Below are 576716 nucleotides of genomic sequence, written 5' to 3'. Positions count from 1 at the left end.
ATGTTGCTCCTCACATACAAATTCCAATGTGTGCAGAACTAATGCTGAAATGTGGGCAAGGCCAGAATGTCAATAGATGAAGCTCTTCCCCATAAATGTATTCATGTTTGAAAAGGCTTGAAGATGCTTAATGTGCAGAATCTCTGCCTGCCACACACAGCTATTAAAAGACACAATTGCTCGAATAGCAACATATGTTAACCCTAACCCATGCAAAGAAATCGTGTTTCTTGAGTTGTAAACCACTTATGTGATGGTAGGTACTTCATCAGTTGACCTTAGGCTGACGTATCTATATTCAGAGCAAGACCAGACATTTTTGTTTCATATGGCTGGAACAGTCAAAAGAGTTTGAAGATTTGTAGCAACCAAAGTTCAGGTACCCCTGCTTTGATAAAGTCAGGATTAAATTGTTAAAAAGCAAGCAGAATATTCTAAGAGCATTCGTTGTGGTTATTTATTATTTACACTTCATAATAACTGCAGCAACCTTTATCAGGACAGGCCAAGCAAGAAGGATTTGCACCACATCAAAGTCTTCTGTTTTCCTCTGAAGCTGGGAAAGTAACGGATTTCAACCAGTCACAGAGGGCATGGTGAGGCTTCAGTGCTCACTTAACATCCATCCAATTGAGTTGCTGCTGTATACCAGGATCAAGAAGGTAATGAGTGAGATAGTAGCATGGTCAGTGGGGTACAAAAACACTGGCAGGAGTGCTAGATTGCCTCCACCAGTGCTTTTACATCATGCTGACCTTGCGCCTCCCAGTCTGCAGCAGCAACCCAGCCAGAGGTGGGTCAAGCAAGCAGTGCAGCCCAACTGCACCATCTACCAATGTAGTCAACTTAGCCTGCCCTGCCCAAACTGCATTTTCCAAAAAATGGAAAGGAAAGGAAAGATGAACTTAACAAAGCAAGAGGAGTGGATAACAATGCTGGAATGCGCTTCACAATTTTAATATTTTCCATACTATCCAGTCACAGAGATACTAACATGCTGAATTTCTCAATTATTTTCTCTAGGTAACAGTCACCCCTCTACATATTAGGGAAGGTGAAGAAGGGGAGGGAACTTCAAAATGACTCGATATCTATCTATCTTGAAGATGAACCAGGCAGGACAAGGGATTTCCTGAGTAATTTGGAAGCCGGGGGGGGGGGGGATGTGCAACTCTAAACTTATCTGAAGGACTTATCAATCACAGTTGTGACTTCATTCAGTTGTGCAGAGCACTGAAAGGTGGAAGTAGGCTCATACCTCACAAAATACTTGCTTTGAATTTTGCTTGCATGTTTTGCTCAACCATGTTCTTTCTAAAGAGGTCTAGGAACGGTTCTTTTTTTAAAAGTGAAAGCTCAGAATCTAGGTCCACTGGTGAACCATAGAGATACCGGTATATAAAAACAATAAGTTACTCTGTACAGAATGCTTTAAAAAAAAAACGAGCAACAAAGAAGAGTAGGAAACTGACATCATACTTTACCTTGGGGGGGGGGGACGTAAGATTGCAGCTTCAGGGTTTTTAAATCAAGTAATGTGGTGAATGTTGTAGCTGCAATAACAGCTGGGCAATAAAAATAAGGAATCTATTCAATATGTTTTGACGTTTGAAAAAGGATGAATAAGAACCAGAAAAATATTGTTTGTGCTAAACAAAACGCACACTTTATTTCAGACTTCTGTTTTCAAATCTAGGAATTTACAAAATGGCTTAAATAACTCCCTCTTCACAATCTGCTTTGTAAAAAACAAAACAAAACAGTATACTTCAATTTATTCCAAATGAAATAGCTTCTGTTTTGATGCAACATTGTTCATTTGAGGAATGGCATTTCAAGTTCCTCTTCCCTTGTCTGCAGCTGAGAAATTATGTAGACTATGCCTTCCTACTAACATCCATCAGGATATAATTGACTGGGCTATTTTTCTTTTTCTTTTTTAAGCCACACATTACTGGACATGTATGTTTGCTCCACAGATGCAGGGAGGACTAGTCTTTATCCCTAATTCTGCATTTACAGGTGCTACTTTAGCTGTTATTCCCTGAAATAAATTCATCCTGTACTTGCTAAGACGTAGCAGATAATATTTCCTTTTACTTTGCAGCCTCCTTCAAATCTCCATCCCTAAGCCTACCCTACTGTTGGAATGAGGGTGGGTGGGGACGTAGTCGAAACAAACAAACAAAAGAATTCCTTTCAGTAGCACCTTAGAGAGCACCTTAGTTGGTCTCTAAGGTGCTACTGGAAGGATTTTTTTTATTTTGTTTCGAGTTAGAATGCTGTCTTCTAGACAGTCTCCTTTGCCTGCAAGCTGTGCAGTACTAGACAGGAATTCAGCAGGAGCTTGGAGCTTTTTGTTTTCTTGCCCTATGGTAAACTTTGCTATAGAAATGGACAGTGCTTCTCCCCTCACTCTGTCCCCACTGAAGATGAACATATTCCAGTTAGTGACTGACAAAGATATGCACCACTTCCCTGAGTAATTTTTGTTTACAAATATTTTAACTTTTCTTAGATATTAAGCCTGAAGACTACCTCCAGTTTTGCTTGTATTACACTTTAGATAACGCTCTGTGGTCAACTGCCCGTAAGTCATGGAGTGGAACACAAGTCTTCCACATGCACCCCTGCTTACTGCGACCACAGAGCATCTCAAATTGTTAAGAGCGAGGGACATACTGCACAAAATGTGTCCATTCGGGAAACTCTCATGTTAAGAGACACATTGAATCATCTCTCAGGGCCCCTATTCTATACACCATGGGTAGGCAAACTAAGGCCCAGGGGCCAGATCCGGCCCAATCGCCTTCTAAATCTGGCCCGTGGACGGTCTGGGAATCAGCATGTTTTTACATGAGTAGAATGTGTGCTTTTATTTAAAATGCATCTCTGGGTTATTTTGGGGGGCATAGGAATTTGTTCTCTCCCCTCCCCCCCCCAGAAAGAAAAACGCAGTCCGGTCCCCCACAAGGTCTGAGGGACAGTGGACCGGCTCCCTCATGGAAAAGTTTGCTCATCCCTGCTATACACAAGCAATTTCTACCATAAACAAACAAACAAAAAACAGCACATACATTCAGATTGATTTGAGATGACAGTTCTGAAACCACACACAGTGGATTCATTGTGCTGAAAGCTACAATCCTATTCATGCATACTGAATCCCTGTTGAACTTGGAGGAATCAACTTTTGACTAAGCAGGTGTGCTGACAGTCTTGCTGCACCCTAAAGAGTTAACTTTGTGTGTGGCTTGAGATTTCCTAGACCAATAAAAGGGAGGGCACTCTGTTCCATGAAAATCTATGCTACAATAATATGGTAGTATTTATGGTGTTGCCAGAAGACACCATGATAGGTGCGTGTCAGTCAAACCCTTCAACATATTGACCCAAGAAACTGGGATGCTTGTCTTCCCGACCCTGCTGCTGTGTGAGTCATGTGACTCGTGCGAGATCACGGAGCCCCCAAACGTGCATTTTGGGGGTCTGTTTTTCAGAGCATGGCATGCAAAACCAGGATGTCCCAATTTAATCAGGGGCAGTTGTGGGGTATGGTGCGTAGGAACTGCAAGTGTGTGGGGGGGTGGCTGCAACCTCATCTATGCCTCTCTTGTCATAGGGGGAGCAATAGGATTGTCTTAGATGTGACCTAGATAGGAGCACAAAAATGGGTATCAAAAGTGTTTAGTGGCTGATTTTTCTTGGACCACAATCAACCATTTATTTTCCTTTTCTCCTACATGGTCATCACACAAGAGTCAGCTAGCTACCATTATCTGCATTAAAGCACAGGCTCTGATTGTTACAAACAATTCACTAATAACGGCTGACAAAGCATGGTTTGAGACTGATTGGTTATCTAGCACTGGTTAATTCAACCAGCAAAATAACCCACTGAGAAACATATCCTATCTAATATTTTATTATTGCCTTTGCATGGTATGACATCAGTGGAAAAGTACAAGCAAGAAGGAGTAGATAGATTGTACCTTACAAATTTCGCTCCATGGGCCTGGACCATACTCGTTGACAGCCCGGACTTTGAAGAGATATTCTGTATTAGGTGTCAGATTATGTATTTCCAGATTCTGTTGGGCAATCCCAGTTAGCACTCCTACAAGTTGGGGCTGAATTAAATTCTCAGCTGCCTCTTCATCAACTACTTCATAATAAGCAACCTCAAAGCTATCTACTTCTTCTGTAGGACATGTCCAGTAAATCTACACACAAAAAGATAACACTGAATGTATTTTCATGTTGCATTTAATGAGCTAATACCATTCGTTTCACAGAGTTTACATTTTTTAGCAAAATAAAATAAAATAGATTTTCCATTAAAATATGTCAGTGATTTATGTAGTGAACTTCTCCTACCATACCGGTACCAGTATTTTGGATCATGTAGCAACATCTCAATGCTTGCTATTTGTAATCCTTTAAATCTAATAACCTTACAAGGAGGGCACAGGGACACTCCACATTACCTATGGCCTTTCAAATCCGCCCCCCATTTCCAACATTCCAATTTTGCCACCTTCAGATGGGGTGGCAAAATGGAAGGTGGACTCCACGAATACACTCATCGGCTCACCACCATCAAGTACATATGTTTCTCTCATGAGATTTCCAAAAATAGCTTTTGCCTCCTTCTCTGCCTGTAAAATGTGCACATAATTCATCAATGAAGAGGGCAATGTGCACATTTTCCAGTCAATATGCATAATCCCCAATAGGCCAGTCTTTATATTGACTGGATTTTTTGTATTTCTCTGGCTATTATGCACAATTCCTAACAGGCTTTGGGGGATGTGCCTGTCTTGACAGAACTTTGTACATTGTCCAGTTGATGAGCAGGGTGGAGAGGTTAAAGAGAGAGAAATTGTTGGTTTGATGTGAATGATTTTTTTTGACTAGGTGGAGGTTGGGGTTTTGTTTATTTTTGTTTATTTGTTAATTAATGTGTCTGATTATTGCTTTTATTATTATGCATAATCTCCAATGGACCTTGGGGAATGTGCATATCTGAACTGCATTTTGTACATTCTCCAGGCAAATAAGCACATTCTCTGGTTAGCATGCATAGTCTCCAAATAAATAAATAAATAAATAAATAAATAAATAAATAAATAAATTTATTATCTATACCCTGCCCATCTGACTGTGTTTCCCCAGCCACTCTGGGCAGCTCCCAACCGAATATTAAAAACACAATACAGCATTAAACATTAAAAACTTCCCTAAACAGGGTTGCCTTCAGGTGTCCAAGAAACATGATCCCTCTACCTCTAGTTCAGAAGTCTGTAATCTGCAGCCACCAGGCTGCTTCTGGTCCCCAACCTAATCTTACGGGGCTCACAACATACCCTCCCAGCAGAGCAACAGGATGAACAGATGGAGCTCCAGGGGGGGGGGCTTCCTTTTCACCACCCTCTGCTGTTCCCCGTTCAGCTGAGAAGCACAAGGGAGGAAATCACAGGGAGAGGAAAGCAGGCCTGACAAAGCAAACCCCCCAATTAAACAAGTACTTTCTCAACACAGGAAAAGTTGGGGACCAAGTGAATTGGGCAACATGCACTGGCTTGTAAACATGCCCCTGCCTCCTGTTCTTAGATGCAGCAATAACGTTTTCAGGCAAATACCTGAACAAAACATCTGTACATCTTTTCCATGCCGAGGACTTCCCAGTGTCCTCAGCAAGGGGTGTCAGGGCACAGGTGATTTGTAGGAACAGGTATTTTGGGTTCCCCTCCACCCTTCCTGCCATTTTGCCTGAAAAACCCACTGTTTTCCAGAACAAATGTCAGTCCTCAGTGATGTTTGTTCTGATTCAGCAGTAATCAGCAGGTTTCCCCAGGGAAATTGGTAGGATGGCAGCAACAAACCACTCGTGTTTTAGGCCCGTGCCTAAAAATCATGGCACAAATGGAAGTGGGGATGAGCCCTCGGCCTACAAATGCTCTCAGTGCATGTACAATGTGTAAGAAACATTATGTAAAAACAAACAAACACCTTACCTTAGCAAGAGTTGGAAATACAAGTGTTTGGTAGACAATAACAATGCCAGGAACAGTGGTAGTTTGGGCTTCTCCGTGTAATTCTGGATTGTAGTAGATACCTTGGTTTTGAAATCTTCTGTCGCCTCTTGAAGTATCTGATGCGGCATCCCAAACTGCATACATCCCATTATCTCTCAAGTTAGGAGGTAAGGATTTGGGTCTTAGATACATGTCGTTCATCATGTCTTGATCTAATGAAGCAAATGAAGCTAAAGACTGACTACGATCCATTCCTAATGGATTTGGGACGTGTGCACTGGAGACATCCCTTGGAATCATTATGTCAGAACTGCAAGGATAAGGACTTTTGATTGTTTTATCATACACTTTCTTTGAAATTGCTGGGAAAATGGCTTGTAACTTTTGTGCAAGTTCCTCAAAGTTGACTTTAAGGTGCTTAATAGGGTCTTCCCTGAGAAGCGGGCTAGGTTGATAAATATTAGCAATTGCATCTTCTATTTCAACTACTAGCCCATATGCAGACTGCAGGAATGCAAGCTGGCTTTGTTCCTTTAAAGCTTCCTTAGAATACTGCATAAGGCTGTCCATCTGATCAATTCTCTTGCTTGTGTATTCGGCAAACTCGTGAAGTGCCTTCTGTTTTTGAATCTCAAGGTTTTCTACTGCCTCCATCAGCTCTTTCTCCCGTTGTTGAAGGATGCTCTGTAACCTCATGAAACCGTTCCTGATCTCCCTCCTTTTGGTTTCTTTATAGGACTTAAAATTGTTTTTTAATACAAGGACTTCCATTAGATCATTATCAATTATAAATCGTACTGAAACACACAAAAACAATCATTATATCACAAAAAACAATCATTATATCACTGTCCATCTACTCATGCACAAAATATAGCAAAGGTTAAAAGTGAGATGGGGTTTAATATACCGTAGGTTGACTACATTTGGCACGATCTGTATTGGAAACAGCAGCTTCACTATGGTTCAGTTCGAGACGATAAGTTGGAGTCACATTAACCCAATGTAAACTGGATTTGAATGTACAGCATTGTGGGAACAATTCCTCAAAGTAAATAAAAAAATTGGAAAACAATGATCAGGTTTCCCACAGTGTTTTTAAATCTGAAGAGAGCCACCAGGAGGTGGGGGTGGGGGTGGAGCAGAGCTGTGGGTGCTGTTAATGCTCTCCTTTTCAGTTTCCCCCATATATAAACTCCACTGAAACAGCATTAGTCCTGTGAGTCAACACATACATTGGTCATATTCACATCATATATTTAAAGAATCCTGTAAACTGTAGTTTGTTAAGGGTGCTGGGAATTGTAGCTCTGTGAGGAGTGAATTACAGTCCCCAGGATCCTTTGTGGGAAAGTTAAATGATGACTGTTAAATTGGCATAAATGTGCTGTAAATGCACGGGGTGGATGTGACCATGCTTGTGTGCTTACCCTCAAAGAATAAATAGCAGCTCAGGAGCGATTACATAATGCAGAAATCACGGGGAGGGCTAACACACTTGCAGCATTGCCCCAATCTGACCCCTGCAGCTACATTGACAATTTCAGAAAGGCCTTGATGACCCGTCTACATGCGATACCATTAAAGTACATTCAAAGTGCATTCCCCTCCCCTCAAAGAATTATGGTCACTGTGGTTTGCTAAGGTGTTGCTGGGGCATGTAAATCAGTGTGAGGTAACCTACAGTACCCAGAAACCTTTGAAGGAGGCATATGTCTTTTAAAGGTATAGTGTGCATGCAGCCATACATTATGTCTATTTCATTTCTCTCTCAGTGGTTTTCAGATAAAATGTACATACAAACCTAAGATTTACACATTGTGGGTGCCATTGCACCGGTGTGTTTATAATTGCACTTTGAGACTCATCAAAGCCTATATTACAATAACAAATCAAGCAGAAGGAAAGTAGTTAAATACAAACAGGAACCTTTTTTAAACTTTGCAATAGAACCGAATAATGCAGCAGACAGTTTTGAACATGCTATTGGCAAAGCAACTGTGTCATGATCCGTGTGGTGGGCATCAGCACAGTATTCACAAAGCAGTTCATTGTCATCAAGACAGTATTTTGAGATCATTGAATCACCATGGATCAAACAGTTTCTTTCTTCCCAAACTTCGTCACTGATTTTGGCATAGACATGATTTTGGTACGAGATATCCTGGTGAAAGTTCCTCAAGCAAAGATTACAGTAATTCAATTGACATGTCACACATCTCTTGGTGGCCTTCCGGCGCTCATCACAAAGTTGGCAATAAATTGGTAGCCGGCTTCTGTCAAACCTCCACCGCAGGAAACCGTATCGACGCATATATTTCCTGGCCAATCTGGCTCTTAGGTAATTCATCCTCAGCTGGATTTTCTTAGCAAATGGAAGGCAGTGGGCTTTGTTGCAAATGGGGCATGTGATGATGAAGAAATTCTCTGTGATCTCAGCCTGAAGTTGGCTCTTCATTATGCACTTATCGCAAATGCAGTGATTACATGGCAGCATAAAAGGTCGGAGAAACAGCTCTTGGCACAAAGGGCAAATAAGCTGGTCAAGGAAAGCATGTCCCGATGAGTCCTTATCCAGCGAAATGACAGATGAGTTGCTTATCAACTTGCGTCTGAGCATAAAAACAAGCAAACAAAGAAGAAAACTTTCAGTTGTAGAGAGTGAAGCCACCAACATTAATAATTGCATGTTAAGATCCCAAGAAAATAAAGACACAATTGACATGGAATTTAGTTTAAGGTTATTGGCATAATTTTGGCCACAACTTTATTGATTACAGATCATGAGTGGTTTGCTTAGGCATTGGTTCCCGACTAGCTGCACCTGACCTCAGCAGGGCAGCCCTGACACCTGGACTCTGGCAGACGTCAGTCAGGGAAAACTTCCTGGGGGAGCATTGGACCGGGATCAGACTTAAGCTCACTCCAAATGCTCCCAGGGGGTCTGGTGTGGCCCTAACCCCTGGAAGGGGATCGGACAAAAGCAAGGCGAGCCCCCGGATTCCTTTAACGGAATGCCCTTTGCACGTGGGACGGGCAGGTGTGACAACCTCCCTTCCCCCCCACCTTGAACCAATGCCTTACAAAGTTGTGACGATTTGCTACGCGGCAGTCGAAACCCAAGTGGCACCAGCCAATCAGCCAAATGGGAAAGAACAGACGACCCATGATGGCATAGCAAGGTCATAATGGACCCTAAATATAGAGAGGGTGGGCAGGTGATCCAGTGCACGAGGCGAAGAAGAGAAAGCTCAACGCAATGTGCAGCGGTATATATATGGGTCCCTCGGTTCATGCATTAAATGATCCTATTGGCCAGATTTACCCCAGCAACCGAGGGACCACCAATCGGGTTGTTGTGACTATCCAATCACTCCCACCCACAACAGCAGTGAGGTCAGTCTTGATTATCTCACCGCAACGCATGCTCTCTGGGAGGAGGACACGATTTACCCAACTTATAATGTGACCTTATGTTATGAGTAATGCTTGGCTGCATGATTAAGTGGCATCTATCCCTAAAATGCCTCTGTGGTTTAGATTTAATCCATTCCAGAATTCCTGTGTTCCTCTTTCCTCCCTGTCTCCTGTCAAATGTTTTCCCGGTACTTTGTGGTTTGGGGTGGCAGATGCAGAAAGGCGATCTTGTTAGCAATCTCAGTATCACCAGAAATTCTGCAATGGGAATCATGGAGGTGCTAGGATTTCCTGAGATGTTGCTTAATGTCCTAGTTGGTAGGGATGAAGGCCTTACATGGAGGCCTTGCAGTAAGGTTTTCCCACTGGTCTTGATGCTACTAGGTTTGCAAGTGAAAAGACAAAAAGGCTTGCGTAGGATGAGACTCAAAGAAAGTTTGGAGATATGTGGCTTGAATCTTTCCTGTGCCACAAAACCCTTAAAGTAAGGCACTCTTTCTCTTTCTCAGCTCTTTTGCTCATTCTGTACTATGAGGAAATATTAACCCGCTGCACAATATTTTTGCTTCAGGTAACAAAACTAATCAAAACCTTGCTTGAGAGATGTACAGGAGAAGTAAGGAATGCTTCACCTGTGACTATCCTGCACTGAACAGAAGATTGCACTAGATAACATTCAAGGACCCTATCTCATTCTATATGGGTAGTATTTGTCATCAGTTGGTACTTATAGTATGAAATGGCAGCTTTATTATTATTTATACCACACCCATGTGGCTGGGTTTCCCCAGCCACTCTGGGCAGCTCCCAACAGAACATTAAAAACAGAATAAAACTTCAAACATTAAAAAAAAATTCCTAAACAGGGCTGCCTTCAGATGTCTTCTAAAAGTCAGATAGTTGTTTATTTCATTGACATCTGGTGGGAGTTCCACAGGGCTGGTGTCACTACTGAGAAGGCCCTCTGCCTTCTGACACTCTTGCCACTGACAGCACCCAACTAACCACAGGATAGGATGCCATATCTGTGTTGCGTAAAACCCCATTGATTAAGGGCATGTAGAAAGTTCCTTGGTCAGTCCCCAGTGTTAAGTATAATTGATTTAATTGACACATAAATTGAAAATGTATGTGTATTAACGAAGGTTTAAAATGGAAAGTGGCTAAATGTGTATTGCTAACATTGGGGGTTTTTCCACAGTAGTTTTTCGAAGGACTCTAAGCTCCTAAATGGGTCAATGCTTACTGGCTTCTAAAACAAACCATAGTTCTGTCAAACTCTTACCTTCTAAGCCTGTACCGATGCTTGTAAGGCATATAGTTGAGGTAGTTGCAGCACGTGCTTTCGTAGCACTGGCAGTCATCATTCTCATCTGTGCAGCACAAGTACTTGCAGTGTGGATTATTAGCACAGGAGCAGCAGCACCAGCGGCAATTTGGGTTCTGTGAGCATGTGCAGTGGAAGCACTGGCAGGTTTCATCATCACTGTGTGGACAGTAGAAGCAGTCACAGTTCCGTTCATCGCTGAATAGAAAACGCCAACACAAGCAGCATGCGAATAGGGATCTGCTGAACAAGAAACGCCGGAACCTAATGCATTCATAGCAGCACGGACAACCTGGGCAACATGGGCATGTCAAGCAACAGTGACATGTTGCGCGAGGCATGGCTTTTCAGGAAGTTATACTGGTTTCCCCTGGCCCTTTTGGTACTAGAAAGCTGTGCTTGCTTAATGATGACATCACAATGGCTTCTACCAATGAGGATGGGTGTTTATTTACATATGAAAGTGGCTTGTCAGTTGCATCATAAAATATGTCACAATGGCTAGGACAACTAATGCTTCAAATTCCTGCACTCATATGAAGCATATGTTGTGATTTCCATTCCACCTTAAGGGTTTGCAGTCATGTTACTGTTGCATGTCACATGTCTACTACGCGCCAGCACAGATTGCTGGGAAACTGCTGTATAGCTTTTGCTTTTGCTTCTGCTGTTCTCTCTCTCCGAGAGAAGACATGTTTTTCCTTTGTCTGAATAAACTGCTGTAAATATGCTTGCACACGCAATCTCAGTGCCTCTTTCGTTGTGTCGAACACTCTGCTAAATGTGTTCCAGCTTCAGAGAAGCAGAGGCAATATCAGCGTTGCTTCGGAGGACCAGCCAGCGTGTCAGCTGGAGGGCCCGGGCCAGCTGGAAGCAAGCCAGCAGGCCATGTGATGCCCTCTGGATATCAACAGTTACCATACTGTGGAGCCAGTGTGGTGTAGTGGTTAAGAGTGGTACACTCGTAATCTGGGGAACCGAGTTCGCGTCTCCGCTCCTCCACATGCAGCTGCTGGGTGACCTTGGGCTAGTTACACTTCTCTGAAGTCTCTCAGCCCCACTCACCTCACAGAGTGTTTGTTGTGGGGGAGGAGGGGAAAGGAGATTGTTAGCCGCTTTGAGACTCCTTTGGGTAGTGATAAAGCGGGATATCAAATTCAAACTCTTCTTCTTCAAACTCTTCTTCATACAGGAAAATCTGCAATGCAACACAGAGCATTGTGAAGCCCTGACAATGTATTTCCATGGGACAAATTCACTCATTCTAGGTAGTTCCTTTTGGAGTTGTTCACAGTCCCTTTGGTATCATCAACAAACTGGGCTACCTCGTTGCTCACTCCTAATTAAATCATTTATGAATCACCATGGCATGGGGAATTGTTTTGTGGGGATGAATGGCTTATTATTACTTATATATCTCAATGCCCAGATGGTTTATAAGCGGTTTACGGAAATATAATCCAACTGCACAACATTGTTGGAACACAGAATAACTAAAAATACAGAACGATGCAACCCCATTAAAATATAACAACCATGATGTAAATGTGCAACATTATATCCCACTCTTCCTCCCCAAGGAACCCAGCATGGCAAAATGGGAATGAGGCAAAGGATGCAGCAATGCCAGTGTTGCCGCCTTCCAGAAATGTATTTGGGGGAAATGTTTGCCTGACCATCCTGGGGGTGTCATCACCACTAGTGGGGACAAAAAGTCCTCCTTCAATAAGAACAGCAAAGAGCTGAGACAAGACTCTGCAGCTTGTACCCTGAAGCACAAGTATCCCTGCCCACCCCACAACATTGCACCAAGTTTCTCTATTTGTTCTTCCCCTAAATGTCACTTGGAAAGCATCGGCTGGACTTTTTGGCACAGTAGCAAGTTTCATATACAGTACATTAGCGTTTTGTGCTATTTACCACCCAGAAGACTACAGGGAAAAGTGAACTATTTCAGTCTGAAGGCTGTATTCCTTCTGGGAGTCACTTGGCTGTGGTGGTTGAGACCAGAGGCAAAATGGATGTGACTGAGTGAAGCAACGGATGTGATTCTTACCTCTGTGCAGTAGACTACATTCCTGCTATGTAGATATCCATCTTCAATCCAGCAAAACAAGAGACATAATACCCTTCCAGTGCTACATTCTAGCCACATAAAATCACTTGAAGAGCACAGGGAACAGCGTCACTGAAGGTTGTGGCCAGAGGAGAGGGCTGTGATCCAGGGGGAGCCCTGAGAGATGAACAGGCCAGCTTGGAGGGCATCATTCAGTGCCAAAGCTGCAGCCCCCCACCTCTGAACTAGTGAGTCTGTTTTGCTCTTATTGTTGCTGCCTATGTCTTGTTGCTGCACTTCATCATTGTTGCTGTTCTAGAATCTTGTGGGGAACCCAGTGGGAGATGCTCTTAACTGTTCTGGCAAGCACTCAGGAATCTTTATTTGAATCTTCTGGTTCTGAACTGTCAGTGATCTATGGCATCGTGAGGAGACCATCACTTGATATTGATATTTGGAAGAGGGCTGTTGCGCTCACAGCCGGCAGTACTTTAATCAATACCTTTTATAATGCAAATATACTCCTCTTCTTTCTCCCAAAGTTACGGACATTGAGAACAATACATGATGGGATTACAGCAGAGAAAAATAAGCTTGCAGAAATGAAGATGGCGACATGACCTTGAAGGGAGGGCATGTTCCTTCTACACTCTGTTAGAAGTGTAGCCTACCTAGACTAAAACAGATGGATTGGTAATGCAGCAGTGAGTCAGCAAGCTAATAATGCTACGGACCTACAAAATCTCTCCTGCCTTGCCTCATGGCAAAGACTTCAGTGCCACCTCACTTCTACGCAGGTACTTCTACAATCTCCTCTGGCCCACTATGATTGGTTTGGATGGAACCTGACTCAGGTGACTGCGGATCAGCATTTCTGTTTCTCTTTAACTGATACGGACAGATGAAATCATCCTGGCTGCCAGAGATAATGTAGGAGCATCAGCTGCAGGCAGAACGGCAGCTTTTCAAAGGGTTTCCAAGGCTGCTGGATAATCCTGCTGGGTTTTACACTCACAGCCAGGACTTCTTTCTTGTGGACTTCTTATGCTTGTTGCCTAGCCCAGCAGTAGCCAACATGGTGCCCTCCAGATGTTGTTGCCCATTGCCCCTGACCGTCGACCAGGCTAGCTGCTGCTCATGGGAGGCGGAGTCCAGCAACGTCCAGAGGCCACCACATTAACTACCCCTGGTCTTAGTCTTTTATTGTAGGGGGCTGACGAGCACATTCTGTGAATAGGTTTCAGTTTCTATATCTCATGGACTATTGCTGAACAATATGTGAGACCCAGATAAAGCAAAGAATACCAGAGAATATAAGACCACGTAGCCACAGCCTCACAGGTAAACTGGCTAGAGCGTCAGAGCTTATCCATGCTTATCCTTTGCCCTGCTCTTTCCAGGCAGAGGTCTGTGCTTTAATGACAAAAGCAAACTAAAACACTTTAAAACCAACGTAAAAATAGATACAGTGCAGAAGCCTGATCCTCCTTGACCCTGAAGCCGCAGACTCATTAGTAGCTGAGTGGGCCGTTTCATTCAGATATATCTGATGAATCATCCTGTTGACCTTTAAGAAATAATGGTTATATTTGTCTGTATGTCTCTCCTCCACCCCATCCTGTGGTTCACATTTTTAAAAAGCAGGAAGATTTCTGATACATAGATAAGAAAAGAAAAAGAAAAAACAAAATTCAGCTGGCTTGATACATAACTAACATGCATTTGCCAGTAAATAAACTTGAATAAGTGAGGTATACCTTTTTCTAGTACTTTATGGGCTGCAAATCAAAAACATTCTAAAACAGTTGCAATTTTTATAAAGCGGTTACAGTTAAAAAATATTCTCCCATTCGAAGATAGGAATGTGTAAGTTTATGCATGGTATGCAGGCAGGCGATAGTGAGAATATTTGTTTCTTCTGTCATGACTTTAGAACTTGAGGTCATCCAGCGAAGCTGAATGTTAGAAGATTCAGCAGAGATCAAAGAAAGTACTTTGTCACACTTAGTTAAACTACAGAATTTGCACACACACAGTGTAGTGATGGCCACCAAATTGGATTACTTTAAAAGTGGATTAGAGAAATTCATGGAGGATAAGACTGTCAGTGGCTACTAGGCACAATGGCTTTGCTTGCCTCCACTGCTGGAATATTAGTTGCTAGGAATCCCAACTGAGGAAAGTGCTGTTGCACCCAGTCCTGCTTGTGGGCTTCTCGTGGGCCTCTGGTTGCCCATTGTGGGACAAGGATGCTAGACAAGATAGGCCTTTGGTGTGATACAGCAGGGTTTTCCTTATGTTCTTATGACCCTACCGGCACATTGATAGCCTAGCTTCAATGATCCATTCCCTGATAATCTGCCATTTTTTGAGTACTGCAACGCATTGCACACTGCCTTTTGAAAAAATACTTCATTTTGGCCCAGAACAAGGATGAAAGACTGCATAATGAGACTTCATGAAGTAGTGCTCCAATCCTTGGATAAATTTAGTTCCCTACCCAAAGAGGCTGGCAGGCGATCCTCTTTTATATCCGTTTTGTGCCTGGCAAAGGCCCTTCTTATTTTTCCAGGCCTTTTAAATCATGCTGTGGTTCTTAATATTGTTTTAGCTGTATTGTTGTTGTTCCATTCCTCCGTTCCCTGCTTTTAATTTATCTGCTTTGATCTTAATTGGTGTGTTTTGTTTGCTGTGTTTTATTGTAACATGGTTTTCTAATCTTACTGTTTTACTCTGTAAACCACCCACATAACTTTTTGTTGTGGGACGACCTATAAATAGGATGCTTGCATAAATAAATAGTGGCAATATTTCATTAGCATTTTTAATTAATGCAGGAACAGTATTTCAGTTTTTGCATTCCTGTTTAGTGAACTTCATACTCCAGATCAAAATACTTGAAAATGAGTGGAGTTGAAACTTTATCCCCCTTTTCTTTGAAATCTCCATTGTGGCCGTAGTTTAGGGGTAGAGAATGTATTCTTTGTGCAGAAGGTACCAATTTCAATGTCTGGCATCGCTAGTTATAAAAGCTTTAGGTTGCATTTGCTGTGAAAAATCTCTTCCTTAGACCCTGGACAGCCACTGCCATTTGGAATAGACAGTACCCACCCTGGCTGAAACAGCCACCTAAACAGTGGAAGTTTTCAGTGGCAGTGGTAGAACATTGGTGAAATTTAAGCGGGGAGGCACTGCTTGCCTTGCCTCTTTCTTAAGTTGTCTAGCTCATCTGTTTCCTGGTTGCTCCTACTCTCACTTGTTCTCCTGTGAGGAAAAGTGACTATAGCTGTCTCTAATCCAGTGTTTCACCACCCCAGAAGGCAATGGTAGTGGCACTATGTCAAAGAGTAGCACCATTGCCATTGCTTTTGGGCTTACCTTCCAAGTCCCGGACTGCAGAATCCGGGACCGGCAGCCGTGTGACACCGGAAGTTGTGTCGACGTAACTTCCGGTGTTGCTTTGCCCTTCTATGGGCACCAAAAATGGCCGCCGCCGGCTTCGAAAGTCGCTTGTACGCATGTCAGGAAGTGCGTCAACGCAACTTCCGGTGTCGCTCCACCCATCTATGGGCACCAAAAATGGCCGCCGCAGACACCAGAAGTCGCATCTATGCACTTCCGGAAATTTTGAAATTGTGTAAAAATGTGACTCTCCTCCATTGCTTATGTGCAAAATTTCTGATTGTTGACCTGCTAAAAGGCAACTTGAGTCACTACATAGAAGAAATACTTAGCCCATCCATTTCACAATACTACTTTTACCACTACAGTGCACACCTTTTGGGGAAGACTAAACTGGAATCAAACAGTTCCGTTGGCTTCTGCATAAGTCACTTCTACCTTGGTTTTCTTCTCTTGAAAATGCCTCATTACTACAAATTATCATTGTTTATGACTAAATGGCTTGCCTGCTGTTATGGAAAATATGTTGTTCAGAATGAAAATATACATAATGCAAGGAGGGATCATTGGAAACTGCTCTCCAAATGAACAAGCATATGTCACAGATCATGTATTCATATTTTGGGAAGGAGCTGTCAACATAATTAGACCTGGCTTATGTATTCAGTAGCAATCAATTGCCAATCAACAAAGCAAGATGGTCTAGAAATGCAAAAATGTTGAATTAGATGAGGAAATTAGAGGATCTGGGTATGAGCCTATTCTGTCATTTTGAGCCAGGTTTTTTTTTTTTTAGCTCTGCAAGCCACTGCATTTATAAAATGGGACCATTGTCCTTTAAGCTGCAAGAACCTGATGCCGACTCCATTGACTAAGTTGCTGAAATGCATCTGATGCAACGTGGGCATGGATGTAGACTGATGAACAGACAAGTTCCGTGAATCATAGAATCATGGATTTATAGAGACAAGAAGGATTGTCTAGTCCAACCTCCAGCAATGCAGGAATCTTTTGCCCAACATGAGGCTCAAACCCACAACTGTGAGATTGATATGGATACATTTTCACAGTCTCAGAGAGTTGGACTTGACTTAGAAAGATTCTATGGCTGAAATAATTGCATCATTTTAAAGGTATGGTGAACAGTGTTATTGGAATTGTGCACCTTTAATGTGGTTGGCTTTACAATAAGATTAGACAAATTCATGGAGGGTAAAGCTTTCAGTGGCTACTGGCCACAATGTCTATGTTCAATCAAGACAATCAAGTCACCATGAAGTCTACACATTAATTACAAACCTGGTTCTGTGTATGTTTGTTTGCTGAGTGAGGGAACTATAATAGTGTGATGCAATTGTATCAACATGCTTTATTGAACATATAACTTCCCTTGCTTACATATTTAGTTATTCTTGAAAACCCAATCAAAAATTCTTTCAAGTAAGACAAACTCAATTCTTTGTTTCTAATTACACATCTGTCTACTACTAGAAATTCCACTCTACCCATCCCAGGTGGCCTTTTGTAGGTACAAGAAGATATCAGCTCATCCTGCAGTGAATGGGTACTTCTAAGAGATAATTTCTCTCTTCCTCAGTGAAATGTCCTCTATCCCAAGGGCCCTCATTCTCCAGGAGAGACCAGGGTTTGTCATCCAGGGATTGGGACAATGTTATCATGCCTCCATAGTCTGAATCCTCTCTGCCTTCCTCAGCTCAGCTCAAGGGAACAAATATTCAATGAGAGCCAAAAATCCTTTGCACTGAACCCAAGACAGGCAGATCGTTGGTCATGTGACACGGATGGTTTTCTACCTTCATAACTGTTCTTTGTTTACTGGGCTTGTTCATGAGGAAAAATGACTTTTAATCTTTTATGGTGTTTTAAAAAACTGTTTTATGCTACTTGAGTTTCACTGCCTTATTAATTGTTGTTTTATAGGGTCTTTTGAAATCTAAATTGTACTTTTGACTGAATTTTATTGTAAATTGCCCTGAGAATTACATCAAAGGGTGGCATAGAAATAAAACAATAATAAATAAATAAGCACCAACAAAGAAAGATCTGGGCTAAATGAAAATGAGAGGTACTCCTGAATGTCACATACACTAATGGCAAAATAATTACCCATGTACCAGACTTTTAAGTAGCCAAAAAACACCATCCATTCAGAAGAAAGAAGTATCAGAATGATTGCTTGCAGAAGCACACAAGCCCTTAATGTGGGTGGGATGCAGAACCCATTACTGTATGGAAGGGAGGGACCAACATTGCTTAGGTAAGACTGAGCATGCTCCATGGCCACAGAGTGCTGACATTCTGTTGCCAGGGTTGGAGACTGAAATGGGGAGAAGGTTTAAATGGAGTAGCCCAGAAAAGGAACATTCCAGATTGAAAAATCTTGTTGCAGAACTTCCGGTCTGCCGCCATTGTCGATCGGCGGGGATTGTCTTGGTCTCCGAGACCCCCACCGCCTCCGAGGAGGGGGTGAGCTGCGTGAGTGCCGTGACCACCTGGAGAACCCCAGATAGAGTGTTCTGGGGGCTTGGATTTCCCAGCTGTGCCCCATAAAGTCACGTTCGCTGCCCGGAAAGCTCCTTTTTGGAGCCCCGAGAGCAGAGGGAGTGTGACGGAGCCTTGGGTCCATTGCTACCTTGATGGCGGAAATCTCCGATCCGAAGACAACAGAGCAGCAGATACCTCCAAAAATTGAAATTGACTGTGAGTAAAAGGAAATAAGATTGACTTGAGAGATTATTTAAATTGGGCCATGGGGGGGGGGAGTTAAAAAAAAGGAATGGAGGTCGCTCCCCCCACCTATATACCACTCTGCAGCTAATTAGCCTGCAGCCGTGCTGTATGAAAGGACATGAACTCTCCTAAGAACGTTAACTTGAATTCTTCCCTGAGGTGGCAGAGCCAAGGGGAGAGGGTATTTTAATTTTGGATCTCTGCAAAGCACGTTTTGGTGTTCAAATGACCCCTCCCCCATACCCTGGGAGCAGGACTCTCGAAGCCACTACCAGTTTAAACAGTGAGGCTACGAGGGGAAAGATTGTATCAACAATGCTGAACTCTGGATTTATAGTTGCAATATAATTGGTACATTGATTTGACCTCGAAGAGACTCTGGAATCTAAGAAGTCTCAGACCCTGGAAATAAAAGAAAGGACTTATTTTGGATAAAATAAACAAAAGGAAATAGCACCACCCCTGGCACCATATTACATGCCTTCTGTTGTAATATGAGAAGACAAAGGATGCAGCCAGACAAAACATCTGACATACAGCTAGATGAGAACAGTGTACAACAGATCTTGGATCTAATCCAAGAAATGACTTAAGAATTGTGCAATTGCAATAGAAATCCACAGCCCCTAATGGAAAATCTACAATCACAAGAGCAGGAGGAAGAAGGTGACAATAAGGAAAATCCACAAGAAGAAGAAAAGAAGGAGCAGCTGGTTGAAGAGCAACCTGTGAGAGAGGCTGCGAAAGACTTTCATTTGATGCAAGAATCTCCAGATCAAGATGAAACTCGGGGCCCTGATCTGCCAGTGGGAGAGGGAGACCAGGCCCCAGTCAGAGTTAATCAAGTTGTGGCAGAAGAAGATGATTGGGACTGGTTTTGTGCCTCTCTATAGTGAGAGAAGGGGGACACAATCCAGACAGAAGCTTTGTAATAATAGGGGACAAGGAAAATGAAGATGCTGGATGGAGACTGGCCGAACATTTGAAACAACAAAAGGGGAGAAGGGGGGAATGGTACGGGATGGAGTGGTTAAGGGAGGGTGTGGGGTGAAATTTTTAATGAAATATTAATTAATGGATGGCTTATGAGGTTTGAGAAATGGAAAGGATTAAGGATTAAGGATCAAGGATCTGGTGGTGGAATTGAGGGAATTGTTACCCAGGGGAGGGAGGGAAAGATTTAAGAGGATTTGTAAATATATATGAAGATGGAGGATTTGGGGAAAATGATATTTTTTAGGAAGAAATTAAAGGCTAAAGGATATAATTAGATGAATTAAAAGTGAGTAAGACATACGATTGAGTGAAGAATAAGAATTGTAATTGTTGAGTTATTTTGTAAGCATTGTGAAAGCTGCATAATGGGATATAAAATAGATTCGGGAAGGGAGGGACGGGGAAGTCGAGGATAAGACATTAATAAGATTCTGATATTTGGCTTTGCTGTTTCCCCCCCTCTTTTTATTTCTTTTGGTTTTTGATTTTTTTGTATTTTTTATAATCTTTATATTGTAAAATCTTTAATGAATATATTATAAAAAAGAAAAAGAAAAATCTTGTTGCAGGTCCTACTTGTCATTTCTATATTTCTGTCAACAAACATATCTCTGTATAGTATTGCCCGGTAGCCTCCTGTACAAGTTGAACAGATATGAAACCCTGTGGGAAGCAGAAATGTCCAGGAATATGATATATCACCATAGGGCCCTCGGGGATCTTTTTGCTAAGAATAAACTAGACCACTTCAGAAGAGTCCTATAAAAACTCACTCTTGCAGCGGACTGACCGACACATCTTTGCACGTCTTTATTACTTATTTATTAGACTGGTATTCCTCCTTTCATCCAAGAAGCTCAATGTAGCAGACAGGACATGTTCCTGCCTCCCAGTTTTTGTTTCCTCAGCAACCCTGTGAGGTAGGTTGGATTAAAAGAGAATGGGCCAAAGCGAGCTCCAGACTCAACTAAGAATTTGAACTTGTTTCCCATCCCCTGAACCTTGCGTGATTCTCTCATCACTATACCATATTGGCATGAAAGACTGCAGAAAAGTACTGTATACCAAGGTCAGTGGGATATCATTTTCCCTATCTCTCTCTAAGAATACTTTCTAGGAATTCATTCTTCCTGTGAAGTCAACTACTGGGTTTTATTAGCAAAAGCCAATGAAATGACTCCCACTGGCACAACAGGGATTTCTCCACTCTTCTCCCCAATGTGCCTCAAATATCCTTGGAAAGGTTGGGGGGCAGAACATCATGAGTGGGGCAGGGGGGAGGAGAGATGCATGCAGGCAAGCACAAATGCATGCAGTGATGGAACTATCTCCTTAGCACTGTGTTGAATTCCACCCACTGGGTTCTAGTTCAAGGGATCAGTCAAACCACATTCAGCAGGCTTTCCCCTTTCAGAAGTTCACCCAACATGTGAACAGCATAAGGGAGGAGCCTGGCAGGGACATGGAAGTGGAACAACTGCAACTGGACCTGCTGTCCCTCCGTGTGATGCCAATTGTCTGGATAAGAGTACTTTCCATAATGAAATGGAACCTACTATTCATGGTTGCCTTTAGTTCTCCCCAAAGTGAACATTTCTGACAACTGCAATGAGGATGTTAGAAGGTTTAAGGTCAACGAGTGGAGATATACAGCAACTGAATGTGCTCAGATGCCTATATTGGCACTTTCAGAGCAAGTTTAGTCTTGAATGAAAAGAGATTTGAGCACCTGGGACCTGAATTCAAATTCCCCCACGGACTCACAGTGTGGCCTAAGACTTTCAGCCTCACTTTGCAGTCTTTAAAGTAGAAATAATTGATCTCTCTCTGAAGGATGCTTTAGCGTTCGGTGAGATAAGTGCTGCCAATGATTTTACACATATGCTGTAAGAAACTATAACAAATATTTTAATAATAAAACCAGATGAATTGGAACATAAGGGATTTCTATTGAAATCCATTTACTTTTGTACCAATACATTAACATTAATTGACTTTATCTAGACACTTTAGAAGATAAGCACCCTTAAGGTGCATTTAAAATCCATATCTGCCGTTGTCATTTTCAAGTACAGTACCTTCTTTTTAAAAAATCTTCCCTAAGTAATAACTTTTATTACAAGAAAGCAGAAGGGAACTAACAAGCCTAAATTGCTATAGGAAAAACTTGTGCTATTTAATGAAGCAGAAATGATATCTTTATTTAAGCAGTATGTAAATGTCTCTATGAATCCACTTGCCATACAAAGTATGTTCAGGTAAATTGGAGTTGCAAAATTTTGCTGATTACAAACCTGAATGTGGCCCAATCCACCATTATGAAGGGGCAGCGGAAAGGAGCAAAAAAAATGGAATCACTTTCCTCCATTGCCCCCCCCCATATTTCTTTATCCTTCCCCCAAACAACTATGATTGGAGAACCACAGTAAACATTCCCCTCTGATTGAAAGCAGGACATCCGTTCATCCCCTGCTCAGTACACATTTCCTTTATGCATTGTAGATTTGCTGTCTGGAAAGCCCAACCTTTCTCTCACCCCAGCCTGACCTTTCCCTCATGGTTAGAGAGCAAGACATAGCAGGATATTTGTTGTTGTTGTTTAGTTGTGTCTGACTCTTCGTGACCCCATGGACCAAAGCAAGCCAGGCACTCCTGTCTTCCACTGCCTCCCACAGTTTGGTCAAACTGATGTTAGTAGTTTCTTTTTTTTTTTTAAATACATTTTATTCCGATTTTCCAAATTCAACAAATTAACAAAACCAATCTTTTATACAAAATCTTATATTCACATCTTTTACCTTGCTCCGCCGAGCTATGACTTCCCCCCCTCCCTTCATGCGGGTTTCTTGTTAATTCCCTTTTTTGCAGTTCCTTTTTTAACATATTGGTCAATTCGTAAGGTTTATTTTAATCCTGCGAGAGTTTTTAATGATCTACAGTTTTTCTCCATATAGTCCACATATTTACTCCAGTCCTTTTGAAACCTTGTCTCCCCCTGGTCACGAATCTTGCATGTCAATCTAGCAAGTTCAACATAGTCCATCATTTTTATCTGCCACTCCACAATTGTAGGTAATTCCTGTAGTTTCCATTTTTGGGCTAACAAAGTCCTAGCCGCGGTTGTTGCATACATAAACAGTGTTTGATCTTCTTTTCTAATCTCTCCTCCTATTATTCCTAACAAAAATGCTTCTGGTTTTTTTGGGAAGGTATATCTAAACATCTTTTTCAATTCATTATATAAACTTTCCCAAAATCTTTTAACTTTTTCGCATGTCCACCACATATGATAAAATTCACCATCTTTCTCTTTACATTTCCAGCAACTTTTATCACTCATTCTATACATTTTAGCTAACTTAACTGGAGTTAAATACCATCTGTACATCATCTTATATACATTTTCTTTCAAGGCAGTACATGCTGTAAATCTTAAAGTTTGATTCCATAGTTTCAACCACGCATCATATTCAATATTATGCCCCAAATCTTTTGCCCATTTAATCATCACTTCTTTTGTCAACTCATCTTTTGTATACCACTCCAACAACAGATCATACATCTTTGTCAAAAGCTTTGTTTTGCCTTCTAGCACTTCTATTTGAAATTTGGATCTTTTATCCTCAAAACCTATTTTTCTATCTTCTTTAAGCACATCATTTATTTGATGGTATTCTATCCATCCTGTTAACACTCCTTTAATGTTCTCAAAAGGTTTTAAACTCCATCCTTTTTCAGTTTTCGTCAAGATTTCCTCATACGTGGCCCGCCTCTTTTCCATATTTACTTTCTTAACTGTTAATACCTCTGCTGGTGAGACCCACCAGGGTGTTTTAGTCTCTAACAGCCTTTTATTTCTTTCCCACACCTCGTACAGAGATCTTCTTATCACATGATTCGTAAACCCGGTATGTGATTTCTTTTTGTCATAACATAAATATGCATGCCATCCAAATCTATTGTTAAAACCTTCCAAATCTAACAAGTCCGTATTCTCTAGAGTTATCCATTCTTTTATCCAACAGATACAGGACGCTTTGTAATAAAGTCTCAAGTCTGGCAGGGCGAATCCACCTCTTTCTTTCTTATCTACCAAAATCTTATGTTTTATTCTAGGTTTTCTCCCCTGCCAGACAAATCTTGATAAAATCTTTTGCCACTCTTGGAATTGCCTCGTACCTTTAACCACAGGTATAGTTTGAAATAGGAATAACATCTTAGGTAATACATTCATTTTTATTGTTACAATTCTTCCTAAGAATGACATTTTCATATTAGTCCATCTTTCCAGGTCTTTCTTTATTTCCTTCCATACTTGTTCGTAATTATCACTGTAAAGATTAATATTCTTTGCTGTCATCCATATTCCCAAATATTTTACCTTTTTAGCCACGTCGAGTCCATGTTTTAACTGTAATTCCTGTTTTTCTTCTTTCGACATATTCATTGCCATAACCTTGGTTTTTTGTCTATTTAATTTGAATCCTGCCAATTGACCAAATTTCTCCATTACTTCTATAGCTTCTGCAACACTTTCCTTTGGATTTTCCAATGTTAAAACTAAATCATCTGCGAAGGCTTTCACTTTAAATTGCTTTGCACCTACCTTAATACCTCTAATTGTAGATAGGTCTCTTAATCTGATCAATAATATTTCCAGGACCATGATGAACAATAACGGTGATAAAGGGCAACCCTGTCTAGTTCCTTTTGTGATTTCAAAATATTCTGTTAGGGTGTTATTAATTATCAATCTTGCCTTTTGCTCTGAATAGATCGCCTCGATCCCATTCACGAATGTATTCTTCCCAACCATTGATTCCAAATTCCTCTTCATGAATTGCCAAGATATATTGTCAAAAGCTTTCTCAGCATCTACAAACATCAAGACAGCTGGTTTATCTATCTTGGTCTCCAGATATTCTATTACATCTATTATGTGTCTTACATTATCCTTTAGCTGTCTACCAGGAAGAAAACCAGCCTGATCCTTATGTATTATTTGATTTAAAACTTCTTTCAATCTCTTGGACATTATATCTGCAAAGAGTTTGTAATCATTATTCAATAATGAGATTGGTCTATAATTTTTGACTTCTAAGCCATCCGTATCCGGCTTTGGGATCAATGTTATGTATGCCTCTTTCCATGTATTTGGGATCTTTCCCCCCAACAGAATATCATTCATCATTTCCTCTAAAACTGGAACCAACAGTTCATTCAGTACTTTATAATATTTCGCCGTTAAACCATCTGGTCCTGGTGCTTTACCTTGTTTCATTCTCCCTATTGCTTGTTGTAATTCTTGTGTCGTTATCCTGTTATTTAGCTTTTTCCTCTCTTCTTCTGGAATTGGTTTCAATCCATATTTTCCTAGATACTCACTGATCTTCTTCTCATCTTCTTTCTTTTTGCAATACAAATCCTTATAGAATTTTTGAAAGGTTTTCTTAATCTCCTTTGAATCTTCCGTCGTTCCTCCCTCTGTTTTAATCTTAGTTATTATGTTCTGATTTTGACGTTTCCTTAACTGCCAAGCCAACAGTTTTCCTGTTTTATTCGCCGATTCGAAATTTCTTTGTCTCATTTGTTTTATTTTCCACTCAATCTCCTGATTGATCAACATGGAGAATTGTGTCTGTAACATCTTTATATTATTCTTTATTTGCTGATTCTCGGGTTTATCAATCAGGTTCTTCTCATTTTCCATGAGACATTTCAAAATTTCTTCTTTCTTCCTTTCTTTCTTTCGTTTCAGAAAACTGTTTTGCTGTATTAGAAAGCCTCTCATCACTGCTTTACTTGCATCCCATACCATATCCAGTCCGGTATCCTTGTATAAATTCCAATGAAAATAGTCTTTCAGGGTCTTCTTAGCTTTCGAGACCACCTCTTTATCATCAAATAAATCTTCGTTCATTCTCCACCTGAAGGACTTTTGGTCTTTGTTTTTCAATTCCATGAATATAGAGTTATGGTCTGACAGTGTACGTGGTATTATCTCTGTTTTACTCACCCTGGGCACTAGTTCCTTGGAGATCCACATGTTATCTATCCTTCCCGAACTCTGATTTGGTTCTGAGAAGAATGTAAATTGTTTAGTTGTAGGGTGCCTCAGTCTCCAAATATCCACTAGACCCAGGTTTTCTACTAGTTCAAAGAAGGATTTTGGTAATTTACCTTCATTCTTCCTTTTCTTGGTCCTATCCAATTCTGGCACTGTCACTCCATTGAAATCGCCCATAAGCATTATCTTTTGATCCATATATTCAGTCAGCCTTTCCTCCAGATTCTTGTAGAATTCAGCCTTATTTTCATTCGGTGCATAGATTCCCACCACTAACATTTTTTCTCCCTCAATCGATATTTGAGCCGCGATTATTCTTCCTTCTTCATCTTTAAAAATCAATTTCGGATCTAATTTCTCCTTTATATACAAGACCACTCCTCTCTTTTTCTTTTCCATCGAACTTATAAACTCTTTACCCAACCTTTTATTTTTAAGAATATAACTATGTTTTTTTGCCACATGTGTTTCCTGAAGACAAATTATATCCAAATTCTTCTTCTTCAAAACATGATCAATTTTATTCCTTTTAGTCTTATTATTCAAGCCATTCACGTTCCAGGAATGTAACTTCAATGCCATTTTACTTCCTACTATCAGGAAGAGCAGAAAATTATTTTACTAAACTTGGTCGGGTTCTTTATTTAAATCCTTATCTTCTTCTTCTTCTTCCTCTCTCTCTGACTCTTGATCTTGGTCTTCTTCCTCTGCCTTTTCTTCTTCTTCCTCTCTTCTCTTTCTCCTCCTTCTTTGTGGTCTTGGGTCTTCTTCCTCTTCCGCTGTTACTTCTGCCAGAACAGCTAGTTCTGGGTCCAACTCTCCCAAAAAATTTTCGTACTTCCTCAAGAATTTTCCGATATCCTGTATACTTGTCAGCACATGTCTCTTCTCCTTATAATGAAACATCATTCCTTCGGGGTATTCCCATCTATGTTGAATTCCATTTCTCTTAAGCAAGGCCACCATTGCTTTATAATTGTCGCGTTTTTTCAAAAATCTTCCTGGTATCTCTTTAAACACAATTATAGGCTTACCACTGATGATTAGCTTGTTGGTGAAACTCAGTCTTAAAATCTCATTTTTCATCTCCATTGTATTGAATATCACCACACAATCACCAGGTGCTTTCCTTGCTTTGGCCTTTGCAGATTTCACCTTAATTCTAAATACATTTACAATTGTCTGACTCACTTCTTCATCTGTTTTTCCCATCCATTTTGCCAATTCAGCAATTATTCTCGATTTGATATCTTCTCCCGTTTCTTCAGGAATACCCCTCAATTTCAGATTCAACTGTCTTTGTTTCATTTCTATCAATGCCAAATTGTCAAGCATTTGTTCATGTGCCTTATCCAGTTTTTTCACTTTGTCTTTCACTTTATCCGTTTCCTTTTTAACCTCTTTTACTTCTTTTTGTGTCTTCTTAATTGAATCTTCCATTGTTTTGGATCTCACTGACAGATCTTTTATCTGAGTCGAAAGCTCTCCCACCGCTCCTTCAATCTTCTTGTCAATCTCTCCCAATTTCTTATCCATTCGCTGTTCACTATGTTTAAATTCATCTTTGATTTTTTGCCATAAAGCTTCTAGATCTTTAACTTCTTCTTGTTTAGAGCCTCTTCTGTCTTTCGGTGTGCTTGCCGGCTTCTTTTCCTCTTTACCTGCCATTTTTATTCAGGAGGGAAACAAAAACAAACAAACAAAAAAAAAAGCAAAGAAAATCCCCCTTCTCACCACTAGAGGGTACTGCTCAAAATCCCAAGTTCCTGCAATACCCAATTTACCCCCAGATGGCGCTATACTTTGTCCCAACTCCTGAGTATGTATATTCCCTTCTCCACCACTGGGTGGTATACTATCAATTCTCAGTCCTCTTTCAGTACTTTTCCACTCTCAGTACATAGAAAGATTGCAGATTGCAATTCCCCTTAACTCAGTCCCTCCTTAATAAGCTCCTTTCCGCTTCTTACTCAATTGAGTTCACCTTTAATTTCAAAGACCTAAAACAAAGAAGCCAAGTCCCGCAACTCTTCAGCCACTTGCAGGCTTAATCCACATATAGAATCCAATGAGACCCAAAACAAGTTAAAAGCTTCAGCCACTTGCAGGCTTAATCCAATTAGGGATAGTAAAGACCCCAGATCTGCATTTCTAAAGCTGTAAATCCCCCTCTTCAGCCTCTTGATGGCTCAATCCAAGATCGGCCCCCCCTTCAGAGCTCAAAGTTAGTGTAGGAATGCTCTACTTATAATTGTTTTAGAGGTCAGCCTTCTCCTCCCCCTTCTTCAATGCTGCAGCAATATTTAAACAGCTTTCAAACAACTCAAAGCCGATCGTATTTTCTGGGCTAGAGCACAGATAATACACAGTATCTAATTAGGGAGAGTAGAGACCCCAGGTCAACACTTCTAAAGTTGTAAATCCCCCTCTTCAGCCTCTTGATGGCTCAATCCAAGATTGGCCCCCCCTTCAGAGCTCAAAGTTAGTGTGAAGATACTCTAGTCGTAATTGTTTTAGAAGTCAGCCTTCTCCTCCCCCTCCTTCAATGCTACAGCGGTGTTAAAACAGCCGATCGTATTTTCTGGGCTAAAGCACAGATGATACACAGTATCTAATTAGGAAGAGTAAAGACCCAAGATCTGCATTTCTAAAGCTGTAAATCCCTCTCTTCAGCCTCTTGATGGCTCAATCCAAAATCGGCCCCCCTTCAAAGCTCGAAGTTAGTGTGGAAATACTCTACTCGTAATTGTTTTAAAAGTCAGCCTTCTCTTCCCCCTGCTTCAGTGCTGTAGCAATATTAAAACAGCTTTCAGGCAGATCAAAGCCGATCGTATTTTCTGGGCTAGAGCGCAGATAATACAAAGTATCTAGATCACTTGCAGATCCACCACCAAGATAGAGACAAAGTATCAATATAGAGTCTTTAGGTAATTCTTTTCACCCCTCAAAACTTGCCTTGTTACAAAATAAACAAGGACTTATGCAAAACTCACTCCGCAGGCAGACAGTTTCACTTTCCATAGCTCAGCTCCTCCGATTTTCTTACTGCGCCATTTTCTCCCGCTGCTGGGACGGGCCCCGTTTTTGCGCCCCACAGCTTCACAAATCCGATCTCTAATCAGTAACCAATTATCTCCTCCGTCTTTTGACACGGATTGTTTATAATTTAAGAGAACTTGCTGCTTACCATCGGAAGCCAGAGACTGCGCTTAACGGAGCCAGTGGTCTCTCCCCTTTCGCGCCCGCAGCTCAATCCCACGCCCGGTTCCCAGGCTATAAAAACCTAGAAAAACCAGGCGTAGGAGGGCACGCTGGGCACAGCTGGGTGCCACGACCCTCAGGGTAACCCCCCCTGAGGTTTTAGAAGTCCGCAGAGCCTTTGCGTGACTTCAAAGCGCTCCGTTAAGCTCGAGATTCCCCGAGAGGCTATCTCGCACTTCCTTTGATGTCCGCAGCTCGCCGGAAGCCACCCTGATGTTAGTAGTTTCGAGAACACTGTCCAACCATCTCGTCCTCTGTCGTCCCCTTCTCCTTGTGCCCTCAATCTTTCCCAACATCAGGGTCTTTTCCAGGGAGTCTTCTCTTCTCATGAGGTGGCCAAAGTATTGGAGCCTCAGCTTCAAGATCTGTCCTTCCAGTGAGCACTCAGGGCTGATTTCCTTAAGAATGGATAGGTGTGATCTTCTTGCAGTCCATGAGACCCTCAAGAGTCTCCTCCAGCACCATAATTCAAAAGCATCCATTCTTCGGCAATCAGCCTTACTGCTGGTATTTGACTGTAATAAACTGATTGATTGATTGATATATGCACCTTATGAAGGCATATATATATATATATATATATATATATATATATATATATGTAAGTTGAATTATGAAGTGCAACAAGGCAGTGTATGTGCTGTCCTGTCACACCTCTTAGGAGCTCCTGTTTGCTTTGCTGAGATCCACCATAGTCCTCTCCTGCTTCTGCTCATGAGTCATGGTTCATACAGAGCATGGTTCATACACCTCTAGTATTATCTGGCTGGCTCCAGCCAGGGGTAAAATACAAAGTTTTTCTTCCACACAGGAAACAAGTTACATACCCATCAGTGTTTAAATCATGGCAACATCCTAACAATAACATTGTACCTCAGGAAAACAGGGTTTCTCCATCTTATAGGGTTTTATGATTATGTTGTATGCTGAGTAGATGAGCTAGATATAAATAAATCATTGTTGTTTCATGCATGAATAAAACTGTCAGTGCAGCAGCTCTCAAAATGAACAGGCTATATAGATTAATGAGGGGGGGGGATATGAAAGTTTTTTTTGTGATTTCCCACTTTTAACAATAACCATTGCAAGCTGAGCACTCATCTGCATAGCTCAGGGATGGGCAACCTTTTGAGCTTGGTGTGTCAAAATGTGCCAAAAAACCGAGCATAACTCGGGTGGTGTGTCACTTGGAGGGAAAAGAACCATAATTTCACGATATTTATAGTTCAAATAACAAAAATGTATAATTGTAATATATAACTGTATTTAATAAACCAAAAACTAATTTTTTAACTTTTTTTAAAAAATAATATTTTTTAAACAAATATTTAAAGGGGGGAAAAATAAGGCAAAACCCAGAGATCTTTCCCAGTGGGACTCTGGGCTCAGGCCTTCCTCCAACGGGTCTGCCGCTGGGGAGGTGGGCTCGGGTTAGGCCTCTGCCTCCTCGTGGCCCTCTTCAGCCCACTTGCACTTGCGCGGTGGCAGGGCAACAGGAAGTGAGGTTGATGATCCGTGTAGTAGCCGAGGATGAAACGCCCTTTTCAGCATGCGGCTGCGTGTCACTGAAAATGGCTATGCGTGTCAGTGCTGACACGCGTGTCATAGGTTCGCCATTACTGGCATAGCTCAAAGTTTACTAGCATTCCTCTGTGACAATGAGACAATAGGATAAAACCCCAAAACATATTGTTATAGTGGCCATGTTCACAACCAGGAGTTGCATGCCAGATTGCCAAGGGAGTCAGTTTAATGCCTATCTGCTATTGTACTCCCCAGCTCAATTGTCAAGGAAGAACTGTTTCTTCTGTTTGCTATCAACCGCCTATCAAATTTCTCTGTGTTTTCTGAGAGCTTATTTATGAATAGTTGTTTTCCATTCTATAACCTGCTTGCTAGCCCCTTTCTTGAATATTGATAGCAGCTTACTTTCCACCAGACTGGATTTTAAATATATGCTGTAGATAGACAAGGAATGGGGCTGGAAATCGCTCCAGAACACAACAGCCAACTCCTGGATAAAGAAATGGGGATATATGCAATTGTCTGAAATATTTATTGGGTGTTTTGACCAAGCCTGCTAATTCACTGTGCTTGAATGCTTTGGCAGGGTGTTATAAAATTCATAAGTCACTTTCAAGAATGAACCATCCTGAATAATAAAGCTAACTTCTGGCTTGTTAAGCAAGGGTCCAGGGATAGGTTAGCAGTTTCTTCTCATTATATTATTTTGCCCATGAGAAAACTTGCATTTCTAGCTGAAGGTGTGTAAGAGACTGATCTACAACAGGGGAAAATCTGCTGTTCAATCCTATGGCGAAACCTCTCAAAATTCAGATCAAGTAACATCTTCACTTGTCATTTGTGGTGAAGATGTCTTGCATTTGTGCACTCTGGAGGGATGGGACTGGTAAAACTGCATATGGAGATTAGAAATAATCTCCAATCAGCCTGTTAAGCAAAAAAGACATGTGCTACAGTGCTTGTGGGACTGAACCATTTCAGAAAGCAAACGACAGACTACATTTCTGAGTGTGTGTTTTTCTTCATAGGGGAATGGGAACAAATGCCAAAACCTTTCTGCCTGTAGAAAGCTACTGTATATTCCTGCGTATAAGGCTACTTTTTAACCCAGGAAAATCTTCTCAAAAGTCAGGGGTCGTCTTATATGCCAGGTCGTATTTCTTATACAGCGAGTATATCCCAAACTCTATATTTTAAACTGGAAAAGTTGGGAGTCGTCTTATACGCCCAGTCGTTTTATATGCCGGAATATACGGGTTTGTCAAGCAGATTGAAGGAGCATTTTCATTATTTCCTACATACGTTTTGAAATTGTGTGATCCCAGGAGTGCTGTACCAAAAGCTTCCAAAATGTGTACACCGCAGTGTTAAGACTTAGTTTGCATGCATGGTTCTGTCATTCTTCCTATAGAAGAGCAGCTTTGTAAAGGCCAGTGCTAGTCTGTCCAACAAGACTGCTATCTCCCACTGCAGGAATGATTTGCCATTTCACAGATATTTCTTTCCTCTGCATGTAGGTGTGCATTTAGGATAGTATACTACTCCTCCATCCCCCAGGTGGGAATGTGGAGTTGATGGCCATTTTGTGCCTATAATTAAACGTGTTTTACTAATATACGTGCCTTTCCCCCCTTGTTGAACTTCTCCAAGACAGCTGTTAAACTGAGGCTCAAAGATAACCCCACATGACTAGAAGTTCTGCCACATGACTCAATGGCATTTTGTTGTTGTTGTTGTTTAGTCGTTTAGTCGTGTCCGACTCTTCGTGACCCCATGGACCATAGCACGCCAGGCACTCCTGTCTTGCACTGCCTCCCGCAGTTTGGTCAAACTCATGTTCGTAGCTTCAAGAACACTGTCCAACCATCTTGTCCTCTGTCGTCCCCTTCTCCTAGTGCCCTCAATCTTTCCCAACATCAGGGTCTTTTCCAAGGATTCTTCTCTTCTCCTTGGCATATCAATGACTCAATGGCATATCATTCCCAAATGGATGCCCTTTACCTTGGGAGATAAATGGAGTCCATTAAGGCCTTGTGACACTGACCTTCCAGTGAGACACAGCTTAGAGGATTTTTCTTTTAGAGAGATGTTTCCATGCTTTGTGTATAAGATGTGCCAGGTTCCTTCAGGTGAGCACTTTCTTTCACCTTCAATAGGAAACACTTTTGTAGGCTGGACATAGCAGAGTCTTGGCTCAGCCAACATTTCATCTCTTTTGGCATATTTGGATGACTTCATTTGCCATGTGATCAATACAACTATGTGATATGCCATCTTTAGAACTTCAGCCATGCAAATCTTGTCTTGATACCTAAAATACCGAGTAATAGACACACCACATACTTTAGGAAATTGCCAGAATTTTTCCTGCACCAGGCCCCTCCCATGAGTATTGTGGATCTGAATGAGACAGGGGAACCACTATTCAGATGAATGACTTATGAGTGAATCTTTATATCCTGTAACTACAAATCTGAAGTCACTTTTTTTGTTTCTTTCACCCCTTAACACCATCAGGAATTCATTGATTTATCTTTATTTTTGTAAACACTATTAATTATATGCAAAAGTTCACTTCTTGTAAAATATTTTAATTAGTTTTACCTGGCAGGCTGGAACAGCTGCTACTCATTCACCAGAGGGTAGAGATTTCTTTTATTTATACAGATCACGTCCTCATAACTATCCAAAATCATCCTCAATATTCAACTAAGAGCCTGGGAAGGAAGACATTACTGCCAATAACACTTAACAACTCGTAGTGCTGCAACATGAAAGAAAGCGGCTGTCATTCTGAACACACACACACACACACACACACACTACCTTTTAGCTCGGGGGGGGGGGGTAAACAATTGATATATGCATTCATTTATTAGTGATAACGTTTGACCAAACTGCGGGAGGCAGTGCAAGACAGGAGTGCCTGGCGTGCTGTGGTCCATGGGGTCACGAAGAGTCGGACACGACTAAACGACTAAACAACAAAATTAGTGATAACAACTTAATGCATAAGACTGTTTATCTAGGATAAGGTTACAAGTGGGTCAATGGTGCAGTGGATAGTGTTTGGCCAGGACCCAGAAGACTAGGGTTCAAATCCCATGCATCCACGAAACTCACTGGGTGACCTTGGGCTCTCAGCCTAGGTTCTTGTGAGGATAAAATGGAGAGGAAATATGAGGTCCTTAGAGGAAATATGAGATATAAATGTAATAAATACTTTCTGGTCTTCAAGGGCCACCTGTGAACACTGAGCTTGTCACTCTACTTATTGGAACTTTTATCAAATTGTTTATCTTATTAATCTTATTATTTATTTTCTTAGATTTTGATTTCTAACATAATTCATGGAGCAACTTATTTAAACACATCTATGGGTGGCACTGTGGGTTAAACCACACAGAGCCTAGGGCTTGCTGATCAGAAGGTTGGTGGTTCAAATCCCTGTGATGGGGTGAGTTCCAGTTGCTCGGTCCCAGCTCCTGTCCACCTAGCAGTTCAAAAGCACGTCAAAGTGCAAGTAGATAAATAGGTACCGCTACAGCGGGAAGGTAAACAGCATTTCTGTGTGCCGCTCTGGTTTGCCAGAAGCGGCTTTATCATGCTAGCCACATGACCTGGAAGCTGTACGCCGGCTCCCTCGCCGCAACCCCAAAGTCGATCACGACTGGACCTAATGGTCAGGGGTGCCTTTACCTATGTGGCCTTAGAATTATACCTGTGTGACTGGCGTTGCACACACTTTGCAACAAATAGTTCAGAAAGGCAGATGAAGTTTGGCTTTCCTTTATGGAATCCATGCTGTCTATTTGCCAGCGTGGCATACCTCTAACTATTGTAGCGTTAATTATACTTTATACCAACTTATCTAAGGCAGATGTGTGAGAGATGTTGGCCTCCTTGTAGCAGCTGCTCTGTAAGAGCTGTAATGTGTAGAATTCTCCACTACATGTATATTTCCTTTCTGGACAGTCACCCCTGTTGATTTCAGAAAACTCATGCCTGGTGCATCTATCCAGCCAGTAACCATATGCTTGTACAGTACAGTGCTGAAATGGTCCCACCATTACTTTGCAGCTTTTGAAGTTAGGGTGGGAATTCCCTCTCTCTTCAGTTGCTTCACAGTCCCTGCAGTTTCTGTTTGTCAGCTATCTCAGTGCCACCACTGTTCACAGTTGGTTGGTGTGGAGTTGTTGGTCACCTGACTAGGCCTTAGTTAACTTCTTTGTGGAAGGAGTTGCTGCTTGGCTGGTTGCAGTGTGGAGGTGACAAAGTCCATGGAACTGAGCAATAAATCTGCAAGAACCCATAGCTGTAAGAGCAGGTATCACATGTAACTTACAATTTCTCATAACCTCAAATGTTGAATTTTCTTTTGCTTGCTACAAACATAATGTTTCCATTTTCCACTTTGCTTCATATGTGAACAATTAGTTCAGCATACAGTAATGTTTCCTTACAAACTGTTAGTCTTCACATCTGCATGGCTGCATTCAGCTGTGAATATGATCAAGCAAGTAAACAGATCAGTGTGGAGCATTAATCTTGCAAAGCCTTCCACACGGAAAAGCATGCAACGTCCTGAATATGAATCAGACGCCTCTCATATTGCTTGCATGCTTGCTTCTGAGATTATCATTGAAGACTTCATTAGCAGATGAATAAACTGCTCACAATTGAATAGGGACTTTGCATCCTTTATCTGTGCAGCCTTTTTTCATTTTAAAAGGCAAATTCATTTTTCTTGTTTCAAAAGAGTCCAAGCTACCACTGGTAGGTTTTCTAGACTAGAGGATTATGAAATTGTCATGGGCAGGAATAAAACTTGGAAATGATAGAAATACTTTCCTTCAGGAGAAAATGGTTCAGTTTATGTCCAAGCTTGCTACCTCTTTATTGAGCATTCATCCTGATTTGTTTGCACAAAGTTTTCTGGAAGGATACATAACATCCACTGAGCATTCATTCTGGTTTCTTTGAAGGAAAATTATTCAACATTGTATCAAGCAATCATTATCCCACATTTTCTAGTGGGATTTCCTTGCTGCAAAATGTTCTATTTTTAAAAGGGGTGGGAAGCAGGCTTGTTGAGCAAAAGCACCAAATCCACATTTAACCGAACAACCTGAATTTGCTGGTATGAGACAGCACCCTACCTGCAAAGCATCAACAGTCTCTGGAAGCACCCTAAGTCTACTGAAATGTGCTTCCAAGGAAGTAAAAAGTTAAGAAGGAATTATGGGAAATGTTCACATGGACATTCTAGCACACACACACACACACACACACACACACACACACACACAGCACATTTCACCAGAAATATTGCAGGGTTGGCGGGCTCTATTGCATCTTAACCTCGCTTTGAGTGGCTGCATGATAATTTTGAAGAAGAAAAAATCAATTGGGGAGGGGGACTCATCACCTTATTTAACCAAGCTCTTTCTCAAAGAATATTTCACAGAATTTATCCTGCCTGGTATCTTTTCACACCCCTAACCTGAAAAAAGCTGGGGCAAACATATCGTTACACACCATCCCAATCTCCCCGTATGGGTACAGGTGTGTTTGCCGGAGTCTGTGTTCCTTTTTGGGACAATGAGGCACAACAGAGACTGTGGTGTCCTCGTGATATATGGTTTTATTTAAACATATCTACACAACCTGCACCTAGATGGAGTGATTGTAGAGCATTCACATCCCATGAGGGTCTGGCTTCCTCCTAAAGGGCAGCATTGGATGCAATGGACAACAAAAAGCCATCTTCTTTTATTTTATTTCCATTAAAATAAGAATAAAGGATTGAGAGAATAATATTTAAGATAAGCAAAGTTATAATGAATACTGCCTAAATAATATTGTAATAGGGACCCTAGGTGGGGGTAGTCGGGGGAGTCTAAAGGGTAAAGATTTAAGTTAGAATTATAGTCTTTGATATTTTTGTATTTTGTATATTCTTTTTTTTCTTCTTTTTTTTGTTTTTTTCTTGTTTTTTCTGTTTTTTGGGGGTTTTGTATTTTTGTATGTGTGTGTGTGTCTAAAAATTTTCAATAAATATAATTTAAAAACAAAAACAAAAAGCCATCTTCTGGGTCTCTTAGTTCCAGCCTGGGGGAACCCAGCCAGATGGGCAGAGTATAAAATAAATTATTATTGTTATTATTATTGTTATTCCCACTTACACGGAGTTCTGTCCCTTCTCTTTCTCTTTCTCACTCCAAGGGCCTCCCACCAACCTGCGTCATTCAAAGTTCAAATCCTAAACCTGACCTCCGCCTCTGCCCTATAGCACCCAGCACCCTGCCTCTACCCACTAGCCCCACTCCCCCTTGCCTGGCAGTCTTGTTCCCCAATGGTTTCCTTGATGGAGAAACCATCACTGGCCTTTGTCCCCTTCTAATATTCCATCCAGTTAGTTCTGCGAAACTGGCTTGGCTCCTTAGCATAACTGAATCCAGGGCTTTCAGTGTTTGGCAAAGTTTAATCAAGCCGAAGAATTGATGCTTTTGAATTGTGGTGCTGGAGGAGACTCTTGAGAGTCCCATGAACTGCAAGAAGATCAAGCCTATCCATTCTTAAGGAAATCAGCCCTGAGTGCTCCCTGGAAGGACAGATCGTGAAGCTGAGGCTCCAATACTTTGGCCACCTCATGAGAAGAGAAGAATCCTTGGAAAAGACCCTGATGTTGGGAAAGATTGAGGGCACTAGGAGAAGGGGACGTCAGAGGACAAGATGGTTGGACAGTGTTCTCGAAGCTACGAACACGAGTTTGACCAAACTGCGGGAGTCAGTGCAAGACAGGAGTGCCTGGCGTGCTATGGTCCATGGGGTCACAAAGAGTCGGACACGACTAAACGACTAAACAATAACAAAATCAAACCTGGATTTATTCTAACTTTCACTAAATCCAGGTTTTATGAGGAGAATCTGGCATCCAGGAATTTAGAGAAATATGCCCCTCCCCCAACCCATAACAATATCAACCGAACCCTATTGGATTCAACAGCTGCCACAGCAATGCACCCCATACTCCCAGGCTTTGGGATTGCTCTGTTAGTTTAGTCAGGGAATAAATAAATAAATCATAAGCCACATTTGAACTCTTTGGAATTGACCTCCTAGAAAAATGAAAGTTGCATGCTTCCACCAACCTCTTTAGCCCCAGTTGCACAGTAATGTTGACACAGCCAATAACCTCTCTCTTTCTAATCTGTTATCTAATCAGCCGTACTCTTTCTAGGAAGCATCAGTACTGCATCCATACAGTAACCTAGACAAAGTTTACTGTCCTTGGTTGTTATGCATCCTTCATTTTAGTACCCCTGCATTTTGTTTTGTTTTTAAATATATTTTCTTAGCTATTTCTCAGATTCACTAACATTGCACATTTTGAAATGTTGACCTCTTAAGGGCTAAAAACAAATGGCTACAGAAAATGGGAGAGACTTGACTAAAAATACTTGACTTTTCTCTTCTCTCACTTCTACTTACGTTTTTAGCTCATGGAAAGGTTTTATTATGCAAAATATTTACAATGGGCTGTAATGTTATGCATATAAATATTTTCACTACCCACTAGCTCAATAAATGAAAAAAAATGTTTTTACTGCTCTGGAACTGTATTACATACCTTAATGTAATTACCTTAATAATATTACAAAATCGTTTTGCAAAGGGATAGAAAATTAAAGGGGGAAGTGATAGGAACAGAACATTATATTAGCCCTTAGCAAAACAGCAACAAATACTGTGGATATTATGGTTTGCATAGTCATGTGATTAGGCTCTCTTAGTACAAGAAAGTAAATTGTGCTTCTAATTATTTCTTTCGGCTTTATTAAGGTGAGCAGAGCAAAGTATTGCTCGTGGTTATTTAAACGGATTTACTGTGAATATGTTTATACCAATTAGCAATGTATTTGACACATACAATTTTAACATACTAACAGTGCAATCCTAGCCATGTGTTCTCAGAAACAAGCCCTAATGAGTTCAATTAGGCTTACTCTCATGTAAGTGGGGCTGGAATTGCTGCCTAAGAAAGTGTGGTATGAATATTAAATCTAATCTAATTTTATCTAAATAAATTAGATTCTGGAAACTACACTGCACTTTCATGACATTTGTAGTAGGGTTGGCATTACTGTCAATCACACAAAAGAGGCAATTGGTTTATCAGTAGCAGTACCCTCTAACATCAAACATTTTCTTCAGATTAGATACAACCATAAAATTAGAATTTTGAGTTGTATCTAAGTTTACTCAGAGTAGACCCACTGAAATGCATGAACATGGCTAAATTATGGAACTCTTTCCCTGCAAAGTGGCATCTGCCATCTTCATTATACAGCTTTTGATGAATGCTGAAGATGCATCTCTTAACCCTGGCTTTTGACACTTCAGATGTATATTTTTGGGACTCACCTTATTACTGTGATTTTAACTTGTTTTACATTGTTTTTAGTACTGTGTTTTAATTGTAGTAACTTGCCCTGGGACTTTAGGGTGAATAAAAACTGCTACTGCTACTACAAACTTAAGTCCATTAATTTCAATGAGTGTACCCCAAGTAGAACTTACATAGCCCTATGTGTTTTTACTGGAATGACACGGGAGATGGTAGTCATAACAAACTAAATTGAATGAGGCAATTGCAATGGGGAATTCTCAGCAGTTCTCAGTTCTCAGCAGAGCCAGTGTGGTGTAGTGGTTAAGAGCGGTATACTTGTAATCTGGGGAACCAGGTTCGCGTCTCCGCTCCTCCACATGCAGCTCCACATACAACTACCTTGGGCTAGTCACACTTCTCTGAAGTCTCTCATCCCCACTCACCTTACAGAGTGTTTGTTGTGGGGGAGGAAGGGAAAAGAGAATGTTAGCTGCTTTGAGACTCCTTCAGGTAGTGATAAAGCGGGATATCAAATCCAAACTCCTCCTCCTCCTCCTCCTCCTCCTCTTCTTCTTCTTCTTCTTCTTCTTCTTCTTCTTCTTCTTCTTCTTCTTCTTCTCCTCCTCCTCCTCCTCACTGGAGTCTGCCCAAGCATTGAGTGACATGGACTGCCCAGCCAAAGCTGAACCGCCTTTTCCATGCAGTAGCATCTGCCTATAACAGGAACCATCTTCCAAAAACCTGCTTGTCGCCTTTTTTGAACCAATACTAAACAGATAGACAAATATATTATGTGATATATGACATGAGTAGAATGTGTATTTTTATTTAAAATGCATCTCTGGGTTATTTGTGGGGCATATGAATTTGTTCATGCCCCCCCCCCAAAAAATATAGTCTGGCTCACCACATAGTCTGAGGGGGGGGGGGTTGGACTAGCCCATGGCTGAAAAAGGTTGCTGACCCCTGTTCGGGATCAAGGTGTCACCATGAATAGAGACACTACGGAATTCTGATTGGATAGTTTGAAAATAGTAAGCACAGTGTTGTTCTGACTTCTGATTGAATGCATGTGAAATAGTCATACAACACACACACATATATGCTGATCTGTACCTCCATTCAGACAAGGGATAAACAGTTTTGTGTAGCCAGCATAATTCAATGATTGTGTGAACGTACAACTTTATGCTGCATCTGGTGGTGGTATGAATGGGAAAGGGGGGGGGTTGCATTATTTTAGGATATAGAATGCCTTGCAAAAGAAAAGGGACACTTTGAAGACACCAAAGGTTTCCATGTGTAAGATGATCTGTCTGCTGGGAATATTCAAGCATGCAACTCTTTCTCTTTCCTTGGTGATCTGAAATACTGCAGTCCAGGAAAAGCTTCCACATTTGATTCTGCTGAGTGTATGAACTTGGGTGTATGCTGTGTCAGCCAGTCTTGTCTTCAAGCTCATCCAGTGATCTCAACCCCCAAAATCTGGTGCTTATGAAGCAAAAAAAAAAAAAGTATGGTAGATGCAGTGGTCTAACAGTCAAGCATAGCAGATGCAATTAATATTCATTCATGTCTCTTCAAGTACTTGGACAAAAAATGTGTTTATAAAATGCAACACAGAGACCCATGCTATAAGCAGACTGCCAATATTACTTCAGTTTGTAGCCATAATTGGTCAATACTTGTTTTAAATGAAAACAACTTTTTAATTAAAAATATCTGGCTGCCTGACAATATGTATTGGAAATATGTAAATCCAATACAAATTGTTAAGTGAAGGGATAAAGTATATGTGTGTGTTTGTACATATATAATTTTCTATGCTATTTTCAGTAAGGAACTGCAGTTTATAAGAAGAAAAATAAACATTGCACAAACCTGAGCATTCCACATACAAATTACTTTGAGTGCTTGCATCATCTCTGTTTGTGAACTATTTGTATTGCAAGCAAATCTAATAGCAATAAAATGAGACAGGTGTCCTTCTGTCTTCTTAAATGAATAAATAAAATAGGCAAGCAACAACAGTGGCATCATACTGTTAAGGCACAGATGTGTTTAGCAATTAATATCATAAACACCAATAGCTCTAAGTGATGTAGTGTTATGATTTAAAAATAGCAGACTTCATTTATATGACAGGCGAGCATGTCTCCATTAAAAATGCTTCTCTGATTTACAAATGATAATGTTGCTTAATGCATCTGATCACTCCGAGGATGATAGGAGCATTTTAGGACTTCTGATTACTCTTAGGATGATAACAGTAAATCCATGATTCTTGGCACATCATGAGCTTAGATCCCACAAAGCTATGTGGATTTGCTATGGAATCTTGCACATGAGGAGACATAACCTGTAGAGACTTTACTGGCAGGTTCCTAGGTTTGTGTCATATGACATCAGGCATGGAAGAGTTCAAGCCATGGGTATAAAGGAAGACTTCCATTTGTAGTTGTGGCTTGAATTTTTAATAATTTTAGTGCAAATATCTCCCAATACACTCCTTTTTATATCACATTTTTGCAAGCAATAAAGCATATGTTATATTCACTAATATATGGATTATTATGTACATTTTCCCCAACACACATCTTTTTGTTCACATTATTTGGTTGGAGAACTGTATCACACTTACGAAAGAACTGTATCACACTGACGAAAGTCAAAGGATAATTTGCACTTCAATTCACATACTGTTTCAGGAAGTGTGAATTACAAATGCGAACCAAACCCAATTTATCTCCCATCCCTATTGCTGTCCTTTCTTTTCTCTCTTTCCAAAAGTTAGCCTGCCCACTTTATCTTGGGGAGTGGGGAGGTAGAGGCAGATGTGACCCCCACACACACCTGCCATAATGCATTTTCATTCCAAGAACTGGCACAGGAACTACAAGCTGCAGGATCCTCAGTGGGAAACCAAGACCCACTGTTGTTTTGTTGTTGTTGTTGTTGTTGTTGTTGTTGTTGTTGTTGTTGTTGTTGCTGCTGCTGCTGTTTTAGAAGATGTCAGTGTTAATTTCCTGTTGCGTATTCTGGAGTTTGCAGTTCCACTCCTTGGTGAGAAAAGATGGTCCTGCATGTATACAGGGGCACTCATTGCTGCAGAGTGAGCTTCTTCTACATAATCCTTCTTTGAAATAAGGTTGGAGACGGCGGCAGTGATGGGAGGTGCTGCCAGGTTATTTCAAGTATTTGAATCAAACATTCAACAAGCCTCTTGAGGGAAGTTCTTTTAGTGTTCAATTGAAGCACTAAAAAACCTGTGAGCACGTTCCCTCATCCCGTCTTTCTCCCTCTCTTCCTTAAAGTCTAACAGACTCCCACTTACATCTCTTTTTCCTTCCGCACCTTAGGATGAAGCCTAAGCCCTCTTCAACTCATGGAAATTCCATTAGTCCTCAGGAAATTACTTTAGCTTGCTCAGAATTCAGATAGATGCTTCAAGTTACCAGGCTTTGGTGTTTTCGTCAACATTCAAAGTCACTTTGAATTGGCGATGGATTATTACTGTATATGTGTGAATCTATGTGTCAAAGATTCCATATAGGAGAAAGGGAAAACACTATTCAGGTAGAATAATAAGATGTGATAGAGCACTGTGAAGAGGATGATTGATTGAATGGAGAACGACACAGAGACAGAAAGATGTAGCACTCTGAGAAGGGGAGACAAATGCAAAAGAAAATGGAATATATTAAGGGGAAGAACAACATAATTTAGAACAATACTATGCTGATAAGGACTTAAATTTTCATATTGCTTTCCACTCCTGACCTCTTTGCAAACACCTCAAAGAGAACCCATCACTCACTCCTAGAATTCAGTCATCTCTAAGGTGAAGGCGAGGGGAAAACATAGGCTATGGAAATGTTGTAAAGTGAGGTAAGGTGAGCTGGGGGACTGAAAGGAAAGGATGATATGCAGAGGGGAAAGGACACAACTTAATACCTAATACAAGAGTAAATGTCCAAGCCCTTCATTTTAATAAGTAAATGGATAAGGTAGGTAAACATGTGACAGAGATAAAAGACAGCTAAAGCTTTAGGGAAGAATATATTTCACAAGTACTGCCAACCCTCCACCCAAACCAGGTTTATATCCTACACTCAGAATTTTGAAGCATAACACATTGATAGAACAATTGTGAAAACAAAACATTGTGAAGACTTTTGGGGGAGAGAGATGAAAAACTCTGGAGTAAGACCTATTGAATGGGATGCGGGTGGTGCTGTGGGTTAAACCACAGAGCCTAGGGCTTGCCGATCAGAAGGTTGGCAGTTCGAATCCACACGACGAGGTGAGCTCTCGTTGCTCGGTCCCAGCTCCTGCCAACCTAGCAGTTCGAAAGCACATCAAAGTGCAAGTAGATAAATAGGTACCGCTACAACGGAAAGGTAAACAGTGTTTCCGTGTGCTACTCTGGTTCGCCAGAAGCGGCTTAGTCATGCTGGCCACATGACCTGGAAGCTGTATGTCGGCTCCCTCGGCCAATAACGCGAGATGAGCGCTGCAACCCCAGAGTTGGTCATGACTGGACCTAATGGTCAGGGGTCCCTTTACCTTTAAGGCCTATTGAATACCTGGAGTAAGACCTATTGAATTTCATAGGATGTGCTTCTGAGCAGACATGATTGGGATTGCAGTATTAATTTCTGCTGCTGCTTTTGCTATTTGAATTTTATTTAGATTTGTCTGTTGATTTATTATACTTAACACTGTTTGTTGCATTATTTATTTTAAGATATTGTAATCTGCCATGAAAACGTCTACTTCTGCTTCATTGACTATGCAAAAGCCTTTGACTGTGTCGACCACAGCAAACTATGGCAAGTTCTTAAAGAAATGGGAGTGCCTGATCACCTCATCTGTCTCCTGAGAAATCTCTATGTGGGACAAGAAGCTACAGTTAGAACTGGATATGGAACAACTGATTGGTTCAAAATTGGGAAAGGAGTACGACAAGGTTGTATATTGTCTCCCTGCTTATTTAACTTATATGCAGAATTCATCATGCGAAAGGCTGGACTAGATGAATCCCAAGCCGGAATTAAGATTGCCGGAAGAAATATCAACAACCTCAGATATGCAGATGACACAACCTTGATGGCAGAAAGCGAGGAGGAATTAAAGAACCTTTTAATGAGGGTGAAAGAGGAGAGCGCAAAATATGGTCTGAAGCTCAACATCAAAAAAACCAAGATCATGGCCACTGGTCCCATCACCTCCTGGCAAATAGAAGGGGAAGAAATGGAGGCAGTGAGAGATTTTACTTTCTTGGGCTCCTTGATCACTGCAGATGGTGACAGCAGTCATGAAATTAAAAGACGCCTGCTTCTTGGGAGAAAAGCAATGACAAACCTAGACAGCATCTTAAAAAGCAGAGACATCACTTTGCCGACAAAGGTCCGTATAGTTAAAGCTATGGTTTTCCCAGTAGTGATGTATGGAAGTGAGAGCTGGACCATAAAGAAGGCTGATCGTCGAAGAATTGATGCTTTTGAATTATGGTGCTGGAGGAGACTCTTGAGAGTCCCATGGACTGCTAGAAGATCAAACCTATCCATTCTTAAGGAAATCAGCCCTGAGTGCTCCCTGGAAGGACAGATCGTGAAGCTGAGGCTCCAATACTTTGGCCACCTCATGAGAAGAGAAGAATCCTTGGAAAAGACCCTGATGTTGGGAAAGATTGAGGGCACTAGGAGAAGGGGACGACAGAGGACAAGATGGTTGGACAGTGTTCTCGAAGCTACGAACATGAGTTTGACCAAACTGCGGGAGGCAGTGCAAGACAGGAGTGCCTGGCGTGCTATGGTCCATGGGGTCACGAAGAGTCGGACACGACTAAACGACTAAACAACAACAACAACAATCTGCCATGAGTGAGAATTTTGCCTAGAAAGCAAATTTTAATATTAATAAATGTGCACATATTCAGTAGTGCCTTCTCATTAGTGACTGCAGACTAGTTCTCAAAATATCCAGTCACTCAAAGGCAACATTGAGGATCCCTCTCCACCTCCAAAAGTAAATAATTATAAATGCATGTTTGCACTAAGCGGTACAAGTAAATATTCAACACATGTAGGCACAAAACAGTGGAACTTCAGACTAATCTGCTTTGTGCCCAGTCCAGATCTCACTGCATATAAAATTGTGCTAAGACAATATGAATAGTTTTGATGGATGAGGCTGCTTGTGATCGCTATATATGCAACAGATGTAGATAATAGATGTTATTATGTTCAAGAACACAGTGCATGGAAGTATCCTATGAAATGTTGTTCACAGGCTCGTTTTGGCATTCTGTATTCCATCATCCACAATTATAGTTATTGATATTCCTACCCTCCATTAGTTAGCCTCGATATCCTATTGACCTTTTATGGACCAGCTCACAATTTATCACCCCTGAAATACAAGCTGTAGAAACTACCCCCCCTTTTTTTGCAACTCTAGAACATTATAAATGAGTCTATTTCCTGTATAAGTCTTATTTAATAGTAACAAAAGCTTAGACTCATCCATCTACTGTCAATGATACCGGAAGTATGGACATGAATTATGACCTCTTGTGGATGACCCTGAAATCTTCAGATATCGGCTAGCTGGAGATTTATAGCTGTTTTGTTCATGCATTTTATAATTTAGTAACACCAATAATTCTCTTTTATCTGAAATGAGGCTTATAGTACCTCCAGCCCACTTCATCCCTGCTTCTACTGCAAATGTTGCGGGGTGTAATAATTAAGTATATAACAGCCCTTTTGTATTTAGAGAATCTCTTGCATTAAGGAACCATCACTTATTTTATAGAATAACATATCCATAGACATGAAATGTGTCTTATTTCAGACCAAAATGTTACCAACCCCAAAGAGCAGACACCATGGTGTCCCTTATTTTAAACTAATTCCCCACAGAAGTAGGAAAAGTTTTTTTCTGTTTTCTGAGAATCATCATCATCATTCATTCATTCATTTTATTTCTATACCGCAGTGGAACTTGTGCATTGATGCATCTAATTCCCCCCCCATTTTAATGCATTTAAACCCCACCTTTCTTCAGTCATGGAGCCCAAGGTGTGGTACATGTGGTTTCAAGGCACTGACCATGCTGTTATTTTATGCCATTGGCCTGCTTTGTACAAGCTAAACTATGGCTTACTGACGCTGCGCAAATGTTAGGGGCTCCCTGAGAAGAACTCACAGCTGCATTGGTCCTCCTCAGATTTTTTTACTCCACACTGAGGCTAAGCAAATGTTTGCTTTAGTGTGTCATCCAAATTTGGGTTCATGGCTAAGCTCTCTCCTGGCTAACCATGAGCTGCAGCCAAGGTTTATTCTAGTGTTGTGGAAACCATGCAATTGTGATTTCAAATGGTTGTAGGTCACCCTGAGTAGTGCATAAGAAGAAGAATGGCAATGTCAGTATAACAATAATAGGCCTTTATGGTTAATAAGCATGCATATAAATAGAATAGAAAAAAACTAAATATACCTCTTTCAAACACTGCTAATGTGACGGGGAATTTAATATGTGGCAGCAGCAACTGTGCACTACTGGTAGCACCTGATACTAAGAAAGGTTTTACCATCAGATTCTTCTGAACATACTGCTTATAAGCCATCATAATGAATATGTTCTACTGTATTTTCAGTTAAATATATCTTTGTATCATACTGCAATGACATGTGGTTCCTTTAAAAGTAAAGTGAACATTCTTTCTGCTAGTTGGCTTTGTCATGTCTTAATTAAAAATATAACTCAAGAGTGCTAGGTTTCTTTTTTAGAGCAGTGTCACATTCTCCCGTATTTTAGAGACTCTTTTCAATTTTTATCTAAGCAATTTCTCACTGATAGCATGGGAGAGATTAAAAAACAAAGTATTGTAACAATAAGTAACTTCTCTGTTAAATTATACTAAGGTTCACCTAATAAATAAAGACCATTAAATTATGTTTACAATATACTTGTCACAGATTGTATATAAATAAAAAATGTAACATTGGTTGAATACAATTTTCAATCACTGAGCTTATGAACATCCAAGTCTTTTGATGCCTAGGAAATCTGGTTATTCTATTAGCTAAGATTACATTACAGTGTACATTTTCTTGTACAGATTTTTAACATCCATTCTCAAAATGTATTAACCGTTGATCTAATGAACTGGATCCATTGAACTGAATGAGTCTTGCATTCCCGAGGAAAGTTTGAATGTGTCTCTTTGTATGCCAAACACTGCTGTCCCAGGGAAAACCACCTCTGAAACTAAATATATGTTCGGACCCTGGCCCTTAAATATTATTGACCTTGTTCATCAGAATATATGACATAAAACTGATCTCTAGAAACAAACACTGGAATTGTCTGAGCCTTAATAAATATGGACTATGGAGATGATCAGTTCAGGCAAACAAGTGAAGAAATTTTGTCCTAAATGCTTATTGTGAATTCCATTGCCATGCAGCCCAAGAAAAACATAAGAAAACAGACTCCCCCTGATATGAGTGTGTAGATAAACACAATCACACATTGTCATTAGCCACATACATTTTGTTATCATCACTCTGCCTGTCCACCTTTCCCCAAGACAAATCACCTGGAAGGGCAGGATTTCAGGGAGAAAGCTAATGCATGCAACCATTTTGTATGCTACAAGCATTCATCCAATTTATCCAAGAGATTATGGAAGATAGAGACAGGGAAGAGAACAATGCAAGGGGAGAAAACACCAGGCAGCTTTATTGAAGCTACTTTTAAATGTGTGAACTTGTTGGATTTTACAGTTTTACAGAAATCTATGGTGTAAAAGAAACACACTCTTCCCACATTACCAAGGAGTGGGATGTGTCATATGCTTAGTCTCCCCCCAATATCATAAGGCTTGGCTAGCACTTCCCTTTGGCATCTGTGTATTGAGATAATAGTGGATCTCAAGGAGAGTTCCTACTCATGGGCAGCTGTTCTTAAACAGGAGCTTCTGCAATTGGGACCCCCATTTGTGCAATCACCCCAACTGCATAGCACCACCACATGTGAGCAACTTCTCACACTTGACGGTTCTTATTCAGATGCTAGCATTCAATGTGTGGTCATTGAGGTGAGGCTAGCTCAGTCATGCGGACATTAGGGAGGGGTCAGCGGTATAGACTCACTCCATATTCTGGATGTCCTCTATGTAAGTGTTGTGCAGGATTCAAAATTGGTAGCTTATTTCAGATAAATGAGAAAAAGAATTGTCAGTGGATATTTCCAAAAAATAAAATTGCAAGTTGAATGATGACATTCTGACACTGAGCTATGGGAAATGTTGCAGCTGAGTGACAGAACACATCCTGTGCATGCAGAAGGTTCCAGGTTCAGGTTCTTGACATTGCCATGTAACTCTGGGAAAGGCTTCTTGTCAGAAATCCTGGAGAGCAGCTGAAAAATCAGTGTAGACAATATTGAGACAGTTGGACCAGTGGCCTATATCCATCTGAGGCAGCTTCCTAAACTCAGGAATTTAATCCAAGAATTATCAATGGAAGTGCAAGGCAAACCAAAAAAGGTTTCCTCTCATTCAAAATTTCAGATTCATGCCCCTCTAACTCACCAAATGTGTGTTCAGATTTCAATTTGAACACTAGTTCCAGCTGCGTTTGAAATCTGGTAATGTCTTTGTTTTTCATATCTAAACTGAAGAAGATAGTTTCCTTCCATTTGCCTTTTGTTGTTGCTATGAATACTTTGTGGTAATGTTTTGGAAGGAAATCCTCTGGGAGGTTTATGTAGAAGGGTGACTCCCCAACCAGAGGCAGACTGCTGATGAGAGATGTGTGAGGCAGCAAGCACAGAAAGGGCTATGATAAAGTAAACACTAAAACTACCCTCTGATTGTAAAATAAGCAAAACTGCATTATATTGATGGAATCTGATATCTGTCTTTACTGGTGTACCTGACAGACCATTACACCTTTGTCAACTTATCCAGGTTGTAGATCTGGGCCAGCATGTGGCTCTTACCCAAATTTATGCAGCCTTTGCCCTAATTTCATGAAGGTGGCAAAGAGAGTGGAAAGGGGGCAACAGAATGCGATAGAAAGGAGTTGCTTCACTCACCCACCTTCGACTATGATGACCCCATCCATTTTTTACTTAAGCCACCATTGGTCCCCACTAATGCTGCTCGGTGGCCTCTAACAGATTACTCCTGGGGGAATGTGATTCTTGACAGAATAAATTTTGCCCAGAATTATATACCGGCCTACAATTTATTTGGGAGGCTGTAGATGCTATAAGAGAGATATAGACAAACACACACTTGACATGTGCACATTTTAACAATTTCCCAGACATAATTATCAAATCAGCACAGATGGAATACATTTCCCCCCCCTTTTTTTATCCTCGCTGCTATTGTTGCCTAGTTGCTAGGAAATACATTATTTAAGCTTAAAGATAACACAGCTAAATAGAGTTTTCATTTCTGTAAATAGGTGGTTTGGAATTTTTGCAAAGAAATCTCCTGCTTCTGTGACTGGCTCATTATTATTTTGGGTAAGTATATTGATTGTTTCACCCATCTTTTTATGATGTTTTCTTCAGCAGGAAAAACATGTAGGGCACAGAGCAAATTGGCTGGGAGGAGGGAATCTCAGAGCAAGACTATTTTGTTATGACTGCTGAAAGGTGAAAATCTGTTCAACAAATGAAAAATATATCTCATAAAGTGTAGCACTAGGTTATTTTTGCAAAACGTGTTTCTAGAAACAAGCAGGTTCATGGATGGAACGGGTAGCTTCCTCAGTTTGATTTGGTTGCTGTTCAAAATTAATTTAGGTGCCATTTCACTCCAAAGATAAAATTATAGTTAGGATTAGAGTAGACAAGCTAATAATTTCTCCAAATTTAAAATGCTTTCAGAACATTATTTTTGTTTTTGCTGCTTGGTAGTTTGCAAAAACTATACCTTCGGGATTATGCCATGCATTAATTGTTGTTGTTGTTTAGTCGTTTAGTCGTGTCCAACTCTTCATGACCCCATGGATCAGAGCACGCCAGGCACTCCTGTCTTGCACTGCCTCCCGCAGTTTGGTCAAACTCATGTTGGTAGCTTCGAGAACACTGTCCAACCATCTCATCCTCTGTCGTCCCCTTCTCCTTGTGCCCTCAGTCTTTCCCAACATCAGGGTCTTTTCCAGGGAGTCTTCTCTTCTCATGAGGTGGCCAAAGTATTGGAGCCTCAGCTTCACGATCTGTCCTTCCAGATTAATAATGCATTAATAATGCAATCCTATACATGTCTACTCAGAAATATCCAATTGAGTTTAATGAGGCTTAAAGTAGGTGCAGTAATGCTGCCCAGCTACACTCCTAACCTGCTTTCTTGGAAGAGACCCCATGGAATTTAATAGAACTTACTTCTGAACAGACATAGTTAGGAGTGTGCAGTATATTATTTTCAGTTTGCTTTGCTCCGGGGAGGAGAGGAGAGGAGTTGTAACTTTATAGTTTTGAGTGCTAGCTTTAGCTTTAAGGGGAAAAACCGAGCTTCAGTATTAGTCAAGGGGGATCACTAAATCAGCATATTCTTCTATTACTGAACAGCGGTGTACTCTCAGTTGGGTTATTTTCATTGCTGAAATATAAAGACCCCAGTGGACTTTTTCTATCTGGCAGACTTAACTGATGGGAAACCATTTTTATTTTTACTAAATTCAGCTCTCAAGGAGTATGCTGCAGACGTTGACTTGGTCCTAATGTTTCATTTAGGATTGTGATTAGGATTCTGACAAGACCAGCTTATTTATTATGTGGGCTGGTTTGTCAGCATCTAACAGAATCTAGAATACTAATATTTTGTCACATCAAAAACATGCATAGTCTATCAAAATTATAATCTTTAACATGGTAATGGCACCAACCCAGTTTCAAGTGCACATTCAGTCAACTGCCCAAGGATCAAGTAATGAGGATGGTTAAAAAAAATCATTTAATTTTAGTCATACTTAATCACACGCTTTCAGCTGTCTTCACTTCCATCCTTCACATACCTATGCAATGTGAACTGAACATTTTGACTTAAAATGAGATTCAGTCAGCCTTTGACTCTAACATTGGGCATTGAACACTGAATGTTCATATCTTGTCTACCAACTTTCCTCATGAGCAGTGTTGCCTGAATCTCCCATCATAGGACCACAACACTGCTTAGGGCTAACGACAAGCTAGCTTCCCCCAGGTCATCTCATAATTGCTTCAGACTTCTTTCTATTTTTGAGACAAATTCAGGAAACCTTGAAAAGGCAGGGCCTGGGGGGGGGGGACACACCTTCCTTGTTCCTTGAATTGCAGAGGTGGTTCCTTCCCAATACAGTTCTGAAGAAAACTGGCAACAGGGAGTGCTGGATAGTCACAGGGAAATGATTGTAGGTGTTAGAGCAGGCATCCCCAAACTGCGGCCCTCCAGATGTTTTGACCTACAACTCCCATGATCCCTAGCTAACAGGACCAGTGGTCAGGGATGGTGGGAATTGTAGTCCAAAACATCTGGAAGGCCGAAGTTTGGGGATGCCTGTGTTAGAGTGATTAGAATAAAGTAGATGGGAGGAGAGAGAAAAGAAACTGATAATACTTTACTGAAGAAAAATAGTACATAATATGAGGATAAATAGGGAGCTTTATCTTTCTTAGGTCAACCCTACACAGGAGTCTTCTTCAGGACTCGTTCTCCCTCCAACTGTCATATCTGAACTTCTTTTGCTCCTTGACAGCTAACACCCAATTGACTGGAATAACCAGAGCCTGCCGTGAGCCAAGCCAATGACAGAATTAACCCCTTAAGTCACACACTGAATGAACCCTGCTGTTCTTTTTCATACAGTAGGTTTACCTTTAAGATCTGGATATATTCCTTCCTGTGGAAAACATGTAACCTGTGGTTTCTAATGTGTCCTGGTTCAGTTCATTGACCATAAAATAAACCAATGCTGTTGCCACCCTGCCTTATGAATAACTCTACCCCACTCCCTTTAAGCTCAGTCTTGGCTGTTCCCACAGGGTGGATAACACTGCACCCAACCCTGAAGTACTGTATTGCTCACAACAAATTGTTCCCCGTAGATCCACAGTGCAGATTCCCATTACATATTGTATTGACGTGTGAAGAAGCAGTCATCGATTGTCGGATACCTTTCTGTTACATTGAAAAACTTCACAAATTCAAGGAAATTCCTAGTGTTTGGATGACTTCTTCCAAGGGCAATTGTAGCAAATAGTCATGGTAAATGCTTGCTTCTCCTAAAAGGGCTGAAACTCAGCCAGAACATACCCTGAATGAGAGCAAGGAGACTATGTGAGAGGTTAGGGATCTTCCCACATTATAAACCAGGCATAGGGAATTCTTTTCAGCATAGAGCGACATTCCTTCATGGGTAACCTTCCAGGAGTTGCATGCCAATGTGGATGGGAGAGAGAAAAATGTGGGTAGGGCCAGATGCAAATGTAGGTTGAGTGATGGATTTGTGCAGTACACCCATGTTCCATGTAGGCAAGAAGAGGCACTATGCAGTTCAAGGGCTCACAGTTTAGCTAGCTAGGAGTAGTTGAGGGCATGAAGTGGGGTTGGTGAGGGGTGTGATCTGGGGAGAGCACATGCCTGTGAGTGACAGGTAGAGGGTTACCCCAACCTTGTGTTATGTGATGCTTTGCTGTGCTTTATTTTTTCATAAAAGGTATAGCAGAATTGGGGAGAAATGCCATCTGAAATACAGTCTTCCAAAAGTTTAAATTTTGTTTGCTTCCCTTAAGTTTATGCAATCTGGATTTCTTTCCCTCATTTGTCTTCCCTGTGTTTCCGAATGTTGGTCACACTGTTCTTGATCACCCGGGAAAGTAACAATGGGGAGTCTCTAGAAAGGATCATTACCCACCGAGATCATTATCTGAACTGACTTGCCTTGTCAACTTCTTTAAAATAATTCTCTCTTGCTGATAGTTACAGTATCTAATGCTTCCCTCTCACTCCTAAAAGGATACACGTTTTCCATTCTTCAGAGAAATAACATATGACTTCAGAGTGTTACTTGCTAGCAGCACAGCTTTGCTAAACAAATTCTGATAAGGTTCTTGGTTAGCATTTGCTCAATTCTGGAGGAAGCAGCATTTAATGCCTTCTAGGGGTGCTTTGTTAAAGACCTCCTATGCCCTTCACAGGATTACAGTTTCCAGAGTTAGGACTGTGGGGATAGCATGCAGAGTCAATTAAATTAATTCATATTCCTCATTTAGGCATGCCCTGTACTAACATCACCTTTTTTCTTTTTTTACTCATTGTTATACCCAAACTGCAGGATATTACATTGATGTTGTTCTTGCTGCAATGTTTTTGTTTGTTTTTTGCATAATAAAACAACAAAATACACAAGATAGTACAATAGAATGCCATAAATAAATCAGCAAGCAGTCACAACACAGGAAGCCTGGAGAAAAATCTTCCCAGGCTAGAGCATTTAAGGTGCTCCCACTAATTCTACGTCCTACAAACTTAGGGGCTAGAAACCTGAACCAACTACAATATATTCTAAATAAAACAAATAAACAAAAATGCAGATTCATGCCACAGAAGCAAACAGGTATGGCTTTGAATTTAGTGCTTAATGCCCTGATATCTTTATCCAGCCCAGAATGAAATCTGGATCCAATTCAGAAGATTTATCCTTGCATTACTGAGTATTTCTGTTGTTTATATGCAGACTGGCTGAAAACATTTGTGTATACAGAATGTTTTCGCTAAGTAAAAGATTCCCTGGGTTCCTAAATAGTAAGGCAAACACAACAAATAGCAAGAAATGTCTGGATAGTCATTTATTGACTCACTGTGTTCACTGATTATGAATAATTATCCAGCTAATATGCCGGTGGTTAATAACTGCCTTCTGAATGAAACCCTTATGTCTGAAAACTAAAATGAATATCATCATGATTGCTGAAAATGCTTTAGCTAACTACTTTCCTTTTTCATCCCATGATGCTTAAAAGGGGATTTGGTGGTCAATGATTAATGATGATAAATGAAAAACAATTATCAGTCACATGTGCTTCAGATTTATATGGTAGTAATTTTTTTAAAATATGGTAAGTAACAAATAGTTGTGTGTTGTTTTCAAAAAAAATATACTGATTTTTAACTGCTGTTTAAGTACCTAGCACTCTGATCCCACAGAAAGTCTGAAAAGCTATAGCTGCATCTTGGTGCAAGAAACTATATATTTTTGTCTCCTCAGATGCATTTCCATTATTAAAGCACTATATGAGCACACCATTTGTTTAGAGTTGCAGGCTTTGTGGTTGTGTTCAGTATTACTGCTTCCTCTCCACAACTTTGCCATCTTTGAGCAAGAGACCCCAAAATACCAGTTTAAAGCAAAAGCAGTGTGATCAGTCATACACTGCTAAAACAGCACAAAGTGTTTTCTCTGCCTGTCCCCATGGAGGTATACGCAGGGCTCAGGCAGTTCATATTGAATTTTGTCCATCTTTTCCTGCCATTTCCACTGTAAGAACATGATCAGCACATTCCCAAATGATCAGAGTTTCATATGTTACCAAGGCAACATGAGCCCGAATGACAGAGAAGCATTCCTCCACCCCCGGGTAACTACTATGCTGACTTAGGAACATGTGAATTGGACTTCAGTCAACCACATAACTGTACCATTAATAAAATGACCTCTACAACTGTCATGCTCTCATTAGCCTCCAATGGCAGAATCCTGAGCGAGGTTATTATACTTTAGTTCAGGCATCCCCAAACTGCAGCCCTCCAGATGTTTTGGCCTACAACTCCCATGATTCCTAGCTAACAGGACCAGTGGTCGGGGAAGATGGGAATTGTAGTCCAAAACATCTGGAGGGCCGAAGTTTGGGGATAACTGCTTTAGTTGATAACATCACTAAAAAAGTAAAGATTGGGGAGATGGCATAAAGCTTGAAGCAATGTATTTCAGAGAGAGCTTCAAAAACAGATTAATGGGTCCTAGAATGCTAGATTCACCTCTAAGAACCTAAACATCGGATGAAGAGAATACTTTAAATATTATGCTTTCTCAATGAAAGCAATTAAGCACATACAACTTGGTCTTAATGGATTTTGTTCCTGCTGCCTTGCCCACTCTGAGCAGCGATGTTAATTGTAGTATGTGCTCTCCAAGAGAAGATCTTTCAAGAGTTTATCCTTAACCCAAAGGAAGGTGACATAGCTGACAATTTCAGAGTCAAATATGGAAAACGGCAATTGTCTGCTGAAAAAAAGTGAGGGCCTAAAAAGGACTGCCCATAATAGCCCCTTATATTCATCTGGGTTGTGGGGAAAATATGAGAGAAATTAGCAAAGCCTTGTGAAATGTGTTCAAAGCCAGCCGCATGGAGCATCACAGACAGACTGGGAATTTCTAAACAAAATAAACAAAACTGGGAATTTCTAAACAAGACTGGGAATTTCTAAACAAAATTTAAAAAAATCCTTCCAGTAGCACCTTAGAGACCAACTAAGTTTGTCATTAGTATGAGCTTTCATGTGTGTATCTGAAGAAGTGTGCATGCCCATGAAAGCTCATACCAATGACAAACTTAGTTGGTCTCCAAGTTGCTACTGGAAGGAATTTTTTAAATTTTGTTTTGACTATGGCAGACCAACCTACCTGTAACTATGGGAAATTCTAGAAAGGGATGTTGCTGGCAATCTTAATGGTGCTATTGTGCTCCTGGCCACAGCTTGAAAATCATATCTAAAGCTAGAAGACTGGCCAATTGTGAATGCAGCTCTCGGACAAAAATGGTTAGTCACCCCTCATTTAAACAGTTTCCCTCCAATGAGCATTTGCTTTTACAGTCACCAAGCCAGACACTAGATCATGTAGAGCTAATTTGTATAAATGCATGCAATGCAGAGTAAGTCTGCAGCCCAAATCACTGTATAATCTGAATTTTCACAGCTTGTCTAATATATAATAAACTGTGTAGACACTTTCAAAAGAACTAATTCCTCTTGATTTTCAATGCATGACAACTTCAAAAATCAAACATGTTGGTTTGGGGGAATTCAACTGGAGTATGTATGGATGATAGTCTATCTGGCATACATATTAATTAGAAAAGAAGCTTAATCACCAGATAAATTAATCAAAAATTGAGTTTATTTTGACAGACAATATCAAGATAATGCATGATATACATACATTCTAACCTGGAAGAAAATGAGCACACTGCGACTACTAAATGGATATTGCCTGTGACACAAGAGACATGTTCATTCATTTTGAGCTCTTAAATGTGGGGGAAGATTAGTGCCTTTCAGAGCCCTGGTCACAATGCTACAAGTATTCCACAGGTTCCTACAGTTTGGCATTCATCTCTCTGGAGAACCATTCTGTAACTATTCAGTAAGACAAATTATTGTGTCAATGTCTTTTGATAAAATTTAAATTAAACATTAATTCAAGATCCCTAGAAAGAAGAAAGAAATCTAAGCTGAAAATGTTTGTTACAGTGGAGTCAATCACTTAGATTTGATTTTAAAGAGGGGGGAACCACCTCATATTCCTACTAAACAAAGAATGGTCACACACCACACACACAATTTTTAGTATAAAAACTAAATTCTTAGATGGGTTGTTAGAATGTTAGCCATGCTATGACACCCAACAGGAATTTAATATAAAGGGTATTAACTGCAAAGCAATGTTACAAAAATGTGATGTAGTGTAAGAATTACATGAAATTCTGTCAGTGTTCAATAAAGATATGCCAGTGCAAATGATTACAGTTAGAATCCAGCTATAGGACCATTAATGATGTAGCAAGGTTTTCCTGATCTTCCCCTTCAGTTACTCTCTGATGTATTACAGGACTGCCAGTGTTTCCCATCACCCTAAAGCCTAGTGGAATCTTTCATTCTGGAAGATAACAGCTTTAGCCCATTGTAATCCATGCCATAAAAAAAAATAAGGACCAGTCCATGATCTTCCAGCAAGACAAGATAATCATGCACCAGAAAAGCAATGACAAACCTAGACAGCATCTTAAAAAGCAGAAACAGCACCTTGCCAACAAAGGTCTGTATAGTTAAAGCTATAGCTTTCCCAGTAGTGATATATGGAAGTGAGAACTGGACCATAAAGAAGGCTGATCACCGAAGAATTGATGTTTTTGAATTATGGTGCTGGAGGAGACTCTTGAGAGTCCCATGGACTGCAAGGAGATAAAACCTATCCATTCTGAAGGAAATCAGCCCTGAGTGCTCACTGGAAGGACAGATCGTGAAGCTGAGGCTCCAATACTTTGGCCACCTCATGAGAAGAGAAGACTGATGTTGGGAAAGATTGAGGGCACAGGGAGAATAATAATAATAATTTATTATTTATACCCCGCCCATCTGGCCGGGTTCCCCCAGCCACTCTGGGCGGCTTCCAACAAAACAGAAATTCTAAAATACAGAAATCCATCAAACATTAAAATACAGAAATCCATCAAACATTAAAAGCTTCCCTAAACAGAAGGGGATGATAGAGGACAAGATGGTTGGACAGTGTCTCGAAGCTACTAACATCAGTTTGACCAAACTGCGGGAGGCAGTGGAAGACAGGAGTGCCCAGCGTGCTCTGGTCCATGGGGTCCATGTAGCCAGTGTTGCTGAGGCAAACAAATTATTTCCTTTGCCATTACTCTAAAAGGGGACAGGAAGAGTAAATTCATTGTGCATCAGTGTCATGGAAAGAATCCTATTAAGATTCAGCTCTCGTTGTATGTAGACACACATTATTTGTGGATCATAATGTGTGTTTGTGTGTCTGTGTGTGCGCGTGCGTGCGTGCGTGCGTTTAGATGGACATCCCATTTTAATTTAGGAATTGACAAATCCATCAATGTTGGTTTCTCTTAATTTCTCATTTTTATGATCTTCAGTTTGCCACATTTCCACATAAATTTGCACTATTTTTTTTTTTGTAAAAATAAGCTATCACAAAACATTTCCAGCATTTAAATGCACCTTTCCCTAATACAGTGGTACCTCGAGTTACAAACACCTCAGGTTACAAAAGCTGCTAACCTCGAAGAGTTACCTCGAGTTGAGAACTTTCCCCCAGGATGAGAACAGAAATCATGTGCTGGTGGCACAGCGACAGCAAGAGGCCCCATTAGCAAAAGCACGCCTCTAGTTAAGAACAGTTTCAGGTTAAGAACGGACCTCTGGAACGAATTAAGTTTGTAACTAGAGGTACCACTGTATTCACATTTTTGCAAAGCAATTTGCCCCATATATTATACATTTTTGTCTGTTATTTTTGACAATATATGCATTTTTATGCAGCTTCCCCTAACATATATGGCACTCTCCTTTTTTACATGTCTTTTTTGTAAGAGAACTGCAGAATTTGTAAAATTTAGAGAACTGCAAATTTTAAAGAATAACTGTTTCAGTTCAAATATTGTTTTGAGAGGGATGAATTACATAAGGTCCTATTACAATGTGAACTGAATCAAATTACCATATTTTCCCTTGTATAAGACTAGGTTTTCCCCCCTAAAAATAATGTCAAAAATTAGAGGGCATCTTATACATGGATACATCTTCCCCCATTTTCTTAAATCTGAGTCTCCCAAAATAGGGGGTGTCTTATAGACAGAAAAATATGGTACTTCCCCATCCTGAATCACATCACTTCCCATCCCTATTTAAATTTAATGACAACTGGTTTTTGGATATGTAGAAAATGCATGTTGCCTGAGTTTATGTCTTTGAGAGATGAACCTAAGCTTTCAGACTGGGAGAGGAAATTCCCCAAAGAAGACTGTACTGTCTCAGAACCAGACATTAAGAGAATCATACAGTCAAAGAACTCTAGAGTAGGAAGGGACCCTAAGGGTCATCTAAAGGGTAAAGGGACCCCTGACCATTAGGTCCAGTCGTGACCGACTCTGGGGTTGCACGCTCATCTCACATTATTGGCCGAGGGAGCCGGCGTATAGCTTCCAGGTCATGTGGCCAGCATGACAAAGCCGCTTATGGCAAACCAGAGCAGCACATGGAAACGCCGTTTACCTTCCCGCTGTAGCGGTTCCTATTTATCTACTTGCATTTTGATGTGCTTTCGAACTGCTAGGTTGGCAGGAGCTGGGACCAAGCAACGGGAGCTCACCCCGTCACAGGGATTCGAACCGCTGATCTTCTGATCAGCAAGCCCTAGGCTCAGTGGTTTAACCACAGCGCCACCTGGGTCCCCAAGGGTCATCTAACCCCCCTGCAATTTCAGGAATCAGAACTAAAACATCTCTGACAGATGGCCAACCAAGAGGAACCCATTCTGCTTGTCCATCTCTGGTGTGAGGACTCCAACTCAGAATCCCTAATGGAATGAATCTCTCCAATTCTGCCAGAGCCAATAAATGCTAATGTAGGCTGGGCCCATTTAAATGAAGAGGCTTCTCTGACAGGTGGAGGAAATGGCCACTTATACAGGGTTTCAACTCCTATTTCAAGCTCAGCTTGAGATTATGAACAGTTCCATACCCCCAAAAAGAAAGGCAATTTCCATCAGGAGAAAATGTTTACCGTCTGTAATCCCAATGACAGGTCCACAGCAGGAATGGAAAAGACCTTGCAGAATAAATCTCTCCTGATGACTCAAGCAAATGAGTCAACCCCTAAACTCTAGAGAGAAGTAAACACACAATAAAGTAAAAATAAAGTAAACTGCCCTTGCAATCAGTTTGATCAGGGAAAAGAATACCTTGATGATATTAAATGCAATGATGAATTGGAACCTTTGTCTTTTGGACTATGGAGATAGACATAGTGATATCAATACATACCATTTGTGTGCTATTATTCAAGGGAGAACTATTCATTTATAATACTTAGAAACTCCTGGAACCTGCTTGATGACATCAGCATGACATATGATAAGAAGCATTCCCCAGAGGCAGTCGTGATTTTAAAATTTGCCTGCAAGCTGAGCTATTCTAGCCAGCCAATTACCAAGTATGTGTGTGTCAGTTCTGAATTCCTAAGGAATTGGGCTGCCATTTGTCAATCAGTTTGTGAAGAGGGGCTTAAAAGACATATCCTGAAATATGTGCTCCAGAAAAAGGTTTAGAATTAAAGCCTTGCCTGACAGTGGAAGAAAACTCTGGGTGAATCTCTTTTGTACACAGCCAGAAAGTGGCCTGGAAGCTTGTAATACCTGGCTGGGGGTGGGAAAACAGGAAGCGAAAAGCAGACTGTAATCGGCTGTAATGAGTCATCTCTTTGGAAAGGCAGGCCTCTAAATGAAGGAAGAGCCAGCAGTTTTGAAGTGGCATGCTGCATGTTATGATATAAGTGGACCTTTACTGGCATTATGATACTTCCATTAAATTTGCCTCATTCTAAAAATAATAATGTATTCATCATCATAGCACAATACTAAACCTAAGCATAATAATAATAATAATTTAATACTATGAGTCTTATGGTTATGTTATATGGTTTTCTGGATCAGTATGGTGTTAAGAAGCAATAAGAACAAACATATATTCCAACCAAAACTTAAAAACAAAGCCAAAAATAAAGATCAAACAGCAGCCAGGTGCCAGGTGCAGTCTTTCAACCAAATACACCTCACATGTTAAAGCTGGCAGCAATAAAGTGAGGTATTACGAATAAAAAGGCAAGTGAAATAAAAGTGTATTCAGTTTCAGAAGAAGAAGAAGAAGAAGAAGAAGAAGAAGAAGAAGAAGAAGAGTAGTTTGGATTTGCTATCCCGCTTTATCACTACCCGAAGAAGTCTCAAAGCGGCTAACATTCTCCTTTCCCTTCCTCCCCCACAACAAACACTCTGTGAGGTGAGTGGGGCTGAGAGACTTCAGAGAAGTGTGACTAGCCCAAGGTCACCCAGAAGCTGCATGTGGAGGAGTGGAGACGCGAACCGGGTTCACCAGATTACGAGTCTACCGCTCTTAACCACTACACCATACTGGCTCTTACACACAAAGAGGAAACATACAAAATTGTGAAAGGGAGAGCATTCTAGATTTGTGGCACTGCCAAAGAAAAAGCACTGCTTCTCCTGCCCACTTGTCAAATTTGAGGTGGCTCTTAGACAAACGAGCTAGTCAAAGATGCAGAGTGCTGGTGGCACTCAGGTAAGGTGCTGAACACTGGATCCTGGAGGCCCTGATTCAAGACTCCCTCAGAAGTAACCTTACACAGAAAGCTGCCCACAGAAAACAGTTGAGAAATCTAGGATTCAAGTGTATCTGTCGTGGGCCAACAAGATTTTATCCCACCCACTCGAAAATGCAAGCAGTTTCTGTCCTTGGTGTTGAGTGTGAATGACAATGGGATGAGTCAATCTAAATTTCCTCCTATCTCTAGGATCAACAATCATCAAGAGATTCTGTAAGATCTGGAAGTGCATATGACCCTGGTGTGTTTTTAATTTGTATATTTATATATCACTGCATGCATATCACATATGTAGAAAACCACAACCTGGTTTTTGGCCTGTTTCACTTGAATCTGAAATGCTCAAAACCACCAAAGTTCTCTAATGAAGGGACCAAATGGGATCTGCCGCAAAATGCAAGCTGATGTGTGTCCCTGTCTCCAGACAGCCTGGAAGCTTGGTGGTGTTCAATTCTCTCAAGTGGGAGTCTGTTCCATTGCTGAACAGCTCTTACTGTCATAGAGTTTTTTCTGAATGTTTAGTTGGAATCTCCTCTCTTGCAACTTGAAGCCATTGGTTCGAGTCCCACCCTCCAGAGCAGGAGAAAACAAGCTTGCTCCCTCCTCCATGTGACATCCCTTAAGATATTTGAAGATGGCTATCATATCTCTTCTCAGTCTCCTCTTTTCCAGGCTAAACATACCCAGCTCCTTCAACCTTTCCTCATAAGGATTAGTTTCCAGACCCTTGATCATCTTGGTTGCCCTCGTCTGCACACGTTCCAGTTTATCAACATCCTTCTTAAATTGTGGTGCCCAGAATTGGACACAATATTGCAAGTGTGGTATTACTAAGGCAGAATAGAGTGGTACTATTACTTCCCTTGATCCGGACACTAGACTTCTGTTGTTGCAGCTTTCTTTCCCTTGGCTTTCTACAGTATTCATTCTTTAAAATAATTCTAATATGCTTTTCATTAATAGATAATTTGGGTGCCTTTAGATACATTGGAACTTTTCATGACATCTGGCAAAAGGCAGGGGGTCACCTTTTTGTAGGAAGCAACATTTTTAAAGGCTTCAAGGTGAAGTTTCCATTGTGCAGCAGTGTGATTCTTTTTCTTTAATTTTTGTCACCATGATGAAGTTTCTCAGGAGGCTACTATATCACTAAATGAAAAGCATAGAAAAAAAGCAAAAGAAAGGGTGGGAGTCCACCCCAGACAACTTTCAGTTCGGCCTAAGATTCTGCAAGGTAAGCTATTCATTGAAAGAGTTGGTATCTTATGTCGAAACCCAGTTTTTCAGTCACTGCTCCAGAGTGAAGCTGAAATCTCCTCTAAGACAGTTGACATAACAAACGATGTCAGGAAATGAAACAAAGCAAATCCAATTTGCTCCAAACCCCTCAGCTAAATTACATGGGAATTAATGATCATCAATTGCAACAAGGTGGGAAAAGCGCAACAGAAAAAGAGATTGTTGAGACTCAGAAGGAGGAAGAAAGTACACGCAATGATTAGCACTAAAATGGAGTAATCTATGTTGTTGTTTTTCAGTGTTTGCAAACATACACGGGGTCTGTGAATGCATAGCCTGCAGATACGTTTCTCTTCTATTCCACTTTCTCTTGTAAATTTTGTGGGATATAAAGCTGTCAGTCAAGTCCAGCATTTCGAGAGGACTAACTGCCTCTATGTGGCAGGTAGTTTTGTTGGTTGGTTGGTCGGTTGCTGCAAGGAGTGTTAATTGGTAACTGCTCGGATGCAGTCTTCTCACTACTATCTAGTATATACAGGTGAAACTCGAAAAATTAGAATATCGTTGAAAAGTTCATTTATTTCAGTAATGCAACTTAAAAGGTGAAACCAATATAGGAGATAGACTCACGACATGCAAAGCGAGATATGTCAAGCCTTTATTTGTTGTAATTGTCATGATTATGGCGTACAGCTGAAGAAAACTCCAAATTCATAATCTCAGAAAATTAGAATATTAAATTAAATCAATAAAACAAGGATTCCAAATAGAACACATGCTTCTACTTTTCAGAGGTCCAATATTGTTCTATTTGCAATCCTGTAAGCCTGAATGAATCTGATAGTAAAGTAGTTTATGTTAATATGATTCAGATTCATGTGTGTTTTCTTTAAGAGGGACAGAAAGGGATTATCAACCAGGAAGGTATAATTATTGACAGGACTCAAACGAGAATCCGCTTGTCACTGCATAAACTCAAACAGGGGATCATTTAAACTCTGCTAAATTATATAAACATTTCTCTTTTATTCCACTTTCTCTTGTAAATTTCTGGATTGTCATACCATCCCTCTTTACTTCCAGCTCAAATATGATATCACATAGAGTACCCAATGTCCTTTCAAGCTTGCTGTGAGCATTTGGCTTTTGAGTTTAAAAATGTCAAAAAGAAAATATATGCTATACATTAGGAGCAGAAACACAACCCACTTTTCAATAAGGTTGAAGATTTTGATGGAACAAAGGATGAGAATGTCAGTAAAAATATCTTCAAAATGATTTCTATTATGGAAAGCGTTCAGATAATTCATTTGAGGTGATATCAGTTGGCTTTACAGAACTGAGGCAGCCTTTCTACGATTTTGTCAAGAATATCATTTTATAGGAAGACTTTCATCCTCCAGTTTAAATTGTTTTATGTAATATGTATTTTAGAGTATGAATGCCCATGAGTTTGATTTTTTTAAAAATCCATATTCTCTGTTAGAAATACCTTTAGTTTTTATTCTAAATTTTCTCTGTTACCAAAGCCTGTAGCATTGCCATGAAAAACATATCAATTCACTTTGGCTGCTTTAATGTCGATCGTTTCAGGTTCCCAGGCTGTGTCTTGTCCCAGGTTCCTTGCTCTTGTCTTGTCATTTGATATTTGCAAATTAATTAAGCCTAAGAAACACCCCAGAACCCTAAATATACACCCCCGGCTCATGGTTAAGGAAATGGAAGCTTTAAAATGGTCCCGGGTTTGGCTGACACACTCATCTGTGTCATCCTAAACTAAAAGGACTGGGGATGAGCAAAGCAGTCGCAAGTGCCTTCTCAGGATACTGCATGTTCACACTTAGCAGTGGCATCACTTAGCATTATGCACAAAAGCAGCAATTGTAGGCCTGCCATTACCAGGATTTCAAAGGTGGAATTGATGTTCAGTGGTAATTTCCAAAAGGTGACACTTTGTCCTGGATCTTAGCCAAGCCAATCGAAAAATTTGTTGTTTTTTGTAAAAATAAAAAAAGAAACCCCAACAACTTTTGGGTTTTCCTTTAAAAAAGCTCAATAATTTTGGGGTCTCAACAACTTTCGGGGTGTCCTGGTTTTTACTTTTGGAAATACTGTATGGTAACCGAGAAGCAACATATTCTAGACTTATACTATGAGCACAGACCTTTTGTGTGTGTATGGGGCAGGGGGTGTTCTTGTTGGTATACTAGTTTTACAACCCATTTTATGCTTGAAAGTGTTTATATCCTCCTTATACAATGAAGCCTTGATGCAGGGGTTAGCAAACTTTTTCAGCAGGGGGCCGGTCCACAGTCCCTCAGACCTTGTGGGGGGCCGGACTATATTTTTTTGGGGGGGGGGAAATATGAACAAATTCCTATGCCCCACAAATAACGCAGAGATGCATTTTAAATAAAAGGACACATTCTACTCATGTGAAACATGCTGATTCTCGCACCGTCTGTGGGCCGGATTTAGAAGGCGACTGGGCTGGATCCAGCCCCCGGGCCTTAGTTTGTCCACCCATGCCTTGATGTGTCTGGGGATTTCTAGGCAACATAATTTGAGTGATCAGCTGGCTGAATATTATTTACCTGTCTCTACACGAACCCATCTATACTTTGAGTTCTTATTACTTATTAGAAGCCAGTTCACCTAGCTGAGGTTGAAGGAGAGATGGGGTAGCAGACTCCATCAGTTTGCCTGAAACCACCTGACTTTTGGCTCCTCTTTTCCCCCAGCTATAGCTAATGGCATTCATTGCATCTGGCTAAAGCTGGCTAAAGCTTAGGGATAGATGGTAGCTTAGGGATAGATGGTGGGGCCTACTCTGTAAGCTTGGCTGAGAGACCACAGATGGCTTGGCTCCTTGTCTTCCTGCTCTGGAAGTGAGATTGAAGCTGATCATCAACAGAACAAGCATGTACCTTTAAGAACCGGTGGCTAGTATTCCTTGTTTTCTTGTGCCCACCTCATCATATTGTTTTGTTTTGTATTGTGTTTCTTAGCTTGGACACCTATTTATAAGGACTGTCTCTCTTTTTTAAACCTTTCTACAATGTCTAGGAACTTTAAGTGCATATCAGCATCAAAAATAGGATTATATCCAGCATTAGTGATACTCATATCAGCATCAAAAATAGGATTATATCCAGCATTAGTGATACCGCTGAAATTAATGGAGATGACTTACATCCATGAATTTCATTGAGTCTACTGAAAGTGTGACTAATGTTGAATACAACCTGTAGTAAGGTTAGTACTGAAGTGTGCAGTTCCATTTTGTATTCTTTGTTAAACAGTGTTCCTGATTTTCTTTTGCAGATGTTCCCTATCTGAATGAAGAGCTCCCCTTATCCATCTGCTGCAGCTGTGAACACATAGCCTGAATTAGGAAAATTGGCAACAGCAGTTTAGGAGCTGGGAGAGAGGGTTAGACATAGTTCTTTGTTCCTCCAAATAGCTGACTAGTACTCTCACTGAATATCTAAGACCCAGAAAGGTTTGTTGACACCTTTATCTTGGGGGTGGGTGGGGCAGTTTTAAATGCTATTCATTCAAAATTTAGTAAATGGAATGAGGTACGTGCCTGTCCATATATTGTGTGTTCTTTGAGAACTAGAAATTCAAGGTGTTGTAAAAAGTTACCACTCAGAAAGATACCGCTAAGAAACAGTATGTTTTTGAAGCTGGTGGAGTATGTTTGTCTGTCTGTCTGTCTGTCTGTCTGTCTGTCTGTCTGTCTGTCTGTCTGTCTGTATGTATTGCAACTCAGTGAATTTGGGGACTTGATGCCAATTTGCCTGTTTGTTATTTTTGGTGGCCCTGTTTCTTTTTACTCAATTCCCTTGAACCTGCTGGAGTGCTTAGCATTGTGGTCAATGTGTTTACAGTTGCTGCTTGCCTGCAATATTGTGTGGTGTGATTTGGATAATTTGTGTTTTTTCCTTCTGGTCTATTCCTATCCAGGGCTGCTATGAAAGAGTAAGAGTTTTCCTTTCCTTTCCTATCCTATCCTAACCTAACCTAACCTAACCTAACAATTACATTGTCCTGATTCTATCTTTCAGGACAGGACACTAATCAATCCACCCACATGTGCATGTGTGAGCATTCAAATAACTAGAGAATATAATTTCCTCGTAGTCGCTCTGATGAAGTTTTAAGATGTTGTTCTGATCTAATGAAAAGGCTAGTGTCCTTTTCAAACATGCTGCTGGAGTTCAGACTTATCATGGGTTTAGAAGGATATGAAATATCACAGATGCCAGATATGTCAAGCCTGTAATCTTTATAGTTGTTTGTAATGAAATGCTGACATATGGCATCGCTATTACATTCCCAGTCAGGTATTCTGACCATGTACAGTACCTGAACAGGTATTTAAAGGTATGTCATTAGCTCCAAAGTAGTGAACTGCCTAAGGTTGTTTCACGTGTTCATGGTAAGCAAGCAGGGAGGTTGGTGTGGGGCAGGCATAGGCAAACTCGGCCCTCCAGATGATTTGGGACTACAATTCTGTTAACTAGGGATCATGGGAGTTGTAGTCCCAAAACATCTGGAGGGCCAAGTTTGCCTATGCCTGGTGTGGGGTATCTCCCTTCCACCTCTCCCTCCTGCTAGGCCACAATTATTAGCTCTTCCCCTCCCAGTGAGCTGCTTCTGCTTGGGGCTGACAATAATTAATGATCTTTATGACATGCCTGCTCAGTTTCTTTACATTGATAATTTTTAAATGTCATGCCAACATTTCAAGGTGTTTGGTTCACCATTTGCTGGGGGGAGGGGAATAGTTTTGACTGAATACACTAGTGGCCAAAATTGTGGAAACCTTTTGGAAAATATGTGTTTCTGAGGTGGGATGGTGCATAACATCCATCTTGTTTAGAATAGTACAATAAATTATTACAAAGATAATTTAATGCTGAATATAATGCAGCGTACTATGTTGAATTCATCTTTATTTTATCAAGAGTTATAACCAAATAAAAGAAGTTACAATCACAAAACCATGATGAAGGGCATTTCAGAACTTTTCAATGTTGGTATTTAGTGTGGAAATCTTTTCCCACAATTATAGCCCTACAATGTCATCCCATGGAGTGAACCAAGGATATTAGTTCATCAGGTGTCATAATGTGAAACCAATATTGTATGATTGCTTTTTTCCATTGTGCTTTATTCCTTGGTTGCTTCTGACTATCAAGTTTCTGTAATCAGCTTCACAGATTTTCTATCGGATTAAAGTCCTGGTTGCTTTCTAGGTGACCACTCAATTCTTTCCACTCTTGTCATTGGTCTGTTTTAAGTAATGGAAATCCACTTCTTGTTGCATGAGGCAGTAACAAGTGCTTTCTTTTTCTGGTTATTTGGCTATAACATTTGATAGAATAAAGGCTATTCACAGTTTGTTGCATTATATTCTGCATTAATTTGTGGAACGCCCTCCCATCAGATGTCAAAGAGGAAAACGACTACCAGACTTTTAGAAGACATCTGAAGGCAGCCCTGTTCAGGGAGGCTTTTAATGTTTAATAGATTACTGTGTTTTATTTTTCTGTTGGAAGCCGCCCAGAGTGGCTGGAGAAACCCAGCCAGATGAGCGGGGTATAAATATTATTATTATTATTATTATTATTATTATTATTATTATTATTATTAATCTTTCTAATGATATATAATTTTTATGGTATTATTTTTTAAAAAAGACTGATGTTATGAGCCATCAAACCTGAAATACAACTTTTCCTAAAGGTTTCCACAATGTTGGCCACTAGTTTAGCTTCACTAAATAAAGAACCAATTTTGCATTGGATATTGGCAAGGTGTTTCTTGAAGCAGCTATCTGTTCTTCTGCTTAACTTTTCTGTTGTAAAGTTAATAAAGTGTGAAAATATGCTTCATCCATTTTTTTTCTTATTCCTTATCTTTAATATTCTTATTCTCTTCTGATCTCTTGGGTTGCCTGTAGGGGAGCCCAAAATAACTGCAGCAAGAAAACTGGAGTCGATCGTCAGCAGAAGAGCCAGGAAAATTTGGGTCACCAGCTGATCAGTGATAATGGCATGATTGTGAAAGAGAATGGAAAATACCACAATGAGCAGTGCTTGGATTGCAGAGAATTAGGTGAGGGTTCCACCAACTACCGGTATTTATTTTGCATTTCTTGCGTGAACCTCTGCTCTTTTCCAGAATATTAAATGAAACAAAGTTCACATAGTTACAGCTGTAGCCCTTATTAAAGAGTTATCTGGGAAAAGTTTACGGAAGTTCCCAGGTCACAATTTTGTTACAGTATTTGCTTATTTCAAGAGTTTGGGCATGCCACTAAGAGTTCTCTTGTGCTTAAAAGCAGGATTTTAAATACTTTAAATTAGGAATGGGGGACCATTCTCTCCCTGAACCCTGAATTCCTTTGGAGGGAAGTGTTTGGGGATGTCATACTGGCAGGCTAACTCACGTGGCTTCTCTGCAGTGCACTGAATAAGTGAGTTGGACATGGAGGAAGAGAATGTTTTCTTACTCCTTGGCAAGCTATATCAGGCTATTGAAGCAGAGTTCTCTGTGCCTGCTTCACCACCTCAATTATCTTCCATGGGGAAAGTCAAGGCAGTACCTTTGCAACCAGTGCAGAAGCCAATCCGTCTGGCAAAGCAGAGGACTTCATACTTTCTTTGCCAGCCTGATCAACTTCTGTCCTGGCAGAGGAAGTGTCTTTACTCTCTCTGCTGCCAATATGGAATCAGATCAGGCAAGTGAAGCAGGGAGAGTGTGCTCTCCTTTGCCAGCATGCTGTACCCAATTCCAACATCCCAGGCCCAGGACACTTGAGGAGAGGGTGGTGCAGAGTTCATGGGGAAAGCAGATTGGGAAGCTGCATTAAGAGGTTCAGCAGGTTTCATTCAGTTCATGGGTTTGAGGTTCTCCACCCCTACTTTAAATAATAAACAAACAAGACTGTACTGTTCTTCTATCACAACACACAATTCAGGGTATTTCAGTACTCTAAAATGAATATTCATGAGCCAGAATCTCACCTCACTTGAAAGGTAATATGACAGGGCATGCTGGTGCATAATGGACAGAATGAGAAATTCTGCCATGTTACCACATTCCGAAGGGGGAGGAGGAGAGGAAGTTTGACCAGGAGAAATAGGATGACATTTGTGTAACACTCTGGATGAGTCATGGGAATGAGTGAGCAGACACTATTATGAAAAATATAATAACTGAGAGACAGGCTTCATCTGAAGAGCAAGGATTTACTGTGCACGAGGAAAGGCTACATTATAATACAAGGTGGTATTAAACTCCAGGAAATGAGAGGCAGCATATTAATGGATAGGATAAAGGGTATTAATGCAATGAGATGAAGAGCTGTGGTACCTGAAAAGATGCACATCAGAAGATATTGGTATTTGGGCCATTAAGGATCAACAGTTCTTTTACAGGCACAATAAAATATGAGTGATTTGAGTTAAGTATTACACTAAAACAGACCATAAATCTCTCTCCCTGCTGACATGTGAAGGTGTTAGACATGGATGAAAGAAGTGTCAGAAGCTCCCCAGGTAAGTAGGCTTCGCTCCGTATTATGTGCTGTTGGCATTTAAACAATAAAGCAGCAAAGAGGAAAGAGAGAAGGTGATTTTTTAAAGTACTGAAGCAAAAAAAGGTTCTCTATGGAAACATGATTTTAATTCAGTACTATAAAACTGGATTACCTCTCATTGTTTTCATACTTTCATTGCAAGATGCAGCAACTTTCACACTAAGAACTTTTAAAAGCCACCTCTGGGAAAGTTTCTTTGAAGTGGGGGGGGGGATAAATAACTAACATAAATAAATTTAAAGGACCTGGTGAAATTAAGAAGTGTTTGGAAACTTCAAACTTGTAAGAGGAAAAATTCAGCTGCTAAAGTCTTGGCAGGAGCTGTTGATTTGAAGCACTTGACTGCTCTTTTAAAGCTACTCTACTGGCTGCTGACTCATTTTTAGTCTCAATTCAAAATGCTAGTTATTATATTTAAAGCTCTAAAAGATTTGGATTAGAATTAAGTAAAGGGCCATCTTCCTATACATTCTTGCTCATCCACTAAGGTCAACTGGAGAGACCATTTGAGATGCAGTTGGCATGAATGGCTTGAGACTAGCTTACCTGAAAGACTGCCTTCCTCTGTATAAACTTGGCATTTTGAACTTCCAGAGATGCAGTTCTTGCTGTCCTACAGGTAAGCCTACTCATAAGATGGCAAGATTTAAGTGTAGGGTGTCCATGTGGCTTATTTACAGAGGACATTCCTCTGTTTTGAAGGGCTGTAGGAGGACTGTTTGAAGTTGTGTTCTGTTTGAAGGCTCTCTGGTCCACATCTGGTTTAAAGATAAGGTACCATAAAAAGGTTGATCAGGAGCCTTGAAATTACCCATCAAGAGTTAGCAGTGCATGTTCAGCAGACAGCGCAGGCACACAAGACATGTGATTAGTTGTCCCCACTATGATGGGCTGTATTGTATTCCTATTCTAATTATAGCAATTATTTCTAAACCTCTATCTGTACAAATAAATTAACACATGCAGATATAATAGATTAGTTTCTGTTTTGCCTTCTTTTCTGGTGGTACAAGAAGGCATAACTGGCCCCCAAGCAACAATGCCTTTTCTGTGGTGGCTCCGCACATCTGAAACTGTCCACCAGGAGTTGATCTTATAGGTGCGAAATCATGCTCAGAAATTGATGATAAAATACTGATTGCATGAACAATGTCCAATGTCTACTGTATTATGCACCAGTCCTTACTTTCAATTGAATGTGGTTAGGAGTGCTGCACAGAGTGGTAATTCCAAAGTGATTAATCCAGATTGATTCATTGGGGCTAATCTGAGATACACAATCTGTGTACTTTACCCAAAGTATGCCTTCCTTAACCCCAATTTGCTTCAGGGTATATTGTATATACAGCACCACAAGCCCCCAAGACAACTTACCACCTTGATATATGGGCTTCTCTCTGGCAGAATTGATTAACGAACCTCCGACAAGTATACCCTTTGGGCTCAAAGTAGGGTTTTCAATCTTACCTTCCTGTTTTGATCTGATTTCAGAATTTGTGTGCTCTAACCTAATCATCAAGATTTGTTTTTAAGAACCACAATAAATCATTCCTACTTCCAATCCATCAATGCAATGAATGTGAACATGGGTTACTTTCTAATTCTTTTTAAACCCTGAAGGTTTCATATAAATCTTTTAGGGACCCTTCTTGTAAATTGGATGGAACGCCAGCAGATGTGCAAAGAAAACACTTTAAACTTGTAGATTACAGTCAAGTATTCAAAAACACATTAAAAACATAGATAGAACAACCTCATTCACACAAATGGCCTATGTGATATCCAGTATGCGTGAATAATTAGTTGTTTGAATATCTTTACGTGGTGTACACCTGGAGTTACACAAGGCCCATAATGAATTCAGGTAAAATGCCATTTGAATCATCAATGTTTAGGCCATGCAGATTCTACTTCTGTGTTCTTTGGGGGTTTAGTACATTTCTAAAGTTCTTGATCAGAGCAATCTAACAGAGGAATCCAAACCCCCTTTGTGCTGGGCTGGAGTTCTGTGTTGGGCAGAGGTCTTCCTCCACCCAGTCGTTATCAACTCTGATGGCCTCCTGCCCAGTGCCAGTGGAGGAAGGCCAGTGGCATGGAGCTCCTGCTTCCACCTGCCAAATGCTCTGTTGAGCAGAAGTGCTACTGGAAGGATCCTTGCCAGTGGCAGGCACTGGCAAGCCTAGAGGAGAACTTTTCAGGGGAAGGACTAGGCTGAGTTGGTCATACTGCTGTAATGTGGTGGCTTCAGGCTTGTTCCCCATGGCAGGGCTGTGGATGCAGTGCAGTCCCTGCCCCTCTGGGGTTGAGATTAGGACTTCTCCCTTAGTTGTTTGAACATCTCTCCCATTGAAATCATCAGATTAAAATTGACGGGAATGCAATTTAGTAGTAGAGTTGCCATATTTTGAAGAGCAAAAAAGATCGCTATGACTACTCTCATTTTACATACCCTTGGAAAGAAAGAAAGTGTCTTGGGAAAAGTGGACATATTAGAACACATGCCCCTGAAAAGGAGGACTGCTTCATGATATGGCAGGGATTTTATTTTTTACTATTTGGACAAAAGTTGCAGCAGGTAGCAATTCTGACTTTGATGTTTAAGCACCACTAAGCAGAATACTGATACCCATATGAAGCCAGAATCGTCATCACCATATATGTAGTGAATTCAAGTGCTGAAGTAAAACAGTTATATAACAAATGAAAAATGCTGAGCATCTTTTGGGGAGGAAAAAAAACAGAAAAATTGGCTGGTGGGGAGGAGGAATGGAATGGAGATCATGGGAACGCATAGCTGACTGGCAGGCTAAAATACTGAACGGAAGCATATATCACTACAGTATTTTGTTGCATGCCCCCACATGTGAATAGTGACTAGCTAAAACAGAATGTTTCTGATAAGACCCACAAGCAAAAATAAGACTTTGCCAAGTGTTGTATTAAATACCCCCAGAGCAATGTGCATATGAGAATCTATATATAGATATTATACTTCCAAAAATGGTTTCCCCGGGCCTGGAGGACGTAATTCATCCCAGCCTGTTCTACTAACACCTCTTGCAATAAAAATAGTTGTTCTTCCAGATGTCCTTCAGCATTTTATTGAACCAGGTCATCGGAGCATGGTTCACTTCAAATCCATGCTTAATGAAGCATAAGCTATATTAATAGCAGCTATTAAATCTGAAGGAGTTGATAGGAATTTGGATTCAACGTATCAAGTGAAACCAGTAGTTCTATGAACTATGAGTGACAAATCTCCAGTTTGTGATGCACTTGAGGGATTTCAGTATGGCCATTGCTCGTGCATCACAACCTGAATTGAACCAAGCATTTGTACAAGAAGTTCCCTTTAGAATACTGTAGAGAGAGGTCACTCCTAAATGTTGGTAAAAATGCTGTTGGTTAACAAGGTAAAAAAGAAGCAGCAGTGTGGACAGTGAATAAAATAAAATATTTCCTCTGACCCACTCGAGGACACTGCAGTCCTGCTGCTAGTACAAATGCAAAAGGAGACATGTGCAAAAGCTCAACCCCCTCCCCTGCCCTTGGTCTTGAGCACAGCAGGTAGAAAGGTTGTTATTAGAGTGGTCCGCTTACACCAGTGTTTCCCAACCTTGTGCCTCCAGATGTTTTGTGACTACAATTCCCATCATTCCTGACCACTGGTCTTGCTAGCTAGGGATGATGGGAGTTGTAGTCCAAAAACAGCTGGAGGCACAAGGTTGGGAAACACTGGCTTACACATTGCCAAAAAAGATGCACTGCATCACTCCAAAAGAGGACACAGATTTGCATAAAGCTTGCCAATGTTAATTCCTGTTTATAGAAGCAAAATTGAAATTACTGGAATTGAAATAGAAATACGTTGGACCATAAGGGGGCAAGACTGATCAAGCAACTTGCCGTGCTTGCTCAGTCTGCTTGTCAAGGTGCTCACAGTTGATGGGCAACTTTAAGGCCACTTTTCTCCCTTCTTACATTTTTTTTGTTTAAACCGGACTCCTTCAAATAGAGGACAGTTACAAGTCCGCCTATTTGTTATGTGGCTACAGTATTTATAACATATGTAGAGATCAACTTGGTCAAGGAAAGGTACCAACTCCTGAGACTTTCCCTAATAATAATAATAATAATAATAATAATAATAATAATAATAATTTTATTTATACCCCACCCTTCCCAGTCAAGACCGGGCTCAGGGCTGCTAACAACAAAAATATCAAAACAAGCATAAAAGAAACAATTCAATTAAAATACAGATTAAATACAATGTTAAAATTCAATTATAAAATGGGAATCTACAAGTGGAACCTCATTTAAATATCTGTAGGATAAAACCTTAGGGGAGGCTAACACTCAGACTGAGTCAGTCCAAAGGCCAAGCGGAACAGCTCTGTCTTGCAGGCCCTACGAAAAGATGACAACTCCCGCTGGGCCCTAGTCTCCTGAGAGAGAGCGTTCCACCAGGTTGGGGCTAGTACTGAGAAGTCCCTGGTCCTATTGTGAGTTAGTATTTTGCCCTCTGTTTTCACTAGAAATTACACACCAAAATGCCAGTTTTTTGATCTTGAAATAGTCTTCCGTTCCAAGAATTCCAGGCTGTGCTACTCACAAATTTTGTAGCATTGACTGGCACTGAAACTACTTTAATAGCATTCAGTATTGTTGTGCTGCTGCTAAGGTTTGCCTTTCTTGGCTCTTTTTCTAATATGAACTAATTATGTAATAGTGAAACCTGATACAATTTCCAGCCGAAGAGCCCAATGCAGCCCATTTAATTTGTTCTTTCAATTTTCTCAAGCCATCACCAAAATTTGCAGAATATAACCAGAATTAGGAGCAGATGATTATCTACTTAGTAAGGCAGCTTGGTAAGGTATTAAGACAATCTCTTGAAGCATTTACAGACTGTTAATTTCATAAATATTCTAAAACATGACAGTAATGCCCTTGTCACTGCAGGTATTAACTTTGCTTAATGACAGTTATGGGATTTATTGAATCTGTTGCAACAATTGGGAAGTTTTTACTAAGGAAAATTAAAACTTTTTTTCAATGCCATTCTGGATTAACAGGTAGAAGTCATTTTTCTATATATTTTCTTCTGTCTATGTGTAAACATGGCTTTTTAATAGACTCTTAGCTACAGCATGCTTTTTAATGAATGCAAATATCATATTAAAACAGATAATAGATCATTTGTTCCAGATGATACATGACTTACCTTCACAGTTATGTGAGATTTGGAGAAGGAAGTACATCATATGTTGGAAGGCCTGGTGTTGTTAAAATTGTACTACTGCAACTAACTTGGCTAGGATCATGGAAATACATGGGCTGGATCTAGACACACACGCACACCTAATCTGTTCTCTTTCTTCTTCTAGCCACATATGACCATGTTTTTAAATGAAGAGGACCATTTTCCTTTGGTCTGATTCAACTTACCGTATTTTTCTATGTATTAGACAAGGGTTTTTAAAAAATTAAAAAATAATTTTAAAAATTGGGGGTCGTCTTATACATGGGTAGTGCAGGGCGATTGTTGGCAGCCGTGAGTCGGAGATATACAGAAGCGATTGGGTGGGTGATTGGTGTACGCGGCAAGGGCTGGTTGGGACTGGCGATTTGTGGCTTCTGGGTGTGATTGGGCAGACAATTGGTGTCTTCTTTGAGACTTCTTTGAGACTCCTTCGGGTAGTGATAAAGCGGGATATCAAATCCAAACTACTACTCCTCCTCTTCTTCTGCGAGGCGTGCATTTGTCAGCTGCGGGCAGTCATCTGGGTGAGTGGTTGTCGGCATCCCCCCCCCCCCAAGAAAGCTCAACAACTCTGGGCATTCCTCCCCATAAAAGCTCAACAACCCTGGGCAACCCCCCCCCCCCTGATAAAAAAGCTTAACAACTCTGGGCAATCTCCCCCCATTTTCTTAATTTGGAGTCCCCCAAAAATAGGGGTCGTGTTATACACGGGGGCATGTTATACACTGGAAAATATGGTACTTATGAAAGGAAATGTATTTCCCTTCATGCAATGTGAATGGCAATCCCATACAAGGAAGACAAAGAAAACCGAACATAACCATTTATGTGAAATCCTAAAATCATATTTATTGGCCAATTCACAGAAAGTGCCAGAGTGATCACAAAAAAAATATGATTTTCTTTTTTTAAAATATACATATACAGGCCAAGTTTTTAAAACACAGGTTGGTTTTCCATAAGCGTTTGACAAATCATGTGGTAAAAACCAGAATCTTTTACAATCTGAAATTCAGAATTTATTGTTCAAAGTGACAAAGATTTACATCACAAAGTTGCGGGCAGGAATGGCAAGGGCATAAAGAAAGTTTATCTACATAACAAATTTAATTTTTCAATTGTAATTTATCATGTGATCATTTCTAACTGTACATTTTGTTAAAGAATTTTCTTAAAAAATAACAATAAGCTGCAGATCTATACTATAGTCATCTTCAAAAAAAAAGCATTCATATTCCCCATCTGAATTGCATATACTCATTGAACTCCTTTTCCTGCATATATTATATAGATCCACTCTTTTAAAATTTCATTTAGCACTTGCAACAAGATGCTTCCAGATGCTGTTTGATAGCCTCTCATGTACAACAATATATTTAAGTGTAATGAACAAATTAATGCAGAAGAGAATGATTTTCAGACACATAAATGGGCTCAAACCAATGACAGACGCAAGATTCCTTTGTATCACATTTGTTTTGTCTCTAATGGTGACCAGGGCTGTTCAGTAATTAAACTGGCAAAGAGTATCAAACCTTCAGAAACTGAAAAAAAGAATGCCAAAGGTTTGAATTATTGCTAATCAACATGAAGTAATGGGCCACTGTGGAAGCAAATCTTACAAATTAAAACTTTTATGGGAAAAACTATTACATGCTGCACTCTCCAACCTGGCAAACTAGCGCTTTTACTATCTAGTTAGTATGAAATACAGTGAAATGAAGCTGTTCTGACCACTTCCCACATAGGAATTCTTTGCATTTCAATGTGGAGACTTGTGGAAAATCTTGACTGCTGATTGGTCAATGCACTAAATCATAATGGGTCGGAATCAGAGGGGCCCTTCCACAAGGGGAAGGCTTTTTTCACATTAAGAAGGGCCTTTCCTGGCACAAACAAGATCCTTGTGTGAGAAAAGTGATATCCAGAGGTGTGCTTCCTTTTGTGGAAGGCACTGGAAAAGTTTCCTCCACTATATGTGCCAGAGTGTCTCGAAATGCTCGATTGCAGAAGAGCTGCACAAAATCACACTATGTCTTCTGCTTGCTCTGCATGACAATTCATGGAACAGGACCATTGCCAGAATTTATTCTGCTAGCCTTTCTCTAGAACAAACTCACACTTTTCTGTTCACAAAAAACAGCAAAGGAAATCGTGGTGGTTGGTTTGGTTATTTGGTTATCTCCCATGAAGCTCATGAAAGCATGCATGGGGGCAATCTCTCATCCAGGTATTGATCAGACTTACTTAGCTTTAATATGGTAGCTACATCATGGGCCTTCTAGACTTGGAGTGGGAAACCTCTGCCACATGGGCCAATCTTCGCCTATCCCCCCAAGTGTGTGTGTGTGTGGCATCTAAATCGGTATACAAGGCTGTTTTCCCCAAATGGGAAAATGTGGCATCCTGTGAAGGATGCGAAGGCAGGGTTAAACCCCTTTCCTCAGCAGGGAACCGGGGTAGCAGCCAAACTGAGCAGGGTTTTACAGCTGCTCACCAGTGGAAATTAAATCCTGCTCAGTCCAGCAGAATTCCATGCAACACCCTTCCCGGTTGCCTCAAATCACCTGCTAAAATAGAAGTTTCCCCTCTGTGTTTTAGCAGAGAGTTCCATGCAAACCTGCATGACAACTTCTGCTTAAATGATTAGCTACTCCTTCAAGGACCATGACCTAGCATCCCTTATCCTAGTCACTTAAATCTTTCTTCACTTGCCTTCTTCACTTGCTTTTTAGACAGCATTTTTGGACACCCTATTCTTATCAAGCATCCCATTTTTATACACTATTTATACACCCATATCTTTTGTTGAGGAAAAAAATGCCTGCTGAGATAAAGGAATCTTAAAACTGTGATAACGAAAGTATTCTGCTTATCCCAGTTGTGTATTGAGTTGTCAGCTGGAATCCACAGTCCAATTGTTTGCTACTATGGGCAGTTTTTAGGAGTTGGATACAGTGCTTTACAATAGAAATATACAAGTACTTGCCTTTTTTGTCCTATCCTCATACCTTTTCTTTCCTTCAGTTTTACACTTCCCCCTTCCCCCCTTTATGTTGTGTTCTTAGTAATAAATGGTGGCTTTCTTTACTTTTTAAACAGGAACCCCATCTATTTTGCATTGCTGTTGTACGCTCACAACAACAACACACTGCGACCTTGACTTCATTACCTTCAATCCAGTTTATGTGCAACCGCTGCTTAGGCAGTTTGCAGATCCCAACATTTTCTACTGCAAACAATGAACATTAATCAGCTAGGAATAAAACATGGAGGTCAAAATACAAAGTAATTCTGTAAGGAAATGGACTCAAGACCTCGCTAAAATGTCTCTGCTGCCTTGTCCCTAGTGTCATGGCAAAGCTAGGCACAGAAGGGTATCCAGCTACCTGGTGTCCAAACTAGCCATCTTATGCACATTAATTCTGTTTGGCAGAGGTGCTAGGACTATTAGGAACATTACAGAAGCATACTGTCTTGGGAGCGGGACTTCTTCTCTGCCAGAACACACCGTTCCTGCATCTCTCAGGTGGGCGCCATTGGGGGCCGCTTCCTAACATGGATAGTGCTGCTTGTTTACAACAACTGAGGCGTCTGAGTTCCAGCATTTCCCCCCCCTAGAACAAAAAGCACTGCTTGGGAGTAGTTGTACCACCTCCTGGTTTGACACTTAACACACACAGGCAATGCCCCAGAAGCTAGAAAAATCCTGGATAGATCGGGAGCAAAGAGGTCATCCCATGTTTTCCTATACTGGTTGCTGGACCCATTGTAAGCAGTGTGGGCCAGTCAATGTATAACCCAAGCATAGGGTATCCCTTCCCGTATTGGCTGTAAATGATAGGCTATTAGGGCTCAACTGCAAGTTGAATGTGTGTATGTTTGTATGTGCATGTCTTTGCGCTTTGTACTTTTTTAGCTTTCTGGAAAACGGTGCTTATGCTGTTATAGAGTTTAATCACTAGGTAGCACTGCTCTTGTTTGAGAGCTTCTTGTTCACTGTGTCTCCTAAGCCTTCTTCGACACTACATGACATCATCTCCAATACAAAACAATGCGCTGCCATACCTAAGAAGCGATGTACATGTTTGGTAAAGAAAATAATTTACTAGAGGCTGCAATAATGATTAGACAGGAATGCATGGATTGAAGACAATTTAGATATTTGCAGAAGCAATAGCAGCAAGAAGTATATATATTCATGTGAAAAGTTTTAACAATACGAGACTATGGTTACTCCCAGGTAACTGGGTATAGGATTGCAGCCTAAATGATAATCAAGAACTGTTACTATTTAACAACACACAGAGATGCACGTATTAGGACAACCAGTATGCAAGTAGTCTATTGAAAGTTAAACAGAATGTTAAAAGCATATTTATTATGTACTCTAGTAGTTTATCCTGTTGAATATTATTCCATCTGAGGCAGTGTAAGCTTAATCCTGAGAACAGTAGAAGCAAGTCTTACAAGTTATACTATGTTTATTACTAAAAAAGTGATGTAACAGATAGATGGAATGTACCTTTTGTGCATAAGGATGCATGTGGAAGATCTCAGCATTTGTGAATCTACCAGTACTGTTAAATGAATTACTCTTTTACCATTACTCTTACCACTTAGTAGCTGATTCTGAATACAAAACCAACTTGAGTTTGTGGTATTACTTTACTGTAGAAAGAACAAATATGGCCTACAGCCCACAATCCAATTACTCCTGTGTAGCTCTAACAAAATGAAGAACTGTTATGGATAGAGTAAATTGGGTGCGGATGCCATAGTTAGACATGACTCTGTCTGAATAGCTGTTATTTTATAAAACAGAACATATCAATATGTCTTCACAGCTAAACTTGCTGCATAGTTTTAGAACTATATTTTAGCTTTGGAATAGATTACTTCTGCTTTTTAAAAAATGTTATTCTGCTTGTGGTGGTTTTAGGTAGAAAATTGAACTGACTGACAGTCAATGTTTCTAACATTTTTAATCAATTGTTAAATATTGGTTTAGCAGGATATTATTTGAACTGGGTGCAAACAGCCCAAATGACTTTGTTGACTGAGTGGTCAACAAATGTTATAAATAAAAAAATAACCAATGAGAAGGAATGTTTTTGATTTAGATCAATACAATTTCAAAAACAAGATACAAAATTAAATGATCAGATAGAAACATGGCCTAATTCCTAGTCAAGTAGAATCAAAAGCATTTTGAGGCAGTCTGAAAAAAACATACTCCCACTTCTCAAGCTGATTCCGCTTTGAATTAATGAATGCTTGCAAACCTAGATTAATTGACCCTATTAAAGAGCCATGTGGTTGAGATGCTAAAACCTTTGGGAAGATTTCATAAAAGTCCTGTGAAATTTTATACCAAAGGAATGAAGTTGAAATATCCCTTTATTTGTTCTCATAATAAAATATCTAATAACTATGTCTATATTAACATCTATTGAACATTTGTCCATTTGAAGTAGTACATATAGACCATTTCAGAGAACAGACAAGAACCAACATGAAAATATCTTTCCTCTTCCCTCCCTGTCCCTTTTCCCTTGTGTGTTGAGTGTTTTTAGCTGGTACGCCTGTGGGTAGGGGCTTGTTTTAATGGAGTGAATGTAAGCTGCTCTGGGGGCCTTTTCAGATGATCAGCAGGGATACAAATGATGGTGATGATGATAATAAATTTTCTGGAATAATATTAGTCGATTCTAAACTGCATCGGCTTCATCAATTTAACACTTCTCATTGCAGTTTATTATCAAATCAATAACTTGCGCGTAACCAAAAATATTGAGCACAAATGGTTGCACTGGTATAGAATCATAGAACTGTGCCGTTGGAAGGGACCCTGAGGGCCATCTAATCTAACCCCCTGTAAAGCATTCATGGCTGAGAACTATCCAACTTCTGCTGAAAAGTTGACTCATGGGAGTCTGTTCTACTCTCGAACAGTTCTTACTTCCAAAAAGTTCTCCCTGAAGTTTAGTCGAAATCTCCTTTCTTGCTACTTGAAATCATTAGTCTGGGTCCTAGCCTCTAGAGCAGTAGAAAACAAACTTGTTCCATCTTCCATGGGACAGCCCTTTACATATTGGAAGGTGGCTATCATCTCCTCCCAGTCTCCTCTTTACCTGGCTAAATGTCTCTAGACCCCCTCAACTGTTCCTCTTAAGGCTTGATTTCCAGACTCTATCATCTTGGTCACCCTCCTCTGCACACATTCCAAACTTGACATTTGTTACTCTGATTGTTCAGACTCGCTTCTCTTCTACCTGCTTTCACACCACTCAACTTTCAATAAACTTGCTTTCTCTTTACACCATTGCCCAATTAATCTTGGGTCTTGCTGATTCTTCAAAAATCAAAAGGTTACTACCAAAATACCAGTGTTTACTGCAGATTAAAGTAATGCCTTTTAACATTGTTCAGAAATGTCACATTATGGCAGGCAGATCAGTTTAAAATTGTCACTCTGTTTCCATTATTAAAATATATTGCCTGGCTTCATGTATATTTCTGGGCACTATTCAGAGTACTGGCACCTTCTCACCTCTGATTTTTATGATCTTCAGGGGATCTACTTTGGGTGCTTCCATTTCAAAATATAAGGAGGTGAGACATATTGGGAAGACCTGCTCCGTAGTGGTGTTTATGGAACATACTTGCATGGTATAACATTGAAACTGTTTAATTTGTCTACAGTTTTAATAACTGAGCTGGAAGGAGACTAATGCTTCCATTATTGTTTTCAAGTGTCTGTTTCTCTTTAATGTCATTGTTGAAGAATACTATGAAGTTTTTCTTTTGATTATGATTGTAAGACACCTTGGAGTCTAGACAGCAGCCAATATTTCAAATAAAATAAAATACTAATAAAAGCTGTCACTTACCACTTGAAATAATTATAAGGGGAATTCTCTGCCAAGGTTACTTAAAATGTTTGTACAATGAGCCTAAGAATCTGATCATCACACATTATTGTGTTATGCTACAAGCAGGGTTACAAGAGCACTTTAAGACTATGGCTTAATTTGCTCCCACAATTGGCTGTGGCAGTTCAAAGCTTCTTATATTAATCTGGACATCTGTTCTGCTGTGGCTACTTTTCTATCACACTCATATTATTTCTTTGTGCATTGCTTTGACAGGATGCAGTTCTAAAGAGTGGCTTCAAAATACTTTAAATAAATAATCTAGGTTCTCTGATGCCCTTTTGTGGACCAAAGGGCATCATCCACATGAAGGTATGAGCAGGCTTGAGAGAACCCCAAGGCTGTCAGAAAAACAAAACCATTAGGGCAAAAAAATAAATTATTTATTTGGTGGGGAATACCTCAAAACAGCCCAGTGAGGATTGGGTAGGTGTACATGCCAATTTTGCTTTCTCATTTTCCCAGTCTTTCTTTCAGTTTTCCACACTGCCACAAAAGTTTGCATCTCTTTTTTTATCAATTTTCTCCTAATGTACCCATTTTTGTACTCAGTTTTGCCTAATAGCTAAATTTTTGCAAAGCATTTTTGCATGTTATTTAAAATATATAATGCATGTTTGTAATTTTCACCAACATGCTCCCCCCCCCACTCTTCACCCCAGTGTATGCATTCTTGTGCAAATTACTTGACTAGATAATTGTACAGCAAAATTCAGATAGGTGTCACTTTCAAAAGATGACAGTGTTTTCATTTGCATATTGTTTGGGGAAGAATGAATTAGGCAAGTTTGCCTTCAATTCATACTGTACTGAATTTCTCCCGCATCCCTAGAACTGTTTAGTGGGCATCAAATGCTGCCCTATATTTGAGAGGAAGAAAACGTAAAACAAGGAGGAGTTTTGAGTGAAGTAGCTGGGATCTTGAACAGGGAGCACTCTGCACTGTAACGTTATTTTGCAAGTCTCACTTGTCAGACACCAAATTTATGCCTTGGGGGAAAAAAATATTATACAGCTGGCATCTTTGTCCAAAACCCAGCTGACCTAGCATGCATTGATGAAACCTGATTGGATGGAGAAGGAATGAGTCTCAGTTTCTTAAATCTATTATCCAGGTTTCACAGCATCAGTCAAGACTTGAGGAGTGAGGAGAGGGTGGCAGCAATGATTTCTATGGGTTTAATGCTCTCACCCATCATGCTTAAGTACCCTATATAACAGACAGCCACGTTTTCTTGGTCTAAGAATGTAGTTTCTTGTTTTTATGCTCTTATTCCCAAAACATTACGGCATTTCTTCACAATACTTGGGATTAAGTTTACTTTACAGGTGTGAGGTTTCATTCCATTAAACATTTTCCCAGCGCTCTGCAGCTTCCACAGCTGCTTCCCAATTGAAGTCTGGAAAACCTGGAAGGGTGGCCACTCCTCCCATGCCTGGGATTGTGTGCTTGCCAATTTGGATTTGCCTTTCCTATTGCTTAAAAACAAACTAAGAAACAAACTGATTTATTTTAAAATGAAAAGTCTTCACTTGAAAAACAACAGCTGACTGCTGCACAATAAGCAGTCACTTTGTCGTCTTGTGCTTACAGAAAAGCCCAGCTGAGAATGTCGTGAGGAGTTCAGTAAAGGCAATCACCCAGGAAGGCTGTACACTGTAGACTACTAGAAAGATGATTGGTAGAATGAAAGAAACGACACTCGCAAACACTCCTTAGCCACCTTAAAAGTAAGGTAAGCACAAAACCTTTTACCTACGAGAATTTCAAAGAATTGTTTAATGTGCTTTTGAATGCAGCATCCCTTTTCATCAACTGGTGGCAAATGTTTTTTAAAATGGGTTGAAGTAACTTTTTGGCACAGCACTTGTAAAGAAGAAGCATTTTACCGCACCTAGTGTTGCCAAAGCATACAGTTGGAGACAAAAGAATATATAACCCTTGCTTTTAGAATATTTAGGAATAAGTGGCATTTCTTAAAAGAAAGGGTGCAGAACAATTTCAATCTGCAAAATGCATACTCATTAAGAACTGTGACTTTCCTGCATGAAGAGACAGGAAGAGCCAAGTATGTGCGTTTTCACTCTGCTCAAGGAAATTGTGACTAAAACTCTCTCACTTGGGTGGGCAGGCAGTACCAAACAGCACTTAACATTTAATAAGCGGGTTTCCCAGAACTCCTTAATACAAAATAGGGAAAACGATAAACATAAAAATGAAACGGCAACATCTGATGCTTTTCTTTGGGGCAAGATCAATAAGAGCATTCAGTATCTCCTGGTTCCTCTTTATTTTCTTTAGTAATTCTGAAATGCATTTCATCTTGTTAAATATCCTTTGCAGAAAATCCAATTAAAGTGGACAAAAGAACAGTATTGGGTTTAGATCTGATTATCCATATGTGTATATTCCTCTGACTTCAGAAGTATTTGGATGCAGTTTGCACAGAAAGGAAGTGCAGTGAATCTCTGATTCACAGCGAAATGGATAGATAATCTCCTATGCATTCATCTGCTTCCTGACATACTCCTTGACAAAAATTCTTTAACTACATACTGTAAAGCAACTCTGTGATTTGTGTTTAAGGAAAGCTGGTGCACAAATACGCTTGAAAATCTTCATTTCCTTAGGGATTCTTTTCAGAAGACAACGTATCTCAGATCTTCTGAAACACATTCACAAAAACACACTATTAATTTTCCTGTAGCTATCTTTAAATTGAACTTCTTTGGTTAGGTGAATATGAAGAAAGAACTAAGTCGTGGTTACTGTTTCCGACAGCAGTGTTTCAATCTGAGTTATATGAATGTGTGTAATATAATCACAGGAGCCAACTCCTAGGGGCCAAGGTCCCTCTCCTCTCCTCCCCTCCCCATTAAATATTTGAGGGGGCTGCCCCCCCTCAGAGTTGATGGGCATTGCCATTCCAATGGTGTGCGTACACTGCACCATGTGAATGATTATGTGGGGCAACCCTGAATATAAGGTGCATATTGTGTAAATAAGTCAATTATACTAATGGTCTGAATGCAGTATTATATGATGGGAAAGGCAGGTTTCCAAGGGCCACTGGATCTGTACCTAGACTTCAATGACACTAGCATTTCACCCAAAGTCTTGGGGTAAAAAGGTAAAGGGACCCCTGACCATTAGGTCCAGTCGTGTCCGACTCTGGGGTTGCGCGCTCATCTCGCATTATTGGCCAAGGGAGCCGGCGTATAGCTTCCAGGTCATGTGGCCAGCATGACAAAGCTGCTTCTGGCAAACCAGAGCAGCACATGGAAACGCCGTTTACCTTCCCGCTGTAGCGGTTCCTATTTATCTACTTGCATTTTGACGTGCTTTCGAACTGCTAGGTTGGCAGGAGCTGGGACCAAGCAACGGGAGCTCACCCCGTCACAGGGATTCGAACCACCGACCTTCTGATCAGCAAGCCCTAGGCTCAGTGGTTTAACCACAGCGCCACCTGGGTCCCTAGTGTCCAAATCATGCCCTCAAAATTATGAACATTATAAATACACACACAGAGAGAGAGGCAACTCATGTTTGCCATTGTTTTCCTCTAGCTCATTCTCTAATATCCTCTCTAGATCTTCTTGGAGGAAAGGCGTGATGCAAAAAAGTACTAAACAATATAACAACTGCATTCTTTAGGAACGTGGTAACCACACAACTTCAGTAACTTATTAACTTAGCCTTGGAGCACCATCAAGTTCTTTCTTCTCCTGCCCAACAACCACTGTAGGCAAAAGACACTGGAGCTTCTTTAATTCAACACTTGCATGTGGTCAGTCAGAGCCACCATTTAAGTAGACTGCAGCACAGGAAGACTGCAATAAGATACCAATTAATTAATTTTCGGCTGCCATCCTATACCCACTCACCTGGAATTAAGCCCCATTGAACTCATTGGGACATACTTCTGAGTAAACCTGCATATGATTAACATCAATTATTCTTCTCCTGAGTGCTATTTTTCTAGAAAAAGAGGTGCCCAAACTCACCATGAATGCCTCCTTTGTTCTCTTATAATGACAATGGCACCCACCTGAGAGGTGGTGGAACTGAGTTCTGGCTGAACAATCATCATCATCATAATCTGGCAAAGAAAAACCAAACAAGCCAAGAGGCATACTTTTAAAATATATGCCATAATTTGCCCAAATGGGATCATCCAATATTTGTATTAATATGTTACCAACATTGAAATTTCACTATTGTTGCTGTGATAACTTTAAAAAGACTGATTACTCTGAGGTTCTGGCTGCCAGTTTCCTCAGGCTCATAAAACAAGCAGGTTTTCTTCTGCTGTGTTACTGACAGGAAAAAAAAATACTAGTTACATTTCATGTGTCACATTTCAAATGGCTGTGACACCTTTATTCCTGTCCAAGGGATATTTGCCATCTGTTGCTGGTACAGAAGTACCTGAGCAAGGAAGCAGAAAAACAGCACACAGAACACTGGAGGGGAAGAGAAAGCAACTCACAATGGCAGAGCAAACATTAATCACAAAAATTGGGATGTTAATCATATGGCAGGCATCAAGATTTACTACACGCGGTTCTTTTCCTTCAAACAAGGCTGCTGAAAATTGGCTACATGAAAATTAAATTGCGCTATGAGCATTACATTGTTACTTTCAATAAACAGGCACAACTTTCACACATTTATAATTAATATAATCAGCCGCTACCTGGAGGGTGTGCATTGGGTGATCATATCTCAGTTTAATAAATCAAGATAGGAACAAGAGTTTTGTCCAACCACTCAGCCCCTTCATGGCATGAGCAGTCGAACCATATGATTAACCACAGTTCCCCGTATTATTCAAAATTGGGAACTTCAGTTACTAGCCATGAAGCAAGTCAGGATATTAAATCAACTTCAAACCATTGTTTTAATTACCTAGGCTTCTTCCAGAGCAGATAACCATAGTTTCCCAGTTTGAATGATTTGGGACTCTACGGTTAATAACAAATGTCATTGGTTGACAGCACATGCTGATTGAATGGGTGTAAATTCAGACAAAATTGAAGCTATAATTAGAATCTTCCTGGTTTGGTTGCTTATCCAGGAAGGGAAGAGCAAAGGACCTGCATATGCTATGCAGGCAGAAGGCTCATTCATTCCCCAGCTTTATAAATCAAGATAGGATTATCAGAACATGGCCTTCGTAAAATGTGCCCATTTTCTAATAGCTTGGTGATTACAGAACCTATGGTCTGGTTTGTGAAACTAGGCTTAATGAGCATGCAGAGGGGTGCCAGAGGGGGGACTTTCAGCTGCTTTGCTCCTATCTTGCCTTTCCTACTGTTGTGGTGCATGGAGCTAAGCCAACACTTGGCTTATGTGTTGTCCAACCGTGGACTCATGGTTATATGCTTTTCTCACAAATCACAAGTTGGAGCCCTGAGTCCTGGTCCTTTTTGCGTGGTCTCACTAAGCCTAGGTATGGCCCAGCCTCCCATCAGGTCAGCTTTGCTAAGTAGCAAATGTTGCACTTCAAACAGGCTGTCAGAAGAGGAATTAAATTCACTTGATGGTACAAGTGATTTTAGTTGCTGAATCATATGATACATATTGTGTATCTGTGCCTAAATTAGCTGTAATGATTCCCCCCCTTTTCTTTTCTTTTCTTTTCTTACCTTGCCCTTTTTGTACTTGTGACCTATTATCTGACCACTCAAATTCACAGATACACCTTGTAACACAGATCTTAGGATCCATGTTCATACCGAAGATATCTGAAGTGCCTTTAATTATTTAGGCACCACAAAATTCCCATTGTATCCTAACACAACTGGGGTTCCTTGGAAACTGCTGTCCCTGAAGGCCTGGGACCTTAGCTGGTGAGCATCTAGATATCAGCAAACATGAAGCTATGAGCCTGCATTTATTAATGCTGCTCCTTAATTGGAACAAATGTTGGCAAAAGCCATAGCCCCCAAAACCTGCACTTGGCTTAGTGGCTTCCCAGATAAACTTATTTTCCACACATATTTGCTCCAAACACCTTGCCTACACTTGCCATGAGCCCTCCTGCTACAAGCCCTCTTTTTCTTTCAGCCTTCTGATCACCCTCTTGTTCCTAAATGCTGCAAGTTTTGTACCTGAAAAGACAAACTTGAGTTTGTATTCTTCCTCCACATCATGTTGCTTGCATTTATTGGTTGGCCAGTCTTCTAACAGATATAAGATGGACAATGACACTCATTGGGTGTGTCCAGTACCTTCTACTACTTATCTGTGCATTTACAAATGGAACATTTCTGCTAATGCACCCAAGGATTATAAACCACCCCACACATAGCTATAAACATTATCAAGCCAAACATCACCCTCTCAAGCACAGGAAAAGAAAACCAGCTCTGTAGACACCGCAACCATATACCCAAACCCATCCCAAGACTTGGGACTTCAATGCAGCAAACTATATTGGTCTTATAGCACACTAAAGTGTAAATGTATATCTCTCTCTCTGAAAGACCACAGATACTCCTATGTAGCACAGGCAATCTCAGTACAGATTAAGATAGATATCGCAGAAAGAACTGAAGTAGCTCTGGTCAACTGAAGTGTTTTCATTAAATAGAAAGGCTGCATGTTTCTGAGAAGGTGCGGATGGCTGAAATCCTTTCTTTGTTTTTGATCCCTAAATAATTGATAGTTTTAAGCTAAGCATCAAGAGATCACCTTGTAAACAAGGAAACAGAAATGAACAAAAGGAAATATAAATCAATGACTGTCAGAAATACTGCTAAGAACCAGGGGAGGGGATGTTTAGCACAATTCTTCCTGTTTCCACCATTACTGTAGAATTCTAGATGAAAATAAGAGTTTCTCACTATATGAAGAAGAACTGGTAGAGCATTTAACTCAGGGGTAAGGAACTGAGATGTTGTTAGGCTCCAGCTTCCTCATCCAGCATAGTCAATGGTCAGGGGTTTGCAGTCCAGCAACATCTGGACGGCCAAACATTCGCCACCCTGATTTACATGGATGCACCATGCAAAGTATGTGGATGATGATACAGAATGCTTTTAAATGTAAGAACCTAGCAGGATCAGGCTGCTGGATCAGGCCAAAGGCCTATCTAGTCCTGCATTCTGTTCTCTCTGTTGTCCATAAGCAGAACATGAGCAAAATAGCACTCTCATGCAGAGTACAGAACAATTGTTTAAAGCTACTGTAGAGGGAGTATTGGCTTTGATGTTATAATCTGGAAATATTTACAATTTAAAAAATAAAGCAACTTTGCCTTCCATAATGAACCAGCATAATCTGAACAGATTTATTTTTAATAACTAATTACAGATTATTGGTATTTGTTTGAATGCCCAGTGCAAGTAGATTACAATCGACTTGTTTGTGCAGCTTTAATACAAGTCCTGAATGTTAGACCTTCATTAGGTACCTTAGCATTTTCGTTCAACATATTCATTAAAATATTCTCCCATGTGGTCCTCTTGAGAAATACATTGTTCTTTCTTTCCCTTCTAAATTTGTAAGAGGTGCAACCAATGCTAACAGATTTAACAATTCAACTTGACACTTGTTAGCCTACAGAGTCTACAGAAGATTGCAAACTTCTGAATGTAAAAAATAACAATGAATGGCCTATTCGTGAAGCTGAACTTTCCCTTCCTTTTCCAGTCAACTTCGGATTAAGAGAGCAATTCTATCGCAAGATCTACTGGGATGGATGGGTTAGGTAAGTGGATCTCCAGCTGAGCTAGTCAGGCTATGCCAGCTTAAACCTCCAACCTCAGCTCCACCAGATATATACTGGTGTATCTCCCCCATCCCAGCTAGCCTGGCAAACATTAAACCAGCATAAGAAAACAGGTGTTCTGGAGGTGGGACCAGAGTGGGAGGACTTAGGCCTACTACGTCCATTCAGCTCAGTCATGTCACCTGGAAAAGAACACTCATTTAAAGGATTGGTTCCCCTCTGCCAAGCTTAAGCCTCGTCATTCAGCAGTAGCTCCATTGCTGAACAAAGTTTGGACTGGGTGTAACTTTACACCATCTTGACTTACACAGGCTTGCTTTACACCAGCATCTTGTGTATATGATTGCTTCCTTCAGGTGCATCTGAATGGTTGAGCACTACTTAGTATCATCAGAATTTTGACACACAAGCATGTCATTGCCCTTTCTGGACCTCTATGAATCCACATGGGGATGATAAAATTTGCTGCAGTTCTCAAAGTTACTTGTATGGCAATTCTTATGCTGATCTGGTAATCAGAAGGAAACATTTTTTATTTTATTTTTTGAGTAGAGAAATTGATGTAACTTAAATTTAAAAATTCAATTTATATTTGGGAAGTGTTAATCTATTGTCAGAACATTTCATGTAGGCTGCTAAACAAAACAAATTTAAATATTGGTTCCCCCCACCAGCTTACTTTGACAAAGAAATATAGATACATTCTAATACTGTACAGAAATTATTTAATGGAGGACTTGTTCATGGGTTAACTAAGAAGGCAAACCCCACACCCACACTATCTTTCTCTCTCATTTCCCTGCTTCTGCTTTAAAATGACCTATGGGCTCATGCCTGGATAATATTTAAACAAAAAAGAAAGTAAGCTAATCTCATAGTGCTCAAATGAGACAATGCAGCTGTCTAGACAGATTCTCTTTAGCCCGTCCTAGCTTCAAAATGACACACCTATCTATGAACCTTAAAATGTTTAGGGTCTTAAACTCTGGCAGCTAGGTAGCAGGAAAGACCTTCCTTCCTTCCTATATTACAGCTCAGTGGTTAAGCACCTGGTTTGCATGCAGAATGTCCCAGCTTCAATCCCAGGAACCGGCAGTTAAAAAGGATTCGCTAGCAAGTGCCGGTTTCTGCCTGAAACCCCAGAGAGCCATTGCCAGTCAGATTAGACATACTCGAAGAGAGATGTACAAATAGTCTGACCTAATCAGAGGCAGCTTCCTACACTCCCTTCGCTCAGAACTTATTCCTGGAGAAAATAAAATAGCAGCAGCTATATTTTCATGTAGCTGCAAAGACAAAGAAAATTAAGGGGAAAACTATACAACAAACCACACAGACATGCCAATGCCTTTTCAACATTTAGAATACAGTGGTTGAGGGGAGGGAACCAAAACTACCCTAAACTATAAACTGCATTTCCTCCCAAACTCTACTAGTTGTTTTTGCTTTAGTTTCATTATCTTGCACTTTCCAAACATGCCTCCCCTTCAACAACAAAAATGAAACCAGTCTGGGGTTCAGATGAGAGACCTTTCAGCTGTAGCCTTGTTTGCTTGGTGCCCGATATATTTCGGCAGAAAACAGAATATACCAGTTCTAACTGCAGAAATAAAATCAGGGGCTTTCTTTCTAATATGTGCTAGGGAAAAATTCCCCTAGGTTACATGTTTAGATCCATACAACAGCACTTGTCTAAATCTCAGCCAAGCCCAGCTATTGTATAATGCTGCCATAAGGTATATCAACAAAGTAATGATTTACAGTGCAGAGAATAGATTTTCTGTGTAAATCAGAAGCAAAGGTCTTAACCCAAGTAACACTCCAGTCAAACCTATATTTTGCATGATATAACATTGGTTCAACTGTGTGATAGAGGGAAAAGTCATCACATGCAAAGATATCAGCTTATAGGATTTTACCAGGCATTAGTTGAGTATGAGTAGGTGGATTGGATAAGGACTTTCCACCTGCCGAGTTTGAACATTAGCAGTGAAACTGATTATCCATTCCTGTGTGTGTTTGGGTGTGTGTCACCCATACACCCACATACCCAGTTTAAAGTACTCTGAATCCCTCTTGCAGAAGGCAATTAATTAAAACAGAACAGTGGAAATGAGAGCGAAGTAACGTTGCCCTAATGAGTAGCACCTACATTTTTCCTTCTGAATGTAGGATTCTTAACCGAAGTCGAATGAAACCCAGAAAGGGGGTATGTCTACCTGGACTCTCAGAATTCACTTAAATAGAAAAAGAAAAGGTGAAGTGTATCCTTCATGGACTGACAAACAGGACTTTTGCATATTCTTATTTAGAAGATATTGGAGTTTCCTGGAAAGGGAGAAGTGGTAAGGAACATATGGCGTCAGGTTGGTGTTATCACAGGTGAGACATAAACGGTTGTACCCTGTGCTTTTACCAGGTGCCATTACCCATACACTAGGAAAGGAATAACTATCTGGAGCAGTTTGATACAACTACATCAAATTCAGGCAATGCAGTTCGATCATCTGAAGTCAACAGAGTTAAATCCTGCCAATTAACTCATAGATCCAAGATGGGGTTGACGCAGTAGGATTGACTCAGAAATACACAGTATTGGTGTATACAAAAGGAGCAATAAAACTAAGGGTTTCTAGTAGGGTAGTGTTGAATCATCCCACTCCAGCTGATCTTGCCTGGTTGCATTTTGTTTGTCTCCTTTATTTCTGATAGCTGCTGCTGCTGCTGCTTCTTCCTCCTCCTCCTCCTCTTCTTCCTCTTCACTTTCATCTGATTCAGCGCTGGTTGTATCTTCCTCTTCCTCTTCCTCCTCTTCGCTTTCTTCTTGTATACGACGAGGTTCCTCATATTTCTGTATTGTGCAGAAACACGGGGAAGAGCTTCTATTAAGAGATTAGTTGTACTACTAAAGGCTAAAAAGGTAATGGGGGAAGAAGCTTCCTGGTTTTAAAAGTGAGATGAAGTACTAAGAAGCTGGGATTCTGCCTTCAGATGGTTCAATACACAACCATAATTTGGCAGCTGCTATTACCCTAATGGGGCTGTGCTGGACTACATGGGAGACCTACCTATCATGTGATAAGTGAAACCGAAGCCCATTGCAAGAGGGGACAAGCTAAAGGATATAGCTAGAAAACAAAGGTAATTGAGATGTCAGACCTGAAGACTTCTCTAAAATAGCAAACTCAGCTTAAAATTATTATTTATAGAAAGCAATTCTATTGAATAATATCCACCAGTGCCCGACTAACAGAGATCTCCTAATAATTAATCCCCTTCCCATCCCCAAGATAATAGGTCTTGATTGAAGTCTGAAAAAAAGAGTTCTGCGAGTGTTATATGCTCCTCTAGGATGATCAATGTGGGACAAGAAGCTACAGTTAGAACTGGATATGGAACAACTGATTGGTTCAAAATTGGGAAAGGAGTACGACAAGGTTGTATATTGTCTCCCTGCTTATTTAACTTATATGCAGAATTCATCATGCGAAAGGCTGGACTAGATGAATCCCAAGCCGGAATTAAGATTGCCGGAAGAAATATCAACAACCTCAGATATGCAGATGACACAACCTTGATGGCAGAAAGCGAGGAGGAATTAAAGAACCTTTTAATGAGGGTGAAAGAGGAGAGCGCAAAATATGGTCTGAAGCTCAACATCAAAAAAACCAAGATCATGGCCACTGGTCCCATCACCTCCTGGCAAATAGAAGGGGAAGAAATGGAGGCAGTGAGAGATTTTACCTTCTTGGGCTCCTTGATCACTGCAGATGGTGACAGCAGTCACGAAATTAAAAGACGCCTGCTTCTTGGGAGAAAAGCAATGACAAACCTAGACAGCATCTTAAAAAGCAGAGACATCACCTTGCCTACAAAGGTCCGTATAGTTAAAGCTATGGTTTTCCCAGTAGTGATGTATGGAAGTGAGAGCTGGACCATAAAGAAGGCTGATCGCCGAAGAATTGATGCTTTTGAATTGTGGTGCTGGAGGAGACTCTTGAGAGTCCCATGGACTGCAAGAAGATCAAACCTATCCATTCTGAAGGAAATCAGCCCTGAGTGCTCCCTGGAAGGACAGATCGTGAAGCTGAGGCTCCAATACTTTGGCCACCTCATGAGAAGAGAAGAATCCTTGGAAAAGACCCTGATGTTGGGAAAGATTGAGGGCACTAGGAGAAGGGGACGTCAGAGGACAAGATGGTTGGACAGTGTTCTCGAAGCTACGAACATGAGTTTAACCAAACTGCGGGAGGCAGTGCAAGACAGGAGTGCTTGGCGTGCTATGGTCCATGGGGTCACGAAGAGTCAGACACGACTAAACGACTAAACAACAACAAAGGATGATCAAACAAGGTTCCTTTCAGTAATGTGAATGAAAAAAGAGCTGCATACTGACAAAAGTCAAGACAGTTTTAGACCAAGCTATTGTCCTCTTCAGTTTATTAATCTTCAGCAGTGTAACAGCTGCCATGGTTTATTCCCTCCCATGATCCAGTATACCTGAAGGAGCGTCTCCACCCCCATTGTTCTACCAGGACACTGAGGTCCAGTGCCAAGGGCCTTCTGGCAGTTCCCTCGCTACGAGAAGCCAAGTTACAGGGAACCAGGCAGAGGGCCTTCTCGGTAGTGGCACCCACCCTGCAGAACGCCCTCCCACCAGAGGTCAAAGAGAACAACAATTACCAGACCTTTAGAAGGCATCTTAAGGCAGCCCTGTTTAGGGAAGCTTTTAATGTTTGATGGGTTTCTGTATTTTAATGTTTTGTTGGAAGCCGCCCAGAGTGGCTGGGGGAACCCAGCCAGATAGGCAGGGTATAAATAAGAAATTATTATATGATCACTACTATTGTACGTGGAAGAAGGCCATGCTGTTGCTCCAGGTCTAACATTTTGCTGGTGTTAGGACGGAGCTGCAGAATGGGTTCATCCCATATGACAATGTGGTTCCAGTATTATTAAGCTGAAGTGATGTATCTTTCATACAATTAAAACTGGAAGGGGCACACTGAGGCAGCTACACTGCTGAAAATAATATTGCAGGCATAGGCAAACTCGGCCCTCCAGATGTTTTGAAACTACAATTCCCACCATCCCCCTGACCACTGGTCCTGTTAGCTAGGGATGATGGGAGATGTAGTCCCAAAACATCTAGAGGGCTGAGTTTGCCCATGCCTGTAATATTGGAAGCAGTTCTTAGGCATGCTTGCAAACTCCTCTGCAACTGGAGAGGATTAATCCTAAAGCTGAGTAGCAAAATGGAGAAAACCCTTCATCATATTATTTTAGGGGTTTCAAAGAACTCGCAAGCCTTTTTCAAAAGTCGGTGGAAGAAGATTGGAAGAAATTTTAAATATATTTTAAATATATTTGATATTTTGAAACGTATTGGAAGTTGTTATAGGCTGCAGGTATAGAAGTAGTGGCTAGTTATCTTGGGAAAATTAATAGTAATGAATTAATTAAACAATGCGAAAAATTATGTAAGTATAAAAGATATAATGTGATTAAGTATATGATGTAGAAATTGCTAAAGATGATATGCAATGAAGCTCAGAAAGGGGGGGACTTGAGGAAGTCACCCTAAAATGGTTAAGAAAAGTGAGACATTTTTGTATTTTGATGTGGTTTTGTTAGTTTTTAATTGGTTTATTTGTTTTTTGTTAACTATAAAATTAATAAAAAATTGGAAACAAAAAGACTATTGACATATCCACCACTCTGGTCTCTTGACCTCTACTTGTATGGCAGAAAGTCTAAAATGTGTGTACAGCTGCACAGACAATCTATGCTATCTAAAACTGTGATTGTGCCGTTTCAGACTGTGTGGTGTGCCCTACTTGTACATGTGTAAGTGCCTCTTTCATATCATTTGTGTATGGGGCATCATAAATAGATGGTATAGACAAGTTGTGTGGAACCTTTGGCCTTCCAAATATTGTTGAACTACAGCTCCTATCATTCCTGACAATTGGCCATGCTTGCTAGCCCTGATGAGAGTTGTGGTTTAGCAACATCTGGAGGCCAAAGGTTCCCCAGCATCTGGCATCATGGCATTGCTACTTACCTCCATAGGATTGACAGTGATGGTCAGAGCTGAATCATCCCAGTCCATTTCATTTTCTTTACTACTTTCACTCTCCTTTGAGCTGTGCTTGTAAGCTGCTCGAATTCTATATACCCCCAAAGCTATTATGAAGACTAAGATACTGACACAAATGACTATGACAATAGTAGCCACACTTGGAAGAACTGAAATGAAACAAAAATGGGGTAATTAAACATAGCTGTCCTATAGCATCTCTATACAGATATATGTACACATATTGTTGTCTTTCTATCTGATGAAAATAACTAAATATTCATTATAGACTACTGTCCTTTTAAAATGCTTACTGTGACCCCCCCCCCCTTGTTGCTGGCCATGGCAACAAGCAAAAACAATAGTCAATGCCACAGTCATACTTCTCTTTGTGTAGTTTCAGGGTACCGAATTGGTGGAAAATAGTTTCATCTGTAAGGGAGGTTACATATCTGAACTGCCTTTTGAGCATGGAACTTGCATATGGAACCCCCAGCACACCTACTAACATGATCTCCCCCCCCAAAAAAACCCCCCACTTTTCATATAGAAAAAGGAAAGTGGTTCCACTAGTGCCTGTTGCTTATGATAGCTGCATGTGTAGACTATATGAAAGAAGTTGACCTTTGAATTAGAAGCCGAGGACAACAAACAAACAAAGGCTATCACCTTTGCATCCACTCATAAGAGCCAAATGACATTTGGCTGCTACCAGGAACCCAGTGCTTGACTAGATAAGGCAATTCGTATGTTCTTAATATATTTAATACCTGAGCCATGAAGACTGTTTATGCTTTCCTCTGGGTGATGAATAGATTGGAGAAACTGAGGCTGTATTACCATATGATTTACATATTCCATGGTATTGGAGTTGGAGCTATGCAGAATATTAACCTAGAAGAGGAAAAAGAGGATTGATGTTGCAGATGAGTAAGTGGGCAGTTCAATCACCTGCCTCTCTCTGTCTAAAACTCTGGTAGAAAAGTTAATCATCGAGCAGATGTTTGAGCCGTTCCCTTCCTCTAAGAGAAGGCAGTTAATTCAAGGCTAGAGCTGAAGAATCAGCCTCAAAATTTGCCCAAAAAGATGCACTGGGAGAAGAAAATGCTCATTTAGAGGGAAAGGTTATGAAAAACCAGATTGCCGACACTATGGCATCAGTACTTTGAGGGTGGCGGGAATTTTGGGGAACATTTGCTATGGTCATAAGAAGAATGAGTCTTGACTGAATGGTTTGGTGGCATAAACATTTCAAAACAGTAAATAAGGCAGTGTTACAGTGTCATGTCAATATCCTTGTCTATCTGAAGTGGAGCTGTGGCATGAAGTGGTCCAGCTGCTATTCAGCATCCTGTCACCCTGAAAGAATGGCTGAAGTTTCACAGTCCAGCACAATCGTACACTGGCATAAATTTACGAGCGTTTTATAAAAGGTTCTGCTATCCAGTGGGTGCAGGAGGCTCATCTGCAATCTTCCACACAGAGCAATATTTGATAATAGCATGCTATCAGTTTTGCTATTTCCTGTTTTTTCTTTTTCTGACCAACAAGAGAAGTCATAAGCTGGCCAGTATTTTAGACATTTGTGGACTCATATAATGTAGAATATTTCCCTCCATTGTCAGTTTCAATTACAACATCCAACATTATCAGGTTTTAACAGTGAAATGCTATACATCAGTTTGGGCATACTTAACATTATAGCCACTCTGACAGCAGAACCGGCAATGCGAGAACCATTCTGCAAGTTTCTCCGCCAGTGGTAAGAGACAGCTGGAGCACTCATAGCTATGGAGAAGCTACTGGCTGCCTTTCTCCATTCATTGTTTACCCCCTCCCTTTTCTCTGTTATTATCATCACCAGTAGACTCTGATAAGGAGCAGAGATAACCATTCCCTAAGAGGAAAGATGAAGGACCAACAATAGATGGAGAAAGCCAATTAGTAGCTCCTCCTTCACTTTGTGTGTGATTATTTATTAATTCAGCTTTCCTTTCCTATTTGTTTTAATTGTACTACTTAACTGTTTATTTTAATTATGGATATTTATGTTTTAATGTTTTTTTAAATATTTTTTATACTTTGTAATCTACTTAGAAGGCTATTTTGGCATTAAGCAGTATATAGTCATAATAAATTTCTTTCCCTGCTGCCCCCAACAACAGCATTTTATGCCTGTTCAGCATGGTCAGTACTCAGTAGGCTGCTTTTAGACTCCTCTCCCTTTGCCCCCGAAATATCTGCTGAACCTCTGCAACCCTCAGGTTTTCCCCAAGCCTGCCTTCAACTACCTCTTGTGTTGATCTGCTGTTTTGGTTACATAAGTAAGGTAAAGGGACCCCTGACCATTAGGTCCAGTCGTGGCCGACTCTGGGGTTGCGGCACTCATCTTGCTTTATTGGCCGAGGGAGCCGACATACAACTTCCAGGTCATGTGGCCAGCATGACAAAGCTGCTTCTGGTGAACCAGAGCAGTGCACGGAAACGCCGTTTACCTTCCCGATGTAGCGGTCCCTATTTATCTACTTGCACTTTGATGTGCTTTCGAACTGCTAGGTTGGCAGGAGCTGGGACCAAGCAATGGGAGCTCACCCCGTCGTGGGGATTCGAACCGCCGACCTTCTGATTGGCAAGCCCTTGGCTCTGTGGTTTAACCCACAGCGCAACCCACGTCCAATATGAGTTCACAACATATGAGTTTCTAGCAAAGGAGGGCACTCTAGAAAGTTGTTTGGGTAGCTAAGATAGATAGCCATAGAAGGGTGATGGAGAAGTGGTCATGTGCCACTGTGAAATGGCAGGGCTGTTAAATCAAAATAAGATGGCTCTGACTGTAATGAACAATTGACAGTCACTTAGTGAAAGGAGATACAAAGTCCACAAGTAGAAAATCCCTTTTCTATACAAAGGAGAGGATGTTGTGAGTCCTTATTAAAATCCTGTTTCACCCCACCAAGAGGATGAAATAAGATCATGATGGGAACGCAATTTTAGTTCTATCTTCTGGTTGTTTTCTTTCCCTTCCATCTGCCTGCTCTCATCTTTGCCCAGTTTCACTTACACACTGCATAATGTCTATGACAAGAGCTGCCACAGTCAGCAGCTGTTGTTCTTAGAGTGAGATGCTATCTACATGGCGTGAGTGAAGTTGAGAGCCAGAGAGGTGTACAGAACAGCAGTTTAGTATGCACAAGACAAATAGTTGAGAGCTTTTGAATTTAGGAGAGAGATGGATGAAGGAGAGCTAATTGTAAACAGAATGGCACCCTGGCACGAGGAATTATGCCCAACTGGATAACACAATATGTCATAAAATAACAGCTAGCATTTCCAGATACTTCACATGTGCCATGCATGTGCAGAAGTGTCTAAGGCTAAGCCTTATGTGTCTAAGGCTAAGCCTTATGTGGGACCCCCACATACATCATGTCTAGTAACTAAAATAAGGTACATACCGTGTTTCCCCCTTTTTAAGGCGTAGTCATAAAATAAGCCATAGCAGCATTTCTAAGCATTTGAGAAATATAAACCGTACCCCGAAAATAAGCCATAGTGATAGGCGCTGTGCAGAAGAGAGCACTGAGCTCCCTGAGTCAGCAGCAGCAACGCCGGCCGCAGCAGTGTTTGCTGAGTCCTTTCTTGCTTTTGGGACTTGGTTACTGTGCTGGCTTGGGATGGTGTGTGTGCAATTGCTGTTGCTGCTTCGTGTTTTTCAGCTGGATTCTCTGGGTTCTAAGCACTTTCCCCCGTTTGTTTGCGAAGCAGCACTCGGCTGCAGCCCCTGCCTCTCCCGGCGGCGGCTGCAGGAGGCTGCAGTTGATCGCTATCTCCTTTTCCATTTCTTTTGTCTTTGAGCACCCGGCCCCGCCCCCTCTCCCCTTCGTGGAATGAAGAACGGAGTTTTAGCAGCATTTCCTCATTATAAAAAAAAGGTCAGGAACTTTTACTTTAACCTCAAAAATGGGATATTTCCTCTCTCTAAAAACAACTCTGACCAGAACACCAATAAAACAGGGGTAGATCACCTCCAGTTTATAAATCCGCAAGTAGATCACAGTCTCCTGGAAGTTGGGCTCTATACTTTGGCTGATTGCAAGCCTTTGCATCTTTAAAAAACAAAAACCATGCGCCTCTCAGTCTTAATTTTCCTTTAATTCATCCCCCTATACCCTCCTCCAACCATTGCCTCCTTCCATTCCTTACCCCCCTCCCTCTCTCCCCACTTCCCTCACTCCTGTGCGATCTCATTTAGTCATATACTTGCTTTTTCTGTTGTGTTGTCTATTTTATATTTAATATTATTACCCTTTATGATGTTATTTTTTCCCTTGTGATAATTATTTATTTTTTATCTTTAACTAACTTTCCTTTCCATATTTTTCCATATATAACTCAACACTTTCCCATTCCTTCTTAACTCTTTGGATAGAGTGCCCCCCATTATTGTTGTTAATTTTACAATTCCTGGATTTTTTATGGAACCGAACAGCTCGGGTGCTTCAGAATGTGCCTTCTGTTGCTACAGGGCTATGGGGCTTCACTATTTGAACCCCCCCCCCCAGGTTGGGATTTTTAAAGTAGTTCTGTGGGTCCCAGGGCGCAGAATCACCCCCGATCCTTTCCTTTGTCTAAACAGACCTCTTCCCCCCTGACTTTGGAAGGCTGTGCTTCAAGGGTGATACCAGGGGTTTTTTAAGACCTGCGCCTCTTAAGGATTGTTACGGTCCATAACTTCCATTGCTTTCTAAAGGGTTGGGGGTTTAAAGCACTGCCACCCCCACCCCACCCTGCAGGCGCTCGGAACTGGCAGCGCCAACAACGCGCCCAGCAGCGCGCAGAAGAGAGCACTGAGCGTCCTGAGCCAGTGGGTCCCAGTTGTACCAGCACTTTTTTTTAAAAAAAGACACCTCCTGAAAATAAGCCACTGTGTGTTTTTTTGAGGGAAAAAAGTTATAAGACGGTGTCTTAAAAAAGGGGAAACACGGTAGTGGGTTGCATCCAGGACAGAATGGCCACAGGTATCATAGATGCTTTTAGGTCCCCATTTCTGTCCTATTAATATACTTGGAAGAGATAAATTCTTCCCTCTCCTGAACTTACATTTGGAACTTCTTGCTAATCCGAACAACATGTCAATCAGATCCGTTACCTTTGAAACTAATAATATGAAATTTACTCTCACAGTTGCTAAATATCTGAAAGTATATTTATCAAGTAATATCTGAGGAATAAATAACTAAATCCCACACACCTCCATTAGCTCTTGCCATGGTAAGCTATTGCCATGATCCCTGCTTTTCTATTTAATAGAAACTGGGAAAAGGCATTACATAACAGGATTGATGTAGTTGTTGGGAGATGGTGGAAAATATGATGCATAGAACTGCTCACAGATAGTGGGCTCTCTGTGCCTCTGATCTGATTATAATTCTACCATTTCAACTGCTTTCACTTACTCTCTAGTCTACACATTGGAATCAGACAAGTCAATGGTTAAATTGGCATGCAAGGTGACCACAAATGGCCACATTCATGGTTTATAGCTGGCACAATATATTCATATATTCCAGTAAATACTGGAGAATACTTATCATCAGTTTGAAAGGAGCAATATTTTCTGAGGTAGAAGAAGAGGAGGAGTTTGGATTTGATATCCCGCTTTATCATTACCCGAAGAAGTCTCAAAGCGGCTAACATTCTCTTTCCCTTCTGCCCCCCCCCCCAACAAACACTCTGTGAGGTGAGTGGGTCTGAGAGACTTCAAAGAAGTGTGACTAGCCCAAGGTCACCCAGCAGGTGCATGTGGAGGAGCAGGGAATCGAACCTGGTACACCAGATTACGAGTTTACCGCTCTTAACCACTACACCACACTGGCAAACTTTGTATGAACACAACAGGCAAAAAAGACCAGTTTCAATCTCTGGTTTAAAACCTAACTATGATGCACTTGAACTCTGGTAATGCTGAATCATAGTTATGTTAATTACAGATTTTCAATGTGTGGGTTTGTGAAAGCTGGGGGAGGAGATGGAGTATTGTCTCAGCCTTTTGGGTAGCGTTACATCTGAAGTGATCCCTGGAAATGCACTGAAAGTATAGGATGCACATTTTAGAAATGAATAAATTTCACACTGCTTGAATGCAGGATTTTAAACATTTACTGCGCTGAATAGTTAGGCAAAAATATGTGAACTCCTTTTTAACATGGAAAGAGTGGTCAACATACATTTTACACAAGACTTACCTCTAAATTAAATTCATTGCTGGTATAACGTCCATTAAGTTCTGAGCACTTGATTCTAAACTTCCTGTCAAAGAAGGAAGATGTGTGCCAATTACGATAGCGTAACTGTCGCAAGACTTGTGCGTAGTTTCTCATTGTGTCCACACCTGAAGCCATAAGACATCATCAATAAGTAAATGACAACATACACTGCACAGACTATAGCCATGAAAGAAAAATAGGGTTTTTTGGGGGGTGGGGCAAATAAGTAGTTTAATAATGTGAATGTTAAACTATGACATTAAAAACACATGCGTCTGATCAACGCATGGAACAAAAAAGGTATATGCCTAGAAATCATAATGGGAACAAACAGACATTTCGTTACTAGCATTAGATCAAGAAGGTTAGTTTCACAAGACGCACTGAAAATCGAAGTCCCCCCCCCCCCATGTTAGCCCTATTCAAACATGGGAGAGATGCACACACAGTTATCCCCACATTGAGAGGGAAGGTCTGAAGGGAGATTCTAAGCAGGTTCTAAGGAATATAAAGAGAATCCTTCCCATGACTGCTTTACTTTGAAAATCCCCTTATCTTGAGATCCCCCTTCAGACCTTCCTTCTTAACACAGAGCCAGGGCCCAGTGCCTGGAGGAGGTGGGGGTCGAGCTTGCAGGTGGGCTCCCTTTCCTCTTGGAAACCATATGTGTTTGCCCCCAAAATCTGAAGTGGCATATTATCAACCTGCATTCCAACATCTTGTAGTACAGGAAAGGATATATATTCCTCAACATGGACAGAACAAAAGCCAGGCATAACTCTGGCAAAAATAATAATAAATACTATTGGTGGCTAATAACAATCCTCTTTAGGGCTGCATCTTTTTATAGGGATATAACATTTTCCATTCATTATATTATTTTGAAGAAAACAAACATATATTTAGGGACTGTCATTCAAATTATAAACCCCACTTCTTCTTTTTTGCTAAGTGCTACATTAGCTGTATTTAGAAATCTGAGCTATTTTATTATTTCTTTGGTTTAAAAAGCACGATCTAGAACAGAAAACTTAAAGCATTTACCTGTTGGAAGTCAGCAATAACCAGGTCATTTGCATCCAAGGGGGGCAGGTTCTTCTCCCCCATAGCATGACCCCAGATCCTTCAGAAAACTATTATTCACATGATGGATTTGGAGTAACTCTTTCTAAGTTTCGCCATGCTAATGAATTCTACTCTCTCCTTAAACAAAAGGCTGCAACTTTCAAATCGCAAAAAAAAAAAACATTTAATTTTAAACGTAGAAAATAAGTCGAAAAGGGGAGGAAATATCAAGAAATTAAACATACCATATATTGAATACCCTGCTGTGGAGTTTGTAGCATCCAAGTGTTTTCCTTGAAGTTCTGTCCGATCCAGTTCTAAACACTCATGTGTGGGGTCCAGTTCTGCTCCAATTACCAAAATGTCACAAAAATCCAAGTTATGGTGCATTTCTTCTAAGGTAACTGGTTTATGGACTGAGGATCAAACAGGAGACACACACAAAAGATCCAAGTTAAAAAGCAGCTTATGGTGATACTATACAATGCTCTGCAACATGAGCTGCCCCATTGATAGGGGAAATACACCTACATCAGCCACTGCTGCACTCACTTGCAGAAAGTGGCTTTTTGCAGCCTTCCCCTATTCAGAACAGATGGAACGGTAGACATCCAATCCTGGTATCCAGTGAAATGTGGCCATTGAGGGGAGGGGTTTCAATGTAGGAAAGACTTAGCCAATACAAATACAGACTGAGGAGGAAGCGCAAACAGCCTCTTGCGCATTTTGGATTTTTGAGGAAACATTTACGTAGATTTTTGTAGGTGACATAGGAGGCACTGTGGGCACACTGGCACCCCCAGGTGCCACACTGGTAATGCTTGCGCTAGGACAATTGGAAGCAGTGTTTGAAATTCCCATTGTTCAAGGCACATTTTGCAACAGGGAATTTCATTAGCGCAAGCAGTTTCTGAGCTCTGGGCGCAGTACTGCACCTAAGATTTCAGATTAAAAGAGCAGAGTGGAAGGAAAGGGGGACCTTTTTTGCCTCCCCACTTCCAGCTGAAGACTGGAGAAGAAACCCTCTTAAGAATATTAGGGGGGGGGGCAGGGAAAGAACTAGACCATGTGAAAAATGAACATAATATTTTAGCTGCAGTTCATTCATTTTCAGCTTTGTATGCTTGTTATAAAAATAAGCGTGCCTAGACATTCTTTTGTTGCACCTATAACCTAGGCTTAAGGCGCCATTTAGCTGCTAGCTTTCATATCTCATTTTTTACACCAATTGGAAAGTGTACTAACACACAGTATAGGCCCTGGACATTATTTGGAAAGCACAGAATTAAAATTTAATCTTGGAAACCAATTTACATATGGATAGTTTTGCTGTTCTGTTGTCAGTGTGACAGCAACAGGGCCTACACAGTATGAAGTACGTAACCAAGGAGTTGTGAACTCTGCCAGTACATTTGTCTCAGTCACTTTATTACTTAAAGAAGGAGACAAGATCCAGTACCACCCATCTATGCAACTTGATGATTGTTAATGCGCAACGCTTGTAAAGCTTGAGATATAAACTTGCTCTATTTCACTACGAAGAATAACAACTATCTTGTCATGGAAGGAAGAGTATGCAAATTTCAGATTTAATTCTCTGGTCCACTTAGCATCAAGTGGCTGGAAAATTGACTTAAACTGTTTCTCTCATGGGATACATTTGGAAAAACATAAAGGGAATGTCTCTTGTAGAAAAGTCTTCAGTTATGAAAGGCTTTGGCCCCACATGTGATTGCTGAAAACCTTTTCACCATGGTGGTTCTCGCATTGTTCATAACATTTAAAAACACTGTATGGTCTGTGATGATCATAGTCTGTTCCTGGTTTTTCACCTATCCAGGTGTTCACCCTTGGCTGACCTATCCTGGTGCCCTGGGTCAGCGCTACCTGCAAGGGTGCAGGGAGCTAGTCAAACCAGAGCCTATGCAACCACTCACTTTCTGTAATCAATAAAGTTGTGGCCTAAATTCTGCCAAAAACCAAACTCAAATTTGAGTCAAGTGTGAATTTATTTAGGGGGGAGGTCTCTGGGTCTGAACACACAAATCCTAGTTTCTTTGTTTGCACTAAAATATAGTCCGTTTATTCTTTTATGAGTCACATTTGCACTGATTCCCTCTAGTGCATTAAATATATATTCACAGGTGCAAAGATAGGCACTTTAGTATTGCTTTAGCTACCAAAGAAAACATAACATATAGGGGAAACAATCTAACTTAAATATGACGCTGATAAAATATATAATTCAATGTTGTGAGCCAATCATTAATGTTAGTAGCAACATGGTTTACAGCAATTTGCTTTACCCACTTTTTTCTAGCTATAATTAAAAAGAGCATAAGCTTATAACTACAATGGACTTGAATGCTTTTTTCTTTTTTGCTAAGATCAAAATTAGGTTGTCAACATTTGCTAGCAAATGCTTTCAATTCCGTTCAAAATAGTTTGTGGCCAACAAACAATTAGAGGTACCAATGTTTCAGGAAACTAATTCCCCATTGTGAAACATTTCAGCCCCTCTCAAGCTCCAGGATACATAATTCTGGATGCAATCTAAGTATTTCACACATGGCTCAGGGACCGATAATGTCATAGCCACCCATGAAAAATGTTTGTCTACTGACCCAGTTTAGTTCAGTAGCACTGTCATCTGTTTTACTGCTCTGTGGAGCATGGGGCATGACCAAGGCAGGGATCAGGGTAAAATGCTACTGATGCAGAGAAACTGGTGTCTTTCTCTGGTGTATACTTATGTGTACATGCACATGTGTCTATATGGGTAAAATCAGCATCAACATTTAACAAATGCCTGAACAAAGGAAGGAAGCAGTGAAAGATGATGCCCGAAAAATCAGAAATGAAAGACAAAATTAGCTCTAGCAATGACAGAGAAAGGGGGAAACAGGTAAGTGGTTTTGAGAGAGAGAGAAATGAACAAGTTTCATTATTTCCCCACTTAGCTTTATTTTCTCTTATTGAACTTTCTAGTTTTACAGCAGTGCTGGATTATCATCAGCCACTGAACATATCCTCAAAGTGTAATTTCCTGCTCCATCTACATCTCTTTCATAGAAAATTGTTTAAAAATATACAGCATTACTTTTCATTTGGACTCTCATTTAATTATACTGGGGCAGCTAAGAATTCAGAGACTTTGATTTTATTGTAACATCAGATGTAAAATGAAACAATTGTATGCATGGTTTGATCTGTATGATTTTGTGTGGTTATGGGCTTCTAATTCACTACCCTGCATAAACAAGAAGAAAAGCTTTTGGGGGCGAAGTGGAATGAGAATGGGAGGAAATAGAGGCTATTTTGTCATGATTTAAATATAACTGCTGTTTTTTTCTATTTCTAACTATTTTTAATTATCTTTAGTGTAGATCTCCCTCAGACAGCTGTAATAATAATAACAGTAATAATTATATCAGTGATTTGTTTGCCGCAGAGCTACTGTGGCTATCAGTCCACTGCAAGATTTGGCTCTTCTACTGAGCCAAGAGAAGCACTGTGTGCTCCAATGGACTCACTGGAACTCCTAAGTGTGTAGAGGAATGTAGCCCGAGTTTGTGTAACTCCTTGCCAACATCCCGTCCATATCACTGGAATGAAGACATGGGCACCAGATAGGGATGGTGGGAAGTCTGACCTGTGTGTGATCAATTAAAACCACTTTACCCCCTTTCAGTACGAATTCTACTCTTTACTAAGAACATCCATTCCCATGACTAGCTTCCGATGGGCAGCCTTTAGAACCTGACCCGCATAGTTCCAAGTATCAGTTAAAACAGTCGTAAACTGGTTGGTGCTCTTCACCACCCACACCTTTTGCATATGCAGAGAACACTCTTTAGACTGAGAGTACTGAGCTAATCAATTCTAGGAATAAACCAAAGATTGTGGCACCGTCCCCATGTTTCCTGTGAGAGGTTGGGTCAGGTAAGCCTCCTTTCAGCAGTCTGATCATAGGTGCCAACTCCCAGATTGAAAAATCCGGGATCGGCACCGGAAGTCGTGCTACGGCCATTTTGGAACTGGGCAGAGCAGCACCGGATGTCGCTTCTACGCATGCTCTGCCCATTTCCAAAATGGCCGCAGCGCCGGAAGTCACTTCTGCGCATGTCCAGAGTCTCCAGACACGCGCAGAAGGAGCCTCCCCGGGACAGTATGAATCCGGGGGATTTACGGGGTTTTTTAAAAATCCGGGCTGCCAGCGGGAAATGGCTGGGAAAACGGGGGGTTTCCCGGGGAATACGGGAGACTTGGCAACTATGAGTCCAGAAGAGGGCAACCAAAATGGTCAAAAGCCTGGAAACGATGCCTTATGAGGAACTGCTTAGGGAGCTGGGTATGTTTAGCCTGGAGTGGAGAAGAGAAGGTTAAGGGGTGATATGATAGCCATGTTCAAATATATAAAAGGATGTCATATAGATGAGGGAGAAATGTTGTTTTCTGCTGCTCCAGAGAAGTGGACACGGAGCAATGGATTCAAACTACAAGAAAGAAGATTCCACCTAAACATTAGGAAGAACTTCCTGACAGTAAGAGCTGTTCAGCAGTGGAATTTGCTGCCAAGGAGTGTGATGGAGTCTCCTTCTTTGGAGGTCTTTAAGCAGAGGCTTGACAGGCATATATCAAGAATGCTTTGATGGTGTTTCCTGTTTGGCAGGGGGTTGGACTGGATGGCCCTTGTGGTCTCTTCCAACTCTATGATTCTATGAGTCTGATTCATCAGGGTGCTGACTATAACTTTCCAGCCTCTCTTTACCTCTTTCCACATGTATTGTGCCTGCCAATTCAGAACTACTGTGTTAAAAACAACCAGCTTAACAATGAGAACCTACCAGATAAAATACATCACATAATTTTGGATTGCCTTCTTTTCGACACCCTTCACAGAGATCTCCCTTACAGTTTAAAATATTGATTTACAAAGAGTTTGTAATCCAATATTGGTTGAGGGGTGGTACTCCCAAAATTATCAAGATTGTTTTGGGGTATTTAGCAGAGATCTTTAAAGCTAAAGCTAAAGTTCCCTGATTTATTCAATGGCTGCTATCTAGTCTTTTATATATTGTATGTGTTTGCATGACTTTGTGTGATTTTATTGTTTAAACCTATGCCAATAAAGGCCAAAAAAGAGAAAGAAACAAGAACCACCAACTTTTCAGAGCCTTTGGGCACATTTGCAAGCCATATTGGCCATACAACTACACTTCAAATAAGGGCAGGCAGATGGAATATAGTGCAAGCTTGTTTTCTGTTGCTCCAAAGGGCAGGACCTGAGCCAATGGATTCAAATGACAAGAAAGGAGACTAAACATTAGGAAGAACGTCCTGACAGTAACAGCTGTTTGGCAGTGGAACAGATGACCTCAGAAGGTGGCACAATCACCATTGGAGGTTGCTGAACAGAGGTTGGATGTCTATCTGTTGGTCTGTCAGGGATTTTTTAGCTGGGATTCCTGCATTGCAGAGGGTTGTACTAGATGTCCCTTGGGATCCCTTCCAACTCTACAGTTCTATGATTCCATGAACTCTGCCCTCCTCCATTATAACCCCCTCTCCAAAAAACCTACCCTTGCTACATTTAAGCTTGTAAAAAATTCTATTGGATAAAAGTTTCTTTCAACCTAATGTTGGGTACGAGGACAGGATCCTGGGAGCACCATGGAAAATAATGTGTGGGATCCTGGGAGCACCATGGAAAATAATGTGTGGGAACTACACTGGCAACCCATGCAGAAGTGCAGGCAATAAAATGGACTATTCATCTGGCCAATTCTGATGGGAATCTAAAAAATCTTACTTGATGCCTAAGAGGAAACCAGCTAATCCTGTGCTATCTAAGCATGGTTGGATAGACAGGACATTGTCGTCCAAGGAGGGAAGCACTGAGGCAGGCATGAATGTCTTGAGCACTGCCACCGCCACCCAGACAAGAGGCAGCAAGACTACCTCTTTGCATTTTGTTCCTGTCGTGGGAAAGAGACTACTGGCCCTCACCAAAATACATAACAGTGAGGTGAAGCACGAACAACAGAGACAAGGCATTCAGAGTAGATATTACTTCTAGCCACATCTACTCTGCAGCATTTGCCCCCTAAATTGTAATTGTTGTTTCTGAGCCTAAAAAGGGTGAAAACCTTTCAGTGTACCTACGAAGCTTCATGGATTATAGAAGGAGGAAACCTAGCTGGGTCTATTTTTTAATACTAAACATGCAATAGGTTTCGTCCCAGTAGTGTGTCCTCCTCCTCAGTGCTACGTGGTGCTCAGTCTCTACTGTCACAGAAACCATAAACTCGTAAAACCCACAAACCTCTATCTTCAGTTTCCTTCAAGTCCGGAGGGTGTTCCATTTTAGTGACTGTGCTGACAATTCTGATATCCGGTAAAAGAATCACGCCTCTTTCTTGTTCAAATTGTGCAGCCGGTCTTGCAAAATGATCCATCCCACTTATTGTAATCTTGGGCTCCTTGGCCTGAAACACCATTACATAGGCATCTATATCTGGGATACTAATGCAGACATCTTCACCAAAACATCTGAAAAATATATTATTCATTAACTTCATGGAAGAGGTTTTAGTGTACATTCTTCCTTTGCAAGAAGCACACAGTCTGATGAAAAAAACATTTCAACCAATTCTTTCTTCTTTTTTTGGAATGTTAGCACATTTGCCTTTCCCCCCTGTCTACCCATAGGGAAGCTATGAACCTACTCGGCTCCCTGTGAACATTAGGAGCACAATTACTCAAATTATTTAAAGGGTAGCTGAGCACATCATTGGTAGGCATGATCTTTAGTAAGGTCAAGGCACACATACCATTTAAACCCCTTAAATAACATATAACCAACAGTCAATTGTTAAATCTGATTAGATGGCTTCTAATTGTTAGGCATTTTGCATTAGGTACTCAAATTGATACTTAATGGGTTTGATATAGCTATCTTGTTAAATGTGCATCACGAACCTAATCATCCATTTTATACTGAATGCATCAGGAGGCCATTTCACACACATCCAGAACTCTATCTGAAGTCAATGGGCATGCAGGAATTAGGAAATTACTGTATAGCTGAAATTATTTCACTGTAAAAGTAAATGTAATTCTTAAGCTATTTGCCAATTCATTAAAAGACCAATTATATTGATAGATTTTATTTTCATGCCATTATTCCACATCCAAACCTGTAAGGTTCTTGATATGAGGTTTGATGAAGTATAAGCAATGGTTGAATCAAGCTCAGTGAGTATAACTTACTGGACTTTGGATGAGACTTTAAGACGGCGAATGCCTGAAGTTGGAAACTGTCTTGAGTTGATATAGGAGACCTTTTGGAGAGCTTGATTTATATTCACAATGTCCTCTCCTTCTATTACAAGTACTGACTGGGAAGGATTGAAGTGATACTGGTGGGTGGGGGGCAAAGAATATAATTAGTATTTAGGAAAGTAATATAGGATGAGTCATTAGAACATTTTGAATAACAAGCTTCTAAAAACTGTTTCGCAGAGACCAGTTATATTCCCATCAAAAAAATTTAAAAAACAAACCACAACCCTGTAATTTTATTAGCTAATGTTTGTTCTATATGTAAAAGCCATTTATAAGCAAGCACCCACCAGGCACTCATCTACCATACCTTTTAGTAATTATTGCAGCTATAATTAACAGTAAAATAAATAAATAAGTCAGTGGAAGCACTTTGAATCAAGACGATTTCCTCTACTCTTTATATTTAACCATCGTGCTTTTGCCATAACTGCAGCTTATTACAATAAAATATGGGGGTCATTTTTCCTTTGCAAGTTCAACAAAAATATTCTACTTTGTCGATTCCTTCCATTTTTTTTTCTAAATGGGCAAATGCTTTCTCATTCCACTATAGCAATGAGTAGTAAATCCATATCACAATATGCTATTAGCCTAGTGATCCATACACGAGGCAAAATATGGTGTGTGTGTATGAATTAGTAGAGACTAATTCATACAACTTCTGACTACAGGAAGATGTGCCATATTTTTAAATTATCCAACATGTAAACGCTGGAAGGGAATGTCATCGCCTGCAGCAGGTTGTATGATATATTAATTATGTTTAGAAAGTTGAGGCAACTTTACTCTGTTTTAATGTTTTAGCATTTTTATGTTTTAAAGTATGGCAGAAAAATTCTCTTTATTTTCTCCTTTTTTGGTAAACCGCTTTAAACAATCATGCAGTATATAAACTTTATTCAATAAATGAAATAAATATGAGATCAGAATTATATTTTACTTCACCTATACATCATTAGATATTGCTAAGTTCTCTGTAGATGAAAGAAACTGTGCTCGCTTGCTCAAGTTTGTTAGAATATCAACATGTGTATCCTTTATTTACCTTTGCTTACCGGTAGTTCATTAGCCTAGACCAGTGGTTCCCATTCTTTTTTTGGCCATGTCCCACCTAAGCATCTCTAAAATCCTGATGCCCACCCCGTGACATATAATTCTTATTATTCAAAAAGTGAACTCCTATTCACGTGGAGGAAGCCTAAAAGGCCACTCACTGTTAATAACTCATTCTCAAATGGCCCCCGTTAAAAATCAATTTCCCCCCTTGTGAGGCATGTGCCCCATGTTGGGAACCACGGGCCTAGACAAAATGGCACAATCCATTATATGAAATGGCAAGTGTAACAACAGATGACCAGTGAACATCTAATTACCAAGCTCACCTACACATTCATCCTGTTCTTGTTTCCCAAATTAGGTAAAGTTTCAGACAATGCTTCCTTTCCCTTTGTTCCAGATTTGTGTTTTATATTTTTACTTGGCCTGCATGCACATTATTTGCTTCTATGTACAGATATGATTCGTATACAGATTTATTTATTTATTTATTTTTTGAAAGACAGGCACAATCTGTCTTTATTACTGTTCTGCTCAACTCTAGGGCCAACTGCAGTTCTTTCATCAGGACATGTCACTGTCAGGCCAACTAGGAAACGCTGCACGAGACCCTACTTCTGACAGCTCCTCTCATTTTCCTCTCCTGCTGTCACACTGACTCTCAAAATAGCTGAAAAGGTAAAAATGAAAGGAGGAACTTGAGCCATGCCAGCTTGTGGATTGGAGACAGAGAATGTTTTGAAGCTGAAAAATTAAACTCTTTGCATTTATTTCTCCCACCCGCAGCTGCTTCACAGAGACAGCCGCTTGTCCATACTAGATCAGCCATTGGGAGGCAAAACAGAAGACAAGAAACGCTGGCACTCCTCAAGCAGGCTTCAAAGAATTGTCAGCTGCAAACAGCAGTGTACAAACTGTGTTTCTTATTGATCATGAGATAAGCAAGAGCTGGTGGAGGGCAAAATACATTTTTAATAAACAATGTATTCCTTTATACATATTTGCCCACAGCCAAGATTTTATACAAAATATTTTTAATTTATGTTTGATAAATGTGAATTTAGCTGCTACTGTTTGTCAAAGACAAAGAAAACCCTGGGAAATCATGTGTTTGCATCATTACAATGGAAAAGCAACTGCTGAAAACATTAGGAACATTTCCGTTTGTTAACCTACAACTATATTTAGATTTTAAGCCTGCAAAAAGAAAGCTTTGCTCTCCCACACATCAACCGCCCAGTCTGCTTTCTTCTGTTTTGCACAGGGGTTTCCAAGTGCCCAAGTGCTGTTGGGCACTCCTCCAAGCACTGAGCACAGGGCTGACAAAATCCCTTGTTCTAGGGTTCCCAATGCCCAGCAGCCAGTAGCCTTGAGCCAGTCATTGCCTCTCATTCTAACCTAGCTCACAGGGTTGCTGTGGGAATTAAATGAGGAGGGGGTTAACCATGTACCCCATCTTGTAGAAAAGGAGGGGCATAAATGCAACCCATGAACTAAATTATAAAATGTTCCCTATTCTTCTTTTGCATCCTGGTCTTGAATTCAAGCTCAAGAAGTAAATTATCTTCCAATGCAGCCACAGCTTGAATTCAAGCCAGGGGTCCAAAGAATTGTCTTTTGTTTGCAGTTTGAATGCAAGCTGGAGAGGCACAGAGGTGTTTCCAGCTATTCCACCCCCTGAATTGTAGTTGTGTAAGAAGCTGTTGCAGGAGAGAAACTGAGAGTTTCACCATGTGAGGAGTTACTGCCTGAATGGTGATGCTAACAGGGCAGTGATTCTTTGGGAAAGCTGAGGACTAGGCACTTGATCAGATTAACTAATGGTTGCCTAATTTGTAGCAGACATAGCAACAGTGGTTACAGGTAGGTAGCCATGTTGGTCTGCCATAGTCGAAACAAAATAAAAAAAATTCCTTCCAGTAGCACCTTAGAGACCAACTAAGTTTGTTATTGGTATGAGCTTTCGTGTGCATGCACATTTCTTCAGATAGCAACAGTGGGTAGGACATCTAGGAGAGGTGTGGAGAACTTTGGACCCTCCATTTGTTGCTGGATTACAATACCCATAATCCCTGGCCATTGGCAATACTTACTGGGACGGATGGGAGTTGTAGTTCAGCAACGTCAAGAGTCTACTGTTTCCCACACCTGATCTAGGACCAAGGACAAACAGTTCAAACTCCCTTGTTATTTTTGCCACTGCTAGGAGGTGTAATGTTGCTACATTTATAATACTGATTTTTTTTGGGGGGGGGGTTGTATGCCATTGCATTTACTACATGTAGCTGTGTTTATTATTGCATTTACTACATGTAGCTGTGTTACTATGATATTATACTTGCAATTGTTGATTTTGTGATGTATTTTTGTAAGCTACATTGGAGGCTACATTGAGCGTAATTTTTGTGTGGAAAAGTGGCATACAAAAAAAGAGTTGATGATGAAGGGAACATTTTTATTAATTATTTCATTATTTATTTCATAAAATGTATACTGCTCGGTGGTTTAAAGAACTCCTCAAAGCCATTTACAAATGATAAAATAGTAAAATGAAGAGGGGGGTGGAATCACATTTGGTGGTAATGTCAGGTGACTGGCAGGTGGGCAGAGCTATGCACCTGTCCAAGTGGCCCATGGAGTTGTGGTGGCTGAATTGTTGATCCCATTTGCCTCCTGCATCCAGTTACCCATCCCTGCTCTAATGGTAGTCATCTTCAAGGCGCTAACTGTAGCACACGCCTGATTATATGTGCGCTGTATCTCCTGGGGAACATGCATGTTTCTATATAGAATGTCTCAAACATACCATGAGCAGACTGAAGTTGAAAAGCCGAAGGGTTATGAAACACCCATGGCACTTGGTACCTATAGGTTTATAAATGGAAGCATTCAGCGCCACAGAGCTCCTCTTCTGCTCAGCTGCTTCCTTGCATGACTTCATGGCATATTAGATGGCTTCTGGGAATACCTTGTGCTCTTCACTTCATAAATCAGCTTTAAATGTTATCAAAAATGATGTCAGTTCATCCCTCACCTTTAGTCCTTGGCCAAGACTCTCCAGAGAGTTAATATCCAAACCTTCCTTGCAGGCTTGCAAACAGGAAATCACTTTTTGACTCTCAATTTTGCCTGGTCGGATGGTTAAACTGGCAAGGCTGCCATGGAAAAACTGAGCAAATCTGGGTTTAGAGACTTCACCTCCTATTAAAAAAAGAAGCACAAATCGTAGCCGATAATAATCCATAGATACATTTTTACTTATGGCTATCAATACTTCCAACACAATCTTTAAATGTCTGAGACAATTGGCAATCCAGCTGCTGTTCTAATCACAAACAGAATTCCAAAGAGAAAATGGCTCGTGCATTGTTACTATTTATGGTTATAATGCTCCAGACCTATTTGCACATTCTAATTCCCATGCAATCCAGTTTGCATGAGGGAAAGTGGGGGGCATGTGCACCAGCTCTGCCCCCTCCATCCCTGTCCCTATCATCTGTCACAAACTGAAGGTAAATGTGTTCAGTGACGGTCCTGCTCTACTCCCCATGCAATTTCCCTGGAAGAAAAGGCTCCCACCTCAGAAGTTATTCCTCCAACTTGTGGAAGGTGTCAGGTACGATGACAGAGGGAGGTAGAGCTAGCACACTCATTTCCCTCATGTGAGGGATTACAATGTCTAAATATCACCATTTATATTATTAAAAACTCCTGCTTTCATATGGGAGTCTGAGGTGAAAATGCATTCTAGTCAGAGACATGGCCCACAAAACATCAGCCCAGCAGCAAGTGATGTAAAAGCTGCTTCTATGATTTTAATTTAGAAGCAGCATAAAGCTAAACATCAAACTCTATTATATTTTAGAAGATATTTTGTGATTCTATAGATGAAGAAGGAAACCTGAAAATAACATGCTGTTTAAAAACAAAGCACCAACCAAATGAACAAGGTTGCCCTTTTGGAAGAGAAGGTGCAGCAGCTTCAGGGGCGTGTATCTACGCTCCAGAGAATTAAAGAGCTGGAGCTTTTCTTGGATGCAGCAGAGCACACTGTCTGCACCAAGGAGGAGACAGGGGATCTCCCTGAGGAGGAGGTCAGTTCCCCAACACAGCAGCCAGATGTATGGAGGAACGTGACTCATAGAAGTAGAAGGCCCAGGGATCGCTCTGAGTGCTTAGAATTACACAACCGTTTTGAAGTGCTCATGGAAGACGAGGAACAGACTCCACCTGAGGATCTCTCCCTCATCACAGTTGATGAGGAATATGAAGACAAGCAGCAAAGTCAGTCCTCCGGGAATATGCAGGTAACCTTGGAAGGGACAGCACATGGAAGAATCCCAACCAAGCCTATGAAGAGGCGTGTAGTGGTGATAGGGGATTCCCTACTGAGGGGTACAGAAGCAGTGATCTGTGGGCCTGACAAGATGTCTCGAGAGGTGTGCTGTCTACCTGGGGCCAAGATCAAAGATGTAACAGAATGGCTGCAAGGAATCATAATACCCACCGACAAATACCCCTTCCTTTTGGTGCATGTGGGAACCAATGACACTGCAAGCCATAGCTTACAGAAGATCAAAAATGATTATGAGGCTCTGGGCAGGAAGTTGAAGCAATTAGATGCACAAATTGTCATCTCTTCTGTCCTCCCAGTTGAACGACATGGCCCAGGGAGAGAGGGAAAAATAGGGGAAGTGAACAACTGGCTTCGCAAATGGTGCAAACAGGAACGGTTTGGATTCCTAGATCACGGTCTGCAGTTTCTTGAAGATGGACTTCTGGCAAGTGATGGACTGCACCTCACAAAAGTTGGGAGGAATGTTTTTGCCACAAAACTCAAAAACCTCATCAGGAGGGCTTTAAACTGACTTATGTGGGGGAGGGAGACAGTGGTCCTGAAGGTAGGAGTCTATCAAATGCTGAAGATGATCATCCAAATGTCAAGGACCAAATGGAGCAAGCAGCATTCAGACCTAGTGGTGGGAAGAAAATATCCTTAAATAAGAGACATGGGGGAATGATCAACGGTCTTCAATGTCTGTATACTAATGCACAGAGCATGGGAAATAAACAAGATGAACTTGAGCTCATGGTACAGCAAACTAAATATGACATAATAGGCATCACTGAAACCTGGTGGGATGAGTCTCATGACTGGAATGTAGTAATAGAGGGATACAATCTATTTAAGAGAAATAGACCAAACAGGAAAGGAGGAGGAGTAGCTTTATATGTTAGGGATATGTATACCTGTGAAGAGATCCAGGATTTAAAACTTCAAAGCCAAATTGAGAGTATCTGGGTCAAAATTAAGGGAGAGAAAAACAACAGTGATCTCATTGTGGGAGTTTACTATAGATCCCCAAGCCAAACTGAGGACACAGATGATGCCTTCCTGGAACAGATGGCCAAGCATTCCAAAGGAAGTGAGATAGTAGTAATGGGGGATTTCAACTATCCTGATATTTGTTGGATGTCAAACTCAGCCAAGAGCATAAGGTCGAACAGATTCCTCACTGGCCTTGCAGACAACTTCATTGTCCAGAAAGTGGGAGAAGCAACAAGAGGATCAGCCATTTTAGATCTGGTCCTAACCAATAGTGATGACTTGGTTAGTGGGGTAGAAGTGGCAGGATCATTAGGTGGGAGTGACCATGCTCTTCTGGAGTTTATTATCCAGCGGAAAGGAGCAACCAAGCATACTAAGGTCCAAATTCTAGACTTTAAGAAAGCCGACTTCAGAAAACTTAGGGAAACGCTGGGTGAAATCCCATGGACAGTAATACTAAAAGGGAAGGGAGTTCATGATGGTTGGGAGTTTGTTAAAAGGGAGATATTAAAAGCACAACTTCAGGCAATACCAATGAGACGGAAACATGGAAGGTGCCTAAAGAAGCCAGGCTGGCTATCTAAAGAACTTTTGACTGAGTTAAGATTTAAAAGGGATATGTACAAAAAATGGAAAAGGGGGGAAATCTCCAGAGATGAATTCAAACATATAGCCAGCACATGTAGAGACAAAGTCAGAAAAGCTAAAGCACAGAATGAACTCAGGCTCGCCAGAGAGGTTAAAAGCAACAAAAAGGGCTTTTATGGGTATGTCCATAGCAAAAGGAAAAACAAGGAAACAGTGGGGTCACTCAGAGGAGAAGATGGTGAAATGCAAACAGGGGACAGAGAAAGGGCAGAACTCCTCAATGCCTTCTTTGCCTCAGTCTTCTCCAAGAAAAACAACAACGCCGGACCTGAAGAATATGGAGCAGATGATTCAGCAGGGGAAACACAGCCCAGAATAAGTAAGGAGGTAGTACAAGAATACTTGGCTAGTTTAGATGTATTCAAGTCTCCAGGGCCAGATGAACTACATCCAAGAGTATTAAAAGAACTGGCAGAGGTGATTTCAGAACCACTGGCAATAATCTTTGAAAATTCCTGGAGAACAGGCGAAGTTCCAGCAGACTGGAGGAGGGCAAATGTTGTCCCTATTTTCAAAAAGGGGAAAAGAGAGGACCCAAACAATTACCGCCCAGTCAGCCTGACATCAATACCAGGAAAGATTCTAGAGCAGATCATTAAGCAAACAGTCTGTGAGCACCTAGAAAGAAACTCTGTGATCACTAAAAGTCAGCATGGGTTCCTGAAAAATAAGTCATGTCAGACTAATCTGATCTCATTTTTTGACAGAATTACAAGCCTGGTAGATGAAGGGAACGCTGTGGATGTAGCCTATCTTGATTTCAGCAAGGCCTTTGACAAGGTGCCCCATGATATTCTTGTAAAGAAGCTGGTAAAATGTGGGCTAGACAATGCTACCATTCAGTGGATTTGTAACTGGCTTACTGACCGAACCCAAAGGGTGCTCATCAATGGCTCCTCCTCATCCTGGAGAGTAGTGACTAGTGGGGTGCCACAGGGTTCTGTCTTGGGCCCAGTCTTGTTCAACATCTTTATCAATGACTTGGATGATGGGCTTGAGGGCATCCTGAGCAAGTTTGCAGATGACACCAAATTGGGAGGGGTGGCTAACACCCCAGAGGACAGGATCACACTTCAGAATGACCTTAACAGATTAGACAACTGGGCCAAAGCAAACAAGATGAATTTTAACAAGGAGAAATGTAAAGTACTACACTTGGGCAAAAAAAATGAAAGGCACAAATACAGGATGGGAGACACCTGGCTTGAGAGCAGTACATGTGAAAAGGATCTAGGAGTCTTGGTAGACCACAGACTTGACATGAGTCAGCAGTGTGATGCAGCAGCTAAAAAAGCCAATGCAATTCTGGGCTGCATCAATAGGAGTATAGCATCTAGATCAAGGGAAGTAATAGTACCACTGTATTCTGCTCTGGTCAGACCTCACCTGGAGTACTGTGTCCAGTTCTGGGCACCACAGTTCAAGAAGGATACTGATAAGCTGGAACGTGTCCAGAAGAGGGCAACCAAAATGGTCAAAGGCCTGGAAACGATGCCTTATGAGGAACGGCTTAGGGAGCTGGGTATGTTTAGCCTGGAGAAGAGAAGGTTAAGGGGTGATATGATAACCATGTTCAAATATATAAAAGGATGTCATATAGAGGAGGGAGAAAGGTTGTTTTCTGCTGCTCCAGAGAAGCGGACACGGAGCAACGGATTCAAACTACAAGAAAGAAAATTCCACCTAAACATTAGGAAGAACTTCCTGACAGTAAGAGCTGTTCGGCAGTGGAATTTGCTGCCAAGGAGTGTGGTGGAGTCTCCTTCTTTGGAGGTCTTTAAGCAGAGGCTTGACAGCCATCTGTCAGAAATGCTTTGATGGTGTTTCCTGCTTGGCAGGGGGTTGGACTGGATGGCCCTTGTGGTCTCTTCCAACTCTATGATTCTATGATTCTATGATTCTATGAATAGGCCATCTATGCTGCTTGCTGGTCCTGGGAATAGTAAATCTCTTATAAAGCAATATGCAATTAGTTACTGTTAAATTAACAAATTGTCTTCCTACCAAATTTGCTTACCTTCTATATAAACTGGCATTATGCTGCTTAGTAATGACTGCCTGTGATATATAAAACTAAATAGAAATGAGTGGCTGATAGAGGAAAGGAAAACAGACTCATTATGGAGTAAATTAAGGAAATAAACCCATTCAGGATTAACATCTGATTTCAGTCATGCCAGTGGGTGAGGTATGGGTGAATCAGAAGCAATTGGATTTTGCACATTGATTTCATGCACATTGATTTATTGGGATATAGACTGCTTTGGTTTGATTTCATCAATATCATAATTGCATACTGAGGTTGATTCTCTTACTAATTCCTGAAACTCAGTACCTTATAATATGCATCAAGCCTGCAATTACTACCACCAAATGTTTCACAAGGCGTTTTTACTTGGTTTTATATTTTCTACATCTGCACTACATTATGATACCAACCCATATGATGTATATTTCAATATTAACAATGAACTACTGTTGCTTTTAAGGAAGAAGCCACAGTTCCAGCAGGGAGAGTCAGAATGACTATAACTGACAACAAACCACACACACACACACACAGAGAGAGAGGGGGGGGGAGAGGGAGAGAGAGAGGGAGGGAGGGAGGGAGAGAGACTTGTGTATACTAACAGCAAAAGAGACATGGCCAACAGATATTTTAATATTTCCCATTTTGCAAGATGCATTAACTATATTTTAAAATTGTTAGAGAAATGCAAGCCCCTAAAGTGTCACTTGCAAAAGCTAACCAACACCCTCCTTGGGACACAAATAGAGAGAAGTACACAGCACTGACAAATGCATCAGAAGCGTTGTGGTTTAAAAATAAGCATCCAGCTTAACAGTTATCCTTCTCAAGGGGTTATAGTACAGACACCGGTCACGTCTGCCATTGGCAGCACCTTTGAGGTCCACCTGAGCAGCTTCAGCCAGACAACGTATAAATAAAAGAGACAGTCCAATTGAAACTTATTTATAGATCCGGCAGAGAAGACAAACCCACCTGCATCATAAAAATTAATGATGAACCATAGTGTTGATGCACCACCTGAGCCCAACCAATGTAGCCAAACTTCACAACCATTTAGTTACTTGCAAGGACAGCTACAACAACAATAAAAAGGGAGTGACAGTGTTGTCAACATTGAAATGACACACAGATGGGCTTATTTATTTTAACTTCCTAGGAAAAAAATTAACAATTTGAACAAGTGAGAGGACAGTCTACTTCTGCCAAAGGCTTCATTCATGCTTCATGACTTTGTCCTTTTATTACCAATAATGGAAAACCCATAAACACTTAGGTTCATGGTACCATATCAGCTTTGGAAAGAAAAGAAAAACATTGTTAAATAAAACTTTAGTTATTTTTCCTAACGGAATTTTAATCTGTTTCAGGTATCAAAAAATGTCACCAGTTTCAATTCCCAAAGGATCTCTTAAACAATAAAAATCACACCCTATGCCAAGGAATTAGTATTGCACATGAATTTTACTTGGCGAACAACAGAGCATAAACTGCACGCACATACCTCAATTAGGAGAACCTAATTCAACAAGAAAGACAAATCTGTATTGAAATAAGCAAAGAAAGGACAGTATATCTTGCATTCTGACACAAAATACCCATCTCACATGAGATGCATATTCTCAGGTTCTATTTGCAACTTCATGAAAAATAATTTGTTGAACGGCCTGCACCTGCACCATCCTGTTCACACATTAAGATTTCAAATGGAGGCCTTCCCGGTGTGCCCATCCCTTACGTCAGTGTGATGAGTGGCCAGAAAAGGGGAAGAGGGCAAAGGAGGGGGGGGAGAGAGACTTTCCCATGATGAATTATTTGGATTGATGTATTATGTTTTGAAATGAAGTGTTATCTAGACTATTATGCAATGATATGTTGATTTGTATGTTTTGATATCATGTTGGAAGCCACTTGGGGTACATTTATGTGGCAACGTGTAATACAACTGAAATCTACTACATCTACTTTATATTTTGGGAAGCTGTTTGTATATCTGTTCTCTATGATCTGGACACTTCTTAACATAACATAACCACATTTTGCATAATCATTCCTGAGATTGAAGAACAGGTTGCCATCTGTGTTCGGATCCAGTTGGACACTATTTTTTAATCAAGATGGTAGTCTGAACCTTTGAAACAGCACTGGTTTTTGGGATTCCTATAAATCTAGAAACAAAATTTAAAAATCCAGTAGCACCTTAGAGACCATTGGTATGAGCTTCCGTGTGCATGCCACTTCTTTAGAAGAAGTGTATATGAAGTGGAAAAACAAAGAAGCACACACTATGCTTATAAGTAGATAGACTTATGGTCTGAAATATGTATGGATTAAAATGGTTGTGTATCATGTAGTCATGTGAGAATTTTAGGACAGAAATGAGCAACAGAAAATATAGTTAACAGTCCTTAGAAGTATCAACACTTACTACAAAACACTATTGGTCCTATTATGCTAAATATAGTTGTGCTTTAACTAATTTGATTATATGACCAGCCATGCCTTTTAGGCAGAAAAAGCAAAGGAGGATGATTCACTAATCTGTTTTGTTGTTGTTTTAAACATGGGATTATGGTTTGTCAGGACACAAATAGGAAGGGGAAGAAAACAGCAAAATTACTTCCATTGTTTATATGGTAATGTGGCTTAATTTGTTAGGAGGCATTGTCTGAAAGAGCTACTCAGTGTTAACTCCATTGTGGAAATGACACAAGTTAATTACTTCATCCCTCACCACAACTCTTAAAATACCAAAATGGCTTTGCAGTATTGGAAGTAATGACTTCTCAGCTATGGAAAATGAAAGTGCAACCTTTTGACAGTAATTAACTCGTGTCACGGCTATAGTGACAGGAGGAAAAGAGTTATACATATAGAATGGATTGGTTCCTGAGGGGAACACTATGAAATTGAGACTTTATCTTTTTTCCAAAGATACTCTGATGAAGTCTGTGGGAAAAGAGTTCATATAACTTGCTTACGTCTCAGCCTATCTTTGCCACAAAATGATTGCTGGTAACTAAAGAGCCAAAGGGAGCATCTAAACCTTGGCATTATTGAAGTCATCATTTAGTAAGAGAGGCTGTTTGCCACATTGGCAGGTGAGATGTTATCAGAACACAATGGCCTCTTATACAACTAAAAGACTGCTGCCAAAGAGTGCTATTATTAAATATAACAATGTGATAATCAAACTTAATCTGATTTTACTGTCTGAAAGCTCAGAATAGAACTGCAAACATATAATATTCTATTGCTTATCACTACCAACACTGAGACATCAGGTACTGACGCAAATCTTCTATGAGCCCCTTTGAGATGTTACACATGATCTGACAAAGTTTTCTCACAGACAATTTGTGTATTCAAGAAGTCTGCCTTTCAAAATCTGAAAACAAGGCACATATAATAATTCCTTATTTTTCCTACTCACCTGATCAAGACAAGCATTACCATACATTACTACCATAGAAGGTCTATAAGCTGCTCTCTTTCATGAGCATATTGTAAATAAGACTCAAATAAATCTGTATGGAGGTTACAACTTCATGAGCAGTGTAGGGAGGTCTGGCGTTTGTTATTTTAAATCATGCACTGATAGTAGTACTGTGTTCTAAAAACCAGCTTAATAAAAGCAGCTATATGTTAGCGGATCCTGAAGAAGCTTCTACTAATTAAAAATGAATACTTGTGGGAAATATATTTTTGAAAGCCACAGTGCACAGGATGCAACACAACTCTTTACTACAATATTTTCTGTTACTGTGCATCAGCGGGGGGGAAACCCCTTATATAGTGCCCTCCCGCCCCATGTACAGTTCGGTATCAAACCCATGTCAGGCTAATTCTGCCATTTCTTGGAATAGCCACAGCAAACAGAGTGGTGCTCACCATGTTTGGCTGGTGCCTGGAACCAACATAGAAAACTATATTATAAGCAGCTGCTTATAACTAAAATATTTATAGCTCAGCCACCCATCATTACAACAATCTTAGGGTGCAGTAAAATCAAACTCAATTTAAAACAACAAATGTATCAATAACCTACATAACATTAAAAAAAAATCATGCAAATAATGACCCAAATAGTTAAGGGCTTTAAAGGTTAACATGATCACTCTAAACTGAGTCCAGATATGCAATGGTAATCAATTCATCTGGTGCAAAATTGATGTCACCTGTTCTAGCCTTCTGGACAGTGCGAGCATCCAGACAGTCACATTTGGAACCGATTAAAACTTCCGAACTATCTTCTAAGGTAGCCTCACAAAGTATGGATTTAACTAGTGCATCAAATCTAGAGTTTGATATAAGTGTGGATCACTCTGTGTGGCCTATCTTACATTTTTAACAACAGGGTGGGTGGGTGGGTATGGAGAGAGAGAACAACTTTAGGAAGACTGCATTTTGTGTACACAGTTGATTCCAAATGGATTATTGGCAGTCCTGTATTTCAGTTGGGAAGCACATGACACATTAAGTTCCATAAGGATTGGCTCTTATAACAGCTGCCAGATTTTCAGTATATCTTATAATATAAAGAAGGCTATCACATTAAAAAGTTATACCAAAAGACTGTTAAGAAGCAATACCTTATGAACAAATATGTTCCCTCATTTTCGTGAAAGAGGATGGTAAACCCAGACAGACTTATAAGTGGCATTACATTTCAGTGAGCTCACCTATGGTAAACAATTAAAATGCATCAGTCGTAAGAGTGCCTGCTTCTCCTGTGATCTAAGGCATGTTAAGAAGCCAGCCGGCATGAAACAAATCCTGTTTTCCAGACAAGAAATGAAATGTCTTTATCTTGGAAAAAGGCTTTTTTTCCCAGTTAGCAGTAATACATTAAACATTTCCTTTGACCTTTGTTTTTATTTTTAAATGGAATTCATCCCGATTTTTTTCTTCCTACATTTTCTCCTACTGCTAGTATTACTATTTTGGGCATGAATGGATTTTGATCCCAATTCTAATGGAACTGCAACCTAATGAATCCTACAAAATCTGGAAGGTTATTGGTTAATAATACCTGTTGGGCTGTCTGTTGGTTAATAACCTGTTGGACTGTCTGCCCTTCTCCTGCTGGGTATCCTAATTACAAGGGGTCCAGTCTGCTTTATTCATTTATTTAGGAAAACCATGAAAATCAATGAATGCACAAAAGGTCATACAAGAGAGAAAGAGCAAATAAGTATGGGTGAAAAAGGATGACCTGCTTTTAAAGCAAAGGATTAAACTTTGAACCTGAACACTGTTCTGGAAATGCAACAAAATGGAAAATAATAACTCTAAAACAGTACTATAGTGACCACAGATTAATGTCCTTTGAAATGTTGGCATTTAGTTTGGAGGTCAGGTTTGGAAATGCAATAATATGACATCTATATGTTGCTTTGATCAAGATTTACTATATGAGCATCGTGTGAATGTGATTGCTGACTTTATTAGACTTTCCTTATTATTACCAATAATACTTTTTGTACAACCAAAATTTCCTGTCATGAAACTTTGCTCTTCTTTGTGGTTCAAAGAGATGCCATATACAGTCTTAGTCATGGAGGATCACAAGGCATCAGTGGTGAGGATTCGTTCAAAGATCTATCCCAATACTTGTTGACATTCTGTTTACTAGGGAATAGAATTATGCCAACAGTGTTGTGTTGTGTTTTTAGTTTAGTTTAGTTTATGGTCAAATCAATGAAACAAGACTGTATATCTGTTAGCCATGAGCAATAGTTGCAAAAAAAAAAAAGGAAAATCAGGTTTTTCCTGCAGCAGAACACAGACAATACAGGCTCTCGCCTTGCATTTAGTGGATTTCATTTATATAACAAAGATAGTGTGTGATACAGTGTCCCATAATGAAGAAAACTGATACAAGTAATCACAACACAATCCTACCCCTGTATATGTTGGTGCCTGGGGTTGAGTTAGCTAGAATGGTATGCAGACTTCTTCCTATCAGCTTTTGCCAAGGACTGACAAAAACTTGTATGGGAATTTGTATTTGTACTTTTCTGATAAGTAAAAGAATTCATATTTGAAAATAAGTAAATAAACAGAATTTACCAAACAAACTCAGTTAGGTCTTCTGTTTGTTGAATGGGCCTTTTCTGCCCCACTCCCCCTATGCACCCCTCTACACACACCAAAATTGGTTCAGGGGGGGGGGTCAGGAGCACCCCCAGAACAGAGCAGAGGGGAAGGTGATGGGGATTGTTCCATTTGGGAAACGGAAATGCTTCCCAATGTTTGTAATAGTGTGACATTGAATTCCACTCTTTGGATTTATAAATGGATATTACTTTTTGCTGGTATCTCGTTTAAGGTAAGTGCTTCCCATTCTGTGCAAAAACAACCAAATTGTGGAGTTGGATTCTTATCTTTCCATTTAAGCACAATTTGAATTCTACTTGCTGCCAAGAAGAGAAAGATATGAACATACCTAATTGTGGAGATTCCCTCTCCATCCAGAATTCCCAGCAAAAGTGCCCTAGTCTCAAATGGTGAGAGAGATCCTGTAACATTTGGGATATGTCTTATACTGTAATTCCATTCCAGAATCTCATCACCAGTAGTGAAGAGAAAGAAAGAGAGAGATAAACAGAGAAAGAGAGAGAGACCCTGCCTTGTGGCATTTAAGCAATAATTGGAATGCTGATTGCTCATGAGAAACAGTAGGTGTGGGATTTGGTGCCAATGAGATATTACATTAAAAAACATTTCTCTAATGCCTTTTAAATTGGAAAGTGCAGATTCAGTACAGAGGAACAGAGGGCCAAATCTTAATCCCCATTTTGTGATCCAAGATACTTCATAATCAAGGTTCTCTGGGAGATGAACCATTAAAGTTTATTAAAATCACAGATCCATAGAACAACTATATATAAGCAATGCTGAGATGAACACAATTTCAGCCACAGTTATAACAGAAACAGCCATATAATCATGAATTACTACTCCACCTGTAAAATCCTAACTTCTTATAAAGACATGAAGTGATATGCCTAGGATTGCCTGAAAGCCAGTGTGGTGTAGTGGTTAAGAGCGGTAAACTCGTAATCTGGGGAACCGGGTTCGCGTCTCCACTCCTCCACATGCAGCTGCTGGGTGACCTTGGGCTGGTCACACTTCTCTGAAGTCTCTCAGCCCCACTCACCTCACAGGGTGTCTGTTGTGGGGGCAGAGGGGAAAGGAGATTTTTAGACGCTTTGAGACTACTTTGGGTAGTGATAAAGCGGGATATCAAATCCAAAATCCAAACTCTTCTAGGATTAGAGTTAGGTGAATCTATCAAGTTTGGTTGCTCTCAATTTTTCCTTTTTTGAATCTTAAGTTCAATTCTCCAGCTAGTGAGTTGTTATTTTTTTAAAAAAATATTTTATGAAAATTCACTAGCATTTTAGTACAAAATTCTCCTAAAATGCAAATTTTTGCAAAGGAATTTTGTCTAATATAATGCATTGCTTTCACTAAGCTATGTTTTTTTATCCATACTTTACCCTAATAAATGTATTTTTGTATACATTACTTGGCTGGAGAACCATTTGGAGTAGTGTGAATCTTGAATGATGGCTGTGTTTCAGTTTATGTATTATTTCAGGAAGTCTGAATTAGCTAGATAAACTTTCCTTTAAATGGAAACTGAATTAAGTTCGCCCTCATCCCTGCCTAGGAGTTGCAGTCCTGAATGGGAATGTCCTATCTTTTATTCTAACCATTTATTTTGCTTGACAGAGTTTACGTAATGCCTCAAATGGGCTGTGTTATGATATGAGTGTAAATCCATTACCCTGGGTCTCACCTTCCTAGGTAAGCATTTTATAGCCACAGAAGGGACTCTATAAAACCCCTTCTGTACAAAATCCTCTAGTGCCTTCTGCCAGTGCTGTAGTTTTTTGGTGGAATGCAGATGGGGATGGTCTGAAAATAATATAACAGCTGCAGAAATATCACCATCGTCACAGTTCCTCCAACACCATCAATGATGCATTCCTGTGTACCTTGCACCTGCAAGTTTTTTCCTTAAAATCCTGACTGTCCTTTAAACTTATAACTCAGTTGGTTAGAGTGGGTGCTAATAACACCTAAATTGCAGGTCTGAGCCCTGTATGGGACAGGTGCATGTTCCTGCATTGCAGAATGTTGGACTAAATGATCCTCGGGGTCCCTTCCAACTCTAAAATTCTATGATTCTATGACTTAGAATCCTGGATAGTTGGTTATTGGAATATGCAACCCATGTGTATTTCCGGTGCTTTTTTTTTCCCTGGGGGGACGCAGAGGTACACATACCCCTAAACATTTTGTGAATCTAAGTTTGGCCTCATTGAGGGGCAGTATTTCAATATGAATAGGAAAATGAGAGTACCCCTAAGCATTTTTTAAAGAAAAAAAGCACCGGGTATTTCCAAGCATCCTTGATCCATTTGTAGCTAAACTTGTGTAATGGAGCTTTCCTACCTAGCAACTTCTTGTTGTGAAGGGAACTATGAGATTTGTGGTAGAGTATTCCAATTCTCGCTTTGTCTGCATCCTCCTTCTTGCTAAGTGCTACAAGAACAACACTGAGATGGAGAAGGAGGAAGCTGCCACACAGAGTCATCTCCTGGACAGGATTACAGAAGACAAGCAGGTGGGGCCTGCCTAAGGGGGCTAATGGATCAGCCTCCACTGAAGGCTGCAGATTCCTTATCTTCCTCTGCCTTCTCTTGGTAGTTTTGGCTCCCTCTCTGCAGTCTGCTCAGACTCTCCTCCATCTTCAAAGAACTCGCCTCAGAATTCATTCCCTGGCTTTTTAAACCAGCCTCTTGATAAAGCAGTTTCTAAGAACCCAAAAGGAGCCAGGCTCTAGTCATCCCACAAGGATGCAGAGGATTCAATTTCCCACCACTTTAGCCAGGGTGTGTGTGTGTGTCGATATTATGCATTGCCAAAGAAAAGAGGGTTTGCATCGCCAAAAGTGGAAACAAATTTGCATAAATTTTGCACATGGCAATTTATATGAATAAATTTATATTGATATATATTTTGTGCAAATTTAGAAACAATCACTGTCATACAAAAATAAACAAGCAGCAGCTTGTGGGGTGGGCACAATGGGGCTGCATTGCTTTCCTGGTTTCCGTGCATTGTTGCCCGTTACTGTGAAGGGGGTGGGCTTGGCACATTAGGATTTATTAGCAAATAACTGGCTTCATCACAGTGCCTGCACCATGCTCCCTGCTGCCTTGGCCCTCTCCACTAGTAACCAACAGAGATGCATGGGTCTGGGAAGGTGGAAGGGCAAGGCAGCCCCACCCATGCTGCATCAGCAGCCACTACTATCTCTGACCATAGTGGGAAAGACACCAGTGACTTGTGTGCCACCTTTGTCAGCTGGCTAGGTGCTGCTAACTGTTGATGTGCAACCTCAAGTCTCCCACTCTCCCTGCTTACTGTTCTTCATCTTTAAAATGGGTTTCATTTAAATGAGACTTTGCATCCCTTCAGAGGGTTATTCTTCTGCTTTCCCTTTCAAAGTATAGGTCTGTCCTCAGCAAAGTAAGGCTGCCCTACTTGGATTGTAGAAGCTGTTGACACTTGAGCAGGCATACTAACCAGAAACATTAAAGATTTTGTGAAGTTAGCAGAACATAAGGAGTTTCTACAACAGGCACATAACAAGTTCCTATAGTGCTGCTGGTGGTGTTTCCGGATTGGTCAAATATAGAACTATGCCATCAGCAAATAAGCTAATTGTATGACAGTTATCCTCAATTTGGATTCCCTTGGCCTTTGCATTGCCTTGGACTGTCACACTCACTCCCAAAACGCGTTCCCCGCCCCCCAAACCTGCGCCCCGCACCAGAACACATGCCACGTCCCTGGGGGCAGTGCACCTGCTCTCCACCCCCGTTGGCGGAGCATGAAGCTCCGCCACTGATTGACAGCACAAAGGAAAAGTGGGCATCCCTACCTGCTCCAACAATTGATCTGAAATCTTCCACACTGGAAGTTATCAACCTTCACTAAGAGCATAGAGCGCCGACTTCCCAAAGACAGTCCATTTCCAAATTCTTCTTTTGCAGTAAGTTAAAAAGACAACCTTGAGGCAGCCTGCTTCCAGGCAGTCAAAAGCTTTTCCCACATCAAAACAACAAACAGTACGCCTCTTTTCTTGCTCAACTTATGTCCAATATTTTTGTCACACAGTTTGCAAAATGCCCCCTACTATAAATCCATTTTGGGCCAGATTACTGCATGAACACAGCACATTGCTCAGTCTTTTTGCACGGAGGGAAGTAAAAGTACTTGCATCTCGATTAAGCAGCAAATTATGGAAATAATGCCAGAGAAAGCAAAAGGAGAAGTCTGTTTTCTTGCCAGCTTTGATGGACAGCCAGTTCATACTGTTGCAGTGGCATCAGGTTAGTGGGAAGGAAAATACAATGATTCCAGGTGGTGGTGCTCAAAGGGATAGTTGTAACTGAACCTGTAAAGCAGACTACAGGTGAGAGCCTAGTAAGTCTTATAAGGAACCTAGGGAGCAGATGGTCCTCATCAGAATGACCAGTTGCTCAGACCAAAGAGCAGGTAGATGTTTTGAAGGTTTATAATTAATATGCCACGTTCTTGGTTCCCCAAGTCGGCTGACATACCACTGAGTCAGCTGGGCTCTGGGTACCATAGACCTCTAGTTGCTCCTTCAGACCAGCTGCTTTAGTTGCACCCCAAAGGGCAGAAGGTTAGATGAAGCTACCAGAGAATAGGGTTCCTTTTTAAAAAGTTAGCTTACACAATTAGCAAAGGCTAATAGAGTTCTGTCAAGAGAACAAGCTGGTCATCACAAACACTCTCTTCCAACAACACAAGAGACGACTCTACACATGGATATCACCAAATGGGCAGCATCGAAATCAGATTGATTATATTCTCTGCAGCCAAAGATGGAGAAGCTCTATACAGTCAGCAAAAACAAGACCTGGAGCTGACTGTAACTCAGATCATCAGCTTCTTATAGCAAAATTCCAGCTTAAACTGAAGAAAGTAGGAAAAACCACTGGGCCAGTAAGATATAATCTGAATCAAATCCCTTATGAATACACAGTGGAAGTGAGGAACAGGTTTAAGGATTTAGATTTGGTGGACAGAGTGCCTGAAGAACTATGGATGGAGGCTCATAACATTATACAGGAGGCAGCAACGAAAACCATCCCAAGGAAAAGGAAATGCAAGAAAGCAAAATGGCTGTCCAACGAGGCCTTACAAATAGCGGAGGAGAGGAGGCAAGCAAAATGCAAGGGAGATAGGGAAAGATACAGGAAACTGAATGCAGATTTCCAAAAAGCAGCAAGGAGAGACAAGAGGGTCTTCTTAAATGATCAATGCAAAGAAATAGAGGAAAACAATAGAATGGGGAAAACCAGAGATCTGTTCAAGAAAATTGGAGATATGAAAGGAACATTTCGTACAAAGATTACCATAATCAAGGACAAAAGTGGTAAGGACCTAACAGAAGCAGAAGACATCAAGAAGAGGTGGCAAGAATACACAGAGGAATTATACCAGAAAGATATGGAGGTCTCGTACACCCCAGGTAGTGTGGTTGCTGACCTTGAGCCAGACATCTTGGAGAGTGTAGTCAAATGGGCCTTAGAAAGCACTGCTAATAACAAGGCCAGTGGAAGTGATGATATTCCAGCTGAACTATTTAAAATTTTAAAAGATGATGCTGTTAAGGTGCTACACCCAATATGCCAGCAAGTTTGGAAAACTCAGCAATGGCCAGAGGATTGGAGAAGATCAGTCTACATCCCAATTCCAAAGAAGGGCAGTGCCAAAGAATGCTCCAACTACCGCACAATTGCGCTCATTTCACACGCTAGCAAGGTTATGCTCAAAATTCTACAAGGCAGGCTTAGGCAGTATGTGGACCGAGAACTCCCAGAAGTGCAAGCTGGATTTCGAAAGGGCAGAGGAACCAGAGACCAAATAGCAAACATGCGCTGGATTATGGAGAAAGCTAGAGAGTTCCAGAAAAACGTCTACTTCTGCTTCATTGACTATGCAAAAGCCTTTGACTGTGTCGACCACAGCAAACTATGGCAAGTTCTTAAAGAAATGGGAGTGCCTGATCACCTCATCTGTCTCCTGAGAAATCTCTATGTGGGACAAGAAGCTACAGTTAGAACTGGATATGGAACAACTGATTGGTTCAAAATTGGGAAAGGAATACGACAAGGTTGTATATTGTCTCCCTGCTTATTTAACTTATATGCAGAATTCATCATGCGAAAGGCTGGACTAGATGAATCCCAAGCCGGAATTAAGATTGCCGGAAGAAATATCAACAACCTCAGATATGCAGATGACACAACCTTGATGGCAGAAAGCGAGGAGGAATTAAAGAACCTTTTAATGAGGGTGAAAGAGGAGAGCGCAAAATATGGTCTGAAGCTCAACATCAAAAAAACCAAGATCATGGCCACTGGTCCCATCACCTCCTGGCAAATAGAAGGGGAAGAAATGGAGGCAGTGAGAGATTTTACTTTCTTGGGCTCCTTGATCACTGCAGATGGTGACAGCAGTCACGAAATTAAAAGACGCCTGCTTCTTGGGAGAAAAGCAATGACAAACCTAGACAGCATCTTAAAAAGCAGAGACATCACCTTGCCTACAAAGGTCCGTATAGTTAAAGCTATGGTTTTCCCAGTAGTGATGTATGGAAGTGAGAGCTGGACCATAAAGAAGGCTGATCGCCGAAGAATTGATGCTTTTGAATTGTGGTGCTGGAGGAGACTCTTGAGAGTCCCATGGACTGCAAGAAGATCAAACCTATCCATTCTGAAGGAAATCAGCCCTGAGTGCTCCCTGGAAGGACAGATCGTGAAGCTGAGGCTCCAATACTTTGGCCACCTCATGAGAAGAGAAGAATCCTTGGAAAAGACCCTGATGTTGGGAAAGATTGAGGGCACTACCGTGTTTCTCATATTATAAGACATGTCTTATATTTATTTTTTCCTCAAAAAAACACACTATGGCTTATTTTCAAGGGATGTCTTATTTTTTTCCTCCTCCTCCTGCTGCGGCCGGCATTGCTGCTGCGCCTATCATTATGTCTTATTTTCGGGGTATGGCTTATATTCCTTGAATGCTTAAAAATCCTGCTATGGCTTATTTTATGGGTATGTCTTAAAATATGAGAAACAGGGTAGGAGAAGGGGACGACAGAGGACAAGATGGTTGGACAGTGTTCTCGAAGCTACGAACATGAGTTTGACCAAACTGCGGGAGGCAGTGCAAGACAGGAGTGCCTGGCGTGCTATGGTCCATGGGGTCATGAAGAGTCGGACACGACTAAACGACTAAACAACAACAACAGCTTACACAATACATTTATATGCTGCTTAATTGTTTGCATATCTAAGTGGCATACATAAAAGAAGCCACTGAGAATACAGTGGTACCTTGGGTTACAAATGCTTCGGTTTACAAACGCTTCAGGTTACAGACTCCGCTAACCCGGAAGTAGTACCTCAGGTTAAGAACAGTAGTACCTCAGGATGAGAACAGAAATCATGCAGCGGCAGCAGGAGGCCCCATTAGCTAGTGGTACCTCAGGTTAAGAACAGTTCCAGGTTAAGAACAGACCTCCAGAACAAATTAAGTTCTTAACCAGAGGTGCTACTGTAAAACAAAATCAACCAAAATAACCAACAAAACCCCAAACTTTTGGCCAGGAGCCTTATTGGTCAGGCAGTAAAGAGCTGGATTTGGAGCAACCCTATGACACTTTACTATTCCAACGCAGCCCTCTCTTTATATTTCTAGGGTGGAATCTACACACATTATATATTAAAAAAAATGCTGTGAAAATGCTTTAAAAATGTTTTGAAAAATACATTGAATTTGGCATTGCTCACCTTCACCATCTAGTGTCACATTTCTATATATTGTACTTTAAAACACATTTAAAACATTTAATTTGCAGCTGTATAGGTGAGTCCTAACTATATATCCTTATCTCCAGAAACTGTTTCTTTTAAAATAATAATAATAATAATGAAATCATTAGCATTTCTGAGACCACATAAAGACTATGCTCAGTGTTGTTGTTCTGAAGCATAGTCCGCACACATACACACATGCTTTTGGTTAAAATTACTGAGGTTTTACTGTACAGTAGATGTCCTCAAATCTTAATTTACACATTTCAGTCTTCTACTTACCTTGCCAACAAGCGCCAACAGTAAGTTGCATTGCTATGTGTGATGGATGAATAGGCCAGTCATTCGTTACAAGGTAAGGTTCGTACGTTGTACCATCCATATACAAAGTAACTACTGGGAATTCAACATTTACAACGTAGTAGTGCCATTCTTTATCACAAATCTAAACAAGAGAAGGAAAGGAGAGAAAAACATACTTAGCAACTGTTTTTAATGCACAGTCTTGCAACGCCATCAAAAGGGTGATAATATTTGTGTACTTTGAAGAAAAGTATCAGTGATCTGGTCCATGGGGTCACAAAGAGTTGGGAACGACTAAACGACAGCAAATATCAGTTATCTTGCGGTAGTTCAGACGCATGCATTTTTAATACAGAACTGTGCTTTACTTCAAAGTTATTTCCCACGTCAAACTTGTCCAAGCAAATGAAAAAAAAATTCTGTCATTAAAAATAAAATGCAAAAGCATTTCAAAAGGCAATACCACCCCCACACGCTTAAAACTTTACTCTTATAGTAATTATACCCTCTCAATGATCAAATGTCAATTTCATTATCTTTTAGAAATAGAATGCAGAAATTGGGCTTAATAAACAGCTAGGAGAACAGCTGCAAAAACTTTTAGGCATTTATCCACTGTGTAGAACAGGCATGCATAAGAAAGGATACAGCCTTTGCCCATACCCACCTTTTCATTCAAACACTAGAACAGATAGCCCAGACATGCTGCCTTTCTTATTATTGACTCCAGCTGCAGAAGCTGAGGCTGAAAAGGCCAGAAACCATCTTGGCTGCGAGTCCTGGAAGACCTGCTCCCTGCCTTGAAGGCCTTTTCCACCTGGCCTGGGAGGGTGGAGCCCTGACTAACTCCAGCTGCAAAAGCTGAGGCTGAGTTGGGGTGCTGCTGCTGTTGGTTTTTTGTATCTTTGTGCTAGGCTTTGGTGTAATTGAAATGTTCAGTTTGTATTTTTTATGTTCAATTTATTGTTTATGACTACGTTTGTTATGTTGTAGTTATGTATTTTTACATGTTGTAAGTCATCTTGAGCAAGGTTTGAACTGTGGAAAGGTGGCATACAAATAAATTTATTTGCATGCACACTTAGTCCTCACCTACACTATATGTTTAATACAGCATCATACCACTTTATAAACAGTCATGATTTCTCCCAAAAATTACTGGAGCTGCAGTTTATTACTGGAGCTGAGAGTTGTTCCAAGGCCCCTATCCCCTTCCCAGTTCCCAGAGTTGTTTAATAATTAACCTCCTAACAACTTATATCACCTTTAACAAACTACAGTTCCCATAATTTTTGGGGGGAAGTCAATATTTTTATAGTGCTATGATACTGCTTTAAATGCATGGTGCAGACCTTATACATAATGCATAGAAAACACAACAGATCCACTGATGTCATTTTTGACGCTTGTAAATGTGTAGTTGGAATGCTTTGTTGTTTTTCCTATTCATACATAGCTCTCCTTCATTATCTACCCTGCCCTGTTCCTAGATTTTTATTTAAAACGAAGACCAAGGAAGAACAAGTAGGAGGGAGGAGCTTTAAAAGGGGGAGAATATTATAATGGAACTGCTAAAAATCACAGCCTAATTATTTTGAATACATTTATAAAAACCTTAAAAGCCCAGAAGAAGACCAACAGTACAATTATTATAGCTCTCATGTTTTTTTTCCCCAGCCAGAATTTGCTGAAACTCAATTCCAGCACCTCTCAGGTGGGGCAGCATTGCCATTCTAAGAGAACAAAGGAGTAGTGGAGAGTTCTAGCATGTCACTGATTGTTCCTTATCTTCTTGTTCTGCATTACTGTGTTTTGGGTTTGGAATTAAAAGGAAGCTGTGAAGAATAAGAGCGTTTACATAAGATATTAATTAATTTTAAATACCTGATTCTTCTTACACAAATCATTTGGGTATCTTGTTCTACCTTCTAAAATTTAACACTATAAGTTGCAGTGCCAGTTTGGGACTGCACTACAGGCATTTGCTAAAATTAGCCCATAATAATCTATGGAACTAATGTGAAGAAGCTACTAGACTGTAGAGCATACCATCTGAAAATATATCCTTTGAGACCATAGTTTTGCTAAAAGAATTCTGGCAATCTAATGAGTCAATACTGTTCTGCCCTTGCTTTTTCAGATTCTCTTTTTGATTATCTAGCTCCAGTCTCTTTCTACTATCTTCTTTAACTGTTGGAATGAAAAACACCTCCTATTCAGCTCCTGCTGAGCAGAACAGCATCCCTTCTCTCTCTGCTTTGTTGACTTCCCATCTGTTTTTCAGATCTTATCCGCAACATATCTTTTCACAATTGCCTTTAGCTTTACTTCTCTCTTCCACTGTTAATGGTTTTTCTCCCCACTATGCACCTGCAGTATTTAATTCTTTGAAGTACTGCAGTGTATAATTAAGGTTAAAAATACAGAGAAAATAAATTGCAGTATATATTTTTTATATAAAACAGTTTCTATACAATGCCAGTTGCCGGCTACTGTATAAAATAACTGGCACAGTGGGACTGACTTGTCTCCCTTGAACTCCTGCATTTAAATCATGGCAAAACGCATTGAAAATTATAGAACAATATCAGTGCAAAAAATGTTCTTCAAATGAAAAGGAAGCTGCAAAATCTAGAATTCTGTGCTAAAGATCCACTGGATAAGAAAACCCCCAACCTATACCAAATTTCCATACCACATGAACTGAAGTGCAAATATTATTATCAATGGCACGCAGAGCCATGGAAAATGAGAGGGTATCTACACTGAATAAGTAATTATTTTAGGTGCTCTGTGGCAAAGACACATCACATATTCTTTTACTTGCCAGCTGTGAGATCGAAAAGTGTTTGAAGCAGGGCTGTCCTTCCTATTGGGCTGACTGGCGCGGTGTGCCAGGGCGCTCGCCCAGCAGGGGGCGCATCAAAGAGTCACACGGAGCCGCCTCTGCCTCGCCCACTCCTCTCCTTTCCTGGCAACGGGGACTGAAGCGAGGCAGCGGCGGCAGCAGCAGAGCTGCCTCCGTTGGGGGAAACCTGGACTTGGACCTGGGCTACTGCTGCCATTTCGCTGCCACTGCTGCCGTCTCGCTTCAGCCGAGCAGGTGGAGGCGGAGCACAGTTGGCAACATCCCTGCCTGTCGTGTCGTGCCTCTGGCTGCCTGTTGCGCGAGGGGCACCAGAGAGATCATCGCACCACGGCGCCTGGTACACTTAAGACGGCCCTGATTTGAAGACATCCCTGGACTTCTCTTTCTTCCGCATGAAAGCAAATACATGACAATTTCAATTATTGCAGGACAATTGAGGACATCCTCACTGCAAAACCTATACCCTCAAAACTCTGGAGATCATTAAACCAGGCATAATCATACATCCGGTGTGGCTCTCCACATGTTGCCCTCCATCACTGACCATTGGCCATGTTTACATGTGGACGGCCAAAGGTTCCCCACACCTGGCATACATCAAACTCCACTTATTACAGTTATCACAAAGCTCTTATAGTAGTATATCTCCAAAGCTTTACTGCAATGACAGTAATGAGTAATGGTGTCACTGCAGCATCTACCCCTTTCCCCCCAGATGTTTCTATCCGAAGAATTTGTGGGCAGGGCTGCGTAGTTCCTGCCCATCAGCAAAGGCCCAACTTCTAATATTCTCCTTGCTGTCCTTTCAAGCTATTTGTTCCCAACAGCTCAGTGACATTGCAACCAGTAATACTTTTTGTACTTTGAGCCACTATTTACAATCAAGATGGTAATGGAAGAGAGTATAACACTCCATTTACAACAGAGTAATATCAATAGCAAGCACAGACCTCTGACTTGCCTGAATACTAATAGCTGCTTTATAGGCACCACCATGTGACTTTACCCCTTGGGGCCATGATCATGAACGAGTCCATTTCAGAAAATAGCAGTGTCTTGTGACACTGCGGGGAGAGCTGTTTTATCCCATTTCGTCTCCTTTAATACATTTGGCACATTTCTGCATGCTCATGCAAACAGCATGGAAGGTGAGGAAAATCTAAAGTGGCTTTGTTCTTAATGAGAAGCCATGATAACGGGCTCGCCTGCTTACTAAAATAAGCATCACACCTAATGACATAAACTCATTGTCTTAACTCAGTGCATTTACAGTATTTATCATGCAGCAGGGTGTACCCCAAGCAACCCATTTGCTTTGAATCCCCTCTAGACTTTGCAGAACAACACATCCACACTGCTCAAACATAAATCTTCAGCATTGGCGTAGAATTCCAATTGCTAAGCCTGCCTCTGCAGAATTTTGAGATGTCACCGTTGTGAAAAGTTGGTAAACATGCAGTTTAGCTTAGGCTCTGCATTTTTATTTAACTGCAAGAGAGCGCATAACACAGGCAGCTAGGAAATTTTCCCTTTGATCCTTAGCTGGAGGGCTTTAGCATTATCCTCTCAGCCACAGCACCCAGATCAAACACTCTGCTCTACTACACAAGAGGTCACATGCTCTGTAAATCTGCCACCAGAGAACGTCTTATATTGTAATGTACTTGAAGCAGCAGCAACAGTTGCATGTGTCAGGGACTGGAATAAGACTGAGAACTGTTAAGAAGAAAGTGGGTGGGTGAAAGAGAGAGTCAGCAGCTAATTTGTGGGTGCAATGCATGGGTTCAGTGCTGGTACTGAGAAGAGATTTCCTGGCTGAGCTCTGGCACCAGATATTGCTGGGATAACAGGGAATTTGCCTTTTGGGTGGTGGCAATGGAGGAAGATTGGGTTGGATAGAAAGCATTTCTGTGAGGAGGTACTAGAAAAGGGATTAAGTGGAGTGGAACCAGGGATGGAAATTGTTAGTGTTGACCTGAATATGCAACCCTGCTGAATTTTGCCAGATGAGAGACAAAAAAGTTTGGGATGGGAGGATGTTTACTATTTGATGGGGTGACCATGAACTCTATCATTTGTCTCTTTTCTTTCTTTTTGAAACTTAACTAAAGGCAATCGAGTGCACTCAGCAGCCAAATGCAGGTTGCCTTAAAATCCTCATAAGAATGGTTCTGGGAAAGCAACTCCAATAGGCCTGTGGGGTCAGATATAATTTCTCCCTGTGCATTGTGTTTTGGAACCACAATACATGCAATTGATTGTTTTTGCTTAACATTGTAAAAATAGAGGGAGGGGCATGGAAAAGCCACACAACCATCTCACTAAGACCCCTCCCCCGCCTTAGCCAACCAAAGTATTGTATGTTTTGCAGGAATCCTACAGAAATTTTCACTGCACTTTCACTAGAAGGAAGTTCCAGTGAAGGTTACACACATGTTGAGAAAGACTGGGTTCTCTAGTTTCACATTATGATGGGGAGGTGGTAGAAGAGGCAGCGTGGCAATAATGGTCAGAGTGTTGGACTGGGACTTGGGAAAGCAGGGTTCAAATTTCCACTCAGCCATGAAGCTCACTGGGTGACCTTGGGCCAGTCACCATCTCTTAGCCTAACCTACCTCACAAGGGATGTTGTGAGGATGAAGTGAAACGGGGAGGAGGAGAACCTTGAGATCCTTGGGAGATAAAGGTGGTGTATAAATGTAACATGAATAAATAAATTTCTAACAAGAAATGTATTGGGTTTCAGGCCTGTGTGAGATTCTTGCCATATGACCTGCAAGCCTGCTTCCTTAATTGGAAGTGTGTGTGTGGGGGGGGGGAATTTTCCTCACATAACCGAAGATTCAACAGATTATTGAAGTTAGGTAACATCTGCACCATACATTTGAAGCACATGACCCCCCCTCTAAAAGGAATCCTGGGAACCATAGTTTATCCTTCACATAGGTACAATTCCCAGCACACTTAACTGGGAACTACAGTTCCCAGGATTCTTAAACTTAACTTAAACTACAGGTCCCAGGATTCTTTGGGAGATGTCCTGTGCTTTTAAATGTGTGGTGTGGAGGAGTCCAAGCAACCTCAAATATGGCACCATTTTATCTTTAGCCTAAGTTTTTGCTTGTTTCTTGGACATAGGACAGTTTTGTGTGTAATGGTGAACCCCTAGTTTCATGAGAAGCAGGAACCCTGGGAGTTGAAGGAAAGAAAGGCATAGGCAGTAAGCTGGTAGCCACTAAGAAAGTGAGGATGAAAAGAAATACCCCACATATTCTTAGAAGAGGAGGTATTATGTGACATTGGCTTCAAAGGAAAATACTGCTGGGTTGTTTTTTTGTGGGTGGGGTCCCAATAAAAGTAACCAGGAGCATAAGGATGGGGGAAGTCTAAAACCAATATGAATTTATCGGCCAAAGACACAGTTGCAAGACCACTATTAGATGTAAATAATCATGATTGGGCAGGAGTGAAACGTATTGAATCATGCTTTACAAACTACAAATAATCCTTTTGAAAAAAACTTTGTGAACAAGATTTGGCACTATTCCTTTTATGCAGATGACAAGAAGTTGAATGGATCCAACAGACAAAGAGAGAGAGAAATATATATATTCCATTAGAATATCCTGCACAAGCTGCCTGTCATCTCCATGCCCCAGACAAACTACCACTTCTGAGGTAAATGATGCTCAAGATTTGAAAAGACAGCTTCATCAGTATCTTCTCCAGACAGTTTTACATTCAAAGAATAGAAATGGCCTTTGAAAAGAAACTCAGCACAGGTGATACAGACTTATCATTTCAGAAATTCCTTAGACTCCAGAATATAAATTGAATTTTTAAGCCTAAAAATATGTATGTTGTTCACCTGCCCCAGAAGTCATGTGAGAACTGTAACTATTCTGTTTGTGGAATGAGTCATTGTGTGTGAGATTGATGAGTTTTGCATGGAGGTGAGCTGAAGGTGAGAACACAAAGGCATTCTGTCACTCCTAGAGTGGATTAAATGCCTCATTCCTCATGAATATAGGAATATTTTAGAAAAAAAATACATGAGCTTTTAGATTTTATTTCAGAAAAAAGGCAAAAATACAATTTCTTCATTCTTTTATTTTATTCCTGGCCAGCCTTTTCTATTCGAAAACTCTTTCCAAAAACAGCATGTAAATGTAAATGCTGCTGGTGAATATTAAATGTCTCCAGAGGATGAGTACAGGAGGCCTAGACACTCAAGTGCCTACAGTTAATATGCTGATTCTTTACATTAAGTTTCCACGTCTCCATTTCATCTTGAAAAAGTGTCCATTTAAATATCACCCACTAGGCTTCACAGCAAAAAACCCCAAAGCATCATTTATTCAATGAATTAATAGTTTCATAATGGCTGCACAATACGAAATCCAGTGCAACAGTTGTGCTAGCAGAAGTCTGTTGGTTGTGCAACAGGTTGTGCAACAGGAAGTACCGGGCTAAACAATCTGTTGCTTAAACAATTCTCCCACTGATTGAGGCAGAAAGAAACTTGGATAAATTGACAAGGGCAAACTATTTATTGGGAAATGTAGCTTTTGAAAGGTGGCATCACGTGGGTCACAGCAAGATTTTTGTTATCTTTGTGAAGGCTGAGCTAATGTTTAGAGGATTCCAAAGAAAGTAATTACCCCGTGTTGGAAAATCTGTGTGGTGTTGTTTTAGAACCAGTATTTACCAGAGCTTTCTGGCTTTATCTGAACTAGACAGTTGCTTTCTGGGATACACTCATGGTGACATGTAAATTCTCTTTGATCTTGTCATACACGTGCCAGAGAAACCCATTCATCTTAGAGTATGTGTTAAGTGCAAGGACTTGCAGAGAAGTGAGAGCATTATGACAAGGAAATTCAGTTTGATAGCAGTGGCAAACCACCCTGAAATAGTAAATCGAAGTCTCTATTTATGTTTTTAAAAAAACCCATGCATTTGAGACTGGGACAATGGCTTTGGGTAGTACTGTAAATATCCTCCTGCCTGCCTTAATGGAAATGGCCTAGAAGGCATTTCAGCAATAGTTTTGTCTAGGGGAAAATAAAATTTATTGGATATTGGTACACGGATTGTTTATTCTAAGTAAATTGTAAATATATAAACAGCTAACTATGTATACCCAAATATCACCTAATATGTATACAGTGGAACCTCGGTTTATGAACACCTCGGTTTATGAATTTTCGGTTTACGAGCGCCGCAGACCCATCTGGAACGGATTAATTCACTTTCCATTACTTTCAATGGGAAAGTTTGCTTCAGTTTATGAACGCTTCAGTTTATGAACAGACTTCCGGAACCAATTGTGTTCATAAACCGAGGTACCACTGTATATATATATATATTTGTTTGTTACCTTGTCAGTTTGTCTTCTTTTTCAATAATATCTGTAGGGTACCTATATCTTTTTCTGAGGACCAGAAGAGTTTTGCCTGACAAACTTGTTGAACAATCAAGGGAGCTACACAAGGAGCTTGATGCCCTATAACATCTGACATCTCTCTCCAGCCTTGAAAATGGGACACCCATGAGAGAGTTTGAGGGAAGGACAGAAAGACAGCTAGAATCAGTATTGCAGTTTGATTTCAAAAATAGGCAGAAGTTGCAAGATTAGCTGCAGGGGTCCACACAGTTTCTGTGGGACATCTCAAGGCATGTTCTGAAGGCAGATGACACAGCCACATTGCTGCAGCTAAGCAAGTCTACACCTAGTAGTATCCGGATAGGAGACTGTCTGAAAACCCCATGCACACTGCTTTGAGCCCCATTATGGAAGGGGGGAAAGTAGGATACAAATGTACTCATTAAAAAGATGCATAATGAGAAATTTTGTAGCCTGGCATACAAAATTGTATTTTGTGTTTATATTTGTAATTAAAACAGATACTACAAACGCTGTAAAATGCTAATGCTCTCTAATCCAAATACAAATGAATTATATGGCATTGCTCCTGGACTTTACACCATTTGTGGAAGTGCCGAATATGCAACAATACCTCAAACACAATAGCTAGACTTATCTGTAATATCTTAAAAGTCATTTTATCTTACTTCCTTCACAACATTTTGTTGCAGATTTTTGCTATAATTTTGCAAGTTAGATATCTGAACTGCTATCTGAAAGTAAAAGCTTCTATCAGAGTCCAATAAATTAAAAACAAAACAAAACAAGCATGCGTGTTTAGGGGAAAGTGAGTCCCAATGACTTATATTGCAATGGTCATTGCTAAAATTAGTGTTCTGGAGTAGCTATTCCCCCACTTAGCTCCTATAAACATTTGAGCATGCTTTTGGTTTCTGTGACAGTCATCTAACTTCAATGAAAAAGACTGTAGGCTTTTTTTTTGTCAGGGAGAAGAAATAAAAAAGATCCAGTAAACCCAAGCCACTTCAATTAAAATAATATGAATTGAAAGATGCAATAAAGGACACAGTCGCCTGTTCTTCCCACACATCAAACCAACCACTTGAATCTTAGCTTGTGCAACAAGGGTTTGTGTTTGATCACACAGTCTCTTTGAGCAAGATTGTATATAGTGACAGCTGGTGGTGACTAGTAAAAGGAATAGGCAGATTGCTTTGCTTTGGTCCAGTACTCCTATACTTAGGAGATGGCAATAGCAATACTGTCCCAAACACTAACTGCTGAGAGGTTCAATTCTCCTGTGATGCAGTCTGTTCTCTTCCTAGACTAACTACTGGAAATGTGCCATTCTTGCTGTTTCCACTTTTGGTTTGGGTAGATATCCCAATTTTCAATTTCTCATTTTTCCAATCTTAAGGGCATTTCTCCACATTTCCTTTAGGTAGAATATAGTCTAGTAAATATATGGAAAGTATGAATCACAACTGTATTAATTCAAAGAACTCCCAAGGATAAAAAAGAAGCTATATTGAGTAGGCACCATGTTCTGAGTGGGAAATTAATGGAAAATACAAAAGCATTTGGACAAAGGCCACATTTATCTGTTCACTTTTTGCAATCCATTTAGAATCAACCAGTAACAGCTTGGCAAATTATTCTTTGACTAAGTCATAGACACCAGTTCTCATTCAGTTCATGATTTATTTATTTTTTAAAAAAGGACCCAATGAAGATTCACCAGCATTTTACTGCAAATTTGTCCAATACGCAAATTTTTGAAATGGGATTTTACCTAATACAATGCAATTTTGAATATGCTTTCCACTAAAACATACCTTAATAAATGCATTTTTGTATACATTACTTAGACAGAGAACTGCGTCACAAAATTAAGATATTTGCAAATTTTGAAGGCAGGCTATGTTTCAGTTCACATATTGCTTTGGAAAGTGCAAAATAGGTAGGTTCACCTTTTAATATGAACTGAATTGAATTTCTTTCCTATTCCTTGTGGATAATCACTTTAGTTTTCATACAAGGGTCCAATTGCAATTATTAAAACTCTAGAACCTCATGCTCTAGAAGTGATGGTTAGGAAAAGCTGGTACTGCATCTGTATTTATAAATATTTATATTCCTCCTCACTCTGCAGTATTCTTTCATGCCTTTTGCTGGGCAGATTTAGAAGAGTTTCAAGTATCTTAATAGTGATGAGAAGGGTTTATGCAACAGAAATTGTGTGAGTAGATAGATAGTTGGATAGATAGATAGATAGATAGATAGATGATAGATAGATAGATAGATAGATAGATAGATAGATGATAGATAGATAGATAGATAGATAGATAGATAGATAGATGATATATAGATGTGAAGTCACTTTCACACTTTGAGTCAGGTAGAAAGTAAAGGAGAGGTCCAGAGGTCTTTGGTGATTCTTAAAGCAGGAAAAGGGGATTGTATGATATAACACTCCTGATTTCATTCAGTTACTGGCAAAGCAGGTATATATATGTTGGCAGCTGGATCACGTGGCCAAGTTGTGCATTTCTGGACAGCCAATTTACAATGTCGATCACACAGGTTAGGTGGGAGCAGGCACGGGGAACCCTGAATGTGGTGCCATCTGCTCCATAATTTTCACTCCTGTCTTACATCTTGACCTTCAATTTCTTATCTGGCTAGCAGAAGGACAATTCTTCTGCCTGTGCCATCTGCAAGGGCTTAACCCAGCATTAATGAGAGTCATGTTTGACTGGAAAAAGAAGATTCCTTTGAATTTTGAAATTGTATTTTAAACTGGGTCTAACAAGAATCAAGATTAGAGCTGCCTTGCAATCTCACTAGAACAAAAGTGACTCTTAGATAGATAGATATGGCATCACAAATTGCATTACACTACTCAAGTAGTGGATGAATCTTCTTTGTGTCACCTTTCCTGTTTACATAGCACAGGAAATCCAAGTGTGATTATTCTTTTATATTCTTTTAATGCATGTTCCCAATAGTTCATTTATTTATTCCTGGCTCACACAATTCCATGCAAGTTTTCTTGGAAGTCAGTCCCATTGCATTCAACAGAGTTAACTTTCAGTAAAGTATGCACAGGGTTACAACTCAGTCTGGGTTTACTTTGCAAATGCTCATAATAATCATAAATATATATTCAGCTTATGAAACAAAAAGGGTACAAGTGTTGTTTCCCTTCCGTGCTTGCAAACTTAAATAGGGCAATCTGCGATTCTCACTAAGCTTCTGGTTGATCAGAGTACCTGCCAGCAGCAACACCAACATGGACAGAAGCAGTATCCAGGGGCAGTCCAAGGTCAGGGTCCAAGTAACCAGAGTACAAAACAAGGTGTCAGGTGAGAGGCAAGGTCCAGAGCCATAAGGTGCTTCCCGACTGTCATTATTTTCAGGTGGGATTCAATCACATAGTGGCAAATTCAGGTTGTACCATTTAGGCTGGAATCTGGAACTCTTGCAAACCAATTCCACTTCCCCCCAAAGCTTGCATTTTTTTGTGGTAAGGAAAATGATAGGAAAATACAGTGAAAAGTCTGAGCAGCGGTGTAGGAAGGGGGGGGCAGGGGGCGGGCCGCCCTGGGTTCCACTCTGGGAGGGGTGACAAGATGGCCTCTGCCTCCCCCAGCTGTAGATCGGCCGAGGGCGCGTGCAGTCCATATGGGCGTTGCTCGCACAGCATCCGTACCGGCTGCCGCTGACTCGCAGCGTCTGTACGGGCTGCCGCTTGCACACACTCCATACGGAATGCCACTTGCGCAGCAGCCCGTATGGATGCCGTGCAAGCGGCAGCCTGTACAGTGTGCATGGGCAGGATGCCGCACATGCGCACTCCGTACAGGCTGCCGCTTGCACGGCATCCGGATGGGCTGCCGCACATGTGCACTCCGTACAGGATGCCGCACATACACAGTCTGTACAGGCTGCACCACCCCGGGTGCCGGAGGGGGTTCCTCCGCCACCGAGTCTGGGATAACACCTACTTGATGCAGCACCATCTAATATCCCCACAAACAAATGAGGATGAATGCTCATTAAAGAGCCTGTGTCTTCTAATCTCTCTAGAAAAGAAGTCAGACTGGATTTTCATTACACAGGTTGTCTGGAAGTGCTTACAGTATTGCCTAAAATAGATGTTTCGTATGCTAAGGGATTTGGTGGCAAATCAGTGCTGTCTTCTGCATAGGATGGCTTCTCGCTGTACGGCATTCAGTCACAGAATTAGTGTCTAAATGGTCTGATGATTATTGGTTGGCAAAATGAGAACACACAAAAAGAGAAAACAAGACCCAAATGTAAATATTTAAATACTGGGGAAAAAATGAAAATACTTCCCAATGGGTGAGCATTCCTGATTCTGCTTTAGCACTTGAAATCTAAAGCAGTAAAAGTCTAACAAAGTTCACCAAAGAGTTCTGACTGATCTCCAGAGGCACTGGCTTTATCTCTAAAAACCTGTATGAAGAGAAATAAATACAACAAGAGAGATATCTTAAATAAAATAGTTCAAGAGGCAAGACTACCTGCTGAGGGCAACTTCAATGGAAACTAGTGCTGTTCTGGAGCATTTTCAGTCGGCAGCTTCAACAGCAGCAGGAATATGGACAAAGATTATGAAACCAAAATTTCAAAGGGAACGGCATTTGCAATACAATATTTTTTTAAAGGACTTGGCAGAATGGAGTGTCGGGGGGAAAACCCACCAATAGCAATAAATGACTATTTCCCCTTGCTTCATATAATTCATGGTATCCAGAACAATGTGTTCATTTGAATGTCTTTATTTTTATTTGTTGAACAGGCAATATCTGGTAAAGGGTGAAAGTACAGTACTCTGAATGTGGGCATTAAGGTTTCAGCACAAAGAGGACCTGTACACTACAAGGCTTTATTACTTGTTTATTTTCCAAACTCCCCACCCCACCCCCATCATGTGAATTTATAAGCATTATGTTTGCAACTCCAGAGAGCACAACAAAAGAACTAGCAAACTAGTGCTCAATATGGTGGGAAAGAGGTGACAAGGCGGCTCTTGGAAAGATCTGAGTTCCTGAGCTTCTTCTGAAAACTGAGCTGAGTTAGCACAGTTTTATTTATTTTATTTCAATACATATAATTTAGGACTATTATCAAAGTTGCATGCCCTGCCTTACCTGATCCTTCTCTGAAAGATACGTGTGTGCTATCATTGCTCTTTCAATCTGTTTCCTTCTTCCCCTTTCGTGTTTGTGTGTATGGGAGAAGGGATGGTTTGCAAAGAAACATGCCTTACTTTGCTTCCCTTTGCTTCCCCATATTTGAATTATTTCCTGTTAAGAATGACTAGGGAGCTAGGGCAATTCTGACTGACGTCAATGGGAATTTCCACCTTAATAGTCCCAGCCATGTAGAAGGATTGATTATCATTCCAATCAAGGCTAGGAAGGGAACAGGCAAGCCTCTGCTAACCACACACCGTATTTACAATAGGACTTGTACCCCCTTGCCTATAATTTATTTAATTAAGAGAGAAGGGGGGGTACACACCAGAGTCGGCCAAGCCATTAGACAGGGTGAAACCACTGCAGGAACTACCAGGGCAGCACCCTCATAGGGGCCTTGCCACCACTGCCATCAGTGCTGATTTGGGACAAGATTGAGTCCATTTTGGGAAACTTCTCATCCGAAATCGAGCAAGTTCTCGGGGAGCAGGCAATTCAGACAGTGGCAGGTATGGTGGTGGTGGGAGCAGCAGCAACAGGAGGGCAGCACTTCCTTTTTTGCCTCAAGTGGTAAAAAGGGATGTGGCACCCCATGTACACACCGCACAATAAATGTAACATGGAGTTTTCCCCTGACCTTACTTGGGTTGGAGAGCTTCTGTGACCCTGCGCAGGCAAGTTCAGGACTGCATCTCAGGTACCTGAGCCTAAGGATCAAGGAAGCTGTGGAATTCCTGAACTTGCCTCTTCAGCCTCACAAAAGCTAGGAAGCTTTCAAAATACTCTATTCTGGTATTGAGGACTTGGCAGGGTGGGGAGATGAAATTTCAATAGGGCATTAGTAAGCTAACAGAAAGCAGAAGCGCTTTTGTAAATAATGAAAACAAAACTAAGTAGCTTATACTTTGTTAAGTCTTCAAGATATGTAAAAGTTCACATTGGAAGCTAAATTTAAGCCTAAAATAGGAACCAGACTAGGTATTTCTTTCGTTATTCAGATTCAGGCGATCAAATACATAATTGCACTTTATTCCATTCATAGCGATAATCTTTAAAACAAGTTGTCATTTAATTTACTCTTCTTAAGCTGTCTGAACTCAGCAAATACCTCTTGGGATTTTTTTCCTGCTCACACTATCACTATAAGGTTTATAATAATAATGATAATAAAGATTCATTATTTAAGTAATATTGATTGCCCGAATATTTTCATTTTGTTGATAAACAAAGTTAATACATATTTAAGTAGGTCATTGAGCCATGCATTATTCAGCCAAGAATTTGCAAAAGGCACTGAAATGGCCTTTGCACCTGCAATGTAATACTTATGTAAAATGCATAGCCTACTAAAAAGTAATAGCCATATGCAAAACAGGCTTATTGTCAGCAGCAATTTAATGTTTTTATTTTGATATGCATTTTTTAATAGCTTACCCACAGCAATTAAAAATTCTGCAGATACCACCATTCAGGCTTCTTTGTTTTTGGGGTTTTTTTTTTAAAGCTTGTCTAAACTGAGTGGCAATGGTCAGTTCCCAAGCAAAAATAAAGTAGAAATGTACCGGTAATTGGTATACAGAGGATGCACCTTTATAACACATAAAATAGGACTGGGGAATTTTCACCAGCCTGAGGCTGCATTCCCATGCAATGAGTGACCTGTTATGGGTGAGAGCCTCATAAGCAGGAGTGGTTAGTAGGGTGGTATAGTGCCAAGGAGCCCACTACCCAATGTTGACATTGCCTACTGACACTAGTAAGCTTGGAGCACCACAGGCAAGATGGCGTGAGCATTAGATTAGCCCCACCAGCCTGCCCTACTCATCCTGGTATGTCACAGTGATGCTGCTACCAGGAGGCCAGATTCTCACCACTTCTCCAGGAGCCGCAGGTGTCCATAAGGAGCCAAGGGTGGTGGCGCCCGCCCTGTGGAACGCCCTCCCATCAGATGTCAAAGAGGAAAACAGCTACCAGATTTTTAGAAGGCATTTGAAGGCAGCCCTGTTTAGGGAGGCTTTTAATGCTTAATAGATTATTTTATTTCATTTTTCTGTTGGAAGCCGCCCAGAGTGGCTGGGGAAACCCAGCCAGATGGGCGGGGTATAAATAATAAATTATTATTATTATTATTATTATCATCATCATCATCATCAGAAAGCAGGACACAGCAAGGCAGGCACCTGATGGCCCTTATCAGAATGACAGGTTGTTCAGACTCAAGTACCAGTGTAAAAATTATCTTATTTAACAAAATGTATAGACCATTTGATTATTATTTTTAAGTCACTAAGGTTTAATATAAAATATATTTTGAAGGCGCAGACAGGGAACCTTTTTCTTCTTCTTTTCTCAAATCAATTTTATTAAATTTTTCACTTACAATCCAATGCAATCGTATTAATTATTCCAAATTATACAAATGCATTTAAATTAATCCCAATATTATGCAAAATTATAAAAATTTTCACTTCCCATGCTTCAAATTCTGAGAGTTCTGATCATCGATGAATCAATATAATCCAAATCCTTTCCAATCATTATAGTCCAATATATTCCAGATTGTTTCCAACAGTTTTATTATTATCCTTCAATCTTCTCACGGCCTCTGAGATATTCTCACAAGCGAGATTAAACAAGCAATATCTGTTTCTGTGTGGATTTTATGTCCACGCCTCCCCATAAATTCCCTTACAGTCTCTCCTTCCATGCTGGGATTTTTACCGAGTCCAACCAAGAGTCTTATCACGCTGGCAGTCGCCATCTTCAGCCGGCTCAAGCGGAAGTGGCAAGGAACCTTTTTCAACCTGAGGCAGACAGCCTACCAGGGGCTGCATTCCACTGGCGGGTGGGGACAGGGTTAAACGGGAATGCATTAATGGATGCAACTCTCAGCAGGCAGCATTCCAGCCACACAAAAGCCAGAGGTTTCTTTACCCATCAACACACCTCTCTCTCCAGGCAGGCAGTCAAAAGGCATCATTTTAGTTTAATAGCACATTTCAGCCAGGCAAAAGCACCTGCGGGGGTATGGAGCAAAGAGAGGAGTATGGTCTCTGGGGAGTGAGATGGGACCTGGGGAGAGTACCAAGGTGTGTGCATATTTGGTGCAACTTAAAAAAATAAAAATAAAAATTGAGGTGTGTCAGCAATGGTGGGGCCTGCAAAATGCTTAGGCCTAGGGCAACCATATGTCCGGATTTTCCCAGACATTACAGTGGTACCTCTGGTTAAGAACTTAATTCATTCCGCAGGTCTGCTCTTAACCTGAAACTGTTCTTAACCTGAAGCACCACTTTAGCTAATGGGGCCTCCAGCTGCTGCCGCACCGCCGGAACACAATTTCTGTTCTCATCCTGAAGCAAAGTTCTTAACCCGCGGTACTATTTCTGGGTTAGCGGAGTCTGTAACCTGAAGCGTTTGTAACCTGAAGTATTTGTAACCCAAGGTATCACTGTACTGGTATTTCAAAGGTGGAATTGACGTCCAGGGGGGAATTTACGAAAGGCGGCACTTTGTCCTGGATCTTAGGCAAGTCAACCGAAGCTCAACAATTTATGGGGGTTTCCTAAAAACAACTCAATAACCTTCCGGGTGTATTGGTTTTTATGGTAACCCTACTTAGGCCTCACCATTTGATATCAGGCCTGAATTTATTGCAGTGTGGGCTCGATTACACTAGAGATTTACATCACACAGGCTTGCTTTTTTAAAAATAATATCAATTTTATTTCCTAGCCCTTCAAGCATGCCATTATGGATTCCTTTTCCATTTAGGAAAGTGTGAAGTGTATATTAGGTAGGTCCACCTTTAAATGCAAAATAAATCAAATTTCTCCCTTCCTGCATCCCTACCCAGGATATACATATTACACACTGCCCTGTTGTTCCAACCTTTTCTTTTAAATCATTGGGAGGTGCAGTAAACCTCCTCGGGGAAAATAGGAATTTTTAAAAATGCCACGTGCAGAGAGAAAGGATGCCTTTCATATTCCTTCCATATAACACAAGATCTCAAGGCTTGCCTGCCAAGGAGACAGTAGTCCATGACAAAAAGTAATAGTCCTTCCCACTTCCGAAAGGCACCAGCCTCTTCTGAACAAACGTGTCTCAACTGGGGATGTGCAATCGGATTGTTTGTTGTAGCTCTGGCTCCTCCCATGAAAAGTGGTTTCCATGAGAATTGGCTTCTCTCTCTTTCTATCTCTTATCCTTATACACAAACAGGATTAACCACCTAATCCTAAGCATTACTCAGAAGAAAACCTGATGAATTCAATCAAATGTATTCCCCAGTGTTTAGGATTGCAGCCTAAGCACTAGATTCTTACTATGTTCACTAAAAAAACCCAGTGTAATTTCTTTCAGTGGGAATTATTTCCATGTGTGCTTAGCAACATATCTTTAGCTATTGAAAGAGAAATGAATAAACAGAACCAATGATGGGAGTTTGACACACTAGAATTCATTTTTACTACAGAAAATGACTTTCTATAAGACTCATGTATGCAGAAATCTTATTTTGAATAGCAAATAACAATAATAATAAAAAATGCTCTCATAAAGATGCTGCTGCAAAGGAAAAGAAATACTCTTCTAGAACTGACTGCACCTATTTCTTTTTTTCCTTCTTTTTCTTTTTGCTAACAGCACACTCATGGTTTGATGACTGGAGGCTAACAGCCAAGAAAGAAGGGTAAGATTAAATTTTATTATCCTCATACACAGCATGGTCTCTCTCAAAACTATTCTCTATATTGTCAGGCGCCATAGACAATCAAATGTCTGTTAAGCTGCCTGGTCATTTCCTATAGAGAGAGGACCAATGCTATGATTAGCATCTTTATTTTTGTGTTTCCTCCACAGATTGTTATTTGGTTCTTAGATAAATGATTTCCTCAGATATAAAGTTAAATATTCAATACATGTGATCCAAGAAAATTAATTTTCTCTTTAGACTCCTACATTATGGACCTTGGTAATATAATAAATATATTTTTAGAACCCGTAATATGTGAATTGCTTTAGCCTGACTGAAGAAAACAGAGTGTTCCCAGTAGAGTGCTTCTGACTAATATAATTAGAAATTAGTTAGCATATCACATATCTTTGTGACTATATATAAACCTCCCCTGAATAATTCAAATAATAAATTCTGCCCCAGTGGAAAATGGAGCTCATTTCTCTGAATTTGTTAAATGTTTTCATTTCCAGAGACATGTGCTTAGGGATATTACCAATAAATTTTAAACCTTGCTATAATCTCTACAGGTATTATTTATGTAAATCCTCACACTACCGGGTGAACTCATATTTCTGTTACTCAGCCACTGCTTGTGTTTGCCTTCTTTTATGCAAAATATTCCACATTTTCTGCTCTTCCCCACCTCCAATTTTAATTCTGAGATTCAGCAGAAATAGCAAAACATGTTAGGACTTTGGAAGTAAAATCTGCACTGCAGGGTGCAACACCACAAAGACTTAAATCTTGATTTGCAGGAACCACTGAAATTGGGGAGGGGGAGCACTTTGCAAAAATCCTATGATCAAAATACCATCTACAAGTGAAATAAAACCAAGTTGGCACAGATCAGTGTTGACTACTTTACACATTTTTTTCCAGTTCTCACTAGTGTCTCTAAGTCTACTGAGTATGTTTTTAACATACAAAGCAAGTGACCATGCTTAATAGCCGTGTTGGACATAACACTCAAACTAGGGGCCAAATGCACCCCCAAGCCTCTCTATCTGGCCTTGGTAGTCTTTCCAGCCTGCGCCCCACCCCCCAGCCATACTATCTTTTTCCCTAGCCCTCATCAGTTTTGTTTCATATCACCCTTGAGTGATTTTGCCTGACTGGAACATGTCCTTTAACTCTGATAATAGTCATGCTTGCCTGTGTGGATGATAGAGATGGAAGTGTGATTGTGTTTAGAAACTAGCCTACTGTACAAAGGTAAAACATATATTCGTTGTTCATGTTTGACTGGCATGCAGTCCCCAGAAGATTGCCTAGAAGGGAAGATGGGCCTCAGGCTAATAAATCTTCCCCAATCCTGCACTAAACCATGATTTAGCATTATGAGAATGAGCCTTTGCAGGCCTCAGGCTCACATGATTTCTCTACCTCTGGCACAGAAATTTGACAGCATTTGCTTCTATTTTTGCCTAACCACAGCTAAGTGTGGCTTATCAACCTGAACAAACTGAGGTTAGACTTAACTCAAGTTTACTCAGACAGCCACCTTCTAACAGTAGTTTATGAAATTAGTTTATTTTAGTTTTGGTTCAGTTTAGATGTAATGGTAAATGATGGTTAATGAAACTTTCAGTCTCTACTTTTTGAAACAGGATTAAGTTGATTCTTAGTCATCTACATCCTAGTTCTTATGCTCCCCAGAGATCAGTCAAGGTGTTTTATATTTCTGCTCTGATCTTGAAAAAAGGGTCAGCAGAATATATTCATAGAAATGACTGGTAACTTATTTTACCAGAATACCTTGGCAGAATACCTCTGAACATGTTGAGAGTTTTTCCAGAAAACAGCAATCACTGTCCTGTCCTTGAGCTCCAGGTCAGAAGAAGATGCTCCTATATCCGTGGCTGGGAAACGAGGTTAGGCTTCCGAGGCTGAGCATGAAACTGGTGGTCATGGGTCTGAAAATCTGATGCTTATGGTCTGGAGGCTACCAGAGCTGAGCCAGAAACATCATAGAAGCCTCCACCCAAGCCCAACTTTCTAGAGTCAAGTGCCTTCCATACCACTTACTCTCAACTCATATACTCTTATGTACTGACTTGCTCTCAACATGTCTGAAGGCAGGGGTGCCAGTTTCACTACAGTGGTACCTCGGTTTAAGTACCTGATTGGTTCCGGGGAGCCATTCGCTCCCTGAAAACTACGTGAACTGAGTGCCTCTTCCACGCATGCGTGAAGCACCGATAGAGTGCTTTTGCGCATGCGCGCGCCACGCAGATCACTTCTGTGCATGCACGTGCAGCAGTACCCGGAAGTAAACACTTCCGGGTCCACGGAGTACTCAAACTGAGAGTACTCAAACCGCAGCGGACGTAAACCAAGGTATGACTGTACCATTAAAACCTTCATTTGTTAGAAAATGTGTACTTCAATGCATATTTACACACACACTGAGAGAGGGGGGGGCAGGCAGGCAGGCAGGCAGGCGAACTTATGAATAACTTATATAACACAAGCAAAAGTCATGTGGACCAAAACTACACTGATCTATTCCTAGCACATAGACCTGCATGGTTACTTTAACATAATTACCGTGTTTCTCATATTTTAAGGCATCCCTAAAAAATAAGGCATGGCAGGATTTTCAAGACCTGGCGAAATATAAGGCATACCCCGAAAATAAGACATGCTGGTACGGTATGGCAGGGCACGCCGCACCAAGTCCCGACCCAGCGGGACTCGGCAAGGGCAGAAGCGCGCGCTTTGCGGAGCCCCGACTGACGGTATACACGTAAAAATGGTTTATTCACTGCTGGGGCGAAGCGCGGCTGGGAAAGCCGTCCGCTTCAGCCTCAGCCCACTTGAAGGGTAGGGCAAAGCGCGCGCTTTGCGGAGCCCCGACTGGCGGGAAACAGGAAAAGCAGCAGCCCGCCGCCGGCTTGGAGCTCGGCAAAGCGCGCACTCTGTTGGAGCTCCAAGCCGGCGGCGGGCTGCTGCTTTTGCTGGTTCCCGCTCAGTCAGGGCTCGGCAAAGCGCGCGCTTTGCGGAGCCCTGACTGGCGGGAACCAGCAAAGGCAGCAGCCCGCCGTCGGCTTGGAGCTCAGCAAAGCGCGCGCTCTGTTGGAGTTCCTGCCGGCGGCAGGCTGCTGCTTTTCCTGGTTCCCGCCAGTCGGGGCTCCGCAAAGCGCGCGCTTTGCCCTACCCTTCAAGTGGGCCGAAGCTGAAGCGGACGGCTTTCCCAGCCGCGCTTTGCCCCAGCAGGGACCGGCGGAAGTTTGCGCTCGCGTGGATGACAGCGAGCTGGTGGAAAATGCTGCGCTTAGCTGCCGGGCTCTTGGCGGCTGCCCTCGCTGTCATTCAAGAAAGGCACAGCCCTTCTTTGGGGCCCGAGCAGTTGCGGCGCCAGCCTCGCTCCTTCTCTTCTGAGCTGGCGCCCGGAGCGGAGGCCAACAACCTCTTCTGGATAATTCAGGCGAGTCGAGCAGAGGGGGGGGGCGGATAATGTGAGGGGGGAAAGTCTCTTCTTTCCCGCCCTTTTCTGTGAGGGGAAAACTCCTCCGTTGGTTTTTTTCCCCTGGGGGGTACTAGGTCCATGGGGCGGTGAAGTCCTCCCCCCACTCCGAACACGTCAGGAAGGCTGAGAGCTGTTATTTACTACGGTAAAAGTTAAACAGTAAAACAGACACGCAACAAGTAGCCAACGGGGGGCGGAGCGGGGTAGTTTTGCCGAGCCCCAACGGAGAATGCGCTGCTGCCTTTGCTGGCTCGAGCTCCAAGTCGGCGGCGGGCTGCTGCCTTTGCTGGTTCCCGCTCAGTCGGGGCTCAGCAAAAAATAAGACACCCCCGAAAATAAGCCATAGGCTTATTTTCTTGAGTTAAAATTAATATAAGACATGTCTTAAAATATGAGAAACACGGTATATTCAGCATACCATGTAAGCTATTTACTGCCCTTCAATGACAGAGGTAACCATGCTGACTGGAGTAAGTGTAAAGGAGATTTTAGAGGTGGCCGAAGATGTGACAGTCGGCTTGATGTGGCCTCCCAGTCAGAATAGTAACATGTGAAATGGTACTTACATTCTCTGCCCACTGTTTTCCACTGTTACTATGACAAGTGCAGAATGTCATAAGTTTGTGTAGGGAATCCTTCCTCTGTTATCCAGAAACTGAATGAGTGAAGTATGCTTATTCTGTTGCCTGCCTCTTTTGTCTCCCAGTATCTTATATCTTCCACGATTTTTATTTAAACTCTGCTGCCCCCATTTATTCATTTAGTGTTAAGTTTCCTCCCCAGGAACTATAGAGGAATTTTTAAAAAAAAGAAAAGGAGGGAAGGAAAGCAATGGAGCTGGGAAAGAGTGAAGGCTAGCCAATAAAAAAACATGGGAAGGATAAATATTCTCTGCTAGTTTAAACCATAAATGGAAAGTCTCTTCTTTAAAACTACATGAAGGCAATTTATTAGCATCCATGAAGGAGCTACTTTTATAAATGCCACTTCAATTTATGTCATGATGATATATTTAGGCACATACAAATATTTGGCTATCCCTTATCCTATTCTACAGTCAGAACACAATCTTTGGCAGTGTGCTTATGAGTGTGGATCTTCACTTTATCTGTTTATAATAAGGCATCAATTTGGAAGTTATACATCCCCAGTATTATACACGGACGCTTTACTTAAATGGTACCTTCTGGCTATTTAATTATATATCTTAACACTACAGAGAGAGACAGAGTGATTATATACCAGGAGCCACAGACAAGGTAATTATGTACCTGCTAAGCCTGTGTGACAGTTAAAGTGTAGTCTTTGCCAACAGATGGTATTCTGTAGGAAATAACCACTTTACAAAGATGTTTGTACATAGGAAAGCCTGTTCAATACCGTGAAGTAGTTTCCTGGAGACTACTAGTTGAAACAACCTAGTTGATTTGGCATAGACAAACCCAAGCACCTGAAGCAGTTTGTACATGCATCCAATAAGAGAGTCAGAATGATTTCCATATTTAAAGTCTTGAACTTGGACTTAGAAATCTAATTCCTAGATTAGAAGTCTTGAACTTGGACTTAGAACTCTAATGTGGTATAAGCATCTATGGGTTGTCAAAGATGTTTGCAGCAACTTCTTGGATATAGCAGAGATAGCCACAAATTAAGTGCCAATTCTGTGCTTCCATGTGTAGCCCAACTTTCTGAAGACATTTACAACGAAATATGCAAGCCATGGTGCAGAACCACCTAAGCTTTAAACAGCATCCAATTCATTTCAGGGGGCCAGTACAGCTTAAATCCAAGTGCTTACCGGTATGCTTAAATGGGTGGCCATTCTGTTCATTACTCTCTAAAATGTCTGTTGCTTTCAACAGGGATCATGACCTTAACTGTCTATTTGAAAAAAGAAGGGTCTTTTATTTATTTTTTAGTATATACTTGTTTAGTCCCCCTGAAAACAAAGCATCTGATTTGACAAGTGACGGTATTTCTGACTGGAAGATGAATGAAGATACCAACTTTACTCTGCCAACAAACAGCTGCTTACGACAGAACCTTCCTGATTATATGTGACCACAAAGAAGCTATAAAATCATCGTTATGCTAGAGTGATGGTACACTGGAGTAGCAAAAACATATGCTAGTGCAAATTTATGGATCAGAATTCCAGTCTTTCTTAAGAAGACATGACTAGCTCCATAAGCATAGTTTACAGCACATTCAAAATGCACCCCCCCCATTTCCAATTAAAGAATAATGTACTACAGAAAAATCCCTTAAAATGCCGCTTTCTTTTCCACAGGACAATGCTGGTTGTATGTCCATGCCCGCTACATGGACCAGCACATTCTATACTGCCCTGGGGCCATATTTGTTTACAATGTAGCTGTTTTTCTATTTTTCATATACAGTATAACAATTGTGTGAAACAAAATTAAAAAATTCTTTCCAGTAGCACCTTAGAAACCAAATAAGTTTGTCATCGGTATGAGCTTTCGTGTGCATACACACTTCTTCAGATACGTGTGAAAATTTACTATACATAGAAGTCAAATTTGGTTTGGTTAGTCTGTTATACACTGCTGCCTATTTTGTTGAAAGGCACTGAAACAGAAACACACACACACACACACACACACACACACACACACACACACACAGGCACCTCTATTTTTTTAAGACTGTAAATGCTTCCAAACTGAGCTTGAATCAACATTAGTAGTAGAACAATCTAGTCTGCTCTTCATTGGTTTATTTGTTTGGGATGAATTGTAATGGAAATGTGGAGGACCTTGGTATTGCAAGGAGTTGCTGGTGCACCACAAGGGCTCTTTTTGTGTCTGCACCTTGTTTTGGGTGTCTGGGATCCTTTAATTATTAGCCAGTCACATTTCTTATCTTGTGTTCTGACACCTGCTGATAAGGTGGCTACTTTCTTAGTCACAAGAAGCTCCTGGCAGGGCTTCAAGGTCAGTCACCTGTTAAAGGAGCACTGATGTCTAGTCACATGGTCTCTTGGAAACTCTGAGGAACCTCAGCATAGACCAAGAACACAGAAGATGCTACCTACTGGCCATTGCAGGAGTCTGTCCATTGCTTTAATGAGGGGCCCTCTGCCTTTTGCTTTTGCTTTGCTCTTTGTTCCTTGGTTTGTTTTCTCATTCTGCCTGAAAACGAAATCTATCTATCAAGGAAAATAATCAGTGTGCCATTTGCATTGTCCAAATAAGAATCCTAATACAGTACTACTACTACTAATAATAATAAACTCTCTTCTTTGGCAGAACATGAATTCAAGCTATTAGAAGAACAGTACCACAAGGATACAACTTTCATATGTGCTTCTGAGATGCAGCTGCCAATAAAACATTCCTATTTCTACTCCAAAATTATGTACATTCAATTTTCAAGGAGTGTATATGATACGTTATACTGAGCTCAGGCTCCTGGTTCAGGTGCAATATACTCTGCAGCCAAAAACAAACAAAAAAACAAACCAAAAACAAAACCCACAGTGGATGGCACAGAATCACACTCTGGACACATACTTCCCCTGTGTGTGCCTTGTTCGACAACAAATTTTGTTAATTATAGCTTTCTGTAAAATAAATGCTCATTCACCACATCAATGGCACGGGATCATTCTGTTATCCACTTTAAAAAGTTACAACAAATGCTGAAGGAAAGAGACACATAACTGAAATCACATGTTGGAACATGTAAATACGTGTGTGTGTGTGTGTAATGGACTTTAAAAGAAATCCCCATCAGATTAGCAGAAACCAGCATTCTATCAAACTGTTACAAAACAGAGCAAAAAAAGACAACCTATCCCTACTTTTGATTTTTCCTTAAAATATGTGCACTGTCTACAGATCTCCCGTCAAACTACATTAAATCAAGTGGTTTGTGTTTCAAGAGTGATTACACAGAGAAATCTCATTCTGATAAGCCAGTATGTTTTGAACGTTGATATTCCATAAGTTGTTTTACACTATTTATCCACTTGCAGAAAAGCCAGAAACCTCCTTCTGACATTACAGAGACAGCACATCTAGAATGGACTAGCACATTATGGGGCCCCTCCTGCATGTTTCTCAAGGATGACTAAAAGTATCTGAAGGGTGTGAAGACAGAATCCACTCAGGGTGGGAAATTACATTTACGCTACATCTGTCATACCAAAAACTGCAGCTGAGAATTTATCAGCCAAAAGGCAATTCTCTAGGGCAGTCAGTTATCAAAGTGAAGCTACAACGGCATCAAATAGGATAAGACTCCATCAACCTTTCAAGCATCATGTATATAGCAACTGAAAACCCAGCTATCACATACCAACATTGCTAACCTGAATTTGATATTCCTGCCATCATTTAAGTTAAATTAAGAGAACGGCAAAATTGTCAGTGTGATTTCATTGTAATGTGAATTTAGCTTAATTACTTATCTCAAACCCTTTCTTTTCTTTTTAAAAAAGTCATTTTATAATAATAATAATAATAATAATTTCTTATTATTACCCTGCCCATCTGGCTCGGTTCCCCCAGCCACTCTGGGCGGCTTACAACAGAAAAATGAAATAAAATAACCTATTAAACATTAAAAGCCTTCATGTTACTTTCCTAAATAAATGGAGTGTACTAAGGATATAAAATTACAACGAAGAAATTAAGCACGGGGACGTCCCTGCCAATCAAATGCCATGCCTGGTTTACCTCAGCAGTGTTTGATTGGCAGAGAGGTCCCCGCACCGCACTGAGGTAATCCAAGCGCAGTGATTGATTGGCAGAGCTGCTGCCACTCGACCTCTTCCTCCCGCCCCTGCTCCCGCCCTGGTGCTCCTGTGGGCCAGAAAGCGGAGCGGACGAGCTCGCTCTGCCTACCCACTTCACGAGAAGAAGCGGTGGTGGTGGTGGTGGTGGCAGCCCCTGGGAAGGTAAGCGCAACACCTTCTTTCTCTAGGTGGGGAGGAAGCCCATTTCACACCGCTGCCGCCAGCCCTTCGGCAAATGAGACAGGAAGCAAACTGAGAAGGCAGCTGGGGGTGGGGCTGGGGGTGGGGTGGGGAGGAGGACTACCTGTCACCCTTGCAGTGTGCATAGGAATTCATGTATATTATATGAGGGACAGTGGACCGGCTCCCGGCTCTCTGCAGAGAAAGTTTGCTGACCCCTGCCTTACACCAATGCTGAGTCTCATCACAGGCGCTTTCTCTGGTGATCAACCACAATGATACTCTCATTGCTCAGAGAAAAAGCAACTTACATACATGTACAGCATCCCAGCTGAACCACATTTCTTGGCAACATTGCCCTCTCTGTTGCCAGCATCCCCATGCTGATTGGAGAAGGTTGGGCAGGGGGGGCGTACTTTTATATGTATTTCTTAGAAGCCTCTGCACAATTGGAGAATCTGACTTACCAGGGCTCCCGATCATGCAAAGTGTTCTGCTCTCATTTAAAGGCTGTACTTCTTCTGCACAACATGGGGAGGTTGGGTCCAGAGATGTGGGGACAATGTGCCCATGGGTACACTGAGGGCAGGGCCAGTGCAAGTTATCCTATGCCTCCTACAGGAGTGAATAAGGGATGCGGGTGGCACTGTGATCTAAACCATTGAGCCTCTTGGGCTTGCCGTTTGGTAGCTTGGCAGTTCGAATCCGCACAACGGGCTGAGCTCCTGTTGCTCTGTCCCAGCACCTGCCTACCTAGCAGTTCGAAAGCACGCCACTTCAAGTAGATAAATAGGTACCACTGTGGCAGGAAGGTAAACGTCACGGTGTTCCGTTGTGTCAGAAGTGCTTTAGTCATGCTGGCCCAATGACCCAGAAAGCTGTCTAGACAAACACCAGCTCCCTCGGCCTGAAAGCGAGATGAGCGCCGCAACCCCATAGTCGCCTTTGACTTGACTTAACTATCCAGGGGTCCTTTACCTTTTTACATGGGTGAATAGCTTCTGTTCAGGTATCACACACGAGCAGGGCTTCATCTAAACAGAACACTGCTCCACTTTGTGAAGATTAAAACAAACAATGACTGATTTCAGTTTACTGTCTTACTGCCAGCCTGGTTAAACGGTATTATTCATTTAAGAATAGTATCTCTTCCAGACAATCTATACGTACAAGAGGACAATATCGGTCAATAAACTTTGAGAAATATACACCTGCGCTCCATTATTCCCAAACCCCCTCATTGCTGACAAGTGTCAGGGCCGAAATAACTAGATACCTTCCTTTGATGTCTAAGGATAAGCAAAACAAAAGAAAGGGGACCACTTAGCAGCGCACATAGATGCTACAGTCTTGCGAGGATTATGCTGAGAGAATAACAATATGCAGATGCCGCTGTGCTCACTGTTGCATTCCTGGAAATATGGATGGTTTAATTAGAGCTTTAAATAATGAAACCTTTTTATCACATTGACAGTGAAAGTACCTGAAAGCACAGATTATCATGAACCATAACTGCAGCATGTCTGTCTTCTGTCATGTTATAATTTAAACATGCCTAGATGAATTAGCTTCATAGATCAATGAAGAGGACATAATCTTGTTTAAATCCAGCTCTTTTTTTTGTTTTAAAATGGCAAAACACCCAGCCTCACTAATATTTGAGTAAATCATGCATCTATCTTTTATTTGCCTTATTACATTTTTAGCATACATCTATCCCAGTTACCATTTACAACAATTTTAGGCACCACATCCTTTTTAAATATAAATGTAACAATAAGCATAAACTAAAATTGCCAGCATCACTATAATAACCGTTTGTGTTTCTGCAATACTGTGGTAAACAAGACAATTCTGCAGAAATGGATGAAAAGGTGATTTGAAGACTAATAAAGAACAGTACATAATCTAGGTTAGAAAATTTATTATGGATTGAAAAGATAAGGTGCTGTGAAGTCTTTGGGTGCTAGTGTGTCTGATTTATGTCTGAAATGATTTTCTCTCTATTGCAGGATTACCATGATTCATCTACCAATTTCTTTCTTACTTGTTGTATAGGGTATAAACAAGGAGCTTTCTAATCTTCTGTGTATCTTATAAATGTCGCTTGTGTCATAAGCTGCACATCAACTCAGGGAGAAAGACATCAAGTTAAATTGTCTGAGCTTCAAAAGCACCAAACAATTAAAATTCCTATTGGCACAAAAACTGAATAAAATTTAATTTAGAGATTAAAGCTCTTCCATATCTGATAAAGCCACTCTCCTCATTCCCACTTTGTGCAAACATAGCAGGCCTATTTGTATAAATTTTCCAGTAAACTGCTGTGTTAATACATATGCACATATTTTCTAGAATAATTAGGAATAAAAGTATAAAATGGGGAAAATTTGTACTAGCTGTAAAGTTTAGTGCTGTTAAGAATGCAATTCTGTGGACCCTGGAATGCCTTCCCATGAACCATAGGATATAGCAGACCTCCTTCTTTATGGGCAGGGGGAGCAAATGTATGATGGAAGAACTGCCTGGGCCCTTGGAATGTTCTCTCTCACACATAACATTTGCTTTAGTGTGTAATTTGTTTTGCTATATTGTTTTAGGATAAAGCTACTTTGTTTATTAATATCGACAAGTACAATTTAGCAGTGTCACTTAATGTCACTTTCCTCAGTGTTAATCTGTCCTATAAAATTCAGGGGCAGTCAGGAGGCAATCAGTCTGAAAATCTATCAGCCCAAATGTGGGGCTGCCCATAGTGACAGAAGGGCCTATTAGGACCTGATTAACCCCCCTCCCCACGTCTCTCTCTCTCTCTCTCTCTCTCTCTCACACACACACACACTCACACACACACACACACACACACACACACACACACACACACACAGGCCTTTCTCAAAAAGTCCAGCTTTCTATCTTTCAAACTATGTTCTAACCAATTGGTCATAAGGAGAGAGTGGGATGGGGAAGGTGTAAGAAAGCTGTGGATCTGGATCCTGTCCCATATCAGTTAGCTCCAATATTGATTCAGATCCTTTTTGTATGTCTATTCTATATGCCTGGTCCAAAGCATTCTCTCCCTTATCCCTTTCCTCCCTTTTTCATTGCTTTGTGTCCATCAATATTGGCAGCAACAATTGGCAGCAGAAGTCAGAAAAATCTATCACTTTGCTGTATGAAGGATTGTTACTAGTCGTTGTTTCCAGGTGTTATTCAAGGCCAATCCCACATAAAATATGTTTGCTGTAATCTAGCTTGGGTGTTGGCAATAACTCTCTCTACATGGTGTGGATAACAATGGCAAGATTATACGAGCAACAGAAATTTTCTGCACTCAAATAATAGTTTAGTTTTTGTCTCTATTAGCACTTCTTCACTCAATTCACTACAGTGACTGGATGAAATTTAGGAATTACTGTAATAAAAAATAAACTAAGTACCTGGTCGAGCTTCCAGTGGAATTCTGCAGGACGGAAGGTATCAGCTTGGTCAAAATCTTTTCGCAACAGGAACACAAGGCGACAATTGTGCACATATAGTGCGTAGTGGTGCCGATTCATTTCTAAAAAAGACATATTAATAGGATAAAAACTTTCACGGTTTTTATTATTTAGCTTGGTTGTATTATTTACTGAAATCAGAGTGTGTATTCACTTTACCTGTCTTATTCTAAAGTCCACTTTTTCAATATCCGAAGTACTCTGAGGCCAGCTTTCATGATTGAATATAAAACATTTTTTAAATACACACTTCTATTTAGCATGTCAAACAATGGAGAAGAAAATGCAGTTTTAAATAAAGCTGACTCACCTGTCTTATCTGAATTGCACAGAATAGTTTCTTTCTCTGCTCTTAATCCTGGACTTGGGCCATGTTTCATCCACATGGTGATGGTAAACTGATCTGTTAGATTCTTTGGTACTATTCCATCAGGGATTTTGGCTCCTTGTTTCCCTTCAAATTTAAAAATCATGTCATTGCTGTCTATCAGAAGACCAGCTGTCCAGTTAGTTGCTGCACTGGGAGTTGGTAACAAGTCAATGGCACCTGATGACGCCCCTGCAGGTGATATATAATGAACAGTCTGATGAGACACTAATGGGAAAGCTGTTCAGCTGAATTCACTGTAGGAGACACTCTGACACATTTAATCCCTCTCATTTATTGCTAATGCTGCCTTTGCTTTCAAGTGCTGAAAAAACACCCAAACATGAAATAAACGCAAATGTTTCCATGCTACTAGAATGTTGAGCAGAGATGGGGAACCTGTGGCCCTTCAGATGTTGCTGGGCCACTGCTCCCAGAATTCCTGACCATTTGCCATGCTGGCTGGGGCTGATGGGAGTTGGAGTCCAACAACATCTGGGGAGCCACAGGTTTTCCCCATCCCCGCTATAGATTAGCAGGGATTCTTCCTTTGCATGCAGAAAATCCAAGGCTCAAGCCCTGTTATGGCCACTTCAAAGGATCGCAGACCAGACCAGTGATGGTCTGTCAAGGGTACATAACAGTGGGCTAGATGGACCAATAAATAATTAGACTCCTTACAATGCAGCTTCATATGTTAAGTTCACATATACTAGGGACGAATGCGTAAAGAGGACTTCTGCTCATGTCACCGAGGTGTTCATCCTCTTAATATGCAGGCCATCACTCTTTTGCCAGTTTAGAGAATAGTGACCATGCATAAAGCCCTTCAGAACATTTCTCTCCCTGAGGGGAGAGGACAACACCACACAGTGTGGATACATCTTGTTAACAATCGCCCACTAGTGTGGTTGGGAATAATTGAGACAGAGTTCAGCTGGAAGTACTGATGTGTGGAGCTGAACAAAGGTACTCGTGGAATGCAAGCATATTCACACTGTGCCCTGAAGCAAATATATCCAAGGCTAAGATTACTGTTGTGGAAAAGGATGCTTACAGTCATATGTGCTGTGATGGACCTGGGCAGACGTGCTGCTATTCTTTAGACTTCTTTCTTAACTTCTCATTTACTATACCTCCATGAATTTTCATAAAGCAAATAAACCACAAAATGTTTACTTGGTTACCCAGTATGTCTTCAAAATAATTATTTCTAGTGTTTGAAGACTTGCAGTGGCAAGCACAGCATATTTGACCACTAGCAATTGGTTTGTGTAGTTGTGTTTATAATGGAAAAGCAGTATTCCTCAGGGTTAATTGTTTGCCGCCATGCAACATTATCTGACAAATGGTTTATTTTCACTTATTTCAAAAGTAAGCCAACTGCGGAACCCACAGATATATCTTATGTGCAAACATAGAATAGTCAAGGTACCAGCTGAATACTGTGCAGGTGTTAATGTTATTTATATTAATGATGTCAGATTTTATCTAAATAATTCAAATGCAAACTTTCCCTACTGGGTCCAGCTTGGAATGAAATTTGTATTCTTCCCTGCTAGCCCCCCTCTGGCTTCCCCAAACAAAAAATGTAAACGAAAGACCCTTGCTTCAGGGAAGGGGATTACAGGTGGCAATGATGCTTCAGTTACATGGGAAAATACAGGTCTTCAAACTACTAATTCCTTAATCCCTGGGCAGGAATTGATGCCCTTTGGATCTTCAGAGACTGACTTCTATCAGTTTCTCACTTTACTCCAATCTTAAATTCACTCTGCCACATTTTTAAAGCGTTTTGCATTCTCATCGCCTCATAAAAAGTCAATGAGTGCTAAAACCAAGGTTTGTTCTTTGCTTACAACCTGTGACTTATTTTGGGGTTTGGACATAATGCTAAGCCAGACTATGACTTGTTTGCCAGCAGTGTGGCAGCAGCAGAAAGGTAGTGAAGCACCTGCAATTTCGGTAGTGTGCATTAGCATTAGCATACTCCATGTTTACATTTAAACAATAGTTTAGAACCCATTCTATTATTCTGATTGTAATTTGTTTTGAATGTTTAATTTTAAATTGTTGTGACCTGACCAGGACCTTATGGTAAAGGGAGAGAAAGAAGAAGAAGAAGAAGAAGAAGAAGAAGAAGAAGAAGAAGAAGAAGAAGAAGAAGAAGAAGAAGAAGAAGAAGAAGAAGTCTAACTATGGTTTAGAATAATATTCAGATGGCATCCATCTGTCTTGGGAGACAATGGAGTGTGCCTCCAGGGGTGAAATCAAACCACTGCATTAGAAGCACCGAAGTGACCTCTCCGGGGCACAAGCCTAGGCAGTGTGTGTGGAGGTCCTGGTTTGCCCAGATGGCAAGACCCCCTTCTTAGCTTTGTTGCTGGGTTCCCAAGTGTGGGATGTTAGCATCCAAAATGCATATCTAAAGGATTAATTGAAGGAGCTGTAGAACTGTATCGCTGTTCTGAAATATTAGGAAGCTGCCGTATGCCAAGTCAGAAAATTTAGCTTTGTAATGGGTTGACTGACAGTGGCTTTCTAGGCAGGAATCTTTCCCAGCCCGACCTGGAGACACCAGAGATTGGACCTAGGAGTGTCTACATGCAAAACAAGCGCTCAACTGAATTTTCTGGAAGGCTTTCCACCCCAGGTTTATATTTAAAGGTTGGGTAAATTTTTAATGAACTTAATTCCCTCATTTACATGCCATTTCAATTAACAGCATCAACAAATAATACTACATACATTTTTAAGTGTGTACAAAGACAGCATTTATTTTATAAGCGCTAATTGTGCGTAATATACCAGCTTGTGCTCCCTGATACACAGATGTTACCTACTGGAAAGCTGCAAACTCAGCTTACCCAGATGGCATAATCTATAATAAACATTGCAAAATTGGCTAGAGTTGTACCCAGCAAAAACATTTTTTTTCCCAAAAGGAATTTTATTTCTTCAGTTGCAATATGCAATACTGTGCACATCACCAAACTCTCTCTCTCTCTCTCCTCTCTCTCTCTCTCTGTGTGTGTTTAATGTTGATTTGTCCTAACTATTACTCTGTGAGAAGTTGCTTTCATTTTTATTAACGCTTGCACATTTGGCAAAATGCAAATTAAGCAGGATCATCAGGCTAGAATAACTTATTTAATTTTTCAGATTTTGTAAAAAGGGGGTTTCAGAGATTTATTACTGCCCTTCACCAAGTTCATTGATATAAATATATGAGCTGCTAAAGTAAGGAAGTGAGAGAGAATAACAAGGGGTGCAATTCTGCATTTCCTGCTTGCATAGAGGTTGCATAGCGTAACAGCTAGCAGCCTGTTACTTCTCCTTGGGCTATTTGCAGAGGAATCCCTTAGCCTCAATTGACATTTGGAAATGAAGATCTTACTGCATGTTAAAGCAGAGGTGGAGATAGAGAAAGCATGAGTTATTCTGACTCTGCCTGCTTCACCTTAGAGATAATGCCAAGCTTGCACTTTTGAGCCCATAAGTACTGTATATTCCTGCATATAAGACTACTTTTTAACCCAGGAAAATCTTCTCAAAAGTCGGGGGTCGTCTTATATGCCGGGTCGTATTACTTATACGGCGAGTATATCCCAAACTCTATATCTTAACTGGAGAAGTTGGGGGTGTCTTATACACCCAGTCGTCTTATACGCCGGAATATACGTATCAGGGAATATACATATCAGGGGGTTTGTAACACAGGCATCAGCGGATTTACGCGTGTCCAATTGTCGCACAACCACACATGGACATATCACAGTGACCTGAAAGTGGCAGGAAAAGGAGACATACCAGGGCAGAGTTGGCTAATGTGTGCTCAATGACCTGGGATGCAACCCCTGTGTAAATATCAAAATGTATAAAATAGCAATGCCAAGTAAATTCATGAAAATGCTAAACGTATACCGCATAATTTTTGCAGGGATTTTTCAGAGTATGTCTCACGATCACAGCCCTTTCCAATGTAGTTAGTCTGCAATTCAATGGTGGTCTGAATAGAAGAAACAGGTCCATCACAAGTCTCCAGGTGAATGCTAGGAAATAGCGGTATACTCCCAGAACCAGGCTTGTACTCAATACGCTTATTCCAGTCTAGAAAGAATAACAACATTAATTCACACTGTATTGTGACAGTATCAAATGATTTCCACAAGAATAAAATTATTCGTATTTTATAAATTTTTGCAGAAAAAGCAAGAAACCAAGTATCAGAAATTACAGAGCTACATGGACCAATGGCTTGACTCAGAATGAGTGTCTATGTTTCTATGGTTAACACTTTCCCTTGGGGATCCAATAGAAGTTTCTATTATCACTCCTTGCTTTAATGAATGTCACAACTTCCCTCAGCTGATTTTTTTCTCATAATCAGAACCTTAAAAAGTGCAGTTGAATCACAGAGTGGTGTGGTTGAATCCCTGGTTGAAGCCAGTGTGGTGTAGTGGTTAAGAGCAGTGGACTCATAATCTGGTGAGCCGGGTTTGATTCCCTGCTCCTCCACATGCAGCTGCTGGGTGACCTTGGGCTAGTCACACTTCTTTGAAGTCTCTCAGCCTCACTCACCTCACAGAGTGTTTGTTGTGGGGGAGGAAGGGAAAGGAGATTGTGAGCCGCTTTGAGACTCCTTAGGGTAGTAATAAAGTGGGATATCAAATCCACACTCTTCATCATCATCATCATCAACAACAACAACAACAACAAAGTTACAGGAAATGTTATTTATTACCACTGCCATGCCCCATCAGGTCCATTTCTGTTGATGGCTGGTTTGCATTTCCAGTCAAATATACCACACAGGAAAACAAACAGGAAATGTCAATATATTTGCATCTGAACCAACACATGTGATGGGATGGAGCCACCGAGCCACCCTCTCAACACCAGAATCACTTTGGCTTATGTGGTTGAGGATGGTGTGAGGGAACATCACTGGTGCCCTGCCCCGTCCCAGCCTCATCTTGGTAAGCAGCAGCAATTCCAGTGTCAGAAGCATGGTTCCACCCCATCACTCACACTGCTATGGAGTTTAAATAATAGCTTGCTGTTGTTGTTTTTAAAAAAACTGAGTGAAATTTGCATAACTGACTTTGGCAGAGCCTTACCAAAAGGCAATGTATACGTATACAGAGTTCTATAGATACTATTAGTTTGCTCAACTCTGCCCATGTTGCACCAGCATAGCTAGGAATCAGCACAGAGCAGGCATGCTAGTGGAACATGCCCTACTCCTAAAATGTGTATAAATTTATGGCAGAAGTATCAAAAACTTTTTATTTGAATGTCCATTATCCAATGTTTATTGTTATTACTGTTCACGTGTATGAGCCAAAGAAAAGTACTGAAATACCTTTGTAACCCACAAAAATCCTTAATAAAAATAATTATAAAAAGAAAAAAGAAAAGTACTGAAACACATATTTGGGTTAATGTGGATTAATGTCTCCGATCATGAGAAATAACATTTGGACCATATTCTTTGGTGATCAGGCCAGGAGTACCATGTTCACTTCTGAATGCCACATTTCAAGGAAGCCATTGAAAAACTGGAGTGTGCCCAGAGGAAAGGGACCAGGGTGGTATGGGGTTTGAATAGGCAAAATAAAAATAAAAATGGAACCACACCTAAAAAGCATACCTCCAAAATCCAGTCCAACGAGACACTGTGCTGCCAGTACAACCTCATTTGCCATGACACCCCACCCACTCTATCCATTCCATCCTATACACAGTCCCCCTTCCTCTATATAGCCCTGATCATTCTACACTGTCTCACCTCCTCTACACAATGCTGCACCCCTTATCCATTCCCCACCCTGTCCTCTATTCCTTTCCTATGCAGTCCTAACCCCTCTGAACAGTTCCACTCATCTCCAGATTTTCCCTGAGACAGAATTCTACCTCCTTTTGAATCATGCTGGTCTCCTTGCCCCCTGTACAGTACTAGAGTGTGCACAGAGGAGAGTGAACAGTAGGAAACAAGTCTGGAAATCAATTTGTACAAGGAACAGTCGAAAGAGTTGCTTATGTTTAACACAAAGAAGAGAAAATGAAGGGAAGACATCACATGATAAGCTTGCCTTCAAATATCTGAAGGCCTGTCACATACAAAAATGACAGATTTTGGCTGTTAGGACATTTCTCCTAATAGTGAGAGCTGATAGAAAGTGGAACAGGGCTGGCGTAGCCTGGGACAGCCCACACTGAGCAAGGCGTGTGTGACAATATGATCTCCAATCTCTCTTCCAGTTCTATAATTGGAATGGTTGTTGTTCACAATTTCCCCAGCAGAGAACCAAAACAACAAATCATATCGCTCTTAAAGAGAAAATATGCAAGCTATTTAATCTAACTTGAAGCCTGAAAATCCATCTGGCGTTCAGCCATCCAGGGCTGAAATCTTAGGACTTGCATAGTCTCTGGACAATAATTATCAGTTTATATTGTTTCTTTGGAGCATGAGCAAAGGTCCTCTGAGGGTTAGTCTGCAGCTACCAGAATAACTAGATTTGCAATTAAATTATTTCAAATCCAGACTCTGTCACAAAGGGCTTCAGCTTCCAAAAACAGTGTAAACTTTCCCCCAAATATTATCTATAACTGCATAAATAAAAGCAAGTTACAAAGCTGTCTGTGAAAGAATTCTTCAGGCTTTAACAGGCTAATCCAGAGTTTGTTCAGCCAGACGTCTGGTGACCCAGAAGATTTAAACCATCAACAGCAGCACACACTGCGCTGCATGTAGCACACTGACCTTCTCAACCACAGAGTTTTATTTTCAAATATCTGACTAGATATGGAATTTGCAAACAGTTTCAGATGAGAGACTTTGATCCCTTCAAAATATTGGTCTGTTAAAACTAAAAAAAAATGCATGTATTTCAGGTCTGCACAATGGGTTTTGTGCAAACATATTGCTTAATTATCACAGAGATGTTCAGATGCTGCAGATGATTCTTTAAAGCAACCATCCCAGTTAAGCTCTTCTACTAATCTGCACATCTGGATATTTCATTTGTAAGGTTTTCCAGACAGTGCACATTGATAATATGCATATCTAGTCAGTCTGATTTAGCTTTGCACACATAAGAATGCGGTGAACGGAATAAAACTCATTTCAGATCAAATGTTCATTCACTTCAAGTTTTGATTGAAGACGCAAATGAGAAACTTTCTGTATGGAGGAGGAAAGAGAACAACGTGCTCAGATTATTTAAGCGTAAATGGAGTTTAAATTGCAAATCTTGCTTCAGTTATGACCAGCTCCTTAGTTCATTCTTAAAAGATTTACTGGGACTGTACTCTGAGATTCATGTGGAAATTGTTTTAGTTTCCGATGGATGAGCCAAAGTTGACTGTTGCCCACTGAAAAATTTACTCCTACTTTCAATTGAAGAAGGAAGTGTGCAAAAGCTGGTGAAGAATGTTCGGAGTACCATGCAGTCCATGGAGAAGGAACTGGCAAGCCACTCCAGTATCCCTGCCAAGAAAACTCCATGGACAAAGACAACAGGCATATAAAAGTTATGACGCTGGAAGATGAGCCCCTCAGGTCGGAAGGCGTCCAACATGCTACTGAGGAAGAGCGGAGGACAAGTACAAGTAGATTCAGAGCTGATGAAGCGGCTGGGCCAAAGCCGAAAGGATGCTCAGTTGCGGATATGCCTGGAAGCGAAAGGAAAGTCCGATGCTGTAAAGAAAAATATTGCATAGGAACCTGGAATGTAAGAACCATGAGTGGAGGTAAGCTGGATGTGGTCAAAAATGAGATGACAAGAATAAATATCGACATCCTGGGCATCAGTGAACTAAAATGGAAGGGAATGGGCGAATTCAGTTCGGGTGACTATCATATCTACTACTGTGGGCAAGAATCCTGTAGCAGAAATGGAGTGGCCCTCATAGTCAACAAAAGAGTGGCAAAAGCTGTAATAGGATGCAATCTCAAAAATGACAGAATGATCTCGATACGAATCCAAGGCAGACCTTTTAACATCACAGTAATCCAAGTTTATGCACCAACTACCGGTGCTGAAGAAAGTGAAATTGACCAATTCTATTAAGACCTACAACAACTTCTAGAAATGACACCAAAGAAGGATGTTCTTCTCATTACAGGGGATTGGAATGCTAAAGTAGGGAATCAAGAGATAAAAGGAACAACTGGCAAGTTTGGCCTTGGAGTTCAAAATGAAGCAGGGCAAAGGCTAATAGAGTTCTGTCAAGAGAACAAGCTGGTCATCACAAACACTCTCTTCCAACAACACAAGAGACGACTCTACACATGGATATCACCAAATGGGCAGCATCGAAATCAGATTGATTATATTCTCTGCAGCCAAAGATGGAGAAGCTCTATACAGTCAGCAAAAACAAGACCTGGAGCTGACTGTAACTCAGATCATCAGCTTCTTATAGCAAAATTCCAGCTTAAACTGAAGAAAGTAGGAAAAAGCACTGGGCCAGTAAGATACAATCTGAATCAAATCCCTTATGAATACACAGTGGAAGTGAGGAACAGGTTTAAGGATTTAGATTTGGTGGACAGAGTGCCTGAAGAACTATGGATGGAGGCTCGTAACATTATACAGGAGGCAGCAACGAAAACCATCCCAAGGAAAAGGAAATGCAAGAAAGCAAAATGGCTATCCAACGAGGCCTTACAAATAGCGGAGGAGAGGAGGCAAGCAAAATGCAAGGGAGATAGGGAAAGATACAGGAAACTGAATGCAGATTTCCAAAAAACAGCAAGGAGAGACAAGAGGGTCTTCTTAAATGAGCAATGCAAAGAAATAGAGGAAAACAATAGAATGGGGAAAACCAGAGATCTGTTCAAGAAAATTGGAGATATGAAAGGAACATTTCGTACAAAGATTACCATAATCAAGGACAAAAGTGGTAAGGACCTAACAGAAGCAGAAGACATCAAGAAGAGGTGGCAGGAATACACAGAGGAATTATACCAGAAAGATATGGAGGTCTCGTACACCCCAGGTAGTGTGGTTGCTGACCTTGAGCCAGACATCTTGGAGAGTGAAGTCAAATGGGCCTTAGAAAGCACTGCTAATAACAAGGCCAGTGGAAGTGATGATATTCCAGCTGAACTATTTAAAATTTTAAAAGATGATGCTGTTAAGGTGCTACACCAAATATGCCAGCAAGTTTGGAAAACTCAGCAATGGCCAGAGGATTGGAGAAGATCAGTCTACATCCCAATTCCAAAGAAGGGCAGTGCCAAAGAATGCTCCAACTACCGCACAATTGCGCTCATTTCACACGCTAGCAAGGTTATGCTTAAAATTCTACAAGGCAGGCTTAGGCAGTATGTGGACCGAGAACTCCCAGAAGTGCAAGCTGGATTTCGAAAGGGCAGAGGAACCAGAGACCAAATAGCAAACATGCGCTGGATTATGGAGAAAGCTAGAGAGTTCCAGAAAAACGTCTACTTCTGCTTCATTGACTATGCAAAAGCCTTTGACTGTGTCGACCACAGCAAACTATGGCAAGTTCTTAAAGAAATGGGAGTGCCTGATCACCTCATCTGTCTCCTGAGAAATCTCTATGTGGGACAAGAAGCTACAGTTAGAACTGGATATGGAACAACTGATTGGTTCAAAATTGGGAAAGGAGTACGACAAGGTTGTATATTGTCTCCCTGCTTATTTAACTTATATGCAGAATTCATCATGCGAAAGGCTGGACTAGATGAATCCCAAGCCGGAATTAAGATTGCCGGAAGAAATATCAACAACCTCAGATATGCAGATGACACAACCTTGATGGCAGAAAGCGAGGAGGAATTAAAGAACCTTTTAATGAGGGTGAAAGAGGAGAGCGCAAAATATGGTCTGAAGCTCAACATCAAAAAAACCAAGATCATGGCCACTGGTCCCATCACCTCCTGGCAAATAGAAGGGGAAGAAATGGAGGCAGTGAGAGATTTTACTTTCTTGGGCTCCTTGATCACTGCAGATGGTGACAGCAGTCACGAAATTAAAAGACGCCTGCTTCTTGGGAGAAAAGCAATGACAAACCTAGACAGCATCTTAAAAAGCAGAGACATCACTTTGCCGACAAAGGTCCGTATAGTTAAAGCTATGGTTTTCCCAGTAGTGATGTATGGAAGTGAGAGCTGGACCATAAAGAAGGCTGATCGTCGAAGAATTGATGCTTTTGAATTATGGTGCTGGAGGAGACTCTTGAGAGTCCCATGGACTGCTAGAAGATCAAACCTATCCATTCTTAAGGAAATCAGCCCTGAGTGCTCCCTGGAAGGACAGATCGTGAAGCTGAGGCTCCAATACTTTGGCCACCTCATGAGAAGAGAAGAATCCTTGGAAAAGACCCTGATGTTGGGAAAGATGGAGGGCACTAGGAGAAGGGGACGACAGAGGACGAGATGGTTGGACAGTGTTCTCGAAGCTACGAACATGAGTTTGACCAAACTGCGGGAGGCAGTGCAAGACAGGAGTGCCTGGCGTGCTATGGTCCATGGGGTCACGAAGAGTCGGACACGACTAAACGACTAAACAACAACAACCATGCAGTCCCTAAACTAACAACGCACAAGAAAGGTTCTTGAGACTTGGAGCAAAGCTGCTGAGCAATTCCTAAACTTGGCTAATAAAGCTTGGGAGTATAGCTTAAGCAGAATTCCTTAATAAAATTTGAGTTTTGTAGCTTTGGCCCTAGGGGGCCTGGGATCTAGGACCCCAAAGCTCAGGGATCCCAGTCAGAGAGCAGGAAATGATAAAAGCAGTAGCAAGTGGGTTTGTCATTAGCAAGTGGATTGAGGGACATGGTGAGGCTCACTGGGGCTGATGCTGGTCACCACAACATCCAATCTCTCTCTCTCTTTTTAAAAAAGTGTTTTATAGTCGGTAGAAGCTGGCTGGAAACATACGCAGCTACAATGTATACTTTACTGTTTTTACTTTGAAAAAATGTTAAATTTTTCAACAACAAAACAGTGCTTATTTTCAAGTAAATAGTTTTGCATCAGTACAGCAGGAGAAAACTCCATTTTATTTCTACAGTCATGATGCTACTATGATCGAAGTGAGTTTAAAATGCAAAACCTGCACGTGCTCAAAGTATTTCCTTTTTAAAGGGAAGGCAAATACAGTACTTTCTTTGTTGTTTTGCTCTAGCAAATCGAGAATGTAAAAGCAATTGGGGCGTGAGGGCTAAGGAGAATAGACATGTTAATTGTGTGCTTCAGAACTGAAGCAATGGACAAGGTCATTGTGCACTCCCCCCAAACATCAAGTCCAGAACCAAAAATAATAATAATTCGCTGAAATGCTTCTTCATATTCCCTACACTAGCCTTTCCAAACTTTCGGTCCCCAAACAACAACTCCCACCAGACACATCCACTCTGTACCGATGGTGGATTGTAGTCTAACAACTACATTGGGTATTGTAGTTTAACAACAGCTAGGGACCCAAGATTTAGATTAACTGACGTAGGCGAGAGTGCTGATCCAGTTCTGTCCCAGGCCCCACCTATATCCATGTGGTATGATGGTAGGGCTCTTGCCTAAGGGTATTCTGTCTATGTTTCACCTGAATCAGATCAGAGATCATCTTCCTTGAGCTAAATCAGACAAGTTCAATGTTGCACAGCTCCCTTATGAAAAAGGCTTGCCATTTCCCTGTGATGTGCCCCTTGCCATGGCTCAAGGGCTGCAGAGTTTCTGTAGCCTTACTATTTCGCCTTTGGGGGCTTTTGAACAGCTCTGTCTGAGGCGCAATTGGTGTCCACTGCTTAAACAGAAAGCAGAGAACATGGTTTTTACGTGATATCCCCAATTGAACATGAACATTTGGATACGTTGAGTGAAATTTGTGGAAATGAATTTCTCAGCTCTACCTTTTCCCTTCTGCAGCAATTTTAAAAAGTCTGCTCCTAATGAGATCCATGGAAAATGAAATATTCCTTATATAAACGTAAATACATTTATTTGAAGTATTGAGTGACAGGTACAATGTGATTTCACTGAAATGGCATGTTCTTCAACTTCAAGGGGGTCAAGGTCTTATTCTTCACTGTCAAGACACTACCAATTTATTTACTGAAATAGCCAGAGGATATGCAAAGGTTTAATGTATGTGAATAGATGGGGGAGGATGAGCACGCATAGATCACTCCAGGCCACATCCATTCAGTCAAGGCTATGTTCCTAGTTGTGAGGAAGGGGGCAAGCATCAAATTTTGATGTGCAATGAAAGTTTGGAGAAGTAAATACCTAATTGGAGCACAAAAGGCTACAAAATAGTTTTAAACAGTTACTAATGCTACGAGCTTCACTACATATAGCCAGTCATTTTAATAGTTATTCTGTACTGCTTTTAAAGGTTTTTGTTTGTTAGTCTTTTGCTTTAATGTTGCTGTACACCACCCTGATGTTTTGGAAGTACTGTAGTCATTAGTTTTGGGGGTGATGTGCTATCAATATTCTGATGACACTCAGCTCTATTTCTCCATAACATCTGAATCAGAAGAGGCCATGCAGGCACTGGATGCAGTGGTAGAATGGAAGGTGGGGGAGTGTTGAGCTTGAATCCTGGCAAGACAGAGGCACTGTAGCTGAGTGGTTCCTTTGTCTGAGAAATCCAACAATTGGCTGCCCTGGATGGGGTTGAACTCCCCCTGAAAGTGCAGGTATCCTTCTGGATCCAGCTTTGTCACCAGAGGCCCAGGTTGCCTCGGTGGCTAAAGCACCTTAATCAGTTGTACAACAGCTACAGCCAGCTCTGGACTGGGAGAGCTTGACCACAGTAGTTCAGGCACTGGTGGCTTCAAGGTTAGATTACTGCAATACACTCTGTGTGGGGCTTCCCTTTAGCATTATCCAGAAGGTGCAGTTAGTCAGAGTGGTATACAGTACAGCTGCTGATAGGAGTGTATTATACCTTTGTTCAGAGATCTGCGCTGCTTGTTCATTTCCAAGTGTTACTCGGAAAGCCATTAAGAGCTTGGGACCATTTTAGTAGCAGATTCACTTTACCCCATATATACCCCCTTACCACTTTGACCTGCAGAACTGGCCCTGTTACAGGTACCACATAATGCTAATTCTACAGTGGTAAGAAATCAGTCTTTTAGCCTGGCAGTTCCTGCGCTCTGGAAGTCCCCAACATAAGGCAAGCACCTTCAACTGTATTCTTTCCAGCACCTGTTTGCAACATCTTTGTTTAGGCAAGCCTATCTGAACATGTAGAAGTTGGAATATACTGTACTGTAGGATCAGGGACTAGACAAATGATCAGGGAGGATAAGAGTATCAATGGCTATACAGGTGGTTGCGAAAGGGATCCATTCCGGAGGCCCGTTCACAACATGAAAAGGCCTCATCCTGAGGCGCCGCATCTGTGCACGCGCATGATGCAATGTGGCGCTTCTGCACATGCGCAAAGCGCGATTTAGCACTTCTGCGCATGCGCACAGGTTACGGATGTGCAGAACCCGGATGTAACCTGTAAGGGTGCTGTTTCAGCTACTCTTGAGTAACAACGTCCGAGTCTGCTCTGGCTTTAAGAGTTTTATTGTGCATAGTATTTACAGTGCAAGAATGCAAAGAACATGACCTCTCAGTCACTCGCAGAATCTGGGAGTGGACGCCTCCAGCATAAGAGCTTGGGAACCCCAAAATGCCGCCCCCCGACATTACGTTTCAGCGCGTGCCTTAAACCAGGCAACGGAAGCAGCTGCCTGCTCTCCTCCACCTGTTGGTCAGGGCGGTGCAAGGGCTCTCCCCTACATCTCCGAGCCTTAACTGCTCCATCCCGCTAACTTCCTCATTTCCCCCACCTGACCCGCTGCTGTGGCTCTCACTGGTCGAGATGCTGGTGTGGAGGATGGGTGGAAGCTCCCTGTACTGAGGTCCCCTGGCATAACCCGCTCTGGGACTTCCGGGTTCGGCGCGTCCGTAACCTGAAAAGATGTAACCCGCAGCGGACGTATCATGAGGTATGACTGTATAGTACAGGGGTGTCAAACTCAAATTCATCGGGGGCCGCATCAGCAGTTTGGTCACCCTCAAAGGGCCGGTTGTATCTGTAGGACTGTGTCCACTCTTTATTATCATAAATTATTGTCACTGCATTCAATTATTACTGTTTTTTGTAATATTGTAAGTAATAACTAGCTCTGAAAGCACTGCTCTGGCCGCCTTTCTACCCCCTCCGGCCCCAGCTGTTTGCCGGCGCTTTGTCGGCGCGGCGCTTCAGCAGCAAGGTCCCGCTGCTGGGTCCTGCTGGCTGGGGCGCTCGGCGGGCCACATGACGAGGTCTGGCGGGCCGGATTTGGCCCCCGGGCCTTGTGTTTGACACCCGTGGTATAGTACTTCCAGAATCAAAGGCATCATGCCTCTCAACAGCAGGAAAGCAATAGTTATAGAGGGTTGCTGCTTCATGTTCTTAGAGATTTATCAGATTCGTAATAGCTGGCCTCTGTGGAAAACAAGATGCTGGACTAGGTAGGTATCTGGTCTCATATTGCATACTTTGATGCCTTTCATTTTCCTCAAAGCCCAATACATACAACTATTGGGCTACCCCATGGTACTAGCATGGCACTGAAGCAAGATTTCAGCTGGCATGTCCTTTCTACATTTTCTTATATCCCGGTTTCACAAGACCTGGATCATATTGATAAATCTGATTAAAAATTACATCCTAACTTTTTTAAAAAAGAGCATTTGCTCTTGTGCACCCTTCACTGTGATGGATGGTCACTGCAATTTTTGTATTTACTTGTTAGTGCAAAAGTGCAAAGCAAATCATGAATTCATACATAAGCTCAGCAGCTGTTTGATTTTGCACACTATCTTTCTATCACCTTATCACAATACAGCAAATAAAGTGTCAGTCATGGTCCTACAGCAAAATTTGATTCCTCTGAAAACAAAAATAAATAATGCAAATATTTCCTATGACTTAGAGGTATACTTTTTCATGTTATTGCCCTTCTGTTTCATGAAACGCATCATTTATTACTAGCTCTGCATTTCTTTGGCATTGGGTTTCGTTGGTTACTTTATCTACTAACGGTTTGTCTACTCTGTGGCATTCATAGAGTCCTGAAAGTTGGAAATCTCAAAAGCGGCAGATTCCTCTATAGAATCATTGCGGGTGGTAAGAATAATTTAGTACTGTGGATGTGCAATTGTCCCCCTGATCAAAATGGTCAGGGAGATCTTGAGATGAAGAATGAAATCAAGGAAACATCCAACCCAATTATCAAAGACACATTATGAAGGTTCCTGGCGAATCAGGAAAGTTTACTATGCAGAATTGCCTTAAAAGGAGCCTACAGATGTTTTGATTTATACATTCTATGAAACTTGGATGAAATGAAAAACTTGACAGGGTCCAAATAAATGGCATTTTAGGATATGTGCAATCTGGAATATAACCCCAAGATATCCAAGATACACAAGTAGAATGCAGAGGATGGGTACTGCTTTTTATGGCTCTATTAATATCAATGAAACAGGAAGTTGCAGAACATATCACAGGTCGTCAATGCCCTGCTGAGCCTATGCCACATACACAAAGAATGTCTAAGTAGTCAAGGATCAATAGCTATAATACATCTTGAAGAAGAAAACACTTTTGGTGTTTCAGCCTTTGAATACCTTATTTCATAGAATTCCATTTTGAGGCACTGCACATCAGTAGATCAGAAGGTCACAAGTTTATATCTCTAAGATAAGCATTCATTTTCTTCCCCTTTTTTTGAAAGTTCACTACACTGCAGATTCTAAAGCTTAGAAGAATTGAGAGACAATTGCTCAGATTCTGTCCTGCAGTAATTTATTTGTTAGGGCTAAACCTGCTGTGAATTTTTAAAAAGCAGAAATCACCTTTGCAGTTGACGTGGGGGCATAGCTGCCAAGTTTTCCCTTTTCTCGCAAGGAAGCCTATTCAGCATAATGGAATTTCCCTTTAAAAAAGGGATAACTTGGCAGCTATGCGTGGGGGTGGGGGTGGGGAACCAACTTAACTATTTCAAAATCCTGAATATGAAATTTGTTTGAAGTTTGAATTTGTTCATGCAATAATAATAATAATAATAATAAGTGGACAATCACATCAAATATATTTTGCTGCACTTCCCCCTACATATTCACATTATTAAGAAATGCAACTACCTACACACAGGTTTCTTGTTTCCAAAATGGGACTGTGTGTGTGTGGGGGGGGGGTATTCCAGATTTATGTCCCTATCCATTAAAAGCAATGCTTGCTCTCTGTTAAAAAAAAAAGAAAACAACGTTTAAGCACCTGTAGAAATCACAAAGGAGTGTGACCTAGATTTCCTGCCTCAAATGCTATTGTCCTACCCCTGCATTGATCCCAATGGATTATTAAATAGGTCACACCTGACACTTAATCAGTTGCAATAAGAAAGTCTTATATTAAAAATGAACCTTTGAGTGGTGGCACATACTATTCACAAATCATCAGAAACAAACACACACACACAGCATCTCAAGTATTCTTTGCATTGAGAGATAAATATGCTAAAACATATGAGAAAACCATTGATATCCTAACTTTTGAGGAATGCACATATTTGCTACTTTGAAATAGGGATCAGTACCTGGTGTCCCCCGAGCTGAGTACCGGTAATAAGAACAGAAGAAAAGCAATGGTTCATTTGTTCCAATATCCTGTTCTCACAATGGCCAATCAGATCCCTATGGGAATTCCATAAGAAGGCCCTGAGGGCAACAGCACTCCTCCCACTTGTGATCCCAGATTCCCAGCAACCGACATTCAGAGGCACACTGCCTCCAAAAGTAGTATGTAAGGCTGAAACCTCACCCATCAACTCATAAACTGTAAAGCATTTAAGGAACTGAATCCTGGATACATAATATGGAAGGACCTTTTCCCAGATGCGTGTTTTCAGATTCATTCAGTTTTAGCAATAAAGAGTAGCAATAAGGTCTAGCAATAACAAAAGCCTGGCGTGCTCTGGCCCATGGGGGCACGAAGAGTCGGACACGACTAAACAGCTAAACAACAACAACAACAACATCAAAAGGGGTACTCATAAGGGCAGGCATAGGCAAATTCGGCCCCCCCCCAGATGTTTTGAGACTACAGTTCCCATCATCCCTGACCACTGGTCCTGTTAGCTAGGGATGATGGGAGTTGTAGTCCCAAAACATCTGGAGGGCCAAGTTTGCCTATGCCTGCATAAGAGGAAGCAGGTATGGTTTGAACACGCAATCCTGCTGAAGTGGATGCTATGACTCCAAACCCCAGCATCTCTCGCTGGAATGTGGCACTATTCAGTTGTAACGAAAACTTTAATAAATAAATTAAAACCAACCAGACTTGTTGCCAGCACATGGCATCCTCAAGTAAGAGCTGGGGCCTTGGGCTACAGCATGAATTGATGCTTTCTCCTGGAAGAAGTGGTGACCATTGCTGCTGCTGCTGCCACTCCTTGTGAGCTGCCTATCTCCCTGCCCTTGGAGACTAGGAGGCAGCCCAGGAATTGTGTCATTCTTGCTTTAGCCAGGCACCTAGTCATTAAGGGAGCAATCCTATGCAAAGAAGCCAGATCTGTGAACAGGGCCACTGCTGGCTAAGCCAACCTAAACCTAGCAGAGGAAAAACAAGGCTTTAAAGTAGTGCTTGAGTTACCCTTTTGCCAGCTTAAGTCACACTGGGTTGTCAGGTCCTGTGACAGAGCTGAATCATGCTGTAGGATTGCTCTCTGAAGGTGGGAAGCCTCTAACTGGTAGTGAACTAGTTGGTTTATCTCCCCTGCTTTTCCCATATTTTAATTATTTTGTTTTGAACTGTTTTTTTCAAGGTTTTGTCATTGCTTTCTGCTTTTAGTATTTATAATCACTTGGAAAGCGCATTACACGGAAAAAAAGAAATTGCCATTTTTCTACCATTTAAAAAAGTTAACATTTTTTTTTGTATCGCCAACATTTCCAAAGAAACAACAATACACAATCCCTACCTTGCCACCCGGGCTTACATACAGGCTTGACTTCAACTCGTACCAACACATCTTCAGTTGCACGTTTTTGCCCGCAGTCAAAAGCCGTTACCATTATCTCATACTGACGCTGTTTGTCATAACTCAGCTTCTCGGTATTTCTGATATTCCCTGCAGGTGTGAAACAGGACAATAAACTGCAATTGCTTCATTGTCAAGATCCTGGGTTCATATAATAAAAGCAGCAATAATTGCCTGACGTTTACAAAAGGACTCAGATATAACAGAAAGTGGGGGCAGAAAGGAGAAAAGGAAAGATCTGACCTTCCAAAATGCTTCTTGTTAATCTAACTTTCCTTTCCCCCCTCCTTCAAACACTGAAAATAACACTACCTTCTTACAAAGGGTGGAGCACATGCTTTCAGGACTGGGATCAACAGACACAGGAAACAAAACAGAATCCAGACATAATTTGAAAAAAATATTCAGTGCAGCCCTGGTGAAAACAAACCCATATGGTTATTTCTACATTAAGGGCAAAAACCTAGATATGAGATCCGTTGGCTGAAAGGCTATAATAAAGCTGCAATGAGATAAGGCATAAATCTTGCCATGCTATGGAATGTGAGATATGGTGCCGTGTGCAAGACAGACTGGTACAGATTTTCTGAAATGGTGGTGTGTCCATTGTTCAAGTGCAACTTCATTGGCAGGACAGCCCAGATGAGGTGAATATATAGGTGGTATTGAAAGGGCGGGACACGGGTAGCACTGTGGTGTAAACCACTGAGCCTTGGGCTTGCCGATTGCAAGTTCGGTGGTTCGAATCCCTGCAACGGGGTGAGCTCTCGTTGCTCGGTCCCAGCTCCTGCCCACCCAGCAGTTCGAAAGCACGCCAAAAAAGTGCAAGTAGATAAATAGGTATCGCTCCGGCGGGAAGGTAAACAGCGTTTCCGTGTGCTGCTCTGGTTTCTCCAGAAGCGGCTTAGTCATGCTGGCCATATAACCCAGAAAAACTGTTGGCTCCCTCGGCCAGTAAAGCGAGATGAGTGCCGCAACCCCATAGTCGTCCGTGACTGGACCTAATGGTCAGGGGTCCTTTACCTTTACCATTGAAAGGGCAGGACGAAAATATCAAATCATTTAGCTCTACATACTCTGAGCACACCCCTGACAATGACACAAACGTCCACTGATTAAAGTGCCAGGAGAATGAAAAAAATCCCATCCCCGTTCACCTTGGTGAAGAAGAAGGAAACCATGGCCATGATCAGCCCCATCCACATCATAATGACAGAGCAGAAGCTATATTCTGGGACCCCATGCCTATGAAATCTGAGCTGCTCCACTAGGCTAGGGTTCATCCTACAGTCTATATGGGATCTCAGCATATGTGATTGGGTCTTCAAGGGGAAACAGTGTGCCCATGGTGCCTCTGTTTCCTGACTTCTGCTGCGGCACAAATATCATGGATTTTGGCCCTGGTTTACAAAGGCAACATTGATTATCAGGGATAAATGACAGTGACACTCCAGAGGCGGTTGTCTTTCTAGTACCCTTCATCAAACTTTCTGCTACCTGTGGATACACTGGAAAAGTTACAGGTAGGTAGCCATGTTGGTCTGATGTAGTTGAAACAAAATAAAAAAAATCCTTCCAGTAGCACCTTAGAGACTAACTAAGTTTGTCATTGGTGTGAGCTTTCGTGTGCATGCACACTTCTTCAGAAGTGCATGCACACAAAAGCTCATACCAATGACAAACTTAGTTGGTCTCTAAGGTGCTGCTGGAAGGAATTTTTTTATTTTCTTTTGACTGGAATAGTTAGTTGGTGGTGAAAGCATTTCCTTTATCTTCTCTTCGGAGAATCTGACCAGCTTTTTTAAATGATAGGATTTTGTGCTACCAGACGAAAAATAAAATTCTGCAGCAACAAAATCAACCTGACAGAAGCATAAATGTGACAAATCACCTGTCCTGGTAACAAAGAAATGGCAGTGTTCACAAGAAAATAAGGAACAGAGAGGTACTGGAACGTGCAGCTCCCAGCTTAGGGAATGGTAGAGGACCTTACAATTCTAAAGTAGTCTCTTTAACTTATGAGTTCAGGCTATTTTTGCTGAATGACAGTTCCTTTGCAAGTTCCTTGGAAGGCTTTAATATACATTTCATATTATGTGTGCTAACAGATTAAAGTTTTCTGTTGCAAAGAAATGTTTAATCTTTCTCATATCCTGAAGCTGTGAACATTTTCAACATGTATTCATGTCTATATATTGTATTCTATATACTCTCTAAAGTGGATTACATGTCTAAAGTAGTTTTGTCAAAATTAGTTATGATTTTTAAGCTTTCCAACAAAAATAACTTTGGCATTTAGCTTTGAGTCTTAAACCACCAGACCTCTTGCGGAGAAGGCACAAGAAGAAGGACCTCAGAGGATGACCTTAGGGTCTGGGTAGGTTCATATAGAGAGAGGCGATCCTTGAGGTATTGCGGTCCTGGGGCATTTAAGGCTTTATAGGTCAAAACCAGCACTTTGAATTGGGCCAGAAACTAATTGGCAGCCAGTGCAGTCAGAACAGGATCAGTATAATATGCTCAAACCATCTTGCCCCAGTGAGCAACTTGGCCACTGAATTCTACACTAGCTGGACTCGACCTGTTCTTCCCACCCCTTAGGACACATCTTGCAGCTTGTGGTACACAGCAGGAACAATAGGTCATGTATCCCAACCTCTGTGGGATGAAGGGAGCTGAGCTTGCTCCTCATTCCTACTGCAACTTCCTATACTTCCAAAGCAGCACGGGATGTAGCGCTGGAGGCTGCAACATGAAGCGGAAATAGGAGGAAATGGGTGTGAAGGTATATAATCAATCAATTCAAAGTGTGTTCTCTCTCTCTCTCTCTCTTTCCTCCCCCAACTTTTCCTTAGTAGCACGTGTCAAAAGAAACTGTCTATGAGCACTCATTCCAAAACTCACTCAGGTCAATGGCAATCACTCCATCAACTTGCCAATGACTTCAACCAGCTTGAAAACAACCTCCAGGAGAACAATATCAGAAACGAGTTCATTCTTGTGACAGCTAAATAGCTAGCAACTTACCTCTCTCCCAAGGTCTGGCAGTCACTCTAGCCATTAAATAAATATAAAAAAGGTCCTCTGTACATTTGGGCTACATTATAAGCACCGTTTCCATTTGCACAGTGCTCTTAACAAACACAGTCCCATTGATCACATCAATCTTAATATCCCCTACAGCTGAATAAAAAGTTGCAAGCTGAAATATCCATGGGGTACAAGATGGAGTTCTACAAACACTTTTAATCAGGTGGGGGAAACTACTCGAGCCATGGAGTGCCTAGGAGGAAAAGAAATAAAACACCACAACAGATATCCACAGCTCTACAGGGCTCAGGTGAAGCTGCAGGGGCTGTACTTTTCTCTGAAATGTGAGGCAATGCTCTGTGCTCATTATCCCATGACACAAATGGAACATTCCTCTACAAATGAAGAAAATGCAGCAAGCAACCTATACTAACACAGAGACACAAGTTTAAAACATGTACCTGGGCTGTTGAATCAAAGTGTGCATTGATAACATTATTGGACTTAAAAATTGTGTGTGCGCACACACACACACACACACACACACACACACACACACACAAAATACACGTGGGCCTTCATCCTGTGAATGAGACTAAAAGGATTTGAGCAGAATTGGTTTCTTAATATTTTTTCTATCCATTACAATGTGATGGGGACTTGACTGTCAGTGGAATGGGAAGGCTTAGAAGAGCAAAGTTTTCAACCAAGTAAATGAGTGAGGTATATAGGGCACAGTTATCACAAAAAGAAAGTAAAGAGCAGGAGTTGCCAGGACTCTGGCTAAATTTTGGATTATAAATCATGTGAGGGTAAGCTCCTGTTACACTTCATCTTCCATCTCATCCTTAACTAGATTTAAATGGTTATACATTAGGGGTGTGGATGTGCTTTGGATGACGTCTGAATAGCAAACTAGAGCACACTGCTTTGGTGGTATTTGGATCCTTTCCAAATTATATAGGCTCTTGTCCAGACCAAAGTGGTCTAAGGTGAACAAAGCTTCAGAACCACTTTTTTGAGTCTTTCTATCAAAGGAAAGCACTTGTCAGTGTGGAGTTTTGTGACTGGCAGGTCTAGATTCCAATCAGAGAAAGACTTTACCAGCACTTATCCTATTACAATGCTTTTTAGAAGAACACAAAAGTAAAATATCAGAAGCTCTTCTTAATATCTGCTCTTTGCTATTGTATCTTTCTATGGAATTGGTGGTGGCAGCAACAGCAGTAGAACTCAGGATCTTTGCGATTCCAGGATCAGCTTGAGAACCATGAGATGTTGCCTGTCCATTCTGTCCACATCTTCATCAAGCTCTACCCTCTATGGCTCTTTCCTGACCTGCTCACTTGGAATAATGGTTGATAGCCATGCCAGGTATTCTCAGATACCCTTGCCAGTTCCTGTCACATATGCATGTGACTCAGAACACATTGTTCTGCCAGACAGTTTGCCAGGTTGTGAGGCTCCATGAGTTAGGATTAAGGTAGTCACGGTCAGAGAGGAGGATACCAAAACTGGTGGGGTACAGCTGCTGTTGCTATTGTAACCCAGCTGCTCTTAAAACAATTCCCAGTGATAATCTGGGCTATTCATATCTGAAACAAAGAATGACAATGACACACAGAGGGTTTAACAAGCAAGCAGAGTTTTATTAGGGCTGTATGAAGGCCCCCACCACCTCCACTGTACCTTTGTTTCCAAAGACAGTGGGATTTGGCAATATCCATTGGGAGAAGAAAGTTATTTTACTTTGGGGGTTTATTTAATAAAATAAGCTGTTTCACATTTTTCATAGTACATCACACACTATTAGTCAGGTCACCCTCACTAATAGTGTGATAGGCACATGGCTCAACCTTCATTGACCAGTCCAATCTGAAATTACATGCCACCAGAGTTCAAATTTTGTTGCAATCATTTCTGCTGTAGTGATGTAGAAGTACAGGGACTCATCCATCTCATGACAGCTATGAGACCTGTCATAGCCAAATTTTATTTCATATGCTGTTAATGGATACAGGCCACCTGCATCTCATGGAGATTTATAGAAAAACAAAAGAGAAATAGCTTGTACTGAACATTTGAATATTTGATGTTGGAACATAATATTGTACTGTTCTGGGAATGGGGTTGTATTCTTTGTTTGTTATTATCTGGAAAAGATCTTGAAATGGAAAGGAGTGGTCCTGGCCCTCTGTGCTTCGGGCTATGGAAATCTTAAGACACCTAAGAGTCAATGTCCCAATTTTCCTAATGCAATTAGGAAATAATCTCATGGGTCATTGAAAACTGAGAGCCATTAGCTTTTTTTTCTGCGACATTTTGACTAGCAACAACCCACATGCACCAAATGTCCAGTGTTCTATATTCAGGGCAAGCACAGACAAATTGACCACCCTTTTTGTTCCCTTGGGAACACCCCTTGAGCCATTTTTCTTCTAAGATCATAACTGGTTTCTGAACCCTGAACACTGAGATTTCAAAAAGCAGTCACAGTAACAAGAAATCAGTCTCTTAGAACTCCCAAATGGGTTTTCTGTCTCTGCACCTCATCACTCCTTGCACCATAAAAGCTCTGCCATGGCAAAGGAATTCATACTTCCTTTGCCTTTTAAAAATTTCATTCCACTCTTAAGGATTCTACTCCTGTTCTCATTTTGGGAGGAGCAGCTCACACACTGGGCAGAATGGCAGCAATAGCCTCCCAGCCGCAACGTCACTACCAATTACTATGATGGGGATTGGTGAGGTGGTGGTGGTATTGGGGCTTTGCAGCATCCCAGCATGTCTGGTTGGTTCTACCAGTTCAGCTCCAATCTCACTGCCACTTTGCCTCTCTCCCCAGTAAATGGAAGCAACACTGCTGCTGGGATTTTACTACCAAGACAAACTTTTCTGACATGTTGCACCCCTATGCATTTGATAAAATGTGCTAGTTTCTACCAGGCTGACAGCATGCTGTCTTCTGGCATAGATAAGGCCAGGTGTGGCAAAATGAAGAGGTTCCCCTACCATCAGAATGATTATTCTTCTCAGTCAGTTATGTTCCTGAATGTCTGGACATGGGAGAAAATTGCTTTCAGATGTGTTGAGATGCATGTCCCAAGCAAACATGATAAATTCGGTGAAATTATGCAGTACTCAAAACAAAATGTTTCAAGACTGAAAACTCCAGATACTCAGTTTAGTCTTCAAAATTTGGAATAAAGAGAAATAATCTAGAAATACAGAAGGAATCATGCACGTCCACATTTTATTCAGCACGTGCACCTTATATTTCATTTTAAAAATTCCATGTCATTGCATCCACTCCAATAAAAAACAGCTATACTAAATAGCTCTTGATTACTTAAACTCCATTTCAATCATCTTGATTGCTCCCTCCATACAATATTCAAAACATTTCCCTTCCACTCACGCTATTGTAATGAGAGCAGGGATTCTCTTTACCACCATTTGCATTTTACTGATGCTAACTGGTTATTATGTTTTGACGCTCAGCTGCACTCTATGAGAAATTGGCTCAAATAAAGACAGAACCATGTCAAATGGGGGAGATGCTTCTGATAAAGCAATGCAGCATGAAATGGCTGCTACGAGAAAAACAAAAGCCCTGTGAACACTTTTAATTTATAGTGCTGGCAACCCTCAGGTGGAACTTCAGATATAAAAGATGCTCATCTCTGAAATTAGACAAATATTAAATTGTTCTGGTGGGAAAGAGATGTTACTGCCTGCTCTGTAGTAAGGTGCTCATCTTGTGGTGGTTCTCAGAAACAAACAAAATTGAGGGTTTTAAATTTGATGGAACTAATGATTTTTTTTGCCAAGAGAGAGTGCGAGAGTGCAAGAATCCACATTTTAGTCTTCATGTGATGCTCCTATGGATTCTCTTTAAAATGAGACAATAGCGCTACACCTTGTCCCACATGATGGATGGGAAAATATATTTGCTACAGGAGAAATAGCAGCACAGGATATATATTACGTTTACAGCACTCTTTGGGGTTTATAGGAGGGTATGGTGCACACTGCTGTTGGTTGAGGAATATCTATATTTTGAAGAAGGAAAAGTGCATAGCCAGCAAATAATTAAATAATGAATGAAGAGTCAATTAATTTGCAATACATGCCATGGGAGTGGCACAAGGATGACCTCGGGTATATCACCTCATTTTGAAGGAATATACCATATTTTTTCGTGTATAAGATGCCCCCATGTATATGATGCCCCCTACTTTGGGGAATCCCAAATTTAGAAAATGGGCATATGCACTATCCATGTATGACGCCCCCAGATTTTTAACCTTATTTTCAATTTTAAAAACCTAGTCTTATACACGGAAAAATACGGTATGTGCACTCTCATATCCTCAACTACTCCAGCACCGAAGCTATCAGACACTATAAAGACTGTTCTAAAAATATACTTTAAAATGGACATTAAAAAATATGGGCAAGGAAATATGGGCTGGTGGTGGTGAGATTTCATAGGAATGCTAATGGTATCACAAATACTGTCAAACATATATCCACAACAATAATTCAAGCAGTTTCCTACAGCACACTCAGTTAAAAGTAAACTCGGATTAAAAATTCAAATTTCATTGTCACAAAATATTATAGCTCGACTAGGGATATAGTCAGCGCCCACCAGAATAGAAACACTATCTTGAGAAAAGTCAAAACATGATTGCCTGAAAAAAGAGTTCCACTGGCTTTCCTATATTTAGGACTACTTTGTACATCAGTCAAGTAAGTTTCATCAAGCTGGTGAGTACTAGAGTACTAGAGACTGGGCCAATTTAGCAATGACAGCATTCTCTCCCCAGAGATGTATGCATTCATATGGTCCTATCTGTACGGGTCTTTAAATGCATGCTGAATACATTTTTGTAGTGTACTGTGCTAGAATTTTAAAATCTTGCAGCTTTCAGACTGGGATTGTTATAATTTATTTGTTTTATGCAGTTCTAATTTGTGAGTCAACTCGGAAGGGCTGTGCCCTGAAAGGCAGGCTGAAAAACCCATAAATAAAGATGTGGCTCAGAATTCATAACTCTGCAACGGTAAGCACTCACCATTCCTATCAATGGCAAATGGAACGTCTGTTGTGACAATTTCATAATTGCATATCTGGCTGTATTGAGGAGAACAGTCCTCATCTATGGCTTCCACCTGCAATACACTGTCATAGATCTTTCCCTCTGTCACAGTAGCCTTATAGGATGTTTCTTTAAAAGTTGGTGCAAATTCATTCATATCCTTTACCTGGATATGGACCACAGCCCTAAAATGAAGAGAGATCAGTTTGAGTCTCACAATATCATGCAAATATCAATGCATATTCCAAGCCTGTCATTAAGTGTTAACATTTTAAAATGTACATATTTTATGTTTATTTTAAGTAGAATAAAATGTAAAAGCGAGTCTCACACAATCCTTACAATCAAATAAGAGGACAGACATGTAGAAAATGCAAAAGTTAAACATGAATGCAAGAAATAGCTGCGAAAGCTAAAATATATGCTTTAAATTGAGGCTCTGTTAAAATAAATTATTGTATTACTTGACTTTATATTTCAGCACTCCATTGTATTTGCATTACTTTGTGCTCAAATATGTCAACTTTCAAATTAAACAAAGAACTGCTACAGAAAATGAAACACTGTGAGTCTATGAACAATTTCTAAATTTTAAAGAGTATGGCACTGGGCTTCTTTCCATCATGTTGAAAGAAGTTTAGCTGAAACAAATCATTTCCCCAACGATCAATAAAGCTTCCTGCTTTGCTGGCTTATTTCCACCTGGCCTGGAAGGGTGGAACACTTACTGACTCTGGCTACAAAAGCTTCTTCTTCTGTTGCTATAGGGGTCAGAATCCATCCCATGCACTGCTATTCTTTCCCTGTCTGTGATTCCATCTTTGGCTGAGCCTTGCAAAATTAGGAAAAATACAGAATGGGAAATACGAATTGTAGACCCTTCAGGAGTCCCTTTTTTCCAGGGAGGTGCTGAATTTACAGATGCCATCCCTGTTTCTGATTTGATCCTGGAATGTCCCCCTTTTTCCTTAGGATTTCATCAGAGAAATGTTGGAGGGTATGGAGTTATCTGACCCCCAAGCCATCTGAAGGCAGCCCTGTATATGGAAGTTTGTTAAATGTTTGATGTTTTATTATGTTTTTATATATGTTGGAAGCCTCCCAGAGTAACTGGGGCAACCCAGTCAGATGGGTGGAGTATTATTAATTAATTCCTTATGGAATGGGGACATCCCTATTTTCATCGGAGAAATTTTGGAGTACTGTATATGATAAGTGTAATGACATCAGAACTACACCTTAGAAAGGGGGTTAGGAGAGAGCTCTGCACAAGTGGCCTTGCATAACTTTCAGATTTTGCGATTTAGGTTTGTAGCCAACTTTCTACTCAGAGTAAACCCATATTAGTCATGCCTATGAATTCCAGTGGTTCAACTCTAAGTAGAACTAAGATTGGGGAGAACCCCAGGGCAACAACTTGGCATCTTGTTAAGCTTCTTTGGATCACAGCATCATAGCTTCTTGAACTGTTCCCATCCTCTCACACTTAAACAAGGCGTAAATCTGGATCAAGCAATATTTTCCATTTCATATGTAAATACTTTGTATGCTTGCACAAAATAACCATTTTCCATCTTATCTATGATTATTATATGACATAAATAAGAATGCCCACCAACATTATAATCAATGCTGCAGGAATGCTGAAAATATAAAAAGGAAGATGAAGAAGCAAGGAAATTCAATATGATTTGATTACATGAAGATCAATTAACACTCAGTATTTATGTTTCAAAAAGTCACCAATTTATTTAATGGTAGGGCTTTTCCAACAGCAAACAGTTCGATCCAGAGTCCTATTAGGACCTTTAAAGTGTCAGTTGAATGTACTATTAAAAGAAGTCAATTTCAAGCAGTCAGGAAGAGTGAAGAGAAGTGAACAGGTTGAAAAATCATCTCCTGTGATAAAAGTACTTTGATTTGATTTCCACTAGCATTGGCAAGCAAAGCATTAAAAGAATCTTTTCAGCATGAATTGTAAATACATTCCACAGTCCCTGCCTCACTCTCCCAGTTGTCACTCACTTGTGAGATTTCTTCCAGTTTGTTCCACTAGGCCCTGCGCCACAGTCATATGCCTGGATGATGAATGTGTACTCCTTCTGCAGTTCACAGTCAATTGGACTTCTTGCTCGAAGACGACCTTCTCCAGATGTCTTGTTTAGCACCACAGCTTCAAAGGGCATTTCCTGTCCATGGATTTTAAAAGCACAGATTTCACCTGTAAGGAATAAACAGAACAGAAATTACATGGTAGGGAGGCAAGCTGCTTTATATGCTACTGATTAAATGATGCTGAGCATTATGGCACCCTGTGTAAGTCAACGTGGACAGGTTTCTGAATACAACAGTAAACAACAGTTACCAACAAACAGTATTTCTGCAGCAAAAGAGCAGAAATAAATAACTGTTTTATTCTGGAAAACTATCATGGATATCAGAATCTTAGGCACTTCACTTTTCCATTATTGATATATAAAAAGAGATGTATGCCTTTTTCTACTTAAGAAAGCATCAGCAACTGAAGGAAATTATGTGCTTATGTCTCAGAAAGCAGTTCGAGAAATTGAACATTCAGGAGTTGAGACGGGGATTTTTAATACAGAAACTTCCCCATATTTCCTACACAATTCCCTATTGATTCCCAGCCTTTCTCTATGATATGACGATGTTCTGACAGTACAAATTGTGTTTTCTTTTGTTATACTATTTTTATCACAGTATTGAGATGTTCTTAATCTGAATATTCTATACATTGCTATGATGTTTTGTGGTTTGTTACTGCAGTAAAGGAAGAAGAAGTCTAACGATACTAAGTGCATTCCAAGTATATGAGGATATCCTGTGTCTGCCCAGTTTAGCAGAATATATAATCTATACAAGTTTCGAACTGATTCAGCAAATAGGATGCTGTATAATATTGATAATATAGATGCAATGTGATCATGCTGAACAACAGCAACAAAACATATTTAGTTAGGGGAGAGCTGTGGGCTCTAGGGGTGAGAGGGAAATTGCCTACATTCCCCAGTCCATTGCCAGCTACAGGACTGGAAGCTACCTTACACACACAACGTTTCTATAAGTACAATAAAGCACTAGAACAGAACTTGAAAGTGTAAATACATTCCTCCTCCCAAATTGTATCCAGACTGTCTTTAGATCAATGATATGATTTTTAAGAAAAAGTAAATATCCTGTTGAATTGGGGTTCTTGTGCTATTAAATTATTCCCAGAATAGACGGAGGCACTCATTCCCAATGTAGCTCTGGAAACCAGTACTGGATTGATCCAAGATTCATTTCGTAAGTTTTGCTTTTGCTTCCCCTGGTGCTTTCTGCAGTTACTGGGGATCATGCATGAGGAGGCTTACGGTTATCAATGTGTAGCTTCTGACTGCCATTTACAAGAGTTGTAAAATGAAGGTGCATTTGAAGCTCCTTCATAATAACTTCTCGTAAGACAGTATTTTCTTTGACGTTCTGATGGGAATATAACACTCCCACCCTCCCTCCCTATTTGCAGGTTTATTCTTTAATGGCCTTTCTATGGACCTCGGTTGGTCGCCGTTGAGGGGCCTGGTAGGAATTTTTCCTCTTGGCAAATTGGCTCAGGCCACTTGGTTTTCGCCTACCTCATAATAACCATCACAACTTTGTAAGGTTTTGCAGTTAGGCATTGGGTGACCTTCTGATGGGGGTGGGGAGGCCTGGCCATCGCCTGCCCCTCCATGCTTAGGTGTATTCCGTTAAAGGAATCTGGGTGTGTGGATCTTGTCTGAAGCCTAGGGCCATGCCACGACCCTTCGGGAACCCAGGGGGGAGCTCGAGTTGGTTTGCATCAACGGGGCTCCCCCTACCGGGGGTTTACCCTACCAGACGTCCGGCACAACGGGCAGGAGTCAGATATAGCCTGGTCTACTCCATGCCTAAGCCAATACCGCTCACATTCTGTAACCAATAAAGTTGTGGCCTAAATTTCCCCAATAACATTAACCTTATATCCAGTGTCTTGGTGTTTTTATTTCTCCTTGAGGGGGTGGTTACGGGGTCTCGACACGCAACAAGAGTTGTAAAATGAAGGTGCATTTGAAGCTCCTTCATAATAACTTCTCGTAAGACAGTATTTTCTTTGAAGTTCTGATGGGTATATGGTATGTATGTATTTATACATCTTTATAAAACTATTTTGGAAAGATCTTTCAGTACACGGTGGAGGCAACCATGTTATAATTTCTTTCAGAAACATCCTTGTATTAATATTGTTGACTTCAGTTTCATTTTACTTTAATATCTTTCCTTACACTAGTATGTAAGTAGCAGCAGCATAATAGAGAAATCTGATCCACTAAATTCAGGAAAAGAAACATTTTTTGTGCGTGGCTTTCTTCGCAGATATACAATCTGTCAATACAAATCATGACTTTCTGGGTTTTGTTTTTATTACTGTATCGACCCTCTGGCCCAGTTTGTAAGCAATACAACATTCTCAGGAATTGAAGCATGCCAGTTTTTCATATAAAAACAGATTTATGAGAGTAAATTCATTTTTAAAAAAAGGTTTATTTTAGAGGCAGTGCCAACATTTCCCCAATTTTATGTGAAAACCAGGATCAGAGCTGCTCATTAACTTTGGGACAAATAAAAATGACACAGAGTTTATAACTATTGTTAAGAACTCTAAAATATGTAACCTGCATTGCTTGAGTATCCAAAGTGTATTTAAAAATATTTTTGCACTTCTATTTGTGAAGTTTAAAAATATGCATAGTTTAGGAAGATTCCAGAAACTACCTACACCAGTAGCGGAATAAAAATATAGATAGGTCTCTTACAGGGTATAATTCTATCCTTGTTGTTTCAAAAGATAAGCCACCCTATATAACACATTGGGGTTGTTGTTTTTTAAGGCCAGTCCTTGATGGCTTTGATCTTTCTTAAACATAAAACACTGTTGTTGTTTTTTCTTTTAAAGTATCACAGCTATAGCATTAGCTGCATAGACCCTCAAAACAATGTTGCCCCGTTGTCTGGTTCCAACAAATTCCCCTGGTGATATCTCCTTCAGTTCAGCTTTTGAAAGTACTTAACACCTGGGAGGACAAAAATGTTTTCAGCATCATGCATTCTAACATGTCATAGTATCTGAAGGTCGTGTCGCCAATATTCTATATGAAGACAGAAATGGGCTTGCAGAACTAGAATGGTAGAAGTGTTTTAGTTACACAGAGAAGTAGAAGTGTTTGCTAGAATCTATCTGCTTGTGGTTGATCAGGAAAGCTTGTTGCTTTCAGCACACTCCTAACCATGTCAACTCCCCTTCATGGATCAATGCCTTGTCGTGGCGAAGGGGCTTGAATAACTCAGAGAAGCTATGAGCTATGCCATGCAGGGCCACCCAAGATGGACAGGTCATAGTGGAGAGTTTTGACTAAACGTGATCCACCTGGAGAAGGAACTGGCAAGCCACTCCAGTATCCCTGCCAAGAAAACTCCATGGACAAAGACAACAGGCATATAAAAGTTATGACGCTGGAAGATGAGCCCCTCAGGTCGGAAGGCGTCCAACATGCTACTGAGGAAGAGCGGAGGACAAGTACAAGTAGATTCAGAGCTGATGAAGCGGCTGGGCCAAAGCCGAAAGGACGCTCAGTTGCGGATATGCCTGGAAGCGAAAGGAAAGTCCGATGCTGTAAAGAAAAATATTGCATAGGAACCTGGAATGTAAGAACCATGAATAGAGGTAAGCTGGATGTGGTCAAAAATGAGATGACAAGAATAAATATCGACATCCTGGGCATCAGTGAACTAAAATGGAAGGGAATGGGTGAATTCAGTTCGGGTGACTATCATATCTACTACTGTGGGCAAGAATCCTGTAGAAGAAATGGAGTGGCCCTCATAGTCACCAAAAGAGTGGCAAAAGCTGTAATGGGATGCAATCTCAAAAATGACAGAATGATCTCGATACGAATCCAAGGCAGACCTTTTAACATCACAGTAATCCAAGTTTATGCACCAACTACCGGTGCTGAAGAAAGTGAAATTGACCAATTCTATGAAGACCTACAACACCTTCTAGAAATGACACCAAAGAAGGATGTTCTTCTCATTACAGGGGATTGGAATGCTAAAGTAGGGAATCAAGAGATAAAAGGAACAACTGGCAAGTTTGGCCTTGGAGTTCAAAACGAAGCAGGGCAAAGGCTAATAGAGTTCTGTCAAGAGAACAAGCTGGTCATCACAAACACTCTTTTCCAACAACACAAGAGACGACTCTACACATGGATATCACCAAATGGGCAGCATCGAAATCAGATTGATTATATTCTCTGCAGCCAAAGATGGAGAAGCTCTATACAGTCAGCAAAAACAAGACCTGGAGCTGACTGTAACTCAGATCATCAGCTTCTTATAGCAAAATTCCAGCTTAAACTGAAGAAAGTAGGAAAAACCACTGGGCCAGTAAGATACAATCTGAATCAAATCCCTTATGAATACACAGTGGAAGTGAGGAACAGGTTTAAGGATTTAGATTTGGTGGACAGAGTGCCTGAAGAACTATGGATGGAGGCTCGTAACATTATACAGGAGGCAGCAACGAAAACCATCCCAAGGAAAAGGAAATGCAAGAAGGCAAAATGGCTGTCCAACGAGGCCTTACGAATAGCGGAGGAGAGGAGGCAAGCAAAATGCAAGGGAGATAGGGAAAGATACAGGAAACTGAATGCAGATTTCCAAAAAACAGCAAGGAGAGATAAGAGGGTCTTCTTAAATGAGCAATGCAAAGAAATAGAGGAAAACAATAGAATGGGGAAAACCAGAGATCTGTTCAAGAAAATTGGAGATATGAAAGGAACATTTCGTACAAAGATTACCATAATCAAGGACAAAAGTGGTAAGGACCTTACAGAAGCAGAAGACATCAAGAAGAGGTGGCAAGAATACACAGAGAAATTATACCAGAAAGATATGGAGGTCTCGTACACCCCAGGTAGTGTGGTTGCTGACCTTGAGCCAGACATCTTGGAGAGTGAAGTCAAATGGGCCTTAGAAAGCACTGCTAATAACAAAGCCAGTGGAAGTGATGATATTCCAGCTGAACTATTTAAAATTTTAAAAGATGATGCTGTTAAGGTGCTACACCCAATATGCCAGCAAGTTTGGAAAACTCAGCAATGGCCAGAGGATTGGAGAAGATCAGTCTACATCCCAATTCCAAAGAAGGGCAGTGCCAAAGAATGCTCCAACTACCGCACAATTGCGCTCATTTCACACGCTAGTAAGGTTATGCTTAAAATTCTACAAGGCAGGCTTAGGCAGTATGTGGACCGAGAACTCCCAGAAGTGCAAGCTGGATTTCGAAAGGGCAGAGGAACCAGAGACCAAATAGCAAACATGCGCTGGATTATGGAGAAAGCTAGAGAGTTCCAGAAAAACGTCTACTTCTGCTTCATTGACTATGCAAAAGCCTTTGACTGTGTCGACCACAGCAAACTATGGCAAGTTCTTAAAGAAATGGGAGTGCCTGATCACCTCATCTGTCTCCTGAGAAATCTCTATGTGGGACAAGAAGCTACAGTTAGAACTGGATATGGAACAACTGATTGGTTCAAAATTGGGAAAGGAGTACGACAAGGTTGTATATTGTCTCCCTGCTTATTTAACTTATATGCAGAATTCATCATGCAAAAGGCTGGACTAGATGAATCCCAAGCAGGAATTAAGATTGCCGGAAGAAATATCAACAACCTCAGATATGCAGATGACACAACCTTGATGGCAGAAAGTGAGGAGGAATTAAAGAACCTTTTAATGAGGGTGAAAGAGGAGAGCGCAAAATATGGTCTGAAGCTCAACATCCAAAAAACCAAGATCATGGCCACTGGTCCCATCACCTCCTGGCAAATAGAAGGGGAAGAAATGGAGGCAGTGAGAGATTTTACTTTCTTGGGCTCCTTGATCACTGCAGATGGTGACAGCAGTCACGAAATTAAAAGACGCCTGCTTCTTGGGAGAAAAGCAATGACAAACCTAGACAGCATCTTAAAAAGCAGAGACATCACCTTGCCGACAAAGGTCCGTATAGTTAAAGCTATGGTTTTCCCAGTAGTGATGTATGGAAGTGAGAGCTGGACCATAAAGAAGGCTGATCGCCAAAGAATTGATGCTTTTGAATTATGGTGCTGGAGGAGACTCTTGAGAGTCCCATGGACTGCTAGAAGATCAAACCTATCAATTCTTAAGGAAATCAGCCCTGAGTGCTCCCTGGAAGGACAGATCGTGAAGCTGAGGCTCCAATACTTTGGCCACCTCATGAGAAGAGAAGAATCCTTGGAAAAGACCCTGATGTTGGGAAAGATTGAGGGCACTAGGAGAAGGGGACGACAGAGGACAAGATGGTTGGACAGTGTTCTCGAAGCTACGAACATGAGTTTGACCAAACTACGGGAGGCAGTGCAAGACAGGAGTGCCTGGCGTGCTATGGTCCATGGGGTCACGAAGAGTCGGACACGACTAAACGACTAAACAACAACAAACCATGTCAACTTAGAAGTAAGTTCTATTGAATTCAGTGGGTCTTACTTCCATGTAAATAGGATTAGGATTGCAGCATTACATAGGGATTAAACTGATGGCAACACTGCTGCCTGTCTTACCATCCACCTCATACCAAAATACCAAAATATAAACCTCATACCAAAATATAACCTTAGTTGGTCTTTAAGGTGCTACTGAAGGAATTTTTTTATTTTGCATCCACCTCATGTTAAGGTAAAACCACACCTGAAAATACTTAGAATTTTATCCTGCCCTGAAAGTCTCTGAATATCCCACCCACTTTTATGGTGAATGAATGGTGGTGGGTATTCGGCAAACCTTTACTCTGCTAAAACATGGTTAATAAGTGAGCTGAACCCACCATCCTAGATAAATGCTTTCACATCCAAGAATACCTTTATTTTCATTATCCTTGCATTGTGTTGGACGAAACGGTGCAATTTGCACTGCATAGTAAAATCAACAATGATATATATGAATGGAATAATGGAGTAAACAACATTGATGGTAATTCTGGTTGGTAACAGGACTGTCAAGATTAGTCAACAGTTCATGTTTATTCATTCCACTCTGAAGTAGAAATCTGAATATTGGGGAGGAAGATGCAAACAACTAAAGAAGAAAGAAATATGTTTGCTCTCTTCATAAATTAACACTCTCCATCATCCAGCATGAAACCAGAAAATTCAGATGAGATTTTATTTCATAGGCTTGCATTTGAGGTTGAGACTTTCCAATGTTAGAAACATACAAGAAATGGTGTGTGCAAGAAATGGGGCTGGAGATGCCTTATCCCAAGTAAGAGGTTTTGCTACATATTCCTCTAATGAAAACTTAATTAGTCAATTAACCTGGACTTGACAGGAGATGATACATATGTTTCCAGGCAACCTCAGCTTCTTCCATATAATGGAACCTCAACAATGCATAATCACAATTTTTGCATAATAGCCACAACAGAGACTGAAAGTTCCTTATTGTAGAAACATTTTCTCATAAACAAGTCATGCCAGCCAACTATCACTTATTTTTTAGATAGATGCTTGGTGGATCAGGGGAATGCTGTGGATGTATGGTATCTTGATTTCAGTAAGACTTTGACAGTCCCCCATTGTGGAGAAACTGCTAAAATGTGGGCTGGATGAGGTGGATTTGTAGCTTTTTGACTGACCAAACCCAAAGTGTGTTCACTAATGGTTCTTTATCATCCTGGAAAAAATAACAAATGGGTGCCTCAGAGGTCTGTTCTGGGCCCATTTTTGTTCAACCTCTTTATAAATTACTTGGATGAAGGAATTGAGGGGATGCTCATCAAATCTGCAAATGACACTAAACTGGAAGGGGTAGCTAATGCCACAGAAGACAGAATCTGTTGAGCCCTATGTCTTCTGCCCTCAGATGTTGTATTCTGACATGAAGTAAGATTCATCTGTCAGACTTCTTGGCTTTTGTATTATAATGGGCGCTTCCACCCATTCCACTTTTGTTCTTCCCCTCTCAGACAGAAAAATGTTGCAGGCCAGCCTTGTTAAAGGAGGAGCGCTCATGCTCAACAGTCATTCCCAGCTTGCTAAACCAGGCGTTGCTCTCATGGATGCACACCATATTGTTCCAGCATGCAGCACTTCAGTCATACAAATAGTCTCTCTATCCTCAGCTTATCTATTTTAATAGAGGTATCACATCGCTATTCCTGCATGGGGAAAATGCACAACTGAGCCTGACAGAGATTTGTCCACCATAAGTCCATGGGTTTGCTGGGATTTGAAGCTGAGCCTTTGAAATCTACGTCTCACAACGGCCGCTTTATATCACATGACCTTGTCTGAAGCAAGTCAATTTATGTTTCTCCCTTATTATATTTTGGACTCTTTGAAGAAAATACTTGCAGAAGAAGACAGAATATGGTTTCTATAAATGTGGACCAGTATGCTCGCTCCAAACAATAAATGTTAGTCACCTTCTATGTTTTTCAAAGTCAATTCAGTATTTATCGGCTATAATATTTTTCAATATTACAATAGCTGCATCAATGGAAAACTTTTCTTATTTCTCCTATTAATGGTAGAATTATTCCACTAGATTATTTTTGGGGGGCGCCTTTCCTGGTGGCATACAAAGCATTCACACCCACAGAAACTTTGTTGTACACAACCATACCTTAACCATGCACTCTTAATTGCACAACTTGGGCTCTAAATTTATAATCTAAGAACAAAAGAAGAGCAGGCTCTGGGCAAAGAAAAATTGTTTCACTGCAGCCCAGATCCATTTGACCTACTGCAATATGTAGATATGAAAGTGAGGGTCAGAGCGCATCATACTGAGCACATTCCCAATGGCCTCTTCCCAGCTGTCAGACAGTTGTGAATTTGACCCTCTGTGTTTTATATTGGATAGACCACACACACTTCATGGCTTTCATAGAATTGTAGAGTTGAAAGGACCTCCAGGGGCTATCTAGTCCAACCTGCTGAAATGCAGAAATCTCAGCTAAAGCATCCATGACAGATGTCCATCCAACCTCTGCTTAAATCCTCCAATGAAGGAGAGTCCACAAGGATGTTTAGTCGGAATCTATTTATATGCTCTTCAACACAAATATTTCCAGAGTAGTAATTCCATATTTTAAAACATTTATATGCTTTTATATGCCGAGTAATAACAAAAAAGTCCATGAAATACAAACAGAAAACAGGAAGGTAAGCCGCACATTAAAAAGATTAACCCACTGTAAAATTCGACTCACTGTAGCCAGCAATAATCTTATTCCGAGCTGGGAATTAGTAGACAGCAAAGGGTTTGGTAAACAGATACGGTAGGTCAAAAGTTCGTCACAGTCAACACTTGCCTTATACAGTGGTACCTCAGGTTAAGTACTTAATTGGTTCCGGAAGTCCGTACTTAACCTGAAGCATACTTAACCTGAAGTGACCTTTCGCATTGAAAGTGGATTAATTCGTTCCAGACGATGAAAAACACCCCTAAAACAGCAATTTAACACAAATTTTACTGTCTAACGAGTATTTTAGATGAAAAAAATTAACATTTACACTGGTACCTCGGGTTAAGTACTTAATTGGTTCCGGGGTGCCATTTGCTCCCCCAAAAGTACTTAATCCGAGTGGCGATAGTGCGAGTGCGTGAAGCGCCGATAGAGCGCTTCTGCGTATGCGCAAACCGTGCAGATCGCTTCTGCACATGCGCAAAGTGCACAGATTGCTTCTGCACATGCGCACGCGGCAGAACCCGGAAGTAAACACTTCCGGGTCCGTGGAGTACTTAAACTGAAAGTACTCAAACTGAAGCGTACTTAAACTGAGGCATGATTGTATCAGAGGGGAAGAAATTCAATAACAGAAATCCACAACAGAAAATACCTGTCAGGGACACGCCCAGCAGAGAGGAATCTCCAGAGTAAGAGGAATTAGCTGTACCTGAGTCGCCAAGAGGTGGAGCAATTGATTAGAGCAGAGGCAAGCCAGCAGGTGGTGGGGGAGGATGTGGCGTATATCTGGCCTTGGGAGGGTTCAGAAGCCAGTGGAGTCAGGTGACTCCATTGGCGAAGGATGAGTTGTGGAAGCTTGGACTGCTGTAAGCCTGTTATTGAGAAATAAACTTCAGCTACTTAAACTGCCAGTGTTCTGTGTCTTGTGTGGGAGAAGTACTAAACCTGACAATACCTTCCTTAGGTCCCTGCACTCTGATGCCATGCCTCAGTCAACATCAGGAGATACTCCAATGATCTCAGCAAATGTGAGACCAGGTGTTCCTTCAAATATCCAAGTATAGGTCTTTATATGTCAACAAAATCTGTTTTAGTAGCAAATTGGCCATTTCCAAGGTGTGGTCCAGCTACACTTTCTCCAAAAAACTATATATACTTTGCTGCCAGAGTATGTAAAGAAGAGACAAGACACAAATATGTGGGTTGAATGAGAGCCACAGTGTATTCAACAGAGGTCTAAGCAGTGGCTTAATGCTATGAGTCAACTCAACTTGGAGGAACCACCTTGCCTATGGCAAAGGGGTGACTTTGATCATGACCTCATATTCTATCAGAGGGGACAGTATTCAAAAGCTTAAATACAATTGGGGAAAATTTGGAGATTATTTGAAAAGACTTGGATTTACGTCAAATATTCTGTAGAGATCCCAAGATGATAATTAAAAGAAAGCAGTCCAAAAAGAAGTAAATCTATTAGCCCGGAAGGATGACGAGTGGAAGTCGATCTGAATATGAATTTATATAAAACTAATAAAAGTCATTAACATTAAGACAGTTTATGTGATTTAAATATATGATTCTGATATTTGTTAGTAGATTTATGCAAAAAGAGGTATGTATGATTTGCTTGTTTTGCTTATATATTTTATTGTTTAAAAATTATTGTTTGTATGCATTTTAACTGTATGATTTTGTTTGACATTTCAATAAAGATTATTTTTTTTTAAAAAAAGATCATGACCTCTTTCTGAGCCCAACTCTTAAGGTGAACAGGGAGACTTTCTGGCTGCTACCCCCAAAGGCATGCCATAGCCAACCCCACAGGTCACACAGTTTAGAATAAGCTAGTCTGAATACACCCCTCATTTATGAAGGTGCCAAAGGATGCTCACCTGCTCATCTTACAACCCTTCCCCCATCTTCCTGAAGAAGCCAATTTGCAGACTGGCAAAAAAAAAAAATCCTGCTCAGCTCCACAGTGACCGGCAGCAAGACCAGCACTGCAACCTATGACAGGCTGGGTGGGTCCTGGAACACAATCATAGGAAGAGGAAAGTGGGCTCAGACTTAAGGAACCCACCAAGCCATGGCCCCTTCATTTCAGTACCATGTAGATGCATGCCATATCATATACCCTGCATAAAATGCTTCCAGTGGGCAGCTATATGCCTGCTGTCAGAGTGGTTTTTTTTTTTTTGCACTCAACCCTCATTGATAAACGATGATTTGAACACAAAATTATAAATAATTCCCACTCAAAATCCTGGCGAAAAATGGCACTTAAGTTTTGCAGGTTTGAAGTTTTTATATCACCTTTGTAGCTCTGAGTAATCTATGTGTAAGCATCTGAAGTAGAAATACTACACTTCAGTAGTTGTTCTCTGTAAATCCCTTATTAAAATGCATGATTGCATTTGGTTCTGAACAGCTTTATGATACACTTTTCCTCAGTGACTAAAGTTTTAACACATAAGTAAAGGACAAGATGCAAGCAGTGCAAGTTCTCAATATATTTCTGTTTGTTTGTTTGTAGAAGCATATAAAAACAAAACCACAGTGGCAAGAAAACCTTGGAATTGTTTAAAAAAAAAAGGAAAGAAAAAAACCCTGGACAACAGACTTCTCGGATCACCATGTACACTGCAAGAAAGAACACTGGACACTGTTCCTATAATCATCCAAAAGGTTTGGTACTAGTAAAGAGCATTTTGTTAATCTAGGTTCATGTTTCAATTTGTTTAGTTAAAATGCTTGGCTGTGCATGTAAATTTAGCCATCTAAACCAGATCTTAAGTAAAGACATTTGATGGCAATGTAGCAGGCTACTGGAGTACCAAATCATAGCAGCAGTGGCCATACAGAAAGGGAAAGAGAATATGCATTTCCCAGTCTAAGGTGCTTCCTGTACTGCTACTCTGGTGCTTTGGTTTTAGAAGTGCTGGAAGCAGCATATTAAGACTTCACATTGCACAAAGTTCTGTCTTTGTATATAATGGCCTGGTTTGCATGTCATGCTAAGCCAAACCATGGCTTGGCATAAACATGAATGTGTGGATTCCAGGAGGAGATCCCTGTTGCTTCAGGCCCCACAATCAAGTCCCATTGTGTTCAGTGTGGGAGGCTTTCTTCATAGCAATTGTGTTTTGAATGTTCACTGATTGAATTTGGATAGTTTCAAGGATATAAACAGGGCTGTTGTTTTTCAGCCACAACTCACTAGAACTCAGTTCAGCACCTCTCAAGTGTCATTTTAAGAGAATAATGTGGAGAATGCCGAGGCTGTTTCACACCGGTACCTCATGGGAACGGGACCGATGCTGCTTGTTCCTTCCTCTGTGTCGGGCACTGGCAATGTAGGAAGCTAAGGCGGTTTCACCCCGGCAAGGCTTGGGATGATACGCCTTCCTCCTTCCTCCATGCCAGGTGCTGGTGGTGTAGGGGGCCGCAGAGGAGGTGGCAAAGAGGGCAGCGGATGTTTCACCCCAGCGCCTCGCAGGGCCGGGGCCAAATGATGCTCCTTCCTTTTCAACATTGTGATGTATCACCATATTACAATGTCTAGCTGCTGATACATTGCAATGTTGAAAAGGTGATATCGCCCAGCCCTAGTTCTGATGCTCCACCAGTATTATTCCTGAAGGAGCGTCTCCTCCCCCATCATTCTGCCCGGACACTGAGGTCCAGTGCCGAGGGCCTTCTGGCGGTTCCCTCGCTACAAGAAGCCAAGTTACAGGGAACCAGGCAGAGGGCCTTCTCGGGAGTGGCACCCACCCTGTGGAATGCCCTCCCACCAGAGGTCAAAGAGAACAACAATTACCAGACCTTTAGAAGGCATCTTAAGGCAGCCCTGTTTAGGGAAGCTTTTAATGTTTGATGGATTTCTGTATTTTAATGTTTTGTTGGAAGCCGCCCAGAGTGGCTGGGGGAACCCGGCCAGATGGGCAGGGTATAAATAATAAATTATTATTATTATAAATTATTATATTCATTTTTATATGTCAGAGGCATATACCAAAATAAATTTGTTAGTCTTTAAGATGCCACATTGACTTACTTTGTGGTACCATAGAAGGGGGCACTAATTACACCAGGGCCCCCAACCACCTTAATCTGTCCTTGGCTTAGTGTGATGTGTGAAGCAGGCTGATATATATGACTTGACATTATTGAGCTATGGCTTGCCCAGCCCTTGCAAATGACATCCAGTGAAGTGAGGTGGGAAAGGGTAAATGGATGCACAGATGGCTTACAAGAAATGACAGCTGAGCCCCAAAGCCTGGCAAGTGACTCATGTGAACTGAGACAACTCGTGTGCCCTGGACAACTCCCAGTAATACTTTGCCATGCACCAGGGTGGTGGACATGCAGGGAGATGACATAAGATGAAGAAAGTTCTGTGAATGAAGTTTGCAAACCACTGAAAACATTAATTATGTTACATGCAGATAAAGGCAAATGCTGATTGTGAAGAGGTAACTTTATATAAAATATAAAGGATCAAAATAAGAAAGAATGATATTTTCACTGACTTGCTGTCCTAGACTGCAGTCTCTCTCAACCTTTTAGACGTTACGATTGAATCTTCATTACAATTTAATATTTAATTTGAAATTAATGGAATGGAGAATGCAACAATTAAAACTCAACATGTGCAGTACAAAGCAATAAAAAGTAATAGTGTAAAAGACACAATGATAATAAATTCTTCCAACTATTGAGAAAGAGACAATAAATATCTGTATAGTTTTTAATTAACCACTCTTCGATAATGTAAAGTAGCAAATTACATTTGAGAGTTCAGAGATAAATTACCACCATAACAGTAGGAAATGCAAACAAAGCATTTTTATCACACTTTAAAATTAATTTAGGTGCATTTATATAGTTAGCCAAACAAACAAACCTTACACTTATGATTCTATAAACACTTACCTCAATTCTCATTGAACCCCCTAGAATAATACTTCTGAGTAAACAGGAATAGGTGACATTTGCATCTGTATTAACACTGTTGCACTGTTTTCACAATGTCAGTCTACTCTAACTACTTAATGTATTTGCAGAAATGTAAACACTTAGAAGAAAACCATGAACAGAATGTAACATTCTCTAGTATATCAAAAAGCAGCAAAGGGTTTTTTAAATGATACTTTCATACTAAGATCTATTCTTGACCACTAGAGGTCAAAGAGAACAACAATTACCAGACCTTTAGAAGGCATCTCAAGGCAGCCCTGTTTAGGGAAGCTTTTAATGTTTGATGGATTTCTGTATTTTAGTGTTTTGTTGGAAGCTGCCCAGAGTGGCTGGGGGAACCCGGCCAGATGGGCGGGGTATAAATATATTATTATTATTATTATTATTATTATTATTATTATTATTATTCCTTTTATCTTATCTTTGCTGTGTCACTTTAAGTATTTGATATAAATTCGTAGTTGTATCCAACAAAGTCATCTCATTAGTGAAAGGTCCTGCAAAAGGGTACTTCTCCCTCTCCTCTCTCTAGTGTCTATCTGTTCCAAAGTGATGGGTAGAAATCCAGAACAACAGTTTTTATATTAACAAGTCTGAATTTAGGTAGTCTACTAGGATTTTATTTTTTATTTTAAAAGTCCATAGACACCAAAGAGGGTAGCTTTACAGGAATAATGTCAAGATTTCCATTATGTCTTTTTACATTGCTACGTTGTCATTGTTGGAGGTAAAGTGTCATTTGCTTTACTGCTACAAATGTAATCATTTATTCCTTACATGTTACAGCATATTTCAACTACCCACTTTTGTAGACTGTCTAGTGATCAAACATTACAAGATCATTTTGCCTGACAGTTCCATCAACTTTGTTTAACAAGAGACACTAAAGACAAATGCAATTAATTCTGGTGCTGTGCATTTTCAGTTCTCAGGTTCTTCTACCACTAAACACAAGCAACCAAGACAGTATGACTGACTTCCTGAAATGTAGTGATAAGCTTTTATGATGATGAATAAAACAAGCTGAGCATTATAAGATGCCCCTAGAACATCAAAACAATGTCTCTCCAAGTTGCAATTTTATGTTAAATCTTCTTAAAAGTTAAGAAGCTATCTGTTTTTCAAATTGCAAAACATGTTGTTACTAGAAATATGCTAATGTGTTTCAAAATGAAATGTGTTGTTGCCGTTAACTGCTAATGTACTGGCTCAGGTTTATCTTTTTCCAACCCCCTCCAAGATGCCACCCTGTTTTTAATTAAAGGCACTGTTTTGTGTTTGCACTGTGTGTGTGTGTGTGTGTGTGTGTGTGTGTGTGTGTGTGTGTGTGTGTATGGACAGGCAACATTCAAATAAGGCATTTCATACCCCCAACTTTACTCTTTAGGCAGAAAGCACGATGGTTTGACTTGAACATGATGAATTTTAAAATATCGGTGAGTTTGAGAGTTGAAAGCCACAACAATATATTTGATATACTGTACATCTAATAGTGGTCTTGCAACCGTTTCTTTGGGTGATAAATTCCAATTAGTTTCAGACTTCCCGATCCCTATGCTCCTGGTGACTTTTTTGGGACCCCACTCTCTCACACACACAAAAACAACCCAGCAGTATTTTCGTTTAAAGACATTGTCACAGAATACCTCCTCTTCTAAGAATGTGTGGGGTATTTTCCTTCAGCCTCACTTTCTTAGTGGCTACCAGCTTACTGCCTATGCCCTTCTTTCCTTCAATTCCCTAGGTTATCGCTTCTCATGAAACTAGGGGTTCACCAATACACACACAACTGTCGTATGTCCAAGAAACAAGCAAAACCTTAGGCTAAAGATAAAATGGTGCCATATTTGAGGTTTGCTTGGACTCCTCCACACCACACATTTAAAAGCACAGGACATCTTCCAAAGAATCCTGGGAACTGTAGTTTAAGAATCCTGGGAAGTGTAGTTCCCAGTTAAGTGTGCTGGGAATTGTAGCTATGTGAAGGATAAACTATGGTCCCCATGATTCTTTGGGGGAGCAGTCAATAAACCTACCATTAAAATTATGGACTGGTCATTTTTTCATCAGAGGGCAAACAGGAAAATTTAGCAGGGGATCAAATACTAACCCCCTCACTGTACATGCTTGTTTCACAATTAGTTGTAATGAAGCCACAAATATAAAGGAATAAATTACAAGAGGAAAGTGTTTACTTAAATCATGCAACTCTTACTCAGCTGTCCCTAAGTAATAACTCAAGGGCCTTAGGCAGTTTTACCTTAGAAGGAATGATGTTGACATTCCTGTGCTAACGTCATGTCCACCCTATTCTGCTACGAGCAAATGTTGTTACATGGCTGCAACAGATTGGGATGGAATAGAGGACCATTGGTCTATCTAGCTCAGAATTTTATGTGCTGAGAGTTTCAAACAGGGACACTCCCATGCCTACTGGGAGAAGCCAGGGATCAATTTTGGGACTTTGGCATATAAAGCAGGTGGGCCATAGCTTTCCCCTAAACGTCCCTCAAATTGTCCTTTGGAGTCATGGCACTGCAAATATAACAAAATAATATTTTCTTCTTCTTTTAAACAAGAACCAGCAGCAGTTATGCATAATGCACCTCATAATTTACTGGTGTTACAAACTGGTTAAGAGTCAGGACAATTAAAGTAATGGATCTTCTGGTGCTAACATAATTACTGATGTGTCATAATGTAATGCTGATCTCATGTGATACCCTCTTACTAAGTAACAAAAGAAATATATTTGGCACAAGCTGAAGAATTGATTCAAGACTGACATCTGAGCAATTTGCAGAGCAAGAGACATGCCAACGAATGTTAAATGTTCCAGACAAAAAAGAATTACACTGTACAGAAAGTCATCTAAAAACAATAACAAAATTATTAACGTGCCAGTCTTCTTGTGAAATATAAGATGTTGAAAGGTAAATCCCCTCCAATCTAGATAAACACAACTGCTGCCCAAATCCCATCAATATAGTAGAGTCTATCAAATAACTGATACAGAAAACAGGTGCTGTGGAGTCTTTGAAGTCGCATCAAAAGAAGTATGAATGCTAAATACTATGCAAAATAAAAAAATTCCTTCAGTAGCACCTTAAAGACCAACTAAGTTTATATTTTGGTATGAGCTTTCGTGTGCATGCACACTTCTTCAGATACACTTCAGATACACTTCTTCAGTGTATCTGAAGAAGTGTGCATGCACACGAAAGCTCATACCAAAATATAAACTTAGTTGGTCTTTAAGGTGCTACTGAAGGAATTTTTTTATTTTGCTTCGACTCAGACCAACACGGCTACCTACCTGTGCTAAATACTATGTAGAAGTAAAAGCAACATAGGCAGAAAAACTTGAGGTTTGGTAAGAACAGAACACACAAGAACCAGTGGTTATTAACTTAAGTCTGGCTCTCCCAGCAAATCAAAATAATGATTCCTAATGATTTATGTAGTTCATTTCTATATCTGAGCAGAAAGAGACAACACACTCTTCATTTAAAGGAAAAGTGAGCTATAGCTCTCTGCCTATTTAAGGGTGGGGATACCGGTATATTTCTCTGGCTTTTGAGGCAATAGTTTTTGAAAACCTTTGAAACCAAAACATTGGGTTTGGTATAAAAAAAGGTTGGTTGGATATCTTAACTTCTAGACCTTGTTAATTAAGCTAAAGATAATTAGAATCATAGAATTGTAGAGGAACATCAAATTCAACCCCCTGCAATGAAAGAATAAAGGTAAAGGTAAAGGGACCCCTGACCATTAGGTCCAGTCGTGAGCGACTCTGGGGTTGCGCGCTCATCTCGCATTATTGGCCGAGGGAGCCGGCGTATAGCTTCCAGGTCATATGGCCAGCATGACAAAGCCGCTTCTGGCAAACCAGAGCAGCACATGGAAACGCCGTTTACCTTCCCGCTGTAGCGGTTCCTATTTATCTACTTGCATTTTGACATGCTTTCAAACTGCTAGGTTGGCAGGAGCTGGGACCAAGCAACGGGAGCTCACCCCGTCACAGGGATTCGAACCGCCGACCTTCTGATCAGCAAGCCCTAGGCTCAGTGGTTTAACCACAGCGCCACCTGGGTCCAATGAAGGAATATGCAGCTGTTAAAGGGATTGAACCTGCAACCATGGCATTATCAGTACCATGCTCTAACCAACTAAGCTATTGGTGAATTCACAAAACTTGGCTAATTTCCTTTTGAGGTATTAGACCGGGGATTAGCCATTTAGGTGACACAAAGGATGAAAGGGCAAATCCCATTTGCAGATGTGTTGGCTTCCACCCTCTCTCAACTGAGGGTTTACTTTTTAAAGATAATGCCAGTGTTTTAGAATGGCAGTTAAGAGTTAAGGGACCAAGTGGGCTGGAGAGAGAGTCAAAAAAGCAGGATACTAATGTCTGTTTTTAATCCAATGCTGTGGCTATGAGAGAGGCCAGAACCTCTTGGAATGTAAGGCTGGATATCCCTCCATTGGAGTCAGGTTCTCTATCTGTGTAAAGAAACCATATATCATAAAGACACCACAGACTCTGTTGTGCCTGTTGATCAAAAGGAAACACAGACCCTTGTAAGCACACCTGTTACCCTTGGAATATTGCATCGCTCAGAAATTGGGGTGGCATGTAACAATAGATTCCAAAGCCTGATGGCAAATTTTTAGTAGATGAGTAAGGGATAAGAGATGAGGTGTAACAGAAAAGAAGACTTGATGAAATTTTCTTTAGTGCTTAAATGTTTCATCTGCCATGCTTAGCAATTTGCATTATTATTATTATTATTATTATTATTATTATTATTATTATTATTATTTATACCCCGCCAATCTGGCTGGGTTTCCCCAGCCACTCTGGGCGGCTTCCAACAGAAAAATAAAACACAGTAATCTATTAAACATTAAAAGCCTCCCTAAACAGGGCTACCTTCAGATGTCTTCTAAAAATCTGGTAGCTGTTTTTCTCATTGACATCTGATGGGAGGGCGTTCGACAGGGTGGGCGCCACCACCGAGAAGGCCCTCTGCCTGGTTCCCTGCAACTTGGCTTCTCACAACGAGGGAACCACCAGAAGGCCCTCGGTGCTGGACCTCAGTTTCCGGGCAGAATGATGGGGGTGGAGACGCTCCTTCGGGTATACTGGACCGAGGCCATTTAGGGCTTTAAAGGTCAGCACCAACACTTTGAACTGTGCTCGGAAACGTACTGGGAGCCAATGTAGATCTTTCAAGACTGGTGTTATGTGGTCTCGGTGGCCGCTCCCAGTCACCAGTCTAGCTGGTGCATTCTGGATTAGTTGCAGTTTCCGGGTCACCTTCAAAGGTAGCCCCACATAGAGTGCATTGCAGTAGTCCATAACTAGAGCATGCACCACTCTGCAGGCAGGTAGGGTCTCAGCCTGCGTACCAGATGAAGCTGATAGACAGCTGCCCTGGACACAGAATTTACCCACGCCTCCATGGACAGCTGTGAGTCCTAGTTATCTGTTTTGATTTGTTGCATCCTATGAGGCTATGAATCTGTCCAAATGCATGTACTTCAGCATATTTGGTTTAAAATAGACCAGATGAACTGGTTTGTAGAACCTCAGTTTGGTTTAGAATTCAGTTCATGTGTTCACTGATGCCTTTTATCAATTAAGACCCCTGACATTTTGTTTTTCAGTGTTAAATGTTTCGGTCAGGTATGATACATCCCACCTCATGCTCTCTTGATTGCTACAAAACTCCTTTCTGCAGCAAGGAAGAATAATGACAGAAAGAGTTGACCTTGCATTGTGTCAAGATACCTTCAGAGGCAGCTGAGCTGTGAGTCCTAACACTTTAAAGGGGAGAGAGACATGTTTACATATTAATTTAAACTCAGGAAAGCGAAAGAAAAAAATCCATTTTCTATAACAGTGATAGTCATTTAATCAATAGCACAGCTGTATGTGGACTTCTTTACCTTTGTCAGTTGATTTAACACAGCAACTCATCATTTAATGGGTTGACTTTACAGGCATCTTGTACTGTTTTAGCTAATGCATTAGTTTTAATTGAACACAACAGAAACCTTGTCAGGTTTCTTACACGATACAAGGAAAACTTAACAGTTCAGCAGACTTTCACATCCATTATCCATAGCCAACTTTCAAAATGTTATTGCAACAAACAAACTATAAATAGCCACATCCAAAGATTAATTTGAACTAAAGCTTATCAAGCTTACCCAACCCCAGAATCTATTTTGGAGAGATCAGTCCCTTAACAAAACATCTAATGCAAGGTATTGGGCAAATACACTGGCATCTACTGATAACAGACGACACCCTAGAGCTTACTAGTGAAACAGTATGGAATCTCACACGAGGTAGAAATAAAATAATATACCCTCCAACGAAATCTGTACTTTTACACACAGAGAGAGACAGAGACAGAGACAGAGACAGAGACAGACAGAGAGAGAGAGAGAGAGAGAGAGAGAGAGAGAGAGCACCATGTTACAGTATGTGCAAATGATCCCTATACCTACACTAGCAAGATACTACATGCAATCCTCTTCTTATGTATTTGAGATTACAAAGCAAGGTAACTTAGTTTTCCAAGATGACTTCAATATTTAGGCTTATTTCCTGAAACTTTTTTTTTAAAAAAAAAAACAACAACACAAATTTAGCATTCAGAAAAGAACACATACACAGTGTTGTCACTAGCCTGTTTTAGTTTGTCCACTGTGTGGTCAAGGACATGCGACAGAAGTAATCTCACCTGCACAGAGTTATAAGAATGCTATACCGTATCAAACAAGACAATGTCTGTACTACAGTGGTAAAGGGTTAACCGAAAACTGGTTTATATTTCTGCAAGGAGCTAGAGGTATACACTGTATGGAAGTCAAACTAGCAGACAGTTAAACTAACTGTTTTATTGTATCAAGAGGGGGATGTGTCTGTTTGGGGAGGTTCTTGACTTTATATAAAGAATCAAAGGCATCAAAAGTCTGTTATTTTAACTGGTCTTATTGGCTCATAACTGTAAACAATAGGAGGATGGTATTTCACCCAAATTGTGGTGATGGTGAAAGAGCCTGGCTGGTGTAAATAAAAGGCCACATTCAGTACTTTTCAAGGAGAGCAGAGTACAGTAGCTGGTGGAGCTGAAGTGCAATAGAAGCCAGAAGGGAGCAATGGGCACTGGCAAATCTGAAAGGAAGCTGAAGATCCAACCCAACAGCTTGGGCAAAGAACTGAAGGAGGTCTTCTAAGAAGGGAGCTAGGTTCTGTGGCAGCTTTCAAGAAAGGGCTACTGCTATGTGACAGGTGGTTGTTTGGAACCTAAGGCAAAAGTTGTTGGAGACCATAGCTGCAATCTTGAAAGTAACCTGAAGTGAAGGAAGTGAGGACCAACTTGAAGACTGCCCATACAGTCCTCTGTGTGTGGTTAGAGTTGTGTGTTAATTGGAAAAGGAGTGTGATAGGACTTGGTTAGAAGGTGGAACTGCAACCTTACAGAGCAACCTTCTGAATAGGGCCAGTAATCTTATTACATATTCAGTGCTTCCTAAAGTAACAGTAAATAAGTGATACCACAAGTCACCAAAGTCATTCTTTTAAAAACAACAACCCAACAACAACAACCCTTTATAGTCTGTTAATATAGAAAATAAGTGTCAATTTATTTATAATGCCTTGTTTTGGACCTTTAACTTAGTACTCTGGTTTGATTTATCCTGGGTTCATCCATAGGTACCAAAAAGTTAACCGGCATAGGAAAACACAGGTGAAACTTGGAAAATTAGAATATCGTCAAAAAGTGCATTTATTTCAGTAACACAACTTAAAAGATGAAACCAATATACAGTGGAACCTCGATTTATGAACACCTCGGTTTACAAATTTTCGGTTTATGAACGCCGTGGACCCATCTGGAACGGATTAATTCAATTTCCATTACTTTCAATGGGAAAGTTCGCTTCAGTTTAGGAACGCTTCAGTTTATGAACAGACTTCCGGAACCAATTACACCCATGCTTCGGGTTAAGTACGCTTCAGGTTGAGTACTCCGCGGACCCGTCTGGAACGGATTAATCCACTTTCCATTACTTTCAATGGGAAATTCGCTTCAGTTTATGAACGCTTCAGTTTAAGTACTCCACGGACCGCCTGGAACAGATTAATCCACTTTCCATTACTTTCAATGGGAAAGTTCACTTCAGTTTATGAACAAACTTCCGGAACCAATTGTGTTCATAAACCGAGGTACCACTGTATGAGATAGATGCATGACATGCAAAGCAAGATATGCCAAGCCTTTATTTGTTGTAATTATTTGTCGTTAGGTGGGTCAATTATGAATGGAATGTAATGAATTAAATGTAATAGCGATGTTTATTTTTGTATTATTGTAACTATTTGTTTTATTACTGTGGAATTTCCAAAAGAAAGCATTTGTAAAAATAAAAATAAAAAAATAAGTTGCATTACTGAAATAAATGTAATTTTCGGCGATATTCTAATTTTCCGAGTTTCACCTGTATAAAGATTTAGAGTTATATGATGACAGGAGAGACAGAGTGAGGGGCAGATATATAATAGTCAAGAAGGTAGTAGGCTTTCTTTTTAATGGAGGTTAGCAGGAAACAAACAAAACCCCTCAACTTCACAGTGTATTGTTAGCTGGTAAGAAAAACACATTTAGGTTGTCAAGGAAGTAAGTGGTGAGGTGTTGGGTTAAAAGGATCCAAGCCTGGGCCACCAAAATTCTTACTGTGATTCATAGAGATTGATAGGCTATCTGAATTTAGCCCTGTGCCCTCAGGTAAGTACTCTTATGCTTCAATCCATATTTCTTCTTATTTTCATCTCTGTTGATTAGCCTCCACCAAATCATTGCCCCTCAAGTGGAAGGAAAGAGTCAACAATTAAACTGAATCGCAAACTACAGGGGAAAGTCACCAGCCAATTCTGCATGATAAAGAAAATCAAGAAATAGGATTTCTCATTTTCAGAACAGGAGTTTCAATATCATTTTCAGCAGAAGTAATCAGAAGATTATCATTCAGTAAGCAATTCATACACTCTGCTAAACCCTATCAACTGTGTGCAGAAAACAGATGCATTATTGGACAAACTAGAAGTGATTCATTTCTAAGGGTTATTCTTTGTTCCATTAAAGGTACTGAAGAGGTATTTGACACCGCATATTGCTGAGGAAGAAAAAGACGACCAAATAGCACTGATTTTCAATTCACTTTCCTTGTTCAGTTTCAGTGGGCAAACCAAAGGCAATGAAAATATACATGGTGTACTTTCTTCAAAGCTTACAATAAATAACTCAAAAGAGATGCAAATTACCAAAGTAGCATTACATATCAGCTTTTAATGAATTTTAAATCTGAAATGTTGCTGTAAACATAGAAGTCTGTTTTGACATTCCTATTTGAGCAATCATATGCATTTTTATAACCACAGTACTAAATAATCCTTAATTTGTTCAGTGCTATAAAGGCAGCATGCAAGCATTAATATAAAGCATCATTTCCCACAAATCATTTATGTTTGGTAAATTATTTCCTTTCTGAATGCAATACATATGCACACTTCTTGATGCTTGATACATAAATCATAACTCAGTAGGATCCATGATGTAGAAACAAGAGAAAATTACTATCCTGTTGGAAAATAATTGTGTTCGTTCTGCTGGGAGAAATGGGAACCAGGCCTCCCCTAAACAGCTGAAAAAAGTTATATGGCTGCACTCCATGGACCAAGCTCAGTTTATATAAAACATTTTACAGATTCTTCCATACAATTCCTGTGTGGTTACTGATTCTTATAAACAGCATCCAATGTAGTGAAATCAACCTGCAACTATTGGAGATGCATTTTGATTTCAATGTAACAGCAAATAAAATAAGAATGCAGGGATGTGCCAGCCACCTGTTGATAAATCTAAAAAAAGATGTAACACAAGCACTTATAACTGGGAAACACCTGCAAGCACTCCAATAGGAGAACAGCCTTTACTAGAGGTGTCATGGACCTTGAAGAAGCACAAACTCAGAGTGAAAAGGAGAAACGAGCGAAGAGGAAGGCATGCTTGGCAAACCCTCACCATGATCAACTCCTGCCCGGAAACCCATGTCCCCACTGTGGAAGGAAGTGTGGATCCAGAATTGGCCTCCACAGTCACTTATGGACTCACTGGTAAGACTGTGTTCATGGAAGACAATCTTACTTTGCCACGAGTGATCGCCAAAGAAGAATTCAGAGTGGTTTTGCATGGTCAGAAGGGCAGTCTTCCCTTACAATAATGTTTCAACTATGCATGGGAAGGAATTTGCTTGTTTGAAGTGTTTCTCCTTGTGGAAAGCTAACATAAGGGAGAAAGGATAATGCCAATTTCAAACTAACAGTTACACCTCTGCATTCTGTATTATACCCCTGATTTGCTTTATGCTAGAGGTAGGAAAAATTGCTTCATTCTCTCTCATCCTTCTATTCACTAATGTCCAATTAAATTGCCATAAACCTATAAGCTAGATTCCTCTAGGGACAGTTATTTACATTTACAACCAGATAGCTCTTATTGTCCATGGCTTATAGCATTTTATTTTTCTCATCCCCCTCAGAAGCGTCCTGTGTATGTTATTACGCTTGTCACAAGTGAGAGTCTGAGACTAAAACATAGCACCACTTCCAATGTCATTTTGTTATTAGGTCCTCTCTTATGGTGGAGGTGGGGAAGTAGAAGCACATCCCTCTCATTCACCCTGCATTTTCAGGAATGCATAGCAGAAGGGAACCATGCACCTGTTCCACCGCCACCATTGGAAGGTAGCCAAGGAACATGTGGATCAAGGCACTGTAGCTTGTCATTGGGCAAATCTATGAGAGGCTTGAGATAATTATTATTAAACATACAGATGCAAAATACATACCAAAACATACAATGATTTATCATATACAAACTGCCCTTTATTTGATAAATAGCCTATAGTGGTATATGTTATTTACGGACTATAGGGTAGTTGTATACTGTGTAGTAAACTCTATTAGTATCATATCTAATGAAATAAAAAAATTCCTTCAGTAGCACCTTAAAGACCAACTAAGTTTTTATTTTGGTATGAGCTTTCGTGTGCATGCACACTTCTTCAGATACCTAATGAAGAAGGACTGTCAACTTTCAAACTACTTATGTCTTTATCTCGCCTGCATTCCTCCCTCACAATATACTTGTCAAGTTATTCTCATTCTGTGGGTACTCCTGAAGTGCCCATTTAGAGGCTATTAAAATTTCTGCTGCTCTCAATAGATTTCCTACTAAAATCAGATGTTTTGGACATCTTTTTAAATAATAATTAAAAATGTAATAGATTTAAAGGTTTGGAATAACCATATCTTCTATTATCTTTAATATTTTCTCCCAGTAAATTCTAAACTTACTGCAACTACACCAAAGTGAGTTTCGTTGTGTCTCTGTTTCCAACAAGAGTCACTAAGGTTGGCAGAGCATGGACTAGATGAGCCTTGGGTGCCTTCCAGCTCTAAAATTCTATGAAGGTTTGGGTAAATGCTTGCTAATTACTTTGAAGTCAAATATCAGCAATAAAGAATCTTGCATTACTTCTTCTTCATACTTATCGATGGTGAGACAATTAAACTAGCAGTAAATATGTGTTTTCCAAACCTCCTCCATGATCTTTTTCTGTAACATCCTCTCCCATCTTAGGCGATAAAACATCGATATATACTAGGCATTAACTTCAGTGTTTCACTTTCTTGATTTATTACTTTTTCAAATCACGTTAGATCCATATTAATTTTCTTTCTCGGAGATTTTTTAATTACAAACATTTTTATCTGGAGGTATTGATACAATGAATTCAACTGAGCTTTTTTTTCAGAAGAGGTTGAAAAATTTCCATTATTCAACACGTCTCATATTCTTGTGGTGCACCTGTTTCTCCATCATCCAAAGTACTCTGGCCAGGCAACTGCCAAACTTGTCTGAGGCCCAGGGTGGGAGTCTTGTTCTCTACATTAGGCTGTGGAACTGAATCTGACATGCAGGACAGATATTTATTGCCCTCACTACCAAGTTAGATGGGTGGGCAAGGTTGCCCACCTGTCAGTCCAGTAACATCACTAGACATCAGGTCACCTGTTTTCATTTGCCTGTGTGGATTGAAAGCAAAAATAATGGTGGGACCCATCTCAAGTCCTGCTAGTACTAGCACAATGGGACTTTTGCCCCTCCTCCCCCTGCACATCTCCCGAGCCACACACCCCTGTCCCAAATTGACTGTGTGGGGTTGGGAGAACCCCTAGAACAATGTGGGGAGAGAAGAAGGTAGACTGTTCTGTCTGGTGAGCAGAAATGCTTGCACTGATTGAATAATCATAAGAGCAAAGCTTGGGTTCCTCCCTGTGCTTTGTAACACTTCCAAAAGGGTACAGTACAAGTCAGCAAGGTGAATTAGCACCCACAAATATTATGTGGCAATAAAGAATGTTGTCCTCTATTGCAGAAAGTAGTTTTGAAGCTGAAATTGGGCCCTGTATATGCTAACTGTCTCAGGAAGACAAGCATTTTATTTCAAGTATCAACATGAGGGAAGGTGCCTCCTTATCTCCTGCCAATAACAAAGAGATATTGTTTGGCTGTTTGATGGAGCTCATGTCAGCATCATTATTCTGAGGACTCTGCCTGACTGTGATAACCACCAACAAGGAGATTGAGAGGTCACATAACGTAACAAAATCTCTATTTGACAAATATTGACTAGCTTCTGGGCATATAATTTAGTTAGAAATAACCTTCCAGATCTTTAACTTTCACTTTGTTCACTTTATGGACAAACACTTATTAAAATCATTCCCCACTCACGGAGAAGCACTCTCTCACATAAATGGGCAAATTAATGACAACTCAAGCAGCATCTGTCAATTACTGTGAAAATTAATTATTCCATTAATAACTACATTGATTAAATCTTACTTTAAAAGCATGTCAGACAATGTGACTCATTAATTTCACTACAGATCCCAGTCATGTGTACCAATTGATTTTTCCCATATGGCCTTGCTTCCTGCTACATTCAATTCACTTCATTTCTCTCTTTCAAATAGAGTGATGCTTTGAAAGCTTGTTTTGGAATACACATCTTCTTCTCAGATTTGAATTGAAACTTATATTCAAATACTTATTTTCCTCTCTTCCACCCAGCCCCACCACAGAAAGTTAATGATTTCTGTCAGCAGTAGTGTGACTGGAGTAAATTCCCTGACCTTAGTTAGGAGTTGGGTGTACAAAGACCTAAGAAACAATGAGTACGTGGTGTTGGGGCAGAGAGCTGAGCCACAAGACTCAGTCAATGCAGAGGGCTGTGCTTGGAGTCTTCAGTCTCACACTCAATAGATTGGTTAGCAGTCTGGTGCAGGGGTGAAGAGAAGGATGCTTGAGGTAGCTTTCTCTACACAACAACTGAGCAGAATTCTCAGGTGTCTGAATGGAATCTAAGAAGGAATAGTGCCATACTGCAACTGTCACACAGACAACCTAAGCCATGTAGAAATAAATAGGAAGGAGCACAGAAAGCTATCTCATATTGAGTTTGCCATGGCTTCATGTAGCTTTCTCACCGGGGATGGGAACCCTTGGGGCCCTCCAGATGTTGTTGGGACTCAAACTCCTATCAACCTCAGCCAGCATGGCCAACAGCCAAAGATCCACCCTTAGTCTATTCTACACCGACTGGCAGTGGCTTTCCAGGATTTCAGAGAGGAGCCTTTCACAGCTCTACTTGCAGATGCCAGGGAGTAAACCAGGGATCTTCTGCAAGAAAGAAAGCACTCTATAACACTAAACTGTAGTTCTTGGGTTACATAGTATTAAAAGTGCATTTGGTGGGCTTGAATTGCTATGCCAGCTTCTTGGATATTTGCAAGTGAATCTGTTGTTAAGAAAGGCAAACAAAACAAAACAAAACCCTTTTCCTTCTCTCCCTCAGGGCACATCATAGAATGAAAACTTATGAGATTGCTTTGATTTATATTGACATGTTCAGTAGACTTCTTATATTTATTCAACTATGAGTAATGGATTAAGGTAGGACACCATTCTTCAGGAATAAATTATTTTGGTGTTTGAATAAAGTATAGTAGCAGTAGAAGCAACACAGTTTGCATGTTTTTAGTATTAACATTACTAATATTTGTTACACACTTAATGTTTTAGGGGAATCTTCAAAATCCACAGTTGGGCAAAAATTTTATTAGGGTCAATCAATATGTCACAAAATTGTGGCAAGGTCTGGTCATAATAAAGGTATTGCCCAGCTCAGTTTTAGAGTGTTTTCTTATGGAATAAGAACATTTGCTTTTTTAAATAATCTTTTGTCACATGGATTCTTATTCCATGGTTAGTTTTATTACATTTGTTTTACCATTTTTTCATACCCCCAACATTTTGGGAGGGCAAACAGAGCACAGACCCCACCATCCCACTGCCCCCATTGTTTGTCCATTTATATCCCAATTATAACTATTACCTTTATATGTCCCCAAGAAGCTCCCAGTGGCATACATGGTTCTCAACCTCACAATTTTATTCTCACAACAACCCTCTGAAGTAGGGTAAGTTGAGAGATTGCCCAAAGTAACTCAGTGACCTTTATGGTTGTGAAGATTGATCCCTGGTCTTCCAGGTTCCGGTTTCTAACCACTATACCACACTGGATCTCACTTGAAATAATAGTCCAATAAAGGCTTAAAAAAAAAGTAATAGCAGCTTTGGAAATACTGTAATTAAACTTCAACAATGAAGAAGTAGGTTCCTCATCCTTTCCCCATGTACCATTTTCCAATTCCAAATTCTCTTCCATTTGAATTAGTTCTTGCCAAGCATCATTCTTCATAGCATCGATATATAAAAAAGCAACAAAGAAGGGCCCGTTTATTATTTGTTCCTATATATTCATATTATAAATTAATATTTAAACACGAAGAGTGTATATTTCATAACCTAAGAATCTTGATACGTCTAATTGTACATTATCCCGAAACACTGTTTGAGCTTTCAGATTATGGATCAAATGAACTGAGCATTTCACTTTTTTATAATTATTTGTGTTATATTATTTGGAGCCTTGAAGGGGGAAGGGACAAAGTTCCCCTGTTTTCTGCAAAGCAACTATTCATCACAAGTGATGAATAAGCATTAATTACAATTACTGCCTGCAGCATCAGAGTGGTGTGGGGTCTACAGTGTTTCTCTGCCATAAATGGGTTTGTATTGAAAATATGCCTAAGAAATAAAAAGCCTACATCATTTCATTAATATACCTCTATTGGGTTTCATTAAAATGTTTTGATGTATCTATGTGAAACTTGAACTGTCCTTTTCACTTTGGTATTATGAACAGTCCAACACAGCTGCTTGAGAGAAAAGCACTGCAATAAATGTTCATATACCTACCAGAGGCTGTATTTTCTTAAAGCAAGACATGTATTTTATTGTCCCCCACCATCCAGTTTCCCAACATTATTTACAGAAAGAAGCAACAAGCTTTTTTAAAAAAAAAAATGTGCAAAGCTCTAATGCACACGAGTTCTTTCTGTGATTAAACGTTTGCTGAAGGAGAAAATGGACAATCCATGCAGCAGCTTTTTATCTCTGCCCCAATTTCTCAGCAACACCCCCTCCCATTTATGCTTAGTTATTAGAAACCTTCACTCCTGTCATCAAATCAGATTGAAAAGTAATTGGGAGATCCAATTGCTGAATTAATTTCAGTGAACAGAATCAGTTCAGTATAGTGAACAAAATCGGTAAAGTACATTTTCTATAATCTGATTCCATATTCTTAAAGAGAGAGAGAGAGTTCCTATTCAACGTGGAACACATAGACTTGAATCTGAAGTATGCAATTTCAAATGTTCAATCAGAGAGAGGGAGAAGGGATTCCATCAGTGGAAACTGTTGAGGGAAATGACATATCTGTAGAAGATTAATCTAAACCTATTTTAGTAACTTGCATGAAGCAATTGGAAGAAATCTATGTCTGAAATCAACCAAATCTGTTCAGCTTCTTTCCTCCAGCTATTTCTTTGATCCTCTGTCTAGCTTTAGACAAAAGAATGGCAGATATGAAAAACAGCAGTGTTAGCATACGGTAAAAAAGGAGAGACACTCTAGCAGGTATTTTAAAACAAGATCAAGGTGTAGCTGATTGGTGTATGAGAGCTATTCTGTCATATGCTTTTGGTGGGAAATTGTTTTATGTAGTGTCTGCTTTCTGTTGCATGGTGGTTGGCTGATATTGGTGCTCAAGTTTCTTAAATGCAAAACTCCCATGACACCATCTATGGTGGACCCTCTCTTCTCAAATCCCTGAAATGTGGGGTTGCTTTGTAAGATGCATGGTACCGGTAGGTCTACTCAGAATCATATGTTTTTTTTTAATTTAACACGCTAGATAGTCAAATGCAAAAACAGATTTTAGGGATAACTCCTAACCTCTAACTCAAAATGGAAATCTTTCTTTCAAAGGCATTTGAGAACTAGTCTCTCTCTACAATTCCACTGTTCTACCACATACCTTTAAGAGACAAAGATACACAGTATTTCCTTAATGCTGTATGAAAACAAAATGAGTAGGCCAGTATTTTTTTCACTTATTGTGACAATAGCAAGATAAATATCCATTATATCTCAGAAGAGAAAGAGGCCAGTTCCATGTACATTCCAATATATATATATATGACAGCATGTTCCACTTTCTCTGTCAGAAAGACACATACTGTCATGTTTGTTTGTTTTTTCCGGTAGGAAAACAAACCCAGTAGATAAGGATTTAAGGATTAGTTCAGCTCTTTTAATCTCAGATCCTAGGGAATGATTTGACATCTACTGTTACACAGTGGGCAGAATATGTTATGTGTGTTGTTGTATAGAAAATGGCACTGAGCTCGCATTAAAGTGTTATAACAGCCAACACTTGACTGGAATACTCCTGGTCTCTCTGCATGCATTCTATATAGAAACATTAAAAACAAGTTTTGTCTCTGTGAGTCAGAATTATTCTGTAAAATATATGCAGCTGTCAGCACAGTATTATTAGTTTACACTATGCATACCGGGTGCCCCAGCTTGCGCCCACGATTGAGGGGGCCAGAGCCATGCAACATGCTCAAGTCACGGGTGCACGCTGCACAGTGCTCAAGTTACACGCTCACACTGCGCGCCATGCTGACATGTCGTGCACACATTGCATGGTGTGTGCGCGGGATGCAAGCACATCACACAGTGTATGCTAGTGATGTGTGTCTTGTCAGCAAAGGATATTGAGAGGGCCCAGCCGCTTTCTTGAAAAAAAATATGGGGTAGGGAGAAGGCCTGGAAACTAATTGGTAGCCAGGGTAGTCTGACTAGGATCGGTGTAATATGCTCAAACCATCTTGCTCCATTGAGCAACCTGGCTGCCGAATTCTGCACTAGCTGAAGTTTCTGAACCATCTTCAGAGGCAGCCCTGCATATAATGCATTGAAGTAATCTAACCTTGAGGTACTGTTTCCGGGAGGAGGATGGAGGGCAAAGACTTGACAGAATTGGAGTTGATTACAACTACAGTCTCTTTGTCTGATCATCCATGGCAGGACTCAGCACTCAGTACATCTTTTCGTGGTTATTGTCCCCACACCACCTCTTTTCAGGTATTGTTGCCATAAGTTATTTGTGAGCAGTCTTTTGGTTTCCCTAATTGCACATACGTAACAGAAGAGCTAGCACAAGAAGAAAAAAATCTGTTACATAAACCAAATCTTTTGTTGATGCTAAAACTAGGCCTGCCTACTGGAAAACAGAAAGATAAGTACTGTCCTCCTGATAACAGGAAGAAAGAAAACCAGTATGACTAAGTTCATAGCACAAAGGAAGGGAAAAACTCATTCACAGCTGCCTTTATCCTCTGAAGAACAAAAAGTGTTTCTTTACACCCAGATTTTTAACTGTGGGAAGCATATGATTGAATGGGGGCAAAAGGGAAGACAAGAAGACCTTCCATTGCCCTTTTGTTACACAATATTCTGCATGCATCAGATACAGCTACTTTCAGGTCACTGCACAGGGAGTCTTACAGTAGTTTTTGGGCCATATTTCCTGGTCACTTGCTGCAAGGAGGACAGGATAAATAACAGCAAACCTTCCCAGTGAAGGGAAAGTATTTGTGCTCATTTATCAGCTGCTTGTAATCTTATAGTGGCATTATATTAACATCCTACTATTCATGTCCTGGCTGTGTCCTGATATGCTATTATTACATTACATAGCTCATTCCTTGTAGCTTAGTTCAATTCCATTCCGGTAACATGGGTTTGATAAGTTATATGGGTTTTTAGGGTCTGGGAGAAAAGATGAAGGTTTGTTCTTAGCTACAGCTCATGATGAGAGACAGTTTAACCACAAGTCCAGATGACATGCTCAGCATGGTGCAGGAGTAGAGAAAGACTGACAAGGAGAAAGACAGCTGCGTCTTCCTCTCCAAGAGCCTGCACAGCTGTTGGTTGGCATCCATCTGTCTCAGGAGACAATGGAGGAGTGCACATTTGGGGGTGAAGTCAAACTGTTGGAAGGTTGCAGTACCTGTTGTGGTTGTGGGGACTGATACGGGAGGGACATGTTTTGCTGCAGCTGGGGCAGATGAAGGCATCCAGTTGTGCATTTGTAATTTGGTTTATGAAACAAAACAAAACAAAACATTTTTTTTTAAAAAAAATCCCCTTCCAGTAGCACCTTAGAGACCAACTAAGTTTGTCATTGGTATGAGCTTTGGTGTGCATGCACACTTCTTCAGATACAGGTTTATGGTATAATGAAAACCACAGACCCTCCAAGTGCCCCTAATTTTCAGGGACAGTCCACGATTTTCAGAAGCCATCCCGGTTTCTGATTTGATCCCAGAATGTCCTCCTCTTCCTTAGGATGTCCCTATTTTCGTAGGAAAAATGTTGGGACACCTCTATTTTCATTGGAGAAATTGTGGAGGATATAGAATAAGATGTCCCTAGTTTCTTTGGAGAAATGGTGGAGGGTATGAAACTGGGGCACTGAGTGTTCCATACTTTGCATTATCACTGAATTCAAAATGAAACAAGGATCCATAATTAACCAAGGCCCGTTTCTTTCATTCTCCTTACTTAAGCTTCTCACTCAGTCTTCACAAGTATGAAGCAGTCATCTCAGAAAAGCTAGCTAGTCATGTAAACAAACCTGCACATGTTATACAGGAGAGATGCCAACGGTCAATATGCTACATTGCATTTCAAACGTATTTAGAGCACTCAAAATAGTTTCCCTGTGCTGTAAGCAATCTCAGGATGGTTTTATCAGTATTGCTTTGCTTGGTTGAGTAATTTAAGGTCACTGTGTTTGCTGCGAATTGTGAACTGCATCCACCTTTGCAAAATCATGTTAATATCCATTGCATGGTTTCTATCAAGGATTCTCAAAGCAAGGTACAGTAAATAAAATACATCTGTACAGACAAATGTCTCAAAGCATTACCAGTAGAAAACAGCTTTTGTTGGCAGCATTTGTCACATTTCTGAAAGTGAGCTGAAAAGTGAAGGGATCGATCCTACATTTGTTTTATATTTGTTGTAACCTTTCCTATGGTCTTACGGCAAAGGCCAAGTAATATGATAATGATAATGATGATGTGATAATGATGATGATTTTGTTTAATTTTAATTTTTATACCGCCCAATACCTGAAGGTCTCAGGGCGGTTTACATAGAATATAAAATAGATATCTGGGCAAATCTGGTAAAATCAAAACAACACCACAACCCAATAACCCCCCCCCCCAAAAGAGCCAACATTTAAAAAAGGGTATAGGATGTAGATCAAGTCAGGCAAAGGCCTGGTTAAAAAGGAACGTTTTTGCCTGGCGCCTAAAGGTGTATAGTGAAGGCGCCAGGCAAACGTCTTTGGGGAGAGCATTCCAGAGACGGGGAGCCACTGCAGAGAAGGCCCGTTCTCGTGTTGCCACCCTCCTGACCTCTCAAGGAGGCACACAAAGAAGGGCCTCAGAAGATGATCTCAGGGTCTGGGTAGGTTCATATGGGAAGAGGCAGTCCTTGAGGTATCGTGGTCCTGAGGCATTTAAGGCTTTATAGGTCAAAACCAGCACTTTGAATTGGGCCCAGAAACTAAGTGGTAGCCAGTGCAGTTGGACCAGGATTGGTGTAATATGCTCAAACTGTCTTGGTCGCTGAATTCTGCACCAGCCGAAATTTCCGAACCATCTTAAAAGGCAGCCCTATGTATAACACATTGCAGTAATCTAACCTTGAGGTTAATAAATGAAATGTGGTATGCTTTAACTCGCTGGGCATTAGCAGTTAGACAGACACCACCATGCAGGTGTCTATATAATTACACATAACACCATACAGGATGTTTGGTGGATCATCAGTCCAACCCAGGCAGCGAAGAAGAAAGCATCAGTCTATGGTGGTGTTTATGTGGGTGAGTGACAGTGAGCAAAGCACTAATATCAGTTGCATTTAGGGTCTCCGATGCACACACAGAACTCTCTGCTAGCAGAGGCTTCTCAATTTGAATAAATGCAACTGAATACTCCCTGATGAACAGCCTATTTATTTCCATAGTGGATGTGACTTGTGTTCTGGTGATGCAGAATTTCACATAACACATTGAAGTTATGTGGATTTTATTATCAGGGCCAAGGTTTAGAGGAATCAGGAAAAGACACATACTGTACATAGCTTGATCCATCAGGGACATATGGTTATCCTTGAATTTAATCCCATACTAAGGAATACTATACATGTGTTTACTCATAGGTATGTCCCACTGTTCCACTGAGCTTAGGGCAGGTTTCACCTAATGAGCCCCATGAACAGAAGACCTATGCAAGACTCCAAAAATTGGCTAAGAGGGGTCATTAGAAACCCCAGAACAGCATGTGTGGGGAGGAGAGGGAAGACCGTTCCATCTGCCAAACTGAAATCAGAGCTAAATTTAGGGCATTGTGGGCAGTTTCGCTGCACAGGGCGCCAAGCCGAGGGGAATAGAGAGCAGCAGTTGGCTGTATCTGAGATTCTCCCCTACATCCTCCACAGTGCGGTCACAGTGAGATTTGTCTTAAACGGAAAGGGGTAGGGTCCAGGAAACCCAAAAGGTGTTTCTTCCTGGGCTATGAGCAGGGTGACTCACTATCCCACACCTTCACATACGGTCTTTCCCCCTTTCTTCTGATTGCAACTTCCTCCCTTTTTAAGAACCAGAGATGTTTCTTCACCCAATAGGAGGATTGAATTGCAGGATCTACCTCCCCACCCCCAAATCCACGCACCCCTCTCTTAGAGGTAATACAAAAGAGCAGTAAGGCAGGTTTGGAAACTGGAAGCTGATGGGGAATGGTTTGTGTTGGGAAATTTTAAAAAGATCCATGTCTTGCCTTCCTTCCTTTCTTTCAAAAAGGGGAAGGAAAGGAAAAGGAGGGATTTCTGAAACTTTGGATTTTTCTTTCTCCTTGAAAAAGGTGGATAGGAAGTGGGGAGGAAGGAGGGAAAGGTGTGGGGGGAGGGGGAGATCCCTTCATCTGTCTTTGTGAGATTGTGGTTTTTGTGTGTGTGTTTTTTGCCTGGGTGGGAAAATCAGGCTGGGGAAAAAGTGAGAAAGGAAGGCGAAGGTAGGATAGGAGAAGGAGGGGATAGATAGTGCCAGTCTCTCATTGCAGCATAGCTGGTTGGCCATTGCACAGGGTGCCATATTGCCCAAATCCACCCCTGCTGAAATCCTTGTGAAGAGATAATATATGTCATAGTGTGGCATTGAATTCTACCTGTAGTCTCCAGTACATATATATAGGATTGCAGCCTTAATATTGTCAAGCAAAGATTGAAGAGAGTTGTCATTTCAGGATCACTGATTCTGTAAACAACTTGAACAATCCCATCAAATAACATATAGCAAACTGAGGATACTTTTTCTCTCTCCCTTTATCTATCTCTGAAAGAGATGCCTTCAGCAGCATTCCACATTAAATAATCTGTTGAAAAGCTTTCCCAAGGATAAATGTGTGGAACAGGAGCTGGATTACTGTAAATCTTGATTATCCAGCAAACAAAATGACTGCTTGAACAAGAGATATACTTCATGCTTAGTGAAAACTTAGTAACTCTCATACTTACCTGAAAGGTTCAAAGATGTACTTAAAAGAATCTATTCCTTGCAATTTAACTAGGTGCACTTTCTGCAGATAGGCTGTGTGTCAGAACTGACCTTTATTTTACTGGATTGATTTTTAAAATCTCATCACAATTTCAGATAAAAGGAGAAGTTAATTAAGATAAGTGTGCAAAGACTAAGTGGCATTCAACCCATACAAAAAGATTTTTTCCTGAAGGAAAGCTACTAAAAAAAGAGAAAGCTATAATCTGCACACTTACGTGGGAGTAAGGCCCATTGAACAAATTGAACTTTATTTTTGAATAAATGTGTATGGTATTATGTCATAACATTGCAAGCAGAAACAAGGGCTACTGTGGTCAAAGAGATAGAGAGATGGACTTGGGCTCTGATAAACTTTCCTGGCTCACACTCTCAGACACGGTGCTCAGACTCTCAGCTTGATTATTCTCAAATACTTTTTTCTACAAGTCAGTAAATGGTTTAAGCACAGATCAGGTTACAGGCTACATAGTTCATAAGCTCCAGAACAGAGCTCTATGACGCATGGCTAGGAACAAGCTGAGGTGGCGACTCAATACTTGACACCCACCCACCCTGGGCTCTTGTTTTTGAAGTGCAAGATAGGCAAGTCATTTATGCAGTTCTTGTCCCACACAAAGGAACTGGGTAAACCTGTGGTATAGTCATGAATTCCACTGTAAATCTATACTTCCATTAACTTGTCTGTGATCACTATCCCACATCAAGTGGTGGACACCTTTGAAAACAGTACACTCTGAGCTGTTTATTTTTGGTCTTTTAAAAAGCTCCATTTGTGCCTGCAGCAGCATGGTCTTCTTCTGACAAAGGCTTCAGTCTCCAGTGTTGCATGGTCACATGGCTGATATATGAACCAGCAGGACCTAGGGAGATCTTTGATTCAGTTCACATTCAAAGGCTATGCCACACTATTGGAAACAATACAGGAACTGAAACAGAGCCATTCTTTGAAATTTGCACTTCTCTGAATTTTGCAATGCAGTTCGTCAACCAAATGTGTACAAAAATGTGCATTCTGAGGTTAAGTGTGCATAGAAATGCACATATTAGTGAAAATAACATCTCAAATGCATTATATTAGAGAAAATTGTGCTTCAAAAGTGTGTGTGTGTCAAAATTCGCATTAAAACGCTGAGGAATTTTCTTTTAGATCACAAACTGATGTAGAAATTTTGAAAAATGAATTTAAGATTGTAAAAATGAGAATAAGAGAGAAACTGAAACGGACAGATTCAGTGAATCACAAACTGGTGAACCACTGCTGGTCGTTGAAGCCTTTCTGAGATGAGCTCTGTACCATGGCTTGTGTGGGCATTTCACCTATATGCAGAGATGCAAATATGCAAAAGGGGTGGGTGGAAGGTGATTTCCTGCCCCTTCTTCCTTGTGAGGCTCAAGGCAACCCCTTGAGCCCCACAAAAAGAATTTCCTACGGCCCAGAGGACAGTTGGGTAGGGGGCAGAGGAGGAAGGGAAGGACAGTAAGTTAATCAATGAATAAGAGGGGATGGTCAACAAAACTTGAGAGGCGAGGCACTTTCTGTGACCAGGAGCATGGGAAACTGGTTTTGTTAACCTAGTCAGTAAATGTCCCTGCTTCACAAGTTTACATTATAATGGAAATATATGGGGGGGGGGGTTGGGGGGGAATGCCTGGTGTAACCGCTTTCAGGTTTTATTGCAATCAGGCAGTATATAAATCTTGTGAAATAAAATTTAAACAGGGAAAAAGCACAAAAACTAAAGCCAACTACTCATGGAAACCTACAAATTGCAACACGTGGTAATGACAAATTAATCGTTGCCTCCCTTTGCTGTCATTGTGCAGCCCACAATAAATTACGTCAATATGCTGATTCAGTATGCAAGTTAGCCTATAATCTGCTCCACCAGTGATTATATGTTGCAAAAATATCCCCTCCTGGTTTAATTTACAAAAATCTGCAGGGAGACCATGTATACCGTATCTGAAGCATTAAGCAACAACCTTGACATATTCAGTCACGAGTGAGATTTTTTGCCAGCAATAAAAGTGCAGTTTAAGGTATTCAGCTTTCTTGTCCATAAAGATTAATGTGGCCAGGTTCCATTTTGTCTTCTGAATAATTATAGTGTGCATGTGGGGTCGAAGAGCCTTAGTGTTACTAGCAGCTGCAGCAAATGCTAGCTAACTCTCATTAATGTGTGCAAAGCTTCCCCTATCAATGTTTCTCAATTTTCCTAATAGTGTATTAATCTATTAGAATAAGACATGTCCCAAGGTTTTACAAAACCTCAAGATAGTAATTTTTCAAATAATTTTTGTCAGGGGATTCAGTCTAGTGCCCGATAGGAGGCCAGGACCTATAGTTCTGTGTGTGTTCTTGCACTTCTGTCCACTGTTTCAGGGAACATGTTTAAGTAGGAGGTGATACTACTTTGTGGAGATAGTGTATTACTAGGCAGGGTGACGTGAGGTCATGTTGCCATTGCTTGATGTCTTCTGTGAATGGGTAATTGCATTTGAAGATAGCTTGGAAATTACCACACAGCAGAAACACAAAGAGAACGAGTAGATTGATCCAATTAATAAACCAGAAAATTGAATGAGGATACTAATAATCTTCCTGCTTGATTAAAAAACCGCCAAACCCTCAGTCCATCAAAGAGAAAATGTTTTAAGATTAATGCTTTAAAAGATAAAACAGATCAGTCAGATATACATAAAATGTAGTCAGCACAAGACAAATTACCCAAAGAGCACATCGAAAGCTATTACCATACCAAAATAGAGGAATAATAAATCTTTATCGTGCTTTAAGAATTCTCAAGCCGTCAGAACTTCTAGGAAAATAAAACTGCCTATAGTACAATATGTACAACACATAGCATTTATTTCCTAACCACACGGTACAAAACACGATGCCACTGATGACAAATTAAAGGGAAACATGTAATAAAAGGATTTTTTTGTTGTAGCAGTACGTCTCAGATATACTTAATACCAAGTACACCTAAAAGTGGAAAGACTGAAATGGGTGCCTTTTTAAGTAACACAATTGGTAACTTTTTGGTAACACAATTGACTCTGCTTGTAAAGTATAGTTTCAGGTTTTAAGAGTAATCTTGGTGAAGATGGGCAATTTAAGGCTTTATTGCAACATGACAGTTACCCATGTGTTTAGTCCTGAAGCCATGGGAAATCAAACTAAAGCCAGATACCAGCGAAACCAGCTTCTATGCCTCGCAAGCTGACCCAACCAAAAACTGCTTCAACAAGGTCTGCCGATGGGCAGACCCAACCAAAAACTGCTTCAACAAGGTCTGCCGATGGGCAGACCCACCCTTCCAGGCCTGTGATTGGCCCATTTAAATTTAAAATTATTCGGCGGGCAATCTCCCCAGCCACCTGAGGCTGGCCGAGGCCAATCCTGATATCAACTGACCACAGGAGCTAATTGCCTCTCTCCCTCAGCTCCCCAGCAGCCATGCAGGGCTAGAACTGCCGCCACCATCAGAATTACAGTAAACAGTCATTACCCATGTGTTTAGTCCTAAAGCCATGGGAAAGCAAACTAAAGGCAATTAACAATGTTTTTCTTTCCATTCAATGTACTCAAAAATAAATCAAAGCAAATTGTTCTGTGCAATTTAAAGAGTTGTCCCTATTTTCATCTAAGAAATGTTGGAGGGTATGTGCTAGTATGGCCGTGCAAAGCCTTAAACAGCTTGGGGCCAGTATACCTAAATGGTTGCCTCATTCCCCACGTACACAACCAATCACTGTGTTCTGCAGGAGAGGGCATCCTAGCATGAAGTTCATTCCACAAGATATCAGAATCAGGCCTTTAGTGTGGCAGCACCTACCCTTTGGAACTGCTTCCCACTGCATATTGGACAGATGCTTTCTCTGTTGGCTTTTTGGTGCCTACCACTTTCAAAAAGCCTTATCAAATCTTTATCCCAGTTGGATCTGAATTCATTTGCATGTGGTGGTGTTAAAAACCGTTTCTGTACTTATAGTTTTTTCCCCATAAATTGATTTCATATGCAACTGTTTTTATGTATGGTAACCATTGAATTGATGCTTTTGAATTATGGTGCTGGAGGAGACTCTTGAGAGTCCCATGGACTGCAAGAAGATCAAACCTATCCATTCTGAAGGAAATCAGCCCTGAGTGCTCACTGGAAGGACAGATCGTGAAGCTGAGGCTCCAATACTTTGGCCACCTCATGAGAAGAGAAGACTCCCTGGAACAGACCCTGATGTTGGGAAAGATCGAAGGCACAAGGAGAAGGGGACAACAGAGGACGAGATGGTTCGACAGTGTTCTCGAAGCTACGAACATGAGTCTGACCAAACTGCAGGAGGCAGTGGAAGACAGGAATGCCTGGCATGCTCTGGTCACGAAGGGTCGGACATGACTAAATGACTAAACAACAACAAAAACCATTTCACATATGTCGTTATTTTTGTAAAATGCTTTGAGATGCCTCACGGGTAGCGATTAAGAAATGAAATATTAGCATACAGCTTACTGTAAACTTAATTACGTTTAAAAGTTATGTCGTATTTTAAAATTATATATTTAACAGATTCTAACTCAACATTTTACACTACTGCCTTAACATACAAGATACTGCCCATTTTGGGTGTTGGGAGGAGTAGGACTCTGAATACCAGAAGCTGGGAATCACAAGTTGAGAGTACTGCTGCACTCAAGTGATGCTTGCAGGCTTCTCATAGGTATTTGACAGCTGGCCACTGTGAGACCATGATGCTGTGAGATCACTAGATGGGTCTTTGGTCTGATCCAGGAGGGCTCTTCCTATGTCCTTAAAAATTATTTGCTTTGCCATTCGTGTTGATCTTAGCAGTAATAAAACTCATATTGCATTTCCGCATTTCGCCACACTTATTCACATGAACACCTCATGCCACAGCAGCTGTTTATAGCAAGCCTGGGGTGAGGTTTCACTGTGGGTTAAGATAATCATACAACAGCTAACTAAAAAAAAAAAAATGAGGAATGCTGCACACATTGTATTTGGCAGCCAGCTGGAAATGAGACTTGAGGAAATCACGTGACTGGCCCTTAAATCTTAGGAGAGAAAGGGCGATATACAGAGAAATCCACAGATATCCTGAAATGATAAATGATTTAAAATAGTCAAAAGATTCGGTTTCTGCTGTAAAACACATTTGATTACGCTTACTGATGTGTGAAAACTGAAGGCATGTTTAACAATGCAGATTTCAAGCATAAGAAATTTTGCTCCATGTTGGGATTTGATGAAATATTCAAATGAAATAAAATCCTCCTCAAGGCTAAAAATTCTGGCTGACTCTGCAAATGGTAAGGTATAACACTCTGACAAACACAAAACTAACAACAACAAAAGAGAGAGAACTGATACAGGTATTATCTGTTTTATTTTTTCCAAGTATTTTTAAAGCAATTATTAGATTCTGCCCAAAGTAACCAGGAATGTAAAGCATTTGAGCATCCATGATTAAAAACAAAACAAAAACAAAATGGAACCTTGAAAACTAATATGTACAACTTCTCAGAGTATTTACTACTCTCATAAATCATTTATAACAGCATATCATTTTATGAAATCGTATTAAAGTATCTCCACAAAAATGATTAGCACAATATGCAGAACAAGAAGCAGCAATCTGCAACACGCTGTTCATTTATTATGGAATTTATAAACTTTTGGGAGTCTTGTAACAAAGTTTTCCTATAGCATCTTTTCTCTCTCAACATTACAATTAGAAAGGTACAACAACCCAGAATAAGAATTTGTTAACAGTTTTATAAGTATGGCCTTCCACAAAACAAAAACATGACAAGCTTTGAATTAGTAGAGATCTGGGCAGAGCAACTCTGGATCCTGATTACAGGGTCATAATCCACAGGGAAGTTTTGTACGGCTGTTGATAATGAATACAAACTGTGAATGAGTTCTTGGCTAGCTAGCTCCCACATCATAACCAAAGCGACAGAGCTGTCTTGTTTTTTTAGACATCAAAAGCAGTCTTGTTTTTTTAGACATTGAACTTTGTTCTCAGGACTTTACATTGTGAGTGCTGATCTATACCACAGGATAATGCAACATTTTGGACTTTCTCCATGAAATGACAGAGGAATACAAGACACTTGAGTCTATGTAAATTTACTCCTTTATCATAGCCCTTATCTATAGAAATGATTCAAACATCCTGAAAGAGTTTAAATTTACCTTTAGCTATACAAATACAATATGCTTTAAAGGGCTGACGTCAGCCATAGGCCCATAGCAAATATAAAAATGTGAATTAATCAAAATTCTAATGAGTGATGTGTGCTATAGCTTATGAAATGGGTTTTATGCAGTCTGTTAGAAGCAGAATCCTGGAGATTCTCCTTCTTATGCATTTCAGCAACTATGAAATGTTTATAGGAATAAAGCATGTCATCAGAAATGCTTAAGAAGGATTTGAGGTGTTTGTTAAGTGAATTCAAAATACTTCAGTCTTTTGGATTCAAGCACTACTACAGGTTCCACATAATATCTGTTTACTGTGACAGCACCTGCATTTTGGAACTCCCCGTCTATTTAACAAAGCACGTGCCTTTGCTAGACTCTTTTCAGGCACCTGTTAAAAGCATTATTCTTTAGGCAAACATACCTAGATGCTTAGGAAGTTGAAGTAATTTTAATCTTAATATTTTAGCTTTTGTATGTTTTAAAGTAGGATTGTTAATTTCTTGCTGCTGTGGGGTTTTTTATTTTTTTGTTTTGGTAAACCACTTTACAGGTTTTTTAAAATAAACAATAAATATAAATAAAATAACACAAGCCAAAACACAGTCCATCCTGTAGATTTAAGTATCTGTCCACAGTCGCCTACTTGTTATCAGAGGCCCAGAATCTGCATTCCTTTGTAAGAAAATAAGAAATAATGTAAAACCATTTTTTCAGGCAAAAATAAAATAAAAATAGAAAATCAATGGGGGGGGGGGGGGGTTGGACAAGAAATTTTCCGCACCAGGTACCACATTTTTCAGGCCTAGTACTCTGAACAACACCAGGGGGCACACTATCTGACATTTTAATTGCCTACAATGTCCCTGATGTAGTGTCACTTCGGATATTCTGTGAAATATAAGTGCCACTTCATTCTGCTGCCTGCTACCAGCCCCATTGCCAAAAAACCCCTTCAAACCTGGAACTGTCTCTCCTGCCGCCAAGGGTTTCTGAAGTCCCAGTTTTGGTCCATAAATAATTATTCCCAAATGAGACCCCCCCACACACAAAAAAACATCCTACCTTGGATTCAGGAAGAAATTTAGCAACGTCTCAATTATCTCACCCTGCCTGTCCCTTAGCCCAACAAACAAGCCCCCCTACCCCATACATTTAAAGCAAGTGGCTTCCCACAAGAATCCAGGGAACCGTAATTTGGTAACTATGCTGGGAATTGTAGCTCTACAAGGGATAAACTATGGTTCCCATAGTTTAAATGCACTTTAAATGTATTTTAAATGTATGGTGTTCCAAATTCCAAGCGGCATCAATCCAAGGAATACCTTTGTGACCCAATAAGGGCCACTGAAGTCATAATTACAACAAAATGTAATATTTAACTGTGTGCTTGGAGCCGAGACTGACGCTATCAAGCAGGGAGAAGGGATGTAATAGTTGGTCTTAGGCACACATAAAGATAAGCTCAAGCCAATGCTGTTAAGTTCTGCAACAATGATGTTTTTAAAACACACCAAAATAGTAAGGGTTCTGTAAGAATCCTTGCTAATCTATCACATACCAGATTGTATTCTACATACCTCCATATGACCTCTCCAAAAATGAAAATGTCTGCAGCAAAATGACATTAACAAATTCAGACAACCATATTGGATAGATTGGACACACACAGTATCTCCATTTTCTTAAGTTAAATCTAGGGCTATATTTAAGGCCATAGTGACTCACTTAAAGCAAAAATGAACTAGTATGTTAAGTTATTCATAAGGCTCAAGTTGCCAAATGTATGAAGAAAACTAATGGATAGAAAGCTAAGAGAAACTGCAATAGTTCTGAATGCTCCTGAGTTATATATATGGGTGCATTAAGAGGCACAAATATAGATTTATATACTATATTTAGTAATAACAATTCTGATGTTGCATTAAACAGGGATATGTGTGTGTGTGTGTGTGTGTGCGCGCACACACACACACACACACACACACACACTCCAATAGTCAATGGAAACTGATTTAAGAATTTTGCATTGAAGGATACCTAATATGGAGTGTAGTGGATACTGACTTAAGATAAAACATTACCTGTTACCTGATCTGTAAGAGATACTTGCCCTTTATTCTAGGAATCCAATCTATGTGGTCATGTGAAGCTTTCCTTTCTGTTTTTGCTGGGCACAACAGTTTGATCCATTTTGATAGCATATGTTAATTTCACATATATAATTCCTGTCAGTATGCCCAACTGTTTTCCCTGACCAGAACTGAATAAATGGAATCCTTTATGTTCTGAAGAGAGACTCAGATAAGCAATTAATTTGAAACTGGGTTTGTTTTGTAAACAAAAAACAAAAAAACAAAAACCAAACAAACCATAAACCATAAACCAAATCCTTATCACTATCAAATCCCTTCTTGCGTCAAGTTAGGAATAGCTCCATGCATATTACTACAACTCAAAAGGCAGCTATCCTCGAGAGAAATAAAAACTAGGTCACTATAACTAACCTCACTAAAGAAAGATTCAGAAGCTGTTTCCCCACAAGAAGCAACCATCAGACACTCACTTTATGGCCTCCTATAGATGTTAAAATTAAAAAAAAATCCTCCCACCCCTGAGGCTTCAAGTGGAGGTTGTAGTTTTGCAATGCTGAGGTTAGAAACAAAGCCATGGTTATTTTCCAGGACCATTAATTCTATTCCTCATCATCTCCCAAAGCTCTTTCATTGTCATATTCTAGAAGTACTTTTAAATTTATGGATCAGGAATTCCTCTAGCTATATTTGTTGCTGCATGATCCCCCCTGGCTTTCACCCCCCCCCTTTTTAAAACCCAGCTTTAGTAGTAGTTCTTTTTAAAACTAACTAACTAACTAACTAACTAACTAACTAACCAACTAACTTGTGTTTATCCTGCTCCCTCTGTCAAAGCTGAGTGTCTAAAGGAAAGGTACAGGCTGCTTCTTCTTCTTCAATGAGGTATGTTAGAATCCAGTAATAATGACTATCAAGACATCTAAAAGCAGGGGCCACCCTTAAATGAATTAGTGGACTCCTGTCATTCAAGCCTATATGTACAGGTACAAATACGGCCTTAATCGAACAAGATCAGATATGAGCCTGGGGTTAGAGAGAACAACACAATTGTTGCTGATTTGCATCTTGCCAGAAATTCCAAGAACCAAATCCTTGACTTTAGGAGATGAGAAGCTGAGCTTATTCTATGCAGTATTCATCACAGTAGGATACATGCCTGCTGAAATTGAGATAAAGACACAATCACATCAAGAAGCAGGAAGACTTGCCATTGAAAGAAAATTTCACAAGCCTCCAACATATGATAGCAGATAGTCCATGTGCAATGAAATTACTCCCATGCCCCAAAGTTTCCTCTGCTGGCAAATTGGTGATATTGTTGCCTCAAGAGAAAATATGTGTCACTAGAGGAAGGGAGAATCGTGAAATTGTAATGTAATATAATGCAAAAATGTACTTGTGGAGATTTGGGGTGGGTGGGGCATGGTAAGTGGATTATTACCCTGTGGTACTTCTTAAACATGAATTCAATATTTATGCAGTTATTTGGGGAAAGAGTCAGGGTAAACAGGCTAACCTGGGCCTCGTGAAAGAGAAACGGCAGTGTCCTATTTGCTTGGAGGATACTATGGCAGCAAATCAGATTACTATTACAGATAGATGGTGTAAGGAGGAGGCAGGGGGAAGGGTCAGCAGTGGTTCTGAGCAGAGCTCCTAAACCACATGCGGGTATTGGTCAATGCCTCCTTGTTAATGGGGTTGGGAGCAGCACTGTTAACAGGGTGACATTGTCCAGTATCTGCATGCTGTGGCAGGCTCAGGGCTCTATTCAGTACCACCCCCACCAAAAGGGACATGGTGCCCTACCTAGCTTTGTCATTTGCCCTGGCAATAATAGCAATATCACTGACCTTTTTCAAAGCAACAACAACAACATTAAAAAAAAAACCCTTTCATTTGAAACGCTGTAAAGCAACTGAGGGCAGCAAATAATTGTTCTTATTGGATTTTCCCTTTCGGCTTTCTATAGTGTGAATAAGAAGCACAGGATCAGGATATTCAGTTCAGATGGCATTTTAAGACCTTATATTATATACAGTGCAGGCAAACCTGAGCTAGATGGACCAAGGGCACAGCTCAGTATAAGACAGCCTCCTTTGTTCATGTACATCAGCACACATGCAACAGGTCAACCATAATCCTCAGTATAGCTCTTGTTTGCAACAGATTCTGAAAATTAAGTTGTGGTTTTTTTCAAATTATTTTTATTATTATTTTTTTCAAATTATTACAAATCAAACCAAATTAAATTAATGTAATTTCTTAAAATCAGGTTTCACGCTCCTGTTCCAAACATTTGATTATCAGCATTTCCTTGCGTAGTGGCATCATTTCTTATTTAGAGTCCAGTTGACATCCTTCACTTGCCGTTAAACCATTTGTCCATCAGGCCACTTTTTTCACCTTACAAATAGCGCCTCTGTTACATCTTATAAATAAATAATCAATTTCATGTGCATATATATTGTTGTTCTGGACCTGGTGTGCTGGGAGAATTAATTACTATCTTCCATTGTTCAGTTTTTTTTGCAGTGTTTATCTGGATGGTACGAGGTCATATTCCATTCCTTCTGCTGTTTATAGACTAGTGTACGAGCTGTAGCCATAAAAAACTCACAGAGTGCATATCCGAACTGCCATTAAAATTCCGCTCTGGAGTTCTTCCGCGGCACACAGTTAAAAGCAAGATATTTTCTCAAATTCAGCCTCTTTACCACATCTGTTTGGCAGCAGTTCATTCTTCCCTCACCCCCACTGCATTCCTCCAACAGCACTCCTTGTCCAGTCTAGGAATGATTTTAAATAAAGTCCATTAACCCTCGGTGGAGGGAGGAGGGCCTTGTTAAATTCCTTGTTGAGCATACATCAAAAGCCCCCCCCCACCCTCTTTTCTGAAGTAACAGAGTAACACAGCAGCAGCTACACACATCTCTTTCGTTATGCAAAGGGAAGAAAAAAAAGAAAAAAAGACCATTTGAAAACCATAAGAAAGCGCAAAGCACCTTGTCCTCCCATTCCTTTGCCAGCTGTTGTAAGGATTCTCAAGCTTCAAAGAAAACATTCAGATACCTTCAAAGAGCCAAGTCCAGTCCTTTTGGCAGCTGACTGGTTGCAGCTCATTAGCATATGTTGGTCCAGGAGCACCTCCTGATTAATCCCAATTGTCCAGATTATAGAGGAACCAACCACAAATCATGCTGGAGACAGAGGCTCATCCATAGCAAGGACACACTCCCAGGTCGCACCAGTTCTACCTTTCAAGTTAGCACACATGGGCTTGCATGGCACAGTGGGATGCAGTGAGCTCCCCAGACCCCACTGGGGAACATTGTCAGGTTCTGTGCCTCATAAATCCTGGCTTTCCTCTGCCTGAACCTCCTCACAGCCCACGGAGGGGCTACAGGGAGCGACCACCATTGACTTGTGATGTGACCGAAAAACTAGAAGGCAATCAGATTGTTGGTGTGTTGTCAGGTTTTAGTTTTGAACACCCACAAACCCCAAAGGCATTGATAATCCCTTTAAAAGTAGTTTAAGCAGTTTTTTCTTAGTCACAGCAGATAATAGCAAATTTATCTGCATGAGGGTATCTTACATAGAAATACAAAATTGCATTAGCCACGTAACTGCAGCTGTTTCCCACTGGTCCACAATGGAATGCCTGAATCTCAAATGATAGCATTTAACAAGCAGTATCCTTAAGTTAAACTAATCAGTGGTTGAGCTACCTACTGCCAGGGACAGCAGCTGAATGCTCTGGGAGCTTCTTTGGTGAAAGGTGTTTAATATTGAATTCACTTTCCTCTGTGCCAGGGTCTGCACTTAGGAATCTGCCCATCATAAGGAAATAATTTGTTGAGACTATATTTTCACTCCATGGTGCCCAAGAGCAAAAACAGGTTTGGAAGAGATAAAAATACTCTATTCTACTACATAGTTCACTTGTATGGGAATGACTTAGAAACATCATTCCATCACATTATTGCAGCATGCATTTGTCTTGATAGTCAACCCTTGAGGGAGCTCTTGGAACCTCAGTACAGTGGAACTGACAAATTACTGGGTAGGCTTACTGTGTGCAAGGACAAGAAGCGATAGCTTCTAGCAACAAAGAACAATATGGAAGAGGCAGCACAAGGGAAATTAATGAGGTTTGCACCACACTAAGGATTTATGGGAAATGACTTGTTGTGCTCAGCAATCCAGCAATGAGCCAGAGAATATGTGTGATATGGTGACTGGTAGAAAAGGAAAAAACCATGGTCACATTTCCACTTGGCTGGGAGGTTCAGGGCCGAATCATACTTGACATTACTTCTGTTGCAAGCACAGAAAGGCAAACACAAAGCATGTATTGTTCAGTTTGTTTAATCTAGAGCAGGTCTGGATTAGCCTACTTGCCCACCCCAACTCCAATACTGTATTCTCCTTCCTACAAAAACCATGCACTGCTTGCAAAGAAACCCCAAAATGAAAGCAGTGGAGACAACCACATACAACTGGCAATTGTTGGGGGAATGAGATGTAATGCTGGTGGTCGTGATAAAAATGTAGCTCCATTCCAGATTAAACATGGTAATGCCCTACCTGCAAGTAACATACGAGTAAGGCTAGAACAGCATGTACATACTGATATTCTGTGAACTGCCCTGAGACCTCCAGGTATAGGGTGGTATATAAATTCAATAAATAAATATCCCAATTTTACTACAAGATTCTGCTGCCTGAGCTTGCTTTGGGTGAGTTTGTGGACAGTACTGAAGCTGCTGCTGCCATGTTGGGTGATGATATGCATATGCACATTACGAACATTGCATGTCAGCATGCTGGAATGGGTAATGGAGTATTTTTAAGCCCACCTTGCCTTTGTCTTTTGCTGGCACCCACCCCTTCATTACAACATAACTTGGTATGTTCAGTTTAGGGCCAAGCAGGATTTTCCTGCCTTGTTTGCAGGTGGATTTTTGCCTGCTCAGTGCTGTGATTTGGGGATTAGAGGCTTTCAGGTTGGTGTCTTAATTATTGGCTATGCTAGCCAATAGGTTGATCTGCTTGATAGGTCAATCTGAGTGTTTCGTTTTCTTAAATAGGTTAATCTGGTCACGTTGGCAGGAAGACGTGGGAAGAGGAACTCAATAGAGCTGCTTGGTGACCCCCTTCTTAGGCTCCCTTGGGGTGACTGGCAATGCTGAGGCCTGCAACTCACAGCTGTAAAGCCCCACCCAGCAGGATAGGGAGTGCCTCTGAGGCCAATTTGCATCATTCATTCAGAGTTTTGAGGGCCTGGTGGTGGTGGTTCAGGAAGGCCTCCCCACTCACCTACAGAATGTGGCTGAGATAAGGAGTAAGAATATTGGCTTGCCTGTGCCGGGCAGAGGAATAGTCACCCTTATAGAGGCAGGATTTCCAAGTTTATATTCAGTTCCCACACCTATAGTTTCCATCTGCAGGTTTTTGTTTAACATTTAATAAAGTGAACCTTATTCAACTTTTAGTGTCTGTGTATTTATTTCAGTCCTCAGGTGCAGTTGGCAGGAGTAAGACTCAATCCTTTCCAGGCCTCTGGAAGCACACAACTATCATGATACTGTATTGATCTCATACCTAGGTAGCAGTACCCATATTTACACTGGTCCTTAAAGGGTTGCCTTGGACAAGTTACAGACGTGCTAACTTTCCTAGAGGTTCTATGATGAGGTTGAAGTATCAGTCTGACCTCTTTGAAGGACCCATACAAAACAGTAGAAATGGCTTATAAAAAAATCAATAAATAATTTAAAATACATTGTGTAGTCCAAAGGAAAAGGTTAAACTAAAAAAAAAAATCCCCTAGAAGATGTTACCAATCCATGTGACCATGGCAGGCAAAGCAGTACCATAATATGTTTTTTTAAAAAATATTTTAATGCAAACCTACCTTGGGAAAAGTTCAAAGGAATGTGCCCCAAATTCACATCTCAACTTGAATATTTCAACTGAATGACCTTTGGATTCCACATCTGGATAGCTCAAGAGAAAGAAGCCTCAACTAACATCACCATCACAGGAGAGGGAGTTCTGCAAGGATTGGAAAACTAGGACTGCAATATTATGGGGAGTCTGGAATATTATTATTATTATTTATTCAATATAAGAGGGCTGAAGGGTTGCCTTTAATCATAGGAAATCTAAGGCCACACATCTATGCACACATTTGGCAGTATGCTCAGTGGGACTCATTTCTATGTAAAACACGTAGTACATGAGGCACCCCCTCTATTCTTCGCATTCACTTTCTGTACTTTTTCTTTCTCAATTTCCTTAGTGCATCCCCTTGGAATGTTTGTACTCTGTCCATCACTATCTTCATGGGGAATTGAAAGATTGATACCCTTGCTCAGGCCTCTTATATATAAATTGTGCCAGCATTGTAATTGGCATTTGTACCCAGCCTAGATCTGGAGAGGATGTTCTCAGGTCCAGGAGTTTGCATTGGGGAAGGGGAACAGTGGCTTGTGCAGAACAAGCAGGAAGCATCAAGCAGAAGGCACCAAAATATTTGGGAATGGAATAATAAAGAAATGTTAGGTTGGATCATAAACAAAAGTAGTACAGTATTTGCAAAATTGAGGGGTTAGGAGTTACAAATCCTCCTCCCCATAAAAAAATTCAGCAACATTGCCATGTAATTCTGCAGAGCTTTCTGACTGTCTGAGACTATATGGATATAGTTCTAGAAATGCAAATTGCAAGCTGAGAGACCTACTGTTGAAGGTTATAGACCTCAGACTGGGAAAAACAATTGAAATGTGTCATGCTGTTAAAATCATGCATATTTCAGCCAAAAAGAGTTGACCTATGGAAAACTGTGAAAAGGACTGTAATACCTGGCAGAAACTTTTGTGGGCAGAACTCTACAATGCTTAATCATAAAGAACTGCAGGACATCAGACCTAAAAAAGGGAGGCATTCCTGGAGTGTATCATATATCCAAGAAAAGGATGCTGTGCTGCAACATTTTTGCAAGTGAGATAAGAAGTAAAAGACGGAAGGAAGGAAGGAAGGAAGGAAGGAAGGAAGGAAGGAAGGAAGGAAGGAAGGAAGGAAGGAAGGAAAACAATTGTTTCAGTAACAACGAATCCCTGGAATTCTAGAAGCATGGTATCAGACATTCAGATAATGCTTAAGGTATGTGTGGGTAGACCCAATTAATGGATATTTGTAAATGACATAGAAGAACAGTATTGAACACAGTTAAATTTCCATTATTAAGAAAGAGAATCCATTGCCCAGTCTTTAAGAGAAATGGCACACCGGCAACTGACTTTAAGAGTTAATTCACAATAACTGGACAGGGGTGTTGCTCTGCAAAGCATAGAATGCAGCCGTCTGCTTGTGGTAATTTAACTATCAAAATGCAAGGTCATTCAGAATAACACAAAAGAGTGGTGGGGAAGTAATAGACATCTGTCCAGCCAATCTCTATACCAGCCTTTAAAATCATAATAAACACATATAATGATGGCTTATTTGCCCCCACAAGACAGTCCCTGAATAACACTACATATCGTATGGAAATTTGAGGCAGGATGGAGGAGAGATAGTGGCCACCAGCAAAAGTGCTGTCATGACCATAGCCTACCAATACAACCACAAATAGTAAAATCTCCTGCAGCTTGAAAGTATTTGTTACTATTCCAGCAATTAGATGTTTTTTATCACATTTCCTAATCTTTCACAGGATTGGGGCAAGGTTCACAAGGCAGTATTTCCCCACCTTAATTTTACCACTCCTTTACAGGGTACCTGTGGAAATTGTAAATCTGTGAAGAGAATAGGGTCTCTTGTCTCTTGAGAAACTGCAACTCACAATTCATTGGGAGAAGCCACGGCTGTTTAAAATGGTATCATACTATCATACTGTTCATTTTCCTCTCCTTGAAGCAAGTAATTTTTAGTATTTTAACTCTTTCCTCTCTCTTTTTTTCTGTCTCCATTTCCCAGATCTTTCAATCCTTTCTGTCCTTGTGTGGCCCAAATGCATTCAAGCTTCCCCTAGTGTATCTGGGCCCTCACTCCTAGGTCACTCTTTATATGGCACTGGATTCCTAGTACCACTAGCTGCTTATGATATCCTTATAATAATCCCTCACTATGTTTATGTCTTTTGCACTGCTAGGATGTGATGGCATCCTGTCCTTCCATGAGATTTTTATGGGGAAGAAAACATGGCTCCCATCATGGGTCAGGTGAGATAGCTCTGGAATGCAAATTCCTCTGCTGTCTGAAGTGTATTCTATTAATACACCTAACATGAAACCTAAAAAGGTTTGAGCAGGTTTGTTATTTTAGCACAGTGAAGGTCATTGGAAAGGTATCATTTTTGAATTCATAAGTTCAGGTTTCATCTGAACTTCAACCAACCAGATGCTAAATGTTTTAAAGTTAATGCATCTTGTTCGTATCCAATTATTCTAAAAACATATGCAAATGCAGCAGTACTTTTTTTAAAAAAAAGAAAAATTAAAAGGTTTCAGTATTTTCCACAAAGAATAAATATAGCACAATTTTATCCATGGTTTGAAGGTCTGGAAAAGTCAAAAGACAAATATGAATTTGACTCACAGTTCCACTTCAAAGCACATAATCACTTAGATTTATCAGCAACTAATTAGAATTATATTTAATCCAATATGTAGAAGCTTTCATTGATTAATCCTAATGAGAGATTATAACATCGCAGCTACTATTACCCCCAATTTATTTTTCCACTATGGAAGTACCAGAATTTGTACAAACCCATATTCCAAATGCATACAGTTTTCTATTCAAATGCAACATGCATGCACAGATCTCCCTATTCTTGCTCATGAGAGGGAAATGTCCTTTTACAACACAGATGCACTTTCATCGATAGGGGTCATTTCTGCATTGGCTGGGCTCAGGAATGCATCATTTAACATAATAACAATGTAAGAACATAAGAAGAGCCTGCTGGATCAGGCCACTGACCCATTTAGTCCAGCATCCTATTCTCATAGTGGCCAGCCAGATGTCTGTGGGAAGCTTGTAAGCAGAATTTGAGTACAAGAATACTCTCCCCTCCTGCAGTTTTCAGCAACTGTTATGCAGAAGCATACTACCTCTGACTGTGGAGGCAGAGCATTAGTGTGAGGCTACCTAAATCCCACTGAAAATAAAATCAATGTGACTTAAGCGCACAGTTAAGCGCCGATGTCTCATTGATTTCAATAGGAATTAAATGTGCCTAGCTTTCCCTACATCACTCATCTTCTGTCATTTATTTTACAGTACCTCTAGAAGGTACACCATTAATCTTCTTATTTTACAGAGGGAAATCGAAGTGAAGGGAATAGAGACCACTCAGTGAATTCATGGCTGATTTCATTCCAGATTTGGAGGATACAGATTCCACACTCTATGAACCAATCATGAAGGCAAAACATACAGTACTAAAAAAGTAGTAAAAGCAGTTTGAACAAAACTTTATGGCAGTGAGTATGTGTTCAAGCCATTTCAATCAAATAGATTGTATATTATTATTATTATTATTATTATTATTATTATTATTATTATTATCCGAGCCCTCATGCCTGCTTCCCAAGCCCTGAGCCTTGCTTACCGAGCACAAGGGCTGGGGTGTGTGGGCGTCAAATGTTGCCGAGGTCTGCCCCAAAAGGCCTCAGGCTGTATGCTAGATCACCCTGGATTAGATTATTATAAATTTTAGAACACCTCAACTATTTTGCTGGGCTTGGGTGCTTAAAGCTGAATGTACCCCTGAAGGCGGTCACAATTTGATATAATGCATAGGGTGTCTCATATATTTTGAGGATACCTCCCATCTTCTTATGGGATGTGGGTGGTGCTGTGGTCTAAACCACTGAGCCTAGGGCTTGCCGATCAAAAGGTTGGCAGTTCGAATCCTCGCAACGGAGTGAGCGCCCGTTGTTCGGTCCCAGCTCCTGCCCACCTAGCAGCTCGAAAGCACGCCAAAAAGAGCAAGTAGATAAATAGGTACCGCTCTGGCAGGAAGGTAAACAGCATTTCTGTGTGCTGCTCTGGTTTCACCAGAAGCGGCTTAGTCATGCTGGCCACATGACCCGGAAAAACTGTCTGCGGACAAACGTCGGCTCCCTCGGCCAGTAAAGCAAGATGAGTGCAGCAACCCTAGAGTTGTTCGCGACTAGACTTAACTGTCAGGGGTCCTATACCTTTACCTTTTACCCATCATCTAGAGTTAGAATTCCACCCCTGACTCTTCAAAATTGGCAATTGGGTGGGGTAGAAGGTCTCAGCCAAAGCCAGTGAGATACTGCTAATCTTTAAAGAACACGGTTCTGACCCTCGCCCTCTTCCTTTCTTCTTCATGTGTTTTATATTGTGAAACAGTAGAAAATTAGGAATATGCTGCGGTGTAGGGAAAGGAGAAAGGTAATCCAGTTGCAGAAACTGTTACAGCTTCTGAGTAAAGGAAGGAAGTATGTTTTAGATTTTAATATAAACAGAGAGGGATTCAAATCATGTGATAATGAAGAAGATAATATGAACTGGCATTCACACAATGCCAACAATTCATGGGAAATCAGCAACAACACCTTTTCTAGAAGTTCAATTTCTATGGATTCTAATTTGAACTCCCCTGCCCTGCATCTCCAGGATAAACGGGCAGATTGGAACATAATTATCTTTTGGATTTCACCTTTCACTTAATGTTTCTATATAGTTCGGGGGGGGGTGTACCAGACTATATTAAATTACGTACATTATAATATAATGTGTATTTAAAACATATATTTTTGCGTTGATATATTTAAATTGCAGATTAATGAAAAAAGTAGGATAGAAAGGTATTATAAGTCAGCACATGCAACACAGAGACACAAAATAGATTGATCTGTCAGTATCTCCCGAAATAAGATATAAGTAGGCTTCCGTGGCCTACATTTTTAAAAAAATAGTTCTCAAAGCATATGGAATCATTCAATGTTTCTATTTTAAGCTGTTTCTTGTTTGTTATATACAGTTATCATTAATTTTGTAGAAGCATAGTCCAAGAAAACCATAACAGTCCAAGTCACACAAAAATAAATACAGATTGCAAAAGTTCAAGGTCACAACTGCATAATTAAGATAAAAAACTGGTCTCAATAGACAACGGAACACTTCCTTCAAAGGCTGCTAGGATCAACCCTTCCCTCAAGATAGTGTCCATGTCTTCCATCACACTATGTCAGCCCCACAGCTGGAGGGTTTAGTCAGCAAGGAAAAGCAAAGATCTAGAGAACAAATGATAAACTCATCCCACCAAGCATCCTTTCCATGGCCTCTGGTTGCACATATGCAAAAGTATACAGAGCAAGTCAGGTATGTTTTGCATTATCTCTTTTTCTATGGAGTTGGAACGTCTGCAAGTCCACAGCAAACTGATCCTAGCAGGCTGCCAAAGACTTTACTATCTCACTAGATACTGCCCAGGAGCAGAAGACACTAAGGAAGGAGTGATAGTGTAAATCAGCCAAGTCATCTTCCACAGTGTCAGAAACTTATCAAGCATTAGCAGGACTACCAGTCCCATCACAAATATCTTTTGGAACAACAGCAAAACTATTTTTTTTGGGGGGGGGGGTCCTTCAGCCTCTGTGGAACTAACATCCAAACAGCTTCTGCACTCTACAATGTTCCAGGACCTCCATAAGACCTAATTCCACTAAGTAATACATGTTCATGACAAAGGAACCAACCTGAGTCCTCAACTCATTCAAATATGTAACCATTTCAATTTAGCGTAGAAAAAAGTGTGAGCAGATACCAGTAGGGATGGGGAAGCAAAATATTTCTACCACCCCTGTCATAATTGTTTTCACAGCAATCCCTGGGGAAAATCAGTGGGGTGCTATTTGATGCTGATTTAAAAAATAAAAAATAAAAGTTTTGCTAAATTCACCCCCTGTTGTCTCATCCACAGTTTTGAAGACCACAGGGGAAAACTGATGGCGTTTCAATTACAGCTGAGAAACAGCAGTCGAAAAACAGGGTCATTTTTATTTTGATCTTCACATGCTGCTTTTCCATCTTAAAGAAAGAAGATCCACATCAATTCAAACACAAAATAATTCATAAGGCAACATTAAAGTTTCAGATAAGGCAGCAATAGAGAGAATTAAAAACAACAGCAAACAATAAAGCAACAGAAGTTAAAACCAGGAGGCTAAGTGTTCCCTTCTGGTTGCTTTTTTCCAAAGTGTTTGTCCTTTTATTTTATTTTTTAATGTTTCCAAGGCATTTGAGAAAAGAGTAGAGCACACTTCCTGAATCTTAATCACTGCTCCCAAAGCATATTTTCATAATGAAAAGGGGGGGCAGGGAGAATGGTTGCATTTGGGGAACTTCAGAGACTGCAACAGAAAATATGGAAGAGTACATTCCAACACACATTTCAAGTGCATTATGAAAATGTAAGTTTTGAGGAAGTTAACCATGTACCACATTTTCCTGAAAGCTACTGATATTTGGGATAAAAACAAAACCAAACAAAACCCAGCAGAGGTATTGGATGATTTTGCATAATTTATTCAGAACTGCATTTTAAAATGTGTTCTTAAAATTATATGCATGGCCCAGTCATCAAACTACTAATCTTGGAAAGAATCCCATTAAACATGAGTATTACAAAGTTTTGCAAAATTGCTTTAGGGGCATGGTCTCTAAACTAAAAGTCAAACTAAGAAGCACTATAAAATAAAATTATAGTGCAATAAAAATATAATTATTGAGACATCCCTGCAGAAGAACACAGAACTATAATACATGCATAACTGTAAAGATACAACTTAGATTCACTACAGTCTTACTGCCTCAAGCCACAATAATCAGAAATGCCTTAAGGGAAAATTTACAGGCTACTTACAGTATAAATGGGTGAGCAATTGCTTAGCCTTTTAAGTCTTTAATCTGATTTAAATATTTTCCACACAATTTTGAGATGTTTACAGCACTGTCAGATAAACAACTAACAGATAATTTTGCTTTGCAAATGAAGTGAAAATTGAGTTTTATCCTCTGAGTTGCACATGTGGTTCATGTCATGGCACTGGAATCTGTGCAACAAGATTCAAGAAGGAAAGCAAAAATGGGTATGATTGGTTGGCAAAGATGGAACCAGATGCAAAAGTATGATAGGGGAAGCAATGGGTGGTACTCTTACATTTGAACAATAGGCCACATTCCCAACCATGTCAAAGACCCAGTTTTAAGACTAACCATGGGACACGGGTGGCACTGTGGTCTAAACCACAGAGCCTAGGGCTTGCCGATTAGGTCGGCGGTCCGAATCCCCGTGAGGGGGTGAGTTCCCATTGCTCGGTCCCAGCTCCTGCCAACCTAGCAGTTCAAAAGCATGTCAAAGTGCAAGTAGATAAATAGGTACCGCTCCGGCGGGAAGGTAAATGGCATTTCTGTGCGCTGCTCTGGTTTCGCCAGAAGTGGCTTAGTCATGCTGGCCACATGACCCGGAAGCTGTATGCTGGCTCCCTCGGCCAGTAAAGCGAGATGAGTGCCGCAACCCCAAAGTCGTCCACGACTGGACTTAACGGTCAGGGGTCCCTTTACCTAAGACTAGCCACAATTCATCCATCTTTGTACATAATGAGAATGAGATTCAATAATATCACAACCATACCACAGGAGAACAAAAGAAAGAACACATAAACGTGAGACTCTTAAAACATAATGTGAAACTGTGGTTTCACATTTGAAGTGAACTTAGCTGAACTCTCAGCATTTGGAATGACAATGCTTTCAGTGTAGTTTGCTCCTCACTTCAATAGGTACAGTAATGAAAATGTCTATTGGACTATTGAAAGCAGTAATATCTGTATGAAGCTGTTGGGAAAGGTGGCCCAAAGATTTAGGTTGAGGTCTAACTAGTATACTGGTTACATCTGGCCCTATTTCTGCTTTTCATCTGAAACACGACTGTGTAGGTTGCATCAGAGTATGGAGGCTGTAATGGGCTTTGTTGGGGAAAAATAAATGGAAGCTAATACCTGGCAATTTGGAGGTGCTCTGGATTGGTGCATCACAGATCCTAGAAATGGATGGCTGACTTGTTCTGACTGGCATTGCATTCTGCCTGAAGGATCAGTCCCATTGTCTGGAGGTACTCCTAGATTCCACTTCGTTGCTGGAAGCCCAGGTGTCTTCAGTAGTAAGAAGTGCTTATTTCAAATTCCAGCTGATTTGCCAGGTACAGCCATTTCTGGATAAAGATAACCAGGTCATAGTGTCTACACTCCCATTTAGACCAGGCTTCCTCAAGCTCAGCCCTCCAGATGTTTTGAGACTACAATTCCCATCACCCCTGACCACTAGTTCTGCTAGCTAGGGATCATGGGAGTTGTAGGCCAAAAACATCTGGAGGGCCGAGGTTGAGGAAGCCTGATTTAGACTGTGGCAATAAGCTCTAAAGTGCTAGGCAAAGTCCTGGATATAGCCTAAACCAAGGTCTATAAAGCCTAAACTACTGTCCAACTTCTACCCAGTGGAAGAACAGTGAGGCAGAAAAGGTGATAAAAAATAACCTTTGAAGTTCTAGGGCAGTGTTTCCCAACCAGTGTGCCTCCAGATGTTTTGGGACTACAACTCCCATCATCCCTAGCTAGCAAGACCAGTGGTCAGGAATGATGGGAGTTGTAGTCCCAAAAACATCTGGAGGCACACTGGTTGGGAAACACTGTTCTAGGGGTCCAATGACCCCTAACAGGAAGTTGCTTGCAATTCAGATTCACTTGAGGTTGCAGAAAGATATTGTTGTTGATATATGGTATCATTCAATTAAACGATGCCAACATGCTAGGTAATGATTTGAATATCCTTTAACACAAGTCAAGTTTTTCAGTTTTACCAAAGCTAAATGGGATATTAGTAAAGCATTATGATGCTTGAAAAAGTGCGTGAAATATTACGCTGCTTATTCAAAGCATTCAAAAGCTAGCTTGCTTTTGTACTATTTTGTACTATTTTGTACACATAATGAAGTATAAATGTGTACAGTTTAATTTACAGCACTTTCAAAAGTTCATGTTTAGGACGTGTTCTAAAAATAGCTATGGGGTCAAAAAGAGAGAAGTATACTGCAATTATTACAGATTCTTCAGTCTTCAGTCTTTGTAGCTACCCCAGTAATGCATATGTTGATAGTTAAATCTTATCCTGCAGTAGTGCCAACAAACCCACTCTATTGAGCCGTCGCAATATCTTCAGTTACTTGCAGAGTCCCACAACATCAGAAGTGTCCTGGTTTAAGTATTTAATATTGCAAGTATAGCTGTACTCTGCCCTGGTGTTTCTGAATGTTTAAAAGAGACAGTTGTAAGCCAATGAAACTGTAATTGTGGTTTCTACAAATCTGCATCTTAATCATTTGTAAAAAATGTGCCCTTTCGGACTACTTTGTCATTAGTCACTAACTTGTCCTGTCAGTGTAAAAAAAGGGGGAGATAATAAATAAAAGGTTACAGATGCATAAATCAAATTGATGACCCATCAACATTTAATAGCTCAATTTGCTCATTGTCAAATATTCAGGTTTCAAATTGGCTTAGATTCATTAAAGTATATGATTTTTTTTGGGGGGGGGGTGGTAATCCGAAGACTAGCCAAAGATTTTTAATACGACCAAAAAGAATACCCCTGCCATAACAGTGTAGAATTATTGTTTCAATTAATCAGGCAGTAATATTTTTAAAAAGTTATCTTAAAGCAAACTTTCTATTATTAATTGCTCAATTTGGCAGTAAGATCTTCTTATACATACGTATCTTCTACAAAAGTACTTCATACAACAAATTTACTCAAAGCAAACATTTCCATTTCCCACATTGTGACAGAGACAAATCTTTCAAAGCCCGGCTTTCATAACACAATTGTTCTTCTTGCCTTCAGGTGCTAGCTTTGGTAGTATCACCTGTTTTACACCTGTACTGAGCATTTTTCTATTCTATTAGCACACCTGGATCTTTCAATTTTGTATCTGTGTTCTCACTTTAGTACACTTCTCTGATTTATTTTCACTTCTCTTGAACTGTTCTCATGTACCTTTCTGCTGCCTATGTTTTTATTTTGCGCTCTGATCCACTTGTTTCTCACCTTTTGGGGAGGTATCTCAGAGCTGTCACTCTGTGGGTGGGGGATCTAGTTTTGACTGAGCTGATGAGTCCAGATGAGGCCTCTTTATACACCTAGTGAGTGAAGACCAAGGGCTGAAGTCTTCAACCAAGTCCACCACAAAGAACCACCCACCCCGTTTGCCTACCAGAAAATGCATCTTGCCTGTGATAAGTCTGCTTGAATACAAGCCTCCCAGCAATCCTCACAGCCAGAGGAGGATGGAGTACTGTCTCCCAAGGGCCACATGGGTCTGGGAGTTTGTCCAGGCTTGGATCATGGTCACACTCATCATGCTAGGTCACAATCACCCCTTGCTATTATACGAAGGTAAGTGGTCTTTGTCAGCGGAATGGAGAGAGTCACAATTTTTGTCGATTCCCCCTACAGTCTCCTGTGCATGTCCCAAATCTGTAGTGCTCTTCAGAACAAATTGGAAGGGTGGAATCCACTGGGAATTGGCAAAAATAATCTCCATGCTATTCTGCTAAGGAAAACCTCCATTCTTCATCAAAGAGTCTTTCAGCAGCATGTGGAACACTATTGGATACAACAACCAAATGAGATTAAAGCAGTTTGTAAGAGGAGGGGTGGAGAGAAAGAGAACACATCCATGGATTGATCTGGTATCTACCTTCCACTAACACCTTCAACTTATCCAGTCTATATATTATGTTCTCTTTCAGCTGCATAATTTTCATACATAATTCTAAGGTGACGGTGAAAAAAATCAAAGGACATACAGTAGAAGGATAAATATTCTTCATATAGGTATCCTCTCTTGAGAATAAAATATATTTATATGTCAGCTCTCAAGTATAATGTCATAAAATCATTATTGTTGTTTAGTCGTATAGTCGTGTCCGACTCTTCGTGACCCCATGGACCATAGCACGCCAGGCACTCCTGTCTTGCACTGCCTCCCACAGTTTGGTCAAACTCATGTTCGTAGCTTCAAGAACACTGTCCAGCCATCTCGTCCTCTGTCGTCCCTTTCTCCTAGGGCCCTCATTCTTTCCCAACATCAGGTTCTTTTCCAGGGAGTCTTCTCTTCTCATGAGGTGGCCAAAGTATTGGAGCCTCAGCTTCACGATCTGTCCTTCCAGTAAGCACTCAGGGCTGATTTCCTTAAGAATGGATAGGTTTGATCTTCTTGCAGTCCATGGGACTCTCAAGAGTCTCCTCCAGCACCAAAATTCAAAAGCATCAATTCTTCGGCGATCAGCCTTCTTTATGGTCCAGCTCTCACTTCCATACATCACTACTGGGAAAACCAGAGCTTTAACTATACGGACCTTTGTTGGCAAGGTGATGTTTCTGCTTTTAAAGATGTTGTCTAGGTTTGTCATTGCTTTTCTCCCAAGAAGCAGGCGTCGTTTAATTTCGTGACTGCTGTCACCATCTGCAGTGATCAAGGAGCCCAGGAAAGTAAAATCTCTCACTGCCCCCATTTCTTCCCATTCTATTTGTCAGGTGGTGATGGGACAAGTGCCCATGATCTTAGTTTTTTTGATGTTGAGCTTCAGACCATATTTTGCGCTCTCCTCTTTCACCCTCATTAAAAGGTTCTTTAATTCCTCCTCACTTTCTGCCATCAAGGTTGTGTCATCTGCATATCTGAGGTTGTTATTTCTTCCAGCAATCTTAATTCCGGTTTGGGAATGAAATCATAATAATAATTTAAATGCTATCTTGTCTTTGCGCTAGTGGCTGAAAAGGAAGATGGCAAATTAAATATATATTTAATCAGACCCCAAATTATTGATGATTAGGAGAAGGCAACTGAATTGTCCCAAATTGCAGTAGTCTGGTGCTGTAAGTATATGAAAACCTGTGCATCGCAAAAATGCAGCAAGGCAGAAAGATAAACCCAATTTTGAATGCAAATTCAATATGACAATGTTGATCAGCTGTTACATGTTAACACTACTGATAAGTGGCCAAGCTTTGATGACAACCAATCAATTATTTGTTGTTTAATCAACTGCTGCAGTTGATCATGTACTAAAAGTGGATGCCTATCTGCTTCAGATAATTTGTCTGGGTTTATTGACTATCCGCTAGAAAGTCAACCAATAGACTTGCAGATCTAAACATGTTAGATATACAAGAAATGATGGATGTACGTGCATTGCTGCTTTTCCCCCTCTTAAAATACATAGAATATATGACCTATATAATCTCAGAGCCATGACTCACATAACATTGCTATATTTAAAGCCCCTTTTTATGGTGTGTCCCAAAACATGTATAACCATGGGCGTCGGCAGGGGCGGCAGGAGGGGGCAGTTGCCCCCCCCCTAGAAGCAGGGCCGCTGGTGGCCAGCCTGCCCCGCTGCCCACCGCCGCCCGGTGCCGTCTCCCTTCTCCCTGGCTGGCTGTGGGGCGGGTGGAGGGAAAGCCCCAGAGCCACGCAAAGCGTTTGGCTGGCTTTCCCTCCGCCCGCCCTACAGCCAGCAAGGGAGAAGGGAGACGTCCCTTCTAGCCAGCTGGCTGTGGGGCGGGTGGAGGGAAAGCCAGCTTTCCCTCCACCCGCCCCAGCCGATCGCGGAGGGGGAGGAGGGGATCGGAAGAGCCCGATTTTGGGCTGATCCTGGCGCCCCCTCGCCCCTGCCGGTCAATGAGGGGGAGGAAGGGGTTGGAGCAGCTCGATTTTGGGCTGATCCTGGCGCCCCCTCACCCCTGAACGACCATGGCTTTCCTTGCCCCACTGTGGCCCCTCCCCCGTGCCTTGGCCCCGCCCTTTGCCCCCCCCCCTAATTTTGATCCTGGCTACGTCCCTGTGTATAACCCACCACATCCTAGGTTCATTATGAGAAGCTCACATGACAGTGACTAGCACAGGGCTTCAGGCTGACTGGTTGCTTATAAACACAGTGGTTTCCCAGAAGAAGCTTCCATTATATGTTTAAACAAGCTTAGTTTTTACTGAATTCGTGACATATTAACAAGAATGTACAAGCTCATATTGCAGGCGAGGACTCAACACTGAATGCTTTGCCATGTAAAAATTCCCTTACACATTGGAAACCTGCATTTCAGACAGAAGGCTATGCTAGAACTCTTCTCCCTAGCACATTGTGATTTGCAAAGAGGTTGTTGTTGTTGTTGTTTAAACATTTTGATAAAATATTATGAAGCTTTTGAGTCCCCACTTCCAGAGGCATGGCCTGGACACAGTTCTACCACATATGTAGATCTGAAGGAATAAGAAACAAAAGACAGAACCTCAAAGAGTTGCTGCAGAGGGAGGCAAAAGGAAAAGAAAAGCATGGCTTATTCAAAGGCTGCTGTCATGTGTAAACAGTAAAAAGAAAGGGTGATTTAATTGTAATTCATATAGGTTTAGTTAGGCTTTCCATGAAGCTCTTGAATTTTGATGTTCTAAGCAGATTTTTATCACTAATCCAGAATACAAAAAGGAAGATGCAGAATAAAGAAATGTAGAGAATGGGCGGGGGGAGCCTTATAATTTATTTTTCACATGCTTTTGCGATAAATATTTTACATTGTATTCTTGGCAAGATAAAAGTAAATTAGAGTTAACTTAAATAATATATGATGATGAAGTGCACTTTTATATTTAAGAAGTTTGCCTAGTACATTTCAGCACTTTGCTTTAAAGAAGAATGCCACCAATTCTAAAACTGCTTGTGGGTTCAATTTAGGAATTGAGGTGGAAGAAGCAGTACTGTAAAACAGTAATAGATTGTCTGAAGTAATGGACCTCCTGTCCATAGCAATACTTTTGCATTGTGACTGGCTGAGTGGTGTGGAGAGCTGACTGGACAGAGAAGAGAAGAATGCCAGAAATTGCTCCCAGAGCCTCTCTACATTCATATGCATTATGGAAAGATGTGTGGGACAGGAAATAGTGTGGCTTTGGCATTTTGGATTTTTTTTTAATTGCTGGGCATTTTGTTTTATAGGGCTAAATCCTGGGTTAGTTATTCCATGTTATGGCTTACAGTAACTATTACCATGAATATTAAAATAACCTGAGCACCAGAAAAGACACAAAACAGTCACATCAAAAGCAGTATAGGTGAAGGAAGAAAACAAAACTCTTGGGTACCCCAAAAGTAATATTCATAATTAACAACTAAGAGTGCCTGACTACATGAGGTATTCAAAATGCTTGGGTGAACAGAAAAACCTTTATCTGGTCCCAAAAGGACAGCGGACAAACTGTGCTGGGAATGCTGTTCCATAACTGGGATGGCACTACCAAAAATGCCCTCTCCATGCCTGGTCCTACAGCAATATTCCAGAAGCACCTTCTGAAAATGGCAATCATAGTAGAAGCAAAACCGCCATCAATGTCTCCCACACTGAACATTTTGTCCAGAGGGATACTATGGTTGATGCTGCTGAGAGATCCAGAATAATCGAGCCACTGAGAAATCAAGAAGAATCAACAGGATCACACTCTCCCCATCTTTTTTCTGCACCTGCATTTTACTAAGTACAAAAAGTTTCCATACTTTCTGAATTAAAGTGACTACAGTCCAATGGATGCTCAAAATTAAACCATCAAAAATTTAGACCCATTTACATTCAAGATCCATTGTACTTCTAAATAAAGAGCAGAATGGAGCCTAATGGGCTCCATGGAGAAATCATTTCCCCATCAGTTTTTACTCATTGACTTTCAAACAAAATTACACAGCAAAATGAAAAGAGCAGAAGACTAAATAGCACACTGAAAGTACACTGACTGGATTTACAGTTAACTTATATTTTTATACTTTTGTAACTGTAATTGGATAAAACGATTAAGTTAGCAAAATGCACTATGTTAAGAAATTACATTCTGAAAATATACATCAAGTATGACATTGCTTTTAAAAATATAAAATACTGAGCTTTTCTATGTGGAGATATCATATAGTGTTTGTTTTTTAATATTGGGGTATATGCATATTTTTGGTACAGAGTAAGAAGAGTACTATACAGTTGTGTAGAGTGAATTTTGAGTGGTGCCCCTGTTGTGTCCTAAAGGCTGCCAGAAGTCATGTAGTTGTGCCCAGGGCCACAATGGAGTTCCCATAATCCCAAAGTCTCTAGCAGAGCCAAAGAAAGAGAAGGGAAGGAGCTATAGTTCATAAGTAAATGGTGGAGCGCTATGTTTTTCATGTATAAGGTTCAAGTGTAGATGATGATGATGATGATGAAGAAGAAGAGTTTAGATTTGATATCCCGCTTTATCACTACCCGAAGGAGTCTTAAAGCGGCTAACATTCTCCTTTCCCTTCCTCCCCCACAACAAACACTCTGTGAGGTGGGAGGGGCTGAGAGACTTCAAAGAAGTGTGACTAGCCCTAGGTCACTCAGCAGCTGCATGTGGAGGAGCGGAGACACGAACCCGGTTCCCCAGATTACGAGTCTACCGCTGTTAACCACCACACCACACTGGCTCCTTGGCATATTTAATATTTAAAAAAAGTTAAATACCAAGTCAGGAAAGACCACTGCCTGGGACCTTGGAGAGGCATTGCCATTCAAAATAAGAAGCACTGGGGCAAATGGATCGGTGCTCTCACTCTATAATGGATAGGCCATTATTATTCTGCTTTTTATCATAATTTTTTCCCCATTTTATATAGAAAAAATGGTACAATGCATCTGCTACATTTTCCCTGCTTTTTCCTAAACACGTTTTATTGCTATTTTTTAACCATGATCTTAACATTAAAACGTTTTAGTCTTAAAACACTCATGAGCTAAAAATAGAAGGGAATTTGATTTGATTTTACCTAAAGTGGTTCATGCATCACTACATTAAGGCTAAAGAGCTACATACTCTTGAGGTACCTTCCCAGATCCATCCTGTTACAAATGATAATCCTGCATTTTCAAATCTATGTACTTAACCTATGTACATGACCTTGGGGTTCCAGAATATTATGATAGCTAAAGCTCAGATAGTTCTAATGCTAATGGTCACTTTCTGAAGTTAAACCATCCACCTGTAAATTCTCCTGCCTGATCATTGTTTATGATTACTTGTATTTTAAAGTTCAGTGCTGGAAAATGTATTCTTGGCAATCACCTTATGACTCGGTTTAAGCAATGGATATTGGCATTTTCTGCACGATTTGCTTTTGCTCTTGCGAATTGCTTTTCTGTCTATGATTCTCCTATAGAAATACAGCCATATGGGAGAACCCAACTAATTAAAAAACACTTGGCAAATTTAGCTTCAAACTAAGGGCTTGGGCTTTCTGTAAGAATTAATGTACCTATTGATCTGCTAAAATAATAAACTGAAAGTAGCAGTCTATTACAGAACACAGCAAGGTAATTGAGATCAAATATTCATTCCTTAGAGGTGAATGTAATGTTGTGTATACCTGTAAATTAATTCTATGGTATTTAAAGAGGGGATAATGTACAAAGACTATTAAACAGGGCTACACCAGATGTTCATTCCTTTTTTATTTTAAGTTGGGGGTTTCAAAGTATTTCCTACAAAAACCTGGGGGTTTTGCTCGCAGTCTTTGTTTCTCATCACTGCTGGTATTATCCCATCATATAGCATCATATCATGGATCGGATTTAGCTGCATGACATCATTACTAAGGGCAAAGTAATTAGGAGTGAAAGTAATACTCATGCACTAAATTGGAGTAAAATGTCTTACTTGGCATGGGAAAACATGTCACTCATATTGACAAGGAATATAGTATCACATATTGACATTGGTGTGTGTGTGTGTGTGTGTGTGTGTGTGTGTGTGTGTGTGTGTTGCACATGCATGGCAATGATGGAGAGATGGCAACAGTTTCAAGCTATGTATCCGAACCAATAATAAATTCTAAAATTAAGAATTATTTTCATTGTTTGTCAGGCAAATGATGATGATGTAACTCTTTAGTTTTATAATACATTATAATTACTTTTAAGCTTCAAACATGAACATTTTATCACACTATCTCGCTATTACAGTGTTTCTCAACCACTGTTCCGTGGCACACTAGTGTGCCGCGAGATGTTGCCTGGTGTGCCGTGGGAGAATTACTTTATATATAGTCAATATAGGAACAGAGTTAATTTTTTTAACATTTTCTAATGGTGGTGTGCCTCGTGATTTTTTTCATGAAACAAGTGTGCCTTTGCCCAAAAAAGGTTGAGAAACACTGCGCTATTACATTAGAAAGAAGTTTTTCATTATAATTGCCTTTTGCTTTTAATAAAGAAGAACTGTCTTCAAATTTGTTCTTGAATTTAATACGTAGTTGCTGTGTGTGTTTTTAAAAATGCAAATGGCACCAAATGGAAGAGGGCATTAAGTATTTGGACTGCAGCGGTCATGGAGAAGGAATTCAACTTTTCCTGTCCTACAGCAGTCTTCAGGAAAATATTTAACCTGACGCTGACATTTGCATTGGGGTGACCCCCTTATTGATGCCAAGTGATACTGTTTGTAAAAGCCTGCATGCTAACTAAAAATACACTTTGAACAGATTGTGCAGTTTGGCCATAAGCCAAAGGGTTCTTCAATACAAAGACCTCGCTTTATAGCAACAATGTGCTGTTTCACCAGTGGATTCACCTCATATGAAGCAGTAACACGGAAGCGATCTTTTAAAGAGAGTATAAAGCATTATTAATTCTAGGGCACTCTCTACCCTTCTCAATATATCAAGAATATCTGTCAATATATATTTGCTAATGCTGGAAACAAAGTAGCTTCATCTTGAAACTCCCAAGATAACTGATTCAGCAATACCTGGCCGGTTTTATAGTCTGATGCTGACATGTCTACTGACATTAATAGTCACTTTCCTGACACTTCCTGTGATGGCTGATGCCACCACTGCACAATTCAGAAATAAGGGGAACTTTTGGGATCTTTCGCTATCACACCAATGAAACATAAATTCTTAACTTTCCAGAAGCTGAATTGCTCAGGCAGAAGATCATTAAATGTCGTGTGCTGCTCGATGGCACTGGAAGCTGTAACAGAGGCCCAGAGAACTTTATATTATTTGACAGCATACAAATGTCACAAATGCAAATACATCCGGAGCGTTGACATGGTGATTAGTAAATACTGCATTTATGTGTTCAAGGTGGAAAAAGTTCCCAAATATTACTGCTTGAAAAACAAAGAAACAAATGATCTCTTCATGGAGATGGAGTAATGAGTGCACATTACACCAGCCTTACAGTGCATTTTTTTAAAAAAAATATAGTAAATTTGTATACTGCCCTTCACCCAAAGATCACAGGGCAGTTCACAAAAAAATTACAAAATAAGAACACAAAGCAGTATCTACCAGTATCATCACTACAGATTAGCTCCAGGGTCCAGGGTCTGTGGGCTGGATCATCCCGGGTGAAGCGCCACTCAGCAAATACCCCAGCTGGCAATTCCCTCCTCCTTCCCTGTGGCCCCCAGTGCCATCTCATCACACACTGTTTCAGAGGATTGGAGGAGCATCCAGATAAGTGTGGGAGGTAAGGCTGGGAGCTGCCAGGGAATATCAACTCCCCACCACCAGTAGAGAACACAATGACCAGAAAGCAAAATTGTGAGATGTTTTGTTGTGGTAAAATGCTATATAGACTTCAGATTTTGGAATAGATTCCAAAATATATGTGGGCAGGGAGGCCCAACATCCAGTCTCAGTATAGTGGAAACTCCAGGCATATGAGAGGGAGATGGAATCATCCAGGGATGATCCAGGCCGCACTGTACCCATCTCCCATGCTATTTATTAAATGGATCTAATTGCATTTCCTAGGCTGATGCTAGACCTTCACTTTGTATGCCCAGAAGCCTTGGAGAATGGAACCAGAGTGCAGCACAGCTCTGTGGACATCCCAGGCTACACAATGTCAGATTTCATCCTATTTCTAGAATAGGCACAGGTCTAACCAGGAAACACTTTCAACCCAAATGAAATGCTGCTGGCAGCATATAGCATGGTGAAAACCAAGCATGTCCATTTACTAATAGCAAGCATAATACTTAAAGCCTTCTTGGCTGCTTAACATATTACAGCTCAGTTTATACCTGCACACTTTAATGATACTTAACTGTAGTACATGTAACCTTATGCCATAATACCTTTGTGGATATGCAAGGTGCCACAAAAGTTTGTTGTTCTCACTGGACTACCACAGCTACTTCTCTTATTAAGGGGCTGTATCAATCACTTACCATCACTATGGTCCTGATATCTCATCTCCCAAACAAATGCAGAAAAGTGCATATTGTCGTCTAATTAACAAAAGGCCATTTACCCAATTTAAAAATGCAATACAAAACTTCCATGGCATCATGAGTGCTTATCGAAATGCTTAAATTTAATCAAACACATACATAAGACTGGTAAAAGGGCATCGGTGTGATATATTCGGAACAAAATGCAAAATTGATAATTAATAACAATTTAACAGATAAATTTGAGATAATTAAGGGTACTAGACAAGGCTGCCCACTGTCACCGCTTCTTTTTATTACGGTCCTGGAGGTGCTGAATAAATATTTGAGAGAACAGGAAGTCAGAGGAATAACGATCGAGCTGAAAGAATACAAATTAAAAGCATTTGTGGACGATCTGGTCCTTACAGTTGAACATCCAAAAACGAGTCAACAAGAAGCAATGAAGACGATGGAAGAATTCAGACAAATGGCAGGTTTCAAACTCAATAAAATAAAGACAAAATTATTGGTTAAAAATCTGACAAAGGAATAGATCGAAGAATTGCAGAACGAAATTGGAATTACAGTGGCAAAGAAAGTAAAGTATCTGGGAATTTGGTTAACAGAGAAGAATATAAAGATAATTATGAATCCACCTGGAAAGAAATTTTAAAAAAAGATCTAGAAGAGTGGGAAAGGCTAAAATTATCATTTTTAGGTAGAATCGCTGTGGTAAAAATGAATGTGTTACCTAGAAACCTTGTTTCTGTTCCAGAATATCCCTGTGGTTTGGAGGGTAGCCCAATTTAAAGAATGGCAGAGGGCCTTGTCAAGATTTGTGAGTTTGGGGGGAAAACCCAGGATAAAAATGAAAATTTTAGTGGATAAAAAGGAAAGAGGTTGCTTTGCCATGCCGGAGTTACAACTTTATTATGAAGCCGCATGTTTATGCTGGCTGAGAGAGTGGATTCTGCTAAAAAATACTGATATTCTGGATTTGGAAGGTTATCAAAATAGATTCAGCTGGCATTCGTACCTATGGCAGGATAAGATCAAAGCGCATAAAGGTTTCCTAAACCACATAATCAAAAGATCAATCTATGAGGTATGGGACAGAACTAAGAGGATATTAGAAAAGAAAACCCCATGGTGGATCTCCCCAATTAATATATTGTCAGTTAAGAAAATAAATATGGAAGAGAGAGTGATAACATATGAAGAATTAATTATGGAGACGGAATCTGGACTTAAGTTAAAACCATATGACCAGATACAAGACCGTCTTTCAGGCTGGTTACAATATCACCAAGTTAATGATTTATTTATGGCAGATAAGAAGAAATTAGGATTTGAAAAGAAAAGATCCAAATTCCAAATTGAGCTGCTGGAAAATAATGTTAAATTATTGTCGAAAATGTATAATTTGTTGTTGGATTGGTACACTATGGATGAGACAGCAAAGGAATGTATGATAAAATGGGCAATAGATCTAGGGCACAATATTGAGTTTGAAGAGTGGACAAAATTATGGAAGGAAAACCTTAAATTCACAGCATGCACAGCCCTGAAAGAGAACGTAATGAAAATGATATACTGCTGGTATATGACGCCGGTAAAACTGGCAAGAATGTATAGAAAGAAGGGCAAAGCGTGCTGGAAATGTAAGGTATTAGATGGTGATTTTCACCATATGTGGTGGTCATGTGAGAAAGTAAAAGATTTTTGGGAACTAGTCTATAATGAGTTTAAAAAAATATTTAACTACAAGTTTCCAAAAAAAACACCCGAGGCCTTTTTGTTAGGGCTGATGGGAAATGAAATTAAAAAGCAGACCAAAGATTGTTCACGTACTCCACAGTGGCAGCGAGAGTATTAATAGCCCAGAGATGGAAAGTGACGGAACTACCTACAATTGTGGAATGGCGAGCGAAGATGCTGGAATATCTAGAGCTGGCAAATTTGACACGCAGAATTCGAGACCAGAAGGACACGGAAATCAGAGAAGAGTGGAGTAAATTTTTGGACTATGCAAAGGAGAATTATAAGAATTTAAAGACTCTGGTGGGCATAAACTAGATCCTACAATGTTGATTTAATACAGGTATAATCTTTGATATTGAGTTAGCATTTATCATTGTAAAATTGTAAAATGTGTGAGTAAAGTGAACTATGGTACCTACTTAAGGGAGGATGGAAGTCAAGGCTTGTTAGAGCCGTGTAATGTACAATTGTAAGCTGTATCTGTTGATGTAAAGAAATCTGAGAAAAACAATAAAAATTCATTGTTAAAAAAAAAAAAGACTGGAAAAAAGCAAAATTAAGACTGTGCCACCAGCAAAAGGTTGAGAATGGCATTATCATTATGTTCTGATCCTCCTCAGGCCCAATGCAATCTTGTTTACTACTTCTTGACTAGTTAACTAATTTGAAAGTCCCAATATGTCCCAAATGTAGCTCTTTTAGAAGTATAAAAAATTTAAAGGTACAATGACTTAGTGTACTTGCTTATAACTAAGTCATCCATTAGACATGCGTACTTGGCAATGCTTTGCATAGAAATTAGTGTAAAAAGTGCCTTGACGGTGAATTAATTCATCCTCAAATGTGGAACTAATAATAAAATAGTATTACCTTACAGCTGATGTTAAGATGGCTGTAATTAGGATTTTAACAATTACTGTCTTAGATTTCAATATTGTCTTTTTTACAGTTACATTAATTAGAGGAACAGCATTAAAGGGTAAGTAGTACCATATGTTTCTCCCTACATAATAATTTCTTAAATATATTTTGCCTTTGGTGCATTTAGTGGAAGGAAATGAAATGCTTATTTGTTAAAGGCTTTATTAACAAACTTGTTGCAGAATATGACAACTTGGGGCAAACTAGGCATGACTTATTGCATGAATGCAACAAATATACACATTTCTGTTGTGTAAATCATCAGAGCAATCTGAACAGTCAGAGGAAGAATTAGTCATATTGAATGTTAAAACTATTGTTAATATATATATATGGGACATTGCAGAAAGCTTTTAAATAGCCTAAGCACATTCTGCTTATTTTTTTGCAAAATACCACCGGAGCTTAGACAAAGAAGATAGTTTCATTGCTACAATTCACATACAGGGCAATGTGACAATGCATCTTAACACATGTAGTATAGCCTCGCCAATGAGAAACCACAATAAATCATCATAAATATGGGATTTGAGGAAGAGTTTCAAGCACACACTTTGGGAATTCCAGGTATGTTTGAGTTCCAGCATCTCTCATTTTAGAACCTCTGTGTAAGCTTAATGGAAATTCTGTATCTGAACCAGAAATTTCACAGAAAACATTTTGCATGAATAATTGGTTTTGGTACAGACAGAGGGACCATAGCTCAGTGATTTGCATGAAGGTGGTCCACAGTTCAATCTTTGACAATTATAGATAAAAGTGTTAGGCAATAGATTATGTGAAAGTCCTCTTTGTGAGATACAGGACAGTCACAGACAATACGAGGCTTCGATGGACAAATAGTTAACAACAATCTTTGACTACGTTGTGGAATGTGTATGCAATGTCTTTGCTAACAGCCAATTCTTATATATTGCTTTTGAAACATAAATATACTAGATATCTTTCAGCAGAAACATTTATGACTAAGTTGTTGAAATTTTGTCCATGCTCTAGCCACACAGAATGCAACATATTTAATTGTGCTGATTATAGCTACAATCAATCACATAACAGTCTAGCTAGAGAATAAATATCGACATCCTGGGCATCAGTGAACTAAAATGGAAGGGAATGGGTGAATTCAGTTCGGGTGACTATCATATCTACTACTGTGGGCAAGAATCCTGTAGAAGAAATGGAGTGGCCCTCATAGTCAACAAAAGAGTGGCAAAAGCTGTAATGGGATGCAATCTCAAAAATGACAGAATGATCTCGATACGAATCCAAGGCAGACCTTTTAACATCACAGTAATCCAGGTTTATGCACCAACTACCGGTGCTGAAGAAAGTGAAATTGACCAATTCTATGAAGACCTACAACACCTTCTAGAAATGACACCAAAGAAGGATGTTCTTCTCATTACAGGGGATTGGAATGCTAAAGTAGGGAATCAAGAGATAAAAGGAACAACTGGCAAGTTTGGCCTGGGAGTTCAAAATGAAGCAGGGCAAAGGCTAATAGAGTTCTGTCAAGAGAACAAGCTGGTCATCACAAACACTCTCTTCCAACAACACAAGAGACGACTCTACACATGGATATCACCAAATGGGCAGCATCGAAATCAGATTGATTATATTCTCTGCAGCCAAAGATGGAGAAGCTCTATACAGTCAGCAAAAACAAGACCTGGAGCTGACTGTAACTCAGATCATCAGCTTCTTATAGCAAAATTCCAGCTTAAACTGAAGAAAGTAGGAAAAACCACTGGGCCAGTAAGATAAAATCTGAATCAAATCCCTTATGAATACACAGTGGAAGTGAGGAACAGGTTTAAGGATTTAGATTTGGTGGACAGAGTGCCTGAAGAACTATGGATGGAGGCTCGTAACATTATACAGGAGGCAGCAACGAAAACCATCCCAAGGAAAAGGAAATGCAAGAAGGCAAAATGGCTGTCCAACGAGGCCTTACGAATAGCGGAGGAGAGGAGGCAAGCAAAATGCAAGGGAGATAGGGAAAGATACAGGAAACTGAATGCTGATTTCCAAAAAACAGCAAGGAGAGATAAGAGGGTCTTCTTAAATGAGCAATGCAAAGAAATAGAGGAAAACAATAGAATGGGGAAAACCAGAGATCTGTTCAAGAAAATTGGAGATATGAAAGGAACATTTCGTACAAAGATTACCATAATCAAGGACAAAAGTGGTAAGGACCTAACAGAAGCAGAAGACATCAAGAAGAGGTGGCAAGAATACACAGAGGAATTATACCAGAAAGATATGGAGGTCTCGTACACCCCAGGTAGTGTGGTTGCTGACCTTGAGCCAGACATCTTGGAGAGTGAAGTCAAATGGGCCTTAGAAAGCACTGCTAATAACAAAGCCAGTGGAAGTGATGATATTCCAGCTGAACTATTTAAAATTTTAAAAGATGATGCTGTTAAGGTGCTACACCCAATATGCCAGCAAGTTTGGAAAACTCAGCAATGGCCAGAGGATTGGAGAAGATCAGTCTACATCCCAATTCCAAAGAAGGGCAGTGCCAAAGAATGCTCCAACTACCGCACAATTGCGCTCATTTCACACGCTAGCACGGTTATGCTTAAAATTCTACAAGGCAGGCTTAGGCAGTATGTGGACCGAGAACTCCCAGAAGTGCAAGCTGGATTTCGAAAGGGCAGAGGAACCAGAGACCAAATAGCAAACATGCGCTGGATTATGGAGAAAGCTAGAGAGTTCCAGAAAAACGTCTACTTCTGCTTCATTGACTATGCAAAAGCCTTTGATTGTGTCGACCACAGCAAACTATGGCAAGTTCTTAAAGAAATGGGAGTGCCTGATCACCTCATCTGTCTCCTGAGAAATCTCTATGTGGGACAAGAAGCTACAGTTAGAACTGGATATGGAACAACTGATTGGTTCAAAATTGGGAAAGGAGTACGACAAGGTTGTATATTATCTCCCTGCTTATTTAACTTATATGCAGAATTCATCATGCGAAAGGCTGGACTAGATGAATCCCAAGCAGGAATTAAGATTGCCGGAAGAAATATCAACAACCTCAGATATGCAGATGACACAACCTTGATGGCAGAAAGTGAGGAGGAATTAAAGAACCTTTTAATGAGGGTGAAAGAGGAGAGCGCAAAATATGGTCTGAAGCTCAACATCAAAAAAACCAAGATCATGGCCACTGGTCCCATCACCTCCTGGCAAATAGAAGGGGAAAAAATGGAGGCAGTGAGAGATTTTACTTTCTTGGGCTCCTTGATCACTGCAGATGGTGACAGCAGTCACGAAATTAAAAGACGCATGCTTCTTGGGAGAAAAGCAATGACAAACCTAGACAGCATCTTAAAAAGCAGAGACATCACCTTGCCGACAAAGGTCCGTATAGTTAAAGCTATGGTTTTCCCAGTAGTGATGTATGGAAGTGAGAGGTGGACCATAAAGAAGGCTGATCGCCGAAGAATTGATGCTTTTGAATTATGGTGCTGGAGGAGGCTCTTGAGAGTCCCATGGACTGCTAGAAGATCAAACCTATCAATTCTTAAGGAAATCAGCCCTGAGTGCTCCCTGGAAGGACAGATCCTGAAGCTGAGGCTCCAATACTTTGGCCACCTCATGAGAAGAGAAGAATCCTTGGAAAAGACCCTGATGTTGGGAAAGATTGAGGGCACTAGGAGAAGGGCACGACAGAGGACAAGATGGTTGGACAGTGTTCTCGAAGCTACGAACATGAGTTTGACCAAACTACGGGAGGCAGTGCAGGACAGGAGTGCCTGGCGTGCTATGGTCCATGGGGTCACGAAGAGTCGGACACGACTAAACGACTAAACAACAACAACAGAGACTACACCAGAATGAGAATCTTGGATACGTGTGTATGAGAGAGGGAGAAAGAGTCAGCGAGTGCAACAGAAAGAGAGAAAGAATTACATATGTAGGAGTTGCTATTGCCTGTATCGGCATTAATCAACTACAAACATCCCAACGTTAATCATCAGTGTAATGGAAATGAAGACACTGGCATACAACTTTGTGATAGAACAAATTACCATAATAAATGATGAAGTTTCACCTCTGTGTTTCTTTCTGATAACTGCCTTCACATCCACATTGCCTATTATCTAGAAAAGGAAGACCAGTATCTCATTGAAGCACTGTTTTTTCCTCCTGTCACGGTGCCTTCAATCATCCCATTATTTCTAAGCTAATAGTAGCATATTGTCATCTATTGTCTAGGGGTAAGACTCAGTTGATACAGCAATATTTGTTTTGAAAGCTTCCTGAAATTGTGCATTGTAAGTAAAAAAAAAAGTAGCATGCAAGTCAGATTTAAAAACAGACCCTGAAAAAAATTGCACGGCGCCCTGAAATAGTATACCCAAAATAAATACACAATAGACACAGAATTTTAGTTTAAAGTTTTTGGCAATAATTCATTCAAATGCCTACTTACTTCCCTTTAAGGGCCAAATCAGATGCAATGTTAACTGGTGAAATGTAAACATATCATGAAATCCGCCCCCCCCCCCCAAGAAAAAAACCAGCTTGGGAAAGGTGTTGTTGCTTAGGCAGGCAGTTATGGTAAGGAGAAGAAAAAAAAAACCTAAACATCCCCTTCCCACTCCCAAGGCTGCTTAGGCATATCCATGACTGAAATTTACATAACAATAATTGCATACAATAATTGCCATCTAGTTTGACCCTCAGTTAATTCAGTTGGTTTCAACAGTTAGTAGCAGTAATGGTAACCTAATAACTTTTCTCAGAAAGCTATTTCTTTCTCAATTAGGGTTTGCATTAGCAATCCTTGCATCCCACAAGTGCAGCCATAGAGATTCTGGTTCTTTTTTCACTGTTTAAGTTCATGAACTTCAAAGTACTGTATTTATTTCACTGCTGTGCTGGTTCACTGACTTTCTCAGTGCTGAAAACCATTTCATGAGCCCATAATGGTTTTCTCACCTGAAAATAGAAATAGAGTACTCTCAGACACTTCACTAGGGAACCAATTTTTAGCTTAGCTGTGTCCTGCTGTATGCAGTAGGCTCATATGGTAAAATGCTACATGCACAGTGGTAGACATTTCAGACATTTTAAAGAATTATAGTTCTCTGTGTACTTCTGAACACTAGAATATTTAGTTTTATTTTTTATAGTTTAGTAAAAAAAAAAATCCACTAAAAAGCTCAAAATCTTCTGAAGGAATATTAATTTCTTACAAGTTGGACTTTCTTGCTGAGATACAGATACAAAACAATAGTCTTAGCTGACAACTGACTTCTGGAAGTCCTAAAAAGTTAAAATATATTTGGTTCTGTGTTGTAGATTGTAGTATACCGGTAAGCTTATCCAGTTTGTCCCTCAGCAACTATGGCAAGTGGCCTGTAATGCAGGGGGAAGTAGTAGAAAATATCTGAAGTGTGGCTTTTGAAAGTTAATATTGTGATTGTCATAATGTTCATTAAAAATATGGAAATATGTTCTCTAAAAGCAAATCAGTAAAATAGATTGCAGAATACACTCCTTAAGAAAGGGACCATATTCCATGGTAAATACAAAGGATTGTAAATTTTAAATCATAGTTAATATTTCTTTACACGGAGTGGTCGAAAGGCTGAAATCTTGAAGTAGCAACATTTACCACCTAGTGCACATGTGTATCAAATAATGTTATCATTCATACAACAACAACAACAACAACAACAACACTTTAGTATGGTTGTAGACCAGCATAAGGAGGGAGGGATATCATTCATACAGTTATCAATAGTTCTCTATTGATTTTAATTTTGACCCTCTTATTAGGGGTTTGTTTGCTTTCTGATAGCATCACTTTACAGCAGGGGTGGCCAACTCCCAAAAGACTGTGATCTACTTTCAGAATTAAATTCTGGCGGTGATCTACCCCCATTTTTGGTGGGTCGGCTCAAAGTTGTTGAGCTTTTTTTAGGGAGAAGGAAAGGGGGGGTGACCAGATTTGGTAACCTTTTTGGGGGGAGCACTGCCCAAATACTTTTCTTACGGGGGACAACAGAAACTTTTAGAGATTTCTTGGGAGAGAATTGCATAAAAGCACTCACAAAACTGTACGCCGCACAAACTCCTTTACCCACTCCATTAACCTACCTATCAAGATTTATTAAAAAATACATGCCTTCATCCGTTGTTAGTGTGACACCTGCATCACCATTTTGGTAACCAACTGTTCAATATCAGACGAGTACTGTGTCAGGGCCAGCTTCAGGGAATCCTTAAAGTGCTCATCTGTCATGTTTGAACGTTGCTCTTTCTCTCTCTCTTTCTCCCCCACCCCCTCAGCTATGGGCACCGATCCACCTTCCCCCCTCGCTCTTTCGCCCCCACCCCCTCAGCTAGGGGCACCCATCCACCTGCCTCTCTCACTCTCTCTCTCTCTCTGGCTCCCAGTGGCTCAAAGAGACAGGGACAGGGGGAAAATCCCTCTGTGAGTCGCGGCTCCTGCTTTCCTCCCACGCACGCAAACTCACACACACCCCTCCCTCTCTGCTGGCATGAGGGAGGAGGAGCCGGGGAGCTCTAGTCAGGCAAGAGGGACAGGGAGCAATCCAGCCATTCTGTGCAACACACTAACACAGTCACACACATACTGGTAAGCTCAGTATCGGAAAGAGGGAAGGAGCTCTCCCTGCAATTGCTCATGGTTATTTAGCTTTTTTGTTGGGGAGAGACAAGAGTTCTTGAGGTTGTTGTTTTAGGGGGAGAGCTCTTTCTTTTCTTTTAGGCTGATGATCACAAAGGAACCAACAATCTACCCGCACTCGACCAGAAACGTCCTGGGGATCTACCGGTAGATCCCGATCTACCTGTTGGCCATGCCTGCTTTACAGGACTAATATACAGTCTTGCTTGGCATAACCACTTAGGATTGAAATAAGGTTATATGGTGACATTCTGCAAGTAGCACAGTAAAGACAAGGCATTAAACCTCTTTGCTGTGTGAAATATTGCAATGCTTGTAGATGTCTTTGCACCTTTAAAAGTGTGTTCCAATGAACCTCGGCTAAAAGGCATAAATATTTTTTATTCTACTATGTCTCAGCAAAACTCTTTGGTCATAATTATACTAGGCCTCTCTATTAAGAATATTGTACAAGGTATGTTCTCTATTGCAGTATTTCTTTCTCTGAATAGAGCTATATTGCAATAAAGGTATACTCATTATTGCTTAATGAAATTCAGCACTAAAATTCTTTGCCTCCTAACCTTCTTGTAGGAGGCAAAGACTAAAATGTTCATTAATAGCCAACAAATATTTGATATAGATTTAAGCAATTTCTGAACATTAAACTGTCAGAAGACTCAGATTTATTTGCAGAATGCTTAAAGCCTCGGTTTTATTTTTATTTTTGGTCTGGGCTATGCTTGTGTTCAGGTGAATGGGTCCATTACTGGTATGAAGGATTCTATGTTCATTTCATAGAACCATACAATTGTAGGGTTGGAAGGGGCCGTGGGGGTCATCTAGTCCAACCCCCTGCAACACAGGAAACCTTTGCCCAACATGGGGCTCAAACCCATGGTGGCGCTGGTGGCGCTGTGGGTTAAACCCATGGGGACCCAGGTGGCGCTGTGGATTAAACCACAGAGTCTAGGGCTTCCTGATCAGAAGGTCGGTGGTTCGAATCCCTGTGACAGGGTGAGCTCCCGTTGCTCGGTCCTAGCTCCTGCCCACCTAGCAGTTCGAAAGCACTTCAAATGCAAGTAGATAAATAGGGACTGCTCCGGCGGGAAGGTAAACGGCGTTTCCGTGCGCTGCTCTGGTTCGCCAGAAGCACCTTTGTCATGCTGGCCACATAACCCGGAAGCTGTCTGCGGACAAACGCTGGCTCCCTCGGCCTATAGAGCGAGATGAATGCCGCAACCCCAGAGTCGGTCACAACTGGACCTGATGGTCAGGGGGCCCTTTACCTTTATGCTTGTGTTCAGGTGAATGGGTCCATTACTGGTATGAAGGATTCTATGTTGATTTCATAGAACCATACAATTGTAGGGTTGGAAGGGGTCATGGGAATCATCTAGTCCAACCCCCTGCAACACAGGAAACTTTTACCCAACATGGGCCTCAAACCCATGACCCTGAGATTAAAAATCTCATGCTCTAGCATCTGAACAAAATTAAAAAATCCTTCCAGTAGCACCTTAGAGACCAACTAAGTTTGTCATAGTTGGTCTCTAAGGTGCTACTGGGAGGATTTTTTTATTTTGTTTTGACTGCGTCAGACCAACACGGCTACCTATCTGTAACTCTACCATCTGAGCTATTCCAGGACTCCAACTCCCTAGGCAGCATGGTCAAGAGCTAGCAGTGATGGGAATTATAGCCCTACAACATCTAGAAGAAGAAAACATTGGCTAGTCCTGGGACTGAGGGATGCAGTTGACAGATAAAAGTGGTGAGAACTGGGTGCTCTGACTTTCAAGGTGGAATTCATCTCACCAACCCTATTAACAGAAGCACTTTCTACTAAGGCAAAGCCACTACCCAGGAAGCACAACCCAGAAAGTTTTCACTGTGGTGAACTTTTAAAAACTAATTAGGTTTGAGCTTAATTTAAAAATTTAAATAGAACTTCATGCTGTCTTTCTACTTTTTTAATGACTCTCAATGATTCCCACGTAGGGGTATTAGCATGACTTCATTGTTTGGCAACTCATGTTAATCATTCTTTGGAAAACAACCCTAAAGATGTTTGACATAGAGTAATAACATGTGCACACATATTTATTTCCCATTAACGAAGCATTTTATAACCAACCACGCAGCTGCCTTAGTTTTCACTCCGATTATTTACAGTGTCTGTGAGGTGAATAGCAAGGCATTAAAATCAATAGTAATGATGAAGCTGCTCTAGATAAATTATATTTCTTACACTGTCACTTGCTATCACCATTCCAATTTATTAAGTTGCCGAGTGCATTATTAGAAAAACAGTATGTTGCAAACAAAATAATTAAAATAAAATTAGTCAACAGTGTAATTCAATTATATATTCCATTAACACTTGTTTGTTAAAAGAATGTTAATTACAAAGGAAATAAATAGAACACACTCTTTCCCTGTTAACCTTCCCATATTTCAAGGTGAGACATTTCTAAAACACTACCCATCCGTTCTGCAAGTCTGTGAACACTTTGACAGTCTCTCTGATAGTACCATGCAAAAAGCAGCTTTAAATACTATCTACCATTTCAATTACCTCCCTTCTACTAGGGAGTGTTCTGCTACCATCCACAGGCAAGAAGGGGGTGAAACCCCAAAGCTTGTAGAACAACAAAACGCTTTAATAAGAACCCTAAAAAGGATGGTGGTGCTAACTTATTGTTGGGGTCAGATCTAGAAATGGGTGGTGATGGAATGGAGTGCCCTGGAAAACTTTGTACAATTCATACCACAACATTTTGTTGCAGGTCACCTTGTTACTGCTTTAGTTTTCATCTCTGTTTCTGACAAAGAAAGAAAGCCTGTGAACAGAAGAGTCACAAATTTGCCTCATTTCCTGTTTTTTTCAGGCTCATTAGTTACCTCCATTTGTTGATCCCATATTACTCCTAACTCTTGACTTCAGAACAGGGCAGGGCTTCATTTCATGACTGAGAAAACGTACAAAAATAATTATTGCATTTTCTGTACTGGCTTGTAATTAATATAGATTAAAAACCTCTCCCAACAACAAATGTGAGTTCTTCGACAAAGCAGTGTAATTCTGATGAAAGAAATGTCTGTGCCAAAATAATAATAGTCAGTCCCAAACAGAAAGGTGAAATAAAACATTAGCAAAGCCTCTAGTTTATGGTCAATTTAATTAACATAAATGTTCTGCTTGGATCATTTGGCACAGTAATGCTTTGCAATAAAGCTGCCAGTGACAAATACTTTTTTATTGTTTACTTTATTGCTTTCCTCCCCCCATCTACCCAGGGCTGCAATCTTCTCCCAAGTTAAGTACCTCCTGAAGAGAATGAGTTTGAATGCAATGCAGTTTTCCTAGCCTAACTTTTTCTTTCTCTCCAATGCCGGCTGCCTGCTTGTAAGAACCAAAGGGAAAGAGTCATCATGTCACTTACTCCTTATTATTTCACAAGATCTCACCTGAAGGATCTTTTTTAAAAACCTTTTGATAACCTCTAATTATTAATTTGATTTTTCAAAGTGCAGTTGTCAAGTAATGCTTACATGCCATTTTGAGAGCTTTCTGCAACTAATTCAGATATGCAATATAATGATTGTTATAATATTGTCCCCACATCATTTGAGGACAAACAATCATGACAGCAATCATTATAATAATTAAAAAGGGTGGGATCATCTCACCAGCCATATCTTTCACAAGGACTTCCCACTTGTATAGCCGGCTTCCACTCTCCTCTCCTTCTGTGCCCCAAAAATTGGCTTGGTGGAGAACCCACAGAACACTTCAACATTTCCAGTTCAATACTCTAACCACTATTTCCACCAGCTTTCATCAGTTTGGTCAGACTCATGTTGGTGGCTTGGAGAACACTGTCCAACCATCTCGTCCTCTGTCGTCCCCTTCTCCTTGTGTCCTCAATATTTTCCAACATCAGGGTCTTTTCCAGGGTCTTTTCTTCTCTTCTCATGAGGTGGCCAAAGTATTGGAGCCTCAGCTTCAGGATCTGTCCTTCCAGTGAGCACTCAGGGCTGATTTCCTTCAGAATGGATAGCTTTGATCTTCTTGCAGTCCATGGGACTCTCAAGAGTCTCCTCCAGCACCATAATTCAAAAGCAACAATTCTTCGGCAATTAGCCTTCTTTATGGTCCAGCTCTCAGTATAAATATGACATTAAAAGAATCTAGAGCCCAGAACAACTCCATTTAGAACTGGCTCTAAATTCAAAGCCATACCTGTTTGCTTCTGAGGAATGAATCTGCATTATTGTTTATTTGTGTTATTTATAATATATTGTGGTTGGTTAGGTTTCTAGCCCCCAAGTTTGTAGGATGTAGAATTAGTGAGAGCACCTTAAATGCTGACCCCTGCTTTACATCTTTGCTGTAAAGCCAGATCTTTTGTATTAAAAGACAATATAATTCAGTTAAAGCCATAGGTCTTATACCTGTCTCACAGATTTCAGACTTCTTTCCTTGTAAGGCTACACTACCTTCTGTTGTGTATTAAAGTTAATAGCACAGCCAAGTATGTATTGTATTGTATTGCAGAGTTTATTTGAATGCATAAGTTCCAGCGGGAACGTATATCATTTGCCGGTTCAGAGTGCAGGATTTGGATCCGCTGCTGGATTGGTTTACGCTGGAGGGAATCCTTGCCATTGGTTCCCGCCAAAATGTATCTTTTCCCTGCTAGCTCTCTGTTACTATATAAGCCCCAGTTTTCCCCATTCCCTGTGTTCTGGCTCTTACTTGTTCTTTGAAGTAAAGAGATGTTGTACCAGATCCTCGCCTCCTGTTCTTATTTGCACTGAGCTGAAATCACTGAAGACCCACTACACAACACCTTCCATCAAGTGTTTTGACTTAAACATGTTGAGGTTCTGGTAAACAGAGTATTTCCTTTCTAACTGCTTCTCAGAACTGCAGATTATTATTTTTGAGCACATGTGCCATCCTTCCCTCTTTATTTTAGGCATATTTTAAAATTGAAGCCAGTGTTCTTCCTCAATATATTTGCCACTTAACATGCAGAACAAGTAGCATAGCAGCAGCTGGGATATTCCCTATGCACTTTAAGAAGCATCTTGCTGCATTCAGTTGAAACTGGTGTCCAATGTGGGGCCTTTAAGGTGAGTTGTATGGTTGGCTAGTCAACTCTGTTATTATCATTTAGATGATACCCACATGGCTTGTGATAGGAAAACAGCATTTTACAAAAGTTAGACTTTTATCCATGCTTAGGAATGTTCTTCATTCTCTTGATTTTGCTACATTCTGTACCTAGAAAAACAGTTTCCACCAAAGGCTTAAAAAATTCTTCAATAAAGAACTTGAAATGATATTGCTAAACTGAGTGATACTGTTTTCAAATTTCTTCCATATTCAGCGAAGTTCAAGGAACCCATTAAAGAGTTGTACAAATATTTGGAAAGGAATAGCACTTTATAGAAGTTTCTAGTTTGATCATGAACAAAAAATTATTAATTGAGGGGAGGCATTCTTATGACAACATTTACAATGATCAGAAAATAATTTGTGCTGGCAGGATAGCAAATTTTCTAACTGCACAGAAATTGAACCTCAGCTAAGACCGACATCCATTTAGCTAAATGTTTCCTATGTACAAATACAGTAGGTGAATGCTATGAGTAAAATAAAGTTTAAACCTCTTATTTAATCATGTCAAACAATGGGAATAGTAATTGTATTTTACTTTGGCTAAAGAGGGAGTGAGAACATCTGAATATGAAAATTCAGAAGGGCATTATCAATGCCAGACTGTTATTGATGAAGGCATTCAATCATATTAACCCAATCTAAAGTTTTCATGGGGTTTTCTAAAAGAAAAGAAAGCTTAACCTGCCAAATCCAAGGGAAGTGGTATTCATAAACTAGTGGAAGTGAGTATAATTAAACTTAAAAAAAATTTTTTTATCTATATCCCACTTTCCCCCCAGAACTGAGACTCAAGGTGGCTCACAAAATACAAATACTGATAAAACACTCATAGCTGAAAACATGTAGAAGATTATGCTTAAAAAGTAATTCAGCAATCTATGGAATTTAAACAATGTAAACACACACACACACACACGTGAGTGTGTGTCTACATATTGTATTTACATTAATGTTGGCATATATATATAGATATAGATATATAGATATAGATAGTGGCTGGCTCAGCTGGGGATCAGGAGCCTTCCTGCTCCCTAGCTGAGCTAAAATAAATAAATAAATAAATAATAATAATAATAAATAGTTTATTATTTATACCCCACCCATCTGGCTGGGTTTCCCTAGCCACTCTGGGCAGCTTCCAACAGAACATTAAAATACAAGAATCTATTAAACATTAAAAGCTTCCCTAAACAGGGCTGCCTTCAGATGTCTTCTAAAAGTCTGGTAGTTGTTTTTCTCTTTGACATCTGGTGGGAGGGCATTCCACAGGGTGGGTTCCACTACCAAGAAGGCCCTTTGCCTGGTTCCCTGCAACTTGGCTTCTCGCAACGAGGGGACCGCCAGAAGGCCGCCGGCGCTGGACCTCTGTGTCCTGGCAGAACGATGGGGGGTGGAGACGCTCCTTCAGGTATACTGGACCAAGGCTGTTTAGGGCTGTAAAAGTCAGCACCAATACTTTCAATTGTGCTCAGAAACGTAGTGGGAGCCAATGTAGGTCTATCAAGACCGGTGTTATGTGGTCTCGGCAGCTGCTGCCAGTCACCAGTCTAGCTGCCGTATTCTGGATTAGTTGTAGTTTCCGGGTCACCTTCAAAGGTAGCCCCAAGTAGAGCGCATTGCAGTAGTCCAAGTAGTCACCTTCAAAGGTAGCCCCACATAGAGCGCATTGCAGTAGTCCAAGCGAGAGATAACTAGAGCATGCACCACTCTGGCGAGACAGTCTGCGGACAGGTAGGGTCTCAGCCTGCGTACCAGATGGAGCTGATAAACAGCTGCCCTGGACACAGAATTGACCTGCGCCTCCATGGACAGCTGTGAGTCCAAAATGACTCCCAGGCTATGCACCTGGTCCTTCAGGGGCACAGTTACCCCATTCAGGACCAGGGAGTCCTCCACACCTGCACGCCTCCTGTCCCCCCAAAACAGTACTTCTGTCTTGTCAAGATTCAACCTCAATCCATCCTCCAACTGCCTGCACAAAGAGGCCCCAATGCTCCCAATGTTCACATGCTACCAAACAAACAAACAAAAACCCAGACATTTTGCCAAGTTTAACATCCCCCCACCCAAATTTTACCCCTGAAAAGAGGACATGTCTGGAAAAATCCATAAGTGTTGCAGCACTAGTTTAGTGTGTGTGTGTGTGTGTGTGTGTGTGTGTGTGTGTGTGTGTGTGTGTTCACCTTCTGGGGGAAGGGTAACAAGGAAGGAGCTACCCTAGCCTTTCTAGGAATAGAGCTGGGAGCAGCTACCAAGAAGGCCTCTCCCACATTCCCACGAAACATGCCTTTAAGGGTGCTGGGACTGAGAAAAGCAACTCCTCCAAAGTTTGCAGAGCCCAGGCAAGTTCATATAGGGAGAACAGAGTACTTCAGATAGCCTGGACCTAGGCCATATTGTGCACTGTAGATTATAGATTATAGATTATTATAGATTATAGATTATTGCAACATGTCTGGAAACAGACTGGTAGCCAGTGGTGAGCCATGTGTTCCCTGCAACCAGGGAACACAGGGAATACAAGAGAGTCATGTGTTCCCTGCAACCAGCCCCAGTCAACAGTCTGACTGCAGCTGTTTGGCCCTGTTTCTGAGCACTTTTCAAAGGCAGCCCCACATATGCCCCATTACAACAATCCAATGTAACCAAGGGTTGCAGCTAAGGCATGCACCACCTTAGTCAAGAGATCTCCAGGAACAGGCGCAATTGGCACATTAGTTTTAACTCTGCAAATATCTCTGGCAATATATTTCAGGAAATATGGAGAACTATTTTCTAGTATCTCTACATTATCAAATTATAGATACTGTTTTCTAACTACACCTCTAAAACTGTTTAAGGTCTGACACAAAATAACCCTGCAGAACTAATATACACATTGCCTAAAATAAAGTGGCTACTTCCTAATAGTCCATGAAAGCTATCTTTCTGTTTGCCCTCTCCTTTGGTCCTGGGCTCTGACAATGAGTTGAGCTGTATTCTGCACCATTTAAATGTTTATTACGTTTAGATTTATTTAAGGGGTGTTTGCCTGCATATCTATGTGAATGCATTTGTATGCATGCATCAAAATGCATCCAGGCTCACTTATTTGGTATATGGATTATTATTAGCAGCAAGCAGAAGGTCTGTGATCTTGTAGGAGTATTGGTCCTTACTGTGCACTGAAATCACCAATACTACACACAGTACAACTACCTCCTTATTCACTGAGTTATCTTGTTATCCTATTGGGACCTCTCCCATAATGCAGGTAGTATCATTATAGAGTTTAGTCACTAGCTGGCACATGGTAGCATCAGGAGTCTACTGGTACTCTTCTGTTCTCTTTTAAGAGAGATAATAAAGTTCTTGTCTAAGTTCCTGATGTGTGTGACCTCTATGCCTTCTATGACCCCAATTTCTTATCCATGCACCTTTGTCTCTTCTGTAATTTCCCGTATCTCAGCGATCTTCTCTTCTGTAATGATGGGCATGAAGAAAGAACACTGCAAATCCCCATCCACAACAGTGCTGGGGAGGGGGAACGTCCATTGTTATGCAGGTAAAACCTTTAACAGAAAAAGGCCAATTTACAAGCTGTGTTCTAAAATGAGAAAACAGCACTCTCTAACTCAGTCAGGATTAATCTCTCACTATTGGATAGAAGAAAACCTCACTCTTTCTGCTGAGTTTTAGGTGGAAAGGGATAATTGAGAACAGCTTTCTATTACCACAGATATCTGGACAACTAGCAATGTAGGAAGGGGAAAGTGCTGGAAAATCACTATTCCATATTCTTTAGCAGAATGATTGGACATCTTCATGATTTTTTTTTCATGACACAGTAGATATCTCCTCACAACCCATTCACACCTCCAGTGTTTTAGAGTGATGTTATTTATAATACTATGCTGTGTAGTACTGTATGAACTGTATGTTTTTGTGTTTCTGTTTTCGTTACATATATAAAAAATGGGGAGAACATGAAAATAATTCTCAACCATTCCATGTTCATTGACTGTACCATTTGATAATACTTTCCTGCTCAAGCCTGGTTGAGTATGAAATTGAATCAGCTCTTCCCCAGAAATTTTGGCAAGTTAAAAATCACCTGCTTTGTTATGACATTTAAGCATCCTGTATTTGGTATCTACCTGCATATTGTAGTCAATCATGCAGAATGACACGAGCCAGTTAAATCTGTCCAGTACAACCCTAAAAAAAATTCTTCAGTGGTATACAACAGCTGCTAATAAACATTGAATAAATTATATCCCAGCTATTTCAGTAAAATGTTTAAAAGTGGGTTCTCTGAAAGATTGTTAACTGGACACAAAATAAAATGTAGCTCACTATCAGATAGTGGCAGTGCAGCATGTGACATAGTGTCAAAACAGAGAGAAAATAAAAGGCACTAATTTTACTAATTTAGGACCCTTTTTTTGAAGCAATTCTATCATCCAGTGAAAATGTAAAACAGTGAATAGAAATGACCTTAGCACTATACTTTCTAACATATCTTATCTAGTCCTTCCTCCTTTGAACAATTTTGCCCTTGGGAATATTCCATTTTGGACAATATGAATAGAATATTAAAACATTCCCAATGGACTTATTTAACTAGTAGAGGGAAAATGTCTTCATAATTTCTGTCGTTGAAATGTTGACACAGTTTCAGCTAATCATCTCTTCTTCTAGCAAGTTATTGTTAGGTGTTTCTCATTGTATTATTTCCTTTCAAGTTATTTCAGCTTCTATAAGAATTCTATTCATTTACAGTCCTTGTTCAGAAGTATCACTTCCATTTGCCTCTAGGCTCTCTTGCTATAACAGAAATCCTGAGAAGGAAGGTAAGAATGTGAAAATGATGCATAAATTTGCATGGTAGTTATAAGACCGAGAAAAACCACAGAGCCTAGGGCTTGCCGATCAGAAGGTCAGTGGTTCGAATCCCTGCAATGGGGTGAGCTCCCGTTCCTCGGTCACAGTGAAGGGAGAGATTTGCCAAAGGTATTATTGAGCTAATTTTGATCCCATCGTTCGCATTGTCTGCATTGTATAATTCTGATTCATATTCCATGGATGCTTTTCTTCTTAAAATGCTTTCCTCTTTGCCTCTCTGTGTGTCAAAGTGTAATGTAAGCAAAAGGAACAGTGAGACAGCTTGCTATCAAGGCCGAATAGCTGGCCTTGTCTAGAGAACAGAATGAGAGGCAGAGAGGGACTTATTATCAGCGGATGAGGCACTTCCAGCTGACGCATGAACTTGCCTTACTGAAGGCTGACAGCTTGGCTGAGTTTACATTGTCAGCATGTGTTTATGAGAAGGACCGGACACAGGAAGATCCATATATGTCTTTCTAACCTATGACCCTCTTGTGTGCGCACTCCTACAGAGTGGATTCCTGAGGAGGGGGGAAGGAGCCCAAGAAGTGTATAAGAATCTTTGCAAATTTGTCTTTCTTTTACTCTTGTCACCAGGAGTCTCTCTATATAGAGATCAAACTCTTTCTCTGGATTCAACCCTCGGTGTCGTTATTGACTGTCTCTGTCCCTGCCTGGGCGCAACTTAAGGACCTTTATTAAGCCAATAAGGCTACACCAGCTCCTGCCAACCTAGCAGTTCAAAAGCACATCAAATAGGGACCGCTACAGTGGAAAGGTAAACGGCATTTCCGTGTGCTGCTCTGGTTCGCCAGAAGCGGCTTTGTCATGCTAGCCACATGACCTGGAAGCTGTACGCCGGCTCCCTCGGCCAATAATGCGAGATGAGCGCGCAACCCCAGAGTCGGTCACAACTGGACCTAATGGTCAGGGGTCCCTTTACCTAGTTATAAGACTGAGAACAAGACACCAATAGAAATGCTTGTTGCTCAGATATTGCTGACAGCTAGCATTTCCCTTAGTTACAGAATGGTGCTGCAATGTTCTAGGAGGAGAAGAGAAAAGACTGCCACATGGGTAGCTATGTTGAAAACTGGTCAAGCACCCCATATTCATTCAAATATTAGAGGAAATAGAGGACATTTCCTAGGCACAATCTGCAAGCACACCATAATATTCCTTACCAAATATTGGAGAAGGAAAGCTAGGCTTTATGCATGTTCAGGAGAACAGCAGCATAATTTTAGATCAATAGAGTTAAACTAGGAGTTTTCCCAGGTCAAAGCATCTAAGGTTTGAGTCTCAGCACCCTTTTTCTTTCTTTCTGAAGCACTAGAACAGAAATAAAAATAGAAAGAAGAGAGGTTTGGGGGCAAGAGGAGTACTGGAAATCAGTTCAATTTTGGTTTTTTAGGCAGACATGGGCAAATTTATGTAACATCATCAGTTCCTGTAAATCCTTAGGCCAGCCTTGCCTGATTTGGGCTGATCCAAAAACAAATCAAACAAAAAAATTCAATGCTTCAAACATCTAAAAATGTTTGAATGGCAAATAAGCCATTCAATGCAACTTAGTGTCATTAACAGCCCCAATAGGATTATTATTATTTTGCTGGTGCCTCCACACAGTGATCAGTTTTACTGAAGTGACATTAAACTTTGATTAATGAATTATTATTTTTCTATGTCAATTTAAAACAGAGTTAAATAATAGTTGTATTAATTTAATCATCCAATAAAAAGAAATGTTACCCTCTTAAATCTCCAATTAAACTTTGCTACATTCATCTACCTCCAACATCAGCAGGGCAAGGAAGTCATAAAAGGAGCTGACACTGAGTTCTTGTAAGCAACTGTTGCCTATAATATAGCCTTATTAAAGCTCTTCTCTTTACAGTATTATGCATCTTAAGGACATTTTAATTACATAATTAGCATTTGAACAAAATTGTAACACCAGCTTTTTCATTGGGCTCCCATTGCCTCTTTATTTCATTACTGTGAAACATGGCAATGAAATGTGACTCACTGAATGCTAACAGCTAAAAGCGGAATGCACTAAAAACTCACATAAAATAGTATCTTAGTCTGCTTTTGAGTATCTTGACTAAGCAGTTTTTGGCTGGAACTGTAGGGAAGTATGTAATCTCTTCAAGCAGGGTTACCCAGAACCCTGATATAAAAAGAGTAAGCTTGTATTTTAGCTCCTTGAAACTACCTGCACATACTTTTATTATTTTGCAAGTTTGGACTCATGCTTGGTACATTCCCAGATGAAAAACTGTAAGGTCAGGACTTGGAGTCCATAGAATGAGAGTTTGAAAAATCAAGTTCTTTAAAATACATTAAGCATATGTGTTTATTTTGCAAGCCACATAACCCTTTCCTATAGTACCTCCCACTTGAACTTTATCCTCCTAGCCCTAGGATAACATGAGATCTGAGTGACAGAGAAACAGGTGGACAGTGTGCAAGATTTTAAAAACAAAAAATCCACCAACCTGTAGAAAAGGAAAAAAACTCCTTGGGTAAGTCCTCAAAATAGCCCACTGTGCATGCTCAGGAGCCATGGAATGCTGACTCCCCTCTTTTTGTTTTGTTTTAGGGGGTGGAAGATGGAAAACTGGAGAAGGGATGGATTGAACTACCGTGTTTCTCACAAAATAAGACGTGCCTATAAAATAAGCCATGGCACGATTTTCTCAAGGCAATAAAATATAAGGCACCCCCCAAAATAAGACATGCTGGGGTACCGGTACTATACCATGCTGGGAGCAGGTCCGGATGGCGCTTCCGTAAGGAACAGGAAAAGGAAGATGCCTGTTCTTGCCGGAAGCGGATGCGCAACGTGCACCGTGTGGAGCTCAGATGGAGTAGGAGCCAGCAGAAGCTGCAGCATGCCCCGCGCCGAGCCCCGACCCAGCAGGACCCTGTGCGACCCGCAGCTTGCGCCAAGTCCCGACCCAGCGGGACCTGGCAAGGGCAGCAGTGCGCGTCGAGCCGAGCCCCGACCCAGCCGGAGCCGGCAAAGGCAGCAGCACGCGCTTTGCTGAGCTCCAACCCGGCAGCGGGATGCGGCAAGAGCCGCACCGCGCACCACTTGGAGCCCCGACCCGGCGGGACCCAGCAGCGTGCCTTGCTGAAGCACCAACAAAGCGCCCAGCAGCGCAGCAGCAGCCAGTTCCGGGCGCCGAGCCGCAGCAGGAAGAGGAGGTAATTTTTTTAAAAAATAAGACACCCCCGAAAATAAGCCATAGGCTTATTTTCTTGAGTAAAATAAATATAAGACGGTGTCTTATTTTATGAGAAACACGGTATCTGAAATTCTGAACAGGTAGCATTCCACAATGCAAAAATTAAGCCTTAAAAAAAGAAAAGAACCCTTAGGTAAAAGAGCAGAAGCTGAAAGACACATGGTGATCGGTACTTAGGAAAATTCAAACTCATTTCTAACCTGTTGCTCATAGGAGGATGCTATGGACCAGCCATAACTAATACGGAAGAAGACCAATAGGAGGGGCTCTTATTATAGTTTTAAACCAACCTTCCTCAACATGGTGCTCTTCAACATTGTTTTGGTCTACAACAGGCATCCCCAAACTGCGGCCCTCCAGATGTTTTGGCCTACAACTCCCATGATCCCTAGCTAAGAGGACCAGTGGTCAGGGATGATGGGAATTGTAGTCCAAAATATCTGGAGGGCCGAAGTTTGGGGATGCCTGGTCTACAACTTCCACCAGTCCTGCTGTTCTGACCTGGTACCTGGTCAAACTTCCTTTTCTTTTCATTTTTCTCTAGTCTCTAGCCCACAGAATGCCCTGAATTTCTACTCTTCCATGAAGTGCCTGCCCAAGTCCATGGCTATCTTTCAGCTGTCCTGAGATCCTTTGAGGAAAGGAGGGATGTGATGATGACGATATAGAATAGCCTTCCCATAAATGATGATCTAGCACGGAAGAATCTGCTTTATGCCTGTCCCAAGACATTTCGGTATTGCACATTTCTTACAGATCACTGAAATCACTTTTAAACAAAGGACTGTTTAAATAAAGTCTGCCTAACATCTGTACAGTAAATTAAGAAGACAAAGTAAGAAAACATTTTATAGGCAAATTCTAGCCCTTTTGCATGGGGCCAGGAAATGAAAGTGCATAACTACACTTGATTCCACAGCAGATGTCCAAGCCACACAGCCTTCTCAGCCCTATTATCTCCAAATGTCATTGAACTACAACAACCATTACCCACTGGCCATGCTGGCTGGGGATGATAGGCTTTGTAGTCCCACAGTATTTGGGGACCTAAAGAAAGCTGCACAGGAGTGTGGGAGGACTGTATTCCTAGAGCCTGAATGTCAGTGTCAGCAGCAATGCATGGGGACAATAGATTAGGACAAGAGAGGAAGGGCAAGAAGAGTTTAATTACCAACAAAGTTGTCCATTTTGCATATTTTTTGCTAGCAGTGTGACCATCAAGAGTCTCGTGAGACTGAAAAAACTGGGTTCTCATTTACAATAACAACCTAAATTAGCTGCTCCATAAGCAAAAAATACTAAATCATGAAGTTACAGTAAACGGAGCTCTATAGAGAGAAAGCTTATCTCATCAAGTGATTTAACAAATGATTGCATATATTGTAATTACAAACACATAAAATGAAATAGATGTACCATTTATTCTGTTATAGGCAAGCTTTATGACCTATAACTTAAAAAAAATGGTTCTTCAAATTATATCCTACTTAACTGTAATCAAAGCAACTTTTTAAAGCATACCATCCAATATTTGATATGTAAGAGAATGGTAAAAAAAATAATAATGATTTGTTAGGATTCACAGATACTTTAACAACATGAAAAGCTATTTGGCTTACATGATCAAATATGCCATTCGATATTTGGTATATAAGATTCCTTACTGATAGATAGGTGATAAAACAATCTCTAGTGCAAAATAATTAAGTCTTTTAAATGACTAATTTTTAAAATAGGTATCACTTTTTAAAAAATACATTTTATACTGTATGTTTAAGAGAACAGTATGATATTCCAGAGCATCAATAGTGAAAATGAAACATTGAAACAGCTTCTACTGCCTAACGGAATAATCATGCGCATTCAAGGGTGATGTGCATTGAACAGCCACCACTGATTGCATTAAATGGAGTAAAAATTGTGGGTACTGATGTGTGGAACATAGAACAAGCTCTTTAAACAGAACATGCAAGACTGTGGATGAGAGAGAGAAAATGCTACAGAATGTTGTTGTTTTTCATGTGACAGGTAGCCATAGAAGGTGCACAAATATTTAATTGTAAAGAATCTGGAATCTAAGGAAGTTTTGTATATCATGGGAAATTATTGTCTTTATTCAGAGGCCAGTTTGTAACCTGATGCACAAACTGTACCCCTGTGCTTGTTGCAATGTGCAACACTCATCATAATGCCTGTCTGTAAATTTAATAAGTAAATACTGCTTCAACAATGAAAGTGTATTGCCAGCATGTTTTTGTTCATTATTCTTTAAAGAATTAAGCCTTCAGATTCTCTGTATTTTTAAATTTTATGAAGTGGCAAAGGTAAAATATTATTTGCTATTACTTCAAAAAGTACTTTAGAAACACAGAAATTTTCCCCAAGGAAAAGAAAAAGATTTAAGTATCAAACACTGTATTTTACATAAATTTCTACAAAGTAATTTATAGATGTCAGGGCCTTAAACAGTCGTTTCTTGAAGCTTCTACTCTTCAACATATTTCAGTTGGGTGTTAACGGCAGTTATATGCTAAATAAATTGCCAAATAGTACTCAATCATTCTGAAGGTTTTATGCCAGTGTATTGGATATGTCTGCATTTAAATCCTGAGGAAAAGTATTAACAACTGAAAGCCCAATTCCACTCTTATATTTAAGCTACCCTAGAAAAATTGCTTGCTAAGGGTTAGAGGCATATTTTATGATATAAGCCAAATAGCCTTTAATACTGTTAAAGAACCTGTGACTCCAAGCAAATTGATTTTTGCCCACAACCATCGAACTGTGGACATGGTTGGATATAAGTGAAGTTCAAGTAATCAAGCTAGCCTAACATTAAAAGAAGAAAAAGTGGCCTTAAAGAAGGAAATGAGTTTTAGTAATGCAACATTTGGATATTGAATTATCCCGTCATAAAACATGTTGGACAGGAGCTATACTTGAAAAAAACAGAAATAAACACTTTATGCTTCATTCTGTAAAGATATTTTCAATGGATTACGGCTTGCGATTGTTGCATTTGGAAAAAAAAAGAACATCAGCATGTCTTATTACCATTTATAACTTAAAAGATATAACTCTGAAAACTTGGTGTAATGAACTCTGGTCACATTTATCTGCATTCATGTATTATGACTTTGAATACAATCTTTTAATGTATTTGAATGACTTGTAATACAACTAAAGTAAAGAAAACAACATCAGGAGAAACATCAAACTCAGTGGGCATAAATTCTGCAACATTCTTTTTTATTGCTGGAATATTTGTTTTGATATATGTTTTCCTGTTTATCAGAATGTTACCTGACCCACTCAGGGTGAGTGCCTGCCGTGGGGTCTATGGGTGTGTTGAAGAAAACCTCCATGGGTGAGAGACAGGTGGAAAGTGTATGCAATGCCCCAGGAGAGCAGTGGAGGGGCTGTGGCTGGGTTGGTTGAATCTGTCAATTTTATTGTCGGTATTCTATTACTGTGATTAGGGGCGAGTTGGGGGGATTGTGTGTCTGGGAAAGGGGCAGGAGAAGGAGGGGAGCTGCCATCCTCATGATGGTGGGCCAAGGGGAGAGATGGAGGTTGGGCAAATGTATACAGAGTGGGTTGGGCTAGTTACATCAAAACTCTTGCTTGCACGCGCACACACGCACACACACACTGCTTCACCCATAGTATTTCAGAATCTGTGGGTGCTGGTCAGCAGATCTGCCCATAATAAAGCACTTATCATCCACAGCTTGGTTGTGGTTGAGTGCGCCAACATGTCATGGATATGTTATTTGTTTCATAACGTTTATTTACCACTTGAATGTAGAAAACCTCAAAGTGGTGTATACCAGAGACCTCAGTGATTTAGCCGGATGACACTATGATAAGACAGCTTTGTCAGCCTGGGTACTTGGTGCAACATCATTCTAGGACAGACAAATGTTTATTGAATATATCCAGTGCCAGGAAACTGATCTGCAGCGTGTCTAGGTTTGATGGGCTATTTGTAGTGTTGAGCCAGAAAGTTGTTAAGTGTTCCATCAACTCTTCAGCACTACAACCTTTCTAACCAAGTTAGTGAATGTAGACCACCCACCTTTCAATAATCCGGCACCCAATAATCTGGAAAAAAAACACAGGATTGAAACCTGCTTTCTGTTTGGACAAGCCAGCCAGTTCCTACTGGGGATCCACTGGTGTACCCTAACAAATGAGGACTGAACTCCCTGCACAACTACTCATAATATTCAAAGTGCTGACTTACTTAGACTTCAAATATCTGAAAGGCTACCTCATTCCTCCCTCTCAAGTGTTAAGACCAGCAAAGAGGGCCCTCTGGGTAGTTCCACCACTCTCAGAAGTTTGGGAGGTAGCCGCTCGGGAGAGGGCATTCTCTGTGACTACACTAAGCTATGGAATTCCATTCTCACAGAGGTGCACCTGAAGTTTCCATTTTATAGTGACGACTTATTATAATTTTAAATTGTTGTAGCCTGCCTTGGGACATTAATGTGGAAGGGTACAGATGAACAGTCATCATAAACAACAAAAGAAACTAAACTAGATTCAGAAAGATCTGGCAAACCTTTCCCAAAGAACAATCAATACAATCTTTCTGGGATAGACCATATGAGAGGCAGTTGTGACAGAGTTAATGCCCTGATTATTGTGATTTGCTAGAGCAGTCCTGATTTTCTGTTCCTTTCTAGGCTAACATTGCAATCCCACAGTGTTCAGCTCCCTCCCTTGGTCTTGAGAAGCTAAACTTCTTAGTGAAATAGGATGTATTTTGCATGCACATGAACAGTACATGCACAGCTACAATTTCATGTTTTTTCAGTTGGTGAGTTTTAACTTGGACTGTTAACAATATAATGTAGGGCTTAATAAGAAGCATTAACCTAAGGAACATGTACTCATATTGTTTATAACTTTCCACATTTAAAGCACAGCTATGAAACAGCAAATGTAGAATACTGTAATCAAATTTCAACTTTATTTTTTACTCTTAATTAACTTATTCATTAAGGCATTCAAAGCATTTCTTTACCCAAAGGGAAGAAAGAGATGTGAATTATGTTTTGTATTAATATTTTGAAGTCTATACTCTTTAAGGAGTCTTAATGGGGGGAAACAGATATTTTCTAAGTAAACAGATTTGACCTTTAGGTTTTCATCAACTACAAAGGAATACATTGTGAAGGACACTGACAGTATAGATACCCCACTTTTTATAAAAATAAAAAAAGCCCAGAAAAGTTTTTATCAAAAGCTAATTCAAATTGCTTCTTCCACTGTTCTAAACACACTGTAAATGGAATGCAGATGAAATTAGACTTAGGTCACTTTGACAAATGATACCAACATGCCCCACCCTCACCCTCTGTAGTGTGGTTTCTGGTGAATTTATTAATATGGTCCCTGTAGCATGAAACATGGGATATTTCCTACCACAAATAACAGTAAATGGATGGTGCTCAGACTTTCTTGTTCCTGCTGAGTGTCTCCCAAAATACATACCTCTGTGCAGAAGCTAATTTAACACTTGGTTGCTCATTTATCAATTTCATATACACACTTTTGAATGTCAAAGGTCCCCAGAACTGCATAAAAATCTGCCAAAGTAAACTCACCAAATGAGCCCATCCTGGAGCTAATACTTGCTGAGCAAGGACAGGAATGTTATTAAGTCTGCTTCTTCCAACGGGCCTGAAGATGTGCCAGTGCCATGGATCTATGATAATGTGGTGGCTGACGAAATGAGTGGAGCTTGGAATGTAGTCGAAAAAGCAACTGTATGTGTGCAGAAGGTGGGAAATTGCAACTCAAACCAAAGGATGGCTCCAAATAGCCATACCAACAATTGTTCCTTCCGCAGACCCACCATCTGGATTATGGAGAAAGCTAGAGAGTTCCAGAAAAACGTCTACTTCTGCTTCATTGACTATGCAAAAGCCTTTGACTGTGTCGACCACAGCAAACTATGGCAAGTTCTTAAAGAAATGGGAGTGCCTGATCACCTCATCTGTTTCCTGAGAAATCTCTATGTGGGACAAGAAGCTACAGTTAGAACTGGATATGGAACAACTAATTGGTTCAAAATTGGGAAAGGAGTATGACAAGGTTGTATATTGTCTCCCTGCTTATTTAACTTATATGCAGAATTCATCATGCGAAAGGCTGGACTAGATGAATCCCAAGCCAGAATTAAGATTGCCGGAAGAAATATCAACAACCTCAGATATGCAGATGAGGAGGAATTAAGGAACCTTTTAATGAGGGTGAAAGAGGAGAGCACAAAATATGGTCTGAAGCAGAAAGTGAGGAGGAATTAAGGAACCTTTTAATGAGGGTGAAAGAGGAGAGCACAAAATATGGTCTGAAGCTCAACATCAAAAAAACCCAAGATCATGGCCACTGGTCCCATCACCTCCTGGCAAATAGAAGGGGAAGAAATTGAGGCAGTGAGAGATTTTACTTTCTTGGGCTCCTTGATCACTGCAGATGGTGACAGCAGTCACGAAATTAAAAGACGCCTGCTTCTTGGGAGAAAAGCAATGACAAACCTAGACAGCATCTTAAAAAGCAGAGACATCACCTTGCCAACAAAGGTCCATATAGTTAAAGCTATGGTTTTCCCAGTAGTGATGTATGGAAGTGAGAGCTGGACCATAAAGAAGGCTGATCGCCAAAGAATTGATGCTTTTGAATTATGGTGCTGGAGGAGACTCTTGAGAGTCCCATGGACTGCAAGAAGATCAAACCTATCCATTCTGAAGGAAATCAGCCCTGAGTGCTCACTGGAAGGACAGATCCTGAAGCTGAGGCTCCAATGCTCTGGCCGCCTCATGAGAAGAGAAGACTCCCTGGAAAAGACCCTGATGTTGGGAAATATGGAGGGCACTAGGAGAAGGGGACGACAGAGGACGAGATGGTTGGACAGTGTTCTCAAAGCTACGAACATGAGTTTGACCAAACTGCGGGAGGCAGTGGAAGACAGGAGTGCCTGGTGTGCTATGGTCCATGGGGTCACGAAGAGTCGAACATGACTAAACGACTAAACAACAACAACTGAAATGACCATGTGATAATTCAGGGGGATGTGTGGGACCCCTCATGTGAGGGATTCCACATTAAAATAATATACCATCACTCACTGGGACACTGTATGGGGGGAAATGGCTACCCCCAAGTAGCAAATAAGAATGTTCATATTTATATTTATATTTTAAATATAAATGTCCTCCCAGGGATGTTTCCAGCCCTATTTCAACCCATGTAGTAGGATGTAAAATAAAGAGAAAACAAAGTTAAAATGTAGCCCTTGAGCCACATTACCTGCATTTTTTTTAAAGAATATTCTGCTATAAGCAGGAACAACAGGCCTGGAAGGCTGTATATACTGTTTTTCTGGAAAACTGAGTTAGCCTATTTTAAATGTGGGGGACTGGAATTATTATTTTTACTACTACTACTATTACTACTACTACTGAATTGGACTATTTAATAAGACATTGTTTTTTTCCAATAACATTAACTCTTTCTTCACTGCAGGCCATTTCGGAACCAACCACACTTAGATTTATAATTTACAGATGTTTCAAAGCTATGTTCCGCTTCCCTTCTCAAAGACTGTGATTGTGAGGTAGTGCTACTTGAAACCTATGGGAATTAGGATAAGAAGTGACGGTGTTTGGGTCCAACAAAATGGGTTTTGGACAGAAATGTAGGAATAATTTCCAAATATTGAACTCAAATTACAGCATGCTATAACCTTTCTGACTGAGACCCCTCCACTAGTTGTTGCAACTTAACTGCAAGCAGGTAGAAATTATGATCAAGGATTCATCCTCTGTAAAGCAGACTATATTTCATCCGAAGGATCAGATTAGGTCTAGTGATTAGAGAATAATTTCATCCACTAGGGCTAGGGGAGTGTGACAGAGCGTGAGAATGGTATTGCCAGGCTCTGTTTCAAATGGAGAGCATCATTAATAAATCATAATCAAGGGAAATAGCCTAAAAGCAAGCACTCCCCAGAAATAGCAATTGTGAAAGTATATGTGATAAGTGCCCTGAAAAGTAAAACAATGTTTTTAACAATGTTGTGTGGAAATTCCAAGTGAAACTATGCATGGCAGAAGTTCAAATGCGGACAGCCAGGAACTGTGATACCCTTGAGTTCATTGCATTAAAAACATTTTATTGCAAGCATAGGAGCCAAGTCCTAGTGGCCGATGTACCTCCAGTCCCACCCATAAAATATTTGAGGGGCCCACCCCACTCATCCCCAGTGGTTGGGCATTCCCATTCAAATAGTGTGCATGTGCTATATCTTGTGATCAATTATGCAGGGTGGGGCTTACCTGGGCACCCCAATATTTTATCCAAGTTTGCACCCCTGGTTGCAAGTTCTATAGGCAACAACTGAAATCTCTCCTATATCTTTTTTGGTTTTTTTAAAAGAATAGCAAAATTTATTCTGCATAAACCCAAGGGCGTAGATCTAATTTTTAAAAGCTAGTGCAATGCCTTTTCATTTTTTACTGGAAATGGGTTGTTTAAATTTGACATCCGATTAGTTGTGAAACAGAAAGGTTCTCAGTCTGTTTGGATATACCACCCAAGGCCTTTCCAAAACTGATTTTCATTGTACTGAGATACATTTTTGGGTCCTATTTAAATTATACAGCTGTATCATTTGTCTATCAATATTATCACATTTGTGCATTTTAGTACTCTTGAAAAGTGTGATGAAACTGTCCATGTAGGGCATGGGATGCATCCAGGGACTCCCAAGTTTATTGATACAATTATAGTTGTATAGAATGGATAGTGACAAATGCAGCTCTCCAATGAGGAGTGCTAATGAAGTACACAGCAAAGAATAAAAAGCCCTCCTTGACTTATGAACAGTTAAAACCATGTCTCAGTGCTGGTACAGGTCATGTTAAATTAATGAAGCTAAATAACTCGCAGACAAACATGGAAATAATGTTAACAAAATAAATACAGCAAATATCAATTATTAGAGTATATTAACTGAAAGGAAGGCAACAATACTAATTTATATATCTTAAATGATTTGTCTATTGGATTCCACAATCTTTCGTCTTGGGATAGTAATACTGTATAGCCAATGCCAAATATTGAAAGACAGAGTAGTTAGTAAATTGTCAGAAAATGGTCAGCTTTGTAACTGGTTTTAAATATGCTATCTAGGACCACTTAGAAAGCAATGTTATACTGCAATTTTTTGCACTTGGATATTAATTTCTTTTTCAAATTCCTTGTGATGGATTCATTGTGAAATGTACAATAAAGGGATTGAGAGTTCCTAGGCAATAGTTTCTCCTAGAGATACTATGTATCAGGCATGCTTGAGAGACTTAGTGACAAGGAATTCCCTTTGGGAAAACCCAAATAATTGTACAAAAATCACAACTCCGATAGGAACATGTAACAAATTGTAAATGGATGTAGATTTAATGACAGAAGAAAATGATTTGTTGCCCTCAATGACTAACATATTACACTATGTCAGGGTTATATAACATTAAAATAACTGTGCTCACTACCTCCTAATATGAACAAAAACAATTTTGAAATAATTATGAGGTAAATGATCACAGGGTGGATGAAATGAGTGAAAAGTGAACTTGGTTAGAAGGATGAGGAAGGTCACTCTCTTTTGTACTGATGGATAAAAGAAGTTCTTACACATGCCCTTTTTTCTCCTTGAAAGATGAGTTTTCAATGCCACTGAAAAAGCAACATGTAATGGCCTAAGTGCAGAATACTAAAATATTAATTTCTGTGTCTTCAGCTTATTCTTGCTCACTGCCCACAACTGTGCAGTTACTTATTTTGGTTTGCTTGATAAAAAATTCATTTATTCTTGACCAGTGCTAACCATCCACAGAGAGAGCGAGAGATCGGCGCCTTTGCTCTTATGAATACTAATAGATACAATAATAATTGTAGTCATGTTTCCCTAGCCATTCTTAAAAAATTTAAAATCTGTCAGATTAAGCAGACAATGGGAGTACAAAACATCTAAAGGGCACCAGGTTGAGAAAGTCTGTAAAGATGTAATTTAATTTGTTTCTGTGACTGGTGTACTGTAACTATTATATATGATATTACTTACAAGAAAAAAACCTACAGTGCATTATCTCTTTTGAAATTTATGCTACAGTCGACATCAGAAAAGTGGCAATTGTGTCACTTCAATAGCAAAGCAACCTTGGCTGACCCCAAATTACCTGACACACTTCATCTGAACAGCCCTTAACTAAGACCACTCTGAAGGTAGCACTTTGAGGAGCTTAATGTGTGTTTTGTTTCCATGTAGTATAGTCGTGTATATTTAATAAGAGCAAAAGTAATAAAAAAAACCAACCCAAAACCAATAACAACCTATAATAGTGGAACCAGAGGTCATTTTCCATCTTGAAAGACAGACCTGAACAAATATACTGTGGTCAAAAAAGGTTGCTGGCTTTTCATTCTCTTAGTATAAAACGCAGTGTGGCATACTTTTAACACTTTTGGTTTTCTCCTCCAGCCATAAGAGCAGATTAGATAGTGCATATAGAAGACAAGCAACTCCTAAATTATTTCCTTTTGATTTTGTATGGTTTTTCTTTTCTTTTTTTAAAGTCGCTGCACTCTCCTTTCCGAAATCCCCTGCTGTTTTAAAAAGGGCAATTACTGAGAGAGTTCACAAAACCAAGTTTTCTGAGTGTCAGCCAGCAAACTCTTCCCTAAAATTGTAGTCATGTTTTCCTAGCCATTCTTATAAATTCTTGCACATGTCAAGATTAAACAAACCTTTGCTTTATATTAAAAGAGCAGCAAATGAAGGCACCAGCGGAGAGTGCCTAATTTCGCTCTGCCCCTTTTCGTGATGACTTTATGATTTTGGGGGGCTACTTCCAGGTTCGAAATGTAGCATGAGCGACCACACATCATTCAGACACATCTAAATCAGTTGTTGCCTGATCAGGCTGCTGCAAGAAACTGAAAGACACTTCTCAACATAGCACTACTATTCACAGTGCATGCTGCCTCGTTATCTCAAGTAAACATACCGTAGTTACTAAAAACAAGAATGCATACTTTATTAACCATCCTCAATATATGAACCTGCTATTGACCCAATGTTCCTTCTCCAATTCAACAGTGCAAAGAAACTTGTTTTGTTTTCTGAATTTTCACCACCCCTTCCCCTGGATTTTAGATTTACAAGCTAACTTCAAATATTCTACAGTACTGCATTTCATCAAAATTTAAAACAAAACTAGCTTGGTTGTCACTAATCAATAAACTGGTGTTTCTCATTCCAAGTAATTGGACAGGTCTGTCTATGAAACTGTTCAGCCTATCAGGATTATCAATACGTACACCAAAATTTAACAATTCCTCACCCTGCCATTATGGCTAGATGACAGACTGATTTTAGATAATTCCACAGACAGGTTTTAGTACTCAGCAGAGAAGGGTCTCAAGTGTGTCAACGAAGGAAGATTATACAGTATTGCACTACATTAAAGTTGAATATGTTCCTCTAAAGAGCCTGAGATCCTAAACATGTGCTGTCTTCCAGAAACTGCAAAAGGTCAGATGTACTGACAAAGCTTAAAGCTTTGAGCCTCAAGCAATTTAGAAGTGAGTGTACTGGGGGGATTGATGCCTTACCTGTAAATATCTTCTCCTATAGTGTGTTGTAGTCTTGTGGCTCAGCCATGGCACAGTTGTGTGTTGGGCGAGGCCAGCCAACCAGCCAAGTCTCAGGGGGGTACTTGCCTGGAGGCAGAGTCTGAATGCAAGGTTCAGTCCAGTCCTACGGTCAGGAGTATCTCAATTCAGTCAGACGGTCCAGGGGTCAAGAAAGCTGAGAGTCCAAGCTCACAGAAAACAAGATGCAGCAAGGTCTGTCCAGGAACAACAAATGTTGCCAGCAACTGGCTGAGGCTGGAAACCCTGCTTAGGAAAGCTGGAGCCAGCTGGTTCACATAAGGAGCAAGAAGGTTGATCAGCAGCAGGTGGAGTCACTCTGCCTTCTGCACCTTCAGGCTGCTGCTCAGCAGGTGAAGCCGATTCCTGGCCCATGACATTGTGCTAACTAAGTGACAAAATACAGGTGATCACATAGCTAGTGGGAGCAGGACAGTGAATGAGTTATTCTCATTGAATTTTCAAGATGCTGTCCATTGCTAACAATTCCAGTTATACTGAATTATAGTTATTCCTAATAATTATTAATTTTTATATTGGATCTGTTTGGTGAAGTGCTCTGAAGTGTATTAAATAAATGTATTGTGTAAAACTGATGCATCTAAATGTATTAAATGAGACAAACTCCCAGACATAGCCATGTTATTCCACTGCAGCAGAAAAACAGAGAGATTTAAATGTGCCACAGGACTAACAAATGCATTATGGAATAATGTTCTGTAGACTGGAACCCACTATCAAACACATGTCTCTGGTGTGTACATATATTTAATGTATCAAGGATACACATAAAACAATTATGTGACTGCTTCATGAGGGGTATGATTCAGGCTGTATGAGGCACAAAGAGAAGACACACAGTCAAATCAATATATGACATAATCTCCATAATCTTGATAAACACTCAGTTAAGAACATAAGTCATTTTTTGGATTGGATAAAGTGGTGTTCTTTTGAAAAATAAAACCACTTTGTTTCTCACTATCCTGGTTAATCATGTATCATCCACAACCTTGTCCAGTGCATGAGTCACTCTATCACCATTACATAATTAATTTAGTTATGAATAAATTAAATAACAATGCAGATCCTTAGGAAACTCAGTTAATAACCTCACTTAATTGTAAAAACAGTTAATTTATCCCGATCCTCTACTTTTGACCCTTTAGTCACATTTTCTTATTCCATGACATTTTCATATTTCTCTGGAGACTTTGTTCAGTATTTTTATATCTTGTTTAATATTAGTGTTGCATTCTTTTGAGCCAAACCTCTGATATGGGACGCTGCATATTTGTGTAAGATTAATCATTCTACATATGAGTCCCTTCAGAACTCAAATATATTCCTATCGACTTTCAGTTATACAAATCTGTATACAACTTCATCTCCTATTAGTTACTGATAGAATTCATCCAGTGTCTTCACACACACACACACACACACACACACACACGTACAGATCAGGTGTGAGTATCTGTCCAATTTCTTCTGCCCTGGAAACTAATGCAGGCAATTGGTATAGTCTCTCCTCTACAGCCCCCTTGCCCTCCTTAAGTAATCTTCTCACTCCATCATTTTAAAAATAGTGCAAGCACATCTGTGGCTAATTTCTTGCTTCTAATATAGTTGAAGAAGTTTTATTGTTTGTCTTAAAAATTCTAGCAATATACTTCTCAAAACTTTATCACGTGCCTTATTACTGACTCCTGGTTTTCTGGAATTTGCATTCTTCTTCATTTTAGGAAAGACTTCCACTTAGACTTCCTGTCTTTTATAGCTTCCTTGACTGCTCATTAACCATGCTGGAATTCTCTTAATATCTTTTGAATTTTTTCTTGGATTATTTTGTATTTTTTCTATTTAAGTTTCTCTTTACTGCGCTGTTAAATTCTCAGATCATCAACTGAATAGTTGTGAATGTGGTATTAGTATATTTCTGTATCACAGTTTGTCAGTTGTAGCCATGTACTTCATTTGATTTCTATGCTGCAAATTCAGCATTAAACAAAATGCTGCCTGTTTCTTTCTTGGCTCGTAACTTCTCTTCATTAAAATGATTGGAAGTCTTCCAAGTCTACCATGTCACTGAGCAACAGAAATGTTGTCAGAAATGCCTATTACACCTGTCAGGCACACTAACAAATCAATAATTTAGTAGAGTACCCATTCCCCCGCCGCCCCCCCCCCAAATAGTGTTTTTGATCAAATGACCAGTTATGAATATAAAATATAGTATACCCCAGATATAATATTCTTAATAAACAGTAGTAATTTTAGACATTTTGCTTCCTAGAGGTATAAACAGTGTGTCTTCAAAGGGACCATTGGAATACATGGCAATTTCACTCACGATTAGGATAGTATTTTTCTTTTCGGAAACTTGTGAATGTTAACATTTAAACATTTTAATGTTTAAAATCAAGTGACATTTTATCATTGGACTGCATAGGAAAAGAACTGCATAATTTCTAATTCGGGGTGAAGAATTTAAAACAAAATTTAGTCCCAAGATGGGGAAAAGTAAGGATTTAATATTATATAATATACATACAACCGATGAAAAGGAAACTTCTTACTGCCTGAAAGGAGCTGAATGAAGAAAACATGCTTAAATGTTTATGCTGTTTAGCATCTACATGAAACTGCTGAGTGGAGTAATCCAGAGTTTTGGAGTACATTGTCAGCAATATGCTGATGACAAGCAGTTCTCCTTTATATCTGCAGGTGTGGCAGTAGCTGTTCTGGAACACTGTCTTGTCTCGATAATGGACTGGATGAGAGCCAACACACTGAAATGCAATCAAGATGAGTCTGAGACACTAATTGTGGGTGCTTCCCTGGACCAGATGGGTGGGAGATTGCCTGCCCTTGATGGGGTTGCACTTCCTCTGAAGGAGCTTGGGGCTACTCCTGGATCCTTTGCTGTCACTTGAGGTTCAGGTGTCCTCAGTGGCCCAGAGTACCTTTCATCAGCTTTGGCTGGTGGCCCAGCTATGCCCCTATCTGGACAGGGATATCCTAACTTCTGTTGTCTATGATCTGGTAACCTCTAGGTTAGATTACTGCAACATGTTTATACATCGGGGTGCCTCTGAAGATAGTGCAGAAACGTCAGCTGGGGCAGAAGTTGGCAGTCAGGTTGCTCACCAGAGGAAGACTATATATATATTAAAAAAAATTTTAAAAAATTGTCCAGTAGCACCTTAGAGACCAACTAAGTTTGTTCTTGGTATAAGCTTTCGTGTGCATTCATTTGTGTATATGAAGTGTGCTTCATATACACAAATGCATGCACACGAAAGCTTATACCAAGAACAAACTTAGTTGGTCTCTAAGGCCCTACTGGACAATTTTTTATATATATTTCGACTGTGCCAGACCAACACGCCTACCTACCTGAATCCAGAGCAATACAATTTGAGTATATTACATTGATCCTTGCCTGACTATACTGCCTGCCAGTTAGTTTCCAAATCAAAGTGCATTCAGACTTATTCATTTAGAGTAGAACCACTGAAAACGGTGAGACTCAAGTTAGTTGTCACTTAAGCCCCATTGATTTCAGTGAGTCTACTCTAAACATTACTAAGGTTTGGATTTAGCCCAATTAATTTACCTGGAGAAGGAAATTATTTTGCACTGAATATTTTCATCCATAACCATTTTTAAAATAACTAGTGTGATATTTATAAGCCTACTTGACTTTTCTGAAAGCGCACTGGAGTCTAATTCATGTGCTACCATATAGAACCTTTTAAATGCTTAATCATCAATCAAAGTCAAAGAGGAACGACCTCAGATTGCAACTATATATTTATTTTTATAACCACAATAAATAACCTTTAAATAGCTATAACTCCACATTAATTTTCTAAAAACAATTATAGACTCAAATCAACATAGAAAACGGTTATGTGACACTAATTATTCTTTACCCTTCTATTTTTTAAAAATACATTCACATAAATTGTGACATTCTGGTATAAATCATATCCTTTTTTTAAAAAAAAAAATACAGCTACTGTGTTCCAATTGCAAGAAATATGTCTTTAATAAAAGCTGGATCTTTTATCCCTGTATATTTGATGCTGAAACAGTAGGCAGCTTCCTTATTTTTCAGGTAGTTTTGAGGACATGGAACCTAAGACTAGTGGTCCAGAGCCTGACACAGGACCATCACAGATTCAGTTCCCTACAGGTGAGGAAGTACTTACCTGCAAGGATTTTGGCACTTGGTGAAAATGAACTGTAAAAAGACACTCATAAATCCTCTTGATCTCTAGCCTTTGCTGGAGCAAGATGCAATTACAGTGGTACCTCGGGTTACTAACTTAATTCATTCCGGAGGTCCGTTCTTAACCTGAAACCGTTCTTAACCTGAGGTGCGCTTTCACTAATGGGGCCTTCCACTGCCGCCACACCACCAGTGCGTGATTTTTGTTCTCATCCTGGGGCAAAGTTCTTAACCCGAGGTACTACTTCCGGGTTAGCGGAGTCTGTAACCCAAAGTGTTTGTAACCTGAGGTACCACTATATTGTCCTGCCTTGCATGGATACCTGACATAGATGCATCAGAACAAGGGTGGCAGCTTCTTCTGGAACTTGCAGTCTAGCTACCTGCCTCTTCATCTTTCCCTCTGGACAGCCCTTCCCTGTTGACCATCTCTCACTATGCCCCAGGTATCATCTCTGGCTTTCTATCCAGCTACATTCTCTTTGTGACTTCCTTTTCTCCCTATCCACCTACAACTTGCCCTCTAAAGGGCCTTCTTTAAAGGTGCATATCCTGGACCATCTTTCCCTTCTCCATTTGCCACAGCCCATTATGGTCACTGGACTCATCGTTCTTCAGTGTGCAGTCTCTCACAGCCTTGCCAACTCTGATTACACAGCATCAAGGGAGAAGCAGTACCCTGAAGAGAGCCCTGGCAGTTTCCCATGTTAATTAATTGCCTTTTTAAAATTTCATGCAGCTTTCTAAAGCTCATGGACTCTCACTAACCAATGCCCAAATATATAAATCTGATGTTCTGTAAATGCAGAAGAAAAGATTGAAACAAGACTACCTGCTTATTTTGGTGCTACTACAAGCATGACACTGAATAAGTAAATATGATATTGATGGTTAACATCACTTGGAAACATCTTAAGCTTGCCCCCAAATTAACAGGCTATTCTTATGCTAGTAGTAAAAAATTAAGCTGCTTGCTTAAACAAACAAACAAATATCAGTGTCATTGTGAGTGAATATTTTAAGTGTTTTTGTTATACACTCTTCTCCAAACAAACCAAAATAATGGCACATAAAAATTAATTATCTTATATACGTTTTCAAGGTTCACCAGGGACATCTGGCCTTTGATTACTATCATGTGATTATAGACAACATCAAGAATACTTATACATATATACAAGGTAATAAAATCTGGCTCTGAACTGTTGCCAAAGTACTCACTCAACTCAGTCTAGTCATTTTGCCAAGAAGAGTTAACTAAAACAGTCAATTTCCTCTCAGCTGTCCCAACTGCACTTCTCACTGAATTTCAAATGAGCAGAGACATTTTAAAGTACTGGCTGCCAAATGAAATGGAAACAATGGACATAAGAAATTGATATTCATAATTTTTCGTGGTAGGCCATGTTAAATGGGTAGGTGCTTTTTAAAGTTGGTGATTCTGGTGTGGGGGAATATTTGTTCAACTCTCCTTGAAGCCTTTCCAAATATTATGGTTTTAATTTATTTCTTGCAGCTTTTATCACACTGAGAAACACTGTTAATCATACCGTTTCAGTTCTCACTGAACATGACTGACAATGCTAATAGTGTATGTGTAAGTATATAGATTCTGTAGGGCATGACTGGAGGCATGGGCCACACCCACACCATACATTTAAAGCATTTTATTCCACTTTAAGTGCCATGGCTTTTTCCAAACAATCCTGGGACCTCTGGTTGGTTAAGGGTCTCCTAACAACTCTCAGCTCCCATTAAAAAAAAAAAAACTACATTACCCATGATTCTTTGAGGGAGGGGCCTAAAATGACCATTTTGCTCTGGGCCTCTTAGAATCTTAAAGGGCCTTGGAAAGATGCTCTACTGCACTTGAACAGTTCACAGCTTACAGACTTAACTCTCCCTGTTCTGGTGGTGTTCTTTGGAAATTGTTTACAGGCCCAGCCAACTCTTTGTACTGGTTGTGTGATACGGCAATTAGGTGTGATATGAATAAAAAAAAGCCTAAAAGATTTATCCACAACAAACCTAATTTTTACTAAGAGAAAACTGAATGTAGTATAGAAAAATGCACCCATTGTTTGGTCCCAGCTCCTGCCAACCTAGCAGTTCGAAAGCACGCCAAAAGTGCAAGTAGATAAATAAGTACCGCCCCGGCGGGAAGGTAAACGGTATTTCCATGTACTGCTCTGGTTCACCAGAAGCGGCTTAGTCATGCTGGCCACATGACCCGGAAGCTGTCTGCGGACAAACACTGGCTCCCTCAGCCTATAGAGCGAGATGAGTGCCGCAACCCCAGAGTCGTCCGCGACTGGACCTAATGATCAGGGGTACCTTTACCTTTACCTTTAAGTATGGTCTGGGCTCCTTCCCTACGTAAGCCGGTACTTAACAGTCAAGCGATTTCCAACCATCTCTGTGAAAGATCCTTTATATCCTCTGAATTGTTTTAGATTTCTCTTCCATCTCTCTTTCTGCCAGATTTCACTTCTTTCTATTCCTCTCCCATCTCTTGCCCAATTAGAAGGGCTATAGAGTTAGTGTTACAATTAAATTTATCTTAACTGTAATTTATTTGGCTTCTTTTCCCCCTTTCAGTTTCAAGAGCAGGATGAAATCTATGTCAGTTATTGGGTTGAACTCTTGACTCTCTTGTCAACTTTTTAACCTCTTGGTCAGAAAATCTTCTAGAAGAGAAAGCAACCATTTTACAAGAAAAAGAAAGGGGGGACATAAAACAGGGGAGCAATTACATTCCTTCACACTTGCCAAAGTGGGAGTCTGGCTTGTCGGTCGTAATTTAAAAAGGAGGACCAAACAGCAAGATTCAGCAAGTACAGAGAAAGAGTAATTGGAACATGTACCTGATAGGGATAACTTTTCTTCCCATAGGTTCATCCACCAGGAGCTGACCCAAAAGTTTTGCTTCATTATCTCACATCTTTTATTGCCAGACCTGCTGTGCAGCAGCAGTTTTATTACACAGTTAATTGGGGGGGGGGACACCCAGAATATTTGAATACAGAAATAGAATACTAGAATACAACTGTCCTATTAAACATCAAATGGGAAAAGTATAGCTTACATCCGGTGTTCAAAATCAGCCTAGCAGCAACATTCTGATTTTCAATAGGAAATTAAATGAGATTTTTCAGAAGATTTGAATGTGTGTTTAAACTTTATTCTAGGGTATCTTCTTCTCTGTCTTGAATTGTCCATTTCCATCCATTTCATTGGATGACTCTGGGTTCTAAGCAAAGGAGAAAAACTTTCCCTCAACAAACTGTTATCATGAGTTTGGGGCGTTAAACTGCATGCCAGACCCCTCTAATCCCTGGATCCAGCAAGTGTTAAAACCAAGGCTTCTAATTCTTGGAATAGCCAGGCTAGCCTCCTGGTGAGGTTATAGCCTAGGTGATAAACAATTAAGGGGGATTAAAGGTCTGGTTGTGAGACAGCAACAAAAAAAAGCCAGAGTTTGAAGAAGAGTGACCTAGAGGTAAAGCAACAAGCTGGAGAGGGAGTCAGAGCAATGCTTGAAAACAATGTTTGATTTCTGTTTGAATCTAAGGCTGTGTCTATGGGAGAAACAAGATCCTTTTGGGTCATTAATGCGGTGAACCCTTCCATCTCAGGCTCAGGTTGTACATAAACCAACGTCTGCTGTACATCATTTCCAAAAGAAAAACATGAACCCTGGGTAAGTGCCTGAAACCCCTGGAATATCACGCTGTTGAGAGATTAGGGAGGCATGCAACAATACTTTCTTCCACAGCATGTTTAATGTCCTCTCTTCCTGCCTTTTTTCTAAACTGAAAAGCCCTAAGCCTTGTAACCATGTGTGATTTCCCCACACACTTCATGTTTATCCATCAAATATTAGGAGCAGAGCATTTTCCAATCACGGCATACTTTTTCTAACACTTCAGTCTAGTGATCTTCCAGACAGTGGCTGCCACTTGTTATGAAGGATATATTGTTCCTTTCCAGTTTGGTGACCGAGGTATTCACTCCTCACACACTGAGGGGGATGCACAGACATCCTTACCACAGGCCACACACCTCAGCAGCCACATGGTGACCATACGAAGGGTTCACATGTCTTCACAGATCTATGTGCCAAGGGCGACTCTCTGTGATATCCTGTCCCACCTACAGAGAAGTAGTAAAGACTCTGTTAGGCTACTTCTGACCCAACAAGCCCCCCAATGTCAGGCATCATCCGGTTTCCATAGGCAGCATCCAGGAGGTTAGATTTATGGGCACTTCCTTGGAGCACAGGTGTTGAGTGTTTAGGCCCAGAAAGAGAAGGGAAGTACAACACTGGCTGCACATGTGGCGTAACCAGGAAAGGTTTGGCTTCTGGGCCTTGAGGAAGGAATTCTGGCAAGAGGTGTGTTGCACCTCACAGAAGTTGGCAAAAATCTATCTTGGACCTGGACCTCACCAACAGGGAGGAACTGATCAACGGAGTGAAGTACTGGTGGCCACTTTATTTTGGTGGCCACAATCTATATCAGGCATCCCCAAACTGTGGCCCTCCAGATGTTTTCGCCTACAACTCCTATGATCCCTAGCTAACAGGACCAGTGGTCAGGGATGATGGGAATTGTAGTCCAAAACATCTGGAGGGCCAAAGTTTGGGGATGCCTGGTCTATATCAATTGTTGTTTTCTACAGACAGGTTTTTAATTATTTTTGCTTTCGCTAAAGAAAAGGAGACTGCTAGTGTTTTAAAATAAAATATAATAAATAGTAATATCCAGTATTCTCTAACATATCTAATTAAAAGGTGCTACTAAGGTGCTACTGGAAGGATTTTTTTAAAATTTTGTTTTGACTATGGCAGACCAACATGGCTACCTACCTGTAACTATATCTAATTAAAAGGTTATATAAACCAAGAAAGAACCTGGAGCTGTAGCAAACTAGCTGAAAGGTTTGTTGACACAGTCAGTTGGTTGTTTATCATAACTTTCCTGCATTCTTAATTACTCCTCAATTGACCTTTTAACTTATGTCTAAATTTGGAATTATATATTTTAACTCTTAAATATGCTCTTTAGAAACCAGCAGCATTTACTATGGAACTCTCCCAAGACAATAATCCATTTATTATAACATAGGCTTAAGCAGCAGCAAGTATTCAGCTCATGGCCCACATGAAAGATAACAAATGGGAACAAAAGAATTTCTGTAAAAATCCTCTCATCAGCTATATCAATAACTGCAGTATAGTAGCTAAAGATTGCACTGCACTACCAAATATTTGCAGGAAATCTCCCATTTTATTTAGTTGAAAATCAGTCCAGGTTTCCAGAACAACTTTATTTTACCATTAAAGAGCACATGAACTAGGCTAATTATTTTTTGAGGACCTCTGAATCTTGGGAGCAAACCTAAGACCGGATTTAGTGAAAAATGTAATAAGCATAGTTCATGAAAACTAATGGAATTGCCATCCTCGGTGCAAATTCAGATTAATATTTTGTATCCATACTAATGTGATGATTATTTTTCCAACATGGAAGGGATATTATAATAATCTAATTATATTGTGCCATAGATCCTCCATAGTCTGTGTCCTTGAAAAAGGACAGAATGCTCACAACATAGATTACCATAGCTCCATTATCTCCAAGATCTTAATGCATCTGATTCAAGATTTTAAGCCTTTAAAGCCTTCTAAATGTTTCATCTCCCTACAGTGAACCCGTAGGTTCATTAGAAATCCCTCAAGCACCTGCATAATATTAACTGTAGGAGGCTTTAATTCAACCCAATTTAGCAGTGTTACTAACATTGGCAGCAGTCCCATAATTTTATATCATGAAGTAGGCTGCTGCCTGTAAACCAATCATTGTCTAGTGCAACAGTGTATCTTTAGGTGCTTTCCTTTCCCATCACAGACTGACAGCTCCTATGTTGGAATTAAAATTCATGAAAATGCTTGTAAATGTGCAGTTATTTATCTTTGAGCATTGACGTAATTTAGACTATTAGTGCTGAGAAACATCAGTAATTAAGCAGTATATAAAGAGTTGGAATGAGTGAATAAATGAATGGTTTATATGCTGGCAAGTCCATCAACAGTGGATATTGAAGAATTCTAATAAGACACCTGATTTCTATCACTGTTAGCCATTTATTCTTTGTGGAGTAAACAACAGACCATCCTATGAAAACCAAGTAAGTTTATTCCCCCCCCTCCCTCCAAATTTGATGAACTAGCTCATAACAAGTTGCCTACATTTCATAGCATTTCAACTGTATCATATGAACAATAAAACAGGAGCATTATGCATAGTATATTTATTATAGATCACATGTTAATTTCCTCCTTAACACTTCCTGTCCAGTACCCATACAACAATTCTATTTACTGTGTCTTCCACTAAGGCCTTGTCTGCACCATTCATTTGAAGAACACTTATTGCTTCCTCCACAGAATCCTAATAACTGTGGTTTGTTAAGGGTGCTGAGAATTGTTTGGAGAACCCTATTGCCATCACAGAGCTACAATTCCAGAGCGGTTTAACAGTCAGTCTCTCTTCCCAGGGAACTCTGGCAGTAGTAGATCTTGTAGTATTATTAACAACTTGTAGTAACAACTCTTAGCATCCTTTACACTAATTTAAGAATATGACCTTCTGAAATAAGGCAGTGAATAAGGCAGGACAAGTACAAAACAGAAAGCTCATCTGGAAGAGCCCCCCAAAGTCTGCTCACTCCAACCTGAATTTTTCATGATCAAAATCACATTACCTAAGTGATCCAGAACATTTCCTAATCATCATCAGTGGGTTATACCGTTCCTGAAAATTCACCCTTTCTGAAAAATGGAAACTGTTGTTCCAGCGACTGACTTTCCTTGCTATATTAAGGGCAAACAAAAATTGGACAATGGGGCACAATTACACTCTTTGCCCTAGTAACATATTGTCCCGGGGAACATGTTTCAAGTGAAAGGCTTCACAAAATGACTTGCACCATTGTTTTTATGCCAAGTTTGTTCTAGTTTTAAAAGGTTAGAGGGGAGATAGAGGAGAATATGATTGGAGAAAGAAGTGTTGGGGTTTGTATGTTTTATCAGATTATCTGATTTGGGTAAGTTTATTCTTCTACATACAAACATTACTCCTACTACATATGCAGTGGAGGAAATGTTGACAAGTGATTTCATTTCTGGCATTGGTGGATATGCAGCAGAATAAGTCCTTGATGGAGGTCACTCTTTCATAGCTTTTTCACTGTTAATTGTTTCACAAGGAAATATCTTCCTTATAAGGTGTATCAAAGCTGTGTCCAAGCTTTAGGATTAGTACAATTCAGATGTAACATGATTTTCTGTTAACAGAATGGGCCAGAGCAAATCTTCACTTCTCTATAAACAGAGAATAAAGGTTATACATTGAATTTATGGTTGTAACAAACTAGAGTATCCCATTATTCCAAATACTGAAAGTTGTACTTATTTCAAACTTCAGTTACTTGAGAAACTGCTGTTTGATATGTGTTTCTTATAACTAACTGTAGTTTGATCAAACATATTTATATCAAGTATGTCACAGGTAGTGGATAATGGAACAGCCTCCAGTGAAAATGAGCTGTGAAATAAGTGAACACATCTGACAAATAAGCAGTCATTGGCCAACAGTGAAAGTTAGTTAAATGACATCACTATATTAATGAGGTGTCTATATAATTTAGCAAGTACAATAGGTGAACTGAATTTACCGACTTTTGTGTTAATCTTTTGGGGAAATGATGGATTGAAAAATTCATATGTAATTGCGAAGACCACAAACCTGCAACCAAGTTAAGCAGCAATTGTGGTTGTCCTGCCTTTGGATTCAGTGTGTGAGGCCAAGTAAGAGATTCAGCTGTAGGATGAGTTTAAGTCACTGCCAAAGCTCTGGAGATAACACCCCATTCCTGCTTTAACCAGCATAGAAGGCCAAAGAAGTGTACTTTGATCCTACAGCAATGCTCCTAAGTATCATAAAATGATGGTGTATTCAAACTTGCCCATCAAAGACTATATACATGTTTTTCCTATTTGATAAAAAAAATCTTGATAGTATGTCTAATCATACTTACTTGGAAATAACACAATCTGAAATCATTATTTCAAAATAAAGATTTACATTTTCAGGTCAGTAACTGAATTGTATGGTAAATGTATTGATTTAGCCTAAAGATATTTTTCAGCCATCATTTTACAGTTTATAAAAAAAATCTGAGGAATATTTATCCCACATCAATAAATATTTATCCCGCATCTAACGTCTATACCATTTATTTTCAACCAGTGATACCACCACTGAAAAGCATTGCTCTAGATTTTTAATAAAACATATTAACAGCACAATTCTCTCTTTGTTTATGCAGAAGTAGCTTCCACTGTGTTCAATGGAGCTCATTCCCTGGTATGGGTGTTTAGGATTGTACAATAATCTGAGCCACTGCAGAAAATACTATGTATCTCCAGAATGTGAGAGGAATACCATGGAGGAAATGGTTGACTTTTGACTTTGTTGCAAACTCATGATACAACAATTCAGTAAATATTTCAATATAATTATACAAAACAAAAATTCCATAATAAGAATCCATGGGAGAAAATCTAAATCATTTATTAACTATATAGACCATACTTCTGGAATAAGGACATTTTGTAGTCACATAAAAAGTGGCTGTGACAAAAATCAATACCAAAATAGATATGCTTCATTTATTTATATCAAAGAGATACTTACAATTTTCCAACTAATACTATATTATGATATTTAGCAGAGAATCAATAAAAGGGTTGATAAAATTCAGAACAGATTTGAGGTACAGCAATTGAAGTTAAGTAGCTTCATCAATTAATTGTTGACAAGAAATGTCACAAGAAGAAAAAAAGTGAAGCTAGAATGCAGTCATTATAGATTTCCACAATAACAATAAAAAGAGAGGAAAGAATAAAAAGGAAGAAAAGTACACCTGGAATCAAGGCTAAAACTATTATTATCTTCTATACAAGGCCCAAGAAACTGCATTTACCAGACAATCTCCTTTGATATAAAAATATAGGTGTGCCAGAAATAATTTAGACACACCATTCACTGCACTCTGAAGCATTTGTTTTCAGGACTCATAATGTGTGTTCAAGTTCACTTCTATCAACACTTAAAATGTTTTCTCCATCTTCATCCTTATGTACAAAAGCACTATTTCAAAGCTAACAATATGCACATCTATTTGAAGGAACTGTTTAATTTATGGCAGAATTTGAGGGACCAGGGGAAGTTGAGTCATGCAATCTATATTGGTGACAGCTTCTACAAATGTAGGAAAGTACTGTAACACAGCAGGGGAGAGAAAATTGGATAATGAAAGCACAACAACTACAGTAAATACAACTACTAGAGGTATCACATAAATGGAAGGGACAGAGATTCTCAAGCCAAAGTGATAAATAAATATTGATGTTCCAAATCCATATATCTTTAAATCTGCACAAATCTCATCTTTAAACCTCACGCTTTAAAGATTTAAATAAAATGCTACATTTCTTGCACTGTTAACCAGATATTAGTTTTATCCAATCTTTTTGTAACATCATTTAATGTGACAAAGAAGGTAGTCATTTTCTGTTCAAGAAATTCATAATTAACTATATAGGAAAATAAATTGCAACTGTAAACTTCTGAAGACAGACATCTGTCATAAACAAACGACACTAGGAATCTTGAAACCCTCCATTAACACTTCCCATCTTGGTTCTGACTATAATAACTTAAAACACCATTAAACATGATGCAAGTGAATGTAAAATATTCTTTATGTAGCTCACCAACTGCTTGCGAGCAAATGAGCTTAGTGTAGGCAATCATAATACACAATTTACATAAAGCAAACTCCGAATTGATGTTCTAACAAGTAGTTTCTAAACAGCCACAACCAAAAAACTTGCTGTATTACATTGCTTATGATCTATTTTGTCTCTATAGTGAATGCACAACAATCATAAACACACTTCATTTCAAGCTCTATGGGCCCAGGTTTCAAGTTGATGTTTCGGCAAACACCGAAGCATAGCATTTGTGTGATATGCCATCAGTGTACTGCATACAAATTGTATAAATCCATTTGATGAGCTTCACACAAAGTTGATGGTAACATTGAACAAAATATTTCCTACCTGCATATGGAACAGGGGCATCTTTGTCCAAAGCAACCAGTGGAGGATCCAAAATGACTGTGTCATTGTTTTCAGTAATAACTCCATGATAAGATGTTTCAATCCATGGCTTGTGCTTGTTTACTAGGAAAAGAAAGGAAACAATTTTCATGAGTATAATCGTTTCTCCTCCCCTTTCTCTTTTCAAGTTGCTTAATTGCGTGATTTGGTTTTTATGTGTGTGGGGGGGGAAATCACTAGGAAAATATAGAATGAGTCCCTCCTCAACCAAAATTTAGCTAGCTACAACTGAAATTGGTATGAAATGATTATTATTCCCATCATCAGCATTACACAATCAACACACTTAATGAACCCTGAATCCAGCAGCAATCAAGACACAGAGTCAGATGCTGCAGAGACACCACCTAAGGAGCTGGACCAAGTCCAGCTTTTAAGCCAACTGCTAGAGATCAGGAGACCACAGCAACTGAGGCTGGCAGACAGGATTCTCCAAAGGGACCTTGGGGAACACCAGAGCTAGAGCCTGGACCCTCACAAGTGTCTTCCCCTGGGCCTGAGGAACCAGATCCTCACATTCCACTTTGCAAGTCCAGTGGAACAGGGAGGAATGATATGGAATGGAGGAAGAGTGCCCATCTCCAGACCAGGAGATTGGTCCTTTAAGGCTCTGAAGTTCTCCACAAGGTGGTACAAACTGACAGAGAAAGTCTGGAAACAGAGAATAAGGCCTCAGTCTGCTCCCAACCATTCTCAAAGTACAAGTTGCTCATTTGGAGCTTTCCATGGTCCTGCAATTTCTGACCAGCCTTGCCTCCAGCCTAGTCCTGTCCTGCCTCACCTCCTGCCTTTCTACCTTCTCTGTGTGATTCAGCATTGGACTGGAACACAACAAAACAAACCCAGATCTTGCTGAGGCATTTTTTTAAAAAGTACCGGTACAACAGATTGAAACAACTACTGTATTGTAAAGCCAAGTGAAATTAACTCCTTTCTGACATCACACACACACGGAGCAGATGCTTACCAAGCAGAGGTGTGTGTGTGTCTTTTCTTCCAACTTAAAGAACCAGAAAAAAATGGTTTTTTAAAAAAATGAAAACATTTTAAAACATTAGATATCAAATAAACTACTTTCTTTTCTAGTTATTCTCAAGCGACACAGAGAGAAAGCTCATTTTAAAAATCAGAAAAAAATAAGGAGGAAGCAAACAAGGGGGCAAGAGCTCTGATGGGATAGGCAAATCAGGAAAGACCATTGTCTTTCTTTGCCCTACCGGTACCTTGAAATGATAGGAATGAAACCTAGAATATTTTACATGCAAAGCATGTGGGACAGTACTGAGCTACTTCCTCTCTTTACAAAGAACAATCTTTCAACCTCATCAATGTCAAACTGCAGCAATCTATTTTTTTTTAAAAAAAGGCAATTCATTTACTGATAAGATTAATTAAAATCCTTCTGGAACAAAATGGAGGGGAAAATGTATTGAAAAATGCAGCTACAGTACCATATCTCCTTCACCTCTGAATTGATTATAGGATGTTCTTTCAAGAGAGCACCTACAGTTTCTCACTTAAGAATGTGTTATAGTGTTACTTTCACATAGGAGATCCTTACAGCATATATTCTGGGAAGTAATTAAAGTATGTGTTTTACTCCACGTTTTTATGAACACCTCCATCCTTGTGTTGTCAGGCAGGCCCATTAATCGAGAACGTTTTGCAAAGCACAGAAACGTGATTTGGTGATTGATCAAGCAGATGATAATGCAGCCGAAATGGGTAGGGACTCTGAGTATATATTACAAGGGAGGGGGGAAGCAAGAGCCATCACTCATTGACAGAGCACATACCCTACGTGTAAAATAGGCATCCAGGGCTGGCTCTAGGGGTAGGCTGGGTGGCGCGAGGAGCCAGGGCGCCGGGCCGGCAGGGGGGTGCAGAAGCCATGCTGCGCCTGCCCACTAGGGCGGGGGCGCCGGAGCAATCTCCGCACCATGGCGCCAGGGCATCCAACATACTTGAGACGGCCCTGCAGGCATCCCCAAACTTTGGCCCTCCAGATGTTTTGGACTACAATTCCCATCATCCCTGACCACTGGTCCTCTTAGCTAGGGATCATGGGAGTTGTAGGTCAAAACATCTGGAGGGCTGCAGTTTGGGGATGCCTGATGTAAAAGATCCCAGGCTCAACTCTACAAATTCCCAGATAAATGACCAGCTAAGAAGTTATAAAACAGACCTCTGCTGGAGACATTGGAGAGCTCGACCAGTGGCCTGACTAGGGCCATATGGAAATTTGAGAAATGGAGAACACTTTGAAATGAACTTCACAAACCTCACCACCTAGGCTAATGTGCACATCAGCATGTAGTAGACCTTCATATTTCACACTTCAGGATTTCACACTGTGGTCTGAGAGCTACCTTTAAAAAGAAACACCATCTTGTTTTACAACTAATAGCCACTCCATGAAGTCTGAATGCTCGGCTACCACCACCATTCTATACACAAAATCTTCAGTGGACTTTTAATCTAATAGCAACTCTAACAGTACTTGGGCTTGGACCTGTTAGACATTATAAGAACTCTATAGCCCCAATAATATCAGTCTTGAGTCAGCTGCCAAAGACAATGATGAAATAGAGGATGCATCACATCTCTTTGCTCCCAGAGACATGTTTGACCCCATCTTGAATTTAAAATGAGCATATTTCATGGGTTTTCTGAATTGTTTTCTATGTATATTAAAATCAGGCATAAAAGAGGAAAAGGGAGAATTAGGAGAAATTCAACATCATGCTGCTCCATTTTTTCCATCAGCATAAGCATGTCAGCTTACACAATGGAACAATTTGCCCTCCTCTCTTGCATGCTGTTCTGGGGGTTCTCTGGACCCTTCGCCAAGCTCATTTGGGGGGCACAAAGGAGAAGTAGAGGGGAAGTCTGATTGCATCAGCAAAACGCCTTGCATTGGCTCCTGCTAGAGCACCTACTTAGTGGAATTGGGCCCATTGTTTTATGAATTACAACCAATTACAGGGGGTTTGTTTTCTCCTGGGAGAGAAGCCCAATATGCATAATCCTTAAAAATAAATAAAAATCTACAGGTTTATTGTAAGATAGGCACAAATAGGGAAGGTTTACATTCTGCAGCCAAGAATGAAGTATCAACCTTCCAATGAATTCTTGTTCCCACAACAAAGATACCTGTGTCAATTTTAAGTTTGATCAGGAAATCAATATCCATCTCAAATCATGGAGCATACTTAACATTTCAGCTGTGTTCACACATCACAATAAACCATACTAAACGGCCTATTGAGCATGTGCAGATGGCTCTCACATTGTTCCTTCTGTAGGGTGCACAGGAGCAAAAAACAAAACACATCACTCCTGACTTACTGTTACACATAAATTGGGGACACACAGTTTGTTTCTCTCTAAACAAATATTGATGTGAAACCAATGACAGGGGTGAAACTGGAACCATCTATATGTCCAGGGTAAATCATTAACTATGGTTTACTGTCACATGAGAACACTGCTGGACATTTTCCACTTCCTTGAGCACAGACAACTGCAAGGGCAAAGTGACTGTTTAGTTTCCTTTCAGTGAGAGAGAGCTGGAGGCTTATCATCCATTTGTAATACTTGGGTTTTTTACATATGCACAAGCAGAGTATAAGTGGCAGCAAATGAGCATGCCTATAAAGCAGGAGTGTTACCCCAACATTAGATCTCTAGAAAGTTCCTCCATACCCCAAGGAACTTCATCTCTAGCCAACTTGGACCTTTCTCTATCTTTGTGTGGCAGTTGCAGAATCAAGATACCTACGGATGAACTCACATTAACTTCATCATCCACAACAATTAACAGTGCAATCCTGTGCAGCTCTACCCACTGAGTTCAATAGGACTTACTCCCAGGTAAGTGTGTAAAGAACTGCAGCCTAAGAAAGATTCACATTCTTTTGTCAAAGGCCAGGCATAGGCAAACTCAGCCCTCCAGATGTTTCGGGACTACAGCTCCCATCATCCCTAGCTAACAGGACCAGTGGTTAGGGATGATGGGTGTTGTAGTCCCAAAACATCTGGAGGGCCAAGTTTGCCTATGCCTGGTCAAAGGCTCTAGCTCCCATTAGATGTCCCTTTAACAAAATCATAGTGAAGGTTCCATTTGCAGTAATCAGACAGCAAATGCACATCAAGTTGTTCAGAGTTTATGTATCTTCATGACCATGTGTTTCTCCATGATATGTTCTGACTTTTGAATGTGATATTTAATACAATTTTCTCTTTTTTTATGCATACTTCCATTTTTCAAGAAAAATGTTTTTGAAGGCTATTTTCATTCTCACAGTACATCTACAAATTTCAGAACTCAACTGTCACACACCTTAAATGGTTTAGTCTTTATTCAGCATTGTGTGACCTTTTCCTCCCAGCTCTGCACTCCAAAATGGTTTCTTATCTCCTGTTTGTTCTCCATCAAATTCAGCTCCTCTCAATTTCTGGGTAATACTAAACAATGTAGTCTATTTGCATAGAAATTAGGGTTTTGTATAGTTTAGTCATGCAGAATATAGCTGGGCAAGTCATTTCCCACTTCACTCTATTATTTGAAGTTTATTTCTGAGCAACTTTAGTAATCATGAAACTGAAACAGCAGTGTTTGGTTGAATGGCACAAACCATTCATCACTGTGTCTATAATGAACACAATGAACTCTTAATATTAGTGAAAATTACAAATTCTCCCTGAGTGATCATATCAAAATTATTGATGGCAACTTATGATTTTAGTATAAAATACTATTGTCATATTTTTAAAAATAAATGTTTTCCCTTGAATTATGCAATGTGCTTCCCAATATACTTATAATGTATATTTTGCCTAAAGTTTTGTTTGCTTGCTTGTTTATTCCACGATGTTCCTTTACCTTGATAGCTCAAGTTGACAATAACTCATTAACAAGTCCACTTATTTTCTTAATACATGGAGATTACCTAATGGCTTGTGCCTTATATTGTAAATTTCTCCTTTTCACAAAGGACATAGGCATTTTCTAAGAAGGAATTCTACTGGTACAAGCTGTATCAAGCTTTAATATATTAGATAGCATCCAAGGCTAATTAGGAATCAGACAACAAACAAGTCACAACTAATGCTCTAGGGATTAGCATACAGCCAATGCTTACAATTATTAAATGTGTACAGTAACTTGACCAATGGAAATAATCAACCAAAATGGGGCAAAAACACTGATAAGAGCTGCTAGCAAACATCTAACTTGTATAATTTGCTTGACTGCTTTAAAATAATCTTTAATTACTTTCACATAAGTATATATTTGGCTCAACAGCTAAGCAATTAATTAGGTTGAAAATCCAATTGCACACTAACAGTAAACAGAACACCACACCCCCAGGAAGATACAGATGCCTGTATATATGCTTGTTTGTTGCATATTTTTTTGCTCCCATGAGCTAGCAGCCCACATACAGTTTTGTTGATTGGAATGCTAATGCAGACACTATGATATGCTGCTGCATATATTCCTAGGGTCAGTTTCCGTGCTACACATTAAGAACTGATGTAGCTATAAGTTCCAGTAAGATTCTCATATCTCACCAAACTTAGTACAATAACAATAATAATTAATAAATGAATAAACAATTCATATAACCACAATAATCTCACAGCATTTTACAAGGTTAACGCTGCCAACATAACTAACTACCAGATGGTTTGGCTGATTCAGGATACACTCCCAAGGCCTGCACCAAAACCTGCTGACATATGTAATCAATAAAGTGTTGGCGAACTGGTTACCCTGTGTTTCTTGCAATTTCCCCATTCTTAGGCCCTGCCCCCCGCAGCTTCACTGTGTCTGGGTCCCACAATGAGCAAGAGCACACCCCTCATTCTGGGGGTGAAAGATGCAGAAGTGAATAAGCTGAGGGAGATGAAGAATATTTCCCCATAGATTTGGGGAAATTATAGGGTCCCTTGTTAACAGTCCTGTGTGGCACCATAGATGACCCATGTGAGTGGCACAACCAGTGATGCAGAGCTGTTCCAAATAAACATGCCCAGCAAATAAGAAATATCTGAATAGAGTTCGTATCTTTAATTACTGTGCAGGAGAGAAAAATTTTCAGGCAGCAAGCTGAGAAAAGTTGCCATTACTATATCACCAAAATGCAAGTTAGTAGGAAATGATTTGTGAATTGGGTTGCCCATTAGCAATCCCACTTGAAAGATGCTATTGGATTGTTCTGCTGTTATTTCCAAATTCACTTGAAAATGTGATTCCTGTGTTGCCCCAATCTAGTGAAACTGTCTTTTCTTTTCTTTTCTGCTATATTCTTTATGTCAGATCTATGAAGGGCACAATTTGCTTGATTCTTTTCCTGCCTTTTATCTTAGCTTTGCTGTCTGTTTTATATGTATTTCTTTATTTGTGTGTATCCCCCGGATCTACTGAACAAGATTTTGCAGCTGTTTTCTTTGCATGGTGTATTACTGCCAAATGGTTGTATTAAAATTAAGAATCTTGCACACATTTTACAAGGCTTTTCCTTGACAGCTGGGTAGAAACGGTTCACTTTTATTACCACATGGGTAATAAAGTGCACAAGTAAATGCTCTAGCTTAAAAATTCTCTCAGAGCTTGGCACTAAATATATTACATTAATTCTTTTAGTCCTTGGACAAGAAATCATTAGGTATGGGCTATTACTTGCATTATCATTACATTACTGGATCATTATGAAAAATAAAAGATCTAATCAGTATGGGCATTTATAAAGTGCAGTACAGTGAAACCACCAACTTGGAAAACTTCAAACATTAAAACTAGCTAGAATTAATAATAGTTTTTGAACCAAGCAAGGTTAAAATAAGGATTCGTTACAAGAGTTGGGCTGATTGCTGGTGGTTCATAAACAGAGTGTAATTAAATCCAAAGGCCATCCAAAATGGAAGCTATGGCTTAGCTCTGGAGGAGGACTATAGTGGCTGTGACCTCCTCCCTAGATACTTGCATGCTCACACTAAGCCAATTTGGATTAGTGTTATGTGCAAACTATCCCTGTATATGCAAGTCATAGTTTTATTTCATGGGCAGCATAGGTTGTTATACTGGCAAACAGGAATGATGGGGGGGGGAAGAAATGTGGTGGAAATTGCTGTGGTCTTTGTGTTCACCTGCGTTCAAGTGCGTTCAAATGAAGCCTTTGCTACTTCACATGTCTAGTTCATCAGCCCATATGCGCCTTCTCCATTGTGTTGCTGTAACAGCTATCAGAAACCACATGAATCATATCTTCCAAAATGACATGAAAATGCTTTCCTACTATGCACACAGTATGGAAGCAAGGCTCAGAGATAGTGCTGAGATACCCAAGAGCTAGAATCTTAAGAGTGAATGTAAATATAGAAATGTATTAGCTGAAATCTTAGTGGCATTGTGAAAGTCTTCATGCACAGGGCCCCCCTTCTCCCATGAATATTATAGTGCCTTGCGACGGTGAGCTTGTGTATACTTTACCGTATCACATTGAGCCGTAACAAGGTTGAGGAATACATTTTCCTCTACTACCACTGTAAGTCCCCCAACACCCAGACTGCATTTTAAAATAGTTTTTATGCATTTCTTCCTGTCCTCCTTTGATACTATCTCAATATACCACTGGGGGGGAAAATATTTCGGAAAAAAGATAAAGGAAATTTAAATTCAGAAGGAAATAATACGTTGAGATCAAAATAATTTCAGATTCCGATGGAGGAAAATGAGACAGAGAGAATGAGAGTTTGGGCAACCATTCTCTATCTTTCTCCCCCTCTCCAAAACTCATGCCATTTATATTACCTTCACAATAGTTTCTTTCTTCTCAATAGCAGCTTTGTTCTGTCATAGCAGAAATGTGAACAGCGAGAGCCCCATTATTTTCCTCCTTATACTTTAGGAATGTCTACCGCTACCAGTGAATTACAGAATGTGACAATGCCCTCTGCCCAATTATATGAAGGCCTAAATATTTTATGCGTTCTGAAGACCACTGGCCAACAAAGCTGCTAAGGGGGGAAATCCTTTATTGAAAACTTATTTGAACATGAATATTCATCTAGAAGCATCTGTCATAACAGAACTACAAAAAGCATGCTTTTAAAAAAGGTGGTGAATATATGATCCTCATATAAAATCTTGTTCCATGTAACAATTTCAATGCAATTGTTCCCAGTGGGCTGTATGTATTTGCATATGATCAGTGTTGGCTCATGTAGCAACAACCCTATAGTAGTTTTACCACCTCAATCATTTTAATCTCAGCATAAAGCAACACTTTTTGTAGTTACACATTCTACCCCATTCCTATCCTGATTGGAAAAAGTATGCCTTCAGATGCCTCTAAATCAGTGATTAAATATTTAATGTGGTATGTTTTAGACAGTTAATTTGGGAATCCAGTTTGGTGCTGGTCAGAGAGTTGAACAAGGACTTGGAGAAAGCTAGCTTCCTATGTGACAGTGGTCCAATCACACTCGCTCAAGGCTCTCCCAAGAGGTTGTTGTGATTGATTGATTGATTGATTGATTGATTTACTAAAAAAAAGGGACTGTATGGATGGAGAACATTCTACCTATTTTCTCAGCTCTTTAGAGGAAACACAGGATTAAAATGTCATAAATAAAATAATGAAAGAGATTTGCCTGGTTTCCCTGTTGTGATAAGCCAAATGTTTATTCTTGGCTACAGCTCATGGTTGGCAAGGAGAAAGTTAAACCATGAGCCAGGATGCGAAAAACACACTAAGCCAAACCCTGACCTAGCATGTCAGGGAGGATGAAATGTACTGCAAGCTCCTCCCTGTTGAGTTCAAACATCTGTGTGTTTCCGATGAGTGAGGCTCCCTGTTCCTTATGTCCCTACATGATGTTGAGGCATCTGACGGGACGACTGGACCCTTGGCCACAGTTTGATCAAACTCCATCTTAAATGTAAAATTCCATTTTGTCTGAGGCATCTCTCATCTTGTCTGTAAATGCAATTTTTAGAATATGCTGCTCAAGTTTATGCAAAATTTCTCGTTGCACACAAGCCCAACGCCTGTTGTTTCTAACGATTGGGAAATTCCCTTGGCCGACCAAAACTAGACAATGACCGCGAGTATGTCTAAGTTTGGGAGATATGCAAAGTGATGTCCCAGGTGCATTTGAGTAGGTAATAGATGCAATGGTTGGTTATTCAGCACCCCCTGCAGGGAGCAAAACAGCAATGCAGCTTGAAACTAAGAAGGCAACTGATTGGTTGAAGGAATACTGCATAGGGGTGGGGTAAGGGGCAGACCTTTATTGTATGAGATTGTATTTATACTCTGCACATGCACATGTGGGCATGCAGATAGAGAAGCATTATTCTCCTGCATCATCTATTGATTGTGTCTGACAGAACCAATAAAATAGTTCTTAGAACTTTGAAACTGCTGCCTGGACTTTTGTGGTCATCTGGTTGGTCTATGTGTGGAGTCTTGAAACACCATATAACAATGTCTCTTCCAAGTTTTCAGTCTTCTTCATAAGAAAGTATATTCTTCCAGAGCCAATATAAAATTTTAATCCCTGTCAAATTTAAAATTGTTTGGGGAGGCCCAGCCAGAAGAGCAGGGTATATTATTACTATTATTACTGCTCGTCTATGAGAAAGCAGGCAAGGGCTGCAAATCTTCAGGCAGTTTGGAAACCGGAAGTTCTCATTGCTTCTGTTCACCTGGTCTTCCTATTTGCAATGTCATTGCTCAACAGCTCATAACTCTGGCATTCACAGTAACATACACACAAGCAAACCATACATTACACTCAACTTTTTAACTTTACAGCATGTTAATTCTTTGAAATCTTATTTCATTTGAACGGCTTTCATCTGAATTCGACAGCAGAACAGTCTTCAAGATGTGGGAGATTAAATGTCAGCTGAACCAACTTCACTACACATGTTAATTTCACATGGACTGGAGAAGAGCTATAGGGAAAAGAAGTGCTGTGCCTTTGATCAGGAAAACAGCTATTAAGTTGTCAGCCGTGCTATCACTTGCTTCAGAGGTCTGCAGTAACTGCTTGCTTGGGACTGACAGAGCACACGAGGCCAGTTCAGAAACTGGGAAGGGTGGGTGGGGGAAACTACAATGGCAACTCACTTGTGATACAACGAAGCTGACAGTGATGAGGGGTGAATCGGGAGAACAGGGGAGATATTGTGCAGGGAAAGGAACTGTGTAAATATATGCATTTGTCTCCAGAGTTTAATAGGGTAGCATGATATGGATGAGACACTACCTATTGTCTTGTGCTGTTGGAGTGTACCTGAACCTCATCTTCTTCAGAGATGGGTGAGTGCCTCAAGTCTTGATTCAGACAAGCAATTAGAAGAAAAAATGGGAAACACTGATGAAGAAATCTTCTCCCTTCCAAGATTTCTAAATGTGACTGTAAAATATTCTGTCTCTGTGAACCCCCCTTACCTCAGATCATCTGTGGCCCTCCAAATGTTGATAGGATTACATCTTGCATCATCCCTGACCACTGACCCTGATTGTTGGAGCTGATGCAACTTGGCATGCCCAGTATCATATGGAGGGCCACAAGTTAGTCCCCTCTGATTACCTGATCTCTGCTGTTCTGGTGGCGAGAAAACACTCTCACCACCCTCCTTCTCCTGCTGTTGAGGAACTGCTCTTGATCAGATGACAAAGAAGGAAGTTGCGGTCTCTCTATAAAATATAGTTTACCAAAGACACCCAACATTGCTTTTGTTTTTTTAGCAATTATTTTTCAAATATTAAGTGCTATATAAATGCTTTTCAAATAATAAAATGTTCTCCCAAGAAAGGGTATGTTCCCTAGGGTATCAAGCACAAGACAGAAGGACAGAGAAAAGTTCTCATTTCCCTGAAGCTTGTGGAACAGCAGCCAAGTAAATGAGCGGAAGAAAAGGGGGCATTTTTCGAAGTTTTGATTAAATTTGGACCAGAGCAGCACTCTGGGTCTTAATTAGATGCCAAGATTTGCAGTCTGCGCCAAGGAATTACAGCATTCAGTAGTATCCCAAAATTTCATCTAATCAGCGTAGCTACCATAGAGCATAAAATATGCCAAGCCACACCAGAGCTAGTACCAGAATTTGCTGGCTGTCTCCTAGAACCATAGCTGCCAAGTTCTCCCTTTTTTTTAAGGGAAATTCCCTTATGCTGAATAGGCTTCCTCGCGAGAAAAGGGAAAACTTGGCAGCTATGCCTAGAACATCTAACTAAAATATATATTTGAATGTGTAGGCTGTTTTTCCCCATGCTCCTTGGAACCAGGGCTAAAAGATTTGCCAGACTGGATTCCAGAGAGGTGTTATATTAGAAATGAATTTCTAAAGATTTATTGATAGTGATGCTTCGCTAATAGATTTTAATAAATGTGGCCTACAGCAAAAAACCTTGGGTGTAAAAAATTACATTAAACAACAGGGCTGCCTTACGTCCACAGTGGCCAGCAATCCCCTTCCCCGTATAAAGCATATCAGAATTGGTCCACAAGGGGTGTAAAGCCATCTTTGGAAAAAGAAGTAGTGGGCTTCTCCCTGTTGTTTAAGAACAGATTCAACAGCAAGATACATTAATCTTATGTCTTTACGAACTCGTAGCCTGATCTAGAGATGTCTATTCAGAAGCATTACTTGGAACTGTACACATGACTCTTGCTTTTAAGGTGCATTTTGGGGAGGGGGGTGATAAAAGGCTGATTTCCAGCAGAACTTGTGGGGCTTGGCTCCAATGCTCGAACCTGCTGCATTTATCGATCCACAAGCAGAGCCATCCTAGCCATTAGGCAGGCTGAGAATCTCACCCACGAGACCACTGCTTCAGGCAGGAGAACCCCCCTCCCAAGGTGGCAAACCCCCCCCCAGGTACCCCACCTGTTCCCACCAGCAGAAGAGCACCACTGCCTCTGATTTTTTGCAAGACTGCATCCATTTTGTGTGAAAATGAGTGGCAGAGCAGGCAGCAGTGGCACAAGCAGGTAGGTGGTGGTGGCAGCGGCGGCAGCAGGGCAAAGTGGCACTTCCCATTTTGTCCACAAGTAGCAATTTATATTAAAGAAATCATGTGGAAGCTGACAAAAAATGTGTCTGCATAGCAGGAGCTTCCTACACCAACAACAACATAAGTGGCTTGACCCATGGAACCCTGTCATATGGAAATTCTCCATACTAGCACCAGTTTTATAGCTTTATATTAGGCATCCCCAAACTGCGGCCCTCCAGATGTTTTGGCCTACAACTCCCATGATCCCTAGCTAACAGGACCAGTGGTCGGGGAAGATGGGAATTGTAGTCCAAAACATCTGGAGGGCTGAAGTTTGGGGATGCCTGCTTTATATCATGTTGTTTTCTGCCCTAGGCTCTTTTGGGTGGAAGAGTGGGACATCAGTTCAATCAATCAATCAATAGTGCATTTGTATACTCCTCCCTCCAAGCATATCCTTCCCCCAAAGCACTGTGATTGGGGAGCTTTGTATGAAATTCTACCTCTAGATTACATGCTAGAAGTCTGATTTAGGATTCAGCCCAATTGATTGCACAGCCCTAATATATACTTAAGCACTTACAAATTCATGTATAAAGTTATTACTGCATGAATAGAGCAAGCACACCCCACCCCACCCCACCTCACCCCCTGGATTTGCAAAACAGATATTATTAAAACATTTCTGAAAACATAAAACATAAATGAAATCAACATGCTACAGATAGCATGGTGCACAGCTCCACAGCTGTCAGGGAAGAAATTTTATTTCCCACCCCCCCCATCCTAACTACCGGGGACTCAATTAGATTTAGCTGATGGATGACTGAGCTCCAGTTCAGCAGCAAACCGCACCAGAAGAGCTTCCACCAACTAGAAGCCCAAGCATTTCCCCAAAATCACCAACGGTAAATCCTGTTCCTGACAAACACTGAGCTGTTTTCTACCCAGCTGCACTTTTTGATTAAGAGCTAGGATGTAATGGGAAGAGTTATATTAAAATTGAGTAAAGCACTTTGAGAGAATAAACTGGGCAAGGCAATAGTGTGGGAACAGGTAATTTAATTTCCTTGCACTGCTTTGCAAACTTAACGTCTTTTAAATTAAGCTGGAGGTTAAATTAAAATTGTTTTCATGCCACAGTCTATAATGGAGCTGATTATTCTAAACACACTTCAATAATACTTGAAGGAGGAAAGCCCCATATAAAAAGGGGAAAGGGCTACTGCTCAATAGCAGAGCACACACTTTCCATGCAAAAAGTCCCAGGTTGAGTCCCTAATAGGGCTATAAAAGATTCCTGTTTGAAATCCCAGAGAACCCCAACCACCCACTGTGCAGACAATACATATATAGATGTACTAAATGTCTAACTCGCTATTCAATTGTCAAAAACACCTTTCAGTGTAACAAATTGTGTTAAGGGCTTTCACTCAGGCTCCAAAGTGCACGGAACCTACAGCTGTTAATGGTTACTCTATTAACAAATATAATATTAAGATAATATTGATATGGTATAGAACAGTCCATTTTCCCAGGCCAGGAAACTGTAAGCTATGATGAGAGCTCTTGCTCTAGAAAACAAGCAATGGACTTACTTGAAGCTGGACGGCTGCCAGTAGCAAAGTGACAACCCCAAATTTGACTATTTATTAGAATAGGCACATGGGAGTCCATGCAGCTAAAGCTATCGTGCAACTGAAGCTACCATTTCATGTTCCGAACCCGCAACCAGTACCATCAAATTAAAATGATACAGTGGAAGGGACATTGAGGTTCCTCTAGTCCAAGCCCACCCCACAGATTCTTCCTTTTCAGATAACTGAGTGACAGATTAATGCTGCTTCTAAAATAGGGTTGAGGAACTTGTAGCTGCCCAGGTGCTGTTGTTTCTCAATTTCCATCACCCCTGGCCATTGGCAAGGGGCTGATGGGAGCTGGAGTCCAACATCATCTGGAGAGCCACAGTTCCTCATCTCTGTTATAGTAAAACTCTGCATGAAAGTCCCATAATAAACAAGCTGTAGTTCTAAGATAGCAACTTAAACAGTTTCACCACTATAGCCACTTGTCAGTATAGATTTGGTTTGGACTTGCACGAATTTAAATTTATAAAGAACAGCTTTCATAAACTAAGTAAAATATTAAGGTTATCTGTCAGGAACATAGAGAGTAGAAATAAATTCTTCTGTTTCTACATATATTGTCCTTGGTATACATTATATTCAGTGCTATTTCTCTTGAAAAAGAGGTGCCGGAACTCACCATGAACCTTGTTCTCTTATAATGGCAATGGCACCCACCTGAGAGGTGCCGGAACTGAGTTCCAGTGAGTTTGGTTGAAAAAAAGTTCTGGTTATATTTAAAAAAAGAAAAATCAAAGGAACTTGTATGCAGGGCTGTCTTTTATTGGTAAAAATCATTCAGTAATGTCTCCAGAACTGAACTATAGGGTCAGTAAGAAACAGTTGGGTGCTTTTACTGATCCAAAGGGAAATCTGCTAAAGACACAACTGGAATTCACAAATGAGAGCTTGCATTAATCTCTTCTTCATACTCTTCAGGAAAGCGAAATCTCCATGAAACTATATTGCATTGGGTTCCAGAAGGGCACATCTTAAGAGATTTGCAGCTTTGAGCTATAGCTTCAATGAATTTGTCAGCTATGGCAATGAGTGCATAAAAAGCCCTTTAGTGGAAATGAACATCTGCAAAAATGCAAACTGATTTTCCCAAGACAGCTTGAAATTTTGAAATGCCTTTTGACCTATTAATCCACAGCAAGTGTAAAATTCTTGTGGAAATAAGAAGAGGCATCTGACTAAACTTCAAAGCAGGTCATTCCCTGCTCCCCCATTTGATCATGTAAAAAAGAAGCAGCAATAAAGCTAGTGTTTTGCCTCCTTAATTAAACAAAAATAAGGTATATTTAGTCCTAGAGAGTCTGGGCACTTAAAGCAGGATGAAAAGGATCTGAACTAACTTTTGATTTATTTGCTCCACTCGAAGCACCACCTAACATTAAGGGCACAATAAATTCGGCAATCTGTTAACTCCCTTTTCCAAAGCACAATGACCAGTACTGCATAGTTTAAATCAACATAATACAAAGGTTTTTCACAGATTTTTAATTATTCCAGTTATTTTTCATCTAGCAATATGTTGGCTGCAGTTGCCATTGATTATGGTAAGACATGAACAAAAAGTATTTCAGAATATACCGAATTGCTTTACAAAATATGGTTATTAGAGTCCCACAGGGTACACAGAGAAAATGTTAGCTAATAGCTTGTACTTTCAATACTGTCTGAATTTGGAAAGGAATGGGGTAAAACAGAGCTCCCAGTGAAATGCACTTATTAACCGTTTAGGGACTACTTTATATGCAGTGTATATCTCTCTCCAGATATTATCATCATTATTTTTCATAAGACAAGGGAAAGCCGGCAGGATGCTGTTATCCATGCAAAAAGATTTAACTAACACTACTTAAAGGTTGTTCTCACATCCTCATGCTCTTGGCTGTCAAATAAATCAATTCTGGATGCACTACAGCATATGGTAAATGATACCAAGTACAGCAGATCCTATAGCCGAGATACAGTAATTGCATGCAATCACTCACCACTCCTTAGTGGCACAACAGCTTAAGGTCTATACTTGAGCAGGCAAGAAATTAAGAGATGAAAGTGCAGCAGACCGGACTGCTAAACAATGCAATAATGTAAGATTCAGGCTGCAGCAATAGTAGTACTGCATTATTTTTTATTGTAGTCAGATCAAGCAATTTAAGATCATTTTAACTCAAGCAAGTACCAGCCAGCACACCTGGTCTTTTTACGCTGCCTCACAGTACCACAACACCAAGAAGCTCCAGCAAGGGCTGTAAGACTATGCCAGACAGGCTCTACCTAGCAAGAACTTCTCCCCACTCACTGTGTCTCTTGCTGCCCCTCTGCACATTGCAAGTATGTTAACTCCTTCTCAAGGGGAGAACTTCAGAGGTACCTTGACGAAATGCCACCAGCGGCTCCTCTAACACTCTCCCCATGGGCCATGGTTACACAGAATTTCTGCCACTGCCACTGCCACTTTCACATAACCATCCCCGCTCACCCCCCCTCCCTGACGTCCCTCAGACAGATTTAGCAGCTAGAGGTACCACTTCTGAAAGGAAGGAAAACTTGATCCCCATCCATGGTGGCTGCCCACTATCTCAGTTGACTCCAAATTCAATCCCACAGTGTATAAATAGATCTATGAAGTCTGCTTGGGTGGACCAAGAAAAATGGAAGAGTAAGCAATTTCCATCACTATTCCAGGTAAGGCTTTATGGCCAAAAGTGAGAGAGAATGTGAGCCCACCCCCCACCCCCCAGCAAGTGGTACTCTCACTTTTGCAACTTCCAGATGGGGGTGTGAGAGTGTGGGGGCTTTCTTCAGCCATGCAGGCCCTAGGGAGTGGATCAGAATTACCTATAAAGAGGCACTATTATTAATTTCATTTACTGCTTCCCACAAAACATTCCAGAGAGATATAACCATTAAAAACATCAGCAAGAAAAGCACTTATAAAAGCAATTTCATGTTAAATACAAATATAAAATGGGATAAAAATCTCAATTTAAAATGTTTGTTGGAAATCAAGAGACTTCAATACGTGCCAATAAAAAATAGAGACAGCACCTATCTGTAACACAATAAGAGAGATTTCCATATATTATTATTCTGCCCCTGCTATATTGTTTTTCGTGACAGATAAATGCACTTATCCAGCTCAAGGATAAACACAAAACTTTTTTTATTTAAAAAAATGCCTTTGCTTGGGAGTGGAAAACCTTGAATCTTTAGTAACTAGATGGAAAATCCTTGAATCTTTAGTAACTAGGTTGGGCTGCCCCCAAAATCAATTCATATTTCATTCAAAGGCAGAACAGTAATTTATTTATTTATATTATTTAATAAAATTTATATACCACACAGTTTTAGAAAAAGCGCTCAAAGCAGTTTACAGAAAGTAATACCAGCAAGACAGTCAAAGTCACAATTTCACATGGTGATGAACTAAAGCATGGATTGGGATATTTTCATAGGTGAAATAAAATGACTTCATAGAACAGAACCTTTTGTGTTGTTCGATATTGGGCAGTAGTCATGCCAAACTGAGGCAGATCAAGTGAAATCCTGGTTATTCTTAAATAAAACATGAGAGGAATTAACCAGTGCCGCAATTTCACACTGAACAGAATTCCTTCCATTACTTTATAGGACAACTCCCAAGCATCTGCATCTGTGTTAGAATGCAGTTAACTCATTATTCTCAAGCTTACAAACATCAGATCATCTTGTTTTCAGAAATGTTATCCTTCATAAAAGCTGTTATACCAGATTTTGATTAACCTTGTCCTCCACAGCTGTGCCTCACTTTCAGATGCTTTTGATCCAATTCCACTCACATTGATTTCCACTAGTGTCTGGTGAGCTGTTCTTACAAGATAAGGTTGAAAGAGCACAGAAAAACTGATATATCTACTAAGGATATAAGGAAGTGTTGTTTTTTACCTTATCACCTGGGTCCGTAACTAACATCTGTTTCTGTTCTGCTACAGTTCAACTTCTGCTGAAACCTACATAGTTTAGCTCACTATTCGCTGTGCCAAAACTGATACTTTTTCCTTTATTGCTAACTAGGTAAAGGTGGAAGTAAAGAAAAAGAATTAATCAGGGCGATCCCACCATCAACCAAACGGAGATAAAAGAGAAGAGTTTATATAAATTAAGTGAATAAAAAGTGAATAAATGGGAAAAATCTAACATTAATAAAATTGATGAATCCAGAACAGAATAGTGATATCAGAATGAGCACGAGAAGCAGACAACCAACAATTATAGCAACCTTAGGATCACAAGTAAGAAGGCAATCATTGGTGGACTCAGACCCGAATGCTGATATAAAAGAAATACTAGCGAAAATGGACAAGAATCTGAATTGTAAATGGATAGCAAAATTGAAAAAATGGATACTGAAATGCGCCCTGTTCAGGGAGGCTTTTAATGCTTAATAGATTACTGTGTTTTATTTTTCTGTTGGAAGCCGCCCAGAGTGGCTGGGGAAACACAGCCAGATGGGCGGGGTATAAATAATAAATTTATTATTATTATTATTATTATTATTATTATTATTATTATTATTATTATTATACTAAAATTGAACAAAATGCTAAAATAACCAAAGAATTATCAGAACAAATAAAAGACTTAATGAAGAAGCAAAAAGACATGGACAAGTCACTGCATGATCTTAAAATCAGATCTAACCAACAAGAAGAAATAACCAAGGTGCTAATAAGTGAAAATAAAGATAAGAGAAAACCAAGAAATAAAAAACGAAGAAGCACAAGAATTACGAAGACTACATGAAGAAACTCTTGACCAGTTGTCAATGACTGAGATGCATCAAAGAGAGACGGTTCTTCGCTTCAGGAATGTTCCGGAACACCAAGATGAAAGAATTGAATTAAAATTAATTCAGGAAATTGTGAAATAGATGATGGCTATTGACAAGATATCAGGCTGATCCTCCCTCCCCTGCCCCTCTGCTGATGTCGGTGGTGGAGGGGGGGAACAGCCCTATTTCAGGCTGATCTTCCCTCCCCCGCCCCTCTGCCAGTGGTGGTGGCAGAGGCAGAGGGGGGGAACAGCCCGATTTTGGGCTGATCCTCCCTCCACCTCCTCTGGGAGCCATGGCTCCGGCAGCAGAGGCATCCCACCGCTTGAGGGATCCCGCTGCTGTCCAGTGCCTTCACTTCATTTTAAGGAGGAGGAAAGTGTGTCTTATGGAGCGAAAAATACGGCAATTAGAAAACCCTTATATAAAATATGGGTAAATTACCAGTGGCTACTGGAACCAAAGATTCCCTGGTGGGTGTCCCCACCAGAGGTATTAGCGGTTTAAAAAAAACCATGGAAAAGAATTGGCCAACATATCAACAACTATCAATAAAAGAACATGGTGTCTTTAAATTAAAACCATATGATGAGATTAAATAATATTGTAATAGCTGGCGACAGTATCATCAAATAGCCCACCCGTTTAATGAAGACAAAAAAAATAGGTTTTGAACAGAAAACTTCCAAATTGCAAATCGAATTACTGCAGCCAAATAAAAAGATAATATCAAAAATGTATACAGTGGTACCTCGGGTTAAGAACTTAATTCGTTCTGGAGGTCCGTTCTTAACCTGAAACTGTTCTTATCCTGAGGTACCACTTGGCTCCTGCTGCTGCCGTGCCGCCGCCGCCACACGATTTCTGTTCTCATCCTGAGGTAAAGTTATTACCCTGAGGTACTATTTCTGGGTTAGCAGACTCTGTAACCTGCCGCATCTGTAACCTGCCGCATCTGTAACCCGAGGTACCACTGTAATTTACTCCTTGAGTGGTAACTGAAAGATGAAGTAATAAAATAAACAATGATAAAGTGGTCACAAGATTTGGGTAAGACTATACACTTAGACAAGTGGGAAAAATTGTGGAGTGTGGATATAAATTTTACAGCCTGTTATGTGATAAGAGAAAATATAATGAAAATGTGTTATCGTTGATACCTTACCCCAGTGAAATTGGCTAAGATTTATAAAAAAATAATATTCAAACCTTTTTTGGAGATGTAAAGGAGAGGCGGGAACAGTGTATCATATGTTGTGGGGGTGCAAGGTGATTAAACAATTCTGGTCTAAGATACATGAAGAGCTGAAAAGAATATTTAAGAGCACAATTCTTAAGAAGCCAGAAGCATATCTGATGGGCTTAATAACTAATGATATTCTCCAAAACAAAAAGAATATATTCCTCTACGGGACAGCAGCGGTGAGACTACTAGTGGCAAAAAATTGGAAAACAGGAAAAATACCAGAAATATCAGAATGGAGAACCAAGATTGTGAATTTATGGTATTGGAAAAATTAACGGCTTCAATTGGAGGCAGCTCCAAGCAAAAAGTTAAGAGAGAGTGGGAGTGTGTAGAGACATATATGGAAAAAAACATGGAAATGGAAATAAATTTTAATATAAACATAAAAGGAAATACTCGCAAGGATACAAGATAATATTACAAAGGATAGAATCATTAAGTACAAACAATTGTTAACACAACAAGAAACAATAAGACAAATACTAATAAGATGGGTGAGAGGAAGCTGGGAGGGAGGGAGGGAAGCAGAACTGATATCTGAAGAATTATTAAGAAAATATGTTGATTGATTGTGGCTGTAAGCTTTTTATTTTCAAATAAAAATGAAAAATTAAAAAAATAAATAAATTCTGTAGCAGTATTCAGCAGATCACTGTGAAAACTAGTCCAGGTCCCAGAGGCATTATGGGGAAATGAAAATGGCAGCATCTGCTGCAGCTACTTTGCTGGGTGTTCCCTTTTTTCAACACTGAGCAGATTGTTGCTCCCCATCCCCATTGCACCACTACTTGCTGAACTTATAGGGGGCACCAGCATAGTGCTGAGCAAGCCTCACCCATGAGGCCAGGTGAGGTAAGCGCCTCAGATAGCAGTATCCACCTGGACAGCAGATCTCACTGTCATTCTTTCTTCCCTCCCCACCTGTGCCTGATTTAGATCTTCCCTCACTCCTTCTTCCCTGGTGGGAAGGGGGGTCACCATTTTGGGGTATGCCACAGGTGCTAAAATGTATTGGGTTGGCCCTGGTGCTGAGGGAGGAGAGAGGGCCCACTTAAACCTGGCACTGTCTGCATAGAGCAGCTCTGTTTTGTTAAGGCTTGGAATGCACAAGCTTCTCCTCTCTGAACATCCCTAATATGTCTGTATTACAACTGCAACTCTGCCTTCTTTTGAAGTGTTTGAGGTCAAATCTGTGACATCTTTTATTGTTGTACTATAAGAGCAAGGGAACTTTTTATTAGAGCGCACACAGAAGCCTCCATTGCTAATGGGAACCCTCAGCTTTGCAGTTACAGTTTCTTCTGGTTCAATTGCTTGAACCAGGCCAAATTAAGAGTTACAGCTCCCTGTGTTCCAGCACTAATGGCACCTCCCATGAAAATCCTATATCATCAGGAAAAACCCAAAGGGAATTTAAATAAGTGTCCTTTACTTTCCTGACATCTGTTTTGTTCCTGCCTCTTTGCTTTGGAAATTTGTTGGAAGGAGGAAGACAGGAAAAGGAAGGTTACAGGTAGGTAGTCGTGTTGGTCTGACGTAGTCGAAACAAAAATTAAAAAATTCCTTCCAGTAGCACCTTAAAGACCAACTAAGTTTGTCATAGGTATGAGCTTTCGTGTGCATGCACACTTCTTCAGAAGGCTGTAAGTACCAAAGATTGCTTTGTTGTTCCATTCTTGTAGGACTCCTGGAAGACTCTCCGTAACCATTACTGGACACAGGGCGCTAGTCTAGATGGGCTCTTGGTCTGATCCAGCAGTGTGGTTCTTATTTTCTGAAGAGCAGCCCCAGAGAGAAAACATTTAGCAGCAAACAATGGCAGTAAAATAGAACGCTTGTTCAGGAAAAAACTGAGATTTTGTACTGCAATCTTTCTTTAGAAATTTTTGCCAGACAGTTACTTTCATGCACATAATAAAAATTACAGATAAGCTAAGCCTCCAGGTTTCCACACAGCAGAGAGGTCTTCGGACAATCAGAACAGAATGCAAAATCTATCATTCATGACTGGTACACACAGAGTGATATATTGCTATTTCCTTTATCATACTTTGAAAAGCAGGATTTCAGTCCCTCATGTAAATGTATTTTGATCCTCATTTATCATGCAGCAGCAATGCCCTCTTCTGCTAAACTAGGCTACCTAATATTCAGTGAACATCCACATTCTCCATAGAATTCTGAACAACTATTTAACCAAAGCTCCACATTCTTAATGATTAGATAGTACTGCAGATAAAATATTTACTGGTATCTCTGACATGATAATGATAAAACTAGTTTATATTAGCATGACATAATCAGTCAGGTTAACTAATACAGATTGTTTTGTGAAAAGAGTTCATTTACCCCATTTACTTCCGAGGTCAGATAGAGATTGAAATACTAATATGTAAAAAAAAAAAAAAAAAAACATGATGCAGAATCAAAATAATGCAAATAAGCTATCTCTGAAGTTTTAAAGTTATCAAATTTTAAAGTTTTCACACAAAATGTTTATTTATGAAGCCAGAAAGTTTAACATCCACTGCTCATACTTTAAAATAATTATTTTTGAATGACATTTTTTATGGCCCAGTATGAAAAGAATCATGTATCAGCAAGTATCTTCTTACATCTTGCTCAACCATTGAATGAAGAACCGTTTTATTTAAAGAACTTATTTACACTGTTAACAAGTTCACATATATTGTAACTTCAGTATTTGGACTAGAATTCAGCATATCAAAACATTGATTCATCAAGCTCAGTATGCTACACTCGTGCTATGCTGGTCTTCACCTGCCCCATTTCACTAAGGATTTTTCCTTTCCTGCCACTTTATGGTAGTAGGAAAGGATTCCAATGAAATATTTTTTGGGGGGGGGCGGCGCAGAACTCCACAGCGCCCACAGCATTCTGTGAAACAAAGATGGCAGGGGTGATGGTCTGGAGATTTACTCCACAGCATGCTCAAGCAGTTTGACAATTGTCAAGGGTGTTGGGCCCTTAACCTACTCTCATTATCCAACCCAAGCAGGACCACTGAATAAGTTCCACTGAGTTCCAGTAAGATATGTGTGTGTGCACAATATATATATATATATATATATATATATATATATATATATGTATATGTATGCATGGAAAATAAACATGAAAAGGTGTCTTTGTTTAGTAGATTTCTTTATATAATAGTACAAGTTACAGGTGTTGTTTGCAGGTTCCCTACTCTCATAAAAGTATTCTGATAATTTACATTTTATTAGGGTATACAAAAAATTTTTTTTTGAATGGTAGAATAAAATAACTACTTTAATCAAAATTAAACTAAAGCTTTGCTTTAAAAAAAATGCAGAGAGATGAAATCTAACTGTCCAGACATTTGTGTTAAAATATTCTTTTTCAAAAATAAATAAATGCATAGTTTCCCCTGGAATTGTATCTGTACAAATACTGGGGTGAGGAGTAACTCGCAGTTAATCAGCATTGTTTTGGAGATAGTTATCAGTTGACATCCAGCTCTCCAGCAGATAACATGACACTTGGTGAGTTATTTCATTATGGATTTCTCTTGACTCAGCACAGACAGAACCAGGTAATAAATTCTGCTGTTCACATCCTGCTGTTCACAGGCAGGGGTTAGGTGAGCAACATTTACACAGCACACAAGATGCATGAGCTGTCATTCTAATAATCAGGACGGGCATATCATACTCATTAAGAGATCAACATCAAAGTTCACCTCAAGCACATATCTAAATAGCTGAGCTCCAGCACACCTTCACACTACACCAGTCACTTCTGTGTATCTAGGTGTTGTGAGACATTGGATACAATAAAAATATAAAACTGAGAAAAAGAAAAGGATACAGGGAGTACGAAAGAGGCTAAACGGGAAAGTTCTTCAATACAAAAATATAGTAAGTTGTAAAGTACTGGTAATATTTTGAATGTTTTGGTGCAAGAACACATTTCCAACTCTGTTATATACATACCTACTTCCATTGAGTTCAGTGGGGTTTACAGTCCATTCCAATATGGGTTCAGACCTAGGTTCATGAATGAATTGGCCCTGGTTGACCTAACGGATCTCTGTGCACTCTCAAAATATTTTCTGACAGGTTGGGGGACACCTTTTAGCAGATTTTTGGAGTGGGGGACACTGGATGGAGGAGAGGAAGGTGAGCCCCTGCTGCACAAATGGAATTCTGCTCATGTAACACTGGATTCAGCCCTATGGATCATTGTGAATAATGATGATAATAATAATAATAATAATAATAATAATAATAATAATAATAATAATAAATGGAAGTACAAACCTGTACTAGAAATAGAACCATGTCCTGCTTTTATTTGAATATGATCAGGCAAGAATAGCTGTGGTTTCCCATGTCTTTTCTACCATTGCTATATTCTATCAACCATTCTGCTATTTTATTAGTATGCTATGTCAATTGCTCTTTCTAACTACTGTTTTACAAGGAGATTTGGATAGATTACAGTGTTATAATAAAATCACTAAAAATGCTATTAAGGCTAAAAAGAAGGATTTGGGTACTCGCAGTCAGAAGCAAATTAGAGTTTTCTTAGGATTAAAGCTCAGTTTGACATGAGTTGATAGTATTAAGAAATAATAATCTCACAGTGTGCATTGTTTCCTACCTGAAGATCCAGAACACAAGAGTGATAAAAAATACATCAAGAAATGTAGTACAAAAATTATTACCACTGCATATTTCCCATTTCCTGAAAAAAACGTAAATGAATAATTTGTCTTACTCAGTTCTACTTTTCTATTGAAGTCAACTTTAATTCAGACATTAAGAAAAAGCAAATACATGGCATTGTTTCAACATGCACTAATTTATTCATTGGTTACACTTTTTTCATGAAATGGTGCCCATTTGCAGCTATGCTTAAAAGCAGGGAAATCCAAGACTTCCCCAACATAAATTGAAATACTGATCAAGGTTGAGAAAATATTCAATGCAAACCACATGATTCCTGCCCCTTCATGGATCAATGCTGATGGGCCAAAATTCACTCACTAGAAAGAAAGACATGAAACCAAAAGCTGGAGGGGGGGGGCGGGAATCTATGCCCTGTTAACTAGAATCAACACTCGAGGATCTGCAGCAAATAGAATGGATTTAACTCCATTCAAGATGGTATATAGAATGGGGGAGGCATATGCCCCCCCATATAGAGTGACCCCACCTTGGCTCTGCACACTAGATCAATGATAATAAATGGATCTGTGCTTGCCCACTCGCCCAATGGCTAGTCAAGGAAGCACCTGATAGCTCAATAAAAATATTGGCTTAATATAGATTTTGATTGCTTTCTCCCCATATGCCCAAACAGGTACGTTTACTCTTTGTTTCTTACGATTTATTCATTTAAGTATAAAGTTGCAGATATGAATCATGGCATCTGCCCTACTGTATCATTTTCCTATAAGAAATAGGTATCAGAAATATCATTTTTAAAATATCACAATAGAAAAGAAATTAGAGCTATAATTATATAATCATTAGAACTGACTTCACTGCTTAAAACATTATTGGCAGTGGGTTTTCCTTTCTTTCCAATATTTCACTTTAATACAAAAAAATTGCAACTTTCTACCTTCCATTAATGGCTTTGGAGGCTATGTCATGTTATATTCTTAAAAAATACAAAACAAAACACCTCTGCAGACAAATGGCAAGTGGCATCTATCTAATAATCTATTTTTATCCATGATTCGGATAAAAGGTTTTTCTCCACCTTTGCAAGTTCATAATTGGAAAGCAATAATGGTCTGTTAAAGTAATGCATTTTCAGTAAAATTTTATACACCAATTTGTTTCTACACATCTAACTGGGGTTTGGTAAATAAATTCATTTAGCTCTGTTTCTAAAGATGACCTTCTATATAACAGCAGTGAGGAATTTGGAAGGACATAATGAAAGGTGTTAGGATCTATGAAATGAAAGAGACACAAATTACTTTTATTGGCTTGTCATATTCAGCAGCACGGCCTGGTTATTTACTACAACAGACCGTAAGCTGCTGCTGATGCAATGTGCTTCAGGCTTCCATTAAAATAAGAGTCTTAGCCCCAATTACTCTAGCAATTAGGTAATTAAAACAATTCACACACCCCATAAAATGTGAGCACATAACCAAGAGTGTCAAGGTACACACTTACAAAATCCATTTGAACAGAATGTGTCTAGCAATGACCTTGGTAGACAAGTTGAGCTTACTAAACAACAGCGTGGATGTTAAGCACTGGAAGAAACAAAGTAATGGAACAAGTGAAGCAAAGCAGTTTACCCTTCGTAGCAACGAAAAACAAAATAAACTAGTAACACAATTTGAAATACAGTGGTACCTCTGGATACGTTTTTGATCCATTCCAGGGGGCCGTTCTCACCCCGAAAAGTATGTATCCGGAGCGGCGCTTCCGCGCATGTGCGAAGCGCCGATAGAGCACTTCTGGGCATGTGTGAAGCGCGCAGAATGCTTCTGTGCATGCATGCACGGCAGAACCCGGAAGTAAACACTTCCGGGTCCGCCGCGTTCTTAAGCTGAAAATACGCAACCCACAGCAAACGTAACCAGAGGTATGACTGTATAACAAAGGATCTATACTTTTTCAATTTCCCCAATTGTTTGCAGTTCTTCAACTGCTTATTTCACATTTAGTTCTTCATGCCTATGAAAATAATATATATAGTTGAAGCACCAAACGATTTTCAACTTTAGAGTCTCTATTTATCTTCTTAGTCTTCGGAAATTGTTTTAAGTGATTTTAATATTACATTTTCATATTGCTACAACCTGCCCCGGGACAATATGATAAAAGGCAGGAAAGAAATGTCATAAAAAGTAACAACAAATATGAACATCCGAACTGAGGCTGAATCCAGGGTTCCCTCAAAGCAGCATACTGGGACTGAACCCCAACATTTATCTTTACTCTTAAGCAGTTTACCAGGAAATGAAAATTCCTAGCACAGGAAAGAACAGAACACCACCATAATTGTGGCTTTTGTAGGAATGTAAACAAATCTTCCACCCTCTTTCCTCTTCCTCAAACAGTTTCTGTCCACTGGACAGGAAATTAAGGAGAGCAAAGAGGGCATTCTATATATCACCCACAGATTATTACTAAAGAATTAATATAACAGCTATGGAAAATAAATATATTTTATTGGGGTAAACATACACCAATGCTGTCCATGAAAAATCATGCATTTTCAGTATGGCCAAGGATTTGTGTCTTGGAATATATATATATATATATATATATATATATAGTGTCTTGGAACTACTGGAAGATTGCTGAAAGGTCTAATAAAGAACCAAAAATCCAGTTTCACAGAATCTCTGTTGGCCTAAGTATTTTAGCATTCATAAAAAATAATGTTGCGGTAGTGGGTGGCAGGTCAGTTGCTACTCTACTGCAGATGGGGAGAGGAAGAAGAAAAATAGGAGGTGGGAGTAGCACCAGAAGCCTCGTCTCAGGCAGCAAAATGCCTGTTGTCAACCCTAGGTCAAGCCCACTATACAGGTACAAGTTGTATAGTTCCTTGAAGGATGTCGGTAGAGTGGTATTCTGTAAAATTGTATATACTTTACATAAGGCATGTGCAGTGCTAGCTTTCTAGAAAAAGGGGTGCTGGAACTCACCATAAACGCCTCCTTTGTTCTCTTATAATGGCAAAGGAGCCCAATCAAGAGATGCCAGAACTGAGTTCCGGTGAGTTCCAGCTGGGGGAAAAAATCCCTGAGCATGGGGCAACATTGGCCCTCTAGATTTTGCTGAACCACGACTCCCATCATTGGTCATGCTTTTGGAGCTGATGGGAGTTATATTTCAGCAACAACTGGAGGACCAAAGGTTCCACTTCCCAGGTTTACATTATACATGATATTAACCTTTGATGTCACACATTGACACAGGGAGGATGGAGATAGGTACAGTAATTCATGTTGAGAGGTTTTGCACTATGAGGCTGACCTAATGTTTCTGTTTAAATGTCTATACTGCCCTTAATCCGAGAATCAGTTAACAATATAAAAACAGAAAAACGTGACAATCAATCAATCCCCTTCTGCCAACCAGTCACAGAACGAAACAAAATGTTTCCTACTCTGCCCCAAATACAGGACATACAGGACAGGACAGCTGGGTGTGGGAACTATCCTTTCTCATTTAAAGGAGAGGAAAAGGGGTAGCCAAGACAAGACAGGAGTGCCTGACGTGCTATGGTCCATGGGGTCACGAAGAGTCGGACACGACTAAACGACTAAACAACAACAACAACAACAAGCCATTTATAGCCTCCCCTGATTCCTCTCCACTACTGGCAATTGCTAGCTTCATCCTGAGATAAAAAGGCTTCTTGTCCAAACTCTCCTCACCCCTGCAAAAGTGTCCCCATCTAGAACCCTTTAGGAACAGCATGGCCGAGAGCAGCAGAATGTTACCAATACAAACAAGTACAGTACAGTGGTACCTCAGGTTAAGTACTTAATTGGTTCTGGGAGTCCGTATTTAACCTGAAGCGTACTTAACCTGAAGAGTACTTAACCTGAAACGTACTTAACCTGAAGCGTACTTTCCCATTGAAAGTAATTGAAAGTGGATTAATCCGTTCCAGATGGGTCCGCGGAGTACTTACATTGAAAGTACTCAACCTGAAGCATACTTAATGCAACGTATGACTGTATGTCTATTCAAAAGTAAGTGTCATTGACTTCCATAGGATTCACTCTCTCTTAAGTGGATATGGGATTCTAGCCTAAAGGAATATTTTTACATATGAATTGTGAGACTCAGATTCACTGCAGAAAATCCTATATCTGCATGTCTATTTGTTTATTAAAACCTAGCGCCAAACATTTCACTGTTTCTAATTATTTGTGAAACGGAGTTTACCAGGATAACCCTGTCTGAAAAGTAACATTTTGCAAACAGAACAAATAAAAGTTAATTGGTAATTAAACATTTTGTTTGTCACTATGGTCTGAATAAATACATTTCAGAATAGAAAAAAAATTGTTTTAATGTTCTTTTCTGTCTAGAATATAGATTTTCATCCTATTTTTAAGAACAAACCAAAGAGAGAATACCATATGGGCATGTTTTATTTATAACTGTTTTAAATGGTTCTCTATAGAGAGTGAAATGTAGAAATCGTTGGTGTTATTTTTTAAAAATATATATATTTAAAACACTGTATATATGTATCTCACACATGATTCAGAAATATATTGCTATTATTATCATTTGGTCTCATCTTATTATTCTATACAGTTGTATCCTGGTTCTCGAGTGTCTAGGAACTCGTATGTTTTGGCTCCCGAACAGTCGAAAACCGGGATTGTTCTGGTTTTCAAATGTTATTTTGGAAGCCGAACGTCCGATGGGACTTCCGCAACTACTGATTGAAGTCAAACGATTCAGAAGTCGAACAGACTTCCAGAATGGATTCTGTTCGACTACCAAGGTAGCTGAATCCTACCTGGATTTGAAGTCAACATATTATAACACATGAAATGTTTGCTTTCCTATAATCGGGGGGGGGGGGGATACTGAAATAATCAGATTTAATATTTCACATTTTGAAGGAAGACACCAACCTGAAGGTATGAGGATCAAACTTATCTGAAATGGTTAACACCCCCATGTACCCAAAATATACTCCAATTTTTATTTTGTTTTTCACCATGGGGCAATATTTTGCATCATATTTATAGAAAGAAAATAATCCTAAATTCTATGCTTGTAGTACTTCACTCGATTCCTTTAGCAAAATAAAGGTACATAATGTGTCTATGGAAGGGGGATACTAACTTAACTTTGATGCAAGCATTACCTTAATACTCTGGAAAGCAATGAATCATCATCCTTTCTATGTATAGTTCATTCAGTTGAGTGGAAAGTGAACAATACTGTATTAGTATTATTTCTTTTATGTTACAAATAAGAGTGCTCTCAACTTGTTACCTTAGTGTTTTCTGCATCATTACATAAGGAAGATAAGAAAAACATTACCAAAAACTTGAAGCTTTTCCCCTCCTGAGCGATCGGTCATCAATATTTGACAAAACTGTAGTATATTTCAAGTCACAGAAAAGAACGTTTGCTCTGAAGCTGTGACAGCAGATGTCAGTTCTGACATGAACACATTGGAGTTATAATACCCAGAATAGATTGTTTGTGAATAGAGCTTGGAATAGGTTGCGAACCCTGTCTGGTGTGGGCCACATATCCATAAAACACTGGCATAAAGACAGGAAGGACCATACCTGTCAGTCCTGTTACACATTAAATACACCTTTTCAAATTGTTACACCATTGTGCCCAAAACCACATATAGAAAAAGCACTTTCTTGGCAATTTCATATGGGTGTTTACCGAAATCTTCATATCAGTGTTCAGTTCTTCTTAGAGGTAATGCTTATACCGAGTCACATTAGCCAGCAAAAGTAGCTGAAAATGTGTTACCAATTCAAGAAATGTTGGCTTGCTGCTGCTGTTGTGAGTGTTTGGGAAGACCGTTCCCCCCTGCAAGCCAATTCCATCGGGCCCAAGGGGCAGGGGCCACACTCACACATACTCTGAGCAGCTCTCTGCAGCAAGTGGCGAAAATGGTTTTAAATGTTTTAAGTGTTCTTAATCTGCTGCATCTTGAATGGTGGTTTTTTTATATTATAATATTATTTTATTATTTTCTTTCTGTTGGGGTGGGACAAATGTTTAGTCGGGGCAGGGAGCAGTTTAATTTTTAGCATAATTGTTTCTTGCTTTGTTTTTACTTTCATTATTTTGTTAAGTTACTGTATGGTTTGTATTTTGCTTTTTAAGGGGAAAGGGTCACGGCTGCCTGGGAGTGGGCCTCAGCCAACAGAATGGCTGGAGCAGGTTCCACTGGGGGGGGCAGGATGTATCGGGACACCCGATATTAGTGATCAAGGGGCAGGAGGAGGAGTCACACTAAGACCAGACCATGTCATTACCGTCATTACCATGTCATTACCAAGGAGGCAGGCTTAGTTGTTGTTTGAGGACTATCTCTGCCTCCAGGTCTGGTCCTGGCCGAAAGGATAGTGGAATCAGCAAGGGAAACCCACATGACCTGAAAGTGTTGCTGTGCATTGCCAGGTCAATGATGAATAAAACCATTTCCATCCACGACCTGATTGTGGATGGAGGATTTGATCTGGCATGTGTGACAGAGACTTGGTTGGATGAAGCAGATGAGCCTGTCCTTGCCGCTGCTTGTCCACCAGGTTTCTCTTACGCACAGCAACCCAGGTCATGTGGGAAGGGAGGGGGGTTGCAGAGATTTTTAGGAAGTCATTAGTTTGCACCAGGCATCCTATTGGGAAGACCCAGTTTGATGAGTGCATGTTCTGGAAGTTTGACAATAGGGGCAGTACAGGATTCCTTTTGGTGTACCGACCTCCCCGCTGCACCAAGGATTCCCTGCTCGAGCTGCTTCAGGTCATGGCGGATGTGCTCCTGGAGACACCTGGTTATCCTGGGGGATTTTAACATCCATGCCAACACACACTTACAAGGGGCTGCTCAGGACTTCATGGAAAGCATGGCCTCCATGGGGCTGTCCCTGAATAAGTTTGGCCCAACTCATAGCTACGGACATGCCTTACACCTGGTGTTTACCTCTATGGATGTTGGTGATCTGACACTAAATAAAAGCAAAACAAAAGAAGTGCCATGGTCAGATCACTTCCTGGTGCAACTGTACTTCTCTGCGATCCTTCCCCTCTGCAGGGAGGTGGGACCGATTAAGATGGTCCCCCCCCACACCACTTAATGGATCGATCCATTTGGCTTCCAGAGAGTGGTAGGGGATGTTTTAGCTGATTCCCTGGTGGCCCGCTGGAATGCGGACTTAACCAGGGCTATTGACTGTCTGGCTCTGAAATGCCCTCTCTGATTGCATCTGGTGGCGGAAAACTCATTCTTTCGTCCACTCCCCCATGCTTTTTAATATCTATATGAAGCCGCTGGGAGAGATCATCAGGAGGTTTGGGCTGGATGTTCATCAGTATGCAGATGACATCCAGTTCTACCTCTCTTTTAAATCAGAACTGATGAAGGCGGTGAAGGTCCTGTGTGAGTGCCTGGAGGCAGTTGGAGGATGAATGGTGGCTAACAGATTGAGGCTGAATCCTGACAAGACAGAAGCACTGTTTTGGGGGGACAGGGGGAAGGTGGGTGTGGAGGACTCCCTGGTCCTGAATGGGGTAACTGCGCTCTGCTTCAGAACGTGCCAGCCAAGCAGAGCAGCAGCGCCAACCCAGACGGGTTGTGCAAGTGTGGACATGCGCAGTCCATCCTGGCTCGTCCTGGCACGCGCATCATGACATCAGGACGCATGCGCACTGCGGAGCGACGCCCCAACCCCAGGGGGTGCGGCCCTGGGCAGCCAAGTGGCACCGTTCGCCACTGAGTGCATGAAAAACTTACGACACCATCAGTGAGTTCACAGACTACTAGCTGGAGTTTTCACAATTATATACTTCATATGGTTTGACAACATTGTGACAGTATCCTTTCATATGGATGGCAAAGTTCCTAAATAGAAGTCACTGTTTTTTCTTGTCCCTAAAATCCAAACACCTGGAAATCTTTTTAGAAGTTCCATGAGCCTTTCCATCTTTAGCCCATAGTCTTGCTTTGTTCAAAACAAAAATTATTTACAAATTCTAGTTAAACATTGGGTATATTTCTTTAAATGACATGTTTACAGGACAACAAATTGAAACGAAAATTTACACAACAGTTATGCTTTGTTTCACACCACTGAGCAGAATCAGGCAATTTACTTTCACTCTAGTTATGTAAGTCTGATTCTCTTTATTGTATTCTTACAGCAGCTGATCTTTGAGAGAATACACAATGTTATTTTCTACCAGCTCAGTTGAAACTTGTCTTGAATGGCAAATTAATAACACATGACTAAAACGAAGACTAGAAGTTTAGCACTTATTTGGAATTTGCATTGAGTGCAAATCACCCCAAATTTCATTCATTTACCGTTGTGGTGGTGTTATGGTTAAGTACTAACAAATGTGGCTTTTGTTATTTTAAAAGATGACTTGTGGTTTTTTGTCTATACCATTTCATGCATATATGCTTCATGAATCACTTATTGATGCAGTGCAGAAAGTCGCTGCATGAAATTGAATCCAGAGTTGTAGCTGATTCACTTTTCAGATTATGGAGAGAGACAATGAGCTATTGTTGTAATATAAAGGATCTTTCTGTTCAATTCCTACCCTTCTATAACAGTTAAATATTTATGCATATTTTCCTTGCATCTTTTATGGTCAGTGGCATAGCAGTATTGAGAATGCAAGGTATTTATACTAGGGCTGCCTAGTGAATTCATTTGCAAACCATTTTATACCAAAAGAGCACCTTCCTTTTGGGAGGATTTTTAGATTTGACAAAGGAGGACCTGTTGCAATTTATCTCCCTTTGGAACCCTGTGCTCTTATGGCATAATATTTTTTTTTTGTGCTGAAGGAACACCAGATATTATTTAAATGTTTGGCAGTTACCTAATTAATCAAAGCCCTCTCCATTTACCACTTTAATAATTTGCTTTTTTCGATTGCATTCTTAAGTCTTAGCATCCCACTAGCACCGAATAATCAGAACTATTTTCTTGTTTTAGGGAAACAAGCTTATATTGATATTAAGGCTGGGCCAAATCTCCCATGTACACGTTCATCATATCATTCATATCCCACAGAACTAGGCAGATTTGCCACTTTTTTTCCTTTTACAACAAAACAAAACAAAATTTTGCAACCAGTGATTACTGCAGACATCACTTTGGGGCCTAGAACCAACCATATATTCAGTAGAAAACTGGGTTATTTGCCAGAGTGGTACATGCTCTGGTTTTCTCCCGCTTGGACTACTGCAATGTGCTCTCTGTGGGGCTCCCTTTGAAGGTGACTCGGAAACTACAACTAATCCAAAATGTGGCTGCTAAACTTGTGACTGGCAGAGAACATATAACATTGGTTCTAAAGGACCTACATCGGCTCCCAAGTACGTTTCTGAGCACAATCCAAAGTGCTGGTGCTGACCTTTAAAGCCCTAAACAGTTTTGGCCCTGTGTACCTGAAGGAGCATTTCCACCACCATAGTTCAGCCCAGACACTGAGATCGAGCACTGAGGGCCTTCTGGCAGTTCCCTCACTAGGCAGAGGGCCTTCTCAGAAGTGGCGCTCACCCTGTGGAATGTCCTCCCATTAGATGTCAAGGAAATAAACAACTACCCGACTTTTAGAAGACATCTGAAGGCAGCCCTGTTTAGGGAAGTTTTTAACGTTTGATGTTTTACCATGTTTCTAATATTCTGTTGGGAGCTACCCAGATTGGCTGGGGCAACCCAGTCTGATGGGCGGCATACAAATAATGAAATTATTATTATTATTAGTAGTAGTAGTAGTAGTAGTAGTAGTATGAGGGTCTCAATTTGGGTCATTCAAGACTGTTTTTTCCAAAATCAAAACAACCTAATTAAGTACACTGGTTCAAATGCATGACTGTCATCAATCATGTGGATAGATAAATCCATCACTTAAGTTTAGTGCGTTCAGCAGAATGTCTACAAAGAGAAGTGTATGCATGTTGAGCACATAGCCACCCTCCCCCTTTAATACCCTTCACAAAACACAGAGGCTTAGGGTTCAGGGCCAGGAGCATGAGTAACATGGATAGGAAGCCCCCCTCCCAAAAAAACCTTTATGTTCTCTCTTTCACATATTGAGTGTACAAAGGCAGAGGAATGTCTGAAAAGGTCAAGTAACCATCTTGAAGTTTTGGGGTTTTTTTAACGCCTGATTGTATTGTAAGAAGTTTTAAGTTGGGGGTGGGGCACTTGTGGCTCTCAAGATACTGTTGAACGCCATTAGCCCCAACCAGCATGACCAATAGTCAAGGATGGGAGTCCAGCAACATTTTGAGTGAACTAGGTTTCCAACACCTCTTCAAATCAAATTCCTGTAATATTTCTACTTGGTATGTGAAATCTTCTCTTGCCCAATAAAGTCAATCTCTGTGGAACAGCAGCTAGTTTTACTTTACAAAAAAAAAGGGGGGGGGATATTTCTTACCTACCTTTTAGTTTTACTCTCTGTAACGTTAATTTACTTTTATTCTGTGCAGCTAATCCTAGCTCTATCATTCTAGCTTCATGGTTTCATAAAAGAGTCAGGTTTAGGATAAATCCTGATAGTTGAGAACAAACTTCATGACAAAACAAAAATATCTGTTGTTTTGTGTTTTACAGACACACACACCCCGATGTGCATGGGAGTCCTACATTTACAAAATGAGATGTCAGAAGTAATAGGTCAACAGCAGCCAATGCTCTATAGAGCTTTGAAGCGTTTTCTGTGGCTGACTCTCTGTCCTGCAGATGTAATTTATGCATGTGAATACTCAAAGAGAAATACTGTCATCTCAAAATAAGATTTCAAGTGATGTAGAAAGAACAAGAAACAAAGTTTTATTGAAGAGACAGTCATGGTGAACTAAAAAAAAGAAAAAGAAAAATGGGGGGGGGGGACATGAGGCAAAATCCTACCCATACAAAAAGTCCTTCATAACACTATACAGAAGAAGGGATCTGTTTCAAGATTCAGTGCTTCTTGTTTCCTATACAGTGAAAAGGTTTCCTAACCAGCATATTAAACAACAATCATTATCTAGTATTTCACGTAAGCTAATTCAGAAGCAAGTCCCACAATATCCAATGGAACTTTCTCAGGTAAGCATGCAAAGGCTTGCAGCCGTCTTTAAAAATACAAAGCAGGGCCATACGAATAAGTCTCAGGAAAAGGAAAATATGATAAATACAACTACTCACACAATCACACAGCATAAATCACAATAGATAATATAAACAATGGGCTTTATTCAGCTAAGTTTTACGCCAAGTAGATCCACTGAAATTAATATCCCTAGCTTAGTCATGTCTGTTAATTTTGATGGCTTAACTCTGCATATTTTCCTATGTGTGCACGCACACACTCATTTGTGTAAGAGATGGCTCACTAGATGTTGTTGAACTCCAGCTCCCATCAGCCACAGTCAGCATGGCCAATCATAAAGGAAGCTGGCACCTTTGTTCAGCAAGATCTGGAGACCACCAACTCCAGCTAATTATTATGTAATTATAATTATACCATTGCCATGAACAGGAACTGTGAACAGGAACTGATATGGTCCAAAGGGAAGCAGAGCAATATATCTGGCATCTGCTTGGCTGCAGGAGTTGACAAAAGGAGGTGAAAAAGACACCATCCAACCCACACCTGCCAAGTCTCCTGCTGAAAAATGCGGGATCAGCAGCGGCGTGGCACTGGAAGTTGCATAGAAGCAACTTCCGGGGCCGCTCTGCCCAAGTGTGGGCACTGGAAATAGGGCAGAGCGGCACCACCAAGATGGCCGCTGGTCATGCGTAGAAGCAACTTCCGGTGCCGCTCTGCCCTATTTCCGGTGGCTACACATGGGCAGAGTAGCACTCAAAATGGAAGCTCCCTGGCAGGTAGAAAATCTGGGGGATTTCCGGGATTTTTCTCCATTCGGGAGAACAGCAGGAAACGGATTAAAATCCGGGGGTTTCCCGCGAAAAAAATCTTAGGGTCTTCACTCCAGATTTGTGTAGGATTTATTCCTTAGCCTTTTCTTGTCCCACAGATATCACACAAGGCAGCAGAGATTTAGGATTAGAGTTTTGCTTCTCCTAGATGGGCTACCTTCCCAGGTTGACGAGCACCATTTGCCCCTCACTTCCTTCTACAGCATGTGCAGAAACTGCCTTCTTGACCACTGGACTCACTATCAATCTCATCCACTCAATCTACCAGAGCCTGTCTTCACAAGGAAGTCCCCAAACCACTGAGGGGTTGAGACCCATCGGCTACCCACACCTGATTTAGCTGGGTAGTCAAAGTCATACCCGGGGTGTGGCTGCTGTCACATACTGACAGCTTCTAGAAGCCACAGGTAGAGTGCAGGGTAGGGACGAAAGGTGGAAAAACTACCCCAGAAGGAGCACAACGTGTCCCGCACCAGAGGTACTACCACTCCTCTATACACGTGAAAAATCAACTTATCAGTTTTGTCTTGAAGGCAACGCTTTAATAGCAAAGTAGGATATTTGGATATGATGTGCTGCAATTTTACAGCCTTCTGTTAAGGTGATACAGACCGCTACTTAATGCAAAGTAAGCCTGGCATTTGCCTCTAGCTCGAAACTTCCAGTGTATTAATTCTATTACAAACATTCTAAGTCTGGATCTATTTCTTTTTCTAAATTTTCCAAAAGCTTTAAATTACTACACAACAGACTTATTTGAAGGTTATAGTTCATTGACTGTACGTAGCCTTATCTTCAACAGAGTGATCAATAAAAAACATAATTAGAAGACATTCAAAGAAATACTGATGTCTACTGGTGAAGAGTCACATACAAATATCAAAGCAGAACATAAAGAAGCACTATCCCCAACCAGACAAAATCGATTTAAAAAGATTTATTTTACTTCAGAACATTTCTTTCATCATTTGTAGCTGGAAACTCCCTACAGCCTATACTTTGCCCAGAAAAAATATTAAGTGATTTCAAAATGCTAAGGTCCAATATCTCATCTCAAACAGAAGGCAAAATGCAGCATAATTCCATAAATTCCTTCAGAGTTTACCCTAAGGAAAAAGAGAACAAAATAAATATGGCTTTTTACCATGGAAATTCAATCAAGGTCTTTTCATTCCTGCAAAGGTACTTCCTGGTTTTCAAGCAATTTCTGGAAAGCTACACAACCATAAAGATTCATTCCCCATCTGGGAAGTTCCTAAACAGATACTATTGCTTCTGAACGTAGAGAAACTAGGGATGAGGAATAACTTTGGTGACAGGGGGGCTTTGGAGACATACATACTCCTGTTTTGAAAGTGCACAATCCACAAAGCAATACCATTTCCCTCCAAAGTTCAGCTCTGCTCATAATAGCATAGCACACTCTGGAAATTTTCCTTCTCCCGCATTTCCACAAACTTGATAGGAGGGAAAATCGAAATGAACCGCTGAAGCTAAAAGCAAGGGATGCTTTTCAACTGTCTCTAGTGGGTGATATCCAATTTGGTTCTACTCAGAAAATCTGAGGCACTATATTTCCCTATGTGAACCTATTCATTGCCTATAACACAAAGAGAAAAAACTGTACAACACTCTCACCATAGCCTTTTTGGTTTTTGCATTATTCTAACCTGTGGAATCTATTACTATCTGAAACCTGTCCCAGCCCTATAGCCAACCATTCAGTTGCTAATGACTGGTGAGTGGAACAAGCTCTGTTGCATTGTTATTTCTTATTTCCACAAAAAGCCAGTAAGTAGTTTGTTAAGGCTTGATGGGAAGATCCCTCCTCTTCAGGGAGGGGGGAATTTGCGGGCAGGACCCGCTCTACGCTGCGAGCAGGGGGGCGTGTCCGGCCCCCTGCTCCACCTTTACCTGCCGCGCTCAGGGCTGGCCAATAGGGCCAGCTGGGGGTGGGGCTACCGGGTTTTAAAAGAGCGTGGTAGACTCCAGATCGCCCCTTTTCGCCCCTTGACCTTGCTATGGACTTTGGTTGGTCGCCTTGGTTGCCCAAGGGGCCTGGTAGGAGTTTTTTATCCAATTGGCTAATTGGCATCGGCCTCTTGGTTTTTTCGCCTACCTCGTAGCAATTCGTCACAACTTCTTCGGTATTTGGTGGTAGGCATTGGAATATGGAGTTGTATGGTGTGTTCGAGGACTGGTTGTGGCCATCATCCAACCCTCCTCTTATAGGGGTATCCCCTTAAGGGATCCGGCGGTTGTGGATCCCGTCCTACGCCCTGCTGGTAGCTAGGGCCATGGCACGACCCCCGGTGGCACCAGGGGAGCTTTCAGTTGTATTTGCATCAACAGGCTCCTCCTTTGGGGTGTTAACCTGATATGACCCCCCCGCCAAGCGGGGTGGAGTCACGCTTGCTAGCAAGTCCAATGCCTAAGCAAATACCTCTCACTTGCTTTAAACAATAAAGTTGTGGCCTTATTCTACCCATTAACTCTTATACCCTGTGTCACTGTGTCTTTATTTATTGTGGGGGGCGGGTCCTCGAACCGCAATTGTAGCTCTGTGAAGAGTAAACTAAAATACCCAGAATTATTTGAAAGAAAGAATGTGCTTTGAATGTGCTTCATGCCCTCTGCCACCTTGAGGATGATAATGCTCCAAAATAAAACCAGATATGCTTGTAACCTTTCCTCATTTAAACCTTTTTTTAAATAAATGCAGCTAAAAGCTTCATTTTCTTTAAACCACTTAAAAGAAAACTCTCTCCAAAAGACTGACTTTATAATGGTGCCAGAAATGTTCCTGGAAATATTGCTACATGATTCTGTCCATCTTCCTTGCCATAGCACTTGGAACCACTTGTGATCTCATTGTGCAATCCAATGATCAATTGCAGGCCCATTTTGAAAGCTTATTTTGAAGATGCTTCAACATATCATAATACAACTTTCACCCGTGTTTACTACAACATTGGATTCATAACTCGGTGAGCACATCACAAATTATGATGGCATCGCTCAATTACTACAAAAAAGGACCTTAAGCCTTAAAAACAACCACATTTTCTGTTTGTAAGTTCAAAAATTTATTCTAACTGCCTATGAAGTTGATACCAAGTAGAAGTCGTTCAAGCACCTACCGGTATCTGTTATGACCAGAAACATTCTCAGGGTAGGCTACTGCTAGACAGCGCTTGATATTGTAAACTGGCCATTCAGATTTCACAAATGGGTCATACAAAACTAGGATTGCCATATCTTGAAGAGAAAACAGAGGTCACCTACCCCCAAACCCTGAACATTTCCTTTAAAATGTAAAATTCCACCCAGATGTGCATGTTGGCTCCACAAAAGAGGATATGTCCGGGTTTCCCCACAAATATGGCAACCTTATACGAAATAACTTTTTTAAAAATTGATTTTTTTGGAGGGGGGCAATTTAAATCTAGCTTAAATGGGGAGGGGGCAGAATACCATACTTATCTGGAAGTATTCTCACAAAGTTCTAGTAGATGAATATGAAACATATGTAAATGTCCATAGTAATTTGTTCTATGTTCATACAACATGAAAGCCTGACTTATAATTATTACTTTTTGAAAAATTATTAAAAAGAGAAACAATTTTTGACTGTGTCAAGTACTTTGAGATATTTCAAGAAAAACTGAAAACCCTAGAGGATAATGTAGTTGCCTTAGAAACACTTAACACATGTTACAAGTCGCAGAGTTAAAAAACAAGCAAAACCCAAAACAAACATGTCTTATTTAGTCACTAATGTCTTTTATGGGTCTCTTCTCTCATTCTTTGAGATACCTTCTAATGTCAAGCTATTTAACTGACAGCTGGCGAGAAATCAGCCTTGGAGTTTTCTCATTAAACATAATGCAATGTTAGTAGCCAAACACTCGAAAATGTGAAATGTTAAAATTTAATGATCTGGAAAAGCCATTCCAGCTTTGTCAATTTTAACACCTCAGCCAAAGTTTGCGAAACACACAGAAACTTAGCTGCAGCTACATATGGAACAACTTTGTTTTCTCAAAAAGATGTTAAAGAAAGGTTCGAAGTCTTAGCTTTTTAATGGAATGAATATGCCATGCTTAATGTTGATCTAAAATTTGCAAGCAAATCTTAAAATATTAGATATAAGACATCAAGTTTCTAAGCAAAAGAAAATGTACGGTTACAAGCACCTCAGGTTACAAACACTTCGGGTTACAGACTCCGCTAACCCGGAAACAGTACCTCAGGTTAAGAACTTTACCTCAGGATGAGAACAGAAAACGCATGGTGGCGGTGTCACAGTCTGGTTTACGGGGGGGTCGAAGTCCCAGCTGAGGACGTAGGGACCAGGGGCAAGGTGGTGGGGTGGGAGCCGGAACGGGAGTCCGGCACCCAAGGGTCCGAGGGTCAGGAAGCAAGGAGTCAAGAAGCCAAACACAGCAAGGAAGGAAGCGTGTTGCTGTGGTAAAGAGCCAAAGGGAAATGCTGACTTTATATCCCTTCCTGGCTCTTGCCACTAGGTCTGTGAGTTACCAAGCGGCCTCACCTGTGTGGCCGCGCCTTGCCTCTTCAGAACAAACTTAGGAAAGCCCCAGTCCTGCGAAGCCCTACTGGTCACAGGGCTTGGCTCCTGCATGCACTCCTAACAGGCGGCAGCAGGAGGCCCCATTAGCTAAAGTGGTACCTCAGGTTACGAACATTTTCAGGTTTAAAATGGACCTCTGGAACAAATTAAGTTCGTAACCAGAGGTACCACTGTATGTGCCTATCATACACAACTGCATGTGCAAGAAGCACTGCATGTACATGTCCATAGTGTATTCTGTCATGTATTATCTAGTTGCATTTCAGAAGATTGTACTCAGGGCCGTCTCAAGCCGGTCGGGCGCCGTGGCGCCGTGGCGCGGAGATCGCTCCGGCGCCCCCGCCCTGGTGGGCAGGTGCAGCGCACAGCATGGCTTAATCACACAGCGCCCTCCTGCCGGCCCTGCGCCACCGAGACTACCCCTAGAGCCGGGCCTGATTGTACTAAAGATAGGCGCCAACTCTATAGGTCTCAGGTGTCTTCAGCTCCCCAATGTATGTTGGGACGGGGTTGAGCCTCTCCCCTCATCTTGATTTCGGATGATTAGCCTGCTCCCAGTGTGACAATTAACCCCCGATCCCACTGCACTGCCTTGTTTCCGAAGTGAGCCCTCCCCACCCCTCGTAGGGAAGACCCACATCACTGCAGCCCCTCTACCACTCGCCCAGAGCCTTTCTCACAGCAGAGCAGCCAGGACTGTCCCACAGGTATTTCACCGCGGGAGTGGGAGGCCTGCAAGGTGACGTGGAGCAGCAGCAAAATGGCGGCTCCCCTTCCCAACCCTGCTGCTGCACTGTCTCCCAATGGATCACCGCCTTTGCCGTGCCTCCTGATCCAGTCCCATCACACCTCATCCCTCTCCGCTCCCTCCACCAAGCTCACTTACTCCGCAGCGCCAGCTGCAACAAGGCCGGCATGTCAGGAGCAAAATGCCACGTGACCGGGCTTTGAGCTTGGCCTTCTGCCACTACAGATCTCCTTCTGATGTGACTTTCATGCACATGCATGACAGGCTGCCGCCTCCCCCCCCCCATGTTTGACACCACTTGCTGCCTCTGGTACTAGGTAACCCTTGGGGTTACCTTGAGGTCCCTTCTGGATTTACAATTCTATTTTTTCTATCATACCTCATAAATGTGGTAGGATGTCGTGACAGACAAAACAGGTTACACATATTTTTAGAACTGGCACAAGCAGTTTGTTCTTCCCACAGATTTCCCATTAATTTGTGTGCTTGGTGATTGTTTCTGTTTCAGGTGAGCAATACACTGAATTGATAGTTTCACTGTAACTGTGTGTGGTTCTTTTTGGCAGACACTGATTAGCCAATACTGTAATAAAGATAAAATAAATCTGACCAATATTTGGGTCTAGATTGCATCCACCCAAGAGTTCTTAAAGAACTCAAATGGGCTGATCTTTTAACAAAAATATGCGAATTGTCCCTAATTTACACTCACTCCTTTTGTATATGGTTTGGGTGGAATTCCTTATTAAAGGGAAATTCCCTGTGCAACATTGCTATGGACACCAGTCAGCTGCTGTTTCTCAGAGCAAGGGAGGATTTTTTTTTTACTCGCAGGTGGATTGGCCAGTCTGGGAGCGGGTTGCCTATCTTATTCTTATTGCTGCTTTTATTTTATTTTCATATGCCACCACTCTGTAATGGCGGCAGAGGCATTGGACTGGATCCTTAGAAGGGATGGGGTAGGGGCACTCAGCCCCATTCCAACAGGAGTTCCCATTAAGGGAAACAGGAGGGTGGCACATTCTGTCCAGAAGTGCAGCTTAGGGCTGACAGGCCACAGCACCCCTTAACCAGGTTGTCATTTAGGGTTTGCCAAAAATGATTCATGCTGAAGTGGATCCTGACATAAGGCAACCCCATACTGAAATGATGGTGTATCAGCCAACACTCCAACTCCTCAATCAATAGATCTATCCCCTATGCCTGTGCCAAACCAAGCCTATTCTCTGTAATCAAGCTGTGGTCTCATTTTGCTCCAGATATTTATCATGTTTGTACTTGTTCTGCTTCCCTCCCCTGCATCACTGTGCATGTGCCTGTAAACTACAGGCTGTTTAAGCCTTGATGAAAGAGCAACTGAATGGTTTCCTGCTTATTAACCTTTAAGAGTTATTTGATAGCATCAATAATGTCATTCTAAAAAAGTGTTAAGTGATGCTGACACAAAAAAGTCCTAGCTTCACACACACACACACACACACACACACACACACACAGGCTCTCAACTGCTTATGACTGACCACGAAAAAGACCTAGGTAATGGAAAGCCTGATGTGTGCAGCACCTGTGGAAAAGATGAATTCCATGCTAGAGATCACTTGGAAAATAAATAAAAATAAAACTGCCTATATCCTAATGTTGTTGTAGAAATCTATGGTGCAACCACACTTGGAATACTGTTTTCAGCTCTGGTTGCTGCATCTCAAAAAGAATATTGGAGAGCTTTGAAAAGTTCAGAAAAGAGCAACCAAAATTACCAAGGGCCCAAGGCAACTCTATTATGGAGAGAGCTTACAATGTCTGGAAACTTTTAGTTAGCAACTAGGGGACAAGATAGAGCCATATAAAATTACTCATAGTGTAGAGAAAGACAGAGAGATTCTCCACCTGTCATAGTACTAGTACTTGGAGTCATGCAATGAAACTGAATGTTGGAAGATTCAGGACAGACAAAAGGGTGTATTTATTCACAGAGAGCATCCAGTATTTTAATTATAGAATTCATTCCCACATAATGCAGGGATGGTCACCAACTTAGATGGCTTTAAAAGAGGTTCAGACAAATTCATAGAGGATAAGGGTATTAATGGCTACTAACCGCGGGTGGCAAGGGACGCGGGTGGCGCTGTGGGTTAAACCACAGAGCCTAAGGGCTTGCCAATCAAAAGGTCGGCGTTTCAAATCCCCAAGATGGGTTGAGCTCCTGCTGCTCGGTCCCTGCCCCTGCCAACCTAGCAGTTCGAAAGCACATCAAAGTGCAAGTAGATAAATAGGTACAGCTACAGTGGGAAGGTAAACAGTGTTTCCGTGTGCTGCTCTGGTTCGCCAGAAGCGGCTTGGTCATGCTGGCCACATGGCCTGGAAGCTGTACGCCGGCTCCCTCGGCCAATAAAGCGAGATGAGCGCCACAACCCCAGAGTCATCCGTGACTTGACCTAAAGGTCAGGGTCCCTTTATCTTTAACATGATAGCTATGTATTACGTCCCGTGTTGGAGGCACTATGCCTCTGAATCCCAGTTCCTGGGAACCAAAACTGAGGAGAGTGCAGTTCTGCACATGTCCTGCTTGCAGGCATCCCATAGGAAACTTGTTGACCTCTGTGAGAACAGAATGCTGAATTAGACAGGCCTTTGGTCCGATCCAGCAAGCTCTGATGCAGAAGCCCGTTTTGATGAGTCAAACTGAATTCCAAAGGATTTTGGCTCAGATTGTGAAAAGCTCATTATTTCTAAATGGGGGGGGGTCAATTTGGAACCCTCCATTCCACTACCTGGAAGCCTCACTACTTAATGTTCACCTTGATGATGATGATGATGATCCCGTGAAGTGTGTGAAAGATCTCTTATGTGAAGAGCCACGTACTTGGCAGTCTATCTGTAGGTCATAGAAGTACTGTTCACATTACTTCAGGAAATAAGGGTCAATTGTTGTCATTTGTAGCCCAATACGAATCAGATTTCAACAACTGAATTGCAATTAAGGCCGTGCTCCAGCTTCTACAGGGGTCACATAAGAAATTACACATCTTGATATATATTTTTCTACATGCCATAATTCAGAAACCATTACTGGAACACCTTGACTGGGCCTCCTTCTAATGGATGCCCTTTGCAGGGAGCAGGACAGGGGGAGTGCAAGCTTATTCCTGCTTGTTGATCTGTTCTAGCCTTTCCATACTATTGATATGATAAAATAAATAAATAAAACTACCTTAAGGGCCAACACAGCTGCTTTTAGTTTTAAGAGCAAGGACGCCAATTATGAAACTGTACTGAAACTAATTGACTATTATCAAAACAAATCCTATGCTTTCGTTAATGGCTACCTGTTAAATCTTCACTTTGAATGTAGAATGTTTCCGAAGGGAGACACAGTATTTTAATAATGTCATTTGTTCAGTTATAAAACTCCTCACGTTCCTATTTTATCAAAGCAATTGTACCCATGTTTTGTTTTCTTCAGAGGGAAAAGAATGAGAGGCTACAAAGACACCCAAACCGATAGGGAGAAGTCTGGGAAGAAATGTTAATTAGACTGATGCCACCCTGCTATGCAGTCCCATGTCCACTGAGAGAAAATGAAGCCACTTTGCACTAATCAGCCCACCACAGGCTGAGCACAGATCATAAATTAACTTAAATGAAGAAGCTAAACTGAGAAAAGGTTTGAAAGGCTAATTGATCTGAGTTGATTTTGCCCCATCAATTGAATTATAATATACAAGGCAAGCGTAACACACAAGTTATATTAGTTGGACAACACGGCATTAACACCAAGCATGCAATAAAAGTGCATGTTAAAATGTGGTAGGGAATCTATACACTCAAAATCTGAAATAAAGGTTCAGGATCAATCAAGATTCAAAGCAGTGCATTCAGAAGTGAATACAGCAACACATGACCCTCTTGACTGACAAGGGTTTATCGCCTGACATGCTGTCCTAACCATTTCCAAATTGGATCACTGCTATACGCTTTACATAGGGCTGCTCTTGAAAGAATGTTCATAAACTTATTTGTACATAATGCATCCACCAGGGTTTTGTCTGGGGCTTGCAGATAAGCCAATTCTGAGTCAACTTCACTGGTTACCAATTGACTTCTGGATTCAAGTCAAGTACTGGTTTTAGTCTTTAGAGTCTTAAGTGGAAAAGAACCAGGGTTTTACAGGAATTCTCTTTTCATATGAACCTGAGAAGTTTAATTACAGAAGAACATTCAAAACATTGCTGTTTCCGCAATCATTTTTAATGGTAAGTTCTATAAATTGAGTTTGGACAACGGTAGATGGCCATCAGGATCCTTTCCAACTTTACAATTCTGTGATTCTACCTTAAAGCTGCTTTAAATTTTCATTTCTGGCACTTTGCTTCCTTAAAAAAAAGTTTAACATTTATTAAATAAAACTTTAAGCAGCTTTCAGTAGATGTTAATAAATAAAAGCCAGGTCTACACTTATATCAAGTCACCAACAAAAAATTATCTTATTTTATAAGCTGATATGCATTATGTGATGAGAAATAAGATTACTTACATCTTTATTTCCCATTACAGAAAACATATTCAAAGGATGAGGCCCCGAACTATGAGGTATTGCCCTCAACACTGACTCCAGCTGCCCTCACTCCCACAGAAGTCTCAGCCATGAAGATAGCATATTTCCATGTTCCTGGTCTGGGGAAGGTTCACTGCCATCTTCCCCAGAGTCCAAGGAAATCACAACACATTCAGAGTCCCCACAATGCTGTTACAGCCCAATCAGACAAGGCCCATTTAACCGCAAGAGATTGGCCCCAATTGAAGTGGAGCTAGCCACCCAGACTGAATTACAGACCTTACTTAAACCTCTCGCACGCGTTATCTGCTGCTGAAGCAACATGTGAGCAGTTCCACAACTGTGCTTAAGGAACATTTATATATTGGGTTTTTAATGGCTTCTAAAACATAATACAGGTTCTTCAAGAAAATGCATTTTTGTATGTTATTTTCATGAATAACTTTAAATTAGTATATGTGTTTTTGTACATATTACCTGATTTTGTTCATATTACCTCGATTGCAAAATTCAGAGCTGTGTGAATGTCCAAGGATGGCAATGTTTGGGTTCACATATTATTTCAGACAGTACAAATTAGGTAGATTCACATTTAAATGTGAACTGGAACAAATTTCTTCCCTATCCCTAACATGAAAGAAGAATACAAATGACCCAGCTACCCCAAAAAGGTTGATGGTGCTGATGACATATTAAATCATATGCAATTTGGAACCTAGACACATGAAAGAGCATGCCTCACAGTACTGTGCTGCCCAGGTATTAAGATATTCTGAGCAGGTGCTTCTGAGTGTTCGGCCAGTGGAAACTGCACATCACATGATGATGCAGAAGAGTAGTGATTCCTCAATTCTGCAAATCCTCCTCAAATGATTATTTGGAGCCAATTACGGCTTTGTTTCAGCATCCCATTAAGACCTGGTTATTTTCTCAGACATTAGAGTTCACTCTGTGGTGTAATAATAAAAATGCTTATGTTTTAAGAATGTTGTTTATTTATTGATTGATCTACTCCTTGTTTACTAATGATCAATTTTATATAGGGTGGGTTTTGAAGATTTTTAAAATAAATAATGTTTGTTGTTGTTTAGTCGTTTAGTCGTGTCCGACTCTTCGTGACCCCATGGACCATAGCACGCCAGGCACGCCTGTCTTCCACTGCCTCCCGCAGTTTGGTCAAATTCATGTTTGTAGCTTCAAGAACACTGTCCAACCATCTCGTCCTCTGTCGTCCCCTTCTCCTTGTGCCCTCCATCTTTCCCAACATCAGGGTCTTTTCCAGCGAGTCTTCTCTTCTCATGAGGTGGCCAAAGTATTGGAGCCTCAGCTTCAAGATCTGTCCTTCCAGTGAGCACTCAGGGCTGATTTCCTTAAGAATGGATAGGTTTGATCTTCTTGCAGTCCATGGGACTCTCAAGAGTCTCCTCCAGCACCAAAATTCAAAAGCATCAATTCTTCGGCGATCAGCCTTCTTTATGGTCCAGCTCTCACTTCCATACATCACTACTGGGGAAACCATAGCTTTAACTATACAAACCTTTGTTGGCAAGGTGATGTCTCTGCTTTTTAAGAGACATAATTTTTTAAGAGAAATAATGTTTAGCTAGCCCCTAACAACAGCTTCCTGACTAAGAACAAAAGCTACATGTGATTTTGTAAAACAAAAAACAAAACAAAAAAAACCAACTAGCTTTGTATATAGTATATGTTCCAAAAACTAAACAACTAGCTCTACAGGTCTCAGGGGCCATTGGAGAGTCATCAAGCTACAGAATTGTAGCTCCCATGACAAACCACTTTTAGAATTGCAGAAACTTCCACAAGCTTTGTGTAACACAGCACAGGGTGCACTGTTCAAAGTTAAAGATATCAGAATTCCTCCAAACTGCTCCAAATTCACTACCTCATACCTGTAACATTCCTTTGGATTCCAGCCATTATACTGATATCATAGAGTATAAATAAGCCATGTTTGATAAACCATCATATGCTAACCTACTTTTCCCTACTTATTAATCCCGAATGTGCAGCGGTAATAATGGATCACCTACCTGAGGATTTATTTTAAAAGTTCTTGTTCTAAGCATGTTTGTGAATTGCCATTTATCAGCAATCAGGACCTCTTACCTGAAAGGATAGGCTCATTATATTGAGTTACCGATACATATGATGGCTATAATGAAATCACTGATTAAAAAGTCACCTTTAATTTTGACTCTTGCTGCAGCACATTATGTTTTCCATTCCAGCTATGTGACTGAAATAACTAATGCCTGCCCACTCCCACAATAATAGTCTCATCACTTGAATGGGCTAGCTTTAGCGAACAATGTAAAGACAGCAGGGGCATATCTAATAACGCAAACCATCCAGCAGTAATCCCTACCCTGAAAATATCATTATGATTATGTTGGGAAGAACATAAAATTCCCAGTGGAAAGTATTTTTATTAGAAAGGAATAAACAAAGCCTAAGATTTTATTAGTTTACAACATCCATTCTGCTAGTTTCCTTGATGTGGGGTGGGGAGTATAGATGTTGTTTAATGTAACTATCTCCTTCCTATAGAAAGCTATGGATTTGGCAAAATATAAACGCGGCTAATTCACGGCTAAATCCTTATTTTAATATTTTATACAGTGGATTCAATGTTATGATTGTGGAGGGGGAAATATGTAAGAAACTCTGTGTGATAGAAATTAAATTCAAACACTGCTTTATTAAATCACTATAAATACTACTTTATTAAATCAAGATATTATTCACAATAATTTCTCCATAATATGACCTTAGGTTTGAGTAATACATAGTATTCGTGTTCATTTGAGATGTCAGTCTTCCCAAGGAGCTCAGTATGATGTAATAGATTCAGCTGGCAGAGATGCTCACTTCATGCACAGTCCTTGAGTGCAAGCTGAGGTTCTGCATTTGCTCCCATGCATCTTTTGCAGTTAGCTTGCACCTGCCAACACCGCATCTGGAGCATTACTGTGGCATGGCCTGGATAGGGTGGAGAGACGTGGTTGCTTGGTGTGCGCACTCTGGCAGCCAAGCAAACCCCGATAAGAAGTAATGACCGTCTGGCAGTTTTAAGTACATTTATTTACAACAAAACGCATCCAGAGCACAGCTTCTCACCTGCTCGCATCAATGATAGTTGGTCAGTCTCAATCTTCGCCCCTCCCATAGCAGAAAGGATGCCAAATTCCTGCCTTTCCTCTCTTGCCCTTCCGTTGCCCTCTGATCGTATCCAGCCTCCTAGAATGGGGACTAAGGGGCTGGTCTTCACCCTCTCCACTTTCACTTGACAGTGTCTCTCAGTCCTCTGCTGTTCTGCTGATTGCCTAGCAATGCTCTGGCTGCCTTCCAACTCTCCCTCTTCTTGAGAGCAGACAGTGTCTTCCTTGGGAAGGGGGGGGGTCAAAGTGCCGTTTCACGACTCTGTCAGCCAGCTCTCATCTGCAGAGTCGGTCCCTCTTTTACTTAGCTCAATTTCTGAGTCTGACTCTTCCCTTATGCTCTGGTGAGCCACATTCCTGACATGCACATAACCACTGGTTTCTGTCTCTCTCTCTGTGTGGTAACAGTCTTTATAAGCCTTGGCTGAAACCCTAAGGGCCTCTGGAACATTTCTCACATGCACCTAGCCTGTCCTCTGTTCTAGTAGTTGCTTTGGGGCTGAGAGGATTATTTTTTTCTTGCCCATTTGGGCAAGCAAGGTTTTCTGTCAAACGCCTTTTCTGTATGTAGTAGGTTCAGAGGGGTGTTTAGAGGCTGGTGCTGTTGATTTGATTAATTTGATTTCATAGTTAAGTTGGTCACATTGTTGGCAGGTAGGTGGGGAAAAGGTTAAGAATAGATAAGGCCAAAAAAAATAATCTAAATGGAGCCTGAATTGGCAGTAGAGTCAGTGGATAGCTCAACAAAAAGGTGAACCTAGTCTGGGGCAGCCATGAAAAATTTGAATTCCATGTTAGGGACCATAAGGACAGGGGCTGAATCGAAAATTACCAATATCAAACTGCTATTACACAAATGACCTTGAGGTAATTTTGGTGAAAGTAATTTTTTTTTAAAAGCAATCTAACATTGTTTGAAAGAAATGGAGAAAAGTACATCAACCATTATGTGTAAATAAACATTTCAACCATCAGTGTGTGCTCTTGCTAATTTCCTTTAAGAAAGGCAATAACTGACATTTCTAGAGTAATTGGGCCCATTGCAATAACCTCTGTGGTGCATACAATTGTTTCAAGTGAGGTTCCTCAGTGATAGCTCTATGAACATGCATGTTAAGACACAAGTTGTTCAAGTGTATATGTGTAAAGGCAAACTAGCAGATCTGGCAATACCCTTGCCTTCTTGCAAAGCACAGTGCATACTGATTGCACCATTTAAATTATCACTATACCAAAAACAAAACCTCAGATAATACGTGTGTCTCAGTATTTTCACAAACTATGGCTGCCATTTTCATCTGTATCTTTCTTGGAAGATACTACCACTTTACACAAGTAAATTATCTACAACCTGACAGTGTGCTGCTCAACTACTACAGTGTTACACTTAGAAGCACATTCTGTTGAATATCCAGTGAAATGCCTCTTACATAACAACCATGAGCATAAAGGCAGCTGACTATGCATTTATGTTCTAAGACCCCAAAGAATTGTTCTGCTCCTTGCAGATATGCTTAGTCCTGACACACATAAATGGTTATGGATTGCCTCAAACTCTTTAAGCTAATGAAGTCTGGTTGATGTTTTCAGGCTTTGTAGAGTGTGATATAATTTGATGCTGCTGAGGAGAAAAAATATAGCTGGCAGGCAGAAACAAGATCAGGTTGGAGATGTGCACTAATCCTCCCTTTTTCTAATGTTAACGTTCCCAAAAATGTATTAGTACCTATGGACATTAGTACCTAATGTTTCTTATAACAGAACTCTAACTCCACTAAAATCCCCTAGCTAAAGTATAAAGCAATCCAGTTCCATACTACTAAAGGTACAGTGTTTTTGAGAGGTTTTGGCCATACAGATGCAAACCCCACAAGTTTTCAGGAAGGAACTAAGGCATCCCATTTTCTCTCACGAGAACATGGCAGCCATTTGGGGCGCCGATATCTCTTCCCCCCCTAAAAAATGGTTTTGGAGAGCAGTGTCTTTGGGCACCGTTCAAGCACAGCACCAAATGAAACATATCTTTTGGGGTTCATCATCTTGTATGGGAGCATGGAAAGAAAGATGTGTGTCCCAGTTTTGGGACTCAATATGTTGGAGGGTATGCAGACGTGATTAGAACTTGGTTTTAAAGCATGAGATGAATGTGTGCTGAATGTGCATGCCACATTTTCATTTTGACATCTCAGTATTAAAGGGAAATATGGCACTGCATTTTACATATTCCGTTTTGTTTTATATTCCAACATCTTTGAAAGTTAAGGCTGACCTATTGCCCATGCAGCAACAGCTTTCCTCCTAGCAATTATGTAATGGAACCCTATTTTCAAACTGCTAATCATTTCACCATTTGGTTAAAGTCCCACAGGAGCCTTGGATGCTCCACACATACCAGAACAATTTTCACAGCTTGCTGAAAGCTGTGTTCATGACCAACCCCCTAAATTTTAATTCTAACCCATTTGATTTAAATAGAATAAAGACAAACTTGACAGTACACATCACCCTTTCCTTTTATACTGTAATCTGCAAGTGCTATTTAGTTCAAAATAAAATTGTAGTGTTAAATGTTCACACATATCGATTAAAAATGTACATCTTGAGCGACATGCACAATCAGCATGTAATTGGATTCGGGATGCGGTTTTTTTTAAAAAAAACAGCAATTGCTTTTTACATAAAATGTATTTGTAATTGCTGGTGGTACAATTAAACTATGTTAATAAAATGTACTTGTAAGTATAGTTATGCTTTAAGAAATTTATAATCATTATGCAGATTTATTGTCTGCCTCTTTCTCAAGAAATGGCAGGTCTAACCCAGCGTTTCTCAACCACTAGTGTGCCGCGAGACGCTGGCTGGTGTGCCGCGACGTGCGGCGACGAGAAGGGCGATTTGCATTGTCACGTGCCTGGCGGCCGCCAATACACATCACTGGCCCGCCGGAAACCAGTATTTCTCCTCCTCTTTCCCAAAGCTCAGTGCAAACGAGCCTGGCGGCCGCCAATACACAGTGCTAACCCGCCGGAAAGCAATATTTGGCAAGTGTTTCTTACAGTCATAATTATAATATAGGGCGGCACAGAGTTAAATTTTTTAACTTTTTAAATGGTGGTGTGCCTCGTGATTTTTTTCACGGAACAAGTGTGCCGTGGCCCAAAAAAGGTTGAGAAACACTGGTCTAACCATAGGGTACGTTTTCTGATGTAAAACTTGGTACGTAACAGAAGTAATGTGACAATACTCAAAGGCATAATGCTGTTATAGACAGAAGTTTTATTTATTTTGACGTCTTGAAACAGCAGCAGAAAGAGATCCATAAAGTATACCACTCTTACAGACTTGTATCTTAACTGAAAGGCATTTGATCCTTCTTCCCAAATGCATAAAAGTAATGCAGCTCCACCCTTTCACCATAAGCTTCAGCAGAAGCTGTGGCTATATCTGAAACTGCTTGCCTTATGAGTCAGCCAACCCATTCTCCATCTTAACTGACATAGTTACCCAGTGAGTGGCTGCTGAGGGGAAGTGGCAAATTTGGCAATGTTTAATCTTGCAGTGACCAGTCTCAGTAATTATAATTTGAGGACAGAAAACAGGGTGTTTTGGGCTGGGGTATGGGTAGCACAGAGCAAGAAACAAGTCAAAATGTGGATAAAGATTTTTCTTTAAAAAATTAGGCTTTGAGGTTCACAGCCTGCTTTTTGGAAAAGGCACAAAATGTATCAATCATTTCTGTTACACTTAGTTGTGTTTTCATACTTGTTTGTAAATACATTCAATATCGTCATGAACGAAAAATAGGTGAGCCAGCCCATAGTCATTTGTAAATCAGCATGGACATCTAGTCTTACCAAAACAACTATATTGACAACAACTATTGTCAGATTCTTTTCAGAGACCACCAAGAACATGACTGGCTTTTAAAAGAGCACTCTCGTATTGATTGGCTGCCTGATAAAATTTCAGCCAGAGAACACATCCAGCTAAAACATTCCTTTAGATAAATCTCTTACCTTTCCAAAGCAAGGGAACGGCTTATGGTGCTGACCTGTTACAGCAGAGCGCAACCATTTTAATCACAGCCATCATAATCTGCTTGGGATACTATTCGTAAAACATTTGGTTTTACATTACGATAAAAGGCTCCTCATCTAGTTCACTGTTTTACCTATTCAGAGGAGTAGAATAGGGGCCTTGTAATCTCCTTGAGAAATCATTAATGCATATAATGATAGTAGGACATTACCCAAAACTTAATAATAAAAAGGGGGCAGCCAAAACCTCCTTTAAAGCACTTTCTAGCTCAAAATGGCATGGTTCTGGGAGGGCTGAAAAGTTATACAAAACTGTCTTTTTCCCTGCTCACCAATTTTAGTGGCCCTGCTGCATTTTGTGATCATGGTGGTGGCAATGATGAAACTCTTAAAAGCCTCATCAATTGGCAGCCACTTTTTTCTTTCTTTCTAGGAGACTCTAGAACAGGCATCCCCAAACTGCGGCCCTCCAGATGTTTTGGCCTACAACTCCCATGATCCCTAGCTAAGAGGACCAGTGGTCAGGGATGATGGGAATTGTAGTCCAAAACATCTGGAGGGCCAAAGTTTGGGGATGCCTGCTCTAGAACAAAAACAGGAAACATTATCCTCATTCTGGTTGACTTCATGCTGGTGCTATGTAATGATGTGGGTAGTGGCTCAGTGGAGCAGCATCTGTTTAGTATTCAGAAGGCCCCAGCTTCAATCCCAGCAGCGCCAGACAGGGCTGGAAGAGACCCTTTCTCAAAAGACCAAAGAGCCACTGCCAGTCAGTGATTACAATATGGAGCTAGAATGGACCAATGGTCTGACTTCAGAGTGGAAATAACACTTCCTACTCTCACCGAGGAAAAATATTATGCCCGGTGTGACAAATTGAAGCACTTTTAAAATGTTTATTTCTGCCCGGCTGGCAAAGAGTTAACCCACCTCCAGCCTGACTGACTTAGAACTCTGATGGGGGCGGGACTGTGCCCGGTTTGAAAGGAGGGAGTGAGGGTTTGGTCAGTTAGGAGGGAGAGGGAGGAAGGTGTGGTGTGGTTGTTATGAGGTGGCTTGTTTGAAGACAGTGAAGAGGCTAGGAAAACTTAAAGTTAAATGTTTGACTGAGTTTATTTTGTACAACTGGAACAAAGCTAATTAATAAATGACACGTTAAAGAAACACTTATGTTTTTAACACAATAAAACTTCATCTCTGTTTTTGCCAAAAAAAAGGTCCGTCTTTATTTTTCCAGCGAGGTACCAGGACTCACAGCCGGGGTGGCTCAAGAGAGGGCAAAACTCACCTCAGGCAGGGAGGTGGCAGTTTGTGTCCTGGAGTTACACAGAGGAGGCTTAGAAGGGTAACCTGAGGTGCCAAGAAGTTGCCAGAGTGCATAGGGCATACTTCTACAGTGGGGAATCCAACTGAGGGAGACCCTTTACTGGAGGCAAGAGGTTATTCCGTGGGACAGCCTAGAGTTTCTTAAGGTACCAGGTCACGCAAGCTGGAAGGCTCTCCTTACTAAGAAACCCATCAGTAAAAGGGGTTGATTTTTGAGGCGGCAGGAGCAGAGGGTGGGTGTTTTCCCCTCTGGATTCCTGTGTCGCAGTGATAGTAAGGTAGAGTGGGACACGGGTCGTCACACCCGGCCGTTTCATGGCTTACTACTTCACAATGTCTGGATGATTGCTATGAAGACCTTACTATGGATTAATTGGTTGCTGTATTCAGGACCAGGAAGGAATTTTGTTTCTAGAAAAAATGGGCCAGTCTTCAAGGTTTTTGCCTACTTCATAGCAACTGGCATAACTTTGGTGGATAGGGCACTGTCTGTGATTCTTAGCCATAATTGGAGGAGTTGTATGTCTTGCCCTCACCTCCAAGGAAAACAGGGTATCCTATTAAAGGGATCCTAGGGAAGGTGTTTCTGTCCAAACGCCTAGATAGGCTGAGGATCAAAACACTCCCCAAGGCAGCAGTCCTGTTGGGCTGCACCTAGTTGATGTATGTCAGAAGACAGTCCTATGGCAGCACCAATCCTAAAATAGAAGTCAGCAGGCAGATTGGCTTATTCGGGAGTTACCCAATGCCAGAGATGGAATTCTCTTACATCCAGAGGCGTCTTTCCCTTTGGGCTTACTGGCACATGGCGCCTGGCCTCTCAGGGGTGCCTGAAGCAGAGCGCAGCGCAGCGCCGCCTGGAGCCCCCGACTCCGCTGCCGGAGCTTTGGCTGGGTGAAGCAGTGGGAGAAGAGCCTGAAGCTGCGTCCGGGCAAAAGCACGGCGCGCGCCAATGCTCCACGCGCCTGCCCGAAGAGCGCCCAGGCCCCAGTGGCATGGGGTGGCCAGTGAAGCACCTGTCCTGCCGGCCCGGCGAAGTTTCCCTCGGCAGCTCCGGGCACAGAGCAGGCATGAAGCCCGACGGGACGTGAAGCTCCTGGGCGACGTGAACGTGGGCAGCAGCAGCGCAGCAGAGAATCTGGATGCCTGAAGGAGAGAAAGCTAAGGGCTCCTGCACTCCTCCCCCCCACCCGCAGGAGATTCGCTTTTCTCCTTGAGGCACTAGGAGAAGACGAATTCATGAATGAAACTGAAGCTCGTGCACCATTTTATTTCTGAGCACAGGGGATTGCTAGAAATAGATGAATCCTTTGCGCACGCTGCCGAATCCGATTTAGTGGGGGGGGGCGCCGGAGGCATTTTTGCACCAGGCGTTGGATACCCTTAAGATGGCCCTGCTTACATCTGCAACCAATAACGTTGTGGCCTGTTTTAATTCCAAAAATGTTGTACTGTGATCTTCTTGCTTCTTTACACAGCATCCCTGGCAGCAGATTCACTGCACCTGGGCACACAATTTTTATGCTATATCACAAAAAAATCTAAATAAAGACCAGCCATAATCATATCAGCCTGGCTATGTAATATGCACTTCTGTTGCATTTTAAAAAACAAAAAAGAAGGGGGGATAAGAAACAGGAAAGAGCTACATGATGTACAGTCATATCTCGGTTTAAGTACGCTCTGGTTTGAGTACTTTCAGTTTAAGTACTCCGCGGACCGTCTGGAACAGATTAATCCACTTTCCATTACTTTCAATGGGAAAGTTCGCTTCAGGTTAAGTACAGACTTCCGGAACCAATTGTGTACTTAAACCGAGGTACCACTACTAATTCAAGTGATTGCATGAAAGTTGGATAAGAAGAATAAAAGTAGGGAATTTATTTCTGCTCAAGAGCTATAGCAGCAACAGAGTATTGAACATGGGTAAAATCTGCATTTTAAAGGTACTGCTAGAAATGATGGTATTAAAACAAGTATTTAAACTTCATTCTATATGTAGAATGAGTCTAATTTAATATATTTGAGACCAATTTGCTTCAGTTCTAAGCTGAGTGTCTTTCACTTATTCTAATGATTCTTTTAATAATGCACATTCATAAGCTCTTTCCATTTGCAAGTCTCATAAAAATAAACACAGAGCCAAGGATCTCAGCTATATGGGAATTATTACTGCAATTTCATGAGAGCCTTGCATAGTTTAACTAGCAAGGCTTATTTTAGGAGGGTGGGGGTGGAATTGCATCATGATGCATCCTTAGGGAAACCATAGGCTAGACAGCAAGGCACACTTTGCAAAATACTTAGAAACTGAATTCTTAAAAAGTAATGCATTCCTATTTATGTTGCGGGAGGGAAGCAATTTCTAATGCTGCATGCAAACACAGTCCTGATCTGATGTATATTTAATGCATTGCATGTATCTGCACATTCCAGTTGATATAAAGCAATGCATATAAATAGAAGTTTAATAATCTGAAGACGGGCATCATTACCACACACACAGGATTTTCACCAAACATTAGGGACAAACAGGAATCAAAGCTGTAGGATGATCTCAGATTGCTTACATATTCACTTCTCAAATAATACATCTCTTAAAATCCAATATCAATATTTGCTTTGTTTATTTAATTAATTTATAATTCACCTTTTTTTTCTCCAATGAGTTCATGGAGGGCATACATTGTTCTTCCCCTCCCCATTTAATCCCTGTTGAGGTAGGTTGTTGTTGCCTGCAGACTGTCTCGCCAGAGTGGTGCATGCTCTAGTTATCTCCCGCTTGGACTACTGCAATGTGCTCTACATGGGGCTACCTTTGAAGGTGACCCGGAAACTACAACTAATCCAGAATGCAGCAGCTAGACTGGTGACTAGGAGCGGCCACCGAGACCACATAACACTGGTCTTGAAAGATCTACATTGGCTCCCAGTACGTTTCCGAGCACAATTCAAAGTGTTGGTGTTGACCTTTAAAGCCCTAAATGGCCTTGGTCCAGTATGCCTGAAGGAGCGTCTCCACCCCCATTGTTCTGCCCGGACACTGAGGCCCAGTGTCGAGGGCCTTCTGGCGGTTCCCTCGTTGTGAGAAGCCAAGTTGCAGGGAACCAGGCAGAAGGTCTTCTCGGTAGTGGCGCCCGCCCTGTGGAACACCCTCCCATCAGATGTCAAAGGAAAAACAGCTACCGGATTTTTAGAAGACATCTGAAGGCAGCCCTGTTTAGAGAGGCTTTTAATCTTTAATCGATTATTTTATTCTTCTGTTGGAAGCCGCCCAGAGTGGCTGGGGAAACCCAGCCAGATGGGCCGGGTATAAATAATAAATTGTTGTTGTTGTTGTTACAGTTAATTACCCACCCTTTAGCCTAAGACCATAGTTAGCCTGAGAGGCAATGACTAGCCCAAGGTCACTCACTTAATTTCATGGCCAAGTGGAGATTTGAACCCTGGTCTCCCACGTTAGTGTCCAGTGCTAACCACTACACCACACTAGTTCTCTCTGCTCTCCTTTGCAACACCATGCTGAAGGTGCCTCCCCTTTTTATTCAACCAAATGTCGGTTTATGGTCATTAAAAACAAACAAACCAAAACATTTAAAACTTTAAGTATTGGTCTGGGAGAAGAACATGAATGACATTGTAATGTCACAAGAGCTAATCGATCACACAGCCAGCTTCTACTAGAAAAAAAAAAACTGGCTTGCTTGAGTTCAGTCCTGCAGGGAAAGTGTATGTCTGATGAAAGTATGTCTGCCCAAAATGTATGTATATATGAACAGTACAGAGAGATACAAAATTATGCAGAACAAAGCACTTTCGTTCCAAACCCACACCAAAACAACTAAAATTTAAACTTTTGCATCATGAATACAATGCAGTATTTAATAAATCCTTAGTACAGAAATTGGCACTCTAGCATGTGTTGTCAATTCAAGTTAAGGCTTACTAATCTCACCAGTTTTTATGCATCAGCTATTTGAAACTATGACCTGACATGAACAACAAAGGCTAAAAAAGCTAGTGTTTACTGGGTGTGCATTGCCAGGGTAGTTTCTAATGCATGTTTGGAGAGTGCACTGAATTTAAAAAGCAGTTATTTTTCTTTACTAGACAGGCTGCAGTCTGGTGAGAAAAATCTTAAATTTCAACACAAACACACATGAAATCTAGTTATTTTGCATGCATGCAGTGTGAGAAAAAAGAATTACAAATGGATCAACAACAACAAAAGAATTCTCAAGAAGTTTTACAAAAGTTTGTAATAATACAAATATTTGGTGGAGGCAGGCTGTCCTTCTAAGAGCTAGTTACAGGTAGGTTACAGGTGTTGGTCTGACGCAGTCGAAACAAAATAAAAAAAATTCCTTCCAGCAGCACCTTAGAGACCAACTAAGTTTGTCATTGGTATGAGCTTTTGTGTGCATGCACACTTCTAAGGGCTGAGTAGCTGCCTCCCTCCCTCTTGCTTCCTGGTAGCAGGACCTGCCCACCATCCACTCCGTCTCTCAGTGTGATGTGTTGCTTGTTTGGGGGCCATGTAGGGATTCTGGGGTGATCCACGTGTTTCTTCGCCTGCTCCATACTGAATAGCTGGGTGGTAGCACCAGATGGTTGGCTGTACTGTTTATTAGGTTAATTAGATCTTTTATTTGGTCACTTCTGGCAGTTCAGGTGTGGGAAGGGGAGTAGTTGTGTTTCAGCCTGGAGGCTGGAGAACCCCTTTAGGTACATTTCTGGGCGACAGGCTGGCCCTGAAGTGGGATAAGGTGCTTGAGTTGAAAGTGCTTCACTGGCTCAAAGCTGTGGGGCCTTAGGGGTGGAGCAGCATAGGCCTTCCTACTCCCCATCAGGTGTGGCCTGCGAACAGGAGACAGATTGGATAGCTATGCCTTCAATTCTGGCAGGCAAGGGTTTTGGTTGCTACAGGCTGTTGTTTGTTTAGGTTTAGGTTTCCCCCACCAACAGTGTTTTCCCTCTGCAGGAGGGAAATTCATAAATTAAGTGGCCCTAGTTCAACCCAGTGTCCATTTCTTTCTCTTTAGTTTGGCATCAAGTCTCAATGAAAGTTCTTAACATTTGAACAATATATTAACACTCATTTTGACAATACACAGCTAAATACCCTGGGCAACACAGTACTTTAAAGTTCCTTGAATCCATCTGTTTTATGTTCCTTTATTTAAAGTTGTTAGTATCTTTCAGCAATAAAAACACTGCAAGGAAACAATCAATATTAGTATTTTTAAGGAAATAGCTGTTGCACTCATGCCATTTATGGGCTTCCCAGAGGCATCTCTCTGATCCTGTAGGGATATTGCTGTGTTATTAAGTAATGTCAACCAGTACTAGGGAAGGATCCATATGTGCAGGAGCCATTTTATGTGACCTCAACAATGGGCCCCATGCTGCACACACACTAAACAACCACCTGCAGTTGGAGCGTCTAGGAGAGTCAAGGGAAGGATCAGGGCCAACCCAATACATTTTGGTCCCTGAGATCAATCTCAAAATAGTACCTCCCTACCAGTAAATAAAGGGTTAGGGAAGATCTCATCAGGAACAAGGAATGGGGAAGAGAGATCAACATTGGTATCTGCTGCCCCTTCCAGGAACTTCCTTCTATTCACTTTTCTTAAGATCCAAGCCATAGCAAATAAACCCCAGTAAATAAACCTAGAGACAGCCTTTTGGTATAAATACATACATTATATATTCCATGAATACTTAATTCATTCAATTTATTACCCTCCCTTCATCAGTCAAGCCCCCAAGGTGCTATACAACTGCTAAAACAATAAATACAACAAAACCACACAAACATTAGTCAAACATTAAAAGCCTAACCTCACAAGAACAAAACCACAGCGATACGTGTGTCAGAAAATGCCATGCTCTCCAAATATAACTAGACATGCAAACCTGCTTCCAGTTTCTTTGAACGAAGTAATGGCTGGGGAGGGCAATGGTACTGTAAGTATGTACGGTAAGTGAAGTACATGCTTTGAAGGGATTGCTGCATCAAACATCCATCAGAAAAGAAGTTAGTGCCTCGACCAGCTGTCATCATTTATCTAAAACAACAAATTCAATGAGTTTGTAAAAAGAACAAAACATACTCCAAAATGTTTCCAATGGAGACAACCCAGTCTGTGTGAAAACACTGGAAGCTGTGCTATGAAGCATAAGGCAGAAAAAGCTCTTTTGTAAGCAAATACTTTCATTTTGTTTTCGTTCATCTTTTCCTAAATGATTCCTCTGCCATGCTGAGCATTACATTTTACCATCCTTGAAGAACAAGTTCACACTGTTTATCTTGTTGGCTCCACAAGAACAACAGTTTAAAAATGAATAGATGCTGTAGGGCAAACAGTTGTGCTCAGAGGTTGAACTAACTATATAAGAATCAAAAAGGGACAAAAACATTAATCCTGCAGAAACCTTAACTGGTTTAGCTCACAGCTCATTCACAGAGAGATTTAATCACATCACCAGGTATGAAGGCAAACAAGGTCTGGGAAGAGAAATCATGAAATTAAAAAAGGCTAAATTTTCTAGGAATGAGACAGTAGATATTTGCAAAGTTAGAGATGCACATTAATAAAATTATGTCCTTTATTTGATGGTTTTTCCCCAATTTGTGTTTAGTCTGTTGTTGAGACAGGATGGGTGGCATTGCTGTAACAAAGGAGACCCCCAAGATTGCCACACCCGTTGCAAGCATGCAGCAGTCCCACAGATAGCACACTTCTCTTCTGTTGCTCTGGATGGCAGTATTAATATATTTCTCTTTTCTTTCTTTCTTTCTTTCTTTCTTTCTTTCTTTCTTTCTTTCTTTCTTTTGCTTTTCTATTTTATCACATTATCAACACGTACTGTGTTACAGACATACCGGTACATAAATAATATGAAGTATAGAACAGGGACAGCTGATTGGTCGCCAGCTTTCAGACCTCCATATTTTTGTTTTGGATGGAGTCAAGTCATTGGAACCATTTTGGGGTGGCATATTATTGTTTCTTTTTGGCCAGAACAAGGTGATATTTTCATTTTTCATCAAAGAAGGAAGGTTCAAGTTTGGTATGGTTATCGATGAAAATTTGGCGCAATTTTCTTTTAAGTTGAAGACATTCATCGTCAAACCAGGGACCAGTTCTGTTTTTGAGTGTCCTGACTTTTGGTGGAGTATTAAGCTCTTCAAACGTTCTGAAAATGTCACTATATACCTCCAGAATGTCACTACGAGTAGTGATGTTTAGATTAAAGAGTACCTGGTTTCTAAAATCAACTAAGTTTTTGCCCCACTGCTACACTCATTTCCTGGGACAATTTTTGTTGGATCATTTGCTCATGTTGACAAATTAGTTATTTCTAAATCAAAGTTTACATTTATAGAATCAACAATGGTTGTTGATCACTTTCAGTACGTGTCCCAACTCTAAACTCCACTATCAGATTTACAATGTTGCAAGGGACCAGCATATAGTCAATTACATTACATCCTCGGTGGGGGAGATATGTAAATTCCCCATTTCTATCCCCATCTATTGAACCATTCACAATTTGTAAGCTAAAATTATTACACAGCTCAACCAAGCATATACCTTCCCTATTTATAACCTTATCTCTAGAGAGTCTTCCTATTTTCAGTGAATGTACAATTTCATTGGTGGCATTCCAATTTAAAAAGCTACTTAATTGTTAGTTGTCAATACCCACCCTAGCATTAAAATCACCCACTATTATTAATGAGGTGTTTGGGTATCTTTCAATAAAATTTTCAATATAAAAGTTTAGTTGTGACCAGTTCTCAAAAGAGATATTGCTTGATGTAGTAAGGGAGATATAGATATTTACAAGCAGCAAAAATAAAATAAAATCATTTTTAGAAGTTAAATGGAGAGCTTGTGCAAATAAAGAGCATTTTTGTTTGACTTCAAACCCTAGGGTGCATTTAAATAGATAACAAATCCCTGCTTTAGGCCGGCTCTTAGAGTTAGGTTTTGATGCAGGGATCGTAAGGGGTAAAACCATTAATTTTGATGTCTCTAGTTGACCAGGTTTCTTGTAAAAGGATATCAAAATCTTCAAAGAAGTTCATTAAATATGGGTCACTGCCTTTGCTTTCCCACCCAGCAATGTTCCAGGACAGTAGGTGTACAGTTTGTTTTTTGGGTTTGAGACTGATAGGGGAATTTAGTCAATCAAGTTCAGTTATTAGATTGAGAGAAGGATTTTGTTCTACACAAATAAAACCATTTTCTGTTGCTTGGGGTAGGGGGCATATTGGTAGATATGCTTTCTGGTGCTTTCTTGGAGCACCGGAAGATAAACCTCCCTCCCTTTCTTAGGTTTCTTCATCTGATATACCTTGGCCCTGAGGAACGTCTATAGATGTCAAATGGTTGCAGACACTGGATCTATTAACAGTCTCTACCTCATAGAGTCAAGCCTACCCAAGACTTGTTTGTTGCTCTTCTGAGGGAGGTTCCTATAGGAGCTAAGAAAATCATCTTCCAAGAGGTATGAAATGCTCTAATGCCTGGGATTGTTTGTTCGGAGGAATCAGCTGATCCTTTTGACCTTCCTGGTTATATTGCTGTTGAGAATGGTTCTGGCCATGTAGCTGTTCTTGTTGAGCAGGAAGTATTTGCAAAGTAGCTTCTTGTTCACCAATCTCTAGAAGTTCTTGTGCCAGAGGTTTAAGGTTTGCTTTTTCCTGTTGCTCGCCGCTATGGTGAGATCTGTATAATGTGTACAGGTCTACTTCATAGTCCACCCAGCCTGTGTGGATATGTGGTGTAAGTTCTTTTTTGTCACAGTTATGGTCTGTCTGATGTTCGCCCAGAGCTATATTCGGGGTCTCTTTAATATATTCTCTTTATCTGGGCCAGGTTGAATCTTCCTGGGTCGAATTTCCCTGGTGGTTTACCCACTGATGAACAGTATGAGGATTCCAGGGTCAGCATAGATGCAAAGGAGCAGCATGATACATTATGAACTAGATTAGGTCCAAAGCTCTTTTCAAGTTTTGTGATAATGGGTTCTTTGCCAGCTAAGAACCCTAGAAGCCAGTTCGCACAAAGAGATACAATACAATACAAAGAGATTCAATAGAATGAAATTACAGTTATCACAACTAGTAGTTAGCACATTTTTCAAAAACTGAAGCTTGCACCAAACTCAAGTTTTTTGAATCCTTTGCAGAATTTGGTTGGGGGGATAAATGGCAAAGTGTCCGTTTCCCACTAACTCATCATTTCTGTGTGCTTGATATTGTGGTTGAAGACTAACACATGAAAAAAGAGTCCTAAAAGATTTTCTAAAGCTGGATTTGCCTTTGGAAATAGTGCTTCTATTTAGTCATCACAAAACTAATCCAATCTCAGGTATGTCTGCCAGGCAAGCATATTTAAATTATGTCCATCAGCAAAATATTATTCTCATTTACACTTCTAGACATGCATACAATGAGTCTGTTTATGCCTCATGTATCAATTAGGACATTTTGTGACTTCATTTAGGGCATATATTGGCACACACATAAATATTATTTATAAGAAGTTCCATAACTTTCTAGGTGAAAGGGAGAGGATTAACATATGCATGCAATATCTTTAACTTCTGTAACACTCTAGACAAAGACAAAATACCACTGACTGCTCCCCTTAATAAATGTCATTTGTGACCCACTTTATTAAAATGTATTACTAGGGCTGCAAATCTCAGACTTTATTCACTAAACAACTCAGTCAGGACCCAAGTATTTGGGAATGTCAGACTTTGAGATTTGCAGGTAAGACCACTCTTGATCTCCCGTTGATGGATTAAGCCCTCTGGGAGGGGACACTGAACAGGGCCTTCTCTGTTGTGGCACCCCACATTTGGAATTCTCTCCCCCATGAGTTGTGCAAAGCCTCATTGTTGGTGTAGATTTGCCACTATCTTAAGACCTACAATTTTACTCTGCTATTTGGTAGGAATTAACTGGAAGAGCTTAATATTGCTGCTTACACTGTGTTATTTTAATTGACCAATTATATTGATTGGTTTTATAATTGGTTTTATTATTTTGATGTTTACTATAAGTAGTCTTGTGATATTCTTGGATGAAAGGCAGTACAGAAGCATAGTAAATAAATGATTAAAATAAAATAAAGCTAATAGGTGTACTCAGGAGTGAATAGTACAAGAGCTGCTTTCTTGGTGTATTTGGCAAGTCCTGTCAACAGCCTTTCACAAAATCTGAATTATGCAGGGTATTGAGCTCTGGTGAAAACATAAAGAACATTTCATTATCTCCTGTCAGTGCTGAGCCATAGCTGACTGGACCTTAACAGTTACAGAAAGTAGTAATTAAGTTCAATATATTTGGAAACCTGCTTAATCACCATAATTCTTTAATTACAGTTATTAATTAGTTATTAACCAGATTGTAAATTGTCTCAGGCTGCTTTTAGTGCAACTGAATGATGCAGCTACTCATATCAGCAGATAACCCTTTAATTCTAAAATGAAAATAAATAAAAAAATCCTTCCAGTAGCACCTTAGAGACCAACTAAGTTTGCCATAGGTATGAGCTTTCATATGCATGCACACTTCTTCAGATCCATGTAACTATTCTAAAATGACTTAATGATGGCACCAAGAAGGCACTATGGTGAGTCAAAAGCAATGACATTTAGGTTACCTTCTTAATCTCCACTAGTTTCTTGCTTGAATTAGTGAGTTTAGCTGTGTCAAAATAGTAATGTTTAGGGAGGCTTTTAATGTTTAATAGATTACTGTGTTTTATTTTTCTGTTGGAAGCCGCCCAGAGTGGCTGGGGAAACCCAGCCAGATGGGCGGGGTATAAATAATAATAATAATAATAATAATAAATAATAATAATAATAATATATTGTTATTGTTATTGTTATTAATATTGTAAGGACAAAATAAATAACATGGTAATAAAGATATTTTTATCACACAAAGAGTGTAACTGATATAGGAAGACAAAAAGGAATTAGGATGAAAGACACTAGTGATCAAATAATTTAATGTAGTGAACTTTACAGGGGGCAATAATGCAACATCTACAGATTAAGGAGGTTTGTACAAATAGCATAATTTCTACATACTCCTCAAAGTCTTGTTGCCTTATTGGCTAGCAAGTAAACAGCCCCAGTTGGCCAAAATGATTTCATTACGTGGTAATTAAGGGCAAGTTCATTGTTATACTTCCCTGGTGGAGGCTCTTGAGAAACATTTATGCATAGCAATAATCCACACAGGGGTTGTAACATTTTAAATCTCATTTATTACAACGAAGATAGCCTTTACACATGGACAGACCCTCCACATCAGTTCTGTATATCCCTTAAAGCAGCTGCCATGGAAACTCTCTAGAAAATCAAGTAATTGTGGGACAATGCAAAAGAACTGAGCAAGCAGCTCTGAACTTAAACTGGGAAACTAATGTAACTCACTTGATGGCATGTTTGGTTGTATAAAACAGTAAACTACGTGACCACAGAAGCCATATACCTGTCCTATTTATATAAAGCAGGAGTGGGATACTTGTGGCTTTCCACATATTGTTGAGCCTACGGAGATCATCAGCCCCAGCCAACATTGCAAGTGGGAAGGGATGGTGGTAGCTGAAGACCAACATCGGCTGGAAGGCCAAAGGTTCCCCACCCCTGATATAAAACCTGGGATTCCAGTGCTAACATCAAAGTCAAACCACCCTCTTTCCCCACTTTATTGAAAGCCTCAAGAGTTTTAGTCCAAGACTTACAACTGGCATTGAGGGCATGCTGAAGGGGAAATGAGTTTCAATGATGGATCCAGGAGGAATATGTGTAGGGGAGAAGTTCTGATTCTCTCAACTGCATGCCCCACTCCATTTGATGTTAAAACTACGCACACACCATTTACATGTAAATGGAGAGGTGCAAACTTCATTGCCACCATCAAACCTAGAAGAGCCCTTGCTCACTGCCAAAAAGGGGGGAAATGAATATAAGACACATTAAAGGTGGCGCTGTGGTTAAACCACTGAGCCTAGGGCTTGCTGACCAGAAGGTCGGCGGTTCGAATCCCTGTGACGGGGTGAGCTCCCGTTGCTCGGTCCCAGCTCCTGCCAACCTAGCAGTTCGAAAGCACGTCAAAATGCAAGTAGATAAATAGGGACCGCTACAGCGGGAAGGTAAACGGCGTTTCCATGTCCTGCTCTGGTTTGCCAGAAGCGGCTTTGTCATGCTGGCCACATGACCTGGAAGCTATACGCCGGCTCCCTCGGCCAATAATGCGAGATGAGCGCGCAACCCCAGAGTCGGTCACGACTGGACCTAATGGTCAGGGGTCCCTTTACCTTTACCTAAAATATGTTTTATATAAGAATTATATTCCATTCTATTTACCAACTACTGAATGCCTTTTATTCTTACAGGCCTTTATTTTATTTGGCAGACAATGTTTTAATTGTTGACACTACCTCTTTTTTTATTAAATAGCATACCCCAACTGCCTTGATTAAATCGGGAGATAACACAGCACAAAAAATGTGCAAGATGAGCTCATGCAAGATCATGGACCCTCAAACACACATTTTTGGGCTCCATGATCTTACATGGGTCCCCACGTGGGATCACAGCTGGAAAGATGTGCATCCCAGTTTTCAAATAGGTGCTGTCAAATTTTTAAAAAGAAGAAGGTACATGATGGTACTTTTTCTTAAATAATATTTGTTCGCAATCTATAATAAAGCAGTTGGTTATTAAAAAGGTGGAGCTTCTCTGAAGGGATCCTTTTCAGTATGGCATGTAAAAAGAACCACTGCAATTCAGAGGTGTCTTGTTTTTTAAAGCATTTTCTATGCCAAATTGTCTGCACAATTGGACTTCACATTTATTTATTCTTTAGTTCTCAAAAGTGTGCAGTTTAGTATACATTCTGCCACACAGGATAAAAAGCTGTAGAATATGAACAGAAATGTTTTATCACATGGTTATCATTTGTCATCTTCAAGACTGCATGTTTCAAAAGCGGTTTCGAGCATTTATGATGCAATAGCTGACTTACTGCAGAAGACATTAAGAGCTGATTTGGAAGACAACACTGATTTCTAATGCCATCCCCAAAGGCTTCAGCAGGACAGTTAGCAACTCAAAAATAGCAGAAACCATGAGCAAATGTGCAGTTTAGATAGGAGGAGGAGGAGAAGCAAAAAGAGCTAATTCATCAATGACTAACAGCCAGGGTTACTTACCAGTAAACTCACTGCTGTGGAACAATACGTTTTATGTTTCACTATTTAACGTATTGCTGAACTACCTGTCCCTTAGTTTCTATGCCCACAGTCTTATACATGTAATACGTACTTTGCCCAAGAGACATCAGTGAGGTTCTTCTGCACAGAGCACATCAAGGGCTGCAACACCTCTTATCATACAAACTGTAACTTTCAGTAAATAAAATAAAAAAATTCTTTCAGTAGCACCTTAAAGACCAACTAAGTTTTTATTTTGGTATGAGCTTTCGTGTGCATGCACACTTCTTCAGATACAGTGAAATGGGAGTCCCCAGGCACTTATGTAGAGAAGGGGTGGGGAGGGGTGGGGATGGGGAGGGGGGATTACTCAGAAGGGTGGTGGAAATGGGTGATTGACTGACTGATAGCTGTTGATGACCGAAAACGACTGCAAATGGTTTTGCATGAAAAAGCAAGGGTTGAGATGGCTGAAGATCGCTTATCATGTATAATGAGATAAGAACCCGATATCTCTGTTCAAACCAGGTCCCTCCATGGTTTTGAGCTTGGTGATAAGTTGTAATTCAGCAACTTCTCTTTCCAGTCTATTTCTGAAATTCTTTTGTAGTAAGACAGCTACTTTGAGATCTTGTATAGAATGTCCTGGGAGATTGAAGTGTTCTCCTACTGGTTTTTCTGTCTTCTGGTTCCTGATGTCAGATTTATGTCCATTTATCCTTTGGCGTAGGGTTTGGCCTGTTTGTCCAATATAGAGAGCTGAAGGGCACTAGTAGCACCTTAAAGAACCAACTAAGTTTTTATTTTGGTATGAGCTTTCGTGTGCATGCACACTTCTTCGGATACAGTGAAATGGGAGTCCCCAGGCACTTATGTAGAGAAGGGGTGGGGAGGGGTGGGGATGGGGAGGGGGGATTACTCAGAAGGGTGGTGGAAATGGGTGATTGACTGACTGATAGCTGTTGATGACGACTGCAAATGGTTTTGCATGAAAAAGCAAGGGTTGAGATGGCTGAAGATCGCTTATCATGTATAATGAGATAAGAATCCGATATCTCTGTTCAAACCAGTAAATAAAATATATTGTTTGCCTATGGCTTGGTTCAATATTCATATTTAATTCTCACATTTTTACACTATCCTTCATCCCAAAGGATTCCAGGATATGGTATAATTCCACTAAATTTCAGAGGTTGGTATTCAGCTACGTTTCACAGAACTGTGTTGTTTTCACCGCCATCACTACCATATGGTAGGCAGGACAATTCAAATTACTCAATAACTCAATTCAAATTGAGCAATGACAAAATGAGGCAAACAATATATTTTATTTACTGAGGGTTGCAGGGGAAATTGTGACTTTTAACACCTGCTATGAGGGGGGGGGGGGGAATCACTGAACTGGTATACTTGACTACTCTTGATCTTATGCACAGATGCATACAAGAGCCACAACATGACCCTAAGAGATGCAATTAAATATTTGATTCATTGCATTGTATTTTAGTAACTACAGGAATCCAGAATGAGAACAAAATTGAACTTTATAGTGGGTGCATCTGTCCCAGCCTCATTTAATTTGACTTGCAAGGTACTAAACTAGGAACAACCAGAGAATAATAAATTGCATTCTGAATGATAAAAATTTATGAAGTATACAAATTCAATTACAATAGCATTCAAACTATATCCAACGGAAAGAGTCATACCTCAATGCAGATGTTGTAAAATCTGACAGATTTGTTGTTTTTAGGTTCCTCCTAGTGTTACAACTTTGCCTTGTGATACTTGCTTTTATACAACAGCATTTTGAGATGCTATTTTCATTGTTTTAAAACTTATTCAACTCATTTGTTACCTTCCTCAGTTTACCATTTTCACCCTTAGATTACCTTTAAAATCCACAGAAATGTGCACAGCCTTGAACAGCTGATTAATTACCAACTAACCTTTCATATTGACTATGCAAATTGACTAAATTGACTATGCAAAAGCATAAATTGACTATGCAAAAGCCTTTGACTGTGTCGACCACAGCAAACTATGGCAAGTTCTTAAAGAAATGGGAGTGCCTGATCACCTCATCTGTCTCCTGAGAAATCTCTATGTGGGACAAGAAGCTACAGTTAGAACTGGATATGGAACAACTGAGTGGTTCAAAATTGGGAAAGGAGTACGACAAGGTTGTATATTGTCTCCCTGCTTATTTAACTTATATGCAGAATTCATCATGCGAAAGGCTGGACTAGATGAATCCCAAGCCGGAATTAAGATTGCCGGAAGAAATATCAACAACCTCAGATATGCAGATGACACAACCTTGATGGCAGAAAGCGAGGAGGAATTAAAGAACCTTTTAATGAGGGTGAAAGAGGAGAGCGCAAAATATGGTCTGAAGCTCAACATCAAAAAAACCAAGATCATGGCCACTGGTCCCATCACCTCCTGGCAAATAGAAGGGGAAGAAATGGAGGCAGTGAGAGATTTTACCTTCTTGGGCTCCTTGATCACTGCAGATGGTGACAGCAGTCACGAAATTAAAAGACGCCTGCTTCTTGGGAGAAAAGCAATGACAAACCTAGACAGCATCTTAAAAAGCAGAGACATCACCTTGCCGACAAAGGTCCGTATAGTTAAAGCTATGGTTTTCCCAGTAGTGATGTATGGAAGTGAGAGCTGGACCATAAAGAAGGCTGATCGCCGAAGAATTGATGCTTTTGAATTATGGTGCTGGAGGAGACTCTTGAGAGTCCCATGGACTGCAAGAAGATCAAACCTATCCATTCTTAAGGAAATCAGCCCTGAGTGCTCCCTGGAAGGACAGATCGTGAAGCTGAGGCTCCAATACTTTGGCCACCTCATGAGAAGAGAAGAATCCTTGGAAAAGACCCTGATGTTGGGAAAGATTGAGGGCACTAGGAGAAGGGGACGTCAGAGGACAAGGTGGTTGGACAGTGTTCTCGAAGCTACGAACATGAGTTTGACCAAACTGCGGGAGGCAGTGCAAGACAGGAGTGCCTGGCGTGCTATGGTCCATGGGGTCACGAAGAGTCGGACACGACTAAACGACTAAACAACAACAACAACCTTTCATATAAGAGTATCACATACATATGAAAATGGTAAAGGCTCACTCAGGCTTACGACACGTTGTAATTAAGTGTACTTCTAAATAATAAAGACCCTGCTAAATTCTGGCCTGATTTATGAATTTATGCCAGAATCACATCCCAAATGGAACAAGCTGCAAGTCTGAAGAAGAACCAAGATGGAGCTAGGCAGCAGATACTGATAAATCTTCAATCCATAGTAGAACTTACTGCACAAGTGTAGGGACTTTACTAGACTTCACAGGATGCAATGAAGTCCTCTGCATGCATTGAGAGTAAGCAAATTACATGGGCTGTATTGCTGAAGTTATTTCAATGACCTATCAGGGCCTTTGGGAAATATTTATTTAAATAACTCCACCCATATTTAGAGAACAAGAGGCCAACTCCTGGCCCAGAGGATTTACTATCTATAATTTTACACAGGGGAGACTACAGAGGAAGGCATGAATTGTTCCCCACCCCCCACCCCAGTTACACATACGTACTTACATTTGGTTTCAGTAGGGGGACTGGCTGGACATTAAGGAGTGGTGGCTGGATACTGATGAGTGGGCCCTGGAAGAAATGGGATTGGAGAAAGACTTGGAAGAAAGGATCAGTGATCTGGAGGAGCCTGTAACAGCCAGGAGATGAGACAGGAGAAGTTGCAGGATTGAAGAACAGGAGCAGGAGAAGGGAGAGATAGGTCAGGCTGCTGTAGAGTCATGGCAGGGCTTCCACAACTCCTCCTGCTCTGATCTTTCCTGCTCCACTGTCTCCCAGGACCAAGCAAGAATTGAAGAAGGATTAGCCGAAGCAGGTTACTGTACAAGCAAACACAGTCTTTGCCAGCTTGCATGGATAAGATACATAAGCTGAGGCTGGGGGTGGGTGCTCTCTGTTGCTGCAACTGCCCCATCGGGTAGCTGAGACACATAGGACTCTCAGGTTTTCCTAATCTGTAAGTGTACTTCTGACAACAAAGAGTCCGCCCCATACTGGGAAGCAAGAATTATCTGATAAGATAGGAAAATGTAGATGAAAAGAGAAGTCAGCCTCAGGAGTTAAGACTGCTCACTAGATGTTTGGGGATCAACCTTCTTCCTGCTGCAAATACCGCAAACCCTCTAGTTTACATTTCAACCACCTAAGAGCTTTTTCTTTTTTCTTTTTAGAGAACAGCAAGACAGACTGCTTTTCTTGTAAAATGACCAAATAGGCAGAAGATGTGGGGAAAGGATGGATTTTCTCATCAAGATGTCTCTGTGGTGTTGCTTTTTTATCATATTGCAAAGGTTTTAGAAGAGAAAATCATTTGGATTAAGTCACTGGGAGAACCAGTGAGCAAATAATTCTGCACATTTGGTTCTCCTGAAACAAGGGTTTGGCAATGTAATTCACAAGTCACCTTGCTTCTTGCAAGAATGGTAGCCTGTGTAATTTGTGCAATTAGTCCGCTATGTCCCTTGATTAATCATGCTGCTGCTAGATATCTAAGGTTATCATTATGAATTCCTACAGTGTATCGAACTTTTTTTATTCCCAACTAAAACATACCTTGATGCAGTATAGACATAGTGTTTTTCAGAAGTGTAAATAGTTTGTGTTTAGGTTTAGTGACAGATGAGAAGCATATCAGTTACAAGTGGGCCTCCCATACTATATTGGGGGGAACCTTAGTGGACAGAAGCACTGACTTGCTATTACACTGCTTTAATAAAAAAAAAACCTAGTTCAAAACTCATATTTACTCACACTTCTGTAAAACAGGTCATACTAAATCGCTTAATGACAGCCGTGATTTGTCATCAGAAAAAAGAATGAGATCAATATTCATTAATATGCAGTGGGTTACTAAGAGATAATCACATCTCTAGGCCCTACTGTCTAGAAAAGTTGAATGTTTCCTATTTTTCCATCAATATATGTGGGGGGGAAGCCACACAGCTCTTTTAATATTTCTTTAAAATGTTTACTTTGATCAATGGCAAGTGTTGGTTGTAGGACTATAAATCAGAAGTGACATTTGCAAAAGCCTGTCTAGCTTATGACATAGCGGACAACAATAAACATGATGTGTCAGTCTGATCTGCTTTATATTTAACACTACCAAAAAACATTTGCTCAGATATAGCCAGTGCAATCTGCTTTATCCTTTGTTGATAAATCAGTTCTACGCCTACTACAAACCACTACAGAGTGTGAGGTATAACAAACATAGAAAATATAACTGTACCTCAAGTTATAGCATTAGAAGATTTCAAACCCCAAAGAGCAGCCAAAAATGGGAATCTTCCGCCTTGATATTACTTTGTTATACAGATTTTGTTTTGACTTCTATATTAATAATTAAGGGATTCAAATGGAAAAATCAGATGGGGGTTGTTTGTTTGTTACTAGGTTATATATATTTTTGTTTTTATATATTTTTGTGTTTTTATATATTGTAAACTGCCCTGTGATCCTCACATGAAAAGTGGTATAGAAATTTAATAAATAAATAAAATGCCAAGTTTGCTTTTCTTCTTAAAAAGAAAGGTGATTCCTCATTAGTACTCTCCTAAGGAGAACCCTGCAGATGGCTCAGTGGATATGCACATACTCTCATTTATAGTGCAATGTTGTAGTTTTTCCTCAATCTAGAATCGTTCGTGCTCATCAGTGTTAACATGTTGCTTTCAGTCTAGATTGATTTTAGATCCTGCTGTATACATGGGTGGTTTGGGTTCCATATACACATGTAAAAGCCCTCCCTTTGATTAGGGTATCCATGCTTTCGTCCCCTGCATATCTCAGGTGAATGAAGAAGAAAGAAGTGATTGTGTTCTTTCTATAGCCACCCACAACATCACTGTGCAGGTGTAGACACACACACCATTGCCAAGACCACCACCTACACCTGTTTTTGATCGGACACACTGCTGTGTAATGTAGAATCAATCTGCAATGAGCTTTCTCTTTGCCCGCCCGCCCCAGAATGAAACAAATTTTTCAATAACTCCTTTGTAATAATAAAAAATAGTTGATGTATCTACTGTAGATTGTGTGTGGAATACATAGAAAAAACATGTACTCCGTTTCCATTGGTTCTAGAAATGTCAGGTGACACATCCAATTATCCCCCCTAAATCTGTACCTTCATCTGCTAAAAAAAAAGGCACCTCACAAGCTCACATCTATTTAGGCTGTGTTCTGCCCAGGAATCATAACTTCCCTCTGCATTGTGTCTTTGGATTTGATATCCCGCTTTATCACTACCCGAAGGAGTCTCAAAGCGGCTAACATTCTCCTTTCCCTTCCTCCCCCACAACAGACACCCTGTGAGGTGAGTGGGGCTGAGAGACTTCAGAGAAGTGTGACTAGCCCAAGGTCACCCAGCAGCTGCATGTGGAGGAGCGGAGACACGAACCCGGCTCCCCAGATTACGAGTCTACCGCTCTTAACCACTACACTACACTGGCTCTCTTTGCAGTGACACACTCAAATACAAACTTAAATAATTGCTCTGATTCAAGTGGCAATGACACAGACGCTTAGAGGAGTGCTTCACTTTAAAAGGACAGGGGACCACAAGATGTAAAAGTGACCAACAGAAACTACCACCTTTCATCACAGTATGGCAAGCATGCTATACTACCTGCCTACCTCAACTGGTGGTTAGGGAAGGTGGGACTGGGGGCTTTATGTGTTCTGTTCCTGTTGGTCTCAGACCAACTCCAGAGACTGCAAGACATCAGGCAGCGTTCACTTGAAACTAAGCCATGCAAGGCTGCTTCTTGCATGCTTTCCCTTTTCCATAGGCTTAAGGTGTGCTGCAAAGCTCCACAATGTCTCACATTGAAAAATTAGATTAGGTGAGAATGTGATGCCAATTTAAGAATAACAGTTTTAAGCAAATACAAATACAGAAGCGAGTCGGGAAATACACAATCCCCAGAGAGACTGTCGTTAAGTTCAAGACATACTATTACAGTAACAATTACTGTTGCTGTTGATATTATTTAACATAGTTAGCACTATGTTATCCAGTTCCCATTTGACTGATCATAATCATGTTCAAATTGGATAAAGTAGTTTGTCGCCATCAGCCATTAGGCTAATGGCAATTGGCAGCCTCAAGGTTCCCACCACCACCACCCATAAACTCCTTTTCCAAAACACATTTTCTGTATTACTGATCAAGCATTTATGAAGCTGAGAACCTCATTACATCAGAATATCTGATATCTATCTTTCTTTCACCTCATCACAAATAGTTGGATGTGGGAGATGCTTTAGGGAGTTAACAGCAAACGCTAAATGCTGGGTAGGTAAGATATTAGCAGTTACTTAGCTAATTAAAAGTGCTCCGAGACCCAGCTGTGCTCCTGGATGCTTTGTTTATGACTATGGCCAGTCATAAACTGCAACCCAGCCAGATGGGTGGGGTATAAATGATAAAATCATTATGGTGTACCATAACATCATACTTAAGTGTAGAAAAGTGACTGTGAAACCAGAATGGGCTAGGAGTTATTTCAGTGTATTTTTGACTGGCTAGCTGTGTTTTCTCCACTGTTTTCTATTATAGCAGCTGCAATAAATGTAAACAGCTAATTGTTGTTGTTGTTTAGTCGTTTAGTCGTGTCCGACTCTTCGTGACCCCATGGACCATAGCACGGCAGGCACTCCTGTCTTCCACTGCCTCCCGCAGTTTGGTCAAACTCATGTTCGTAGCTTCGAGAACACTGTCCAACCATCTCGTCCTCTGTCGTCCCCTTCTCCTAGTGCCCTCAATCTTTCCCAACATCAGGGTCTTTTCCAAGGATTCTTCTATTCTCATGAGGTGGCCAAAGTAATTGGAGCTAATTAGAGCTCTTTATTAAGCAAAACACACTCTTCTGGACAAAATAGATTGACAAGATTTCAAACAGCATGGAACTGAGAATGAGCAATATATTTCTGTTCTTTTAATAAAAGGTCAGTCTCATTCCGGGGATGGGCTGCAAAGCAAGTGCTCTGAATCACCACCAGGGACCAATTTCTGTTTGCCAAAGGTGATGAGTTAGCATGTAATGATAACAAGCCTCAGTTACCGAAGGGCCATTTGCTTTACAGTGCAATGTTTGGCATTTGAGCATTTTGGTGCTTTCATCACTTAAGCCACAGTTAAGATTCTATGTGGTAATCCAAACTACGCTAATGTGGTAAACCATATCAGGGATTACTGGGAGACTAGGCGAATCAGGGCAGGGGTGCTGACTTGGGCTCTATGACTTCCTGTGGGACTGTACAGTCCTGCAACCTTCTGGATGTTGCTGGATCCCAACTCCCGTCATCCCTGACCATTGGACACGTTAACTGGGCTGATAGGAGTTGGAATCCCTGGGAGGACCAGAGATTCCCCATTCCTGATTTACACCTGGTCTTTCATCCATCATCGAACTCAAGGCAGAATCTCCCATCAAGGCACTGACCAGATGCAAACCTGTTTTGTTTTAGCCAGTACCTTACCTCAAATGCTGAAGCATCATATTGAGCTTGTTCTCAAAGCAAACTCATGACAAACCAGATTTCCTATTCACCATTAATGTACATTGAAATCAGACTAATATTGCTCATGAACACTGTCTAAAAACAATCGGTCTTCAGTTTATTGTGACTTATCTAGTCCACTACCGAACACTGCTTAGCACTTCCATAATCTCACCTGAGATTGATGAAAAATGAGATACTATGCTGAGTTTTATCTCCATGGTGATTTCATCTCACTTCAATATCATTCATTCAGTAGTTTCTTGTGCATATTAAAGAACAAGGGATACATGATGGAACCCTTAGGTATCATGAATATCACAGAAATTAGCAATAGTCTCCCAGTGTACTGCCGTAGTACAGTGTCCCTCCTCCTGTTTCCAGACACCTGATCTAGAATGATGTTAGAACCAAAGCTTTCAAAAACCACAGAGAATTCCAGGATAATTAGTAGAGTTGAATTCCTTCTGTTTTTCTCGCAACATAGCTTGTCTCCCATCTATCAGGTGACCAAGAGCCAGGCCTGAAATCAAACAAGATACAGTAATTTAGTTTTGTCTGAAACATTTGGAAATGTGCCTTGCCCAGGAAAGAAATATTAGCAAATGTCCAACAGATGTTATAATATATGGATCCAAGAGTGAGGCCTTATTCAGAAGCACCTGCATAGCTCAAGATAGCCAAGACTCCTGTCTCTTGAAGGCATTAACCATTCAATTTCATCCTTAAGTGCTTCAAAAACAAGCCACAATATTTATTTTCCATTGATCCAAGTTGGAGCACACAAAAACTCAATGAGAAACTCACAAGAACTTTCAAATTCCATTAGCTCCTGAAGAGGGATCATTCTAATAGCTGTCCCCCTTGCAAAACAAGGTATCTCTTGCTAGGTGACAAGGGATTACGAAAAAAAAGAAGAGAAGTCCTACAAGCAGGGGTTCCATTTTACTATCTAGGTGAGAAAACCAAGCAAGAGCACAACTTGACTTGCTATGTGTACCAGGGTTGGTAACATGTTGGGCAGATCTAGTGGTTGTCTTCAATGGTCATGAAGTCCAAATCTCTTCCTTATCATTAGAGGAGTATGCTCCAGGTCACTGCTTGGATTCGGCGTTGCTCACAAGAAATTACTTCAGGAAAATGTCAGATAAATCTCTTCACATATGCAAAGCATATAGGATTTGTGTTACATTTCACTCAACCTTGATGCAATTTCACAAAATTTTGAGCAGGCTTTGAGAAGCAGGATATATATCAGCTAGACAGTTTCAAGACAGGCAGAGATTAAAGACTGACTCTGGGCAAAGATAACATTGATTTGTAAACAGCTTTCTAACAAGTGAAAATGGCTCCTTTTCATGCAACACACTTTGCAGACATATGTATGATCTATCAGCAAGTAACCAAGATTTGTATTCTCAAACCACACTCTGTAGAGACAAAGATAAATCATAGCAACCAGCATTTAAAGGATCTAAAGGATTTATAGACCACTCGCATACTATGGCTATCATGAATGGGTGACTCAAAAAGAAGTCAGCTACAATAGTCTCAAGTATGAGCAATAAGTCAAACCACTCAAGAAAAAAAATGAAATTGTAACTTTATTTGAGGCATCTCACCACAATTTTTAATATCAAATCCCAAAATACTACATTTGTTTGAAGTCAACAATGTGTGGGCCAAACCTCCTTTATTTACTATACATGAGTTGGGCAATTCCTTACACTTGAGTCATATTCCCATGAACAGAATTTTTACAGCTAATTAAAACACTGCTGTTTATTGCTAATGTTTTGATTTTACAGCAAATGGCCGTTTTCTATCTATATAATAAACACTATGCTCTTTTTCCTGCCAAATATCAGTACAATATAGTTAGCGATATGTGCATTTGGCAAGACTATTAATCAAACTATGAGACAGAAAGGCATGCTGCTTTTCAATTGAAGCCTAGCTGGAATCGGTTAGTGCAAACACTATTGCAGTATAATTTGGAACATTTACAGAGGGTAGAGTTCATTTGACAGATCCTTACAAAAAATGGCTACTCCAAATGGTCTACCTTACTTAGTTTTGACCCGCTTCTTGTTTATAATATAATTTTAGAACAATTGACTCAACCTCTACTATCCCAGTCCCTTAAATGGGGAGGAGTCATAGGTTAGAGCATGTACCTTAAATGTAGAAGGCCCATGGTTCATACAGAAGGATCTCAAATAGATGAGCTCGGTTGGGGGATAAAATGCTGCCTGAGATATTTGGAGAGGCACTGCTGGTCAGGATTTTTTTTTAAGGCATACATTTATAAATTCAAAGCAGAATTCTGTATAATCAATCAATGATAATTAATCCGTAGAACAAATGTGGTACAGAGGTTTGCTACAATGGCTAGTGTGGTTTGGATGGAGAGATCTTAAAAGTTCATTAGGAGGATTGGGGTAAGTTGGGGCCAGATCTCTCACAAAGTTGTCATATTTTAAAAATAAACGCTTACTAATTTGGCACTGGAGTCTAAAACTTTAAGGTATTATGAAAACATTGGTTCCAAAGAATTCCGAGTGCAAATTTTTGGTTCAATACCACCTGTATTGATTAAAAAAAACACCTTATAAACACCCTCTGAATCTGAAATACAGCTCTAAACTTATTTCTGATCTTCAGATATGTACCTGATAGCAAATTAGAAAAAAATAATAGTACTGTACAGTAGTCCTGAAATCTACTTAAACCCATCCAAGCTTTTATATTTTTATATTTGTTGCCTCATTGGACCTTACTTCCTCTTCTTGATTCTTGTTACTTTGTTTATTGCAGTAAGTTAGTACCAATGATGGCAGGATCCTTTGATTATGTGCAATGCGCTATGATGCAATTCTTAGAGACATCCTGGCTGTAGAGGTCTATAAATCAAAGCCACTTTCAAAATGCAACTCAAAAGATTTATTATCCATTTCTCAGAATTCAAATGTATTGCTTCCTACTAGTGCCACATACAATTCAGTTGTCAGGGCCAACCCTGGCTATTTTACTGGCATGAGCAAAAAGACAGTCTCTGCAACACTGTTGAAAATCAGATTACCTTCCAGACATATTTATATATTTCCAACTTTCAGCAGTCTTTCTGATATACCACCTCTCCCCTGCATTTCAAAGGGAGCATCACCAGCCCCAGGTAGCATGGTCAGTGGTCAGGGATTATGAGAGTTGTAATCTAAAAAATCTGGAGGGCGCTACGTTGGCTACACATGTGCTACACAACTATAACCTTCTTTTCAATCTGCAACACAACACACCTTAGTTCAGATACAAGTTTTTTATGTTGCCTGGAGCAATCAGCAAATGCCCACACCCCACACTATAAGTCAAAGTCTACAGTTCCCAAAAATGGCAAAATTATTCTGAGGGGGTGTGTGTGTTGCTCTGTCTTTACATACAAAATCATTTGCTTAAGGCAATGTCCACACTCTGTATAGTGGTAAAGGTAAAGGTAAAGGTAAAGGGACTCCTAACCTTTAGGTCAAGTCACAGATGACTCTGGGGTTGGGGCGCACATCTTGCTTTACTGGCCGAGGGAGCCAGCGTACAGCTTCAAGGTCATGTGGCCAGCATGACAAAGCCGCTTCTGGTGAACCAGAGCAGTACATGGAAACACTGTTTACCTTCCCGCTGTAGCGGTACCTATTTATCTTTTTGTTCCCCCAAATGATGTTTATTGATTTTCAAAGAATACAAAAACTACAAAATACATAAAAACAAAAATAACACACACGAAAAAAGGAAAAAACTAAAAAGAAAAAAGAAAAAACATTCAATAATAACAATCTTTCTATACACTTAACATTGTTGACTTCCTCGACTCCCACCACACTGGGTCCATTTCTAAATCCAACTTAGGCAATTTTCATATTATATCTTAAATCATTTCCCAACATTTATATATTTCCATTCCCTTCAATTGTTCTTAATCTATATCAACAATTATCCTTAACCTTTAATCATCAAATAATGCTAACCAATAATTAATTTCCCAACTATCTATTTTCTATTTCATCCCTTAGCCTAAAACTAATTCCCAAAAATACCCATAGAATCAAACATTACTTCTTATATCCCAATAACATTTAAGCATTAACATCTAATTCACACACACCCCTCCCCTGGTCCCGGTATCTCCCAGACGGCACAGCCAGTTCCATAATTCAATCCAGTATCAGACCATCCTAGGCAATCAGAAAATTGCATTTTCATGAATTTCATCCCACCCCCACTCTGTCTTGGCCTGTCAGCCACTCATCCCTCTTCCTCTCCTGCTGTCTCCCCAATTCATTAACTGATGCACGATGCCAACCGCTTAACTTGTTCTACCTTCCCCATTCTACCTTCCCCATTGTCTCCCCACTTCCCCAACCATTGTACAGAGCCATCCTCCTAAGTTTCCCCTTTTCATTCCTTTCACAACTTTTATTCCCCTTGAATTCCAACCCCAGTGTAGAAACTGCCCCCTCTCTCTCACTGAGAGAGCATTATTCCACACTTGCTTGACTTTAGAAACCTTTTGAGTCAGGCAAGGATCTTGCCCCCCCCCTCACTGGAGGAACAACATTCCATGCCTCTTCCTCTTCTTTAGGGTCTGTTGCATTGTCCCGGAATAATGATTGCTCATCTTTCATCTCTAGTTTGACACGGCTCTGGTTCATTTTTTCAATCTGTATTGTATTCTGTTGCACATCGTCTTTCAATTCCCACAGGAGTTTCAGAAATTCCTCTTGGAAGTCAACAAAGTCAGGCGACATTGTGTGTCTAGTGGCATCCTTCACACCTCAAATTTCCTTGGCACAGCAGAATTGTAAAGCAGGAAATTGTGCAGTTATATTTCCAATCCTCGAAAACGAAAGTTTTGTCCAAACTGGGGACAGTTTATCATTTTAAATTCTTACTCATACATTTTATTTCCATATACTTTTATGGAGAAGGCATTTAGCATTCATAGCCATATGTTTTTATATTTATTCCACTTCCCACAGTTCACAACCTTGAACAATCCTTTCTTTTTATAATGTACTAATAACAACTCGCTGACTCCTCCAGGGCGGAGTGCTACCTATTTATCTACTTGCACTGCATGCTTTTGAACTGCTAGGTTGGCAGGAGCTGGGACCGAACAACGGGAGCTCACCTCGTCACGGGGATTCCAACCGCTGACCTTCTGATCGGCAAGCCCTAGGCTCTGTGGTTTAACCCACAGCGCCACCCACGTCCTGCATAGTAGTAGTAGGGCTGCCTAAAAAGAAAAAAACCAGGCCTAACAGTGGAGCTCTCTATAGCAAATAGCCCTCCCAACCTAGCCTTGCTTCAGCACCATATATAACCTTGGCTGTAGACATTTTTTTTGTCTCTCTTACCATTCAAAGTACAGAAGCCGACCACATTGGAACTTGAAACTTACTTCCAACAGGGTAATTCAAACGATAGCAGATACCGAGACAGAGATTAATGTAGTAATATTGGCCAGGAGAGCCTGATTTCCTGAGCTGGCCAGCAGGGACTCTTGAAATATACATAATAAAGGACCACTGATGGATCCACACTCAAATCAATCCAAGTGAGTTGCTTGAAGGTTGAGTTACAGCTCTTGTAGAAGTTTAGATATGCTGATCACATTTTGACAATAGTGGCATCCAGGCAGAAGTCTACAAACCAGGTACTGTACATATATCCATTTAACGTGGAAAGTACTTCCCATAGACAACTCCATCCACAAAAGTTTCATGCATACATGTATATTAGTTCTTTCCTGGTACATTGTTCCTTCAGTGAGAATATGGCATAGCCGCTGTGAGCAGGCACTTTTTTCTACTGGGCAGGCAAGCTATAAAATAATCATTTTTTGTTTTTTGTTTTTTTGCAAAATATCAAATACAGCTAAGCTACCATCAAGTACAAAGCATAGCCTTATCCTCTTTAAATCCATTCACTGTAGATCTCATTTAAAGGCTTTTCTGGGGGGAAATGGCTTTGAACAATAGTTACTCTCAGCTCAACAAGTATTCTTTGCAAGCCATTGACAAAGAGCTGTCAACCATAACCTGACAGGCAATTCACTAGGACTAATAGCTCTCACAAAACTGTGCAAGTGTTCTGCAAGTTCCCACTTGCTTTAATAATTGTTGACACCCCTTGACAAGGGTATGCTAGTGACAAGAACAATTCTCTCTGTGTGGACACAGTTTACATCCAGATCAGCAGCCCCTTGCAATTCTTTGCATCAAAAGGCAAATAGCTATTTTTTTACCCCTATTGTATATTTGAACTAGAAGCACTATAACTAATGGGCACAATAGGCAGCAATCAAATACATGGCCCAGCAGTATTTATATGACCAATACATCATTCTTTTAAAATAGGGTGCAAAAAGCCACAAGTATGGTATTAAATGCTTAAAACAAAATACAATGGACCCTGTCATGAATAGTCCTTCGCTTGAGTATGCTGTGAGCTCTGGGTCAATGTATTTGCTTATACAAAAGAATAAAAGGAATACTGCAACATTTTAACAATCAAGAATTTAAACTAGACCATTTTTAGACTTTGCTGTTGTTTACTTTATTCAATGTTTTCAAGGAAGCTTCCAGAATAAATACAACCAAATACATCAAACTGTTATTAAAGATAACAAAACAGCTACAACGGCAGAGGGAAAAAAGGACAACAGAATCTATCGCCCTACACAAGCTGTTTCTATGGGACAGAGATGCCAGTCAGGGTTGTGACTTGCTGGTAATGATTATTTTGACTAGCTAACCAGAAGAGATGAGTGGAAGCCTGCCAGACCTGGGTGACAGGAGAAAGACTGAACTATGACTTTGGAGGTTTGGGAGGCTCAGATTCTTGGGGAGGGCTATGCACCCACTTTGTCAAACAGATGTGGCTCCACCACAAGCACATCTGGATGTCTGGATGCAGAAGAGAACCTCCCACATATCCTCTCTCTGCATCCAATCCAGGAAATCACTGTTGTAGGACTCAGTGCCCTCACAGCAGGAACTGCCACCATCACTATTGATGCACGCAACAGCTGTATGACAGAAAGTGATATAGACGTATAAGGCAGAGGAGGAAGAGGGGACAGGGACTGGTTAATGTACAGACCCAACACATAACTAAGCCCAATTTCACAAGAATTTATAGACAATGGAAAGAGTATTATTTTTTTAAAAAACTTAGCATTTTACTTGCAGCAGATATGACAGTCTTTTCCCCATCATTTAAACTGATTTTTACTCTTTTAGTATATTAATATAAAAACTAGTTTTTCTTGCAAGCTGCTTTGGTTTGGTTTTTGTTTCTTTTAATGTGTGTGTGTGTGTGTGTGTGTGTGTGTGTGTGTGTGTGTGTAGGACGGTCACTCACAAAGAAAAAGAAAATATAAAGTCAGGTGCATATATTAGATATTAAGACTGAATTATTGTAATGCATTCTCTTTCTTTTTAATAAGATTTTAAACTCTTGAGCTTCTAAATTTTGATGGTTAACTAACATTTTAAACCTTGTGTATTTGATTGTTGCACACCCCTTTGAGATCTACATGGTGAAAAGTGGGATATAATTCTTTAACTTACAGAATGAATGAATGAATGAATGAATGAATGAATGAATGCAGGCCTGCTCCAGATAGTGCATAATGTGGCACTTATGTTGCTGGTGGGAGCAGACAGCTGACAGCATGTGTCACCACATCTTTGCTAAAACATCTGCATTGGCTGTCCATATGCTACTGGGCCAGGTTAAAAGCTCTTCCATTGATATATAAGGTCCTGAACATTGTGGGCCCGAGATGCCTCAAGGCCTGTCTCAGTCTTTACATCCCATCTCAATCTCTGGGATGACCTGGAGGAGCGCTGTTAGTTGTCCCTTGTGTTACAGAGGCCTGAGCGGCCTCAACCAAAAGGCACTGTTGGACACATGCTGTGAAACACCCTTCCAGCACATAGTTGGCAGACATCCTTGTTTCTGATGGCTTTTTAAAAAAATTGCTCGCAGGCTGCTTAAAATCTTGATTAGCTAGGCATCTTAATGATTGCTTCGTATTGCTTTGAAATAGTTTTTCATGTTTTACCATTTACATATTGTTGAACACTGCCTTGATATTTTATGAGAGGTTGGTATATAAAATACAGATTGAATGTGTTCCTGATTGAAACAGGTTCATGAATTTCTTTGAGTACAATCACCATAGCTGAGACATTAGTTGCTCTTGAAGTGCAGCCAAGAGGCATTCTAAAACAAAGGGCATTGCTAATCTACCCTCAATCTCTAGAGCAGGCATCCCCAAACTTCGGCCCTCCAGATGTTTTGGACTACAATTCCCATCTTCCCCGACCACTGGTCTTGTTACCTAGGGATCATGGGAGTTGTAGGCCAAAACATCTGGAGGGCTGCAGTTTGGGGATGCCTGCTCTAGAGGAAGGTATCCAGATGTAACAATGTTAAAACATTAGCTATAACATTATATATGCACTACAAATAATTAAATGGAGATCATCTTTGGGTGAGATACCTCTCACCTTATCTTCTTTGGAACCAAGTCTTATCTTGTAATTAAAACAAATAAATGAAATTTTAAATCAATATTAAGGCCCATTGATCATCATCCTGGAAATCCCCTGGATTTCCTACCTGCCAGGGATTTGGGGTGCTGCTTCTACGCAACTTCCGGTGCTGCGCCGCTGATGATCCCAGAATTTGGCACAGATGGGATAAAAAGGAAATCAATACAAGAGAAAACTCTCAGAATTTAATCTAACAATCTCACAAGTAGAATGGGATTGTATGTTTAAAAATATTCTGTCATTATTACCAAGGGCAAACCATAAAGAAAACTACGTACTTCAAGGTTCCATTTCAATGGTACTGAACTCCACATTGACTGAGCAAAATTTACAGTTCAGATATGTATTGCTAGTAGGGTAGAAGAACAAAAAGAGGTTTCATACAGATTTGTGGAGTAGAAACAAAGGGAAACAAATCTGGTCCATAATACTGAACACAATATGGGAAACAACAGGCTATTTTATACCCAGAATGATCCTGTCTGAGATAACAAATGTTTATCTTCAGGTTTATTGACAAGAGTCTGTATTGCTCAATTTTGGAAAAGTAAAAACACCCCACAATGTGACAGAATAGCTGAGGAAAATCGGGAGACTCATGCAGATAAGGGAGCCACATAATCTACAAACAAAATATAACAATTATCAAAAGTAAATTTATTGAAAGATGGTCCATGTTTATTCATTTTTTGAATGTTAAAGTAGCAGGTGATGTATCCTTGTAGTTTATTTACATCAGTTTAATTCTCTATTCTCTCTTGTTCTTCATCATGATTATTTTATTATAAATTTTTCTACTATTTTATATAAATGTTAAATTTAATAAAATGCATAGATGATAGATAAGAGAAATGGATTTGCATGAGCCACTGCAATCTGGTATAGAAAAGTATTAATGCCAGTCCAAGACTGTCCTCTAAAAAATTTTTTAAAAAATGAATATGACAATCTACAAACTAGGTAAAAAGAATTACCCTTTCTATTGTTGTGCAAAGCTGTTATTAGTGAAGGACTTTGAAATGTCTTTGAATCATGTTGCTGTGTTCTGGCTATCCCTGCCTGCTGCCCATGCTTGCCTCCAAATTCTCTCCTTTTTTTATTTGTCACTTTCCAGATGGCTGGAGGGATCAATTTGTTATGATTCAATGACACTCTCAATAAGCACAGCCCATTCTAGTCACCATCTCTACTGTTTGCAACAGTACAGTTCCTTGGGCTAGAGTTGTCATATGCTGACATCAGGGGTCTTATCAGACATCTGCTTAAATTAAGATATCCAAATGCCTGCTGATTAATTACCTTTTTCTGTGAATAAACAGGAGGACCACGAGTTAATTAATGTACATGTTCAATTACCCTAAATTGGTGTCAGGTGCACTACGTATCAGAAACAGGGATGAATGCTTGACTGCTTTTAAATACATGCAGAGCTACATAGTACAAACACAGGCTCCAGTCAGTAAAAACACAAGCTGGTGCACATCATCTTTACTTGAATTTTTTAAAACAAAAATTAGAAGATACCATCAAATTAGTCCAAATTAGGAGCAGGAACCTCTGTTGGAATGGATGTGCTGGATTATTTTAGTATGCAGACTCCCCTGCTCAGCACCTGAGGACCCCTGACCTGCCACTCACTACCTGGCCTAGGACAGGGTCTGGCAGGCTATATGAGAACTGCTGCTGCTGCTGGGCACAGAGGGCTCCATTTTGTTGTTTTTAAAATTGCTGTTATTTTTTATCCATGTCATTTTAAACTGTGTTATTAATGCTGTATTCTTAGTTTTAGATTTTGATTTATCTGGAAATTGTTTTCCATTTGGTTGTGTATTTTTTTTTGGATGTGGTTTATTGTTTATGACTTTTGTAATTATGTAAATATTTCCATGTTGTAAGCCGCCTTGAGCATTGGTTTTTTTCTCAAATAATTTTTATTAAATTTTTTCCAAATAAACGAAACAAAAAAATTATTATACAATTCATCTTATGTTCACCCATCTCAGTTCCTTTCGCTCTGCCGAGCTGTGACTTCCCTCCCTCCCGTCATTCGGCTTTGTTTCTCACTCTTATCGCGCAGTTCCTTTTTACCCACATTTTAAACCAGTTCATAGGATTTATTTCAGTCCTGCAAGTGTCTTTAAACTTCTACAGTTCTTCTCCATATAGTCAATGAATTTACTCCATTCCCTTTGGAACTTTGTCTCTCCCTGGTTACGGATCCCACAGGTGAACTTTGCTAACTCTGCATAGTCAATCATTTTTGTCTGCCACTCCTCAATTGTCGGTATCTCTTGTAGTTTCCATTTTTGGGCTAATAAAGTTCTTGCCGCAGATGTAGCATACATAAATAATCTCTGGTCTCATTTGCTATTTCCTCTCCCATTAGTCCCAATAGAAAAGCTTCATGTTTTTGGGGGGGAAAGGTATACCTAAACATCTTTTTCAATTCATTATATATCATTACCCAAAATATTTTTACTTTTTTGCATGTCCACCACATATGGTAAAATTCACCATCTTTATCTTTACATTTCCAGCATAATTTACTACTCATTCTATACATTTTAGCTAATTTTACTGGTGTTAGGTACCATCTATACATTATTTCCATTACATTTTCTTTCAAAGCATTGCATGCAGTAAATTTCAATGTTTCACTCCACAATTTCAACCACACATCATATTCAATATTGTACCCAAAGTCTCTTGCCTATGTTATCATCACCTCTTTTGTCATTTCATCTTTCGTAAACCACTCTAACAAAAAATTATACATTTTCAATAACAATTTCACTCTGCCTTCCAACAATTCTATTTGAAATTTGGACTTATTATCTTCAAAACCTATTTTCTTATCATTTAACAATACATCATTCACTTGATGGTACCCTTGAGCATTGTTTTTAACTGTGGAAAAGCGGCATACAAATAAAAAATGATGATGATGAGTATGCAAATCAGTTTCAGGTCTGGACACCACATGAATAAAGTGTTGCATTGTTTGAATATAACTCTGGTCACTTCTAGCACATTTTATTTGTTCTTAATACTAAACAACTGAAAACATTATCTTTGTTTTTAAACAAATCACAATTTGTTCTGGTTCTGACAAAATGGCATGTAAACATTTGGGTTTTATTTAAAGAAGTCAATGTCACCTTATGCTGTTTTATGATTTAGAATTTATTGCAGCAGTTTTGATTTTTCTATGCAGCAGTAAAGTTTTAAGTACTACAGTTTTAAAATATTTTCATTTCATGAATTATGGCAAACTGAATCTATATATTCCATTACAAGTATCCTAGAAATATTTTAATACTCAGTGCGGCACAACAAAATCAAACTTCTTCCCTATAAATTCAGAGTTTCTGTGCTTAAGATGCATGCTGTCTGGTCCTTTTCAAATGGCCTAAGGTCTGTCTCTCATCATACTTCAACAGAAACTTTAAAAGACCCGACACCTGCTTGAAGACTGCAAGCAATTTGCCATTACACATTTGCAAACAATCTTTAGAGATCATTCTTGGTTTCTAAAGAAAGAAAAATAAAATCATTTTTCACTTCAAGTGCAAAACAGATAAAATGTTGAGGAAATGTTCAAATAAAAATAGAAACCTTATACCTCAAAATACCGGTAGTTAACTTAAGTACCATAACGAAGGGAGAGATTTGCCAATTGTATTATTGAGCTAAATTTGATCATATAATTGCATTGTATAATTCTGATTGTGTGGCTTAGCCCCCATATTCCTGGGATGCTTTTCTCCTTAAAATGCTTTTAGTGCCTCTGTGTCTAAGTGTAATGAAAACATTTGTCAGCTAGACAGGATGGCCTTGCCAGAGAGCACAAGGTCTGCAGTCTGCATCAGGAGATGCTCAAGGTCTCAAGCCCCCACTCAAGGCTGCTTGAGGATGCTACCGGGGTAGCATGAGTCAGCATGTGTTTACAAGAAGAACCGGACACAGGAAGATCCTTATATGTACTTGTGACCCCCCCCCCCTTTGTGTTTATGAGAAGGACAGGATACGGATTTTCCTTATATGTATTTGTAACCTGTGACCCCCTTGCGTGCACACATTTACAGAGGAGGGGAAAAGGAGCCCAAGAAGTGTATAAGAAGCTTTGCAAATTTGTGTTTCTTTACTCTTGTCATGGAGCTGACCACCAAGATTCTCTTAAATGTAAGAATTAAATTCTTTCTCTGGATTCAATCCCCGGTGTCATTATTGGCTGTCTCTGTCCCTGCCTGGGCGCAACTTACAGGACCCTTAGTAGCTAATAAGGCTACAATATAAACCTGTTCACTTGGCCTGAAACTGTGTATATGAATGGAGGAGACACAATATCACACCCACCATCCCAGCCCAGCCACTAAATAGCCATGCCCCTGTGCACACAAAGCCCATAAAAATATGGTAATCATTGTCCAACAGTATAATTTTTTTATGCTACATCAAAAAATAAATGTATATCTAGCAAATTAAATTAGGTTTCAGTAATGCATATTATACTTCAAAACTAACGAAGCTGAACACTTACAAATAATTTAGAGAAAATGAGTTTTGAAACGTTAGATATTGAGAGCTTCCTTAAAAAAAAACAATAAAAAAAACTAACCACACTTTCCATAGCATCTGGATCCAGAGCTATGGCCCAGATCTGAAACCATGATGCAGCACACACACAATCTGAATGGCAATGCCAATCAACTTTTTGGGGGTGGCCTCAAGCATTTTATTGGGAAGGGGGCGAAGGGACCTCAGCCCCTGGGAGTTGGGTCCTATGTCCCAGTTAGCCTGTGTTCAAATGTATGGTTCTGTGAGGTGTGCCTGTTGTCTTTGTCCATGGAGTTTTCTTGGCAGAGATACTGGAGTGGCTTGCCAGTTCCTTCTCCAGAGGTGTGAGAGATTAGAAAGTAGGACTGCTTTGCCTCTTGCAATTCCTTTGGAGGACCTCAGAGATGGAGTGACAATACAGTTTCCAACTGCTGGCTTGTAATTTCTTAGCTTCCAGAAATTCTTAATGTACTCTGTGTTAATTGATTACAATAAGAGTTCCAAAAAGAGAAAGTGATGCTTCTTGCATTAAACTGCAAAAAGTGCTGTGCATGGTACACATCTATCAAAAGAGACAGCTGGCAATCTTAGTATCACATGCCAAAAAGCTTGTCAATGGATTATCCCAATTACTCAACAGCATCCTTATATATTGGAGTGTGTCATAAATGTCTTGCATCAACATACTACAACTCTTTTGTATAGTCAGCATGATCGTCCAAGAAGGTGCAATAATGCTGAATGTTGAAAATGAACATCACTCCAAAAATAACAGTTTGCCTTCTCAGCAACTTCTCTGGGATATAAGATCACAAGATCTGCCATACCGATCCAAGCAAATGTCCATCTTGCATCCTGTCTCTAGCAGTTCTCAAGCATAACTATGAGCAGCTGATACCCATTGCAAGCCAATAGAACTCCTCCAATTAGAGTTGTCATATAGATAACCCGATACTGGGAACAGCGGGTGACTATCGATACATTTTACGAGTTCATCTAACTTTTCAAAAAAATCATTCACCTAGTGGTAAACGTCACATCTTGGAGCAGTGGATACTATAAGTATGAGGAAATGCATTATTTTTGCCACCTTGAACTTATGAGCAATATACTTCATTACATGACACCAGTCTCTCTTCTAGTGCCCATATACAACTAAGGGGAGCTCACAATCACTATGTAATAAAATATACTCAAATACCTTTCTTTTTATTCATAACCTACTGTTAAGGTCTCCTTCATAGTTTCCCCCATCCTTCAGATCTAAGAGAACCATCATTTCAGGGAAAATATTCTGAAAACCTATATAATTTATGTGCCTTTCTCTATTTTTTCTTCAGGTCTTCAGTATGATGGACAAACTGCACTTTTTTAAAAAAATGGCTGAACTATGCACAGACCTAGTTTGCATGGTGTTAAGCCAAACTATGGGTTAGCACAAATGATTGGGTTTTGGCAGAGAAGATACTATGCTAGTGTGAGCTAAGCCATGTTTTGGTTTAGCATTTTATCCAAACCACAAGCTACAGGCAGGGTTTGTTTGGAAATATAAATTCAAAAACTATCCATGTTAAACTAAAAACTTCCAGAAAGAGCCTAGGTTTGTGGATAAAATTCAATTTGCCATACAAATTCAACATGTCATTTCTGTCCTAAATCTTCAAAGTTTGGTTGAGTTCCAATGTCACATTCATTTCAGATCCAATTCCTTCTGTTGGGTATTCCATTGATATAAAACACCATATTACCAAGGTATATGCAACTTTGATTTTAAAATGCAACAATGAATTTCATGGATCTCCAATATGATCGATTGATTTTATTTTTATGCCATGTTTCATACAAGTCCTTCAGGTTAAGCTTTTTACTTGCATGCTCCTCTAAAAAAAATTACGTCATGGAAATTGTCATGTATTTCTTAATGCTCAGGGCATCCAATAACTGATTGTTTTATTATTTATTATTTGTTAGTCACTTTATCTTGCCCAGACCGACTCACAACCAAACTTGACTATTAGTTCATCAGCTCAACAAAGCTATTCATAAAGATGAAAGCCATGTAATGCAGAAATTGGGTTTTAAAAATTTGTTTTTATTTCTTGAATTGTTTTCATAGCAAAAGAACTGACCTCTGGCTCTCATGCCACCAGATGTGTTGTCATTAATGTTCTCTTGAAGACACCGATTGTGTAAAAGCAAAGCTTTGTACACAACATAGGATATAAATGTTTATAATAACTCTACAGGTGACTGTCACAGTGTAACACCTACTGCACAATAAAGATTGCAAAGCAATTTTGAAAACCCATAAAAGAATGATGTTCTGTTCCTTAAATAAATCTATTACATTTAGCAACCAATTAAACTGGAGCAGGCCAGATGCCACAGTATGAAAATAGAAGTTATAACACATTTAAAGAATCCTGAGGAAGAACACACAACCTATTCTTCAAGCCAGAAATATACTCACAATGACAGAGAGTACAACCAAATATAATGCTATGTGATCTCAACAGAATTTTATTATCACATTTTCAAATCCCAGCCACCCTGGACCATTCATAATTGCTCCCATTTCCCTAGAACCTTTTAGATATGTTCTAGAAAATTCCAACAACATTGCTAGGCGTGTTGGTAAAGGTGGCCTTTTGTGAATCCTGAGTGCCGTACTAGAGGAGTTACTAAAAGTATTATTCTTTTGGGCAGAATAAGTAGGAGGTCACTGAAGCATGTCACTCTTCAAAGGACAGATGAGAATATGTGTCCCTCTAAATGTTGTTGGATTACAGCTCCAATCGGATTGGATATTATTAATTTGTATGTATATTATGGGACGCGGGTGGCACTGTGGTCTAACCACTGAGGCTCTTGGGCTTGCCGGTCAGAAGGTCAGTGGTTCAAATCCCCACAACGGAGATTCTCTGGGCATTCCCCGCAACATGATCACCATGGGCTTTTCTACTTCCTGAAGAGTGAAGGATTATACCCAAATGGAGGCCATAGAAAGCCACAGGTTTTCCATCCCTGCTCTAAAGCCAGTGGTGATGGAATGCCGAATGACTGTTGTCAGGGGGTGGGGAGGAAAACTCTGATATGAAAGGGAATATTATGGAATATTGTGTAAGAGGGCATGACTGCCTGGAACCCTGAACAGGAGCACCCACTTTCTGTGGCAGATCCCGCTTGTATTCCTATTATTTTAATGGTGCAAATAGGTACTGGGTAATCCACATAAAAACCAAACCAGTGCCCAACCAGTGAGTGGCAAATACATTTTTTGCATTTCAGCAGCCATTCTTTTAGGGCTCTATTTCAACAGTTGTAAAAAAATTAGGAAATTTTAAGGTGGGTGAAACGGGAATGAATTACTTCATGTCACTTTGGGCCAGCCCTATTGGGCACCTTGCAAATTGATTGTTAGCCTCCTGTTATGCATTTGCCTGTCTACCATGGTTACGATCTGTCAATTGGACTCAACTAATTATAGTGAACAAGTCTGTGACAAATAGCAAATTATCTCTTTCAGACTTCAAGCATTAACAGGAATGAATGACAGAAAAACACCACTCTAAAATAAGAACATGTTCTCTCCAAAACCACAACCAAATTGAAAAGCTACTGGGTCATTTTAGATAAACATTGGAGTTCACAGATTTGTATGCTATTGCAAGCAGCAAGAGACAAACATTTAGGATTATCACTTATTAATCTTGTCAGCTTTATTTTGTGAATTTCTGACTGACAAGTAAATGTGTAGTGCTGAAGAAATACAAAATGGCAAAGCATACATTATATTATTCTGCTTTTAATTATGTCTTGTCTCTGTTACTTCAAGAGACAATATAGGCAACTGACAGACTTTGTCAGAATTGCCAACGCCCAACAGATTTTGAAGTTGGCTCAGTAACGCAGAGAAATATATCCAATAGTCTTCTGCATTTCTAATGGTACACTAGAAACAGAAATGCAAAGGTTTGTGTATCTAGTGCAGCAAACACCAAAACAGATTTTTAGTAACAGGAATACAAAATGCAACAGATGTAACTCACTTAGATGTAACTCACCCCAACAGGCACTACTAAAGCATCCAAGACTGTTATCAGTTGGAAGAGAAGTCTTGTAGCTGTGGTCACAACTGTGTGCATGTTCCCATGTGATTCCACTTCCAAAGTTTGCTATCAGTTTGGAATTGACACCCAGCAACACACACACACACTTGTGGTCACTACCGTACTACAAGGCTTCTGTTCCAGACTACTGTAGCTGGAGTTCTGAAAAGCAGCACTCCCCTAAAGAGTGGAAGTATGATGCAGTCATGTTGCAGAAGGGAAGATAAACCTCTCGTGTCATGTGAGTATTTCTCTGTATTAAGCAGATTCCAGGTAAGGTAATCAGAGTGATTGACTGTGTGATGATTTAAACAAAGAGAGATGAAACAAACTCTTACATAAGCTATGATGTATTCTTGTTAAGGGTATTTGTTCAACTGGAGAATCTTACCTTTCAAAAAATTAGAAAAGGTAAAAAGAAAAAAAGGTGAGAGTTTGTTCCTATAAAGAAAGACTTAAACAATTAATACCTTCTAGCATCTGGGGGTGGGTGGGGGAGGGAAGGAAGGAAGGAAGGAAGGGGGGGAGGGAGGGAGGAAGGAAGGAAGGAAGAGGCTAAGGAGAAAGTGTGAGGTTTAGAAAAGAATGTGTGTCAAATGATAAATTATTCAGAATACAAAAAAATATAAAGCTGAGCACTAAAGTTGATAACAGAAGGACAATGCATAACTTGATGTTGAAAACTCAAAGCTACTGTTCCAAAATGAACAAAACTATACACAGGGACTTCTTTTATTAAAAATTATTCTAAAGCCTTAGAATAAATTAAAATTTAATTGTTTATCAAAAAGATGTACTGAACAGAAACTGATTTCCACAGAGAAAGGGTGTTGTTTTTGGGAAGGGAGGGTTTGTATTTGAAACTAATCAACCAAGAGATGCTGCATTACAAAAGAAAAATGCAGCATAACATCTTACTCTACTGAAAGGAAGAAAAATCAAAACTGTACTTCAAAAAAACAACCTGGACATCTTTATGATGCTAATTAAAATTGATTTGGCAAATGCAAGAGCATAGTTTGGGAGAATGGACTCTTTGTTCTTTTATTTAGTCTGCCTAACCTCCCAAAGCATTTAATTCTAATTAGATAGAACCAGAAAACTGAACTGGCAGGAAGAGTCATTGACATTTCATTAATGTCTGGTGTTCCATTAAGCTGTAGGAAAAACCCAAAGTAATAGCACTTAGTCCATACCTTCCTTGAACATTTAAATGAGCTATTAAATGCAGTTAAAGTGTTTTTGAAAAGGATGCCAAGTGGTAAAACTTCCATGATGCTTGTTCTAAACTATGTACATATATATTCAGACATTTCCCTATACAGTACGGAATACAACTATCACTGTCTCAATACCATAATAAACAGGAATTTGTGTCTGAACTCCTCATCTTCAGAACACTTTGAATAAAAGCGAAATAGTACAAAAAATTTGAAGACCTAAATACTTCTATACTATTGATAAGGAATCATCATGCAAGACCTAATTGAATTTAACAAGTTTGCTTCATGTATTTCTAGGCACCTAATCCAAGAGCAAACCTCACGATAGCTCTATATTAAAAACATAGAATGCATTCTAAATCCTTGCTTATTTCCCCTCATCCAAGAGAAGTAATAGTATTATTCCCCAGTTCCCACAACCCTCAAACTCTGCTTTACAGTGCAATTTCTTCTTGTAAGTCTCTATTGTGTTCAGCGCGGCTTATTTTCATCATTCATCTTGTAGATACTATTTGGGAGATGCTACAGAAAATAAAATGTACTCTGGTACCCATAAGAGAAACAATACTGTACAGTATTAGTAATCAATACTAGAGGCTTAGGTATCAGAGATGCCTATCAGTCAATGGACACATTGTTTCCTCCTGATTGGCATACTGTATTCAGTTTTCCGTAGTTGTGTGTGTGTGTGTGTGTGTGTGTGTGTGTGTGTGTGTGTGTGTGTAGAGAATGGGACTAAATGGCTGACATAATGGTTGACATTGGGCTAGGTAATTTGAACATCCACTAGTGCCAGATGACCTGCTTTGCAAATCTCTCTTCCTGCTTTACATTTGATAATTAAAAAAAATTAAAACAGTCCTGTTGCAGCTGGTTAAAAAATCACATATCTTGGTGAAATCAATGGAGCAAAAAATATAGTATGAATAATGGGGTTGAATGACTATTGAAGGACAAGAACAGCTATTCTGTTTCGCAGTAGCTTCACAGAAATCTCAGATTACGGTTAATATGATTTATAACTTTTTTTAAATAAAACCTAATGAGTGGACACTCAACATTAACTCAACTCTTTAGGCAGGGATAACATTATGAAGAGGACATTTTGCCATCATATGACTGCTAATAAAATTCCTTACAGGGACATTAATCTTTTCACCTCTGTTAAATCTTTCATTACTCAGAAATAATAAGTACTGGGAGTAAAGGGGGGGGGACATGCAGGGGGAAATATAGAAGTCATTTAGAAAAGCATCTAACATGTGCCTAAGGAAACATTAAAGCCATTATTTAAATTTTAAGACATTATCTTATATATTAAATACCACAATAAACATTATGATATTAATTGAATGGAGTATTTCCTATCTTTTTAGAACCTTGTATTCAGAGAAAGACTCAGATCCAGCAGAGGGTTCTGTTGGGGAAATGCAGAGTTGTTTCAGTGCAGCCTCCAGTACCATAATCCCCTACTGTTCCAGGGGATTCCCCATTCCTAAACAATAACTTTTGAAGAGACACCAGGGGAAGGAAGGGCTGGTGAAAATTGCCTCTCTAGTTGCACTCTTGCCGATCAGGTCAGCGGTTCGAATCCGCACAATGGGGTGAGCTCCTGTTGCTCTGTCCCAGCTTCCGACAACCTAGAAGACACCAGAACACCAGGATGTAAGCCAGAGTGCACATAAACTGTGTACTTTCCTGCTGCAGTGGTACCTAGTTATCTACTTGCACTGGTGTGCTTTTGAACTGCTAGGTTGGCAGAAACCTAGGACAAAGCAACGGGAGCTCACTGCATTGCACAGATTCGAAACACTGACCTTCTGATCAGCAAGCCCAAGAGGCTCAGTGGTTTAGACCCCAGCGCCACCCACTCTCTATATGTATAGAACACACACAACACAAGCTTGCACTTAACCTTGATAAATTAAATTACCGAAAGGGGTGATTTGTTGCTCTCATGGGTCACATAATGTGCCTGCCTGGGCAAGGCATAATACGGCTTACCATAGCCACATGAAAATGCTGCCTTCCAGTGGAGAGCTTGCACCTACTTTGGTCCTCAGCTTTTTAGAGCAGGACAGCAGTTAACCTAAGATTTGGATTAGCATATTTTATGAACCTGGTCTCTCCTCCTTAACCTTTAACCTTTAACTTTGGCTACAAATTTTCTTTGAAGAGAAGAAACCTTAACCATGATCCTAAGTTCACATGACATGCTAAAGCTTGGCTTGGCTGCTTCACTCCACTGACCGAAAACTTCTGGGGCAGAGCAAAGTAGCTGCTTATCCATGATATTGCTTTAGCATCAGAGAAACAGTGGCTTCATCCTTGGGCTGTATTGAATAAACTGAAGGAATCCAGTGGATACCTGTTTGAAACAATAATGCGGCATAAATCATAACAGATTACATTAATTTACTAGAGTATGATACAGAATCTAATTTAAAATCAGAATTATACTGCACTTCCCTTCTACTACATCAATTACGTCCATAAGAAATGCCTAGCTCTTACAAATTACAGCTGCTGATGCATTGGTTAAAAAGCTTCCTGGCTGTTTCAAGTTTACTTAATGTTGCAAGATGCAAAATGGGTATGTTTAGCCTGGTAAAGAGAAGAGTGCAAGGAGATATGATAACCATTTTCAATTAACTAGAGGGCTGTCACATGGGGAGAATGCAGCAAGCCTGTTTTCTACTGCTCTGGAAGCTAGAACCAGAACCAATGGATTTAAGTTACAAAAAAGGAGATTTCGCCTAAACAGTTGTGACAGTTGAATAGACTCCCATGAGATGTGGTGGACTCTCTTTCCTTGGAAGTTTTTAAGCAGAGGTTGGATACAGCCAACTGTCATGTATGTTCTAGTTGATATTTCTGCATTGCAGGGGGTTGGAGTAGATTACTCTCGGTGTCCCTTCCAGTTTACAGTTCTATGATTCTATTTAGAATTCCCCAAAATTTCACAAGTCTGTAAAGCAGCACAGTGAACTGCTATTTAGAGGAAGAGGTGTATGAATTGAAATATCAGAAGCTTCACTGCACATGCAGAATTCACCATTCACTTTTCATGCCAATGATGGGGTCAACAGTTGTAGAAAGTAGGAGGTGGCAGATGAGCAGAACACATAGCTGCCAAGTTTTCCCTTTTCTCGCGAGGAAGCCTATTCAGCATAAGGGAAAATCCCTTTAAAAAAGGGATAACTTGGCAGCTATGGCAGAACAGGGATGAAACTTTGCCCCAAGTAATTAGTTGCATGGCATTTGAGTAAAGTCTTTGAAAGCTCCCCCCTCCAAAAAAAAACCCCTCAGTATATTTCTGCCTGCATTTGATGTAAGCAGTCCTGCTATGATTAACATGATTTCTCAGCACCTGCCTTAAAAAAAAGTCACTCATATGCAAAGCTTTGTTGATTAAGCAATCAGTTAATATTGAATGTCACTAAAGTCTCATTATCTCACCAAGTTGTCAAGACTGGATCAATTCCCATCCATCATCCTGAAAGACTACACTAAGCTTCACATCCAGATTCATGCAACTGATACTGTAATTAAGCAGCAGCCTTAATGATCCAATCAGACAAGCCAATACTGAAAGCAAGTCTAAACCCAATTCTTCAGGTCTAGCTTCATGAAAAGTTGAGCAACTGTAAATAAATATTGCATATCAGACATGAAAATAACATTCAGTGCCACAGAGATACACTCTGCTTCTATATACAGTTGTCCAAAAATCATCACCACAATGAAAAAAATCCAACACAGGTCATCATCATCATCATTAATTGAATGAATAAATAATTATGTTTCTATCCTGCCCTTCATCTAAAAGGCACCAAGGGTGACAAACATGAAAATGTTATTACAATACAATTTAAAATAAAAAAAAATATTTTTAAAACAACTGAAAACCATCTAAAGACACCTAAATCAACCATAAAGCTCACAATTACTAATTTCAAGATTACCATTACCAGTATCTTTCAGCCATTAAATGCCTGGGTAAACAGGGATATATATATATATATAGAGAGAGAGAGAGAGAGAGAGAGAGAGAGAGAGAGAGAGAGAGAGAGAAAGTCGGTAATGAGGGAGACAGATACACCACAACAGAGCAAGCATTTGATGGAGACCCACTGCTGAGAAACCCCTGTCATTTTTAATTTTTTTGATATTTTATTGTATTGAAGAATTTTCAATCATAAAGGGAAGCTGTGGTAGTGCTCACCAAATATCCTCCCAAGAATGGCTGCTGCAGAAGAAAATATCCCTGAAGCGGTATGCATCATGAGCCATGTATGTGGAAGCCTAACTAGCCCTCTGAATCCAGTGCCACATCTAATGCACTAGACACCTTTAATTCTGCCATTAATTTTCCCTCGAGACTGCTGGTTTCCCTCCAATAATCATCAACTTCTGCCAAGTACACAGAGAGACCTTTTATATATGATCCAGTTGATTAAGATGCCTATGTGACTGCAACAACTCTAAGGCAGGAAACTTAATTGGTGTGATTCATGATGGTTACTTTTGTTTTGATTAACCTACAATTGCCCCCAAAGATAACCTCTTTGCAAATTCAGGTCACCACACATAATAAGCACCTTCTCTATAAAGCATCTCTCCCTTCCTCCATTAGTCCTCTTTGAGGTTTTTTTTGTTTCCTCTTCAGATCACATATTTTGCCTTTGCTTAGCCCTCTTTGTTAAACATTTCCTTCTAGCCCTCCTGAATAAGAATTCTTCCTGCAGCAGCCACTTTTTCCATTGGTATTTTTCCATACTAAAACTTTAGTGCTAAACAAACAGAAAAACAGCTACCTGTTCTCTGAAAATAAGACACCGTCTTATATTTATTTTTCCTCAAAAAACCCCCACTATGGTTTATTTTCAGGGGGTGTCTTATTTTTTCCTCCTCCTCCTGCCGCGGCCGGCATTGCTGCCGCACCTATCACTATGTCTTATTTTTGGGGTATGGCTTATATTCCTTGAATACTTAAAAATCCTGCTCCGTCTTATTTAATGGCTACGTCTTATTTTCGGAGAAACAGGGTACTATCAATAGCTTGGCATAGTATTTATAGCAGACCCATTTCTTCATCCACATCAGGGCCGGCTCTAGGTAGCCCCCCGGTGGCGCGGTGCGCCAGGGCGCCGAGCTGGTAGGCAGGGCACCGTGCGGAAACCATGCTGCGTCCTGCGAGGGTGGGGGCGCCGGAGTGATTCCCCCCCCCCAGCATCAGGGCACGCGACCTGCTCGAGACTGCCCTGATCCACATCAGAATTTCAGAAAGCCATGGGACATTGGGGCAAGTACAGACTAATCCACTCCAGGACTTTCCGTGGGCAAGCAGGACAAGGGTATTCGGCAAGGAAGAACATTAGTATCCATGTAACTGTATGCAAAGCAGAAACTCTAAAGTAAAATTATACCAAGAGCAGTGCAAATCCAGATTCTTATTTCCAAGAGCCACAGGATTCTGAACACAAATTTGTTGTGTTTGTGTGAATAGATTGCTGCAGAAACAGAGCTTAGCGGGGAGTGAGTGAGGTGGTGGATGTGGTGGCAATATTTGTGGAGGCTTTTAAGTACAACTGCATCTGTTGAACAGTTAGTATAGCTTGATAAGAGCAGAAGTGTGATTTTAACATGTATCCATTGTTAGGTAATTGGTAAAATAATAATAATAATAATAATAATAATAATAATAATAATAATACTATGATACTTCTGAAACATATTATTTGCATAGCTTGCTGCAACGCTAAGCAGCCAAACTGGAGAATGACTTTTTAGTGAAGAGGTAGGTGAGGAAAAGAGTATGTTGCTTTGAAAACGTCAACAACAGTCACATGAACAGTTTCATTTGATATATTTTCTCATGTCCTTGTAGCCCAGCAGGAAACAAGGGCAGGGTGACACAGAGAACCAGGATTAAACGAGACTACCAAACTTGAACATAGTGACAAAGCACATGTAGCACAAACTGCAATTCACAAACAAAACCATGGTTTCAGATTCTGGTTCATTGACATCAAACAAGCTTTGGTTAGTGAGCCTAGCCAGGTTCAGACATACAAACATAGCCTAGAATTAAACCAAACAAACTATGATTTAGCTTTACATCTATGTGCAAGAACTCAGTAAACACCAGCACTCTCCACACTGGGCCAACCAATTACACCACACTGGTGAAAAGCAGGTGAAATTTACAAATAGCTATTGTAATTCTACTTCACAGGATTGGGCAGGATTCTGCTTTCTATAAATGAGACCACAAGAGAGAATAGTGAGAGGGAGGGAGGGAATCTACCAGGTGTATAACCAGTGCTTTTTTTCAGGGACTACTCAATGATATGTAGCACCAGCACCTCTTTTTGTTGTTATTAAAAAGTGTGACACTTAGTGTAACAATTTCATGGTGAGTACCAGTACATATTTTTCTAGGGAAAAAAGCATTATGTATCTTATGTTAAATCTTAAAAACAAAGACAACTTAATTAACTGTAGGGAGGACACCAGTTTTAAGAAATCAGTAGCTTGACTCATTTTCAATTATTTTTCTTTTTTTTTGCTTCCCCAAAGCACTAGAAACTGAATTGTACCCAGTGAATCTTTCATGTGAGCTGTAGAACTTAAACATTATGCAGATCATACATAAGAGTTAAAGGAATAAGATTAGCTGCTGAGCATGACCCACTGTGTATGTTTTTGCTTTGCAGCAGGGAGCACGAAGACCATCTCAGCAGAAATAATCTGCTTGTCCAGAAATATTGCTAGGAAAATATAGTCTGTTTTAATGAAGTGAAAGAATTGCTGGGCACAAACATGGAAAGAGAACGAGAGCAAACAAAACCTAAGCTGAGGAAAGTCAACATGGCTTCTGAAAAAGGAAGGCATTGTCAAATACTTAAAATTCTTTTTGAGTACATGAACAAATGTGCAGACAAAAAAAATGTTCTGCAATGTTAGGTATACATTTATTTTTGGTACAGAAAGTATTGATCTAATTTGTAGAGTTTTTTTCAATTCTAATCAATTCAAGAAGGTTCTGGAAGCTTCTCTGTGTGATACAAACTGGAAGTTTCCAGCTGACAAGCAAGATTCTATTCTGCCTAGAAACAAGCAGAAGGTTCCTGAGGTTTTGGTTAGTCCTTCAGAGAAGCTGAACAGCCAGTTCAAACTGGTTCTGTCATCTCTTTCTGTCAAGGTCATGCTGACTATAAGAACAGGCCAGAAAGAGCCAGAGTTTCTGTCTGTCTGTCTTTTCTTCTGGTGTGGTGGTTTGTATATAGAATGATTATGTTAAGGTTTTTATTGTAAATAAAATAGAGCTACTTTCATCTTAAAGGAGACATCCAGAAAAGCTATTTTGAGTGGTATAGGGCTTGTTAATATCTAGCCTGCTTAACAGGATGCTGTGTCCTTAGAAGGCTGCTGTGACAATTCTGAAAGACACTTTAAGCTGCTCGTCTCAATAGAAACTCGGGTGCCATTTCTTTGGCAGGTCTGAATGAGTTGTACATTATCTGGTATAGTATTATGAGATCAGTTTCGGCTTCTAAGGCCTAGTGATGCAGGCAGGGTGCTTGTGGCCATTCAGTAAACTACATGCTCCATTGACCCTTACCCATCGTGTCTGATTTGAGTGAGCTAGCAGCAGTTGACTGGGTGTTTGTTTAACCAGACTGTGTGACTAACTCTTTGGGAAGGAGTGGCACCAGCTACACTTAGAGGGGCTAGTAATTTTTAAAAAATCACTCTGGACATAAGTATTTCCTTTTTAGGGAAGATGCTGTTCAGTTATAATCACACTTGGAAGAAATCTGGGCACATTCCAATCTGGATTCAGGACTGAATGGCCCTTGGTTGCCTTGATGGGTGAGCTTTATTGCCCTTGACACCCTGATGGAAGAGGACTGATGACTGCAAACCTGTTGCTTTTCCTTGATCTCTCATCTGCTCTGAGCAGCAGGCCAAGTAAAAGACTAGAATCCACCAAGCTGTAGCATGCACAAATATATCGTGTTTACTAGCCCCTACTTTTTCTCTCAAAGTCTTTCAAGTTTGGGGTCAAAATCCAAATACAGAGTTAGCATGCTTAAGTATACTGCTTTCAATAAACCTGAGATGTACATCAGATTTTGTGCCAGGAGTTTTAAAAGAATCTTGGGATTTATTGAGGTGAATTATTGAAAAGGTGAGTGTAAAAAGTCCACATATTTGAGGATATAGTAGAATCTATAGAGATGTGTACAAACTATCTCAATTATTTGATTACACAACATGAATCAAACATGATTGTTTCTGCAAATAGGTATTGAAGTGATCTGGCCAAGACTCAGTAGGAAGTTTACAACATGGAACAGCTCCAATCGAATAATCTCTGATATGGCAAACCTCTTACCTACTGTGCTCCCACTGCTCCCACAATCATTGCATAATTTTTCGGTTTAACTAGTTGTCTGGTTCCTTCCCCACTGTTCCCATACTCACTCATCACCTTCATGTTTTCATACATATTTTTACAGGATTCCAGAAACTGCAGCATATGCTGGTTTCAATATTGTACATATGCAAAAAAGAAACAACTAAAAAAAAATTCAGTTGGATGGTTTGGATTCAGACAAAGCTAGTTATGCTTTAGTTGTTCCCAACAAAATAAATGAAAAAAATAGTAATTATTAACTTAAGGCCCATTTATGTCAATGGGACTAAAGTGCTCTGCATTTTGGGATATCCCCAATGCCCACAAGGAGTTACAGGCACTGGAAAAAAACCATGATTAACTGAATTCCAATTGAATCAGAAGCAGCTATGAAGGTGTTGGATAAGTGACTGGAGGCAGCAATGGACTAGATGAGGACCAATAAACTGAATCCTTTTAACAGAGGTGCTGTGGGTAGTGGTTTCCCTGCCTGGGAAATATTTGGATGACCTGTTCTGGAAGCGACTGCAGCCTCCCTGATAGAACAAGTTCATAGCTGGGAATCCTCATTCTGCCACTGGAGTCCCAAGTGGCCTCTGAGCACTTATGCCTGGCTTAGGCTGCTTAGCCAGCCCAAACCACTTCTGGACCAGGATAGCCTGGTCTACTGACCTACTGTGGAAGGTGGTCTGGAAGCAGCTGTTAGGCTAGAGCAGGGGTCGGCAAACTTTTTCAGCAGGGGGCCGGTCTACTGTCCCTCAGACCTTGTGGGGGGCCGGACTATATTTGGGGGGGAATGAACGAATTCCTATGCCCCACAAATAACGCAGAGATGCATTTTAAATAAAAGGACACATTTTACTCATGTAAAAACATGCTGATTCCTGGACCATCCGCGGGCCGGATTTAGAAGGTGATTGGGCTGCATCCGGCTCCCGGGCCTTAGTTTGGAGACCCTGGGCTAGAGAGTAGGCAGCCCAACGAATCGTTCATCTTGGAAGTGCTGCAACTTGCTGCCAGTGAACTAAATGTGTTAGTACTAACATGCACAGCTGCAAATGACTTTGGGTCCAAGTACCTAAAGTAGTGACTGCCCCCACCCCAACATCAACCATTTCAGGTTTTACTACTGGCAGGTGAGGTCCTGTTGGTGGTGGTGCCCAGCTGGCACTGACCTGTGACCAGGTATTGTGATGCTCACTTACAGAATGTCCTCTCTGATGAAAGGCCTCTTTCTCCCTCATTATTAATGTATAAGTAGAATTTAGAAAAAAATTGCTGTTCACCCACACATTTGGAGGTTGAAATACATAGTTTAAGGCAACATTGAAAGTAGTTGTGAAAATATTTGGTGTTTTTTTAAAAAAATGTTTAAATAGTTTCGGGAGGAAGGGCAGGATAGAAATCTAATACATAGTAACAACAATGCCAGGATCTGAAACTGCTTCCTTGTTGCGTTGAACAGGGGATTTACCCACTACCTGCTCTTAGAACTCACTCTAGTGAACTTAAATTGCCTTCTGTGAACTGCTCTGAGCACAATGTATTTGTGGAAAATGTGTTATATAAATAAACTAACTATAGCTAGTGGGAACTTCAAAAAGATGCTTGTGTTGAGCTCTCTCTCTACTTACCAGACATGACTTCTTAGCCTAGAGCAGCAGCACTTCACAGGACAGGAGGATGGATTTGATTCTACCCTTTATTCCTGAAATGACCACCTCCAAACTGGGCCTCCTAAAATGTTCATTACAAATAGGAGCCTACTAACTTCTTGAAAATGACTGGCTGGCTGTGTATTGTTTTGTTATTTGTGGCTAGTGGGTAAATTCTGTTTAACCAACTTTTCAAAAGAAGCAGCCCTTGCTGGTTTACTATTTAGACATTCTGGGTGCCCACACATTTATTTACTTATTTAAATATTTATAACTGCACGTCCATAAAAATGCAACAAGGCAGTATACGCCATTCAAAAGTTAAACAGTAAAAATATTAGAAGACGATACAAGTGTTTTGCCAACAATATGTTAAATAATCAGGGATGCTTCTCTTTACTGTTTCTGAACAAAGGGGCATCATGTTTTCCTCTACAACCATCTAAGGATCTCATCTGTTATCCATGACTTCCTGGATAAAATAATTGTTTGGAGATTTAGCACCCTTGGAGTGAATTTCATCAAATCCTGCTGATTCAAATTCATCCAAATATGTTTAGCCTTTCCTGGTCTGCAGTCCTTGTTGTTAAAATTATATTAACCATCTGGTCACAATTCATCCTTTTCAAATGATAAAACAAGATGAACACAGGCATTCATTCATCTATTGTAAGCAAGGTCATATTCAAGGTATATCTAGGGTACTGGTTTATTTCAATTTTGTAAGCCAATATAAGATTTTGATCAAGAATACATGATTGTTTGGTGACATGCTAGCATAAATACACATTCTGTATGGTCCATTTTTCCTCAATTAAAATATTTTGCATATTCCTTTGCATTCCTTTTTATTTTATAATTTTGTGACATGAGGGTACATGTATCATTATTTCATAGAATGTTATTATATTTTATGACTGGTTTTAATTGTTGTTAGCCACTTTCTAGTGCTGTATCACCACTACAAAGGTGGGGTCTAAATGCATATATACATTACACATATAAACACAGAGCAAGGTGTTCCTTAAAACATTCAGGGCCCAGGTCATTCACATGTTTCATTGTACAGGTAGCTCACACCATGTGTTTAGCTGCTATTGAGAGATGTTGCAGCTGTATTCTGCTGCTTTGGGGACCAAGTTTTTTGTAAAGCTGCCTTTTGTGAAAACCGTATGAACTTTTTTTTGGCTGGCAGAACTAATCCAGTACAAAAATTAAAATGAGGATGGGGCAACACACACTGTCTTCTTTATGAAAAGTCATAAGAATTTCCAGCAATATATATCTCTAATCTAATCCATCCATCTATCTATCTATCTGTCGATTGGTCTTACTACATATAATGCAGATGCATACTTTCTATTAAAAAGCAAATTGGATTTACTACATATAACACAGATGCATACTTTCTATTCCCACTCTGCAAAAAGTTACATTAGCAAACAATGGTTCTGCAGAACTCTAGAAGACTTTTGGTTTCATATAGATAATATCCAACTCAACCAAGTTAAAACATTTGTAAGTCTCTAACTGAGCCAACAGTAGATTCACTGGTAGAATCTCCCCTCCAGCCCCCAACTTCTGCACTAGAAGGTCCCTCAGTCATCTGGAACAGATTTTGAGGGTGCAGGGGGAAGCATTGGATATAAGCTTCTGTGTTCTCTCTCTCTCTCTCTCTCTCTCTCTCTCTCTCTCTCTCTCTCTCACACACACACACACACACACACACACAGCAGAATGTAAATAATATTATGGGTTAAGGTTATATTTCTAGAAGCTACTGGGCAACTGTTTCATAATGTGAATAGCTATTACAGCCACACACCTCTTTTGTTTAAATTAAGGTATTTTAGTTCATCTTAATAATTCCTATCCGTAATGGGAATTTCAATTACATTGTTGTCTTTATTATGTTGAATTTTTAATTTAAAAAGGAACACTTCAAGCATAGAACCGCATATTCCTTTCTCTACTAAAGCTTTCATATTCAGCCTTCTCTTCACTAGTTTCCATGGACCATTTAGACAATACAGACAGCTATAAACAGCCCAGAGTATGTCAAAGCAGTATAGAGAATCTTTTCCATTTTAGCTAACAGTGAAAGAACTGGGCAAAGTTAACAAAGACCTTTACAATTTATTTATTTCTTGAATGAATAACTATGGTAGATAAGTTACTATTCAATTTCAGTTGCTAGGATATGTTAACTTTGTCTTCTTTTAAAAGCCTTACTCTAAATAAGATTGCTATTCAGCTGCCTCATAAATATCAGTGCCTTCTACACTATATTTAACTTTGGCAGTATTTTTGAAAAGCTTAGCTGAGGACAGTAAATCAACCTTTTCTGCAAGCCATCTTAACTTGTTCTACCTATCTATATTTTGAAGTCACCATTTCATTTAACTAGAGTACATTGTACAGTCCTGCTGACACAACATACAGTGGTACTTCTTCCAACACGTTTTCAGAGCTTGTTTCCAGTACATTTTATAATTAGAACAACCATTGTGTGCCTGCTAAGAGCAACTGCACATATTATTTTTCATTATTTATACACCTAAAATCATTTGTCAAATGTGCATTGATCAGCACACGACCAGCGTGCATAAAACTGTCAGGTTGTTATTAGCAGTCATGTTTAGGCTCTAGATCCATTTCAGTCTGGCTTTCGCCCTGGTCATGGGACCAGGACGGCTCTGGTCGCGTTAACAGATGATCTCCATAGACAGCTGGATCGAGGTGGGTCGGGACTGCTGATTCTTTTACATTTGTCAGCAGCCTTCGATATGGTCGATCACGAACTTTCAGACCACCGCCTTGCCGACGTGGGGATTCAGGGCACAGTCCAACAATGGCTGCATTCCTTTATCTCAGGTCGGGAACAGAAGGTGGCGCTACGGAGGGAGTTGTCGCCGTGGCACTCCTTGGTGTGTGGAGTCCCGCAAGGCGCAATCCTTTCCCCAATGCTTTTGAGTATCTTTATGCGCCCCCTTGCCCAGATTGTCCGGAGTTTTGGGCTGGTTGTCATCAATATGCTGATGACACCCAGATTTATCTGTTGATGGACGGCCACCCTGCCTCGGCCCTGGACACACTGACCAAGTGCTTGGAAGCTGTGGCTGGATGGCTACGTGGGAGCCGGTTGAAGCTAAATCCTTCGAAGACAGAGGTCCTCTGGCTGGGTCGGGACGACATGGGGTTGGGGGGCCAACTCCCATCTCAAGAGTCTGGGTGTAACCTTCGACGCCTCCCTCTCCATGGAGGCACAGGTTTTGTATGTCAAAGACAAGACCTTGAATTTGGAATAGGATAGGTAGAAAATACAATTCTCTCAGAAGCAGTGTAATATGAATTCTTCCGGCCAAACCAGTCAGTAGTCTAGTTGCCTTCTGCACTTCTTTCAACATTCTGAATTGTCGTCTTCAAGGAAAGCCCCACCTACAGCATATTGGCTGGGAGGACAGAAATGATGTTTTGCTAATTCCATTTCTCAATATAGCACCCAACAAACCTCTAGGACATTGTGGGAAGTGATGCTGAACTTCCTCTCAGGAAATTCTGCCACTGGCCAAGAGGAAAGTCTGGATCCAACACTATGTAATTGTAGTTTCCAACCAATGCAGACTGAACACTCACATTATACCAGTACTGCAACAGATGATGTCTGAAAACAAGATTACGCAAGTCATAGTGTATGACTTGCCAGGAGGAAGACCATCAACTCAGAATGCTTCTGGCTCATGGCTCTGGTTTTATATTAATACAAATGCTTCTCCAAGATCAAAAAGTATCAAGGTAACAGGTGATAATAAGAAAACTGAGATGGAGTGATTTATATTTCATCTGAAAGCATTGCAATGTGCAGACTCTGCTGTAGGTTCAACAGCATACTGTGGCACCATACAGCAAATTCTTAAAAACAAACGAACACAAATTTTGTAGTATTTCTATTTGGATTATTTTTAAACTTCCCTAACATCCATGACATAATATCAGAGTGCAGCAGCAGCAGCAGTCCATTTGGGGAACCATTTCCCACTGCAGATTCTACTGCTGCCGTTTTCTGTTTATTCAGACAACAGCTTAAAAGTTACCTATTGCTGCAGGCCTTCGGGATATAGCATAGATGATTTTGCAAAACTGCATTGCTTATTGTGGTGTATTATTTAATGGTATTTTAAGGTGATGTTTTTATTTTGCTTTAATGCTTTACCTTTAATTGTTGTTTACTGTTATATTTTGTATGTTGTTAGCTACTCATGAGAAGAAGCAAGATATAAGCATTATTGTTATTTAAAGAGGGAGACAAAGCAAGAAGAATGAAACAGTTCACAAATATTATTTGGTTTAAATCCTGTAGCACAGCCTTCCCCAAGCACGGCCTTCCAGATATCCCTGGAATACAACTCATAGTCTTCCCTGATTACCAGTATTGACTGTTCTGGCTAGTTTGAGCAGTTGCACTTCAACATCAGGTAGTCGGGAAAGGATGCTCTTGCTAGACTCTTTAAATATCAGAAAGTCTCCATTATCTCTCCTCAAGAGTGGTATTTCTCACCCTACAGTCTGTATACATTTATTAGTGCTTACAGATTCAGCCACCCCTTTTACACTTCTAGAATCCTCTATGATTTGTTGTGTTCTTTCTGCTTTTCACATTTCTAATAACACCCATATTTTCAAAATAAAAAAATTCCTTCAGTAGCACCTTAAAGACCAACTAAGTTTTTATTTTGGTATGAGCTTTCGTGTGCATGCACACGAAAGCTCATACCAAAATAAAAACTTAGTTGGTCTTTAAGATGCTACTGAAGGAATTTTTTTATTTTGTTTCGACTCAGACCAACACGGCTACCTACCTGTAACCCATACTTTCACATAGCCATCATTCCAGTAAGAATTCAATTCACAAGTTGACATGGCTTGTTTGAACAGAACTGTGCTGGAGCTACATCACTGCTCCACCACAAGCACAAGCTGAATCACAACTAAGCTACCATAGGACATGTGTGCATGGTGCACTAAATGAAAATTTCACTGCAAGTTGTGTTGGGCACAAAGAGACACCACTCTCGTAGTTCAGGTGAAATAGGTTCAGTCCCAGTATGATGATCTGTTAACATTCCCATCTTCCATAGCTCAACTGAAGAGGTTTTCCCACTGATCTGGAGTGCCCGTTACTCCAGTTTAGAACCCGCACCTACAACATATTATCTAAAGCTACTCTTGAGCAATAGATCCAAATTGCTTTATAAACATTGGGGAAATCAGATTTACCTTGAGATTTTAAAAAAGCACAGCAAGAAATACATTTATGAGCACAAGAAGGGATCAGTATTTAGGACATCAGTGTGGATTCTCTGTCAGCCTGACCAAGTAGCTTCGGGAAAGATTAGGTATATATTTTTAACATTTCATTAGAAACAGACACATCATAATCTATCTGTGTGGTGTTGGTGGGGAGAAATACATATAGTTGATTTTCATCTACATCAAATCTCATTATTTTAAAAGGTACTACTTACTTTAAACTTGTATAACCTTAGGCTGTATTAATATTTCACAGTTTAGCCAATTATTTTACCAGATGAAGAAACAAGTTGCAGTTCAAATCAGTTTGCTACTAATTTTTTCCCCATTTTCCTCACAGATATCTTATTAAGTAGCATTAATGACAATTTGCTATTAAGGGTAGCTATGTCTTATCACCCCTGCACTGGGCTAGCTAAAATTATATATTTTCTTAACATAATCCTCTTAAAAGTAAGAGGGGATCTCTTTGAGGCAAGTAAGGCAAAATTGAGGTTACTGTTCAAGAGACCTTGAATTACACACTTTGAGAAAGAGGGCAAGGGCAAAGTTGCAGTTTAAAGAGACTGAAATGAGGATTTAGCAAATCTAAGTATTTTCTTCAGTATCTGATATAAAATATTGTAAGCTGCCTTAGGGACTGACACTTCATATCAGATGTTCTCTAGTGCTGAGTAACTCCCGTCAGGAGTTTTCTTTTTGCATAGCTTACAAAGCAGGGGGAAAGATTCATAGTGCAAGGTCACATATCTACCATACAAAAAGAGCTGCTGTAAGAATGTCTTATATAAAAATAGCCAATGACCGCAAGCCCACGATGTACAGCAACTCAACTTTCAAGAAATCCAAACACTGTAGCAACTTTAAGTATATTTTCAGTAATACTGAAGAGCCATGGCTCAGTGGTGGTGGATCTGCTTTGAATGCCGCAGTTCCCAGGATCAACCACTGGCATCTCCAGCTAGAACTGGGGACGGTCCTTGAACCTGTGACTCTGTAGAGTGGCTGCCAGCCAGTGTGTAAACATTACTGAGCTAGATGAATCAGGTGGGCTGACTAGATATGAGACAGTTTCCTATGTTCTCAAAACTAGACTACCTCCTAATATAGACAGTCAGTGGTCTGGTTCCTATGACATTCCCTGGATTAAACAGACATTCATTCATGAACCAGGCAATAAGCTTTAAGCTCCTCAAGCTTTGCTCTTTTCTTATTTCCTTATTATTTTAAGGATATTATATCCAAAACACCCACTAACCTATATCATAAGAGTATCAGGGCTTCTTGAAGTATCCTGCGATGAAGTAGGCCTGCGTTAAGCTAAATATCTACAAACAATATGACTTGTCACATTAAAGCAGAGCACAAAAGTCTTGGTAAAGCCAGTTTATTGGCCTCATCTAATGGCGACAACTAGCAACATCTACCATAGCAACTTTAGACTGGTGGTCTTCAGCAGAACATTTTTCAACTGTGAACAATTTACTCTAATGTCAGTGAAGTGCCCTGCATACAAATTTATTGTGAAGCATAAGGAAGAAGCAAGATGCCGGTAGACATATTCTAGTTTATTGATACATAGACTGCAACTTCATTGAAGGAGGGAGGTGTATTTTTGTCTGTATTACTCAGAGAAGTGCCAAGTACATTGGTGGTGGCAAATAAAATATTTGTAATAAATGTATCTGATTATACAGACAGAAATGTGAATATATCTCAATATGTCAAAGTTATACTGGCTCCCTTTTGGTTGCAGCTGTTATCTGATCTGCCCTTCGCCAAAAAAGGTTCTAGGGCACCAGACAACAAAGATTCAAAGCATGATTCACAATAACTAAAATTAATATAACCCATGTCATAAAATTCAGAACTGAACCCTATACCAAAATTTACTTGTAGACACAGAGTTGTTTTTTGGAAAGGTATTACTGCTCTTTCCAAGGCCACAGAATGAGCAAGCAAACATGCTTGTGATGTCTCCAAGCAAAAGGATCCAGGTATAGAGTATGTATTTTCATACATCTAGAGTTCTTATACTTTACAGATAAAGAGGGTAAGTCAAACTACAATTGGGAACTATAGCCAGTTCATGCTACTGTTTGCTCCCTGCATCATCCTGACAGAATCACAAAGCGCAAAACTTTAGCAGGCTAGGTGCTGAGAGGATATCCTCAGAATGGCAGTGGAGCAGAGCACCTTTGTAGCAACTGGTACCATCCCAGAACCACAGCAGATAGAGATGTGTTTGTTCATACACAGAACAAACCAAAGAGTGATAGTTCTCTTCATTAGCCAGTATAGGTAGTGAGCATGTGAGTTGCTCAGTTACTTACGTCTTCTTTGACACTGAAGCCTCTGTTTTTCAGCAGGAAATAACAAGAAATAAGAAATAACAAGAGGTGGGCTGACTTGCAGCTCTCTCTTGCTAAGTAAACCAAACAGTACATCAGCTGTGTACAAAGACCTCAAAGGAGACAACATCCTCCTTCAAGCTACCAAGCAACTCACTTTACATACATGACCCCAAACATATCATTTTGGGAGGGGGGCAATCAATTAAACATATCAAGCATTCTTTGCAATCGTAGTACCTTTCATCTGATGGTCTACAGCTGCTCTTCATAAAGAAACCAAAACTTGAAATTTTCACACATATTTGCACAAATGAAAACAAAATCACAATGGGAAAGTAACTGGTGGCAACTGCAGCGATTCTCCATATATAAATACCTCACCAGGAATGAAAGCATAATACCTTGTTGACATCTTTTTATGTCTCTATAATGGTCATTAAAAAGTCTTCTTATATCAAGCACTAAACATCATGTAAAATTGTAGAAGTCTAACAATGCACTTTGCAGCCCCCCAGTGGTAAAGTAGAATTTGTAACTTTGACACTATTCATATGCACCAGTCTTTATAGAATAACACTCCTCAAACACCTACAAACAAAACTCACGTTTGCCAGAAGGAAATCATATGGTGGTTATTTTAAAGGAGATAAATAGAGGGACAACTGCCAGCTGCTCTATTTCTGTCCATTGCTTGCAATCTATATTGCAATCAAACTGCATGCAAAACACAAAGATTATAGTAATTGAGCTGATGACCTCTGTGCCTTGTGCTCAAATAATCTATATTTCTGCTGGTTCTCAGAACATAATCCTCCAAGTTCATGTGAATTAATGTTAATGTTTTGTCCTAGGCATACACAAAGAGCAATGAACAAACTTTCAAATCATAACTATGGTACCGGTATTTACTTCTATAAGAAACCGTGGCATTTTCAAAGCAGTGCTTAGTAAAGTTATCACTACTTCTGCATAACACTGAATAGTTAAGATAACAGAAAGATTCACAGCAGAAAGGCAAGATAGAGAAGGGGGAAATCATTTACTTTTTGAGAGCCAAGGTGAACCACAGATGTCACCAGCAAAAGTAGTTGGGTTAAAAACAGAAATTACTAATGCATACTATCAAAATAAATCTATGAATAACATGTTTCATCATAGAGGGAATACCAAAAGCCACCTGGGGTTATCTAAGTAGTTTAATGCTACAGAGACTATTATTATTTTCCCTGCCAAGTTTTCCTTTTTCTCTGACAACATTGCTTTCCATTGAAGCGACATCATATCAAGGGTGAAAAGTCTTAAATGTGTTTCAAGGAGGAGCATTGCAAAGTGGAATGCATGGGAACTCCAGGGCCAAGTGGGCTACCCCAGCTAAAATGAAAAACGAGTATTTTCTATGTTAGGCAGGCTACGTCAATGTTTTGGTGTCTTCAACTTTGCTGATGCAAGAACCGAAATACCAAGTTTCAGTGTGTACGACGGTACACACAACCGATCTTCCCTACCGATTCGAATTTCCCCTTCAAATAAGCCCTTTTGGCCAGAGCTCCACGCAAAACAGACTCTTTTCTAGATTGGAGCTCCATAAGGCGAATAAACATTCCGCCCCAGTTTCGCCTCCTCATTTGCAGCCACTGGCTGCCTTTCGCTCAGCCAAGCAATCTGTTTAAGCCCCGCCAGGGTCAGAGCGCCCGTCTCCGGAGAGCGATGTGTGCGAGGCGCTTCACCTTCCCAGCACGCCTGCCCAATTCCCCCCAACTCCGGCAGCGGCTTCCCCTCGCCCTTCCCCTCACGACGCCTCAAACTTTCCCCGGCTCTTCTTTCCCTCAAGGATGCATAACGGTGAGGGAGTCCCTTTTCCTCGCCGCCTCCCACCCACCCCCTCTCTCCGAGGCGAGCAAGCGTCCCCGTCTGCACCTGCTGTTTCCAGGTGCAGCCAACGAAGCTTCCCCGCTTCCCTCTCCCGCACCAAAGCCAACGGCAGCCCAAGCGAAAGAAACTCCCCCTGCGTGCCACCAGAGCCTCGCCAAGCGCAACAAGCCCGCCAGACACAACAAACGCTGCCGCCTGCGCCCTCGGAATTGCCCCGGGAAGGAAGCGCTTGCGCCAAGCCGACGAGGCGGCGCCCCTCACACCTGCGCGCAGCCTGCCTTCGCAGGGAAGGAGAGGCGATGAGGGAGGAAAACTTCACTTACCTTTGGCGGCGAGGAGACTGCCGACCCCGCACAGGAGCAGCGCCCACTCCCAGCACTGTCTCATCCTCTCGGCAACCCGGTGGAGCAGGACGCGCTTTCTTCTGCTCTTCCTCGGCTTTTATCGCAGCTGCTGCCACAGCCGTCTCCCTTCGTCGAGGCGGAGGAGGCTCAGGGCTGCGCCGCGCGCTCCCTCAGACCGCTTGTGTCGCTGGGCTGTGGCAGCGGAGGGAAAGGGAAGCGAGAAGCTGGAGCAGCCGCGCGCGCGCCGCGGCGTCTGCTAGAGGATGATGACGGCTACTGCTCAGTCATTCGCAGGATTTACTGCCAGGACCAAAGCAGCTCTCCGGCTTTCACCGCGGGACTGCTGCAACGTCACTGGGAGGAGATACGTGAATATTCATGAGGAGGAGGAGGGGCGGGGCGGCGGGAAAAGAGACGCGGCTGGAAGGAGGTTGGGCGCGCGCAAACTACGGCGAAGAAAAGCACGCTTTCTGAACGCTGCCACTTTCATTCCGCAGGAATAGCCTCTGAGTTGGGGGCTTTAACCTCTTCTGCCTTCTCTGGATGTTGCAGCCAGGAGGATCACTGGCTGCCCCGAGGGAAGGTGTGCGCAGCCACCTCTTCCTGCTGCGCACCTACCTACCTACCTGCCTGCTGTCTCGGGTTGGTGCAGCGCGGAAGGTTGGCTACGAAGCAGCCACTTCATCCTCTCACTTGCTCACCTGAGTTCGCGCTCTCTTTTGGAGGAGAAGGTTGCAGCGGGGATTCAGCTCAGCTAGTCAAATCCCAGTGGCTGCTCCTCCTTGCACAACCTCGCACCCTTCTCGGCATTAAGCACTGGGCAGGGAATGGTTGCCACTGCCTTTGGTTCCCTCCCTCCTCTCTCCCTCCCTCTGAAATTAGGCTCTTACAGAAGAGCAATAGAAAGGATGGGGGCCCAGTTATGCAGAGGAAATAGGGGGCAAAAAAGGAGGCAGGGACTGCCTGCTCACTCACCCTCTCTCTCTGAACAGCATGTTGGTGAGGGATTGGGTTTTCACTGGGCTCACTCTCCACTGATGTGCCACCCAGCAGGAGAGCACAGGTGGGCAGATGAAGTTCAGGTGACTGCTTCTTCCATGATCAGCGCCCCTGAGTATCCATCCAGATTTGTTTGCACAAAGCTAGACCATGGTTGCAGGGATGCTATAGGACAATAAACATTTATCCTGATTTACTTGCACCATGTTTGCATTACCTGTTACCCATTTGTTCACCCCACACTTTTCATTCCATTCCCATGTCACTTTCCTGGCCGCAAAAAGACTTTTTTTTTTTAAAAAAAAAGGTGGGTTTGTTGCAATAGGGTGACAGAGCAGTTTAATCACTTAAATTGTGCAAACCTAAATTACCAGTATACACTAGAATCCCTCCTGCAAAATACTGACAGACTGGATGTCTGTGTGATGTAATGCCCAGAGAAGGAAGGTGGGCAAATGGACAGAGGCAGCTGCTTGTGCTGACTCTTAAGGTTTTCTGCTGTTATCTAGAAAGCATGAGAGAGAGAGAGAGAGAGAGAGAGAGAGAGAGAGAGAGAGAGAGAGAGAGAGAGAGAGGAGTTAGCTACCCTGGGGAGTTTTGTGGGTTTTTTTGTTTTGGCACATTCCATTCCCACCCACCCCCAAGAGCAGGAGGTGTTGCCAAGGGTTCTAGGGGGCTCCCTAGCTGGTGACATCCCTCCTTATCCACTCTCTGCTGCAGGGCAGAAGAAGGGCGTGGCTGTTATTTACTATTTGACCACCTTCACTAACTAGTAACAGTGCTAAGTGACTGCTTGACTTTCAAAATAAAAGAGGCGTTATTAAACACTTTTTTTAAAAAAAAATCAAAATATTCTTAATTTAATGTAGGTGCTTAATGTGGGGATCACCAATGTGATACCCATGGGTGCGTGATGCCCCTGAAATCTTTCCCTGGTGCCCATGAAACCTCTAAGCCTTCCATTTACTGAACCCTTGGTCACGAGGTGTTCCTTGTTCTCTCTTGAAAAGTACATAGAGTTGAAGGAGGGATTTAGAATAAGAACTCTCGTTCCCACTTCCCCTTTCAGTTCCTATGTGCTTTTCAAGATTCCAGTTAATTATATTGCATATGACTTTACCTAGATCCTTTTTTTGTTTAAGTGCAGGTGTGCTTTCTGACTGTCTGGGGGGGGTGTTGGGGGAGGGGAGAGATGTGACCAAAAAGGGTGGAACTCACAGTACTCACTCAAAAATCAAAATGTGCACATGAACTTAAAAAGGCTGGCAACTGTAGTTTGTCCAGATGGTGCAGAGAGCAAAGTGCCCAACATTCACAATCTATTCCTCCAGAACAATGGAACAGGGATATTTCAAGCTTCTTTTGTGTCTTCTCCATACATTATACATATGAAATAGAAGTACAGTAGAACTTCCATGGGAACTGGTTCACACATGTGTGTGCATATAACCTGAGAACTCAACACTTGGTACAGCTTCATATAGTTGAGATCTTTAGGATCTCATACACACATGAGGATACATTCACATGTTGGTAGAATTTGCCTCATTACTAATTTCCTTTCACCCCCTTCTGAAGCACTGAGGAACTGGGGCGAATCATGCATATACTTTTCACATATGAATGCCTGCACAAGAGGAAACAGGAGAAGAAGAAGAAGAAGAAGAAGAAGAAGAAGAAGAAGAAGAAGAAGAAGAAGAAGAAGAAGAAGAAGAAGAAGAAGAAGAAGAAGAAGAGGAGGAGGAGGAGGAGGAGGAGGAGGAGGAGGAGGAGGAGGAGAATGAGGAGGAGGAGGAGGAGGAGTTTGGATTTGATATCCCGCTTTATCACTATCCGAAGGATTCTCAAAGTGGCTAACAATCTCCTTTCCCCTCCTCCCCCACAACAAACACTCTGTGAGGTGAGTGGGGCTGAGAGACTTCAAAGAAGTGTGACTAGCCCAAGGTCACCCAGCAGCTGCATGTGGAGGAGCAGAGACGCGAACCCAGTTCCCCAGATTATGAGTATACCGCTCTTAACCACTACACCCACTAGCCCTGCCCCATAAACAGTGCTGGTGTGAAAGAAATTTTGCAGCAGCAGGCATAATCCCCCTTTCCCACTGCATGAACTTGTGATGACTATTTCTGATTGGGGGAAAGCTGGGCAATTCATGTCCCATTTAAAGTGTGCATCCAACAGTTATGAACATTCCTAGGTTTACCAGCCTATGGTTTAACCCTATTCAGAACAGAAACAGGTTTTCTTTTTAACTTGAGAACAGCTGAGATATTATTTTGATTTTTGCGTGGTCTGTGTTTTCCTTGAATATAATTGTTAATTATTACATTTATACCTTGCCTATCATGTGTTATGCTATTCAAGGCAGCTTATATGGTGCTTCCAGACTGTCTCCTATCCAGGCAGACTCTGGCCTCTTTAGCTTCACCAACGTTATTGCATCATGTGCCCTCAGGCCATGCCCTGGGCATCATTTTGCTTATTCTCTGCCACAATACCAGTGGGCCCAGCCACTGTGTTTTCAAATTTGCAAAACAAGAGTCCATACATGTTCAGGATTGCTTCAAAATTAAAGATCGCTCATTGTGTTAAGCGATGGGAGTGTCACTCCTGCTTAGGAACATAAGAAGTATCTTTCCAGATGAAGCAAATCCATTCTTTGCATGAGTTCCAGCAACCAGCCCTAGTTGGTCAATCATAAATTGACCACTGGTTCATTGGTGGACCACTGGCAGATGCCTTCAGTCCACCATGCCTGTTCTAGAGCTCAGCCTTGGGAAAAGAAATAAACTTTTTGAGCATGTGCAGAATGCCTTTCTTCACTACTGTGCCTACCCTCAGTGCCTACCCTTTAGCTCTCACACCACTCCTGGGAAGGAGTCTTTCAGTGTCTTCACGTCATTTGTCCTCAAGGATAAAGCATTTCTTGAAACCCTGTCTTGAAACTCCCTGCTCAGATAAATATGTACCATCATGCCTGTACCAATGAACTATGTACGCTATGCATTTATGATAAATTACTGCTCCTGCTTGCTGACTAAACACACAGCCCACTATCCCATTTGTTTTACTGCATGCTTTGTCCACCCAGTGCTGCCCGTTGGCCCCTTGCCAGGCTCTTCATCCAAGCATCGTTTTGCCTGGCAGATGACTGCCGTGAGCACCTCGTTAACTCATTCAACTCCCCAGATTTGTCACAAATCATTTGCCCCTAAATGGCTGAATCCCTATAAACAGGAGGTGCCTCCCTGCTTGCTTTCTTCTGTAATGGCTGTTAACAGCTGATTCCACAGCATTCCCACCTGCTGTCCCAATCAAAACTGGCCAATGCTCAATGGAAAGCCAAAGCGATTAGCAAAGCGATTAGCTATTTCTCCAAGGCCAGAACACAAATCTGCAGTGATGATCTGCATATCCAAATTCTAATTGACACACAGGCACTTGGGACAGCAATCAACTTTTTAACATACGAAAAAGCATTTCAATTGGGTTTCCAGATCTGAGGAATCCCCTGAAAAAGTGTGGGGAAATGCACAGAAAAATGCACAACAATTTTCAGAGTAGACAAGTTATCCTCCTGCAAAAAAGCAACCAAAGGGTCTTGCAACAATTTAATAAATTTGTTAACATGAAATTTATGCCATATTTTTTTAAAAAGTGTTTAAGGTGTCATAGAATCATAGAGTTGGAAGAGACCACAAGGGCCATCCAGTCCAACCCCCTGCCAAGCAGGAAACACCATCAAAGCATTCTTGACATATGCCTGTCAAGCCCCTGCTTAAAGACCTCCAAAGAAGGAGACTCCACCACACTCCTTGGTAGCAAATTCCACTGCCGGACAGCTCTTACTGTCAGGAAGTTCTTCCTAATGTTTAGGTGGAATCTTCTTTCTTGTAGTTTGAATCCATTGCTTCGTGTCCGCTTCTCTGGAGCAGCAGAAAACAATCTTTCTCCCTCCTCCATATGACATCCTTTCATATATTTGAACATGGCTATCATATCACCCCTTAACCTTCTCTTCTCCAGGCTAAACATACCCAGCTCCCTAAGCCGTTCCTCATAAGGCATTGTTTCCAGGCCTTTGACCATTTTGGTTGCCCTCCTCTGGACACGTTCCAGTTTGTCAGTATCCTTCTTGAACTGTGGTGCCCAGATCTGGACACAGTACTCCAGGTGAGGTCTGACCAGAGCAGAATATAGTGGTACTATTACTTCCCTTGATCTAGATGCTATACTCCTATTGATGCAGCCCAGAATTGCATTGGCTTTTTTAGCTGCTGCATCACACTGCTGACTCATGTCAAGTTTGTGATCTACCAAGACTCCTAGATCCTTTTCACATGTACTGCTCTCAAGCCAGGTGTCACCCATCCTGTATTTGTGCCTTTCATTTTTTCTGCCCAAGTGTAGTACCTTACATTTCTCCTTGTTAAAATTCATCTTGTTTGCTTTGGCCCAGTTGTCTAATCTGTTAAGGTCATTTTGAAGTGTGATCCTGTCCTCTGGGGTATTAGCCACCGCTCCCAATTTGGTGTCGTCTGCAAACTTGCTCAGGATACCCTCAAGCCCATCATCCAAGTCATTGATAAAGATGTTGAATAAGACTGGGCCCAAGACAGAACCCTGTGGCACCCCACAAGTCACTACTCTCCAGGATGAGGAGGAGCCATTGATGAGCACCCTTTGGGTTCGGTCAGTAAGCCAGTTACAAATCCACTGAATGGTAGCATTGTCTAGCCTGCATTTTACCAGCTTCTTTACAAGAATATCATGGGGCACCTTGTCAAAGGGTTAGGATTAAGTTGTTACTCTACTTGCATGCTATAGAATAATAGAGTCATAGAATTGTAGAGTTGGAAGGGACCCTGAGGGTCATCATGCAGGTATCTCAGCTGAAGCATCCATGACAGATGCCCATCCAACTTCTGCTCAAAAACCTCCAAAGGAGGTGTTATGTACTGAGCTGAATCCTAGAACAATAGGATCCAGAATGCAGCAGTCTGATTGGTCTGCAGGAGCCATCCAATCCAGCTCCAAGTGGAAGTGAATCAGCAACCTGATTGGCTGCAGGAGCAGCCAATCAGGCTGCTGGCAGAAGTCAATCCGCAACCTGATTGGCCCATAGGTGCAGCCCTGAAGTGGCCAATCACGCAAGGCCTATTGTGTAAATAATGTATATAAGCAGACGTTTTTGGGAAAAGAGCAATTCTTCTTTTCTTCCTCTATTGCTACTACAAGCTGAATAAAGAGCATGAAATTCACTCTCGACTCCAAGTATATTTCAGAAGGAGAGGTCATCACCTCCCAAGGGAGACCGTTCCACTGTCAAATAGCTCTTAGTGTAAGATAGTTCTTTTTGATATTAAGTTGGAATCTACTTTCTTGTAACTTGAAGCCATTGGTTTGGGTCCTAGCCTCTGAAGCAGGATAAAGCAAGTTTGCTCCATCTTCCATGTGACAGCCCTTTAGATAGTTGAAAATGGTTATCGCATCTCCTCTTAGTCTTCTCTTATCCAGGCTAAACATACCCAACTCTCTCAATGGTTCCTCATAAGGCTTGTCCCAAAAGACAGGGACAAAGGCAACGTTGAAGCACATTCTTAGAGAAGAAAAGGTGAAGCCCCACCTTACTTTCTTAGAGGAACCTGGGATCCTCTTTATTTTCTTCGTACATACCATGAATTGTATCCAGCTAAGTCCTAATCAGAGAAGACTCATTGATTTTAATGTGTCTAAGTTAGCCATAGTCATCCATTTTAATAATAGTTCTGCAACAGGTAAACAACAGTTTCCAGGATTCAGGCGTGTGCGTGCTTTAAATGTATGGCATATACATAACTATTATTTCTGCCCAACCTGCAGGAAAGCATTAATGGAAGCTCCAGAGCTTCCTTGCTTTGAACGGAGAGCATCCCAGAGCTTCCTAGTATTCCCTGGTGCCTATACCGTCTCTGTGGGTTCCAACAGGAGACTGGCAGGATGGATTCTGAATAAGACAGAGAAGCATGAGGAGTACAATTTTGGCCTCATTTTTGACACATTCAAAATGGTTGCTTGTAAAAAAGAGAGGTATAGAAACTGTGTTTGGATGTAAGGGGTTGATGTGTGGTATGTAATATTCTGCAGTTATTGTAATCCTGGCCTTGTAGCATCGCCCCTCCTCCACACCAAATTAGCATGCTTGTTCCATTTTACACACAGAGGGAGGAATAAAAAGGCAACATATCTCTTCTTCACAATTTTATGCACCTTCTCTTTTTACAGATGGCTTACAAGTGTTGAGGTTCTCTGTGCTAGTGTAACCTTTCCATTAAAGATCCCACTGTTGACAAGGAGAAAGGAATTCATGAATTTACGATTCAGTCCATCCGTATCGTTTCTCATGATATTTATGCAGACCGGGATGAGATGCTATTCTAGCACTGACCTTAGCCACTCTATTATCCTGGAAAATGTTGCTGCACCTGTTGCCAATTTTAAAATGAGCAGTGGGACTGTTCTAAAAACACACACACTGCTCAGTTTCTCAGCTCTCTGTAACTCTCTCACACATACTCACAGATTTACAAGACCATCAAAGGAAAGATTTCTTCACCCTTGCCTGTATGTGTTTGGGTGTGCCCCCCCCCAAGACAGAGCTAATTCCTCCTTTATTGGCAAGCTAAACTAAATGTAGCAAAATTACGAATCACTCAATGCTAGCAGAATGGATCAAATAAACCCTAGGCTACAATCCCATGTCCCGTTTGAACAGCATGTGATTTACTTTTGAGTAAACATCCATTGGATTGGATGGTGAAGCAAAAACAACACAGGATGTGATGGGGTTAGATTAAAACCAAAGTGGGACCAATTTCAAAGCTGTCATTGATGGGAACTGGAGAGACAAATTTGGGATTCACAAGCAAGTCTGTTGAACTCCCACCACCAAGGGTATTGGATCAATTCTGCCTTAAAACCTACTCACTCCCTTCTGCAAAGCATAACCCCTTTAAGTATATTTAGCCCTACCTATGTCCTGTCAGTTGTTAAAACAAAATTGAGAGCCATCTTCCCAAAAGAACATTTCCCCCCAACAGATCTTTTATTGGAATAATTTGTGATACATGGATAAAATGCACCCCCATGGATCTACCTGAAGTGAAATGCATTTTCACCAACGTGCCCACTACATTGAGTATTAATAGATATTTAACATGCTGGGTTATGAGCCCTTATGGTGTGGGTTCCTCCTGATTGTCCTACTTGTCACTGTGTCCTTAAGTCAACACCTCTGGTTTATGACCATGCTGATGAGCTTTTTGACTTACTGAAACACCTGTAGCCCTCTAGTTGGCAGGGTTTTTTGGGGGGTTACTCAAGACATTTTATGCCCACACAGTTCTGCCTGTGTACCACATACTGTAGTTATTAGGAATAAAGGAAGCTGCCTAATACCGAGTCAGATAATTGAGCCATCTACCTTACTGTTGGGTAGGTACCTTACTCAGTCTAAACCACTGAGCCTAGGGCTTGCCGATTGGAAGGTTGGCAGTTCGAATCCCCGTGATGGGGTGAGCTCCTGTTGTTCGGTCCCAGCTCCTGCCAACCTAGCAGTCTGAAAGCACATCAAGTGCAAGTAGATAAATAGGTACTGCTCCAGCGGGAAGGTAAATGGTGTTTCCGTGCGCTGCTCTGGTTCGCCAGAAGTGACTTAGTCATGCTGGCCACATGACCCGGAAGCTGTCTGCGGACAAACACCGGCTCCCTTGGCCTATAGAGCAAGATGAGTGTGCAACCCCAGAGTTGTCTGCAACTGGACCTAGCGGTCAGGGTTAACTTTACCTTTTACCTTACTATTGTCTATGGTGCCTCTCAAGGGTTTTGGACAGTGCCATCTCCCAGGCCTACCTGGAGGTGTTGGAGATAGAACCTCCTTACAAAGCAGTTGCTTTATCACTAAGCTGTGGTGCATCCCTAAGAGTCCAGGATATGAGCTCCATCTTTGCAATGGTTTAGAGCAGGGGTTGTCAACCTGGTCCCTACCGCCCACTAGTGGGCATTTCTGGATTCTAGGTGGGCGGGAGGGGGGTTCTATGGCACAAGCTGAATCCTCCTATCGAGCACTTGTGGGCGGTAAGGAAATTTTACCATCAAGAAAGGTGCATTAGTGGGCAGTAGGTATAAAAAGATTGACTACCCCTAGTTTAGAGGATGGTGAGACCCTATTATTGGGTTGTTTTTGTTTGCACAGAGAATAGCACTCCACCACCTTTTGCAACATCACAGAGTATGCTGATGTGCACCTCTCAGAATGCATGTTGTTCCACTGATGTCCCTAAAAGTAGTGATGGAATTGCTTGGGCAATTAGACCAGCTGTGAGATACCAGAAGTTTCATGCTTTTATCCCCTAGTGCAGCATCCACAACTGTCATTAGGGACAGTATAGCAAAATACTTAATAAATAATTCTATGTGATGAATAAACTTATAATGTCTTGAATTGGGTGACAGTCCTAAGAAGCAAAAAATTATTTGGATTCCCCACCTCCCTACAGTATTATGTTAATGGACAATGTGGTTCAAGGTAGGCTATTCCTGGAAGATTTATTTCCCACTCAAGGGTCACTGGGTTACATGACTTCTACCACCTAAAAAGAGCAACAACAACAACAAAAATCCTCCACATGGAGAAGTGTGCAGTTTCGCTTTGATCCGACATGGCTCATTGCTTTTTTGAAATGGAAATTATAAGAGGGAAAAGGTCACATTCCTGCCTTTACTTGGAGTTACTTTACATAAGTCTGACATCAGTGGCAGTCAATCTAAAAAGCTCCGTTTTCTTTTTTTCCTTTTTTTGCTAGAGGGGTGCATGTATGTGTGATACATACACCAGTTATAGATTCGGCATATCTGTTGCAGGAATGGATGTATCCTTAGAGATCGACAGCCTACTGAACATATTTGGGTATCACATAATCAAGTTGAATTGTACAGGGTTGGTGTAAGCAAGAATTTCTATAATTTTTAAATAAATAAAATCAGTCAGGACTTTGAGAAGGTATACAATAATGAATTAGAAGCATTCAATCACATTTGATATAAAATAAATTTATACATTTAAAGCAAAAAGTATCACAGTTTCTATCTGATAAAAAGGAACATTAATTGGTATCAAATTCTACAGCTTCTGATGTCCAGAATCTTTGAAATCTAAGGGCATGAGGTGATCAAACTTTCTCTAAATCACATGCATTGTGTAGTTTTACTGTAGTTTTAGTTTTAATGTTGGTAAAGACAATAGATACCCAAAATGAATCATACTTAAAACAGACTTGTTTAAATCAATAGACTAGCTGAGTATGACTAGCACAGCATATTTCCCATAGTGAGAAATCACAAACTGACAGAGCACACCTTTGTATGCATAAAGTCACAGGTTCAATCCCTGGCATCTCCAGTAGTATAGAAGTTGAAAAACTCTTCTTGAGGTCTAGACTACTCTTCACCACCCTGGTGTTCTCCATATATTTTGGACTATCAGCCCCACCCCACTGTAGTCTAAAAACTTCTGGAAGACACCGGGTTGGAGTAGACAATTCTGGGCTAGATGGACTAATGGTACTTCTTGGATTACACCATAAAATCCCATGCCAATTGTTATTTTCAAAGACTGCCCACTATGCCCCAATATACAGTCATACCTCGGTTTAAGTACACCTCGGTTTGAGTATTTTCAGTTTAAGTACTCCGCGGACCCATCTGGAACGGATTAATCCACTTTCCATTACTTTCAGTGGGAAGGTTCACTTCAGGTTAAGTACACTTCAGGTTAAGTACGGACTTCCGGAACCAATTACACCCATGCTTCAGGTTAAGTACGCTTCAGGTTGAGTACTCTGTGGACCCGTCTGGAACAGATTAATCCACTTTCCATTACTTTCAATGGGAAAGTTCACTTCAGGTTAAGTACGCTTCAGGTTAATTACAGACTTCCAGAACCAATTGTGTTTGTAAACCGAGGCACCACTGTATTAATCTTCTCATCATCATCCACAAAATGCAACTGAAAACATTTCTCTATTTCCAGAGCTTCATTTTGATTGAACTAAGTAAATTTAAACAAGAATAGTAGTTAGAGGACATTTTGATGACTTTATGCTTTTGTGTCATCATTAAACACTAATTGTCACTGACAATTTTGGCATGTGCAGTGCAATCCTATTGCATGTTTGCTTAGAAATAAGTACTATTATGTTCAATAGGACTTTCTTCCAGTTAAGAGTGCAAAGGAATTCCATATCAGTGAGTTGTTGTGTAATCTTAATGATAATTGCTAGGAAGTAAGTTCCCCTTAAATAATTGGAACAAACTCCCAAGTACTACATGGGTACTGGTCTTACATACATGCATGATGTATGTTCAATAAAGTGCTTCAAATTATTATTAATTATTTTCAAGGCAGAATGGAAGAAGGCTTGCCATTTTATTGCTAGCACAAACCAAAAGCTGATTTAGAAACTTTTATTCAGATTGATTCATCCCAAAATCTAGATAGGAATTCCATATCCAACAACTTTTCTGAATATGCACTGGGGATTCATGATTTACATTTACAAACAACAACATCTACTAATAAACATAGCATGCTGATTGAGAATGCAAGGATGCTGCTTTTAATATATCTCTGTAAATCCTCTGCATGCAATCCTTGTTTATTTACATATATTTACAGTAAAAAAATGTGATCAAGCCTCAGTAAAATTCATACCCAAAGGGATACAATCCTGTATTTAGATTCAAAGGAAAATAGAGGCTGTAGGGCTGATCCATCCCTACAATCTAAAACAGGACTATTGTTCAGTGGTAGAGTACATACTTTGCATACAAAACATCCCAGGTTAAATCCCTAGTATTTTCAGATAGGTCTATAAAAGGTCCTTGTTTTTTCTAACCCTGAAGAGCCGATGCTCTGACTTTATATAAGCAGCTTTTGGTGCTTACAATATGGCCAGTACAGTTGAGTAGATGGAATCCACAGAGTTCAATAACCCTGGAAATAAAGCAACTGGAAGGCATAGATTGAGCAATGGCTACCAAACCAGGAACAGGTGGTGCATTTTATTGAGGAGGCAGAGATTCCAAGGATTGTGGACAAAGCCACTCATATACTTAGAGGAGGGGGCCAGATGTGGGTGGATCTGCCAGGAGAACACCAGATTCTGAGTGTTCTCAGGGATATAGGAATCAGAGCAAAACTGATACTTTAGTACAACTTGCACTGCTGAAAAATTAATCTTCTCAGTAAGCTCTGAAAGCTGGTGCCCTGTCTACTAGAATGCACTAATCAAGCTGTAGACTATATGAGGCAATATTCAAATTAATAATAACTGCTCAATCCTATATGATGCCATTTCAGAAGCTCAGTGATGCATAGGATCTATCTGAGAGTCTCTGTGGCACTGCAAAGGGACAATTTGTCTCTATGCTTTCTTGATATCTTCTCCAAATTTTTCTTTACATCTACCTATCTGTTTACTTTCCTAACATATGCTTCTGAAAAAAAGACTTGGCCTTAACAAGTTGCCATCTGTCCATGGACTTTTAATTGTCTTTAAAAAATGCAGATCATGTTGTTTAGAACCCAGAGACAGAGATTTTATATTTGCTAATGACAATAAGTAAAGTTCTGTCTAATACAAAAAGGAATAAGCAGGCAGATCACCTTTTTATATAAACGTCCTTTGACATTCAGCATAACACAGAAGAAAAGAAACTGATAGAAACAATTGCCTAATCTTTTAACAGCTGTCTGTTATCTCTGCTTCCAGACATTCACCTACCAAATCATCACAATATTTTTCAGGTGTCAATGTGCATTTTGTCCTAGCATTTCTCAGACGTTTGATGCTGTGAGACCAGAACATGGTGCATAAGAATATTTTCCCTAAGCAACAGATGTTGGACAATACTCTACCTTACTCCTTGGTGTAATCATTGGCTTTTCCTCTGCTACAACCTGCCAACTTTCTCTACACCTGGTTCTTGGGGGGAAATGTCAGAAAAGTTTCCCAGCAGAACATAAAGATTGTAAGAGAATGATGCTTCATTTTCCATTTACACTTTCTTGGTTTTTCTTGTAACAAATGTGTAAGCTTCTATGGTAAGCTTATTGATGTCATTTAGCCCCAAGCAGTTAACATACTAGGCGATGGCTGATATCTGAGCTCTACAAGCTGCCCAGAGCGGCTGAGGAAGCTCAGCCAGGTGGGTGGGGTATAAATAAACTATTATTATTATTATTATTATTATTATTATTATTATTATTATTATTTATATATACACAAATTACGAGCTAATAGCAAGTACTTGTACAATGGGCATTCTGTGAACTCTGGTGTGGACTAACCTGATCTGTTCCTTCCAGACTAATGTGTGGGTTGAAATATTTTATTTTGCAATAAAATACACAATAACAGATTACTTTAAAAACAAAATGGAATGGACGTGATGAATGAACTTAAAGCAAAATTGATATGAACTGGATATATAGACTGATCTACCCATCTCTAATTTCAGACAGCAATTGAATATAGAACAGTAGTATTGCTGGGGTTTTTGCTGCTGTAGTTGGGATGACATATCTATTCAAACATGTTTAACTGAAATGCCTGCATTCAGGATCCAAAGCTGCCCAGTTGAATCATTATATTCCCGGAACAATGTAAACTGCTCTGACCTTGCAGTCATGGGAGATACAATAGGAACACTGATCAAAAACCCTCCTTTTTAAAAAAAATACATTTCCTTCGCTGAGAGGGTGAGCCATCTATTTTTGGTCTTGTTTATGTTTACAAGAAGGGGATGAAGTTGTGTTGGTGAAGTTGTTCTAATCACAATAAGGCAATGGCTACTTCCAAACACTGGAATTGGTTGCTGAAGATGTTCTTCTTATCTACCCATTTTCCAGTGCAAGATCTACTCATTTTCAATGTCAAGGTTTGCCAGCAGTGGAACCCACCCAATGGAACTTCCATTAAGGGAAATTTGCCTAGTCCCCTCTCCATTGTGAGCTCAGTCTTTGCATTCAGATTGCTCTAGATTCAATCCTTGGTATCTCCGGGCAGGGTTGTAAAATATGCCTATTGAAATACTGAACAGCAGCCAGTCAGTGCAGACAACATAGAGCTAAATAGACTAATAGTCTGACCAGCAGAAGGCAACTTCCTCTGTTCTCATTGTCAACTTATAAAACCTATTGGTTTATTAAGATGGTTGCTTGCCAATGCAGGCTAAATTTCCCCAAATTTAAGTTGCTGCTATCTTGTTTACCCCCTTCATGGATCACTGCCTTGTCGTGGCGAAGGGGCTTAAATAACTTAGAGAAGTTATGTTTTGACCAAACGTGATCCACCTGGAGAAGGAATTGGCAAGCCACTCCAGTATCCCTGCCAAGAAAACTCTATGATTTCCCTGCCAAGAAAACTCTATGATTTCCTGGTGTGCTATGGTCCATGGGGTCACGAAGAGTCGGACACGACTAAACGACTAAACAACAACAATCTTGTTTACTATTTAATTGGTTTTAGGCTGTGTTCATGTAAATTGCACCTGTCTTTACTTATATTCTGTAGATTGTTTTATATGCCCAAATTGTGTGAAGAAAGTATCTAAAATATGGCTGGAGACTCCAGCCATGTTTGAATATAGTTGGGGACAATTTTGATATTTTGCAGATACAATCACACAGACAATTGGTCGTGGAAAAAACGAGCAGTGATACACAACAATTAAATTACAACCCTTCCAAAATGGAGGAGGGGGTATAAAAGAGCGAAGACTAAGAGGGAAGAAGAAATGTGTCTTCATACAGCAATGACTTTCTGCTTCTAGTAAAACTTGAGATCCTACAAATCAGTAAAATGCCTAAAATAAATGGCTGACAACTGCAGCTCATCTCCTCATGGCAGGTGATCATATGCCACCAAAGCACCACAAATAACAAGGCAGTGGAGGCAGATAAAATTCCAAGGGTGGAATTTTTTATAAATAACTTCTTGTTTTCTGCAACCAGGACAGCGTAAAGGAATCCTTGAGGAGAAATTCCATATGGCCAATAAAAACGGTTCTGCCTGACTGTATTGGTTCACTATCTTAACTGAGAATTTGCAGTGTGCTTATAATAAACACACAGAAAGGACAGCACAATGAAAGCTGGAAAATTGGGATTATACACTACTGTGCACATAATTTAGATCACGGTACCAACTTAGGGCCAAGGTTACCATTCAGCTGGCTGGTTAGTTTGTATTATCTCATGTACTCTGTAATCATTTTTTCCTATGCATTTTAAATAGATATGCTGTCTTTTTTATTATTTTATTAGTTTGTTTTATAATTTGTTGTTGATAAATGGTAGAGTGCAACCCCAGTGCTGTGGGAAATCATTTTATAAACACATTCGAACAACAACAACTTTGCAAGTACATTTAGGATATTTTCCCCAGTAAATTTCATTGACAAAAATAGGCACTTGAAACACCCCAGTACTTACACCAATAATCAATGCTTGGGGCATGCTCACTGTACATTGCTAAAGGCTCAGTTATATCTATGGTGTGCTATAATAATTTGCACTAATAGGTTAAGAATGTAGAAATACAAATTTTCAACCTGTTGGCACCATTTCAGAAGACCAGCGTGTGGAGCAGCAAGCTTTGGATGCAGGTGTCAAAGCCTCCTTCTTCCTCTTCTGGACATGTTTTCTTTTGCCATTCCAAACCCTACCTGCCATAAGACTGGACCTTGTAGTGCATGGTGGATAACTATGAGGATGAGGTTTTGGCAGCTTCATTGAAGGCAGAACCATTGGTTTTCAGGGAGCTCCCAGCTGGAGGTCACAACCTTACCACCATCCTTGAACCCAGAGGGTGAGGCTCCTTCCATACCTCCATCTCTGCAGCAATGTAGAATTCAAATGTTGCAAAACTAGGTAAGGGTCCTTGAATAAACCAGCCAGCTGCTTCAGGTCGTGTAGGAGGAGTCAACACACTGCAGGTCTTGTCAGCCTACATAAGGCTTCTGTTGGTTTTTATATCCTGCTGAGACAGCATCTTCTTATAGCTACTGGAATAAGGCAGAGCTTCAGCCAGCAGGACTTGCTTGGAGCTGTCCAAGGTCCTGTTTATGTCTGCTCTCTTCATAACAGAGCTTTTGACTGAATTGTTCTTGCATTGTCCCAGCTTGGCTTGACTTTACCTGCTTGATCTGACCTTGCCTATTGTGACTTGACCTTGCTTGCATTGAATGGATTTTACTTGCCTTCACTGGGCACTACCCATTTGCCTTGTGAAGTTCAAGCACATACAGAACAAGAACAGCTGGAGAGGAGATGTTTGGTTGCAAAACAGGGACATCTCAGAAAGAAGTTCTCAAGAAAGCAGGCTCATTTTCTACGTGCACTGATGTGGTCAAAAGGAAAGTAGAGCAATACAATTAGTAATACAAGCAATACAAGATGCCATCCAAGTGTCTTAGGGACTCCAGAGATGTGTAGGGTTTACTTCTTAACCTTTTATTCCACTGAAGTTATCCTGCAAGACAATGGGGCTTTAGGACCAGAGTTTTCCTCCTAGATGGGCTACCTTCCCAGGCCGAAACCCCCCACATGCTCTCTACTTCCCTTTACAGCACATGAAGTAAATGCCTTCTTGACCATTGGACCTACTATTGGTCTTATTTGCTCAATCTGCCGAAGGCTGTCTTCACATACAGGGGAAGTCTCTAACTCACCGAGGGCACGAAACCCATCATCGAATGCCCTGTAAAGCTCCAGCACATGAAGAACTTGGTGCACCTTACTCGGTTACCTAAAGAAAGACATTGTTCAAAGTGAGAATTGAATGCATAGCCTCAGTACCGCACCATTCTATATCATAAGTAGTACAAGACTTACATCACTGGAGTTCCTTTTCAAAGTCTTCCCATGACTACAAATTGCCCTAATTTCATGCATATTTTTGCCACTGCCCAGCCATATCAGTTTCCTGATGGCAAACCAGGCCAGCTTTTCGATCCTGTTAAACCAGGCATAGGCAAACTCGGCCCTCCAGATGTCTTGGGACTACTGGTCCTGTTAGCTAGGTATGATGGGAGTTGTACTCCCAAAAATCTGAAGGGCCAAGTTTGATTATGCCTGTGTTAGACTATAAATCCCATCATCAGTGCTTTGTTGTAATCCAAAACATTTGAAGCGTCTTGAATGTGGAAAGCTAGTCCAAATAATCCTCAACTCAATAATTCTGGGAGGAAATATAAATTATCATTTATGTTGCGATAATGGAAAGAGAAGAGTGGAGTGGAGACTATATGACTCCAACTCCCATTTTGACTCAGCCAGTATATGAATATAATGCATTATTTCAGCTATACAGCAGCAATAGATTACAGTTACCTTTATTCTACTTCTATATGCTCCATAATGGTAAGGGAATGATATTGTCGGGGTTGACGGGATTCCTCTCTTCACAGCAATTACCACGAGACTTTTCTGGCATTTTTCTGGCTTTATTTACAGTATTTACAACAAGTCATTAGCACGTAATAATCACTCATCAGAATCACTCTGTTCAGATCTCTGCTGAGGCCTGCGCTCGCCCTTCCAGAAACCCAAAAAATGATGAAGTCTCTGCTGGCTCATCCCTGACAAATATACTGCTAAGGCAATCTAGCAATTGCAGGTTAAGATAATTTGGAGGGTGCATTGATAGGGAGAATTTCCCTCGTAAAGGTCCTAAATCTGTTCTTCGTTTCATCTGACTGCCTCAGCTGTCTATCCTCATTCTGAGTTTACGTTATCCACAGTTTCCCTGGGAGATAAAACTCCCCCTTCCCCATCATAGTTGCTTGCAGATTCCTTGCCTGTCACAATGTCCTTTTTCTGATGGTGGGATGTCGAAGATGAGGCAGAAAAGAGGGAGGGGAAAGTTCATGAAAAAACTCTTCCACCATAGCTTAGCAGTGTGCATTTTTTAATTGACTAATAGTTATGCCAGTTTCCCCAATATGCTGGTCTTTAGAGAGAATTGTGTAAGATTCCCTTGTTCCTAATGTATGTCTGTATTATGCATTATAAACAGAGGTTTATAAAATTTCCTATATTCTATGAAGCTACAATTTCAGTGTACTCTAAAGGCAAAGATACCATCCAGTTTCTTCCATTTATAGAAGCTTCACATGAAAATGAATGACATCAGCCTGCTGTGAGTTCCTATGCAGTCAGTCTATACCAAGAGGATGACCATGTTGACCTCATTTGCCAGCTCACCCTCAAGCACTAGGAAAAGGTACTACCCTGCTGCTTGGAGAATAGCTTAGTAAGTCCTGCCCTCCTCCCTCCAGCCCTCACCCCTGTCGTTCTGCAGTACATGCTGGAGTTTGAACCTGAAGCACTTTTTTGCCTGAAGAGTATAAGCAGTGGGAGTGCTTTGGTTTGGAAAATTATGTTTTGTTAGAGTTTATGGAGCACTGGTTGGTTTTGTGGGCTGCTGAACATTTCTTGTTGTAAGGAATGTAAACTTTTGCTGAACTCCTGGTGTGTGCTGGCTGCACAGCAAGTACTGTACATTAGTCTATCGGTTACGAAAGCAGTGGAGCCGATGTAACATCGAAACGAAATATCAAGGCATCTGTGCATTTGTTCAGTAAAATACATTTCCTTTACCTCCATAGCTACATTTCTTTTTATTTCAGGGGTCTGTTGTCCCCCCCCCCCCATGTGGTGGGTCATCCCCTGTAAACAATAGGCAGCAGCAGCTTTGTAAGCAATGCATCTTCCCAGCTATGACTGTTGCTTGTACAGTACTTCAGCTGTTAATGTCAGCAGCTGAGGATCTGGACACTTTTAGAAAGCCTTGACAATAAGAATAAGGTGTTCTCCAATGCATGCTTTGACATAATAGCATCTAATCTATATACAGTATATAAAAATGTAGGCATTGCGCGCGCAGATGTAACAGCGTTTCTCCGTAACCGCTGAACTGTAATGTAACAAATTTGGCCACAACGTTCCATGCCCATCAGTGAGGGATCTGGCATAATTTTTTTCCCTAAAAAGCAAACCTTTCATACCGGAAATAATGATTAAACACAAAAAGTGGTGCCCAAATTAGACGTCACCAGCAGAAGCTCTGAAGACTCCAGCAGCATCCAATAGAAAGGCAGATCACCCACTGCTGCCTCGAAAGCCACGCCACCAGATGACATCACAAAATTCCCCAGCAACCAACTGAAAACAGGCCTTTTGCAGCAACAAAACAGATTTCCTTGCTGGCTCATCTTCCCTTTAGTCTATTTTTTGTTCAACATTGTTAGTTTCCTAGAGTCATTAACTCTTCTCCAGAATTTCAAGGAAGACCATTACCACCTACTTCAGTCAAATCACATGGGTGAGATGCTTCCAGTGTTATAAGTGAGTGATAAGGCTCAGTTGTTTCTGGTCCAGTTTAGGATGGCTAAGGCACAAATTGCAACTTTGAAAGTCAGAATTCAGCAGAGCTAATGGAGATACAAACTTATTTGTTCTGTGTCTCTTGTTACAATTGAAGCAGGACTATTCAGTGCTTGCACCAGGCGTTTTACTGCCCAAAGCACAACCCAAGTGACCCACCTCCTGAACTTAAGCCAGCATTTTACAAAGTCCTGTTGCACTCATGGTGCTACTTAAAGGAAGTTGCTCCCCACTCCAGTCCATGGCAGAACTGCCCCTGTATTTCTTTGAACTCTGTTTGTGAGATCAGTACCTCTTGTCTCTCTTAGGAAAAACAGCATTAGTACTAGCCAGGAATTCGGCACATACAATGCAATTATGTAAGTGCCTTGTCAGAAACATAGTATAATGAAGAAGGTCTGGGCACATTTGCTGAATGTTAGTTAGCCTAGTTTCCTTTCAAGGGCGTACCCACCATGGGGCAAGTTAGGGCAGCTGCCCTACTCTAGAAGCCAGCTGGCAGCTGCCCCTCTCTAGAAGCAAAAGGACGCAGCGAGGGAGAGGAGGGGAGAGAGCGCAACACCCTCCTGCTGGAGCTCGCCCGGGCTGCCTCCCCACAGCCTTCGCTCGTTCAGCTCATTCTGCCGCTGCTCTTACTAGAGCAAACAAGGAGGGGGGAATGGAGAACCAGAATTGGAAGAGCTGGGGTGTGGAATAAAACACTGTACGTAAAACACCACACTCACTCTGATGTTCCTCCCAGGGATCGCGGTGGGAGGGAGGGGGGAAGAGAGCGAGAGAGAGAGAACTTGAAGCTGGCTGCTGAAGGATTGAAGTCAGTCAGTCTCTCTCTCTCTCTCTCTCTCTCTCTCTCTCTCTCTCTCTCTCTCTCTCTCTCTCTCTCTCTCTCTCTCTCTCTCAAAGAGAGGAGGCTGGACAAGGCGAGCCTTCCAAAGCTCCTGTGCCAGTATTTAAGATACAATTTGTTTCCTTGTTTCAGGTAGCAAATGGTCGGCACCACAGCTTTTACTCTTGTCCTTGGGGAGGGGGGATCTTTATCAGTTTAATGAAACCTCCAGCGATAATGAGGTGTGAAAGGAGTTCCGTTTTAACTGGGTGGTTTTGCATAAGGAGGCTTGGAAGGCATGGGAATGCAATGGTGTTATATCTTTCCCAATTGTCCTCCCTCCTTTGTGTCTTTTATCATCCAAGCTGTTTGGGCAGCCACTGTGTGATGTGATCTTAAAAGATGTGTGTTAGAAAGGGTGGGCATGGATGTCTCAGTTTTCTCTTTCAGCCTTAAAGGGCCAGCACCCCTTTATTGCTATAAAGCAGGCATGTCCAACAGGTAGATCATGATCTACTAATAGATCACTGGACGTCTGTGGTAGATCACTGGCTCCCCCCAAAGAAGCTCAGCAACTTTGGCTCCCCTAAAAAAAGCTCTACATCTTTGCCCTGAAGCCCCCAAAACAGGGCTTTCCTTCCTAAAAAAAGCTAAACTTTGACCTGAACCCCCTAAAACATGGATGGCTTTCCTTCCTAAAAAAAAGCTCAACAACCTCAACCTGAACCCCCAAAAGGAGGTAGATCAATCACTGCCAGTTTTTAACTCTTGGAAGTTGGCCACCCCTGCTATAAAGAGTCTGCATGTAGCTTCATTGGAAGCGATGGTATGTTGGCATTGACAACAGATATTTTTTATGTTGTTATGTATTACGGTTTTTAGTTTCTTTGCTGTCTCACCAATAGAAAAACCTGGGTGGTCACTGTTAGGGAATTTTATAGGGGGGGCACCCAAACGAGGCTTCATTTGGGAATCAAGATTGGCACAAATGCCCTCAAGGGGACCCCATTTGATCCTACAACACCACTCTAGTATCGCACCAACACGAACCCCCTCAAGATCAAGCCCTGTGTAATAAAGGCTCCCTTTCCTACCCTTTCTCTGTTGCCTGAGACTCTATGTAACCATATTTCTTTATGAATGAATACCGTGTATCTTTATTTCTAAATGAAACCCCCTTTTGCTACTCTGGCCAAGGGCTCTCAGGGATGCAGGGAACAGCCATAATCCTTTAAGCAAGAGGTCAGGTAGCCAGGGTGGTGCTCCTCTGCATATCCATAATCCATTCAGGTACCATCTCCTGCCATTCCCAACCCTCCGAAGCCAGAGGCAATACTCACACCTGGACCCATTGCCCCCCCCCCCGCCAGGTACTCAAGGATCCCCTCCCAGATACTTACTGGTACTTGCTTAACAATGTCCTGGGACATCGTGCATTGTTACCTTATGTTAATCCTGTTTACCTCCTGTTTACCTGTATGCTAATGCCCCTTGCCCCTTCCCCTTTTCTGACGTTTTACCCTGTCACAAGTGATGTATGTATGATGCTTTCGATGTACATTATGGGATGGTGGTGGGAACTTTTAAAAGTTCTTGCAGCCCTGTTCATGGTGTTCAGTCTGGCATTGAACCTGCTGCGCAGTAATAAACCTTGCTGTTTGCTCCGGATCGTGGCTGGACTCCTTCCTTTTATACTCTGCAACGACCACAGGCCCTTGCCTGATGAGCTGGGTGGCTGAGCATTCTCGCACCCAGAATTTTGCCCTAACAGTCGCTTTTTATCTTTGGGCGATGCTCAGAACAAAACAGGAAGAAAGCAGGTGGTGGACTTTTGGGGGAATTGGAGTCCTTTTACTTCTTCTTCTCTCCTTTAGGAGGAATATAACTTTCCATCTCCCTCTCATAACGAACTTTGCCACTGTTTGCCATGTCTTCAAACTTGCCTATTTGTTTTGCTGACATTGTCCACCATTCAGACGATTGGGTTGCATTTCGCAGGGCAGAAGAGTCCGGACCTTGGTGTATTCAGCTTGCTAGGCTTACAGGAATCTGGACGTATGAAAGGGGTCGGTCTCGCTGTGGGCAGGATTCCTGCATTACCGGGGGGGTGGACTAGATGACCCTGGGGGTCCCTTTCAGGCCAGCTCTACAGGATTTCTGTGAGGGGTTCAAGTGAAAGGAGCGGCTGTAGATAGTTTCTGTGCTTCAGGCTGCTATCCTATACAGGCTTACCTAGGCATGGATTGATTTCTTAAGATGGTTGTGTGAAAATTATTATGGACAAAGTATAATTATGTAGCGCCTGTATTGTAGGCTCAGCTTATAAATATGTGTAAATAAGCAATACATCATAAAGACACCACTATCTCCACTGTGGAAATATGAACCCTGGGCAAGTGCCTTGGCCCCTGGAATCTCACTGTTGTGGATATTGGGGTGGCATGGAACAATATTAAAACTTGCAGTTTGCCCCCCTCCTCCATTCCCTCAATACTTTTCATATAATCATAGAATCACAGTACTCCAGGTGAGGTCTGACCAGGGCAGAATACAGTGGTACTATTACTTCCCTTGATCTAGATACTATACTCCTATTGATGCAGCCCAGAATGGGATAAGGCAAAATATGGGATAAGGCAAAAGCAGACAAACTTTAATTTATTTCTGTACAGCAGGCTTTGCTAAGCTGATTCCCCTCCGTGTGCTTTGGACTACAACCCCCATCTGCCTCTGGCAGCGCAGTTGTGGTCCAAAGCACGTGGAAGGTGCCAGGCTGGCAAAGGATGCTGTTCATTCATAATATGAGTGCCCATGTGCGTAGTATGGGATATGCCTTGTCCTTGCTCTTGCGTAACCACAGCTGGTCCTCAGCAGGCTCATTGAGAATGTCCCTTTTTATAGCTGCTTGTCCTGACCTTTCTCTGATCCTCCTTATTATTTCCCTGGATTTCCCCCCTTTTGGTGTTATTAGACTGGAGTCAGTTTCACCTGGGCTCTGTAGCCCCACCCACATCCCCACTTTGTGACACCTCCCCTCCTGTGCCTTGGCCCCTCCCCTTGCCCCTCCCCTCCCATGCCTTGGGCCCACCCCTTGCCCCCCCCTAGTTTTGATCCTGGGTACGCCCCTGTTTCCTTTTTAAAAACAAACGAACAATTGAGTTTTTAAAAAGATACCTGGAGCACAGGCAGCAAGGCAAATCAAGGGACAAAATATCTGCTCTGACTGGTGGTATGCATCTCTCTCATTTTCTCTGGAGAGGTACATGAAACAGACTTACAAGGAGATGTCTATACACCCTCTGAATTAACTAATTTCTGAGAATACACATAGCAATGTTCCATTACATGATTTTTGAATGACAAAAGGGGAATTGTACTAGGAATAAACATTATACAGAAGATGATCATTTAACTTTACTGGTCCACTATTATAAGATGATGGCTGAAAGAAGTATAAAATGCTGGCATCATTTTCTTTTAAAAAAATATGCTAAACAGTTTCTTCTCAGAAGACTTAAATAATCAATATTTAATTACACACACTATAGCTTATGCAACAAAGCCTATTCCTGTTATACATACATACCTATCCACCTTTGCTGTCACCCTGCCAGTCCCTTGATTCTTCCAATTCATTCCACTCTTCTCTCTCCTTAGACACATCTTAATTTAATTATTGCAGATGATGTAATGTTTTTTGAAGCATAACTTTTCATCACTGCGGGACAAGCATTTGATAGAGTTTGGATTTTTCATGTCGTCCATCAGCCCCTGTTAGCTTATCATTATGTTTCTCTGTAAGGACAAGGAACCCTTTTCAGGCAAATGACTTTGGTCCTCTTCATACTTTACATTTTTAAAGGGGTACCCTTTATTGTTCAGACCACAAATGTAATATGCAAACCTTATAAACATGTGCCTTAAAACAGGTGATCAGAATTCCCAGTCAGCTGTAGCTCCCTGTGGCATGTACCTGTAGCTGAGCTTCTTTTTCTGACATACCTTTGCCATGTGGTGAATGGTAGCTCCTTGGAGAATTCCAGGGGAGTTGAAGTAGACATGATGGACAATGGCTAGATAGGATCATAGGAGTCTGACACTTAAAAATGGACGACCCACTTCAGAAGTTATCTGATTCTTCACTTGCATGTATCCCTAGGGTCAGTCATGTGGAGCGCCTTGAGAATGCTTGATGAACTGGCCCTTGAGATCGAGTTCTGTGAGACACTGAAGTGTGGCACCAATATCGCTCTCTGGTATGGCATCAATATTTCTGGAGTTGGGATAGAGACAAAAATTTACCCAGTCTGAGTATCCTCTGAATTAAGTCAGTGCCCAGACGCAGAAACTTAATCATAGGCATCATGGAACAGAGATGGTACTGGAAAGATGAGGGGAAACTCAAGAGAATGCAAATTGGCATGTTCAAATGCACTTCAAGAAGGTCAGAGGTGCCAGACAGTCTAAGGGCAGGAGGGGAGCAAATTGACTGGTTGTGTGGAAGGCTGAAAGGGACCCTGGGAGAATGCAGCAAGAAAACATAAGAGACTTGCTGGATCAGGGCAAAAAGCCTATTTCTATCCAGCATCCTCTTCTCACAATGGCCAACCAAAAGCAGAGGCAGAGACAGTTTTAGGGCAGTGCGACCGGTTTGGCTGCACTCGGCACTGTGCTGCAGAGGCACCACAACAATGCTGTAGAACAGTGTATAAGAGGTGGGGGGAAATTTAGCATTGCATAGGACATTGCTGAAATTTGATAGCCATTAAATTTTAATTATTGTAGCCCACCTGAGGGTTTTAGGGTTAACAGCAGACAATATATTATTGAACAATAATAACTAATACTACTTCACTGAGCTAGCTACTATGACCACAAGGTCTTGTTCCAAATAAGTCGCCACCAGTTCAGATCCCATTAGCTGTATATAGGCAAACCCCTGCTCAGTGCTATGTCCAGTTCCGTCAAGTGCTAGTCCAATTCTGTCAAGGGATGGCAGGGGGCTAGGCTGGGGTCCAGTGGATCCTCCTCTCCTCTGGAATGACCACTTTGGGGTCTTTCTGTGGGCTACTGTTCACACTCTTTCCCCATCCAGCACATGCATATCTTACCAGCATAGTGAATCAGGGGTTGCAGATCAAGTGACTAAGTCCTCATTGTAACAGTAAAATACCTATACAGTTGTGTGCCGAGGCCATCAGACATCCCCCCCCTAAATAACTCACACCACACACATAAATTTTGTTTGAGTTTCTGGCATTAATTTTGGCCACAACTTTATTTAAATACAATTTTAAAATTTGAGTGTTGGCTTAGGCATTGGTTAATCTTCTGTCCCCCGCTTGAGACAGGACCAGCTCCGACTTCCCTACCCGTATAGGGAAGTCAAGTAAACAACTCGTGGGAGAGGAGGTACCGTAGCTGTGTCCAGGCACTCTCCCCTCGACCAGAGATGTTCCCCAAGGCTTGTGCTGTGTAATTGCCCCAGCCCCGCCCATTTGCGGGGGTGTATGGACCGGAGCCCGAGGATTCCTTTAACGGAATACTTCTATGAGGAGCAGCATTAAATTGAGGGGTAGGCATCTCCATGCCATACCCCTCCACCAACCAGGAATTATTAACCAATGACTAACCGCCAACCTAACAAGTTGTGACGATTTGCTAAGCCGTAGGCAAAAACCAAATGGCAACAGCCAATCAGCCAAATGGCAAAATTCCTACTGGGCCCCTGCAAAAGGTGACCCCCTGAGAGGCAAAGCAATGTGAGGCTAAACCTTCAGAAAAAGCAGGGGGCGGGTGGAAGATTCAAACACTTTGCAAAAGTGAAACTGGACTGCAAGACGCTGAGAATATAATGGGCGCCTCCTGTCAATCAAAAATGGCAACATACTTTTTACCCCAGCAACCAAAAAGCCCCAATCATTCACGCTCTTACATACACTAGACCCTCCCCCACCCAGAGGAATATCTTTTGGCCCGGCCACAACTCTCGCTCTCCCTGATAGGAGAACGTGCTCTATCATTTTAAAAAGGAAAAGAAATTGGCAATAGGGTTCCGGTTTCCGCCTGCAGGAATGGCGGACCTGTTTTCCATCTCTCTGACCTTCGTAAGGAATTTGGCGGTTGCTAGGGGAGTAAATGGCAACCCCCTACCCTCTCCGGGGGTTACGGAGAGGGGCCGCTGGCCCGCGATGCCCCCAGACCCACTCCGACTGTTTTTGGAGTGGGGGGAGCTTGGGCTGAGCACTTACGAGGGCCAGGACTCCCGGACGCTAATCTGCATGGCGGGGATTTCCATGGTTAAAGAAGATAACTAGGCTTAAATCTATGGACATACTTCAGAAGGAGGGGAAGAAGCGCTGTTTACTGCTGAGAAATTTATGCTGCTGAGGGAGAGGAGTCAAAGATTGTACAGCATCTGGAAGAAGGATTGATGGGGACGGAGCGATAAGGGAAGTGAGTTTTTTTTTTTTCTTCATATTGTTGCCTCGTACCTTCCCGGACGCGATGTCCTGGCTTGTTTGGAGTGAAAGAGAAGCAAAAGACTGTGTGAGTTGAACTTTATAACTGTTGTTACTGAGCATATTTTTTAAAGATGTGGAGTTGCCGATGAGAAAAGCCCCCCCCCCCCCTAGTCGGACGGAAGGAGTTCTGGACGCGTTCGGAGGATTTATGAGCTGTGACGCACTTTAAATTGGAGCAGCGACCTGAAGCTAAGTTCAGCTATAGGGCAAGGAGATCCATTAATTTACCAAGAGTTTATGGTTTGATGTTTGGGTCTCCTGCCTGGAAAAGCTGTAAATTCTATAATGATCGTAAATCTTCATGGCTATGAGAGAAAACGAAAGTGATTTGAGTTTTTTAAGATGGCGCTGCTTCGTGCTGCTTCGACGCAACAGGGAGCTCCATTAAGAAGATTTATGGGGAGGCTGGACTGATTAACTCACACAGGAGAAAGAACATCTGTGAAACTTTGTTTGATATTTATCTCAGCAGCTGGGAAACAATCGGATGAAAGTGGAAAACATCTATGTGACTGTAAGTGGAAGATCTGGATTATTATGAACTTGGAGGACGATTTGAACTTTAGAAAAAAGACGGCAGTGGACAGTTGCGAGGAATTCCCAATTTCTTGAAGCATGGGAACCCAAATAAAAAATTCTTTAGATGATTTGGCATAACATTCGGTTTGATTGATATATATATGTGTATAATTTGAAATATTGAATGTGATATAATTGGTTTTAATTGGAAAATTAATAAAAATATTTTAAAAAAAAGAAAAGAAAAGAAATTGGCAATAATACTCCAGACAATTGTTTGCTTAGAACACAACAACAAACTCTAATAACTTTATATTGTTCTACATCATAAATATGGAATGTATTTGAAAATCAATATGCTTTGGCATATTGTAAAAAATAAAGAAAATTTTATATTTAAAGCATCCACCCTCTTAAGTCTGTGAGGATTCTAGAGGTTTCAATGTGTCTCTATTCAAACCAGCTCTCTGAATGAATATAAGTAGAAACCCTTTTTTTTTGGGGGGGGAGATTTGATACAATGTACCAACAACTTGAAGTGCTAATTGCCTTTTTGCAAAGTTTGTATTTTCCCTCCCTATTTTGCTTTTGTTCCTAAAGAAAACCTGAGTGATACTTGCCTGTTTGCTTTGCTCTGCAATGAGAAATGGCAGATGGGAAGCTAACTCTGAGTGGTTTAAGAAGCAATAAAACAATTGATTGGTATGCCTAATATTTACAAGACAGGTCTGAAGGAATTGTTTTTGAAGAAATATGTGCCACAAAAAGGAGCATAATTCAAGATTCCTCTTGTCTGTAATGTGTTTTCAGTGATTTATTCCTAGTAGATACATAAGTTTCTGAGTGCATAGCATTATGTGAATCCATACATCTATCAGAAATACTTTTATACACATCTGAGGAATAAGTATGCATAATTTATGCAGATGTAAACATATTTCACACGAATTGCATTATATCTGACTATTAATACAGCTTGCCTAGTTTATCACAACAAATGCTCTTTACCTGTTCTTCCTAAGACTTGGTATTATAAATTATGATGTGCCATATGCACTCCACTATCAAAGTTTAAAATTACCAAGGGAGTCAGCAATGAGTTCAATGATAATTACGTTTTTCTCCCATCATTGCCTTTCTTGGTTGGATGCTTTTTCATAACGAGGGATAGCATTATTCACTGTTCCTTGCTGCGGTTCCATATATCAGACTGAACACATAATATACCTTTCTCTCTATGAACTTGCCTGAGATTTCGACGAATGTGGTGTGTGGCTTTTTAATTTTTCTGCCAACGCAAGACAAAAAAAAAAAAATCCCAGCACTTTTCAGATTCACTTTAACAATTGTTTGGCATCCTTACCCTCTTCACTTGAGAGATTTATATGTTACAAGCTAGCAGTATATTTCAATAGAAAAAAAAAGAATATAGTCTTCCAACATTCATGCAATGAAAATAAATGTTTTGAAGGTTAATTACTACATATGTAACAAGTTAATTATTTCAAGCTAACAGAAAGCTGAGATAGCACAGAGTAGTTATAAGGAGTATTCAAATCCTCCTTTTAAAAGGGTAAGTAACTGATGTGCCAGCCAGCAGGCTGCTAGATGAAAGGAATAATAGCAGTAAGTATTCACTTGGAATAGCTATGATAAAGACAATGGTCATGATTGTTTTTTTTCTCCCACCTGTACCACTTAAATCCAATTACTTGAGTATCCGGCTATGAATTAATCTCACAACGCAAAACTAATATAGCAATTTAGTCCTCCACACTTGCCACCCTACCTCTGTAGAGAGTAATTGTTGTGTTTGTCTCTGACATTAGGTTATAGAAAATAGGTAAAAACAGTGACTTCTCTTGGTATAATATGCATACTATTGGATTGCTTCAAACCCTTGAACAATGGAACTGGATAAAGAACAGATTATACATCAAGTGGTGGACAGAGCTAGGTAGACAAAACTATCTGAAGTCATGGCAGAAGCACAGAACATGACCCCATAATTTATTGATCTAATTTTAAAGTAGTTTACTAAAGAGAGCATACTATGTCTCAAAGGAATTACACGTTAATGGTTGGTTCGATTTGGAGGTGCTAAGAGAAATCAGACCTTGACTACTTTTCCATAAGAGACAGACTGGATGTGTTAGAATATGCATGAGTAAGAATGACTATCGGCCTTTAAAGCCAACTGACTTTAACGGACTCGTAATGGGAAAACATGCCTTCTTGCTACTATAGGTGATATTTCTTCCCTAGCAAGAAACTATTTTGGCTTCAGCACTAAGGACAACAGGAAATATCTTAAGGGAAAACAATTAAAAACCATTCTCAACACTACCTGAAGCACACTTTACAATATGGTCACATTAAGCAGCTATATACTTAACTACAAAACTGGTCCATCTATCTGTCTGCCTTCCAAAATCTGATGTCCTCCACAGATTTGGGATTGCAGTTCTCATCAGTCCCAGCCAGCATGACCAATGGTGTATTCCAGGCATCCCCAAACTGCAGCCCTCCAGATGTTTTGGCCTACAACTCCCATGATCCCTAGCTAACAGGACCAGTCATCAGGGATGATGGGAATTGTAGTCCAAAACATCTGGAGGGCCGAAGTTTGGGGATGCCTGGTCTATTCCGACCAGGACTGGCAGTAAGCTCTAAAGCAGAGTTGTGTTCCAAGCCTTAATACCTAAGAGGCCAGGGAATGAACCTGGACCTTCCTGCATGCAAAGCATGAGCTCTACAACTAAACTACAGGGCTTCATGTATCATGGCGACAGAACAGAGTGGCAGCATCATCAATCACTACTGCCAGTCTGTTTTCTTGATTCCATCCTACAATCTAATGCTTCAATGTTGGAAGAGCCTCTTGTAGAGTCTCACAAAGGCCTGTTTCACCATGGATAGGTCTGACCTCATGAAAAATAGGTCTGCTAACTTGGGCAAATGCCCTGCTGGCCAAGGCTTCTGTCCAGCAGTAAGTGCAGGGGCAGAAAAGCTACCAAAGGTTACCAAATGGCAAACCTTATATACCAAGGGGAGTGCATCCCTATCAAGAACTGGCTGAAACCCCATACCAGGAGTTCTCCCATTCCCAACAGGGGCACCAACTAAGTGGGGCCCTGGGTGCCTGAGCACCCACAAATTGTGAATGAGGGGGACATGGGGGCCTCAAGATTCTACTCACGCATGCCATGGGGTGTGCTGACATCACTTGTGCATGCTGCAGTGACATCAGTATGCCCCAGGCACATGCTGCCGCGGGGCCAAGCCAACACACCTATCACCTGAAACACCTCTGTTTTCTTGCAATTAAGCTTCAGTTTCTTAGTCCTTACCCAGCCAATTATGTCCTCCAGAATCAGATGAAAAGGAAATGCAGAACTGCATGTCATCCACATACTGATGACAATCATGCCTGAAGTGTAGGGCGAGGTAGAACCTAGTCCCCATTCCACATATAGAAGCTGACTAGACTGGCAGTTGAATTTTTTTTCCTCAGTGGTGACAGGATAGCGCCCTGCACTGCAACTGAGGCAGAAAGATAGTTTAGGGGCCAACCAAGAGCTCTTTCCTTCAACAGAAGTCAATGGTAGGCAGTGGGCCTTAGGAGCAACAGCTAGGGGTTGCAACTGCTGCCTCCAAGCTTCTGCCACCCTAGACAGTCACCTAACATTGGCTAATGGTACAGGTGGCCCTGAAAACAATCTAGCCCAAATATCCAGATGTTCACTATGTAGATCAGCGGTGGGGGATGGAGAATGTGTGGCCCTCCAGCTGATGTTGGACTCCCAGTCCCATCCTCCCTGACCATTGGGCATGCTGTCCTATATCATCTAAAAGGCCATAGGCTCCCTGTATCTGATGTAGATGTTAAATAACACCTAGTCCAGTGCAGACATCCCTGATTGTAATGAACCACCAAAGTCTTAGGCAATCGTCTTTCCTATATCTCAGGACAAGGACTGAACCTCAAATCTTCTGTATTAAAAAAGAAATGACTGTCACTGAGCATGGCACCTCAGGAAATCTGCTTAATAGCAATTAGGAAATTCCTTACAATGATGCCATTTTAATGCCATTTTGAGCCAGGAAAAGAGAGCCCGAGCAGCGTGTTTTAAATGATATCAGAGCAGATGAACATACATCAGCTGTGCTCTGGAGCTGCCCCAAATTAGCACTGGCATATGGCAGACAAAAATAATAATATATCACTGAGTCAGTTCTCTCTCCCCACCCCCCGTGTGTCATAGCTGCCAAGTTTTCCCTTTTCTCGCGAGGAAGCCTATTCAGCATAATGGAATTTCCCTTTTAAAAAGGGAGAACTTGGCAGCTATGGTGTGTGTGTGTGTCTGTGTGTGTGTGTGTGTCTGTGTGTGTGTGTGTGTGAGAGAGAGAGAGAGAGAGAGAGAGAGAGAGAGAGAGAGAGAGAGAGAGAGAGAGAGCAACTTAGAAAAGTAATGCACAGAAGGAAATAAATGTAAGATGCAAGAGATGGAGAACATTGCCTTTTAGAAATGTAGTTTAAGTTATTAAAAGATCAAAGTCATAATAGGTAAGAATAGCACTGGGATTATTTAACACATACTAGTTTTACATCTGTTCTATTTCTGGTCCTCCAAATCTGCTGTGTGGAATGTGTTGAAGTGATCATAATTAGGAATCACTCTCTGCAACCTATGAGGAAATGCTGTATTTCAATTCCAATTTTTCATTATCTTGTACTTGTGATAGCATAAGACCATCAGACTTCAAGATGCTATGATTATACTTTAGCTTAGTAATTTGTTCAATTTTATTCACTGCTCTTTAATTTTCCTTAACATTATAATCCCCAAGTCAATTTCCTTTGAAATACAGTATAGATGTTATGCAACAATGATGATCGCTATAGGAAATCATAGGCTGCTTCTGTGCAAAGAGACACATCTCTTCAAGTTTTTGAATTTATCAATTTAGAGGGTGGTGATCGAATGGAATAGACAGCTGTGATTGTTTTGGGGAAATCTATGCTCATAATGAAGAATGGAAGACTATTTGTTTCATTATTTTTCTATGGGAACTTTTGTTTACAGTATGGGGGAAACAAAGCCATTGGGACTTTCAGTTTAATGATTAGGCAGTTCTTTTTTTAAAAAAATGAATAGAAATATAGCCCCCCACCCCCGTTAGAGGCTCTGAAAGCTCAGAAGGGGGAATGGGGCTAGTCTGAAGCACTTTACAAATAGCAAATAGGCTTTGAAGTCATTATGAGTTCCCAAGCACGCAGCAGCCAACTAGCTGTTAGCCACTTGGAAGCTCTGCACAAGAGATTTTGAGATGTGGGGAGGGGCTGCCCACCTGTCAATCACATGATGCCATAATGGAATGCCCCTGGAATAGAGCTTTCAGAAAGGATAGTAGGAACCATAAGCCTTATTCTATGCACAATAAGCACAGGGCACCTTTGCCCAATGCTGTGGCCCATAGATTGCAGCAAAATACTGGGCAAGGCTTTGCCCAGTATCCTGCCCATGCAATGGGCTTGTGGGAAAAAGCTACCCCACGAGCCCTTGCAAAGGAGAGGGGGAAGCCTACATAAGGCTGTTTCCCCTGGAGCTCTGGGCTATTTCACCCCATGAGCTTCCCGCCTGCCCTCAGGTTAGAGCCTTCACTGATTTAATTGGGGGTCAGTGGTTGACAGGGCTGGAAAGGAATTCTTTCTCTCCACCTGGTTGGGTTTGTGTTTCACCTTTCCCTCAATGAAATTATGGCCTTCCTTTTTTTGTAGGCAGAAGAACATTGCTTGTTGAGGGAGTAAATGGCACTGGAAAGGATCAACATAGTATAACCTACAGGGACCTGAGGGGAGGACTGGCCAAGCTCGGGTTGGGGGCATCTGCCTGGGTGGAATCTGCACCCTGGTCGCCCAGTGAGACCTTGCTTGCTTGGCTTGCACCATGGCAAGGTTCAACACTGGCCAACTCCCATGGATTTGGAGAGGTCCAAACCAGGCAAACCCATCCCATCAACATGTGGTTTGTGTAATGATGAATTGATCCTGGCCCCAATCCCATCTCTACGCTTACTCTTCCTGCTGCGGTCAATTAAGATTTGGCCTGATTTTCTCCTATCACCGTTGCACGGTCTGGTTATTTTGCTGCGTTCATGGGTCACATAATGCACCTGCCTAGGCAATGTGTATTCCACATGGGTGTTAAACAGGTTATAAGGCTTCTAACAGAGAACTCAAGGATTAGCCACACCCCACAAAGGAAGAATAGTGTCCTTAAGAATTCATCTGAGGTGACTACATAAGGAACTTGGAATACAACACATTAAACTGGACCAGTTCCTCATCTGAGCATTTAAAAGTAACAGGAACATTTTTTTCAGTCTCAATGTATAAGTGGCATGAAGCATGTGATGCAGGCCTCAGTGGAATTTCTGTGGGCGACAGCCGGAGTTATTTATGGGGTCTGTTTTGTTAGGGACCAGGGCATACATGCCCATGGCCAGAGCTTACAGGAGAAAAGTCAGCAAGATCATGTCTAGCAAAAACATTTCCTGGATCAGAATTGCAAGAATCAGATTCCAGAGAGCAGTGGATGGGGGAAGGCACTATAGCCATGCAGAGGGAAGAAATATGCCAGGAAAGAAAAGGGTATAGCATACTGTAGTCTGCTTCTGTGTTGTGCTTGATGGGGGACTTCTGAAGGAGGGGCACATAAAAAAACCCATCCTCCATTGAATTCATGGATGAGGCTATAGAAAGGTAAGTGTGCATAGAAGTATTTGTCCCACTCTTGCTGTTATGTCACAGGGTGGTGTTAAGGTGAGGTGTGCATGGCTTCCTAAGGCACATGATGTCTTCTCATCTCGCCGACAGGATGCAAAGGTATTTTTTCTTACTTCACACAGCCAGTTCAGAATTTGGGCAGTGCTGGGAGTCCGGTCAAAACCATGAAGATGCTTGGAATCAGAATGAAAAACATGGGCATTTGGAGAGCTTTCAGATAACATTATCCCACTGCCATTGCCTCCCTCTAAGCTCCATTGTGGTACCCATGGGCGTACCCAGGATCAAAGCTAGGGGGGGCACACCAGCCACACACCCCAGCCACCAGACTGGCTAGCTGGCAATGATGTGGCCAGGATCCCCCCAGGAGGCATGGTCAATATCCACCCCCCCAGAGAAAAGGAGGCCATTTACAAGGCAGCACACAGAGCCACCCACACTTGCACTCCTGCCTTGCCTGCTCCTTTAATGGCAGCAGTGACTAAAATGAGGCAGCAGCAGCCTCTGTTGAAAGAAACCTGGACCTGGACCTGGGCTAACTTCAGCCCACACTCTTTCAAGTCACAGCGAGCACAGCACAGAAAGTGCTGCCCCACAATGCACTGCATGCAAATGAGGTGTCGCAGAGAATTATGGGGCAGCACTTTCTGTGCTGTGCTCGCTGTGACTTGAAAGAGTGTACAAATGAGGTGCCACAGAGCATTGTGCTGCATACATGCAAATGAGGTGTCACAGAGCATTGTGGGGCAGCACTTTCTGTGTTGTGCTCGCTGTGACTTGAAAGAGTGTGGGCTGAAGTTAGCCCAGGTTTAGGTCCAGGTTTTTTTCAACAGAGGCAGCTTTGCTGCCACTGCTGCTGTTTTGTTTCAGCCAAGCAGGCTGAGGCGGAGCACAGCAGGCAGTGTCCCTGCCTGCCCTCTCCAGCTGCCCTGCTTCTAGGGGGGGGCAGCTGCCTACCCCTGCCCCATGGTGGGTATGCCCATGGTGGTACCAAAAATGTTCACCTGAAAACATCTGGTGCGGCCCTGGGGGTGTATTGTGCTGTTGCTCCTAAACATATGCACATAACGAGCTTTCACTTTTTAGTTCTATTTTTATTTATTGTCTCATGTCACTCAGGACCTACAGTTGTTGTTCATTAGCTAGTCTGCCTCCTTCTGTGTAATTTAGTTTAAAAGAGTAAAGAGGTCTTCCTTTGCATGCCAGCTGATTATATACAATTACATCATCACAAAGATTAACAGAAAGCGGAGGCGCATGTCCACTTACTGTGGCGAAAAGGTTACCCATAATATAATGAAACATTCAAGGGCATTATGCTACAGAACTAACATTAGGCAGCAAAAGCGATGCATCTGCTGGACGCACAATTAGATTAGGTACATGTGTTAGTGTCTCTATCACTTAAACATAACAATGGATTTTTATTCAGAGGGGCACCTTGTGAGATTAATGGTAGTAATGAAGTACAAAATATTTCCTTCCTAAGGTATCTAATCCAAAAACCGGAGAAAACATAACCATTTTGCCCATGAGGGATAATCCCTTGAGGAAATCTTGCAGAAAAATAATGTACTGCCGTATCTCATCCCACGTAGGTCAACAACAATGACAAAAAATGCCCCACCTGTGTTGTGACTCAAATGCAAGGAGGCCCGGGAGTGTGTAGAGAAATGGGGAAACCAAATGAGCAAAGCTCTAAAAAAGATATAAAGCCACATGGGGAGGGAAGGGGAGAAAAGTATCCAGACTCCTACTGCGGTCAAAGAAAGAATTTCAGGTTGAAAATTACTATGCTCTTCTCATCTCTGATCACTGGGACCACTTATGTAGCCCAGTTCTATAAAGTTGTTACTCAACTTTGGTGAAATCCTAGAGACAGGATTTTGCAAAATTAGCCATTTTTTCATACATGCATACGTGTATAATTTTATTTATATGCTGCCTTTCCACAGTTCAAACCAGGCTCAAGGCAACTTACAACATGAAAAAAATGCATTACTGCAACATAACAAAAGTAGGCACAAACAACAAAGAAAATATAAAAAATATACACAACTAAACTGAACAATTTCCACCAACAGCAAAAACAGCATCACCAACAAAAACCCCAAACAACACCCCAGTCCAAGAGTCCAATATTTCCAATTTGTTTCAAAATGGTGCACATGTGTGCACACATCTCTGTGTGTGACAATGCCCATAGTTTGTTCAATTTCAAGAAAAAAAATGGTATTTACTGCAAATTACATTTGGGAGATAATGGCTTGAATTTATTACACCTAAAGTATCAATACATTGGAAAGACAAACTTTACTTTTTTTCTCTATAGAGCTATATTTCTCAAATATCTTCCTATGCATAAGTTTGTCTACTATTTTGTCCAACAGTCTCTGCTGATCTGACAATTTCCCCCTCCAGAGATTTTTTAAAAAAATATATATTCAGTGTTCCCCCCCATCTGAAGTATTAATTAAAATTAGAGATAAAGTAATGCTCTTTCTTTCCCCCTCTCTCCGTAGTCATCTTGTTCCTGCTGTGCATCTCCTTTCAAATCTGTTTAGAAATGACATTCTGCCCTATTTAAAAATTGACATGTCACACAGAACAATGTACACAAAAGATTCAGAGGTGACTGCCAGACATAAGAAAAGGCTACGAACCAGAGTTAAGGTTTCTGGCTGGTACAAAGTCATGTGCAAAGTCATCCTGTCCCCTGTGAGGATCCAGAGAGCAGACCTTGAGGCATGACAACCACACACGATGATTTAACTACAGTGGAAGTATCAGTGCAGCTCTGACTCAAGTAGGGTTGCACTCATTTCCAAAGATCATCATTATATCCTTGAGATGTAGGTCATCTCTGTCCCTTTTCCTCCCTAGTGGGGATCAGAACAAAATATTGTTCTCCCACCTCAGAGAGTAATTTGTAATGGAGCTTTAGATTTTGAGCTCAAAAAGAACCAGCAGCAGCAATTCAGTTATTCCAGAAAATCTACACATCTTTTCTCAAAGTATCACTTCTCTAGTGAGGAAATCACACATTTTACGAGCACTCAATCCAAAATCTGTTGCTTGGTGGCAGTGGCAGCGGTGGCGGGGGGAATTGATTAGTAAGAGAGCACTGCTTTCAGAAATAAGTGCTTCAGGGACTGTGACTTCCCGAGTGCCGTAGAGACCATAAGCAAGTTGCTACTGAAAATAAGAGTTTATTCTTGTAAAAGAATTATTGGAAACCCAGTACATGTTGACAAAATCTTTGTTAGACAACTGTAAACATATACGCATAAGCAAACGTTAGAACGCTGCACAGTACTCAACTGTTTATCACAAAAATATGCCTGAGAAAATTGCTGCTAGATGGTGCCTATGCCATCCACTGGTGAGTTTTGTAACTAATGAGTTACACAACTCTGTCTGTCTCCACACTATTCTGAGTACCTTTAAAAAGTGTGTGTGTGTATACACAAAATCTCCACCCCCCTTTTTAAATACTATTTTATCTTTACAGAGTGCTGGGCTACTGTTGCAACTCAGGTGTGAGACTGTTCATCTAGCCTTTTCATTTAATGGGCCAGATTCTGCAAACAAGTCTTGCAAGTGGAAGCCTGCACAAGGACTTATGCTAATACAACAGGACTTTCCGCCTTCTCCCCTCCCCACCCCAAGAGAAAGAAATATATTTGTGGGGAATTGTAATTTCAGACCCTCCAAGCGCCCCTATTTTCTAAGGACAACCCTGGATTTACAGAAGCCGTCCCAGTTTCTAATTTGATCCTGGAATGTTCCACTTTTCCTTAGGACGTCTCTATTTTCATCAGAGAAACATTGGAGGGTGTGGAGTTCTGTGACCCCCAATCCAAGGAGATAACTATACAACCTTTAGAAGACATCTAAAGGCAGCCCTGTATAGGGAAGTTTTTATTGTTTATTGTTTTACAGTATTATGTTTTTATATATGTTGGAAGCTACCCAGAGTGGCTGGGGCAACCCAGTCAGATGGGTGGGATAATAATAATAATAATAATAATAATAAGGAATAGGGCATCTCCATTTTCGTTGAAGGATATGTGATATGTACAGTTATATAAATTTTTAAAAACACTAATTACGTGTGCCCAAAGCGCTACATTGTGATGGCATATGTCTATGAACCAGAAATTCATAAGAGTTAGAACTCTAACATTTGCCCTAAAATGTGGTCGCTTCTTTGTTTATTAGGAAAACAATGCAAGGACTGTGAAACAGCTGCTTTTTAAAACAAGTTAGTTTAATTTGGCTCTTGCTTTGATGTGGTATAATAATATATACAAAAATAAACTAGGATGGGCTCAGGCCAACATGCACAAGAGCACAGAACTTTACTATATAAACACAAGCTTAGAACCATTTTATCGTATCTATTATTTACCCAATGGTAATGGCTCCTTTGCTAGTCGACACCACTATTATTATCTGCTTTTATCATTAATGCTTTGAGTCAGTGGCTAATGCAGAGGTGACAAATCACAGAAATGCCCAGCACTTTATGGTTTTAGCTCTAAGCAATGTCTTTGTAGTTCATCTCTCCTGTGTGTATCGTGTTTCTTTTAGATGACTTTTGTTCTCTCCCTCTCTCACACATGACCACATTTATAATTAAACACTTCCAATCATATTTTATTCACACACAACCAATTACTAAAACTCCGTATTGTCTACTGGTGATGCATATTAAATTAAAAGTGGGGAAGTGCTAGGACCAGAGAGCATTTTCTGATCAACAGTTAAGCATTCCATGAACTTCAATAGCACTCAAATGAGTCTGCTGGTCCAGGAAGAATACTGTATTGCATTAACCAGCCACTAGTTGCATTAGCCGGTGGGAAGGATTTACATGAATTCTGACAACTGCCATAGCTTTCTGCTTGTCTGGAATTTTCAGTGAGGTTTGCCACTGATCAAGAAAGAGAGAGTTTGGATCCCATTCTTGGGAAGTTACATTCTGCTGTGTGTAAAAAGCAGAGGCATGTGTCTTAACGATCCTTGAGTGAAACTGTCTAAGCATGGAGGAAAGGGTGTTATCTTGATCTTGTAGTCACTTTCTCCAAGGAACTTGCAAATGATAATTTGGTATTATCCTAAGGCTCAGTTCCAGATCCCTGATCATCTTGGTCACCCTCCTCTGCACACATTCCAACTGATCAATCAATCAATGGTACTTCCACAATTTTTTTTTAAAAAAAAGTTCTCGCAACATTTCTCACCAGTGCACCTCTGCTCTTCACAATGATGCAGCAACATTCACTGAGGGTGAAACAGAGTCAGCGTCTTTTAAAATTCTTATCGTTATATATTTATTTTTGTATAGAATGACTAGCAACTGTTAAAACAAAGGCTGCTTCCATTTTAGCACAGTGAAGTTGACCAAAGTATAGCCAACAGGCTGCTTAGAATTCTTTTGGAGCAAAAAATAGAGGATAACAAATGGCAGATGCCATCCTTATTATCATGAACTCTTTTTGTGCTGAAATAAAGAAGCAGCCTCTAAGTTCTTACTGTAACATTTCCACTTTCTGTTTTAAAAAACCCTCATAAATTTCTTGTGAATAACCATCTGACTATGAAAACTACATTCTTTCTACCACATTGTAGTAACAGTATGTCCTGCAGCTAGTAATATATATACACACACACACATACATTATACATTTATATTTATCTTTCCAGAATTGCTAGCCACTTAGTTTGCACATAAAAAACTGTGATATATTGTGGCAGGGGGTCAGCTAAGTAAAAAGGGCATGTTTCTCTGTTTACAATGCCACAATTGTCCTGAATTTCCCCCCCACAAATGCAGTGCTCCATCACAGAAAAGAGAACTGTTTGTTACAACACGAGTGTCGCTGCTGAAGCCAATGTATCCTGCAGTTTTATACATAAAATAAGCGTTCAAGAGAAGATTGGTTTGACCTTATGGATCCTAGTGACAGTTTCCACATGTAAAATGCCACTGGATTCAATTTAAAACTTCTGACTGAAGAATCTAACTTGATGGAAAACAGTGGAGCATTGCTGAAGTTAACACAGATCTGACACATACACCGGTTTATAATCTGGCCAGTTAATTATCCCATTGATTACCTGTACAGATGCTGAATAATTATTTGAAACACATAGATTTCATCAATGTTTCCTGTCACATAATAAAAGCGCTCTCTCATATCTTGACTCCTATGTGATTTATAATGCCAGACTCACATGCTGCCACTAAGACCCAGCAACCAGCCCTAGAGCTCAAAGGAAATATCAAGTTCCATTATGTTCCACCTTGGTGACGCTGCTTTGTTGGAGGGGCTTTGCTTCACATGCAAGAGAAGAGTTGATTTGAAGCTCTAGGCACATTTCTGAAAGTAAACTTGAAAATAACACCAAGAACTAAACAGAGATGCAATATGCAATACAACTGGATACTGTCTTCCTTCTCATATATTAGTTCCCCACAGGCAAATTATATTATTGTTTGACTCTGGGAGGCTCAATATGTCAGACTTCAGGGACTTGGGCTTGACTTCCAGAATTCTTAAATTCTTCCTTTCTCTCTTGACTTCTAACTGCATCTTCCATCGCCAGCACTTTTCATTTCGTTTAATATTTATAACCCGCTTACAGATTGTGCCCCCAGGGACAATTTCGGGTCCTGCTCTACCCACTAACATTTCCTTGCTGCACTTCCCCTCTCCTTTGATCTTTTCTTGCTGCCTTTGTGTGTTGCTATATCTTCCCTACATCATTTGATGGCTAACATACAAGAGTGGATCAGAGCAGCAACAGCAAACAATAAGCAGAACCAAATTCAGTGACAAGGCCAAATGCATGCTAAAGTACATTTTAATCCTATGACTATGATTCTCCTTTCCTCCCCCACTTTTGCATCCTTTCAAGTAACAATAACCTTGAAGATCTGCAGTGGAACCACAGCATGGAAAGGAGGAGCATGGAACCATTCATTCCTGCTTCTCTCCCACCAGAATTACTGCCCAATACTGTTACTTCTTTCCCAACTCTGTTGAAAGACCAAGAAAGACTTGAACCAAAAATGGAACAGTGTTGACTGGACAGCTAAACCAGGTGAGGGTAGTCTATAGGTCTCAAACCCTCAGTGAGTTAGGGACTTTCCTTGCATGCAAATAAAGGTTCTGGTGGATTGAGTGGGTGACAGTCAAGAAGCAGTCTAGAGTCTAGCAGTCAAGAAGGTGGTTTCTTCACTTGCCACAGAGAGAAGTGAGAGGTAGATGGGACTTGTCAACCTAGGAAGGTAGCCCATCTAGAAGAAAACTATGATCCTAAACCTCTGCTGCCTTGCAGGTTAACTTTGGGAGGAGAAAAGGCTAAAGAGTAAACCCTACGCAAAACTGGAATGGAGTCCATAAGATGATTGGATGGTGCCTTGTATGTCTCCTTCCGGATCTCCTGCAGCCAAGCTGATGCCAAACATATTGCCCTACTTCCCTTTGGATAACTTCACTGAGGCCGGGGGGTCGGGAGTGTCCTTGTTGTCTCGAGAGCCCAGGACCTCCATATACACTGCCCAGAATTGCACCCTGGGGAAGTCACTTCAGTGCGGCTAACACAGCAGTTTGATTTCACCCCTGGACATGCATTTCAATGTCTCTTGAGACAGGCAGATGCCAAGAACAACATTATTACTACTGACCTAGTAAATATGAGCTGGTAAAAGTTATGTTACTACTTTGTCCAATATATTGATAATAACACTTCAGATAACTCACAGACATTGCCTTATCTTGCAGCTAAGATGCAAAATTGTAAGTTTAGCAAAGTTGCTCCCGTGCATTATACACATGATTTTTTTCATACATTTTAAAAACACCACAATTTCTGCCCTACAAAAATGTGGTTATAGCGCAGTGGTTGGGGAACCTGTAACCCTCCCAAAGTTGTTGGAACATGGACATGTGGGGTGGGGGCTGGGAGGAGACAATTGCTTCACCAGGTACTAGCTTTCATTTTTAAAAAAAGAAAAGAAAAGAAAGAAAAGCGTAATTAGGTTCCAGCATTTGTAGAACCGGAGATATGAGGAAAAATGAACAGGCACAATTCTTCTCACTTTTTTGGGTGAGAAACTAGCCTGTTCCCACTGTTCAGTATTTTAATCCACCTGCCCCTGGAAAAATCCATGTGGGTGCTCATGTCATGGACTACAACTTCTATCATCCTTGACCAGTAATATGATGACTAAGGATGATGGGAATCCAGTAACATCTGAAAGGTGACAAGTTCCCCACCCCTGTTTTAACAATTCTTGTAGATGAGGATCCAAAATTGCTGGTGTTGCTTATCAGACTAAATTGAAGTGATTCTGCAATTTGAGCAACTTTAATAAATGATACATCAATGTATGGTAATCAAATTATTTCAACACTGACTCCCAAACATATGAACCGCTGAAGTATATTTAAAATGACGGTATTTTTGAAAGACAGGAGCTTTGATTTCAAAGTTTCTAATCTCTCTGCAGTTTGCTCTGTTGAGTTATTATTTTTACATAGATTAAAGATTTTTATGTGGACTTAATGCTGAGTTTTAGAAGATGTTGTAAAGAAATACAAAACATAATGTAAAGAGATTGATGAAATTACCCTGCATAACAGTGTGTCCATTTCTTTTAATGGTTATATAGTATATGCTATACTATCTTCTCATAGGAATCTGCTTGCTGCTTAAAGTTCATGGCTTCACGCCTTTGCACTCAGTCTCTTAAAGTCATTGATAAGGAATACACTTTAAAATGTGTTAAACTGTGGATAAATATTTTATAAGCAACATGTTCGACTTGCCTGTGTCTTTAATGGGCACAGTATTTCACAGCTGCTGGCTTCCAGGGAAAACGATTAATAATATCACTGCTCAGGAGTAAAATTGTGATGTAACTGGCCATCTCATCATGAATTAGGCTACTGTGGTTTTTCATTTTCAGTGGCTGAAACTGTAAATGCTGTATCATCATTATTATCCTTCTTTTTACCTTACCTTGTACCATCAAATATAATAAAAACAGCAGCAGTTTGTATGCTGCCTGAATGGGGTTCCATCCATCGCACTCTTGTTTACAATCCTATATAATAATGTCCATGTTGTCCCTGCGTCCAGTTGTCCCGTGTGTCCCTGGGGTACTGCGCATGTCCCCCAGAGACACAGGGATTGGACGGAGGGACAACCAGGGACACAGGGATTGGTCCCGCGCTCTCGGGACACAGGGAACAGCCAACTGCCGCTCCGCCAACCGCCGCTCCGAAGCCCAGTCTCATGCTGGAGGTGCGCGGTGAGGCGGCGGGGGAGAGAAGCGCTCCCCCCCCGGCAGCCTTGCCGCACACCTCCGGCATGGGACGGCGCTTCCTCGGGGAACCCGAGGAAGCCGAAGCGGCAGCGGGCGCGGAGGGAAGCCCGCTTTGGCTTGGCGGCGGCGGGAAGAAGGGGAGGAATTCCTCCCCTTTTTCCCGCCGCCGCCAAGCCAGTCCCGGAGCCGAATTGCGGCGCGGCGGGGTTTTTCGCCGTTTGCCTCCCCCTCGGGGGAAGGCAAACGGCGAAAAGCCCCCGCTGCGGACTGGCTTGGCGGTGGCGGGAAGACCCGCCACCGCCAAGCCAGTCCCGGAGCCGAATTGCGGCGCGGCGGGGTTTTTCGCCGTTTGCCTCCCCCAGGGGAAGGCAAACGGCGAAAAGCCCCCGCTGCGGACTGGCTTGGCGGTGGCGGGAACATCCCGCCACCGCCAAGCCAGTCCCGGAGCCAAATTGCGGCGCGGCGGGGTTTTTCGCTGTTTGCCTCCCCCAGGGGAAGGCAAACGGCGAAAAACCCCCGCTGCGGACTGGCTTGGCGGTGGCGGGAAGACCCGCCACCGCCAAGCCAGTCCCGGAGCCGAATTGCGGCGCGGCGGGGTTTTTCGCCGTTTGCCTCCCCCTCAGGGGAAGGCAAACGGCGAAAAGCCCCCGCTGCGGACTGGCTTGGCGGTGGCGGGAAGACCCGCCACCGCCAAGCCAGTCCCGGCAGGCCGCTTCCTCTAGCGCCCGTTTTTAAACGGGCTAAAATCCACTAGTTCTCAATAAGTGCGCTGTATCTTTTCCCAAACCTTCTGCTATAATTTCTTTATGGGTGGTCTTTTTTTTATTGTGTGCATGAAATACACTCAGTGGAACATAGTATGTGGTACATCAGGGGTGGGCAACCAATGCCCCTCCTGATGTTGTTGGATGACAATTCCCACCTTCCTTGGTCCCTATGGCTGGATTAAGGTTGGAGTTCAACAACTTCTGGAGGGTCACAGGTTCCTCGTTACATTGTCTAAAGGGCTCAAATATTTCACAGAAATGATCCATGAATATCAGATCACTAAAGCATAGAAAACAAAGAAACTCAGTCCTGCCCTCATTTTATAATCATTTAAAAACAAAAACAAAAAACAAAGCTAATCAATTAATCTATCCAGAAACCTTTTCTAATTTATATACTGGCTTCTTTATGCTTTAGCTGCCCTGCTCAGGCAGAAGTGCCTCTCCACTTGTGGATCTAAGTCGCTATGCTCTTGTAGAATGATTTCCCTCAATAAATCCTTTGATTTCCTTAGAAAACTGGGCATTGATTGCCATAAAAATAAGACCTGTCCTTTACCAAAGTAACAGTACACACCACCAAATTACTCAGCAGTTCTTCAAGACATTTATCAGACTAACATGATCATAATTTTGTTTCCCTGCAGTTCTGTACAGCTCTTTTGTTATTCCAGTATCAGTTGGTTTTTGTGGTTTCTACTAATGATTTTATTTGACTATTGTCCATAATTTTGCATTTCTGAAGCTTGCTGGAGCCATTTGCTGAAGGGCAGGTTATAAAGACAAATAATGAATAAATACCTAAAAGGGTGAGAAAATGCCCTTTTAATACCTGGACATATTTTATTTTATACCTGAGCATTTTGCATGGCATTGTGCCAGCTTTCAGTATTGCCACTAAAAGAAGCAGAATATTTATAGCAGGCTCTCAAAGCAGCTCCAGCTTACAGAGTCTGCCCCTGGCAATCTGTTAAAGTTTCTCCTTGAACATGTCGGGTAGTTAAATAGTGTTGCATAAAAATCAGATCCCCATATTACAGTGGACACGCCAATATTTTTCATTTAAAATAAACACAGATAAATAACATTACTCAATTTCAGATTGGTTTTGGCTTAAAAGACAACAACAAAGAAAAGATTTATTTATTTTTTTAAGTCAGAAGATACTTTTAAACACACACACAGTTTCTTTGCCTATTTTAAACTCATTTTTATGCAGGATCCATTAAAGCTCTATTAAATCAAGAGATAACAGGCAAAGACTGAAATAGAAAAGAAGGAAAAATCCAACAAGACTAGACAAGGTGAAGGGGTTGACTCTTAGAACCAAAATGTATGGCATTTGTAATAAGGATTTGCAGGCTATTTTGCATTCTGAGGAAAACAAATAAGAAAGCTGGAAAGTTCAGCTACAATGGGAATGCTACAGTGTTTGATTGGCTCAGGCACCACATTCAGTCTGCTGGCTTCGAAAAAGTGAGTTGTCATCTAAAACTGAATTAGTCAAGATAGCTAAATGGGACCTTCAGGTTCATTGTTTGTATGTATTTGAATGTCAGATAGGAGCATACATTCGCCAGAGGATTGGAGAAGATCAGTTTACATCCCAATCCCAAAGAAGGGCAGTGCCAAAGAATACTCTAACTACCACACAATTGCACTCATTTAACACACTAGCAAGGTTATGCTCAAAATTCTACAAGGCAGGCTTCAGCAGTATGTGGACCGAGAACTCCCAGAAGTGCAAGCTGGATTTCAAAGGGGCAGAGGAACCAGAGACCAAATAGCAAACATGCGCTGGATTATGGAGAAAGCTAGAGAGTTCCAGAAAAACATCTACTTCTGCTTCATTGACTATGCAAAAGCCTTTGACTGTGTCGACCACAGCAAACTATGGGAAGCTCTTAAAGAAATGGGAGTGCCTGATCATCTCATCTGTCTCCTGAGAAATCTCTATGTGGGACAAGAAGCTACAGTTAGAACTGGATATGGAACAACTGACTGGTTCAAAATTGGGAAAGGAATACGACAAGGTTGTATATTGTCTCCCTGCTTATTTAATTTATATGCAGAATTCATCATTCGAAAGGCTGGACTAGATGAATCCCAAGCCGGAATTAAGATTGCCGGAAGAAATATCAACAACCTCAGATATGCAGATGACACAACCTTGATGGCAGAAAGTGAGGAGGAATTAAAGAACCCTTTAATGAGAGTGAAAGAGGAGAGCCCAAAATATGGTCTGAAGCTCAACATCAAAAAACCCTTCAGTAGCACCTTAAAGACCAACTAAGTTTATATTTTGGTATGAGCTTTCGTGTGCATGCACTCTTCTTCAGATACCTATCTGAAGAAGTGTGCATGCACACGAAAGCTCATACCAAAATATAAACTTAGTTGGTCTTTAAGGTGCTACTGAAGGAATTTTTTTTATTTTGCTTCGACTCAGACCAACACGGCTACCTACCTGTATCAAAAAACCCAAGATCATGGCCACTGGTCTCATCACCTACTGGCAAATAGAAGGGGAAGAAATGGAGGCAGTGAGATATTTTTGTGACAGCAGTCACAAAAGTAAAAGATGCCTGCTTCTTGGGAGAAAAGCAATGACAAACCTAGACAACATCTTAAAAAGCAGAGACATCACCTTGCCGACAAAGGTCCGTATAGTTAAAGCTATGGTTTTCCCAGTAGTGATGTATGGAAGTGCGAGTGGATCATAAAGAAGGCTGATCGCCGAAGAATTGATGCTTTTGAATTATGGTGCTGGAGGAGACTCTTGAGAATCCCATGGACTGCAAGAAGATCAAACCTCTCCATTCTGAAGGAAATCAACCCCGAGTGCTTACTGGAAGGACAGATCGTGAAGCTGAGGCTCCAATACTTGGGCCACCTCATGAGAAGAGAACACTCCCTGGAAAAGACCCTGGTGTTGGGAAAGATGGAGGGCACAAGGAGAAGGGGACGACAGAGGATGAGATGGTTGGACAGTGTTCTCGAAGCTACAAACATGAGTTTGACCAAAGTGCGGGAGGCAGTGGAAGACAGGAGTGCCTGGCGTGCTATGGTCCATGGGGTCACGAAGAGTCGGACACGACTAAACAACTAAACAACAACATAATAGAAGAAACAGTCACTCGGTCATATTATGGAATAATAATCGTACAATTGTAGAAGTGACTTTATTAGTTTTAGCTTACTGAGTTTGCAAACTTTGTAAATTGCTTTGGGTTTGACATGGGGAAGACAAAGCAACTAACAAATTTAATAAATAAATAATAATAACAATCATTTGTATTTTGTCTCATCTCATTGTGTACTGCTTCAGTGAACTGCTGGCTGTGAAATAGCTTATAAATCTGCAAATAAAAAATCTGAGGCCAAACTTTAGGGAAGGGCACCTACATTCATGGCTTGCTAGTAGACTTTTCAGAAGCAATCTGTGCCCTACTTCTGCCAACACTGATGGGTGGCTTACTGTGCAATCCTATACATTTGTATAGAATTAAACTCTAATGAGTTCAATGGGACTTACTCCGAGATAAGTGTGAATAGCCGCCTTCCCCAACTGGGTGCCTTCTAGATGTTGTTGGACCACAACTCCCATAAGGTCTGGCCAGCTTTAAATGGGTCAGAATGATGGGAGTTGTAGTCTAAAACATCTGAAGAACACCAGGCTGGGCAAGGCTGGTGCCCAGTATTGTACAATTAGATTCCCCTCTGTCAAGGCTTAGGGAGCTGTTCAACAAGTTGGGTAACATGGTTTCCTCAAGAGGAAAGAAACCAAGCTAGATAACAGAAGCTATGCTTCAACTGACCCACTTCATAACTACCTCAGTGGCCTTCCCCTTCTTGAAGCATAGCCTTGAGACACATACAACTTGTTTTGCTTTCTACTTCCAAGTACAGCTCGGGGAAGAGAAGAATTTGACTGACAAACAGCCATAGCTGCCTTCTGCTCTGGGTCCTTACTTAGACCCGCCAGTATCTCTGCTCCTAAAATCCTGGACGTGACTTTGGATGATATCTGAATGTTAGTAAATAATCAGTATCTTAGAGCAACCAAATGGACTTTCTGTGTAATTAATGGATCAAAACTGAAGTGCAATGTTTTCCAGCTTTTTATATAATCTTAGCTGCAGAGTTTAACATCATCCCAGGATGGCTGTGAATCTTACTTCCACACTCTGATAAACAAGAAGATTTGGTTTAACAGAAACTACATGCATTGTCCCTCTAAGTGAAGAAAGCAACCAGGTCTGCAGTGTCCTGCCTGTATTTATGCCAGAGAGAGAGGGTTTCAGTCAATAAGCAAAACAATGCCACATTCAGGAGACAACTGCATTTGTCAGAACAAATTTAACACAAGGAGTAGAATAACAATCCATGTCAGTAACTGATAACCACCATGTGGTAAAAATCTGTCTATATTTTTTTAGAATTCTTGGAGGGGGGGGGTAGATTACCTAGTTAACTACCAACCAGTCATCTTGATGTTGATACCAGGAGAGGTACTAGAAAGAATAATTAAGCATGGGTTTCTCAAAAAAAAAAAGTCCTGCCAAACAAATCTCTTTTCTTTTCTTTTTACAGAGTGGTAGTTCCTTCTGTGAAGATATGCCAATGCAGTAGCAAGTCCAACAGAATTAAGTAGGGCTTACTTCTCAGGAACTTTATAAAGTAGGGTGGTCCCTTCATGCCCTTTTGGAGGGCCTTGGCAACATTTGGCACAAACAACCTTGCGGCCCGCATGCTGCTGTGGTGATCATGGCAAGCAGCAGGTGCCATCCAATGAGAGGAGAGATACAAGTAGTCTTAAAAGGTTATGCTTGCCCAGATTCACAGTATGGGATTAGTAGGAATTCAGAGCTCTCTCTCCCACCCACCCCTTTCCATGCTGTGGTAATGTTGAGGGAATGTGAACATTTGGCTGATTAGGGGGCAACATTAATTTGGTACAGCTGCAGGTACAGGGATATTATCCATGTCTATACAGAAGCAAGTGGTGCTGGGTTCTATGGGATTTACTCTAACAGGCATATCCAAAGGCTGTTTTGGGGGCCTAATCCAGCCTGTCAAGCCTAAAACAACAACAACTTTGGGGTAAAATTGTAAAAAAGCTCAACAACTTCAGTCGCCCTCACAAATGTTCACGTCATCAAATCTGGCCCTCTTTGAAAAAGGTTTGGGCACCCCTGCAAGAAATACAAATGACGTTGTAGCCTAAAGTAGAGAGATTAGGCTACCATGGATGAGAGTACCCTGAGGCAGTGGCGTAGCAAGGGGGGTGATGGGGGCGGGTAGACCCGGGTGCCACCCTGGAGGGGGGTGACACTCGGCGCCCCACACTGGGGAACTTTTTTAAAAAAAATTCTGTTGCATGAGATTTTTCAACTGTTCTTATATGTTCTTTCAATGCTGATTTCATATCTGAAGTCAGTTTTGTTCTGTAAGCTCTGGGTTGTTTTTTTTTGCAATTCATGTTTTTCACTTTTCACCAGAGCCAGAGCCGTGTGTGTGTGTGGGGGGGGGTGACAAAAAAAAATTCTGCACCGGGTACCACCTGGGCTTGCTACGCCTTTGCCCTGAGGCCTCTTTATGGTGAAGGGGCACTTAGCCAACCAACCTCTTACAGCTAAATGGCAGGAAGTGCTTTTCCTATCCTTGGGCAGTCTTTATCTCAGGGCACCTACATCTGACAATCACAGACAATGCCTCCACATACATTTAGGTTAAGCCGGCAAGGAGAAAGACAGATCAGAAAGTGGACTGCTCTGGTACTCAGAACCAGGGATGGCATGGCAGTTTCACAGTGGGAGAATCATTTTCCCAACTCTCACCTGAAACCGCACTGAGGAGGAGTCAGCTTGTTGCTAAAATGCTTGTTGCCAATCTTACTAAGTTTCTAAAGTTGTTGCCCATTAATTCCAACTCATGTCTCATGTCTTCTTTACTTGTGTCTATGTGGCAAACTATTGCAGTTGTTTCTAAAGCAACTGAGACTCAGTGCTGCCAGAGTCAACATATGGCTCTGCTACATGAAGCAATAACAGGATAGTCGTCTATCATAGTGCAGCATCAAATCTATGTTTCTAGAGCACATAGCTCCCATTTTTTTAAAATAACAGCTTCAAGTTAATAAACTCTAACTTAACTTGCTGAAATGGCCTTTGGAATAAAATGTGGAATCCAGATGCTGTGTGAAATGAATTCTACCTAACCGAAGCTCAGATTAATGTGATTAGATAAACCTGGAAATCTATATCAGGCATTGGCATCTATGTTTTATTAAGCACATGCATGCTGCACACACACAGAAACTTGAAAGCTTCTTGTAGCACATAAACAGCTTCTGATTGCATTTCAGTGCCTTTTCAATTAAAATACTTTATTTGAAAGTCTGTTCCTTTGCTTTTATGGCATGCACATTAAGCTTCATGTCAGCTTTTGCTTGTTATGATTCTGTAGAGCTCCACATTAATGCTTCTTTTGTGAATTTCACAAGACATTCATTTGCCCTCAGAGCCATTCAGATTGTCTCTGTCCAGGATGGGCTGTTTGTGACAATTTGTGTTCTTGCTTTGTTTGTTTTTTTAAGAACCTGTGTCAGTTCTGATGAGGGCATCTTCTACACTCTTGTCATCTTCTTTCATAAGCTCCTTCCTTTTATCCCACGGCCCAAACGCCTTCCGTTAGATTATGCTTTCTGCCTCGCTTTGATCTCTTCCTAAAATACCCAGAATACTGCACTATACAGGGTTCTACAGAAAATCTTGGCAGAGAGCTTCTGAAATATTGCTTCTGACTTTTATTTTTTTCCCCTTGATGTCCTGTACATGCAGCATTTTGCCACAGGGTTCCTCCATGGAAATTCTGCACCAAAAGTTACAAAAAAGCCATTTCCTCTTTTTCAAACATTAATGGGAGCTTTAAAAATATACCCATTTGCCTTGTGTGAATTAAATCTCTAGACCAGGCATTTTTGAACTTAATGTACAGAGTTTCATTGTGGTTTGTTAATTGAGAAGTTTGCAGTTGCTCCACAGATATTAATGCCTCATCAGTGCAGTGAAGTTCTATCCTAATTTACTACATTGACTGAATCTATATACATTTGAAATGTAAGAGATTTATGAGAATGATCCCTTCTTCTCTGGGGAAATACAAATAAATTGTCCTGCACCCACCCAGCCAAAGAGGACAAACAGCTGAGAATTAATTCTTTATTGACAGAAGGATGCACTTACATTAGCTCCTAAAGTGCACTCTGTGTGTGTGTGTGTGTGTGTGTGTGCGCACACACACACACACACACACACACACACACACACACACACACACACACTCCTCTAGAGAATACATAGCTGGCATGAACTTTCCCGGGTTTGTGTCTGGCAGATTATTTGAAGCAACTGTAGGACCGCACACACAACTGAGACAGTGGGGCAGGGGGCAGCGGGAACTCAGCCAGCCTGACCCCTGCACTGCCTGAACAGCCTCTTCCTCTGCTTCCGACACATCCTGTACCCCCTCCTCCATCTCTGACTGCTCAGACTCGTCCCCTTCCTTCCACCCTGGTTCTTGCCTTACAGGTGGCATCAAACACCACAAATCACTGGCCTCCCTCTGCTGGGTCAGCCTCTGCCACACACCTGTCAGAGCCCTGCCAATTCCTGGCATACATGCCTTGCGATATAGGTGGTTAAGTTTTTTCAACTCCTCTTGGCTGACATAAAACTAGCAGGGCAGGGGGGGCCTTCAATGTGGGGCTCCTCAGTTTGATTTTATCCCCCATGCTGTTTAACATCTACATGGAACTGCTGAGTAGGGGTCATCCAGAGCTTTGGAGTGCATTGTCAGCAGTATGCTGAAACATGGCTCTACTTCTCCTTTACGTCTGCAGGTGTAGCAGTGGATGTGCTAGATAGTAGTCTTGCCTCACTAATGGACCAGATGAGAGCCAACAAGCTGAAGTTCAATCCAGATAATACCGAGGCACTTTTAGACCAGATGAATGGGTGTCTGCCTGCTGTTGATGGGGTTACACTTCTTCTGAAGGAGCGGGTATGTAGTTTGGGGGTACTTCTGGATCCTTTGCTGTCGTTTGAGAGTCAAGTGGCCTTGGTGATTTGAAGTGCCTTCTATAAGCTTCAGCTGGTGGCCCAGCTGTGCCCGTATCTGGACAGGGATAACCTAACCTAACATGCAACATGTTATACAGTGGTACCTTGGTTTATGAACTTAATCCGTTCCAGAAGTCTATTCTTAAACCAAAGCGTTCTTAAACCAAGGCATGCTTTCCCATAGCAGTGGGGGACTCAATTTACAAATGGAACACACTCAACAGGAAGCGGAACATGTTCTGCTTCCAAAGCAAAGTTCACAAACCAAAACACCTACTTCCGGGTTTGCAGCGTTCTTAATCCAAGTTGCTCATAAACTAAGCTCTTCATAAACCAAGGTACCACTGTACGTGAGTCTGCCTCTGAAGGCCGGAAACTTCAGCCGGTGCAGAATTCAGTGACCAGGTTGCTCACTGAGGCAAGAAAATTTGAGCCTATTACACCAATTCTGGCCTGACTGCACTGGCTTGCCAATTAGTTTCTGGGCCCATTTCAAAGTGCTGGTTTTGACCTATAAAGCTTTAAATGGCTCAAGCCCACAATATCTCAAGGTCCGCCTCTCCCCATATGAACCGACCCTACTAGTTACTACTTGCCCTCCAAGCAATAATGTATGATTAACAACTGGGTATCTGAAAGACCCTGATGTTAAGAAAGATTGAGGGCACAAGGAGAAGGGGACAACAGAGGACGAGATGGTTGGACAGTGTTCTTGAAGCTACCAACATGAGTCTGACCAAACTGCGGGAGGCAGTGGAAGACAGGAGTGCCTGGTGTGCTCTGGTCCATGGGGTCACGAAGAGTCGGACACGACTAAACAACTAAACAACAACAACAACATCTGAAAGATTTACCCCAAAAGGGCAAAGAAAGAGTGGCCTGAGGCAACATTAAATTGTTGTTTGTGTGTTAGGGGTAATAAAGCTATCTCCCCCCCCCCATATCACTCAGTCCTGATCTGATTTGGGCTTCTCTGTGGCTACTACTATTAGTATTTTTAGATGTGGGAGTTCTGAAATTAGGATCTTTGTTCTCTATTCCTGGATATTAGAGAGAATAGATACCTGAAAATTTTCTTTTATCACAGCATTCTCACAGGCTTCTTCACACTGGCTGAACAAATACACATTTTCTTCTAATTCCCCACCCACTCAATACACCTTATCAAATCATTCCCACAGCACCTGAATCAGACTGAATCAAGGTAAAGGAAATGACAGAATGGAACACATATATGGAAGGGCATAAATGTGAATTGTTGTTTGCCATGTGGTTTGAAATTCAATGTGTTCTTATTGCTCTGCAATGTGTACATAAGGGTAAAAATGGATTGGGGGGGGGAGAATAATTTCCAGTTTGGTTTCAGTGATAACTACTTCTAGATCAACTTGCCAGTTGCATCAAAGAGGCTTAATTCCTAACCTGTTTGTTTTATTGCCCATCACTGCTGACCCTAGCACAATTATAAATGACAACTATCTCGTTTCAGGATTTTTTCCAGCTAGTCTAATGACTAGTCTTAGGGCACCTTGGCTGGCAACACAATAAACCCTTACTTTTTCACTAGCAAGTCATCTTCGAAATCACCAATCTGCAGGGATCCAGTTCTCTGACCAACTGATTTGCACACAGGCAAGGCAAAGGATCCGATTAACATTAAATGTGCACTTATCTGCAGGCTGCTTTATATGCCAGGTCTAAGTATTCCGAGCTTGCCCAGTTAGATGGGTTCCAGTGTACTTTCTGCTAAGTATAGTAATAGAATCAGTGCTGCAAAGGCTAGTGCTCAGAGCCATTCCTTTTGAACAGAGTAGTTATTTTGGAAACTACAATTTTACAGATACACCTCATCAGCCTTAATGGCAGCCAGGCTGAAGCCCGAACAATCCAAGGAACAACCTAATATTTTCCTGCTGTGGTTCTATGGACACTTTGCATTGATATATTTTTTGTATAATATTTTCTCTCCCCCCCCCCTTACTTTCTCTCCTGCTGCTTCCCTCTCTCCAGTTCTTCTCCTGCTGTAGAAATTCTTTCACAGCTATTTCCTCTCCCATCTCTTTCTAAGTGAGAAGAAACTGCCTGCTAGCTGATGAGCCCTGAGAAAAATGTTGCTCCTCGGTTCAGTCAAGAGCTATCACAGCTGTACGTGCCTGCACCCAAGGAGGCTTTTTAACTTCAGCACTTTATTGGAAACACTAAAATGGGCACAATAAACATCCCCCAGTGTGATAACTTTAACAAAAATCAAAGTAAAAAGATGGCATGAAGACCAGCAGTGATAGTACTATGTAGCAGTGACAAAGCTGCTCTCACCTGGTTTTTTTCCCTGTTAGAAAAAGTGCCATTTATTACTTACCACCTAGCAAAAGTGCTTTTAAATGAAGGCACTAGGAGACCTAGGGCAATACCCAGCCAAAGGTATGTATTTCGAGCACAATTGTTAAGTACAATTGATAGGAAAGACAATAGGAAGAAAAGAATGAATATCAAGCTGGTTAGATAGACTTTAGGGCAAATATTTTCTCTTCAAATATTGGTAGCTACAGGTCTCAAACAAGGCAGTTCACAAATTTAGCTCAAAATTATGTAACACAATCCTTTGAAGGTATTGCCAACACATCTAGAACCCCTTCCCTGTTTTTTTATTGGCATCAGTTAAAGATTTCAACTAGATTCTGTATCAGCCATCCTGAAACTAATAATGCTGTCTGGTTTTTCTGAATCAATTTAATGCCATTTACTTTAATGAGTTCATACCATAGTATACCCCAACTGGTCTTCATGTATGACTTCAAGACTGGAGTAAAGAACTGTAGGTCACACCTGTCTATAAATGTTCTTAGCCTACACAGATTTTAAATGTGTAAATATATAAAACTCCACTTTATATACTTACCAGCCCATTAGGAAAGCAAGCAGATTGTCGTCAACTAATTTATTGCCTTAATTCAGCCATAACAGAGTCCTGCTATCCTCACACATAACAACCCTAACATCTTTAATTCTGTTAAGGTTGTCAGAACCTCTGTGCCAGCTGGACTATAGGGTTTCCTGAAACATCCTAAACCTTTCAATGGGTCCTTAGAGCCTCATGAATCCTTCAAGCTTCTGAAGGTGAGTTTATAGAGGGCTTTCTATTCATTCCAGAACTGCCAGCACAGCAGTGAAAGTTGCAGGAAGACTTTCAGATTTACAGCTACTGTTCAGAGCATGTAACTTATCAAAGTTAAGCTGACCTATGCGCCATTGTTTCATATTACAGTCCAGCAACAAGAGTATGAACCTCTGAAATCCAGGGAAGTTACTCATCTGAAGGTTTCCTTATTTAGGGCCAGGAAGAATGTTTTTCATCCATCCTCCAACCCAGTCACAAATGAGAGCAAAGAAATTTGGAGCTTCTGCTAGAGGAGCGAAAAATGATTGGGATGGATATGAAGCGATGCATGGGGAAGTATACTTATTTGAGGAAAGACCTTCAGAGTTAAGGAATTTTTCAGGATTTGCAACTGATCTCTTGCATACTGTTTGCTCTGGCTTCAGTGCACTCCCACTACTGGTGTTTGAAGCTGAGTACATGTGACGTTGGCAAAATCCATATGTATCCTGTACCATATTCCTTGAATATGAGTATGGAGGGACTGCAGAACTGGGGAAACAGATCAGATATTGTTCTAATGGCTGAAGATACCCCTGCCCACTCCCTGGTGTGGTGCAGCAAATGCAACTTGAAATGCAGTGGAAGCAACAGACCCGGTTGCAATTTAAGCCATAACAGTCTTAGAGTTGCTGCTGTTCAGCTTGTCAAAGGTAGTGTACTAACTTACAGTAATGTACTAATCAGAGCAATCCTGAATAAGTTTAATCAGAAAACTTCGAAATTCAGTAGGGCTTCCTTTCTGTCCCAGGGATATATGTTTGAGATATATCCCGAACAGTAAGAGCTGTTCGGCAGTGGAATTTGCTACCAAGGAGTGTGGTGGAGTCTCCTTCTTTGGAGGTCTTTAAGCAGAGGCTTGACAGGCATATGTCAAGAATGCTTTGATGGTGTTTCCTGCTCAGCAGGGGGTTGGACTGGATGGCCCTTGTGGTCTCTTCCAACTCTACGATTCTATGATTCTATGAGATTGCAGACTAAGCAGACACAAAATTAACAATGCAGCATCTCAAGGAATTGTTTACCACATTAGTCATGTCCAAAAATAAATGGTATTTACTTAAAATAAATGACTTTGTTGTGGTTTAGTCATTTAGTTGTGTCCGACTCTTCGTTACCTCATGGACCAGAGCACGCCAGGCACTCCTGTCTCCCACTGCCTCCCACAGTTTGGTCAGACTCATGTTCGTAGCTTCGAGAACACTGTCCAACCATCTCATCCTCTGTCGTCCCCTTCTCCTTGTGCCCTCCATCTTTCCCAACACCAGGGTCTTTTCCAGGGAGTCTTCTCTTCTCACGAGGTGGCCAAAGTATTGGAGCCTCAGCTTCGGGATCTGTCCTTCCAGTGAGCACTCAGGGCTGATTTCCTTCAGAATGGATAGGTTTGATCTTCTTGCAGTCCACGGGACTCTCAAGAGTCTCCTCCAGCCACCGTAATTCAAAAGAATCAATTCTTCGGTGGTTCCAGGTAGAGGCTTAACACTGTAATTGTGATACTGCAAATGAGTCACTTTTAACATTAGATTTCCCCTAGAAAGGATACATCTGGATTAAATGGGGAAGAAGTGCAGGTTGACATTTTTAAGACATAGTGTGGATGCTGCAAAGGACTTGCATGCAAAATGAACACAGATTTATTAATTAATACTATTATTACTTTCCTTTACTCAAAAAGTGACTCAAAGCGGCTTAAAACACAGTATAATCATTCAAACCAGTTGCAACAAACAAATCAATAAAAACCTATTTTTAAAACACCCACATAGGTACAAATAAAATACAGGTCGTACAGAACCTGCCCACTAAAAATGACCACAAGTACTTAAAGCCCTTCAAACTAAGGGCCAGAAGTCTATGTTAAAAAAGCACCTAAAAATAACCTCACAATAGACACCTCTCGGAAGGCACCCAATATGGTTGGGAACTGGATAACAAACACATCAGGAAGTTCTAATGGACAAGACTTATACTTGCCATGACTTCACAAACTACTTTTATATAAACCAACACTGTACGTGCAACAAATGTGTGCCTATATATGTTTTCTCTCTCGTTCTATTACTGGATTCAACATCATCAGCTTTGCTGATAAATATAGCTAGTGTGAAAAGAAAGAGGCTAAACAAACATTTCTTGGTATTTTTGGCTAAAGAGAACAAAGTGTGGTGTGTAATCAGAATGGAAAACAAAGAGCTCTCTAGTGTGTATTATGCAGCATCTCCCAGATTGCGAATTGATTGAGTCACCTTATAAATTTCAAGTCCAAGCTTCTGAAATTTGTTACCTACCTCCATGGAATCAAAGGCAGGGGAAGGTGGTGATTTATACAGAAGTTCATGCTATCAAGCAGGAATATTATCCCACCAGAGAAATTTCCGCCATTGAAAAAGCTAGTTTGGGCAGTGTGTGGATCAATTGACAAATCACTTTCACTACAGTCTATTTGCTATAGATACTTTAGCCAATATTTTCACAGTTATATTTAGTGAAGAAGTAATCTGTGTAGAGCTCACATGTCAGTATCATTCTACTTTTGGATAATAATGTAATTTTAGCACCAAGTAGCATTCAGTCTGGAGATTTTACATTCCTCAACCAATAGAATTAGATCCTCAACATGCAGGATGTGAAATAAAAAAATTCCTTCAGTAGCACCTTAAAGACCAACTAAGTTTTTATTTTGGTATGAGCTTTCGTGTGCATGCACACTTCTTCAGATACAGTGAAATGGAAGTTTCCAGGCACTTATGTAGAGAAGGGGTGGGGAGGGGTGGGGATGGGGAGGGGGGATCACTCAGAAGGGTGGTGGAAATGGGTGATTGACTGACTGATAGCTGTTGATGACCGCAAACGACTGCAAATGGTTTTGCATGAAAAAGCAAGGGTTGAGATGGCTGAAGATCGCTTATCATGTATAATGAGATAAGAACCCGATATCTCTGTTCAAACCAGGTCCCTCCATGGTTTTGAGCTTGGTGATAAGTTGCAATTCAGCAACTTCTCTTTCCAGTCTATTTCTGAAATTCTTTTGTAGTAAGACAGCTACTTTGAGATCTTGTATAGAATGTCCTGGGAGATTGAAGTGTTCTCCTACTGGTTTTTCTGTCTTCTGGTTCCTGATGTCAGATTTATGTCCATTTATCCTTTGGCGTAGGGTTTGGACTGTTTGTCCAATATAGAGAGCTGAAGGGCACTGTTGGCATTTGATGGCATACACAATGTTAGAGGATGAGCAATTAAATAGTCCTGAGATGGTATGTTGGATGTTGTTGGGGCCAGTAATGGTGTTGTCTGGGTGTATGTGGCAGCAAAGTTGGCATCTGGGTTTATTGCAGGCTCTGGTACCAGTGTCCATGTTAAGTCTGGTGGTTGTATTATTGTGGGTGAGGAGTTGTTTAAGATTGGGTGGCTGTCTGTAGGCAATGAAAGGTCTTCCTCCCAGAGCTTGAGAAAGGGAGCGGTCATTGTCCAGGAGCTTTCTCAAGCATTGTCCCAGAGCTTTCTCAAGCTCTGGGAGGAAGACCTTTCATTGCCTACAGACAGCCACCCAATCTTAAACAACTCCTCACCCACAATAATACAACCACCAGACTTAACATGGACACTGGTACCAGAGCCTGCAATAAACCCAGATGCCAACTTTGCTGCCACATACACCCAGACAACACCATTACTGGCCCCAACAACATCCAACATACCATCTCAGGACTATTTAATTGCTCATCCTCTAACATTGTGTATGCCATCAAATGCCAACAGTGCCCTTCAGCTCTCTATATTGGACAAACAGTCCAAACCCTACGCCAAAGGATAAATGGACATAAATCTGACATCAGGAACCAGAAGACAGAAAAACCAGTAGGAGAACACTTCAATCTCCCAGGACATTCTATACAAGATCTCAAAGTAGCTGTCTTACTACAAAAGAATTTCAGAAATAGACTGGAAAGAGAAGTTGCTGAATTGCAACTTATCACCAAGCTCAAAACCATGGAGGGACCTGGTTTGAACAGAGATATCGGGTTCTTATCTCATTATACATGATAAGCGATCTTCAGCCATCTCAACCCTTGCTTTTTCATGCAAAACCATTTGCAGTCGTTTGCGGTCATCAACAGCTATCAGTCAGTCAATCACCCATTTCCACCACCCTTCTGAGTGATCCCCCCTCCCCATCCCCACCCCTCCCCACCCCTTCTCTACATAAGTGCCTGGAAACTTCCATTTCACTGTATCTGAAGAAGTGTGCATGCACACGAAAGCTCATACCAAAATAAAAACTTAGTTGGTCTTTAAGGTGCTACTGAAGGAATTTTTTTATTTTACTTCGATCCAGACCAACACGGCTACCTACCTGTATGCAGGATGTGATCAAAGAAGAGAAAAATAACCTTTTTACCTGCACTGTTTCAAGCGCCTTCATCCCTTTCAGGGGTAGAAGAATGTATCAGTGCAGTATGCAGTGGTTCTTTTTTTTGGGGGGGGGGTTAATCCCACTTGGAAAATGGAGGGGGGGTGACTACTTTATTTTTGAAGTTAGATTTTTCTCTGTTCTAAAGAGGGGTGTATATATACATTTGCCTATGATCTTGTAAAGCTCTTGTCAGAAGTCCCTACCGGCATTAATGTGCAACTTTCAACCCTTTGAATAAAACTCGCCCAAAACAAAAAAGCTATTATTTTAGGCGCCTATGAACCAACACTGGATGCCAATAAAGATTTTAAAGAAAAAATTTATTCTCAGCTGGATGCCATTCTATAAGAGATGCTTAAGGAAGATAAAAGTATTCTCCTGGGTGATTTTAATGCAAGAGTTGGGCGAGATCTGTGACCAGGGACAACTGGGAAAGAAGGAATTGGCAACAGCAAACAAAACGGAATCTTACTTTTTGACTATTTGTGTAGCACACAACCTTGTTATTACCAACACATTCTTTCAACAATATTTTTTTTAAAAAAACATCAGGGATGCATCCTCGGTCAAACCACTGGCACTTCTTAGACTATGTAATTGTCTGAGCTGAAGATCACTGTGATGTGCTCCTTACCAGAGCTATGATGAGTGCTGACAACTGCTGGACGCATCACCGATTAATATGTTCCATGATGGCTATCAATTTTATACCTCAATTCAGGCTTCAAGGAAGGAAACCAAGGAGCAAAATGAACACTCAAGCCCTTCAAGATCCTATTAAGCGGGATGGCCTGCAAACGACTCTTAAGGACCATCTGCTTTCCAAATTCCCTGACAACATCGAGGAACACTGGACCAAGCTAAAAACATTCATTATTGCAGTCTGTGAACAAACTATTGGATACCAAACCAAGAAACACCAGGACTGGTTTGATGAGAATGAAAGTGAGATTGAATGCATTATCAACAAGAAAAGGAAGGCCTTTCAGATCTGGCAAAGAGATAGAAACTGTGCCACTAAGAAAAAAACCCTATGCCAATGCTAAGGCTGAGATAAAAAAAAAAAACCCAAGAGAACTAAAGAACACCTTGTGGATTAAAAAACAGCTCCAGAGATCCAGCATTTAGCCAATACTCATGATACACAGAGTTTTGTTAAAGCCTCAAAGACCATCTATGTGCCAATAAATCATAGCATATGCCCTCTACGCTCAACTGACAGCACACACTTCTAAAAGATAAAGAAGCTATAGCATTGCGCTGGAAAAAAATATTACCAGAATCTCCTTAACCACCAACTCCCCTGTAGCTGCTGAGGTCATTTCACAAATTCCGCAAAAACAAATTAGAGATGAGCTTGCAGTGTCTCCAAATCTGGGAGAGTTGTGTACAACTATTAACCAAATAATAATAATAATAATAATAATAATACCAAAACAGAAGACTTGGTGGAATACCTGCCAAAGTCTTCAAAGTGGGTGGAACTGAATTTACACAACAATTTCACAAGCTCATTGGAAAAATCTGGGAGAGAGAGGAGATCCCAGCAGATTTTAAGGATGCAAAAATTATCAACCTTTTTTAAAAAAGGTGACAGAACGAATTGTGGAAACTATTGAGGCATCTCATTAGCTGTGGCTGGCAAAATTCTTGCAATGATTTTAGCAAACAGTCTCCTAACTATACCTGAGGCTACCCTTTCTGAATCCTAAAATGGTTTTCAACATTCTAGGGGGACAGTGGACATGATTTTCACTGCTAGACAGCTTCAAGAAAAATGCAGAGAGCAAAACCAACCCCTGTATATGGCATTTATTGACCTGACTAAGGCCTTTGACACTGTAAATCCTAATGCCCTGTGGACTGTCCTGAAAATCGGCTGCCCAGATAAATTTGTGAACATCCTTCAGTTCCTCCATGATAATATGACAGCAACAATTGCAGATAACAATGGATCTCAAAGTGAACCATTCACAGTGGGATCAGGTGTTAAACAGGGTTGTGTTTGTCCCAACTCTTTTTATTTCTTTTCATTGCCATGATCCTACACATTATAGAAGGGAAACTCCCAACTGGGGTAGAAATCTGAGCACGCTAAAAGCAAAGAGTAAGGTGCCATAACTTCCATCATAGAGCTTCAGTATGCTGATGACAACGTAGTGTGTGCACACTCAGAGGATGTCCTCCAAACCATCCTAAATATCTATGCAGAAGCTTACGAAAAGCTTGGCCTATTGCTCAGCATCCAAAAAACCAAGGTGCTGCACCAACAAGCACAAAACAACCCCTCTGTAATGCCACAAATCCAACTCAATGGTGTAACGTTGGAAAGGGTCAATCACTTCTCCTGCCTGGACAGTTATCGTTCCACAAGGGCCAAAACTGATGCCAAAATCCAGCATCGCCTGAGCTCTGCAACTGCAGCTTTCTCCTGACTGAAGTGCAGAGTATTTGAGGACTGGGACATTCGCAGGGAAAACAAAATGCTTGTTTACAAAGCTATTGTACTACCAACCTTACTGTAAGTTTGTGAAACATGTACCACTTATAAACACTATCTCCAACTCCTTGAAGGATTCCATCAACGGTGTCTCCGAAAACTTTTGCACATCACTTGGAAAGACAGGCGAACTAATTCCAGTCTACTGGAAGAAGCAAAAATCACCAGCATTGAAGCAATGATCCTTCAACATCAACTTCATTGGACTGGTCATGTTGTTTGGATGCCTAATTATCGTCTTCCAAAGCAGCTACTCTATTCCAAACTTTAAAATGGAAAGCATAATGCTGGTGGTCAACAAAAAAGGTTTAAAGACTTTCTCAAGGCAAATCTAAAATAAATTAAAAAAGTAGTATAAACCCCAACAATTGGGAAGCACTGGCCTGTGAACACTCCAATTAGAAAACAGACTTTACTAAAGATGCCATGGACTTGTTAGACACTTGAACTCAGGATGAAAGGGAGAAATGTGCTAAGAGAAAGACACATTTGGCAAACCCTCACCATGATCAACTCCCATCCGGAAACCTATATATCCACTGTGGAAGGATGTGTGGATCCAGAATTGGTCTCCATGGTCATTTACGGACTCATTGTTAAGACCGTGTTAAGACCAATCTTACTTGGCTATGAGTAATCACCAAAGAAGAAGAAGAAGATGCCTACTAAGGGGACAAATGGGTCAAATTGGACAAATCTGTTCCAAATGCAAATAGAAGCCCTCCCCCCTCCATTGCTACTCTGCTTCTAATGAAAGTGGTTTACCTGGAGGTGGGGAGAAGGTAAGTGAATAGGGGGAGGAAGCTATAGTAACAATGCAACTCTCATCCATCCCCTCCTCAGAGACATGCAGTACGGAAAGGATGAGAACTGAAACACATACAAACATAACTGTGCACTACTGCTTCAAGCTAACAAAACCATGCATTGAAGCTGTTATCTCATAAACTTGGCATTATCACCACAAGGTACAGTGACAAGATGCCCTTTGTAGTTCTGGATGAACTGAATTACTGGTGCTGGTGAGGATTGGTAAGTGGTTAAAAAGTAGCTTAAAAACACACAGGCTGAGAGATGTATGTACAGTGGATCTTGTGCACCTGTACTGGTCAAGGTGTGGTGCACATGATCATAGACCAGGACTTACCTCCTGCTTGCCTTTTGCATACAGTAATTTCTGGTCCCCAAAGGCACATGGTTTCTCAACTGAATTGCAGGAAGAGAGCTCCAGCCCAGCTCCCAAATAATGTAGTTTGGGTCCATCCATTATCCTGACACGTACTCAGAATGGACCTCTCCAATCTCTTTCTTTTCTCTTGGATCCAACACAAAAGTCATTCAAAATTGCTTTTCTGGTCAAAGTGGAAAAGTCAATACATTGGCTAGGATATGTTGGCAAATATCCCTACTTGCTCTCAGAGCATACACAGATTTTAATGCCAGCCTAACAGTTTCTGCTTCAAGGTAGTGACATTCTGCCAGTTTTTTTTTTTAATCAAATTGTTTTTGGATACTGTATCAAATGGGTTCAACATTCTGCTTTTTCCTGCACTAGAGTCTACATTTGGAAGGCTTAGCCTTCCAAAACATTTGGTCAAATGAGATAAGGATGCAATATATAAAGGACTCATACAAGAGCATTTAAATGACTTCCGAAAGTGATTACCACCACAGTAGTTTACAAATGACTTAGCTAAAGCATAATGCTCAAAAACACTATTTTTACAGCATCTGTTGCCTGCTATCACCTGGATTAGATGAAAAGGGAAATCTCAATAGATTTGTAACTGAATAAATACAATGCATTAAGTATAAGAGAGGAGCTATTTCATACAACAAGCTGCCCATTGAACCCTTTTATACTAACAGCTGGTACAATGGGCACAGGAAAATGCAGCTTATAGAGTGAACATGTACCATAACTGATCCCTCAATTTTCCCCTATTTGATGCCTCTGTGCTTCCAAATACCAGTTGCTGGAAACCACAAGTGAAGAGAGTGCTCTTGCGTTCAGGTCCTCCTTGAGGGTTTCCCACCTGGGTGGCCCCTTTGTGAGACTAGGATGCTGAACTAGATGGGTCATGGGCTTGATCCAGCTGGCTATCCTTATGCCTGATTTCCATCTAGATCTGGGATGGGGAACCTGTGGTCCTCCAGGTGCCAAGGATTACAGGAACTGTAGTTGCAGAGTCAGTGGTTCTCCACCCTTGACTTGGACTATAGTTTGGCCTTATTCCCTCATTTTGCTTTCAATATATTCTGAATGAATATTCTGCACACTACCAAATCTCAATCACCATCTCTAAGAATCATAATAAAAATAAAAAATCCTTCCAGTAGCACCTTAGAGACCAACTAAGTTTGTCATAGGTATGAGCTTTCGTGTGCATGCACATTTCTTCAGATACCTGTAACTAATCTAAGAATCCTATCTAAGAACATATTTACTTCTGGTTAAAGCAGGGGTGAGCAGCCTGTGGCACTCCAGGTATCTCCACCTCCCATCAGCCAGCATGGCTTATAGTTAGGTCTGACTGAAGTTGTAGTCTAACAATATCTGGAGGGCCACAGTTTCTTCACCCCTGGATTAAATGTTCTCACTCTTTCATCGTCTCCCCATTATCCCTCTTGTGGTTCAAGTTTTCTGTCGCATATACAACCATTTAGTTCCAATGTCCTTATTAGTCTTTCATTACCACCCTATTAATTATTATCTGTCAGTCATTTTCAGCAAAGTATTAATTAAACTGAGATGAAAGTCCAGTGCCCCTTCCAAAAGGACTTGATCACAGTCAATTCTTTGGCGATCACTCGTAGCCAAGTAAGATTGTCTTCCATAAACACAGTTTTAACAATGGGTCTGTAAGTGACTGTGGAGGCCAAATCTGGATCCACACGTCCCTCCACAGTGGGGACATTGGTTTCCAGGTGGGAGCTGATCACGGTGTGGATTTGCCAAGCATGCCTTCCTCTTAGCACGTTTCTGCCTTGCGTCCTGAGATTGAGTTTCTTCAAAGCCCATGACACCTTTGGTAAAGGCTGTTCTCCAACTGGAGCGCTCGCAGGCCAGTGTTTCCCAGTTGTCAGTGTTTATACTACATTTTTAAAGATTTGCCTTGAGACAGTCTTTAAACCTCTTTTGTTGACCACCAGCATTACGCTTTCCATTTTAAAGTTCGGAATAGAGTAGTTGCTTTGGAAGACGATCACCAGGCATCTGCACAACATGACCAGTCGAACGAAGTTGATGTTGAAGAATCAAAGCTTCAACACTGGTGATCTTTGCTTCTTCCAGTACACTGATATTAGTTTGCCTGTCTTCCCAAGTGATGTGTAATTTTTTTTGGAGACACCATTGATGGAATCTTTCAAGGAGTTGGAGATGACATTTATAAGTGGTCCATGTTTCACAAGCATATAGTAAGGTTGGTAGTACAATAGCTTTGTAAACAAGCATTTTGTAAACAGGCCTTTATTACACACAGAGCACAAGAAAGCCTTTGTTCTTTTTAAACTTTAAGTATGCAACTGTCCTGCAGCTGTTCTCAACACAGGGCAGCACAAACCTCAGTGTGACACTGGCTAAAATGGGTTCTGATGTGGTCAATCACATCACAGCTATCCACGAATCTCATAGGGATCCAGTCCTATGTCCCTCCATTAAGCACCCAGTTCTGAAAGCTGGCTATATCAGATGCCACAACTCTGCAGAAAAAGATAGGAAGATAGGAAAAATGCGGGTGGATATAGCTGCTCTGCATATGCCTTAAAATCTTATTTTAATCTTTTCATTTCATTCTATAGTCCTGTGCAGTACAATCATAAGCATATTTTCTTGGAAGAACATCCTATCATGTTCAGTGGTGCTTATTCCCACAGGATAAACATGCATAGGATTAACTTCTTAATTTCAGCTCAAGGAAGATTCTTTGCTGTCATGTCAGTTGCTACTTCTATTTGAATTTTATTTTCCTCAACAATAGAGATCATCTACCTCAGTGATGGCCAAACGTGGCCCTCCAGCTGTTTTGGAACTACAATTCCCATCATCCCTGACCACTGGTCCTGTTAGGTAGGGATGATGGGAGTTGTAGTCCCAAAACAGCTGGAGGGTCAAGTTTGGCCATCACTGACCTACTTTCTTTCTCTTATCAATCCAGTCCTGAGGTCAGAAAAACTCCAATTAAGCTGTATATTTAAGATGTATTTGATTATGATGTCAGTTTAATATCATGGTATGGACTTTATTTAAGGCTGTTACTTATACCATAGTGATCCATGTACACAAATATCTTTTCTGGGGTCTACAGCAATGGCAATGTAATAAAGTATGACCTTGGACACTAATATAATTTTTAAAGGTCAATCTGCTTGAATATGTGAACAAAAAGTAAGAGCAAACACCGAAGTAAACACCTACTGGTATTTAAATCCTGCATCTACATAAAGAAAACCATATCAGCTTGCTGTATGTGAATTTCCACCCATATTTGGTCTTCTTTAGACTTCCAGCTTTTCAGGTGCATCATTTCATTTATCCCATTGACTTTAATTGAGCTCTAAGCTCTGACCCCAATACGTTTTTAATGAAAATCTTAATTAAAACTCCAGCAGAGCTGAAGACTTGAAATAACATGGGACAGTCCATTCCCTTACTGTGGGAGTGCTTCCATGCTATCCATTTACACAGCAATAAACGCACCCCCCCTCACTTTTTACAACTCTACATGGCATTGCCATCAAAACATTGTTCTCCTGTGTTCTCTTTTCAGATCGCAGGAAACCTGACTTTTTTAAAAAGAGCCGAACAACAATGCAATATCAAAAGGTGTAGATCACCTTAGCTGTATTATTCCATCTTTCTAATGGTACCGTTTTAACATATGGGGTGTGCCTATTCATCTGTTTTGGCTCACTTTTTTGGCCCTCTTCGGCCAACCTCCAGGGGACCACATGCCAGTGGTGGATGTGACTACCCCACATGCTTTACAGACAGGACATTCCCTCTGGCCCCTACCCTCAGCTGTTTCCTGAAGATCAGCTAAGGAGAGGATTATATATTGGTAGGGTCTTGGAGGGAGTGAAGAATTTGCAGGGGTGGGTGGGTAATCAGGCCCCTTTTAGGGAGGCATATCAGCTTCCCCACCTTAAATGAAAAAGTGTTTCTATATACAGTAATGATCTAAAAAAGAATACTGCTTTTTAAAGCACAGGGCTAATTTTTTTGCTGATCTTTCAGTTAGCACCAATGTATTTTAGTGGACACTTCAAAAAGTTATTCAAGTAACCATGCAATAGTCAATTTAAAAAGTGTTTTAGTGCAAAGTATTGATGAAAATTGGTATTAAAACTGCACATTTCTTTCCTCGCATGTCCCTTAGTATGGTTAAAAGGTAAAGGTACCCCTGACTGTTAGGTCCAGTCGCGGACAACTCTAGGGTTGCAGCGCTCATCTCGCTTTACTGGCTGAGGGAGCCGGCGTTTGTCCGCAGACAGCTTCCGGGTCATGTGGCCAGCATGACTAAGTTGCTTCTGGCGAAACCAGAGCAGCGCATGGAAGCGCCATTTACCTTCCTGCCGGAGCGCTACCTATTTATCTACTTGCACTTTGACGTACTTTCAAACTGCTAGGTGGGCAGGAGCTGGGACCGAACAACACGAGCTCACCCCGTCGCAGGGAATCGAACCGCCGACACAAAAGGTGCCTATCTCCCTAAAGTACGGGAATTCGGCTGAAATTCTGTGTGTCGTGTAGCCTATAGTGAAAGAGCAATGATTCAGTAATGCTAGGAGCTTCCAATTTAGAAGCAAGATAAGAAAATGCATGGCGTACGGGGGAAATACTTTACTTTTCAGGGTCTGCTAGTAGTCTGAACACAAGAATGCTGAAACCTTCCTTTTGTTTGCTTCATCTAGTCAATTCTTGGACAAGGAATTGTTTATTTTGAGAAGTGTATTTTGTATGAGCAACATAGCACAAGAAAATTAATTGCTGCCTGGCAGATAGCTGGATTAGTCTTAGAGGCAATTCAAAAACTGGAAGTTTACTGCAGACATCTGGAAGGAAAACACATGAATATCTGTGTGAATGCAATTTTGTTCCCATTACTTCTTCCATTTGGTTGAACGTTTTGTCCATCAACACAGTTCTTTTCAAATCTGAATCAAAGATATGTGAAGGCAATTTTGCAACTTCACTAAAGTAGAACTATTGACATTTCAATTACTTAGCAGCTATTTCACTACATCTTAAATATTTGGTGTATTTTTCACACACACACACATACAAGTTTTCATTCTGACTGTCAACACAGTATTCAAGGTGGTTTTCTGTTTTTCTTCTTCTCTGTTTAGCAGAGAACTTAAACCAACTCTAATCACAATCAATGTCCTCCCATCCCAAGACTTAAGGTTGCTTAGGTTCCCTGTCCAGTAATTTATATCTTAACCATGTAGTCAGCAATGGTCTGACTAGCCACCTGGGGGTCTTGAAAGGCAGCTTATAAATGTTTGAGTAGATAGACAGATAGGTGGACAACCTGGAATGAGTTCTCATTACCGCTGTTGCCTTGAAGACCATCTCAGTGGCTGGCTTGCAGAAAACACTGAATGCATTTAGGTTTTTAAGGCTGTAGTCCTTTGCCCACCTACCTGTCATTAAGCCCCGCTGAACTCAATTTGGCTTACTTATATTCTAAAGAGGCATGTTTGAAACTGCACTGTAAAGTGCTACAAACATTTGCAAAACAGTTGTGACAGAGGAAGAGAGTCTCTCTCTCTCCCCCAATCTCATCTCATTCAGCCCCACTTAGTATAACAAATCTTTCAATTTATTTTGCTGATTTTTTTTTACCAGTCAGTATTCTGGAAAATTGGAGTTGCCTATATCCCCCCTCCCCCCAATATAGTAAGAGATTAAATCCATCTCTTGGGATTTCCAGTGCAATCATATTATTCTGCTTTCATATTAAATAACTAATCAATTTAATGAAAATGGAGACAAAGTCTAATATTACAGTCCAAATATTGTACTGAAGCTATTTAATATATTCTAACAAATTAAAGTGATTTAAGTAAAAGCTGCATAACTGACCTTGCTGTAGAGGAAATCTCTAGAACATCATTAAAGGCTATGGAGCCATAGAATAAATACTAATTTTAATGTCTTTTGTATTTCTTTGTATTTCTTTTTGTAATTCTGTTTGCGCAGAATTAAACTAAATAGTTACAGGAAGCCAATATTATTAGCATGTAGAGACTTAGGAGTTATAAATAAAATCCCTATTTATACTATGCAAACTAGGCATGCATTTATTGAATAAAGAAAAGCCCCATAACAGCTAAAGAACTAATTATAGGGCCAGCTCTAGGATTTGTCTTGTCTTGAGAAATGAACTGTTCTATTTATATCATTTCAATGAATTTATTTCATTGCCACCCCAACTTTATTCTATCAACTCTCCTCCTTCCTTCCTCTTTTTCTTTCTCTCTTTCAGCAGACACACATAGGATTGTACTGTTGTGCTATGCCTTATTCTGTTCCCTGGAGCCTTTGACACACTGCTGAGATTTTCAAGTGATTGTCTTATGCCAAGCTTCAGCACAGCCAACACAAGACATTTTGCCACCTGAGGCAGAGCTCAGATGTCATCCCCCTAAAAGCTCAAGCTGTTGACACTGACGCCACACATTTTGACATGAGAAAACACTACCTGGGTATATAGCCACAGGATCTGCACTCTGCACATAGACAAAGGCAGCTTCTCGCAAATGCAAATTGGTGTCCTCTTGAAGCGCAGCGCCAGGTACTCTCTCTACAGATTACCTAAAAGAGTGGATATGGTTTTTGAGGGAAGGAATAGCCTATGAACCACCTAACACTTTCTCTGCTGATCCATGTAGTCAAGCATTCTCCTCCATGGCAGGTCCCCAGCATCTAGGTAAAGGTAAAGGGACCCCTGACCATTAGGTCCAATCGTGACAGACTCTGGGGTTGTGCGCTCATCTTGCATTATTGGCCGAGGGAGCCGGCGTATAGCTTCCAGGTCATGTGGCCAGCATGACAAAGCCGCTTCTGGCAAGCCAGAGCAGCACATGGAAATGCCGTTTACCTTCCCGCTGTAGCAGTTCCTATTTATCTACTTGCATTTTTGACGTGCTTTCGAACTGCTAGGTTGGCACGAGCTGGGACCAAGCAAAGGGAGCTCACCCCGTCACAGGGATTCGAACCGCCGACCTTCTGATCAGCAAACCCTAGGCTCAGTGGTTTAACCACAGTGCCACCTGATCCATGTAGTCAAGCATTCTCCTCCATGGCAGGTCCCCAGCATCTAGTACTCAGCATTTAGTATTCAGATATACTGTTTGTAAACACAGAGGTTCTATTTACCTGTCATGGCTAATATCCCCTAGATCGGCCCTCCTACATTAATTTGTCCCTTTCCAAGCCACCCAAGCCAGTAGCCATCACATCTGGCAACAAGGTATTGTGGAAAGGTAATGTGTTACACGGGAAAGTATTTTCTGTCTGTCCTCAATCTGCCTCCCTGCCCAGAAAACTCACTGGCTCACCCTACATTTGAGATACATCTACAATCAAAAGAATAGGTGTTTGAAGGCGAATAATCAGGTCACTGGTCCCATCACCTCCTGGCAAATAGAAGGGGAAGAAATGGAGGCAGTGAGAGACTTTACTTTCTTGGGCTCCATGATCACTGCAGATGGTGACAGCAGTCATGAAATTAAAAGATGCCTGCTTCTTGGGAGAAAAGCAATGACAAACCTAGACAGCATCTTAAAAAGCAGAGACATCACCTTGCCGACAAAGGTCCGTATAGTTAAAGCTATGGTTTTCCCAGTAGTGATGTATGGAAGTGAGAGCTGGAACATAAAGAAAGCTGATCGCCGAAGAATTGATGCTTTTGAATTATGGTGCTGGAGGAGACTCTTGAGAGTCCCATGGACTGCAAGAAGATCAAACCTCTCCATTCTTCAGGAAATCAGCCCTGAGTGCTCACTGAAAGGACAGGTCCTGAAGCTGAGGCTCCAATACTTTGGCCACCTCATTAGAAGGGAAGACTTCCTGGAAAAGACCCTGATGTTGGGAAAGATTGAGGGTACTAGGAGAAGGGAACGACAGAGGACGAGATGGTTGGACAGTGTTCTTGAAGCTACGAACATGAGTTTGACCAAGCTGCAGGAGGCAGTGGAAGACAGGAGTGCCTGGCGTGCTATGGTCCATGGGGTCACAAAGAGTTGGACATGACTAAATGACTAAACAATAACAATCAGGTCATATTGGCAAAGAAGATTGAGTACTAGTGAAGTGGTCAAAGATGTGTTTAGAATCTGACTCAGAGGGCTCCCTAGCCTAGCCCTGTTGCCTGAAGCTTATTAAGAGTATATTACCCACCCAAGCCAACCAGTTTCTCTTTGTATGAAAGCCCCACCCCAAGCAGATATATTGTACTTCACTGACCTGCCCAATGAGCTCCCACTTTGCTTTCTCTGCTTCAGCTAATCACCCTCTGAACTCCTTCCAGTGACATCTCTCCAGTTCAAGTGCATATGTGCAGACAGGTAACACACTCTCTCCTCCCCCTCCCTTTCAGAGTCCAGCTCTTCATCTCATTCACAGGCTGAGATCCTATGCACTCTAACCTGCGAGTAATCTCCATTGAATACAATGGGGCTTTGCTTAGAAAGATGCATGCTTCTGCCATCCACATGCACACCCTCCAACATACCTCACATTACTGAAAATTAAATAGAGCAGGTTGTAATAAGGTGTCTGAAAAAATGGATCACTAAGAAGAACCCATTTGTTTTAAGAGCAAACTGAATGAGACAAAATTGCTCCAAAAGACCATATCTTCCACTGATGAACAGAAGCTCTAATTGCTAATTGTGGAGATGTAGCCGATTTAGTTGAAAATTGGTATCACTATCCTTTATAATAGTCAGAAAATAGCATTTAGGGGAACAAATTAAAAAGGCACATATAATTTTGTTCTAATGGGTAAAGTGATGGTGTTTGAAATGGAAAATGTAAGACTGACTTGCCTTTGGCATGATTTTTGCAATGGGAGCACCTAATACCTAAAATCAGCTCCGATGATGAACGGAGATTAAAAACAAAGGTAATGAAAATGTTGGTATTCTACAAAAAAACTTTCTCATGAGATAACAGTATATGAAGATGAGATAGTGGTAAACTTTGTAGTTTCAGTTCAGGCTTCAGCATATGAACGAAGCCAGTACCAGTTTATTAATGTGCTGATGGATAAGACCAGCTAATTTTGATTAGGAACAGATTCTGAACTACTGTCTCACTTACAGGAGAAGGTACTCCTTAATGGAGCTGAAATATAGCATTAGTACAGAAAAAATACACTATCACTCACTTCCTATCAAGGACAGCTAATGAAGTGCCCACCGGATGTTGTTACAACTCCCATCAGCCCCAGCCAGCATGGCCAATAACCACGGATGAGGAAGTTATAGTCAAGAAACATTTGGGGGACACCACATCGGCTACCCTTAGTTACATATCTTTTGATACTGAAGGTAAAGGCCATATATTTAAAGCACCCCCAACAAAAACAAAGAATCCCAGGAACTGTAGTTTTCATCCAAAGAGCCACAATTCCCAATACCTTTAATATACTACAGTTCCCAGGATTTTTATACTACATTTACTCTCAAAAGTGACCGAGTTTCAGATTGTCAAATAATCTGACTAAGGGAAAAATGTATTTCCTCTTCCCCATGCTCCTTTGTGATGTGCAAAGTGGAACTTTCATCCCCCCTGCCACCATCCCCCACTATAGTCAGATACACTGACTTGCAATGCTGGACAGCTTGTGCATGTCTTTGCAGGGCAAGGCACAAAAGTTATATTTTGGAATTTGCAGATGATGTAACACAAACACACAATGGAAGTTACTTCCACAACATGGGAGTGGGGGAGCAAATATGTGGCAGCAGGAGCATTTGTTTAGAAACATAAATAAACTACTCTTAATAGGCATTTGGAGCTACGGGCTGTAAAAGTTCACTTTTGGGGGTGTTATGCACCAAAATGGACAGAGGTTTAGCAGGTGCAGTCCTAATAATCATCCTCGAAGTACTATGTGAGTCAGCTAAAGCAGTGAGCAAATAGCCTCTTGATATTCTCCACCCATATTTGTAGCCAAAGAAATTGCACGGGGTAGGGGCACATCATTTCATTACATTTCTCATTACCATCAGCAGTGGCTGCTGCAGAGCTTCTCTCTCTTTTCCTATCTCTCCCCATTCCCCCCCCCCCCACACCAATTGCTACTGCCACAAGTAACAGAAACAGTCAGGCCACTATTGCTGCATTCACTGAAATGCCAGATTCACACCAGCAGCTTAAAATGCAGTGAGGTCCCTTCCTCCCACTGCATTTCAAATCACATTTGTGCAATGTTGTTCACATCAGAGAGGGGGGCAGGAATGTCTTCATGTGACCCACATGACCTTTTGGGTTTCCCTGCCCCTGCAACTCTCTCCCCCCGCAACTCCGACTGATGAAGCTGTGATGTGTGCAACTGCTGTCTAAAATGCACACACAAAGAACGAAGTAGACGTGGCTTATGTTTTCAAGTCAAATTGAAGCTGATTTGAGAAAAACACAGCAGTTGTCAATAAACTACAGGACTGATATTAATTGTGGCTAATGAGTGAACTGGATGAGTAGTAAGTTGTCGTGTGAACATGCCCCTAGTGATTCCAGGGTGTTTTGGGGAAGATGATGGCAACCCGCAGCATCAAAAAAAAAATGGTGGAGAAAATTTTGTGGAGTCTTCTTTCCTTTTTAGAAAAAGACAAATCTCAATTTCTCTCTCTCGTAAAAAAAAAAGACTGAGGAATTTCAGCTCAGCTCTCAATGGGAAACACTGGTGGATGGTGGTTCTGTCTCTTTGAAAATTCTTATAGGAAGAAAAGCCTGTCCCTTTTGGAATATGCTCATCTTATTTATTCACTCTATAATGTCGGCCACCTTATGATTTACATGGGGAATTTCACTTTGTTCTTAGAAAAGTGAAGGAATATTTGAGAGACAAAAGAGTGGCAGCAGGGGCAAAGAGTGACTGCAGCTTGTGCGTAGCTATGAAAGGAATGTGTCTGAGTTTTGTTGGAAAGACAACATTTGCAGTTCCATGGGGAGCAAGTGCTTTGCACTTCTGCTAGAGTGAGCCCCATCTGGGCTGAGAAAATGATCAACACTGACAAGCTTCTGGGAAAAGCCTTGTCATGTTCTCCCAGCTGCAGGAAGAAATTATGATCTGGGGCTGCTTGAGGGGAAATATGTGCAAAGTGCCTCCTAAAAATCTAGCGCACTTTGCTTTTTGAGAAAGAAAAAACCTGCTAAAGTAATTGATGGTGGGGGGAAATTTAAGAACACATGATCTCCTTGCCTAGTGAACACCCAGTAACCTATATTCCAATTTTTATTTTTATTTTGTTAGGGTTTTGTGTATCACTGCAACAATCTGCCTTTATCAATCAATGGATACGGCTGGGGGAGGCCAATGTCAACCACAAAATATATTTTCAGAAGATAGAAAAGCAGTGTCATGAAACCAAGAAAACTGAAGAAGGTAAAGTAAGGGAGAGTTTACCAGGCACAAGTGCTACAATCGTAGGGGTATTAATTAGTGAAGGTAGAGAGAGCTTTGCCCCCTCTCTCATTTTTAAAATTACATGTGATTATTGCACCAAACATCTGTTTTGTAATATACTGCAACCAGAACTGACTGTGTTTTATCAGAACTAGACAGCACAGAACATATTATAGAGTACTGAGCACATGAGTACCAGCAGGGTTGAGAATTAGTTAGTTAGAATTAGGGATAGAAGAAACCGTCAGTTTGTGTTCACTCAATTTTTCCAGTCTTAAATTCTGCAGCATTTTGTGAACTTCTTTTAATCCTCATGAAAACTCAACACTTTACTGTGAACTCCTCCTAATAAGCACATTTTTATATGCAGTTCTGATTAACAAAAACATTTTTCAAGCAATTCCCCCCCAATAGAATGTACTTTTGTATGTTATCTTCACTAAAGTCTTCATTTTATTGAAACTTTCCCTCAAGATATGCATTTTTGTAAACAGTGTTTGGTCAGAGAACTACACTGCAAAATTCAGATACTGTAAGCATGAATTTCACAGGCTAGCTGTGCTTCACTTTGCATAGTGTTTTAGGAAGTGGGTGTCTGGTATTTGGCTTTAAATGCATACGGAAACAAATTAGAATGGAGCACTCTGTTAGATCACTTAGGAGGCTCTAGGCAGAGCTTAGGAAGGCAGAGGCAACTGCACTCCTGGGTCCAAGGTCAAGAGACTACTCAAGAAGGTTGCAAGAGGGTTGCAGAGCAGCAGCAACCAGTCAGGTGGACAAAACAGACAGCTGGAAAACTCAGAGGCAAGAAGTTCAGAAGAAAGGTGAGCAAGCTAACAAACATCTAAGGAGTTGGCACACAGACAAGACCTTACATAGAGGCTGCAGGGCCATTTATCTGACCTAGGCCTATTTCTTACCTCTGTTATTCACAGACAATGGTGTGTGGTTTTTTTTAGATACAATAGATCCTGGACCCTAGTCCCTGTCCTTATAAATGGTCTAACAATTTCTGACTTCCTTCAGCAAACCAGTAATGCTGATGCACAATATTTCCTGAATTAAATGTAGGCTAATATTGGTACTGCTTAAGCCTGATGGTAGTGAATGTGTTTGAGCAGACTCCATCTCAGAGTCCATTTGCTATTAACAAAGCAAATTATAATTAGTAATTTGCCTTGTGGGGCACTGACATACTTAGATTGCTGCTGCCTCCCAAGTGATAATGCCACCTGTTTGGTTATAATAATATCATTCCAAGGTTTTCCAATGAATGAATAAGGACAAGGAAAAGTATTCTTGGTCTTGCCTATTTATAAATGCTTTGCTCCTGCGAGTTAGCCTTGTCAAATTTGATTCTCATGAAATGCTTTGGAAAATACCCAGCATGCCGCAGCCTCAATATAGACTGAGAAGATACTAAATGTACGTGAGGCACTGCAGCCAACGAGTTCCCTCCCTCCCTCACCCCTTCTATTTATCTAAATGAAATAAAATTCTTCTCTGTGGAAGGCTCAAAGTGGAACAGAAAGGGATGTTCAGATGTGGGGCTGGCAAAGGAAGAATAAGTTCTTGATCCAGAAAATCTATAGCTCTATAGCTGTGACTTTGCATTTATGTGTAGAACTCAAGTGCTCTCACTCCTACAAAAAAAAAAAGGCAGCAGAAATAGTTTCATTGTAATGTTTCTGTGGGGATGGGAACATTTGCAGAGGATAATTTATAGGGTACTTAACTCTTCCTCACTTGCCAATACTCCACAGCAAATGCTCACTTTTCTGGAAATGTTCAAGTGTCTGAAACTAGTTGTAAGCTCAGCTGGAGGGGGGGAAGCCTCAGTTGCTATTTGCAGGGAGGAGTCAGTAGGTTTGATCGATCGATCGATTGATTCTGCTCTGCGGGTGCTCTCTTGCCCCAATGTTTGCATTACCTTTTAAAATACAGTGCATGCTTTTTGCCCTTAATCCCAGAATTCACTGAACTTGCTTCATCATATACCTGCATTTCACCTGCTTGTTTCATGAACACATTGCTCAGGATTCCATATATTTGTGGTTAAATCCCAGAAGCTGTAAACATTGAACATTTTGATCATCTGAGACACATAACCAGTGGAGAAAGAGATTTGGATGCCCATGGTGTTTGAGGAGTATGAGCGCATACAGTTTTGGGGGGTGGGGGGGGGAGTACAACCATTTTTGCAAGCAATAAAACAATTATGGCAGGCAATTCAGACGGCATAACACTGGCAACCTTCGGAGACTTTGGGGATTCCATGGGCAGGAGACAAGGAAGTGAAAGGTTCTGTTATTGAAGGGGGGTAAATAAGCTTTTTATTTATTTTTCCAGACTAGGCATACCAAAGGCTAAGTGCCACCCTTTAGACTCTAGCCGTGGAGTGCTTTCCAGGAATCCAAGGCAAATACAGACATACATATTGCGCTTTGCAGATATTGTTCCTCGCAAGGGCGCAGCTGCAAGCAGCCCAGCCACTTCCAGGGGAAGGAAGCTCCCCGCCCCTGCCCCTCTTCTGGTCACGGGAGTAGAGCTAGCTAGAGGCAGGTTTTTCCTCTCCTGCCCCTGCAGCCAGTGGGGAGTCTGGCTTAGCAGACTACGGTATAGAGTAAACATAACTTTTACATCACTGGGAAACAAATATATATGTGTGTGTGTGACTCACTTTATTTCAATATCTCTGAGGTGTGCCTGTACCTATAAGGGAAACCAGAGATAGCACTCAGCTCGCTTCTCTCTCCCCGGAGGCTAATGAAGCTTACGTTTCTCAATCCAGCCTTACTCAATTTACAAGGGGAAGAGAGACCACTGCAGCTTTCTTTCCCCTAACCCCACTCATAGCATGACTAGGCACAGGAGGGGTTAGAATAATCCTTAGACCTTTGGCACGAATACACCTAAGGCACCAACAGCCAAATTATAGGAAGTTTATTCAGAATAAATATGAAGAAAGGGAGAGGGCAGGTGAAGAGGCAGAACATTGCTTCAAGAAATTAACAAGAGTTGGTGGTGAGATGATGGACTTTGAGGGACATGGAGTGATAAAGGACCATTTTGATCCAGGTGGGTTTTGACTGAAAGCTGGCTGTGTCCCACCAATCAATCACAAGTCAGTCACAACCATCAGGTGATTTTACACCTTTGGGAAGCTGGGAAATGGCCATCATGGTGTTAATGATTTTTCCATCTCTCTGCCAGACAGAAACTGATACTATGTGTATTCAGGGGATGACACTATGTGGGAATGTTAAAAATAGTAGGAAAGGATATATTGAATAAGTATTATCCTTCCCTCACTCATGCTACTGAAGTGATGTAGCAGAGCAGATTCCCCTCAATATAGCTGGAAGCTAGTTTGCAGATTCATTTGAATCTCTTACCGTGTTTCCCCTTTTTTAAGACACCGTCTTATAACTTTTTTCCCTCAAAAAAACACGCAGTGGCTTATTTTCAGGGGGTGTCTTTTTTTTAAAGTGCTGGTACAACTGGGACCCACTGGCTCAGGACGCTCGGTGCTCTCTTCTGCGCGCTGCTGGGCGCGTTGTTGGCGCTGCCAGTTCCGAGCGCCTGCAGGGTGGGGTGGGGTGGCAGTGCTTTAAACCCCCAACCCTGTAGAAAGCAATGGAAGTTATGGACCGTAACAATCCTTAAGAGGTGCAGGTCTTAAAAAACCCCTGGTATCACCCTTGAAGCACAGCCTTCCAAAGTCAGGGGGGAAGAGGTCTGTTTAGACAAAGGAAAGGATCGGGGGTGATTCTGCGCCCTGGGACCCACAGAACTATTTTAAAAATCCCAACCTGGGGGGGGGGTCAAATAGTGAAGCCCCATAGCCCTGTAGCATAAAAAATCCAGGAATTGTAAAATTAACAACAATAATAGGGGGGGGGCACTCTATCCAAAGAGTTAAGAAGGAATGGGAAAGTGTTGAGTTATATATGGAAAAATATGGAAAGGAAAGTTAAAGATAAAAAATAATAATTATCGCAAGGGAAAAAGTAACATCATAAAGGGTAATAATATTAAATATAAAATAGACAACACAACAGAAAAAGCAAGTATATGACTAAATGAGATCGCACAGGAGTGAGGGAAGTGGGGAGAGAGGGAGGGGGGTAAGGAATGGAAGGAGGCAATGGTTGGAGGAGGGTATAGGGGGGTGAATTAAAGGAAAATTAAGACTGAGAAGCGCATGGTTTTTGTTTTTTAAAGATGCAAAGGCTTGCAATCAGCCAAAGTATAGAGCCCAACTTCCAGGAGACTGCGATCTACTTGCGGATTTATAAACTGGAAGTGATCTACCCCCGTTTTATTGGTGTTCAGGTCAGAGTTGTTTTTAGAGAGAGGAAATATCCCATTTTTGAGGTTAAAGTAAAAGTTCCTGACCTTTTTTTATAATGAGGAAATGCTTCTAAAACTCCGTTCTTCATTCCACGAAGGGGAGAGGGGGTGGGGCCGGGTGCTCAAAGACAAAAGAAATGGAAAAGGAGATAGCGATCAACTGCAGCCTCCTGGGGATCGAGCATTCATGCAGCCGCCGGGAGAGGCAAGGGCTGCAGCCGAGTGCTGCTTCACAAACAAACGGGGGAAAGTGCTTAGAACCCAGAGAATCTGGCTGAAAAACACGAAGCAGCAACAGCAATTGCACACACACCATCCCAAGCCAGCACAGTAACCAAGTCCCAAAAGCAAGAAAGGACTCAGCAAACACTGCTGCGGCCGGCGTTGCTGCTGCTGACTCGGGGAGCTCAGTGCTCTATTCCGCACAGCGCCTATCACTATGGCTTATTTTCAGGGTACGGCTTATATTTCTCAAATGCTTAGAAATGCTGCTATGGCTTATTTTATGACTACGCCTTAAAAAGGGGGAAACACGGTAGTTAAGATTATTTCCTGGTGTCCCCTTTATTCTTTCTTAAAAGAATAAAGACACAAGAGTCTTTCTGAGTAAAGGAACAAAAAAGTTTACTCACATTTCAGTTCATTATATGATTCCCGAAAGGCAGACTTTACTTGGTAGTTACATAAAGAAACTGTGAGTTCATCTCATAGGGAAACTGAACTCGTGCTGCTGGCTGAGAGCCAGCAGACAGCAAAATTACATTAAGATAACAAAATGGCTGCAGGAGAGCAACATGGCAGCAAAAGAGCAACAAGCAAGAGAGCAAGTGAAGCAAGATGAAGTAGACTGAGAAAATGGCGGCATGACTTGGCTCTTTTATGAAGTCAGCCAGAGCCACGCCCATCTCCCAGATCACATGCAGGGGGAGGACACTCCAGACCAGTAGAACAGGAAGTTACACTGACTGGATATCCCCCTGCCTGTGCCCACTCTAGGGAAATAAGGAATGTTGCTTTTGACTGTACCAATGGATTACATCCCACACATCACCTATCTTCTAAGTGTGAATAGAAAACAAGAGATCCTGGCCCTTACCGCAAGTACTAGAAAATTAATTTTTGGTAGTCAGGAGAGTTTTGCTACATAGAAGAAGGAAAATGGAAAGAGAGTTAGGTGTTGAATTTAGATGAGTTATTTGCTAGTTATTAAGTTTACTATCTGGCTAATTTAAGTTTGACATACCTTCTGTAAAATACAATATGATTTGTTAAGCTATACAAAGCATCCAGACTATCTCAAGGCAAATCTTTTAAAATGTAGTATAAACACTGACAACTGGGAAACACTGGCCTGCGAGCGCTCCAGTTGGATAACAGCCTTTACCAACGTGTCATGGGCCTTGAAGAAACTCGATCTCAGGACGCAAGGGAGAAACGTGCTAAGAGGAAGGCACGCTTGGCAAATCCACACCGTGATCAACTCCCGCCTGGAAACCAATGTCCCCACTGTGGAAGGACGTGTGGATCCAGAATTGGCCTCCACAGTCACTTATGGACCCATTGTTAAAACAGTGATTATGGAAGACAATCATACTCGGCTACGAGTGATCGCCAAAGAAGAAGAAGACAAAGCATCCTGGTATATTTCTAAATTCTATGATTCAAAAATAAAAAGAATTAATGATATTTCATGATTTCGTGAAAAGATATTATGGTGACTTGCTGTATTGTTGCTATTTCCTTGTGCTGTTCTTATAAATGTTTTATCTTGTACACTACTTTCATGGCTTTATGCTGTGAAGCAGTCTATAAATTTGTGTGTGTGTGTGTGTGTGTGTGTGTGTATGCGCTGTGATATATACTATAGTATCCCCACTCCCCACCTTCACTACCTTGATGCTTTTAGTAGTTCTCCATTGTAAAGAGGCTCTGTAGTGGTGAGCATTTAAAAACCACAAATTGTGTTATTCCAGCTTCATTACTTCCTTATCTTCAGTTTTCAGGAGACGTGGGTGTACTGAGAAAGGGCTCCTCAAGTTCACTCTTGCAGCAGGCCAGCCCAGGATTAAGTTTAAACTGTCAAATGCACTATAGGGGCACAACTGCTGATCAGGTGTGAAATGCTTGGGCTGCTGCAGGTAAGATAAATATGCTAAACTGAGAGTGACAACTGCCAAAACACAGAGAGCCAGTTGGCACAAAAGAGGAGAAAGCCGAGCTGAGAATACTGTTTGTCTAACCTCAAGAAACAGAAAATTAAGGAAGTCCATCTTCTTCAAGAGTCTACAGATTTAAAAGGGGGACATGTTCTTAAACATCCTTAAATACTTCTGAATACTCTACTTTAAAAACCAATGTGGTGTTAGTTCTTTTGGTTAAATATACGGGGGGGTGGGGGTCGGGTTGCAGGGTAAAGCCAGCTAGCACACCCTCCGCTCCCTGACCAAGAAAAACAATGTGTAGATTTATCCTCACAGGGAGAATCCCTTTGTGCACATCACTGTATGTGCACAGGGTCATGTCACACAGGTGCTGAACCCACTGCCAACGAGAGAGCTTGGCGGACATACGCATATAACACTGCAACCCCTCAAGTCATGCTTTCAATACCTGAGTGAGTTCCTGTGAATGTGAAATCCATTTGAAAACAGCAGAGGACTCTCACATATAAAGCCTATTGAAATAATACGCTTTTAAAATAAATTTCTAAAGGAGAACAGTGAATGAGTTGGCTGGATCTCCACAGGGTGTATTTTCCAAAGCTCTGGGCCCAGCACTGCAGAGGTTCTGTCACAGTATGATGTGATCAATATGGTTTTTCTGTATGTTTTTTTTGCCATGCATGACTTGTTTGAGTAAAAGGCTTTATTGTACTTTACTGCACTGAGTGAAGAGTGGGGAAAGTTTTCTTGATTGCATGCAGGTCATCAATATGGGCAGTGAATATTTCAGGCCAGGTTCTAAAGAGATCTGTGAGCATGCTTCTGAGGCATTTCTCATTTCTGCTGCTGCTCACAATCCTGTGTGCCACATCAGAGACCATTTCCACAGTTCCCAAGAGTTTGGGAGCACCTTCTTGTGAGGCACAAGGGGGTTGGAAAGGAAAGCTTGGAAGCCTTGAAAAAACACATAGGAGATCTCATTGGATTCCAACCTCAGTCTTTTCCAACTGGAATTCCCTTAAACAAAGCTTGCACCATTTTTTGAAACCCATTTTTGATCTGGAAGGAAACTAAAATGTATGATCAATAGTAGTTTAAAATCCTGGGCCAGGATCCAAAAAAACCCCTTCTGAAACAGGGTTTGTAAGTTAAGAGAATGTTAGCTTTGTTTTTCTTGAACAACTGCTTCTCCCGCCACTGCCAAACCTCCCACCTCTGTCCTATGCTACATAGAAATTTGCTTTTGAAACAGATTTTCAAGAGCAGAATAAATGTCAACAGTTCCCCTGAGCTCATGGAAGCATGTTGAATGAGCTTGTGGCTATTTGCACTTGCTGTGGTTTTCAGTTAATGTAAGGCAGCTCTTCTGAATGGGGAAGGGCCATACCTCAGTGGCAGAGCACATGCTTAGCCAAATCCAGTCCTTGGCCTCTCTACGTAGGGTCATGAAAAACCCCTGGCAGAACCCTTTGGAAAGCCACCGCCACTCACTAAGCTAAAGAATACTGAGCTAGAACAAAACAGAATTACAATTGCTGCTAATCAGTTTATTACAGAGTAAATTTTGTGTACAAGAGTCTACAAAGCTGGATGACAGTGTGACAAAGTATAAGCAGTTTTCTGTGTTCCAAAAAAGAAGAAGTTATTTTGAATTTATTTAGCACATTTATACTAGCCAATAGCCCTGTTCATGAGCTACTCACATGTAAGGCATAGGGTATGGAACAGGGCTGAGGAACCTGTAGACTTCCAGATGCTGTTGAACTCCAATTCCCACCAGACCCTGCTAGCATGACCAATAGTCAGGGATTATGGTAGTTGTAGTTCAGCAACATCTGGAGGACACCTGGTTCCCCATTCCTAAGGTGTATAGCATGGAGCAAGGGTGCACATTTAGCCTCACCCCGACATCATACCGCATTATTTCAACAAGCATGTGTGGTGTATAGTTGTCTGTAAAGAAAAACCAGTATGCAAGCTCCTGCTCCACCTGGTTAGGTGTTTGAATTGCATGGATCCTTATTTGTCAGCAGGAGCTCACACATTGGATTTTCTATGCACAACATGCTGAAAAAAACAGGTGCAATATCAGGGCTCTACACTCTACACACTTGCACTTTATACATGACTTATGAATGGATAGGGCTAGTATCACTTCCTAATTTGAAAGAAATAGCAGTTATATTCCCCCCCCCCAATTTTGGCACCAAATTAATACCCTGAAAATGGCTGGATTCTATTTTCTTGTTGTGACCATAAACAATTATGTGGGTGCAGGCAGATGTGTTGCTGTTGGGTGCTAAGCTAACATAAATGGTCAAATAATTAAGCACTTTTTAGTCTTTAAATTTCAGGGATAATGCTAGAAAAAAGACAATTAAAGCTTACTGGCACTAAAGCATTCTTATACTTCATTCCTTAATTAAAGGGGCAAAGATAGCTATGTTAGTACTACATTATTGTTGGTAACTAATGAATTAATTATCTTTAGCCTCTGGGTAGATAGTCTAAGTATGTTACTTAGTGATATCAATGGGATTACTCTCAAGTAAATGTGTTTAGGATTGGTATGCAGGATGGATATCTAGTTAGTAAAGCTGAAAATACAAATTATTCATAAAATATAGCAAACCACTTTGGGTTTAGCTGTTTATAACAATCATTAAGCAATATGTTTTTATATATATGAAACTGAGTGCCTTCTTTAGAACAAACCTTGGTTATAGCTCATGGCTAGAGAGGAAAGAGTTTAACCCCCACCCCCAATAACCTGCTAGTCTTCAATTTCTTGGAGATGCCAAGAAACGAATCTTAAGGCATTCTGCATCTACTTCACCACTGAGCTACGGTTCTTCCCCCTTCACTACTACCTATAGGGAAAGGGAAAGAAGCCAAATTTCTGATGTCAAGTTAAAGGAAAAGCTGCTGTTCATTGGGCAGCATAGGTAAAGGGACCCCTGACCATTAGGTCCAGTCATGACCGACTCTGGGGTTACGGCACTCATCTCGCGTTATTGGCCGAAGGAGCCAGCGTACAGCTTCCAGGTCATGTGGCCAGCATGACAAAGCCACTTCTGGCGAACCAGAGCAACACACGGAAACGCCGTTTACCTCCCCGCTGTAGCGGTACCTTTTTATCTACTTGCACTTTGACGTGCTTTCGAACTGCTAGGTTGGCAGGAGCTGGGACCGAGCAACGGGAGCTCACCCCGTCACAGGGATTGGAACCGCCAACCTTCTGATCGGCAAGCCCTAGGCTCTGTGGTTTAATCCACAGCGCCATCCGCGTCCACAATGCGGGCAAAATAATTATTTTCTATTTTTTTTTCTATTGTATTCCTACCAAGAGACAACCTGTAGTTTAAAAAGTGCATATAGCATGCCCAAAGTGGTATTGCCAGGTTTTTTTTGTTTTTTGTTGAGCTTTGTGTTTTAATATTGTTTTCTGATTTATATTATGCTATATATTCTAGGGCTGTAAACCACTCGGGTATTTTTTTGGGAGGGGGGAGAGAAATAAGATAACTTGCATCGTTCTGCCATTTAACAATACGGTATCCCCATTTTTGCCAAAGCTTGACCTACCCCAGGGGGTGTAGGTATTTCAATAAAAAGGTAGAAAGCAGAGCTGACATTCTGTAGGGATTTGTTAGAGTTGCTGTAAGTCTTCCTCTGATGCACACAAAGATGTCACAGTGGTTGTGCTAATGGTCTTTGCCTTACTTCCCTTTGTCTAAAACATGAAGGAGGAATTCATTTCCCTGTTCCATTGGCAACTAGCCATTGGTGTCCTTTCAGAGAGCATTGAATGGAACCCTCTGCAGTGGTGATTTATTATTTCAAACTACCTCTATACAAATAAATAATAAGCACTACAAATTTACAATTGAGTGTCTATTGATTATGTAATTGAAGGCATATTTCATTGTGATGAATTCAGATCCTTTTAGTTGTGCTAACTACAACAATAATGTCATAATGTGCTGTTTTATACCCAGTTTTGAGGCTACTGAGTCATAATTGGCTTAATCTGGAACCAGAACTACTTAAGTCATAGTGCAAGATGAATTCGCAAGTAACTAAATATATACTGCCTTGGCTCTGTGAATGAAATGTCATAGAATGACAAAGTATAGGAATATATTGGCTGGAAGACTCAATCTCAGCATAATGATACCTATTCCTACAGCACTGTAGAAATTGAGAGGGGAAAACCATAAGCCACCAAATGGTGAACACAGGTATTTCACTATTATTCGCAGTCAATTATTCCCTTTCTGGGTGGAACTGCAATGTCTATGTGACATGTGAAGAAACAAACTGATATCTGGTACACTCTGAGTTCATGTCCAGCTCCTCTCAGTAGGAATCTAGCTAGTAGGCATTGATAGCCTTATCCTCCAATGGTTTGTCTAATCTTATTTTAAAGACATCCAAGTTGGTGGTTATCACTACATCTTGTGAGAGTGAATTCCACAGCTTAAATAGGTGCAGTGTGAAGAAGTACCGGTACTTCCTGTTCTCTATCCTCAGTCTTCCAACATTCAATTTCATGGGATGGACCTCAGGTCCCAGTACAGTGGTACATCAGGTTAAGAACTTAATTCGTTCCAGAGGTCTGTTCTTAACCTGAAACTGTTCTTAAAATCCTTGGAAAAGACCCTGATGTTGGGAAAGATTGAGGGCACTAGGAGAAGGGGACGACAGAGGACAAGATGGTTGGACGGTGTTCTCGAAGCTACGAACATGAGTTTGACCAGACTGCGGGAGGCAGTGCAAGACAGGAGTGCCTGGCGTGCTCTGGTCCATGGGGTCACGAAGAGTCGGACACGACTAAACGACTAAACAACAACTATTTTAGCTAATGGAGCCTCCCGCTGCCACCGCCACACAATTTTTGTTCTTATCCTGAAGCAAAGTTCTTAACCCAAGATACTATTTCTGGGTTAGCAGAGTCTGTAAGCTGAAGTGTCTGTAACCTGAAGCATATGTAACCCGTGGTACCACTGTATTATGAAGCCACTTTTCCTATATAATTCTATCCACCACTATTGGACTACCCCCCTTCACCATTTTTCTAAAATAGAAAGTCCCAAATATTGTAACCTTTTAAGTTGTTGGGAACCACAGCTTCATTCATCTACATGTCTGATCAGCAAGATTCTTTACTAGTCAAAGCCAGCCTGACTTAAATTGGCACTTGCTACTAAGGTTAGAGTTGGGAAAAGGCACATCCTACTGCTAACCCAGTGTGGGTGGCATCAAGCACTCAGCCAGTGATATAACTGGTCTTTGCTCTTCAGTACACCTGAATTGTCTTCCAAAGCAACTACTCTATTCCAAACTTAAACATGGAAAGTGTAATGCTGGTGGTCAACAAGAGAGGTTTAAAGACTGTCTCAAGGCAAATCTTTAAAAATGTAGTATAAACACTGACAACTGGGAAACACTGGCCTGCGAGTGCTCCAGTTGGAGAACAGCCTTTACCAAAGGTGTCATGGGCTTTGAAGAAACTCGATCTCAGGACGCAAGGGAGAAACGTGCTAAGAGGAAGGCATACTTGGCAAATCCACACCGTGATCAACTCCTGCCTGGAAACCAATGTCCCCACTGTGGAAGGACATGTGGATCCAGAATTGGCCTCCACAGTCACTTGTGGAGAAGACAGCTGAAATGTATGCCTAGGACAGGCATCCCCAAACTGCGGCCCTCCAGATGTTTTGGCCTACAACTCCCATGATCCCTAGCTAATAGGACCAGTGGTCAGGGATGATGGGAATTGTAGTCCAAAACATCTGGAGGGCCGAAGTTTGGGGATACCTGGCCTAGGATATTAAGTCAGCATTGTCAGCCCACAAACTGGTAAGCCTTGGGGTATGAGGCCCAAGGGACTAGGAAATGGTTTATTATATTCCCCAGGTCTCCTCAAGATGTTAAGCTGCAGGAGATTGGTCCAGCAAAGCTCACCTGCACTTCTCCTTCTCACCAGCGATGATCTATTTTTAACCTGCCTATAAAGACCTATTTATATGATGAAGGCTTCATCCTAAATCCAGTTATTCAATCCAAACAATGAAGCAGTAGTGAACCAAAGGGTTTTTTTTTTAAGAAAAAAGGTCTGTATTTGCAGCCAAGTCAAGAAATTGGAACCTAAAATTCCTGCTTGGCCCTACTGAAATCAAATGAGCTGACTGTATTTGGAACTAACTCATACTCATCTTGGGAGAGTCTTTGCCCCAAGGAGGAGTGACAGGTGCCCTTCAGTATTTACAAGGAAAACAAAGTAGCTTCTTCAGCTTCAAAAAAACAGCTCAGCCGTTTTTGCCGAGACTTTTAAAAAAAGTTCACCCTGAGGCATAAACTAGGCATAGAAAATCTCAGCCCAAATGATTAAATTTTGTCCCTGAAAACAGTTTTATAATAGGCACCCTCAATTATAGTTATCTGCGCCAGCTCTGCCTGTAATAAGATGAACTACAATACAGCCATCCAAGGTAAAATCATTGGGGGAAAACAAGGCCCTTTAAAAAGGGAGAAAAAAGCCCATTTCAAAATCCCCTTATATATCAACATCTGTTTATGCACCATTCAAGCATGTAATTACAAAGCTCTAATTTTTACATTTAATGCTTCAGTCTGAATATTTCCTCTCTCTCTCCTGGTTGCATCACTGAGATGAATATAAACAACCTGAACTTACAATTATTAATTTGCCATTCATTGTAGTGAAATTAATCGCGACCCCAACCACCTCCTATAAAAGCTTTGCTGTTATTTTCTTTGACAATGTGCCAGAAGCTAGATTAGGTGAAACATTTTCAAGCAGCTGTTTGTCAAACTGAGGATGCTACCCAGAGGTGGTGCTCTTTCTCCATCCCTTGTACACAGTGGGGCAGTGGTAAATTTTGAAGTGCAGGAGCTCATCATGACAGTCCTGGTCGCCATGACCCTAGGAGAGACTTTATAGCCACACTAATGAGAATTGACATCAGGAAGCTATGCTGATCCATTACACACACACACACACACACACACAGAGAGAGAGAGAGAGAGAGAGAGAGAGAGAGAGAGAGAGAGAGCGCAGCTGCAGCAGGCATTCCCAAACTTCAGCCCTCCAGATGTTTTGGACTACAATTCCCATCATCCCTGACCACTGGTCCTGTTACCTAGGGATCATCGGAGCTGTAGGCCAAAACATCTGGAGGGCCGCAGTTTGGGGATGCCTGAGCTACACAGCAATGCACAGTGAAATATCCAATTGGTCGGGTTATATAATCCTATGCAAAGATTCTTGTTCGAAAGCTCTGTTCAACACAGTGGTGTTTATTTCTGACTATATAGGTTCAACTTTCAAAACACAAACTCTTCAGCCACCTGGAATTCCTCCTTTAGATTTTAGTTAGAATTGCTAACCATCTTGCAACAAAGCGAAAGTGTTAACTATCACCAAGGGAAGACTGGCCTCAGGCATAGGTTGAACAAGTTCCTGAAGCTCAGCCCCATTCGTTTGCCTCAAATGACATTGGTGGGGGATAGTCTCATAGACAGGGGATATCTTCTGGCCAAGATGAAGGATATGCCATCTGAATAATCCAGATACCATGGGGAGACCATGTTCTTCTTATTCTATTATTATTATTATTATTATTATTATTATTATTATTATTATTCTCCATGTTTCAAACAAATCTGAAATAGCAAATAAATACGAAAAAGGAATACAATAAGCAACCCACATTTTTAAGTTATGTCACTGTTAGAGGCAGTATGCTTCTGAATACTATTTGCTGGGAATTACAGGTGAACAGAGGCCTGTTTGTGAGCTTCCCACAGGCATCTGTTTGGCCACTTTGAGAACAGGATACTGGACTAACTAGTCCAATGGCCTGATCCAGCAGGCTCGTGTCATGTTCAGGAGTTTTTGTCCTCTTCTGTAGCTGTCCTGCAAGTGGGATGGGGTTTCACCTCCTCTATACTGTGGTAGGAGCTGAGAAGGCATAGTTAGCTGTGGGAACTGAATAATTAGGTTGATTAGTTTTGGTCAGTTGGCAGGTGGGGGGGAAGGGAAGAGGTGAACACAAATGGTGAGAACCTTGAGGCTTTTTTTTAATTTCCAGGTGAATAGTGATTCCAGAATGACCTGTAGGGCAGGGTATGGCTCACTTGTGGTGTTAAATTGTGTCACACACATGGAGTTGTGGGATTGAGGGATTTTGAGGTATTGTGAATCAGGAATATCTCCCTCCTCACCTGAAGGAGTATGGCAAGGCGAAAGACCTAGAATTAATACCAGTGTGATTCCCTGCAAGGTTGGCACACACAGTCATGACAGGCTTAGGAACTTGAGATGGTATTTGTGTATTTTCCACACATGTTCTTATTTCCCATGTGTAGTTTGTAAGTTCTTGAGTTGCAGATAATAAAGTGGCCCAAGTTAAATCCCATACCTTGTTTCTTTCCTTCCTTTCTTTCTTGTCTCCAAATGCAATACCCATTCTTACCCGTTAGACAACAACTCACAATTTAAGGCTTTTTATCAGGCATTTTTCAGACTACAATACCAACCCAATGAAGTAAACACAACCACAGATCATAGAATCATAGAGTTGGAAGAGACCACAAGGATCATCCAGTCCAACCCCCTGCCAAGTAGGAAACACCATCAAAGCATTCTTGACATATGCCTGTCAAGCCTCTGCTTAAAGACCTCCAAAGAAGGAGACTCCACCACACTCCTTGGCAGCAAATTCCACTGCCGAACAGCTCTTACTGTCAGGAAGTTCTTCCTAATGTTTAGGAGGAATCTTCTTTCTTGAAGTTTGAATCCACTGCTCCGTGTCCGCTTCTCTGGAGCAGCAGAAAACAATCTTTCTCCCTCCTCCATATGACATCCTTTCATATATTTGAACATGGCTATCATATCACCCCTTAACCTTCTCTTCTCCAGGCTAAACATACCCAGCTCCCTAAGCCGTTCCTCATAAGGCATTGTTTCCAGGCCTTTGACCATTTTGGTTGCCCTCTTCTGGACACGTTCCAGCTTGTCAGTATCCTTCTTGAACTGTGGTGCCCAGAACTGGACACAGTACTCCAGGTGAGGTCTGACCAGAGCAGAATACAGTGGTACTATTACTTCCCTTGATCTAGATGCTATACTCCTATTGATGCAGCCCAGAATTGCATTGGCTTTTTTAGCTGCTGCATCACACTGGTATGGGGTAGGGAGGTCAGACTGGTACCCAGGAATAATCTACCAAAGGATGGAGTCGGATGAGGAAATAATAGGACATTATTACCTTTAGCTCCCAGCTAAAAATGTTTCAAACTTATCATCAAAGATCTATAATCCATCCTGCACAATAATGTTTCCCTCTCAAAGATCTATTGTGGTAGGCCAGTCCATTCTTACAATCCCCAAATCTACAACTACTACTTGTCAGGAGCAACAATCCACATAACAGAGGCACAAACAAAGGTACTGTTCTTTGCAAGAAACTTAGATGCCAATTCTGTCCCCATATCTACTGAAGCTGCACTATTATGAGTCTGAATAATGTCAGTCAAGGCATCAATGGTTCACACATCTTTTCTTCCAGCGTGATATCTGTCAACCATGCCCTCCTGGCATTCTTCACAGGACTGACAAACAGGACACACCATACATAAAATGAAAAGTCCACACAAATCTGACATCGGGGATACCAGAAACCAATGGGAGAACACATCACTTTGCCAAGTCACTCTGCTACTGACCTTCAGGTGGTCATCCTTGAACAAAGAAACTTCAAAGGGAGACTACAGAATCTGCAGAATTATGACTCAATACTATTTACTTGGGTCTGTATAGAAACAATGTCTTCCTATTCCACAACAATGCATCTAGCATTGCTGAGTATATTAACAGTGTTTAAAGGGATAGTGTGCCCATTCTGCATAGATTTCTGCTCTACTTGAACTATTACTTTTTAATTTCATTGGGGTACCTCCAACATTAGTCATACTCAGAGCAGCACTAACTTTGGTTCATTAATTTCAATGGGTTTACTTTGAGTAGAACGTAGTTGACTACATTGGCTAATTAAACAATCTACGGCCTTTTAGGATGAACTTAGTTGACTATATAATGTTGCGCATTAATATGTTATGTTTTATGATGTTAAACCACCCTGTGATCCTTGAATGAAAGGCAGTATGGAAATTTATTAAACAATACATAGTCATAATACAGCTCATTTTCATTTGATTGCTACTTTACATTCCCCCCCCCCCCCCCGCCCATTTACATTCTTATAAAACCTGTCAACTATGACTGTACTTCATGCATCTGACTGTGTGGATCTTAGTGTACAAAAACCTGTGCCATAATGAACTTTGTTGGTCTTAAAAGGTGCTACAAGACTGTTCATTGTTTATGGCTACCCCTTTGAAAATTGTTGCAATTCAGAAAACATTTGTTGCATACAGAATACATTTATACATTTGCAATCATTTATGGAAGCCATATCCAGCCTATACTGAGCTGATGAGAATTGTTACTGGACAGAGTCCTCACACTCTTTATTCTGCACTAGTATTAGTGACATTCCATTGGAATTTATGGAACCGCTCAAGAATTTACGAGTTTTAGATTCATAGGACTGGAAATGAAGCTTGTAAAGTTGGTGCTTTGTAGGCAATTTTGAAAGTCTATTTACCTATCTCAAGGGTTTTTACTGCTTGCAGCATTACTGTAATATCACAGTACTGCTCAACATTACTGTGAGATCAGTAGACCTCACAGTCTATAATGTACATTTCCCCAATATCCCACCCGAGGCCTAATCTCTAATCTGCTTATCCTGCAAACCACCCAGGGCTTGTGCAAAACCAAATAACTTAATCCAAGAATAAGCAAAAGGCCTTTGGCAGTGAAGGCAATTAAGCAAGACTCTCCTGAATCATGGATAAGTTCACTACCTATAAAATCAGGTTTCCACTCTAATATGTATTTGAGGGAGATCATTTTAGATGGGAAGACCCATGATCCATTAACATCCGAGTTCCCTGGCCTGATCTAGCCATTTTCAGTTGGCTACAATGAGAACAGGTGACCCACTAACTGATACAAAAATACCAGGATGCATTTCTGCTTTTTCTTGTCAACACTTTATTTACTGTTCTGGATCAGGGTTACAATTTCTGCAGAAGCACATTCTAGAGTCACATTAACTTTCTATCCTATTGTGGATGTTATCTCCAACACCATAGGTCACTCTGCAAATTCATGAGCACTCCAGTCCTATGAATGGATTCAATGTGTGTTTGAATGTTCTGTCAACAAATACCTGGGAAAACCAGCTCATTGAGGAGGCTGGGCATCTGATAATCATTAATTTGAACCTATTCAAAGACTATGGATCTCCTGTAAAAATGATTAGATGCATTATAGAGAAAGGCACCTGTAGCCTTGAAAGTTCTGTAGAAAAGGGCATTTTGTCAGATGCAGTCTGCCAATAATGATTAAGGAATGGTGATAATGCAGCACCTGATCTCCCATCTTCCCTGCCAGGGATGGGGAACATGTGGCCTTCTGTATGTTGCTGGACTACAACTCCCATCATATCTGACCATTGGCCATGCTCTGTTATTATTATTGATATTTGTAAGTCACTCTGGGACCTTTTTAGGATGAAGAGCAGGATAAAAATGTTTTAAATAAATAAAATATTGCACCTAAATGGCCTGCATGAACTTACCACATGATGCAAGGAGAGGTGGGATCTTTACTGTACATTTCTAAAAATGTTTGGCCAGTGTGCATTGCACTGACACATATGACTGGCTTCTAACTGGAGAATGTACTGACAAAATCAGGACAAGTAGACCATTCTACTTTGACAACAAATGCTTCATCTCCACGTCAGCTAAGAAGTCCTTCTCCCTCTGGCTGAGTCAGTCAGAACTGTGCTGCATTTATTTCAGCAGGGTGTCCTTGCGTATTTAACATGATCTCAACTGGAACTTTTGCTTGTAATGAACTGCCCCATTTGATTATGCCCATTTTACATCATTAAGATCTGAAAAAGCTCATAAATGCAGTAACCAAACAGAATCAAGGCAGGCGAGGAAATATTTTTGATCACTTGAGACTACAGAAGATTTTTTTTAAAGCTGCAGCGGCAAATTAATAAACACTCAAGTTTTCCCATGGCCTGAAATTCATATACCTACCCTTGAATCATGCCTCCCTGACATTTTTGCTTCAACACTAATGACTTACATATTTAAACATTCATTAAATAAGATTTCATTAATAAAATCTTCACGTTTTGAGTATACTTATTTTAGTTTTTTGATCATAACCTTTTAGTAGTGCCTTGGTTGTGTGACATCATACTGCAGGGACCAGCAAATGGTTTTCCATGGACCATATCAGGCTAGAGATTGCTGGGCTGCAACTTTCATTATCCCTGGGCCAACAGGGCAAATGGTTGAAGAGGATGGGAACTGTGGTCCAACAGCATATGGAGGATATCACATTGGTTACTCCTGATATATACACTCCCAGGAGTGCCACTGAACCCCAATGTGGCAACGAGAGTCAAAAGAATGATGTGGAGGAAACAGTGTCTTTGACAGTAGGATTTGCCAGAAGAGTAGAGGTTGGAGCTTCTGCTTTTTACTCTCTCCAATAAAGCTTCTTATTGACTAGGGCTCATAGTTTCATAAAGGGCTATCAACACTTTGGTTGATTGGTACCTTCATTTTAAAATTTAGAATTATAAATGGAACAGAGCTGGAGGCATAGCTGCCAAGTTTTCCCTTTTCTCACGAGGAAGCCTATTCAGCATAAGGGAAAATCCCTTAAAATAAGGGACAACTTGGCAGCTATGGCTGGAGGCTTTCTGGAAGCAAAACTGCAAGATGCAGACTTCAAGAATTAATGTTATGAGTATAGTGCCAAAGCTTTGGAGGCTCAACCAAGCAATTAATAGGTCTCTGAAAAGGCCAATATTCCCAAAATAAGATCTGAAAGATGGCTTGCCCTTTGGTATGTAAGTTTCCTTGGCAAAACTCACTACCTCTTTACTAAGATGCTAAGGAGAGAAGAGCACTGTCACAGACACATGAAGTCAGACAAGAAAACCATAATTTCATTTGATCCTACAGGAATTTTGGGTCAATACAAATAACCGTTACACCACATTTCTGCAGCTCCTGTGTGGTAAAATTCTCAATGGTGAAATGTTACTGGCAATAGCTTTCCAAATAAAAACTGAATACCCAGTAGCCTGCTGCAGCATCAAATTTGCAAAGCAATTTGGGGTGGAAGGTGGTGTTAATCAGGGGATTTGGTGCTCTGTGTCATCTGAATGAGGCAAGGCTGTGCAGGTGCTGAACTGGTATCTGGAAGCAGTAATGGGAGATGAGGACCAATAAGCTGAAATTGAATCCCAGCAATTTAGAAGTGCTGTGGAGGGTGGTTCTTAGGTCCAGAAACTGGGACTGTAGCCTGTTCCAGATTGAGTGGCAATCTCTCTGAAGCAGTAGGTACATAGCTTGGGGTACTCCCAGGCGGTGTCAGTAGTACATAGTGACGATTTCCCACGCTGATTGGTTTGACAGCTACAACCATTCCTGGACCAGGATAGTGTTGCCATTGAACCTCAGAGAATCAACTAACATAGCTGATCCAGCCGATTTTGGGTCTACCACCCATCCCTTTCAGTAATGATCTTTTAGTGTTTTATAAATGTTTTAAATAAGTAAGATTTTAGGCATTCGGTGAGTTTATCTTTGTTGCTTGCTTGCAGTTCTTTGTTTTGATGACCAGACTTTCTCTTCAGGCACTGTCATAAGACTGTGTCTGATAATAGTACACTGCCTGGTACAATTAGAAGAATGCAAATAATGTTATCACAAAAACTTACCCTATGGCTATACAAGAGCCTGCCTGGGAAGATGAATTACATTAAAACATGGAGCAGTCAATTTGCAAAACCAGCAGGAACACAGAAGAAAGTAGTGTGCGGTTATATCTCATAGTCCATAATATACCAACAGTGCAATATTCCATTAAAATATCTGTTTAACCATTATGTCCAAAACCATGTATCAGTGAGTTATGTAATATTTCAATGTTGAGTGAATTACTACAGAAGCTTGAGAACTAGTATGACTACTTATGCTTGCCAAAAAAGAATGCTAATTTATATGCAAAGGTGCAAATTTGGAAATAGTCACTATAATTTAAATATAAATACAGTGCATCTCCCTGTGGTGAGGAAGACTATGGCTAGGTGATATATTTGCTATAGGTGCTAACTAGGCAGCCAATTTCAAGGCTTCTGCTATCCCTTAAGGTTCTTATTTGGACCAGACAACCCATCAATAATGCAAGTGGGCAATTGATCTCATTATTCCCAACATCCCTTGTTATCAGTGATTTTTTTCAGGGTGTACTCAACGGAACGCAGTACTGGCACCTTTTTTACTAGAAAAAAAACACTGTTTATTATAATTATCAATCATAAGGGTTCTGCAGCTCATCAGTAATTACAAACATCAACTAGAAAGTCACTGATTTACACAACATTATCACATACCAACTAAAATTCTGTTCTGCTGTGTAAGGGGAATTGTTGAAGACCAGCAAACATAAGCTTGGTGGACAGATGCAATTGCTTTTACTAAATGCTTCCTATTATATGTTGTTGTTGTTTAGTCGTTTAGTTGTGTCCGACTCTTCGTGACCCCATGGACCAGAGCACGCCAGGCACTCCTGTCTTCCACTGCCTCCCGCAGTTTGGTCAAACTCATGTTTGTAGCTTCAAGAACACTGTCCAACCATCTCATCCTCTGTCGTCCCCTTCTCCTAGTGCCCTCCATCTTTCCCAACATCAGGGTCTTTTCCAGGGAATCTTCTCTTCTCATGATGTGGCCAAAGTATTGTAGCCTCAGCTTCAGGATCTGTCCTTCCAGTGAGTACTCGGGGCTGATTTCCTTCAGAATGGATAGGTTTGAACTTCTTGCAGTCCATGGGACTCTAAAGAGTCTCCTTCAGCACCAAAATTCAAAAGCCTATTATATAGTTGTGGTTAAATGACAAAGGCAGAAAGCAGAGCAACAATGTCCAGACATGCAGAGCAATTACTCAGAATTGAGTTCAGTGGATCACAGTTTGAGTCACTAAACTTGTGAATTGGTATCATTAGTAGTGATGATAGGGATTGAGCTCAGGTTTTCTAAATATCATTTTAAAGGATCATTCCCCTCACCTCAGAAATAGCTAGCAGCTACATTAAATATGCCTCTGACTGTATGATAGAGTGGGGGTGGGCGGATGGTATATTGATCAAACCTATGTTTTCCCAGGGTAGATTACAGGGAGGAAATCTATTACCAAACAATTAGGAAGCCTTTTTTTCCCTTATCAGTATTATTTTCTCATCCACTGTTCCTTTCTCCCAGTAGCTGCATCTGCACTCCCAGATGCTTAATATAGTATATTAATTCTGATTTTAGTTTTTATTTGTAATGTACAGATGGTGAGCTTGAAGGTACAGAAGACAACATAGGCCTTGCCCTGAGAAATTGAGCAATTAAAGCAGCTTATGACACTGATGCTGCCAGATCACATACTAACATGTTGCCAGGCAGATGCAAGTGATTAGCATTTTCCACATTTTAAGGTGGTATATCTTTTCTGTTTGGTAAAGTTAGCATAATATTAAGTCAGAAGAACGACAAGGGAGAAATGCAAAGAAGAAAACAAAAAGGCTAACATCGGCAAAAACACAGCATTAGCACATCTTGTCTCTGTATCATTTGCTGTTTATATTGAAGAAAAAATGCTTAGCATCGGCATTGGTACATGGTCTCCCCCCTTTAATCTGTCATCATTCAACATCTGGCACTAACCCTTGTTGACTTCTTGTCTGACCTAGTAGATGGTATTTATTCATAATGGCCTGTATGGGTTCTTCTGACCTTCAAAATTATCTTTGTTTAATTAGTTGAACCTAGGTCCATAGCCAGATGACCTTTGGGAAAGCTCTGGCAAGCTTTCAATGTGAAAATTTAAAAACAGAAAACGTAAGACCGGTGTCTTAAATAATTCTGCTGCTCACAAAAATTCAAGGTCTACATTGGTCTATATAATGCCAACTATCTCCAAACCAGTATTTGTGTACATACCTCCCTTCCAGTGCTATTTTTTTGTAGAAAAAGAGGTGCCAGGACTCACCATGAATGCCTCACTTGTTCCCTTAGAATGGCAATAGTGCCCACCTGAGAGGTGTTGGATCTGAGATCCAATGAGTTCCAGCTGAAAAAAGCCCTGCTACCTTCCAATTCTATCTAGCATTTTAGTGGATATATATATTGTTGGCACTATACCCCAAGGTCATGCTGATTTACTAAGTGATAATTTACAAAGGCATGAATTAACCATTTATTTATTACATGGGATCATTATTGATTGATCGCATTTATATGTCACTTTTTTCTCTAAGGCGCTTAAGGTGGTCTACATGGTTCTCTCCCACCTCACTGAATCCCCACAACAACCCTGATACTGTAGGTAGCTTAGGCTGAGAGACAGTGACTCGCCCAAGGTCACCCTGTGAGCTTCATGGCTGAGTGGAGATTTGAACCCTGGTCTCCCGTGACACAATTATTAAGCAAACATTAATAGATAGTAATTACCCTGATACTGAGCAATCAATTTCCACCCAAACATGGGTGAACAGATATGCCTTTGCTTGATGCCAGAAACGGCAAATTAAGGTGTCATCCATGCTCCCAGGGTGAAGGAGTTCCATAGTGGGGATGCTGCTACTGAGGAGGCCCTGTGACATGTTCCACCAGGTTAAACTCACAGGTGGAACAATGAGAAGGTCTGTTCTGTTTTGAGTGATAGCCTCAGCAGAACAGAGGTGGAGGCTTCAGTGCTACTCTGGACAGCTCCCTGCAGAGCCCAGGTTGGAGACTCCAGAAAAGGAAAGCTCAGGTGTTGCTTCCAGAAACCATCCACGTCTGCTCCAAATATAATTCTAAATTTAAAAATGACTTAGGAGCAGAATGGAGTAAAAACATAGGCTCCAACATCTACTTTTCAAAAGACCTGGAAAATCCTAATATCATGTCCCTGAGGTTGGAGGGCATGTGTGGAAACACTGTTTGGAATTGAATTACCCAGTTTGGGGGGGGGATAGCTGTGTAGTACACAACATAAAATTGTGTTTGCACCTCATGATTTATTATATGAAAGAGTATTTTTTTAAAAGCTGGACATTCTCTGGAGATTGCATTTGTTGTGGTGGTTTAGTCGTTTAGTCGTGTCCGACTCTTCATAACCCCATGGACCAGAGCACGCCAGGCACTCCTGTCTTTCACTGCCTCCCGCAGTTTGGTCAGACTCATGTTGGTAGCTTTGAGAACACTGTCCATTCCAGCCATCTCGTCCTCTGTCGCCCCCTTCTCTTTGTGCCCTCAGTCTTTCCCAACATCAGGGTCTTTTCCAGGAAGTCTTCTCTTCTCATGAGGTGGCCAAGGTATTGGAGTCTCAGCTGTCCTTCCAGTGAGCACTCAGGGCTGATTTCCTTAAGAATTGATAGGTTTGATCTTCTTGCAGTCCATGGGACTCTCAAGAGTCTCCTCCAGCACCATAATCCAAAAACATCAATTCTTCGGCGATCAGCCTTCTTCATGGTCCAGCTCTCACTTCCATACATCACTACTGGGAAAACCATAGCTTTAACTATACGGACCTTTGTCGGCAAGGTGATGTCTCTGCTTTTTAAGATGCTGTCTAGGTTTGTCATTGCTTTTTCTCCCAAGAAGCAGGCATCTTTTAATTTCGTGACTGCTGTCGCCATCTGCAGTGCTCATGGAACCCAAGAAAGTAAAATCTCCATTTCTTCCCCTTCTAATTTCATAGTTTGCTGTGGTCGACACAGTCAAATGCTTTTGTGTACTCAATGAAGCAGAAGTAGATGTTTTTCTGGAGATTGCATTACCTTTCAAAATATTTTGTCCTCAATATTTGGAATGGCTTAGCAAAGTATATCCATGAATGTATTAAATTGTGTAATTGTGACCCCCCCCATTGTAAATGAAGCATAGCTTACGTCTTAATGATTTTTTTAAGGTCATATATTTTAGCGTTTCCCAACATTAAAGTATGGTAGAGTGATTATTAATTTAACTACTCTCTCACTCCTTCAGGGGAAAAACATGTTCACTAAACATTATAGAACTCTTCCCTGAGGTAGCCTCTATGGTTCTGATATGCAGAATGGTTGTAGGAGAGAGAATGTAAATTGAATTATAGAGCTTTGGACCTAAAACAACCCCTCAAAGCACAACAGGAACATATGAATACCGTGGTACCTCGGGTTACAAACACTTCTGGTTACAGACTCCCCTAACCCGGAAGTAGTATCTCGGGTTAAGAACTTTATCTCAGGATGAGAACAGAAATTGTGTGGCGGCGGCGGGAGGCCCCATTAGCTAAAGTGGTACCTCAGGTTAAGAAAGGACCTCTGGAACGAATTAAGTTCATAACCAGAGGTACCACTTTACATGCTGCTGTATCCTCCTAACCAAATTTGACACTCTCCTTGAAACTTGGATTGGGATTATTCTCATACCACATGCAATGTGGCAACTCCTGCTTCTATCAGTCCATTTGGGGGCAGTTGTTGGTGAATGCCCGTGTGAGCACACATTGACTTTGGACTCTTGAAAGCATCCATTCAAAGCAGGCAATGTAAATTGAATGCTTCCTTACACCAGTGACCTGCCTGTGACCTCCCAAATGCCACCCATGGGCACATGTCAGTGTGATGCCCTGAACCACAAGATCTGCTTTAACTCCAATAAAGATTCTGGTAAATGCAGTGGAATCAATGAGTAACTGCAACTGAACCCCAGAATACTGATCTGGTGGAAATGAGGAGGCTTTCTGATGTCAGAAAGGCCAGGCTATCTGTGCTATGCAGTTTCTCCTGAGCTTGACCTAGTGGGGGAAGACTGTTGGTCTGCTTCAAAGAAGTGTGATCAGTTCTGCTTGACTGCTCTGGTATATATGCACTTAATTGCTGAAAGCCGATTCCTATCAGTTTTCCTCGCTATGTTTCTTCTGCTAGATTAGAAAAACACACACAACTAGGAACAATGATATATAGTGCCTTTGTTAGTGAGAAGATCACAATAAGACAGTCTTTGTAGTACCACATTATATGTAAGTAAGATTTTCTTAGTCTTAAATCATTTTTATTGCTATTCTTGGGACTTGCTCAGTCCCTGTTATGCTAATTATTATAGGCTAGTTTAATCTTTTCCAATCAAGGCTCAAAAACATCCAATGTAGTTAAATCAGAGATTAATGCCATGGAAAAGCATTCTGCTGGTGTAAGCACCATGCACTGGATGTGGTTGACCTTTGGAGTGGCAACACTAAGCACAGTCATAATGTCAGCCAGAGCTAAGTGGCTCTGGTACAAGGCTGAGAGCACAATTAATTTGCAGACATGATCAGCAATTGCCAACAGTCCAAAACTCAAGTAAATCATAAGACGTTGTTGTGTAATGAGATGATGACTTACTTGCATTTGTGCAAGTACCTGTGCAGTACTTTGGAAGTAGAAGCAACAGGAAGCGAAACGTGTTCTTATTCCAAGGCAAAGCTCACAAACCAAAACACCTACTTCTGGGTTTGCAGCGTTCTTAATCCAAGTTGTTCATAGACTAAGCTGTTCTTAAACCAAGGTACCACTGTACAGGGCAGCTTCCTATCTTATTCGAAACCTACAGTGAAAATTTATGCATAAAGTCCACAGAAGACTTCCCAGTGGACTGGGTTCTCTGAAAGTCTCCTTTAGCTGCAGAAGGGACGTGTATGCAAAGAGCCAGGGGGAGGAATCATTAGCGTGCAGCATCCCTTCAACAGAACGAGCCATAATGAAAATTAACAGATTTTTCTCCCCCACCCCTGCCCACATGTACGGAGGTACAGCATCACCATCTGTTCTTGTTATAAAATATTCATGTGAAAGTCAATAGATTATCTGAGATCTAGGCTGATGTATATGCCTTTCTAAAAAGAAGCCAGGCAAAGGTTTTCCATTTAAATAAAAGATATGGTACTTATTTGTATTTTTTTTAAAAATAAATCCTCTCTGCTTGCAATTTTTTGGAGTGTGTGTGTGTGTGTGTGTGTGTGTGTGTGGTAGCAATCTGTTCCTTGTAGGTTAACTTACAGGACATAAAGGTTAATACCTGCCAATTCTGCTGATGAGCACGGCATTCTTTGTGCTCAAAGTCATAAGTCATCCCCTGCTCCATCACTTCTTTAGTATGTACTTGGTTTCAAAAATTAATTGAGAGAGGAACATGGTTCCAAAAGGTAGATTTGTCCTTCCAGGCGCACGAGACCTGGCAGCAGTGAATGGCAGTATTTGCTAGTTCAGGACTAAATGAATATCATCAGCAATGCTCTCTGTGGCCTACTTAAGAAGCTTTAATTTTCCTCAGTGTATGATGTGCTGTCTTATGTCACATCATGAGGTGATTCAGAGTATGTAAATCACCATCAGTCTACAGATGGAATTTTTCCTCTTAGTCTCAGCATTATCCATTGCTATTTTCAGGCTTCTGTGAAGGGCAGGGCAGAGAAGAAATCCTGGGGGGAAAACAGGTTTTTCCTCCGGTTTTGCACCTAGCTAGTAACATACTTTTGTTAATTTTCATTTGGAGTTTGAAAGCAGACCCATTCATTTTCCAGGATTTTAAAAAAATGAATGATTAGGATGTTTATATCTGAGTGAAAATGCAAGGAGTTTAAGTCTGACAGAGGTGATCAACAGAATAATCTTTATGCTTTTCAGAAAGGCTGTAAAACATAGTTCTTTGGGATCATAACAGAACTGCCTTTATCCACAAATCTCTAGTAAAACCTTCAGATTACTATTACTACTACTACTATTACTACTACTACTATTATTATACCACCCTCCATCCCAAGATCTCAGGGCAGTCCACAACATAAAAATTCAGGATGAAAACACAAAACAGAGTTAAACACAAACCATAACCCCCCCTTCCCACAAGCACATTTAAAATGCCATAGGAATATTAATCAGCCAATGGCATGGTTATACAGAATTGTTCTTGCCTGGCACTTAAAGATGTATAATGAAGGCACCAGACAAACCTCCCTAGGGAGAGCATTCCACAAATGGGGAGCCACTGCAGAAAAGGCCTGTTTGTGTGTTGCCACCATCCACACCTCTCATAGAGACATACAAAGAGCCTCAGATGATGATCAGAGAGTTTGGGTCGGTTTATATGGGAAGAGTCGGACACAACTAAACGACTAAACAACAACAACATATGGGAAGAGGAGGTCATTGAGGTATTGCAGTCCTGAACCATTTAAGGCTTTATAGGTCAAAACCAGCACTTTGGATTGGACCCCCAAACTAATTGGCAGCCAGTGCAGTTGGTCCAGGATCAATGTAATACGCTCAAACCATCTTGCCCCAGTGAGCAATGTGGCTGGCAAATTCTGCACCAGGTGAAGTGAAGTGCAGTCCTCCCAGTAATCTCAGCCTTTGGGCCTCTTCTGCACTCAGCTTTTGCAGTCCAGGGACTCACAGCTACATGCTATGTAGGTAGGAGGAATGACCAAAGTAGAACCAGGACAAGCGTATTCTGGGACTGAGTAAGTGAACCTGGACAGTCTTCCAACTGGAGTATTGAGAAAAAGTCAACAGTTTACAAGAAAGAACTTAAAGAAGAAAGCATTGGCATTTGTTTTATCTATGGAAGAGGAAAGTAGTATTTTGTATTCCTTAAACAATGGCAAGCAACCTTTACTGGGTAGATTTCTTCTGGACAAGGAAGAACCAGTGGTTTATGGTGCTTTTTTGCTTATTTATTTACAAACCTACAGCATTAGACATAAACACACAGGCAATACCTGATTCACATCAGATGCTGGCCTTCCAAAACAAAACAAAACCGCACACCTGTAATTTTCTGCCTTTCCTCACCCGCTCCGCAAGGCAAGAGCTGCTCTTAATCACTACCCTGGAAGCAACTGTGACATATTTCAGGTAGTTGGAACAGCCAACACTTGTATGAACCAGGCCATACCAAAGCAAAATAAACAAACGTTTCTCCTCTTTCAGCAGGATTTGCAACGGTGGTTTGCACTCAACTTTTGGAGGAATTTGCTCCAGACGTTCACAACACTTCAAGCATTCTTTCCAAGCTCTTCCTGCTAGAGCAGAAACTTCTTAATTTCCATGAATGAGACCTTTCAAAAGCACATCCAATAAAACGGGTGGGTATTGGGGAACCTCAGGTCCAGGGACCAAATGTGGCCCTCCAGACTTCTCTACCTGGGCCTTTGTATTATCCACAGGCCATATGTCCTGAACCCCAGCATGCTCAAAGTCATGACAGTGCACACAGCAAGCAGTGTGGTCTAAGCTGAAAGTGCTGTTGACAGCAGCCCCAAGAGAGGAAGGGAAGGGAAAGTCCAATGACCAAATACCTGTTCAAAGTCAAACCTTAAGGCCATATTCTTACTTCTGAAGAAGATCCAGAGGGTCAGTCCCAAATTTGCAGTCCAGGGGAGTTCCTGAACAAGCCAAGCCATCGTCCATGCACAGAGAAAGTTGAGCAAATACAGTGTTTCTGCCTTGCTTCTCTTTTATTTCTCCCAATCTTATTTGATGCACCTAAGCTTGCTCCAGCTGAGTAGTTGTGTCTCTCCCCTTATCACCTGCCCTGAGCAAAATCCAGTTGAGTGACCACAAGCCTCCTCCCAGACCTCACAAGTCCCATTACTCAATATAAGGCAGCTTCCTCTGTTTATTTCAGACAGTACATGAGGATTGTAGATGTAGATCTACAATCTACAGTACATGTAGATGAGGATTAATTTGATTGAATATGTCTCTAAAATAATAATAATAAAATAAGCCCTGCATTAGGAAAACAGTGTCAAAGGAAAGGGCTTTTGCTTTCTACTTGCCACATAGTTTTTGATTTGCAGGTGTGTCTATTTGAATTTCCTTATGCAAGCCCTACCTGCAGGCTGAAGTAAGAGCAGTTGAAAGGAAGTTAGAATTTTCTGAAAATCTTAATATTGAGCTTACCCGTACAATTTAAAAAAAACAAAACAGGAACAATTAAAATGCACAAGCGACTCAGACATAGGTGGGCACTCAATGTGGGCAAAGCTCAATTATTGGAATATAGGAACATAGGAAGCTGATTGTTCTGAGTCAGACCAATGGTCCATCTTTCATAGTATTATCTACACTGACTGGCAGTGACTCTCCAGGCTTTCAAATAGGGAGTCTTTCCCAGCCCAACCTGGAGGTGCCAGGAATTGAACTTGTGACCTTCTGCATGCAAGGCAGATGCTCTGCCACTGAGCTATGGCCCTTAAATCAGATCAGAACTACCAAATTCCATATATATATATATATATATATATATATATATATATATATATATATATAAAATGGATTCCTCCACCATCCCTACCTGAGAAACAGCCTGACTCACTGTCTGTTCTTTGTAAAAATAAGGTTCAGTCTCTGATCAGATTTATTGTTTGCCTACCGGTAGCCCTGAAGCATAAAAAGGTTAATAAGCCTTTATTTTTTTTATCTCTGGGTACCTACTTGTGCACAATAAAGAAGCTTATTCGGTTTGTAAACTTAAAAAGCTTAAAGTAACTGCCGCTGATTAAGCAAAAGGATCATTACTCATATTCTCTTCCTCATATTCTGACATGGAAATACAATTTAACATGTCTTAAATTACTAGTTCACAGCCTTTGCTCTGGTTATAAGCAATTAGGTTTTAGGTTCTGATTGGATTATACAAAATTACACATGGCAGCGGTTGAGAAAGCCTAACTGAGAAGCCCAGAAGAGGATTGAGCTTGGAAAGGTATGGTTGTTAATGAATACTGAGATATTCAGTCCAGCTTGCATGCTACACATGCCCTAGAACTCATTGATTCCTATAGTTTCACTCTGCAGGTTACTGTACAATGAATGTGGGCTTTTTGCAAGCATGGCAGAGGAAGTAAACATGGGCATATGCCAGATGATGACCTCATTGAAAGAAAGAAAAACTTATCATGGGATCGGGAGCTGCAAGAACTGTCTAATTAGGTATCTGAGCCATTGGCCAGTTGCTAATACAGGCACGAGCTTCTGTTCAGTCATTAATCACCCCTGGCAAGAACAAAAGCCTTCTTCTGAACTGGCACTGCTTTACCAATAACTTAGTCAATGCTCATTTATTTCCTTTAAGAGTAAGTTATTTTAGCGTCATTCTGCACAAAGAACATTTCTGTCACTCAAGTCCAAATATGAACATGGGAACACTTTCTTGATTGGCTCATGACCCTCACCATTGTCCCCTTAGACTAACCAATCAGATGGCCAGGGACACTTTGTTGATTACATAACATTGTTTTTGAGGTATCCTTTCCCTCTCTTAGCCTCTTAATCTTATCTCAGGCAACGCTTCCTGTTAGGAAGCCAAGTCCTTAACTGAATGTCCCCAAGGGACCTTGTTGTTCATTCTTCCCTACCCAAGCTGTCTCAAGCTCTTCTCAAGTGTGCTGAACCTTGTGAAGCCTCCACCTATCACTTCAACCCTAGCTGGATCCTTCCCTACCATCTCTTATTCCCCTCTTTCCCCTCTTTTTCCATGTTTGTTTTTCTCAGGTTAGGAACTCTAAGGGAACACAAGCTGCTAGCTCTCCCATAAGCTTTATTTTTCACCTGTTGTTTCCCTTCAGGGTATTTGTACTGGAAAAGTACTGTATGAATGAATAATAGGCCTGCCTCAATCTGTAAACACAGAGAGATAGATAGTGACATATATCATGCCTAACTGCTTTGAGAACCCCGTTATATAGGTGCAACCCCAGGCCTTCATGGTGAAATTCAGAAAATCCACTCCTTCCTTCTCCCTCCCACCCCTCCAGAATAGGCAATTATTAGTATTCTGTTCATTCCACTTATCCCTTTCTTCACCATTTTTCTAAATATTAATACGTTTCTGCCCCCATATGGCCCAAATCCATGTCATTTGCACTTGAGAATGCATGCTGCATTCTAGGCCTCCATTTCAACCCACCAGATTCTCACTCTCACCCCTCACTCTTTATATGCCAACAGTAAAGCGTACACCTCTGGCTGCCTCTGTCTCTATCAGAGGTAAGAGACAAGATATGTGTAAGATGCTGGTCCAAGCAATGTGGATTTGGTGAGCTTGTGTACAATCTTATTTTCACTAACCATGTTACCATTGCAAACAGTACGCTTGGTGATTCAAGCTGCAAAGCTTTTTTACAAACACTGCAACATTTCTCAAATGAAAATAGGGATGACCTAAGGAAAAGTGGGACATTCCTGGATCAAATCAGAAACCAGGACAGCTTCTGTAAATCCAGGACTGTTTGTGGAAAATAGGGACACTTGGAGGGTCTGATTTGATTGCTTAAATATCATTTGGGCCCTGAAAGTAAACTTTGAACTCGCATTTGATTCTTACTAATCCTCCTCAATAACAAAAGCTGTAATCCTATACCCACTTACCTTGGGGTAAGCTCCACTGGACCTAATAGGTCACCTATGAGTAAACTGGGGAAATGCATTGTATTTTTAAAATTTTAAAATTTGTAAAGTTTTAAAATACAATGCAATTTCCCTCTTGATATGCAACAGCTCTGGATAAAAGATCTAGAAACAACATGACTACATGTATAGAGACGTGAGTTAGGGTAACGTATAAAGCGGGTAATAGGTAGGCTTAGTAATACTACACAAATATCCTCCTTCAAGTCATACTGAGGGGTGTGGGAAGAGGCAGCAAATGAGCCCCAAGACTCACTGCTGCTTGTGCATAGTGCATAATGATGCTTAAACTTCTGCAGTCACTGCATACGGATACAGCAATTCTATATTTTGCAACTTACATATTGAATAACATGTTCCCATCTTAGTCATTGGTATATATAGCTAAAAAGTATTTCTGTGGGACTTCCCCCCCTCTCTGCGTGTGCTTGTATATACATGTGTGTATACCCATGCATGCACACACATGCACAAATACAGTCTCATGGAGGTACCCCCTAACTATTAAGGTAGATTGGTAGAAGGGAAATAGAGTCTGCTAAGTTCAAATTGGGAACTATAAAGTTGCAGTCAATAGTGCTTTGCTAGGCATTTGATCATTTTAAGTGGAGAGCTTTTACAAATGAGCCAGGTAATCCCTGAGGGTTATTGGGGGGGGGGAAGGAAATAATTCTCCATTTTTCGTTCTTCTAACATAGCAAGTAACCCCAATGAAAATTTAATTTGCAAAGGAAAATGCTTCTAGGAAGCTGGTCTCTAATTTCCTCTCAAACACTTTAGCTACGCTTTCACTCTCAGCTTCATATTATGTCATTTGAGGAGGCAGAAGAGAACTCTTATTGAGAGAGAGGGAGAGGGAGAGAGGGAGACTTGAGGAGAAATATAATGAGCTATTTGATCACAAAAGGTAAATAATAATAAAAAGGAACATTGGATTTCTTTTTGCAGGACCTTTGATTCAGTGGATGCTCCCACGGGTAAAAGGTGTGTGTGTGTTTGGGTGGGTGGGCGTGCGTGCGTGCATATTTTTCTCCCCTTAGCCCTGACAGTGCCCTGTACCACCTCCAGCATTGTTCCAGGGAGTCTTGCCACCCCCTCCGGACCAGTTTTTCAGAGTGGACAGTAGAAGGGGAACTAGGACAAAAATCACCTCACCACTGCCACCACAAATGGGAGCACCTTTTGAGTGGAGTTCTGCTCACTCCAAGCCAGTGTATATAAGCACAATGAAATTCATAAAGATATCTACACACACACACATATATCACAATAAAAATGTCAAAGTTTTATATTTTGGGGATATTTTACCTCAGACAGCAGCTCTCCAGGGTTTCCAGGGTTTCCCAGCCCTCCTAAGAGGCACCAGGGATTGAACTTGCTGTGTAAGGTGTACAGTATTGGGAATGGCTTTGGTGGAAGCATTGCACTTTCATTTTGTGGAGGCACCAGCTGCCCTTCAGGAGAGACAAAACCCTAATCATATTTCTCTGTAACAATATACAGACATGTTCCACTATTTGATTTCCAATAAACAAATATCCTATTAGGCATGCTTGAGAGAGGCGAGATGGTAAGTTAATTAACAACTCAATGACTATTAAAGCTTTGATCTTTTTCTGACGTACACACTTGAAAGACATGGCCTTGCATCTTTGGAGACTGCTCCTGTTTCAGTCTAATCCTCTTTGGGAGCCACAATGCTGGCATTTGACAAAGAAACCAGCAGAATCCCCTGCAGAGCCTGCAGCTGTCATTTCCAAAATGGCACTTTGTTAGAAATCTCAGTAAACAGTGTCACCTTTCCCAGTCTGCTCAATATCAGATTCCCTATTCGTATTCATGTGTGAGATTCTTGTCCAATTTGTTCTTATTATGTTGTTAGAGCCAAAAGAGCCTTTCAATTAGCTGGTACTATTTTACCAAATTAAAATAGGAAATTCCGGGAGCTCAGTTTGCTAGTGTCACGTTGGCAAACCTTTTGCTTTAACATAACAAACTGCAGTATTTGCTTTTCAAAATATCATCTGCTATATTCTACTAGTCCACATAAGTGCTATAACATTATTCCACTTGTATGAGTCACATGGAGCACAATGCAAGTTACTGTAAGCTCTCTCTGACCCACTGAGAATGTTGCTTCTATTTCTCATAGCTTCTGATTTTTCAATGGGCACTGTCCATAGACTTTCAAGCCTAACTTCATGTACTTAAGGGATCAGAACTTGGGGCACAATCCCAGCAACCAATTTCAATTACTTTGGAAGGATTGTGCCACTGATATCTAAGATTCTCAGGGTTAAGAATTTTATACCAGGCTATGGTTTCATGGAATAAACTGCCTTGCCTTAAAGCTGAATGCTTCACTAGGGAACAGAAGATTCAAAGAGCTGGAAGGCATCTTGGAAGCCATGTAGTCTAACCCCTAGTTCAATGTGGGATGCAACTACACCATACCTGACAAAAGACTATCTAGCGCCAGCAAAACAGGTCGATCAAGTCCACTCTCAAGCACCTCTTACCATTTTGAAGTTTATCTGAAATCTTTTTCTCTGCAATTCCTACGCATTGGTTCCAGTCCCGCGCTCTGGAGCAACAGAGAACAAATCTGTTCCACATTCTGTATGACAGCCCTACAGCTGTTTGAAAACTACTATCACGTCTCTCCTTAACTTTCTCTTCTCCAGGCTAAACCTACTCAGGTCTTGTAAAAGATTGTGAACAATGGCAAGTACTCACAGGAAGCGCTCAGGGGTCAAACCTTCTTCCTGTTGCAGTCTTGGATGTACATAATGCAGTCTTCTTATAATTCAAGCATCCAGGAACCACAAGCACCCTAGCTCACACAAGAGGCATCACGTTGTTGTTGCTGTTGCTGCTGTTTAGTCATTTAGTTGTGTCCGACTCTTCGTGACCCCATGGACCAGAGCACACCAGGCACTCCTGTCTTCCACTGCCTCCTGCAGTTTGGTCAGACTCATGTTGGGAGGCAGTGGAAGACAGGAGTGCCTGGCGTGCTCTGGTCCATGGGGTCACGAAGAGTCAGACACAACTAAATGATTAAACAACAACAATGTGATGCCTCTTGTGTGAGCTAGGGTGCTTGTGGTTCCTGGATGCTTGTATTATAAGAAGACTGTATTATGTACATCCAAGACTGCAACAGGAAGAAGGTTTGACCCCTGAGCACTTCCTGAGAGTACTCACACAAGAGGCATCACATACTTTATACTAACTACGGTAAATGATGCTCTCATACTTCATGAGTCAGCATACCTACATAATACAGAGTGTTAGCTGCTTGGTAACCACAACACTTTGTATGAATGCCAACACTTCCTCTTGGGTATCACAAGGTTACACACTCAGTCTGAGCTGCATTGCTAGTTTGCTATGTTTTCCCTCAGCGAGAGGTTTATTCAAAAGATTCACCACCATGTTGTCTGTTGGACAGTTTTGTAACTTGATAAACTTCTGCTGTACATAATCTTTGAGATGGTGGAATCTAACATCTAGATGTTTGCTTTTCTGAAACTGGTGTTCTCCCTGGACAATATTAATACAGGATTGAGAATCTTCAGGTATTGTGATTAGTTTTGATACATTTAGTCCCAAATCCTTAAAGACATATAACGAAGGTGCCAGGCAAGCCTCCCTGGAGAGCATTCCACAAACTGGGAGGCAGAATCTCATCAGGATATACCTGTGGATTTATAATGGGAATATGAAATAAAAGTTTGTTTTATTGGGTTTTGGTTTTTTTCTTATTCTTTCAGGTTATGAATCATCTAAAGAATGCTGTGCGTGTTTTGGCAAATTGACACCGCCTATATTATTATTATTTATACCACCCTTCATCTGTAGATCCCAGGCCGGTTCACAGCATAAGATTACAAGATAAAAACACAAAACACACAATGAAAACAAGAACAAGAGCACAGCAAACACATAGCTTCCCCCCAAAAAAACACTACAAAAGGATTATTGGCATATATATAAAAGCTGAAGCATGATTCTGTGCACAAGCTGAAAGAAACGGGCTAGAAAATACATATTCCACATGTTTGTTTCAACTCTTATTTTCTCCTTTATCTGCTTGCCCTCTCCCCTAAAAAGAACTCACCAAGAGCTGAAGTGGAAAGCATTTCTTTAAAATCAAAGCAAACAATTTAGTAAATTCCAAGAAATCATCCAAAGTAGAAAGCCAGAGAAATGAGTTATGACTTAACCGATGTGTATTCCAATTTGCAAGTGATAGGGTTCTGTGCCTCTCTTCTCTGCTATACAGATTTTATTTGTAAGCTTAAGACTGGAAGGTAAGAGAAGTTTTTTGAAGTGTTAATTGGAATAATTGTTAATTGGAATAATCATTCACCTGCTGCAATAACTAGCATCTAGCTGCATATATTCCTCCTCTGCCTGAAATAAACTGTGTCCTTTCACTTTCTTCTGCAAACTTTAAACTCTTCTTCTTTGTCACAAATTTGCTCTTTTTCTTGCCTGATACCACTTTTGTGTCCATATTTAGAACACAGAAGGTATATAAATATTAAAAGGACAGTGACATTTACACCTTACACAATTTAGAGATCCATATAAAATTAAGCATGGTTAATAAAAAAGCATTTATGAGGTATTCCAAACTGCCAAAATGTGGCATCATTTGGATACTTTGCAAGCAGCTTTATTTATAGGTTCATAAACATGGGTGTAAATGGATATTTTAGAAATGGCTACAGCTTTCAGATATAACAAATTGGAAACAGTTACTTGAACCTCAGTCTAGTATGACATGAAATATCTGAGTACAGGCAGAGATAAAATAGAGTTCAGCACCCCAATATTTGGTTTGTATCAGACAACAGCTCCTGGAGACAAAGCTATTTAGGCAAGCTTTCTCCTGAAGTGAAGATGTGCTGTTTTAAATGCTTTTAACTGTTTTGTTATGCTTTTTTTTTAAAAAAAAAACAATTTTGCTTCTGTTTTAACTACCCAGATCGAGCTATTTAAAGTGCAGTCTGAGTTTGCTTGTTGCTGAAGCAATATTTGATTTATGATATGAATATAGGGTGCATGCGGCAGAACAATTCTATGCAAATTTCCTATGAAGTTTCTTCCTGATAAAGTTAATCTGATGTCTTGTTCATAATGCTTTAGTAAGTTAACTCTTGAAATACTGCAGATCTAGTGTTTTCTATTACATTCTACCTGACAACCTAAATACTGGGTAACATCTCTCCTACCATTGCATCGTCTGTTTTATTCAGTGGTTGAGAATAAGCATAATACCAGCTGAGTATGTCATTGGAATACATTTAGAAGAAAATATACTGATATTGCTATCAAATGCGGAATGTGCATAGACCCTACCACATGAGATTTATCTTGTGCCATTCAATTAAGTCTCTGCTCCCATTAGGATTGGAGTAATTAGATTTGGGGAGGTGGATATTTATAGATCTTCACATTTCCTCCGCTACCTTGAACTTGGCTCTTCAAGTTCCATTGTTAAGTTTCTCTTTCCTTGGAACAGGTAAGAATTATGAGATTAATGTTTTGGCCATTGTGATCTAGGAGAGTTTGGCACAGTCACCACCTATAAGAATTCCCGCAGGTTCTGGAATCCTTTCAAAAGCATTTTTGTAGCGGGGAACTTCAAAAAGAGCAAGGAGGGTAAGCTTCTCTTTTATGATGCCAAAACTCTCTCTTCAACATATTTGCCTTTAGAGATCAGTTTTCCACTCTTCCTGGGAAATGTCAAGTTGAATGCTACATCAGTATACGACTGCAATGTTCAGAATAACCTTCTTGGTTGGGGATAAGCTTTCACACCAGTGATTCTGACACAAGATGGGAGAAGCATGGAAGACACCAACACAATAGTAGACACTTTCACTGACAGAAAAGCCCCGTACAATGTCTGCCATTCAATTTTCAAGATCTGGTTACAGTCCCCATGATCTGTAAGTACAGATATGGCAATTAATTCAAAACTACTGTCTTAGCAGCATTGAAAGAGCCATAGAGTTTAACAGCTGCTTGTGGTTTTGTGCATAGGCACATAGATTTTCTCTTGTGCTTACCTATGAGGCTGATGACCTAGTTATTAGCACTAAGGGATTTATTGGATTGGTGGAATAGCACATATTTTACCGATGGTGAATTTAAGTGCATACAGCCAAGTGTATCTACCTCCATAAATCCTCATGCAATTTTGAAGAAAAATGATAAAAATGAATAAAAACTTCCAAAATGGAACATTTTTCATATTCTGCCTTGACATACTCTTTTGCAATACAAAGCCCCGTTACAATGGCTGTGCATTGAAATGCTCCATAAAACTGCTTACATTATTATGGTGTTCTTGTTTTTGAAAACGTATTGAGGCCAGGGAATGGAAATAAATAAGAAATGACACTGCAATCCATGCTGCATGGTGGAAGAACAAGGCCACAATAAACTTTTGCAGACTATGATCTATTGATTTGGGTTGCCCTGTGTGGCTTCTACAGAAAAGAGGAAAGCAGCTAACTTGTGTCACAAAACTTGCGTCATCGTCAATGGTAAATTTAGATGAAAGCCTAGATTGTGACAATCTGAACTGGGGAAAAAAGGCAAGAGGTTTTTGTTTGACATTCTGAAGGAGCAATAAAGCTGGAGCAGCTCACTTGACCAGGAAATAGGAAAATAATTACATGGCCAATGTTGTTACAAGTGAAGAAAAGAGGTTTAAACCAGCAAAGATCAATGCTGAAGAGGTCTCACTTCAGATGTCGCATTTTTTAAAATAAATTTTAAAAACCCCATTTTTTAAGAAGATAATTTCATTCCTGGCCTCCTTTAAAATGCACACAGAGGTTAAAGTAGAGTCCATACTTGAACTGTAAAATGAATGCATCATGTTTCTTTGGGCATAAAAATATATAAATGGTGAGTGCTATTCAGTGTAAGTCATCCTCAGAGTAGACCCACTGAAATGAATAGACTTCAAATTGACTTAAGTTTATTAATTTCAATGAGCCTTCTCTGACTGTGACTAATGTTGGATAGCACCCATTAAAAATACAATAACAAAATTATGATAAATAAGTATAAAAATTATATAATAATTTAATATAATAAATATAAAAGCAAGTATATATTGCATATTTCCCCTCCCTTCTTGACACTGAGGGCTGGTGGGAGGGGAGGCAGTGTCCATTTGAATTTCAAATGGAAGATTTCAAATACACACCCACCTACCAACTCTTATTCCAATACAGTGGTACCTCGGTTTATGAACACAATTGGTTCCGGAAGTCTGTTCATAAACTGAAGCGTTCATAAACTGAAGCGAACTTTCCCATTGAAAGTAATGGAACGTGGATTAATCCGTTCCAGACGGTCCGCGGAGTAACCGTTCATAAACTGAAGCGAACTTTTCCATTGAAAGTAATGGAAAGTGGATTAATCCGTTCCAGACGGGTCCGTGAAGTACTTAAACTGAAGCATTCATAAACTGAAACATGGGTGTAATTGGTTCCGGAAGTCTGTTCATAAACTGAAGCGTTCATAAACTGAAGCGAACTTTCCCATTAAAAGTAATGGAAAGTGAATTAATCCGTTCCAGATGGGTCCGCGGTGTTCATAAACCGAAAATTCATAAACCGAGGTGTTCATAAACCGAGGTTCCACTGTATTTATAAGCATTCTATAAGCATTGTATCATATTATCTGCATCTGACGCCATTCCGAGGCCTCTTATAAATGGGTGTGGTGGCTAAACTCATATTCAAATTTCAAATAAAGGATAGTGTTCTTATTTATTTATTTATTTACTTACTTACTTACTTACTCATGCCTTTTAGAGTGCAACTGCCTCTTGAAGGTAACGTAAAAAGATTCCTAAACTGCTATGATGATAATGATCAATGCCTTGCAGGGAGCTGGACTAGATTACCCTTTGGGTTCCTTCTAACACTACAATTCTATAAGTCTTTGCTGAAACATAATAAAGCAACCATCCATATTGCCCCCATAGAGACACAGGAAGCTTCCTTATACTAAGTCAAACCAGTTTAATCTACCTCTGAATTGCCTACACCGAGCAGCATTGGATGTCTTTCCAAAGATAAGGTCACTCTTAGCTCATAAACGTGCATACCAGATTTTATTATGATATCTAAGTGCTCAAGGGAGTTTTACATTGAGTTGGAGCCAGACAAACATGAGCAGACCTATGCTCATACAGTTGGTCTGCCTGTCTTTCTACTACTGCTGCAGCCCCTTGTCCCCCTGGAAAGGCTGCTCCTGAATGATGAGAGAGATTCCAGAATGGCACAGTATGTAACAAAGAAGCTGCAACAAGTGGGGTGATCAATGAAATTGAAAAATACCTTATGTTCGTTCAAGGAACTCATTAAGGATCAGTCAGAGTGTTTTACATATTTCCTGGTTCTTTGGAATGGGTGCGGAGTCAAACTGGGATTCAAACTCGAAACTGTGTCATGTCCTATGTGTAGTACATATAACGTTCCAATCTTCAAGGCAGATATCACTTTATAATATACATTTTTTCATTTTTCTTCTTGTCTTTGAAAATAAGAGGGAAGGATCCAGGTGGTATTTGAGTGTGAAGTGTAGAATTGTGCCTTGGCCATGTGCACCCACAGTTTCACTCCCACATTTTCGTGTTCAAGGGAGTTCTTATGTTGCCAAACACATGCAACAAATGGACACAGCAAATAAGGGGACTGCTGAAATGATGAGTTAAAATGAAAGCCTTTGCTTTGCTTTGCTTTGCCGAAATCCTTCCAGGATCCATCAGAAACATTGCACCACGCTACTGTGAAAGGTTGAAAATAAAATGAGAGAGGTCTGGAGTCAGATAGATGCCAGACTACGAATAAAAGACTTGTGAAATGAATCTTATGCTTTCCAAAGAAAATTAAAATCCCTACTGAGGTTAGAAACTAGAAACATATTGCCTCAAACGCGAAGCAGTAAAACTGGTAGGAGTAACAGAAGCTATTGGCTCATATCACACACATGAACTTGTTACCACCAGACAGCTGGAAAACCATAGGGGTAAAACAATGGAAGAGGAATATGCCACCAAATGAGGGAAGGAAGACCAGACATATCTTACAAAAATCAGAGAAGAGGTATGAATGGCTGCATATAGACGTACCAATTCCCTTGAAGTTACAGGAAGTACTCTAATTAAATCTTTTACACAGTTATTGAAAGTGACTAGTTACCATGCCAGGGGCTCATCTGGCAAATAGAAGGGGAAGAAATGGAGGCAGTGAGAGATTTTACCTTCTTGGGCTCCTTGATCACTGCAGATGGTGACAGCAGTCACGAAATTAAAAGACGCCTGCTTCTTGGGAGAAAAGCAATGACAAACCTAGACAACATCTTAAAAAGCAGAGACATCACCTTGCCTACAAAGGTCCGTATAGTTAAAGCTATGGTTTTCCCAGTAGTGATGTATGGAAGTGAGAGCTGGACCATCAAGAAGGCTGATCGCCGAAGAATTGATGCTTTTGAATTATGGTGCTGGAGGAGACTCTTGAGAGTCCCATGGACTGCAAGAAGATCAAACCTATCCATTCTTGAGGAAATCAGCCCTGAGTGCTCCCTGGAAGGACAGATCGTGAAGCTGAGGCTCCAATACTTTGGCCACCTCATGAGAAGAGAAGAATCCTTGGAAAAGACCCTGATGTTGGGAAAGATTGAGGGCACCAGGAGAAGGGGGCGACAGAGGACAAGATGGTTGAACAGTGTTCTTGAAGCTACGAACATGAGTTTGACCAAACTGCGGGAGGCAGTGCAAGACAGCAGTGCCTGGCGTGCTATGGTCCATGGGGTCACAAAGAGTCGGACACGACTAAACGACTAAACAACAACAACAATTTATTATTTATACCCCGCCCATCTAGCCGGGTTCCCCCAGCCATGAAACATTAAAAACATACAACTTCGCAACATGTACTTTTCATTTAAGAAAGCACAATGGGAGAACAGAATAGATTTGTATTACAGGATTGTTAAACAGAAGAAATTGTATGAATATGGTCTGAGTTTATAAACTGTATGAATTGTGAAAGACCTGAAAATGGTCCTGTTTTCCAGAGTGAAGCATTCCCATACGTATATCCAAATACAACTGAAGTGCTTGCAGGCCACATGATTTAAAATACTGACAAATGTGGTATATCTTCACAATGACATTTCCTCCTACTGCTCTGTCTTTTCACCTGTGGCTTTAGCCTTCTTGCTTTCATCAATCTGCTCGCTTAGGAAGAGTTTAACAGTTTTCCTGTCTGTGGGCAACAACACATCTCTCGGCGTCTTGCAGAGCTGAATAAGATTGGACATTTGCAGAATAAATATACACCACTAGTCATATTGATGAAAAAGAAGTTACATAAAAGTTTAGGAACATAGGAAGCTGCTTTATACCAAATCGGACTATTGGTCCATCTAGTTCAGTACTGTTGACACTGACTAGAAGTAACTCTCTGAGGCTTTAAGCAACCTTCCCTCCCAGTCTTACCAGGGGATGCTGTGGATTGAACCTAGGGCCTTTGCATGAAAAGCATGTGTTCTCTCTCTGAGCTACAGGCGCACACCCCCAACTTCAGAGTAAAAAAACTGAGTAGTAAATATTAGCAGCAAACTTTTAATAGACTATCGATACTGAGCTTCCAAGATATATTTTCATGAACCAATCAGGTGGGATAATATTAGCACTTGCCAGTTCAGAACTGTTCAGTCAATAATCTCAACATTAAGATCTGAAAAGCAATGAATGTGAGCCTGACCATCCGTGTATTTCAGCCTATATCAATTCTGAAATACATTCAATGGACACCTGCAGATCAATTGTACTTGTAGCCCAGTATTTCTTACGAGATTTATACAGAATTAAAACTTACCGAGTTCACTGTGGCTTACTCCCAGATAAGTATGCACAGGATTGTGGCCATAGAGTACAAAGGAGGTATTTAGGAAAAACCTGAATAGATATTACTATTGTGTCTAATAAAGTTAGTTTACTACAGGGAGAAAATGACCCATAGAGAGGCAAAGGACAAGATGGCACCTCCACCTATGTACAGAAGCTAACTTGACTGGCAGTTGACTTTTACTTCAACGCTGGCAGTGGGATGGCACTTTCCACTGCACTATGGGGAGCAGGCAAGTTTAGGGGGTATATGATCACAATGCCTGGGGATTCGGGAAAAACAGCCAGGAGGCTATGGCCACTGTGCCCAAGCACATGCCACCTGATACAAAGGTCTAATGAAAGGGCTGCTGTGCCCTGGAGCAGGGCTGGCTTATGGCATGATACTTGCTATCTAAAGAGGGGTAAGATCATCAAAGTCCACAGTCTAAAATTATCTTAGCACACTAACACATGCAAGGGAAGATTATCTAAAGTTCCTCAAACCTCAGAGTCCTCTATAAAAATTATGAGTGCTTCTAAGTTCATCTCAACTAGGTTGGTTCTTAATTATATGAGCAGGCTGCTTAGAGACTTTAGTCTTTCTGTGACTGTCTAATTTGTATCCCTTTTTTTATTAAATTAGGTGACATTATTGAGAGCAGTTTTGGCATTTAAAAATGCCTCAGGGTAGTTGATTGAGGGAAAGTTCATCTTTAAAACATTTTCAATAAAAGGGAAGCAAAGGTAATAGTTGCTGTAATTGACAAAGACTTAACAGAGATGATCTTAAGTATGATTTTCCCAAAAATGCTATGAATGATTCTATATGGTAGATAAATATCTGGAGGAGAGAGGCACACAGTGCAATCCTGTGCATGTCTTTTTAGAAGCCCCACAGTGTGTTTTGCTTCCATGCAAGTAGGTACAGAATTGCAGCCATAATCTACCGACAGGAAGTCAAGAAGAGCTGGCTGTTTTCTCCTGCTCTGGTGGCTAGGTGGAGAACCAATGGCTTCAAGTTACAAGAAAGAAGATTCTGACTAAACATCATCAAGAACTTTCTGACAGAAGAGCTGTTCAACAGTGGAATGGACCCCCTTGGAAGGTGGTGGGTTTTCGTTCCTTGGAGGGTTTTAAGCAGAGGTTGGATGGCCATCTGTCATGGATTCTTTGGCTGTGATGATTGCATTGCAGGGGGTTGAACTAGATGAGCCTCGGAGTCCCTTCCAACTCTACAATTCTATGACTCTTAAATAGCCCATGAATTTTTAAGTATTACTATACCTATGGAGAGGGACTATAGCAGCAGTAAAGCTGGCATCAAGATTTCCCTAAAATTTGGAGTTCATACTGACTTTTGAGCTCTTGATGCCTTTCCTCTTAGACAATCATTTCCCTAGACAATTATTCTGATGTTGGTCTAGGAACCTGATTGTAGGAGAAAACTACGCAGCCAAATCCAGTCAAGGATGCACCATTTAGATCAAAGCTCACTTAACATTCTAATTTTTATACATTAGACAGAACTCAAAGTGGCTAATGGGGTGCAGGGGGAGGGGCTCATCACAGGTGTGGCAGTCAGAGCATTTCCACTTCTACACTAAGGAGAATACCAGACCTATGTTACTGACCTTGCATTTGGAGCCTCGAAATTAGGGTAAGACACATCTTTTCTTCAATCTGTTTTGCACATTTGCATATCTCTAGATAGCTGTGGCCATAGTTTTTTCTCAGTTGTGTCCTGAAAGTCTGAGGGGTGGGAGAAAGAGATCTGATTGTAGAATGGGAAGGGACCCCGAGGGTCATCTGGTGTAACCCCCTGCAATGCAGGAATCTCAACACACGGTCTCCCCATCCAATTTGAAACCATACCAGGCACTGCTTAGTTTTGCAAATGTGCTAGCAGTTTTATTGCTGTATTCACTTAAACGTACAGTCAGCTGCTGGACCTAATGAAATAAACTGTCTTTCATGGGAGAGAACGACAAGTTTGGCACACTGCTGTGTCTTCTTTAATGAGAAAAGTATGACAAGTATGACTCAACCAGCCACAGATGTTTAGTCATTGCATGGCTCCGTTTCAGATATATTTTAAAAATTCTGATCCTATATGTAAAGTGCTGGTAATCAAATCAAGACAGCGTCCCTGTGTCAGAGGGATGCCTAGAATTCCATGTCAATGGAGACTTTTCCTTGTTAAGGCTACATTGTGCCCATACAGATAAACAGATTTCTGTATTGTGCTTGTTGAATTGATTGTCCATGGAAAATAAACATCTAAGGATATATACATGTGGAATCAACCTTGCCAATCAGTATTCTCTCATAAATTCATGCAAAACTTCAAAAAGGAGCAATTTGCCAATTGATACTGAAAAAGTGACAGCAATCAGAACTGCTCCTATGGCTCTTTCAAGGCTCCCTCTGCTGGTACAATTAAGGCTCTCTCAAGGTTCAAGCCCATAGCTGCCAATTTTTCCCTTTTCTCGCGAGGATGCCTATTCAGCATAATGGAATTCCCCTTAAAAAAAGGGATAACTTGGCAGCTATGTTCAAGCCTACCAATCAGAACTTCGTTTACTTTAAGCCTATCAAATGATTTAATCGTATTTTTAAAAACAAAAATAAAAGCTAAACAATTAATTGGCCACTTGTTCATTGCAGCCAGATTGACATTGCCCAAACACTAGAGAGACTTATGATGCGTGCACTGGACTACAGGTGTGATATTTAGCACTCAAGGAAATAGTGACTCAAAATTTTATTTCTTCATGGTATTAAAAAAAAATCAAATAATTTTGTTTTGACTTAGCACTCACTTATTTTTTTTATGTCAGCAGTAAGGGCCACAGTAAAAATCCACCATCCTATTATGCTAGAATTTGGAATGCATGGCACTGTAATTTTTTTCATTTAAACACACACACACACACACACACACACACACACACACACACACACACAGATATGGTCCAAAGACCCAAAATACACAGTACTTTTTTATTTACATTGTTGCTGTTATTTTAATTTCATTTTTGTATTATTTCCTTTTATTCATGGATGCATATATGTACTTACCTTCACACTGATTTGAAGCCACATTATGTCCATCCTAAAAGAGGCTTCTGGGAGGCTGGAGGGACATTGCTGGAACAACTATTGGGTTGGGGCAACTGGCCAGAATGTTTTAAAATGTTTTAAAGGGTTCTAATGCTGGTTCATCTGTTTTGTTTTTGTCAGGTTGGTGTTGGTTAAATGTTTAGTTGGGGTTGGCAGTTATTTTAATTTGGGTATAACTGTAAACTGTTTATTATTGTTGTTATTGTTATTGGTTTCTATTGATTTACTTGTTTGTTTGTTTCTCGTGTAGGATATCTTGTATTTTAAGGTTTCTGTTTGTTGTCTTTTTATATATGTTGTAAGCCGTCCAGAGTGGCTGGGAAACCCAGCAAGATGAGCAGGATATAAATTTCAAAAATAAAATTATTATTATTATTAGACAAAGTAAGCCCCATCAAATTCAGTGGGGCTTGCAGCTGAGTAGACAGGCACAAGATTTCATGACTAAACTGCTAAATGATTAAACTGTGTCTGGCATTATCTGGATTTATTAACCCCAGGCTCTATATCTGTGGAACAGAAATACGGCAACACTAGACATTGTAGAAATTTTGAGTACACTGTGTGCAATTAATGCACGTTAGTCATGAATGATAGTAATTCATGTATGTATTAAATAGCATAACAAGAAAAAAAAGATGAATCAACAGTCAAATCAAAGGATTTTATATCTGTATTACTATTGTCTGTATTTGCATTAGGGTAAAATAACTGCCTTTTTGTTCCTGAAGGTACAGCTACTATTGGTTCATTTAAGCTGCTGTATTTGGATCCTCTGTCTTATGGGTTTCCTCCCAAAGGCAGCACTGTGATTGCCTGATATTGTTCCCTCCAAAATGTATCCCTTTCTAGCTAATCCCCCCATCCCTATAAATGTAGCTTTCTTCCCCTCAGAGCTTAGTCTTGTTTGCTTTAATAAAGAAGTGTTACGAGAGAACTGTCTCCAGCATATTATGTCAAGCGAGCTGAAATCACGAACCCCACGTCACAACAAACAGATAACCAGTTTTCTTGATCAGCATCACCAAGGCATGGGAAATGCAACTTCCAATGTTTTGGCATGACAATTCTTATCTTCAACCAGAGAAAGAGGCCAAGGCAGATTCCTACATTAGCACAGCACATACTAATCATAGTATCCCAAGAAAGATGCACACATTCGGGAGAAGATGTGGAAATGCTGTTCATAAACACAAATCTTATATTTCTAATAGACAGAAATGTTTCTGCCAGGACCCACCATCAAAGCTAGTCTGATTAGAGCTGGAAGATGAGAAAGGCAGCAATAGATATATGTTCTTCATAGAAAAGACAATGGTGGTAAACCCACTGGTCAGAGGAGCATCCTGGCTAAGGATGCAATTGAAGTAACTTTTCAATTGCCATTGTCTTGAGCTTCAGGTTTGGTTAGAGTAGCAGAGCAATGGTTACAACACATACTTGGAGAAAGGAAGCTATAAGCAAAACACACAGAGACAGAAGCAAAGTGAAGGGTAGTTAAGGCCCTAGAAGGGAAGGAACGGAACTGAAAATTCCTGGTTCGGCCATCCCAGCAGGCCACCATGACAACAAGTCCAAGAAGGAAGGGCTGGAAATTAGGATTATCCTAGTCAATTTGCACATACACTACAGTCCAGCGCACAGGGCCTATCTGCTGCCAAAAACATCTTGCTACATTTCAATGGGATTGATTCATTCAAGCATTCACAGGGCTCTACATTATTTATTACATTTACTTAGTGTCACTGGTGTACATAGAGCTTTATGAGTGACATAAGCAAAAGAGAGAGATTCCGGCCCGAGGAGCTTGTGATCTGCAGTGCTATTGGTGGTGGTAGTATTTATAGGCTGTCTTTCAAGATTGCCCCTCTCAGTAGGGAGGATGACAAAAGAGGGATGCATATCCCCCAGGGACCGTCCCGGAATTATGAAAGCCATCCCAGCTTCTGATTTAATCCCAGAATGTCCCCATTTCCACCGCCAGTGCTGCCACCATCAAGCTCAAGGAGGAGGGTGAGCTGGCGCTTATCCCAAGTGGCAGTGGCAACTGCTGCAAGGAAGCAGCCGCTATGCGCTGCCCGCTCTGAGGGGCAGGCAGGGAGCAGGGCTGCCCTGCACAGGAAGAAAGGGGAAAGGAAGTAATTTTCACTAAAATGCAGAAAGTCCAACTTCAAAGTTTCAAAAGGTTTTGTTTTCATAATGGGCCTTAGGAATTCTCTTCATGTTCAGGCAAAAATAGGGATTTATTCCCAGAACATAGTTGTGTTTGAGATACTGAAGGTTTTCTGTAGCTGTTCGGGAGAGATTTGGAACAATGCGGGATTTCAAGTACAGCCAGAGTGACTATTACTGCACAAAGATTGGTGTTTTATGTTTCAGCATTATGTGGGTAGGTTTCTCCTACAATGAGAAAGAACCTCCACACCACACCAGGTATCAACACATGTGTGAATAATACTCTGGCAGTTAAGCAAATATAACAATATTTCCTTTATATTAAAGGTAAAATGGAAATCTTGAAAGAAGTAAATACGCTTTGTCAGACATACATTATCTGTCCCTTGAGTTTGGTGAAATTTTTATACATGTGCTTTCTCTGTGTAGTAACAATAGATCTTCCTTCTATTTTGAAATATGTTGATCCATTTGAGATGTGATGGTTGCTGAATAAGATTATTATTATTATTACCCACATTTTTCCCTGACAGATACTCAAAGCAGCTTACAAATAAAATAAGAACAGCTAAACATAATTGTTAAAAAACAATTAAACATTATATATATTATTTAAAACATACAGAAAATTACAATAAAAGCAGCACGGTACCAGATCCTTCATTAAAACTTCCCCAAAGCCTATTGGAATAATAGGTCTTCACCTGCCCCAAGAAGAATAACAAGGATGGAGCCAGTCAACTTCTCTATGGAGGGAATTCCAAAGTCTGGGATCAGCTACCAAGAATGCAGCTGTGGTCTTGCAGTTAGCTGTTTACTATTATATTTGAAATATGGTAGTTATAATGGTAGTTATAACCAATCTTTGAGAATTGTGAGCTTTGGCAGTCTTGTTAAGCCTTCACACATGAACCTTTGAAAGAGTCCGCCCCCTGAGGAAACCATTCCTGTGAAACGGGCAAGAAGCTGGCCACCCGTCGGATGAGATAAGAACATATGGGAAGAGATAAGAACACATGATACATCATAGCACTTTATTGTCGGACTTGATTATTGCACGTTATACTGGACTTTTATGACTTCGAGCATGAGATTTTGCACACGTTTTTGAATCTCCTTGTATATGTGAAGGTTGTTTATACATATATTTGCACCTCACGGTGGTTTACCTTTTCATTGTGGTCCTGCAGTTAGCTGTTTACTATTATATTTGAAATATGGTAGTTATAATTGTGGTAGTGCAGAGGCATTTTCACTGGTGACTCTGGTAATGTGGAATGCACTCCCTGCTGAAAAAGAGGCGCCCATCTATATTGGCATTCCACCGCCTTTTGAAGACACACCTGTTAACATAGGCATTGATTTATACCAGGCATCCCCAAACTTCGGCCCTCCAGATGTTTTGGACTACAATTCCCATCATCCCAGACCACTGTTCCTGTTAGCTAGGGATCATGAGAGTTGTAGGCCAAAACATCTGGAGGGCCGCAGTTTGGGGATGCCTGATTTATACTCTCTAGTCCCAAGCCTCCTGCTTTACTTCCTGTGGTGTTTTAACAGGATTGTTTTATTGCATATTTAATCATTAAATATTTAATATTTAATCATTAAAATATTTTAATTGGATTGTTTTGTTGTGTATTTTAATTATTGTGTATTTTTTTATTATTTTCTATTTTAACAACAACAATGATACTATGGTCACAATGCTGTAGCAGGCTGCCTGGTGATCTATTTTGCTATGATACATTCCACTACAATTGTTGAGAACAGCCTGTTACATCCACCAGAGACTGGCTGATTCTTCACTACCCCCAGACTTATCTCACAGCCTAAGGCAGGCCTATCATGTGGGTTTCTTCACCTGCAGTCCAATTCCATGGCATTTACCATCTGACAAAGGGAAGGGAAGTATTGCATGATGCCCTTAAATTACATGGTAAGTTCTCTAAATGGGCAATTCAACATGAGGGATACTCATCCCTGCAAGTCGCAAGATATTTTGCTGCCTGAGGCAAAAGGGAAGATGGTGTCTCCATTCCACAGAAGCTGAACAGCCTGGAAATCTTTATCTTACTGGGGGGGGGAATTATCAGCCTGGAAATTTTTATCTATGTATGTATATTTTATGCAAAACTGTGTCCTCTGAATCCCCCCCTTTTTTGGCAGTGCGCAAGTTGTCAGCCTATCACCCCGGGATCTGCCACCTGAGGCAGCTACTCTACATAAAGGGAGAACCGTCTCGAGTGACACGTGCAATGCCTAGATGACTGATCAGCAGGCCATGCTGAGGACAGTCCTAACTGATCCTATGTCAACATCATGGGAATGGAAGAAACAATGGGGGAGACCATGTTATTTTTGTGCAGAGGCTTCTAGCAACCTCCATTCTGCTTCTATGATACCTCCTCTATGAGTGAAGTTTCCAGGAAAAGTTTAGACAACAGCATAGAACTTGTATGAGATCACAGGCTAATTTTCATTTGTCATCCAGATCAAGTTCCTGTATTGCTATTATGCTATGAGAAATTCTCAGTAGCTCAGGTTTTGACATTCACTATAATAGAACTTCCTGCGTGAGTCAGACTTGAAAGATCTGATGGCAAATCAGTATCTGAACCCATCTGGATACAGGTTGGAGACTACAGTCTTGCTATTAACTTGGCAACATCAGCAAGATTTATGGCATCACTTAGTATTACTGAGTCCTCCCCCCACCCCAGCCACTCTTGATAGAAAAGCTCAAATAAAATTGTGTTTGCAATGAGGCCTCTTACTGAAGCTTAGTCCCCATAAACAAAAGGCAAGGTGGTAAACCTATCTCTGGACTATAACACTTCAGATTACAGGTTAGAGCGCACATGATTGTACTCTTCCCCCATACAAAACAGAATCAAAATAGCCTCCCTCCACGTAGAAAACTAGTATGTCAGATAAAAGACCACATAAGTACCCTTTTCACTGACATCCAATTTTGTACACACAGAAATCTCTTTTGGGGGCAGGGGGGTATGAAGCAGCATTGAATCATATAAGCCCCAATCTGCCATCTTGTATGACACTGGTAACACTACAGTGCTAACTCACAGTACATTTTTCCTTGCAGAATATTAGTCGGGACCCATAAGGGAAACCATCTTTTTCCATACCATGCCTGGGAATGCTGCAGCATCACTCAAAGCATCATCACAGGGGCTTTTGCTACCTCATTTCAAAGTGCAAGGAAGCTGTGAAGTTAACAGGCACTCACCTGGGTTGCAGCCCCACAACAGTTTATTCCATTTACCCGAAATTTCCCTAGTTAATCTCTGCATTGAATTTGAGTTTTCACATGATTGAAAAGCTGCTTCTGGAAATATAGTGGAGTATAGCACATTTCCATGTTATTTGCTTCCAGAAAAAAACACCATTTGCAATAACATGGAAATGAGTGCTATGGATGCTTTCAGACATGGGGAATATTGGGTTGGTTTTCCTGATTATAACACTAGGGCTTCTGTTCTATTTTCTAATGTTCCTTTCACACTGCAGTAGCTGTTATGTGGATGTGGCTTTTTGACCAATATACCAGCATGGCGTGAAAAATTTCATTCACACCAGCGGGTGTGGAGTGATGCAGCAAGATGCCATTGGACAACATTGTTACTCCCCCACCCTTTTCACACATGCATACTTCTGTTCCCCCATGAAAATGGCAGGAAACGCTGGCATATCACCCCCAATTTCATCACTTTACTTCCGTGATTTTCTGGTTTAATGGGGTTGCAAATGGATATTTTCTGGAAGCCATTAACATGGAAATGAGCACTAAACTTCCACTATATTCTGCTAGATTTCTGGAAGCAGTTTCTATGTCATGTGAAAGCTCAAATATAATGTAGAAATTAACAGTTAAAGAAACATCATAAAAATGGAATAAACTGCTGTGTGAATGAAGTCTAGAGCTTTGGATTTTAAAAAACAAACAAAGAGGGAATTAGAGAGCCCTTGGACCATCTCATCTTTTAAAGTGCCACTACCTCTTGTACCAAAATTTCTACTCCCCACCTAATAATAATACCTCGCCCATCTGGACAACACCTTCCCTTCCCCCCCCCCAACAAACCCCCTGAATAATGTGGGAAATTTCATGGGTCTGAAACATTTGGAGCAACTCTGCTCCTAAATACTGTTACAGAACTGTGGGGAGGGGGTGTCCCCCTAAACACTAAAATTAATAAATGTTAGGGTTTGGGGTTATTTGTGATATGAAGAGAGAATATAAGCTACAACGGAATTCCTGGACAGCCTGGCCAAACTAGGGCTGTTAAGAGAACCACTGTGGGTCATTAACAAGACAATGGAACTTCTTGTTCCAGGTGTGACTAGAGACTGAAGATTTGGAAGGTTGTCAAGGTAACTGCTCTGGAGGAAGACAAGGGGCTTCTGGGGAGAAGAAAGGGGAAGGAGAGAGATCCATCTTGGGAAGGGAGAAGGAAGGACTGCCTGCAATGCTTTGGGCCATGCTGGAAGATCTGGACCCCCTCCATGCAGACTGAAGGTGTAAGTGTGTGAATAAAACTGTATTTCTTAAAACACGATAGTCTCTGCCCTGTCTTCCATTTTCCAAAGGAACTCACACCCTGTGTGGGCACCTGAGATCCCATATGCTTGTGCCACTGATTGGCGGAGAGAGGGGGCAGGCACCGGGCTTGTGTAACAATACAAAGCATATGCACCACAGTGGCGTAGCATGGTTTGCTGGTGCCCATGGCAGGCGGGTGTGTACCAAGGGGGCAGGATGCAGCCCTTGGCAGGCAAATCCTCCTGACACCCACAGAGAGGAGTGTTGGCCCAGGCCATGCTGGGGTCAATGCCTGCCCGCTTCCCTCCATCTGCACCCACTTGCGCACTGAGCAAGGAGTGAGTGTTGGCCAGGTGGCCATTCAGCAAGGGGGTTGGCCATTCAGTGAGAGGGCCGGGGACGCAGCAGTGAGGCCAGGCTGGCCTCCAGGGCCTAGAAACCCTAGGCAGCAGGCAAGGAAGGACAGAAAGCAAAGCATAACAATTTGGGACTGTTCTAAATACAGACGTATCCAGCTTCATTCATAGCATCCCAATATTGTTGCAGCTGAGCAAGTGGTACATTGCTTTCTCAAATACAGCTGTCTTGCTCCAGTCTCCCTTCCTAAATTAGTTGGCACATTCAGAGGATCTTTTCTTATCAGCAGCAGCAAAAATCTTTTTAGTTTTTTGGCCAGAGTTTCTGCCAGTTAAAACACAGCTTGCCTTAGAAATTTGCTTTTTCTAAGTGGGGAACTAAAGCTGAAAAAGATATTGGGAGATTTGGACAGCATACAAAAACTCTTCACATTTAGTAACAATTGTGCAATTAACGAAGTGTGTGCAATGTAACTGTTTTTCCTACTGCAGAATGTAGGACACTTGGGTATTTGAATTTGGGAGTTATAACTTTGTTGATAAGGGCTACAGCTCAGTGGTGCAGTATCTGCCTTGCAAGCAGAAGGTCTCAGGTTCAATACCCAGCATCTTCAGGTAGGACTGAGATGGACTCCTGCCTGAAATCCTGGAGTACCTCTGCTGCCAGTCAGTGTAGACCAGGGGTCAGCAACCTTTTTCAGCCAAGGGCCGGTCCACCATCCCTCAGACCATGTGGTGGGCAGGACTATATTTTTTTGGGGGGGGGGTATGAACAAATTCCTATGCCCCACAAATAACCCAGAGATGCATTTTAAATAAAAGCACACATTCTACTGATGTAAAAACCACTAGGCAGGCCCCACAAATAACCCAGAGATGCATTTTAAAGAAAAGGACACATTCTACTCATGTAAAAACACGCTGATCCCCGGACCGTCCGTGGGCCGCATCCAGCCCACGGGCCTGTGGTTCCCTACCCCTGGTGTAGACAATATTGAGCTAAATGGACCAATGGTCTAACTCGGTATAAGTCAGCTTCCTATCTTCCTGCTTAATAAAATCATGAGCCAGTTGGTGTCTCTAAAAGAGCAGGATGAAGGGACTTAAGATGATGAAATGAACAGAAAGCTGTTGCATATTTGTTTAGTACTGGAAGGAAGATTTATGAAGAAATGATTCTAATTAAATATTATCTCACCCCCATGGAAGCTGAATAACCTGACAAAATGGGAAGTGCTGATCTTACAAACTTAAAAACCGCTCCAGTTTCAGTCCATGGTATATTGCTAGATCCAAATAGCAAAAAAATGAAAAATGAAAATTTGACCCAGAGCTGGCCTTACCATTAGGAGACAACATTAGAGGTACTATTAAAAGAGAAAGAAAATGTCTGTTAGCTTACTATTATAGTTTCACTACAATGGACGAAAGGTACCTTTTGTATTTTCTGCCACAGACATCAGTGTCTTCTACTGCATCTGACCTAAATTGAGATTTCTCGCAGGACCAATTTTCACAGTTCTGAAATACCAACATTTTGTAGGAAACTTGGAAAAGATTAAGCCGGATGGAGTGAACTATTGTGTCAGCACAGGTCAAAGCTTCCAAAAGAGTGTTTTACACTAACAAATCAGCAAGCATTAGAAGATCAGTTTCATCTACCCAAAAAAAGAGAAAATATAGATTTGAAATTTCTCACTATTCTGCTCCAATCTCTAGGTGCAGATCCAGCTACTCAGCTCTTACAGCATTTGAGAATTCTAGAAGAAGAAGAAAGTCTGAATAGTAGATTGACTTGCTGTTATACATTTCTCATGGAATAATACTGGGGAACAGAGATAATGCAGGAACTGATTATATATGGCCAAATAAAGTCAAGGATGTTGCAGAAATGTCAAAGTCCAAACACCTTATTAAATTTGGATAGGAATTATTGTGGCAGAAAAGGCTGGATTAAGTTTATTGTCTGGGAGCAATAAAAATATTAAAAGAGCCAAAATACTGTAAAGTTTCTTTCTTGACTTATTGAATATAAACTTACAACACTGGATGTTGTTATAGCGGCACTGGGGAGAAGACTTGAGCAAAGCATGTGTTGCAACTGGATCCATGCATTTCATCTAACACTTGGCTTTGAATTAGCTCACACAACTTTTTAACAGAGTATAGGTCCAACAATATGTTAGCATTGCTGTTTACGTTAACGCATGCTTGATAAAACATTATTGCAGTTCTTTGAAACAATGCTGATAGCTTAGTAGTGAAAGCAAAGTAATTAGTTCATTTTCGCTTGCCATCATTTTCTTTATGATCAAATATTTAAAAACTCTAAGGCTTGCGGGAAGAGATCTATTTTCAGCTAATGCTGTATCAGAAAAGAGACAACAGCAGACTTCAGTGGCCAGGGTGTTGCGTAGCTAGGGTGTCATTGTTGCCACTGCCAGGTATACTTTCACTGTTTATTTGGCAAGGTACTTGGACTTTGTATGTAAGGTCACAAAATGTGAACTATACTCAACTGAGAGTTGCTTGTATTGTGGATAGTCTTTAACACATCAGGTTCATCTAAGTAATTCAGTTCACTGGTTTATCTGGAGCTGCATGATTAACTCTGTCTGGCAGTCGCTGTTCAAGGTCTCAGTTGGAGATCTTTTTCATCTCTGCTACCTTGGATCCTTTTAACTGGAGATGTCAGGGACTGAACCTGGAACTTTCTGTCTGGAAAGTATTTACAGTATACTCTAAAATGTTAGAGCCAGTGTGGTGTAAGTGGTTAAGAGCGGTAGACTCGTAATCTGGGGAACCGGGTTCACGTCTCCGCTCCTCCACATGCAGCTGCTGGGTGACCTTGGGCTAGTCACACTTCTTTGAAGTCTCTCAGCCCTACTCACCTCACAGAGTGTTTGTTGTGGGGGAGGAAGGGAAAGGAGAATGTTAGCCGCTTTGAGACTCCTTCGGATAGTGATAAAGCGGGATATCAAATCCAAACTCTTCTCTTCTACCATTGAACTATGGATGGAATCAAATGCATTTCTTATATATATTTTTTCTTAAATGTGTTTTCCCCGTTTGCTGTCTAAGTAACCAGCATTCACCCTGGTGAAATGGTAGTTTGCTTTGCTAATTCAGCAAAAAAAATATGAAAAATGAAATGGCAACCCACTTTAATATAAAGGCCAAATTAAAGAAATGTAGTAGTCTTCTACCAGCAATCAATTAAATTTAATGCCAGCTATCTGGGAACAAAATCTGTAACAAAGGCAAAAAGAATAATGTCTTAGGAACCTTCAGCCCCTGAAAACTTCCAGCTACTCCCTTTGCCTCAAAAGCTATGCAGTCATTTGAAAAATGAATTAATGTGTGCATGAACTGGGAGTTATGGAATAATGTGGTATGCAAGTAAACAGTTCTGCTAGTGGCAGGGAGTTTTAGGTGCACAATGGAAATTCCTCATCCTATCCTCTCCTCATGTGACCCCCCCCTTGCAACCCTGAAATCTGCCCTGGAAGTTCCTCCAACTCTCTGGAGCAGACTTACTGGACATGCATGGAGCACATGAGGAGAGGAGAAGACAGGGGAAGTTCCATTGTGCAGCCAAAGCTTCTTTCACAAGCAGAACTGTTTACTTGCATCCTGCCTGTAGCTCTCCAAACAGAAGTGATCATGTCTAGTGCTGCCTTCTTGTTATCTTCTTTATGGAACAAGGAACTGTTTTGTACAAAGTAAAAGATGAAATTATTTTATGTTACTAAAGAAATTATCCACAAACCTTCACCCATTAGTTAGTACATAATAATTCATCATTTAGTAGAATTCTGTAACCTTTCCCCATCACTTGACATATAATTACTACTTATTCAGTCTTACCCAACAAGTTCTAAGAAGCAATGTAAGTTGTTTTTCAGGTAAAATTTATTAATGTAAGAATATTTGTGTCTCAGATAAAAGTGCATTCCATTATTTCCTCTTAGGCTGCAATAAAATACATTTTATAGCAACCGTGCAAGAAAAACAAAGTGAAATCCAAAAAGTAGCTTCAATGAACAATTTCAAAAATGTCTGTGCAAATATGATTTTCATTGTCTGCCTTTTAAATATTGCCCAATACTATTCCTTTTCAGAAACAAATTTTGCAGACTGTGCACATCTTCACTATGCCCTGCTAACCACAGGTCCTATTATGTGTTTAATAATTGACTATTCAATAGAGCATTGAAGCATTTTTATCTGAGGCTAATTCACCTTTGTCTGTGCATCAGCATGTTCACGCAATGAATTACAGACATGATCTTCTAAAGCGCCTCAAGGCTGTGTGCTGTATTTAATCCAACTTTGTAAAAAATGCAGTGAGCCCCATTGTGTGGCTTGGAAAACAAGATCTTAAAACTAGTACATGTAAAACAATGATATATTAATGCACATTTTTAATCAGTCTAGGCTTTGGCCCTTCAGATTGTAACTGAATGCAGTGCAGCAACTGAATGCCTACTGATGTGCTGTCACAAAGCTATGTGTGCCGTACTATTGTCAGCTGGAAGCAGAAGCAAACTCTCCAATAGAATGCTAGGCGTGTTTACAAATCTCCCTGCAGTTTCCCTATTGACATCTATAGATCAGATGTTGCAAGCTTATAGATCACAATTTTGAAATGCTGCCGAATCAGCACATAAGGTGGCCATTTACAAGTATATACCGTTTTGCTTAAAGTGATGCAGTATGTTAATAGCCTCTGTTCTCCCATCTCCCAAACCACAGCAGTCTATGTATTAACAGTAATTCTCTGAAATACCATTTATGTACCATTAGGTACTGGCTGAGGCCCCCAAATCACCACGATTGAGCAAAAATCACCATTGTATCAGGGCTGGCCAATTTCTTTAATACCCAGAAGGAGGAGTGGGCAGAACCCCACCCTGCCCAACCAATGTCATTTCTAAAAGTCACTTGAACCCTATTTTTGCATCCTTAAATTGTATGTGTGGAGCAGGAATGGTGTCACCCACACTCCCAACCCTCCCTCACTGAGTGGGAAGTTGTGAAGTGGGGTTGTAAGCACTTTAGCACATTCAGCGGAAAGGTTCTTCTCTAGCTTTTCCCTAGACCACTGATAGTGCAGCCTCCTGGCTGCCAAGCAAGCCCCCCTCTGGTGGCTCTGGACTTCTTGTCAGGCCCAACATTGTTTCTACATCTGTGGGTAAAGGGGAAAGGGTCTGAAGCTGAAGCAGGGCTCTAGGTGTGGTGTGCTGGAGGGGCTGGGCAATTTGCGTTGCATAACCGCGACAGGGGGCTCTTTGGGTTCCTAACAGCGTTCAAAACTCCCATTGTTCTAGGCACATTTTGCGACAGGGATTTTCATTAGCGCAAGCTGTTTTTGAGCTCTGGGCACAGTACTGCGTCTAAGATTTCAGATTTAAACTGCACAGTGGAAGGAAAGAAGGGCCCTTTTCTGCCTCCCCATTTCCAGCCACTCTCTGAAGACTGGAGAAGATATCCTCTTAAGAATATTAGGGAGGCGGGCAGGGGAAGCATGGTTTTGTTTTTTGCAGTCTTCAGATGAGGACTAGACCGCGTGAAAAATGAACATAAGATTTTAGCTGCACTTCTTTCATTTTCAGCTTTGTATTCTTGTTATTAAAAAAAAGTGTGCCTAGACATTCCATTGTTGCACTCATAACTTAGATATAAGGTGCCATTTAGCTCCTAGCTTTCATATCTCAGTTTCTAACACTGGTTCCTAGTGGCGCTGGGGGTCTCCAATCCTCTTCCATCGGTGAGGTATCCCCGGAGTTATAATCAGGCTTCACTCTGGCACAGGTACAGAGTGTCCTCTGATCTCCTGCACAATAAAATATGAGAAGATGCCTGCAATGGGTCTGCAGCAATAAAGCACATTTGCCTTTCACCACCATCACTACTCTAGTATAACCACTTCTGTTGGTTTACGGGATGCCAAACTACCCAGCTTCCTGTGCTACAACTCCTACTCACATGCATCTATGTTGTTCTCAACTTTTGGGGGGGCCATTTACAGAGATTCAGTCAAGAAAGCTATGAAGGTTGAGAACAGCAGTCTTATTCCCTCTACCAGTGGTGGGATCACCAGGGCCAGACTCACCTGATTACTTTCTACCCTGGAATTCAATGAGAAACATTTAGTTTTTCTGAGCTGGGGCAGCTAGTGCTCCCAGGTACCTCCAACTTCACCCCCTTTCCCTTTCTCATTGGAGTGAATGATTCCTATTGATTGCTACCGAAGAAAGTAAATTGCATCCTGTCATACAGGTAGGTGCTAGCATAAGATAAAGCATAGCTCTAGTGAGCAGCTCATGCACATTAATCTTCCCAAACTTTAAACCAGTATTCTATGCCACCTAGACCTTTATCAAAATTATTTACTTGGTACCTTATATATGGGTAACCTTTGTATACTGAACCTTCTTATGTAAATTCATGTCTCACTAGAGCGGATGTCACATATAAGACAAACTACCACCTTAAGCAGCAACAGATGTGAAGTGTCGGACAAAACTCCTTCACTTTTATTGTTTCCTCCAAATGAAGCTAAGATGCTTTAGTTAAGATAGTGGAGGAGTTGTATCTGCAGTGTGCATCTCAAAGACTGTGGTGCTTGAACAAAATATTTCATTGTTAATCCACCTTTTGTAAGAACTAGAATCCTGATTTCAAGGTTATTAAAAGAGATCGGGCACTGCATCATATTGCATTCACCTGTGGCCAGTAACTGATTATTCTGAGGGAAGCAATTACTCAACATAGACTCCAGCTCATTGTTGAATGCCAAATTTTGCATTTGGGGGAAGAAAATGACTCTTGAATATATGCTCTGAAGCATGAGATTTGATTACCTTTATCATCACTTGCAAGGCTATAAATGTTGCAATAAAAGAACATAAGCGCATTCAGCCCTTTTTCAACAGTTCATGCACAGTATTTTTGCTTGCTTAATTATCTTTTGTGGTTGTGAACTCCACAGATTAAGAATATGCAACTGACAATTTCTTCTATTACTAATCCTGCTTTTCATTGTTATAGCAGAAATCTAAAATCTTCGTATTTATCACCACTGTGAATTCTGCGATGATAGAGGAATAGAATCCATTTCTTGCTTCTTCTTTTTACTCTCTGTTCAGAAAAGGGATGGGAATTTCTTTTTACTGTCTTCTCCCTCTTTTGGAAAAAAGGACAGGAGAAGCTATAGCTCAACTCAGAGGGTCTTATGGTAGGCACTTGGTAGACAGTTGATTTGGGGGGAGAACTAAAAGGGATTTGCTTCTCTCCCTGTGGTTGTACTCAAGGCAACAATTTTATTCTAAAAAAAATCCTAGGGATGTGGTAGAGGTGTCCCTAGGAAAGTAACATGCAAAATATCAGAAGGATGGAGGCAAAGGCTACAGAGTTTTGATGAATTGGGGTGTGTGAAGAAGCTTCAGGCTTATGTTCTGCTCAATAGAAGTAGCAGAAACTAAGTGCAAAGCTGATTTGATGGGAATGGGGGTGTGGGCATGAGACAGAGGCAGAAGGACTTGAATTTCCAGCATTTTCTAAGCAAGCATTACTAGCTAAGTGCACAGAACAGACAACAAAGTGATACTGCATTGAAATCCCTTCCCCAAAGCACCGTGATAGGAAAGCCCTGGTAAAATGATTCCCATTGGTTAGAAGTTAGACCTATCAGTCATTCAAAAAGCTCTCCACCTCCCTCTCCACAGCCTGTTGTTTCTCTTATTATATAGCAAGCTTAGAACAAAGTTTCCATTTTTGCAGACACACAGTGTTTTTAAACATCCCACTCTCCAAAGGACTAAATAGTTTTGGAGGCCCCTACTTTGAACAGTTCCTGCTTCAACCCAAGCAGCCCTGCTTCAGGATTTTTCTCATCCCTTTCCACCCTAAATAGTGTGTCTCTTTCTACATGCATATTATTCCCTGTTTTCTAGTTACCTAGAACAATGGTGGGAAGTTCTGCACTGGATATCTTCAAGCAGAGACTGAAGCATCAACTGTTGGTAGATCATCTAACTCTAGATATCTTGCATCAAGCATGGAGTTGAACTAGATTGCTTAATACTTCTTTGTTCTTTAGTCCTCTACCTTTATTCATCTTTGTACCAGTGAACCCATGAATGGAAGAACTGAGGTCCTACCTGCTGGCTCTGCCCCAACCTACACATGTTTAAGGGCTTTAGTGCAGTGTTTATGCACAGGGCCTTTGGATGACCAGAACAAGTGTGTGTGTTTGTGTGTGGTTCCAATTCCTCCTAGTGCTATTCCATATCATTGTTTTTTCTTCTGAGACAGAAGCCAAAGAACCCGCTGTCCCTACTAGGATCAACATTTTAAAGCATCTTGCATGATCGCAAAAATGGAAGATGGAGTTTTCGCTGCTGCTTTTTAAATAAAATAAAATAAAATATTTTTCATGCTTTTTTCTCCGTAGTTACATCTGTACAACAAATATGTATCTTCACTGTTATGCATAAATCAAATTCATCAAAGCCAAACCAAACATAAGAATACTAATCTTCTAACAATAAATTTTCTACTCATACTTTTGACTTCCCGTCCTTTCCATATTCTTTTCATTTTAATAAACCTATTGCATAAACTTATTTTTTCATATTAGCGGTTTTCGCTGCTCCTGTCCTTAAAAGCTCAACAAGTTAGACTTGCGCCCCTAATAATCGACCTGCTGCCCCACCCCGGGGCGGATCTTTGCACCCCGGCAGTGCATATGCTAAAGATGGCCCTGAAAATAACCTTTGTTCCCCAGCTATATGAACATCCAAAAATGTCGCTTTGGCAGCAATTAGGCATTAAAAAAGCTTTCATTGCTCTTGTGCCCTTGCACATTCTCATTATCAGGTTTCTTTCCACATGCTGTTCTCACTCTTTAACAAACACTATTCATGCCTATTGGTTAACAGCACCTAATATTTATTTAACAAGGAACTTCATTTTTTCCCCTCTAGCACCACAGCTTCGGATCTGCTGTACTTTCACACCAGGGCGGGTTGTATTATCAGTTTGACTCTGAGCCTGTTATGCCCGCATGGCATAGAAAATGCATGTCAAGGCCTTAATTATGTAGATTGTGTTTTGTAAATGGTATTTATTTTTAACAGAGCCAGATGTTTTTCATCTGTTTGCAAATAATTCTCTTTTGCACTTAGAAATCCAGGAGAAACAGAAGAAAAACAAGAGAGATTACTTTAAATAAGACATCTTTGGGAAATAGCTATGTATATCCTGTGAGAGGTAAAAGTACTGAAACATTATTCCAGGCATCCCCAAACTGCAGCCCTCCAGATGTTTTGGCCTACAACTCCCATGATCCCTGGCTAAGAGGACCAGTGGTCAGGGATTATGGGAACTGTAGTCCAAAACATCTGGAGGGCCGAAGTTTGGGGATGCCTGCATTATTCTATGAACAACAAATATAAATTGGAAGTTATTTTGTTGTTGTTGTTGTTGCTGCTGCTATAAACTATGCTGCACTAGCTCACCTGTATCTGCCTGTTAACACCCAACAAACACTCCTTCACTGTAGGTACTGTATTGTGTAGGTACATGGATTGTGACATAGTGGGCTTGTCCAAACTGGGCTTTACCATGAGTTTGAATCTAAGATTCTGAGCAGTGTCCACATGACGCTGCCCTCAATCAGAACCAATCCCACGTATTTTGTTGTGTTAATTTGGATTATGCCAATCATGGGAAAATCTGAAAAGCAAACAAAACCCAAAGCAAATCTGCAACTGTCTGGCTGCTGGAGCAGGAAGAATCCAGAGGTTGCTTGCAAAGTGGAAGGAAAAGAAGGACCTTTATCGTGCTCCCCACTTCTAGCCATTCACTGAAGGCTGGAGAAGGGATCCACATACTAAAGGGAATGGGCAGCATAGCTTTTTTTTTTTTTACAAAAGTAAACAGATATATTTTTAAACTTCTGGCAGAAGCCATCCAGTCAGTGCCAGAACATTATTTCACAGGTATTCCCAGCACTGACGGTACTTCTGGATGAAGGTGGAAAGAAAACCGATTTAAGATGATAATAGATGCTGTCTGATCTGCAGGGATAATATGTATTGGAGCAAAGGAAGTCCAATCAGGGCTTCCGGTTCGTCGCGCCGGCGAAGAAGGACGCAGGGACTTCGCGCTCCGAAGTCCCTGGCCTCGTGTCACGGTCTGGTCGGTGGGCGTCAGGACCATAGCTGCCAAGTCCGGATCGTAAAGATCCGGGATCGGCAGCGCGCGCACGACCGGAAGTTGCGTGACGCAACTTCCGGTGGCGCTTCGCCCGTCTATGGGCACCAGAAAATGGCGGCACCAGCGCCAGAAGTCGCTTCCGCGCATGACCGGAAACACGTAAAAGCGACTTCCGGCGCCGGCGCCGCCATTTTCTGACGCCCATAGAAGGGCGAAGCGCCACCGGAAGTCGCGTCACGCAACTTCCGGTCATGCGCGGAAGCGACTTCCGGCGCTGGCGCCGCCATTTTCTGGTGCCCATAGAAGGGCAAAGCGGCACCAGAAAAATGGCCGCCAGGAAGAATCGAATTTAAGGGACAATGCCGGGATTCTCTGCCAAACGGGAGACCACCGGGAAACGGTGAGAAAAAAGGGGTTTTCCCGGCGGATACGGGATACTTGGCAGCTATGGTCAGGACCAGAGGCAAGATGGTGGTGAAGAAGCAGGGTCGAAGGCAGAGGCGAAAGTCCACGGGGCACGAAGCAAGGCAAAGGCAAAGCGAGGGTCCAGGAACAAGAAGCAAGGCGAAGGTCCACGGGGCAAGAGCAAGGCGAAGGCGAAGCAAAGGTCCAAGGTCCAAGGAGCAAGGCGAAGGATCCAGGAACAAGAAGCAAGGCGAATGTCCACGGGGCAGGAGCAAGGCAAAGGCAAAGCAATGGTCCAAGGAGCAAGGAGAAGGATCCAGGAACAAGAAGCAAGGCAAAGGTCCACGGGGCAGGAGCAAGGCGAAGGCGAGGCAGGGGTCCAAGAAGCACGGCAACAACAAGGCAAGGGTCCAAGAAACAGGAGGCCAGATGCAACCAGGCAGGGATAGCGTTGCTGTGGCAAAGAGCTGAAGGGAAATGCTGGGCTTTTATCCCTCCCAGCTCCTGCCACCAGGTGCAGTGAGATCTCAAGTGGCCTCACCTGGGTGATTACTCCTTGCTTCTCCAGCACAAGCTGAGGACTTCACCTGTGTGGCCATGCCTTGCTTCTCCAGCACAAGTTGAGGCATGCCCCAGTCCTGCAAAGCACTACAGGCCCCAGAGCCTGACTCCTGCCCATACTCCTGACACCTCGCGGAGGGGGGGGGAAGTCCGCAGAGCGAGCGGACTCCCCGTAGAAACACCGGGTAGAGAGTCCCGGTGACTTATGCGCCCAGTGGCTGCTCCGTTTTGCGAATCCTCCGCTGCCCGAGAGCTCAGTAGAGCGACCGAGAACCAGCGGAGTGGAATCGCGGGAGCCATTTTGGGGCTACATCTTACCTCCAAGAAGCGAAGCTCCGAGTCCTTACCCGGCAAGCGGCGGATTCTTCCAAGAAAATAAAAGATTTTTAGAAAGTAAGTGAGATTTCCATTTGGACTTTAAAAATTTTAATCTGGAAAATAGGGAGAGATTCTAAAAAACGCAAGTCGATCTCTTCCTAATGGCTAATCGGGAGGCACATTAAATATTCCCAAGCCGAAGGGGGAAAGTTTTCTGGACTGTGGACCCGAGAGAAAGAAAGACTTTTCTAACCCTTCTCAGCTCCCGACGCTGGCACCCCTTGAGGCTCAGCATTAATAAGGAAAAAGTGTTTTGACAGCTGTCAAAAGCTTTCAAGCTGTCATAAGATTAAGAAAATTCATTATATTGGTTGTGAATGGCAAAATTTATGTGAAGATGAGATAGAAGTAAGCTATTGGAACTATGATTTGAGTGGATTTGTGATGGAGTTAAAGACAAAGGAGAAGACCAGCCAAGATGGAGGCGGCCGTGTTGTAGGAAGGAATTTTCCAGCACCCTTTGTCCCCTATCTTCTGCCTGCCTGTGGTTAAGAGAAGTATGAAAACAAAGTACTCTCGAGCTTTCCAGGAGGCTGTGCTGAACTATTTACAAATATGGGAAGATATATACAAGGAACGGCAACATTCTAATTCATCATCCTTGGAGATTGAGGTTCAAGATCAGGACACAGAGGATAATTTTGATTTTGAGACTGGGTGTGAGGAGCAACAATTTGAGGAAAATGATTTGGATCATAAAAAACTTTTCCTGGACGAGGTAAAACAAGGACTGGAAAAGGAAGAAGAGGCCGACAATGAGAACCAAAGCGAAATGAAGATTAAAGGAAATGAGGAGCCTGGAGAGACTGAAATGTGGAGTGGTGTTATTGAGGGATGGGACAGGCGGGGGGAGGGGGGCAAGGGCCTGGAGTTGGAAGTGGGAAAGAACTGGTGTGGGGTGATAATTTTAGTTAAAAGGTATTTTTTGGTTGCTATACAACGGTTTCTGAAATCTTGGCTTGTTAAAGGAAATGCTGATCCAATTGGGGGGAAAGGCAGTGGGAGAGGAGAAGGAGAGTGTTTTTAAGTTTAAGGTTAAGAGTTTTCTGGAGGGAGGTAGAAGAATGGTTGAGGAAATAAATTTTAGACAAGTATGAATATTTCTGTGATTAGATAGGTATCTGGGTAGAGAGCTGCCTGTCTTCCCCTCCTTGTTCGGAGGCACCTAGTGGCAGGGGGTGCTCTGAGGGGAGGGGAGGGGGTGGAGGGAAACCCAGACACAAAAAAGGGATTCTTTGAAGTGCTGTGCCCGGCGGGTTTCTCTTGTGGCAGGAGGGGACTTGTGGGGGGGCAGCATGAAGAAGGAGGAGGATTAAGTTAATATTATAAGATATAAGATTTTGAATTAGAAAAGAAAACCCGCCATAATTAATTAAAGAAGGTAGGAAAACCAGGAGGAAGAGAGTCGAGGAAGTCACAATTATAATGTTAACAAAATAAGAATTGGATATTTTATTGTATTTTTCTTTTTTCTTTTTTTTCTTTTTTCTTTTTTGTCTTTTTGTTGTGTATTGTTAAATTGATTGTTGTGTTTAAGAAACAGCTGGGGGGAAGCCAAACCTCAGAGCTCCACCATCACTGTCCTCTCAGTGGCAGGGAGGGGATGAGGGGGGAGGGGGGAGGAGGGAGGGGAGAGGTTAAACCCAGCTTACAAGGGACCCCTTTGATTCTCAACGCCCGCGGGTTCTACTGGTGACAGAAGTGGACTGGTGGGTGGAGGGGAAATGAAGGGACAGAGTCTACATTGTATGTTTTGTTTGTCTTGTCTGTATAAAACCAATAAAAATTATTTTTTTTAAAAAAGGAAGTCCAATCAGGACATTTTACCTACTGAAGAGATTGCATAGCAGGAGGTGAGAGCTACATCCCACAATCCACTGCTGTGTTACAAAGGATCCTGAGGCACAGCTCTTGGATCATGTGCACTTGTGTGCAATCTGACAGTTGCTCCACAGCATCCTGTGTGATGGTTGTTTCTTTATTTCATTTATAATCTCTCTCTCTCTCTCTCTCACACACACACACACACTTAAAAAACCATTTGGAGAGTTCCCAAGGAATCTCCCATCCAGGCACTGATCAGAGTCAAACTGTTTAGGTTCAATACAGCTATATCATGTGCTTTCAAACTATGCCATAGCACCACTGCAAAAGGTATCTGGGATGCACTTGGACTGCTTCTTTGGCAGTAATGAAAAGGAAGGTAACTTTCACCTGGCTTTTATGCAGCTCTTTGTTTACAGGATGCTTCCTTTTGTGGGCTCTTTTGACTGGTTAGCTCTACAAAAATGATTAGGCTGAACACAAGTTAGCTGCTACTGTCAGTTTTTGAATTAACCACATACAGACTAGGTATGTACAGTGCAATCCTATACGTACCTACTTAGAAGTAAGGTTCCAGTGGTGCTTACTCCCAAAGGAAGTGCGTACTAGGATTGCAGCCTTAGTGAAAAGCAACAGTCTCTAAGCTGAAATGAATATGCAATCTGGCCGTTGTCCTCAAGAGACAGTTATCACCTCATCAACTGCAGCTAACACTTGAAACTCTGCTGCAGTTGCCATCTGGCATGTGAGCAGGGATCTAGGCCTAAATGCAAAACAATAAAGATGGATGGGAGATTTGATGATTTGTTCAGCCAATTGCCACTTTGTGTAGAATTCTGTGTATTAAATGATGTAAAACTATATTTCAAGGTTACTGTGGGTATGCTTTAGCACCTCATCCATCAAACTGTCTTAGAGGGTAAAACATTTTATAGCCAAATGGGGAAAACCCAGCTTAATCACACAAATAACTTGTGTGGTTTACCTGATAGGTTTTATTTCTTAAACGGAGAGACCAGATTTATACATCCACTGGAATTTGTATTTTAGAACTATTTTATGGTATTTTACAGCTGAAGACAAAGGAAGAAATTACGCTAATGTAATGGACAAATCACAGTGAGCATGATCCTGCCTGTGGCGTTTAGGGAGAGGGGTGCTATCCGGCCCCATCACTGATGATGGACCTGGGCCAGTTACCATTTTCCAGAGTAACTTTCAATGCTGACATGATAAAATGTTCTCTTGAGCTACTCGGAAGACACATGGGATCCAAGTACAACCCATCTGCTGGTATCTGGCAGCAGCAGTACACCAGAACTTTTATCAATTTTGGCACAAGCCTTTGCCCAGAAACCTAGAAATCCGGACAGTGTGAACATGGAAGTCAATTCCTCCCTGCTTTCAATACGACAGAAGTTGGCTTTCTTCACCACCCTTACCACCATGCAGTAGGCATGATTATGTGCTTTAACTCATGTTCAGTCAACTTTGCAATATGCATTTCACCTCTTGTGCTCTCAAGCTGCTGTCTATACTATTTAATCAGCTGCAGGTCTCTGGTATACCAAGATGCAGAACAGACTTTGTAGTGCTGGAGAGGGTGCTCACCAACCATGTCAAAAGTCTCATGTCTCATTATATCATAGCTTCAACGGGGTCTCCTGCTCTATCCCCAGGAATTCAGGAATCCACCTGAATTCAGAAAACATTCAGAAAACAGTCCTCCACCACCACCACAGCAAAGGGGAAGGACAAGAGCCATGAGCCCAGACTTCACCAGGAATGGTACAAGCATGACAATGGAGTGACATTTGCCGCCACCCTATCTCCACACCACCCCTTCCTCTACCTGGACTGCCCCATGACAACTTGGGGCCATGAAGTTCCAAGCTGGAACACTAGAGGTAGCCTAAGTATGAATGTTGAAATCACTGGAGTTATCATTTCAGGTTCTTCCAGCACCAGCTTGGTAACAGAAGCCACTGGGCAGCAGGATGGAGCCACTGGGCAGCAGCAGCAGCAGGAACCCTAGTTGCTTTATTGTAGCACTCCCATAATACAATGACAGTGGTCTGTAGAAGAGGCCATGTTGTCAGTCAGTGACTAGGATAGCACTGTAGTAATCTAGCTAGTAAAATTCTGGCAGCTTTACCAGACAGTCCACTCCAGATGTAAACACTAAACACCATTCAGTCAGCACTAAGAGACTTTCCCCTACCTAGAGAGTCCATAGTAAAATATGGACCATGGCATATTGGGCTCTCACAAAACTCTGTAGGCAGTTGTGGAAAAACTCTTCTCTCTGCACCACATCTGCAGGCGTCGGCAGTCTCCTCCTGTGCCTACAGATGGCAGCACTGCTTAGCTGAAGTATGATCTACATCAGTTTGGATGGGATAGTGCCATCTTAAATTTGCTTTACAAATTTGATTCCTCTCTATATATATTTTCATACAGAGTTCTATCTGATCTCATCTCTTCTTCAAAATGATAAACCCATGACAATAAAGGGGTGGGAAACCTCAGGCCTATTTACCTGGCCCTCAGGAGTCTACCCAAGCTATGCGTCATCCCCAGGCAGGCCACATCCCTATCTCCAGACTCTCCTCTAGTTCTCTTGCCTGGCTGGAATATGTCCCTGACCTGTACTAATGCCTCTTGCTTGCCTGAATGGAGAGGTGTAGGCCTACATGCAGAAACCTCTGGCTTTTGTGAGGCTGGGCTGCAGCCTACTGAACAATAGGGTTGCCAGACTCAATAGTGGACAGGACTTCTGTGCCTTTAATTGCCCTGCTCTCTTTTGTGTCTGGAAACCTTAAAGAGAAACCAGCAGCTGGTTTCTCTTTAAGGTTTCCAGACTCAAAAGAGAGGAGGGCAATTAAAGGCACAGAGGTCCTGTCCACTATTGAGTCTGGCAACCCTACTGAACAAAGGTAAGAGTCATATCTATTGCTCCACCCACCATTGACATACGGCCCTTGGAAGGTTGACCACAAGGAAATGCAAGCCTCAGGCATTTTCAAAACAGATTCCCTTCTGTGGACCCTTATTATATGTAAAGTGTAAAATGACAAGGACAAGCAAGTTGTTTGAACAGCTGCTTCCTGCTCTGGAACATAAAATGACTTTCACCTGAGATACAACAAATGCTAAACCTAAATATCTTCCAGGGAGGGGGGCGGAATGCAAAAGACCTGTTAATTTTAACAAGGATTTAAAAGCCTGAGAATACAAAGTGTTTTCTTTCAGTGACACATTTCTTGTTAATGTTCCCTTCATGTTTTCCTCTGAAATATTCTTAAGTGGTGTTTACTCAGCCAAAGTCTTCGGAGAAAGGAGGTTTAATGGTTTGAGAACGTAAATGTAACCTATTCCTATCTTGACCTTCATAGAAAGCTTTCAATAGCCAATGTTAGAGCCAATGTACATTTACCACCCCCACCCACCTGGTTACCCCAAGCTTTCCTCATTTCAGGAATCGTGTATGTGTGTGACAAAGTATGTTGGCGATTGGGGCAGGGGAGAGAAACTGAGTCACTTTGCTGTTACTATTGTTAAACAATTGGGAGTCAAAACTCTTGCTGATCCACTTCAAATTTCTATATATATATATATCAATCAGCTGTCTGCCAAGCCCTGGTCTAATGGCTGCTGTGTGACAACACAGCATTGAATGTCTACTGCCTTTCCAGTCAGCTGGAATGTGTGTCACTTGTGCTTGCCAACTATGGGCTCAAACAAGTTTTACCTAAACCATCTGTTTGAATCTCCATGGGAGATAGCCAATTTTGATTTGGAGGAGTATAGAAATTATGTTCAGATGGGGCAATTGCCAGCAGCCTGTGTGATTGCTTCTTTGTCTCCCATTCATCCTGCATATTTGTAAAAAAAACCAATTATGATATCCCCAGACATCTTTCTGCCAAAGGAATTGTACCATATATTTTTCCTCTCTTCCCAATGTATTTCTTCATACCAGAGGTATGCATTGGTAAGGACCAGTGCCAGAAGAACAAAAGACTGTGTTGACTAGCTCTGATGATTTGTTGGCAGATCTTAGAAATTCATAGCTAAATTCTGCAGCATTTCTGTATTCATAACTCTCACTGAAGTTCAAGGGAACTTTGAATTAGAAGGATCACAGTAAATGCCAAGCTTCTGGCAAGCCTGCTGATCTCGGGCATCCTCCAGAGATACTGTGTAATTGGCAAGCTTTTGCTTCCCATTTGTACTCTTATTCTCTGCTGAAGCACAGGTATTTGTGTCCTCTGAGCCACAAACCATGTAATATGTAAAGGGCATTTTTGCAAACACTTTTCAGATACAATTTTCTTTAGATATCCTCTAAGACTTGTCCAATAAACACAACAGCAGTACACAACAGGACAATTAATTTTAATTATGCTGTGATTGTATATGGAAGAAAACACCACAATCATATGCAGAGGATTCAGTTGTGAATTTTTTTAACAGTCTTCTCCCTGAGCATCAACTTCTTACAGTCTTTTTTTGTATATGTGTTTGTTATCCATCAATAGGTCAGTGAGTTAATCTGTTACCTTAAAAATTACTTTTCCCCATATGTTTCAACACTGTCTGCGTTCTGAAGGTTGGGTCCCATGCTATATACCAGGGGTGGCCAACTCCCAAGACACTACGATCTACCTCATAGAGTTAAAAACTGGCAGTGTTCTACCCCCTTTTTTGAGTTCAGGTTGTTTGGGGGGAACCAGTGATCTACCACAGACATCAAGTGATCTACCGATAGATCACGATCTACCTGTTGGACGTGCCTGCTATATACCAATGTGGTACAATGTGACAGTATTTGCATAGAGGACAGGGCCTTTATTGCAATGTCTCCTGTCCACAGCTATGGTATCAACTCTGCAATGAGGGCCATAACTGTCTGGGAAAGTTGTAAAACACACCACTTCCAAAATGCTTTGGGCACACTGAGTTGTAATAAGGAGATAGGTTCCAATGGCTTTGAAAGCCATTCTTTTTCCTCCTCCATCCTGAAAAGTCTCTCCAGAAGCTTGAAGGGTTTCCTCCTGGACAGTTTGTGGGCTGTGTCACACTGAACCTTGGTGTGGTGTCAAGGAGACTGCCCAAAATAGGACAGAGGAACCTTGCACATAAAATTTCTTCACCCGATTTAAAGCAATCTCTCCCCTCAATCTCCAGTGTTTTTTGTGGGGGGGAGGGTACAGGTGACTGCAGAAGTAAAGAGGTTGGTTGTGCAAACTACAGTCCACAACCCAAGGTCTTCTATTGTTGGTATGAAGTATATGGTTCCTGATGTTCTGAGTGTGTGTAGAGGTGGGAATGATTTGCATTTTTCTTAACTGTGGTTTTGTTGTTTTAATTTATTTTGTAAGCTGCCTTGAGTTTTGGAGAGACATGATAGAGATGTTGTAAATAAAAATAAAGAATCATAAAGAATAACAGTTCAAGTTACATTATTAATTTTGCTATGGCCTTAAACTACTTTAAGATTATTGGTGAATTTTTGCAACCTATTCTTATTCTAGGGTCCAAAGGAAATGTTGTAAGGCTAAATGCAGCATTCAATCAATGAACTGGTCAGAGTAATTGTATTGCAAAACCCTTGTCTGTTTAAAAACAAAAAAAAACCCCAACGCTGCCGATTAAATGGAAATCTTACAAAAACTATGGGAGGCAGATGCCTTCTTGGGAGGCATTACCTATTTTTGCCTCTCACGAATGGAAGTGCCATGTCTAAGGATGTGCTTTCTGCTTCATGTGTGTGAATCATCAAAAAAGAAAAAGTATTTCCCTCCCTTCAAAATGGTTGTCTTTTTCATGTGAGTATTTATTAAACTGATCAGCCTCATACTTATATTCATATTTAAAAAGTATCCAGGTGACTTATCAAGTTTAAAACAAAGACACAGTATACAAATCGTTATAAATAAAACACATTAATTAAAATACAACAGCAAGCATCAACAAAATCCCCTTTACAGGCGTAAACTCATATGCCAGCGCAAACCCCCCCCCCCATCATATCAAACAGCTAAATAATAGTCCAGAGAAACCTGACGGAATATGTTAAAATTTACAAAACTGCTATATACTGTAGTTTTAAAAGGATAAAAGGATAGGTCTTTGTCTGGTGCCATAAAGACTGTAAAGGTCTCCCTGGAAACAGTGGTGGGAACAGATACTTTCCTCAGGCAACAGCTTGTTGTGAGTTGGGCAGGGGGTTGGGCTGTATGCCTGAGCCCCCTTCTCATTTCTGGATCCAGCATGGATTCAATTCCTAGAATAGCCAGGCCAGCTTCCTGGTGAAGGATGTAGCTGTGTGCTAGACATCAAATGGGTGGGTCCTGCTGCCTCAACTCACTACGGTAGTAGTTAGAAAGGCAAAGGCCAGAGTTGAGAGCATGTTAGCTAGAAGGTAGAAGCAATGCTGTAGGCTGGGCAGCCGGGAGACAGAACCATGCCTGATTTCTGTTGGAATCCGAGGCTGTGACTACAAGGGAAGCAAGACCTTCTTGGGATGTTAATGCTGTGAGCCCCTCCAATGTAGGCTCACGTTGTATATATGTGTAAATAAACCATATATCATAAAGATACCACAGTCTCCGCTGTCCTTAGTTCTAAGGAAACCGAACCCTGAGCAAGTGCCTGGAACTCCTGGAATCTTACACCACTTGGAGATTGGGGTGGGGGTGCAAAAAGCGCATTATGAGAAGTGTGGAACCACCACTACTCTGTATCTCTTTTCTCCTATTACTGACAGCATCTAATTTTTCATAACGTCTTTTGTCATCACACTGTGTGACCTCCTGCTTCACCAGGTATCTGAGACGGTGTGAAGACACATAGCATGAGGGCAGCATATCACAAGGTTTGTGAAACTAGGCAGTATTGAGAAGAGAGTAAAAGACCTAAAGTAGTAAGCTAAAGAACTTACCATCACTGGTGCCTGCAACCCCCCAGCCAGGGCTGCACAGAGGATGGTAGAGGGTGGCATACATCCTGCAGCTCCTAGTCCTTAGAGCCATAGCCTATGGAAAGAAACACAAGTGACTACATGGGCTAGTGAAGATATGTCATGATTGAGCACCCTTTGCGGTAACTGAACCAAGCATGGGACTGAAGATGCTTTGGAGATTTTGCACCTACATCAGTGAATGGCTTTCTGACACGGTATCCTGCAATGTGGCCTGAGTGTTGTACTTTATGGTGTCTCTGTCCAAAATGTGGGCCAAGGGAGAGAATCATGAACACTGGGCTGGTATCTCCTGCTCCCCACCCAACCCCTATGCCATCTCACATGACTCACTCTCCTTTGGGTCTCCAGCAGTGTAGATATGCTTACCCACCCATGCAAGTCTGATACCTTGCACCAGCAAGCCCATGTATTGTACAGCAGAGCAAGGTTGCCACTGCAGAAACATCCTGTTGTTACAGAGATCCCAACACTTTTCTTTGCAGGTATCAGGGGGATTTCATCTTACACAGTCTACATTTCTGAGGCCAATTGTGAGGTGCCTCCAGAACACAAATGTTTACTTTGATACTCAGCCTTATTGCATGTAAGCAGCTTATACATATCTGTGATAAATTTGTAAATAATAATGATAATTTTATTCTCTATTTTCCTTTGTGGACTTAATGATGCTGAAAATATCTTTAATGTCTATCTAATCGGCTTCTATTATCCATTTCTCTATTCCATTTCACAAGAGAAAGGCCACTTTTCTCTCTCTTCAAAGAAATCAGGGCAAAGGTGCCTGCAGAAAACTGATGTGGGGCCCCAATT

General features: G+C 40.8%; 2 protein-coding genes and 2 long non-coding RNA genes across 5 annotated transcripts in view; all 4 read right to left on the bottom strand.

Annotated features, from left to right (window-relative positions):
• Positions 1–11123, bottom strand: part of TRIM42 (tripartite motif containing 42) — a 13179-nt gene extending 2056 nt beyond the window's left edge. The window contains exons 1-4 of the mRNA XM_035133771.2: positions 10741–11123; positions 7968–8650; positions 6018–6835; positions 3993–4223 (exon numbers count right to left, since the gene is read on the bottom strand). Of these exons, the coding sequence (XP_034989662.1) occupies positions 3993–4223; positions 6018–6835; positions 7968–8650; positions 10741–11123 (2115 nt within the window). The remainder of the gene's footprint in view (positions 1–3992; positions 4224–6017; positions 6836–7967; positions 8651–10740) is intronic.
• A 78664-nt stretch (positions 11124–89787) lies between these two features.
• On the bottom strand, positions 89788–427462 carry CLSTN2 (calsyntenin 2). Its single transcript, XM_035132736.3, has 17 exons — positions 427095–427462; positions 311952–312074; positions 193020–193215; positions 190971–191179; positions 182800–182949; positions 168715–168900; positions 164734–164982; positions 164364–164485; positions 134268–134430; positions 115083–115249; positions 110918–111066; positions 109971–110197; positions 103891–104061; positions 102560–102705; positions 97085–97208; positions 96300–96484; positions 89788–93086 (listed from the first exon to the last, which is right to left on the bottom strand). The coding sequence occupies exons 1-17, from the start codon at positions 427156–427158 to the stop codon at positions 92868–92870; spliced, it is 2850 nt and encodes a 949-aa protein (XP_034988627.3). The 5' UTR covers positions 427159–427462; the 3' UTR covers positions 89788–92867.
• A 14539-nt stretch (positions 427463–442001) lies between these two features.
• On the bottom strand, positions 442002–575965 carry LOC148685715 (uncharacterized). Of its 2 annotated transcripts, XR_015950282.1 has the most exons (4): positions 575865–575965; positions 451430–451700; positions 451014–451222; positions 442002–443962 (listed from the first exon to the last, which is right to left on the bottom strand). It is a non-coding gene; the product is annotated as an uncharacterized LOC148685715 (long non-coding RNA). The 2 variants fall into 2 exon arrangements; XR_015950281.1 differs by lacking the exon at positions 442002–443962 and having other exon boundaries at positions 450657–451222.
• On the bottom strand, positions 544259–547060 carry LOC148685716 (uncharacterized). Its single transcript, XR_015950283.1, has 2 exons — positions 546943–547060; positions 544259–544722 (listed from the first exon to the last, which is right to left on the bottom strand). It is a non-coding gene; the product is annotated as an uncharacterized LOC148685716 (long non-coding RNA).
• Positions 575966–576716: the final 751 nt, after the last annotated feature.

This window comes from Zootoca vivipara, chromosome 5, assembly GCF_965207765.1.
Source record: "Zootoca vivipara chromosome 5, rZooViv2.hap1.1, whole genome shotgun sequence".
Taxonomy (NCBI): Eukaryota; Metazoa; Chordata; class Lepidosauria; order Squamata; family Lacertidae; genus Zootoca; species Zootoca vivipara.
The sequence above is the reverse complement of the archived record's forward strand: the minus strand, read 5'-3'. Positions and strand labels throughout refer to the sequence as shown.

What these genes read in the sequence shown, in the direction of transcription:
- CLSTN2 (XM_035132736.3), bottom strand. Translation starts at nt 427,158, where the DNA reads ATGAGACAGTGCTGGGAGTGGGCGCTGCTCCTGTGCGGGGTCGGCAGT. An exon ending in GAAGGAAACTGAAGATAGAG is followed by an intron (nt 104,062 to 109,970) that starts GTTTGTGGGTTT and finishes TTTGATCCTCAG; the next exon opens with TCCATAAACCAGTTACCTTA. An exon ending in TCACTGTCAATCCTATGGAG is followed by an intron (nt 93,087 to 96,299) that starts GTAAGTAGCAAT and finishes TGCACAATACAG; the next exon opens with AAATATGAGGAACCTCGTCG.